Consider the following 432,666-nt stretch of genomic DNA (forward strand, 5'->3'; position numbering starts at 1 on the left):
ATAATACTAAGGGCTTAGGGAGTTTCATACACTCATTTCAGCTGTAGGAAAGCACACAACATGCTACAACCTTTCCTCCGATTAGCTGAGTTCCTTTTTTTTTCTCTTATCAGTTTTACCATTTAAAATTGAAAAATACTATGCAAAATCATTGAAATTGTGTAATTTCCTCTCTTTTTTGGTGAAGTTACAGTTGCATGCCTGAATCTATGTGAAAGTATGTGGAGGTTTTCGAAGTGTATTAACACACAATGGTGTGCCTTATCTTTTACTAAGTTATTGTATACTCAGCATATTTTTGTACTTTTATTATACATAAAATAAGGAAAATAAATAAATAAATAACTAAATCAAAGACAGTGATGTAAGTGTTGAAAAATATGCCTTGTGTAATTCTGAGCAAAATTTGAAAAAATGCCTTTTGTAACTTACAGCAAAAGTTGAAAAAGGGGATACAAGTGTAAATTTGAAGAAAACAAAACAAAAAAAATGCTAGGCATTGTAAAGTTAAGAGCAAGGTTTTGAAAAAAGATACAAGGCTATTATAGCCTATAATATATAGCCTCGTGAAAATTTCAGGAACAATTTGATAAGTTCATAAGCCTTGTGAACATTTTCAGGAAAAATGTGATAAGTTCACAAGGCCTTGTGAATATTTTAAGGAAATATTGGGTTAGTTCACAAGGCCTTGTAAACGTTTTCATGAAATATGGGTTAAGTTCACAGGACCTTGTGAATATTTTCAGAAATATGGGTAAGTTCAAAAGGCCTTGTAATAGTTTTCAGGAAATATGTGATAAGTTCACATTTTCAGCCTTGTGAACATTTTATCTGGTAAGTTGATAAGTTCACAAGGCTTATACCTTGCGAACATTTTCAGGAAAATGTTTAAAAGTTCACAAGGCTATATAATATTATAGCCTTGTGAACATTTTCAGAAAATAATCGATAAATTCACAAAATTTTGGAAACATTTTCTGGCAAAATTTGATAAGTTCGCAAGGCTAGCCTTGTGAATATTTTCAGGAAAACTTTGATAAATTCACACGGCTATATATGACCCCTTGTGATAATTTGTTTCTTCAATATTTGGCCGAAATTTGATAACAATGCTGGACTTCAAGGCTTACCCCCATGTTAGCTAAATGATTCTACGCACCAAAACCCATGTCCGGTATGGCTTACCGCTGTAGCTACACGAATAACGTATTGGCTGGGAGCCGCGGGACCCGGGTTCAATTCCCACTGCCGTCTCTTTTTTTCTATTTTGCGTTGACGTAGTGAGTGAATTATATAAGTAGTATAAAAATCATCTCCAAACACCAGCGGGCACTGTGGCGACACGGTGTACTGGATAGTTCAATTGCGTGCAATCCAGAGCTGGGACACCGGTTCGAATCCTACCTGTACCAAGAGGGACATGACTTTTACTGCTTGCACCAGTAATGGATTGGGGTCCGTCATGTCTATCCCCAAATTAGGTGTGGATGAAGATATTCCGTGTGGGAGAGTAAAGGAGGGACCGGGACTGGCAAGTCCCTTAAGGGTTCTAATGGGTGATCACCACGCTGGTTTCGGCCAGACTTTGAGTCCCCTGAAAGCCTGGTCGTCACTCTGACTAACTCTTTGCACAAATTTACTCCAACTTTATTTAACTTAAAAAACATATTTTGGCAAAATTTGATATGTTCACAAGGCCTTGTGAACATTTTCTGGAAAAAATTTATATGTTCACAAGGCCTTGTGAATGTTTTCTGGCAAAATTTGATAAGTTCACAAGGCTATAGCATAAACATTCACAAAGCCTTGTGAACATTTTCTGGAAAAATTTGAACATTTTTGGGCAAAATTTGATAAGTTCACAAGGCCTTGTGATCATTTTCTGGAAGAATTTGAAAATTTTTTGGCAAAATTTGATATGTTCATGAGGCTATATATAGCCTTGTGAATATTTTCTGGCAAAATTTGATAAGTTCACAAGGCTATAGCCTTGTGAACATTTTCTGGAAAAAATTTATATGTTCACAAGGCCTTGTGAATGTTTTCTGGCAAAATTTGATAAGTGAACATTTTCTGGGAAAATTTGATATGTTCATATAGCCTTGTGAACATTTTCTGGCAAAATTTGATAAGTTCACAAGGCTATTGTGATTATTTTCTGGAAAAAATTTATATGTTCACAAGGCCTTGTGAGTATTTTCTGGCAAAATTTGATAAGTTCACAAGGCCTTGTAAATTTTTTCTGGCAAAATTTGATAAGTTCACAAGGCTATAGCCTTGTGAACATTTTCTGGAAGAATTTGAACATTTTTTGGCAAAATTTGATATGTTCACAAGGCCTTGTAAATTTTTTCTGGCAAAATTTGATAAGTTCACAAGGCTTATAGCCTTGTGAACATTTTCTGGAAAAAAATTATATGTTCACAAGGCTTTATATGTTCACAAGGCTTGTGAACATTTTCTGGAAGAATTTGAACATTTTTTGGCAAAATTTGATATGTTCATAAGGCTATATATAGCCTTGTGAATATTTTCTGGCAAAATTTGATAAGTTCACAAGGCTATAGCCTTGTGAACATTTTCTGGAAAAAATTTATATGTTCACAAGGCCTTGTGAATGTTTTCTGGCAAAATTTGATAAGTGAACATTTTCTGGGAAAATTTGATATGTTCATAAGGCTATATATAGCCTTGTGAACATTTTCTGGCAAAATTTGATAAGTTCACAAGGCTTATAGCCTTGTGATTATTTTCTGGAAAAAATTTATATGTTCACAAGGCCTTGTGAGTATTTTCTGGCAAAATTTGATAAGTTCACAAGGCCTTGTAAATTTTTTCTGGCAAAATTTGATAAGTTCACAAGGCTATAGCCTTGTGAACATTTTCTGGAAGAATTTGAACATTTTTGGGCACAATTTGATAAGTTCACAAGGCTATAGCCTTGTGAACATTTTCTGGAAAAATTTGAACATTTTTGGGCAAAATTTGATAAGTTCATAAGGCCTTGTGATCATTTTCTGGAAGAATTTGAAAATTTTTTGGCAAAATTTGATATGTTCATGAGGCTATATATAGCCTTGTGAATATTTTCTGGCAAAATTTGATAAGTTCACAAGGCCTTGTGAACATTTTCTGGAAAAAATTTATATGTTCACAAGGCCTTGTGAACGTTTTCTGGCAAAATTTGATAAGTGAACATTTTCTGGGAAAATTTGATATGTTCATAAGGCTATATATAGCCTTGTGAACATTTTCTGGCAAAATTTGATAAGTTCACAAGTCTATAGCCTTGTGATTATTTTCTGGAAAAAATTTATATGTTCACAAGGCTTTATATGTTCACAAGGCTTGTGAACATTTTCTGGAAAAAATTGAACATTTTTTGGCAAAATTTGATATGTTCATAAGGCTATATAGCCTTGTGAATATTTTCTGGCAAATTTTGACAAGTTCACAAGGCTATATAGCCTTGTGAACATTTTCTGAAAACAATTGATATGTTCACAAGGTCATAGCCTTGTGAACATTTTCTGGAAGAATTTGAACATTTTTTGGCAAAATTTGATATGTTCACAAGGCCTTGTGAATGTTTTCTGGCAAAATTTGATAAGTTCACAAGGCTATATATAGCCTTGTGACTATTTTCTGGAAAAAATTGATATGTTCACAAGGCCTTGTGAATGTTTTCTGGCAAAATTTGATAAGTGAACATTTTCTGGGAAAATTTGATATGTTCATAAGGCTATATATAGCCTTGTGAACATTTTCTGGCAAAATTTGATAAGTTCACAAGGCTATAGCCTTGTGAACACTTTTTCTGGCAAAATTTGATAAATTCACAAGGCTATAGCCTTATGTACATTTTTGGGCAACATTTGATAAGTTCACAAGGCTTATAGCCTTGTGAACATTTTCTGGAAAAATTTGAACATTTTCTGGCAAAATTTGATATGTTCACACGGCTATAGCCTTGTGAACACTTTTTCTGGCAAAATTTGATAAATTCACAAGGACATTTTCTGGCAAAATTTGATAAGTTCACAAGGCCTTGTGAATATTTTCTGGCAAATATAGAACATTTTCTGGCAAAATTTGATAAGTTCACAAGGCACATTTTGGGGCAAAATTTGATAAGTTCACAAGGCCTTGTGAACATTTTCTGGAAAAATGTTAACAAAATTTGATATAGCCACGTAAACATTTTCTGGCTAGTTTTTTCTAACTTCACAAGGCTGTAGCTGGACTTACCCCTTGTGATTCTTTTAAATTTTCACCCAAATTTACTTAAAGTGCTAAACTTAACCCTTGTGATTTTGTTCAGCTTTTGCCAAAATAAAAATGAACACGCTGACTTTAACCCGTCCTGTGATTATTAGTTGTTGGGGTCCAAATTGTTTAATTGTATTTAAAACCCGGTCTAAATACTTTGGTATATAGTTGCTAAAGTATAAAGTTAAAGTAAATTTGTGCAAAGAGTTAGTCAGAGTGACGACCAGGCTTTCAGGGGACTCAAAGTCTGGCCGAAACCAGCGTGGTGATCACCCATTAGAACCCTTAAGGGACTTGCCAGTCCCGGTCCCTCCTTTACTCTCCCACACGGAATATCTTCATCCACACCTAATTTGGGGATAGACATGACGGACCCCAATCCATTACTGGTGCAAGCAGTAAAAGTCATGTCCCTCTTGGTACAGGTAGGATTCGAACCGGTGTCCCAGCTCTGGATTGCACGCAATTGAACTATCCAGTACACCGTGTCGCCACAGTGCCCGCTGGTGTTTGGAGATGATTTTTATACTACTTATATAATTCACTCACTACGTCAACGCAAAATAGAAAAAAAGAGACGGCAGTGGGAATTGAACCCGGGTCCCGCGGCTCCCAGCCAATACGTTATTCGTGTAGCTACAGCGGTAAGCCATACAGGACATGGGTTTTGGTGCGTAATGTAATTTAGCTACAAGGGTGTAAGCTTTGCTGCTCATTCCTTGTAAAGTTGAAAAAGGACGCAAAAAGAGCAAATTTTGACTAAAAAGATGCAAGGCCTTGTGTAATTTAGAGCAAAACTAGAAAAAAAAAGTTGCAACGCTTTAACCTTGTGTATTTTCCTGTAAAATTTGAAAAAAGATGCAAGGCTATAGCCTTGTGTATTAAGGGCACAGTTTGACCGAAGAAGCAAAAAAGAGCAAACTTTGACTAAACAGATGCAAGGCCTTGTGTAATTTAGAACAAAATATGAAAAAGGTTGAAAGGCTATACTATAGCCTAGGCCTATAGCCTTGTGTAATTTAGTGAAAAGTTTGGAAAAAAGATGCAAGGCTACAGCCTGGTGTAATTTAGAGCAAAAATTGAATGTGGGCCTGTGGGCCTGTGGGAAAATGATGTAGGCTTACACGACACTCACATCTGTATCTTCCAATGTATTTCACGGTGGAGAGCTAGTTATATCTTCCTTGAGAACCATTCCCAAGCAAGGTGGTTAGCCGAGTCTGGGTAACAAGGGAACAATCAGCAAAGGTACCAGCCTACTGGCGGTAGCTGGTATATTATCTTTGGGCCGTGGTCCATGACCAATATTGGGCATCTCAGTTTTGTACTAGGGGCTGGTGATGAATAACACTTCAAGTACCGCACCGTGGCAGCCATTGGTGGTTTCTGTTCGTGTTTTCCCTTTTGTACACACGATGCACGAAACTGAAGCTCATGTGCAAAAGCACCCGGATCTTGTTGTGTTTCAACATCATTCGGACTGACCATGCAATTACAAACAATGAAGAAAAAGACCCCTCACTACAACGTGTTTTATATTTCCCAGATTATTTTATTCGCATCTTCTTATCAAAAACGGAAAAGAATATTCATTTAAAAAAATACCTGTACATTAAGAGAAATCTTTGAAAATTAAATTAAGTTTGAATAATTTTTGAAACAAGTTCAGCCCGGTTCGATGTTTCCTGCGAATGCTTCATTCAAAAGGCATTTTCTTGCGTCACATTATTGCCTAAACAGCGCATACCGATTATTGTGTCACCAGAAATAACTTCGCAGTGAGTATGAAGCGGGTTTTAGTTGTCAATTGTTAAAAAATAATGCTTTAAATATTGCGTACCATTCTTAAAGTTGTCCTAGAGCACCAAACAGGCAACACGGTTTCTAAAATAATAATGAACATCTTTAGTAACAAATTAATACATTTCATGGCACATGAGTATCAAGTTAGGCAAGCAAAAAAAAACTTTACAGTTTTAGTAGATTCTTCGTAGTTCATCATGTACATTAAACAAATAGCGAGCCGTGGGATCGCTCAAAAGCATAAACAACATCACTGAATAACGAAATAAATTTTATATTAAACGCACCGTCACTTCATCCAATCCGCTAAATGAAAACACGTTTCTGAACCAATATTTGGCAACAAGATTATAGCCTTCTTGACAAACGCCAAGAAGATTCTGTCCTCCCATAATTATGGCGACCCGTGTGTAAAATGGTTCTGATATCGCCCTCTTTTGAATAAACCTCTCTCAGCCCATGTTAATTTCCCACTGGGGACAGAATTGGACAGATTTCCCAAAGCCACCTGCAATGCTTTCTTCGTCATAGTTATTGCAAACAATCGATAAAGAACAAATAATTATTTTTAAAATCCTACTAAAAGACTTTATTTAAGGGACCTATGAAGGTGACTCAAATCTAAACGAGTTTGATTTTGAAAATCAATAAAGAAAAACATGGCATTAAAGAGTAAACCGATTTTATCTCGGGCCATTTCCATGTCATCCAATGAACTATAACTTCGGTATCGACTCCAAAGATGCCTGCATCCACCGATCACAGAATCCACAAAACTGTCCACATTTTGCTGTATGCGTCGACACTTCAAGTCAGCATTAGATCGTTGATCTTAGCCTATAGACCGTTATCATTCTGCCTCCATCTTGGGCAAGTTCCTCGTATCGAATAACAATAATGAAAGCTAATCATAATTTGGCAACTAGGAACCAGACTATTGTTCTTCAGGCCTTGGTTTGGTAACATTATTATAAATAGGAGAAGTGCAAGATGGCTGCACCCTGATAGGGGTCAACTGGGTAGACAGAGCGCCCTCATTTGATAAGTTTTGCTGATAATACGCAGTTTATAATCAAAGTTGTCAAGATCGAGTAAACATTAGCCTGAACATCTTACGTCACACTTCGAGGCTCGTGAATAGCGCCAGAAACCTGCCTCCAGAGCCAGCGTGTATCTTATGCTTCAGTCGGGCGCGGCAAAACTCACTGACGAAGTTTCAAGTTTGTTTCAAGGTAAAAGGAAAGTGACATCTTCTGGGTCCGCAGCTAGCAAGAACAATTGGGTTTCAGTCCATCTTTCCATCTTAACTTCGAAGGATTTCCATTAGAATCAGGAGATGTTACCGCTACACTGTTGACTCGTTTCCTCGTCTGTTAAAATCAAGAATGAATTAAATAGCCATAATAATAATAATAAAAGTGACCATTGACAATGCGTCATGTCTGTCTAAAAGAAACTCCTGGCGTAGGCGTAGGAGAGATGCAGAAGATGGTCCTACAATACACGGATGACATTTATAGCACAAACAAAAGTTTCGGTGAGTGTTTGGGATGATGGTGATGGTGGGTGGGGGGTGGGGGTCGGGGGGGATGATGATGATGACCTACCTCTGTGACTTTATTTACAAGAAGGTAGGCCATGGACTCGAAAGCATCCGATATATTCGTGTTATCTTGGGCACTGGTCTCAAAGAACTTCAATCCATGGCGTCTCGCAAACTAGGGATGGGAAAACAGAAAGAACATTATACACATGTAGTTGCGCAAATTTCTGCCATACTTTCTAAATTAGAATTTCCTAGTCTCCCCCAAGTTTCCCATTCAAGTTCACAATCTGCCAATGGATATAATCCTGATTTACAAAGCAGGTTGACACGGTCGAAATTGTTATTTCACAATATTTTTTATTTTGTAGGTATATATACCAAATTCGTTATTGTTTGTTTTGACAGTTTAACTTTTGTACATAAAGTGATCCGGCCACCAACAAATTCGGAGCCTAAAGTTCACTTCGGATTATGATCATTGGTTGCACTTTCTTTCTGACTTCTATTTCTCGCGTAGATAAACAAGTACAGTTTTAAATGCAGAAACATTCAAAGATACAGCCATGAGCAATTAAAATACAGAGGCAGGAAAAAGAAACAGCTGGAGCCGGAAGGATTGACTAAAAAACAAACACAGTTCCTGGGGTAAAGAGGCTCGTTAAGGTGTTTGGTTCATCTTTCCTTTTTCTTATTTTTAGCGGAGAGGGGAAAGAAAATGATGGGTCAAATCTTACCTCTTCGCCGGCTTCAAATGAAACCACACGCTGCTCGACCGTGTCGCACTTATTTCCCAACAAAATGATATCCACATCCTCCGGGGCGTACTAAGATCAAAGATGGGAAATAAAACTGCTTCATAGTTCTTAGAATAATACAAAACTTATTAGACGTTTGTGTTGTTTGTCCTTGGATGGTTCTGTCTAGCGACAAAGTGAGAGTTTGATTTTTAATAGTTCTCCTAAATAGATTGTTTCTCTATATGTACATATAATCGTATTATGGTTCCAGGCAACATTACTAAACTGCAGATGACAAGCTGCCATAATAAAATATTTCCAACTATTATGCCTGTGAATCCAACCCTAACTTGCCTTTACCGTTTTGATATCTGAGAGCCAACCGTTTAGGCCCTCTAGAGTCCTCCCCTCTGTGACGTCATAGACGAGCATGACACCAGCCGCACCACGGTAGTACGCTTGCGTCATGGATCGAAACCTCTCCTGTCCCGAAGTGTCCCATAACTGCATCTTAAGCAATCGGTCTTGTACTTGAACGCATCTAATCTTGAAATCCAAACCTGAGATTTATCAAAAGGAAGTTTTGAGAATGGGTGATTTGATTTAAACTACATCTCATTCAGATAGTTTCCATACAATAATGTTTAACTCGTACATGGAATGTTAAATGCATATACATGTACTCTCTCTTTCTAAAAACAAAACCAAAACACTTTTGTACATTCATACAAGTGCATTTTCCCTTTCAAACAGTATTACGTATGTCACTTGTGAAACTCGTTGCGTTTGACAGGCATGTGTGGTAAAATAATACTTCAAATTGAAACCGAAATTCGCAAAGCGATATCAGGGATGGGCTGATGATAACAATGGGCGCCATAGAAGTTGGGCACATAGTAACAACACCAAAAAGCAATAAACATGTAAAGTCAAATCTTGCTCTATGTGTAAATTTGTTAACAAAGCTAGCAGTCTTTTTCTTTGGCTTGGGCGACTAGTGAAACCCGGCGGGATTCAAATAGTTGCGGCTTCGGCATGCTAGTCACACTAGTCGCCCCTTAATTGACCCTATGAACCGTAACGGTTCAGTATTTATCTACCATGTGTCAGTGACAGGTCCAGAAACAGGGCTGTGATAGATGAGTTTGGGGTCACACTCGAAATCGTATCGAGATTAAACTAAAGGTTACGAAACAAACTGTGACGCATGCGCAGAGCTAGAACAATGAGCTAAAACCGACATGTTTAAAAACGTGTCTAGCAATTGAAATGTTTACGTCGAAAGTTCACTAAACTACTTCAGAAGGAAATTAGGTCAAAGCGTCAAGTTATTCCGGAATTCACCGAGACACACAAAACTTGTGTTGACAGTGTCAACTTTGCCACCAATTAGTGTTATAGCTTATGTTTGAGTCCCCTCAAGCCCTTTTCACGCGAGATCCGAAAACCGATGTCCCTTGTTGTGGGCGCCAGTTGTCTGTCCCAAAAGTTGTTTGTGATAAACATGACAGGGAGCTTTGCTGAGTTTCATAGGATTAGGAACCTAATTTAATTAACAAACAACAACAACAACAACAACAACAATTTCAACAACAACAAACATGCCCTTACCTAGGGTTGCCTTGCATTTACACGGGAATTCCCCGTCAACAAAACGTCTTAGAATGCACGTCTTGCCGACACTGGAGCCCCCGACTAGTAGAATCTTATAGGGATGGTCCTTGTGGGGAATCCCTGTGTCTGTGTCCCTTGTGTGTCGCGCCAGCACTCCGTTCATTATCACTGTAAGGTCAAAATAAATACAAATACAAATGTTAAGCGTCCCGGTGTCGGATGCAATTGTGTCCGCCATGCTTGTAAAAAAATGGCGAACGTGTTCCGTCGACCAAGGGCGTTTAATTTACTGCAAGGACGCTTTTGCACGGGAGCGGACACAATTGCATTATGCAGCAGCGTCTGGGCGGACACGATTGCATATGCAAAACCGTCCGGCGGACATTATTGCATAAGCACTAATGTTCTCCGGATAGTATTGCATAGAGGACATAATTGCATGTGACACCGGCACTGATTTATTACCACGACCCGCTGGCTAACGGGTAACCTTTCAGATGCAGTAGAAGTTAAACAAAGTAGAGTTAGGTATTATTATCAGCTGGTCATTGTACAGGTTTTGGTATGGTTGTTACATAACCAAAATAAACAACTGTTGTTGTACATGTATTAGGAGACTATTTTACACGCCGACCATTGGTATCTATAATAATAATAACCTTGGAGGCATAATCCACCAGATAGAAGCTGAGAAGCCGAGTTGCGAAGGACGCTGCTACAATGTGTTTGGTCTGCAGTCCAATGCCAAATGACCCGTGACCACAAGAAGTAAGCAGAAACCAATTATGCTTACCAGGATAAGGTTGCCAGCCAATAGAAGAATATCACGAGTACAATTTGTGACTGGTATCCTGCCCATTTCTGCTATCCGATAGCAGCAAATTGATTAGCAATATTTTCTGCTTTAAAAGCAGCTCTATGTGGAAATTGGGCCCAGGAAACTAAATAATCTTCTTATCTGGCCTATAACCCGACGAGGTTGGAATTGTCTAGTCGAAACGTCAAGACCAACCATCTTCAGAGGTACCAACCACCCTTGAATTTACACGCAGTGCAACCGTATGATTTCTCACCACTCCATCCCCCATGCTCCATCCAGAACCTCGACGTACTGTGTTGTCATTTTAGCCTTCATCCCCATGAAGAAACTATCCAAGCCGAACTTTTATTCGGAAAGGGTATACCTTTTTTTTTTTTTTTTTCACAGGACTCGGGGAAAGTACTGAGTATACAGTGCTAACACACATCGGTGTATGGGTAAAAACCAAAATTAATATTCTTTATCCCCGATGCAAATTTAACATCTATTATAAGGGTATACCAAACAAAGGCCTCTGTAGGGTTTGTCCATAAAGCAAGGACTTTCTCTCTCTAGGTTTTGTCTGCGATTGGACGCATTAAAGGATGGAAACTGTTGTTGTATTGTGTACTTGTGAAAGGAGCACAGTGTAGGGCCACTGATTTTCCGCGATCGCGGAAAACGGACGGAATTCGCGGAATCCGCCCTTTGAAACGGAAAACGGGATTTCAGAAAATTTGATTTTTTTTTTTTTTTTTTTTTTTTTCTTGACGCCAAAACTATTGAAATTGCATTCTTTATTAAGATTCTTTTTGTTAAACTAAAAAGGCATCAGAAATCAGACCATTAAAAAGTACGAGATCGTAACCGTGGATCATTCTGTTCTACTTCACACCATCCTCAATGTTTACACACATGATGTACACACGTTAACATGGTTAAGCGAAGGGCATTATTCGCGGCACATTTTAAACATTTTTTGTTCACCCAAATTGCATTTTCTCCCTCTCTTTTACCAACAATAATACACAAACTAGCTTACCTATGATCTATAAGAACACATACAATGTTTTTTCATCTCGTAAAGGTCTAAAATAAAACCGTAAACTGTCAACATTCTGTCGCCAAAGCGAAAACAAAATGGCTGACATTTTGTTTGTGGATGGAGAATGGTCACGTCCATAGACTTGTTCCCAAGTCTTTGATCATGCTGAAACAGCGCCCTCTTGTGGATACACTCCTGTCATTAGCCTACAATGTGGCTGATGCAGAGAATCAACTGCAGTTTTAGACTTGGAATCAAGTCTATCACATCATGTGCATTGATACTGCAGTCACAGTGCAACCTTTTTAGAACAGCAGTATACAAAATAATCCACAATTATAAAAAAATGTATTTTTTTGAAATTTGTCAGTTCAAATGAACATTTTACGAAGTCAACAGTGCAACTTATCTCAAATTGATTTTTATAAGTGTGTCCCTGGGTATTAAACAACCTTTTATCTAATTAAAAAAACATGAAACGGAATTTTTTGTGCCTGAAACGGAATTCATGTTTTTGCCAAACGGAATTTGCACTTTTCTGAAACGGAAAATCAGTGGCCCTAAGCACACCTTGTTGGATTAGTTCGGACAGATTAAAGTTAACTTAGGCCAAAAAATTTTTTTAAAAATTAAACATTTACTTTATTTTATTTAGTTCCCCCCCCCCCCAAAAAAAAAAGACACATTTTTCGTGTATTCCTAATCTGTTATGAACTTATAAACTACAAATAAAGTAAGTGGGACTTTAAACTGAAGAGTTGGTGGTCAGTTAAATTAAAATGCTTGTCGGTGGCAGTAAAAAATAAACGGCTCTATCCTCCTCTTTTTGGGGAAAAACCCGGACGATCAACTGGTATTTCTTTTTACCTGGCTTTATGAAGAGCAAGATTTAAAGGGGCTGTAGTGTTGACATGTGGCTGCTTTCTAATCATAACCTCTAACGTGCTTACCCAATTATATACCAAGGAATATAATAAATACAAGTAAAGTAGGCTACTTCATGATCACGCTGAGTTTATTACCGCCTGGTCGAGTGTTGAAGCAACCACGCAGGTTCATTTTTGTTTATTAGACTGGTGCCTCCCACCATACAAGCCCAGTTTGGTCGGCAGAGTGCATGCAACCACAGAGGAAGGGATAATGATGCAACAAAGCAGCCTGTATGCATTGTGTATGCAAGTATTTTGAGGCCAAGTCATGGCCTCGATACAACGGTTATTCTAAACCGCTTTCGGGTAACCATTGTCGTCCAAGTTAAAGGAAAACTATTGTCAAACCTCTGATAATAAACGGGACTACACCATCATAGCATGCAGGTAGTGCATAGAGCTGGGTTTAATTCTACATCCACGTATAGAGCATGCATAGAGCCTGGAGAAATGCATAGAACAATAGTGGTGCAATGTTTGGCACTTACAAATATAGGGTAATACCATGGAGCAATAAACTAGATATTGCTCCATGGTAATACATAGCTATATACTCACCCAGCCCCCAGTGAGGAGGGGTAAACCACTGTCTACCTTGGTACGTTATGAATCAACGCTAACACTAGAACCCCAATTTGGCATCACGAGTCCCTGCAGTCACCGACGATAGGAGGATAGTCCACACTCCTCCAGCATGCAACAATAAACCACCGAGATCATGAACTCGACCGGGGTAGATTTAGTCTGATTTAGGTTTTGCCTATTCAATTGTTACCCACTCGTAATGTAGATCAACATACTCTCCACTGTACCACGTCGAAACTGCGTGATTAGGAAAGTCCCTAGCACATGCAACAGGTTTCTGGTTGCGTTATAAGAACCACAGATCAACGAAGCCTTCCGGAATAGTTTGCATTTAATATCCACGGCGAGATCTCTCATTGATGCTTGAAGTTTTACACAATTTAAACCCAACCCAACATTCCTAACCTCAGTGACATGGGCGACAGTCTAACAATCATCATCTATAACAGAAACCTACATACAACGGCCTTCACCTGCTGTGTATGGGCTCGTAGCTTATGGTTCAATGGTCGAGCCTACATACAGTAGCTACTGCTAGTTAGGTTACCGTTCATGGAACTTTGACTTATCACCTGTGATGTAAACTGTTAGACCCCCCCCCCCTATTGTTTGACCCTTGTACCGTACACTCGGATGCAATATCAACAGCTCTGAGGAAATTATAATATTCACAAAATAGATAATGGCCTGACGTTTCGAACCACATCAATTAATGATTGATTAAATTAATGGCAAACTAAGTTCCGGAAACACATAAAAGCAGACCGCAAAACGGTCCTTCAAATTTGGAAAAATAAATTGGTAGTATCACATATCAAACGAGAAAAAAAATTATATATAAAAATTGCCATTTTGTGTTTCTGATCGTCACCAAAGATCGTCCTTTTGCTGTCCCGAATCAAAACACAACTTATAGTTATGAACAATAGTGCCGTGTATCAATATTATACTAAACATTATGGCCTGAAATTGCAGACCCGCCCCCCCCCCCCCTCACCCCAGCCCTTGTATTATCTCAAACAAGGGCCCAGTATAGCACAACATTTTCCTTACCATGTTTGTGATTAACAACAATAAGCAGGATACCAGTCAGAAATAATGAATAATATGACATGGTATTTTGGCTGGTTACCTAATTCATGTAAGCACAATTTTTGGTTGTGCTTAGCTACTTGTTGTGCTTTAAGCAGCTTTACGATACTGGGCCTTGACGATCGGAGTGATATAACAATACTCCTAATCAAACAATTGTGCTTCACAACAACATTATTTTATTCGTAATGTCGGTTAAATCTTTAAGTATATACACATAAGGCGAATAAGTCGAATCGCATTACTTTTAAATTTAAGTCATAAATTTATAACAATTATTTATAATTGCACTCAACTATACTAACTTAACTGCACCTACTAACCTTCATTGCACGCAACGTTCTCAAACCAAAGTCAAAAACAGCTATTTCAAAAATATATTAATAGTATTTCGTGACTGGCAAATTACTATTTTTTTTTAATTCTGTTTCAAATAATACTTTGAAGTAATAATATCAACAGTTCTTATAATCGTAACACTCTTCATCACATCCAAACGGGACGAAGTGATCACAATTTCCACGGCAGATGTGTGGTGCTTCAAGAAAAACCATAAAGTAAACTTGCGGGTCGACAATGTACAAAACTCTTTTATGAGAATTGTGGGTTCTTGGAATCAGAACCGGGTGTGGTATCGACGTTTCGAGCAGTATACTCCGCTCGTCTTCATGATAACACATGATGAAGGGTCAATGTACATGTACACGGTTAATAAAATGCATTAAAACAAAACCACCAATTCAAAATATGGAGCAAAATTAAAATAAAAGATGAATGATCAATAATTAGCAGTAAACATTTCCCAATTTGCATACGGCTTTGACTTTGTTGATTCAAACATTTCCTAAGTGACCACAAAAGGAAACGATGCAGAATAATAAATTGAAAACTCCGTGACATCATCAATTTCATTTGTTGTCAAAGCCCTTGTGATATATGCATTACAGGCACTGGTCACCTTAGATAATTGACAAAGACCAGTACTCGCATTCGGTGTATCAAAACTAAATGCATCAAATAACAAATCTGTGAAAATTTTGATTACATTGGTCATCGAACTTGCTTATGCAAGATATTAATGAAAGAAAAAACAACCTCGTTTCAATTATGTTTTGTTTAAGATACCTAAAACGGGGCTTCAGGCCTGATTTCATTTAATATGTTGAGTGAGAAATAACTTTTTTTTCTCAAAAACTACGCTACTTCAGAGGGAACCGTTTCTCACAATGTTTTATACTATATCAACAGCTCTTAATTGCTCGTTACCAAGTATATTTCTATGCTTACTAAAAAATATTTTGAGTATTTTCCATTTTTGTTTTAAATAAAGAATTTGACAGGGGGTAGTCATTGTGTTTGCCGCGTCAATACAAATAATGTTTCAAAACGTAGATTCGTGGATGTGTTTCTATCTTGCTTTTTCAAGTCTGCGGTAGTAGAATAAAGCAAGACAGTTCTTTAAGAACAAACTCTACCTGGCAAGTAGATACACACATGGTGTTACCGCAAATCAAATACATATTTCCCAATCCTTTTATTAAGTTTAACACAAGTTGTTTAGTTTAGGGTTACTCCTGGGATAAAAATGGGAACGATATGAAATGTTAGGATTTGTAAAAAAAAAGGGGGGGGGGGAGTTATTGCTTATTGATAAGGACGGTTCTTTCCCAAACTTTGTCAATAACGAAGGGTGTGCCCAATATCAAACAAAAGGGGGCACATATTTACTAATTATTTCAATAACATGAGACAAGATAGCAAGAATTTAATTCTAAATACATCCCCAGTGTCTTTCACAAGAAACAACGCTTTTCCTTATAGATTTTAAAAACTCTTGGATCCAAATAAATACATGAATGAAGTTAGGCCTACCCATTCACAATGTGTATATACCTAGGCTTAAAGTCACCTGGAAATAGAACATAAGAGTATATGCTTACGAACAATAAAACAATTTTTTTAGTAATTGTTTGTCAAAAAAAATATAAAGTTGTTTGGGGGGCTGACACCGCCTACCCCTTTTGTGACGTCAATCGAGGCAGACTTTGCCTGCAATGCGTATAGTAAACATACGTGCAAAGTACATGTACGTCCGAGTCGTGAGTTGGTACATGTCAAAAAGTGTTTTTCTGCATTCAGCAGCAATACACCTGGTCTGCCTCGATTGACGTCACGAACAGCGCCCTCTCGGGTCGGGCTCTACTCTTAAATTTGTAAATAACATAAGAACTGATTTTTTAAAACCTTAGCTAACTGTTTATTCACATTCCACTCATTAAAACACATATATTAGTGACAAAGGCTTTATTTTGAAAAAATACCACTTCCAGGTGACTTTAAATACAGCAGTTACAAGAACACAATACACTTATAAATTAATGTGCTTCTATGCAACTGCATTCATTTTCAGGTAGAAAGCAACATTTTGACCAAAGAGCAGTTTATTGTTCGGGTAAAAGGGGGTAAGGAATACGGAGGGGGGGGGGGGGGGTAAGGAATACGGAGGGCAAAGTCGACCTGACATAACAAGGATTTGATCCCAAAAGAACACCACTGAAGATTCATTCTAAATCCCCTGTACGAAGACATGACCCATACGCATTTTTCCTGTAATATAGTATCATTCCCAAATTCCGGATTTTGTTTTTTAAGGATTCCCTTTTTTGAATGGATTTAAGAGAGCTAAGTCTACGTTGAAAACCACTTACGACAGTGGCAGTTTCAGAATGCAGAATTGTGAACTGGGAGCCCCACCTAAAAGGGTCCACCGCGCGCCGTGCTCCTCGAGACAAGCATCAACTCCATCCACTCTGTACGCGCGCGTTAGGCGTGGAATGAGGTGCATGCTGGTCTAGCTAGCGATCAATTTTGATCGCTAGCTAGACCAGCATGCACCTCATTCAACAGTTAGCGCTTGCACAACTGGAGTGCGTTTTGGCGACCCCCAACCAAAAACTGTTTCTGACGTCATAACCAAAACGGTAACCGAGCTCACAACTCGGTTATCGTTCAGTCTGAACAGCAGAACCAACGACCAACAACCGAAACAGTTTTTGGTTGGGGTCGCCAAAACGCGCTCCTGGTATTGCGAAAAGGTACAAAGATGAGGTAGACTATAGCGCCCTCTATCAGCAGTAACACAAACTGCCGCTACTCCCCTTCTTGTCGGCTCTGGCGTGGTTGGTGATGTTGTCCAAGCGAACTGCGCTCGGGCTCATACATGGGTTCCGCGAAGCATACTGCAAACCAAACAGAAAATTACCGTTTTTTGAAATGTTAACATTTACGGAATTGCTTTCTATCATAATAATAATACTGCTACCTGGTTAGATTAAGAGAGAACCACTCTGTGAAAAGACACGTTCGAGTAGGGCGAGAACTTCTAATAAAAGCTGATTAAAGTCCGAGTGTTTATTTCACACAAACCAATGACACATTGTGGAACGGACACTTGGTGGTAGCAGACTTACTACAGGTAATACGTGGTAAGTCTGCTGCCACCTAGCGTTCAGAAGCCTCATTTTTTGCTATTGTAGTACATTAATTTTAAAAAGTTACTTGCCACATTTTCCAGGATGTCCTGCGCGAACGCCTTGAAGGCCATCTTAACATTAAGGTCTTCTTTCGCACTGACTTCGTAAAATGACGCACCAAGCTCTACCGCCACCTGTTGACATAAAACGGACGTTAATAATGAATACTTCTCAAAAATAAAAAATGAAAATGACGAGAGCGGAAAGAGTCAACGAGTGTTGACTTCCTACAGGCACAATGTGTTAATAGCTCAACTCAAGAACATACAAATCTTTATTTCGTTTTTTCGAGATTATACAGACGGTTTCATCAGATTTTTGTATAAAAACCTGCTCGGCTGTGTTTGGAACAAGTGAACTTGAGTTAAAGTCAAGATTATTGTACAAAATAAAGTGGCTTTAAATTAGTCTAGTACCTTGGCTCCTACTCGTGTTGTGATAGTCCGGTGGTCGTCAAGATCCATCTTGTTACCGACTAACATCAACACTACGTCTGGATCTGCATACTGCAATTAATCATCAAAATTAAATGTAGAACCTTATTAAAGGCACAGGACACTATTGGTAAATACTCACCCAACAAACACCCAACAACAAAATGGGAGGGGGGGGGGTGAAAAAACCGACGGACAAGCATCGGACTTTTCCATAAAGAATTAAATAAAGCAAACATAAACGAACAAAAATTTAACAAAATTTAACTCCGGTTTACCTTCTCAACTTCTTTCTTCCAAACGTGCAAAATATTTTGCAGGGAATCTCTTCGGCATACATCATAAACTAGGAGAACACCCATCGCCTTACGGTAGTACGAGCTTGTTATAGACCGGTACTTCTCCTGCCCTGCCGTGTCCCAGAGCTGCAGACGGACCGGTCGACCGTCCGGTAAGACCACCCTAGCGATGTTGAAGTCAATGCCTACCGAGTATAGACATTGGGTAAAACAGAGAGTGAAATTTTGTTCTTGATTGTTTAAAATAATATCCTCAGAAGAAGACTCAAAAAGGTTTTGTTTAATAAGATTATGAAGTTTGTACTAAAACTTTCGGACAAGATACTTAAATATAGAAGCCTTCAGAAGCTTTCGATAGTATAAAACTATTTGAGAAACATTTCACTTCAAAGGAGTGTGGTCATGTAAAAACATATCAGTTTTTATGACCCAACATTTGAATCTGAGAAGCGTCACCGCCGGTAATTGAGGTAATGTTTCTCAAATTGTGAATTCCTATAGGCATCATTCCGGATTTCGGCGATATCTCAACAACGTGACACGTGACCTTTTAAAATGAAATGTTCAACGTTTAATTTATTGTGTATATCTACATGTAAAGGATTTAAACTATCGAACAGGTATTGAAAAAAAGAAAAGGAATTACTTGCTTTTAATGTTATGTATGAACAAAATCCCCCAAAATGTGCATGAGAACATACTTACGTAAAAATAAAATAAACAAAACTATTTTATGTTGATGTGGTGTCAATAAACAAAAATAACTTCATCCTACACACTGTGACGTCACCGGAAGTCAAGTGACTACCGGGACCTTTGTTTCCGTTTGTGTTGGTGATAACATTGTGTTTGTTCGATTTGCAAAAACAGTGTAAACCAAAACTGGCGGTCGCTGTCTCGACCCAGCCTTACTCTACTCGGCCAGAAGTTCATAGCGGTAAACTCAAATTAAATTTCCCGTGTCAAGTGTTTCGGCTTCGAAAGGCCCCAAGGGTAAAGTTGTAATGTACCCGTGATTCATTGAGGCCTTGTGAATGTTGTTTTGAACAGTTGTGTCCCCCCCCCTTCCCGGACGACAACCTTAGACCCTCGTGATAATTAGTCCAAGGATAATTATCATGTTGTTGACTTGTGAAGACCAATCGTGGGTTACAGCGATGAGTTCGATGATGCTACTTTACACCAAACATATCATAATGCCAAGTAAACAAGATTTTAGCGACTGTATTCATTTTACTCAAAAAATAATAACCATAAAAACTTACTTGGTTAAAGAGCTACGGAGAGCTGTTGATTTAAAACATTGCTATATAGGAACGACCCCTTTGATAGAAGTAAATGTAGTTTTATGGAAAAGGGGGCAATTTGTAAATTACTTAAAGTACACCTTGGCTTTTGAAGTAAATATCAAAGTTATAAACCACGGAACCTGCACTGCAAATGAATGTCACATTGAAATACACGCCTGGCAAAAATAAAGTTGAGCAAACGGCAAATAAGGCAATCTCTAAAGAACGTGAAGTTAATTAATTTACCTCTTGAGATAACCTGACCAATCAGAACCATTGTCTCACTCACCTACTGTAACATCGTAATTATTGCCCATGAATAAGTCTTCAGCCAGGCGGGCGACGAGGCACGTTTTCCCCGTGCCACTGTCTCCAATCAAGATGGCAGTCAGAGGGATCTCCTCGACCGTACTCGGAGCAGGAGAGACCGCCGAGAATACAGAGTCTGCACCGCCGGGGCTCCCGGGCGCTCTATCCGACAAGGATGACACCGAACCGGACAAGCTGGAACTGCAGGACCAAGACGCTGTGGGTGGGGTGTCTCTGTAGTGCAAAACAGTATTATCGGATTCTCTTGGGGAGGTAGAGGATCTTTTCAAGCGGACTTCAAGCTTAGAATACTTTGGAAGACTAATGTCTGTCTGAGTAGACTGGTTCTGCAGTTTTTGGTGTGTTTTGCGATCATTGCGCGGTGACTCGGCAAGGAGAGGGTCTGAGAAGTCAGGGGGCGCGTCTTGACTGAATCGGACATGATTGGTCGTCTTTTTAGTGTGTAAAGAGTCCGGTGTAGGAGCCATCTTGTCAACAGCCACCCTGGGGACGATCTCCGTCGGTGGCTCAACTATCGTGAACCCTGGTCCCAGATCGGATGGACTGGAAGACAGCACGTGACCATTCATGTGTTCGGACTTACTTTTTCGAAAGTGACCGTTGGTATTGATTGACTCGGTAATACAGCCATTCTCAGCAGGGTGTGTAACAACTTGGTTTTTCTGGTTCTCGTATATATTCTTCGCTAAAAAAAACCCAGTGTTCGGGCAATAACTGATCATTTGGAATAGTTTTGGTAAAGTGGCGTTTACAATAACTCAGCGTTAACTGAACGTAACTCTCTTAACAACATTTGATACCAACCGATGAAGATTATGTCGGGTTTGTTCAGGACACGTGCTCGAGTGACGTGACAGTACACAGTCAGTCCAGTTCCGTACCGGTTTGTTTCTACCAATGAAGGTTCTCTGAATTGCTATGACGACTTCCTTGTTAAACCACGGGTCCTGTTTCAACTGCTGGTCTGTCCCGTGGCTGGGGCTTCAACTCTGTTGTCAATCAATATTATTAAAAATGGAACATGATCAGCATGAATTATTCAGAGCTAATCTGAGAGCAGTCAAAAGGTAAACTATATATAACCCCACCGTTATGACTCGCCTCCAAAGTCTATTATACCTGTGTTGACATTTAATATTATAAACAATTAAGTTGACATGTCCTAGCCTTTTGGTGTCAAGGTGTTTAGTAATCCCCTGATATCCATTTAGCCCCATTGTTTGAATAATAGTATATCACTGTTCCCGCAATAGTTCAAGGGTCAAACGTTGGCTTTTATGTGGTTTAAAAGAATGATGATGTTTTGGAAACGGTAGAAATTTTTGATTTTGTTCATGTATCCTTGTGGCAAATTTTAGAGGTCTTTAAATGCACTAGGTTGGATTGCACAAAGAGTTCAGCACTAGTCTAAATGATCGAGTTAGGACGAGTATACTTGTTTCAACGTTCAGTCCCTGAGAGAGTTTTCCCTGAGGGTTATCTTTGGGGGTTCCATCTTCGTCATGTTCCCCGCATCGATATCAATAGTGAATGCTAGTAACCATTTTGCAAATAGGAACCAGACTATTTTGTTCTTCAATCCTCGGTTTGGTAGCATGGATATCAATGGGAGTAATTCAAGATGGCTGCACCCGGTGATAAAGGTGATTCAGAAGTTCACTTTTTTAAGAGTCCTTGGCTTGCTTCGCAATCGGAATCAATCATCGAAATGAAATAAAAAATTAAAATGTTAATCTTACCCAAAAGATCCTCACCATGTAGTCACCACCGTGTCTTCCATGCGAGTTCAGCTTTAGCCGCCTCTGGAGTTACCTGGAACTTCGCCGCCATCTTTGTTTAAGTCATGTCCTTATACCCGTAAAAAATAATTGATAACAAATTGTATAAAATCACCTTGAAATAAAGCTGTTATATACTGTGACCATCATACGGTCGCCACAGTGGCAGGGGTATAATATGTAGTAGGGAGGGCATGGCTGGACGAGGCGGCCAACCGTAGGGTGAAAACTCAGGTTGTTGCCGTGCAGAGAACTTACTTCTCCTGTAAAACAAATCGTGAAAACGTTGAGAGATTTTGATCACCGTTTAATGAATTTTATGGATTACCACATCTTCAAATTTTGTATACAATAATCCACAACATTACGTTTATCAAAAATATAATAAATAATGTTTTGGCACACGATACCCGATGATCATAAAGTAGCAATGACAAGTTGTTTATTCTTTAATGCATACTATGGCAGATTTTGTGCATTGGTGTACTTGAACTTTGGCAGGTAACCATCAATGCTATGTAGGTCAACGTTGGCAAACTGATCACTGTCAACATTTTGTTTACATCGGGTAACAAGTTGTTAATTCTATTAATGGTCAAGTTTTTTTGCGGTCGAAGTTTTGCCTCGAGTGGTCTTCTGGATGATCATTCCTGATGACGTCACAAGCACGTAAACAGATATCAGTTTCACATTCTTTGTTTTGACCTTTTTGGGTATGAAGTTGTAAAAAGAAGCAACTACATATTATATAGGCCCAAAATGGTTGCCGACGGAGGAAATGAAGGAGAGGTACTACCGCGTGAGAGGCTATATATGCACATTCTATAACGACCGTTTTCCTTTTCAGTCTCCTGACGATGACTAGAGCAAGCATAGTCGAAACGTTGAGACAAAATTAAAGGCAGTGGACACTATTGGTAATTGTCAAAGACTAGCCTTCATAGTTGGTGTATCTCAACATATGCATTAAATAACAAACCTGTGAAAATTTGAGTTCAATTGGTCATCGAACTTGTGAGATATGAATGAAAGAAAAAACACCCTTGTCACACGAAGGCGTGTGCGTTTAGATGGTTGATTTCGAGACCTCAAGTTCTAAATCTGAGGTCTCGAAATCAAATTCGGTGGTAAATTACTTCTTTCTTGGAAACTATGGCACTTCAGAAGGTGCCGTTTCTCACAATGTTTTATACCACCAACCTCTCCCTATTACTTGTCACCAAGAAAGGTTTTATGATAATAATTATTTTTAGAAATTACCAATAGTGTCCACTGCCTTTAAGTACTCACTCTACGATGACTAGAGCAAGCTAGTTGTTGACATTGATACCAGTCTTATCTCACTCCGCGCTATTGAACATGGAGGGATAAGCCTCAATGATAATGAGAAGTCTCCCGAATTCCAATAATACATTTTTGCTCATGTTTTTATCCTGCATGTTAATATTTTTGACTGACAGCGTTTTGAAACAAAAATAATGTAATTAAAGCTAAGTTAAGTTATCTACTCCGCGGTAGCTGGATCATGGAGCTACCTCCAAAGTGTTACCGCGGTGACCTTTCCATAAAGCAGGATCATAAGTTCTTAAAAGAACACCTAAATACACAATGGTATTACCGCAAAACAATAGACATTTCTCCTGCCATCCTTGTTTAGCAATGATCTTAATAGAAGCTTTCTCCACAAGACGATCAGAGCATACTGATCGAAACGTCGAGTTGATTTGAAACCAACGTTTCTTTTCAGAACTCATTTGGAGATTATCATTGGGCCCGCCGCAAAGCGTTTCTATATCGTATTATATCCACAATGCAAAGTTTCAAATCCTACTTAAAAGAACTTGTATGGTTCGGAATTGACTTTAATTGTGCATTTCCCCATGGTCAAATCGAAGCTTCCAGGTATATTTCATCGATTCAATAGGTATCATTATATAAATTCAATATATATTTCCAAGGATGTCTGATGGACCGTCCCTGGACGTATGTTTTCTACCCTCATGGTAATATTCAGCATCATCGATTGCATTGATTGATGTCTTTTGATCACTGTTTGGATAATGGATAATCGTTCAAATAGTGTGGGCGTAAAGTTACGTAACGCTTTTTTAAAAGTAATTTAAAAGAAAACAACGCTTGCAAGTAACCGTGGAGGACAGCTGCAAACCTGAGAAAGGTTTCTGAAATTTATGAACCATAGATCCTTGATTGTGTTCATTATTGGTGACTATAAAAATAAGACCGATAATAAAAGAGATCCAGATTCCAACAAGGTGGGGTAGCTTCCTCCATGGGCTACGGGGCATAGAGCAAGAGACCGTGGTTTTGGGCGCTCTGGCGTTTTCATAATTTTTGTTTCGTTTTGTCTTCTTTGGTTTAATATTCCTGATGGATGATTCCTCGTGTTTATAAAACAACAGAGTGATACTATCAAACAAAGGTTTTTATTTTATTTTTGTTATAGCACTTTTGAATTAAGGGTTAGTTTAAGTCCTCGTCTGAACATGGATGGTCTGAACGATACCCTTAAAGCCCCTTTTACACGAGGGCATTTAAGCAAGGGTCCCCTGCAAAAGTAACATGGTTGTACAATTTTTATCATGTGAAAGGACGTCGTTTTACTTTGTTCAAGGTCCATTGTAAGTTATTGCCAACTCTATTGCTTTATTTTACAAGCAACCCCTGTTAAATTGCTACATTGTCTTTAGATGAGGCAATACTCCTAGCCCAAACAGCAGTTATTGTCCAGCCCACATAGCAATGATCAAAGAGTCTAGACGTTAAGTCTTCTTCATAATCATGTTATTGATTATTCACACATAACAATTGAAAAGATTCCTGGAAAATGCCCCCCTTCCTCCGTTCAGGGATAAATGCAAACAAGTATCAAAAGAACTGGTTCGGAAAAGTGGTATCCAACGGGCCCATTTTTTCTTACTTAAATACAAAACTATACCAAAGGTAGCACTACAATTAATTTTGTTGTCATAATGTTTCGGGCTCGGTGTCTTAATGCTCTTCCTGTCAAGAGAACTTGGCAAATACACACAAGGGGATATAAACACCTGACAACAGCCAACCTCCCTCCTACAAAACTACAAACATTGGTTTTAAAGAACACTTATTCGAGTCATTGTGAAATCAGCTTTTAGCTAGATAGGATTCGAACCCTCACAACATTGTGATCGCAAATCCAGACTAACCTATCCACATTGGACAAGGGTAAATACAAGATTTAAAAGGCACTGGCAGGACACTTTTGGTGATTACTCAACATTATTGTTAGCATAGAAACTGACTTGGTATCGAGCAATGGAAAGCTGTAGCCCCTACAATACTAAAGGTGTCCAGCAGGATCGATTTCACAAGTTGTAATAAAATAAGGAGTATTTATATATAGCGTTATATAAGAACAAAGCGCTTAAAATAGTTAGGACTTAAACTATAATATAGTCGAAACTAAAGACTAGTCCTAGGAGATATAAAAAACTCATGGGACGAGTTACTGGTCCTTATTCGAGAAGACTTGTCTGAACTTTTTGTGAAATTCACCCCAGTATTTTAAGGTTCAGTCGGTTTGAATACGACTTGTCATGTTTTCCTCATAGCTTTGTATATTTACCTTTTGTTGACCAGCGCTGTCCTATCGGTGAGTATTCCTTCAGTCTCCTGATCAGTCTGGATGGGTGTTCAGAACATGACGTCCCAACAAGACGAACTTTCTTAGAATGGATGATTAGAGACAGAAGGTTAAGTTATGTATATGTACCGCAGCAAGATCAATGTAATGCTCAAGTCGCCAAAGTATTATTGGATTTGTGGGAACTATAATTATAGCTAAAGGGGAGAACTCGAAATCCCTTTACAGTTTGATCAGTATAGGCGCATGGGAGTATAGGGACCATGGATAAACAAACTGAAAGCAATTCGTCAACCATAAAGGAACGTCGGGATAGAACACAATGCGAACACAACTTCATTCAACTTGATGCATGTATAGCAAATCCACAGTGCCTAGACTGTGGGAAAATGTATAGCTTCGGGTTGACGCAGCTGCCTGACCTAGTGATATTATGACCATGGATTATATTAGCCTAGTTGCTTAACTAATGCACTTATTGCTATTTCTTTATTATCACTGGTAGCCATTTTGATTTTCATGCAGAGCAGTGTGTCCTCCAAATGGAGCTGGATGAGGAAACGGTCTATCTCAAAATGAGTGATGGTAATTTGTGTAGAATAAAACAAACAAACAAACAAACAAACAAACAAACAAACAAACAAACAAACAAACAAACAAGTAGCATCAACAACAATAGCAATTAAACAATAACACATTTTTTTTAAATATATATATACAAAGGCCTACACAAATGATTTTTGAAAAGCATTGGTATTGCCAGCCCTTTTTGAGTAAAGTGCAAAGTGTGGCCATGTGGTGTGTGAGATATTATTTTAAAGTGGAAGGATAACAAACATTAATTTTAAATGTCTTCTAAATATAATAAGCGGTCATTCTGGGGAAACTACACAAAACGTGTTGAATATTTTATTTTGTTGCATTGTTTGCTCAATGAATCTACTCTAAGAGACTAAACTGGAATTAAAAACGGGGGAAAATGTTGTCACACTTTATCATAAGAATTAATAGCATAAAAAAGTTCTCTTGTGAAAGAAGAAGACATCAAAAGTCAGATTTCTTCAGAATGTATCTCACAAACTTGGACCAATATCAAAGTGTTTTTTTTGTTCAAAGGAAATTCCCAGTATGAAGAACACCATACTTCGTTTTAACACAAAGTCTTTCCATAGACCTTTTCGCAAATACTGGGGCGCGCGCGTAAAGCTTGTAGTTAGGTGCATTGTGGTCTAGCTGGTATCCAAATTTGATCCATATCTATCCTACAATGCACCTCATTCAACAGTCTGCGCTTGCGCAAGGGTATTTGCGAAAAGGTCTATGTCAATGTGACAGCGCCCTCTACAATGTGACAGCGCACCGTTTTCGGCAGTATCTAAAAAATGCGACAACCAAATGAAATGTTCACAGATTCATGTTATTGTAAATAATGATCGAAATTTATGTCTGCTTAAAACGACCACACGGTTCCAAATCCACTCCTGTTCGGGAGTAATTTGAACACAAACTGACTAAACACAGCTTTTTATTTATTATGATACGTTCCTTTATTGATTTTTTCAGCTTTTAAACATAATTCTGTTGAATGAATGCCACTATCAGACCACAGTATACAACAGGGTGGTTAAAATATACGTCATCATTAAAGCTGGCCAATCAGCAAACGTGGAGAGAGTACACTGTCTGCTGATTGGTCATCTCGTGTATAGCACACTGAATGAACGCTTGATGTAAACGGCATATCATTACAAATTTGCACATGGCCAGAAATAAAATCTGTTTTACGTATCACTCGCCTATCTTTGGAGATATTTGATAAGGGAGGTAAATACACAAAAGTCATGTATTTAACCAAAACAAATCCATAACATAGGTGTGTTCCCCATTCCCCCCCCCTAAAAAAACCAAGGAGGAACACAATTTGTTTACGGAAAGTGACCCGTAAAACAGAATTTTATTTTAGTGGCCTTCAAATAAGTTCACTTTAGGTTAAATTAAATGTAGATTTTCCTCGTGACACCGTTTGCACTTTTAACTAACTATTTGAAGCACTTAAGTTGATGCTATGGCACCAATACCAAGGGTGCCAAAATTGACACAAAGGCGCCAAGACCAGTGGGTACCAAAATTGATGCAATGGCCCCCAGACCGGTGGGTGCCACAAAGGCACCAAGACCAGTGCAGGGGTGCCAAAATTGACACAAAGGCGCCAAGACCAGTGGGTACCAAAATTGATGCAATGGTACCCAGACAAGTGGGTGCCAAAATTGATGCAATGGCACCTGCAATGGCACCCAGACCAGTGGGTACCAAAATTGCCACAAAGGCACCAAGACCAGTGCAGAGGTGCCAAAATTTACACAAAGGCGCCAAGACCAGTGGGTACCAAAATTGATGCAATGGTACCCAGACAAGTGGGTGCCAAAATTGATGCAATGGCACCTGCAATGGCACCCAGACCAGTGGGTACCAAAATTGACACAATGGCACCAAGACCAGTGGGTGCCAAAATTGATGCCAATACCAATGGGTAAACACTGTCTCAATAACAACTTGTACACACTCATGTCAATATTTATAGCAATAACTCGGTCAATGTGTACATTTTAATGGTATAACCTGCCTAAATCCATCATTAAAATCAGATATTTGAAAAAGGTTATCCTATAAATACGCAATTTAACGATCTAGCCTAATCCGATGTTTAAATAGTGAGCAAGGCATTTACACGTAATACAAAATTATGATACATGTTTAAGTGGTATTTTTTTCTTCCCTTTTTTTTCTTCTTTTCTTTTACTTGTGTGTAAATAACAGTTCACATTGCATAATTCCAACGCAATAAAACCACCACTTTAATTTACAGTAGACTTTGTTTCTTTGTAGTATAATTGACTCAACACTGACACGAATGTACAGTAATAGAACAACAACTTGCCTTTTGTAAAATACATCTAGACACAATGCTACTATTTGCATTTTTGGTCCAGAAAACGCAAGAATTCTGCCCATGCGTTGAAAACCTTAGGATGGGTGCGATTTGTATGCCATTAAAATGTTACAAATAGCATCGCACACACCTTGGCTACGCATATAAGAAATCAGATTAATAATAAAATGAACACAACTTAATAATAATTACATTCCTCTTAATGTTAAGTCCTTTTGATTTAAATTTCTACAACCATGCATCTCTAAAGCACTTGATAATATTCACAGGAAACGGCCGTCTGGTTTACTCAAAGCCATCATGCTTGGTTGGTTGTTCGGGTTGCATTCTAATTTTGCGTTAAACTTTTCACAACACTGCGCAAAGTTTTTAAAACAGTTTTTAAATTGATCAAACCAGGGCTTAATATCACAAGCATCACGATTCATCGTAAGACAAGTTGTCAGTATTGCTATAGCGATTTGTATTGTGACATGACACCAAACTTGACTTAGCTCTTTTTGAAATCGAACCCATGTCCCAATTTCATAGAGGTGCTCAAGCAGCAAATATTGCTTAACAATCTACTGTTCAGCAGAAATGTGCAGGATACCAGTCACAAATTGTATTATGATATATGGTAGTTTGGCTGACCGGTTACCTTATTTTGGTAAGCGTAATATTATTATGCTTAGCTCCTTTTTGAGCTTAAGCAGCTCTATGAAACTGGGCCCCCAGGAATAATCAACTATTGACAATACCGTTTCTAGGGGAAATTAAAAGCTTGAATTTTTAACTTTCTTGTCGATGAACTCATGCTTTCAAAATTGTCTATGCATCTTTCTTAGCGAATACTAATCACCAGGTATGTGCTCATTTTGTTTTGCAAAGTACAGCACTTTTCAGTACAATGAACTGACACCCAGATGAAAGCATAGAAAATTACACAAGAGTTCAAGCAAGTTGTCTGGTACCCAAGCTCTGTACTGCCATTCAATGTAATCAGTCCTGAACGGAACCTGTGTTGACGCTGGTCTTTACGACATAAAACTACTCCAATTATTGAGGAACACCTTTGTCCCTCGCATGCTTTTATAATGACACAGTTGAAAGGTACCCGACTAACATGGTGGACAGGGCCAAATTTCATAAAGCCTGTGAGCACAAACAACTTGCTAAGCACAGACAAATCTCGCTTAAAAGAAACGTGGTACCAACCGAAATTCAATAAAGTTTACGCTGCTGCAACTAGTGGCCCAATTCATTTTTTTGCTTAGCAAAGAAATTTGACACGCAGTATGTTTCTCGTAACAGCTTCATGAAATTGGTCCAGAAGTCGGTGTGCTGCATGGTATGGTTGCTTGGTAACTAAATTCAAACAGAAAGTTGCAGTAACCGTCATCGACTGCCATATTTGATGATAAACAATGGACAAGTGCACGTGTGTACTTGCTTGGTACAACTCTCAACCTTTCACACATGCACGTCTCATCAAAGATGGCGGTCAATGACGTCATGTGCAATCCCGCTCTAGAGGCAAAAAAGTTGGACATACTTTATCCTGGTTCAACTTTTACAATTAAGTCTGTGTACATCTTTACTCTACACTAATAACTAAAAAATAAATTGCAACAGTTTTCTCCATATTATTATTATTATATTTTTTGAACAGCTTTACGGTGACAAAAAAAATCACCTCGAAGTTGAGCCATTTGTAATTCATAGCTACTTTTGTTTAAAAACAATATGGCTTCCATGTCACATGTACATTTTCCACAAGTATTTACGATCGAAACTGTCAACGGTATACTTTATTGTGTAAAAACGCACGCATAAATCTGCTTACCATTCACCGCGCTATGCTTAAAGATTGTTAACACTGTACATATTCTGTTCGAACAAGTCTGTATTATTAATTTTATATTATAATCATTATTATTAAGGTACCTTAGTAATTCAAATAAACAAACACAAACAAACCAATTTAACCCACCCATCAAAATAAAACCTTTCCTTTCTTTCTGAGCTTTTAAGCTGGATCTAAGTTAAATTTTAAAAAGGAAAACAAAAAAGTGATACAATTTTGAGAGACAAGTTCTTTAAGGAGGATATGACAGCCGTCTTTACCACATTGGGTTTTTTGCAATCTCACTTTTTACAATTTGCAGTTCACAATGGTACAGAAACCTTAGAAGTAAAACCACACAGCAGAAATTGAAATGATGTTGATACCAGCAGTTCAAGTTACACAAGAGCATTCATGATAAAGAACAGGAAGGGTATACCTTTAATAATTACTCAAAAAATAATGACTACAAAAACTTACTTGGTAAAGAGCATAGGAGAACTGTTGATATAATAAAACATTCTTAGAAACGACTCACTCTGAAATAACGCAGTGTTAGGGAAAGAGGTCATGTTTCACCACCAATCCAAAAGCACACAATTCTGATCATTCTATGCAACAGGGTTTATTTCCAATCATTATTTTCTTGCAACTTCAAAAACCAATTGAGCCCAAATTTTCAAAGGTTTGTTATTTTCTGCATATGTTTGAATACAACAAGAGAGGATACTGGTCTTTGACAATTACCAAAAGCATACCCTGCCTTAAAAGTGCATTTTGTTAATGTCTCCCTAAAAAATACATGAAAAGCCAGGACTGGTAGGATTTTCTGCTTAATTTCATCTGCCAAATATTCACATGCGTTAAGAAAAGAGCTGACAGCAAAAGAAATGGAAGCTCGCTTACAACTCTTGAATTTAACCTGATCTTTCAGTGTTTTTTTTGGTCTAAGACATTATTCGGTGCCTGATCAATTTAATGGACCCAGAGTGTTGACAAACAAAACTTGACAAAACAAGGATGCCAACTGCCTCTAGCTACCGAGTAATCTTGATGGTCGAGTTGGTATGACAGTGCTCTAGAATTGCAAAGGTCGTGGGTTCGAATCCCAACCGAGTAATATGCTTGTGAATTTTTTAACAGAACTCGGGAAAGTACTACAAGTATACAGTGCTAACACACATCGGTGTACAATGTATATGGGTAAAACCAAAATTAATATTCTTTATCCTTGATGCAAATTTAACATCTATTAAATTTACAATTTGATCAGCAAGTCAAAGAAAGTGTGAACACGGCAAAAGTGTGTCATATCCTGCAGGTGTAATCGCTTCTTGTTAATAGTTGAAATGTTCTAATCTAAGTAAATTTATAGGCAAAGCAGCTTTCTTTACATTACCGAAAATCATACCATTGTTTCTGTGACAACATTTTCAAATGTACACAAAGTTTTTAAAACACACTTGTAAATTCAACAAAGCACCTTAATACGATTTAGATTACTTAAACTCAAATTTCACTGCCCCATCAACCAATGCGTGCGCTTCCACCACTTACTAACGTTTCTTCACATTTGAAGTTGTTTTGGGTGGTGGTTCTCTTTTTTTCTGCTCAAGTCGCAGGACAGCACTTTTTTTCGTATGTTAACCGATGCCAACATTAGATCCAGAATTTCATTTTAGCATTTTCACATGCTCTGTGTTTGTGATAAATACATTGTACGTGGCTCAGCAGGGTGACTACTTCAGAAGATAGTCAAGGGGAGTACACCAGTTATAATAAACAAGTATTTGATAGAAGTACAAGGCTCAGTTAAAACAAGCACCTCTGTTTGTTATCCATTTGCTGTTTCTGTTACTGAGAAGTACCTGTAGCTGAATTTGATTAATCCTATCCAAGTTAAGACGAGTAACCTGTCCTTACGTTAGGATGGGTTCAATGCCTCCTAACATATTCGGATACATAACTAACTCGTCGTAAGTCCCAAGATTACTCAAGCGGTAAGTCCGAAGCATGTAAACATTTAAAGTCTGTGGCTACAGCTGAGAGTGTTAGCCAGAGATGTTCATCTAGCCAAAGCCATGGGTTTCCCACACAGCCGAAGCTATTAACAGACTAGTTAAATCTTGTGAGTTATTTCAACTCAAAGTTGTGTTGTAGGAGTTACTTTGAGAGCTTGAGTGGCAAGGATAGTGAACCAAGCTGAAAAATATATCACTGATCAACCAAAAAAGTAAAAAATAACAAATAAATAACATATATTTATTTTAAATTTGTTTTTCATCTGCAAAATGAAGCCTCATCATCCTCTTACAATAAGGCATTATCAGCTTTATTCGCAAATGATTCCATAATTAATTGAGTTTCCTCACAACCACATGATCTCTACATATAGTCACGCCGGGACGACTCTTCGCAATGCTGTCAAGCTACTTTGGGACAGGTCCATTAAGATTTGAATTTGAGAGTTATCCACAAAAGGCATTACATCTTGGTTTGTATTACTTCCCCTTGCCACAAACAAACAAAATCAACTAAAACAAACAATACAAAAATGACAACGCTTAACGAGCGATGTAAACATTAATAGAATACTTATAAAAGCAAAAGAACTAAATTTAGATTTTGAGCCCTTCAGTGTTGTATTTGGGAACAGTTCTCATGAGTATGAGTTGCAAGTGAGTAGTCGAGTCTAAATGAAGTTGGAAATGATGGCACAGTAAAAGATACTCAAATATTATTTGAGGTATGACAGCGAGTTTTACACTTTAAGGGAGTGTCTCAAAGGTCAGGCATGTTCTAGATGCAAAAGAATGTTCCCGTGGGCACAGGCCTGCTATCGAGCAATCATACATGAGTAAACATGTGCATTAGTACTTTGAGCGTTTCAGTGGAATGTTCCGGCGATACAATGGAACAGTCCATGAGCACACACTGGAATACTTATCCAATGGAAGACTTTGAAACGCTAGGTGGCAGCAGACTTACCTGGTGAATTTCCATTGTTTACATAGTTTTGAGTACGAGCACATTAAAGGAACACGCTGCCTTGGATTGGTTGAATTGGTCTTTGAAAAGCGTTTGTAATCGTCTGTTATATAATGCACGTGGTTAGAAAGATGATTTAAAAGTAGAATACAATGATCCACACAAATTTGCCTCGAATTGCGTGGTTTTCCTTTTACTTTGCGAACTAACACGGTTGGCCATTTATGGGAGTCAAAAATTTGACTCCCAATGGCCGATCGTGTTAGTCGACGAGGAAAAAGGAAAACCACGCAATTTCGAGTGATACTTGTGTGGATCATTATATCCTACTTTTAAAATATCTTTCTAATCATATGCATTTTATAACAACCGCTTTTCAAAGACCAACTCGATCCAAGGCATCGTGTTCCTTTAATGGATTTACCTGGTAAGTCTGCCGCCACCTATTGCCTCCAAAGTTTCCCTTTAGAACATTCAGACTGTTCCGACTTTTGAGACGCTCCCTAACCCTGCTTGAGATAATCAAATCAAGAGTAGAATCATCACTTTCAGAGATTGCAGACTTGCTTACAGGAGATCTTAAGATTCCAAGAATCTTCTTGGGTATGACGGCAACAAGTTCACACTGAAGAGAGAGACGAGAAGGAGGAGAGTGTAGGAGAAGGGGGGAGTGGGTGGGGAATTAGACGATACTACAGCATTGGAATCTAACAGCACTTGTTGGGTCGACTACCGTCATCTCCTGTTGGTTTGATGTTACCGGTCGTTCCGCTTGCTGGATCTTTCTGTGGATACTGCGAATGGAAGAAAACAGATGGATAAACCACTTTTAATATGAATTTGATTGACATGCACAAATGAAGAGGTCTGAGCCCGACTCAGGAAAGGAATTTTATTTTAGAGGGCAAGGTTATTTTGATTTTGCAAAGGACACTTCCGTTGGAAATCTTAGAGTTTATGGGAAACCTTTTGCAAGGGGCATCAAGGTTCAGAGCAGGTAAAGGGAGTCCTCCCATGCAGCTCCCATGCAACAACAAGTCTCTTGCCTCGCCTTCCACCTCTTGGTCCCTAGTTCGAATCCCAACGGGGGCACTATGTAGAGAGGGTTTTTCAGTCCCGAATGACTGCTAGGGTTTGGGCACTATGTAGAGAGGGTTTTTCAGTCCCGAATGACTGCTACGGTTTTCCCTGGAATAATTCTCTGGAGTTTTCTTCCCTCATCTATAACTGAGATGTCTTCATCATCTTCTCTTCTCGTTTGGCTCTAATTAGCGCATTAAAATAATAGAGATCCAGATCCAGAATCTTTGGTGTTTCTTATGTTTTTTCAGCAAACCTTCTTTAGAATGTCCTCTGCGAGTGTCATGAAAGCCTTCTCAACGTTGACGTTAGCCTTGGCACTAGTTTCTAAGAATTTAATGCCATTCTCCCTCGCAATCTGCATATCATATTGAAAACAGAGGAAACAAAACATTAAGGGGCTAAGAAGATAAATCATAAAACATTTTTGGAAATCATTCAACCATTTCAAAGTATTCAAGACACATTTCTTGTTACTTCAAGCAGCATACAATGGTAATCCAACAACAATAATATATAGATCTCAACAGTGAATTGAAACAAAAAGTTCAGATTTGTATGTACTTATTGGCTCTAGCCTACCAAATCACCTTCAAAACCAATTCTATAAGTATAGGCCGTTACACTATGAAGCTTTAAATATTTACCCCATTACACAATCTTTGAAATTGTTCAAAGGTCAAATGTCTACAGGGCAAAGGTCAATACTTACAGTCTCTCCCCTTTCTTTGCTGATCATTCTCTTGTCTTCCATGTCACACTTGTTTCCCAACAGCATCTTTTCTACATCTTCATTTGCATGCTGTGGATGTAATGACAAACATCATTGGTCAAGCAATAAGCAACCAAGAACTCACTTACTATTCAACTTTTGCAGAGAGATCATTCTCTGTATATGGCCCCAAAGTAATGAATAAACTTCCTACACATTAGAAATGCCAGCTCACTCACCGCATTCAAGACACTCCTTAACTAACCTGTTGTCATTTGATAACTTTGATTTATAGAAGGGTTCATTTGAGAATCAAAATGAGTGAATTAAATAATGGACAACCAAGAGAGGCACCCAGTGCTACAGTGAGACACAACGACCAACAAATGTCATTAAAAGCAGCTAGGGTGAACTTTCCTCCAATGCTTGGACTAAGTGGCACGGCATTTCAAAAGAATTAGGGCATGAAATAAAATTATGTTTATAAAGGTACAGTATACCTTAAGTTTGTGGTACCATTTGATTGTTTTGTGACCAATAAAACAAACACGTAAAATTTCATTTGATTGAGTTTTTCAGATATCGCTGAACATCCAAAGCGAATAATGTCCAAGCAGGAAGAATAATCCATAATAAGAAAACATAATCTGAGGAATACAAAATCTGAGATTCAAATTCTGGGGCCTAAAAAAACTAGTTTTTATGAAATGATCAGCTGTAAGTGTTGCACCTGGCGCTAGCCATCTTTTCAAAGAGGGCGCCGTCATTATTATGCATAATCCTTTCCCCTTTATACAGAAACCAACATTTTATAAAGAACCCTTCAGTGTTTAAAGACATCACTTTATTTCATATTATTTTCTTGTTTATGAGTGCTTTGCTTACACATGGGCAATTGAAAAAGCTGGATATCCAAGTTGGTCACGATGTCATTCCCAGACTTCCATTGAATTTTTTTCTGAGTGATTTTTCAGGTTTCATTCTAACCGAATTGTATAGCATGTATTGTAAGCAAACCGAGTGTGGAAAGCGTATTGGGTTTTTTGTTGTTGTGTGTGCTTGTGGGGGGTCGGGGTTCTATGGTGAAATGTTGACGACACACATATTCCAAACTCTTTGCACAATATTTTAAACTGTTCCACGCACCCTGATCAACAGATCAAGTGATCAACAGATCAAGTGCTAAAAGGGGTCTAATCATTCATAAAAACTACAAAATCAACAAGTATTTTTACTGCAAGGTGAGTGGGACAAAGTTTTTTAAATTTTTATTATGTGACCTCACTCTTAGCATGGTGCTTTACGCTAGTCTCATAATAGACATGTAGTCCCATGTATCTGTACCTTTAAAGCGCCTTGAGAGTCACTGAGTGACGGATATGCGCACTATTATAACAGGAATGTGACATGCTGTTTGGAAAATAACTGAACCTGGAGCGCAAAGCACCACGCTCGAAAACTTGCGAACATGAAGTCAAATATGAACATTTATTTTTGGTTTACAAAGCCCTACTCTGCAATCTGGTGCCTTACTTTATGCTTTTATCTATTTTTTTTGTTTATGAATTTGATCTTAAAAAAAAAACGTTGGGCCTAATAATAATGATAATATATTATTATAATTTATTAGTTTGTATTTACCTCTTGTATGTTACGTAGCCACTTTGCAATGTTATCGAATGTCTTCTCCTGTGTTATATCATATACCAACATTATACCCATTGCCCCCCTGTAGTATGAGGTGGTAATGGTGTGGAATCGCTCTTGGCCGGCTGTGTCCCATATCTGAAGTTTGATCTTCTTTCCTTGTAGTTCCACTGTCTTGATTTTGAAATCAATACCTGAGTAAGGAAAATAAGAAAATAAGGATCATTAAGTTAATATCCATTTAAATACATCTGAAAAGATATCTTGAAATTTACGACAATTACCGTGGTCCAGTAGTTAGACTGCAGGATTTGCAATCACGAGGTTGTGGGTTTGAATCGTACAAGCTGATTTCACAATGACTTATACTAAGTATTGTCGTCTAGTTACTGAATCAGAGTTTTTTGATTTGTGTAATTTAAAATCTTAGACATTAAAATGTTTGTATGAGAGAGATTGGCTGTTGCCAGCTTGGTGTTTATATCCCCTTGTGGGAGATTGTTGAGTTCCCTCGACGAGAAGATCATCTAAACAAACAAAACAAAAAACAACAACAACAACAACAAACAACAAACAACAACAACAACAACAACAAACAATTACAGTAACATGCAAACCTGGCAGTTATCAATGCTTTCTGAGAGTTTCATTGAAAAGGCTTAATTTTAAAAGTTACTTTTTGCTTTGTACAATTATTTATGCACCACTAATACAAAAAGACATGACTCATGTAAAAACAAAAAAAATACATACTGCATATCCCCTTAAAATAAGTAAACAATATTGTAGATTGGTTATATCTGTGGCCAAGCCTGGCAAGGCTGTACCTTCACATAGGTCCATTAACCATAGTTCTTAAACACAAAACATTTTGACAGCAAAGAAAAAAGATAAATCAAAGCAAATTTTACTTGGATGCAAAGTTGAAACACACATTTCAATATGTTTCCTGTAATACATGTACATCTACTTATAGACCGGAAATGTGTTTGCATCTAATTCTAACTTTAAGATATTTAGCAAACAAAGTAGCCACTCCATTGTTTGGGAAAAACTATCTGGAAAGTATGAGTCACTGTAAAACACAATACCAGCACAAATCATTTGGTAAAATTGGGTGTTACTGGAAGTTTTTGTAATAATAAGGACAATGGGAAAAGATGCCGAGATCTGATGCCATTTTTTCATTCAACATGAGAAAAATATTATAATACTAATAATAAATAGAACTTTGATAGGGCTTTACATACATGATCTACAGGTAAAACACGAGTTAAACCGACTTTGGTTCTGTGTCTGATGAACCCCCAAAGCGTTTAACAGAAAACTTTCTGTATGCGCCACAATTTTTCATTTAATAGATGTTAACTTTGCATCGGGGATAAAGAATATTAATTTTGGCTTTTTACTCATACACCGATGTGTGTTAGCACTGTATACTCAGTACTTTCCCGAGTCCTGTGAAAAAATATCACAGGCATGTTACTCGGGTGGGATTCGAACCCACGACCCTTGCAATTCTAGAGCAGTGTCTTACCAACTAGACTACCGAGGTTGCCCGGCAGCTAGAGGCAGTTCGAATCCTATGATTTGGCAGCGGGTACCGCAACGATATAATAGATGTTAAATTTGCATCGGGGATAAAGAATATTAATTTTGGTTTTTACCCATACACCGATGTGTGTTAGCACTGTATACTCAGTACTTTCCCGAGTCCTGTGAAAAAATATCACAGGCATGTTACTCGGGTGGGATTCGAACCCACGACCCTTGCAATTCTAGAGCAGTGTCTTGCCAACTAGACTACCGAGGTTGCCCGGCAGCTAGAGGCAGTTCGAATCCTATGTTTTGGCAGCGGGTACCGCAACGATATAATAGATGTTAAATTTGCATCGGGGATAAAGAATATTTTTCATTTGATATGAAATATTGTAGTAAATGTTTTTAAATGAGTGAAAAAGTGGTGGCGTCATAAGAAAGTTACCTTGCTTAACAATAACAAGGAGTTAATACTGGATTGAATTAATTGTTTTCATTTTTAACTTTCGAACTAAATGCACAAGCAAATATAAACGTTAAAAATATGGAATAAACTTAGGTACACAACCAAATAAAAAACAATAGCCAAAAATAATCTTAGAACTTTTACTGAAAAAATTATCGTGTTTTGAGTGAAAAGGTGGCGGATAGATTCAGTATCTTTTCCACTGTGTTTCCAACTCCATCAATAAGGTTAACATAATGACAGAAATCATCAAAATCATCACAATAAATAAACACCAATGTCAGTAAATTCATGATACATTTCCATCATTATCACACCACCTTGTGATGGACAAGAATCACTTACCAATCGTGGAATGGAATTTCCGAAGTGTCGGATCGTCCATATTAACAAACCTCCCCACAATGGCGCTCTTGCCAACAAAACTATCGCCTACGACGATCATCTTCATCAGCATATCATACAAGTGCCTTGAGAGTTCTCCATTTTGTCCATGGCCGCCCATGGTATGCCTGAAACACACCAGTGGGAGACTAAACAACGGAACGTTACAAGCTTGACCTCCAAAAGTTCACACTGGATGCTGTCGTTTGTACACAGAGTACCGTGGCAATAGTCCTCCAAAACACCCCAACAGTAGCAAACTTGAAATCCACTAGTGGAGTGTCACTTATCTTACCCTTGAAGGGGTCAAATTGTAAGAAACTTAACACTTGGACCTAGACCTTACAGAGATTTCTTGGTACACTTTAGGCCATAGAGCAAGACTAAGATATCCACACTAGAGGGGTATACCCATGTATACCACCGCACAAAGACCAAATAGTTTCTAGGTTAGGTCAGGTCAGGTTCCCTGTACACCTGCTTTTATTTCCCTTCAAAACTCTAGTAATCCACAGACAGAGCCAAGCAACACACAGTACATGTACCCATTGTACCTACCCAAGCACCTGCCTAGAACCTAGGGTAACAAGTCAGTCTGAGAAGTGGAATTATTCCTACAGGTTACAAGACTGTATCACCAGTTACTACCATGTCCTGCTCAATATTCATGAACCATAGTGATCCTCACTCCACTGTTTGCATTATCCATGATCCAAAGATTTACTTCATTCATAGTGCCCACCCAACTGTTCACAGTTACATTGCCAAACAGGTATTGTTATGCAAAGAGATGGCTCACAGATTAAGTGGATGACTGATTTACAGAATGTGTACCTGTCATGCCTAACAGTGGCCAATGAAGAAACAAATTATGGCTAGGGTGCAGGTGTTGGTGCCTAAGCCCACCCCACCCTCCATTTATTTTCACTTTCTTGTAAACTAATCCTCAAATAGTCACTGTTTATTGTCCCTACCCACCTATGTAAAAAAAAAACATGTTGATTTTGTACAAAAAATATCAATCTTCTTACATGAAGCAGGGAAATAAAATTATGACAAAAGAAGCACTTCAATCAATTTTTTATTTTATATTTTTTATATTTGGAAATAAGTGTTGCTTTTGTTTGATTGATTAAAAAATTTGATTAAAATAAAAAAATCCATGTGACACCAAATGAGAAGCCGGGAGTTAAATAAATGAGTGAGCAGACAAACTCCTCCCGCCCAAATGTACAACAATATCAAAATACCGGTAATACTAGAACTTTAAATCCTCTTTATTTCGTGTCATAGTTTCTTTATTACTCAAAACAATGATTTTACTTTAATCAATGGAATTGTGGGTGTTCCCCTAAGCTCCCTGCCAACTATTTAATTAGCATGGGGTCAGGCATACTGATCCTATAAGAGTCCAAACATTTGGGTCTTCAGTTAATGCAAAATTAATGTTCTGTTTCCAGTTACCTGACTGAACCGAAATTGCGACTCCTGATTTGCCTTTATTCCTTAATTTTTGCTTTGTCAAACTTTTCAGAGTAATACAAATAATAATATATTATTTTATACAAATTAATGTATAAAATTCCCAAACTTACTGACCCTAATTGAAATTATGGCATGTTAAAAGAAACATACTTTTATTTTGGGCCCGAGAAGATTTAAGTATTTTATCAGAGTTCAAACATTTGAGCATTGGGTTTAAATAGATTGGCACGTTTTAATCGACTTTGGATTACGCCATTCCAGAATACTTTTGCTAATGCCAAGGCGGAGAGGTTGGGCAATGTCAATCCGTGTTTGATAACTATGGCCACATGTAAATTAACATACGAGGAGGACCAGCTTGTGTCCAAACAAAGTTTTGGGCAAATCCTTAACATAAAAGTTTACAACATTGCTTCACAATAGACGGAAACAATAACAGGCTTGCTGAGTGTATCTTACCAATGGTTTCAAAACAGTGATGGCGCTCAAAAACTCCATCCACAATCTGAGTGACTATAGCAGATTTTCCTGTTGCACTGTCACCAATAACAATCAGTGAAATGTATGGTTTGTTTCCCGTCAAACTCTGCGGGACTGCTCTAGAAGGTTTTGAAATGCTGGAATATGACATGTGAGGCACTTAACACCAGAAGGAGTTCTTTTTGTTGATTTCACAAAGTTAGCTTGTTTACTCTCAAAAGTCAAGATACTGCCAGATATTTTTTAATGAAGTTATAAATGACTATGGATACAGTCAATAGTGAGTGTGCGAGCAATTTGACAATGTTACGGTCTGTGTTACTGAGGGATGAAGTTGTCACGTGCCCGCTACAGGAAGTCCTGTTGCCAATTGACACACCATCGGGGGAAAAAACAGATCTAGATCTTGTGCAATTCAAGTTGAAAATGCGTGTCAAAACATTTCGCTTTAAAAATAAAAATGCTGTCTTTAAAATGAACACTAAATACATTTTGTTTTCACACACTATCAACCAACAAAATTGGTTTGAAATCAAATTGTTTATTAATCTTAGGCCTGTATGCTTTGTTTTTGAAGGGCAAAGGCACCAAGGCGTTTTCTCATTGTAGAGGACACCCTACTATAAAGAAATTGTACATTTCTAGCATTTCAGTGACCACGGGGCATGGAGGCAATTGCCTTCGTTGCCTTTCACCCAGGGGTATAAATGGGTACCTGCGAGGGTAGAGGTTGATATTGTGTTTGAAAAAGCCTTTGGAGTGCCACGGCAGCTCGGCTGTAGGGAGCTGAGAAAGATTAAAGGGATGTTATTGGCCCAATGACCAGGGGACTATATGTAAAGCGCATTGAGACGGTTATTGTGAAATGTGCTAAAAAATAAGAATTTGTTAATAATAATAATACATTGCAGTGTTCTATAAGCGCATTCAGGGTCTTCCCCAGTGTTAAGCCAACAGAACCAATGAACCTGCTGTTTTACTGATCCACCAGATGGTGACAGAATCTACCACAGGCTGTGAACACCGCCCTCTGTTGGCAAAATAACACCAATGCAAAACCTCAAAAATTACACTGTGATCTTCAGCCCAAAATTAACAATAAGGGTCAACCTAATAATGCAGTTTTTTCCACGTACATGGAAAAGTAAATATTGCTGTTGCATTCTGCTGTACATGTACCAGTAACCAAATTGACATGTGGTATTCTATAAAGTGGTCATGGCATGAGATTCCAAACACAGCACCAGAGTATTTTTCAAAGGCTACAAATTTAACGGCCTATCATGATGATCTACTGTACCAAGTATGGCAAAGTAAAACTTACTGTGCTAACAACATTAAATCCAAAATATCACAATAACTATCTCATCACATAGTCCTTGAAGTTGAACTTTGGGACAAGTCACTATTTCCTGGTTACATGGAGATACATGAAGTAGGTATTCAGTGTACATGGTGTAGTTGAAGATTAAAAATCATTGAAAGGAAATACACTGTAGAAAATCATGTACCGGTAACGCACATTATGTATGTATGTGGTTGCAGGCCTTGAAGTTTGGTCTTGAAAGAGCACAGCAATTTTCCTCTGCTAAGGGGCACTGCTACATGACCAAAATGTGTACAGAACTTTCCAAAGGGCACCACAGCAAAAGCACAGGGCACCATGGCAAATTTGAGGCCTTGGTTCATACAGATATTACATACTTTTATATAGTCATATAGATAGTCACTCAGGAATAAAAAAATGTAATTTAAGTATAGCCTATCAATAAATTTACTTGTTCCTTATTCATGTTAACACTCACCAATAGTGGATATAAAACTTTCCCTGTAATTATTATCAGAGTAGCGTAGTACTATGGATGACTTTCCTACTTCTGAATCACCAACCAGTAAAAACTTTAAGATGAGATCAAACGCTGGCCGAATGTTATATTTTGCTGCAAACGATTCCTGCTGAGGGCTGGTCATAGATATAGGTCGACTGTTCGCCGAGTGTTGACTACTACGACTAGAAGAAGTACTCCCTTTTTTAGTCTTCTTCTTCTTCGACGGCATTTTTCCCCGAATTTCAAATTACAAATCACAAAAAGGTTTGGACTCCGACACCGACACTAGCGAATTATGAATCCGGCAGGAAACTCATTCTCATAAAGCCATCGGTATCCATTAAGATAGGTTGGGTCTTCAATAGCTAATAGCAGTTGATAGCAGCTACATTTTCAAGTCCACCAAATGAACTATCAATCGTGAGGTTCAAGGTGCGAATCCTTCCAGTCACTTAACACATGGCTGTCAATGCAAGGTCAAGGTTCAAGACACAGCATCAGCATAATTATATCAAGCATGAATGAGCAAACTAACAGTAACTTTCCTCAGCTAGTGCATTCATAGTAGCATCCAGTCAAACAAAAACAGCATAATAACCTCTCTCCTTCATCCTACGAAGGTTCTCTATTAATTAATTGTACATCAGCAACTTAGACAGGTGGATTCTCTTCAAGTTTAACGTGTAAATCCTTCAGACGCTTGTTACACACTGCTCCAATAAATGTACCGTATCATCACATAAGAGTTGAAAAGCACCAGTTCCTATTACACGTATAATTACCTAAACACTCTATACATGACCGCGTTCGACTAAGTGCCTCGACTCAGGATATCCTGAGTAAAAAAAACAAGGGTGACATTTTGTAGTTTGCGTTTGTCTCAATCTGAAATTGTTTGCAAACTTTCCTTGATAGAAGAGTGACACACACACACAAAAATTAAAACGAAAACTAGAGCAGTAAATTTTGTTGCACTATCAATCTACAAGTTACCATTCTGAAGTTTTCCTGGTTAGGTTATAACGGAAATGATGGCTCAACATTTCGCAACTGATAAACTGTTTGTATTTCCCCTACTTGAAACCACACCAGTGAACGGAACACTAGCTAGTTTTCATGCCACATGCCTGAAAGTAAATACACGATCAAGGATGACATGTGTACTTGGGTTTAAGAAAATGTATACATTTGACCCGCACATAACTTTTATGATTCTATGCAAAAACAGTTAACAGAACAAGGAAGTAAAAGAAGCTAGTGTTGAATAACTTTCGAAAGAACCCACTATACAGTTCCACTTTCAGACAAAGCACTCCCTTTTCCCATTAAAATACTTTGTTGCAAAAGTACTTTACAGGCCAAAGAAATATTTTGCTTTTTGGGGAATGGGGAATATTGAGCAATTCATTTGTGCATTTTCTCTATCTTATCTTGGGGGCTAGAGGGAGGGGACAAGGGTTTAAGCTAGGCGTTCCCCATCCCACCCCCTCCATTGCAGCCAATTTAACCAAATATAACCGAATCGATGTCCATTACTATTAACCAGGAGTCGATTTCACAAAAGGGACTAGTCCTAACTTAGGATTAGTCTTACATGTAGGAGATATTACAAACTTAAGGCTGGTACTACTTGAGATAAGACTAGTCTTAACTCTTTGTGAAATCCACCTGAAGTCTTTATCACTTCATCAGACCCTTGCTGACATAGTAATGTCATTGCTACTGTACACTGGACCTGTTTTGGGACTTAGACAAAGCCATGCGTCTCACTTCATTATTATCCTGATAATCCAATCAATTGATCTTGTAAGCTCAAGTAGAAACATTCCTAAGGATTACAAATGTACAGCCAATGATTTGATCAACCACTGCATTTCCTCAAGTAGATGTAGGATCAAATAACCGGGCCTTGAGCTTCACTCTTGGAGGAGCACAGCAATTTTCTTCTGGTATAACAGGCACTTGCACAGTACATGTGTGAGGAAATTATAAATTTGCATTGTTGGATATTGACAAAGGGCACCACAGCAAGAGCACAGGGCACCACAATTGCTGAGGGTGATGTGGGTTATTCAGAAGCCGTGGATCAGATTCATCTCTCGGACAATCACATCATGCAAGGAGATATTGGGCACAGGTTTTATATTAAGGAAATATATCGGTTACACCTTCAAGTCTTGAAGAAAATAATAGTTAAAAAAAAAATGAATAAAACGCTCACGGCTCACTGAGCGATAAAAACAATCAGAAATCAGAATAAAGTATATAGAAGAACAAAAGCCTGCAAATATAGGGCACAAATAAAATAAAAAATCTACACAGAGTACTTTCGCAGAGGATAAGCCTGACAGGTTTCCGGACATTGTGTTATATGCTAAATGGGACCCTTAATTTAATTCATTATACAAGGCCTCATCACTGCGACAATTTTGAGACAGGTTACTTGGAAGCAACCATCTTAAGGAGGATCTTTAGAATGGGACTTGAGGGACGCTCAATCAGGAAAGTAGAGATTAACCCACACAAATACATCCAAGTCATTTAATTGATGCAGTTTAAAACAAATTCACTTTGTACCGTCAACATCCTCTTTGCATAGGGATAAATTACAACATGTTGCCGGTTTTTTGGTTTGCTTTCATTTGAGGAAGGAAATTGGGAAATAGATACAAAGTCAAACATTTCAGTGACTGATATTGTCTGGTTTAAACAAATGTTAAGTCATTACTTCCTCTGTGATCTACATGTATGTAGTACATTGGGCTTGGTACTGGTGAGTTGCCATTATACTAAAACAGCGCCCTCTTGTGTCCTAGATTTCTCCACTGAAATCAGACCAAGTCAGAAATTTAACAGCACAACCCTGTGCACGTGTAAGGTAAATGTAGTCAGTTTTCTTTTAAAACAAAACAACTTCACTTTTCCACTTGAATCAAACATCTCATTACATCATTAGATGTAACCTGTAAACTTCATGAATATAAATTGTTTAAACTCAACAAGCTGTCCATTTTCAATTCGACAAGAGTGATAAACTTTGCTTTATATAGCAATTAGAATTGGTTCGCATTTAAGATCAGTCGTAGCTCTTTGTGGAATCAGCTTACTGTTTCCATAGTGGTTATTTTCAACTTTCACCTTTGAAAGGTGTTTATTTAGCCCATTAGAAGAACAAAATTCCCCCAAACTTCCCACGGATATTGGTAAATTGTATTTTAACCACATATTTAAAGTGAAATGGAAACCACTAGTAATAACCACAAATGTAATGTGAAGGTTAACTTGTTATTACAATTTGTCATTTAAAGGGGACACTTTGTAACCACTCTGCAACCAGCTACGTTTTTATTGCCACTTTTTAATAGTGGCAATACAAAACTTACCTGGTAAAAAGAACGATAGCATAAAGCATTTTAAGAATCATTTCACTACAAAGTAATGTGGTTGGAAAATATATTTTATAAGTTTTTATCGGTTTTTAATATTATTTAGTGCAACCTTAACCAGATAAACTAGTGAAATGACAAGCTAATTGGTCCTACTGGCTAGTTACTGAAACAGTCAGTTTAGGCAAACCCTGACAATGGTAACTCTGTTAATTTTGAAGACACTTTGACAATTGCAAAATAACACCTGAAACTTTGTTTGTAGTTAGCGTGTAATGTTCGTAATAATATTAATATTATTATGCATTCAAAGTTTCATGCACTACACTTCAAAATTCAATTGTCTTTCTTCAAACTGTATTATTATTGGGTTTTTAACTATTTACAATGTACCATCATTGTATTTCTTTTTCAATGGCATTTCCTCACTCACTTTGCAGTCTCCCCCTTCTTTTTCTTTTAAAAGCCTTGTTTTTAGCTACAAAAAACAATCAATTATTGATACTATAGAAACTTCTTTGAGGTACATGTATAGTACAATCAGTACTCCATGCTGCAACTTAGCTGCAACACATGATTTTTTTTGTAAAACAAAATGTCCATTTGAGGGGAGTCACAGATGCACTCTGGTGGGGCCTTGCAGTGCTCTGTTCCCCATCAAGTGGCTGGGCCAGGAGGGTCCCGAGTCTGGGCAGGGTGAACCAGTCATGCCAGACAAGGGGCAATGGGTGTTGTGGCCCCCGACAGGACCCAGTTCAGTAATTTGATGGCAAGATAAAGTACACATTATCTGAACAAGCTGGACTTCAAATGAGTCATGAAGACCTTCAGCCCGAACCTTAACCAGCTCACTTTAAACCACTACTTGTAGTAGTCCACCATGAAACCATATTCACAGTACACCTGCACATGTTCCGAGACTGACCCTGCGTGTGGGGTGTCAAAGCCAAGGAATCTAAATGCATGAAGTTCACCGGCCCAAGCTACAATGTATGCATCAAAGTGTGAGTTTGAATCCCAGTTGTGTCACTAGTGCCCTTGAGCAAGGGACTTTTAAACCATAATTTCTTCGTAAAACGTTGGGAAGGTAGCGCATTCTGCTACCAGCCAGCATCCTAGTGGATAATACCAATGCCTACATCCTTGGGGGTAACCTTGTTTCAGCCATATAAGTTGTACAATGAAGGTGGCAATGTGTCCCTGGTGAGAGTTGATTGGGTCGAAACAGCCCAAATCATTCAAGAAACAGCCCAAATCATTCAAGAATCAGCCCAAATCATTCAAGAAACAGCTCAAATCATTCAAGAAACAGTCCAAATTATTCAAGAAACAGCCCCCTCACCTTGAAGTGGCCATCCGGCCTTGTGATGTTAGGCGATATCTCATACAAAAAATGTACAAAATTGAAAAAGACTTGAGCTACTTACCAATTGTTGATAAGTATGAGTAACTAAAAACATCGCCAGTGTATCTAAGCAGAATACATGTTTTTCCCACACTTGCATCGCCAATCAGTATCAGCTGAAATAGCCAATCATACGTTCTAGCTGTCATCTGTGCACTGTGTCCGACATGTACGTCATTCACAATGGACTGTCCTACATGTCATTTCAATTCTCAATATTAACAATGTAAACAATGGCTCTGCTGACTTCAGAGTTTCTGTCTTTTTTGACTGAATTGACTTAACTGCACAATGATTTCCTTGTGGTGTTTTTATACTGTACATCATGTTCATTTAGATAACAACTCTATTTGTTTCGTATACCATTATGAATTGCATGAACCGATGACAATTCTAAACCAGTCCAAGATGGCTGCTCGGGTTACACAAAATAACACATCGATTTCTTATCAGTATTGACAAACACATCAAACAGTTCAAGTACAATGTACAAGTACGTTTCATGCAATCTCGCTGCTTTTAAACATATTATTTAATAGAAAAAAATCCCTGATATTCAGATGGTCTAAAGTACATTACACAAATTATGAGAAACGACTGATTGGAAATTCCCGTCCAGCGTGTTCGGATGATTAGAGACAGGCAACTTGTTGAAGTTTGATTGAGCAATCTAAGTTGAGAAGCTGACTTCATAAAGTTAACAAGTAGTTTAAGGTCATGTCACACATGGCACTTTTTCGTTGGGGGGGGGGGACACGACAGCTGGTTTAGAAGTTATCAACTCCACTGCCGTCACAATTAACACTTCGTTTCAACAAGGCATTTTTTCAACAACCTGTTGACTTTGGGTTCTCTCCATTATTGCTCAAATCTGTGAAGCATTCCGGACTCAAGTTTGGGAAAAGGAAATTCTCAGGTGAATGTTTGTTGAACTTTTTGAAAACTTGATTTGAATGATTGGTTTTAATACACTGTAGAAACCAATCTGGAACATTTTAAATGGTGCAATTTTATGAATGATGTGTTGATATTTGTTTGCATAATCAGCCGACAATTCGCACCTATCACCCCGGCTTGGATCCTTGTGGCTTTTCACATTCCATTAGAGTCAGGGTTTCCCAGTTAAAGATAGTTTCCAGGAAAAAAAGATTATTGCCAAGGAAGTCTGGACTATAGTTTCCTATAAAATGGGGTTTAAATATCCAGCAGTATTCCCCAACTAGAAAACAAGCTTGGCGCACAGACACGCTTTCTATGGCACCTGCCATGCTGAAGAAGCCACCGCCAAGGTTAAAAAATTGGTTTGTCACATTTTTGTCAACCCCTTTTTTCAAGTTCATCAGTTCAGTTTGTGCTCGCATTGGTCACCAGTCAATCCAGAACTGGTAACTGTTTTTTTTTAAGTTGATAATTTCTCCAATTAATTACACCACTTCTTCAACTAGCAGAGAAAGGTCCATATTAATTTACTGAACTGAGACGAACAAAAGGAACATAAAAAAAAGTTTTAAGGTTTGAAAGTTAAATGTTAAAAATGCAACATTGATGGTTTTACATGCATTTGACACATTGAAAGTCAACCTCTTTAATATTTGATGATATTCTCTTTCAAAGTCATTTTTATCCGGGGTCTTGAAACCTAAAATGAGTGTTGCTATTCATTGTTAATTACTGAGAAAAGTTGATAAAATTATTATTATTATTAAAAAAGTGCCCATTACCAGAGAAAAATTGCTGTGCCCTTTAAGAATGAAGTTTAAGGCCTGGGGTACTTCTTAGAAGCAAGAACTACTGTTTGGAAAACCAGACTTAGCACCTAATAGCCCATAATAGGCCTTGTAATCACAGATTCCCCTGTTACACTCAATGCCTGCAGTCGCAAGACAAATGATGTGTGATGTCTGGTCTTATCAATATTATCAAGCTACTTAGATTAAAGCTACACAACTATGACCACATAATTTGGAAAACCAGACTTAGCACCTAATAGCCCATAATAGGCCTTGTAATCACAGATTCCCCCGTTACACTCAATGCCTGCGTCGCAAGACAAATGATGTGTGATGTCTGGTCTTATCAATATTATCAAGCTACTTAGATTAAAGCTACACAACTATGACCACATAATTTGGAAAACCAGACTTAGCACCTAATAGCCCATAATAGGCCTTGTAATCACAGATTCCCCTGTTACACTCAATGCCTGCGTCGCAAGACAAATGATGTGTGATGTCTGGTCTTATCAATATTATCAAGCTACTTAGATTAAAGCTACACAACTATGACCACATAATTTGGAAAACCAGACTTAGCACCTAATAGCCCATAATAGGCCTTGTAATCACAGATTCCCCTGTTACACTCAATGCCTGCGTCGCAAGACAAATGATGTGTGATGTCTGGTCTTATCAATATTATCAAGCTACTTAGATTAAAGGCAGTGGACACTATTGGTATTACTCAAAATAATTATCGGCATAAAACCTCACTTGGTAACGAGTAATGGGGAGAGGTTGATGGTATAAAACATTGTGAGAAACGTCTCCCTCTGAAGTGACGTAGTTTTTCAAGAAAGAAGTAATTTTCCACGAATTTGATTCCGAGACTTCAAGTTTAGAATTTGAGGTCTCGAAATCAAGCATCTGAAAGCACACAACTTCGTGTGACAAGGGTGTTTTTCCTTTCATAGATATCTCGCAACTTCGATGACCAATCGAGCTCAAATTTTCACAGGTTTGTTATTTTATGCATGTTGAGATACACCAAGTGAGAACACTGGATTTTGACAATAACCAATAGTGTCCATTGTCTGTAAAGCTACAAACAGTGCTACATATTGCACCTTAACCACTTTCATGACTGTGTTAATCACTCAGCCATTAAATGTGTGAAGGAGGGTTCAATCAACCTAGAATAAAACATTTATAAAGCGCCTAAATCAAAGGTTTGTTTAATGACACTGAGGCACAGACGAAATAAATAAGACATTGATGGTAGTCCTCCTGACACAAGAGGGCTTGGCTAGAGATGTTGTGTCCCTGATGTAATTTGAAAGGCTACTTTAATACTGACTCTTACCACAATTTTAGTATTTCTGAGATAATTTTTTTATCACCAATGTATGAATAGGAAAAGTTTCCGTATGGCGCCACCACTTTTTCATTCGATATGAAATAATATAGTATCTAATTTACCTCAATGAGATACCCCTTTTTGTAAAAATGAGTGAAAAAGTGGTGGCGTCGTACGGAAAGTTATCCTATGAATATGATGACCCCATATGTTTTGCTTACTTGCTCAAACCATGGAGGTAGAAATAGACATACCCCTTTGTGTGAGCTGGGGCCAATTTCACAAAGAGTTAGGACTAGTCCTAACATAGTCCTAACACTAGTCCTAGGAGATATACAAATTGCATGGATAGTGCTAAGTTAGGACGAGTAACTGGTCCTAACTCGAGATAAGACTAATCCTAACTCTTTGTGAAATCCACCCCCTGCAGAACCACTGAGTGAGACAATCGACAAACTTTCATAAAAAGCATGGATACAATACAAAGTATCGAAGCAATTTGGAAAACATCATTACAAAATACACTGCACTGGAGGCAAACCAAATCTAACAAACATGTTTTACCAATAAACGATGCATGAGCATGATTAGTCAATGATGCAGAACTCATGTTTTCAATACTTGGACTCTTGGAGGTTACTGAAACAAAATCTCAAAATTGGCTTCCAACCTGACAGTTATCTTTACACAAAGCCTTCGGAAGTTCAGACAATTGTCATAATTAATTAATCCAGATAGAGAAGATGAATGTGACTGAACAAAAGTTTATAATACATTTTTAGTTGTTTCTAGTTTCTAAATATGGTTTTGAATTTAAGTAAACAAAAAATAACAGTTTGTTGCACAAATTAGGTAGACGCTACCCGACTGCCATTTTGTATCTTATTGTGAACAAAAACTTGTTTTTAAAAGTAACATAGGGGGCCTACAAAGTATTTGGTATTATAATGATAGACAAAATGCAAAAGATTGCATGCTCTGTTTCTGAAGGGTCAAAATGAACGTGATGCTCAACCGCTTTGTGCATGTCCGCATGCCCACACAGGGACATTAATTACCAGTGTGTTTATATTGCATTACGCGTAACATTAGCACCAAACATAAGACTTGCGCGCTACGCCTTATGACATGTAAAAACACTGGACACTTCTCGTGTTTATCATGACACACCTTAGCCTAGGTCCATAATAACTTGATGTGCTCTCCACCAACAATATATAAAAATAACGAAACTGTCCGATGATGCCCATCGTTTGTATTGTTGTTGTTGAGTAGACAATTTTAGGATAACTTTCCGTATGGCGCCACCACTTTTTCACTCATTTTTACAAAAAGGGATATCTCATTGAGGTAAATTAGATACTATATTATTTCATTTAGAATGAAAAAGTGGTGGCGCCATACGGAAACTTTTCCCAATTTTAAATTGAAATTTAATTAGAAAATTACAATACAAAAACAAAGTTTACTTTTACTTTTACAGTTTTACCAAAATTTAGAAAGTGTTACACTACAGTTACACATATAAAAAAAGATGAAACCCGGGTACATAAATGTGTGTGAGTTTGAATTTATATGACATTTCTCCTTGTCCAGCTGAAGTCTTCTTTAATTTGTTTGCTTTGTATTCAAAATATACACAACAAACCGTGGCAGCCAGTCCCCATTTTGTCATACGTGAGTGAGGTATTGCACCAACACACAGGAGACAGAGACTACACACAGACCATGCACAGACTGAGGAGTTTTCACCTCGCAAGATCAAACTATACTTACCTATCGTTGATATAAATGTTGTGTTGAATGTATCGTCTGAAAATCTAAATAGAATACACGTCTTTCCAACACCTGAGTCGCCAATTAGAAGTAACTTGAACAGCAAATCATACGTTTTCTTCGCCATTGTTGTGTAGTGCTGAAGTATCAGAATGTATTCCAACTATGTCCAACCCAAAAAATGGCCACCGGACGTTACCGCAGTCGAGGTTTCAAAAGATACAATATTACTAGTTTGAAAATAAAATGAGTATTACCATCTTCAAAAATAGTTTTACAGTTAATTTACAAGTATAGGTCTGCCAAATTGTGAAATGCGTAAGTTTAATTCATTATATTTGCTTTAAAAAAACTATTGTTGATTAAAATCGAACTGAAAAAGATGCATTGTGGGATCATAAAATGGCTCGTCACAGCGAGCGGTGAGTGACCTTTGACCTGTGAGTCATGCCTGGTCACGGTTTATGTTGTCGTCACTGGGGACTCCGTGCTTGCTTTCGTACATCAACGTCTTCGCATGTGACATGTCACTGATGAAAATGAACGTCCATGACAGACCATGGATGGCATGTAGGAAAAACGAGCATTTAAAATAGTGATGGTAAAAATATAGGGCCTTAACCGTCAAAAATCAGAACACATTAAAAAACTTGCATAATTTATGACGTGACGTCATTTTCAAACGGATCAGCCTCTTCCATAACTGTTGTAGGCCTCCACGATAAAACTTTTAAAACCAGTTTGGACACTATAAACCAAAATTCCAAGTTTATGGCATGCTTACAGAATTCCACAATTCCATGCTTGGGCACGCGTATACCTCCAAGATACGCGAAGTAGGCCTATTGACCCCGCCCACCCCTAACTTTCTTTGGCTGGCTGGGTGCGTAGTTTCAAACGAAACATACTCATTGCAATTAACAATTAATTGCCGATAGACTCTCAAACTTCCTTGTGAAACGCGTACCCCATGTCTTTGGACATGCACGTGTCCCCCGCGTTCATATTAGCAAAACAAAAACGCCGCACTTAAACAAGTTACAGGAAATAACGAAACAGAAAACAAAAGTGCCGCTTTTGAAAGGCAAAGATAGTGTTTCTTCACCGTCCCATTGCTTTAATGTAGGTAATACATTATAACTAACAATAACATGGCATGTGAATATTTCATTTAATTTGAAGTTGCGTTTTTGCGATATCGTCGACAAATAATCCGGAGCGAATGTCATACAGAATAAGATGTTGGGCAATGCTTACAAACTGTGATCTTTTTACATCAGTGACGTCATTATGCCAACTTCGAAGTGCAGTTTCTCAGAAGGCTTTATTTACTATCAAACGCTGTAAGACTTCTAATTAATTGCAAGGGAAAAAAAGAGGAAAAGAAAATACTCCGTACTTTTCTGACACAGAAAGTGAAGAAAAAAGGAGGAAAATCACCGAAACACCTAAAAGATGGTATCAGCTTAAGTATCTCACAATTGCCTGCGTTGCATGCTGTCTTGGTTGACCATCACTTTTAGGTAATCGAAGTTGCGAGATAATAATGAAAGAAAAAACACCCTTGTCACACGAAGTCGTGTGCTTTCAGATGCTTGTTCGGGACCTCAAAATCTAATTCTGATGTTTCGAAATCAAATTCGTTGAAAATTCTCGAAAACTACGTTACTTCAGAGGGAGCCGTTTCTCACAATGTTTAACACTATCAACAGCTCTCCATAGCTTGTTACCAAGAAAGTTTTATGTTAACAATTATTTTTCTAATTACCAATAGTGACCAGTGCCTTCAAACCTACGCAAGTTTGTGACCGAATTCAGTAGTCCAAACACTTTGTCAGACATGCACGAGCCCTGCAAAGTCTGTCGCATGACGAAACAGATAGCAGCTTGAACTTTGGGTCCCCGCTTTGGAAGTCCACGATTGGATGTTTTTCCTTTAAATATCTATAAATAACTTTTGGGAAAATTCTACAAGTAATGAAGGTCAAAACGACAAATGTATTTGTTTGTCTTCATTTTAATAAGTCTCGCATGCCTACACTATTATTATAATATTTCCAGATTATAACTCTGACCATAATATGTTTAAGTAATGTTGTCTAATTAAATTTTATAATTAAAGTGTATAACGTTTGTGTATTTCTTGTTAGTTTTTAACAATAAAGTACTTTGCTATGACTAATCTTTTATGTTTTCATTACTAACAAAATCGTACGAATATAAATAGATGAGGTTTGTGGTAGCACCGTATATGTAAATCTCTTTTGAGTAGTGAAGATTCTGAAAAGAACCGGTGGTTTTCAAAAATGTACACATGGCGCTACGGCAAACCTCACCTAAATACTTCCACCATGTAAAAATTCAACTCCGACCTAAACTCGTATGAGATTAAAATGAGAAAGTTAAAATAACATAAAATAAACTTGGAATGTGAAGGAAATGTACAAGTATTTTATTTTACTTAAAAGTGAATTTAGGAATCCACTGGGGAAAGTATCCACATCCTAAAAAGATATCTCTCTACATGTCTCACTCGCTGAATATATTCTGTTCGCAAACAACGTTCAAAGCTCAAATTTCGTAATAAATAAAATAGCTGTACACTTTGCATGCTATAAAAAATAGTCAGTAATTTATATTTCAACCCAATCGATGCGAATGTACAAATTGAATGTGTGTCCCTCTTCTTTTAATATACATTGTTCTTTTAGTTTCCATTCATTTTATTTACATACATCAGCTTCATTTGGTGATTTAGTTTAAGATATGATGCAGTGTAACTATTTTTGAATCAAGATACACAGCCAAGCAGACATATTTCCTTCTTTTGTTATATTTATATTATAATCTCTATATTCATATCTGTGCAGATTTAGTTAGAGAATGATATCCTAATCATCTTAATTGTATATCAAGAATTTTTCAGTCAAAAATTTTCCGAAGAAGAAACTTTTTCAACTCGCTGAGAAACTCATACCCTTTGCTTCTCTTCGTTGTTGTATATATTTATGTTTTTCCAAGAACCAACACTGTATCTTATCCAAGTGTGAATGCCTTTTCACAAACTTAACCTTTATAGGCAACTGTGTATTATATTTAAGTAACATCAGCTATCAGACAAATGACTTGTAATAAGATTGTAAACCTACATAATTTGGACACAATGTGAGCTACTTCTTTCCATTACTTTCAACTATTAGAGCTTATTCCAATTTTCATGGCCACAGATCATTTTCTTACCGCACAATTGTCTTTTGAATAATATTTCTGTGCATATTCGCCATACTAGTACTTTTACACAGTTTTAAATCTCTGTTAAAAACTCATTTGTTTGAAGCTGCTTGTTTGTAATTGTATCTTTCAATCAATGTGTATTTTATTGTTCCCTTTATACGCTTAGAAGCTTTTCCATTACATGGGTGCGCTTTACAAATGCCTTTATTATTATTTTCTTGTTGGAGATTAGCTTTTGTGGCTCGATGTTACACAATTCTGAAATCAGAAAAAAATAATGAAATCTTGAAAAATCCTAAGAAATCAGCAGCAAAAAGTGGTGTCCGCTGAGTAAAGTGCATCTAAACAACTCCATTTGTCCTTTGTTTTGTTTTTGTTTACACAAGAATCATGAGATCATGTTGATCGTATTTATTCAAAGTACAGCAGTAAATAGATAATGACAATGTAGCATGTGATGAGAAACAATGAAGGACATTGCTGAAGGAACGTTGACACAAGTGTTATCATTCTGGCTGTGTCCCGATCTACACTTCACAGACAAAATCAAATTATTTATCTTTATCACATTGCCACTTTAATTTTTCCCTTCACCCTCAGCCCAAAAGAAAACTATCCAAGCCACTGGCTGACTTTGAAATGTAGGTAGTAGCAAACTTACCAGGTAAACTTCCATAGACCTTTTCGCTTACCAGGTAAACTTCCATAGACCTTTTCGCTTACCAGGTAAACTTCCATAGACCTTTTCGCTTACCAGGTAAACTTCCATAGACCTTTTCGCTTACCAGGTAAACTTCCATAGACCTTTTCGCTTACCAGGTAAACTTCCATAGGCCTTTTCGCTTACCAGGTAAACTTCCATAGGCCTTTTCGCTTACCAGGTAAACTTCCATAGGCCTTTTCGCTTACCAGGTAAACTTCCATAGGCCTTTTCGCTTACCAGGTAAACTTCCATAGACCTTTTCGCTTACCAGGTAAACTTCCATAGACCTTTTCGCTTACCAGGTAAACTTCCATAGACCTTTTCGCTTACCAGGTAAACTTCCATAGACGTTTTCGCTTACCAGGTAAACTTCCATAGACCTTTCCGCTTACCAGGTAAACTTCCATAGACCTTTTCGCTTACCAGGTAAACTTCCATAGACCTTTTCGCTTACCAGGTAAACTTCCATAGACCTTTTCGCTTACCAGGTAAACTTCCATAGACCTTTTCGCTTACCAGGTACACTTCCATAGACCTTTTCGCTTACCAGGTAAACTTCCATAGACCTTTTCGCAAATACTACTGAGCAAGTGCAGACTGTTGAATGAGGTGCATTGTGGGATAGATATGGATCAAATTTGGATACCAGCTAGACCACAATGCACCTAATTCCAAGCTTTATGCGCGCGCCCCAGTATTTGCGAAAAGGTCTATTGCTTTTTAAGTAGTTCTGAGGATGAGCACAATAGCTAGGACAATGGATTTACCTGGCAAGTCTGCTTCACAATAGCTAGGAAAATGGATTTACCTGGCAAGTCTGCTGCCACATAGTGTCCCCTAAAGTCCCCTTTTACAATAATTTTATAACCAAAATGGAACAAGACATTAATTTTGCCACAGATAAATTGATTTAAAAGGGGAACAACAAAATCAGTCTACCGTAATAAAGATCTGTTAACTAAAAAAAAATTGAATAATGGTAACTAAAAACAGGTGTAACACATCACTCTGTCCCAGAATTTACAGGAACAAAAATGTCACCTTTGAACATTCCCCCTGCGAGCAAATGCCCACGATGTCAAAGGTCAGCATTTAATATGTACCTGTGCTGGGAAAGCACAACTTTGTAGCATATGATCTTAAGATTTCATTTATTGCACTTGGAATCTCAAAAAGGAAGTTAAAGCAAAATCATGAAATAAAGCAAAACATTCCTAGTTGTAAATGTGAAAAGTTTCCAAGTTTGGATTCATCTTTCTCAAAACTGTTAATTTGCCACTTCTGCTAAATGTTATTCATGTAAACTAACAAACTTGATAGATATTTACCCTTTATCTAATTTCACATCAAACAAAGCGTTATAATTATAGATTCTACCTCCATGGTTGGACTTAAAGAAAAGAGCTTGTACTAGCCACCCAAGTTATTAACATAAAAAGTTATAAGTATTTTTTTTAAACTTAGGTTTTACTGTAAAAATCACAATCTTATTTACAGAAAGTTTAGTATCTCATTTAAGTAACCTTGTGCATTTTGGGATATTGGTTAATAGCACTTGAAATTCATACAAAACTATACAGGAGTATATACATCTATGCACAAATTAAGAACTTAGTGACAGGCTGGTTGGGTGGGGGGGTATGGATGTCTGATGCTCTACTGTTATCAATGCACTGCGGACTGTTTATATTGTGGATTAAGCTTTTCAAAGTTCATCATGCGTTATATGTTACATTGGCATGGGTACAATCTAAGATTGGCAGAAATCAAAATGGCCATTTATGGCTTTGGCTGTTATCTTTTTCTGCTATGATGACAAGGTAAATGTAGTGATGTAGCCGTCAGTGTAGCCATATACGTCAGTTTGGACTTAGCCTTGCACTGGTTATGCAGCGGCCATCTTTGTTGTGTACCCTGACTTCATGGCTATGTTCATTAGGAGATGGGTTACCCACTGCATGGGTACCACACTATTGGGTCAATGAGTTTACTCTAAAAACCACAGCTTTGGTATTTCTTAAAGCTAGGCAAATCAGCTTTGGCACTTCCTACAGCTAGGCTACATCAGCAATTTCTAATGGAGCAAACACCATGGTAAGAGCAAATCAAAATGGCCACTGCATAACACGATTCTCATACAAAAACAAAGGTTTCTTTACATACGTATAAACAAATTTTAAGGCTGTATGACTTTTATCAAATCATATACAAAATGATACACTCAGGTATTCCTATGATTTTGATTGTCAACGCTTACATTTGACCAGATTCTTGATGCTTAGTGCACTCCTCCGCCATACCTAGTTAAACAAAAGAAGACAAAAACAAACATTGGAATCAATTTTAATTGCAAGTATTTCAACAATGCAGGCAACTTATTTTGTTTCAGATATTCAAAGAAATTGACCAGTCACATGCACTTGACTCAAGCTCTAGAGTTTCTGATCAGCAGAGTGTGGGTTCGAGTCCCTGTCTTGACACTGCTGCCTCTCAAGCAAGACACTTTTCAATTATTGCTTAACCCTTATTGTTGGGATGAAAAGATGTAGGTCCTATGTGTTGCGTAAAGCACGCAAAAGAACCCAAGCTAACCCAGGACCCAATTTCATAAAGCTGTTTAGCAGAAAATACTGCTTGAAAAATGTCTTTGCTAAGCAAAATTTGAGTGAGGCACCAGTCACAACAATGTAAACCTCATGTAATTTTGGCTGGTAACCTGTTTCTGTTAAGCAATCATTTCTTTGCGCAGCAAATTGCTTAGCAAGTTTTTATGCTTACAGGATTTATAAAATTCAGCTCTGGTCCTGAGCCGAAATTTGAGAACATTCCCAGTCTGACCCCACTGCTTACTATCTACTACTTACTTTGCAGCCCAGTTAGTTCTGCCGTGTACCGCTTGCGGCCTGATACCAGCCGATGTGGAGAAGTTACTGGTGGGGATTGCTGGAGCTCTTGGCTGGTTCCATGATTTCAGATCTGATTGGAGAGGAAACCATGTTAGTTAAGAGGTATTTGGGAGGTACAGGCCTTGACTTTCGTTCTTATAGAGGCACAACAATGTTCTTCTGATGAGGGGCACTGCTATGAGGACAATGTCCATTTGTATTGGAACTCTGCAAAGGGCACCACAGTAAAAGCACAGAGCACCACGGCAAGTGCAATATTTACTTATTTCTAGGATATTTTATGGAAATAGACAATGAGACTCACCAGATACTCCTGAGGCTTGTTTCTGTCCGAAGGACGGCATATAGCTCGCACCGTAACCTCCTTCTGGCTTAGTGTTGTTATATCTCGCTCCTAAATAAGGCAAGAAAAACAACATTTATTGACAAAATCAAAACCACACCGAAAGCCAACTAGTTAAATGAAAAAACAAATTGTGGTTGAACAAAGACAATTTACAAAGAGCCGGAATCGAACCTGCAACCTCCGGATTACCAACACGTGTGCTCTACAAACTGAACAATTAGGTATCTGATATTTCAAATACAAAGTCGCACTTGTCTCGCTTTATATTCTACTACAGTGGAGTTGGAGAGTGGAGAATTGTCCTGCTTTTTAACTACTACCCGGCGGAAGGTAGAAAATCGGCCGGGACTACTACTTTAGCTGTAGTGGTTCGAGGGGACTTCTCGTTATAAACTTCACTACCGAGGAGGGAGTTCTTAATTGGTCTGAATATTTCGACCAGCTTACCTAGGACGTTGTTGGCCCTCGTGCTGTGACCAGAAGGTAGTTTTGCAAGAGGTGGCAGACCTTGAGATGAATCTTTCCTTGGGCTTTTCTGATTCAATCCTAAGAAACAACAAGAAAACAACTTAAAGATAAAGTCACAGAATGGTAAATACTCAAAAAACATAATGACCATCAAACTTTACTTAGTGAGAGACACTTCAGCTGTTGATAGAATCTCGGTGGTCTAGTTGGTAAGACATTGCTCTAAAATTGCAAAGGTCCTGGGTTCAAATCCCATCCGAGTAATGTGCCTCTGATTTTGTTCACAGAACTCAGGAAAGTACTCAGTATACAGTGCTCACACACACACATCTGTGTGGAGGGTAAAACCAAAATGAATAAACCGCTTACCTGGTTTGTACCGTGCTGATCTGATGTAGAACTGTTTAGCTGAAGATGCTGACGATCGACCTGACTCAAGTACTGGTCTACCAGGGGCTTGAACCTTAGAGTAGGATGTCTTATTCTTTGGTGGACTCCTAAATGGTGAGAAAGAATCAAAGTTTAAGGGCACAAACAAATACTACAGGGGACTTCTGCAAATGTTTGATAACAAAACATATATTGGTTTTCAAAATAATAATTGTAATATCAAGCTCTTATGTAGTGCGTTTTCACAATGACCGTATTAATGCACTTTAAATTAGTGCCCTGTCACTAAGCCATTAACTGTCCTTTAATCTTTCTCATCTCCCTAGGGAGTATACAGCTCTGAGTTGCAATGGCGCTCTAGTGGCTTTTTCATACACAATATCAACCTCTACCCTTGCAGGTTCCCATTTATACCATTGGGTGAAAAGAAGCATTTATAGTATAAAGCATCATGGTCAAGGATACAAGTGTCATAACCGTGTTTCAAACCTACACTCCGATGACTTTTAACCACCAGAACTTGAATTTGATGCTCTGAACCACTCAGCCGTGTAATCAGCTAGATATTTTGAAAAGAAAACTGACAAAGGTTTAAGAAACAAGATTCCTTGTTAGTCTTCACAAACGACTTACCCAAATAAATCGTCATCGTCATCCCAGTCAAATGAAGATCTCTTTTTCAAGACAGGAGCAACTTTCTTTTGCAGACCGATACCTCCAGCTTTCTTACTGTCAAAGTCCCCAAAATCATCAAAGCTGTCCATCTGCTCTGCCTTCTGCTGAAAGTCCCACCTCCTTCGACCGCTTTTGTTTCCAGCACCATTGGTCAGGGCTGGATTTCTCTGAGTGGATGTGATGTCTTTAGCTGCTGGTGGTTGCTTGGAGATCTTTGTCGTGCCTAATGACGTGAGGTAGTCATCTAGACCATCTGGGTCACCAGATACAGTTTTGTTATAGTCCATTGGGGCATTTGTGAAACTGTCTCTCTTTACGAATGTATCTCTTTTCTGTTGTTGTTGTTGTTGTTGATGTTGTTGTGGTGGTGGTGGGTTGAAGCCACGGTTAGCTGACATTTGACGATTTGATACTGCTGGCATCTTTGGTCCGAGGTTCTGACCGACTTGGAAGTAGGGATATCTCAAAGCCTGTTGGGAGGTTTGAAAAAAAAAACATTACTTGAACGTTGAAGATCAGACAAAATGTGGTGCAGTATGGCAGAGATGTTTAAAGACTTAGGACTACATTTAAATAAAAGGAAGAGGCACAGATTAGTAACTTGACATTATAAACTGTTGACAGTATAAACTATTATGAGAAAGGATTCCCCTTAAAGTAATATGATTTGGAAATTTTTTGACCGCATAACATTTGAAGCTGAGAAACGATTAATGCACAAGTTGTTTTTTTAGATTTCCGAGTATTATGTACTCCTCGTTACTAAAAACCTTCGCTTACACAATTACCGCAGAAATTTGACGCTTGCACAGTAAGCGGTTATGGTGATCGTGAGCGCAGAATTCGGCAGTAAGCAGAGCCATGACATTGGGCCTAGCCAACTTACCTGGGTGACCGTGGGTCGTTTCTGTGGATTCCAGGCCATCATGTCCTTCATTAATGTCAAGGCATCGTTACTGGCGTTGGGAATAAGAGTCTTGAGTGCTTGGGTGACACACTGAGGGAACTTGAAGTTCATGTTAGAGGCCAGCTTGAAACCTTCTTGCCATTCATCCTGGAAGAAGCAAACCAACATTTTATGAGATGCTACAAGATCTAAGGTTAGTTACACGTCATCAAAGTAGTCAACAAAGTAGTCACTGACAGAGTTCATGTTTTGTGTGGTCAACCGTTAAATAATATAACAAACCTGTGAACCTTTGTAATTAATTTGTTTTAATCATTTCTAAAAATCTACAGCACCCCAGCAGCAAGTAATATTTTATGGGAAGTTTTCAACCATCATAATCTCTATACCATGTAAGTTTAATGTAAATCTGTGGACATTTGTGTTGTACAAAAAGTACCAAAAACCCTTAAGAAAATCTTATCTTACCCTCTTGGGTGTTCCTAGGACAGTGCAGATCTTGAAGATCTCATCTACTTCACTGTTTCCGGGGAATAGGGGTCTTAATGTATATAGCTCTGCCATGATACAACCAATAGCCCAGACATCTATAGGGGAGCTGTAGTTCGTTGAACGCAAAAGTACTTCAGGGGCACGGTACCTATCATAAAAAAAAAAAAAAAAGGAAACATCAGGAATTAATTCTAAAACCTTATTGGTCAACCTTATTGGAGACCAATAAAAAATCCTTTCAGAAAAAACAGAAAGATATTTGTAAAATGGAAAATAGCGATCACACAGTTTTAAGAATGGGAATGAGGACTAGTTTGCTATTGTGATGATTGTGACTTGCTCTTATGGCGGGGGAAGGGGGGATGCCAGTCAGAAGCCATACAACTGCTAACTGTCGAATAGCCAGGGATCACTACCAAATGATGATACAACCTTTTGTTCTTATTAACTTTTGAATTTTGTTGAGATGTGGGGTATCAAACACGGAGCATCCCTGATCTTACCATCTTGTGGATACATAGTCTGTATACGGTGGTCTTGACCTAGTCTCTCGAGCCAGTCCAAAGTCTGCTATCTTGACCAATTCAGGACCCTGGCACAACAGATTCTCAGGCTTCATGTCACGATGGAAAAAACCTGTACAAGAATTGAGCAAATAATTAAAAACTAATCAAGGCTTGAAAGGTGGGAAATAGACAGGCTCCTTTTTGACATGATCACAAAAAATGGTGCTAGTAAGGCTGTATCTAAATCTGCTGCTGTGGCTGCGTCTGTTGCTAAGGGTGTTGCTAAGGATGTCTACATGCCCTATACTTCAAGCCATGATCAATGACTTAGTGATCAAGCCATAGGCAGAGTCAGATCCATCAATTTGGACATGGCCTACTGTTTAAAAAAAAAATGCATTCTTCAGATGATTCCAAAATATTAATGGATCAAACTGGTTACAACATCCAGCAGAATAATCGGCCGTTCTCTTTACTTCATGAACTTAAGTCATTTACTAATACTCAAGAAAAAAATCTCCTTATAAATGCTACAAAACTTACTTCAGAAAAGCAAAGAAATGTTATACATGTACGATGCTTGCTTTTCTTCAAAATAGTGTAATTTCCTAACTTCTGTACAGTTACTGGTACAGTACATAATTGCAGCTATAACATGATCAAGATTTTATTAACTTTGTCTTAAACTAATTTAAATATCTGCTTACATCAGAGATGGACATTATGCATGGGACTATTTTGTTGGAAGTACTGAATTTAATTATGATAATTACATTATAAAGTATAATGCACGTATACAGTAGCTGTAAAAACAATAAAGCAGTCTAACAATTGGACAAAAGAATCAATGAAATGCCATTTGTTATCAAATGAACAGCTTGTGCGTCCGGTCTATACAAATGCTTAGACCAAAGACAAATAAAAAGCTAAAAATAAAATATGCGGAAAAAAAAACCCTGACACAAAGCGCTGAGGGATCTAACTACATGTATTCCCTTAAAAAAAACATCTTAAATAAAATCCAAGGGAAATGACATACTAATTAAAGTGCAAAAGTACTAAATTTTATTGTTTTTAAGAACTTTTTAAGCTTACTGACCGTATGCTAAAAAAAACTGGCCAAGGTCTAACTATACATGCACAGTTAACAAAATGATGTACAAAACACAAAGCTCTCACCATGTTTATGAATAAATGCCATTCCTTGCAGAATTTGAAACATTATATTCCTGATGACTGACTCTGGAAAAAGCTTGTCTCTGTAAGAGAAATAAGAAGAAGATACATCTATGTAAATTACATAAAATCAAAGGAAGTATCAGTTGAATTTATCAACCTGAAAGTAGAGGAAGATGAACATATTTTTATTTTAGCATCTGGGCGGAAGAACTTTGAACGCCTGCTAATGTATCTAGATTTAGAATAACTATTATTATTAAGTTTAGCGAGTGCTTTAAATGTCTTCTAATCTCTTTGCTCCAATATGACTTCAAAATTTCCCAGTTCAAAACGCATCTTAAAAATCACTTGTTTGTTTAATACAAATGTTTCCTCTGGTTTTCATGTGTTTTTTTGTAGCGTTATGGCAACCTCTGGGAAAGGGACACTTTGCTAAATACTGTTATTATAAGTATATCCCTTCATACGCTACAAAGGAAAATACTGTCAACCTCCTACCACTCATAGCCCCGCCCACTGGAATTTCCACTCAGGCAGAATCTGGACAGGTGCATGCAGCGCTTTATCATTTTTAAAATCAAATTATCTCTCAGTACATGAATCAATAAGAAAACTTGGCTATTGTAACAACAGCTGAAGTTCATCAATAGAAAAATCAAATACCAAGTGATTCTGTCCTTGAATGTCAACATTGAATACTTTGGCATTATCCATAGAATCAAGCGACTTCCGGGTAAAGCGACTTTCGTTGTGACCGATGACTGCAAGGACAAAATTGAGGACGAAGACATTTCATCATTCCAACCATAACTACTGCTCTAAAGCTATCAATAACCTATCAATAAAGCTATCAATAACCTATCAATAAAGCTATCTACGAGTTGGATTTGATTTAATAACATCTGAGCCCAATTTCATAGATCTGCTTAACAACCAATTTGTGTTTACTGTGCAATTTCAATTCCATAGTGATGCCTACCGTAAGCCACACAAAAAGGCATGCCAATCTTCCGATGTCTACTGCATGAAATTGAATAATGTCACAATGCAAATTTGTTGTCTCAAGATACATCACTTTGCAACTGCCAATATATTCTGAGAAATTCAAATTCAAGTGTAAAGTCACTTTGGAATTTGTTTAAATATTTTTGTACTGCACCGCTCAAGCAAGGGAAATATTGCCAATGTTGTGACTCTATAATGTCATCAATTGTGTCCTTACTTGCCAGGGCAGCCTTTTTATGCTTTTAAATTACCAACTGACATTAACGTCCCTGAGAGAAGTCTAGGAGTCTGGGACTATAAATTAAGAGCCATTTGGTCAATGAGAAAAAAAACCCAGAGCATACTCAGGTTCATGACAAGGACTGTTCATAGCAATCGGGTAATTGACAATCAACTCGTCTACTTTTAAGAGCTGATTGTCATTTCATGAATGGCTCTGCAACTATTGACCATTTTGTGTACATTTCATCTCCATTGCTGATAATTACTAAGATACAATAGAAATGTACTTCAAAAATGTCAAAGTAATAGTATGAGAAGACATTCATGAGTGCATTTTTTATTTAAAACATTAATTTTTTATTTATTTTTTACTGTTGCCTAATACATTTGGATTAATCACCTATTTCAAACTAGCGTGTTGCACACATTGTGTGTGGTGTGCTTTCCTTTAATCTAACCTTAAACCTAGATCCAATAATTGTAACTAGTTTTACAGCCAACTGCCTCCATGCCCCTGGTCATTGCCTTGGTGCCATTTGAAATGTTTCACTTTATTCAGGTGTGATACTTCACAGAGGCAACTGGAGGCAATGTAGCTTCATTGCCTTTGTGCCCCATGAAATGTTCCAAAATGTCTTCACATAGGTGCCAAATACTAAGGAGAAAACGCCTTTGTGCCTTTGCCCTTCCATAAACGAAGCATCAGGTCAAAAGTTAAAAATAACATAAGCTCCAGAATAATTTGTACAAGCTTTAACTTTGTTTTTGTAGAACGGCTGGTGAGTGATCTCAAACCTATTGAAGCTCAATAATCATGCTAATATTTTCCCACTGGTGTTGTGTACGACATACTCCCATTTAATTAATAACTCATCAAAAAGATTTAGGGCCTATAATAAAAACGTTTTTTTTTTCCCCCAATCAACATCAAGGGAACCATGAAAATCGTTTGTTTGCACTGCTATGTTGCCATGCCAACTTAAAAAAACAGTCACTATGTCTTTGTTGTTGCACTCAATCAAGTAGAACAACCTCATATCCGGACCAAAACTCAGTCATTTTTCTGAGGCATTGTATTTTTCCTTGCACCATCTAATTTTCCCAAACTGTTTGCCGTTTTGACATCATCAAATAGACTGGGGTTAACTGCCGGATGACACCTACAATACAGGTACGTGATTAATTCCTTGAGTATAATAGAAGATGTTATTATAGGGGCTGTTTCTTGAAATACATGGCATACTCACATTAATTGATGGTTTGTTGCATAATAGATTCATAGCTAATGTTTATAGGGAACTGTGGGAATCGTTTGTTTGCAACGCACTGTTGCCATGCCAACTAAGAACAGCCATGACTTGCCCTTGGTGGTGAAATCAATATATTAATAATTGATCTTTTGTCAGCTTTTGGAGAGCGTTCCGACGTCACTGCTTAGCAACGAGGCAACGAGGCAATCATGACTTGTTGTCAATAATACATGTATTAACAGTCATTGTTAACTGTAGTTAACAATGACTGTAGAAATAAAAAATGCCAATAAATATACCACTGCACTCCATCTGTGTCTAATGTTTCTACAATTCGAATTGTGCACACGGATGGGAAAAGAGTAACGTATGTACATGCAATGCCTCAAGATGCAGATCCAAAAGAAATTGGATAAATTTGTGAATTTTCCCTACAGCAATTACATGTACAGTGTACCAACTAAATTAAATTCATGTTATCCCATCTCAGGCCCAGGCCTGATATTTCACAGAGGCAATTGAGGCGATTGCCTCCGTTGCCCCTTGCCTTGGTGCCCTTGAAATGCCAGAGTAGAAATTCACAATTTCCTCATAGGGTGCCCTTTGCCAAAGAGAAAATGCCTTGGTGCCCTTGCCCTTTCAAAAATGAAGCATACAGCCCCGCAGGCCTGTATGCTTTATTTTTATAATTAAATATCTAGACATTGAATACACTTGGCACGAAGGGAAGAAAAAACAAAATATACGAAGCTACATTCTGGTCATTATGCCAAAGTGTTGTGGGGGAGGAATAAACAAGGACGGCAATGCTTTGAGTACACTACAGCGTGTGGGAATCAATGGAGTTACATTAATAATGGGCTCGGTCATGCAGAACTAATACAGCCAGTATGTCCTCTCATGTTTGCAGAGGTTCTCTCCATTATTGATTTATTTTGTTAATATTACTTTTGATAACTTCTGAAAGGTAAGTCTCGGTGAGCAAGTTAATTAACAATAACCTTGCGTATCCATGGTGATTGTTTAGACATCAAAACAGTGGACCAAAAGACAGTAAACAAATCATCAGTTTACGTCATGACCAAAAATTTGCAGTTTGCTCATCTTGTCAAATAAATTTTACAAATTTTATGCCGAGTTGTCAGGGTTCTTGAATTCTCCCCCGACCTGGGATCATCCCAGACCAAAATTTTGGAAGTTTGGCCATTAGGACAATGCAGGTTTGAAATTACTCGCAGAACAGGGCCTAGAGTGCCCCTGGTCTTGGCCTTGGTGCCCCTTCAAAATGAAAATGGACTTTCCCTTTTAAAAACGAAATTTCAGACCTGCACTGAATTTGAAACCACATCTTTGGAATGTTTCTTACTTGGTTTTTAACTTGGTTTTAAAAGCACTATGTGTAACCTGGAGCATTCTAAATGGTTTTATCTTTAAAATGCGTTGATGAAATTGTTTTTTAAAAAGTAAAATATTTAAATATAATTGCATATCCGCCAAAATATGTGCTTAAATCGCAATTCACACATTATTTGTTTTCATTAATTTTTAAAAGTGATTACCAAATGCTGACTTCCCTTTTCAAACCTGTAAAATAAGTGAACAAAATAAAGCAAGTCCTACCTGTCCTTCATAAGTTGATAGAGATTCTCTTTCATGTACTCAAAGATGAAGAATAACTGGTTGTCTTCCCTTACTACTTCCTTCAACTTTACGATGTTTGCGTGGTTCAGCTTCTTCAAGGACTGAGGGGGAGGAAAAGTACGATTTCTATGGTAACAGCAGCACTATGGGGTCCTAGTTGATTGTTTCAAGGTGTATAATAAGACATGATATAAGGCCCTAGATGGATAATTTTAATGAGTACACGGGCTGATGTACATACATAGTCTATTAATTATGTTAAAGGCGTTTATAGATTTCTCAGGCTTTTTTATTATTATTGTGAGGGTATAACAACTGGAATTCAGATTGATGTAGGATTGAACATTCCACAAACAAACCTTAGATGCGACTTGATAATCCAAATTTGAGGGGAGTCGCCCTTGAACACTAATATATGTACTGAACAGGGAATACACCTAGCCTTGGATTCTGTGAATTTGGCTATAAAAAAATAGCATTTGTGGTGAAATGGATTGAAATGGATGATTGGCTGGAAAGATACATGTTGAAAAGTAGTATACATGTATACAATATAGTGATCTAGATGCCATTAAATGTTGTGGTTGTCTTTACAATTTGTGATCTACATGTAAAGTCAAACTTTGAACTCCACAAAATGCCGGATAGTGTTAGTTCACTTAGTAAATTCACACAATTTTGAGGCATATTTGTGTGGATTATTATATTCTACTTTTAAAACACCCGATCATTCATTTCATAATTTTTTCTTTCTTTTTTTACACACAATAAAGGGAAAAGAAATAATTATCTGATCAGGGGTCAATTCTCAGGTCTCTGCTAACCATGAAATTCTATGCTTACTGCCCATTAAACCACGTGCTTTATACATGTATAAGTGAAGAAGTCCGAGGTAAGCAGAGCCATTAGACCCTGCTGAGAAGCTGCTTTCCAATCTTTGGACATTACAATGGAAAAGCTTGCACATGTCAGTACGGTACCTTGACTTCTCTTAAATCCATACATTCATCCCAGGAGTAGTATTTCTTCTTCATTCTACAAAAGAACACAAATAATCACAATTAACATCACAGAGACCACCACCTGATTTTATTTTTGGTATACATCCTTAAAAAATCCTCTACAGGTACAAACAATGATTGCTGATTTATGTGATGAATCGCAGTTTTAAAGGCACTGGACACCTTTGGTTATTGTCAAAGACTAGTATTCTCACTTGGTGTATCCCAAACGTATAAAATAATAAATCTGTGAAAAGTCGCAAGAGAACAATGAATAAACAAAACACTCTTGTTGTAAGTTAGCCTACTTCAGAGGGAGCCGTTTCTCACAATGCTTAATACCATCAACAAGTAGGTTTTTATGCTAACAATAACTTTGAGTAATTACCAATACTGTTAAAGCCATTGGACCCTTTCGGTTCAGAAAAAATAATAAAAATTCACAGATTTACAAATAACTTACAGGGTTTACAGAAGGCAAGGTGAAAGACTTCTCTTGAAATATTATTCCATGAAATGCTTTACTTTTTGAGAAAACAGCAAAACAATATAAATTCTCGTTAACGAGAATTACTGATTTATTTTAAACACATGTCATGACACGGCGAAACACGCGGAAACAAGGGGTGGTTTTTCCGTTGTTTTCTCCCGACACCGATGACCGATTGAGCCTAAATTTTAACAGGGTTGTTATTTGCTATAGAAGTTGTGGTACACAAAGTGTGGGCCTTGGACAATACTGTTTAGGCCAAACAAAAGAATAGTTGTGTTTCCTATTACACTGTGGCAGGAGAATAGGGTAGGTAGGTAGGCAATAACTTTTTTTTTTGCTTAAAGTTTTTATGGCTCTGAAAATTAGGGTAGGCTAATGTTCCGATATTTTTTTTATTTTGCGCACTCAATTGAAAAACTGACCGTGTCAAATTTGTTATGTAAATATCAATAGTCCCTACATGCAGTACTGTCTATTCACTGATTTGTGAATACATGTATCTGACTTAATTAACACCAGTTGAAATTGGATGGTTTGAGTACAAATACAAACACAAGAACATGTAACCATTCTTTCAAGAACAAATAACAACATGTTTTTATTGCAGTTTTTATGTAAAAGTAAATGAATAAATATAAATATGTGAGGTTTGTGGAGACACCATGCTAGATCCCTTGCAGCAATGCGAAGACTCCCCCTGTCCCCAGCTGTGCCGCCATGATGCTGCAGCGAAAAACACTATTTATTTTTACATGCGGTGCCGTGACACACACAGTACTCGGCATGCACAAACACACGCCGCACGTACACACAGTACATGTTAGGTTTAGATGTACATGTTTATGTATATGTACATACTCATGTACAGCACATGCATGCAACGAAAGGAGTTGAGAAGTCTCGATCGATTGCGTCTCGGTGGGGCACCATGCTTGTGTTGACCCTCGTCAAACATTTTCAAAAACACTTTCCTCATTTATATTAATGTAATCTTAAGTCATAAAAACAAAATTGCAAAAAATAACTTTTCAGAAATTGCAATGCTTGACCCCCAACTTTATCTGCAAATAAACGGAGTGACAAAATTTCTGAAAACACCCCGGCACTCCTCTTTCGACGAGCCCAAGTACGTCACAGAACCGCGCAAAAAAAGTAATCACGCAAGTTCAAAATTCCAATGCGCAATTATGGAAATGTGCACATTCTCGCAGGTAAAATGTTTTAATTTGCGTAGGCACGTCTTCAATTTGCGCAAGTGTTGCAAGCACACTTCTAGAATATATAAACGCAACAACTGAATTTGTCGAGAAGGTCCTGGTGCGTGTGGTGTGTGTGTGTGGACGGACGAAATCATAACGATCCAAAGGTGGGTACGTACGATTGAAGTGACCAAGGTACGAAATGACAAAGGTTCGAAGTGTCTGACAATCTTGTTTGGATGAATAAAAAATATAGGAAAAAACATAGAAACATACCAGGACGATGTGCACAAAAATGAGGTTTAGGGTTGGCACCATAATATTTTATTTTATACGTTTTTTTTAAATAAAAAGATACAGGGTCGGCGTGATTTTCTAGGGACGGTCGGGTAACCGGAAACACAACTATTATTTTGTTCGGCCTTACTGAAAGGGTCCAATGGCTTTAACCAATTTTAATGATGGAAACGTCAGGTTAGTAAACTATAGCCAACCTTGCTAAACAACAATTGGTTGGTATGGTTGGGCCTATTATGCAAGCAATTAATTTTGTGTAGTGTACTGTGTAGATAATATCAAAGCTGATATCAGAATGATTTTCAATTATTTTTGTAATCAGAAAGTACATTGTACATGTTAATCATAACGATGCAAATCACTTCCAAACTGGATCAGCTTACTTCTTAGAAAATTGGAAAAGGCCTAGATTTAAGAGGCAAGTGATGCATTTTATTCATATTTCCTGTCAACAAAAAGTGACCACAATACAAGACCTGGTTGGCAGCAGCCTACATCTAATCAATCAGGGATGAGGTTTGACAAATGAGAAGATTCCTGAAAGCACCATGTGAGCTTGGGATGGCTCCCCCTTATTCTAGAACAAAACCTCCCACCCTGTTACAGATCAGGGCCCAATTTCATGGCTCTGCTAACCGTATGCAAAGAATCGGGGCTAACGGAAGCAGGGAGTTCTGCGCTTAAGTCAAGCGTAATTTCAAGATAGCAGGGAATTTTGGCTTGTGCGCTTGCATACTCCATTGCTAGGCATTCTACATTTACACAGCTAGCGCAGAAATTCAGCGCTTGCCGTGAGCAGAGAATGGTGATCGTAAGTGCAGAAAATGAGCAAAGCCATGAAATTGGGCCAAGCAGGTTTACAGACACTGTTCAAAACCAGACACACAAAACTACAAAATGACAAAATGTGGACTATATTCTCCTTTTGCTGCTCTCCTTATTTCAAGAAAGTTTGAAGGGTCAAGAAGACTTTGAGACAAACCTTAAAAATCAGTGGCAGAATTCCTACATGAAAATTTTTGAAATAGAAATTGCATTAAAGTGGCACTTTACCACAATCCCTGTGGGTGCTATGTTTCAAGGCCTGGAGAGGGAATATAATTTGTTTTTTTTAAGAAAAAAACTTACTTTTTGATAGCGACCATTTCTCCATTCTCCATTTTTCCTAGTATGACACTTCCATACGTTCCATCCCCAACCTGCTTCAACATCTGATAACGATTCATGTTGACCAAAGCCATGCACAGTGGCCTGTCTAAACAGACCTGTCAAAACAGTCTTACAAGAAGCCGGACAATCCTTGGAAATGTTCTCAACAAACGTTCGCACTACAGCTCTAAATCCGTAAAGTAATTCTCGTACTCTTGGTGTGATAAAGTTTCCATATTGGGGTAATCCATAATCATGGTGTCAAAGGTCATCTCAGATGTCCTTAACGTTTACATTGTACAGCGAGATGACCTGATCGGTGAGTTGACTTCAGAAACTGAAAACATAAATGAAAACGATAAACAATTCATCAATAAAATTGTTTAAATTTTTAATTGTTATGTAAAAGTGGCTAATGGTACAAATAACTCTAATCCTGTCAAAATATTCATAAAAATTAATTGTTTTACTCATAAAGCAACTAAAAAGCATTTCATTGATTAATATTTTAAGGGAAGTTTTTCACCAATACCATAAACCACGTAAGTTACAATGATGTAAATCTGTCACATGTTAATTTTTTATCAATGGGATTTGAGCTCTTCCATTCAAGTAACCATTATTTTGTTTTTAACATATGCCTTGTGATGTACATGCAGGCTAGAGTTCCTTTTGTTAGTTCGAAGGTTTGGTTATTTTAAATGAAAGGCAGTATGTCACTGTACAGTTGGACAATGGTTGTGCGATCAAACGTGTCAAAGACTTGCCATCTGTTACACGAGACAGACATTTATGGAGATCCAATATCTGGCACTGGGACAGACCTTGCCTGATGTGTTCTGCCACAACAGTTGTTTATGGAACAAACCCATGACGACTACAAAAGACCTTGTCATATTAATTTGTCATACGTCAGACAATCCTGTTGCAACAATTTTTTTCTATCTTGTTTCAAGTTGTTTTTCTTTCTTTTTTTTTTTAGGGGCATCCTTAAAGAATTAGAATTAGAATGATGTTTTGTCCGCGTTATAAAATACCCAGAAAGTTAGCTACCATTTGCATACAAGAATAGAAACATCTGTGACAATTTTCATTGCGTTTGATTGAAGGACAGTGTGCTTTCCTTCACAAGCAGCAATTAATTTGTTTTTAAAATAAGTTTATTTACAAAGTAATCAATAATGTGTCAGCTTGATTTCTTTCATATTACATTGTTTTTTGTTTTGTTTTCAAATTAAGTTTTAAATAAAAAGATGGCCGATGAAGAGTAGCTGCTAAATTAACTAACAACCAGTCTGCCAACAACAATTTATCTACTAGTTAATCACAATGTTGTAGCCCAGCTCAAGTAATATAATTTTAAACTGCGTACTGAATCAAAAGTAGTTTAAAAAAACAATAAATATCACATCAAAAAAAATAAGTTTTTTGTTTATAAATAAGTCTTCAGAAAAGGAAAAGTGTCTATTCTTTCTACACAAATCCAAATTATACAAAACAAGCCAAGTAAATGTTCACTAAGAAACATATCGCAAATGAGTAGAAATACGTGTTCTTATAAAAACACTTGCTAAACTAAAATATCATTCTACGCATGGTGTTACTTTTGCTCCAAATACCTAGCTGTCAAACAAACACTCGACCGGTACCACATCATCAACGCACCAAATACTGCACTTTTTATGCAATCAGAGTCAGTAACTTGGGCATGATAAGTGCATATTATTATAATAGTCAATAGAGTAGTGAAATTAAGAGATAATTTTTTATGAAACTAGGAAAGATGACATGAATGACATGGACACATAAATTATAGTTGCGCTAACATAACCCTCCTCCCGACGGCGGAGCCGGATGTGACTGTTGCTGTTAAAATGTTGTTTCTTTCTGTTTGTTGAGTTTGTTTGACTTTGAAACTTATTTTATAAAAATATAAGTAAAGTTGAAACAATATTAAATTAGCCAGACAAAAACACGATATTGCCTGGTATTAGAGTACAAATATTACCCCTGAAAAACTACTAATTCATCCAAAATATAAGAGATCAAAATTTGTATTCCAGCGATTATGGGGTACCGTGATATGTTTACATGTGTTTACTCGGCGTACTCGGCACTCCAGCATTGTCGCCATTTTCGTTTCAATAGTTGCGGATAAAACGCACCTATTACCACAAACAGAGCTCAGTGACCACACTAAAACAAAAAAATACATAGTACCAATGCATACAACTTACCTTCTGGTGGTTTTTAGAAACAGAAAAACCGAAATTACTGCAATTAACGAGAAATTTGTAGGCCAAACAATTTCCTTAGCAATGACCTGACTGTCACGGATTGTTGACCGATGAAAACTATGGCTTCACTTCATTTGCATACTCAAAGCAATCGCGTGCATAGAATGTGTAGCGCCCTCTATTGGTTCAGAGTAAGACAAATCAAAACAATGATCAACACAATAACACCAAACTTTCACACGACTTTATTATATTATGGTGTTTTTCTTTGCTTTATAGAAAGAAAAAAAAACTAGGAATATTATTTTTCTGCAAAACCTGATGTTGTGTATTATCTAATTGTGTATATTTTTCAAAATATTGTGGTAATTTATACATACAATTCTGTTTTACAAAATAAAATAATACACCCCCCATTTACTCGTTTTTATTATTTTTTTTCGACAAGTTCCTTTCTAAATTGAATGTCTTTTCAATTTAATCAGAGCTTTCCCTATGACAGTTGACAGTTTTATCTACTGTACAAAAAAATAATTTAATATTCAGCAAAGTGAAGAGAACACTTAGTAAAAAAACAATAAAAAAAACACGCTGACATATAAAACAACGTGTCAGTTCCTATCATTGTTATTCAGAGAAAATAATTAAAAACAATTGGTAACACCCAACATTTATTTCATGATTTTATTTGTTTTTACAAAAATAATTATTTAATAATGCAATATATAATTTGCTAGTTCTAATTTTTTAATAGCAAATACTTTGACAAGATTAGACAGAATGTCAAAAAACAACTTCTTTGCATACGTTCTGCAACAAAATAAGGCCGTGTCCGAAACGACGACTTCGGCTACAGCTACGTCTAGATCAGCGCGTCTGTCAGTGTTGAAGAATAGGCAGACGCGCGCGATCTAGCCGTAGCTGTAGCCGAAGTCGCCGTTTCGGACACGGCCTAAGATAGCAATAAGTTTAGAAAAGAAGATACAGATGGAAAGAAAACAACTTTGTATATAATTATTATGTGGCAGTTCAGAATAATTATTGTTAACAAAATGGGGGTGTAAATAAAAATAGGCGAGTATCGAGTTAGCACAACGGCTCCCGAACTCTCACGAGTCCGCTTTCTGAGTATGTGCTTCAGGCTCACTTACAGATAACCGCTGTACCGTGGCTCACCCATCCTTTACCGGAAATTATACTATTATAAATGTGTGGTATGAAATGATGGTGCAATAATTCCTCGACAAAGGCCATTGACATTGGTGCTAGCGCCCTCTTGTGATGCTGTTCAAGTTCACTATCGTTATAGGTATTTCTACCCCAGACATAAATTTCCGTATCTGTGATTGCTACACATTGCATCACTCCAACTATTGCACCACAATTTACCATCATATTTAAGATGATTTGGTTTGGATATTAATTGAGGTGAGCCGTGGCTCAGCGGATCAGAATTAGAGACTAAAGCAAATTCTCTCGGCACCCTAACTAACAGTTGGGGTTCGAGACCATTGGGTTAACTCGATACTCGCCTTTTTTACATTACCCCGTTGAAGTCTTGTTTTTAAAAAATACTTGTGAGCTCACAATTTTGAAAGGCAATATAACTGACATTAGGCTTCTTTATTTCTTGCTTTTCATCGTATTTTCCTCCCATTTTTATTAAATTATTAGGGCTTATTATTTATTGCACTTTCACTGACTGCAAAACTCCAGTTGAATAATAATAGATTATACGATTGGGCCATCCGTCATCTTCTGTCTTGTGTGGATGATCTTCCCGCCAAGGTAAGCATGGGGCACCAAGCTGGCAACAGCCAATCTCTCCCATACAAACAACATTTTAACTTGTTTGGTTATTGCACCAGTCACTGTAGTTGTTTTTCAGTAACTCAGACGGCACAACTTTTAGTCGTTAGTTGGTAGGATTCGAACCGAGAACATTGTCATATTGACCACCTGACCACGGTGCCCTTCCTGATATGTAAGATGGTGCACTAAAGTTTTTTTTTTGTTGGAACCCCCTCTGCTACACATCGGGCGGGTTATGAGTCCAACCCCCCCCCCCCCAACCCGTCTGGATTATGGGGGGGGGGGGGGGGGTAAACACAAACAAGAACACGACGACAACCATTTAAACCCAAACAAATTATTGAGAAACTGGGAAAGATTAAGTTTAAAAGGTAAAATAAAGCCAACTAAGGTAACTCGATTGCACAAAAAACATAAAAAGTGAAAAAATTTGTTGTAAAAAAAATAAAAGGCGAGTTTCGAGTTAAATCAGTGGCCAGTGTGTATGTGAACCAACAGACGAACCGCCAGGGTTACAGGGACACGCTTAGCGACCGAGCTTCAGGCTCTCGATCAAGCCACTCATCCACGGCTCACCCGGTTATTTAGAGGGAAATATACACTTAAATAGGATCCTGTCATGATTGTGCAATAATAGACACTGAAGCGCAAAGCACGTCACGGAGGGCGCCACCAATATCAATAATTATTATTCAGTTTTCCCATGCACCATCGAGCTCCAGTCTAGACTGGGCCCCTGCTGTCTAGACGTCTTTCTCCGCAAGGTTATTCACAAACCTCGATGTGTGACGTCAGATGTTCAGACTAGCTCCAGTCCTGCACCAAGCTATCCGAATCTAACACTTAAACAGTATGTAGCATCAGAGCCAAAGCTTTCTCCAGAAGACAACAGAACAAACTGATCGAAACGTCGAGCTGAAACCAAACGTTCCTTACAACAGAACCACCCAAACTCATTTAAAGATTATCATTACAATGGTGTTTCCGCAATCCTTACTAAAATTAATAATAATCAATATTTATTTCTTAAAAAAAAAATTCGCTCGGACCAAGCGTCAGTGATCCAGGGGCACTTGGGTGAGTTGACGAATGCACATGCGCATCGGACATAAACCACCGGTCACATTTTCCAGTTTAGGGAAAGTTTGACTATAGAAAATAGCCAATACTGTATCTCCGTGTAAACTCAAATGCCTCGTACTAAAACCAGAATTCAAGTCTAACAATGTTGGTTTATAAAAGAACATTAAAATGACCCATAGAGCCTACATGGTGCACACAACAGCTGCTAAATAAAACCGCATAGCATTATAATAATGGAAAAAAACCTCATTATTTACAAATCCAAGTCTCAATTTGTTTTACAGTAATGGGGACGGCAAAGTTAACGTCGTAAGCGAGCATTTATATCGCACGGTGGCGCTGTTCATGTTCACTCATCGTTAGGTATTTCAACACATTGCATCACTCCAACTATTGCACCACAAAAAAAACCCATCATATTAAAGATGATTTGGATTGCATGTTTATCGAGGTGAGCCGTGGCTCAGCGGATCGGAAATATGAGACTAAAGCAAATTCTCTCGGCACCCTAACTAACAGTTGGGGTTCGAACCCGTTGAGTTAACCCGATACTTGCCTTTAAAAAAAAAAATCCCCAATTTATGTATTTTTGTTTTAGTTGTTTTATTTACTCTTGTAAATCACTATTTCTTTATTTATTGCCATTGATGACCTTTTGCCAATATAGGAACTACCAAACCTTTACAATTACAGGGTTGTGGTAATTTAAGAAGAAACAAAATTTGGAGTCAATAGTCGCAATATTTAATTTAAGCGTCAGCATCCTGTCAAGACTGTGCCGCACGGTGGCGCTGTTCAATTTCACTACACATTGCATCACTCGAACTATTGCACCACAATTACCATCATATTTAAGATGATTTGGTTTGAATTTTTATCGAGGTGAGCCGTGGCTCAGCGAATCAGAATTAGAGACTAAAGCAAATTCTCTCGGCACCCTAACTCACAGTATGGGTTCGAGACCGTTGGGTGAACTCGATACTCGCCTTTTTAAATTTTTTTAACTTTTCTTTTTAAAACTACTTTGCGATCTCACAACTTCAAATAGCAATGTATCTGATAATATGTTTGCTTTATTTCTTGATTTTCATTGTATATTCCCATTTTCAGTCAAACAAAAACAGCTCTAACTGGTATTATGCACTCTCTAAGATAATGTAGGTCAAGTCACTGGTAATTCAACAAAATGAATGGTTGGCTTCATGTTCTCTAGGAATAAAGAAATTCAACCTTTTGGCCATGTAAACCTAAACTTCAAATAACAAAATTTCATTCATATAAAACCCGGCATCTCGTTTTATATTTTCTCAACACTTTCCTCATACTGTGCAAACACCGAAACCATCCACCTCCAAACACTAGAGTTGTTTTACTTTACAAACAAACAAACACTGACCCGCGTGCTCTCACAGCCTTCCGTTATTTACGGGTACGTAAACAATAGCACAAACTGTCATTAAGTCGCTTTTTTCTAGCTTCCCATTGTCCTTTCCTCGCTTTTTAACAAACACTGTTTCCTAGCACTATCTGAGACAGCAACAAACTTGCACTTGAAAATAAAAGACAGGGTTCTGTTTCTTTACCATTCCGAGTCATTTTTATAGTCTCATATAAATTTAAGCGTCAGCCTACCCCTGTCAATATTATGTCGCACGTTGGCGCTGTTCAAGTTCACTATCGTTAGGTATTAGCTACACATTGCATCACTCAAACTATTGCACCACAAAAAAACAATCATATTAAAGATGATTTGGATTGCATGTATATCGAGGTGAGCCGTTGCTCAGCGGATCGGAAATATGAGACTAAAGCAAATTCTCTCGGCACCCTAACTAACAGTTGGGGTTCGAACCCGTTGAGTTAACCCGATACTTGCCTTTTTTAAAACTTTCTCTCGCCTTTTTTTCTTATAAATTTCTAAGTTACGGGTACTTTACAAAGCAAAGACTGGCAATAAGTTACTTTGTTCTTGCTTTCCATTGTCTTTTCCTCGCTTTTGTTTCAAACACTGTCCACTAGCACTCTCAGATTCAGCAACAAAATTGCACTTGGAAATAAAAGACAGGGTTCTAATAACTTACTGAAGCTTTATAAGTTATTATACAAGTAATTATTTTATTATATCTCAGATCGGAGTTAAATGTATAGTTACATTAAACAATACTCTTGTAAATCACTATTTCTTTATTTATTGCCATTGATGACCTTTTGCCAATATAGGAACTACCAAACCTTTACAATTACAGGGTTGTGGTAATTTAAGTAGAAACAAAATTCGGAGTCAATAGTCGCAATATTTAATTTAAGCGTCAGCATCCTGTCAAGACTGTGCCGCACGGTGGCGCTGTTCAATTTCACTATCGTTAGGTTATAGACCTTATCGCAAAAAAATACCAATGCGCAAGCGCAGACTGTTGAATGAGGTGCATTGTGGGATAGATATGGATCAAATTTGGATACCAGCTAGACCACAATGCACCTAATTCCAAGCTTTACGCGCGCGCCCCAGTATTGGCGAAAAGGTCTATTGCTACACATTGCATCACTCGAACTATTGCACCACAAATTACCATCATATTTAAGATGATTTGGTTTGAATATTTATCGAGGTGAGCCGTGGCTCAGCGGATCAGAATTAGAGACTAAAGCAAATTCTCTCGGCACCCTAACTCACAGTATGGGTTCGAGACCGTTGGGTGAACTCGATACTCGCCTTTTACAAATTTTTAAACTTTTCTTTTTAAAACTACTTTGCGATCTCACAACTTCAAATAGCAATGTATCTGATAATATGTTTGCTTTATTTCTTGATTTTCATTGTATATTCCCATTTTCAGTCAAACAAAAACAGCTCTAACTGGTATTATGCACTCTCTAAGATAATGTAGGTCAAGTCACTGGTAATTCAACAAAATGAATGGTTGGCTTCATGTTCTCTAGGAATAAAGAAATTCAACCTTTTGGCCATGTAAACCTAAACTTCAAATAACAACATTTCATTCATATAAAACCCGGCATCTCGTTTTACATTTTCTCAACACTTTCCTCATACTGTGCAAACACCGAAACCATCCACCTCCAAACACTAGAGTTGTTTTACTTTACAAACAAACAAACACTGACCCGCGTGCTCTCAGGACCTTCACCATTGGGCGTTCGTTTAGCTTCCCTGGGTCGACCCCGGTGTGTGGCGGTTTTTTTTCCCAGGACGAACGTGGGTAATTATCTGCACACGTTTGTCCTGGAAAAAAAACCACGCCACACATCCAGGGAAGCTAAACGAACGCACCCACAGATGGGTTCACCTAGCCTGAACATCTGACGTCACACTTAGAGTAAAGACAGGGGCCTCACTAAAGTAACCCTCATAGCATACAGTGCGAAATGCTAAATACTCAAAAATACACGAAAAATGCTTTAAAATTATTCATTGACCCTTGAACTTCCTCTGTCTAATTTTAACTTCCCATATTATAGGGGACGGAATCAGGGGGACAGATTTCCATGGGACAGCTAATCACACTTTCAATTGATGCTTATACAATCTGCAATAATATATTCTAGAACGGATTGCAAGGAATTGTTCATGTATCATTAGAGTGCATTGCGCCCTCACGTGTTAAACTTTAAACACTCCATCAAAATCGGACGTGATTGCCCATTGAAAGCACGACGACAATGGCAATTTCATTGGCCCTAGTGCAGAACAAAATTGCTATAACGGGACAGGACACTCTCGCAAATCGCCAGCAAATCCTCGCAAAAATGATCCACACACCCTATTTTGAACCCACAAACTGACAAATCAGCAAGGAACCCCTTCATGTCGCATTCTGCTCTTATTAGCTATTTTTATCGACTGAAATCGTCTCCGTTTTGACAGAGAATGATAACATGCTATCTTTCTATTAATCCATGGGGTCCAATGTACAAGTTTGTCCACTGTAAGAATGAATCAATGTTATGCAGCCTGATTTTTCCCACGAACGGCTGACCAACTTGTCGTGAACTGAAAGCAAACACCCGATAGTAGCTTAATGGCAGCTAGCTCATCCCAAGACCCCAAAAGCACCACCACCAAAACAAACAACAACAAAACGAAAAACACCAATACACGTGTTTACTACTAAACAATTATTACTGGACATGTTTGTTCTACATGAGAAAAATGTTAGCAAGGTACCAGCCACTGGTTGGTAACTTACATCAACGCGAAATTGTTCACAAGTGGGGATAAAGCAGCTCAACAAAATTAGACCATGCACTGCGTGCAAATTTCTGTGCAAAGCACATAAAGACTGGGGCACCAGCTGCAACATTGTCAACCTTGTGGAAGTTTGGCTGGAAACCAGTTTATGTTAAGCAAGATTTTGTGCTTAGCAACTTTTTATGCTTACAAGCTTTAAGAAGCTGTTTCCAGGTCACCACTGGTCTGATATAATCATCCATTTATATTCTTATTGAAAGTCGTATTACACTATACAGCCCCTGGCACGATGGTCATGATGAATAATAAGAGAAAAATGGTGTCAGAAGTGGGATACGAATATGCATTCATAAACCCTGATTTCACAAACATGACCCTCTCTTAATACATTTATCAAGCATGTTGCCTATACTTTCAACTTTGTTTATGTTGTCCTAGAGCAGAGGGATGTACCCGAATCAACACACGTTTAGTGATGCTGGGATCCTTTATTTTTTTCTTATTTTCACCTAGTTTTCACTCACCACCATTTTGATCCCGTCAAAGTAGCCCCTGTCAAAGTTGACAATCTAGGGTTGAAACGTTTACGAGTTCAGTTTCGACATTGTCTTCAACATTTTACAGGCCAATATATTGACATTTTTATAGACAGTCAACAGCCCTCCAAAGCGTCCATTGCGTGGAGTGTTTGTCTTTAGAATTTGCGGCGCTTAGCTGAGCTGGAAGTGATATTGACACTGTACAACTGCCAGGACGGTATTCTTTGTGAGGAGAGGGTTGAACGAATTTCCGTGACCATTGCATGAAGGGTGTACCCCGCTAAATAAACTCACATGGCATACAAAATGCTAAACATTCAAATTAACACCATGATTACACGGACACTACTTATAATTATAAGAAGTCTCGTGGCTTTTTACAGTAAAGGGGGAATTTATTCATTCACTCTTGAACTGTTTCCTCCGCTCAAGTTGATATGGGGAGTCCCTAGGCCCGTCGAGTTTATACTCTCCCTCAAACACCCCTATAACAGTATACAGCCATAGGACAAAATAGTCTGGGGTGGGGGGTTTCTTTACGTGATGAGAATCATGCATTACTGTGGCAATGGGTACTAGACAGAGAAGGGTCCTTTGAAATGCACCGGAACATGGATTGGAATATGCCATTGCAATAGACGTGCCCCAAACCCACAAAAATATAATTATACCATTCATTCAAATTTACAAGTTTCACTGCGATAAGAAGTTTGTACAAGACTCGTTAATTGAACATTTCTCATTACACACTTATCTGGTCAACACACGGACAGCATGCGTGAAAATCAGACTTTAAACTTGACACTAACTTTGACAGTTGTAGCAGTGAGCCAGAGAGATGAAGATAAAACAGTCATTATGATAGGACAAATATTAAACGGGTTTGGCTTTTAAACTATTCATATCGATAGATATAAATAATAACAGAGTGGAGTTGGTTTTAGGATGACACACTTTATAGACCTGTTCAATGGGAACAAAGCGCTCGCATTAAGTATCTATTTATAGGAACATTTTACTAGCCAAAGTACTTTTAAAACAATATAATATAATATGATATATTGTTTTTGTGATTGGTTCCCACTATTTTATTGACTTAGCAGCTATTATTTAATTGACTACATAAAAAACGGGTAACTGCGTTCAAAAATGGCTAAATGCGAAATCCATAGTCGGGGAAAATAGGACACTAAGCAAATTTTGGGCAAATCCCCCTCCCCTCCCTCGCGATCAAAGAGGTGCCCATGAAGCCTCTACACTATTTTATTTTGTTCCCGAAACAAACCCATAAAGCCAAAGATTCATTGGCTAAAATAAATTATAATGCCTATCTCAATAAAGAAGTTATTATCACGATTTGTCTGATGGGGTTATGGAACTCCCCCCCCCCCCTCCCACCCATACCCCATCCCACCCCACCCCCTCCACCCCACTCACTTTCAGTTGTATTGGATCCACAATAATCACCAAATGGGAAAACCCATGAGAAAATGTTCAGGAAATGTTATAATAAAAACAGAAGGGAATGTCATTAGCCGTATTGTGCCGCGTGTGTGCGTACAGTACGGAGACACACCCCCGCTGACCGTGTCATCTGCGAGGTTTCTCATGGGAGTCAGAGTACCGGAGCGCCCCATTGGATTTACTCGCGCTATCGCGGTCGCCACAGATGGTCGAACAGATAAAATAGTATTTTTCGGTAACACAATATTTATCGCTCGTTTGATAATTTATCCATTAGTCGCTGGATGTCGGCCAATGCAACCTTTTTATCTCCATAAACATATCATTTGGTAAATACAAATTCAAATTCGGCTCGGTTGGAGTTTAATTGGCCCCATAAATAGAATAGTATTTGCAATTTAATTGTCCATTGCAAACTTCTGCGTTTTTTAAAAACGCTGGCAATCTATAGTCGCCTATTTCCAAGCGAGAGGCTTTAAAGTGACTGGAGACTAATGGTAATTTTAGCGTACCAACTTACATGGCAACGAGCAATGAAGAGCTGTTGATAAAAAACATTAAGAAAAACGGCTCCCTCAGAAGTAACGTTTTTAAGAAAGAGGTAATTTTTCACTCAAGTAGAAAAATAATTCAGGCCCGAACCCCACACAAAAGTGTGCAACAAATAAAGTTTTTTTTTTTTTATTCCAACTTCGATTACCAATTGAGTCCAAATATTCACTGGTGTGTTATTTTATACATCATATGTTGAGATACACAACGTGAGAATACTGGTCTTTGACAATGTTACCGACGGTGTCCAGTTTCTGTAACGAAAGTTGCAGTTGGTAATTGCCACGTGTTGCAAGAAGATCTAAATACTTTTGCTATACCATGGATGGGACTATGGTAAGCTACAGACGTATACCCGGAGACGTGTATGTACATCTTTCCGCCATAAATAGCTATGTCAAGGTTTGCACTATTCTGTGTGTTAGTATCGAGTACATTTGCATTTTCCATTAGCAATGATCAATATCAAATTAACCGATCAGATTTGTATCATACGAAAATAAATTAAGTTCTCCAGATGTTCGGAAGTCAATTTACTACTAGGTGTTTTTGGTGGTGTTTTGTGTAAGTTGTTTACTGTTTATTTGTTGCTTTGTGTAATCATTCAGTCATGATGTAACAATATTGAGCTTTAGACCAAGACTAGATAGTAAACGTTTATAATCATAATACGAGCTGCTGGCAAAACGCCAGTTTTCAAAAACTTGGCGATCAGAAAGAAGTTACGGTCTATTGCAAAAAGTGGTTGCATACCAAAGAGCTGTATGTTTATAAATGGCTTCAATTATAATCATCTAAACTGATTGCTGCTTGACATTGAAATTCCTTCCAGATCAAACCTTTCACCATTATGTTCCGAGTTAAAAAGCCTGCCCAAGTTTACTCCGTTTAAAATCGCTGTAAAGACATCACAACATATTGTATTCAGTATAGTTTGACAGGCCCATCATCAAAACAATCATTTACAAACCAGAATTAGCCAACCACTTGGCAGTGAAGTTTGATATTTTGTTGTAAACAAACAAGGGACGTCTCGTGTGATACATAGCAACATAGACGCTTATAAGGCAGATAATGATGATTCATAAGCGACACGTATGCATAGCCCGCGTGTCATAAAATTAAGCATGATCTCATGCAAGCGTGCTGGTTACGTTTGTACCATGTTACGCCAACTATACTGTACACATGATGTCACTCCACGCACGTGTTTCATCACATGATGTGACTTGTTAACGTCACTTGTTAACGTCAAATTACCCAAACAGCGGTTTCTGTACTGCATGTACAATTGTAATACTAAAAGTGAAAGTGTTTATAACACGGTGGTTTCCATAATATGCCTCCGTCATAGTGAATTTTATGAAACAAGTACTTGGAATAAACGTTCGCTCTGAGGATGAAAGACGGGATAGACAACGAACATAGCTTTGACCAAAAACTGCTTATCAACCAACAACGACCCTGATCTGATGGTGAATTAATTGCACGATGATTGGTTGCATCTATTTTTAGTTCAGGGAAATTATGTTTGTCATGTGAAATTGCTAGGCAATGTTCACCTTGGTCTAAAGACAAAAGAACAGGTTATAGGCAAACTGTTTCGATGTGAACAAGAATATAACATCTTACTTAGTCAAGCACCATGATGGGACATTCGCAGGGGCCACGGAATTTCATCAAGCCGTAAGCATAAAAACTGGTTACCAACTAAAATTCAATAAAAATTTGCCTTGTTGCAACTATAGTACCCAATGCTAAGTACTAGTTTCTGCACTAATATGCCCAGGACGACACCACCGTGTAACTTTCTGGTTACCAAGGAATCCTGGAAACTACCATGCACTTTTGCCCTTGAGTGATGATGCATGTTTTAAAAGGGAAGATGATGAAGTGATGTTTATTTTTAGACGTGGGAGTCAGCCCTAAATGTGAGGGAAGCCCGCATTACCATTACCAGGTACGGGGCTGGAAATGTACTCATGTCTCGTTCTACTCTAGGGTGGTTTCAGTGTGTAAGCACGCAAACTTGCTGAGCACAGACAATCAGGTTACCAGCCAAGTTTACACAGAGTTTACATTGTTGTGACTGGTGCCCCTCTCTATATTTGCTTGGCAAAGAGATTTGTCAAGCAGTATTTTCTGCTTTATTAACAGCTTTATGAATTTTGGTCCATATTCTACTTCCACACTGACAGAGCTACAGGTAACACCACGTGGGCTCACAATTTGGTTTTAAATCAAAAGCTCATTAAGGCTCAAGCACTTCTTTCTTGTGACGGAGAACCGTTTTCATTTACTCAAAATTAAAACATTTAAATACTCGCCTGGACCGGTTTAGATTTTTTTTTTTTTACAATTAAACTCTCAAAGCTCCAGGGTGAGAGATTTTACCTGAATTCCATGCCAAGAGGCCTGACTCAGCAGACTGATCTGCAAAGTCTAGTGGGCTAATGAGGAGAAAGTGTTTCATTTTAATATCATTATTTTGAATTTATTATACATATTTTTGTCCTCTTATAATACAGTTGTTTCTTCGAAAGATCAAATCTCCCTTCCCTTTAAAGGAGAAATCTGCAAGTTTCGGTTGCGTTTCCTTGTATACGCGAACATAAACTCGAAACTGAAGCGACTTCAATAAAATAGCACCCAGACGTCATCAATGTCATCCAAAGATAAATGCACCTTTTTGTTACTCTTTTATCTCATAGATGTGAGAATATTTTCAGTGTTTGCTTCCTCTTTTGTGGAGAGGAGGGCCCGCCCGTCGATTGGGCTTCCAACCAGGTGTGGTTCCTTTTGAGTGTGACGGCAATAATACGTATAACGATTCCAAGGCTAAAACCACTTGTTAGCACAACCCAGTTTTACCATTTCTGAAATATTTATTTGTTGAAATGTCAGTTTCGGGACTGGTTTTTGACAGCCGCAAACGATTTAACCTTCTCATAAGTGCACAGAGGTAGATCGCAGACAACAATGTTATACTGTAATGACTGTCATTTTCGGATCGGAGGTATTGTCCAGCAAGTTTGGGTTATTTTCTAAAGCTGAGATCTCGTAAAGGATTAGCGTTTGTGTTTGATTCATTACTTGCACTATAATGGCCGCATATTTAGGGCGATATGGGGTACTGTCCAAGTCGTTACCCTTTCAGTCTAGCCGACTCGTGGCCTTGTGGGGGACAGATATTATTATGAAGAGGGAACGAAATTGACAACAAATACCGCTGATGTTTCAACCACCCGACTCTAATAACAAGATCATGGGAACGAGGTTTAATCACGCCAAAATTACAATGAGCTTAAAGGCATAGACACGTTTGGTATTGTCAATAACCAGTATTCCCATGCACTTGGTGTATCCAAACATATATGCACAAAATAACCAACCTCTGTGAATATTTGGGTTCAATATTGGTCATCGAAGTTGCAAGATGAAAGAAAACACCCCTGTTGCACTACTTTGGTGTGCTTTAAGATGCATAATAAAAAGGTCTCAGCTGAAGTACTTTTTATATTTGTGAATGAGAAACTCAAAAACTACGTTACTTCTGAGGGGGCCGTTTCTCACAATGTTTTAAACTAACAACATCTCTCCATTGCTCGTTACCTCAGAGCTTAATGTCCAGCTTCGACCTTGTAGCCCCACGTATCACGTCCCTCCAGCGGCGTCACGATCACGTGATGGATGACAATCAAATTGTTCCCGACTGAGAACTATTTAAAATATCTCATTTACCAAACTATTGTGCCCTCCTTCACCCCATTGGATTAACTACCCCGAACAGGGTATAGTTTTATCCTGATTGTGATATCTTACCTTAATGAGGATATAAGTATTGTGCTCAATCGGGGGATCAGCAAAGTGACCTTCAGTGCCGTCGACAAAAGTCGACCTCAAATACCCTTTACATGCAAGGACATTCCCAATCCTTAATGAACCTCTACCCCTCCCACTCTAGCCATTACGTCCAGTGACGACTTATAAGATGGAGAGTAGGGCCCATAGCTTGGCACAAGCCAAGTACAGGGCAAGTCTGTCGAGGGAACTTTTACAGGCAACTTGGAGGCAACCAAATGGAGTGCATGCTACCGGACCACTTTGGTGGCAACTTTTACACTAAAGGAGACAATCAACTGCATGCAGTGCATGCTACAGGAAAACTGTTAATTTTTCAAACAATGTCTTATGATCCAATACAAATATTTCAACTTTCATTTTGTGATATACATTTTCTTTGGAGATTGCCTGGAACTGGTTGCCAGCACTACACAAGCGCTAACTGTTGAACGAGGTGCGTGCTGGTCGACCTAGCGATACCAGCACACACTTCATTCCATGCCTAAGCGTGTGCGTACCGAGTATTTGAAAGAAGGTCTATGGTCCTGTAATTAAATTAAAAATATCAAACTTTTATCTCCGTTGTTACCTCGTGCTTCATCACAAACAGACAAAGTAATGAGCGTCTTTTCTTTTCTTTTTTTAATCCAATCTTACCGGGATTGGCTCAGCTCAACTCATTGCTTGTTGCTATGGGAATCGTTCACAATAAACATGTGACGAAAATGTGTCACACTACAGAATCGGAATCGCGGAAGAAGGAAATGTGCCCCCCCCCCACGTCCACCACATCACTGCGCATGAAAGTTCAGTGCGAAATTTTTAACTGCACCCTTCATTTACGGGTGTGTGTTTCAACCCCCCCCCCCCCCCATATCTGATTCTACGCCACCGACCTTGGTTTTATTTATAAGATCAACTGGTTATCCTTCTTTGATCAGTTTGGTTTCTTGGAATGGTTCACTTTCCATATCACTAAGACCTATTGATGTATGTTCTTTACACTATTGATTGAAGGATTGTGCATACTTTCTCCGTTTGATGGGTACAGACGTTTTAAAGACCGTGTACAAATAGGTTTAATCTCAGTCTATGTCATTGTGGTACCCCCATACGTACATCATGTATAAACATACTATTATGAACAAAATACTTTGTGACCAAAAGTCTATATTTATCTGACCTACGATGACCAATGGGAATGGTTAAACCATTTATAGCATCATGGTTAAACCATGGCTTGACAAAGATCGGCGTGACGGTTGTGGCTGATTCCCCAAAGAGAGCGATTTACCTAGACAAATCAATCTTAATTGCCAAGTAATATGTGATGTCACAATACATTTCTTGGTTAAATCATTAACTGAACTCATCTTGAGATGAATCTAATAGCGCTTAACCAAGCACTAATCGAGCACTGGTCTTTCCTACAAACCCAACAGCTATTGGCACTTAAGTTGTGTGCCTGAATTTGCCGATTGGTGACCAGTCTACTATGTGATTATATAGGTTGCCGACTGGTAACTAGTCGAATGATATCTTAAGTTGCCGACTGGTAACCAGTCTACGTTTAACTGTCAAACATTTTAAAGTGTTTTCTTGTTATCGGCTGAGTTTAATGGTCGGTCTGTTACTATTACTAATCTTCACGTGTGTACACTTCGGAATAGCTTAGGGGTAGAAATGACGCAAACGACCGTCACTGGACAACAGGTGCCATTCCCGGTAATGTGACGATGATGATGATACGAAAAGAACCCGGGCAAATGTTCAGCGTTCTCCCTTAAATGCACTGGACACTTTTGGTAAATTGTCAGAGACAAGTATTCTCACTTAGTGTATCCCAACATATGCATAAGATAACAAACCTGTGAAAATGTTGGCTCATTCTGTCATCCTTGTTGCACACGTTGTGTGCTGCAGATACTTTATTATTTGAGTGAGAAATAACCTCTTTCTCAAAAACTACGTAACTTCCATGTTTTATACTATCAACAGCTCCCCTTTGCTCGTTACCAAGTATGTTTTGTTCTAACAACTGTTTTTTAGTAATTACCAATAATACCCAGTGCCTTTACAGTGGTCAGCTGGGCAAAACACCTTAGGACCAGTCAAAAGACATTGTGGTCTATACATAGATCAGTGTTGAAAAACATCACTATCTGAAATAAAACAAGGCTGACGGACCACCCAGTGAAATGAAAAGCTGACTAGTCCCGCTGGCTAATCACTGAGCAAGGGCTAATCACAAGCTAAAGAACAAAAGGGGGTACTTGGCTTCGCAAAAAACCAAAGGTGGGAACACGGCCAACATGTGAAACTCATTACCAATGCAACAACCATATCCAGCAAGCTACTAACGACCACAAGGGGTACGTCCTGTCAAATCATACCAGCATGACAAAGCAACTTTGCAAAGATCTTTGTGATTTGTGCAGGTACTTTTTCTTGGCTGTTGTTGCCAGCACATTTTAAATGTCTTTCAAACAAAGTATGTGCCATCACCGTTAATGTATATGGTTTGATTGCTTGTATTTATGAAAGTTGATTTCCGCAAGGCCAATATTTTTCACACACAAAAAATGTCATAACTATGATTCGTGTCAAGTATACCCACAGAACCACCCTGATGTTAATTTTGTTGAACCCTGGGCATCGTGACGGTTTGGTTTCATTGCAACATTTTTTCGAGGTTGAATTCATCATAGCAGCCTCGTTCTCTCAATAGAAAACAGTTTCTGAAAGGAATTAGACTAAGTCCTTCATTTTTTATTCTTTTATATTTTTTTTTAGTTATAAGTAAAGGAGTTTTATAGGATCATGGTATTGCATGGATATGTTGGTTTGCGCGGACACCATGTATCAATACTAGCCGTGTAGATTTTGCTCCTTAGACTCAATGTCTTGCTTCATGATCTTTACTAACCAAAAAAGTACTACCGCGGAGTCGATTTTATGAATTCGGGAGACTTCCCAGTTCTGAAAAGAATTGTCCAGCTTGTTAACTTTCTCATATACCTGGGCGGAAGGTAAAACATCGACCGGGACTACTACTTTAGCTTTTAGTGGTTAGTTATTAACTTCACATCCGAGGAGTGAGTTCTTAATTAGCCTGGTTTAAAGGAGTTTTGTTCTAGTGTCACTTTCTTTCTCTCTCAGGGAGAAATCTGCTCTTTGCTCTGTGACCTACTTGACCAATTAGTGAGCTATTAAGTGAACTTGTTGTTCCCATTTTCCCTGTTTATTTTGCTCCGTTTTCATATAAAACCAAGATTATAAGACTAACGTTCCCATCCCATTATTCGGAAAGTACCGTACAATGAACCCCCAACGAATATGAATAAATCCCACTGATGGGTGAGATCTTAACCAACTTGTTCTGTTTTAATTATTGTAACAATCAGTTCAGAATCAAAACGTGGATATGAACACGAGCTAATTGGTTGATTCTCTACGTTTCGTCTACTGGTCGTCATCGTGACTTTAACATTTCGTATGGTCTTATGAGGTCTTCGGACGGCGGATGTTATAAGCTTACTCAGTGGTGTATAGAGCCTCGGGCAGTCTAAATATAGACTGGTTTATTTTTAATATGTGGAATATCACTCTAAAAATATCCCACTGACAGAAAATGTGACAGAAAACCAAATACATAACTCGTTCTTTTTTTAGGGAAGGGATTCACATTGGCGAATATAGGACTTTACATTTCAGTTTATTACATTCTATGTTTTGATTCCCTATTGATTCCCTTTTCGATCCTGCCTTCAAGGTTCAAGTTAGTCATTGGGTTTCGTCTGTTGGGGTTTTCAAACTAATCGTAAAAATATTCATTGTCCACATGTCCACTGCCTTTAACCATTCAAGCTTAAACTCAGAAAAACTTGATACCATTGAAAGTTCATGTGTATATGGATGCGATTGGTATATCTGCTGTTTTTAAGCAATATTGAAGTCTTATGCAATATTCTAGCTGAACCGTTGTCGTTATCAATGATTGAACCCAACCTATACATCTTCATACGCCTCTCTTAAAATATTCATGCATGACGTCATTATTCTAACCCAAAATGAGGCTATAGGCGCACGTCCGCCACTACTTATAATGGCTGCACCTATGGCCTCGTTTTGGGTTATTATTGTGACGTATTCGTGCATAAATATTAAGAGAGGCGTATAGCGCTTTAATTTACAGTTTCAATATTGATGTTATTTCTTGATTTAGACTACCCTTTAAGGTTTCCCCGCAAATCTGCTTAGCTTGCAAATATCTAAATATGGATTGCACATGGCGTCATTGTCCGCTATTCTTGATGTAAAACAATGGATAGGTGCACGTGTGTACGCGCTTCGTACGACCATAGAGTAAGGACAGAGACTCGCAGCCAATGATAGCCTTTCATCAAGCGACGTTTCATCAAAGATGGCGGTCAATACAAGAGTCCCATTGAACCCGGGGTCGCAGGCCATGTGTGGGCCTTTGCCACTTATTGGCACTAGTTCAATATTTTTGTTTCTTGATACTAGACTAAAGAATCTTATCATTTAAAGTCTTAGATGCTTATCTATAATCGGCTTAGACAGATAGTATTCACTGAATGGAAGAGTAAATACAGAAGGCCCGCCATCATATCATAATCAGGGAATTAAGTGCTTAACTGGGTTTCAGCCTGACGTAAAATTGCTGGGGTATATTTCACTGACGGCAGTATAACCATGCATGAGGTAGAAATATAAATATTTCTACCTCCATGGTATAACTGATAGGCCAATCGTGAATAGAAGCGACAAATATCACAAAATGGGAATTATTGCACTGTGCACACAGTCTGTACTGTAGCAAAACAGAAGTGCATTTTGGATTACGCAACAATTGTGTTTAAAAACAAATATTACAAGCCAAAGCCCTTTTCAGACGACAGCGATTTAGCAAGGCTCCCTTGCATTATTTTAGGATGGTTGGTAATTTACACAATGCACCTCGTATGTGAAAAGAAAACAATGGACGGTAAATTAGAGAACACAATATTCACTGGGAGCCTTGGACAGTCCAAACACTGTGCTGTCGTTTCACACGAAGTTCAATTTGTAAACAATTCACAAACGTGCTCAAATTAAGCAAGACATGTGTTTGTGCTGTGTTCCTATAAAAAGCAAGGCTTGATCAAGGTTATGTAAGAAAAAGACATGCATCGAGCTATTGCATAATTTAAGGTCACGTTGCCAACCAATCATCTAGATCGCCCAAGTGACCACGCAGTAATTTCTTTTTGTGTAAAGTTGCTCCATCTTTTTACTCTCAGCCTCACTTTGGCTATATAATCTGTGACATTAAAACATGTAAATAACATGGCCGTCATGTTAATAAAACATGTAAATAACATGGCCGTCATGTTAATAAAACATGTAAATAACATGGCCGTCATGTTAATAAAACATGTAAATAACATGGCCGTCATGTTAATAAAAGTGTCTAATTTGGACGCACATTATGAATACACTATTGTTGTTTTATTTTTGTGCGTGTAGTCTTTGGACAAGAGATAGGCCTAATTGCTCTACCCCCAACTCCACGGATTAACGGTAATCCGCCTATGTACACAAACCTGGGGATTAAGGCTTCGTTTGTAATTATCACAGTAATCAGAGAGAAGGGGTGAGGGTGCCCCCCTTAAATCCCCATAACATGTCAGAGTTCAATCCTTCTGACGATAGGTGGGCCAATGTTGGTTTGCAGTAACAGTTTGGGAAGTGTTTGATTTTGAGTAAAGTACCGAACGTGACAAGTGCCTTTAAATTTATCTTAGGGGATACTGCAAGAAGACGTGACTTCAAGACTGAAGCTGTGACTTGAAAATTAAATTCAAGGTTGCTACACAAAACAAACTCATCCTCTTTTTGTTTCCAATCTTCAAATCTCACCGTAGCAGATGTTTTTGGGGAAACTAAAAAATCAGCAAATTCACGCCTCACGTGGCAACCAGGTTCAAGTTGTTCTTAGTGTATAAGTGGTCGGGGTACCAGACCACTTCATACTCGTCCCCAGCGGAATTCACTCGTTTACGAATTCGAAACAGGAAACGAAATGTTTCCTTGTTCTAGGGGAGTTTTGCCATTATCCAATCATAGTGTCTTAGGATATTGTTGACAATGTAAGCATGAAATAGCTTTAACATGATCTGCGGTCTTCAAAAGGAAACGATAGATCAAACTCACGAACAAGGAACTAGAGCAAGATTTAATTTTCTTGCTGGGGGAGTGACTTTCTTTAAAGTTACAGTTTCAAACAAAGGATCTGGGCCGCTACCAGGAAATGCTAGATCACTTCGGGAGAAAGTTCAGACGGTAAAGTCATTCTGATCAGTTGAATATCGTTTGAAACCCCGTAAATCTAGCACCGGAAACGCTTACAAAAAAACTCGTTTTTAGAAAGCCAAACAGTTCCCCCAGGCTGAAACCACGTTTCGAACCTTGAGCTTACTTTGTAAACAGGATTAAAACCGGAAACTATCAGAATTGTAGATTTATTCACAGAGAAAGAGGAACTTATCTGATAAAAAAAATGCACATTTTTGAAAAGATGATCCATCTTGATTTATCGGAAACCACTTTTCGTACACAACAGTGGGGAGTTTACACTCACAGGAATGCTTGTTTTTAAAAACTTATTATCCACCAGAAATACATACGTTTTGCACGACTACGTTCACAAAGGGACATAACTCAAACTTAAAAGAACCTGAAGGCAATATGAAGATGAAAGTTCACTAAAGTTTAGTTGTAGTTGACCCATGGTTGGCCATACATGGCCATACCATGGAGGATTTACGATAAACTGTCATGAGAAAACAAGAACCATAGAGGTAGAAAAAGCTACCCTTGAAAGCCCGGTGTCATTACACACCACGTGTAGGAATGCATAAAACTACTGTAAATACTAGCCAACTGTCAGAAACAGTCGCGTCAATGGCGTATCTACAACAACTCATTTACATACTCCACACACACACACACACACGTAACACACCGAGCCCCATTCATCAGTTGGCGGGGTTTGTAAATACGATTAACATATCAAAGGAATTGTAGCTCATTATCATTTTTAAGTGAATGGCTGTCAAGCGTTGGAGGGATTTGATTGGTCGGTGTTGCGTGAGGAGTGTCCTCGACGACGCGCTGGTGTAGTAGTGGGACCACGTGCTGGAAGCTCTGGGTTCGCTCTGTGTGTGGGGGGAAGCACGCTCTCTCCAACACTACTGTCAAACCATGAATTCAGTCGATTCATTCTGCTATACAACTACAACACGCTGTTTGTTAACGCTCCTCGCTTTATCGCACACAACCACGTTGCCAACCGACATTTAAAACCGAAACTATTTGGCTGCCAGCTTTTTTTGTGGCAACAAAGGATCTAGGAACAGTTTTCCAGCCGGATTTTCTCTGCCTGCTGGATAGACTACTGGTAGAGACAGGGAACGTCCATGATGCGTATTTTCAACAAGAAAGGTGAGTTTTGTGAGATGATGTGTTGTTGCTTCTTTTTCTACTTGGTCACCATGCTTTCTAGACAATATGGTTGGGTCAGGCGATCCGTCAATGGCGTGCTGTAGACACACACACTGTGTGGCTGTGTGCACGTGTTTATAATTCCTTTACATTTTCAAATGGGCAGTTGCGTCAGACTATTGCTCCATGGTCAGACTCGAATCTTCTCCACGCTTGAATCATGAAGCATTTTTCAAAAATGCCAGGCAAAAACTTTGTCAATTCTTTCATCCCTCATCGTCGATGTTTTGTTTTGTTCTACTTTTTGTTTGCCTTTGGTTGTGAATTATAATTGAGATACTTCTTTGTAAAACACTTCTGATCGTCTGCACGAGGCAAAGTTTCGAATACATGTCCATTTAATCATGGAGGTAGAAATGAAGTAAGGTAGAACGTTTAACTCTCTGTAAATATAAAGATTATTATTCGATGTGTGGATGATGATCTGTCAATGTTAGTTCATTTATGATGTGATGACATAATCAGTAATGAAGCTATGTTAATTTGTTATAATATTGTTGGTCGTCGCTAGCAGTGCGTCATAGCCGTAGAGTGTGTGTTACCCATTTAGACATGATCAACCAAATGGTTTGTTACTTGTCAACCCATGAAACCACAAGGTTATGACTAGGACCTCGTGGCCTGGGCGTTGTGGCAAGTAACCATTCATATTTAGACGGACAGTCATATAGCGAGATTTGGCGCTGAGCTCCCCGGAAATTGTGTTAAAATTAGCGTTTGAAACTGTCGCCAATGTTCCCTCTGAATGTCACCTCTCCACCCCCCCCCCCCCCCCACACAAAAACCTTTCAAAGACGGGCTCGATACCACTACAGTAGTATGTAGCCAACCTAGTGAAGTTTGAAAGTGTTCTACAACTAGTTACGTCATAATGACCACAGTTTTACGGTTCTATAATCTAGATCGATAATTATACAAAAATCCGCAAAGCTGCATTCACTCAAAGCTGCATTCACTCAGTAAACACGTAAGGCTTAAAGGCACTGGACACTATCGATAATAACTCAAAACAGTTGTCAGCATTATTTGTTTGAGGTTTGGTATCGAGCAACGGAGAGCATAATAATGCTATAACACATTGTGAGAAACATCCTCTAAAGTTTTTTATTATGCAAGTAAAAGCACAGACATTTTTGCAACAAGGGTGTTTTCATTGTTCACTTCGATAACCGATAATGTGCCCAATGATGTTTGTTATTTTATGTATAAAATTGGGATACAAAAATGAGAATGCTGGTCTTTGACAAATTTACCAAAGGTGTCCAGTGCCTTTAAGGCTTTTAATAATCAAGACTGATCTATAACTCAGATTCTAGTTACCCAAGTCTCAATGCAAGTTAAGTCCATCATCATGCCAGGACTGCGGGTAACCCTACTGACCCTCACATACCTGTTGATGCTGTGGAAATGTTATCATATTTTGACACACACTGAAATCGGATCAAGGAAAAAACGAACGAGTAGAGAACCATAGAATGTTAAGCTCCTCCAAAACGGGCACAGTCGTAAATTATCAAGACACATTATTCTATTCAAATAAACACTTCTGTTAAGTTTAGCAGGCTCAGACTTTATCAGTATGGTGACATTTCTAGTCCACAAAAACCTGAACTTTTACAACTCCCCTGTGTGTTGACTTTATGGTTGCTGTACTTCTAAAACAGCGGTTGGCATGTGTGTATACTGTGTGCTTCTCCATTGTTCAAGCAATATTGTTAATTCTCACATAAAATATGATGAAGGATCTGTAGGGGGTTGTACTACCAGCAACTGTTTGCGTTTATCAAAGAGCAACCGAGAAACAAATAAAAAACTAAGCTAAAACATGAATTATTCAGAATTTTATGACATTGATATAATACATCATGCTCTGCTTTTACGACTCTCAAACACGAAACACGATCGCCTTCCCCCAGAACGCAAACTGCGAGGTCATTTTGTTTGCCCGGGGTAGACTTCACGCAAAGCCCCCAACATTCCATAGCAACACTCGGGGACGCATCATAATTCGATCCCCCATAAATCTGGGATGCAATAAAAGCATATTTTAAAAACGGCAATAGTCTAGTCCAATTTGGGAGCGATGGTGATGCCACGGGAAAGTGACACAACACCACAAGGTCTAAGCTCAGCGTGATGTGATGGGCTCATGGGTTTATTAGTCTAGCGTTTTGACACAGCGTGTCTTTGCAACACCACGTGCTTGTGCCTTCTGTTTCTTGGTTTAAAAAAAACCCGTTACTCTGCTAGGTAACTCTGCTTTAATCTACAAGTATCGTTCAATAACACCGGGTTTAAAGGTGGATTACTTTAGTAAAATGTAATCATCTCTAGCTGCTTTTTTGGTCTACTTCATAATTCCAATAAAGCTTTGTAATTGAAATGCCTAAATTTACACAGAGGCCATGGGCTCTGTTGCTCAGGATTCGGCTTTGGTTTGCCTTTCATAAGTTTGAATTCATTTTCCAGACCTGAATTTTCATACTGGTACCAGCACTGTGACCTTTAAACACAATTGTCTGTTTGGGCCAGGCTTGAGTAATATATTGGTGGTTTGGTATAAGTCGGTTCAGTTCCTAATGGATGTCAGATCTATTTGTCACATGTCGTTCCGTTGGCATTTAAGCACACGATACCATTAAATTTCCTGGTAGGTGGAGATAGTGCCAATGGCTTGCAAACTTCTGCCCCTTGCTGTGTATGCATAAGATAGCTTAATGCCCCTTAACCCACGGCCCACCAGACAACACCTTCATGCTATCATTATCCCCCATACGAACTCATTGTCAACCACCCATGCTCATTGTGTACACAATATTGGACCACGTTTTTTAAGCTTGCCGTAAGTTGTAAACCCCCCAAGGCAGGTTGATTTACATTAGTATTGATGTGTCTCTATAGGGAAACGTAGAATGGCAGAACTGTCAAGCAGTCAGGCAATTCCCTTTTTTGTATACTGGGGGTGCATTGAAGAGAAGTCATCTTCAGGCAAATCAATAAGGGTTTATATACTATGTCAATGTGCAAGACTTTAAAGAGAACGGATTAACGTCTCTTTAAACTTCTCATTTTTAAAGGGATACATTTTTTGAAATAACACATTTTCAGTTTTTGTTCCAAACTTTCTGGCCTCTGATTTGGACATTCATTTGAAGTTCAAGAAATTAACTGCTGGTTTTTCCTGTTTGGGACGTTTCATTATTGAGAACTTTAGACTTAGTTTTATCGTGGGGCAAATGGTTTTTTGGAAAGACTTTGCGAAGGGTAAACTCCGCTTGTCGACATGCTCAATAGCAAATATTTGCGTGTTTGTTCTTGTAGGGCGTTAAGTGTACCTTAGGTTGGGAACACCAGTTTTTGCTGTGTGGACACGACGTTGCCAAAAAGCAAATCGTTTAGGGGGAGATTAAGTGTACATTGCTTGTCAAATGGTGATAAGATCTGGTATCTTTGAAGAATGGAAACCATTTTGTTTGGAATTGATTATACAAAATGCAACGCGTTCACCTTTAAAGATAGTAAAAATGCAAAACTCTCCACCCGTGTCGTATACGCGCTTTTGTGGTTGGGCACGTCAGACTATTTATAACGCAGTCCAACTGGGTTTATACAAAACTCCTGTACTGGGACATAAACTCCAACAAACGGGTCTTAGAGTTGTTGGTGTACAGGTTTGGTAGAGCTTACAAAGTAGCCGAAGACGGTGTTCATGTTTTACGTGATCAACCATGTGAAAATTTGGGCTGAATCCGTTGGGTGAGACCATGAGAAGGGTGAAAATAGTGGAACCCATGGGTAGGCATTGTCCATAATTGGGTTGTTACAACTGAAATCAGCTGTTGCATTTGTTAATTAAAGTAGTCATGCCCTACAGTTTTCTAGAATTTCGTGTCAGGGAAAAAATTGTCCCAAGAAATTTGTTCTAGTACGCCAGTTATTTGAACTAAAAATCTAATAATACTCAATGATTATTGAATTCGGCTTCGTGGTGAACTGTTGCAGACAAAAAGTCTGCTCCATGTACCTGTGCGTCTATGCAGGCCAGGCGGTATGGGGTTTCTTTCACCGCAGCACACACAAAAGTACGTACAGAAATCGAAAATCTCCTATTGAAAGCGGTGGCAAATTCCAGGCGGTCAGCATCCCAAAACTAATTCCAGCTCTTTTCAACCCCCCTTTGCATAGCCCTCATTTTTTTCACAGACAATGCACTGCACAAAGGCTACCTGAGATCGGGTCGATTTGTCGTCGGAGAAGCTTGGTGGACACGGTTTGTGTAGGGGGGGGGGGGGGGGGGGTTGCTGCCCCAGCTAATGGCACGGTACTGGGTGGAGGTTTATGGTGTCTCGAGCTCATGTCAAATTAATTCACGGATCAGTTGACATTAGCCTCATATGGTGAAAGTCTGCGTACTCCAGTAATGATGTCCGTTTTTTCTTGTTCTTTATTTAGGAAGTAAATGCACCGTTGGCGGCGTGCTTACTTCATAATTCTAAACCACCCGTTGGGTCGGTGTTTGAACACGATGTCTTTTTTTAGTTTCGTTTTTATCTACAATTCATGGCACGGTTGATTACACATGTCATACGGATATACAGAAGACTTGGTAGATCTTGTGTTTTACAAGTCTTGCTGAAGTGACATCCCCAGGCATGATCCGTCATGGGGGCAACGAATGACATTGCCTCCATGCCCCTTGGGCATTGCCTCGGTGCCCTTAAAATGCTACAGTAGAAATTAAAAATTTACTCATGTCACATTTATGTGCCCTTGTCCTTACAAAAACGAAACATGTATTTGTTGGTCTTGATGAGGCAAGCTCATGGTTCCTTTTTTAGAAGGTCTCTTTGTTTCATTTGGAGGCAATTTGTTTTGCCATGTGAGACCATGGGGAGATGGTGTGGTAGAAACATGCTGGTATTTCTAACCCACTTCTTCCACCAACCTCACCCACTCCTTTTTTATTTCACTCCAAACAGCGAGTCGATTTCTGCTGGTTGGTGATTATTTCACAGTGGACGCTGCATAATTAAAGTCAGTTATTACCGATGTATCGATAGGAAAAAGTATAGGCACCCAAAGGGAACCTTCACGGTTTGATTGCTGTTTTACTTTTAACCAACCCGCATGTTTCATTCTACCACCGGTTCATTCATAAAAATGCAAATGAGATGAGACAAAACTATAAACGAGCGACAAGGACCTAATTATAGAACAGTCTGCTGTCGCCAATTTCATTCATAATTTCCATCTGTTATATGGAAATGGATTTGCATTTCAAAATGTCATTAACTTTCTAGAACATTAAAGAACAGTTGTGGAGCTGTGTTTTATTTATTTGCCCCAAGCCTTGAGTGATATGTTTCAGACACTTGGCAATTTTTTGGATATTAATGTTTTGGTTCCTTTCGCCAAAATAATTGTAATTATAGTAGCTGAACCTCTTATTTCACTGTCATGGTATCGCCTTTCATAGTTTTTAAACCAATCTTGGCATTGTATCTCAATATATTGTTACATACGACTGTTTTATGTGTTTGTCCGCTCACAAGCTCGTTTCAATCCCACCTTGTTCTCTGATCACTTTGTAAAACAAATTACTCCTCTTTATCCAGGAGGACAAACTGGTACCCGTGGGGGACAATTTAGGAAAGTAAAGGAGCCTACAGGATGTCAACCAGTGTCTTTTTGTTAGTAAAGTGTAACGCGAGCAGGAAACCTAATTCTGTTGTTGTAGGGTTTTTATTTATCATAAAAAAGCCTGCACTTCGCAAATAATGAACGATGTAATATCTCAGGTTTCAAATGATTTCATTACATCCGTCACTGACCCTCGTAAAATATCGGTAGGAAGTCAGTCTTGTACGGCTAGCTATGCGGGTATGTTTTCATTTACTACGGGAGAAGAAGGCGGGGGGGGAGTCTAAATTAAATCTTTGTGAAGTCTGCAGGCTAGGTACAGTCAATGGATACTGTACACCATATGGTTTTCCCATTCACTGTTTGTTGGTAACGCTTGAGTACACAGAGCCATATACTCGCAACTGCAAACCTCTTATTGTCATATTACTACGATCTGTTTTGTCAAATTTTTTTTTACAATTTGTACGGCGTGTCATAAACCACGTTTGGTGTAATAACTCATCTGCGAATTTGAGCTCTGAAAGAAAAGGGGCGTGTTGCTAGCTGGCTACCATGTGAGCACCCATGTGATTAACTTCATTAACACGTGACAAGTATGCACGTTTTGGTAAATCCTCTTTTTCAGCCATTTATCCACAACTTTTCAAACGGTACGTGTCAAGTTTTTTGTTAGGCGCAAAAAAAAATCCCATTGGATACAACTACCTTTTAAAACGCAGTTAAGTAAGTTTCCCTGGTTTATCTTTCGTTTTTAGTTGTCATATTGCTGATCAAGTGCTAACGCCGGACTCGGACTCTATTTATTCCTAAAGCCTCTATGAATCAAGTTTTATAATGCGAATGGGTAAACCTACCGCGTGATACCCAGTTGAATGGTGTCACTGGTTTATCAAAGACTACACTTCGTTGTAATATTATCAAGTATCATCGATCAAGTGCTAATGCCGGAATCAGACTCTATTTATTCCTAAAGCTTCTATGAATGAGTTCAGTCAACATGACCTGTGCTTCCTAACTATAGGTATACAAACGTGCCCCAATGAGTTATAACACCACTTCCTTCATTTACGATGGTTAAACGGACCCTGTACTTTGGGGTAAATTTCGAGACTGGGCGTGAGGGCAGTCTGTGAATAGTCCGGACTATTAACAAAAATAACTCTAAAATGGCAATTATGGCTGTTTATCAGTTGTTCCAGATCATCGAGAGATCTGACAGATTTTGCATTTTTTGGTCATCTTGACAAAACAATGCACATCTCACTCCACGGCACTCCACGAGTAACTTAAGGATTCACATTCGACTCAAAGCACTTCGCAAGGAAGTAAACAAAGAAGGAAATCTCAAGTTTGGTTTGAAAACAAAACTATCATCATCCTCGACCCCATGTGAGAACGACACAAACAGTGCCACGTAAACTGGACCTCACGCTACTTTGTAAAAGCTAAACATTAATTGTGACATTACCATTGCAGATCAGTGATGTCAGCTGTAATGAAAAGTTATGCCGGCAGGCGTGTATGTTTCGTTTTTGAAAGGGCAATGGCACCAAGGCATTTTCTCTTGGTAAAGGGCACTCTATGACTATGAGGAACTTGTAAGTTTCTACTTGATTTATTATAAGCAAGGGCATCAATGCACGGAGGAAATCGCCTTCGTTGCCTCCTTTAAGCATGTATCATGCTTTAGCCGCGTCTTACACACTCGACGTAAATTATTTAATAAAGGAGTTCGATTAATCAACCATATTGATTCGGTACCTTCAACAGTCGAGCTAATCTAAAGCCTTTTGGAAGTTTTTTGTTACCCCATGCTTAGCTGGACTGGCAACCATGGGTGATGATGATGTGGACTAGGCATGAAATGGGGCTCGTTAGTCTAGCCTTGTATGGCGTTATCGATACATTTATTCTGTTAAATTGTATGGTAGCGTCTGACTCTGACCTTGTATGGTGGTTAAAAATAAATAGTGTGTTTTTAGGAACAGTGATTCTGGATCGTTAAAAACTGATTTTCTGGAATTGTTGCCTGGCTATTTTGCCTGGGGCATTTTTTTCTTCTTCGTCTAAATGCCAGTAGGAGTTCTGTTGTTGTTTGGACAAGGGAATTGCATAAACTCAGTTTTGCGATGGGCTTGTTGGAATTAATCAAATACCATAGTGTGGTTAAAGGCTCAGGGAAGCGGCTTCGTTTTTTTGCTTTGGGTTTGGTACACCGTAACGACACCATGGCGATACCTAGCCACTTGCCTGATGATACTTCACGGAGGCGATTGCCTGGGTGTCCTTGAATTGAAATGATCCAGAAGAAGTTTACAATTTCCTCGGTGCCTTGGTGCCCTTGTCCTTTCAAAAATGAAGCATCTGTCAGAACAGTATCTGGGTATCTCTGGCACAACACTGTCTGATATTTCTATATATTTATGTTGCCGTCCGTTTGGAGTTTTAATCTGAAACCAAATTAAGTTTTGCCACTTGATGGGGACTTAACTCTTCAGCAACAATACACGTATGTCTTTCGTTTGACATTAACATGTGACGTCATAATTAATGCGCTTAAGCAATGTGTCTCTACTGATACTGACATATCACTACGAATGCAGAATAAGTTATCCTTGAGGTTGTTTAGACTTCTACTCGTGTAGTAGAGCTACACATGCCGTTGACTGATACTTCTGTCATTTCGAACGTAAAGCTCTTATCAACAGAAACACATGCATTTCCGCCTTCAGTGGAGCAGTAACTCTATTACAGAAAATTCACCTCATTTGACGACCTTAGTACAAAAAGCTGTCATTTTGTTTTGGGAAGCTAAATAATGGTTTTTCCAGATGGTCTTCCCCTCCATGGTTTGTTCTGACGCTGTCAAACGCTTCCTGTGTGAATCAAATAATGTGACTGGCGGAACGGTTGGGTTCTGAAATGGAAATGGCGGTTCCTGGCTGTCTTATTTTGTTTAGAAACTTTTGATATGAATTTGTGCACATCCTAAAACTTGTTCAGCTTTTTCTGTTTTATGCCCACTAATACTGATTATATAACAACTTAGTAATTAGGCATATTCACTGAGTTTAGGTGCAAAATGCGACACAAAATGGAAAAGAACCGAAAGGCCCTTAAATGAACATCGTCTATCAAACCTTGATGGTCAAAATATAAAAGTAGGTAAATAAGAGAAAACATAATGGTTGAAACAGGTTCAATCGTTCAATCACAAGTGGGTGAACTGTTGTGGAAAACACTGTACGTGGGTGAACTGTTGTGGAAAACAACTGTACTAAAGGGACACAGGAAAGGGCAAATAAATCGCTTCACCAATCCGATTCAAAATGAATGATTTTGGACTTCTTTGGACTTCCAAGAGACCATCGCCCAAGGTGTTTTTCGGCTCCATCAAGATTGGAGTAAACTTCCGTCTGATTACTCCATATACAAATACCAGTCTGGTCCCCGTAGATATGTTATTTGACTTCCGTACACCAAACCACCGGATGAACAAATTATCAGATTATCTCGCCGATTTCAGTTACTGAATTCAAGTTGTCTTGGTCATTTTTTCAACGTCATTGAGTCACGCTGAACGAGCCCTCTAAAGTAGCTATGGGAACCGAGGAAATGTATTCATTTTGGTCTGAAATGAGTCAGACGGTTTAAAGGGGGAGATTTCAGCAATAATAATGTCATTCAGTGATTCTAATTGATCTACCTGTCAAAACCCAACCACGTGTCAGCCTGCATCAGCAGAAATCACCCCCGACAAGGGCATAGGTGTCTTGGAACAAAACTTGAGTCTGGACCGTTTGCGTCCTAAATTTCCGGTCACCCTTTTATGACGTCTTCCGCAGTTTACCCATATCCAGCAATTGTAACTTCCGTGAGCGTGTTTATCAGCAAGGACAATGGGGGCTAAGGGACTCCAGAAGGATACCCTAAGGATCCTCGAGGGATGGCTTTGACTACTGCCTCTGTGATGTAACGCAATAAAGGCAAGCGATAACCTCACCTGTTGACGAATAGCTGGGGAATCATTTTATCATTAAGAATGAAATCCGGGTTACGGATTTCTCGTCATGTCAGTGTTCTTTCGTTTCATCAAGGTATGGCGAGAATGCAGGATATTGGGTGTCTTACTCTTACGCGAGGCTGTTATTATGCATGGCGTTAGGGGGCATGGTAAACGTAGCGTGGCTCCCTATCGCATTACTACACATGTACCGTTACTGCACATGGGGTATCTGTCATCATAGGAATGGCCGCAGAGATAGGAACAAATAAAGGTGACAAACTGTTACCCTGCTTAAGTCCACTTGTGGTTTATGCTTACTAATCAACTAGTGCTAATTATTGAACACGCTGTCACAGTTGCACCCCAGAGAGTGCTAATACTTCACTGTTTTGTGCAAATTGGCAACGCGTGCCAAACGAATGGACACGAGTTGACAACAGCTGGCTGTGGGTGAGGGTAGTTGTACAAATAACAGTCCATAGACTCTGTTGTCTTTCATTTATAACTCAGTTTGCCGTTGAAGAAAAACTACAAATAGAGTTGAACTTTGTGGTGGTGGCAAGTTCCGGGTGTAGCTGACAGCGAGTTTGAAAATATTGACGCGTCAACTGATAATGTTTACACTGTTCGCTCCAGTGTTAACTGCTTATTAATAATTCTCATTGTATATTAACACCATTGAATGATTATTGACGTGTCAAGTAATCACATGCAGTGAATGAATTGAGACGAATCTTTCTCTTTTGTTAAAATTACCTTCTCTTAAACCGTCACTTTATTTGCATCCCCTGCCATGCTGGTCTGTAGTGTATGCTTAGTTTTTGAAAAGGCGAAGGTAGCAAGGCATTTTCTCCTTGGTAAAGGGCCCACACCTAGATGAAATGCTCCCTACTGGAGCATTTCAATGGCACCAAGGCAATGACCAGGGTGCATTAAGGCACCGTGAAGTATCAGGCCTCCTCGTGTTTCCATACTAATATTATTGGTTAACAAACTGCAATGTCGTGGATCTATTCAGTAACTGCACAATGAGTTACTTCTGTCTGTCAATGTCATACCAAATTTTTCACGGCTCGTCCTTCCGTCCCGGAAAAGCTCGACCCCCTTCACACGAGGGTCCTTTATCAACCCCACTCTATGATTTCGGTTTCGACCAGCCAGCCAATTGAATTTGAAATATCAATTAAGACACGTGTCCGTTTTTTTCGAGAGGCCTTTTGTTCTCGAGTCGGTTTGGAAGTTTCTTGGTCTTTTCAAAAATTCAGCCTATCTTTGGCACCTCTATTCACTAACTTGAAGTACCTTAATCCATTGCTCCCCGTACAGCATCAAGATCTCCCTGGTTTCGGTTTCGAACCATACGCAGTTCGAGCACGGAGGAAGGTTCGAGGGAGACAGATAGTTGTATTTTTGACACGTGTTCCGATCCGTGTTTGATAAAGCCTCTTGTATGCCACGTGTTGCCACGTTCGCAGTGTTATTGTTACGCCGTTTATACAGTCATGGAGCGGATTGTTCTCGGTAGCGGCTGCTGTCATATCGGCCTGGCGAGCTCCAGAAAGTCTCGTCTCTCTTAGTCGTTATTATTTGCTGGGGGTTTGTTTTATTGTATGGATATGATGCAAACAGTGAAGTAAGTGTATTTAACTAGTGATGTGTGTTTTTGTTTTGTGACACCATAATGGTCTGTGGGCAATTTGATGTACTATTTGAGGCGAAATGACGATCTGATGAGGCGAAATTGAAGTTTAAAAATGTCAATCAAATCTCTCTGCTTTTGAAGTGTGAATATGCATCCATGTTTTTTTTTTTTTTTCACCAACTGGACACAATTTTGAGATAGGGCTACCACCTGACGGCAATATCAGATAGAATGTTAGACTCGCATACAAATTACCTGCGGATTTGCTGTAGCTATATCAACATAAATACATTTTGGCTACAAACAAACTCATTAATAGATCGTTTTCGTATCCCATTTAGTTCTACTTGTTGATATACCAAAGCTAGTCAATACGGTTCTCGCCTGCGTTTGTGCAGAATCATGGTATCCCCAAACCATATTGACAGCTACTCGATAACTAAAACCATTCAACCTTATGGTAGACAAGAGGTAAATGCATTGTCCCCATAGCATCGTGTCTAAATACAATAGAATCTGGGCTCTCATCTGTCCTCTCTGATGGGCACCGCAGCCGCTGTTCCCTGGCTCGTTTTTCTTCTTCTCTCCAGGCTGAAAACATCAGCAGGTGCAGGTGACACGCGCATTGTGGTTTCGTATTTCAAAGGAATTGTTGGTCGTGTATGTTATTTTTGTTCGCTTGATATCTAATGGAATTTTGAAAAAAGAGACAGAGCGTGGCACACGTCGACAGCAAAAAATAGGCATTCAATTCATCAGAAGCCCCTGACCATTGCCCTAGTCGTTTGTTGGCGTTACTCAATAATGCATCATGGCCCCAATTTTACAGAGAGCAAAAAATATTGTTAAACAAAACCAAGTTGAATATCAGCTACATTTTGTTGACCTATTATGTCAAATGGTATTACTGCTGGTAGCCTTATTATATAACTTATCAGAATGTAACTCATTGTGCTTAGCACTGTGCTTAGCACACATATTATGCTTTATACAAAAACAGTTCTATAAAATTGGACCCGTGTGACAAGTTGTAGGCTAGCCTATCTAGGTTCAATATTGAATAATCATAAAACTGCAACAAATAAATTGACGTTGTCATTGCAAACTCCTTACCAAAGATTGGCAATGAACTGACGTGTGACGTCACGACCAGCACAGTCAAATAAGGCATACATTGTACTTGTATTTGACACAGTTTAACATTGTAGGCCTATATATACATCATCTCGATTTATGTGTACACAAAGTGCCAAAATAACCATCAATTTCTATTAATGAATTGGCCGGGAAAACCTGCTTGACGTGCATTGTCGTCGTTGCTAATGCTAAATCCCAGACAAGATGAAATACAACGCCCCCTCTACTCGATGCGAACAAATCCCACCTATAATTCAATCAGGAAAAACCTTATTATCACTTGACATACATCTACACTGAGTATATTGTTTCCATTGAAATTGAATTCATATGTTTGAACACTTTTAATCATGGCTAGGGATGAGCTACATGTTGTATTTGCGAGGAGGGGTATGTAGCGAGAACATTGGGAGTGGATGTGACGTTTCGTCCTAGGTGTTTTGGGGATAATTTTACCGTGTCTGCATTAGCATCGTCTTCGTTTATTAGATGACACTAGTTCAAAAGGGATGGCACTTGCCTATAATTTATAGGAGGTAGTTGGATTTAGGTTTGCTTTTTATAGTTACAGTGGTTAAGATCAGATGATCCCTAACAGCAATACACAATCTGAGAATTATTATACTGACTCACTGAGTAAACGCTTCTCAAAATACAAATGTTTAGTGTGCCATTCTTGTTTTGCCTGCTAAAATACTGTACTCTTACCACAATTGTGGAGAATAGATGTAAGCGTTATTATAATTAGCCTATCGCACACAAATCAACATGACAACGACACAGTGTTACGTTAACGCATCTTTATCGAGCCAGCATGGACATCAGTGAGTTTGACAAAATAATAATGACGTAACGTCTTTTGCAGCACCACGTTTTTCACAACATGTGTTTTCCCAATAAGCGGTTATGCAAAATTAAATGCCCGATTTCGAAATGTACATGTAATTGCACAATAATTCAACATGGCACCAGCTGTAGTCGACAGCTCTCACACTGAATATAGATTTATCTCTCCACACTGGGATCGGAAGAGGCTGTTGTGATGATTGTATTTTTTAACACATAATTCCTAGGTGTCCAGAAGGTTTGTTGTGGCCGAACTGTGGTCTGGCTGGCCATTGTAAAGTTTTCAATACAATTGTTATGATTATGGATATCTTAGTAGTCACGCTTGGATGGTTTATTCCTCTCGCCATGTGGTTTTAGGATCAGAACACTTTCTCTCCCGTCTCGGTGAAAAGGAGATGACCCAGTTCAGACAACAGCTGTGACCATCTTCGATTTGCATGTTGTTCTAATCGTGTTCTATTTGTACAACTTTATTTATTTATTTATATATTTATTTGTATAAATAGATGCGTAACCTTCAGAGCATGAGGTAACAACTATAATTGAAATCAAACAAGGAACTTTTTAAAGTAAAATTAAACTCATTTTCCTAGTATTATATTATATTATAATGATTTGGGGACTTTTTCTTAGTAATTTAGTGGTCACCATATGGGTATTTAAGTGAGGTTATTTATAGCACTGCACATTTTGATAACGACACTAAACATACCGGATGAAATTATGTGGACACATCGAAGAGAGTTGTCGTTGGCGCTTTGCATGCTGCCAGTGCCAGCCAAGCAGTGTCATAATATTGCTAATTTATTTTGATGAACTTTCCTAAACTATTTTGACCAACTGCGGTCAGTTACACACTCAATGGTTTAGGAATGACCATGTGTACTAGTTGTCTAGATTATAGTTTAATCAGCTAGTTTGTGCAAAAATTATGTCAAATTGAGTATTCATTTATTTTCAAGGACATTTTTGGACAAAATTTACCGTTGCACGATTTTAAACATAAAGGCAGGCCTGTATGCTACGTTTTCGAAGGGGCGAGGGCACCAAGGCATGTTTTCATTTGTAAATATAAGGAAACCAGAGGGGGGGGGGGGGGGGGCTTCGTGAAGTATAAGGCATCCAGAGGTTGGATATAAATATCTGCTTAAATTTAGAGCCAGGCTTTCCTATAAGTCAATGTGTCTAAGACACTACAAGTCTATGGACTGACTCCTAGTTCTACCAATGTAACTTTAACACACGCTGGTAACCAAGCGTGCAGCCAACATGTATCCGCACCTTACAATTATATGCAACCTCGGAACCTGGATGAAATTCATTGTTGACAAAATATTAATATAACCTTCAGCATGGATTCAGTTTACAAGAACTGCAATTGATAAAACATCAGTCGTAAAACTAGGATCAAAGGGTGTCCAGTGGCGAGGGGCCGCCGTATTAAGGCACGTGGGAACCGGGGGACGAAGCTTCGCTAGGGCACCCCTTGGATGTCGCTGAAGGTGCCAAGCCCTCCTGTGTCGTCTGTCTGTCTTCGGTCATATACTAAAGACTTTATTTATTACATGCGCGTATCAGGGGGTCAGGTTTTCAGACAATGCGTTCCTCCAGCGTGTATTGGGTTCAGGGACTATGCATGAACCCTAAGTAATTAATACTTGTAGCCATTTTAATCATGTACAGTGGTTACGGCAGACCCAAGTTACAATGGCAATACCAGATGATAAGACGCGGTAATGTATTTAATAACGGTGATTCTATTGGAAGTGAGTCCGCATTACGTTAAAATCATTTATTAATATCTCAGCCAAAATACTATTGATATCGTAGGTCTTCATACATCAACGGTTGGTCTTTATTGGTATCGTGTTCCCCAAACAACAATGAGATTGTCGGTGATTTATTTGCAATTGCTAGGAAGTCGGCATTAGGTTTTAATCATGCTCCTTTAATAAACTCTCAGTCAAAATCCTCGTAGGTTTTCGTATAAACCAATGGCTGTCCTTTCTTGTTTGCATGGTGGCATGTTCCCCCAATGTGTTGCTTGCGGCCTTTTAGAGATCTACTAACCCCCTCTACACAAACTGTAAATCCATTACCAACTTGGTAGGCTGAACGGTTTCCCAACCACCCCAAATTCTTAGTATAGGCCCTGTGGGAAGTCCTGGAGTTGCAAAAGATGGTAAAGCTATTTCCTTCTGAGAACCTGATTCCTTCCTAAAATGCCTGGGGACTGGGAGACCCTGATGGCCTTGCCTGATACTGCAAGCACTTCCCGCTATCCCAGGGGAGGCACCTGTCTGGGTTTGAACCCTGGGTTTATAAGGCCAAATAACAATAAAAACATGTTCAGTGTCCCCGCCCGCTTCCTTTTTAGATCCCGCCTCATTTTTGATTTTAGTTTTTACCCCCCCCCCCCCAAAAAAAAGAAGAATTTAAAGAGAAGAAAAGAAAAATGCCCTCATTACCTTTTTTCCTCCAAAAGGCAGGACGTTAAACATGTTTTCTTGTTTGCCTATAACTGAGTCGAGCTGCATAAGGAAATGACTCGAAATAATATTGCCGTTGTGTAAATCTAATTGCTTCTCCAATAGTTGCCAACACGATGTATCCCTGAATGACTGTAGTGCAGTTTCTGTTTCAGTTCCATGAATGCTGAGGTCGTACTTATTATGTTGAAGCTGTATGATTTTTATAAAAGAAAAAGCGCTGTTTTTTTTCTTTTTTTCTTTTTACAATTTTGTTTATATTTATATTTATAAGCCTTTTTTTAAACACATAAGTGTGAGAAAGTTTTAATATGAAGGTGTCTATTAGAGTATCAAGGTGAAGGGTACAGGTAAACATCCATTTATCAGCTTAACTCATTACATTTGATTATTTTGTTTTTATGATAATGAATCACAGTGATTTTCAGGCATAATACTTTAAGGAGGCAACACAGGCGATTGCCTCTATGCCCCTTGAAGTGCTTCAGTAGAAACTGACAATTTCCTCATAGGGTGCCCTTTAACTAACGAGAAATTGCATTGGTGCCAAAGCGCTTTCAAAACCGAAGCAAACAGGCATGATTTTTGTTTTATTTTGTCATGGTCTTTTTAAACAGTTCAAATAATAATGTGCTTTATTTTTGTTTGACTCCACAGCTACTGTGAAGATTCATTCCAACGGAAACACAACCCCAACAGATATGTCCACTGCTGCTGACGCCGCCGGAGCCGGCGTGATCCACCACAAGAAATTCCGTCCATCCGGCGGCATCGCTCCAGCCTCCACCGGCATGGCAACCAAGAAACGCCGTGGCAATCTCCCCAAGGAAGCCGTCAACATCCTGAAGCTGTGGTTATACGAACACCGCTACAATGCCTACCCCAACGATCAAGAGAAACTTCACCTGGCTAGAGTCGCCAACTTGACTCTTCTACAGGTGTGTAATTGGTTCATCAACGCCAGAAGAAGGATCCTCCCTGACATGATCCGAAGAGAGGGGAGAGACCCGGACAAGTTTACCATCAGCAGACGCTCACCTGGGAAGATTAACGGGCAATCAGACGAAGAGGGGGTGGAGGATGGACAAGGAAGTCCAGAAGAAGCCAAAGCTCATGCTCGTATCAACTTAGATGAATCCAGTAGACTATCTGACAGTGGTAATGAAGCTGATACATCATCAATGAGTGCCAGTGGGTACGACTCACCCCCTTATGAGTCTGATGGGTACTCAGAGGGCGCCCCCTCGCCACGCCCATCTCCGTATATTCACGAGCATAACAAACGCACAGAATTGACTCCCAATGACCTCGTGTGCATGGAGAGGGATGTATCCAGCCCATCTCTGAGCGATGCAGGATCAACAAGCGCAGGTCGAGTTTGTAGCCCTGTATTAGCACCACCAAGCCAATACCATTCATCACCTCTCACAATGCTACCCTCCTCGTCTCCCTTGAACTATCAAAACGCATACCAGTACATCAGGGCACCAATGGACCTCACCTTATCTAGAGGGTCAAACTTTCCCTGTATGCCACTGTCCCATCAACACACCGAGTTATACCGTCACCTAAGTCAGACACAAGAGGGCGCTAAACTTCCGGTTCATAACAATGCGCACGCAGCATCGTCCCAGCTGCCTTCACAAACCCCACCGCCTTCTCCACCTAGGGACTCGTCGCCCCAGCTACGCCCCTCACCACCGCCTACTAAGATGGAGACTGATACATTCAGTCGGTTTTACATGCTTGTGGATGCTGCCATATCGAGACGAGAGTGTGAGCAAGAGGTGCCGCATTCAGGTCACTATAATCAAGCTCTTGTGTGCCTGTGATAAGAACACCTGACACTGTGTATAGAACCCCTTGCATGTGATCTCATTCGCTCAAAAAGCACCCTCACTGGGGACTAAAAACGCCCTCACTGAGGTCAAAGGAGGCAAATCATGTGGTCGATAGCTGTTCTTTGTGAGCTTGAACTCATCTTTGTAGCGGTCTGCGTCTTGCAAGGGGGTCTATTTGGGACCACCAATAAATGGAGAACAACCTAACTGTGACATTAATCACATTGTGCTGGATGCCATTCTGACTCTGAACTAAAGCCACTACCGAAACCAATGACTGTATGGGCAATGGACATCTTTAGCTTGTCTCCCTTGTATATTCTTCCATAATAACAGAATGCATTACAATTTTAAACTGACAAACGCAAGAAAAGAAACAATTTACGTAAGTGGAACTGTGACTATGATGAAAATGTGGTCTAAATGAGGATGAGGTCCAAATGAGAATGTGGTCCAAATGAGAATGCGGTCCAAATGAGAATGCGGTCTCCCTGAGAACCAAATCAGTGCAGTTTTTGTTATTGTCCATAACCTCGCCCGGTTGCCCCACCAAAAACAATTTTGTAAACAAACACATCCAACCTTTCAGTGGTTATCTAAACGTCAAGTGCCTTTCTGTCAACATTATTTTCGTTATTGACCAAACAATTTGTTAGCTGTGATATCATATTTGAAGTCACCAATGTAAATTATTATTTACCAACATCTGCTCTTTGGGTTTTGAGCTTGCCCTATCGGCCCCTCACCAGTTCAACTGTGAAGTGGTTATAAATACATTTGGGTCAGCTTTCAATATTGATTTATAATTGCTGATCAAAAACAACCCAGGTGACAAGCAAAGTATTGAAAGATGTCTCTTCCCCCTTGTGATGCAATGAACCGCATTCCATTGACTTTAAAATCATCAAAAATTGATTGTTTCAATCAATTATGCAATACTTTTTCCAAACTGACAAGCTGCCTCTAATAATTTGTATCTAAATTTCATACTTTTGCAGGAAAACGAAAGTGACTTTGTTGTAATTCTTGTTGAAACAATTACTATGTAATTCTTTTTCTTGTCTTAAATTTTGTACAATAAGGAATCCAATTTGAATGTTTTTTTTTTATTGATGAAGTTGCTTATTTTGCGCAAAGTCGATTTATATCTATTTCTTCCTTTTTGACACTTTCCTTTTTGTCTGGTTTTGTGATTTAGAATATGTTTTTAGATCTAGAAGAATGATCTTTGTGAAATATATCTGAGTTTGTAGACTGTTATTTTTTACCGTCTCTCTGTTTGAAAACAATACTGGATTTAGAAAAATAAAACTACTAGTATGTATATTACATATCACTGATTCCAATGTCTTCAGTTTGTTCTCTTGTTACAAATTGTAGCCTCATGAAGAACGCGTGTTCCATAACTTGTAATACTTGACTTTGAAGGAAAACTGGCTGAAGTCGAAATCCCTAAGAGAATAGCAACTTTGTAAATGGTGGTTTCCTAGTATACACTAATTTAGGTGCCATACTGTTTGTCCTCCGAACATCGGTTTCATTACAGTGATTTTGGGTGCGTTCGTTTAGCTTCCATGGGTCGACCCCGGTCTGCCCCGGTAGTTCGAATAGCTTTGACGGGCTCACCAGGGTCAGCCCTCAGTGCCCTGCTTGTGGAGTGGGTCACTTGGGGGTGACCTGAGGTGCATGCTGTCACCACGAGAGGGCGGGTGTGATCGTTCGATTAGCTCTTGTCAGGGGCTCACCCGATTGAGCACTGCGGGGTCGACCCAGGGAAGCTAAACGAACGCACCCATAAATGTTAGATGGCATCACCATGATGGCTCGTACAACCACCCAGCCACTCCACGGCAACACAGGTCAACTAGAAAGCTTACACGAGAAAAGCAAAATATAGAGATGAGCTGATTTGCCATAAAACGGAACAAGCGTAAAAAGAGACAAAGATTTGGCATGGTACATTATTCACACCTATGCCAAGTATGTATTTGAGACTTTGAAATGGACAAAATGCCCTCATTAGCCAGAAATGATGATAAGAAATCACAAATTTTGAGTTAGGCTGTTTAAAAAGCATGAAGTCATAATCACGTTATCCTGATAATGCACGGGAATTCACGTGAGCCACACCTGTTGGTTATAACTTATGACTTCATTATTAGGCAACAGTTCATCACACAAAAATAAAACCCATTGAACAAAAAATACCATTGAGTCAAAATCTTCCATGGGTGACGAGCAGTGTATTCGGTCTATGCCTATGTCACGTTCATTTTAGTTGTATAAGTTTAGGCGCCAAAACCCGAGTCATTCATGCTGATGTTCCATTGAAAGTCAGCGCAGTGAAAGTACAGCTCAAATCCTACAATAGTTCGCCATATTTGGTTGTGGAACCGTTCGATGGTTTCAATCCTAAAATGTAGTTATGTATATTAAACTAAATTTCATACTTCCACGACTTTGAGACATCGCCGAAAATCCGGGCGAATTATGTTCACGCAGGAAGAATAATCCCGAAAACTTTAGTATAGTACACAAGCTGAGAAGCGTTACTGAAGGAACGCTTCTCATATTAACATGATTTGGGGCATAACAACTTATTATATTTGTTCCATAACCACCTTACTTCGAAGTGAAACGCCTCCATGCTTTATACTATCGAAAGCTGCTGTAGGCTTCTAAGCAAAGTTTGCCTTTGAAGTTTAAAGACAGTGGACACTATTGGTAATTACTCAAAATAATCCTTATCATAAAACCTTTCTTGATTACGAGTAATGGGGAGAGGCTGATAGTATAAAACAATGTGAGAAACAGCTCCCTCAGAAGTGATGCAGTTTTCGAGAAATCCACGAACTTGATTTCGAGACCTCAGATTTAGAACTTGCGGTCTCCAAATCAAGCATCTGAAAGCACACAACTTTGTGTGACCATGGTGCGACAGGGGTGTTTTTTTCTTTAATTTATATCTCGCAACTTCGACGACTATTTGAGCACACATTTTCACAGGTTTGTTATTTTATGCATAGTATGTTGAGATACACCAACTGAGAAGACTCGTCTTTGACAATTTCCAATAGTGTCCAGTGTCTTTAAGAGTGAATACCAAACGCACTACATGCCCTTTAATTTCATTCAATTCAAACTTTGACTGTTATGAAATGAAGTGAAAACGTGACTGCATTCAAGTGTGACAATCGGATATGGAAAGTGAATAACACTAGCTGTCAAATACCAATAGGTAAATACTCCATCTGAGCTCCGAATTGTGAGCAGTAATAGAGAAATAATAGATGTATGATAACAAGAAAACGTGTTTTCTGATGTATTTGGCTTGCGATATTGTATATCTATACTTGCTGGGTAAAATACGTTTCTTTGAGATTTTCTTGCAGTGATTTCATACAAGCAATTGTTTTATTCATTTACTTAAAACAGAATTGGCTGTTGCAAACAACTTACCACTCCAAAGTACTGATGGTATATAAATGAGAAGAAAACAAAAGTTTTGCCTGACGTTTCGACCCTTTACAAACATACTCTGGTGTTGTCGGCATAATCTCGTGTCCCTTTTCAACATACTTTCGTTGTATCCTGACATGTGGGATATGTAATGTCAAAATCACAGGGGTCACAGTTCATCAACAAGTAAAGTCTCACATACATAATTATTACATGACAATATTTGCCCTCACATGATCTGCATGGCTTATTGAAATCACAAGGGCTCGATAACATGAACCGGATTACTCAGTCAAACTGCTCTATCAGAAAAACCCGCAGTCGCGAGGCAACCATTGACACCCGTACAAACAACCACCTCGTACCACCGAGCGTTACAGAACAGTTTAGCCAGCCAGGTTTTCAACCACCTATATTTAGTGTGAGGTGACCTGATTTGGTGCAGAAATCTCAACAAATCTTTGCTACTCTCTGTGTTTAATGACAGAACACCGGAAACTGCGATTGAATAGAGGATAGATATTGGACATTGAGCGGACTTGTTATATGGAAGTAATTTTAGGACAGGGGTGTGTCGATAGATCATTATCTTCAAAAAATGAAAAAAAGAGTATAGCATTCTATATAATATCTATAAGATAACCTCGCGTTAAAACGGTGTAAAATATCATTGTATTTGATGCCTTCAAGTGAAACTTGTGTTAAAATCTCCAGACGTCCGATGACGTCTGAAAAATGGTCTGTGCATTTTGTGAACGGATTATAAGTTCATCCTGAATTGTGATGACTCTCCATCAAACTTCTCTGTGGAATGAGAGTGCGGAGTGCTTCATTTTGGTCCGAGGTCTATAAAGTGCCACGTCACACGAGGATATTTACAGGCAACCAGTTCCAAACCCAAAGAGAATCCAGTCAAATTTAAATGTTCACATATTCTTCTGGGGAACCGTTTAAACATTACTTGAAGAATTACCCATGTGCTATATTATAGAAGTGGTCCTTTAGAGCATGCAGATGGTTGCCTCGTGTGAACACGGCCTCAAATCACTATACGGGACTCATTCGCGTTCAGTTACTGGCTTGGTGTGGACGCTTTAAAGTGAGTAACAAACAACACGGATGCATTGAATTGAACTAAATGCTCTTGTAATGACAGGTCTATCCCCCCTTTTTAACACTTTAAATAAATTAGATGCTCTTAATAGAGCGTAGGCCTGCAGGCTGAAAAGGAAATGTTGATAAAAATCAACCCTAAGAATTCCAACATTCCCACTTGATTGCGATCGTCACCCCGTCAACTTTACCAGTGCAGTAGGTCGTGGTATTATTGATAATAGCAACTCGCTACTTCCCAACCACCCGTGTTTTCTCTCACTTTCTTTGCATCATACAAACAATTTGTTCGACAGGAGCGATTTATTGACACAAAAAATGCAGGGCTTTGCACTCTCCCGGGTTCCTGTAGCCATTTATATATCAAAAAACCACCACAATGACGTTCTTTTAGATGAACGCTTCTTTACAGCACAGCAAGCCAAGCGGAGCTAGGAGTTCTTTGTAAACGAGTCAAACTAACTAGTAAGATGTATGGGATTAATTTCAACGTTTTTTGTTGTGATACCCTTTTTTTTCTCTGGCGACTATTTAAAAGCACCAAGGTTAAAATGAACAATTGCTCTTCATTTATGTCAGAATTTATTACAGGGTTGGGTTTTTTTCCCGAACGTGTATACAACAAATTTCTACTGGTGGTCTCGTAATATTCAAATTTACTTTTTGAAAAATTACAAAAAGTTATGCCTGCCATTTTTCCCGTTCTTTTCGGAACAAAAGATCGGGTAAATCCCAGCAGAGTCACAGCTCGGGGCCAACTTCGCTAGTCTAGTTTTTGTTACCAAACAACAGCCATCGTATAGTATTTTCCTATACAAATTATAAAGAAGACGATGAGAGCAGAGTGATCGAAGCGTTGAGTTGTTAACCACTGGTTCAATTCAGAACAAACACCTAGACTCAAAAGGGATTTACACATGGTGCTACCGCAAACCTCACCTACTCCCACAATGCAAAGTTTCAAATCCTACAAATTATGATAACCAATTCGAGGCTATGCGGTCCTGTTGTTTTGCGGCTATTGTTGTCGTGGTACCTGCATAATATTTTTAAAAAGCCACAAGAGTACACAAGTTTCCTTTAAAATAATTTGTACACTCACTTCTTTTACTCACTCACCTCTAGTAATAGTGTAAAAGCATGATTTATCAAACATTAGGATCGTCTATTATTCTGAATAAGATGATAGAATGTGAAGACTTTGTAAGCATGCCCTATAGACAGTATTTAAATTTGATTTCGTAGAAACAGGTTTATTGAATCCTTGTTATGACAAAAATGAAAGTAAAAATGGTGGAATTCTAGGGCGGAGCTGTGGTTTTTGGACCTCCAGGGCTAGTATATGCGTGTAAGGTTATAAAGGTTGACAGTTTGGCGTTCCATACCAACGGCATGCGTTCTCTTTCTAGTATAATGGTTACCAAGAAATAAAAAATAAGGGAGTTTCCGTTATATATCCATTGCTCAGCGATAACAAAACTCAAAATAGGTCAGTCAAAAATATCGACATTGTTTGTTTCGTGTCTATGCAAAATAATGTTCAAACCACACTGCTGGGTTCATTTAGGCCCTGAAGAACAGTGGTGTTTCTTAACATTTTAAAGGTGTTTTTTACTTGACTCTCTTGGGCCCAATCGCTGAGAGGCGAATGAATGTACATAAAACAACCCCCCCTCCCCCTCCCAAATTTGTTTCTTCTTGTCATTTTCTTTTTCAAATAGAAAATAATAATAATAAGACGGAAATTACCAAGAATTTATTTCGCCTTTACCTTTTCAGCACCCTCCATTCTACAGCACTGGGAAAGAAGAAGGGGACGTTCTGATTAGTCTAGAGTCACAGACCCAAGTATTCAAAAAGGGTGCCGGGGGGGGGGGGGGACACAACTAGGTTCAAGGCCACTATGACCGAAGGTTGGGGTTTAAAGAGGGGGTAACATTACAAATACTTCATCATCACCCAACATAGCTGGAAAAGGTTTAAACTTTACAATCACATGCCATCAATGGGTGACATCTGTTTCGGGCCGTAATGCAACAAAACAGGCATGTTATATTTTCTGATATATCGAGGATTATCTCATTTCCTACAGACACTGAGTGCACAGGTTCCACGGTCCGTCTAGGCCATCTACATGAGAGTATGGTGTGTTTTTATTCTTGTATATCCAGCAACAAATCCTTTTATCCTGTCTTTAAACTCTAAGAGGAAATCGGTTAAACGGTGGACAGTGTGTAACAATTAGCGTACGGGCGCCAAGACCTCCAATGTCAGACGAGAATGTCCTTCGAGCATCTTCAAAAACAACCAATTAACTCAAACACATCACATGAATATTCTTCACCGGACATATTATAGAATGACAAAGATGCCTTCAAAGTATGTTTCTATTTTCACATTGTGGGCATGGATGTGATTATGAAACTGTAAATAGAATAATAGCCATGTAGTCACAAGGTAACCGCTTGGGGACAAACTAAGCGACCAATTCCGTTTATCCTGACAAACTTTTCCCGATCAACGATGCCAAGACCCCCTTTTTGGGTGTCCAACAGTTTTATGACGTTTCATGATGGGAAATTTTGAGAAAAACAAAATGCTTAATTTACAAGGCTGCTGCAGTATATCTTAATTTAAAATGTAGAGACTCATGGTCGGTGTCATTGCGGATAATGCCACCGTTGTGTGCCCCCCCCCCCCCACCCCAAAGACGGTTACATAAGCTGAAGGAAGTTGGTTGAATAGAGGGCGCTATTATTAGACGAAATGTCTGCCCAGTTCGCCACTTGAGAGACGGAATCTCAGTGACGCCCGAATCTCCTAACGCCCCCCCCCCCAATCAACGTATCACTCTTAATGGGAGGGATTTATAAAAGGTAATCCAAAGGATTGCAATTAAGAGACTAATCCATTTTTAAGATTTGAAAATAAATCCTGAAGCTTAAAAACTAAAACGTAAAAGAATGTTAAATCGAAAAAAGGATTTGTCCCCAATTGCAATCTTTTGGATAAACTTTAACCCCCCCCCCCCTCCCACACACACACTTAGAATGTTCGGAAACATGATGGCGAGTGTTTTGATGAGATTTTGGTTTTCAATGTGTAATTAGATCAGGAATTGATGACCTATATAGCACTTCATCAAACTAAATTAATTCCCATAGCTTCAAACCATCAATTAGTGTATTATCAATAACTTCCGATCTGTGGTTCTGTTTGACAATAGACCTTTGTATTGGGACTAATTCTGTTGTCCATCGGTGGCAAACTTAATGACCCATAGGTGCCTAGCCGCAGGTTGCATTCGAACCCACGACCTTCCGGTTACGTGATTATGTCGTTCGTGGTAATAACCATGTAATAATGAAAACCTTGTGTTGCCTGGGCCATATTTCATAGAGCTGCTTAAGCACAAAAACTGTGCCTGACAATTGTCTGCTAATCATACATCGTTTGGCTGGTCACCTTATTCTGGTAAGCATATTTGTGTTTTGCTTAGCTATACTTTTTAGGCCCTGGTGTGACGAGAGGCATATCTGTCTACAGAAGTGTTATACGCCACATGCATAATGCCGATTTATTCCTAACGATCATGTATTTTCACTGAATGGACTATGTTGAGAACTAAACTGTACTATTCTTGCTTTCTGGGGTTAAAAAGTTGGGTTGAACTAGAAAAGGGATTATAAAAGTTACAAGTTTGACCTTGTGACTGCTGTGTAGACCGCATTTACAGACAGCGTACGATTAAGTCATTATCCCGTGGATGAGTCAAAGGAGTAACAAACAACTATGACAGCTCGTGGTATGACGGGGACTTCCCCCTGACATCCAGTTCAACCTCAATGGGACCACGTCCTACTTTACAAATACTACATCTACTACTAGAATTTACTATCTTACTGTGATAACGTCCTATATCAAAACTAGATCTTCTGTGGTCTAGTCTTAACTTTATCGCAACCAGGTCCTTACTAGATCTAGGTTGTATAGTCTATTCCTAGTTTATAAAAAAAAACTCGATGAGCTATAGTCATAGACTCACTGTCTTAACTCTATCGCAACCACGTCCTACTTTACTCTACACTTAACCATGATGCCTCGTCCTTCGAATGGGACGTAAAGCCGTTGGTCCCGTGTGTTGTATAACACACGTTAAATAACCCAGTATCAAGAAATTCAAAGCTCGAAATTAGGGGCACAGTCCTGAGACGGGTTCGATCGATGGATTCTCCTGGGCGATAATTGCCTGCTAACTTATCCATCTTGGGAAATATCGACTTATAAACCTTTTACCCGACAGACATAAACTTGCAACCCACCTGTTGACTGGGCCCCCTTTTTAAAGAACTGTACAACGCCAGATTCGTTTAGGTATGACAGGGGCCAGTGTGACATGCAGGAGTGGACACAGCCCCCTAAACCAAATAAAGTAGAATTAGTCTAATTCACCTCCTCCCTTATTTCCCCCTCACCGTCGACAGGAAGAGTATCAGCTTGTATGATTACACTCACATACAAACAGTTATGACAGCTACCAATAGTGTCAACCTCTGATGACTACAAGGTCAAAGGTGACGAGTGTAGTGCAGTCATTTGGAGGTCCAAATAAAATTCCCAGTAAAGATTTGTGTCAGAAGTGTCAACGGAGCACTTTTAATAGACGTCAGAATGACGCTTATTATTGTGATGTTCGATGGGTGTGTACAATTTCATAAAGTTCTACTGGTATCTGTCATCAAAATATGCCTAAAACTGTAAGGGGGACCATGGAGGTAGAATGGGGGACCATTGAGGTAGAATGGGGGACCATGGAGGTAGAATGGGGGACCATGGAGGTAGAATGGGGGACCATTGAGGTAGAATGGGGGACTGGGGGTAGAATGGGGGACCATTGAGGTAGAATGGGGGACCATTGAGGTAGAATGGGGGACCATTGAGGTAGAATGGGGGACCATGGAGGTAGAATGGGGGACCATGGAGGTAGAATGGGGGACCATGGAGGTAGAATGGGGGACCATGGAGGTAGAATGGGGGACTGGGGGTAGAATGGGGGACGCAAAACAAACATTGCGTTCAAAGAAATGGATAGCATGGTAACTTGTTATAAGAGCAGACAGTCTTATCTGATCGGCTCAGTGACAAATCTCTTGTTGAACCACTGGCATGGTGCAAACCAAGCCTAAACTCGTTGATATGACACACTGCCCCCCCCCCCCCCACCATTGCCCCCGTCAAATGAACATCAAGTGAGCAGTGAGTCATGAGACGCAATTATGACTGGTGACCACAAGGTCCACAGGGTGACCACAAGATCCACAGTACAAATAAACAGGATCTGGGGGTAAACGTCGACTGACAGCAGCTACTGAACAGCGAATCGTGACCGGGGAAGGGGCGCAAAGAACCCCCTGCAACTCTCGACTCCAACATCCATTAAACCCATGTTAACCATACACAACTGTCTCCTTTATGAGATCGTCTTGAACCACACCTTATGTTATCCTCTTCCCCTTCGTTTAACCCCTTCAGCTACACCCCATTGAAGGAACATCTTATGCACCTGTATCCACTCTAATTGTGACCATAAACAATACAGGCTCGAAAATGGGGTGGGTAAACCACAATTGCACGTGGTCCTTGGATGCGGAGGGAAGTCGCTCATCTATCCCTTCTTCCGCGGTCTGAAAGAGGATGGGAGTTTGATGAAGGAGAACCTAAGAAACAGATTAGGAGAAGGGGACACAAACAACTGCATTGACGTCAATGTTACAACCACAAGGCTGGGCTAGATTTAAGGGGTGCTTTGGATCAGTTTGAAGGGAACAGGGCTTGGTTTCGATTGGGGGAGCTGAAGGGACCTCCTGTAAAAATGGTGCAGCAAACTTTGAAATCTGAACAGTTTATTTCAATGGAGTCTTCAGCTTCATCATCAATGAAACTGTATCGAGATTATCCATCAGGACGTTGAGTGTCAATAAAGAAAACTATTAATTGTCTGGCACTGTTATACACAAATAAAAGCCACAAAACTAACAGTTTACCGTTTGTGTACGAGGCTTTTTTGAGTTATAACGGTAAAACAAAATTAGAGAATGTTTGAAAGCATTTTGAGTTTTGACGTTAAAACAGAGAATGTTTGTGCACAAAACATTTTGAGAAATGACTTTGTAACAAAATACATTTGTAAACAATCCTAGTGCAAGAGTGTCCGGACATGGAAAGGCACTGGTGGTGCGAGGTTGACGAACAAAAAGTGAGATTTGCCGGTTTGCATTGACGCAACTGATGTGCACTGTTTTAGAACCAGCAGAGACCCTGAATAATATCCATCGTAGGAAACAAAACACACCAAGTTGGCACATGCACTCGTTGCTACATTACCGAACACCATAAAATCGTTCATTAACATAAAGCAATTGGAACCAATTAAAAAGGTAATAGACATGAACAGTTTCAAAATTACGGATTAACCCATTGATTGTAAAATTGAAAGAGGACCCGCCTTTATATAATTGAACCGATGACGCCAGATTATGTCAGAGTTTGGCAGAAGTTTCCCTACGGTTTTGACAGCAAGGGTTTCACATCACAGGCAAAGGTTCAAGGCTATCTTGTCATCATACACACACAAACTTAGAAAGAGTTAGGGTTTATAAACGATGACCTGACTGATCTTTTACGTCAAAGTACAACTTTGGCTAGTCTTGGTTCCAAGTCCTTAGCAATGATTATTTCCCAGCAGCCTCGTGCGCCGTACCGCCAGCCGACTTTGCGAAGCACGCCGTATCGCTCCCTAGCTTCTTTGCGTGAGTCTATATGGTTCGATCATAGAGAAAGGCGATTTCCAGCTTCCAGGCAGTCGTCAACCAAAATGAATTTAAAAAAAAAGCGGGTTATCACATTACGTTTATGAAATAGTGTCGTCTTGGACCAAGACTAAACTTGGGCCAGTCAGTCGTCAATCGCCAGCACATTGTCATCATTTGAGTATTGCCTTGACAGCGCCAATAATAGGTCCCTTGATTGCAAGAGTGGATTGGTAGAAACTCCCTTCTACCCCTCCTACATAGATCAGACAAGAGAGACCCTCATATCCCAAGTACTGATTGATGAGCCCATCACTGACAAAATGAGTTTGACAGGTTTTGTCAAATGTAACATCGCCATGTGACTGCATGACATCCTCACCGGTTAGAATGATTCATGTACAATGCCTGCAGGAACTTGTCATTCAACAGCCGTCAAGTCGTCTACTATCATTATGGCAATAGAGTGTCACGGGGAACTACATGTACAATGTACATTTATATCTATCGTTGTCAAAGTCTTTAAGGGCACCTGTAAATATTTCATCACAAGAGGGCGCTCTACAGGCTAGGCAGTGCACACTTTAATGCACTGACATGATGGGCTGTTTGGCTCAGTGCTTTATGTCCATGCATTTGCACCTCTGTGGATCCTTGAACGAGCCCAGATTAGAGCCTTTTTCAACCCTCGCGGCGACTGTGCCACGCTCACCATTTTGGTGGTCAATAGGTTTACGTGTAAACGCGGCGTCGCCTAAAATGCGCACATCACTGAATAAGACATGTTGACATTGACCACCAAAATGGCGCATCCAAGATTATTCTGATGGTGCCGTCAGGTGCATTGGGTCAATAGGGGTCTTCCCTCCAACATTTCAAACAGAAATTTCTTCATTATCCCATCAACAAAAATTTGGTGCGATGTTTCCATTAGGATGCAAAATATTGAGGAACTATCCGCAAATGTTTTGACAATGTTTCTAGTAAGAAACTCTGAATGTTGTTATGATTTCAAGCACATCACAAGCAAATAAAGCAGACAAAAAAAGCACCTTCAAGAAAACACTCTATGAGTGTAGTATTATTAACAAAACTTTACATGAATAGCCATTCAACACAGCCTGGTAACTTCCTCTCTCCACTCAACATTGTACACTTTAACCATAGAGCAAGGACCAGTGCTTTAAGCAACCAATACAATAGTCAGTCACACTCGGAAGCAAATGAGTATTGGCTACACTGTTCAAAAATAAACACTAGATGGCGACAAACATCAACACTAACCAAAAATGGGCAGTGCACATCATCTCTTTTTGTTAGTGCATAAGAATGCAAGTGGTGTTCCCAATAACATTAAAACAGTGCGTGAAATATTCTTGCTCAAAGCTCTCTATTTCTCATTTGAAATCATGTGAGATGTGACGGGGCATGCAACAATCCTCCATTTGTCCATGTTGGAAAATTTGGCACAAAAAATTGAACATGAAAATGAGAAACATCAACAAGCAGATGATTGAAATGTTTACATTTGTGATGCTGTGAGAAATGTGTAGTTCTTGATGCTTTCCTTAAACACTCAGAAAGCTATGCAGCTCATATAAATAGATGACCATTCTTTGTAATCAACAAAGATAAGCATCAGTGTTTCATGGAAGTTCGTCTAAGAAATTTCTTGATATTGTAAGAAAACCGGATCTCATTTTGACTCTCAGATAAAAGAATTCAGTTCATCCCTATTTCAGTTTGACCATCATCGGTCGTTCTCTTTACTTCAATCTTTCTTCGGCTGTATCCGAATTGGCATCTACATCTACGGCTACAGCTGTTACTAAGGGTGTTGCTAAGGACGTCCTGTATTTCATTGCATGACGACGTGGAAATCTAGCTGTAGCCGCCAATTCCGAGGCGGACTTCCATAGATATATCTTGACTGGAGGCGCTAAGCAAAACATCTTATTTCATCACAGAGGGAAACGATTTCAGTTGAGCAGAGTACAGATCCTCTGTCATTGGTTTTCTTGTTTAGATCTTTTCTTGATCCGTTTAGTTCTTTCGTATCGGATAGTATCACTTTCTAATGCAGCAAGTTCAGTCAATCTTTGTTGAAAGGACGGGGAAGCACTATGGACTGGGTCAATATAGGGATATCTGCCATCTAGAAAGTAAACAGAAAACACAAAATTGAATTTTATAATGTAATATTTTGAAAAACTTACAACTATATTCATAGGTAAAGTATGCTAAGGTAAAGGTCATTACTGGGGAAAAAAAGGATTTGAATCTCTGATCATAATTTTAGGAAGTAAAATAAATTCTTCTCTAGATAACAGCCTCCTGGATTTAAGACATTACAATGTATTCATGAACAGTTACAACTATATTCGTAAGTAAAAAGTCATTGCTGACAAAAAGGTCTGAAACTTGAATCAACATTTTAGGAAGTAGGCCTACAGTGTATTGAAAGGATGGCAATTCTTCTTAAGATAACAGCCTCCTGGATTTAAGACATTACAATGTATTCATGAACAGTTACAACTATATTCATAAGTAAAAATTCATTGCTGACAAAAAGGTCTGAAACTCGGATCAAAATTTTAGGAAGTAGGCCTACAGTGTATTGAAAGGATGGCAATTCTTCTTAAGATAACAGCCTCCTGGATTTAAGACATTACAATGTATTCATGAACAGTTACAACTATATTCATAAGTAAAAATTCATTGCTGACAAAAAGGTCTGAAACTCGGATCAACATTTTAGGAAGTAGGCCTACAGTGTATTGAAAGGATGGTAATTCTTTTTAAGATAACAGCCTCCTGGATTTAAGACATTACAATGTATTCATGAACAGTTACAACTATATTCATAAGTAAAAATTCATTGCTGACAAAAAGGTCTGAAACTCGGATCAAAATTTTAGGAAGTAGGCCTACAGTGTATTGAAAGGATGGCAATTCTTCTTTAGATAACAGCCTCCTGGATTTATGATCTCAAAGAGCTTTTGGAAACAGTATCCTCAGCACTTGAGACAAAGATCAAAGAGCAGGATTTCTTTGATCTTAAGAAAGTAACATTTAATTTTGTTTATCGGGAAACTATCTGACCTCATTGATTACCAAAATACCACAAAGTGCTTTGCACAATTATTATTTTAAAAATAATTTTCAAAGGTCCATCCTACAGATGTCAACTAGAAATGTGACAAGTACATGTAAAGCATTATTTCAGAAATTCAAAAAGCAATCATGAAACAATAAAACGAGTTTTTGAATAGTAGTATGCGAAATTGATGAAACAATGTTTACAGACCAATATAATAAATTCACAAAGATAAACACATTGTAGATAGTGTCATGTTACAAAAGGAAAATGGCACAAGTTCATACACAAGAAAGATGGAAGAAAGAAGAATATAATATTAGAAATGAGTATTAAATTGAGACACAATTTATAGTATACCCTGAATGGTTTGATATTTGTTAAGTATAGACATAGAGCACAGTATTTACAGTGCAATATACAAAATACACCAAGACAATACAGGTTGCCAAACATTGTTATGTTGTAAGGCAAAATGGCACAAGACAAATTATAATATAAAATGTGGGCTAAAGGAGAACGAATTTATTATCAATAGACAACAAGAAGTTAATATTTTTATTATTGTGAGGCCGATAACATAATGCAGAGGGTTGCCAAACATGCTATGTTGTAAGGCAAAATGGCACAAGAAAAATACAATAAAACGTGGGCCAAATTAGTATCAAAAGACAACAACAAAATTAATAATTATTGTGAGGCCGATAACATAATGCAGAGGGTACAATAAGAAAAATACACCAAGATAAATACAGCAAGGTTAAAAGACAGCAATATAAAAAATAATCAAAACACAGGGGTATTCATTACAAATCAAGTGTTCCACAAACTTGTTACATTTGCAAATCACACTGTGGAATAGTTTGTCAAACAGTATTATAAAGGGATCGCATGTCACAAGAAAAATTGGCAAAATTATGGAGAAAGGAAAGAAGAAAGTAAAACCATTAAAAAATAGAATTATTGATAAAAGGAAATGGTAAAGTAACTACACGGGTAGGAGGGGGAAAAGTCTGATCCCTTATTGAGATCGGTATTGATAGGTGTTAATAGACACTGGGAACAAGACAGATATGAATGATGGAGGTATATGAGTGAACCGACCTGTGGATTGAGAGAGTTACAACAACTTACAATTAGAAGCAATATTAGGTCCAAAAAGCGCATGAGAACACACAGGGTGCCAGACCAGACTGCACAGCTAGCCGTTTGGACAACCTGACCGAAGAAACCTAGGGTCGATTTTACAAAGATACTCTCAACTTTGGACTAGTCCTAGGAGTTAGTTAAAACTTAAGGCTAGTTAAGTAACTTGTCCTAACTCGAGATAAGACTAGTCTTTACTCTTTGTGAAATCCACCCTAGGTCCCTCCATGTCGCAACTCCTACGATTCACTCAAGAATGGGAAATTACTTTTACTTCAACAGAAAAACTTACTCTTATTCTTGTCATTTCCGGTTAAAGGTAACACCGTACTACCCCTGGTTTTACTCCTCTGCGTTGGTGACCTTGTACTACGGTCACGACCTCTGAACCCAACACTTTGACCCCTAAGAGCTGCAGAGGACGGTGTGGCTGCTACCGTCAGTGTACCCATACTAGAGAGGACATCCTTGTTGGATGCGGTCCGGTAAGATCCGCTGCTAGTGGTGCTCTGATCGGCAGCGGCAGTACGAGTTGCATTGGTGCTTTTGCCGGTAAGGCGGAAGCCGTTACGACGGATGTCCATCGCTGATGGACTTGTTTCTTCTGGCAAGACTGAGGAAAAAAGGTAGGATAGTAATCAGTAAATTCAAACCGTCATTATTGATGGTAATACGTTAGCAACCACTCTATACAAATGAACATATATATTCATAAAAACACACAAAGTTGTTATTGGTTCGAATGTTTGTAATCACACTCAGACTACCCACTTGACGAGTGGACGACTGGATCACTGGCCAGAGTCAATTTTTTTTTAGCCCTTTGCCAATAACACAACAACAACAAAAAAGGTAAAAGATTACCCTGCAAAAAGACAAAAACCATTTAATAATTAGTTTACGTATATACCAACAATTTTTACTAGATTAATAATTGATCTGATGCAATACACACTTCACTTTTTAGTGAAAACTGTTAAGGTGCTTTTTAAAAAAGTAAAAATGTACACGAACAGTTGGGGGAATTTATGACTTCATTTTCTTGAGCTGCGTTTGTAGCAAGAATTTGTTTTTAATTTATAATAATCCAAACAGTAGGTTGCAAACTGAATTTAAAGATATTGTGATGTACATACATGTACATAATAATAGTGGATTCTTTAGCTCTTATATTTGTCTCTCAGTGATGCTCATGACGCTAATTAATTATATGTCCAGTAATTTTCCGCTACGTTTTGACATATGAGACCTATTCCTTTACGTAGCACCATGTAATGGTTTACTACATGTAGGTGATGGGGCGCAATATACTGCCGATCAAACCAGGTACACCTGGGTGAATGCCTTCTCTTTACAAGTTCATTTACCCAATACACAGGACTTACACCTTTAAACAGAAAAAAACACAACCTTCTGAAGATAAATTAATGAATGGAAAATCTGATTATGTGAGTAGTGCAAGATCACAGCAACATGTAATAAAACCACGTCCAACGGCAAACCTTTCTTGGTGAGTTTTTTTTGCAAAGAGACGATTCATACCTGTTGATAATTGCAAAGTTTGAATTGGATTTAAGTGTGCTGAGTGCATGTAGGTGGCAGGTGGGACATGAAGCCCCAGTCTGCGAAGGGTCAGACCTGTTTGGAACAAAGTTATTGTGAAACATTGAGAAACAAAGCATTGTGTTTAATCAATAGACCTCTTGCAAGTGACGTCACACCCTCAAAAAGTCCCCTCATTGGGGTAAAAAAGCGCCTTCTCTGGGGTCAAAGGAGGCAGCAAAAACAAACACGTTGTCAAAATAAAACAAATAGATTTTGAGAAGGCATAACACTCATGCATATGTGACAATAATGTGTGGTGTAAAGCGTGGAAGGGCAAGGCCACTCCATTTTGCAAAGGGTACTTGCATTTGAAAAAACTGAAAGTCTATGGGAAACTTTTGAAGGGGCGTCAAGGCCAAGACCAGGGGCAAAATATACCGGTCAACAGAGACCTGGACAAGGGGAGACTTTGGGGCGCTCCCTTTTCTCAGTTCTCGCCAGTAGTGCTCAGAGCCACAAAAAACACAGCACTGTATGCTTTGTTTTTGAAAGGACAAGGGCACCCCAATAGGAAAAACCTACCAGAGCATTTCAAGGGCACAAAGCCAATGACTAAGGGCCATGTCACACGAGGTAGTTTACAGGCAATCAGTTTCAGGCAATCTTCAAGAAGAGAATCCATTCTCATTTGAATGTTCACATAATTTTCTTGGGAATCGTAAGACATTGTTCGAAAAAATTACTCATACGCTACCAAAGTGGTCCTGTAGCGTGCACTGCAGTTGGTTGCCTCCAAGTTGCTTGTAAAAGTTACCTCATGTGACAAGGCCCTAAGGGGCATGAAGGCAATCGTCTTCATTACCTCTGTGAGCTATCAGGCTTGAAAAAGAACCATTATGTCTGCTGCCGCCAGCATCACAAAAGTCTCCCATAGAGAAGTTTATTTAAACATAAAAATGTTTTAGTTTCTGGTTCTAATTTACCTTTGGAATCTAATCTACTCGGCTGAGGTGGCGCTTCCCCGTGTGTCCTCTTCTCTCGTTCTCGTTCTAGTTTCCTCTCCAGTAGACGGTAACTGTTTTCTGTTGAGGGTACAGGTCTGTTGTTGTTGGTGATACTCTCCTGCTGGGATGAGCTGAAACTACCGCTGGCATTCAGGTCCTGGCCAGTATTGTAGGGCGAGTTGGAGGAACTGTCAATTCAATTGAAAAAAGTACAGATGTTTACTTCGCATAAAATGCACTGGGAAAAGTTTGGGCCCAATTTCATGGCTCTGCTTGACTCCTAGAACTAAGACATTCGTACCCCTATTGTCTCTTCGTGGAGATGATGGTGGAACAAACCTCCTCGTTCTAGGAGTAGGCTCTGCTTACCACTGAATTCAGCACTTACAATCTTTATTCTCCGCTTGGTGTGCAAGCGCAAAATTTCTGCGCTAGATGTGTAAGTGCCAGCCAGAGTTAATTATTAATTGACAAATCAATTAGTATTAACCCTCAAAGCATTCAACAAATTAGTTCATAAAGTAGGAACATTTCACCAATTAAAAAACTGGTCTAGTTAAGTTTGGCTGGAAATGGCTCTGACAAAAACCATTTTCTACATAATATTATTGAAACCGAAATGTTGTACTTGACGGATTAACAGTTTCAAGTGTCATGATAGGCAGCACGCTACAATGTAGATCATTTATTCGTTGATGAACACCTGGTCATAACTCAGCTTGTTCTCTCATGTAATTTTTTCACCTGAAACATATGCCTGGTTCTCATAAATCATATTCATATTAGACTGATCTAAATTAAGTTGTTGATAAATTACGAACGGTGCTTTCTGGATCGTCTGACTCATCACAAAGTGCAATGGTCTTTTGGATGGATGGTCCCATCACCGGCTTAAAAGATGACAGGTTTTTGGGATGGGATATAAATAGAAGGGCTCTTGCCCCATGCACAAGCTGGCATGTTGGGCCGATACGTATCAACTGCATGCCGATATACGCACATTTTGGCGGATACGCAAAAAAACAACAGTATTTTATTTATTAAATAATTATATTTTCACAAACAAAATACCATTTAGAATGATCCAGAATAGCATAGTGGGGCTTTTTAAACCAAGATAAACACAAAGTAGAAAACATTCTAAAGACCTTAAGCTTGTTTCAATTCAACGCACTGTAACCAAACTTCCAACATTTAGGTCCAGACTGCCCCCAACCCCCTCCCCACCTCCCACTTCTAAAAAATCCTGGGGGAAACCCTGATATATAGGGTTGGGGACAGGGTTTGACGATGGGTTACTTACGGTACTCTAGTACACGTCATGTAACAAGAATTGTACAAACAGACTACACATGTGACAAAACAAAGTATATCGTGTAAAGATAAAACTACATACGTTCACAAACTTATCATGGCAAGAAAATTATCATAAAAGACTATTGACATATATACCTACACTGTAGAGCCTTTGCGCTTACAACAATCAAGATGGCTACCCATCATCCTTAACGGAACGGTAAATTCAACGCTAGCCCACAATGCCCCTGTATTGACACTGACGGTGAGGCTATCACGCCGGTTTGTTTGCCAAGTAAATATTGTTTTTTTTCTTGCAATGAATAAACATCGGACAAATGACAACATGAATGATGATTTTTCAATGAAGCCTGGATTCGGATCAATGAAAACAGAAGTAGGGCCTTCATGTGGTATGGTATTGTTCACAATCACTATGACAACGTACAACAACCAATTGATTTGTACCAGCAGATGAGTAGATAGACAAGAGCTGTCACGACCCATTCCAAAAAACATCATGAAAGGATTCTAGCTTGAATAGTGTTCAATGTTTCTTTTGCAATCCATTCCCCATTTTTAACCTTTTGATTTTACAAAAACCTGAATGTTTTACTTATCTGAGCCTAATTTCACAGAACTGCTTAAATATTCCACTCCAAGTTGTTTACGACTGGTTTCCCGATCGTTTTTGAAACACTAGGACAATCCCTATGCTAGGACTTAACTGTTCTTAGCGTCCTATCACTTTTAAAGACAACAATTTTACTATCACGCTCCTCTTAAAATCACGGTTAAACAAAAACGTAGAAACACGTGTAGAATTTTTTTGTCTTTTTACCAGGCTTGGCATTACACGGACGTCCTGATTATGGCCTCTGTTGACACGATCTTGGCCCTAGTCCCCCATCAAAAGTGTCCCTTAGAGTTAAAACTTCTCCGAAGGAAGTGCCCCATAAATGAAAATAGCCTTGCCTCTCAAAGATGAAATGCCAGGCCTATTTTACTGGTTTCAGTAAATTTTGAAAAAAGTCTTCATGGTAACAACATCATAGAGCAAGGAACAGGTAACAACAATATTACTGCACTTGTAAGAAATGACAAAGATATTTATTAAGATGATTGACGATCTCATTCTTCAATAAGACATACCTGCACTTTGACCTCTGTCTGTCCCGATGTAGAGAATTCTTATACTGCGCCTCGATAGCTTCCAAACACCACAATTGTTTAATTACAGGTAATTTAAGGGTCATGCTGATAAAGTAAAGGAGGAGTTCACAAAGATCTTCATCTCAACACTTTTTATAGTTCAGAAAGGCTTTAGTAAAGTTCCTTTTTCAGAAACACTTGATGCCTAAATTGTCTGCATTTAGTTCCTCCTTTAGTTGAATGTCACTGCAACAAGACTTGTGAAGATTTCAAGATCCATTGATGCAAGTGTCTGACCAAACGTTGATGGTGAATGCAGACATTTCGAGTGTCACACTCTGACTCAACAAGAAAACTAGCTGCAGAAATCAATAAACTGTCGCGGTTGTACAATGCGTCGTGAGGTATTGTATGATGGCTAAGTAACAAACAACACGTCCACAAAAATAACAAATTATTTATGGATTCTTACAGTGCAGCCTCAATCCAAGTCCAAAAATAAAAACTCTCTAACCATTTCATGGGCGATCCTCCATGCATTCAACCACCAAGTTTTATGTTGCTGTCGTGCTCCCAGGTCCATCAAGGCAACATTAACAGCCTCCTCAACTACACTACACATGTGTGAGTGGTTTATGAATGCACTATGCCCTCTTTGATTTAGATACATGAATTAGTCTCAATGGTCTATAACTCAGACGGCTGCAGTCTCTGACACTCCACTGCACACTTAAGCTTGGATGGCGTGCCGAGTAACCACCACAGACTGCAAGTTCACAGCAAATATTTGACACTTAGTTGAAATGCCAAAATGGAAGACACATTCGAGGAGTATTCAGTTTGTGTGTTTCACTCATGATCACCACACTGCTGTTTTGATTCAATTAATGTAGGAATTCCGCACTGCGCACACACTGCATTGTTAAATACCGATGCTAGTGTAAATCACGAACAGTAATTTGCTTCTCCAGTTCTGTGTCAATAGCAGCACCTCATGGGCACTTAATTTGACGACACACTTCAAAAGATCTTGTGCACTTTGCAATTACACTGCCGATCCTTATGTAAACTCATGCATAAGAATAATGCGTGGCCTCAAACATCAGTGGAGAGGTGCACAACACCATTGATCAGTAATGCATTCCTTGTTGCTAACAATTGCAAGTCTATTTTCTCACTGATGTCAAAAGTTTGCCTATGAAAAACCTGATAGAGCTTGCAGTCATTCCTACATAATTATGTTCTTATCTACAGTGCAGCTAGCTGGGCATTCACACCTCCACTGATGATTTTCGTGCAAATGAAGAAAGAGTAGTTTGCTGAAGTTCCGACACCTCAAATTCTTCTAAAACTAGAGCTCTTAAGATGTTGGGAATTAAGCCTCATTCTTTTCTTTAGTCACTCAAAGCTTTTCAAGGTAGAAACTTAACTTGCTAACGAGTTAACACTTTTGCTTGACTGAAGCGGTGATGAGCAATGCATACAACTACAAAATATCAGCACATGGAGCACATAGAGAAAGGAAACTGAACAAAACCTCCACACAGAACCAAAACCAAAATGTAATACAGCCTCAAAAAGTTCAGTCTACACATCAGTCAAACCATGAAACACACATCATACATTTGTACTCTTTACAACATTCCATGTTTATCAACAGAGTTCCATCAAAATGCATCTGACTGTAGCAACACATACTGAAAAGTATACATATCCAACAGCACCAGTATACAATATTCCATAAGTGCACTAGCCAGACACATAACTGTAAACCCTTACAGTCCACAAGGCTGTACTCTGTCATTAAGTCTTACATCTTAAATATGCACCTCTCTCAGTCACAAAAGATCTCCTGTATCCAGTGATTAACACCTTGGAGATTATATACTTCACTACAAACACCAGCTACTTTTTTTCATGGGTAGGGTACATGTGTGCAGAAAAGATTTTGCATTATTCATATGGAGCTCCTATAATCTGCTGTCCTTCCATTCAAACATGCATTGAATCTTCAAACACTGACAGCACACATGTCAATGGGTGGGGGAAGGACAGTCCACATGGCTCACTCATGGTCTACCCCTTCATGGTTCACTAAGCAACCTGTATGACCCTTTTGAAATGATCAAGTGGTGTGGCTGCTATGGTGAGTGATACACAAACAAACTCATGAATATTATGACATGCTAGATTGTAGATTTGCATAAAGCTTATGAATATGTATGATCTGTAGTCTGATGAGCTGACCTAGAAAAAGAGCTCCCATCTGTGTATGACCCTAATAGATAGGATCAAGCGGTTTGGCTGACATACTACTCATGAATGTTTTAGACAATAAATGTACAATTAAAACAAAACTTGTTCTCACAAATCTTTGAAAATGTTACTTCTTTAATTGATTTTATTATCTTGGAACAGTCAGCAAATATTAAACTAAGCAAAGTGTCTGGTCTGATCAAAAAATAAATGACATTAAATAGCAGCCCTGGAATTTCAAAAATAAATGACATTAAATAGCAGCCCTGGAATTTCACCTTATTTTACATAGGGCACTTCTTTTAAAAAATCTCAGAGTCTATAAGAAACTTTGAAAAGGGCACAAAGGCCAAGAACCAGGCCAACAGAGGGCCCATTCCTTTATGAAAATTGTGACACACAAAATTGAAAAGTTTTAATTTCAACAACAAATGAAATATAATTTTCGCTGCAAGTATGACATGCTTTTATGAAGCATGTTTTATTTTTTTAAACAAACATTAAGCAATGCATATAAACATTTTACAGAACAGGTTAAAAATAAACAAGCTTCGTTTTTTTGCCGTTTATTTTTTTTAAAAAGAGTGCAATCCATTTAAAGGAAAGGTTAAAGGTTAAAGTTTTAAACAGAGATTGATTAACACACTAGATGCTAAGGATTACAAGATGCTACCCAGGGCTCAAGTTTGGGGGAAACCCCACAAGACTGCAGGGATGGTAGCTCAACTAAAAAAGCGTTCTGTAACCGTTTGTTATAAAATCGATATGGTTAGAAAGATGTTGTAACTTCTAAAAAAAGTAGAACACAATGATCTACACAAATATGCCTCGAAATTGCGTGGTTTTTGTTTTACCTCGTCGACAAACACCATTTATGGGAGTCAAAAATTTGACTCCCATAAATAGCCGATTGTGTTAGTACGCGACGTAAAATTAAAACCGTGCAATTTTGAGTGATACTTGTGTGGATCATTATATTCTACTTTTAAAACATCTTTCTAACCATATGCATTTCATAACAAACGGTTTCAAATGCTTTTCATAGACCAACTCGTCCGATCCAAGGCAACGTGTTCCTTTTAAACATGAAGAACACACAGTTTCATATTTGAGCTGTAAAAAATTTGAGCAATAACATTTTTTTCTTAACTTTCCTATGGGTATTCAATACTCAACGTAATTGAAAGATCATTCATCATCATTCGGCATAAACTTGCGTCCATGGCCGTCTCGAAAGATAATTGTATTTATCCAATTAAATTTTAAAATGTAGTGAGGTGTAACTTAAAATGAAAAGACCCTGGACTTGTCAGGTCATAAGTTTACTGGCCAAGGCTAAAAATTACTGGCCTCGGGCCAGTGGCCCATTGTCAAGTTGGAGCCCTGCTCCTATATCTTGCTCCTTACCTATTGTTTGTTTAAACTGTTTAACCTTTACCTGCTTTTAAACACTGTACATTCCTTTGTAATGTTTTTATGAAATAAACAAATAAATATACAAATATTATATGATGCTCTCATATTGTAACTGAAGTAGATCTCTCTGGAGTTGAGCATTCTGCCACATCATCTTATAAGCCTCCTCCTTAGCAGTCTCTGCCCTCCTCTTTGTCTGCAATACCAACATCTTAGCCTTGTGCTCTGTCTGCGCTATCTGAAACATGGACGACTCATATGGAGACATTCCTTCAAGAACGTCAACATCTACATCGCTGTGCCGTTCCGCTGAAGGCTCACGGACGAAACTCCCGCTGTTGCCAAAGTCCCCCCAAGAGTCCCGATGACTTGCAAACGCACTTGAGAATCTTCTCCGTTGTGGCATATCGTGCCTTTCCATAGCAGGAAATGTACGCATCCTCTTGGCTGAATGCCACGGTCGGCTTGAGGAGTTCTTCTGCTGGCGTTGACCATCACTCCGGTTGAAGATACTAGTGCTGACGGACACGGGGTGGTTATTGGCAACGACAGCTCTCTTTGGTAAGACATGTTCAGATCTTGATCTGAGTGGGGTCACTGCAACCGGGGTCGCTATTGTCTCCCCTGACTCTTCAGGCGTTGATTCAATTACATCAGGAAGAACATAATCAAATTCTAGTTCTTCTTTGACCGGTATGGGCTCGATATCAGCATCAATTAAGTGTACTATTTCAGTTCCGCTTTCTTCATCGTTCTGCTCGTCTACATCAATCTCTTCGTTCTCAAGATTGATGCTAACTGTGAATTCGTTCGTTTCCCTGAAATAACAAAATTTAAAAAAATTAAAAGCTTAATGTTGCAAAAAAAAAAGTTTTTTTTTTTATATAAAGTGCTTCGAAATATAGAATTTGAACTGCCTCTAACTACCGGGCAATCTCTGTGGTCTTGTTGGTAAGACACTGCTCTAGATTGGCAAAGGTCGTGGGTTCGAATCCCATCAGAGTAATATGCCTGTGATTATTTTTCACAGAACTCAGGAAAGTGCTTTTGTAAACAGTGCTTACATACATCGATGTAAGGGTTAGACCAAATAGTATTCTTTATCCAAGATGCAATTAAGATTTGGTTTTTCTTCTTTTGCCCCACTGAGGGCAAACGAAATAACAGCGCACCTGTTTTTTCTAGCCTCCGCTAGTAGACGTTCATGCTCCTTATCGTCTGGATTGAGTTCCTCTTTGAAAGGTTTGATCATCTCATACACAAGGAAACTTGTATCATCGGGACGGATGACATTAGAGCCTGGAGCTGGAATATCTGCACCCGAGTCCACACAAGCCTTTAACCAAATACCAACTTCCTTCTTAGCTTTTAATTTCAGACGACGATACAAATCCTGAAATAAAAAGAAAACAAGTTTGATTTAATATCACAAACAATTTGTTTTATTCACTCATTTGTACTTTGACAAAGAAAAAAACCATCACCACTAATGGACAGCGCCCCTTTTTAAGCTGACTAAAAAGTCTGAAAACTACTTTTTTTTTAAATAATTTTCGTTAACAGAATTTTTGTTTACAGCTGTTTTTATGTATACGGAAATTTATTGACTGATAATGAGAAATATGCCATGAACCAGTCACATGCCGTTTAAATTTTCTCTCTATTTGTTCTCATTTTTTTGCACAGTTCCATATTTGGTTATATAATAAGCGGGGTTTGAATATTATATCTATTGATTTTATAACAACTTGAGTAAAATATATAACTATTGATTTAATGACTATTTGCTTTTGCAACTAAATATTATTTGATTTATTTTTTAATCTGAGATCCGTAATCCTAGTTTAAAAAAATGCCTAATATGCATGATAATAAGGGGCCATTGATACTAGTCAATGTTAAAAAATTGCATCATATACCTTCATCTGAGTGAAGTTACGTGGATGGGAAGCCATACGATGAAACCTCTTAGAGATAGTTGCCCAGGCTTTATATTTATCAGAGTTGCTCTTATGATCAGTCTTCCGGCTCTCCAAGATCCCGACGTAATCCGCAATCAGAGAGAGCAGCAACATCTTGTCCTCTTCACTGAAGTTGTCTGCTCGAGTCTTCTTTCCAGCACTCGTACTGCAAAGTCGACTCGAAAACATTTTTTATCTGCGTGTGTTGACTTTTCTGTACACACAACTCAACGAGCACTGATTTGACTACAGCACAGTTTCTCACATTGGATGATGACTCCACAGTTGTTTCTCACATTGGATGATGACTCCACAGTTGTTTCTCACATTGGATGATGACTCCACAGTTGTTGTTACAGGTTAAAACACATACCAGGCCTTAGTATGGTGCTAGTCCTGAACCAAGGTACACACTAGACTAGCATGAAACAATTCAGCGTTACAACAAAGCAGTGTAAACACCCCTGTGATACAGCATAATGGCCAGACATCAAAATGGTGAGAGCCAAAACACTGCTGTATGTCCCCACGTATGCCTAACACAGAACCCTTGTTATCAAGCACAGGCCTACACAATACACTCTGCACTCAGGACAAGCTTGGGTGAGACATGCTATAGGCCTAAACACTACTGTGTAATATGTATGGGAGCATGGTTCAGAGTTGTCTACATCAATAAAACACACACACAGCCTAGCCAGCCAGTGAGCGCTTCGGTTCAGTGTGGAGGCGAGTATTATTTGTGGAGGGGTGCTGGCATTTTAGGAGGGGCACTGTAATGTGCATAGAGAATGGTCCATGGTCTGTTTTTCGCACTAACAGGTGCTATGTGCAGGTGTCTAGAGAAGTGTTGTGGAGCTAAAGGTGACATATTAAGAGGAAATGAGAGTTGAGACTCATATGATTTTCCAATTATTAATAAAATATTTTTCTGCCAATTAAGGCTGCCTCTCTCTGGCCATGGGGATGGCAATACTTAAAAATCTGTTATTCTTTCATTTTTGAATGAACTTCAGTAAGATTTAATATTTACACATTTAATTCATTTTAAAAATTTATAAAGACTACATTTCAATCATGCTCTTAATTAATCAAACATTTGCATACACCTTGTGTTTGCCACAAACATGATGAGTAGGCTAAGGTTCTTTTCAGGAAATGCCTCTCAACATATAGGGCCCATGATTTTCTGTCTCAGATAAATTAAAGGCCTTAAAAAATTGCCCTCACAAATCACCACTGTTCCCCACCAAAAATAATTTACAGATTTCATTTTTTCCTCTAAAATGAATTAAAGAAACTGCACACCTCTGGTAACTGTCTCCTAACATTATGCATTAAATAACAAACCTGTGAAAATTTGGACTCAATTGGTCATCGAAGTTGCAAGAGAATTAATGAAAGAAAAGGCACCGTCGTTGCACAAATTTGTTTGCTTTCAGGTGCCTAATAAAAATTATTTTGCACCATCCAATCTTGACAGTTTGAACTCGTCTTTCAGACTCTACAGATCAACTGATTTTGATTACTGCCTTAATTATTTGAAATAAATTAAAATAGACTATAATTTTAAATCTTCCAGCGCAACAACAAATATGCAAACAAACTTTTATATTGCTGTTGTTTATTAATTCTTAGTTTCCATGCAGGGTCATCAGGTCTGCACTTTACAAAAGCATTTGCCTCCATGCCCCCTGCCCGGTGCCCTTGAATGCCGCTATCCCATTTACAATTTCCTCAGAGGGTGCCCTTATTACCAAGGAGACAATGCCTTGGACGGTGCCCACTTTTCAATAATGAAGCTAAGCACACAGGCCTGCAATATCCTTATTTTCAAAATAACTTTTGAAAGAAATATTCATTCCCAAACTACAAACTACTTACCATGAAATGGGTGGCAATGGTTTTTTGACCGACAACTTCCGCAGATGGTACCAACGACTTAAGCCGGTGATATACATGCTGCAAAATGCGATCCGTCTACAAATTCGGGTTTGGCATTTTATACCAACTGACGCTCAAGTCACAATGAAGAGGTGTTTTATGACAAACAAACTTGGTTTACAAATACAAAGAATCATGTTACTGAAATTAAGAGTATCTTATAAACAGGCAAATCAAGACCGTCGGTTGATACTTCAACTCTGCGTCAGAGCAGACAAAGGTGTTTCCAGACGAAATAATATTGAGTTGGGAGGGGGGGGGGGGGGTAGGGGGCCCTAGTAATAGGTCATATAAACAAACATTCTTAAAATGGTCTGAGTGTTATAGGTCTTTTCTTTTATAAGGCCTGCTGTTCAAGAATTATTGTACTAGGCATTGACTAAACATATTTAGACACCTACCGCAATGGCACCCGAGCATAAAAAGGATCCCTCCTCAATTGTATCACAACACTGGCATAAAGAGATGCATGTATCCGCTCCATCATTTAAGAAGCACGTAGAACAAACTTTGGCCTGATGCTCAACGCTGCTCCTGGCGTGCTGCAATTCACTCTCGCTGCTCAGTCTGCATCTTAAGACTACATCAATGATTGTGACAGACGCTGAGCTCGTCGTACATCGTCATTTACGACGGGATAGACCAAGATAGAAAGTACAAACCTAACCTCCACAACACAACTAAAATTCATCTCAAAAGCTCAATCTGGAACTCCTTTCACATTCTGTTTGTGTGATGAGCGCATTGATGGCACTGCCTACTTCACAATATTGATTCAGTACTCGTTGAGTGTAACTTTGTACTCTACAAATGCGTGAACAAAATTGAACCTCTTCAACACAACACCATCTCATAATTGAAAAGTGGACAGGTATCCACTATCCTTCATCAAGCAGTCCACATAGGTTTTTCTAATGATGGTGTATGCTTTCATACTATCACCTGCCATTAATAGAATTCTATTTGCTGAAAGGTTGTAAACAGTTGTTACTCTTGCATAGATACAATGTGTGTATTTGTAGAAGCATTAGGAAAGCAAGCCAAGGACAAAAAGCTGCGTTTGTTCCCAGTGGGTGTAGGTAAATTCCTCTGCAAACATGGGATTTTATTCTGGGCTGAAATAATCCATATCAACTGATTGTGGTTTTCATAGCCAGAGGGCACATGCTCAGGGTTTAACACTAATGCAAAAGATAACATGTTGTAATGGAATTCCTTTTTGGTTATCAAAGGTTTAACATGGTCCTCTTACTTGGTCATTGTATCAGGTTGAAAAGGAGGAAGGGAACATGGTGGAAAGAAAGAACTACCTTATTTTTTTTGCTCAAAGGATGGATTTGTAATTGGGTAGATTTAAATCTTTAAGAAGGGGAGAGATGCTAGAGGTCCATGTAAAATGAACCTTTCAAGTCGACATACAAGTAATTATCTTGTACACAATAATGATAAGAACGAATTTATATAGAGCTAAAAGTATCGCTAATGCTGTATTTGAAAAGTAAGGAAGAGTACAAGAGCAAGTGGTGAAAGAAGAGTCTTGTTTTACAACTTTCTAAGGCAAAATTCAAAGCCACTGAGTGTAACTTGTAAATGGATGGCTGCTGAAAACAAACACTCATCCATTTATGATGTTCTATATAATAAGACAAGAAATACAGAGAAAGTGGGGGAAAGATGAAGCTTATTTGCATGTATTGTATAAGTGAACAATTTGGACACTCAGTTTTTAAATTTCAAGCGAATTTGTACACCCTTTTATATAATCCTGGCTTAAACCTTGTTTACAAGGCAAACTTCAAAACAATGAAATAATAATATTGAATACAATTGTGTAGACTATAATTGGATGGCTACTAAAATCAAACTCATCAATCATTAATTTCTGCTCTACATAAGAATTAAAGACTCCTAAAAGAGAAAGTGGGGGAAGATCACATAAGAACTGTTTCAAGGCAAACTTCAAAACCATTAGGTGGGTAATTGGACGTCTACTAGAAACAAATACATCACTCTCTACATCCATTTCTGGATGCTCATGAAATCATCACCTTTGTTTTTAGACTGAGGCTGTTAAATAGAAAACTGCAAAACTTCTGCCTGATGTTCAATTGCTATTGCAAACAACAACTCCCTACATCAAAATAAAGGGCGACTCTTTTAGCATAGAGCAAAGAATATGCTCTTAGGCGTTGTACTCACTTGTCCCCATCTGCTTGAAGTTTTAAAGAGTTAATTTGTGTTGAGTGGCAGTCAATTAACCAAGTGAGGTTTAGTTACAAGCTAATTAGTGAAAGTTGTTAGGCCATATGGGTGATTAGCCTTGTGTTAAGTGATAGACAGTATTGACCATAATGCAACAGATTAGAACACAACCTTGTAATAGTCTGAAGTTTATCCATTTTCATAGGCCTCAAACCATCTCAGAGCAAAGGAGCAAACTGTATGTCAGTAGTGAGTCTTAGACTTGCCACTGGTGTAAAGTTCCAGAAGTGAATTTTGTTATTGTTCTTACAGGAAGTGCTCTTTACAGCTCTGGAAAAGAAGGGGCTGCATGCCCATAAAAACAAAACTTTCAGGACTGAGCAATGGTGAAAGCCTAAACAGAAGTCCATTATATTTAAAAACATCTTTAGTCAATTTACAAATTTATCAGTAAATTTACTACCAACCCGGGAATGGGATCAGATGAGAATCAAATTGAACATACAAATTTGTTTGCCCGAAAAACATTGATTGCTTCAACTCAACATTTGAAATGAAAAGTTGATTAGAAATGTACCAAAATAAAGTCAAAGGATAAGAGGGATTTGATTAAAGTTTTAAATACCTTACCTTTTACATGTATAGTATTCCGAGCAGGAACCAAGCGTCCTGAATGTCTTTGTAGTTTTGGTTTTCAAACCAGTTATCGGTTGTTTGATCTTTGCTAACATACTACTTCCAACCATTTTTTTATATTTTTTGTAGCATTATCCTACAAGTCGGTGGTCACATCCAAGTGAGCAGACTTAATAACTTCCAGCTTGGATTGCCTATCTTCCATGATCCATCGTAAGTAATCCATCGTCCAGATTAGATTCCTCAGTTGTGAACAACCATCAGTTTCACGTCTTAAAATGCAACTTTGATGAGCACAGTGTCCAAAGAAAGTCTGTTCTGAGATTTTTGTAACTACGGAATCATTACAACAAAAGACCAACACCAGACAGATCAAGATGAACAACAATAACACATTGTGCTCTGCATTCTAAGTGAGAGATTCTTTAGTTTTCAACTACAATAACAATCAATAGACAAACAATACAAGATGATCCTTCAACTGGTATTAACAGCAGATGAAAGAGTTATTGATTCTATACTCTGGTGGCCTATCAATTAGTGTGCTAGGGATTTGATAATAAAACCTGAAAAAAGTCAAAGGTCTTCAGACCATGCAGAAAAGAAAGTCTCTCAAGTGTAAAGGATTGGACATACTCAAAGTATACATGCAGGAAAAGCTCTCAAAATATGGACAATTAATTATTGTTTGCCTTATTTGCTATATTAACACATTTCTAAAGTCAAGGCCAGGCCAGGTTGCATTTGAATTTCAAATGTAAACAAATAAATAAAAGGCACAAAAGCCAAGTCAAAAACCTTCTCCAAACTAAAAAAAAAAAAACTAACTTTTTTATACTATTTACTAATTAGCATAAATTTCTACTAACCGTTTCTTTTTGCGTTTGAGCATCATGGCTCCGAAAGACACCCACTTTGAGCTGATTTTAGGCAGAGCCAGTGGAGAAATATTCCTTTTCCCAGTGTTTGCGCTGATTCCTTCTACTTTAAGATCACCTTCAGAATCTCTTGGCATTATTTTAGATGACTCTCTTGCATGTAAACGCAACTTTTATGCAAGTCAGCTGGTATGCAAGTCAGCTGGTACAATTACCATGTTGAGCTACGACTGTTCGCCATACTTTTGTTTTGCCTTTGAAGATTCCCCTGCTCATTTTATTTCACTGAGATTAACGTTCACAATGAGATAAAGTTACTCCATGATGTTGTCTTTTTATGTTGTCGTGTTTCATAAACAAGTGTCTCTCACCCACTACCGATTCTAACGTAGCATGTTGACTACTTCTCACAAGTTGTTAGCTTCCAATTCACATCATCTATTTGCATTTACACAAAAAAATATACCATTCCAACATCAAACCAGACAAGAACAAACCTTGTGCTGAAAGTCACTACAAAATAAAAACCATCAAACATCTATTTCTCAGGTTCGCGTCTAATCTCATTAAATATTAATTGAGAAATTCAAACGGGAACGCTCCATTCGGGCAAAAAGGGGGGATAAGTTCTGGCTGCTCCTCTGCCCTCTGTAGGATCTGAATCAATATTTCATTGATGGAATCTTGATAAACTATCGGGGCACTTCAGGAAATCAATGGAGAAAACACTTCAGAATACTAGGTCTAAAAAGGCTTGGACAATCCTATCAGTTTAGGCATTCGACCTCTGGCACATGTAAAACATAATGTAGCAACATCTTTTCAAGTATACAAGCTGCAGATCAGGCCATGAACAAATTAATGTGTGTTTTATGGGCCGCCTCCCGCGTAATAATTTATAGGCATACTACAATTGTCATCTTGTGTAAATAGTGAAAACAAAAGTCAAAAAGTGAACTACTTTGAAAGATGCAAAAAAAAGGTAATGGCCTGGCATATGTCTAAACTAGCAGCTCAAAGGCTTTTTTAGCCTTCGAGAAACACTGTGTTGGGTTCAAAGCTCTTAAAACAAAATGCCTTGAATAAAACACAATTAGACTTAAAAAAATAAATCATACAACAAACTGGCTCATGCATTAAGTATGCACAAAAGAAGCTTGATATATCCAACCTTCTTCTGAATAAGAGCATCTTCTCATTGATCTGGCAAGGATAACCTTTGACCTGAAGTTTATCTTCTGTATCAGCTACATCCAAGTGAGGCGGGCTAACAACATGTCCAGTCGTAGTACGAGGCCGGAGAGGTTTACTCTGAGGTCTTGTATAACGAGAATACCTCAAGAAGTGCTTGGATTTACTTGAAGACGTCTTGTAGAAGTTAGATGGAGACGTGTCCAAAGAAGTGCAGATGAAACGTTCAGTACTGTTACGCCTCATTGCGACAAATTTATTCTTAGTTTGTTCAAGTGAACAAGAAGACTATCTGACAATGTCAATCAGTATAAGCTGAATAACAAGATTGAAGGAAACTCTACACATCAAACCACTGTGATCATAATGACAATTCAAGCTTGATCATAATGACAACTCAAGCTGCGCTCCTGCATCCAGTTACTAAACTGTGATCAGAAAACACAGAAAATGTCATACTCGGAAGACAGCAGAGCTAAATATATCATAGTCGGCATAATGGGGGGCCTATTGTCATTAAAGAACAATGACGCAGCATACGAGATTCATCTCCATCATCAGACAACTGTCTGCATCAATATGTTATTTTTTCCACATAAAATTCTGAAAATCTATCCTAGCAGACAAAGCTCCCACTCAGACCTATTCATATGATAAAATTATAACCATCTTCCTATGACGGCTACCGGGGATGTATTCTTGACATTTTCAGGAAGGGAAACGTATGACTGTGCGGTTTTGCTTTAGCAGCGCAGGTGGAACTAAGAAAGGAAAAAATCACACGATGGATGGAAGGATACAGCTAGACTTTTAAATTGATCTCAGCCTCAAGCTAATTTTACTGTTCAAAATTAAATATTATAAATTAATGAATGCGGAGAATCTACTACTGACTCAGGCAAGAACTTCATTTGCATACTTCCCTGAAATATCTTTAAAGAAATTCATGATTTCAGGGTAGTATGCAAATGAACTTGCGTGTTATTCATTCAAGTCATACACTGACAATTCCACAGTAAATTGAATTATGCATTACATTTACTACATTATATTCACTAATTGCCAACGGAGGAGAAATTCGTTCACGCAAGAGCATATATTTCTGTGTAATAATGTATGAAAATGAACTGCTCAAATTAATAATACACATCTGTTGTGTTTTTCAGTTTTGTATAGCAGAAAAAAGGAAAGAAAAGGGGAGAAACTAGCAGAAGTTATTCCATTTGGAAAATCATTTGAAAAAAGGAGCAAATCAAGATGAAACTGCTCCTACTGCGATTGACACAAAAAAAGTACATTTTTTTAAAGAAGTGGTTACTGAAAGGAGTGACATAAGTAACTCGACCTATTAAATTACAATAACGATAATATCAAAAGTTTACAACTTACTCTCTGTTTGACCATTCAACATTATCAGTTCTTGGGTAGCCCATAGGAGTGGAAATATCATGGTTCTGTTTCAGCTGAGTGTAGCGAAGCCTCGGTCGTATCGTTCCACTTCTCACATCTTGCCGTGGCTCCCGAGAAGTGAGATTCCTCTCAATTGAGATGTCATTTTCTCCTATTTTTACTGAGAATCCCTTGAAGAATAATCCTGTCGTCTCTCTGATGGGTTTCATTGTGGAATAGTCGACGTGCCACAATTTTTATTGAGATAGCTCTAATCCATAGAGTCCGATGAGATAATATTTGTAGTTTCTTATCATGGTCATAAACTGGAGATGTTAGTCATTTGTAAAACAAAATGTCAATTAGCCTTTAGGAGATTTACTTTAGATTATAACAGAAGAATGTTGTGGTAGTATCAGCTGGAAACAGTTCCCAAGGTTAGTCGATTTGGCTAGACTTATATTCATAAACATAAAGAAGTAGTTTGTTCATTCTCTTCAAAGCGTTGTTGTGTTAACATGAGCATTTTAAATTCGCATGTTTGATAACTGCTGATCATGACCCAGAAATATTTGGCTAATAAAAGCCATTCCAATCAATTCTTGCTTGGAATTTCAAATGTGTACATAAAATCATCTAACTTGAAGAAAACAGTTCAAGTTGAAAAGTCCACGGATGATGTTTGCAAACGGGGCCCAAAGCATCCAACTAATTTCTGATCAGTCATGTGGAATATCAAAGATTCACTTAGAAGTCAGGTTGGCTGAGTGGTTTCTGTCCCTGCCTTTCACGTGGACCTGGTTCAGTTCCCGGAGCGATGCGTTCATCATGTGGATGTGGTTTTTTTCAGTCCCTACCTGACTGCATGGGTTTTTCTCCCATGTCTAAAGCTTGAAATTTCTACGTCTTCTCTACAACAAAAAAGTTTGGTGTGATGTTTCCATTAGGATGTTTTGCCAACTATAAAATTCAGATTCAGATTCAGACAGGATATGTAGCATGTTGATCCAATGACAGTACTAGAGAAGATCTGTGAGGTTCATCATGTACAGTAGTCTCATTATGTCAACACTGTAGGGTTTGCCTAAAGTCTTTCAGCCATGAGATTAAGATTCCTAGCTCTTCCTTTTTGCTTGAAGACAATGCTGCAAATCAGGAAAATCTTCTGGTCAACAAAAAGAGAACACTCCATATGAAGGATACAATGATCAGGAGACGACATTCCAAGAAAGGGAAAGTTTTATAAACAACTGTTAAGTGTTACTCGGTAGACTATTATAGTTTCTGGAAAAAACAAATGATGAAAAAAAAAAAGTTTTTAATAACATTACATCATTTCCAGAACGGGCCTTTCATAAGCCTGTGGTTTTTTTTAAATATAAAGCTCTCTAATAACTCAGACTATGCAAAAAAACAAGAGAAAAGTTCGAGCAAACACAGCTTTTAACAAGTATTTTTGTTATTTTTCAACAGCGCACAAAGCAAGTACAATGCCTCAGACCACAGAAATGTGGACTTTTTTATACTTCCCAGTGGACTTTTTAATACTTCCCAGAATGTTTGTGAATGTTTTGAAACACACTTGCTTAAAATAACACCAAACTCCACCTTGTGCATGGTTTGAGTGCTTTTATTTTATAAGCCATGGAGGTAGAAATAGTAAAACTAGCACACGTACCTTCAAGCGTTTTCCTACAATTATCGTTTTAGTTGCATGACCAATCATCGTATAAATTTACATGACTGCCTTAGGGTGGCTGACTGCTGTTGTGCCAGTCAGCCGGAGGTGGCAGGCTTGAACAAGTTTCCTAATCATCACCGGCAACACCAGCAGTGAAAGTTTCACACACCCTTCAATACTTTGAACACAGAGGTATTATCATCAGTATAAAGCGCACTCCATAGAGAGCATTATTTCCAATCCCCAGCACACAATAATCCTGGTGAAATCCACCCACTACACCATGGGGATTCAGCCCCCTTAAGTTATTTATAAGGCCATTGCAGGTATTCAAGGCACTAGTGGATTGGGAGCTATTCATTACCCCCTCGTAGGTATTTAGGATGAAAAGGTTCACTGATTTGACAAGAGTTGTGCTCCTATAATGAGACTAACAGAGCCTGTAATCAATGAAGATTCTTACAGCCAATCAGCGGTGAACGTAGCTCCATGGTGACTGGACTGACCGGGCGTAAAGAAAGGAAATATAATTTTGTTTTAAACTCTCAAATTAAAGGCCCATTCATAATTTGTTAGTGTCTGTTAGATTCACACATGCTATAGTGATAGTATGAGCTAAATACTTGACATTCATATTTCGAGTGGTTTAAAGCAAGATTACCAAATTATACTAGACGCTGCAAAGTGAACAAACATTATCTACTTTGGTTGTATCCAGAGAAACAGATAATCATTAAAAGAAAACTACCCGGCAACTTACAAAGGTAGGCTGACTTCTGGAAAACTGATCTACAAACAAATATAGTTTTGCAACAGCATATTTTCAAGTAATAATTACCTTCACCTTCCCTATAAAAACTCAATGTTGTACCACAGAGAAGATATAATAAACCACAACAGCTTTTAAATTAAGACAAAATCTTATCACAACCAGTCTAAGCAGAGACAAGAACTCAAAAACTTGGATTCCATGAAGCATGGGATCTGGCTTTTGACACCTGAAACATTCCTGACGGATATTAACAACCAAGGAATCACACTATGATCATAATGCAGCTGCAGGTTAATGTGAAGACAGCTGGCTTACAGTTGTGAAAACTGTTTCAATTTATCATTCTCATGACAACGTGAAATATGATTTACCCGATTGACCTTTGATATGGTGTCACTACTGTACCTTCAAACAGTAGCATTGCTGTCTGAATCAAACTGGCCTTGAATTAACCCACGGCACCAACAGCAATTGCCTCAGTGTCCTGTGCCTTTGCTGTGGTGCCCCTTTTTTGCATAGTACAATTTCAATAACAATTTATAGTTTTTTCATAGAAGTTCCCCATACCAGAGGGAAATTCTGCTGGGCATGTTCAAGAGAGAAGTTCAAGGCCTGGTCATATAAATAATAGGCTCCTAAATGGAATTTAAAAAATGTAAACATATTTTATGGAAAACAACCTTTGCAGTAACATCCAGTCTCAGGTACAATTATTTGCAGCAATGTCTTTCAACAATTTATCATATTTTGTATGTAGTCTTGTTCCACAGTGTGTCATGCAGACAATGTTATTTCAATGACAAGTCACAGCCTATTTGATGTACGTTTAAGGTCAATAAACAATTTAATAGCAACAGTTGGCATGACAACAATTAAATTGCTTGTTATTATAAAGTCACTCATTCAGGTGGATGTGAATGGAGAGGGTATATGGTATAATTCATAGTAAAAGTATCCCCAAAATGGTTAACAACAACAACTGTGAATACCACTGCATTCCCAAAGGCATGAATGAACACAAAATACGAGTTTGATTTTTGTCAGAGGTTTTACACAACAGTAAGTAGACTGGGGGGGGGGGGGGGGACGTAGGTGGTGGGGGAGGACAAAAGATGCCTTACCTTCCGCAAAAGTGTTTTTCAAAGACGTTTGTCCAGGTAAGATCTTGTACTTCTAAATTCTCCCTGCAACCAGACATACTAACTGGTCCTGAGGAAAATATTTTAGGGATGAGAATTACTAAGTGTGAAACTTCCTGAAAATGGATTTGGGCTTGGATTCCCTCTTGTTCTATTTCTAGACGGTGAACCTCCAAGATGACTGACTACAAGAGAAGGGTTTTGATACCTTTTGTAGATCAAGTGTTTTGGCTATGAATATGATGACACAATTTCCTACTCACTGTGAATGAAATTGTATGGAATTTACTGTAGACATTTTAGCTTCATTGGTCGTCAAGTTTTTGAGAACAAAATTGAGTAAATTGTTTAAATCACAAAGCAATGTTTTCAGGAGAGTCCTTTGACTAGACTTCAATGTAATGTACATGTTTGCTAAAATAGTTTTAGGCCTAGCCCTAGAGGTCTACTTGTTTCTAAAACTTTGTTGTACAGCACCTTGCAGCAAAAAAAGCAATATTTTAAGGAAAACTTTCTGTCGTCACTATCTTTAGCTCATGCTTATTGTTAATCTGTGGTGTGGTGTGTTTTGTAGTACAAAATCTTTACTTTGATGGCAACCATCTGACCATCATGACCAAACCCAACTTTCTAAATTTAAATCGTATCATTTTGATCTTGATCTTGATTAGTTGATATTATGATGAATGATCGGTTCCTTACTAGGAACAATACTCAGGAAGGAGGGGCAAATGTATCATTATCAATATCACTATCAGACTATTTTATGAAACAAAAATAGAGCATAGATATGTGTATGGGGCTTACCAAAGTATCACAAGTATAAAACTATTTTTTTTATTAAAAGATTTTGTAGACTAGAATTTAGAAAAAAGAATTGTGTTAAATAAACAAATAATATTTTATAAAACAAAAGACCAACAGTTGTAACGAGAGGATACTTACTTGTGTTATTGAGAAGTGTTTTGTTCTTAAAGCTAAGTTTTCTTCGTCGCTGAGCCAAAACACTTTCCATAGACGAGATACTTAAATTACGACTACGACTGGCGCAATGTTGATTTACCGTCTGCTCCGTCAACAGAGGCTGCACAGTCAAAGTGACAATTTTTGGAGAAGTTCCCGACTCAGTTTTTGGTATTTCCCAGGCGCGAGAAGAGCTCAAAAGATAACTGTAGCTTTCCTTGGGTTTATTGGGACACCCCCGGTGCCACCAGTCGCCTTGCATCTTCAAAATTCACAAAGATGAGTCGGATTACAACAAATAGTTTAGACAACTTTCCAAAACTGTACCATCAGAATTTCCGCCATTTCAGAACGCCCTCTTAGTGCATGAAGAGAGAGCTCTCAGAAAGTTTTTACACCTAAGTCTGTGATTGGTTCTTCATTCCCACGTCACTCAATTTGCGTATTCATAACTCAAGCTAAAAACAGACACATAAATAGAGATTTCTATCCATTTTGTGGCTATAATCTGCCTTCTTTATTGTTTCTCCTCGTTACCAATGCTCAGAATGGATCCATTAATTATCAGGCTCCATAAAAACTATATACAACAATAATTCTGCAAATAACCTGCACCACACCAGAAATAAATGCCCTTGTTGTTAAGATATTTGGTTTTCTTCACACAACACTAACAACTCTTTAATTTCCTCACATTCTCACTAAGTGTTTCTCAAGTTTTTAAACTCACAATTACACAATTCACACAAAAAGCAAAATTTCCCTAATATTAATAAGTTCCTTTCGAAAAGTAGCTCATAGATTTTTTTTCTTTCAAACAATATTTGTTTTAAATGTCACTCATATTTTGTCCATGTTCAAATATAAATACACACATTTATGACAGGGCATTGGTTTCTGATGTGATACACAATTTATAACAAACTCATTTATGTGTTATTCTTTTGTAATAATTATTGTGTACTTTTAAGCAATTCAAACTGGGCCAGACCATTCCTGTACAGGGGTTATTTAACTCTTTTTACTCTTGAAAATATATCATAGTTTATTTGCTGTGTACTGGTGCAAACACAGCAAACATTATATAGAATATCAGCACTTTTTTGTTACCTACTTAAGTACAAAATACTAGTCTTAGAAAGTCCGATTTTGAAAATAAAGGCCATTTTAAATTATACATTTTAACAAATTGCACCGAGTAAAAAAAATCCCCTTTACAAAAATGGTTCTGACCTCAGTTGGCTATATACAATATTTATACAATAAACAAAACAAAAAAAGGAAAAAATAAGGCATTTTATTTATAACACATGATGTCTCGATTTAAAAAAGCTAAATAGGTAATAGAATTGTTAACAGAAGGGAGAAAGTAGGAACCATGGAAGAAAACAAGTCAAGCTTCTTTTTGCAGTAAAAAGCAATAATCATTAAAACATGATGCAGATTAGAGCGATAAGTGTTGATGCGTTAGTTTCTACAGCCACATACCGTTATACTTAGAATACACAAGTACATGCAAAATTCAAGTCTGGCTTGCGAATTGTCATTCTTTATGCTGCAAATAATTTTATACAACCAAACTACAATCATTCTCAGACGATTTGTGTCAGAATAACATTTTAAAACGTTGAAGCTTAAAACGGTAATATCTTTCAGATGAATTTGGTTTACACATTCATCTTTGTGTGTGCTTTGAATTTAAAAACATTTTGAACGCGTGTTTCTGAAAACTTGTTTTTTGTACACCTTTAGTGAAAAAAGCAAACCTTGATTTACATATTTCAAAAGTGCAAAGCCTGTTCAATTTTGGAAATGGAAAGATTCACAACTGTGTAACAAAAACGAGGCTGAAAGGGGAATTACTGTTCATGATTGATAATTCAACCAGAGAATAAGATAAGATACCAACAGACGCTAAGCACAAAACTTTGCTAAGCACTAAAGATTATTGCTTGGCAGAAACAGGATACCAGCCAAATAACTGTGTAATTTAGATTAAATAGGACTGGTGCCATGATAATTTTTAACTTAGCAGAAAAAACGTGTTGAGATATACTTAATACTCAACATCCTTATGTCGTGAGGCAAGAGCCCAATTTCATAGGGCTGCTTAGCAAAAAAGAAACATAAGAACAAAACAAGTATGCTTACTTGAATAAGGATAGTAGCCCCAACATGTAAGTTATTTGTACTAACTGTGACTTGTTTCCTGCTTATTTGTTTTGGTAAGCAGAAATTTGTTAAGCACTATTGCTCGCCCAGGCAGATCTATGAAATTGGGCCCCAGTAACATCATGTGTCTTTAACAAGAAAATTGTGAATATACAGTTGTTTATTTTTGAATGTTTAAACAGGGATACTTTCCCTTAAACTCAAGTTAGTATCGAGCATAAATAATTCTAGCAAAGGGGTCAAGTATGTGGTATAATATGACTCCTAGGAATGATCATTACAATCACTAAGATAAATTGCTCACTGATGTACCTAAAATGTCAATGATTATAAATAGTTTCCTAGTACCAAACAATATCAACATATATTTTAATTGTTATTATTAATTTGCTCACAGTGTATCAAAGAAACATAGCATGAATAAATCCAGTGTTGCCACTGCTTTGCGAAACCCTTTAGGTTCCAATTATTTTAAGCCCATAAGAGCACAATTGGGCATGATATTCAATATTAATTTTTAAATAATCATCAATGCACTGAAAAATTATCCCTGCGTGTTTTGGGGAAATCTTTGTACATTTTTAGACTGACTCTTCCTGACTAGACCCTGTAATGAAATTATCACAATTCATGTATAAAACAACCAAGAAATCAACAGAAAATGTTAATGTTCCTCGATTAGTTTCATCCGAAGACAAAATATGCATCTGAAACTTAACTTAGAATTGGCTTTTAAAAAAGGTGAAAATCACTGTGTACAAAATGACAAATCTGCCTATTTGCATCGCTTAACAAGCCAATAATTTTTTATTTATATTGTCAGTTTTACAACTCAAACTGATTCACACTAGTAGAATGTAGATTGTGGGAATTGTATATTTTTTATTGAGGTTTCGAATCAAGATGTTTTCTATTGTTTTTGTTTGTTTACACTACTGTGCATGCCTTACAAAACACTGGTCTTGGCCTGGATGCTCCTTTAAAAAAGTGCCCCAATAGACTTGTCAAATGGAAGTGCACTTTGCAAAATGAAAATGGCTTTGCCCTCTCTTAAAGACGAAATTCCAGGCTGTTTATGTTCACCTATAGCATGAAACGATTTCATCCATCAATTTTGCATAGCCGAGTATTTCGACCGAAACAGCTTTTGGGACAATATTTCTGGATTCTATTAATTGTTAAACACTTCCATAAACAATCTCATACCATTACTTCCATTCAGCTTTTTAAACCAAACAATCCCCCCCCCCATCCCCAATTCTCACCAATCAATGGACAAAAACAAATAACTGGCCACATTTCTTACATTTGCTATTTACATTTAGAGAAAACAACAATGCTTTCTTACATATTTGATGTGTTGTGATTTTTACAAGGCTTACGCTTTAAGGCAGGGTGTACTTTGGATAATTACTCCACACGTTAATGAACAAAAGTTTACCCTGCCTTTAAAAGAAACCCCAGAGAAATAATGTTACTTCAGCAATAGATAGAGATCATCACCGGCAATTCGAAAATGGTTTCACTTGTCTTAAACGCAGGCTAAATATAAATAACTTCCAAGTATGGATGGGCTTTGCACCACAATAACAATTAAAACTTAACATAACAGAGAGGGTGATCATAACAAAACAAAAACACATCCAGTAAGTGCCAACAGAAACAAAAACAAAACTCAAGGCATAAAAGAAAAAAACATTCTATCCGGTTTAAAAAATACCTAAATTTAATTTGAAGGGTTTGACTCAACCACGACTACATTTTAAAATCACAAATGGGATTGGTGCCGATTCTGTAACTTTGTAAAAAAGGGAATTCTTGTATTTAAAAAAAAAAAAAAAAAAGTAGAAGGGACAAAAATACACAAGAAGCAAAGACTGATGTCTACACAAGGCATAGTGTCTTCATTTGAAGTACCATGATACGCCCATCGGCTGTGATAAAGGGCTACACAAGAACTCGGTATTATTATCATTGTACCACCATGTGTGTATCTACTTCGCTATGTAGATTTTGATTTTTGGGAACAAGGTCTTACTTTTCGTCCTACTATCGCGGATACTTAAATCCAAAATCTACTCTGCGGCAGTAGAATGAAAGCAAGACCTAGTTCCCAAAGAACAAAAAATCTAAACAGAAAAGTAGATATACAAATGGTGTTACCGCAAACTGAATAAACATTGATACCTCACCATGCATTGCTTCAAAACGTACATTAGTATTCCATTGTACAATCTCTTGGCAAAACGTACATTATTATTACTATTTGCTTAGTTAATTGTCCAATCTCTTGGATATTTCCTTATACTTGAATGGAACTAATGCTTTACTCTACATTTCTTTGAATTCTTGGAACTTGTCTAAGATAATAAATTAGTGTCTAAAGTATCTGCAGAGTTAATGAGTTGTCGGCCTCACATGACAGTTAATAGTAGAGAGTATAAAAGGGAAATTCTTGACAAAGTTAAAACTCGGTTGATTGATTAATATGCTTCTTCTGTGGTTTTACATTTGTTCTGTTGTAGCGCTTTGCAACCGCTGGAAAAGGCTTTACTAAATGCTTTTTTATAACTTTTTATTAATGAAGGCAGACTAATAATACCAAAAGATTTTTGTCAAGTTCAATACAAATCAACCGATGCTAAGAATGTGGTGGGGTTATTTGGCGTACATTTGGCTGTGCCATTTTGAAAGATTCTATCCATACAGTGACTGCAGGATTAAAGGACTAGAGTGATGAAAGTTAGCATCTAAAAAGAGAAAGGTTACCTAAAGATTTGAATTTCTTTGGCGCTACTATGTCTTTCTGGTCCTACGTACAGCTTTCCTTATCTTACGTGGTTGCTGCTGCTGGGATCCTGCTTGACCAAAACTGAAGGAGGAGGCGGCAGGTGCTTGATTTCCCCTGTTCAGAAAAAAAATATATCAAAAAAGAAAACTTTGAGTGATGACATTTTTAATTACAAAATCACTGTATAAACTGTTACATAAACAAAAAGTTCAAATGGAAATGCCCTTGGCAAAATGAAAATGGCCTTGCCCTCTCAAAGATGAGGCTCTAAGCCTGGTGAAGAATTAGACAAGAGACTCACCCGAATGCGAAGACACCAGGAGTTGAGCCTGCAGCTCCTGTGGTATTCTGGGCTCCAAACCCAGACGGCTGCTGCTGCTGCTGCTGTCCACCGAAGTTAAACCCACCAGTTGATTGAGGAGCTGCCGCCGTGCTTTGTGCGGCGTTATTGTTAGCTGCTCCAAAGGCGAACACCCCTGGCGCCGTACTGGTGGCATTGTTTCCTCCAAAGTTAAAGCCTGCTGGAGCTGCTGCCTCCGCTTGAAATCCTAGCAAGAAAATGTTTGGAAAGAAATTATTTATAATCCCACAAAAATGCAAAGCTTTAAAGGGATAGAACCTTTTCTTTTTTTTCGTCTTCCAAACTTCAAACACAACATTTTATGGTACCCATTCCCCTCTCATTCGGTAATGCAAATACAAAAAAAAGAAAGACAAAAAAGGAAATTAAAAAGAGATGAATTCTTTACGTCAGTGCAAAAATGTAAAGTTTCAATAAATGTCCTATCTCACAAAGAAATTGCTCCATGCAAAAACATTGCATCTCAGAGCGAGTATGTTTTATGCATACATCCAGGCTATTTTGACTATTTCACATGCCATTTCATAACTGCTTTTTTAAGGAGAAGCGTTTTGCCATCGTTCCCCGCAGGAAAGAGTAGTGTGAAAAGGGGTTAAGTCACCTAAGCAAAAAAAAAGTTCTAAGTACCTATTCCAGAATTCGTTGCACCTGCACCAAATGCCGGCACAGTCGTCCCAGAACTCCCAAATCCAGGCGCCGCATTTCCCCCCGTTGCCCCAAATGTAGGTGTAGATGACCTAGAGTTATTAGCCGACGCAACTGTGCCGAACGCTGGGGTGGCAGCAGCTACACTGCCAAAGACACTTGAGCTGCTCGGGGTACCAAAGGTAGGAGCAACTGCTTGCGATGGCTGCTGTCCTCCGAATGGGTTGGGAGTAGAGTTGGTTGTTGCCGGAGCTCCGAATGCTCCAAAAACTGTGCTTGATGTTGCGTTGGAGCCACCGAATGCTGAAAAACAATTTCAGGAAGACTTACTTTTCAATATCGCAATTTGCAAACAATGTAAGTTTGAACTGAACCAGACACAAAATCAAGTACTTAGAAATGTATTCATTTTTTTTTTACACACTTCCAGCCCAAAAGCAGCTCCAGAACATTGAACCTACTGACTATTTATCTTTTCTACTTCTCCTGGATGGACTACCCTGAAATATTGCCTTTGCAACCCTCCTTGCCATAAAGTACTACAGACTGCCACAAAGTACTATACTTCCAGGCTAGCATACCTTATATAGCACCGCTTACAAAATAAAAAGCAGAAGCCGTGGCTATGAAAATAGACAGGGTTTTCTATATTTTGGCCTAAAAGCTTGGTTTGAGAATAAGGTCTTCAGAGTTTTGACAAAGACAGTGAAGTCCAGCTATGATTCTGTACCTCCGTATGCTGGGGGAGCATTTTCCTTTGGTTTTGTTGTAGACGCTCCAGCTCTAAACTGGAAACCACCCGTGGCTGCTGCTGGGGCAGCAGTCTGGTTTGCTGATGCTGAGAAGTTGAAGCCCCCAGTTTTGTTAGAGTTGGTTGCTGGAAGACAAACAGAAAAGCTGTCAAAACCTCTTGACTCAATAAGAATAGGTTCTTATAAAGCACATTTCTCGATATAACCCACAGCTCCTAACGCAATAGACCAATCAACTAAGCTCTGCCCCATTCCGTATTGACCAATCACAACGCAACGAAGGTCCGACAAATAAGGTCCGACTAGCATGCGCGTATCTTGGCACGCGGCAGAGTTGTGCAGAAAGGCATTGGAGACCCCACGTGTTCTTGCTCACACGTGCGTCGTGGGCGGAGCCTACTGGATCGGTCTATTGCTGTGGTCCCCTATGCTAGGTTCCTGTACAAATTTACATTTTCCTCTTCGAGGTAATACCAGAGGGAAACTGATATGTCCCTTCAAGAGCGAAGTTCAAGGCCAGAAAGCGAACATGTATAAATACAAACCCTGATCGAAGAGCTGGACAACGAAGTAAACTACACAACTATTATTGAGATCTTAATAGATCTTAAAAGTCTTTAAAGGTTTCTTGAATTTCATCATTGAGTTAGATTGACAGACTTCTGGGAGAGACTAATGCACTGATTCTTGTTGTCATAGTTACCTGCTCCGAATGTAAACTGATCACTTGGTTGTGAAGTCGTCGCACTCTGGCTCGGTGTTCCAAAGGTTATACCTCCATTGGCTTTGGATTGGGTTTCAACTGGTAAAAGAAATTCAGTTGCAACAAAAGTCTTTTTATTTAATTGTTCAGTTTAAATAGAAGGTATTATTTTGGTAATCACTCTTAAAATTAAAGGCAACAACAAATTTGTAATCCTGCAGCAGCTTTAAAAAAAATGTGATTGTGTTGAATTATAAAAGTTTTTATGCTCCAAAATTTGAACCTGAGATCGTAACGTTTTTCAGATTTTGTATTCCTACAGGGTTATTTATGCAGTCCGGTGTCTCAGATGATTCTGTTCGCTAGAGATTCTGTCCCTCATATGGTAAATTGACGTGGACTGAATAAAAGGTGCTATCACAAGATGTTTGTACGCAGTTCGCAGAATGGGGGGGACAGAATCTCCGGAGGGACAGAATAATCTGCCACACCAGATTTTCAGGGATATCTTTAAAGATTAAATTAATGGGCAAACCTTTGTTCTCAGAGCCACCAAATACAAATGTAGTAGAGGGTTGTTGGGGTGCAGTCTGACTTGGAGTACCACCAAATGAGAAGGAAGCTTTGCTCTCTGGAGCCGACGTCGGTTTGACCGATGAACCGAATGTAGCGCCTCTCTTAGCAAGTGGAGCACCCGTACCAGCCTCATCAGAGCCTGCATTGGACTGGCCAAACTGATAAGCAGGCGGCATGCTATTTTGATGAGGTGTTGGTTGCGTTGTCTTATTAACAGCGTTAGAGGTGTTCCCAAAGCTAAATCCTGCACTACTGCTTGGTGGTTTGGGCTCGTCTTTAGTCTCTGATGGTGTGCCGCCGAATTTGAAGACTGCTTTACCTGTTGATTGCTGCGACTCTGATGTAGTAGGTGGATTGGAACTGGCACTAACGTTGAAGGTTGATTGACTTTTAGGTGGGTTATTGTCTGTTGCTGGTGCTTTGGCACCAAACGCAAATGTGGTATTAGGTGTTGACGTTTGCTTTTGTTCTGTGACAGCAGCACCAAAATTTATAGTAGAGGTTTCAGCTTTGTTTCCACCAAAAGAAAAAGTTGCTTTGGGTTGTGCTTTGTTGTCCGTTTCTTGGGTCGATGTAGGGGTGGCATTTACCATTCGTCCTCCAGCTCCAAAGGCTGCTTTGCTTGGTTCTGCCGACTTGAAAGGGTCCACATTTGGAGGTGTTGCGTCAGCTTTTGTTGTTGTTGTAGCAGCAGCACCGAACTGGAAACTAGCGCCAACTGCTGGCTTATCCTCTTTCGATGTTGACGAGGCCGTGCTTGGTGTTGGTGCACCAAATGAAAACCCACTGTCCGTTTTACTTGTTTTGACCGTACCAAACTGTACAGTGCTGGCCGCTGGCAATGAGTTCGTCTTTTCCTCCGAGTTTGAACCGAACTGAAACCCAGAAGCGGGGCCATCTTTTTGTGAACCAAATGCTAGTCCTGTGTCTGCTTTCTGGCTGCCAAATGTTACCCCACCTGTAGGTATACTGAAGCCCTTCGACATAGCTGCACCGAAATTCACACTTGAGGTTGTCCCACCGAATTGGAAGTCGCCAGCTGTTGAGCTTGTGCTTGAGGATGACTGGCTACCCAATTTAAATACTGATGCTAAATAGCAGAGAAATATAAACGCAAAGGAATTAGGAGTTAGGTCTTGTCAAGTGCAATCGAAACATTACAAAATGTATACCCACTAACAGCAGAAATAAAGTACAGGCTTCTTGGCTTGAACTTAACACTGGACCGCAGGCCCCACCCACGGCCAGTGATTTTAGCATTGGGCTAGTAATCGATGACTGTACAAGTTCAGCCGTTTTCACGAATCGTGCACAGCCTTGTTTTGATCTTGACAAACAACCTGGGCCTAATTTCATGACTCTGTTTATCGATAGCAAAGAATCAGCGCTTAAGGAAGCAGGCATATTTCAAGGGTGAACAGGTTTTTTTTGTTTTTTCGCATGCGTTTTCGGCAGTTGCACAGTAAGCAGAGAATGGTGATCGTGCAGTGCATAATTCAGCATTAAGCAGAGCCATGATATTGGGCCAAGATGATAAAATTCAGATTTTCAACTTGCTGTTGAAGAGACCAACTTCCATCATCAAACACAATGTTTGTATACATACCTGGTGGCGTATTGAGCGAGGGCTGACTACCAGGTTTTGGCGCTGTACATGCTATACACCTATCTGTTGATTCTTTATTATATATCATACACACAACACAAGTCCATGACCCTGTCGGTGGTCTAAATTTATCCATTAAGGAATCGGTAGAGTTTGAAGTAGGCTTCAGAACACCACAGCCTTTGCATTTTAGGACGCCACTATTATTCTTCTCTGGACAGGACGCACAGTGCCAGCTCCCGCCGTTCGAGTTTGTTAAGGTAGTATTACTGGACATTTTGAGATTGTTAGAACCTGCCACTCCTGGTTTAGCTGTAGTACAAGCTACACACTTGATCGCCTCAGCGTTATTCTCTACAAGACAAGTATCACATTCCCAGCTCCCCGAGGGCGGTTTGAACGAGTCCATTAGAGAATTTGTAGTTCCAGGTGCTGCTTTTGTAGACAAGTCTGGATTGGGCGTCATGCACGCTACACACTTATTAACGTCCTGTTTGTTTTGAATCTCGCACGTGGGGCATTCCCAAGATCCCTCCGGTGGTTTAAACCGAGCTTGTAAGTCATTCATGGCATTAACATCCCTACTACTACTACTACTGCTGGGAATGGCATGCGAGTTGACCATTTGTGGTTTGGCAGTTTGGCAGGAGATGCACTTGTTGTCGTCAGCCTTGTTCTGAATCAGACAGGTGTCGCACTCCCATGAGCCAGGTGGAGGTTTGAACTTCTCGGCAAAAGCTGATATTGTGTTGTTTGAAGATGTTGTCAGGGTTTCCGTCGTCGCTTCCATTGACGTTTGGTCTGAGGATGGAACTAAAAGAGTAAAAGATTGTTTTATACCAAAGCTCCCCATACGTTGTGCAAGAACCACAAAATTACACAGCTTACTTATCACAGTACATCAAAATGTTTACTTTTGATCCACTTAAAACCAAGTCCGAAGTTTGCTACTTTGGAACTACTGACTGATTTGGGAGATTAGAAATTACTCCACTAGTTCAAAGTGGGCAAAGGTAACACTACATTACAGTGAATCATTCATTGTATGTTTGGAGAGAGAAAATATTTAAGGGAAACGTTTGGTAATCACTTTTACAATTAATTGAAACAAAAACTTTGGGTTAGAAGCCTACAGCAGCTTTCGGAAGAATATAAAGTATTTTGAGAAACATTTCACTTCAAAGTACCGTAGTTATGTAAAAAGATATCAGTTTTTATGTTTCATATGTTGAATCCGAGAGTATTTCTATTAGGGTTTGGCGATGCGCAATGGGACTTAGCAGTGATATGCACTGTACAAATGCGGTTTATTAATGTGTTACTGCAAACCTCATCTCCTTCAAAGGAGTCTCAAAGAAGTTAGTTACTTACCAAGTCCGAAGACCTCTAAGCAACTACCAGTCTTGAGTGTTTTTGCTGGCTTAATACCAAAGCCTCCCCTGTCTTCTTCATCACTTTGGTGATCCCGAGGAGGAGTCTTGACAGGACTCTTAGCCATGAAGGAGGATGTCTGAGGAGGTTGGCTGCTGGAAGACGACTTCATGAAGTTCATTTGCTTTGAAGGTGGAGAGGGGAATGCATCAGCTTTCTTAGGAAGGCTGAACGTAAAAGCCTGAGCAGATAAAAAGTCATATCAGTACAATTACAAACAGATTAGGAAGTAGATGCAGGGATGTGATAGGCTGTTGAACAAAAACCTGAATTATATGCACAAATGTTGCGAGCACAAAGCGTGAAAGCCAGAGTGTGAAGCCTGCTTACATACATTTATCTCTGGTTTTGAAAGCCCTACTCAGCAATATGGGGTGTTCCATAAGGTTTTATCTTCATTTTTTTATGAACTTGATCTTAGTTATAAAATATTTGAAAAAAATTGGGTTGGGGTTTAAAAATGGATTTCCGGTTATTTTAAAGATGAAACATTTGATCTTTTTAAATACAGCATTCCACCAGCCATTCATACAAAAGCTAACCTACCTCTGTAGTCTCGATTTCAGGCGCTGATATTGTCGATGAAGACTGTCGGAGAATCGGTGAAGCAAATGTGAATTCCTGCTCGTCATTCTTGGCAGCTGCAGGCACCGAGACGGCTGGTTTGGAGGTTACAATGTTGAAACCCTGGCTGGGGACAGACGCAGCAGCTGCTGGTGGTGGTGCTGTAGAGAAGGATGATGTCGTCTGCTTCGCTGGTAAGAGGGGTTTGCCGAAGTTGAATGAGGGCAGGGATTTGTTGCTACCAAGGGGTAGTGGTATATTGGGAAGGTCAGGAACTTCAATCTGAAATTAAAATTAAATTCATTTTTCATATCAGTATGAATTTTTCATTTTTACACATTGTCACCATGAGTATCTTTCCAAGAAGATAACTGATTTGCGACATTCTGATCCACATTTTTATAAATTCATTCTAACTTGGTGTTCATCTTTCAAAAGCTTTACTTTGCAGCCTAGGGCGCTAAAAAATAAAAAACTATTGTTATTTTTCATGGCGCATCAGTCGCAATGCATGCATACCGGCCAACAATTTGTACTTATCGCCCACAACATGCAGGCTTGTGCATGGTGTGAACTCTGACCCATGATTTATATTGTGTCGGACCTTGCTTCACAATAACATTGATAGACATCTTAAGATCACTCGTAGCTCTTTGAGAAAGTGAATGCAGGTACGAAACACTCACCACATCATCCTCATCTTTGTGAGAGCTATAGTGCATACTGCTACGTTTAGGCATCTTCATCTTGCCCCCGCTGCTACCCTTCTCAAGTGAACTGCTCTGCTCTGGTGTCGTGTCTACTCTAAACAATGAAGATTGCGTTGCAGAGCTGCTGGTTTGTGTATTTGGTCTATGAAAGAGAAATAGATAGAGGAAATGGAGCCAATAAGATATCAATTTATTATGCAATAACCTTTGACTGCTGACTTAAATGCTGGGTTTACCTTGGGAAATTACTCCATAAAAACATCCCTGGAGAGCTGTTGGTTCTATAAAACATTGACAGAAACGATCCCTTTAAAATAAAGTAGTTTTAGAAAAAGAGTTGATTTTTCACCCAAAAATTTGAATTTTTTTTCAGGGTTGGTGCTTGTTCGGGAATGTTGCAAAACAAGAAACCGTTATGGGGTATGACAACCCAATCTCTTTGTAGCATTTTCTCTGGTAAGAATGTTTCCTCGATCCTTCTCACACTCTGGCCCATCACTATGGAACTCCCCACAAATCTCTTATAAGTCACTACTTATACCAGCTTCAAAACTCATTTGAAAACCTTTGTTGGGCTTAAAATGTCATCAATGTTACTCATTGTAGGCCCATCTCTTCTCTGCTAAGAGCGTCTTTTAGACAGACATGGCGCAATATAAATGGCCACGTTTATTCTTCTACCTACATGTTTACAGGTACAGTCTTCACATGTGCAAAAGTGAGTAAGACGAAGCCGCAGGAACAAGCCACCAAAACAGCTTTAAAAAAATGGGTTTATTTACAGATACAAAAAAGCTGCTAGTGCAAGTAAAAACTGGTGGCTGGCTTTGTTAACGGAGCGTTAGGTTGGACAGCTGACTCCAGAACTGGGCCAGTGACTTATTATACTATTATTATAAGAAGTTAAGTAAACCTAGCTCACTTGAAAGAGAACCCAGTAAATGCTGGAGTTGAAACAGGCACACTGCTCTGTGGGTTAGAGATGACAGTCTTTTCCTGCGATGCCTTGGAGGTTGAGGGCCTTTCGTTCTTTGGTAACTCAGTAGAGGTGGCCAAAGGTGGTTGCCTGTTGGGCGTAATGCTGACCGTACGAGGAGTGTTATACCCAGAGACTGGTGGGCCTGGTATTCTAACACTGCTGTGGCTCAAGCCGACTGAACGCTGTGGGGATGGCGCAGGCCTTGGCCTGGGGGTTCGACTCGCCTGTATGGAAGGAGAAAAAGATCTAATTAGCCAAGTTTAGTTTGAACATGAACACTGTGACAAGTACATGACTTCAAGATGAAGGAAACAGGCCTTAAGGGCTATTTTACAACAGGCAATTTACAAGCAACCAAATCCAGGCAAGGACAGCCATTCACATGTCAGTTTCCTCATTACTTTCTTGAGGACCAATTGAGTCCAGATTTTCACAGGTTTTTTATTTTATGCATATATGTTGGGATACACCAAGTGAGAATACTGGTCTTTGCAATTACCAAACGCGTCCAGTGCCTTCAAAGTGTACTGAATAAACCGAATACAGAAGAAGAAATCTTACAGTAAAAGCTAGAGGTGTTGACGATGGTGATAAGGGTATCCTCTTAGCATCCGATAGCGGAGTAGACATCTTCTCTAAGGTATCCAGAATCCTCTTGGCAGTATTACTTGTGATTCCCATGTTGCTCCCATCGGCTGGCTTCACTAACCTCGGACGAACAGAACGCTTGATTGGGAGGTGAACCTTGGACAGGATGAAATGGAGCACAGTCATTAAAACCAGGCATGATAGTAGGAACATTTCATTAAGAACAATGGATGACCTAAATGTCAGGTGTTTTTTTTTCATTTTTTTTTATGCAAGTCGCCAGACACACAAGGCCTGAAGGCCACTTCAAGGTGTGGGCTACATTTTTTTTTTTCAGAGGCCGTTGCCACACTCCTAGGGCTGAAACAGGGTAACCCCTTTTTACAGTCCATACGGATGTAGGTTTGGGCATCATCAATGGTATTGGCTTTTATAGACTTTCCAGTAAATTTAATAACAGTTTTGCTGTGGTGCTCTTAGCTTTTGCTGTACAAGTGCCCTATGCAAAGTTACAACAAATACAAACAGACATTTTCCTAATAGAAGCGGCCCTTATCAGAGGAAAATGGTTGTGCTCCTTAAAGAGCGAAGTTCAAGGACTGCTCATAGCTGTGTAACACCCGTCTTAGACAGTTGGAGTGATTCAAGGTTGACCACAATAAATGTTGGTTTCAGACAGGCAAACTTCACATAACATTAACATTGGCTCTGCCAGGCATGCAACTGCCCGATGAAAAAAAAAGAGGAAACTTTTCGAGACCCACAATGGTACCCTAAAAAGTGTTGAGCTTTTTTATGCTCTTAGGATCAATCTTAGCATGTATGACAAAGACAAAGTGAAGTGTTTTATACAACTAAAATAACATGGAAAAACACCTTGCCTATGTATGCACCGTAATTCTAAGGTGGCAAAGCATCGGGAGTTGATTAAGTTGAGGAAAACTAACTATTGTTTCCCAGGTAGTTATGAAATTTGCATAAAATTATTATTCCCCCCCCCCCAAAAAAAAAAAAAAATCTGATTTTTTTTTTTTTTTTTGGGGGGGGGGAATAATAATTTTATGCAAATTTCATAAACAATAGATAGTTTTCCTCAACTTAATCAACTCCCGATGCTTTGCCGCCTTACAATGTTCGGTGAGAGCCACTTGTTTCCGCTTGCCGTCTTGCACATCACACAATATGCCATTCCTGGCTTGTCCACTTTCCGGACGGTTTCGGAGAGCAGTTTACCGTCTACGTCTTATTTTTCCAACCAGAACCACTTCCAGGTATTTTTTACTCTTTTATCTATGGCTTTAATTTGGCCAGGTACCACTCGGTCCCGCTCTAAAATATCTTTTCTTTTGGATGTCATTTTGACGGACGTTTGAAGATGCGACTGTTTCGTAGCGCAATGTGAGACTCGCACACAGCAGCAGTACACATGTACGTTTGGTAACTAACTCACACACACATACATACATGTACAATACGTGTATACTATTGCAAAATAGCGGGACCAGACGAAGACATGACCTTAGACTCATTTCAAGGCTGTATAATAACTTGGTTTAGCACACAACTCGCCTGCGCCACGGGGTGCGTTCCACTGTTCCAGATTTTTCGACCGTACACACGGCTATTAATGACCGCATGCAGTGTGTAAACGTATGCATTGCTTGCTGTGGGCTTTAGATTGACCATGCAGTAGAATGGATTGCGTGCCGCGGCAGAGGCCAGACCATGCGTTACTATGCATTGTTGTAAATTGTCTTAAGATCGCGCTAACCGCGGAATGTTTTTCTTAGCGCTAATCAGTTTTTTAAAAACGCGGAATTCCGCGGAAACGCGGAAGAGTTGCATGCCTGCTCTGCTCATGACAAGATCGACGTCTGAAACCAAGGCGCTCCAGAGTCGAAAGAACGACTGCAACAGTCGATCTTTCCACTTATAGTGCGTCCAGTCGCTCCTAACTGTTTCAGATGTTGTTCTTTTCATATGCTTAATTAAGATTTTGGTTCGGGGCGACTCTGGAGCGCCTGTCTGAAAAGGAGGTAAGATGCCTACCTCATAGGGCGAGGTCCTAGGTCTCTTAGATGCTGCTGACCTCAGAGATGATGAACCGCCAAATGTTGTCCTCCCTGGGTAGAAGGGTGATGAAGTAGATGTGTCCATCGTTGTCTTTACACTCTGAAATCAACAACAAAGGAAATTCGTTCAAACCCTTACCAAACAAATTTCATAAATTTGGAAGCAGAATGTTGATAAGTACTTGCAAGGGTTTCCAGACAGGATATTTGGATATTGCGGAAAAAATGAGAAAAGTTTTATTGGTAATAAGCCACAAAGGAGACTGACTGTGCATATTTATAAAAAAAAATTGAGTTGAACAAAGAAAAAATTGACAAAAGAGGGATTTGAACCAATGATTTCCAGATTAATGTACTAAGCTCTACCAACTGAGCTATCCAAAGAAAGTAAGACTGCATGTGCCTTTTATTCTTCAGTTCTCTACCAATCCTATATAAAACCTTTTAAGAGTAACAAATGGAGATTCTACTCTGAAGATTACAGTAAAAATGTGTATATTGAAATTCTGCCCTCATTGTGGGTGCTTACCCCTCTTGGAGTACCAAAGTAACTAGTGTTGAATGATGGCTTCCGTGTACTAATAGCAGGTTGTTGAGGTCTGCTCAGCGATGATGGTGCAGGCCTTGCCCTTGTAGTTGCCTGCCTGCCCGAGGGTGTGTGAGACCACAAGCTGGTAGAAGGTCTTGGGGTACTTCTGTGGCCAAGATCTGCGCATAAAAAAGAGCCATGGTTCAATGTATTAAACCTGTACTGTACCTAAAACATACTCATCTCTCAATGTGTTATCCCCATGTTGTTTTGGCACACAGCGGGGATCAAATATACACTGGACTGCATGCCAGAGGCCTGCTGTGATTTCAGCATCAGGCCTGTAAACTCATGATTAGAATCTTGTCTTTTTCAATTCAATAACTGAGCAGAAAATTTTTGAGCAAAATTTTCTGCTTAAGTTGCCCTGAAACCTACTTAGGGCCACTGATTTTCCGTTTCAGAAAAGTGCAAATTCCGTTTGGCAAAAACATGAATTCCGTTTCAGGCACAAAAAATTCCGTTTCATGTTTTTTTAATTAGATAAAAGGTTGTTTAATACCCAGGGACACACTTATAAAAATCAATTTGAGATAAGTTGCACTGTTGACTTCGTAAAATGTTCATTTGAACTGACAAATTTCAAAAAAATACTTTTTTTTATAATTGTGGATTATTTTGTATACTGCTGTTCTAAAAAGGTTGCACTGTGACTGCAGTATCAATGCACATGATGTGATAGACTTGATTCCAAGTCTAAAACTGCAGTTGATTCTCTGCATCAGCCACATTGTAGGCTAATGACAGGAGTGTATCCACAAGAGGGCGCTGTTTCAGCATGATCAAAGACTTGGAAACAAGTCTATGGACGTGACCATTCTCCATCCACAAACAAAATGTCAGCCATTTTGTTTTCGCTTTGGCGACAGAATGTTGACAGTTTACGGTTTTATTTTAGACCTTTCCGAGATGAAAAAACATTGTATGTGTTCTTATAGATCATAGGTAAGCTAGTTTGTGTATTATTGTTGGTAAAAGAGAGGGAGAAAATGCAATTTGGGTGAACAAAAAATGTTTAAAACGTGCCGCGAATAATGCCCTTCGCTTAACCATGTTAACAACGTGTGTACATCATGTGTGTAAACATTGAGGATGGTGTGAAGTAGAACAGAATGATCCACGGTTACGATCTCGTACTTTTTAATGGTCTGATTTCTGATGCCTTTTTAGTTTAACAAAAAGAATCTTAATAAAGAATGCAATTTCAATAGTTTTGGCGTCAAGAAAAAAAAAAAAAAAAAAAAAAATCAAATTTTCTGAAATCCCGTTTTCCGTTTCAAAGGGCGGATTCCGCGAATTCCGTCCGTTTTCCGCGATCGCGGAAAATCAGTGGCCCTACCTACTTCATAAAGCATGTAAACATAAAAACTTTTTTTTTTAAAAGCATAGGAAAAACTTGCTTAACAGATACTCGTTACCAGCCAAAATTCTATAAAGAATGCGTTGTCACAACTGGTGCCCCACTAAATTTTTGCTGAGCAAATAAATTTGCTTAGCAGTATTTTCTGCTTAACAGCTTTATAACATTGGGCCCTGGTCATGACCGTGCTGATGAAACTATTCACACATACCTGAGAGAACATCCAGATTAGAATCCGATAGTTTCTCTTGATGTTCCAACTTATCCAGATTGGGATAAAGCGACGATACGACACTCGAAACGTCATCTGTAAGGAGAAAATTGGTGCAAACAAAATAAATAACATGTATTGATTGAAGAATCAGAAACTAAATTAAATGGTTATGAACCTTGAACTCACTTCAAGGCACAATTTCCTAGAGCCGCTGAAGCAGAAAATAGTGCTTAACCCCTTTTTGCTTAGCAAAAGTAAGCAGGATACCAGTCACAGATTGTACATTTGACATGGTATCTTGGTTGATAACCTTATTCTAGTAAGCATAATTTTGATTTGCTTAGATTATTTTTGTTTTTAAGCAGCTATATATGAAATTGGGTGCAGATGATTGGGCAGCATCCAAATCGAGCGACTTTGACTACTGCTTTTGCTGCAGCATCAACAGTGAAGAATTAGGGAACAGTATACTTCTGAATATTAAAAACAAAATTTGCCTTTTGAGAAAGACTCTGCTAGGGTCGAGGGCCATTAACTCTTGTTTGCATTTATACCATAGGTCCTTTTGGTTGGTAAGCAGTTTGCAACAGCTAATTCCATTTTCTTAAAATAGATTTGAATACCTTTTTGGGTTGAGGGTCCTTCCCCAACATCTATCTCGATGACTTCATCGTCCTCGTCAACATCTACTGGTGTCGATGTACTCACAGGTACAGACAACCCAGCAAAGGGGGTGAATACAGGTGTGGTGACTCCTTCCTCTGTAACCCTTTGCACCCCCGTTCCGAATGGTCTCGGCTCAGAATCCTGCACCATGTCTATCTCGATTGGGTTAAAGTATCGCTCATCGGGGGAGACAGTTTGCCTCTGAGGGATGGAGTTCGTGGAGGATGCGGTATGTTGTTGTTGTTGTTGTTGTTGTTGGTTTGGGGATTCTTCAGGTGGGTTACTGGCCCACATGTTTGATAGCCAAGATGGGGTCACCATATCTTTCACTCGATCCAGGAATGACTACAAAAGAAAAGGTAAACAAATAAACAAATAAAAACATGTAACAGTTGGACAAGCTCAGAAAGATGAGCAGGCCTGGATTGTAAGTTAGTGGCACCATCCGGAAAAAAATATTTGTAAAATCAGGAATCTAACATGAAACAAAACTGAAAAATTGTCCATTGTCAGGTCACCATTATACAAACATGCATCTGGCCTTGAATTACACAAAAATCAAGGAGGCCATGGCCTGTGTTGATCCATGTCTTGGCCTGGGTGCCCCTTAAAAAAATTCCCAGACTTTGAGATTTTCCAATAGAAGTATTTGCAAAAGATGAATTCCAAGCCTGAGGTACATTAATGGCTTTTTGTCGTTGACTACAGATGTACTTTAGAAAACAATATGACGATTGCATCATTGCTACCATGGCAACTTGACTGTCTATTTTTTTTATTAGTGTTTCGCAGACATCACATTGTCCTGAAATAGTAAATCAAGTGTCCAGTGTGTGACGGAGTTAGGTGTATCATATTATCATTGCTTACATAAATGAACTATGTCAATGGCATGCATGAAACACCATAGAAGCAATAGCATTAATGCCCCCTGGTCATTGCCTTGGTGTCCCCTGTAATGTTCTTAGTAGAAATTTAAACTTTCCCTGCCTATGTCAGGCTCAATGGGCTGCCTGCATTGGGCTGACTTAATGAGGTTATCTGCAGGTGTTACCGGTAACCACTCACAGACATGCCCCTCTACTCTCTTTTAAGTGCCTCAAATTCCCCATTAAACCCTCTACTAGGTGTTCTTCAGCATCAATAAATGAAACTCCTCCCAAACCAAGGCTGAAGGCCCCTTTAAGATATATGGTCTCGTTTTGAACACACAATGGGGGGGGAAAAAAATAATCCACTAGCGCCATGTCTCTGGCAAGCTTACAGACAAATGTATGACAAACCCGCCTTTTACTGTGTCTTTACAGGAAGTGTACACCTTTGGGAAAAAGGGGATAAATTTATCCATATTGGAAGCAGACTATAAAAAAACTTGAGTAAACCTATAATATACTTTCAACACACTTTCAGCAAACTTTTTTCCGAACTCCTTTTACACTAAATGAATTGTGTTAGGGGTAGTTAATATCAGTTCATAATATGAATTTATTTTTAAAGGTCTGCAGTACCTGTTTCTAATTATGTCCAAACTGAATTTTAAAAGTTATTTAAACGATAATTTAAAAATCTAAGGTGATGTTTTTTTTCTATCGTAACAAATTTTGAGTCTTGTCCAATCAACATTGTGGCCAACAAAGCAACCTTCATTGTAATGTCATGATACAGACGGTACAATTTTTTAATTGTTTAAATGCCTATTCAGAAGTCTCAATGCTAACGAGGTTCAATGCTTACGAGTTTTGTCATTACACATTGAAATCAGAGAGATTGTTTACAACAATCAGGGAAATATTTAAAATTACATTCAACATAACAAATAAGGGAAAAAATTTAATCAGAGATTTTTTTAATTAAATAATAAGAACATGGGATGGATTTACTATTCTCAGGCCACATGTTGCAGTCTTGGGGAGTGTTGGCGGGCTCTACGTGAATAACTTGAGAAAGACAATTTTTAATGAGAGTATGTTTTCATTTGGGTGCTAATTAAGGTTGCCGACTGTTCTAAATTAAGAATATTTCCCTGTAAAACTGAAAAGCAGAAGAAGCCATATTTTCTGGCAGCCATCTAATTAGCACAGGCCAAGATGCATTGAGCATATTGATTTGGCTGTTGTGACATCTTCCATGGCATATTAACCAACCAGGTTGAAACCAACAGCACAAGGTCAAAGGCAAGACAGTCGACTGGAGAGCAGGGCGCATTTAACACCCAGAAGCATATCTGAAACTTTCATTCCTAGTAGAAGCTATCGAGCCATCGTGCAATTAGTGTGATTTAGTTCAGGTTCCATGGTGTTGTTTAAGCAGAAAATGATTTGCACAAAATCCTTTACACAATCAGTTAAACTTGCAGGAATGGTTTGCACAAATTGCTGACTGTTCAGGAATAATTTGTGCAATCGGCTTATCGTGTAGGAATAGTTTGCGCAATTTGACGATCGTGCATTCCTGGGTTGCGCAATTCCTCAAGGGTTTCATTGCCCAATTGTTGTGAGCACATTAACAACAAAAATTTAATAATTTAATGAAAAAACCCAGACTGACAATCACTCAACTAATTGTCGTTGGCGCCATTAAGCTGAGGCGCCATGATATTTACTGATTGTGCATGATCACGAGCGCATGATCAGTCAACTCAGTCAGCAGTCAGTGTTCAAGAAACAAACGAACTGCATCTTGAACAAGATTGCGCAATAAACAATGTAAATAATACAACTGTACAATTCCAATTATACTATAGTGAAACACATCAAGCAAGGCAGCACGACAACACCCCCCCCCCCCCCCCCCCCAATGTGTGCACATCCATTCATTAGCTATTCAATTCAGTATTCACCACCACCTGACCGGCATGCACAAACATGACAAAACAAACGCACATCCCACATGTGAAAATGAATGAGATGTTTATCACACGATTTTCTTGAAAGTAACCCTACTATTTTACTAATACCGAGTCTAAATTCCTACAGACAGTTACAACCACATGTAAATTGGGTACTTTTGTTAGTAAAAACCAGTCATTGCAAAAACAATCATTGTTAACACATGAGTCGACATGGAAAGGTCGAGCCGTCGTCGGTGGTCAGTTCGAACACCGTGTAAATGAATACGGCATGTGGCGACGACACACCGTGTGTGTGGAGGGTGCTAAACTCACCTTCGGACGGGTTCGTTGGTAGGGCTTGTTGGCCCCATGAGAACGTTTTGGCCTCATCTTACCGCCACCCGTGCTTGCCATGGTTTCTCAAGATTATGGAGGACAACCACGGAACACGGGACAACGGAAGAAAATGGTTAATTCGAGCGGAATATATCCTGTTTGAGCGCGCGAGGTTCCTCTCTTTTGCTCGCAGTACAAGTCAAGATGGCGGACTTTTTAAAAGAAGATGATTGGTCAAAAGTCACGTGGATCCTGACGACTTATACTTTAACATTCAAATGTTTTTGGTTGATTATAACAACTTCATAATTTAATTTAAATTGCATCTTTAAATAATTATCAAAATATTTAAATACATAATTTTAAAATTATGTTTTCAAATCTGTTCAAAAAGTGTATTTTTATTGTTTAAATAAATGTACCAGATAAAGTTATAATGAAAGAGGAAAAATAGAGCCTGCGCAGATTTTGAAAATAAGCCGCCCGTTGTATTCACATAGGAAGTGTGCGCACGTACCATGTATGTACGTCACATGTACTAATAATACAGTACAATACATCTGGCATACACATGTGCGTACATTTTAAATGCTAAACCACTGTACGCTAAAATCAAGTCACTACGTTTGAGTAGGTAGTTTGAGGTCATTTTGTTATAATTCTATGTTGCTAACAACGAGTGGATTGTGTACTTGATCCATTGATATGTAAGTTTGAAGGTTTAATACTCTCAATTTATGTGTAAAAACTTCAAACAGAATTTGTGTTTTCAAATCAATTGACGCACTAATCGATTCCAAATCTTGTCGGATAAACGAATTTAACCGAGTTTTGGAATCGGTCAAGGGTACTCAAGTCTGTCTGATTTTTTCAAATATTGTGTTATTTTTACTAATTCTAATTTTTTTTTAATTTAATGTTATTATTCTAACAGTGAAAATGGAGGGTACTCCGCAGAATCTGCAGACGTTAGCAGCTTCTTTGCAGCAGACGTTGTCAGCAAATATCACTGAAAGAAGAGCAGGTGATCTATTCAAATTTGATTATTGATGAAATGAATGAACTAGTGACATTGTCGACTTTTGAGTTGACTGCATGACACTTGACAGGAGTGGGTTTAGCTTGAACTTTCAATTTAAGCTAATTTAGTATAATCTGTACTCGTTATAAAAAAAACTTTTTGTTTATTGGATGGTGGGAAAATTGTTCGTATCCAGCCACCAAAGCCTTAGCTGCTCTCTCGTCTCGAGCACATCGGCCAGTATTTTAATATTTAGTGTTTATTATGTATAAAATATAAATAAATTATCCGCATGCACAACCGGCCTTCTCTTACGACATGCTCGACTCCATCCATCAGGACTCCGAGTGTTACGTAGTAACTATCCAGATCCAGACCACTTTTTCCCTCATTGTTGTAACCAAATTATTTAAAATAACTTGAAAAGATGTTAAAATTATTTTCATATTTCAATGAATCATTGCATGAATGGTATCTGGATTTACAGAAATCCATCCGTGTCCGTCCTGGTAGTGCGCAATGTGAAATGAAAGTATTAAGGCCTATCGAGTGCTCTAGCACATCAACATCGAGCTCACAAGTTGTGGCGGCTGGGTCATCATGAGTTCTGTTAATCTTGGTCCCGACACTTCTGTTAAATCTATTATTTTTTCAATTACTGACTGTCTATGTCAAAACGTATGGAACCTGCCTAGAACGAAGTGAAGATGGGTTAGTACTAGTAGAAGTAGAGGTAGACAGGCCAGGTAAATTAAAGCTGTGGTTAAACAGCTCAAAAGTGTTATGACCCTATCACTATGAGAGTATTTATTGTTTGAAGGCTAAAAAATATACTTGTATTTACTTCATTAGAGCTATGTATTAGAACTAGAGGGCGCACTGGTGATGCTGCTTGCACAAACGTGACGTGAGTGACAGGACCGCAATGAGACACGCGCGCCATTTTGTACGCGCATTGAATATGAAGTACACGTTGGAGTTTGTGTTTGTTGAACGCTAGGCGATGCTGTTTTGTCAACTTAAAAATTGGCCGCTCAAACACACGCTGTGCAATGCTGTTTTGTTAACTTGTTAACTTGGTAAATGGCCGCATGTGCGCATGCCGGTCCGCAGATATAGGCCAGTGTGGCCCTCTAGTTCTTATATAACTCTATGATATACTGCTGTTTAAATTACTTTTTTACTTTGAAATTTTCAATCTTGACTTATCTATTTAGCGGAGTCTTACTTGGAATCTGTTGAGGGAAGCGCAAACTACTCCATCCTCCTACTTCAGTTGGTGAGCAAGGAAGACATTGACATCACCATCCGCATCTCAGCAGCCATCACATTCAAGAACTTTGTGCGGAGAAATTGGAGAGTGGTTAGTGGGCTATTAATAATCGTACCATCCGCTCTCACAAGTTACTTCACTTTTGCTTAAAAATAATGCCTGACTGTTATAGTAGGAAAAACATTTTACCTCTTAGCGTAATTACTGCATTAATGGGCACGCCAAATTGGTCAGGAGAAAGCTCAAACACTTTGAAACAAGTTACCCACACACGTTCAAGCGGCATCGCATACTTTCAAATCTCACTTAATTAAAACCCATCTGTTTTGTCTATCTGAATTGTCTGGTTATAGCGCTTAGAAACTTCTATTATTGTTGTCATTGTTATTTTGATAAAAGGTTGAAGATGTTGCCAATAAGATAAATGACGCAGACAGGAATGTCGTCAAAGATCAGATTATTGAGCTGATGCTTAGGATGCCTGAGCAGTTACAGAGACAGGTGAGGAAGATTTAGATTTAGATTTAGATTTTATTGTCCACGTTAAAAAACATAGAAACTTGACATCGACTGGCCAAACACATTTGCAGTAGAGGTCGCTGTCAGCAATCAGGATTCAGTGGTTACTCTTGGACTTGCAATCATATGGTTGTGGGTTCGAATCTTAACAAGCTAACCGCTGATTTCACAATGACTTGAACATAAGTATTGTCGTCTAGTTAATACTGTATCACAATTTCTTGAATTGTGCAATTCTTAATCGTAGACGTTAAACCAATGGTTGAGAGAGATTGGCTGTTGCCAGCTTGGTGTTTATATCCCCTTGTTGGAGTTTGCCGGGTTCCCAAGATGGAAAGATCGATAAGACAGACCAACAGGAATATTTGCAGTGAGCGTACATGCCGACTTATTTTTATATGTTATTTTTTTTAATTTGGTTATTACTAGTTGAGCGATTCAATCAGCATCATCGGTAAAGAAGACTTTCCACATAAATGGCCGAAGCTCCTTGAGCAAATGAAAATGAAACTAGAGAGTGATGACATCAATGCTATCAGCGGAATCCTCAGAACGGGGCACTCGCTCTTCAAAAGGTGAGATAAAATCAAGAAAATTCCTCTTCTTCTTTCTGCACTATTCACTAGATTAGCGACATTTAACTTTGAAGTAAATTAACAGGCCTTGAAATAACTCACGGCAAATGCCGTGGTGCCCGGTGCTTCAACAAATGAACTTCAACAAGAGTGAGGACTTGGAGAAGTTAGAAACAACTTGTATACTGCCTAAGATTTTCCTGCCCTTCACATAACAAAAATGGCCTTGCCCTCTCAAAGATGAAATTCCAGGCCTGTGAAGAAAGCTAAATTCGTGATTTGAATCCAGGGTTACTGTTTTCTCTTAAGGTATCGTCATGAGTTTAAATCACAAGAGCTATGGGTTGAGATCAAGATGGTCCTTGACACACTGGCTGAACCTCTCACCAAATTATTTGAGGTGAGTAATCTTTATGCAATTTATTAGCTGATTTTTTTTATATATTTTTTTTTGCAGAAGAATTAAAAAGAGCTGAGCTATTAAATGTATGTATCTGTTGCATCAGGTCACCGCCATCCAGTGGTTAGACTGCAGTACTTGCAATCACAAGGTTGTGGGTTTGAATCTTTCCAAGCTAACAACTGGTTTAACAATGACTAGAATAAGTATTGTCGTTCAGTTACTGAGTAACAATCAATCATAGTCCTAGGTGTTAAACCTATGTTTGTTTGAGAGAGATTGGCCATTGTCAGCTTGGTGTTTATATCCCCTTGTCGGAGTTAGCCGGGTTCCCTTGATGGGAGATCATCTAAACAAACAAACAAACAAATAGGTCCTTTTTGAAACAACAAACCACACCTTGACTAAGTCTTTGTCAGATATTTAGAAGCTGGCGCTTTCCTTAAAGGGCTTGAATGAGGCAGACGAATCCTCAGCCCAAGTCATGACTTCAAGAAGGACCTTGGTAATGTTGCAACCATTTCGGCTTTTACAGTTTTTTTCTGGTTGTGATTGTTATTAATTACAGAAAACTGCGCACCTTGCCCAAGTTAAAAGACAAGAACCAGTTCCCAATGTGCTCTCAATCAAAGCTTGCTACGATGCCTTGGTGTTAATGTCTAAAGTATTCTACAGTCTCAACTACCAGGTGAGTCTCAAAATACCTTTATTATACTGCCACCATCTTGGTCATGTTCCCTGTATCCAACAACAGTAATGTATGCTAATATTCGTTGCACAAAAAGAAACCAGACTAATTCTTCTTCCAGCCTTAGTTTGGTTCAAATGATTTGAAAGGGAGAAAATGAAGATGGCCGCACAATGATAAAGGTCTATAATCCCGCTATACTCGACGTATACTCTCTCAGGCCTGATACTTCACCGAGGCAACGAGGGCGATTGCCTCCATGGGGCGATTGCCTCCATGCACCCCTGGTGTCACTATCTGGAGGTCCCCAATTGCAGGCAAATGCACACCATGGTGTGTGTGGGTAAATGTGTGCAATAACAGTGCTACTTCTAGTTTATGTCAAAATCTACATATAAACCGCGGTTTATAATCCGAAAATTACGGTAATATATAACCCAATTAGCCTTTTGTTATAGGGGTACACTGTGTGGTTTGGGTGTATACAAATACATTTATCCAAACCTTTATTATGCGTCTACCATATCTCAACATGGGTAATGTACAAACTAAGTTCTAGCAAGGTTTTATCTCACAGTTTAAATTAAAAGAGTTCCTGATACTGATTGTTGTTTCTTTTGATTTTTGTTTTTTAAATCATAGGACCTGCCCGAATATTTTGAGGATAATATGAAGGCATGGATGACTAACTTCTTGACATTGGTCCATGATGATGTTCCCCTTCTTCATACAAAGGTGATTTCACTTTTTATTTTATTTTTTAAAAACAATTTGTTTACATTTGCATCATGTACATTTGAACATTTCTCATTTCATTGTAAACAATACACAACAATACACATGTACTGTCAAATTATTTGTGAATCGGCTCTTTTACTTCTTATTCTGCTACAGTAAACACAAAAACTGCTTCCATTAACAAAGCTCTTAGATAGAGTACCTAGATATTTAAATCATGACAAGTTGATAACAATCATCATCAGTTAGCATTGTGTATGTCTGCACCCGTTGCTTATGAAGCTTCCAAATAGACTGATTTTGAGCTGCCACTTCTGCCTTCTCCACAGACCACCCAGTGCCCAGTCTGGAGAGGTCCTTCTGGGTAACATTTGTCCATGTTGTCCTAGGGTGACCCATGGGTTGGTGACCAGTTGTAGAGTTGTTTAGTGATTCGATTTGTTCTCATTCGTTGGAGGTGACCAAACCACTGCAGTCTGCGTTTTCTTATGATAACATTGTTGTTAAAATAACCAAACACTTACTTCTTTGTCTTCCTGGCTGTCTGTTTGACCATATTGTTATCATTATTGATTCCCTTAGGACACCGAGGAAGCTGGTACCCTGGAGAGATTGAAGTCACAGATCTGCGATAACGTCGCTCTGTACGCCCAGAAATACGATGAAGAGTTTGGGCCTTTCCTACCTGACTTTGTCACAGCTATTTGGAATCTACTCATCACAACAGGCAGCCAAGTCAAATACGACCTGGTAAGAAAACTCACTGAAAATTATAGTTACATTTTTTACGTTAAATCCTTTTCACTGTGAGAGTCATGATAACAATAATAACTAATTCTTATATAGTGCATTTTACAATAATAGTATCAATGTGCTTTACATTAGTGCCCTGGTCATTGGGCCAATAACATTCCTTTAACCTTTCTCAGCTCCCTGAGGAGTATACAGCCCAGGGCTGTGGTGGCGCTCTAAATACTTTTTCTTACACAGTATCAACCTCTACCCTCAAAGTTACCCATGGAACTATGTACTCTCCCCCCGGTTACTGTCGATGCACAGGCTCTCACTCCAAAGATAAGGAGGGACGGCATGCCATGCAGTAACTTGGTGCCGTGTTGTAGGTCTCAAGACCAGTTTTGTAGGTCTTGGGTCTCAGTCATCAGGTCCTGGTCTTGGACTATCAGGTCTTGACTACAACACTGAATTGGTCAGAGTTCATCATTTCAAGTCTGCCACATGCCTGTTTTGTTCATGAGCCCGGTTAAGTTGATTGGGATTATCTTTTACGTGGTTCATTAAATCAATATTTTTATGGGTTTTTTTCCTTTGTTTTGTTTAGTTGGTGAGTAATGCCATTCAGTTCCTGGCCTCGGTGGCCGACCGGGAACACTACAAGAGTCTGTTTGAGAGTCCAGAGATTCTCTCTAGCATCTGTGAGAAAGTCATCGTTCCAAATATGGAGTTCAGAGGTAAGAATTATTTCACTTTTTATTTTATTTTTCTGGTTGTGAAGCCAAGGGCTCTCAGAAAAGCAAAACTTAATAACTGAACTAGTTAAGAAACCAAATGGAGAAAAGACAAGGAAGGAAGTTTCAGTTTAAGATGTTGGAGGAAAACCCCAAAGGAATTATTCCAGGGAAAACCCTGTAGTCTTTTTTTTTTTTTTTCTTTCTTTTTTTTTTTTTCTAATTGTTGATAAAAAGACTCTGGTTTTAAAATTTCTATGCATTGGTTTTATTCACAGCTTCTGATGAGGAATTATTTGAGTTCAATCCGGAGGAGTACATTCGAAGAGACATCGAAGGATCAGGTAAAACAAGTGATGAGCTGAAACTTTACTTTTTATATTTCCTTGTCATTTATCTGGCTGCATGGTTTCTTGAAATACCTTTGAATATAATATCTTAGGATCATGTCGCACGAGGCAGTTTACAGGCAACCATTTCCAGACAATCTCAAAGAAACAAAACCATTCAGATTACTTGTGTGCTTCCTTAGTGGTCCAGTAGCATGCACTGCAGTTGGTTCCCTGTAAAAGACCCTGCATTGAGAGCCAACATTGAAAGGGGGCATGGTGGCTAAGATTGTAGAGAAGCAATGAGCAGAATTTCTGTCAATTTGAAGACAATAACAAGCGCCTGTCTTATTATTATAAAAATTAACAGATTGCAAAGGGATTATTTTTGACAATGATAACAATTTGTTGTGTTGTTAATTTTCTTGTTTTTTCAGATATTGACACAAGGAGGCGGGCAGCATGTGATTTAGTCAGGTCTCTTTGTAAATTCTTTGAGGCACCTGTGACTCAAATTTTCTCTAATTATGTAACGGCCATGCTTCAGGTAAAGTATTTTACTCGTCCAAATTTAAAATATTAGAAATTTCATCTATTTAAGTTTTTAGGATTTTGTTCTGTATTTTTGTATAGACCTATTGTTGTTTGTGGCGTGGCATGGCCGAGTGGTCTGAGATACTGGATTTAAGCTCTGATGTTTCTGATCAAAGTTTTGATCAGTGTGCTCTGCCGGCGGTCTTTCTCCAGAAGTCAGAGCACACTGAATTAAAACGTCGAGCAGTAACCTGCTCATCTCAGAGCCAGCACTACTCACTACAGAGATTTTTACATGGTTACACCGCAAACCTTACTTACTTAGTAGTTTTCCACCATGAATAGTTTTAAGTCTTTTGTCGTCTAATAGTTTTATCTTTAAATGTTCTTGACAGTTGTATGCTTCAAACCCTGTCAATAACTGGAAGAGCAAAGACGCAGCCATCTATCTGGTCACATCCCTGGCATCCAAGTCAAAGACTCAAAAGGTACTTATAAATTATTACTTGTTGCTTAATTTTGCTTAGCAAAAAAAATGTCAAGCAAGATACCATGCTTAAGCAGCTCTATGAATTTGGGTTCAGATTACATTGTTTTTCCCATTGGGGTTTTCTCCCCACATCTAAAACTTATCATTTCTTCTCGTTTCCTAATCATCTTGTAGGCCTAATAGACCGATCCAGCCCACGACGCACGTGTGAGCAAGAACTAGTGGGGCTCTCCAATGCCTTTCTGCACAACTCTGCCGCGCGCCCCAAGCATTCGCACACGCGTGTCGGACCTTAGTGTCGGACCTTCGTTGCGTTGTGATTGGTCAATACGCAATGGGGCGGAGCTTAATGGAGCGGTCTATTGGCTCTGTTGGATGCATAATAAATAATCATCTTCCCATCCTCCCTACAGCATGGCACGACAGAAGTCAGGGAACTAGTCAATATCATTGACTTCTTCAATGCGCACATCGCTGCAGATCTTAAATCAGATAAAGGTAAGATAGCTAGGAATTCTCTCAAAAGATGAAGGCTTTCATTGTATCTTTCTCGATAAATGTGACTATAAATCAGCATTACGTTTACAAAAATTACCTTACCTTTAACGTTTAAAGGTAGGGTAATTATTGTAAAAAAAATGAAGCCTATACCATATGTAGGTCAGCCCTTGTATTGCTTGTAGTGGATAAGTGAATCAGACTTAAGCTCTTGTGTTTCTGATCAGAGCAGAGTGTGGGTTCAAGTCCCGGTCGTGACACTTGTGTCCTTAAGCGAGACACTTAACCATTGCTGCTGTGTCCTTCAGATGGGACGTAAAGCTGTAGGTCCTGTGTGTTGTGTAATGCACATTAAAGAATCCAGTGCACTTCTCATTAAGAGAAGATGTTCGCCCCACTGTTCCTGGTCTGATCGTCGGTAGATTACGTCTCATCACCTTGTAAAACAATAACATGGTGCTATAAAGGAATATATCTCATACTTCAAAACAAAGCTCAACATAACTTGCAGGTTTTTTCCCTCTTTGTTTTTTTATTTTATTTTTTTGAGGATCAAATATAATGCCTGTTTCACAATTTTCATGATTTCTGTTATCCTTACATTTTTCTTGTCTTGATTTGACTCCATTCAGTGGATGAGTTTCCAGTCCTTAAGGCTGATGCCATTAAGTACGTGATGGCATTCCGTCAGATCATCCCAGCCGAGGTCTTGGCTGCCGCTATACCATGCCTCATCAACCTCTTGAAGGGAGAGAGTACAGTAGTTCATACATATGCAGCTCATGCCTTAGAGAGACTCTTCACTGTCAAGTTGGCCAACGGACAACCAGCGTAAGTTTACTTAACCCTCTTACTGTTTGACCATTCCTTGAGAGACCTTTCACTGTCAAGTTAGCCAACGGACAACCAGCGTAAGTTTACTTAACCCTCCTACTATTTGACCATTCATGTTAAGTTGGCCCTATACAACCGTCATAAGTTTCCTGAATATCTCCCTAAATGTTGTACATAATCTCCCTGGTTGCAGAATGCAAATGTTGGTTTATAATTTGAGTCTTAGAAAGTCAAACTTCAAGTGCCCTTGTGGTCTGTACAGAGTGCCCCATCGAGTAGATTCATCTGAAGACGATCAGAGTATACAATAGAAAATGTTGAGACCACACCGGCTTATTTCAGAGTAGCAGAGTATACTGGTGAAAACGTTGAGACCACACCGGCTCAGACCCAACATTAACACAAGAGATTTAATACATGGTTGTACCCACAAGTTTACTATTTATTTATTTATTTGTAGTTCTCAGTTTCATCTGACATGATTTCTTGTTTTACTTTTACAGTATACCGGTAGAGAGTGTGAAGCCACACATTGAACCACTTCTAGTTAACCTCTTTGCCGCTATTGAACTATCTGGATCAGAAGAGAATGAGTACGTTATGAAAGGTGAGTACTTTAAGAGTTTTTGTTTTATCATAAAGGCACTGGACACGTTTGGTAATATATATATTAGAATTAAAAACTTACTTGGTAATGAGCGATGGAGAGCTGTTGCTAGTATAAAACATTGTGAGAAACGGCTTCCTCTGAAGTAATGTAGATTTTGAGAAAGAAGAAATTACCCACTCAAATATTTGAACCTGAGAACTGAAGCCTTTCTTAGGCATTTGAAGGCACACACATTTGTGCAACAAAGTTTTTTATTATTTTTTTTATTTTTCTTGTAACTTCAATGACCAATTGAGTCCAAATTTTTAAAGATTTGTTATTATATGCATAGGTTGGGATACACCAAGTGAGAAGACTGGTCTTTGACAACTACCAAAGTGTCCAGTGCCATAATTTGTTAAGAGTGATTACCAAATGTATACCTTCCCTTTATCTATGTCTCTCTTATCTATAGTTGCGAAAGTCATATCCTTTTGGCCTCCCCTAACTATAGTTTAGAAAGTTGTATCATAGATTGGTCTGTCAGAACTATAGTTAGAACGATTGAAACAATTCCTTAGTTTGATAAATCTTGCGTCTTTCTTCCAGCCATCATGAGATCGTTGGTTTTGATGAAAGCAGAAGTTGGTCCTTACCTTCAAGTCATTGTCGGAAAGTTGACGGAGAAACTACTACTAGTTAGCAAGGTAAAACGCTTAAAGACATTAATGAAGTTTTGTTTTAGTTTTCTGGTTTTCTGTTTTGTTTTGGGTTGTTGTTTTGGTTTTTGTGTTGGGGGGGTGGGGTCAAAGTGATATAAGAGAACAAACATCAATCAGACATTGTTTATGTTCATCATTTTCAAAGTAATTCTTTGCAGATGTGATTTGCTTCCTATTAAAATCTTATTTCAGATGTTTAGCCCTCAGAAAATTCCACAAAACTGTTCATAATTAGTTTTATTTAATAAATTTAATAACTTTTATTTATTGATTTCAGAATCCAAGCAAGCCTCATTTCAACCATTATTTATTTGAGGCGTTGAGTCTGTCAGTCAGAGCTGGTTGCCAAGCTGATGCAGCGAATGTCTCAATCTTTGAGATGGCATTGTTTCCACCGTTTCAAGATATCCTCTCGGCGGACATTGCAGGTAAGGTCGTAAAAAATAAAGACTCTAAAATAGTCTCTCTACTGGAGAAAGTAACTTTCATGTTCATGAAATAATGATAAAATGACAATACATGAAATCATTTGACATTGTTTTCTTGAAGATGTGCACATTTCTTGAAGAAACCAAGTCATCCAGTCTTCATGCATCAAGAGATCTCTCCTTGACTCAACCCATACAACTCAAAGTTTTTAAATCTTTTTGGGGTTGAATAAAAAACAATTGACGAGAGTGGGACTCGAACCAACGACCTCTGGATTAACGTGCCGGCGATCTACCAACTGAGCTATCTAGCCTTATGTTGGCGTTCTCCCTAATTTGTCAACATCTTTGTTTGGGGATGCCAGTCAGAAGCCATACAACGTTTTATATCTTTGTAATATCTTTGTCCCTTGCCTAGTTCCATCTGTATTTGCAAGAATACTTCACATAAGGACAATGTTTAGTTCATATATGTTTCTATTTTATCTTCTACTATGTAGAGTTCATCCCGTACGTGTTTCAGATCATGTCCTTGATGCTTGAGATGCACTCTGACTGCCCAGAGTCTTACATGGCTCTGTTTCCTCATCTTCTCATGCCTGTACTATGGGAGAAACTCGGCAATGTACCACCACTAGTCAGACTTATCCAAGCCTACATCGAGAAAGGAGCAGCGGCCATCATCAAACAGGGAAAAGTGGTGAGTCAAATGCTTTAAGTTTCCTCTACAGATTTCTCATCATCAGGGCCCATTTCATATAGCCTGCAGGCACAAAAACTTGCTAAGCACGTAAAAATATTGCTTAGCAGAATACGGTTACCAGCCAAAATTCCATGAAGTTTACATTGATATGACTGGTACCCTACTAATTTTTATGTAGATTTGCTCAGCAGTATTTTCTGCTAAATGCTTTATAAAATTAGGCCAAGGGCCCTGTTTCATTAAACTGTTAAGCAGAAAATACCTCTTGACAAATTTCGTAGCTAGGAAAAAAAGGGTAGCGGGCACCAGTCAAAACAAAGTATTCGTAAGGTAGTTTTTGCTGGTAACCTGTTTCAGTTCAGCAATACTTTGGAGGAAGTTTAGGCTCTGTGGCTCTTTTGTAAACATGTGACGCCACAGAATACATGGTCTATATGATGTTGAATTAAAGACGTCCTTTTATTTGTATAATTGTATTCTGTTAACATTTGTGTATGTTGTTGACTTGTTCTTGATGCTTTGTAACTTTTGCTGTTTATACTTTGTCCGTCATTCTAACTATTTGATGTACTTTGAATTCATAGATATGTGTGCATTTAAATTCTTCTCTTATACAACTTAAAATTCCTTTTTTTATGTTATATGGATTTATGATATTATTTATGAAATGTCCGTTTGTGTAAAGTCTGTCTGTGTGAGTTACTTGGTGATTGAGATTGTTCATTCCCAGTGTTGCCAAATAATAATAATAATAATAATAATAATTATAATAAGACTTGAAATGCGCACGTATCCATCCTGCTGGGTGTTCAAGGCGCATAATGCCGATGAAACTATTCATTGTAGTTTTTATTATTATTTGGTAATGATTTTGATTATTTAGTATTTTTACCACTGTTGGGTCTTGTTGTTTTTCGACTCAAAGTCTTTGAAATCGTCTTCTTACTGAAATCAAATTTTGTTCAATTTCAACTAGATTTAAATTACTGTTTTAAATCTCATCTTTTCTCATAATTCTCGTAAAACAGGCCTATTGTAAAGATTAGTAGTTGTATATTTACATGGTATATTTGCATTGTGTATTTGTTATGCATTTTAATATTGTTTTTGTTTATGTCTCTTTTACTCTGTGCCTTCAGCACCCAGCAGGGTTTGATTCGTATAGAGCCAACCTTTCCACAAATATGAGTAGCATACGTAAATGCATAATAATAATACGTAAATGCATAATAATAATTATGTTGAATATAATTTCAAATATTTCCCTGACTTTGTACAATACCCCCCCGATTGTAAAATGCAAATAAAAGGCAGTTCTGTACACTAGACCACAAATTGTTATCACGATTATAATTCTTTAAGTTCATTCCAATTCCTGAATATTCACTGACGGCTTTTCCGGTCAACATTATTTATTGACTGAGTTTCTTTGCTTGCTTTTATTTAGCTTGGTCTCCTAGGCGTGTTTCAGAAACTCATATCCTCCAAAGCCAACGATCATCAGGGGTTTTACCTCATGCAAAGTCTGCTTGAACATATGGAAACGTAAGTGTTGTCTAGTGGGTAAGACACTGCTCTAGAGTTACAAAGGTCAGGAGTAATATGCATGTGATTCTTTCCACAGAGCTTGGGAAAGTTCTGAGTATAGTGTGCTGACACACATCGGTGTATACGGGTAAAACCAAAATAAATACTTTAATCCCTGATGCAAATTTCCATCTAGTAAGTTATCATGGTTTATAATTTTTCCTTTGTGGTTTATCACTTGAGATGGCTCAGTTGGTAGCCCGGGGGCACTGTCATCCAGAGATTGCAGGTTTAAGTCCCACTTCGGTTAATTTTACTTTATTTAACCCAACAATCATAATTTATAATTATAAAAATCATGACTGGACTTTCACTAAAAAAAGAAATTTAATGTTTTGTTTTTCCCATGAGATTCTTTTGAATTATAAGGTTGAAGTTAATTGTACTATTGAGAACATTTTAGAGAAGCTTTTAGCTTTGTTTGGTGCAAACTTGCATAACAAAAATATTTAAAGAAATTCTGCATTTCTTTCTCATTTCAGGACAGCATTGACAGAACATATCCACAAGATCTTTCTTCTACTTTTCCAGAGACTGGCACACTCAAAAACAACCAAATTTGTAAAAGGTAAGAAACCGTTTTCTGAAACGCTTATTTACTCTAGTTCTTGTTGTCTACTGGTCAGGAACTGCCTAGATTCTTAAGGATTTTTTCCTGATTTAGGGGTTTTCTCAAAACCTCACAGAGCCTTGAAATTGTGGTGTGATTGATTGGAATTGAGATTCATGTGTGTGATGTTCATCTCTTGTAGGTTTGTTGGTGTTCTTCAGTTTGTTTGCCGTCAAACACGGAGCAGATGCACTCGTAAGAATGATTGAAGAAATACAAGCAAAGTAAGCATATTATTCTGTTACATTCAATATTTTGAAAAAGCATCTTTAGCTTACAGTTTTTAATTATTTTTAATAAAAAGGGTATAACTGGAATATAGAGTTGTGACGAGGTTTTAATGGACTGTTTGAAACCTTGCAGGGTCAAGGCTGTGCGATAAATAGCCTTGCCATGGGCTCTGTTCCTTTATTGCAAAGCCACGACCATGCCAGTTTTAAACGACCATTAAAGACCTCGCCACCACTCTTTTATTCCCTCATTTAAAATTAGAAATTATGATTTGTAATTTTTGTTTCAGGATGTTCGGAATGGTTGTAGAGAAGTTGTACATTCCTGAAGTGCAGAAAGTGTCTGGTCACATTGAGCGGAAGATTTGTGCCGTCGGAATCACTAAAATCCTCACAGAGTGTCCCGCAGTCCTGGAACCTCCGCTACATGGATACTGGTGAGGTTTCTACTTTTAACTTTGGCTTCCTCTAACAGCCTCCTGTACATAGTTAATTTCTAGTTATTTATTTATTATTTGCTTTAACATTATATTGTTTTTGTACATTTTATGCGCTTTAGATTTTGTTACATTTCTATGTGCTACATGTACTTAATTCTCACAATTGGTCTTTTTCTCCACCAAGAGTATGGAATAAACGTATTATTGAATTAATTGAATTGAGATTTAACCTAAGTTCCATTGCTGTAAAAAAAAAAAGCCTCTGTATATTTTCAATCCTTACCTATGCATTATCTCAATTTAGCCTTCGGCTACAAGTGCAGTGTTTTTACTAAACCAGAATAATAATAATGAATATTAACATTGATACTAACATCTTTACAGGATACCTTTACTTCAAGCCTTGGTCCATCTCTTTGAGCTTCCAGAAGATGACAGTCTACCAGATGATGAACACTTTATAGAAGTAGAAGATACCCCTGGGTACCAGACGGCCTACTCCCAGTTGGCATTTGCTGGTAAGCACGAGACGGATCCGTTCCGAGGCGCTGTACCAGACGCCAAGATCTTCCTAGCTCAGGGGCTTAAGAAAATCTGCACTACCCACCCAAAGGTGAGACTTATTTCCAAGGACCAAATACCATGCCTGCAACTTTTGTTTAGCAAATTTTTATTAAATGGCGTATTTCGCTTTCTCCATTATTTTTCTGCCTTCAGTTAATTGAATCAATCAAGACTGGCATGGATCCAAAAGTTGCTTTGTGTCTTCAGGGGTACCTCCATACAGCAAACATCACTCTGGGATGAAAAAACAAAGATGAAAACATCAACATCACTCTGGGATGAAAAACAAACAAGATGAAAACATCAATATCACTCCAGGATATATAAGATGAAGCGTCAACTTTACTCTTGGATGAACAAGCAGGAAAGGTTTTGAAACGGATGTTCTAGCACTGTTGCTACAAGACCCGTCTTGTTCAGCACACTGCATGATCCATTCTGATTAAAGGGAAGGTATGCGTTGGTAATCACTTTTCAAAAATTCATAAAAAACCTTTGGTTACAAACCTACAGCACTTTGCGATAGTATAAATAGGCATGGTATTCATCCTACTTTAGTCGGATTTCCGATAATTTACCTTGAGAAAGTTGTGATAAAATAACCTGGGGTCGATTTAGGAGTTAGGACGAGTAACTCGTCCTAACTTAGGATTAATCTTAAGGTCTGCATGCTACAGTGCAGGGTTGGGACTCGTCCTAAGTCCTAAGATTATACTTAACACGTTAGGAAGAGTTTTGTGAAATCGACGGCTGGAAAGTCTTCTAAAGCCTGTTACATGCGTACAACGTAGGTCACCACTTGTACTCTATAACATTTTCCTACTTTTTTTCCAAGGTTCAGATATTTTGGGAAAACATTTCACTCCAAGTTATGTGGTTGTGTAAAAAGATCTTGGTTATTATATCCCAAAAATTGAATCCGAGTTGAGGGTTAATGCAATAAGGTTTCTCAGATTGTGTATTTCTATCAGGGAATATTCTTCCTTCGTGGGACAAATTTGCTCTGGACTTTCAGTGATATCTCAAAAACCATCTTTTGAAATGAAATTTTCAAAGGTTAGTTTTGTTGTATAATACATGTACATTTATGTAGGATTAAATCAATAGAACGGTTCCAAAAACTAAAGGTATCCTTTGCCTTTAATGGCATCAAAGGTCTGTTCTATCTACATGTATTTAAGATAACTTCTACCACTGCCAGAAATTGTTATAAAAGTTACAGAAGACTTCGTTCCAAATCCCTAAAAATCTAGTAGAATTGATGTGATAGTCCATAATAGTATGGATGATAAGGTGTTGGAGTTTATATCAAGGAAGGATCTTAGTTAATCCCATTGAGGCAGAAAAGCATGTGGTGGCCAATCAGGAATGTGGAAGCAGGAAATTGAAACTGGTTGGAGCGACTTTTAAGGTGACCCTTTCAAAAGCAAAATTGATTTGCCTGTTCCAGAGCAAAGTTCCAGGTCTGCTATTTCCCAAACCCTCCCGTCATCAACACAGGAATTGTGTAACATAACTCTTTACCATATCTGTGTACCTAAAATACATCTTTTGTATAATTTGAACAAATAACAATATAAATAATGCATTAATATTATATACAAAAGATATTCAAATGTATATAGCATTGTAGATTGAAGTTGCCCAAATGCATGTGTTGACAATACAATAATGTGTTTTAAAGTGTCAAGGTTTATATGCGCGTCTCAGAAATTTTTGTATGCTTAAATCTTTCCTTTTTTTTGTACGTACTGCTGAAAGATTGACTTTGAAAAGGTCCTTAAACAATGCCAAGTTCTTGTGATTGCTTTAGAAAAAAACAAGAAAAATTGTACAATTTAAATACATTTAGCAAAAATAAAAAGTTATTAACAAACATTAAGGATGACTCATTATTATTCAGTTACTCATAGCCTCTTGTTTTTGTTTATTAAGTTCACACAAATTTTCACTCATTTTCATAAAATTATACATTTAAAAATTAATTTTTTTGTGTTTCCTATTTAATATTAAAATAAGATCATAGATTGGTGGATAAATGACTGTAACACTTTATTGGTGTAGAAAGTAGTGTAAACTGTTGAGAGAGATTTTCCTTTGAAGTGAAATGGTTTGGATATTCTTTCACCCAAATCATTTGAATATGTGTAATGATTTATGCATGAATCGCTTCTGGATTCTCAGTTAGGGATTGTTTTTAATGTTCTTGTGAAATACCGTAACAGTTTTTGGCTGATTCTTCAGCATGTAACCGCCATATTCATCTGAAGCTTCCACATTGTATCTTTCTTTATAATTTGGCCGGTAAATCAGCATAAAATGGTTTTGTAAAACACAAATATCAACAGATTTACATTAAACTTGCATGGGTTAAAGATAATGACGGTAGAAAGCTTCCCCTTAAAAAATTACTTGCTGAGGCATGCGTGAAACAATTTTACACACAAAATGTTGGTCTCTGTGGAACGGAAATTATTTTAGCCTGTTTCAAACAACAGGTTTACGCGACTCTACTGTACACATTGTAGGGATTCATGTCGTGACCAAAAACCTGATCTAAAATGGGAATTAAAGTTGACAAAAAAACAATCTATATACCCGCCTTCGATACCAATAAAAAAATATCTCACTGACACACGGTGACATTGCATAATTTTACATCTTGTATATATATACATTCACAGACAACAAGTTTTTACAAAACCTCACAAGTCATACTTATTTACATGGTTACAAAAGAACCTTTTTACATATGTTTGTACAAATAAATTTTATAATAAATTTCAGAGTGTTCTACGAAAATGAAGAATAAGTTGTACAATAGTTAGTTTCCCAAATTGCGACACAGCACCTTGTTAAACAGTACATGGTGCTGACAGAATTAGGTCTCACAATTCCAACGTAGTCCCACATCTAGCAGGAAATACTGTATGTTGCAGCGCCAGGAGCATCACTGGGTGACTAACACGTGCACTATATAAGACGCCACAATCGATTAATTAATTAATTAAAACATACTGTTTTGGGAAATTAAATTTTAAAAAGTTCAAAATAATAAGTACATGTACATGTAACTGTTGCATACACATTTCAGTTAGTGCTGAACACAAATGAACAAATTTTCAGTTGAACAAAGAAAAATTGACTAGAGCAGGATTTGAACATACAGCTAGTTATCCTTAGGAACATCTTTTTAATCAGATCTAGGCTACTGTCAGCTATGAGAATACAAATGCTGGATCCATTTTAAGAAAGTATCGGTAAAACAAAGGTAAAAGCTTGTGTACATGTAGAAATTATGACAAAGCGTTGATAATAATACACAATTGCTTTTCTCTAATCAGGGCCTTTCAGAGTATGGTTAACCATTTTTCATTTTTGTTTAAAGTAGGATTTTAAACTTTACATGGTGGTAATACGATATTGAAAGGTTTGGAAAGGTTTTCTCGAAATGAGTTGGGGTGGTTCTGAAAAGAACCGTTGGTTTCAACTCGTCGTTTCGATCAGTCGTTTCGATCAGTATTCTCTGAGCATCTCCTAGAGAAAGCGGTCAGAGCATACATACCGCAAATCTTTCCATATTTTATTTTTTTACCCACCCACTTTATCCTAAGTTTAGTCCTTGGGGAAAAAAAGTAGGAAAACTTGATTTAATGCATCCATGTATGCATGGTGTAGAGTAAAAGTCTTTTAAGGTTACTTAGTCAATAAGGCTTGGTACGGTTCTGAAATATCCAGAAACTTTTGTTATGGCTTAGGGTGATCAATGTCACAGTGGTTTTCTTTCCCCTCAGAATCTGAGATATTTTTAGGATTAATCTTGGGCTAAGCTTTGGTGTCATTGTCATCTGACATCTCTTGCTTCTCAATGTCCTGAAATTAAAAAAACAAAAGAAAGTCAACATAATGACATGAAAATTTACAAATTTGCTAAATGTGTGAGCTGACTTTACTGAAGTATTCTTAAGAATAAAGTGCACCGAGTTCTTTCATGCACTCAAGGTTGGTTTTTTTCCTGCCGAAAACTATCGACATGCATAATACCAAGTTGGATCGGAAAAATTAAAACTTATTTTTCAAATTGAATTTTGTAACTAAAACCAAGTCCGACAACTAAACACTGACCTTATCAATGGTCCTAAACTTGACCAAGTCCGACAACTCGTCTTCTTCTCTAGTCATCTGGCGACTCAGTTCACTTGGCGCTTTAACTTCATGATTGTCTTGACCTTCTTTGACCTCTGACATTGGGATCATGACCTCTGCCTGTTGCTGTTGCAGGTAGTCCTCTTGCTGTTTCCGCTGCTTGAGTTTCTTCTTTCTCTCCTCGCGGAAAACTTTTAGTCTTGGGAAGTAGAGCAATAAGTAAGAATTATAAGGCTGTTGATAAATTTCTTTGCTAAGCAAAAATTGACTGGGGCACCAGTTGTAACAATGTAAACTTCATTAAATTTTGGCTAAGTTTCTGCTAAGCAAAATTTTCTGCACTTAGCCAGTTTTTGTGCTTACAGGCTTACAACCTCAAAATGTAACACTAAAAAGAGGATAACCTTTAGTTTCTAAAACCTTTATGGAAAGAAATCTAGAAATATCCTGCCCACATGCAAAATCTGAAAGTTGGAGAAATAACTCTTTACTTCACTTTGCATTTGAAAGAAGTCAAGAACGAACTTCCACTGTGAACATATTATCTACTTGGCTCAAATTCGCCTACTGAAGCAGGGAATCCGCGCTTACATCAAGCGTATCCACAAGCTAACGGAAGAATTTAGCTTGTGCCCGTGCGTACTCCATCATCCCCATGTTACTAGGAATTCTTCGCTTACACACCTAGCACAGAGAAATTTTGCACTTGATCAGTAAGCAGAGAATAGTGATTGTAAAGCGCAGATTTCAGCAGACCATGAAGTTGGCTCGATTTCTTCATGGAGGGTAGACAAACTGATTTACCTTTCCTTATTGACTGCTTCCATTGCGGAGTTATCAACTTGTGTGAGAGGTTGAGGGGCATCGGACTCCAGAAACGTTCTCTGTGTGGCAAGACTGTTATCCACTAAGCTGCAAGTATAATTGAACACAGAAATTAACTTTTGTGAATTGTTGTCTGTTGCCCCAGGAGTGTCAATACTTTGGTTCATTGAGGAGAAGCATGGAACTGGATATAAGATTCCTTGACGGAGTGTAAACTTCTGAGATAAAGTGGGCTATGACACTACTCTAAATGGAATATCGCAAGATTAGATCAGGACATTTTGATGTCTTTTAGCAGTCTCAAACACTCATCAATAACTCACCTTTGAGACCTACTCCTTGATCCTTGCATTAATGGACTCAGAACAGGACGATGTCTCCCCACATATCTTGGCATTCTTGATAACTCATACTCATCCTCGTCCAAGTCCCCGCCTCCGAGTCTACCGGTGGGTAAGCTGGGCTGGGTGATGTAGATGGGAGGTCTTGGGGTTACTCCTCCTGGGTTGATGGGCCCAGGGGCTCCTACCAAGCAAAGAACAAACAAACAATTGTGGAACTGTTAAAGGTAATTGTTTACAACCTTTCCTGTCCGTCGGAATGCAACAACTTAAAGACTTCAGGCCTGGAGCATCAGGCATCTGAAAGCACGTAAATTTGTGCAACGGACATTTTTTCTTTCATTATTTTTTTTTTTTTTTGAAACTTCAATGACCAATTGAGTCCAAAATGTTCACGGGTCTGTTATTTGATGCATATGTTGGGATGCACCAAAGAATACTTGTCTTTGACACTTAATAAAAACTACTTGCTCTCTTCTAAGATTACCTCGTGATGATGATTGCGCAATCAATAGAGCTTGCAAGATTTCGTTCATTGTCTTCAGCTGCTTCTGAACATTACGATTTGACCTCTGCTGCCTCTCTCCTAACCTTGTCAGCTCCTCCTGTAAGGACCTGACATTCACTGCCTCGGAATCTTGAAGATGACTCTGGTTATCGTGGAGATGCTCAGCGATTTCATCCAGGGAATCCTTTTGGTGGCAGAAGTGGGATGTTTGATAAATGAGCCTTTGGTTATATCCACATAATAATACTTGCATTTAAAGATATATATCTACAGATTATTGAAATTTTAGTTTATTTTTTTCTGCATGGATGAAACCAGCGTTACTCAACAAAATAAATAAATAAATGTCAATGATGGTATTCTGAAATTTCATGTGGATTGAGATTATTTTTTGTCTGGTATAATGATTTACTAATTTCTTCTGCATGAAAACAATTTTTATCAAAAAAAACTAATAGTTAACCAAATTTCAATGATGGAACTGTGATCTTTTATCTGGATTAAAATTATTTTTTGTCTGGTCCACACTTACGGTACAGTTCTGTGTGCCTAAAGGCATCCAGAGACTGTATATCTAGTCTGGTTTGAATTGAGCTGCTTCAGAGCAAACAGCGCTTAGCTGCTAACCACTCACAAACATTACCTGAGCTCTATTTGTTATAAAGCTGTTTAGCAGAAAACACTGCTTGGCTAAATTCATTGCTTAGGAACCATTAGTGTGCGTACTCCGGCTGGTAATCGGTTTCTGCTATTAGCTTAGCAGAGTTTGTTTGTGCTTATCAAATTTGAGAACTTATGAAAAGGGCAGAGAGATCAAAGATGAAACAAATCTTAATGCACAAAAATGACATTCTGAGACTTTCCTCATAGAAACGTAACTTTAGAAATATAAACTTTACTTTGGAGCAATAAAAGGTTGGTGTTCAGCAAATTTGGTGCATTGTAAAGTCAAAGCGTGCAAAGTAATGTTGCGTTTTATTAAGAAAAAAAAACATACACAGAAGCACCAATTAATCATGAGGTATTAAGTTAATATTAAGAGCAGGCTTGTGTTAATAGCTAAGAAAACTTGTGCTTCTAGCGTGCAATATTTGTGAGAATTAAAACATTTTGATAATTTAATGAAGATCAGTGCTGTGTGCTATTTACTCCAAAAGTGTCAGAAGTTGTTGCAGTACAATCTCCTTCACACTGAATGATTGATCTCAAAGTTTGTTAGATCTTTCATTTCACCCAGTAATTGGAGTAAGTTCTACATTGTGAGGTTTGCGGTAGCACCGTGTGTAAATCTCTTTTTTGAGTCGAGTTGGCTCTGAAAAGAATCAGTGGTTTGACAACTCAACGTTACGATCAGTATACTCTGATTGTCCTCAGCAGAATGAAGATGAAGACAATCAGAGCATACTGATCGAAACGTTGTCAACCACCGATTCTTTTTAGAACCAATACTACTCAAAAGAGATTTACACACGGTGCTATCGCAAACCTCGCCTAATATTAGTTAAAAAGCAAAGCTCTACATTCTACGGCAAAAACGAACCCCATTATTTTTGCGGAGTCCTCCAATATTTAAATGGTTGAAGAGGTGTTCTTTCATGTCATCCAGTTCGTCCTTTCAGCGTGTGCATGAAGATTATAAATTGTTAAATACATGCAATAACCACAACCGATGATAAAGTTAAAAGTTAGCAAATTTATAATCAAAACCAAGCTTTCCCGCAAGTTAAAGCTGGTTTATTCAGGCTCGGCCCTTCTAAGGCAAAGTATTTAAGCAGAGGCAAGTACACAGATAAGCTGGTTTGCCATAAAAAGACGGATCAAATTGACTTATCAAGATAAACCACAAGGTTTAAGCCCCAAAATCATTAAATTAACTTGTGCATTTATCATGTTATTATCACATGCATAGTTAGTCTACCAATTGACATTGTCCTTATTTTTTAACTGTACCACAAATGTTTTGTATAATTTTAAAGTAACTTGTAAGTATTGTCAGTAATCTATTCCAATCATTCGCTGTAATTTTAGCAATATACAATTTTTTCGTGGTTTTGTATTGTGCTTTACATTTTATTGTTCGGTTTTATGAACATGTTTATTATAATAATAATAATAATAATAATATTTTAATGTCTCCAATTGCCAATGGAAAACAATTATCTGTATATGTTATGCGGACAATAAAGAATTATAATCTAATCTAATCTAATCTTGTCCTGGTTTTTTGTTGTTGTGTTTTGTGGATATGTGAACATGTCTACAAATTTAAACCAAGGACTTTAAGAAAAGGGATATGGGATGTCCTTGGTTTACACCATTTACACTGGTTTGTTTTTATGAATGTATACACTTCCAAAATAATCTGGACAAGAGATGACAAAACTCAGAAGAAATTAAAGCTGTATTTTTTCTTTTGGCAATGCGAAAGTCACTCATTGTAATTAGCTCAGAATGGAAACAAACAACCAATGGCAAACAAATTTTGTTTTCCCTTTTAACAAAAAGGAAACTATGCTACAGAATGCGCTTTATAGAGGCAAATAAGTTTTTTTTTTAATAATATGCAATGCAGAAGTCACTCAAAGAAAAGCCAGAATGGTGGAGCAAAATTGTAAAATCCCAAAGCTTTTACAACTAAATATTACTACCATTGATATCAGATATTTGGTCGGCTGAACGATTTGTGTGACTGGTTTTGTTGAAACTTGTTCATACATTGTTTAAAAACAGAATTGATGATGTGTTTCTTGTTTCCATGGAAATGCTAACATGAGCTATTTCTATGGTCTACAAAATTTGGAGTTTGAACTTTGGAATTTGGGCAACTTTTTAAAAAAAAATTTGTTTTCAGAGCGAAACTTAAAAATTGTATTTTTCCCGAGCACACCCCCTCCCCCCTCCAAGGGATGCAAGGAAGAAAAGTTCATTGAAAACAGATAGTTCTACCCTGGTAATTCAAAATGACTTATGGACTCACCTTAATTTGGAATGTAACTTTCTTCAAGTCTGATTCCCCTTCCACTGTCTGGTCATCATCATAGTAGAGGACTTCGGGACCAGCCTTTTCATGGATGTGGCGACGGAATTTACGCAGTTGCTTTTTGCTGAGGCCCTCTTCTATTCCTAGGATGATAGAGGCCTGTTGCATTGCAGCGTTGGAGTTGGCGTTGTCATAAACTCTATTATGGAATGTGGTATAAACTTGGGTAATTAGAATGGAATAAAAGAATGTGTATTTAGTTTACAGTAACGCAATGTCTATATCTACTTTGCTGAGTAGATTTTGATCTTTGGGAACTTGTCTTGCTATTTATTCTACTGCCGCGGAGTAGATTTTAGAATTCGGGAGACTACTTATAGTTCTGAAAAGAACTGTCCAGCTCAATACCAGTGCAGCATGTAGAAATGTATCTCTTAATGTTTGAATGTAACTCTAGTAGCAAGGTTTGCAGTAACGCTATCTAACAATCTTTCTCTGAGCTGTAATGGTTCTGAAAAGAACAGTGGTGGTTTAACAATTCAACATTTCGATCAGTATGCTCTGATCGTCTTCAGGAGAGTAAATCTTGAAAGCTAGAGATGTTGATTTTCTTTTCCGATAACCTAAATGTTTTTGCATCTTCTTCAAGAAATATCTCATACAAACCTTTGGAACGTGTCCGATAGCAACGCAATTAGGAGATTGATGCACAGTAAAGCTGATAGAAAGAGGAATGTACTGACAAGTATGTAAGCCATGACAGTATCGTAGCCATGCATTCCCTGTAGAAGAAAAAAACAAGTGGTGGGTAGCTGTGTTAGTCAAGTAATTGCAAAGAGAAAAAATGAAATGTAGCCCTTAAAGCCATTGGACAGTTTCGGGGGGTTACAATTGGCCTTCAGGCCATTCCTACCTACAAATGAGGCACACCTCTGGCATTATCCTATACCAAATCATTCCCCAAGGTGACTCACATTTTTTTTACAAAATTTAGACCCGATGTTTTGACCCTATAGCGATCTTTCTCAAAAGCTAAATCAATTGTTTTTGAAAGACTGTTCTAAAAAAAAAAATCTTTTCTCTTGACCTCATAATCATACTCATCAACCAGCGTGATCCTGAAGAGAGAGAACAATAAGCTGTCAACGGTTTGCATCGATGGGATCCCTTCATTGTTTCCAAAGATCATCCAAAATGCACACGCTGTAAGAAAAGAAAAACATGAAAATGGATTATGACACATCAGTCTTGTAAGGTCAGCAGCCGATTTCACGAAACGCTAGGATCAATCCTATCTCGAGTTAGGACGAGTAACCCGTCTCAACTTAGGATGAGTTAAATACGTCCTACGTATTTTGATACGGAATCGAACCCGTCCTAAGTCCTAAGATTAATCGGAAGTTAGGAAGAGTTTGGTGAAATCGACGGCAGGGCTTTTTAACTGTCATAAAAATTTAAAATAATTAAAAACTCTCATGATCCTAAAGATGTTCTCTATAAGAATCTGATGTACTCACCATATGGAATGTAGAATTCCAAGTAGAGAAAACCAAACTTGAAGACATCTCCCAAGATGTGTCCCAACATCACAATAAACGGTCCTATGTCAAGAAACAAAGAAGATACTTTTATAAAGTCACTTTTGTGGCCCAACACGGGTCCTGTTGACCCAATTCACCTGACGTCATCATCCAATAATCTTGGAACCTATACTAGTGGGCAATGTCACTGCGCATTATTCAGTGAAGTGCGCATTGTAGGCGACGCGACGTTTACAGGTAAACCTATTGACCACCAAAAGTGGTGAGCGCGGCACAGTCGCCGCGTGCGACGTGCGTGCAAGGGGTCAATACACAGAAGAAAAACGGGACTGAAAATTGTGTTAAAAAAATACAATAGGATGAAAGGGAATGCATTTCACAATAACTGAAGAATTGTATCACAAAAGGTGTAAGGCTTATAAAAAAGAATCGAAACTAACCGATTGATTTGAAAGCCCTGGCAGTTTTCATGAAGCGTAACCAGATCAAGATGATTGAAATGGCCATGAAACGACGAGCGAAGCCGACCAGCCTATCATGAGAGATTCCATCTGGGATAAACTGGCTCGCGATAAACATGCCATTAAAGATGAGAAGTACACAGTATACGATCCAATCAAAGTAGTTCCTAAGAGAAAACAAATAAATAAATTGAACTTAAAACAAAACATAATATGAGACAGAGCCAAACTCACAAGGCCGGATGGCCACTTCAAGACGAGGATTACACTTAAAACTGTATGGGCTGTTAACCCAAACCAACTGCCACCAGGAGGGGGCATGTTGCCACCTCCTCCTGGAACTGAAACAGGGTTACCCCTCACAGCAAGCGTGTAGGAATGGTATCATCCAGACTTAGTGTCTTTGTTTTGGGGTAAATTTTTCACACCTCGATAATGTAATTATTGCAAATTGTGGACTTACCAGAATTCACTGAAGTAGGCCGGGCTTTGGTTATTAATTTCTTCTATCTCTTGAAGGAGGAAGTTTTTCTCCTGAGGCCACTGCGGATGACAAAACTCAAGATCTTTCTCTATTTCACCTTCCCTCCACTGTTTCCATCTCTGAAATTTATCATATTAATTCTCTATTCCTCAATTTTGATGGGTAAAGTTCTTTTTAAGTATTAAGGTATATACCAAAACTGTATTAAAAGAAAACAGCTCATGTCAATATTCTCATAGCAACTGCTATAGATTTAAGAATAATCCCGGTCCTTCTCATGTTTGTTTTCTACGAGACCTCAATGAAATGACAAAATTTACTCACCTGAAATTTCTTTTTGGATGTGAAGAATTCTTGCAGTTCTAGAATGATCATGTACACAGTGATCAGCAAACTCAAAATCTATCACAAAGAGATAAATAAATAATAAAATAAATAATACTCACCCAGATGACAATTTTTCATGTATCAGCAGGTTAAGGGTTACTCATAACTCAATGGTAACTACTCATATCTCAATATTTGTGAACTACTCATAACTCATTGTGGAATACTCACCCAGATGACAATTCTCCATGTATCAGCAGGCAGGTTGTATCTTTCTAATTTATCCTCACGCAGCGTAACTGCTACTACAGTCCACAGTAAAATGAAGACGAAGTTAATCAGGGCTTGAATGCATGCGCCACGTCTGCAGAAATAAATAAACACAACAACCATAAAGATATTTTACAAACTTGGGTGTGATCTCTGGTTATGCGACAGTTATAGATCGTATGGCTTCTAACTGGCAACCCTAGGTTGAACAAAGACTTAATATGGAGACTGCCAACATAGGGCTAGACAGCTTAGCTGCATGGTAGAGCTCTGGCACGATCAACTGAAGGACGCAGGTTCACATTCTGCTCTAGTCAATTTTGAGAAGTGTAATAAACCCAAATTAAAATTGATGACAATTTTCAATGTACTGAAAGCATAAAACACAATCTCAAATTATATCTCAAGTGAACTGTTCTATTTTCTCATTTTATAGAAAAGATATTTTTTAAATATAATGGCTTTTCTGTCTTAACTTACCGACCGAACTTGACCCATTTGACATGCAAGAGTCTTTTGATGACCGGATGTGTAATCAGCTCTAACTGGTTGTATTGAACTATGACCTGAATCTGTTATGTCAAAGGTTAAATAGTCCAACATATAAGTCAAGGGTTAGGAGCATGTTATTTAAAGCAAATTTCCATTTTATAGACAATAAACATTGAATTGAAAAGTCTCTCACACCCAAGGCCTGAAGGCCACTTCAAGGTGTGGGCTACAATTTTTTTTCTCAGAGGCCGTTGCCACCTACTCCGCTGAAACAGGGTTACCCCTTTTTACAGTCCATACGGGCTTGAGATTAACAAAAAAATAATATCAAGAGCATTAAGTAAAGCCTGGTTCAAACTCCATATGTGAATACAATATGAATTTTGACATCTTAAATTCGTTGCAAATAATTTAAATTCATAGCAAATAATTTGCAACAGCTGAATTGTGCTGAACTCCTGCGAAACATTCGCTGCAAAAAAAGCTCTCTGACCTCAAAATTTGCATTCGCAAAGCATGTACTTTGACGTCAGTCCAGAAATTAAACTTACAGCAGATCTTGCTTTTGGCTTAGGGTCGTCAGGGCCAATTGGTTCCACATAATGGTGGTCATAGTACTGCTTTCGATTAGCTCGGTCACATCGATGAAACTGGTCTAATCCTTCTTTTGCCTGAAAGTTATACAAAATGAGGTTGAATATGAGAAAAATTATCATTTGGTGTTTGGGTTGGTGTAGTGGTATCTTTCCTCGCCTTCTACCTCTGGGACCCCGGTTCGAATCATGCCGGGGCACTATGTAGATTTGGGTCAAACCAAGATCAAACCAAGCGAACTGCTGATTTCACAATGACTAGAATAAAGTATTGTCGTCTAGCTCATGTAGTTACTGAGTCACAATTTCTTGATTCGTGCAATTCATAATCATATACATTAAACCAATGTTTGTGTGAGAGAGATTGGCTGGTGCCAGCTTGATGTTATATGGGGTGTCGTGGCCGAGCGGATAAGAGCACCGAATTCAAGCTCTGGTGATTCTGTTCAGCGGAGTGTGGGTTCGAATCCCGGTCGTGACACTTGTGTCCCTGAGCAAGACACTTAACTATAATTGCTTCTCTCCACCCAGGGGTAAATGGGTACCTGTGAGGGCAGAGTTGGTTCTTGTGATGGATTAGCCTTGATTGCGCTACATATTTGGCTGCACAGGCTGTATACTCCCCAGGGAGCTGAGATGGTTTAAGGAATGATTTAAGGCCCAGTGACCAGTGGTAATAATGTTGAAGCGCCATGAGCGTCACTGCGTGACGCACCAGAGCGTTGTATAAGAAGCCACTATTATTATTATTATTATTATTATTATTATTATTATTATTATATCCCTGTGTGGGAGGAGTTTGCTTGATTGGAAGTTCATCTAAACAAACAAACAAACAAACAAACAAACAAACAAACAAACAAACACAAGAAGAGTCAACGGTAGCTTGGCTGACATGTTACTTACAACAGCAGGCATCTTGCTGATGAGTAACACCAATGACGTCTGCCCAGTTTTATCCGTGTCTGATGCGTCCGACCCTAGCTCAAGAAGCTGCCTCGCTGTCTCACTTCGATCTGTAAGAATGAAGATAGTTTTGATTAAATATCCTCAAACTCTGTAATGAACTCAAATTTATACCAAACATAAACCATAGACCATAATTTGAAATCTGTCATTATCAAATAATTTGGGATTATGGCCTAAAAGGCCATTGAAGGGTATCAAACACAGTGGCGTTTAGACATTGAGTAACAAACTTGTAATTTTGTTTTAATCTTCATTTAAGGACTGTATCTATTTAAAAATGAGCGGATCACAAAACTAAACTTTACCTTAGAGCCCCTCTATTAATCATGACAAATTAATAGACCGATCCAGTAGGCTCCGCCCACGACGCACGTGTGAGCAAGAACACGTGGGGCTCTCCAATGCCTTTCTGCACAACTCTGCCGCGCGCGCCAAGATACGCGCACGCATGTCGGACCTTATTTTTCGGACCTTCGTTGCGTTGTGATTGGTCAATATGTAATGGGGCGAAGCTTAGTGGATCGGTCTATTACTCAATTACCTTGACTTTAGAAAATCTTATTTGACGTCATGGTAACTAGCTTTGTGTAAAAACTACTTACAGTGAAGGTACAATTTTTAGCCTTCGAGAAAGACTCTGCTTGCGTCCAAACGTCCAGCCATTAACTATTTTTTGCAAGGTACAATAAATTAAAATTTTACTCACCCAACTCAGCGGCAACTTGAAGAGGTGTTCTTCCTTTATAGTCTCTTGCATGTAGATTGGCTCCTTGCTTCAGTAAGGTTTTTAGAGCCATGTTGGCATCGTTTCGAGCAGCAAAATGCAATGGTGTTTGAAGCTCTCCATCAGTTAAAACTTCTATGTCAGCTGTGTTAAAAACAACAAGGAAACAAATTTATCCAAGGTTGTACAAAGGAAAATTATTCCCTTTCTATTGTAAGGGTTAATTTTCCATTTGTTGAAGTACATTTCATGCTTGCATTTCAAACCTTTTGGTGAGTTCACTCTTAAAACGTTACACAAGGAAGTTAGCCTTTGGTGATCAAATGGTTAAGAGCACCAGACTCTAAGATTCTCACCGTTTTCATAGTCATTGTCTAGCAGCATCATGACCATTTCAGGGTAGTTGACTGCTGCGGCTACATGGAGAGGGGTTCGTCCAAAGCGATCTTTCTGGTTAACCTTGGCGCCCCTTGCGAGGAGAAACAATGCAACATCGATCTCCCAAGCTCTTACAGCCTACAGAATAAAATAGAATTAAGAAGATATTTAAAGCCATTGGACACTTTCGGGAACAGTATTGTCCAAAGGCCCACACTTCATGTATCACAACTTATATATAAAATAACAAACCTGTGAAAATTTAGGCTCAATCGGTCATCAGAGTCGGGAGAAAATAACGTGAAAACCCACCCTTGTTTCCGCACGTTTCGCCATGTCATGACATGTGTTTAAAATAAATCCGCAATTCTTGATAACGAGAATTTATAATTGTTTTAACGTTTTCTCAAAAAGTAAAGCATTTCATGGAATAATATTTCAAGAGAAGTCTTTCACCATTACCTTCAGTAAACCCTGTAAGTTATTTGTAAATCTGTAAACTTTTATTTTGTTTTCTGTTCCGAAAGTGTATAATGGCCTTAAGAACATCTCAGTCCGCATCAGTAAAGTTAATAATGAGAAGTCCTTTTGATCACTAAGCACAAGCAGTAGCCCCAGCTGATCTCGTACCTTCCGCCTATTTAAAAGTTTTTTAAACAGGCAGACCCTCTTTTAAAAACTGAGAAGTCTCCCAAATTCCAAAAAAATCTACTTCATGATTGTAAAGAAGACTCGGTGATAGTAGAAAGCAAGCAAGTTCATAATCTACCAAGCAAGTAGATAATGTGTGTTAAATTAACACCTACTTGTTGGGTAGATTATGTTTCTTTTGAAAACTTGTCTTGCTATATTTTCACTATTTACCGCAAACTAAATATACACCACTGCGACATTATACCTCATGAAGCACAGTCTGTCCATGTTTATCTGTACAGGTAATATCAGCGCCACTGTCCAACATTTGCTGCACAAACTCCAGGTCGATAACTTCCTCATCAATGTCCGAGCGAGCCATCCTCGCAAAGTACGAGATCAAAGCCTCGTTGAAGCGATTGCGCTGTAAGGGCTGCGGCATTATGCTGTCATCAATCCCCATGCCTTTACGAGAATATCCCGCATCTAGGAAGGAAAAAAATGGAAACGGTCAATTACTGAAAGTACGAGAAGAGACAATATGGTTTTCTCAATGAATCTTTAAGGTCGTTTTGTTTGCTTAGCAGTTTGCAACCCTGTTCCCATCTGGAGTGCCAAGTTTTATTGGTTGCTTAGCAGTTTGCAACCCTGTTCCCATCTGGAGTGCCAAGTTTTAGTGACATACTCAAATCTATTTGTGGGGGTGTCACCCCAACAGTCAAATTTTAATCATTTGGGTCTATACCAACTAAGATTTTGTTTTTGTGCTAAGCAAATTTGATGGATGTTAGTGATTTAAACTTTTAGCAACAATTAAAGCAACAACTGAAGCACCAGATAATCGTACAGACAACATAGACAATGTAACCTCTGACATCACACATTCAATTTGTTATTTCTTTTTTCCTTTTCGATTTTTTACATCGCTGTATTGGAGAATGAGACATCTTTTGTACTTTCATTGTGTCCCTGTTTAAAGGTGTCTGAAACCCTTTTCTTTTCATTTTAAATCTGGTCCCGGCAAAATAGTTCTGGTCCAGTCAGTATTTTGAGCAACAAGCCATGTTGTCTTGTGGATTTCCCCCCAAGTTCCAGCCATGATGGGTACATGATCTACATCAGAAATAGGGCAATCTTCATGCATCGCAAAGCATGTAAATATAAAAGTTTCCAAGAAAAGCCTGTCAGATACAAATACAGTTAAGAGACAACAAAACAAAAAAACCAGAACATTTAGGGTGCAATGGCCGGAAAGAAAGCCTTTTGTTATAAAGCGACGAGGGACGACTGACAACAATTTCATCAAGCTGTTGTAAACAAAAAAGTAAAAGAGAGCCAAAAAACAATAGACATTACATTGTTATTTGCTTGGTAACCTGTTTCTGCTAAGCAGTAGTTTTTAGTGCTAAGCAAGTTTTTATTCTTAACAGCTTCATGAGAATTTGCAAAGGTAACAACATTTTAGAACATTGATGATAAGCCCAGAGGTCTAAGTCCATCTTAAAATGCTTTTAAAAAGAATTCTGACTGAGCAAACACAACAAAATGCAACAATACCTGCTTAACATTTCAAAAAGTGCAGAATTGTTGGTGGTCATGCAATAAATGGATTGCACATGTCACTGACCACTATCTTTGATGAAACGTGCACGCATGAAAGGCTATCATTGGCTGAGTGTACACGCAACACGCAACGTCTAATTGTTCATCATCAAATATGGCGGTCAATGATGCTATGTGGAAGCCATCTATACAAAAGGCACGCAAAGAGTTTACCTGTACTGTGATCATGTGGCTTCGGACTAGTTTTGTCTGATCACACGATGATGTGAAGTGAATAGCATTAGGAATGAAATGAGATTACAGAGTTAGTGTATCGCACAGAAATACAAAATGTCAATAAAGATACAATCACTATTGGCAAGATGCCAGGAGATTAAAAATCAAAACATGTTGTGAGTCAATTAGGATTAATTGTTATGTAATTTGTTGAGCGAGCTGAGTGTTCTTTATTATGTTGATTAGTGTGCATGTGTGCCATAGCCTGACTTCTAGTTAGTAAGGGACAGTCAGGCCTGATGCTCCATTCTTGAAAGGGCAAGGGCACCAAGGCATTTTTTTCCAAAGGGCACCTCCATGAGGAAATTGTAAACTTTGATTGGAACATTTTGAGGGGCACCAAGGCAAAGATGAGGGGCAATAGAGGCAATGAAGCCTGGGCAACATCCTCAACAGGACTCCATGACTTCATTCCAACTCCATCCTTCAGTCCTACGGGCTGAGATCTTCCTTGTGGTCCAACTCAATCACCTTAGAAATGGCTGGGCCATAATGCCTTGTTCCTCCATAGCATCGGAGCTACCAGGGGTCAATTGGAGGTAGCTTGGGCCACATCCTCAACAGGACTCCATGACTTCAGTCCAACTCCATCCTTCAGTCCTACGGGCTGAGATCTTCCTTGTAGGACCTGGGTCCAACTCAATCACCTTAGAAATGGCTGGGCCATAATGCCTCGTTCCTCCATAGCATCGGTCCAACTCAATCACCTTAGAAATGGCTGGGCCATAATGCCCTCGTTCCTCCATAGCATCGGAGCTACCAGGGGTCAATTGGAGGTAGCTTGGGCAACATCCTCAACAGGACTCCATAACTTCATCCCAACTCCATCCTTCAGTCCTCGAGCTGAGATCTTCCTTGTGGTCCAACTCAATCACCTTAGAAATGGCTGGGCCATAATGCCTCGTTCCTCCATAGCATCGGAGCTACCAGGGGTCAATTGGAGGTAGCTTGGGCCACATCCTCAACAGGACTCCATGACTTCAGTCCAACTCCATCCTTCAGTCCTACGGGCTGAGATCTTCCTTGTAGGACCTGGGTCCAACTCAATCACCTTAGAAATGGCTGGGCCATAATGCCTCGTTCCTCCATAGCATCGGTCCAACTCAATCACCTTAGAAATGGCTGGGCCATAATGCCCTCGTTCCTCCATAGCATCGGAGCTACCAGGGGTCAATTGGAGGTAGCTTGGGCAACATCCTCAACAGGACTCCATAACTTCATCCCAACTCCATCCTTCAGTCCTACGGGCTGAGATCTTCCTTGTGGTCCAACTCAATCACCTTAGAAATGGCTGGGCCATAATGCCCTCGTTCCTCCATAGCATCGGAGCTACCAGGGGTCAATTGGAGGTAGCTTGGGCAACATCCTCAACAGGACTCCATGACTTCAGTCCAACTCCATCCTTCAGTCCTACGGGCTGAGATCTTCCTTGTGGTCCAACTCAATCACCTTAGAAATGGCTGGGCCATAATGCCTCGTTCCTCCATAGCATCGGAGCTACCAGGGGTCAATTGGAGGTAGCTTGGGCCACATCCTCAACAGGACTCCATGACTTCAGTCCAACTCCATCCTTCAGTCCTACGGGCTGAGATCTTCCTTGTAGGACCTGGGTCCAACTCAATCACCTTAGAAATGGCTGGGCCATAATGCCTCGTTCCTCCATAGCATCGGTCCAACTCAATCACCTTAGAAATGGCTGGGCCATAATGCCCTCGTTCCTCCATAGCATCGGAGCTACCAGGGGTCAATTGGAGGTAGCTTGGGCAACATCCTCAACAGGACTCCATAACTTCATCCCAACTCCATCCTTCAGTCCTACGGGCTGAGATCTTCCTTGTGGTCCAACTCAATCACCTTAGAAATGGCTGGGCCATAATGCCCTCGTTCCTCCATAGCATCGGAGCTACCAGGGGTCAATTGGAGGTAGCTTGGGCAACATCCTCAACAGGACTCCATGACTTCAGTCCAACTCCATCCTTCAGTCCTACGGGCTGGGATCTTCCTTGTGGTCCAACTCAATCACCTTAGAAATGGCTGGGCCATAATGCCTTGTTCCTCCATAGCATCGGAGCTACCAGGGGTCAATTGGAGGTAGCTTGGGCCACATCCTCAACAGGACTCCATGACTTCATTCCAACTCCATCCTTCAGACCTACGGCCTTGGTCCAACTCAATTGCCTTAGAACTGGCTGAGGCCGTAATGCCTCGTTCCTCCATAGCATTAAAGCTACCAGCTCAAATTTGCATCAGTGTGGCAGCCCACAAACCATCAGGCACATCATTCATGACTGCCCTGACTTCAGACCACCACAAGGCAAGCAGTGTCTCGGGGACCTTGATGAGGATACCGTCAAGTGGCTTGAAGTCACAAGATTACCAATTTAATTATATTCAATGTTCACCAGTTATGCAGTTATAGTGTCTTGCTCAAGGAAACACGACTGGTGTCACGAATGGGACTCGAACCCACACTCTGCTGGTCAGAAACACCAGAACTCGAGTCCGGTGCTCTTAACCGCTCGCCACAATACCCCAAATAGATGAGTAACAGTTTTAATCAAATGTTACACCATTCAGAAGTCATTACAAGATTCCTGCATGAGTCTTAGAGAATCACTTGGTGAAATCCAGACTATTCCATTTCACGAGAATAAGCCGGGGGGAATGGAAAAGCCAGATTTCCTTAAGTGATTATATTTCGCGACAATTTTGCACAAACAAAATGCATCAAATATTAAATTAGAGTGCTTATTATTGTTGGTTAGAAATATGTTTGTTAACTTGCATCTTGTTAGTTACTAACTACTGTAGGTTTTTTCTGTCTCGTAAAGAAAATTGTCAAAGTAAAGAAGAAGTTAGACAACCCAAACAAGTTAATTCTCTGTCATCAATTATTAACTTCCAAAACACCCGTGTAAAATGCATACGTGTCAAAACAAGAATTCCACTTTTACGCTCCAATACTTACAAAAAATTGTTGTTTCATCCAAGGACATCATACAAATTCATGCAAATGGACAGGAGATGGTTCAAGAACATAACAAATGGAAATGAGGAAATTTATTATGTAAATTAGTTCTAATGATGTAATGTAAAGAGTAGCGGCATGGAGCATTATTTTCAATTGAATTTTTTAGTCAATTGAATATTTTAAGCTTTAGATTCTGTATTCATCTGAAACTTTTACATGTGACTTTACTGTATCTTACTTTATCATTTTAATTTCTTTAATAAGCGTTTCAGTGACAAAAACCAAATGATGACCCTACTTTTAAATCATGTTTTAAATTTTTACATTGTTTTCCCCAACTGTTAAACTCTATACAGTCTGGGGAACCCAGATTTTAAATTGTAGTCGATTGAGGGTATGTTTTTGATATTAACTTTTAAAAGACTTTGATTATTGGTATCCTGGATGAAATATTTTTTTTTACAGTATAAATTATGTTAGATTCCACCAAGTGATCATCCCAATGAACTCAATCGATATCAGATATTAGGAACATCAGAAGATAGGAAGCAATGATTTTGTTCTACCTTTGAAAGTCAGAAAAAAACACATTAGGAAATTCAAGAAGTTGGCCTTTCTGCCTTGAATGTACGCATAACTCAATGAAATCTCTTATAAACTATGTATCTTACTTGCATTTTCTCCCATTTGTCTCCTTCTGCAACTTAGTCCTTTAAACCGCTCCGCCCCTTTCTTGACGTTGGACATGACGTTGAAAGCATCAGCAGCATTGTCAATTGTCAATTTTCTCTGCACATGAAACAAATAATAATTGTCAGTTCTTTTTAAAGGCACTACATACTATTAGTAATTACTCAAAATAATTGTTTGCATAAAAACTTACTTGGTAACGAGCAGTGGAGAGCTGTTGAAATAGTACAAAGCATTGTGAGAACTGGCTGCCCTGAGGTTAAATAGTTTTCTAAAATTAAATATCAAAAGACTTCAGGCCTGAAACCTTCCTTTAGGCATACAAATGTGTGCAACAAGAGAGTTTTCCCATCATTATTCTGTTGCAACTTGATGACCAATTGAGTCCAAATTTTCACAGATTTGTTATTTTATGCAATTTATGTTCAAGTTGGGATACACTTCTCCAAAGTGAAGAGAAGAAGGGTCACCGCATATATACATCCAGAGATAAAAATTTAGAAACAGTTTGTAGGCAATGGTCAAAACTGGGCCTGTTTTTACTCGCAGTGACCTGGAAATCCGCCATAATACAATCTTTAAATACGACATGGCGGCCATCTTAGACATGGTGACCATCTTGAAAAACATACCCAAAAATAACAAATAAAAAAGCACCTCCTTCACCAACTTTTTTTAAAATCCGGACGAGCAGCTTGTTATTTATTTTACTTTGCCAAATAATAATATCTTACATCTTGCTGGCCATTGTTGTTGTTTGACATTTCTCTTCCCTTGGCCATCTCTGGTTCATCTACGTAACCATTCTGTTGGCTGACCTCTCCACTTGACCCTTCAGGATGTACACGATTCATACTGGATCCTCTTTTCTTCTTGCGTTTCTTTCGACCGACACCTCGTGATGATCCTTCCGAAGAACTGGTATTCATTTCAAGAAAGGATTTTTACTGCAAAAAAGATGGAAGTCTTAACTGTCACTGGTCACTGGATTTTCAGTGTCAGATTCTGAAAGGATAAACTTTGGTCATCCCCAAAAATGAAGAAACAAAGTGTCAAAAAACATTACCAACAATTGGATCCACCAACTGGGGCTCAGTACTTTTGTAAAAAATTTGGGTGTTGCATTTTTGTACTATTATTTTATATAGTTAGGTTGTGTGATAGATCATAGTGCGAAGCCCTCTTGGGGTCTAGTGCAAAAATGCAACTACTTGTCGAACGTTTTTAAATAAATAAGGTCAGAGCCCCAGCTGGGTCTACCAAATAATAATAATGATTAAAATGAAGATTTGTGATTGATATTTATTGATGTCAAAAAAATACTATTTAGTGCACTATATTTACTATGCAAGATTGGCATGTTTAGCAAAGAACAGTGCTGTGCGACTTACTGAATACTGTGTCAATGTACTAATATTACTAATAATAATATTAAAAAATTATAGCCCATCGCTTAGCTTTATTAACTTAATTTTACAATCTGTGAATGACTACAAAACTACCTTTTTATTTAACAATGATAGTGCGCCACAATCTACATGGGTATGCAACTTAGTATCGAATTTATTATGGTTATTTAGTTAGACTCCGTTCATTCTTCCGTCAGCTTCACACAAAATATCATTCAATGATGAATAGCGATCACGCATTTTGCTCGTTGTTGTTGCCAGCGCAACTGTAAACACAAGTGGGAATACAACCATTTAAAACCTGCCATTTTGTCTCTATTTCTGTGTACGATTTTTAAAACAATACCCCTAGATTATCAACAAAGACATGAATAATGTGATAGTGTAATAACAATTTTAATTTCCGTCTGTAAAGAGGTGAAAATCATACCTTTTTTGTATCATGTTCAGTTAGCTTTGAGTCGCGTCGAAAACGGCTAGTTGACCTTTGACCTACCATTCCAACACTAACGTACGGCTGTTTCATGCAAGCAATCTTCCTTGAAACGCACGCTGCTCGCCTCCCGCCAGCAGAAGCACGGCGTAGGCGTAGGCCAATCGTTAATACAATACAGCTACAAGATACATTTTAAATGTGTTTAAAGAAAAACTCAAACAAACCACGGAGTTAGATATTAAACATTTAAATCTTTAAAAAACATGTAAAATATCCTGTTGAAAATTACGTAAAATGATGTGTTTTTCTAGCTTGTCAAAAACAAGTTAAATTTACTTTTCACTTCAGTAAAATTGCGTCCCCAAGGTGGAACGGACTCGGTGTTGTTAGAAGAAGTAGTACGTTCAAAGCACATAAAATGTATTTCATCTTTCTATTCTAAGCAAAAATCAATTAATATAAAGTCGTTCAGTTTACTGAATATAAGGCCGTGTCCGAAACGGCGACTTCGGCTACAGCTACGGCTAGATCACGCGCGTCTGCCTATTCTTCAACACTGGTAGACGCGCTGATGTAGACGTAGCTGTAGCCGAAGTCGTCGTTTCGGACACGGCCCAACTTAAAAGATGTTCTCTTTTTTAATGGCGCCCTCTTGTGATGTGAGGAGGATGATGTGGGATGAGGAAGATCAGAGAGCTACGGCTACGAGTGCTGCTAAGGGTGTTGCTAAGGACGTACTATGCTTCAACACACGATGATTACGAGGGAATCTAGCCGTATCCATAGCTGTAGCCGCCATTGACACACGGCATAATCGGTTCCCGTCGCCAGAAATTATTGAATACACATTTTTTTGTTATAATTATAACTTACTATATTGATTGCATTTGTACACCTGACCCACTACTTTTGGCAAAAATTAGTGAACATTATTTGATGAGCCTGTAGGATTGAGATAACTTGGGCCCAATTTCATAGTGCTACTTGGACAGAAAACAATGCTTAAGACCATGGAGGTAGAAATAGAAGACTAAAGACTTTCTTGTGTATAGACTTGTAAATCAGTCTTAAATGAAATTGTCTTCATGCTGTGATCGAGGTGAGAACAGCGCCCTCAGTTTCAAGAAGCTAATGAGTGTCGAACATCATCTCACGTGAAAGACCTACAAACCGACTTTAAAGTCATCTTCAAGAAGCATTGTGTTCTTGAGTGCATCTTCTTTGTTACTTCTTAAAAACGCAGACAGCAGAAAATGAAGAAGATCTTGACCTAATTATGACGATTGTTATTAGCCCATAAACTGCGGGTTTCTTATCTAGAAATGTTACCAGGGCGACCGACTGGCCTCCATTGAATCGTTGGGGTCTTAAACCCCTGGACAATATGGCTTATAAACTGTGTCCATTCAGCCAATTTCAGTCCCCAAGGCGGTCTGATGTTATGAGTCAATTTATAAATAGGTCAATTTCGGTTTGATGGAGACACACGTTTGTTTAGTCGTGGGTTACTTAGGTTTTCTTGATAATTTTCATTGATAATTTGCACATGGTGCTTGTTGTTGGGTTGAAATAATAAATACATAAGTGTCGTGTATAGACTAAATTTTGAAATCAAAATAAAAGTAGGCCCCAGGATAAAATGTTACATTTACAGAAAACCTTGTTAATGTGATAATTATGTTCATGTTTTTAAATCAATTTTACCATTTCCTCACATGCAATGCATCTTATTTACTCACGCCAAATTATCTTACTGGAAACAGGAGTGAAGAAAAAGTGCTGTGTTCAAGAGAAATGACGAGGGAAACTACCTTTGGCTAGAAGTGCCCCCTAGACAAAAATGGTACACTTCTTGTGCCACTTTAATTACCCTTGTTTCGGCTGCTGGATATTACTACTGGTTACAATATTGTCTACAATATTAGTCCTTGTCGGCTGCTGAGGTACAACATGTTTAAAGACAGTGGACACTATTGGTACATGTAATATTGTCAAAGACCAGTCTTCTCACTTGCTGTATCTCAACGTTATGCATAAAATAACAACCCTGTGAAAATTTCAGCTCAATCGGTCATCAAAGTTGCGAGATAATAAAGAAAGAAAAAACACCCTTGTCACACGAAGTTGTGTGCATTTTTAATGCTCGATTTCGAGACCTCAAGTTCTAAATCTGAGGTCTCGAAATCAAATTCGTGGAAATTTACTTTGTTTTTCCGAAAACTACGTTACTTCAGAGGGAGCCGTTTCTCACAATGTTTTATACTATCAACCTCTCCCCATTACTCGTTTCCAAGTAAGTTTTTTTGCTAAAAATTATTTTGAGTAATTACCAAAAGTGTCCACTGCCTTTAAGCGAAATGACTGCTTTAGCAGCTCTATAGTATAAAACTGTGCCCTAAGGGAGAAGACAAAAAATATCAGTAAAATCATAAAAATCTTAATTTGAATAATTCCCATTGCAAACGATATCAGTCGATTGCTCTTAACTCATGCTTGTTATCACTCTGATAATAAAAACCCACACCAACATATTAGGATCAGTCATCTTCACTAGAGAAGGTTGGATTAATTAATGTCTAGAGTCGCGTGTATTTCATCATAATAAACGGCTTGAGGCAAGTCTACGTGTCTATTGTTATGATATTAATATCGCCAAGGTCATGGATTTAGAACCCTATTGTTCGATGTCAGACGCCAGTGAAGACTTCGTCTCCAGCCGAGTCGCTCTAATAATAATTTATGTCACATTGAGAAGTTGTGTCAACATTCGGCAATCCCTCGTAAAGCAAGTGTTAATTAAATATGGGGTTTTAAAAACTTGGTTGATTTGAGGTAAAGAATTGTTGGGTGCTTGAAAGAACTGTTGGTAAAATCAATTAGTGATAGAATTATTGCAGTCAAAACGGAATATTAAGTGCGCATTCTCAAGTAAGAATGTGATCATTCTTTTAAGCATAATTATTTCCTTGTGCAATTTTACTTAATATTGCTTGTTTCGTTTTAAACTCTTGTGCTTTCAATTTTGTTTAATACTTTTATTGTAAGTTTACCTGAAATTCGGCTGATGCCACAATTGGCACAAATTGTATTTAAATAACCATTTTATGAATTAATGAAAGTGGTGATGTGCAATTCAAACTTATGAAACAGCATTCTCTAAACTGTTCAAAGTAAGGCAAAGTAAGTTTTTATAAAAACGGACACACATCGGTGTAGGGGACACGACCAGGGCCCACTTTCGTGGAGCTGCTTAAGCACACAAATAAGCTAAGCAAAATAAAAATTGTGCTAACCAAATAATGTTTAATAAAATGTTAAATTTGCATCGGGGAAATAACGAATGTATTTTTGTTTACCCTTGCACCGATGTGTGTTAGCACTGTATACTCAGTACTTTTCCGAGTCCTGTGAAAACAAATCACAGAATAAGGTTACCATGTCACTTCACTTGTAATTGGTATAATGTGCTCATTATTCGCTAAGCAGTTATTTTTAAGCAGTATTTTCTACTTAAGCTCTATAATAGTAGGCCTTGAATGATGGTTCTTAAAAATAATTAATAATATAATAATAATTATAAATTTATAACGCGCACATATCTGTCTCACTAGAGACACCCAAGGCGCACAAAAAAAGAAAATTAATATAACATTTATTTCTTCGTTTCAGACCGTACGGTGTCGCATCCCAACACACTTGCTGTCCCGCCAGAAAAAAAATACTATGCATTCAGTTTATGTCTGATGCATATAGCATTGCAATATCGCACTGCGCTCCAACCCTTTATTAATTGACCTATTTTCACTGCATTCGGGACACTCTATGCCAGGACTGGCAAAAGATCCCCCGCTCAAATCTAAAGCCAACTGAACCAGTATAAATTGCACGGATAGTCGGAGTGGAATGAGAGGGTTGAATAAGTGAGAGTGAGAGGGGGGAAAAAGCGGGGGAAAATTCGACCCATTTCTGCCAATTTTGGTTGGTGATTTATGCCTACCGTATACCACCACGGGGTACTCTACTACACGGACAGTCAATTTCGCAGTAGACCCCGCCGGCTAAACAAATCGGGGGGCGGGGGCTGGGAGAGATGTAGAGAGTGCGAAAGAGAGGTGAATGAATAAGGGGGTATCCGTGATTAATTGAACCGAGCGCGTGATGGCTCTCAGGACAGCTAGTAGCTGGTTGCATGCTCGTTATGTACCTGGGGTTTGAAGCCTCTCTCACCGTATAAGAAGTGTTGCAACACGCTCGAGCCCCGGTTAACCCCGGTGCCAGACCGGGGGGGGGGGGGGTCCCTCCTCTCTTCATAGTCTGTTTCATACATCATAAAAACTGTTTCAAAAATGAAGTCATAGACAGAAAACTGAATCTGAAAACCTAAAAACCACACAGCTTTGGTGGTAACAATTATGCTTATGCTGAAAACCTTGCATGGTTTTAAATTGTTTCACCGTATTCTCATGATTCTTACAAAAAAATACAACCAATCATGCCCAAATTTTCACAGGTTAAATATTTTATGTAGAGAAAACAAAATGGTTCGTCACCCAAAACATGAACACTGCCTCCGACTATTTTGTCAGCTCTGCCAACCCTGTGATATACCTTCTAGTTGCATGATAAAACATAAACCATCATCGGTGAGGTTGAACACATCATGTTTCCCAGTACTTCAAGGCGAGGTATATAGTGTAACCATGGAGGTAGAATTCTACCTCCATGGTGTAACCAAAACGTCCTCTTCTCACAGGTGTGGACAATCGTCCTCAGTCCCAAATAAACATTTTACTTTCTAAGTTATATATTATTTCCAACCACTCGTATATCTTTAAAAAATTCAAGCTTTTACCACAATGCCATAATACCATAACATTCGATCCAATCTTGCCTAAGAATCCAGAATATTGAATGTTCACTTCACGCTGGTTCCATTCGAGAAGGCTGAGGGAAGAGTAGAGAAAAACACACACCCCACGCATTCTATTGGATTGTTTAGTTCCGTCGCATTCCACTACTACAAAACAACCCCCTCACAAGGAACGTTTGCCCCGGGGCCCAGTAGCCAAAAACCCTCGGCCCTTCAGCGGTAATGGACGGTCTATCCACGGGCAATCCTCATTCCACAAAGTATAATCATCCTCAAGAGACCTAAGAAAAGAGACGGCACAATATTCCCCCAAAGTGGCTCTTTTCGCAATTCGACCCACTTTTCCTTCTATTTTTTACCTTCTCTCCGTGGATGTAAAAGAAGAATCGAAGAGATTACTTTCCTTTTTTCTTTTTGTGTCACCGGATTTGAAGGGGGTCTCGTCTCCATTTTTTACGGGTTACTTTGAGGCGACTGCCCCGCGGATATATTGGCCATAACTGTGACTGGAATGAATGCTGACTGAAGAAGATCCACCCGAAATCGAGCAGGACCCCGGATAATTTTTCATGGGCTTTTTATACGTCATTATTTGATCATGGGGCCTCTGTGGTTATGAACTGAAAACTCTTCCAAGATTGTGGCGTGGATTTCGGCTCGATTTCTCCAGAAAATTTTATCTTTTAAAAGAAATCGATCCTCGTCATTATTTGCCTTTGAGACAAATCGACCGATGTGTGAAATGATTTTGGACCTAGCGCGTTTTATCCAATCAACAACTATAATTCAAAACTTCATATGCTGTTCACGCAAAATATTCCCTAAATTTGACTTAGGCCCCCTATACAAAGAAAGTACAGTACGGTTCAGCACTGAATTGTTAACACATGATGTTGTGCATTGAAAGGCTCAGTACTAAAACTTGCAGTACTAAATAGTTGCGAAAAAATGTACCAGCAAAGCAGCATTGAATATTATTCCTTTGTTTTTGTGTCGGTCCGTCTGAGTATCATATTCACCTGTTTGTTTAGTTTCATTCCTAAAGACCATTTTTATAAAAATGTTACCGTGCATTGTACGATATTAGTCACTCATAATTTCACCGAGCAATACCCCCCCCCCCCCCCCCAATATGAATGATAACTCAGCCCGTGCTAAATTCACCCCACCATCCGTAGACAAACCCCTAGTGCCGTTCGATCCTGCTGCAAACAAGCGAGAGAAACCCCTTTTGTCCCGTGAGGCCATTTTGATAATTTGTTACGCACTGGGCCGGAACACGGCCTCCACTGGACCCGTCCGCTCAAATTATCATGCATTATGCTTGGCCCGAAGCCCAGGGACTCCAATGCTGTGTAATTCATTGGGAAGGAGAAAAAAAAACCTAAAGCAGCCGTTTGTGGGCCCTTACTCGATGATGCGTTGCTATGGTAACGTGTAATTCCCGTTGTTGAACTGGCGATGCAAGGCCAGTCGCTGTATACGGGGGCTGTTGATGTGCCAAATTTGTCTGTCGGTCTTTGAAGAACTCATGCCGTCGTGTTTTATACAATGGAAGCATAAAAACAAAATGGCGGCTGCGAAATCAATGTTGTTTGTGGGCCATGTTATGCTTGGCAGATGGTGCAAGTCATTTTGGGGTTGGGCTTTAACAGGTCAAATAAACGTAAATAGGGCCAGTGGATATTTTGTTGGCAAACATTTCATTAGGGGAAACGACTCCTTAAAGTCTATCTCTTTCTCCCCATATATGTAGGCAAGTTTGGGGTGGCTTCTGCCGCCGCATGTCCTGTGCCCTCGAAACATCGGTTGTACCTGGGGACGAGTGTTTCAGTTAAAGAGGGTACTCGTTTTGGAAGAAAGAGCTGCAGAATTTGAGGAAAGTTATTTTTATATTATTAAACGCTGGTTGTTTAATTTATACCTGAATGCTTGTATGTATACTACAAACCAATGCCTGCCAACCATACGTGTGCATACCAATCTCTACTCTTAATAGTTTACTCTGTGGCCTTTTTACTCTGTAGCCTTTTTCTGTAGTCTTTTCTTTATTTTTCTCTACATTCTGTATACACTCCATCCTTTATGGCCCAATTTCACAGAGCTCAGCACCATTTAACTGGAAACCAGTCACAAAGTGTACATTTTGAAATGTCATTTTGCCTGGTAAGCTATTTCTAGAATTGTCTTTGTGCCTAAGCAGGTCTATGAAATTTGGCCCACGTCTTTAATATTAATTGGTGTATATTCTGTAACTATGTTTATGGTAATCGTCATCACATTAATCTTCGGGTCCTATATCCACCAATGTTTTCCATTGGTGACTTGCATTCTCCTTTCAGAGAAGCCTGTGACCTATTGATATTGAATAATAATGCTCTGATGTAACAAATCAATGCTGAACTATGATTTGATTGAGTATTACTTGACCTTCTATGTTGCCGACCTTTGTTTTGTTTTGTGAGCTTTGGTTTGATGACTTCATATAGCTCTCTGATCGTACTATATTTCGTGCTGATAAATTGACACACATTGACTTTTGCTCCTCATTGACCTGTTGAATATGTTCTAAATTGACTTCTCTTTAACGTTGTGTTAGTATTTTCATTTCATTTTTTAAAATGTCTTCACTCGAAATGTTGTTGTTGTTGTTGCTGCTGCTGTTGTTGGTATTTATTTTTGATTTCCTTTTTTTCTACTTGTATTTATTTCATTCATTTTACCTCAATTTTAAGTAAAACCAGTATCCCCCTTATTAATGTTTCATTGACATGCACTTATTGTTTCTTTACAATGGGGGAAACCCCGAGTGACGACTTCCCATAAATGTTGGGGATAATCTACTAAATTGAATAATTCAGAAATATTGGTTTGGCCAATCACGAGGTTTTTGTTAGTCAATGTTTGTGATTCTCAATCTGGAGTAATTCGCACATGGACCCCTGTAGGGGCAATGTGTTTCCCCTGGTTGTTCATAGGTCTGGAAGGAGGAAGTCAACTCCTTTGTTTATATAAATTCTTACCAGAAAACACAGAGGACGTTACAGGCACTGGACACTATTAATAATTACTCAAAAATAGTTGTTAGTATAAAAACATACTTAGTAATGAGCAAAGAGCTGTTGGTATTAATAGAAAACATTGTGAGAAACGGCTCCCTCTAAAGTAACGTAGTTTTTGAGAAACAGGTATTTCTAACTCAAATATTAAAAGACTTCATGACTGACGCCTTTTTTTAGGCACCTGAAAGCACACACATCACATTTTTGCATCAAGGTTGTGTTTCCTTTAAATATTCTCTGGCAACTTCGATTACCATTTGAGTAAAACAAATTCGCAGAATTGCTCTTGTAAGCATATGTTGGGAGAATACTGGTCTTTGACAGTTACCAATGGTGTTCAGTGCCTTTAAACGGTGACTGGTTTGATTCGTATGGTTTTGAACGTGCTGAACTTACACGGTGACGGGAAACAACATGACTACATTTTCAGTCACTGAAAAGGCAATGAACTCTTAAAAGTCCTTGACAAAACACTTTTGTATTGACGCTATATGTTTATTTGGGAACTCTGTGTTTATAACATTTTTTACATATCAAACTTGTCAATAAAAAGTGTTTATTTTAACAATGTGAGACATTTTAAGTGGATGGTGAATTGGACATGCCCATCACCCTACGTTGCTGGCCCTAAAATATAAGTAACTGTTGCAAATTGCTTACCAACCAAAATTGCTGGCCCTAAAATATAAGTAACTGTTGCAAACTGCTTACCAACCAAAAAAAAACTAGGTTGGCTGTCTTGTCATTTAGCCTTCGAGAAAGACTCTTATTAGGGTCGGAACGTCAGGCCATTAACTATTATTTTTTGCAGAAATACATCTTTTAATATACATAGTATGGTAAAATTATTGGCCTCAACTATTATGTACCGTCCCGTCCGGTCGCTTTCTTCAGAGCGAGACATCTCGCCTCTTGGAATAGTTGACACCTCGGTACTACATCAAGCCCCAAGTTGCACTATGAATTCACTATGCATCTAAGATTCAACCTCTAGTCCCAAATTTAATATCGCCCATGCTCTCCACCAAAGATGGAGTAAAGACAAACTAGCTTGGTTCATCCCGCTCTGGGTGAGTTTCACTCGGTATCCTATGAAGAGAGGGATTTGCCAGGCTGGTATGAACAAACCCTACATCATTAGATATACCCACTGTATGTTAAAGGAACACGTTGCCTTGGACCGGTCGAGTTGGTCTCCGAAAAGCGTTTGAAACCGTTTGTTATAAAAAGCAAATGGGTAGAAAGAAGTTGCAAAAGTAGAATACAATGATCCACCAAACATGCCTCGAAATTGCACGGTTTTCCTTTTACCTCGTCCACTAACACGGTCGGCCATTTATGGGAGTCAAATTGTTGACCCCCATAAATGGCCGACCGTGTTAGTTCGCAAAGTAAAATGAAAACCACGCAATTTCGAGGCAAATTTGTGGATAATTATATTCTACTTTAAAAACATCTTTCCAACCATATGCATTTTATAACAAACGGTTACATACGCTTTTTAAAGACCAACTCGTCCGATCCAAGGCAACGTGTTCCTTTAAGGTTCATCGCGCTGCCGCGCCTAGGCGAGATCACGTTCCCAAGATACCCAGTGGTAACAACGCGGGTGTAAGCTAATGCATGGCAAAGTCATGCAGCAGCCACGGTGAAAAACACTGTCCCGTTCAATTTCTCATTAGGATCCACCCTCCTGAAATCCAACGGAAACTCAACGGAATTCCTCCCACATCTCTACCCTGTATGACACCATCACATCAGTTGAAATAAATAAAGGCATAATAGTTTTTTGAGACGACGCTACACAATAGAAAACATAATGTATGTATTTGTTGTAACACTTTGGAGCGGGTGCCGACATTTCGCCACCGGCGGGAAAATATAAATTGCTTAGTTTGATGTGCTGGCTCTAACCATCTTTTAAACGCGTCTGCTTCCTTCCGTATATGGGAAGATAAGATAGAACGAATATATCAAGATAGATAAATAATAATAAACATGAGTGTAAGGGTTTTTTCTTCCCTTTTTTCTTGGAGATATTGTCTTCTACAACATCTCCGTAGAGTGGGTGTCATTACTGGATGCCACGAAGGCTTAGATGTGGAAATTAAATTGGACCTAGGAGCATGGTGGTAGGATTTGGCGGCGCGGACGAAGCACATAAACCCCCCAGATCAAATCAATCGTCCAGACTGCGTGCCCCTACCCACTCGCGCCAAAAAAACACCGCTCAGCGTCGCCACAAAATAATGAAAAACTGTCCGACTGCAAAATTGGCACTAACCCCTCATCGGGTACGGGGGAAAATGGCGGTGCAAATTGCCTCGGTGGTCACGTACCATCGCCTTGTCCTATTGCGATGGTTTTTCAATCCGGGTAGGCTGGGTATCGATTTTTAGTCCTCTCTTCTCCTTTTTTGTGTAAAAGAAAAATAGAGGCTTCATATTATATGAACCCCCACGGTCCAAAATTGCATCTTTTCTGTATTAATTTAAGTTCCGGGCGGTATGCACGCCGCGGCAGAGCACTGGAAAATAAGAGGTGGAGAAAACCCACGGCGCGGCAGCGGTGTGTGGGTCGTGGTAGTTGACGGTAGATGATAGAAGATTATATTGGTTCTGCCTCGACATTGAAAAGCATTATAGACCGACTTGAAATTATATATGACCGGTGGAAATATATGGATGTATGAATATGCGCGCAAGAAGGCCGTTCCAATTTGGGACAGCTGCCTTGGCATAAACACGTCACGTAGTAACTTTTGTTGTCTATCGTCCAATGGTGATGTTTTCCTGTCACGGCGTAGAGATATAGAGAGCCAGCCCCCCGGTAGCAACGACGGTGGTATCGCTTTAACCACGTAAAATGCCTCAATTTAACGTGGTGAGCAACGGTTGGTAGTATACAGTACTGTAGTGACGAATACCCCTGTCCCGTGTAGGTTAGAACTACTCATTAACAATGCACGTGGTTGTGTTTTTTTCCTCCAGCCGTTAGGGGAGCCTGCTCTGAGTGGAGCAGAGTGGGTGACGGGCGAAGAGGCAGAGTTTGCTCGCTACGAGGCCATGCAGTGGTTGAATAATTTTGTGCGTTCAGTTGAATCCCGCGTTTTTTGTTGTTTTTCTGGAGCGGTGGTTAAGAGGAGAGTGTAGCCTGCCGTCAGGGCTGGACTGGGAAGTAATTGAGGGGGCTCGCTCCATCTCTGGTTCGTATCGTGTATTGTAGTTTTTGTCGGTGTACCGTCGCCACGGCTGTGTAAAGGAGCCTTGCTTTGGGGAAATAACGGGCGCTTGGATAGCAAGTTAGAAGAGCAAAAACACACTGGTATCGACGCTCTGTTTGGGACAAGAAATGTGGACTTTTTCTACGGGATGCTCTGAATGAGCAGGTGTTTTTTCCAGTAGCGGCCGGCGGACACATTGAAAAAGGTTTCCTGTCTGAAAAACGGATGTTTCCTTGTCACTTTGTGTGAAATGCATTTACATGTACGTCTTGGACTATAAAATTCCTAAATGTGAAAGGATTGGCAATGTACATGAAATTGCTATTTTTGGCTTTGAGTTAGCGTTCGAGTGTGACTTGGGTTTCAAGCGATACGGGGTTCATTACCTTGAAACAAACAAACGACAACGGGGGCAGAGGCCGCGCCCTTGCAACCAACACCTTCACCGACCGATTTGCTTACAACAAATCTCTAGGCTTCATTATCGCACTTTGATTATTTTGCTCGCCCCGCGGAGAAATGTTTACGAAACTCAAGACTCTGTGATCGGGCTTGGAGGTCAAAGGTCGCATCCGTCTGTGGGACGTTCGGCCGATTTCAATTACGGTGTAAACCTGGACGTACATTTGAACGCACCATCAATATAACAGCTATTCTGATTGGATGACGCTCATAGAAACTGACTCTTGATTGGTTAGAGCGAGAATACTTTGAAGGCTGTCAAACTTTCTCAAGGACAGTTCAATTCGTGTCAAATTCATCGCCAAATCTGCTTCCGGATGACTGATGGTGCGGGGATAGCTTTTGTTGTAGACAAAACAAATACCACGAAGTGTGTCTAAGGGGGAACAACCCAGGGCTACATACAGGAAAGTATGAGTCGAAGGCTTCAAGTTTGTATCGCGTTGATCGATCGCCTCTATTAGCGGTGGGCCTTCCCTCCGATATTAACCCGTCTGGAGTGGCAAGGACTTCGGTAAAACCGACTCTGGTAACAATCAGTTCGACAGGTGTGAAGGGAATTTACATCGCGGTGGAGTTTTTGAAGCACGCGTTTCAAAATTGAGCGCCTTGCCACTCTTCTCGCATTCAGTTGGTAGAATCCATGGGTTTACCACATACCACGGGTCTATTGGAATAATAGTTGACTCTAACACAACTTTGTTCAAATTCCAGTGGTGGGAGATTTTCAACAAAAGGGGACATATTTTTTGTGATTGTTTGTTGAGAATTCGACTGATTGTATCCACGCATGAATTCACTGACAGACAACAGCGACATGAGAGCCCACTACCAGTCATGGGCCGTTCACAACTACGGCGACAGCGGCAAAACCAAGACGGTGACACTGAAGAAATATGGACGAATCACGGGGTTCTTGAAGGGTGAGGTTGCCCCGACTGGAGAGAGCACCAAGTTTAGGTTTTGGGTAAAAGCCAAGGGCTTCAAAATTGGTCCTCCGGCTAAGAGGCAGAGAGGGGGGCCGAAAGAGGTGCTGTACGTCCCCGTCAAAACAACGGTAAGCGAAACATGAATACTTGTGTTTTAAATTGTATTAGGGTGTAATTGTGCATGCACGCGTCTTTTTTGTGGCTGAGCAAAACTACAAACATCGCGCATTTAAGGCCTAACATTTTGTCCTAAAAGTGGATTTTTATTTGTACGTCCTTTTGGTCGGTAAGTAGTTTGCAACAGCTCATTCTTGTTTTCATTTATTTATTGATGCAATGAACCAATGAAGACTTGCAAACAGTATTCGAACTGCGGTTTCTGTAGGTTTTTTTTCTTCCTTTTTCGTGAAATGACGAAACCCAGTGATCAAACATGGACGATACGTCCCACTGGTAAATCTTTTACAAATACGTGACTACAACGAGGACAGAGAATTCTTGCTGTATCCACAAAATTGTCATGTCCCTTGTTGGTATACAATCTTTATGTATACACTCGGATATGGGTAAGGAGCTTTGTGAGAGAATGTCATGTCAAAGGTCAAAGGTGAAACGTGTACGAGGTAACCGTCGAATTACAGTGTAAAAAAAAAAAAAAAAAAAAAGCAAAATGTGAGCTGTTTATTTTCCTGTTTTAAAAATCTGTGCTATTTTAGTTGGGCATAATTTAGAGTAAAGTTTACAAAATGGCTTTTATTTAAAGATTGATGAAGTCTCATTGCCGAAACGTTGAGAATGGGTGATCAATTTCCTTGCTATGCTACGCGGCTCCTTTGTTCTGCAAGGTGTGTGCTTACGTGTTGGGATTTAAATGGAGCAAAATGCTTGAGTTGAGTATATAATGTTGTGTATAATGATTGCCATACCAACCAACGATTAAATATTCACCACCTTTGTCGTCATCTAGCGCGTGCGCAGTACAACATCGGACGTCTGCTGTAGGCGATCCATTGCGATCTTACCGTACTTCAAAAAATATTCATGCATGTGCTCGCACTGCCCTGCGCACGATTGTGTGTTTACATTCGTCTCTTCGACCGTGTGTAACACACGTGTTGTAATGTGAACAGTAAAACGGTTGCACTTTTTCCCTATTTGTTGTCTTCAGTCTCGAGTAAACACGTGTAGCATTTTTTTTTCTTTTGCTGGGGCAAGATTAATTCATCATATTTTCAACCCCGATGACATTTCACGATGTCTGTGGGAATTTCTCCAGCTATTGGGGCAGGAGGTGCAGACCACTTAAAGGCTTTGTGTATCACAGGATGCCACGTTCCGAATCTTCTTTTTATTTTATTTAGCAATACCGCACGAGGCTCTGTTTGGAATTAGTTCCGCTATTTCTTTATTCTCCAATATTCTTCTAGGTTTTTATTAGTTTGCAACGTATGGCAGATGCTATTGTATAGAGTTTGATGAAGCTATTAAGACAGCATTTGTATTGCAAAGTGCAAAATAATATAGAATTGACCTATATTTGCATTAAACCAAGTTATAAAGCACAGTCGGGTATGTGTTTTTTCTGCCTGGGAATAGAGGGTTTTATTTCAAATGAAGAAGTTTTCCCAATGATATCCCATAGGTTTTATGTACAAATGGAAAATGGCATGCCAAGTACTATGTTATGAAAATTAATTTTCAAATCATTTTTAAAGGATATCAAATGATCATCTTTCGTTTATCTATCGGGATCTTGGAATGAATATGTATTAGATTGAGTTAATTATGGTAACCAACTAAATCCAGATATACCAGGTTTGCAATTAGTCTGTTGCCGAAATGTATTAACAGCCAAGTCGGGAAGTCTTCCCGCGAAATATAAACTTCAGTATCATACAACAAATAAGATCCGTAGCATACGCTGAGTTTTGCTTATGGTGCGTTAATAAAGATCCGAAAATACGTTAGCACGTGGATGAAATCATTATTTGAATTACGTCATTACCGTTGTATGTCGTTGAACTGTGCTTCAACTTAACACATTGGCAGTGTTTTACACCATTGCTGAAGATCAATACGTCAAAACATGCACTTATTGAAAAATGTTCTTAGGGAACATTTGGTGAGAGAAAGAACGCTCGCAATCCCGAGTTGGCTCTTACTTCGGGGTATCCCAATCCCGAAATATAAACAAAATGACATTCGCTTCACTGAAAGAACAGAACCCAGACTCTTTGCATCGATTATTCTACTATCAAAATATTGAAGTGAGACGAGCCATTGAATAGGAAACCAGACTATATGTTCCGGGTCTAGCCGCAGCCCTTTGGCGTTACATCCCCGTTTTAAGACCGTGTAAAAGCTATCGCAAACCAGTCTAGCGTACACGTGTACTTTTACGACAGTGTTTGGCAGGGCAAACTCTGCAATGCCCGCGTCCAAATGCACTTTTAACGACCCACTACACGGAACGATACAGAACCATCAACTACTCACAAATAGTTCAAATTAGTACAATAAGAGTTCGTTCAGATGGACTTGGCAGTAAATCACCCGTCGTTGGCACTAAGTGGTCAGATATTTTATAATTTATCGATAAAACCGTGTAAACTTTCAAAGGGGTAACATTTGGCCACTGGACCACGATGCATGACAAATTTATATTACCCCAACTAACCTAGGTATGCGATATTTAACACTCAAATGACATGACTTTCTGGTAGGAAACTCGCAATTTATTGTTGAATGGAGATTAACCAGTTTTGTGTTCACTTCAGGGACGCACCCGTGTACTGGTAAATATTGTTACGGGAGCAGAATGTTTGTTACAAGCTACAATTTTAAAAGGGTGTGGTGTAGAAAGATGACATCTAAATCAGCATCTAATGATTTGTAATGGCGTCTTCCTGTGTTACCATGACACGAACGTTTGTATATATGTTGAGATACCTATATTAGGAGCAAATGTAGACCATGGAATTTTAAAGATTTCCTTTTTTGGATCAATTCCGAAGAACAGAATTTCCCCATTGAAAAGCACTATTACAGTGGCAATTTCGTAGTGCAGAAAAGAATGCTAGCGGTATCTGGTATTATCCACATTACGAGACATCCACACTTGTGCATCCCGCCAACTGCAACCGTCCCGTAATACATTTGAATAAACACATGACGAATATGATCCATCACTTTAAGAAGCAATATACCCCAAGAACACATTGCTTAGCTTTCTTGGGGGATGTACATGTATAATCTGGACTTATAGATGTGAAATAAGAAGGGAGAGTAGGCCAGGTCCCACCACCTTCATCTTACACGCTAAGACTGGAGCGTGGAGCTGCGTTCCTTGGCTTCATTAAGCACCCTCTGGATTAGGTACCCCGCCGTGCCTACTCAAGCATTGCTCGGGATCTCAGTTTCTGTTTTTCTTGGAGTCTGTGGTTGTATCCTTTGCGGAGAGGGATGGAGGGAGTGCAGAAGGAGTACAAAGACGTCAAGATTGAAGCCAACACGATCCCATCGTCGTTTATTGCCGGGATGAGCCGTTCGATGTCGTCGATAATACCGATTACTTGAGATGGATATATCGATATAGCAACCATGGAAATCAGATGATCGGGTTTGGTTTGATGATGGCACTCCGTGACAGGTCACGTGAACTATGAATTAATTGCCGAGTCTCTTGGCAATAATAAGGTTATCCTTTAACTCCCCTGGGGGGGGGTGTCACCGGTGATCTTTCAAATTCTACTGTTGTGGGACTTTTGAGGTGTGGATGTCACAAGTGAAACGAATGACAATTGCTTCATTTAATTACCTCGTTTATTATCATTAAATATAATGCAACAGAGTATTGTTCTATGATACATTGTACAAACCGCCCCCTCAAAGACCTGCACTCCCACGTGGACTTGATTATACCTGCACCAAAATGTTAATCAGATGTATATAATCATGTATAGCTGTAAAAAATCAATACGATTTTTTGACTGGATCTAATAAAAATGTTCCCGACCTTAGCATGCATCAACTCCGACCGCTGCTTCATAATTTGATCCCCAGCCACCCCCCCCCCTCCCCCTCCTCCGGTATATAGAAAGAGAGCTACACTCCCATAATCTACTTCAACTCCAAATCCACGGCTGCCCATCCGTCTTGTTGAAGCCGGAGAGCGACTTCGCCCGTTGCTCTGCATATTGAACTGGCCGTTTCACAGGAGCAGTTGTAATTTCCCCTTGTCGTTCCGGCCCGCGGGTCGCCCTGGCGCCGGTGGCGGTCCCTCCATCGTAGCCACACTGGGACCACGGAACGGATAAGTGATTACCCCCGCCCGCCTTCCACCTGTCCTTTTCCCATCCTCCTCACAGAGAGCTCCCGGAGTGAGTGGGCCCTTATTGCTTTTTTCTCTCATTCTCTAGCAGTCCTATCTATTTCCTGTAATATAAAGTCTACTTGTACTCCAGCCTGCCATCCCATGCTCTCCTGCTGCCCATAGTCTTGCATCATTGATCTTTATGTCTCCCTCGCAACGTCTATCTGTCTATCTGGCACCCCTTCTGTCTATAGTTCTGGCACCCCTTCTGTATATAGTTAGCTCCACGAGTAAGCTTGGATCAATCGACACTAAGCCCCTCTTCAGACTCAGTCTACGGCCCTATCATTAGATTGTCAAATCCACTTCCAAAGTTGTCCACTGTGTCGATTTACCATCAACATCTTTTACCCTTCCTCAAGTATCCCCCTATCATCGTCAGCTCTATACCTTAATTTAGTCCAAAGTGTCCGGACACGAACCGTGGAGAAATGACCCCAGACGCATTAAGGCCAGGTTCGTCCGGGTCCCCTGTTACGAGAACATTATTTCAACACAGTTAATTAGTGAACACCAGCTATACCACACGCATTGTTTCTCGAGTTTCTATGTGATACTAAAATGTTGAAAACAAGTTCAACTATTAGTCATTATTATTATTAATTATTATCATTATTAACTGCACAAATTAATATCCAACGATCATACAAGTCCTTTAAAGGCAGGACAATGTACTTTTGATGGCTCTGAAAATAGTGGCAGTAAAAACGTACTTAGTAAGAAGCCCAGCAGGTTAGGATAGTTCAAAGCATTTTGAGAAACATTTCTCTTCAAAGTACTGCGGTTATGGAACAAGATATCTCTTTGTGCCATTGCATCAGATTGAAACAAACTAATGAAAACCTTCCAGCCAATCTCATACTATGTTCTTCTCCCCTATTTCTAACAGCTTGCTTTATTTATTTTTTCTCGTCCATTTGTCTCTCTACATCGGCCTATTTTAATACCTTTCCTTTTTAAAATGGAAAGTTTCCCATCCCCGATCCCAGTGGAGCACTCTAAAGGTGCTCCCTCCTCGTCCCTTCTTCACTATTTGCCGTCGATCACCTTAAAACATAAAATTCAGGAATAGAAGCTGTGATAGAGAGAAAGGCCCATGAACCTTCGTTTGCTTTTTACACATTAAAGCACTGCACACGTTCGGTAATTGTCAAAGTCTAACTTTGTGTATCCCAACATATATGCATGAAATAACAACCTATAACAAATTCGGCTCAATTTGTCATTGTTGCAGGAGAACAATGAAGGAAAAATATATATATAAGTGCTGTTCAACTTTGGATTTTTTAAGATGCATAATAAAATGCTTCAGGCCTGAAGTATTTTATTTAAGGGGGAAATTACCTCTTTCTCAAAAACTATGTTACTTCAGAGGGAGCTGTTTTTCACAATGTTGTATACTATCATGTTGTATACTATACTCTCCATTGCTCATTACAAAAAAGGGTTTTATTCAAACAATCTTTTTGAGTAATAACCAAAAGTGTTCAGTACCTTTAATACTCGATCAATCCTTCAGCGTCCCACCGTCCCCGGATAGGATCGTAAGGCCCAAATTCTCACTTCAAATAACCGGCTGTGATGAAATCATAAACATACTGTGCACACTGTGTTTCTGGGGTGAGAAGTGGTGTGGGTTTGGGTCCCGTCAATTTATAATTAAACGGGGGACGATTCGTTGATTTGGAAGTACTTTTCTGTTCGTTGTTTGTCCATCATTATTTTGTCAACGTAATTGCTGTTTCTGTAGTGCATACAAAATAGTAATGTATAAAAAATATTACATAAAACAAACTTTTTTTTTTTTCTTTAACCAGTTATTTTTCTGCATGTACCTACTATGTATAAGTCGACGAAGATGCTAGTAAATCTCATAAAATCAAATAATTATTTCGTTCGGGAAAATGTGGAAAGTATTTATCTTATGCCGAAACAAAAGTACAAATTCAGTTCGTGTTATAATGACAATTTGTTTATGTTACAGATTAAATGTTTTAGTAAAATGTGGATCCGAGAAGCGTTACTGCAGTTACGTTTCTCAAATTCTGCAATCCTTTAAATATCGCTGATAATCCGGAGCGGTAATATGTCCAAGCAGGAAGAATAAACCCTTAATATATTAAGTTAAGTTACCTTAATATATGTTGAATTAAAGGCAGTGGACACTATTGGTAATAACTCAAAATATTTATTAGCATAAAACCTCACTTGGTAACAAGTAATGGGGAGAGGTTGATAATATAAAACATTGTGAGAAACGGTTCCCTCTGAAGTGACGTATTTTTCGAGAAAGAAGTAATTTTCCACGGTATTGATTTCGATACCTCAGGTTTAGAATTTGAGGTCTCGAAATCGAGCATCTGAAAGCACACAACTTTGTGTGACAAGGTGTTTTTTTCTTCCATTATTATCTCGCAACTGCGATGACAAATTGAGCTCAATTTTTCACAGGTTTGTTATTGTATGCAAATGTTGAGATACACCAAGTGAAAAGACTGGTCTTTGACTTTAAAACAAACGAACGGTTCCCAAAAACAAAAGGTTTACTTTGTCTGTAATCGAACCTTGCCAATTGGCACAGTTGGGTCCACGGTTCCGGTGAATTCCTAATTACGTAGTAATAATCCTTGCCAACCTATTGTGCTGGCGGTTTTTTTTTTGCAGCAGGTCTAAACGTTTTCACTCCAATCCTCTGCGTCCTGCCGCATGTTTTCACCAATCACCCGGAGTATTATTTAGCCTGAGTGTGCATTTTAATATTGATGGATATAATATGGGTGTAGTGAGGAGGGGGGGGGGGTGGATATACCAGCGCGGTAAATATTTAGCCAGCGTGGTAACCAGTGATGAAGGATCGTGCATGAATGATCGTAGACTTCAGTTCGGAAGAGCGTCGGTTTGGAGGATAGAGACAGTATTTACTGGCGACGTGAATTACCCCCGGAGCCTGGAGTGTTATGCAGAGACAGAGTTCCCTGGTGTTAGTAGAATTGACGACTATCCATGCACTCGCTGCGCACGTATGAGTTTTTAAAGAGCCGTGTATGCAACAAACATGCCATGACATTGATGCGTAGAACTCATAATTTGAAGTTCATATTGACCTCTCAAAGCTGTCTTTTTATACAGAAGGAGGGGTGCGTCTTACTTTTAAATTTACCATTATATAAAATGCTAATATTATAACATTACTTATTTAAAACGTGTGACGTCAGAGCAGAAGTGTAACTAATAAAAACAAAAAGCTGGCAAAACCAAATCTCTCTCTCTCTCTTTTACAACATTTGGTTTCTGGTTAACGTCTTACGATCTACACCAAATAATTACGAAATTGTGACCCCAGGTGTAAACTTGACTCCCTGCTGTAAGTAGTGAAAAAAAGAACAGCGCCCCCATTCCTGACACTTAGGTATGTGAAATCAATCGTTCGTCTGCCTGAAACGGACATGTTCAAGAAATTTCACATGAGGTAAATGGTGAACAGTATGGTGAACGTCCGACTTTACACTGATACAAACATTCGGCCATCTTGTCGACGTCATAACCAAACCAGGCGCGGGGTACAAACAGTCTGCCCCTGTAATGTAATAACAACCAATTGCTTATTGCGTGTACAGGGTACACGACTAAGTTGGTGGGGGTGTGCCAGATTGACTCCAACTCAATATCACCACTGTATGGTTTGCCATAAAAGGCAAAATCACGTGATGTTAATTCGAATGAAAGGGTAAAGTTGATTACTTGATTGGCCCATATTCAGATTTGATTGGCCCATATTCAGATTTGATTGGCCCATATTCAGATGCAACCCAATAATATAAAGAGAAGTTTGAGAAATAATCAGCATTTTGCCGATGGGACTGTCTGTGTTATTTATGTTTATTGAGTCGCACAAACTGTTATATGCAGTCAATCGTCTGAACGTCGTCCAACCAAAGTGATTTTCATTATATTAAAAACCAAGGGCTATGTCCAAACGAGGCAATTCATAGGCCACCATTACCAGGCCATCTCGAAGAATAAAATCCATTCACATTTCAATGTTCACATATTTTTCTTGGTGATCGTAAGACATTGTTCAAAGAATTATTCCTGTGCTACTAAAGTGTACATTGTACTGTAATTGGTTGCCTTCTAGTTGCCTGTAAAAGCATGAGTTCTACCTATGTACAGGGATTTTCCTCCAACGTCAACACCTGAAATTTCGTCGCTGCTTTGTACAAACAGTTGTAGTTATGTTTCCTTTATGATGCTTTGCCGACTATATTCAGATAATTCAAATTAACATCTTATGATCTCAACAAGTTAGATGGCACTCCCAGAGCTCCGTACATATCTATTGGAAGGCGAAATTTATGAATTCACCGACCTAACAATTGGCTTCAGTAATACAAACATAAGAACTGCATTTCCATAGCTCGGTATATAGATATGCTTCTTGAAAGAAGACTACTTACTTTCCCATCCTATTCCAAAATAAAAGCAGCTTCGATTCCTTCTTGGGATGTGTAATTTGAGGACATACATAGCGCTACGAAACCCGATTCAACATTACCGACCAAACACTAAGGAGTGTTTATTCTGTAACTTACCGGCTAGCCGTTCAGCTAGAGCCCGGCCCACACTCTTGAGTTGGTGGAAATGGAACTCTAGGTGGCTCTTTAAAGGGCATCTTGTATGTCTCTACAATTTGTGTTTTGTTTACTGTGAACAAATCTAAATCTGATTCTGAATTATATAGGGTGCGTGCGTTTAGCTTCCCTGGGTCGACCCCGGTGTGTGGCGGTTCTTTTTCCCAGGACGAACGTGGGTAATTATCTGCACACGTTCGTCCTGGAAAAAGAAAACGCCACACACCGGGGTCGACCCAGGGAAGCTAAACGAACGCACCCATAGTTGATTAAGCATCCTGGAAACATCACACCAACTTTGTGAAGAGAAGACAACTTATCCTTTTTGGGATGAACGCTAAAGAGTACACTGTTTGGTTTGGGTGTATATACAGATCAATTAACCCAAACTAAATAGTGTCATACCATGTGTCCAACATATTTAAAAATGGCTTCTATGAAGAAATTTCAGTTTTAGACGCAGGAGGAAAAGTCCCAGGGAACCCCCTTAGTAGGTAGGACTGAAAACCCGAACCAAATGCAAGGCTCTGGTCCGGGCTTAAAGTGGGATCCACAGAGGTGAAAGTGCACTACGAATCATTGTACTAAAAATTCACTTATTTGCTACTAAATATTAGCATTCACAGTGCACAAAACAAGTTGCTGTGCAAAACTATCGTGGACGAAATCGTTCCCTGTAAAGGCATAGCAACATTTGACAATTATTGTTCAATTAATGTACGAAGCAATCTGGACGCATCTTTTATAACAAAGGCCCCTATACTAAGGAAAGAGCTGTACTGTGCTCATTACCGCGCTGGGTGAATTATACAAAATGGCCCCGAGAGTAACTTGAAAAACTCATTTAAACCAGCTACTGAAAAACAAAAACTCCTGTACGTGTTCTCTAACGTTCAGGTACTAATGAGGATCCGGTATTTACTGGGTTATACCCGGATCGCTTTTCTCTAATACGGAACATGCAGACACACGAGAACGGTGTGTTTGGATCGATGTTCCGGCGATCCGATACCGGGCTCCACGGCTCCGTCGACCCCCATCGGTTTACACCCCCTCTGTCTGGGCCCTCGTCCCGTTGACGTGGTTATTAAAGGGACATGTTGCCTTGGATCGGGCAAGTTGGTCTATGAAAAGCTTGTGTATAAGAGTTTGTTATAAAATGCTTAAGTTGGAAAGATATTTTAAAAGTAGAATTATGATCGACACAAGTATCACTCGAAATTGCACGGTTTTCCTTATACGTCGTGAACTAACACTGTGCGTTAATTTGTGTGCAGTTCGCACAGTAGAAAGAAAACCACGCAAATTCGAGGCATTTTTGATAATTAAATTCTACTTTTAAGACATCTTTCTAACCATGTGCATTTTATAACAAACGGTTACAAACTCTTTCTATAGACAAACTCGTCCGATCCAAGGCAATGTTTCCCTTTAAAGAGGCAATGGACACTTTTGGTAATATTTTTCAGAGACCAGTGTTCTCACTTGGTGCAAGGAGGAAGACAATTATTCTGTCCCAACATATTATGTATAAAATAGCAGACCCGTGGACATTTTGGCTCAATTGGTCATCGAATTTGCAAGAGAAAAGCGAAAGAAAAAACACCCTAGTTGCACAACTTTATGTGTTTTGAGATGCATAATAAATAAGTCTTTTGTTATTTGAGTGAGAAATATACCTTTCTCAAAAACTATCACAATGTTTTATACTATCAACAACTCCCCATTGCCTGCTACCAAGTAATTTTGTATGCTAACAATTATTTTGAGTAATTACTGAGAGTGTCCAGTGCCTTTAAAGATGCACTGTGCGCCTGGACAGTGAGACTACTAATATGGGAAAGGGGTCTGCTCCTGCCGGATACCCGTGAGGATAACAGACAATAGGTTTGGAATTGAACCAATTATTGCTAGCGTTGACTGTTAATGAAGAGAGGTTGGAATTGGCAATGGATGGGTGCTATGCGCCAGTGCGTCCCATGGCTGACGGTAGACCGAAGGCTAAACCATTATAAGGGGCTAGTCATCCACCTGTTGTATTTTAAATGATGATGAGGTTTGGGGATGATGTTGATGATGATGATGTGCAGGATTAGGAGCATTGAGGTAGAGTTGGTAAGAGGATGAGGAATTACTGAAATGGGATATGTTGATATGGCCTATCGGTAAAGATTACGAAGGGACAGTGAGAGTAAAGTTGGGCAAACGCCCTGTTCAAATATTTTGTTTGTTTTTTTTCTTATTTGGGTGGAGTTGAACCACGAAGTGCCTTGAATTTGTAAAACCAATTGATGTATGTCTATCATTTTTGTTAGCGCAATAACCAATAACCTTCGATACGTTGCCCTTTATAGCGACCAGCACCATTTTAAAATAAATTCTCACCACCATGGTGTCGTCATCATAATCGTCACATGGTCATCATTCTGATCCACAACACCAAATAAGGTCATTGTTTGACATATGTTCATGGTAAGGATGTTTTTTAAGGTTTGGTTTACAAGGACTTGGGACAAAATCGGGACTAGGTAGAAATTATTGATATCCCTAGTCACCTCTCCGTGTATTGGCGGACTGTTACCATCCTAAATCGATTCCTACAGTGTGGTCAAGGTTGTCGTTAGGGTTGGTTTCTGCATGAGTCTATTGAACAACCCCATGACGTGGTAGCCATTTTGTTTTCCCCCATTCAAAATGACTGCCAGCAAACCGAGGCTGAAAGAGCAGAATAGTATGGTGCGTTTTGGTGTAATGAGAACTGGTGTTTATTATTGCTGTTTAAGACTTGGCACACGACACAATATATTAGTGAGAGTTATATATAGATATCATAATTATTATTATAAATTGCCATAATCAAAATCATATTAATGCCAATCACTTCTATCATTGACGTTAAATCACCATAATCATTATCATGATACTTCTTCATCACAATAGATGGATTACAATACGCGTCATTGACCGCCATCTTTGATGTAAAACAATGGAAAAGCGCACGCGTACGCACGACTCTCAGCCAATGATAGCTATTCACGGGTGCACAATTCATCAAAGATGGCGGCCAATGACGTGTTTTTGCAATCCATCTGACGCAACATGCATTAATTTACTCGAATAACAGTGAGATTCATCATTCAACATCGGGCATTTTGTCCGGCGGGAAAACACAAAGGGCCTCCTTCGTAATTAAGGGGCAATTTTGGTTGAGATGGCCGTGTGGGCAGGCAGATGTTTTCTCACCTCTTTGGGACAAATCATTTCCGAAATCATTATCATTTTTTTGCAATTATTTGAACTGTTTTTCAATCAATCCAAGTTTAACTATCACTCGGGCCATCCCATGAAATACCATCTTCATGTGCAAACCTCGAGTCCACATATATTTTTCCCTTGTTGTTTTTATTGTTTAGTCGTATACACTTTAGAAAATTGCATTGTTTTGAGTGGTTTTACTGTGCATCAGCAGAAACAGCTTTCATGCCGAGATGATTTTTACCCTCTATAATTGTAAATAAATAAATAAATAAAATAAATGAATAAAAACTGTAAATACAAAACAAATACAATTTATGTATTTAGTTTGCGGTAACACCATGTGTTTCTACTTGCCAGGTAGATAACGTTCTTTTGAGAACTTGTCTTGCTATGTTCTACTACCGCAGAGCAGATACACAATATTTCTAGATCTACTACTTTCATTTTTATTAATGTAAATTTCATCATTTGGACCTACCAGTTCATCAACAACCATGAATTATAAAGGGTCATTGCTAATAAACGAAAACCCTCATTAATAAATCATGAACACTGCGGTGTCCCGCGCAGGACTGTGGGGGAGAAATACACACACCACTCTCGGCTTTATCGCATGGTTTAGTTCCAGCACAATGCAGGCACCGATCCGCACAGGAGCGTGGAGGAGGTTTAGTCCTGTTACCATAGCAACCGGCATCCTAGGGTAGCTCATTCACGCGTTACACTAAAAAAGAGCGGTGTGTGGTAGTAGAACATATTATAGCAAGACAAGGTTTCTCTTGAAGACGAGCAGAGTTTACTGTTCGAAACGTCGAGACCAAACCGGCTCTTCTCGGAGCCAACGCTCCTCCCAAAAGAGATTTTACACATGGTTGTATAGAGAAAACATGTTCTTTAACTCAGGAATATAGCGAACAAAAATATCAAAATTTATTGCATTTAATGGGCAAGGCAATGTTACAAATAGAAGTCGTTGATATGGAGAACCCATGTTGGTAAACAAACAAACAAACATAAAAACAAAACAGACTGCTCATAAACCAATCTAAAAAAACACATCATATACACAGACAAGCAACGCTAAATAACCGATGATGAACAAACAACCCGTAATTAAAGCAACCGATCCACGAAAATTCGCGGACATTTTTCCAGACATTTTCTTAATTTTGTATAAGCTTTCCCAAAGTTAAGTTAAGTCTTTGTTATCTTGGAGCCCATACCTTATTCCCGGTCCCCATGGACCACAATTCCATAGTAACCTGCCTCGATTTAAAAAGCATCCCGGTCGCTGGTAAAACGAAAACACTCCCAATTAAAACCCTCGATGGTTTTGGGTTATTATCGCTACGTCGCGTATACTGCTGATGTACAACTAATTGGAAAGTCTTTATAAAAAGACAAATTTGGACTGCGACAGTGACAAATGAAGGTACGGTACGTGTAGGCCCATTGAATTAGAGAGCGACAGGGTAGCGTAGGCAACGGTGGAGGGAACAATAGCACTCAAGTCTGACTTGTTTACCGTATTCCTTCCACTAAGGTGACTCTATTGTCACCAGAATTTATCAGCGAGCGGGCAGAAATTTCTTATGGGCGGCGACGACCGACCGAAGAGCGGAAATAATAGTGGGGGATGTTTCGAGTTCGCCCGTGCCCTGGAGTACGGTTGCACGGTTAAGGTGGCAGGATAGAACAAAATAATATGTAGAATTGTAGAATGTAGGATTTTAAGGGTGGAATAAGTTCCCTTCATCACCGTTCGATGCTTGATGTAAAATAACAGCTTCATGAACGATATCACATTTTGTCTTGTTAATTGTTGTGTTTGAATCTATTTTTATCTTTGTTAGTCAATGACCAATTTATTACCTGCATATATCAACCTTGCCATTTTGTTGTTGTTTGTGTCAGTAGAGGTTTAACCGACGTGATTGTTGTACACGTTCTGCGTCCCATAACTAATGACGGTTAAAAACCTGCCTTCGATTTATTAAGTTCTATGATCAAGAGAGGGCGCTAGGTAATCAGTTGAACGCAAGCAAGTCTTCCTGTTCTGAAATTAAATAACTTATTTGGGGACATAGATTTCGTCTTTTTAACAGGATGTCGTGCTTAAGTTTAATTTCATCTAAACTCAAAACATGCCAGGTGTAGTGCATATTACGGAACAATTATGTCAAACAGCTCAACTGGTTTTACTCTTTTAGGCTTTTGAGGAATATTTTGCATTTTTATCTTTCAGGATTCTGACGGCACCATCGTCGACCGAGGGTTCAAAAGGGTAGCAGTGGTTGAAGACTTTTTCGATATCATCCATGACGTGCACGTGGGTACCGATGGGCGGAGTGGAAAACATGCCGGACAGAAGAGAACATACCGGGCGGTGAGTAGGCCAGGATTCACGGTGTCACATTACTCGTAGAGCATTGCATGCTGTCAAAACCAATATAACAAGGGGACGGGGGGGGGGAGGGGGGGAGGGGGGGGGGGTAAGGGTTTGTCGCCATCATGAGCGGACGTGAATCTTTCTCCTGTATGTGGATGTAGGAGAGAGAGAGAGTGTTCACAATCTGCTGATGTCATTGCCTAATTCATGTTGAATTATGATTTGTATAATAATCACAGTTATGATAAAGTGAGTTCGGTCACATATGATTTTCATTATGGATTTATAAATATCGCACAATGAATGTTCGTGTACGTTTCCGTTATGGATATTTGATATGTTTTAAGGGTGGTTCAACTTACTCAGACCTGGAACAGCGGAGATGAGGGACCTGGGGAAGACATTACTTCCCCCACCCCATCCAACCCAACCTTAACCTATCTACCAAACCCTCACCCATCCCCGAAACAACGGTTACCCTCACCCACACCCACTAAACCCCACCCACCCAACCCAACCCTCACCCGCAACCCCACCAACCTCACCTGCAACCCCACAAAGGAAGCTGTAATCTAGTGTAAAGAGAGGCACATAACTTTATATAAAAGCACTTGGACTTTGTCGAAATGGAGCCCGAAGTTGAAACCCATACACCATACATGATACATCGAAGATCAGAGGGTGTGTCCGTTACCCCCAAAAAGGTTCCTCTTTTACATAAAATACCCCCTTAATCCTCTAAAGAACTCAAGAGACTCACATTAACACATTGAAGACACAATAGGAGGGGACACCATGCCATAGAGCACCTCACTGTCTCCTTGAGAACATTTTGGAAGTTTTTACTCTGATGACTTATTTTTCCTGTTTGTATCAAATACATAAACCGTAATACGAGCTTTTAATATAGCTCTTCACACCGCTACTATGGGTGTGTTAAAGGCGCTCAGTATTTGTCCCTGCAAGGTATGTGAAGCTACGTGTTTGAAGTATGACACCTAGTCTTCAGAGTATCCTTAGAATACAAAAAAGTGGAAGTGAAGATCCCCATAGGTAAAGACTTGGGAGACAACTTTAAACTAGGCGTAACAATGACTAATATTAGTCGGTTCCGATGTAGTAAGTTTGAAGCCTTGTGCATCTTGCCGTGTTGCGGTGTCTCATCACGGGGGCTCAGACACTTTCAGGACCGATACGGAAATAACTCCATGGGACACTCTCTTCCTGCGATTAGTGGTCGCTTTATTGAAAACCATAAATCACACCGGACACCTGCCACTCATAATAATAGACGGCATTTTGACCGCTATAACAATCGTTGTTGGGATACAGCGGTTACAATGACATCGATATAAATAACTATTCTTTCAAGAGGATACCCGTAGGCTCAACATTCCCTTGTAGAGACGTTGTCAAATCTGTCAAACTTTCAATAAAAGTTCTTGAGGTGTCCGTAAGACGATGGCGAATATTTTGGAAAACCTAATGGTACCTGTGATATTTAAATCAAAAAAAGAAGCGACTGTGTAAAACTCGTTAGACAGACGCTTGGACCTATGAATATAAGAGTCATAGCCCAAAAAGCGGGGTAAATAGTTTTGTTCATAGTAATTATGAGGCATTACGATATTCATAAGAACACACACCTTAAACAAAGACAATGCTACAACACAAAGACGTACCCTTCCTTTTTGTGTCAAAACTAAAGGAAAGGAGCTTAATCTATTAAAGGTTCCGACTCGCCTCGTCATACAAATTTTTTGACTAAAAGAAAATAGTTTGACTGAGAGAAACTTTTTTTTGTTACATCCTCCAATCCCGTGTAGATTGCCGAGACCTACGCCTTCTTGCCCCGTGAGGCGGTGACTCGCTTCCTCATGAACTGCAATGAGTGTCAGAAGAGAATGCACCTCTCGCCAAATCTCGCCACGCCTCACGAGGGGAATGGTCACGTGACCGAGGAGGAGCCCCAGAATAACAACGGTTGCGCAGGGAGGGGAGCAGACGATGAGAGCAATAATATTGATTATAATCTACCAATAACAACAACGTACCTTAATCAGCTGAGAAATATGCGACTTGCTAACAACAACAATGGGGTAAGTACAATTTGTAACATTCTTTTGTTAACTTTCAAAGCTCAAACACTCCTGCTTATGTATCTGAACTTGTTCACCATTACTCCCCCTTTACGATCATCTCAACAGTCATTGCTTCCCACAACTACAGGAGCTTCTTTCATTGTTTTATGGTCAAAGTTCATTCGCTGCCCCATTTCTTTGGAATAATCTTCCTGTGCATATTCGCCACGCTAGTTCTTTACACTGTTTTATAATTCATTTGTTTGAAGTTGCTTATTTTTCATCTACTTATTTGTTATATCCCACTTATTGTTAATTTCATTGTTCTCTTCATGCGCTTAAAGGCTTTTGCATTAGGCACTTTACATATTACTTTCTTAATATTATTAGTAAGTAAAGTTACTTGACAGTTTAGAGTCATCTTGTGCATGGACTACTTACGCTGTGTCACCAATCGGATACATGTATAAGGGGCCACTCATGCCAAGCTCGGACTTCTGGTGCCAACCTTGGCGTTTGTTGGCACCAAGAAGCAATATTCTTACTCACACAGTCAATCAATTTATGAGGGTGAGGCACAAAATATCGCCCAAGGTTCGGGTACGCAGATGTTTTTTGGGGGGAGGGGGAGGTAGCGAAGGCAGTTCTTCATCGGTCGAATCTTCCTAAAGATGGAATAGGTTAATTTCGTTTTCCTATAAAATCAATTTCATTATTATTTTATTAATATAATAAGATAACTCGACCTTCAACCCTCTCGCTCATCCACTTGCACCCCATCTAAAGCAGTTCCAAAAACCAATTAAGCTTTAAAATGGCACTCTAAGCCAAAGGAACACGTTGCCTTGGATCAGTCGAGTTGGTCTTTTAAAAGCGTGTGAAACCGTTTGTTATGAAATGCAAATGTTTAGATAGATAATTTAAAAGTAGAATATAACGATCCACACAAACATGTCTCGAAATTGCACGGTTTTCCTTTTACGTTGCGAAGAAACACGGTCGGCCATTTTGTGGAGTCAAAATTTTGACTCTATAAAATGGCCGACCGTGTTATAGTTCGCAACGTAAAGGAAAACCATGCAATTTCGAGTCATACTTGTGTGGATCATTATATTCTACTTTTAAAACGTCTTTTTAAACATTATGCATTTTATAACAAACGGTTTCAAACGCTTTTCAAAGACCAACTCGTCCGATCCAAGGCAACGTGTTCCTTTAAGACATGAATCTCAGGGGAAAGGGTTTGTGTGACTTCCTTGGACTTGGAATTCCTGCTGAGAAATTGAGAATATCTCCTCAGGCTGTTTTACTCACATAAATTCTTAAACTTGTCGATTTGAAACTAGATTTAGTATCATCTTGAGAGGAATCAATCTATTAATATGAATTGACCGGACGGAGAAACCAGTGAGTGGGATTTGACATTTTGTCATTTATTTTCCTTCACCGGCCATTCTGTATATTGGTCAGATAATAAATCTTAATTATTATAGGAGATGTGCAACCGTCCTCAGTTAAAATCACAGCAAGTTTTACTTTAGGTGACGTTTGTGATACCGCCATGAGAGTGTTCTGAAAAGAATCGGCGGTTGACAATTCAACGTTTCGATCAGTATGCTCATGAGTGCTTCAAGTTTTCCGGTGTTTTTTTTTATAGACACAGCACACCGCTGCGTCCAAACTTTCGAATTATTTTCAATATTCCTTTCTACGGAGGTTGTAAAACTGACTTGTCACACAGAGCAAGATTGTATTTAAAGATAAGGAAGACCAGTTTGAGCTAAGTTGTCAAGCAGGGTTTTGATCAGGTTCACTGAAATTGCTATACTCGACTCGCAGGATATCGTTTGTGTATTACTATTATACTCTTTTTTGTAGCAACGAGAATTGAACACTGGTTTTCTCTGTAGGGATAAGACCCTTTTTTGCCGGCCTCGAGCTCAGTATAAGACAAGCTATAATCGGTCTCTAAACTGTTTCTATTTTTCTACTATGCCGAAAGAGGATGTGAACTAAAAATGGAAAGGATGTTTGGCCACTAGGGGGCGTTTTGACCCAGATTGCAATGTTTACAAGTCTTATTTTTGTATACTTTACCACATTGAAAAACGTTTCCCTGACCACCACCCACTCAAGCGTGTCAGCCAATAGTCTTTAGTCTCATTACAAGCAACGAGATCGTCTCACACTCTGTGTTATATGAGTATCGGTCAATGTGGACTTGGCAGTGGCCGTATATCAACGACTGAATTAACTTGTACTCTAGTTTGGCATTCAGTAGCACGGTATTAAATGGAGTTTTGTAGTATCATCTAAAGCGGTTGAATCTCTTTCCATTTGGTCTGACAGTTGAGTCGTAGCCTCTTTAGTAGTCGTTGCCTCTTTTAATGACACAGAACCGACTTCAATTAGGTCCGTGTAGTCTCCGTCTCAATCGCACACTCTAGTCCGCAGTCTTCTTACAAGCCACTTACTTGTTTCACACTGTGTCCTCAAAGCCTCCTTAACTCGTCGCCTCTGCGTGACAGCAATGTCTGGCAATTCAGTCAGCGTAGCCTTCTAACGTGCTGCCAAGTCATATATTATTCAATCGCGGTAATATCCGTATGCATTAGTCTCCTTATGAACGACTGAATATCCTCTTTTTAATACCAAACTATAAACCCACGAGTGGTATTTGCCCAGCACCCCACCTAAACCTATCCCTTGCGAACAAGCTCACCCGGGGGACGTAGACTCCCCCATGGGTGGTTGTTGTGTCTAGTCCATGGTGGGGTCAAAGGTCACTGAATGAGACGCCATCTTGCTCCCTTGACTCACTGGGTCATAGTGCGAGTGGTATCTGCCCCCAGCGCCACACCCTCCCCCTGAGAACGAGTTCCCAGGTGACTGGACTCACCCCATGGGGGCTGCTGTGTCTAGTCCATGGTGGGGTCAAAGGTCACTGAATGAGACGCCATCTTGCTCCCTTGACTCACTGGGTCATAGTGCGAGTGGTATCTGCCCCCAGCGCCACACCCTCACCTTTCCCCTGAGAACGAGTTCCCAGGTGACTGGACTCACCCCATGGGGGCTGCTGTGTCTAGTCCATAGTGGGGTCAAAGGTCACAGAATGAGACGCCATCTTGCTCCCTTGACTCACTGGGTCATAGTGCGAGTGGTATATCTGCCCCCCAGCGCCACACCCTCACCTTTCCCCTGAGAACGAGTTCCCAGGAGACTAGACTCACCCCGTGGGGGCTGCTGTGTCTAGTCCATGGTGTGGTCAAAGGTCACCGAATGACACATACCATCTTGCTCAAGGCTGTCAGAGAATACACCGAGGATGGTTGGATCGAGGGTGGGTTCGTCATTGGTGGACATCCATCGATCCACCCGGTCCTTAATTGCTTTGGACAGCTTTCACGGGGGAGAAATCAAAGGTGGGTTCACGAATCAGCTCTGAGTAAGAAAAAAAGGACACCGTCTTTAAGTTATACCTGAAGGAAGCCCGAAGTGTATCCGTTTTGGGTTCCTTGGAGTTTGAGACGAGGAAATGAATGGTCAATCGGGGTGGAGGCTAAACTCAGATGGGGGAGGAGGCTGCATGGTTCAAGGTTGTTCAAAAGTCGGAGAAGATGTTTTTTTTAAACATGATCTTTCTGGTGGCTCATTGTTAGATCGTTCTCATTTGCTCTTTTCCTTAAAGTCATTATTGGACACTATTGGTAGTTACTCAAAATAATTATTATCATAAAACCTTACTTGGTAATGAGTAATGGTGAGCTGTTGGTAGTATAAAACATTGTGAGAAACGGCTCCCTCTAAAGTGAAAGAAGTAATTTTACACGAATTTGATTTCGAGACCTTAGATTTAGAATTTTTGAGGTCTCGAAATCAAGCATCTGAAATCATACAATCAACTTCGACGACCAATTGAGCTCAAATGTTCACATGTTTGTTATTTTATGAATATGTTGAGATACACCAAGTGAGAAGAATGGTCTTTGACAATTACCAATAGTGTCCAGTGTCTTTAATATAAATGTATTGAAACAGATTTCTAGGTCTTTGGCTAATACCCTTGTGAACATTCAAAATGTTCTATCTCCAATGTGGTGGTTACAATTTTCTCCTTCAACATTACGGGCCTTTGCCGTAGCCGGAATGTTCTCTGTTTTCTGATTTACCTGTCGTTTTGAAAGCGTTTCAATGTTTGGGTACAGGCAAGAATTGGTTTTCGCTTCATACGCCTAGGCACGACAGGGTTATTGAATAATCGTTGACATTAATTTTAACCCATCAGTTTGTTGATGCCAGAGGAGTTCTACTTGGTCAACATTCACAGACAGGGACGTGGATTCTGAAAAATGGAGCGCCAGCCGTCAGCTCTCAAACACAGGGTTTGGAGTATTACTGCGACCGTAATGCGGAAATACACAGGCCATTAGACCAGGTACAACCCGTGTAAATTCAGCAGCGTCCTGGTACCACTGGGCAATGGCTTTTAGCTTGGAATCTTCGGGAAAGGGGTCCCTCTGTGGACAGACCCTTTTAGCGCGAAACCTTAAAGCGATGGAGACAATTTAAATATTTACTCATTTTGGTGTTTCCAATTTGGACTTGAGGTTTATATTGCCCTAGATGTGCTTCTGGTAAATGTTTGTTTGCGCAATATGAATCTCATGTTGTGTTCATTTGTATGATTTTCTTGATGGTATATTTATGATTATAAAATTGTAATGATTTGACTTGTAATAATGTGGGTTAATCGTCATTAATCACCTTACCCAGTCAAAAGCATGCCTGTATCGTGAAATGTAATTTGTAGTGATGTGTTTCTTTATTGTTCAACTAAGTTCCTATTAGTTCCTTTAAGTTTGTGTAATTTGAGTAATGAGGTTCTGTCATCTGCGTAATAAATATCAAAGTAAAACATTCATGATTTCTCATCCACCTAGAGCACCTTTAATCCTATCCTATTATAAACTACTTCAATATTAAATACAAAATCATCCTTAGATTGGAGTGAAGAGGGTTTCTATTGAATGTATACCAGGTCGCCATAATGTGCCAGGTATATCTAATAATTGTCTACCGTGCCTTTGTTTGGTGTGGGTCGCGATGAGACTACGAGGCGTCCCAAGGAAGGTCGACAACGGGGGAAAGGACGAAAGCACGGCGGGGCAAACTGGAGACAAACCAAAGATGGTCTTGCCATTGAAAAGCGTCAAACCTCTTGAGATTCGCGGCCTGCGCTCGGATGAGAATTCACATTCTGTTGTCTTCCTTCTTCTTTTTTTGGATGACTCTTAACCTCAAGGCCGAGAGGTTTTTAGATTTGGCTGTGATGGGATGCACATTAAGGGTGCGATCATCGATGGAAGGTGTACGGGTAGAAAATCAGATTAGACGGGGGAGCAGACAAGCGAGGAGACGGGGGATGTTTATAGGGATACGCTAGGGTTAGGAGAGAGATTGCACGGTAATTGAATGGGACCTTCGGTGTGATAAGGTTGCAGCTTTTTTTCAGACGAGAGAAATTGATGAGAAGGAATTGAGAATACATTCTCAAGGGGAAGTGACGGGGATGAAAGATTGTTACTTTGCGTGTGTAGTCTACGCGGAGATATAAATGCATAAAGATGTGAGAAAGAGGAGGGGAGGAGGAGGAGGAGGGGGGGCTCCCTGATATAAACCAGGGAGGATGAGGACGGTATGACAGTCTAAGATGTCCAGTCAAAATAAGAAGGTTGTAATGATAGCAAAGTACACATGTAGGAGAAAATATCCGAGTCGACGTAATGAAACATGTTGGCCCGGAAATTGTGCAGCGGTTGTTTTGTTGTGTTCGTGATGTGTTCATTTTCCAATAGGAGAAGGGGGGTTCCAAGTTTTTAATCTCATAAAAAATTTTTGAAAACATTAATGCTTGACAAAAATAGGAGTTGAGCACCAAGTGCAGCAATGCAAAGGTTTTGGAATAAATTTGGCTGGTAACCTTTGTCGGTCAAGCAAGATTTGTCTGTGTTTAGCAAGTTTTTTATGCTTAAAGGTTTTTGAAATTGGGTCCTGGGTCCAAGTACATTGCTTAGCTCATGCTTACGTTGGAATTCTTCTATTGTTGTTGCCTGTAAAGCTCGGTATATGCCTAGCCATTATTTGGGCTCAGGTTAGCCGGGGTTGTAGCTATTTTACCATTGCAACTCGTATTGCTTACTGCCCAGCGTGGTCTTTGTAGTAATCTACATGTGTGATTATTTAAAGATTGTAAATGTCCACAGGTGAGCTGCGTAATATCCTATGACATTTGTTTGTTAATCATTTCCTACTGCTATTTCACTGCTCAACTGCAAAATTAAAACCAAATCTTCTTGACGAGCAGGTCATTCGATATTGACCCATCTAGCAGAAGAGGGCGCCCTTCAAGGCGATCATCGAGTCAACTTCCTCATGAGCATAATTCAGTTTTTGTTTGAAGCAGTCTGCGGTTATCAAGACGCGCTGGCGACAATCTTCTTGAGAACAAACGGTCGACTCTTCTCTCCATAAGATTACTCATGGATTGTTCATCAATTCCTGGACATTATGTCAGTTTCCTTCGGTATCAATTTCGTCTTCACGCTGTGAGGCCTTTCAGGATAGTAGACTATGAATCCTATTTAGTGGCAATCTCCAAAAGAAAGAATGTTTGTTAAGGTTGAATGAGGGTTACTATCACCATAGTATCCAGTGGTCATTTTTAGTTACTTATGGATTGGAACCTTTTGTAAGCAGTGCAAGCCGTGCAATGTGATGTTGCCTGTGCTCCAGATAGTGTATTACTCTTCAGGTAAATTCTTGAGCCCCGTCACCCAGACTGGATCGAATAACCACAAAACACTGATACCAATCGCTTGGTTATCGACTAATCGATTAACATCGTACCCATTTGTCCCATGGTGATCGATCCCCAGTTCATGCCTAACGTAGGATTTCCGTTTACTCTGTAGAAAAGTGGAGTTTACATGTACCCCCGGCCCCTCATACCCCCATCAATCCGTCCTCGGCTACCCTCTCGTATTCCCGACGGACGTTTCACGTTTCCCCTCAATGTCAAAAGCAGTAAGTGCGTTTCCTACAAGTGTCAGAAGTATAGATCGGTTAAAACATCTTCGGTAAACATGAAACAGCTGTCGGATCTCCTGTCAGAAATTTTGCATGCTAATTTGAGTGCCCTAATATCAATAAGACGCATATTTTACTCGTAACCTAAATAAAATATCAATGAGTTGTCATTTTGAGACTTGAATATGACTTATACGATTTTGAGGAGTTTTGGTTTTGTGCTGTTACATAAAAAAATGAATGCATACATCGAAGTTATTGTACTGTTGAACCGCATATCACTAGTAACCCTGTGTCTGGCAAGTCAAATTGGCTCTCATGGATGGATAATGTCTTGTAACACAAGATTACTTCTATAGGCAACTAACTGCAGTGCTTGCTGCAGGATAACTTTTTCGAGTCCAACCTGTGAAGTTTTGTCGAAACGAACCGGATTTCTTTGCTAGGAGAATGAGTGGGGGCACCAGTTGCATCAATGTAAACTTTATGGAACGTTGGCTGGTATTCTGTTTTTGCTATGCAATATTTTCCTTAGCTTATCATTTTGTTGTGCTGCCACAGGCTTTATGAAATGGTCCTTGGTGAATTTAGCAATAATTGGACTGCGATCCGCATTGTCATTATTGTTTGCATCTTGCGAGCCACGCCCCCTTCTCGTGTCGTCTCCTGGAATCATGCCATTATTTTATCTGGGATATGATCGAGAGAGGGGGCAAAGTGGTTGCAATCCGACATTCAGAGAAGTTGATATGTTTTTGGAGTTTATGCCAAGTGCGTAGACTGACTGAATGTTTCCGGAGCTATGAGTGGTTTCAGAAGTACAGATGGTTTTAGGCTGAAGGGGTTGGCTCGGATGTCTCTTGTAATCATTTTTGATATGTGAGTCCAGGACTTTTGTAATACCCCATAGGAAAGCTTCACAATGGATATAAAATTCTCCCATCACCCTTTGAGACAACTTGCCCCCTACCCCCGATAAGGCCCAAAATGCATTCGTTGAATGATTCTCAGAACGGGTACAGTGTCGCCAGCTCTTCCTCACTACCCTTCAGGTTACCATTTTGTAGAAATATGTTTATTTGCCTCGGTATGCTTTAAAAATTATTGAAGAAAAGTTGGTGTGTATTAAAATACTAACACCAAGACAATCCGAGAAACGTTTACATGTGAACATCTGCACATTATGACTAAGAACCCAGTTTACTTTTAACCGCAAACCAAAATGTCAAGAGCCAAGACAAGCTCACCTCCTACTCTATGTTTCGTTTTACAAAACATGAGCACCTAGATATTTTCCAATCAATCATTCAATCGTTCAATCAATCAATCACTAAATCAATCATCGGGCATTATAGAGCGCCATCATTCCAGTTGCTTATATTCACAGCCCTATTGAAAATTCAAGTCAATCTAAGACACATTAGTTCACATAATGTAATGTAAGAGGAACAAGTATACGTAAGCAGATTTTAAAAGGAGATGAGTCTTAAGTTAGCTTTTGCCGATCTGCAAGGAGTCCAGTGTTCGTATTAGGGAAATCATTCCATATTTGTGTTGCACATGAAGCGAAGCTTGCATCATCAGGGCCCAATTTCATAGAGCTGCTTAAACGCAACAAGTAGCTAAACACAACAAATGTATGCTTACCAGAACAGCGGTTACCAGCCAACATACCATGTCACAATTATTATTATTGTAAGATTATTATTATATTACCATGCAGTTCAACTGCTTACTGGTATCCTGCTCATTTCTGCTCAGCAGAAAATTTTTAAGCAATTTTTGGGCACGGGCCCTGATCAAGAATGGGATCTAATATCTAACAGTATAGTTTGTTCGATGATTCCAAGGATGGTCACAAAATGTGTCACACTGGGGCTGTACCATGTATAGTGCTTTTCATTTGAGAACATACCTTTTCAAAACTAAAGAATGGTCCATCATAGGGGGTGCGTTCGTTTAGCTTCCCTGGGTCGACCCCGCGGTGCTCAATGGGATATGCTTCATGACATCAACAGCTTGGGAACAAGTGTACAACAACAGAAACGAATGTCATCTGCTCCATTTATTCTTTCAATAATAGCTGATCAGAAATAGAAACCTTTGAATTAGCCGGAATTCCGTGTTAACACTGAACTTCCTGATTTAAATTCCAAACAGTCCTTCTTGATTTGAGTACCATTGACACCCTCGCCCTCCCTTTCCCCTTTCAAGTCGGTTTGTTAGAGCCCGGTCTTGCCCTCTGGATTTTGAGTTGCTTTGTGTATTGTTGGAACATCTGCGCTTTGTGTATATAGGAAATGTTAAAAGTTTACTTTATGTTCTGGAGTATGATTTGTGTTTTCCTTCCTGACTATACGCAAATCTTGTGAACATTGCATGCAACCAAAGATCACTTCTTAATCTTGGTTTTCTTATCCTATACAAACGTGTGATCACCTTTTGTGCCTTCTCAAGTCCTGCAGAAAAAAACATATCCACAGGCATTTCACTTGGGTGGGTTTCGAACCCACGACCCCGCTTTTCATATTACTTGTAAACAAGATTTGATAGATGTTTTGTTGGTTGACCTCTATTAATGATAACCGCTGCTAAATATATAGGAAAAGGACTGTAAATCTCGGTGCTATAGTAGTAAGAGTCAACTTCTCTAGAATCATCAGGTTCGAATCCCAACCGTGTATGGGTAAAACTAAATAATACAGACCCCCATAAGATTACCACCAGGTAGTATTTTCTCTGGAAAACTGACGAGTCTATTTACTCTTCTTTAACAATAATTCAGTGTGGCTTGGAAGAGTGAAGAAACTCGTTAACTTAATAAGATTCAATGATCATACAATTCCTTCTTACAAAAAGCTCATTGTGTAATATTGCACAAGCATTGCAAGAATTTCGCCACGAATGTTTTTTTTTCCGTCGTGTGAAAAGGGTACAGCTCCAAGTTTGTTGACAGCTTTTATCCAAAGCTCATGAAGACTGGTTCCCTTTAATGCAAGACGCTGTCAAGGTTCTATAAGAAGTCAAACATAATATATTCCCTTCGATTTATCCCACTTATCTGATAAACCGTTATGGACCGTTGACAATATTGTGTCAGGGGTAACTTGTAATTCCAGATTTGGAAGCTGTCAATCAGTTGTGGAATATACTCGCTCTTTCTTTCTCTCTGGGGCCCTGGCTCTAAATCGAAACCATCCTAGCTGTTCCCACATAAATCTGGCCAAATCAGTGAATAAACTCGCAAACAAATCTCCAAGTTTCTGGAACGAATTTTAGGTAATTTTCCGAGTGCGTTTGTCAGCAAATGTGATTACGGGGTTTCAGGGCGGGCCGCGTTTTGGTCACACTGCCTGGGGGTAATAATATACCCTGGGCCCCGTCGGGGAAGGATGTCGAGAGCCTGGCAAAGTGTCATCGTAACTTTGAAAAGTTAAACTTTGTTGGGAATGATTACTGAGCCCTGAGGAAAAACAAAGTTTTTTTATCAGAGCGCGCAAAAGGTCAGAACTAATCCGACACAGGTCGGTGAGACGTGTTTTTGTTAGAAGAAAAACAACGGAGGTAACGAATTGATCTGAAGCAGAGACATCGCTGCTACTTCTAGGAGAAAGTTCAGAAAGTTTCTATGATTTCCCAAGAAACCGACTTTATCTGTAAGTTTGGTGAAGCCGATATAGTTTAGCCGTCTTGGGAAGGCGAAGAAGTTTAGGTCAACACAGAAACAAATCGATCTGCTCACCTAAACACTGTCGAACAAACTTCCAATGAAGTAAAAATAGAACCAAGTTTAGTTGTGTTTTTGTTTTATACTTCTATTTATTTGTTGACACTTTATTTGTTGACACTTTATTTCGTTATCTCTGTTGATCTTTTACAAAGATGTATGTCATGGGTCACATGGTCTAGATAGCAAGGCTGATATGCAAATTATGTCATGATTATGCATGTCTCATAGTCTTCACGTGATTGGTTAACACAATGGTTGCATCTCTTTTCGTTGACATTATCTAAATCCTTCAAAAGCAGTCTTTAAAAGCTTTTTAGGGCAAGGTTAGGTTTTTAATATGACAAAAAAAAACATCGCGACATTGAGTTCCAGTGTGATCTCACAGAATAGCGCCCCCATTTGTCAAGGTTACGCAAGCAAATCTAAGTAGATGGCAGGTATCCCCAATCTTCTCAATTATTGTATAGTCATTTTGGTAGAGCATCTAAAAAAAAAAAGCTGAAACAGTTTAGAGCAAACGATAATGAATGATTAGCCAGGAACAGGCTTATTATGTACCATTTCTTTATCATTGAAGGGAGGAAATTGTTGCACTTCACAAAAACAAAAACAAATATTGTATTTTAATATTTAATTTTAACCTTTCACCTCTGTGTATTAAGCACTGATTTCTTTACTTACCAATTATATTGGGTTTGGAAACATATTGGATTGGAATGAATACTCTCTTCCAAAACACAATTTTTTCTACAATTTATACCTTTCTTGAAACATGGGATTTTTCTTCTTGCTTTCTAGTGCAGCCTTCATGATTGAAGATTATAGTCGCTATGCAAGACACACTGGGTGCGATAAGTGTGTAATGGATGTGCGTTGATATTTACTACAACAACACACGGGACCTACAGCTTTACGTCCCATCCGAAGGATTTAATAGATTGATAAACCACCCCTTTACCTGGCAATTATTGATTCCTTTGAAATGATGCCACAATTCTCGGTGACATCTTGCACGTTTACTCAACATCCATTGTAAGACCTCCCTCGTGAGTAATCGTGTCACCTTTGTCTCCCTTTCTCTTTAGAAGGTCACTCCCAAAACGGTGTTGTAATATTATTAAAAGGGGTCCCTGGTGATTATAATATGCCCCTGAGAATCGAAAGGAGACCCTTGGGAATTGCTGTCCCCACGTCTTCCTGAAGATCTTTGCATCATCCATTGCCTTCTCTCTCTCTCTCTTTTTTTTTTTTTTTTGCATTTAAATTGATACATATTCGTTTTGCAGTAACACCATGCTATACCTGCAGGTAGATTATGTTCTTTTGAGAGTTTGTCTTGCTTTATCTACTACCTGTTATCAAATAGATACAAACATGGGGCTACCGCAAACTTAATATTGATACCTGGCCATGCAATGCCTCAAACCCATACATTTCAATTAACTTCATGAAACCGATGTTGGGAGGAAAGTTTCAAAAAAGTTACAGCTTCAACTTGAAATTACATCCTTTTCAACCGAAAGAATCGGTTAACTTTGATTCGATTCTAGAAGTGACAAAAACGGCTCAGTCTATGCCTCCAGCTACTTCTTTGTCTTGATAAAGAGACGGGATGCCAGACCTAAATAACATTTTGAATTAAAAGTTGAAGAACTCTTGAGATAGACTCGGAGCTTCCAGAGTTTTCTTGGAAAACTATAAGAAGTCAGACTTCCTGGCCTTGGGGAACGAGCGAGGATAGCATTGTCGTCATCATGTTGTTGTTGTTTCTTTATCCGATTTTACGGAATTGGCTTTGGAATCCTTTAAATAGTTTGAAATAGAAACTGTCTTTTTGCCCATGACTGTTCTAAATTGTATTTTATTATGTTCGTTCTGTTCATCACCGTTGTTGTTAATATTGTAAACTTCAATCAGTGAAGAAAACATCATAATTCTTTGAAGACCAACCTTATTTTACTATATAATTTAAAGTAGGCACATTTTCTGTGTATGTTTAGAATGTAATTAGATTACTTTTAATTTAAGATATTCAACAAATTTTAATTTTAATAGAGTGCATAATTATAGGCACTCTATTGTTGTGTTATTGTGATGTTTTTCTTTCGAAATAATACAAAAAGAGTGTTTAAAGTTGCTATTCCTTTTGCAATTTTAATGGGTAAAGATGTTTACAGACACCCATAATGACCAAAAAGAAGGGGGTATTATTAACTCAACTCCACATAAAGGAAATGTTTGAAAAGAAGGGGTACAGATACTTCTCTGTCATTTTGGTGAACAACCCACCCGTCCGGAAAGCTTGATACACGGGTCATATTGCCCCGAGTAGTTACCCCCTTACCCTAGGGATAAGTGCCTGACACAATGCTTCCTTCATCGGTATGTACCTTGTCAATGTAAGGCTCTGTTCGTGGGGGTTGACGAACGGGTAAGCCCGCGGGGGCGTTGGTGTTCGGCGTCACGGTGAACTGTAGTTCTCGTAAGAAGAGTGCAGTACCTACTATGAAATCATCATAATAAACATTCATAGAGGTAAACCTTTGGATAAGTTGAAGGTTTGAATTGTAGAATTGTTTTGGGTTTTGTTTAGATGATCTTCAAATCAAGAGACTTTGGCAAGCTATCACATGGGGATAAAAACGCAAAGCTGGCAACAGCCAATCTCTCTCAAACACAAATTTGCTTAACGTCTGTAATTATGAATTGCACAAATCGAAAAATTTGTTTTCAGTAACTTGACGATGATACTTATACTAGTCATTTTGAAGTCAGTGGTTAGCTTGTGGTTGCAAGTTGCTTATGTTGTGGTTGTATTATTTGCTGGGATATTCCAAGTAAGAATACTGGTCTTTGACATCGCCAAAGGTGTTCAGTGCCTTTAAATTGAAAACTACGTTGTCTTTTCTGTTCATCTTCATGAAATGTTTCGGACTGACTTATGTGAGAACTCTTTGTTTTTAATACTATGCATAAAGGTGCCCCCCCCCCGCCCGCCCCAATTCTAAACAAGTTCTTTTCTGTACACCAAAATTGCCACTGTTAAACTGATTTTCAATGAGGATTTGTTTTCTTTTTAAATCCATTAAAAAAATGGAATCCTTACAAAAAAGTCTGGAATTTTTTTGAGGATGGCAATTCTGCTTATAGAGAGAAAAAAAATTGCCTTCTAAACACCCACACCAGTTTGACGTCCCACCGAAGCTGGCCTGAAACACTGTCAATCTGTACGGGGTGTGAAGGCTCAAGATGCCCCGGTCATTGCCACTCGGTATGCCCGGTGTTCATCAACCATCATGTCCCTCTCTAATCTATGAGCAATATTACCAACTAGCAGACGGATTATCAATTTGCTTCATTTCCTGTCTGGAAACCCTCAATATTAAAGCAGGCGATGCTGTTCCTTTGAATTACAATGACGGAGCGTCATACCCTGACTGATGGTAACCCCCCCCCCCCCCCCTCCCCCATTTGTTGTAATAGGGGCAAGGTGCTGGGGGTGATGACTAGGCCTGATGAGTAGGGGTGGTGTTCTTAGGGAGGTTGTAGTGTCTGGAAGAGGTACCCAGCCCCAGTCCCTTAAGACAATTTAAAGACAGGCTCCAAGGTGAATACAACACCGTTCTTAAAAAGAGTATGTCACAGGTTTGCATGAACACTGGGCGGCCATCTTGCGTGTTCACAGTGGATTTACATTGTCAAAGGCCCATTATTGTTCTCTTGCAACTTCGATGACCAATATTGAGTCAAATTTTTTACGCAGATTTGTTGTTTTGTACATATTATGTTGGCATATACCAAGTGAGAATACTGGTTTTTGACAATTACCAAAAGTGTCCATGCCTTTAATCATATCCTACCCAAAATATTATTGTTATTGATTATTTAGATAAAACAATATTACACTAATTGGCAAACGATTGTAATCGATTAAAGAAACATCCGTTTTGGATTCCAGCGACCCAACATTAAAAGATTATAATTATCATAGCCCATTATTATCCCACAGTGCTTTCATTCCCGGCTAAATGGATACCAGTAATTTACATAACAATAAACATACAGCTTTGCTCCATGTGCATGTTTCCCTCCATCATACAATCTGTTTTGAGAGGAATATCAATTTCTACCTTCAGCTTTTCAAAGTTAGTTTCTTCTTAAATTGGTCCAGTCTTCTTGTTATGTATCCCTTCACCCACAGTGGCCTGTAGCTTTGTTTAAGGTGAATTTGCATAACAATTGTATAATATTAAATATGCAAATAACATGTCATGTGCGCGAATGGACGAGTCCATTCATTTATAAGCGTTTCAAAATCATTGCAACAATGGGGCGCACTATGAATGCAAAGTACATCATTTCCAAAGGTGTTTTGTTTGGTCATTATTTAGAAATCTATGTTGCAATTTTTATGTAGTTTATGTCCCGGTGCTATTGTTTTTATTTTTATTTTAATGTAGATAGAGCAAAACGTCTTTGTGATAAGTTGGGGTGACATGTCGTTTCACTCAACAGAGGGCAGTATTGGTGGCAGACTGATAAGATAATAATAGTTATCCAATTAACAACCGAAGAAGACATGTAAATATTTTGACTCAGAAGACCTTCGTCATGATAGTGTTTCATTTTGGTTTAATTATTGAAACCGAAATAATATTAGTTCAAGGGAAAGTTTTCTTAAAGATTTAACATAAGCAAGAGAAAGTCGGTCTTACTCTTACTAACTTAGGGCCTTGTCACACGAGGCAACTTTGTACATGCAACTTGGAAGCAACCAACTGCAGTGCATGCGTCAATACCACTTTGATGGCCTAACGGATCATTTATCAAACAATGTCTTAAGATTCTCAAGAAATTTATGATAACATTCGCCTTGATTGTTCTTGTAGGGTTTTGTGCTGATCATTATCAATACAAAAAAACTCAGGTTTTAGCAAAATGACAGCTAATTTTACAAATAATAATTGTCCTATGGGGCTGCACTCTACAAGCATTTGACCCTAGTTGTTAAACACATTTGACGATTTTTTTTTCTTAATCAGCTGATATACTGAATTTGATCATTTTTACTTTCATCGTTGGTGCATATTTGATGAGGTACATGGTTTTAGGTAACGAATAGGCTAAATATAAATAAAATTGGGCCTTGGTTACCATGGCAATCGGTTACCATGACATGGGAACCCCTTGAAGTGGTTTTGGGACTGTGTATCAACTTCCCATTGCGGATTCTGATTCGACTCACCGTGTTTGAATTGATATTGTCATGGGTCGATTGAGCTCTTTATCGGCGTTCAGTCCTTTATAATGCCTCGTAGTGAGAGAGGTCACCTCGGAGTCAACTCGACCGTGAGATCTAAGATGCTTTTCGTTCGGATAAAAATGTCTCGCACATGGAAGAGTTAATTGTTTCATTACTTGCGCATCGTACCTAACACAGAGAGGCCGGTGTGGCGGTTTCAGTCTTCCGCCGTGTTCAGTTTTCCGGGTGACGTAGCCGGACATTTCAACACGTTGTTCGAACGGTTTTAGCTTTCCGGCGTGTTCAGTTTTCCGGGTGACGTAGCCAGACAAAAATACCGCCGCGAGTACCCTGGCAAGTACTGTAGTTCAGTGAAATAAAAAAAATAACTAAACAAATAAAATAAAATAAAAAACGGTAATAAATAAATTTAATAAACTAAACCTGAATAATAAAAACTTCTTCTGATTCTCTGACGTTCGTTCGGTATAAATACAGGATAATTTGCTTGGTCTTCACACCAAATTCTCTCATACGATCCACGCGTTCGCCGCTCGTTGTACTCGTGGACGCCGCCATGACAGCTACCGGAGAGTAACACGGATGACTCAATACGGCACTAAAAATGGACTACTTTCGCTTGCTGTGCGCAGGCATCGCATGACGTAATGTTACCGTATTTGGTCATTCGGAAAACTGAACACGGCGGAAAGTTGAAACCGCCACACCGGGACTCTACTTTCGGGTGCGGGACCAGGCTATACTGTCTGGTCATCTTTAACTCAATGGAGTGGCGGTGAAATATCAATAGTAGGGCCTACTGTTTACTTAACACGGTGGGATAGAGTAATGCTTTAAGTAATGGGTAGGGTTATGACGATGATGCACTCACATCCATTTAGAGTCAGGATTGTTACGTCGGCCTTAGTGTTGATATTAAAATGTGCTATTCATTGCTCGATGTGGTTTGAAGAAAGACGTGTTCATTCATTCAGTTCGTTTGACCTTATATGGTCATTATGGGTGCTACTCTCACTGTCACGTGATAGTTACATAATATTATAGACTAATGAAGGTGGTACCTTGTTGACGATTATGCTACGTCACAACTAAAAGTATAACCATCAGATGCATGCATTTCATATTCTGTGTTTATTGTTAATCTACGGTCATGCAGACACCTCATACTGCGGGTTTTACAGCAGGACGACCAACTGACACCGAGAACCATGAAGTGAATAATATCAGAGGGGGGGGGGGGTTAGGTTGTGAACACCGGATGCATCCATGACTGATCATTTTAATAAACTCTTGATCTTATAATTATGTCATATCATTTTACGAGCCACAACCAATCTTCTGCGATTTCCACACCCCCCCCCCAAAAAAAAAAAAAAACACCTAAAGTGATGGTGATTTTCCCAGTTGTTATTATTGAAATTAAAAATATAAAGGCCTGGTAAGGATTAAACAAAATTTAGCCTGAAAGCTTACTGATTATGAAGTTCATACTAGATCAATTTGTGTATGTAAAATGTTTTTTTATATATCTGAAATGAAGTCATATTCAAGAAAATTGTATACGCAAACTTAACTGATTTCGGCTTGCATCCAAAATTAAAGAAAATGTGTTTTTATATGTTTTTTCCTTCAATATTTTAAGTTTGATATGTTTAAATTATAACACGCGAAAAGTTTTTCTTTTTTATGATAACCAGTTTTTGATATTTTTATAATAAGCTTGAATCGCGAGTCTGCAGACGGCCTGAACAATGCGGTGCCTGTGGCCGCCTATTCAATCTATACAAATAAACCATGAATCGGTGATACAATAAGAACATCGACGTCATAACAAATTCCATCATTTTATATAAAGTTCCATACATGGTCATGTGCGAGCCAATATGCCTATTTATAATGTGTGCCCAATTCCTCTGAGGGATAACTTCTCGGGACCTTAACGAGAATCCCCGTGAGTTGTGACGTCAATAAGTTTACCTTCGGGAGTTCAGGGAGACTTCCTTTTACTTTGGCGAGTTGCGAAGACCGGAGGTGTGCTTCGATTTGAAACCTCCAGGTGAAGAAAGAAACTAAAGCTGGTTTAGGGACAGTTCGTAAATCACAATTTTGAGTCCATGGAAAATGTATTTTTGTATAAACGGAACTGTTTAAATCGGTTCAAGTTTGTTGAATGAGCTGTACATGGGATTTGACTTATTCAAAAAGCTCCCATCTGCGTCGAACATTGTGAAACGTATAGACCGTGTTGAATAACCCTTTTTGCTTTTGAAAGTCGCCATCTTGTAGGGCAAACCGTATGCACGTCAAAACGCGTACATGCACACAGCACGCAGCTTTCCCGGTTTGATTTCTACACATGCACGCACACACCCACGCAAACGCGCACAGACGCCATGTTGTAGGGCAGATATTTGGACGATGACGTCATATTCAATACGGTCTATTGGAAAGGGACTGAAATCAGTGACAATTGCGTCAGCTATTACATCATTCACAATCCCTTCTTGATACGCATCGATGTATCAGGGTAAACAAAAAATATATATATAACCTCTGGATGTATGAACTCCAGCTGAGTTCGATAATATTACTTACGAAAAGCTAAAGACCATGTGAACTTTGTTTACAATAAGTGTGACCTTGTACATTCTTTGAGTATTCTGGCAGGCACAATACTACACAGGTCCTATGGGAAAGTTGACATTTTGTGTCATATATTCCACACAAATCAAAGAACTATGAAAAGTAAAAGCTGGACAAGTTTTGAGATGTGCCCATATCAAAAGTTGATAAGAATTAGACAGTGCAATCTCCATAAAATATAAGATTTGATGTTTCCTTCCATTGAGCTGTGTACAAATCGTGCCTGCAGGAAGTCCAGGCTTTGTGGCTTTATTGTAAACATGAGATGTCACAGGTCACATCGTCTATACATTGCTTTCATAGGTGGTGGTGGACATTTTGAGTTACTCCCGTTCAAAAATATTTGTGGTTGTTTGATTGCTGTATTTACAAATGTTGTTCAACAACAGAAGTCAGGAACATTTATTGCAAGTAAGTAAAAAAACTTATTAAACGAAATTAAGTACAAATGGAGGTTGTTGAGCACACTCTGCTGTGTGAACTGCTGGTCCAACAAATAAAAAGGGTAATTATGAAAGTCAGTTATAAGACCCGGTAACCCTAAATTGCCTACATTTTTAGACATCTGCTTTTCTGTGTCCTGTATGGTTTTGGTTTATGACCGCAATGAACACGAGCTGGTACCTGCTTAGTGTTGTTGTTGTATTCAAGGCGATCATGAAGTCCTCAACCTTTACCCTTCGTAGTAGCATGTACATGTACGGTCGTGTGACTATAACCCTGGTTACAAGGTTGAAACAAGTCATTATGCAGATCTACCGAAATAGACTGGCTCCCAAACGAATCACTAAACAAGGATAACATTTTGATGGATGCCTGCCGTTGCCATGGCACCCTTCGCCATCCCCCTTTTGTTGAAAGATCCCAAGCAGAGGGACATGCAATTAACATTGAGGGCTGCTTTGTTGGCATCTCTCTGCAGGTCAATACAGGGGCAGGCAGCTGGGTGTCTTCAATATACCCTTTTAATAAGGGGGTAGCATTTGCACCCCTCGCCCTGGCTATATACATTTAACACTGCTTTGTTCTGAAGTCATAATACAATACTACGGTAACTTCAGTGGGACCATGGTGGGACAGTGAGGGGCCAGGAATTGCACCCTCGCGGTGGGTGTCCCCCTCGCCTCCCGGTACCCCGATTTGGGCCCGGCTTGAGCCTCATCATAAATCTAATCTGTGTCGCGTGCCGTACTCGTTCCTGGTGTCGAATAACCCTTGGCCCCCGTGACCGCTCGCGTGGTCATACTGATTGGATTCCAATCAAAACGACGACTGTTGCGTGTCTTGTTTGCTTTTTGCATTATTCGAAAGTGCGTTGCGTTTTTAGTTTCTTTGTTTGGTGTTTGTTTGTTGTTTAGTTTGGGGTTCCGGGTGTTTTTGGTTTGTTTTTGGTGTTGTTTAGAACGTGTATGGATTGTTTGATCATGGATAAAAAGCGCAGTGCATTTTACATTCTTTGTTTTTTGTTTTCTGTCGGGATGCTTTTTGTTTGTTGGGATTTGTTGGTTTGTTTGTTTGCTTGCTTGTGTTTTGTTTGTTAGGGTAATTATTGGCTTGTCCCCCCCCCCTCTCCTCTCTCTCTGTTTTCTTAATAAAACCACCACAACTGTCTCCTCCCACTTATAATATTAAGTACTACAAAGTTATTTTGGAACTAAACCCTGCACCGCGAGACCATTGATTCATGCTCCTGTTACATAAATGTTATCAAATTGTAAAACCTTTCGAAAGTGAACACAAAGCTTTCAATTTTGCAATAGTTTCACTTTTATCGTTGGCTGGGGTCTGGTTATGCACTGGTTATGTTTTTCGATGACAGGGGAGGATGCCTGTGTATTTTTCCACAGAGCTCGGAAAAGTTTTGGGTATACAGTGCAACACACATCGGTGGTGTATGGGTAAAAGCAAACATTAATTGTCATGAATATATATAGGCCTAATCAACAACAAACGAAAACATGACGAACTCTTGCAATATCTTTGTAAACTGAAACAGCCGTCGATAAGTATCTTTGACAAGAGTGGATTTTCACGTAGTGAGCCCTGCTGGGTTAGCAGTTAGTATTGAAAATATCCCCCTGGTCCCAACGATCCATTAGATCGGTTGAGTCCTATACATGTACCCTTAGTCCAACCTCCAAACAAGGATGTAAATGCGGGCACCGGTTTATGTAACAAAGGGTCACTTCCTATTCTGCAAAAATAAAGCGGCATCGAGTGGTACTTTTGAAGGGGGGGGGGGTGTGACAGTGCTCGCCAGTGGATAACATCTGAGCTAGTACATGTCGTGTGAATTTATAATGTTATTTAGATTCGTAGAGATAGGTGTGTATATGGGTGTAATAGGTTTGAGCGGTGACGGTACAGTTTTTGTGTTGTTTGGTTATCCAGTGTGACAACATGATAATCATGATGGGGTATTAACTCGACGGGTGAACTAATTAAGAAGGGTGTGGAGAGGTTGGGATGGATAGAGGGGAGACCATTCCGAGCTGGGTATGATGTACGATAGAGACAAAGAGATGTCCGGTTGGGCGAAGGGTCATGCACTCCAAACCTACCCCCTACCCAAACATACCTGAAATTGTTTCAAAGTGTTGGATTTCTTTGTTACGCCCAACCAGTTTAAAGGTGCTTTAAAGGCACTGGACAAGTTTAGTTTTTGAAAGACCACTTGGTGTATCCCAACATATGCATCAAATAACAAATCAGCATTTGGAATCAATATTGGTCATTTAAGTTGCACAAAAATAATGAAAGAAAAAAACACCCTTTTTGCACAAATAGTTTGTGCCTGCAGCTGCCTGAGAAGGCTTCAGGGCTGAAGACTTTCTCCGGAATATTTTACGGATAAAAAAACCCTCCCTCAACAGCTCCGCTTTGCTCGTTACCAAATAGGTTTTTATGCTGATATTAATTTGTGTTAATTATTACCAAACTTGCAATATGATCATTGATCACCGTCAGGGCCGATCTAGCAAATTCTACTAGTACTTAATTGTGGTTGTTGTTGTTGTTTTTTAACTTTAGTCGCACGTCAGTCAACGATTATACATTTTAGCACAACTTGGCTCCCTTGCTGCCACAAAAACACAATAATTTCCTATCTCAGTATCATGCATCATTCCAATATTTTTTCCAGAGCAAAGTTTGTGGATTAAATGTTTTCCTGACGGGTAGGAATGTAGTCAACGGAAATACCAAAAAAACAGACCAAAGCATTACACCGGAACTCCTACGTGAACTTACAACCCCCCAAAGTCCAGCATTTTATGAAGGTGTGGATACAAGGGAAAGACGTTCAAGATTTGATGTCATAAACTGTAATGCCACCCCCCCCCCCCCCCCCCAACGAAAGAGGTGAAATAAGGAAATAATTCACAGTGGATGAAATTGAAACCCCTACTGTATCCAAATGTCATTTCCTGTGGGGCGAACAATGAGGGAGAGAAAATTATAAAATTTCATTTTTAAATCGCGACAAAATGCCCCAGATAATCTTTATTATCAGTCTTAAATGGAAATAAAAGCTTCTCAAATTTCCCTTGTCCATTTTCGAATTATCAAATGCCCCAATAACAACGTCATTGTCGCTTCATGCTGCCTATGAATTATGAACCCAAATAAGGAAGTTGAAATGCACTTTTTTCAAGTTGAAAGTTGAAATTACATAATTTGTTCAGCTTTATTTCCTTTTTTGTTCGAAGAAATTCTAATCATATCTTTGTTCCCCTTTGATCACGTGGGAACTCATAGCCAATCAAGCAACACCAATTAGTCATATTCGTGTATGGAATTTAGACAATGACACTGAATTTATTTTTACCACGCCAGTAGTCATTGTCATGTGATTGTAACATTGTATGGGGAATATGACTATCTGCAGTAAAGATTGTGGTGTTACAAAAACATAAATCTACCCGTACAAAAATGGCTGTATGCACCGCAAACAATAATAGGGCCTTCCTTCGGTTTACAGCAACTATGCGGTACCAGCATAACGTTCTCCGAATCCATGATATATTAACATGAGAAACCAAATACGATTGGGACCTTAAAAACTCGCTGGTAGTCCGCTTTACAATGTAACAATCCGCAAACTTTAGTTCAATTCATCAATGGTTTGTAAAGAGTTTGTCAACTAAAAGTTGTCTGAACTTGCTAACATCTTACGAGCAAATCACACCCAGCGACATACCAATGAAAACAACAAATTGCGAAAACGTTACTATCGTTTATGTCTTGCACCAGTTGAGATATCAGCTAAATATTACGTATGAAAGTTCTCACTCTATCGAAACATAACCCATGAAGCTACCGAACCATCCCTTTTCCCGGTGTCGAGCCGTTGACATGAACATTGCCTAGAGTTAGAATCATTACGAAAGATAGGTTAGTCTTCGTCATGTCAATACTAAAACTTCTGTACTCTGAAGATGTTGCATTTTGTTTTACTGTTCAACTCACCCAAAGTTTCGATCACGATACTTCATCAAACATTTATATACACATATTTGTCAGATTATGAATGTTCCCACATTATTAAACTTACACAAGATGCAGGCTTATATTGGTTTGTCAATGAGTAAAGCCATTGTGACGTTGTAACAGAGTGTTTAACCATGCAAGTTTAAAAGAACACTCAACATTACTTGGCTTCCATTGCGAAATGGTTATGAAACGCGTCTTATGAAATATCACTTCATGACTTCTGCATATTTGTACTTTCTTGTGGTTCGTTCCTTCTTTCAAGAACGCTCGAACAAAGAGCACAAAGTAATTAATTTTAATGACATGAGATATTCTTGCACTCATGTACTTAAAGACATCGCTGCTGTGCGGTGGACAATAGAAGAAAAGTTGTTATCTCTAATAGACTAGCTATCGTCCCATAGCATTGTGCAATGAAGAGAAACAACTCCTTTTTCTTTCTCACTGCCGTCCGAAAAGAGAAAAAAAACACGAAATTATTTCCTGTGAGACAAGAGGCCATGATGTCCACCTTCTCCAAGTAAAGTCTCCCCCATCCCCGAACAAAGAGAGGCATGGGTGAGGGTTTTGGCTAATTAGTCCGAGTGAGCTACCACTAGGGGTCTGGAGGGTAAACCAGAGAGCCGCTTGCGTCAGGTCCATTGCCTCCTCACCAAGTTCTCCCACTCTATTTTCTTCGGAGTCTTCATCACCGGTCTCCATCGCCCCGGGCTCCTTCGGGGGCCGAGGTGCCAGCTTCCAACTCCCATCCCCCATGCGTCCACTCATTATCATTCGACAAGCACTCGGCGTTGTACCCCGTTGCCAATTTAAAAATATAAAAAATATATAAAAGAGCGAGTCAACCAGACGTGGAGAGAGCACCCGCTGGCGTGGTCCATCAAAACCACTCGGCCGGTACGACAAGCCTAGCCACGTAGGCACACTCATTCCCCGTGCTGCACCTCCATGACGTCACCAGCGGAACATCTCCTGCACCCCTACGCATGCTCAGAGAGGGGCACGGCTAAGTACCCTCCACGAAAAAACAAAGCCTTTGTCAGTCACCTCCGCCGTATTGATTGAACCAGGGTTCGGTACCGCACTACTGCTAGTTTGCTTCCCCGATCGACTCACTCGCTGCACCCCGTCTACAGTGCCGGTGGATATTACTCCATTAGAAACATACTGTGTGCTCCTCTTCGAAACACCGAACGCCAGCCCGTACCAACCCCGTCAGTCGACCCACCAGTATCTCACTCCGAACCGCTCTCCACCATCTTACCCAGGATTTCACCGGCGATTTGGACTGGTTTTTACCGCTGATTATATAAATAATTTTTTTTTTTTGCGAGAGTAGTGGAAACATTTTGGGAGTACCGACACTGCACCTTTCCAACTCAACACGGGCACGGTGATCTGGGCAAGTCAGCTAGCATGTGGAAGCGAGGACTGCGTAGAAAACCGCACGCTAAGGCTGAGGTAATGTGGTATGACGTAGCACGTAGATAGAAGCAATTTTATTCACGCAGGCTAGTATACCATTTTAAATGGTCGTGTGTGATACAACCCCCTTTAGCTCATCAGATATTGAGTCTTGTTAGTAAGCATTTATTTACCACGATGACATAGGTTCATTACGCAGACGAAATATTACAAAACAGAGCATGATGCGAGAAGGTCAAGACGCTTCTTCTTCCCCCACTGTATCTGTCACCCTGTATATCACTCTATCTATCACCCCACGTCTCACTACGTCACCATTAACTTCAACGCGTGTCTGTGTATCGATACACAAAAAGAGTTTGTTATCAGACTCTGACAAGCGCTAGAATAAAACCAATTCATGGACCGTGAGAAATTGCGCAAAATATCGGCTAAACATCTCCATCGTTTGGGATGTAACACCCGCAACTCCGCATTAACGCGATGTGATATTGCCTTTTAAAAATGGCGGCCGGGAGGGCACACGCATATATAATTAAACCCGCTGCATACCCCCATCACTATACCCGAAATATCTGATCGGAAATTTTATAATCAACAACGGCATGCATCTCATTAATATTTTGATGATAATGTCGGGATATCGGTGAGAATTTATGGCAGATATTTTTTGATTGTGAGCGATGTGGAAATGTGAGATTTTGCGGTCCATATGGATGAGTAAAAATGGTCGAATTGCCGGTAGAGAGAGGAACTGATATTGTACACACAGGGTGCGGCAACGTACCCGCGCTATAATTACCATCTGCTGCGCATTAACGCTTGTCTATCACTCCTGGTCGGGCATTCATATGCAAATGCTTTATGATCCACGCACGGGCCATGCCATTTTCATGCCATTGTGCGCAGGTCATTTTTATTTCAGTTTTTGTTTTCTGTTCATGGAAATTATTATTTTAAGCTGGAGGATTCCCAGCGGTTTATACAGCGGCTTCTTCCAACACAACCTTGGATTAATATCTTCATTTTGCTGCGTTCGTTTTTTGCCAGTGAGAACGTCCGCATATTTTTATCAATTTATTTATGGCAGGCTAAATTGGCCGGACTATCCATTACGTACACTGGACTCACTGATTGGTGTTGGGTTTAAGAACTCCTCGCAGGTTGAAGCTTACTAATTGGAGGATTATTTGTTTTTACAGTAACTCTCTGCTCACACACCCAGTCCACAATTAGACGTCCCTGTACCCAAAGATATAATCCCCCTATATGCTCTCTCATATCCAAGTCACCATCGTGTCATCGCATTAGAACATCAATCCCATTGACTTGAATACACTGTTTTGTATACATGTACACTATACATATACTATGTGTACAACCTCCAGGCCAAATATGTAATGTATTTGTTAGGATAGTCAGATGACCGTTACAGCTCTGCATAATTATGATATTTTGTCTCCCCCCCCCCGGATCCCCTTCTGCCAGTCCTCACGTAACAAGATGCGGGTATATTTTTTTCGGCACTGGCGGGTATGCGAGACGGGTGGTGTGGCGAGGCTTAGGCAGGGGTGAGAGGTTCAATTTGGTTGTGGAGGGGAGATCGAGGAAGAGGGATGCGAGAGGGGAGCCGGTTTTTTCATTATGCTGAGACTTCAGATGGATGAGGGACATGACAGGGTGGCGTGACGGGGCAAATGGGGTGCTGGCCACTTTGGGGAGAGGGGTGGATTATACGCGTGGAGCTAAATTAATAAAGGGATTATTTAGTTGGGTTTTGACTGTGGGAAGACTGGAGGCAAGAACATAAAATAGACTGTTGAAAAAGATTGATGACAAAACAGTTTGAGATGTTGTGATGAAATATAGATGACGAATGTGAAGATTAGACGCAACATTGAAGTTTGTGAACTAAAAGAGGCCTGCTATATTTGCAAAGTTTGTTTTGTGTTTCATTTCATTTCAAGACATTTGTTTCCGTTCATTCCAACAAAATAACAAAAACAAAGAACAGTAAGAGGATAATTGAAAATGGGGGCATAACCAGAACATCCACAACTTGTGGTAGGCATTCCTAGACAAACAAAAACGCAAATGGACCAACTTTAACATTAACAAGGATAGTGTTTCGTTCTTAGGAGAAACATGACAGCTAATGGACAGTTGTATATACGACTTGTGGCAATGACAAACATAATGCATGTGTGTGAAACATTATGGGTTGTTTTTGTACGCTATAAATTGGATACATATATCCTGATGCATTTCAAGTTGACACTGTCGCCAAAGGAGGGAAAATTTATCATTGTTTCCTTTTCATTATTGAGCTTGTTTTGTTCATTGAGTGAGCGATTAGAATTCGTTGCCAACTTGCACTCGTGTGACCAAGATTCGTTTTTGGCTTAAAACCAGTTTCCTTGTTATACAAATAGTTTTCAATTGTCATCAAGATGCTATATATTGTCATCAGTCACCACATGGCAAACATCAATTTGCAGTCCATCCAACATTCTGTTTAAATTTAAGAAAGTACTCTCGGTGTTTCCAAACACATCAGAAATGTTTAACATTTAAAACAAAAGTAAATTAACCAGTATCAAGTGTTTTTTTATTTAAGCGATTTTAAAATATCGTCCATAAATCTTGGACAATTATTTGGAAAAGCTCTTGAATTTATATTAATTATGGCAAGTTGGGAACCAGTAGCAACATTTAAGTTTTTATTAAATAAACGAAAACTTTACCAAAGATTTAGTCCTGCTTTTAAGCATTCGAGAAGAATCTGATAGGGTCGAAACGTCGGGCTATTAGCTTTTCTTTTGCATAACGTGAAAGTATAGTCCAAAAAGCGAAAAGTTTTACTTTTGAAAATTTGTGTATACCAAAATCAGCAATTTCTCAAATCAACATTGACATGTGAATTTTGTTTTCTCTGGTTTGGTTCTACTTGGATGAATGTTTTATCCACAGTTAAAACTGAACACCTCATCTAAATTTCACCTCACACCCATCGACAATGTTACACATTTGGATTAAAAATGAAAGTTCTGCAAAGTGCAGTTTACACAACGTGTACAATGCAGTAACTATCGCTTTCACTGACTTCGTTTTTGTATAATCATTGCGCCATCTTTGTTGTTGCTATCAGTTTTTGTCACGTTACCCCACAAGGAAATACTTCAGGTCCTGGTGGGTTTTTAATCTGATATGACACATGACAAAGGCCACCATTTGGTTCCTCTTTCATAGCAGATGATTCTTCTGATTTTAGTTTCCCTACATTTGGCTTTCGGTGCCTCTTGTTTTTCCTGATCAACTCCTTTCGATGTTTTTATACCCCACCCTCATTTTGGTGTAGGCCTGCATAAACTTCCCATCACCCGTTCTTTCGATGTGGTTTTGAAATTCAAGGTGGGGTATTTGGGGGAAAATTCCCTCCATACAATTGGTGTAACAAAAACAAAAAATGTCATAAATCATGTCATGTTGAACTACTATAGAAACCAGTAATAATTTTGGCTCATAAAGGGTTTTCGATGGGGAATATTTTGTTTGGCTAAAATGGAATATTGATTTTTTTAATGATAACAAAACCTATGTAACATTAATACTTAGTTGATAGAACTGATCCGAGTTTTGTCTCGACGTTTCATGTCTTCAAGAGCTATCCTTAGTTATCCTTAGTTTCATGTTAGTTTTTAACTTTAACTAATTCGGTTCAAACCTTTGAAAAGTTTTAAAAGGGGACGTTTATCCTTTTAGATCGTACTTCATCGATTCAAAATCGTGCTTCATCGATTCATTTCTTCTTACAAAAATGCTCTGCTTGGAAGAGATTTGATAACTGTGGTCTGAGCAATCTTTATCAGATTATCTGGCTCATGGCTTAATCCAAACTCTGTGTTCCACGATTGTGTTGAAAACATTTTCGTAAATGAGCATAAAGTTTTGCTTCATTTCAGACAAGAAAATGTTGTGATTTGAGGCATTGCATGGTTAGGTATATATATTCGTTCTGCAGTAACACCATGTGTGTGTATCTTTACCTTGCTGTGTTCTTTTAAGAACTTGCTTTATTCTACTACTACTACTACTATTCTACTACTGTGGAGTAGATTTTCAGAATCCTATAAACTTCTCAGTTCTGAAAAATCAAACCACTAAACAAGTGCAAAATTAAGAATCTGCATATTATTTTTAAAATAACTTTAAAATTATAATGTTTTCATTCTCTTGCTATTGATGAATGGTGAAGTGAGTGCGTTTTGACAGACGTGTATTTAGAGAAGAAACCACAGCAAATCATCTCAAGTGTCCGTCTCGAACAATTTCAATCACACTTGAAGAAGAAGAAAAACGGCCGACTGAGAAAATGCTCTAAGAAAATAAAATAAATTTGGCGGACGCCAATCCAATTTCCTTTTTGCTTTATATGCAATTGTATTATTCGTTTCCTGTGAGGTTGGTTTGTTGACGTTGTACCACGGTGAAACCCCACAACGTCGTCATGGCTGATTGCACAATAAATGCGACGGTATAGCCGTGGATTTTGGAATTATAATCACATTGGAAATTTCGTCATTGTTGTTGTTTTTTTTTCTTTTTGCCGATTTTCTTTTGTGGAATATTTCATGATTTGATTATAACAGCGCGGTTATGGAGCCGAGTGGTGAGTAACAACTATGTTTCGAATTTACTGATGTGCATATAAAGGAATCAAACCCGAGGTTTGAGAGTTAAGGCAATGCTATGATCTAGGATTGCCTCCGTGGTTTCTTTTCATGTCGTCCACCTCTGTGGACCCCGGTTAGAATCCCACCTCAGAACATGGAGCCAAAGTTGCATGTGGATCGGGGTTTCAGTCTCTACCTAATTGTTCAGGTTTCCCCATTTTGGAGTTTTTCCTTCCACGTCTAAAACAGAACATTTTATCTTGTTTCAATATTCATCCCGTTATTGGTTGCCTCAGTGGTTTCTCTCCCTGCCTCCACCTCTGTGGACCCGGTTCTAATCCCACCTCAGATCTGGAAGATTGCATGTGGATTTGAGTTTTCAGTCCCTACTTGATTGTGTGGGTTTAACCAATTGAAGGTTTCCTCCCAAATCTAAAACTGATCATTTCTTCTGCTTCAGATGCTTGATAAAGTTTTCAGACTCAAATATTTCAGTGAGACAAACCTCTTTCTCAAAAACTACGTTCTCCGGAGAAAGTATTTTCTCACAAATGTTTTATAGTATACTATCAACAGCTCTTCGTTGCATGTTACAAAGTTATTTTTATGCTGTTATATTTGAGTAAATACCAAACGTGTCCATTGCCTTTAACTTTTGCTGCATTCTTCCCCAAAACATTTGCTCTATTTTGAGGTCATATTGACCCAATGTTCCAAAAACATCATTCATAGTTTTCAAAAAGTAACATGGAATCTGACTGTTTTCCCATCACATGAAACATGTTTCGATTTCCAGATTAGACACAACAGGGTAGCAGTGAGGGTCAGAGGTCAAGTAATGTATCCTGGCCCTGTATTCGAGGTGTCATGGGGTCAAATATCTCTAGAACTGTCAGGAGAAGATCTGATTTGATTTGATTTGAATCATTCAGAGATATAATGGCATATTGGCAATAGGGGAAAGACAACATCAGGTATTTAGCCGAGTAGCGCATATTAATGTTGCACAGGCTGCATGCTCCCCACCAGGGAGCTGAGATGGTTTAAGGAGTGATTTAAGGTCCAGTGACCAGGGGTAATAATGTGAAGCGCTTTGGGACTCCCTTCGGGTGTGAAAAGCGCTATATAAAATGGGTTATTATTATTATTATTATTATTATTATTATTGTTATTATTATTATTATTATTATTATTATTATTATTATTATTATTATTATTATTATTATTATTATTATTATTATTATTATTATTATTATTATTATTATTATTATTATTATTATTATTGTTATTATTATTATTATTATTATTGTTATTATTATTATTATTATTATTATTATTATTATTATTATTATTATTATTATTATTATTATTATTATTATTATTATTATTATTATTATTATTATTATTATTATTATTATTATTATTATTATTATTATTATTATTATTATTATTATTATTATTATTATTATTATTATTATTATGAAAACAGTTGAGGTGATATTCGGTAGCACACACCTAATTTTTTACTATATAGCAAAGTATTATTATCATAGGAAAAACTATAAATAATTGTCAAGTTGCGGGTACAACCACGGTTTAAATCTCTTTTGTGGGAGTGTTGGCTCTGAAAAGAGCCGGTGTGGTCTCGACGTTTCGAACAGTATACTCTGCTCGTCTTCAGGAGAATTCTGTTTTTGTTTTAGTGTTTCTTACCGATTGGGTAAACAAATCAGTCAATATCTTCAATTTTGTGGGAACAATTTTGTGGGAACAAGTCTTGAACCGAAAGAATCTACAAACAAACATCATTCTGTGTATTTATAAATAGGATGTGAAGCGGCATGTCAGTAGACGTGAGAACGGGCTTGACAGTTTAGACGTGGAAACAGTCACGTCACTGTCGACACACATGACTAAAGCCAGGTCTTACTGTGACAATCTAATTTAGTACATGATGACGATGTTCGGGAATATCTGGCGGCGATATCGGCGACTGGAGAGGGAGACTACAGGGAACTCTGTTGGATGATTCACAACAACGCACTCGCAACGCAATCCCCATAACATTGTAAAGTCGTCACTTCTATTTCGGTTACCTTGTGCCAAACGTCTTCCTCTAAGGACTACAACTACTTCTTCAGAAGAAGCTCAAAAATTACCCTCAGTCGCACTCCCCCCCAACCCCCATCATGGGAGATTGTGAAGACCAAATACACCCTTTTCACCGCCCTCTCTCCTTTATTCCTTATAACACTCAAGAGAATGGAATAATGAGCCAATTAAGACCAAATAATAACATTCAAATGTACACAAATATTTTCAAACCGTAAAACTAAACTCATGACGTCTTTTGAAACCCCAAAAATTACTAGTTTTGATTAAAAACCGGGAAATGGGAGACGGCAATAATTGTTTGTTGTGAAACGGTCCTTATAGTTTTCAAAATGATTTTTAAAATACTTGTACATATTTCGACGATTTCTCAACTTCGAGAATGAAACACGAATATCGAATACAAAAGTTGTTGCCTCTGCTGATATAGTATGATTATAATTATGGGTTTCCCTTCTCTCTTTTGGTCACGCAATAAAATTAAAAATTCACGAAGATTACAACATCTCAAAATGTGCAGAACGTATAGTAGGCCTACCCGAGACAGAAACGGTCTAAGCTTTCAGTCTAAAAACCGTCAACATAATTCTTTTTACAAATTGTCCCCTACCTTTCAGCAGAAACGATCACACGAGAACTAGTCATGCACGATTCATGTAAATTAAATATAACCAACATGTCTAGCCGCATGACTTCAAAACAACAAATGAATTTTGAAAGGTGAAAAAAACTGTCGCATTTGGTTCTGGATAAAAAAATTGTCAATCACTGCCTGCTTCTTTTCCTCCCTGTAAAGTTCATCAGAATTAGATTCGTCTTATATTAGTTGCCGATTCATCCTGAGATTTATTCATGGGAAATGTCATCCCATGTATTTCCCACTCTTTGTGGAATAATGTATGAAATTCTGGATATGTTTACTAATACTACAGCCCGATTTACATGTGTTACAGAGATACCTTACTTCCAAATCTCGTAGAGAAAGACGAGAACCACGCGGGGAAAAAATTACAAGAGGAGAGTTGACAATAACAAAATATGATCGCGTATACAATCTGTGACGTGTACTCTCGTAAATTTGCGTAAAGTATCTTAAGATCTCATTAGATCTTTGATAGATGTGTGCAGTTTGTCTTTAGGTTCATAAGTTGTAGGACATTTTAGGTCACGTGTATGCCCATTTTTCTGTGTTTAATTCGAATGCCAAATTGAAATTTAAATTGATTTTATTTTCTTTAAAAAGTGTGCGTAATTTATTCGTGGATCATTGTTTCTGCAATATGAATTGCAGGACCAAAATATTTTCATTTTAGAATTTTACTTTATTTTATTTTCTATTATTGGTTAGAACTATTAGGTTTTTTTTTATGTTTTTTTTTTTTTGGGGGGGGGGGGGTCAACACAAAATTCCCACCACCAAGCTCTGTCCGCCCTTGTTAAAAACCACTGAAACTGTTAAACATTACTGATCAGATATTAACTTTCATGACATGATACACAATAAAATTTAATTCCATTTTGTCTGTGTGAATACGATACCTCGTATGTCTGGCGCGACCTCAGCTCAACAAATAAACCTGGGTGTTTAGTCTAATACATGCGTATAAAGACTTGCAAGCTAAGATCCAATTATTATTTCTCAGAAAAGTGTTCTAAATTCGAAAAGACAGACTTAAATCAGAACAGAAGTCTGAATAATTACCATGATTAACAACTGATACAAAAAGATTTATTCATTAGACACGATTTGCGCGGTTTTCAAGAGAACCAAGTTGGCCAACAATTTACATCCAATAACATTTGACAGTTAGCTTAGGGGGTCGATTTCACAAAGCGTAGGACGCATTATAAGATGGGTTGCCAACAACCCCATTATGATTTGTGTTGTGGCATTACACAAAGATGCTGGGGTGTCATGTGTGTCTGGTTTGACCTGTCATGTAATCTTCGTTTCTTAGTCCTTTTAATTATGTGAACTATTTTTTTTAATTCGTTTACTTCCGTATTTGGATGTGTATTTTTAGTGACTATTGTTCGTTTGTCTCTAAACGTTCAAGGTACTTTGAAACTTTGAAAGTGCCTCCACCGTGTTTTCCGTTCCACGGGAAAAGTTTGGAAAGTAAGTTAATCCGACCCATACTATTTGTGATACAAAAGTTGACCTACATGGAGATATAACGTATAAAATTGGCAAAATGTAAACAATCATGTTGAAATCTAAAAATAACCACTAGTGCGCACTAAGACCCTTATCTTTACAGATATTCTACCCTCAAAGAAACAATGAAATTGACAATGAACTTGAAATGACCGCAAAGGGTGCACTTTCTAGTTCAGAGGTGTTACAATAGATGGAATTTCAGCCTCCAACGTTCATTTCAAAGCAATTGAGATCAATCTTTTACAATAACATTCATGAAATCGATCATCGTTTATTCCATCTATACAGACGGTAAGCTTTCATTGTAACAGTTTTTGTGTTTTTTTTTCTTTTTTTCTTTTCAACACACGGGACAATTTTGTTTCCTATAACAAAGGATCGTTATTGATGGTAGATAGCCCCGACAAAACTGTCACTACTATGTCGAGAACAAGGGGGCTGGGAAAAAACTACTGTATGAAGACAATGATACAAGGGGAGCACTCCACGCGATGCCCCCGTGTGCCATATGCAGTGCGCCAGCTGAACAACTACACACGCGACTACGGACAACTCCTATTGTGAACACAATAAGGGCTTACTAAACCTACCCGTGTTGGGTGAGGATTTACCCCCAAAGTGCCCGCAACTAGGCTTCCTTTTGTTACCCGCACGAGCGGTCGCGTGCCTGCCGATGGCGGCGAGTTATCGATCGCCCAACGTACTCTCTGGGACAGTGGTCACCATCGTTGTCCGGTCAGGACTGATACATATTTATTTTGGTAAATTTGAACCATTGTTTTGTTTGAACCGAAACGAAGACATTTGTCGTAAGGGTGTTGGGTTACGTGGTTGCCAGCTTGAAGGAACTTTAGTATTGATGTAAGGATATAGTACAAACCTTCATATGACCCTACCCTTAAATAAGAGCCATTATTTTCATTTCTTGTTTTCTTTTTTTAATGGGATTTAAATTAAAATTCAAGAATAGTGCAATCTCATGACTGTTACCATTGAGTCTAGGAACGTACCTTTCAAGACACTTCGAGACAAGTCTCTTATCAGTCTCACAAATACGCTTGCTTTCTGTCATCTATTCGACGAATCCATTGCACCGCAATAGGCCACGTCAGTTTCACGTCACAAGACTTTCGAAACTTTATCTTGGGCCACGAGTTGTACTTTCAAAAGTGAAATTGTATTTTCTTCAAGAAAACAACAGTCAATATAATCGGCCAAGGCATACCCTAAGTTGTCGTGAAGTACGTGACTGCACTGCTCATGGGGGATGTTCTCTATTACGGGAACCACAGAGTTGGATTTAAGAAGTCAATCTTGAAAACAAGGGTTTGGTACCCTCCCTACAATCACCAGACAATAAACAGCCAATTAACATTCAATGTTTCTTGAATCTCGAAACCAAAACCGAAGAATCTGAGTTTACATATTGTGAGGTTTTACAAAATGGCGCCTTTTGGGACTTGAAAAGCACAGCCGCAGGAATTACCGAAATTATAGTTATTGATAAGCCGATCGGCGTTCCCAGGTTAACTTCAAGTTGAAGTTTCCTGAATATTGAGCGCCATTTCTACATTGTGACCTCAAAGGTCACCTGCAGTAAAAAATACCCGACGAACATTTCATGTTGTCATTTTTCGAACCAATTCTACATCATGAACTGGACCTGACTTCATAGAGCTGCTTAAGCAGAGAATACTGCTTAACAATTTTTTGCTTAGCAGAAATGAGCAGGATACCAATCACAAATTGTTCATGTAACATGATATTTTGGTTGGTAACCTTAGTAAGTATAATTTTGTTATGCTTAGTTACTTTTTGTTAATGCAGCTCAACTGAGTCATCTTCGGGTGGCAAACATGACTACACTAGACCATGCATGGGTGTTAGTGGAAGAAAATCAAGATGGCGGCGACCATGATAAAGGTCTATGTATTATTCAGAAATAAGATAATTCTCCTTTGTCTTTGTCGTATACTTATCTTTTTCTTTGTATTGTTAGCTTATTATTACAATATACACAATGGATGACTATAAAAATGCATTCGTATGTTGGTATAATCATGTCCTGGTTTCGCGTGACCTTAATGACATCTCTGTCAAAACTTATAACATCGAGTTCAGGCTTTAGGAAAAACATTAATTTGGTAAAGGTCAAAAGTCAGGGTGAAATAATTAGACCCTCAATTATTGAATACAAAAAAAGATTTGTCTTTGTTGGTTTCCATGATTTGACGTAGAGTAAGGGCAACATGGTGTTGTAATAATTAACATTAACGACCGATTCTTGGGCATCCAATATAAATGCTTTTAGCGGGAAGTAGTCACTTACAATTCGACTGCAAAAGTACAATGTTTTTGTTTTTGAGAGGTAAAACCCCTTAACTCGCTATTCTTTTGACTCGTATTGACTTGTAACTGTGCCATAGTTACTCTAATAAAGGGAACAATGTCAGGGGTTACTTAAGGCGGGACCGTGGAGTTTCGGGTTCCCCTTTTTCTCTTTGATCAATGCGTGTAAGGGGATCAGGGTGCTCCGCAAAAGATCCATCAGTTTTTGTTTCGATATCGCAGTCTGTCCCCGGGAGCGAGACGGGGGGGGGGGGGGGGGGGGGGGTTGCGAAAGCGGCCACGGGGTTCCCCACAATGAGTGTTTCGGGAACCATTGTGTCCACAGACCCGCAACTAAGGATGAGTGTAAAACAAAGACAAAACTGGAGGCTCTGTACTCCCTCAACTTTGGAGAGGGGGGTTTTAAGTGGGTTGTGTAGTTACGATCGATTCGACGACAGATGTGACGAAATTATAGCCATTCACGCGCGTTTAGCATGGACCTGTAGAAATAGTGTACACAGTGTTTTAAAAATAATACAGACATGAACACAGGGTAGAAGCTGTGTCTCGTACTACAATGTAAGTTTGGTTTTCTCTTATGACCACAGGGTATAATATAGGGTCACACACTAGGCCCGGGCAATTGACAAACTCTGAAAGCGGAAATGTTTTCCAAAAAAACAACAACACACGAGTTGAGTTTTAGTTCGATTGTTGATTTCCGTTGATGCTTATTCTTCATGATGAAATACTAAAGTGACTATAGATCATTTGCAGTGTCATCTTTTAATAGGCGATTGTATGTCCCTATCTGCTGAACTTTTGGCCCTCTCTTTACACGTCAAAATATAGTGACAATTTCTGAACGAATTGCACCAACCCAAACCCGAATAATGCCATCAATGTTCCATAACATTGCTGTCTTTACTTTGTGTTGAGAGGGTGGTCAAACAAAGATGGTCGACTACAGTGCCTCAAGGGTGTCAGGGTTTGCCAGGGGGACGAGTGTTCGGTGACTAGACAGGGGGACGAGTTAGCTTGCTTTCAGCACTATGGGACTTGTGGTTTGACAGAATATATGAACAATTAATAAATGAGTAATTTACTTGTGATATTTAACTAGCCAGCCGGACTAGCCGACCATTGTTAAGGTAGAAACACTACCAGCAACATTACAACCTCCTTGTTTTGTAGCCAGTCAGTCTTCACGACTCTACGGTTGCACTCCTTTATCAACAAAAAGCTCCTTTTTATTAAGAAAACACAAAATGCATTATTGGGCTACAAGCGCGTGACCGACAGTCCAAATAGGGATACTGCATGGTAGGTGAAATAGCGTGTACTCGTAACATTGATTGTGTAGCATGAAGAATGGTTCCTTTAACGCCACTTAAAAAATCAGCATAATAGAAAGAGAAAATTAAGGCTTGCCAAAATAAATTGTTGAAAGGTTCATGACAATAGGGCGTTTCTCTAAGAAAACAGTTTTTAATGGTTTGTCTGTGCCCGGGTTACCAGACGGTCTGTCTTGACAATGCAGTTCTTTTCTTTCTGTATGAAATTAAAATCTTGTCACGTGAAAGAAAATTTTTTACTGCAAGTGAACTTTTGCATAATTGAATTGAAATTACAACATTTGCGTTGTCTGAATGGCTTGCAGTGATCACATGGAATTTACCGTCCAATCAAAGTGCCCGATGGATTTATGAATGGATGTTGTATTGTTATGGATGAATATAGTATAAAGCAACTGAGTTTATGCCACTGCAGAAGGCTGGCAGTCTCGCATGAAAACAAAATGAAATATTGTTGACTTGATTTTGCTGATGATGTCGTCACTTGACCGATGTTGAAGACGATGGGATTATTAGAAACTGAAGTGTTTTGGCGGGTGGCAATGTTGTCTCTCTGAGTGCTATAGACGCCATTTCCTTTTCTTATACACTCCTGCCCAAGTAGACTGCATTGATTTTGGTCTTGATTTAATTTTATTTTCAATGTCACGGACTTGAAGGGATACAATTTTCTGAAGTTCAAAGTGGCCTTTACATTGTCTTCTCATCTTCTCTTCAGAATGATATGGAAGTGGGCTTTTTGTGTTTTAAATTCACCTGATCCAACTTGACCTTTCTGTCTTGTCCATTGCCCTGGCTGCCCTTGTGTTTTGAAATCTGCAACTATTATTTCAGAAGTGTCTGACATCAGGAAGTTCTTCGGCTGATACGTGTAGCTCCGATACCCTCCGGCAATGTGACATCGTAGAGACCGTTTGACTGCTGCGAGGGGATATTATTGTTTCTTACTGCTGAACAAAACAGACATTAGTGGCAGAAGTCGAGGCTTTTCGGAGTACTCCGTACCCAGCCATTTGCATTCTGTCAGCTAAAATGTAATTTTACCTACCATAATGGCAATCATACTGTGCTGTCAAATTCATTGATAGTGATGTGTCGTATACTTTGGGGCTTTCGGGGGGTAAATGTTATCATTGCTTATGTGAGTATCGCACTCGAGTCTCACATGACGTCACTCTGACGTGTCATGACGATATGACTAGATTCGGTCAGAGTATTTGTTTGTTTGGATGATCTTCCCATCAAGAGATATGGTGGACACAGTATGATGATGACGCCATTGGATTTGGGTAAATCTGTCTAAACAACCGAACCAAACCAGTGCACTCCATAGTGTCCACCATTTATCAAAAAAGGCTAATTGTTTACTGTGTCAATGTCACTACGTAGCCCCCCCCCCCCCCCTTTGTTCAAAACTGTTCTCCTTAACGTTGTTCTAGCGTCCCATTCTGTTCGTTGTCAGTTTCGTTCCCTTAGCAACTGCACCCAATACGGGAGAAAGTCTTACGTAACTATGGTATCAACTTCCCCTTTTGAGGAATGTATTTCTTCAGACCCCTTTATGCTCGTGATTTGACCCGTAACGTATTGGGTGTTGGTTCCACCATGGTTTTCTTGAGCTTTGGTGGCATTCTACCCCCCATGGGTGGACCATGGCTATAATAGGTCCACAAAGTACAACAATCAACAATATTTGATTGTTGTCCTGAGAGTTGGGAGTGTAGTGGTACATTTTTAACGAAAAGGTCGTCAATATAAGTGTGTCTTCGAGAGATTACGGTTTGAATGTAAGAATCAAGTCATGGCAGCTAATACAGAAGAGTTTTGGAAACAGTTGGTGACGTTTATGGCTGTTCAGATGAAATCAATCCACACTGCTATTAAACTTAGTGAGGTGAGTCTCTGGTATCTCCACGAAGTGTTTCACTCCTCTCTGATACTAGGGTGGATGTGTGGGAAACAGTCGCTGTGGTCCCCCATGTCGCTGGCCCCATGTTGGACTTCTCCGTTACAGGTGAAAAGTTCCGTAGTCTTGAGTCAATTCGTAAATACTGTCAGTGGATGTTGTTCATGTTCTAACTTACTTTATCAATGATAAAGAGTAAACATTTACATCAGTTTACAGGCAGTGTATGCGTTTGGTAATTACTTCACAAGTTAAAGACCAAACTTACTTGGTAAGAAGAGCGCAGGCGAGATGTCATAAAACATTGTAAGAAACGACCCCCTGTGAAGTGGTGTAGTTTTAGAGAAAGAAGTTTGAGCCAAACTTGCACAGGTTTGTTCTGTGCATAATGTTTGGGTATTCCAAGTGAGAATACTGGGGTCATTTTAATATTATTTTATATTTATCAACAGCTTTCCAGTGCTCTTTACGAAGTAAGTTTTTGTGATAAATAATTTGTTGAGTAATTACCTTCATTATAAGGGTCGATTTATCTTGTTTGGTGCCTAGTGCCGAGTACGTGGTTAAAGTGTTGTTTGTTCCAAGCACCAGACTAGAAGTGAACAAATGATAGACATTTCTATTGTTGATAAACAAACCGCGCTGGTTGGCATTATGGACGGCCGAATATTAGCAAAACATTCAAGTGTCAACCTAATATTGTGACCGAATTCAACATTTTGTCTACAAAATTTTATTAAAAAAAAAAAAACCCCAAAACATGATTGTTTGTTTTGTTTCCAAAAATTTCAAAACAGCAAAATTTTTACAGCAATTCTTGACCCAAATCCGTCAGATTTAAATGGATTGCTAAGCGTTATAAGAACAAACTCACAAGCATGCCTGGGGCGGGGGCTCAGGCACCCTAGTTGATACCCCCCCCCCTTCCCCCTCCACGATGAGCCGAGCTGTATAAGAACAAACTCACTAGCATGCCTGGGGGCGGGGGCTCAGGCACCCTAGTTGATACCCCCCCTTCCCCCTCCACGATGAGCCGAGCTGGCGAAACAACACGCCCCAGCATTTTGAACAAAAGTCACATAACATACAAATGCAAACAAACCAACAAAGAAATAAAGGGGGGGGGGGTAAATAAACATCGGCCTTGGCAGACTGACCCACTAATTTAAGTCCTAGTATTTTTGTTTTCTTCAAAATAACAACACTATTGCCTATGGCAAAACAATTAATATTCAGTCTGCTTTAAAAATGCGGGTCGCCCTAGAAATCGTCGCATGAAAAAAAGTACTTTGGACTATATGCGGGTTAAGCTTGGTTCTCGATTTGGCTGACGATAATTATAAGTTAGTTTTAAAAGTTTGGTAGATCAAGCTGAAACAAATAAAATACTGTTTAAATGTTAGCTGTTGCTGTTGTTTGTGCATGCACAAAATAATAGGATGATTAAATGGAACCATAAAGAAGCAATACTACTTGTGTGATATATTATTGCATAATATTATTCTCAACAAGAAATGAGATACATAATATGCTGTTAAATCCTATTGCCAATTATGTAAATACTGCCCGTTATGAAGGCAATATCCAAGGCTGGGGGTCTCAACATTCCAAGATGACGTGAACCTATTTATCAATTGCCAAATGTTTTTTTTCTGAGCCATCCCGGGGTATACTTCGTCACCCACACATTTTATACACCGTGCCAGTTAAAATGCTCCGTGGTGGCACGGTCAAAGGGGACCCGGGAACAAAAATGTGCACCCCATGTCACATTGCGCGCCGCCATATATGGCCCGGGTCTTGTGCCCCGCCACGCGACCGCAAGATTGTGTAGCAAGGGCCGGGGCCACATTTTTGTCGTGCATGTGTTCCCAAGGCTAGGGGCCAGGCGTGGGCCGCGCTTACCGGCTGGCTGACTGCTTGCTCCCCCATTATGGGTCTGCCTCTCTGAGAGGGCTTCAAGGAAGTATGGCCCGCTGGTTTGTTTTTCCCCTTGCCAGGGCCCTACTCGCTTCATCTCTCTTACTCGTAACACAGTCATGAGAGAGGGGTCGCGTGGAGTGCGTGCGAGCGTGTCCTGGTTGGGATTATTGGCCCGTACTTTTCATCAGGATACATCCCGGTTGCAGACAGGGGGGTTGGTCCATGGTTGGACGGCCTATGGTATGCTGCCAAGAAAATGGGTTTGGCGTCGATGAATAGGTCTGGCAAGCTCCTGGAAGCGATTTGCCAGTCAGCAGTGTAATCGGTCCTTTTTCCAATTTGGAAAATGAAATTTTTAATTAATGGCGATACCATATGATAACAAGTCGAATGTGTATGTGTGGGTATCATTATCGAAGCCAGCCTTCAGTATTATTTTATTGTATGCCTTGGTTGTATAGAGTTAGCCTGGCTATTCAAGCGAATCGCCATTCAACCTGAAACCATACGGTTTTAATGTATATACAAACAGAATTTATCACCAGTGAGTTGGTAACAAAACACTTTCTAAACTATTATCTATCTCTCACTATACCTACCAATACTGAATCAGCATTTTGATGACTTGATTGGAACAAACCTTTGACCATAAGGGGGACTGTGGGAAGTCTAAACAATGGACCATCTGGAACCCGTGTGATATCAGGAATAAAATCTACACATTCAAATGAGGTAATTAAATCGACAAAAAAACATTTGGTTCAACTTAAATCGGGTTCAGTGACGAATTGTATTTTTTGTTTTTAAAATTCATCAGAATTCATCGCGACTTTTACAAACAACTGCCAGCAATTTAGAAAATTCAATTCAATTTGTTCACATTATTTTATTGTGAACAATATTGTGAGCATTAAACAAATAATATTGTTCACATTTTGTCATCTAAAAGCCAGTTTGTTTTAAGATAAAAATATCTTTGTTCTAATCACTTTGCAAAAATGCTGAGTGGAAAAGTACGTCACTAGTACAGGGAAATTGACAAGACGTGGGAATACTGGGTTGAACTGAACGAAATCATTATCTGAAAATGTCGACGAGGCTGTATGTCATTTTAAGGCCACTACGCATTATATACATATCACGTCAAGCTGTTCACCACGGACACTTTTCGGCCTTTTTGTTTCAAAACAAAAGGTCGGTTGGGGGGGTGGATGTGATGGCGGATTGCGTATTTCCCTTTCGTCTAAATATTTATAGCAATCCACCTCTACACACACATGGAGGAACAATGGACCATGTTCAGACTGCGCACTGCGATCGTCATCATTGCTCAAACTTACAACCTCGTTATTACCCCCCTGTATGCGTAATTTAGGGGCGACAAAAACAGCCAGTGATATCGCCTTTTTGGATGAGCGCCCAGGGGACGAAGGTCAACTCATATCTCTTGACTATTTTCAGTGGGGGATATCGGCACGGAATGACGGGCGAAAACGACGTAGAAAGTAGGTTATTTGGAATCGCGTGTCTTTATGGAGCTGTGTTATAACGGGAGCTGTGATATTTCTGTGTAATAATGTCACCTATGGTGAAAAGGTAACCCCTATCGCGATGAATTCTGTTGATTTTTACAAAATTCTGAATCCGAATTAAGTGAAACAATGTTGTCGATTTAATTACCTCATTTGAATTTATATACGCCCTTGTCATGTGGGGAGCCGAAAAGACATGAAATATCAATCTATTTTGGTAGATGTTGTATTTTATTCGGGATCAGTCGGGAAGTTAAAACAAAAATCATAAATGAAACTGATTTTTAATTTTAAAATATCAAACAAAAAAACCTTACTTCAAAATATTAAAATATTGTGTTTTAACATTTTTCTAAATAAACTTGCTTTAATTCATCATAATAATCGATTTGTTAAAAACAAAATAAAGAATAATTTCTATTCTCAATTTCATTTGCTCATACCTACTATTTATAATCAATCATCAACCTTTTACCTCTCAGCCATCCCATACCAAACGAAGAAAGTGATGAAAAAATAAAACACCCCTTCAGTAAAACATCAGGGCCTATGCATCCCCTCCTCACAAACTAGATACTACTTCTAGAATTTTTTTAAAAAGGTCTCAATAACAGGAAACCCCTCAAAATATACAATTATTCAAGCCAGAATTATTATACCTCAGAAGAATGTCTTCCTATGACCGGTTAAATCTCCCTGGGTAAAATTTATTTTAAAAACCTTCTGCAGCTGGCCGCTGGAAAATCTCCCCCGTCCGGATCCAAACCCTCTAAATCCAGGCATAGGTGAAGGACCGGACAGGGCATTGCTTGTTTTTATAACACAGTAGCAAAACCTGAATATTATAACAACTCCAACAACGTAAAGCACGTAACACAAACCCGCGGGGTACAAGTGCAAATCGAATACAGAGCCTGGCGGACGATAGTAGGCCTATAGTAGCAAAGAAAAGAGAAAAAAACCTGCCATTTGGGAATGAAATATACGGTGAAACGTCTCTTCAACCTTCCATCGACCAAGGCGACTTGAGTATAATCCGATATCCACACAGTGTAGAGACAATATTGTGGATTTATGCCTTCATTGCATTTCCATATGCAAAAGGGAAGGAGACGCTAGGATTTGTTCTTCCTTTTTACTGAATTTAAAAATAGTGATTTATTTTGTGAATGTATGAATATTAAAACCTTTCATAACCGAGCGCGAGCGAGATGTCACAGAAAAAGAAAAAGATGCAAAAAAAACTCACTTGCAGGTGTTGCAAAAAATCAAGAGCGCCCTCTATTAAAATGTGTTGGGGGAGGACTGGTAATAAGAGATAGGGATCGTTCAGTAGCTTTGATTGGTCGAAAGTTTTGATTGGTGTCGTATGGGATTGTTGTTTGTGATTTTGTCTAATCACAAGTCGGAGGCGAGTCTTGTTCGAACTTGTCGGCCATGTTTGTTTTTGGACACAGGTAAAATCGTACTCGTCCGTACGGGACGGCTGTAGATTTCGCCTTTATGACGATGCTGTGTTCAACTTTAACTTTGAGAAGAAGGAACATGTTGGCGCTTTTGGCATTGCAATTGGCGTGTGATACGGACGGTGATGATTCGAGAAGTGTAAGATTAAAGGTTTTATCATTCAACCATTTCGCGAGAGAAACGTGTGTGGGCTGTGGCCAATTAGTAATTACCAAGACAATGAAACTGAAAGAATTCAGACCAAGCTACACAACACAAATAACTCAACTGGGCTGGGGCTAGTAAAACTTTTAACTTTTACTACTAAAAGTTAGATTTTATTTTATAGACTGAAGTCAAGAGATTGAGAATGGTTTCAATTCTAGTGTAGAAAATTAAATTTCTATCATCTGATGAGTCACTGACCTTTCTCTCATTTCACTTTCATTCACTTTCAAAGTCACGGTTACCTTTGGTCATACTAACTAGTGACAAGGAGAGTTCAAATTCAGCGTATAATTTTTTTAATTTTATTAATTAACTTGTTGTATTTTTCTTCTTCTTTTTATTACTACCTGCTTCATAAGTGAAGATTACCGCACTGCGACTGGTGACTGTGGCGCACGCGTGAAACCATGAACATGGTGAACCGCAACCTATTTATTAACTTGTTGTATTTCGAAACTGAAATTAAAACTGTGAAATGAAATTAACCTTGTTTTAAACCATGTTTGTTAATAAAATAAACACAAACATGACAAAGTCAAATTGCCACAATCAAAATCGCTCCATGCTCTCAATGGTTGTCTCTCACAAGAGTTGGCCACACAGGGGGGCTAGGCGAACTCTTGTCTTGCTAGGCCTATACCACGGTCCAAATCTACAGTCGCATTACTGGACGTGTATTTGAATACCAATCATCCCCGATAACTTAATGTAAGCTGGAAATAAATTAGGAATATGTAATTTTTTAAAGAATTGATAACAGTTCCTCATTTTGCATTTTGGCCCTGGATCCATTATGCAAACGCAGCTGTTATACTCAATTCGGGGTCGCATCAGAAGGCCATTTCTCTGTCCTTTTTTGCCAATTTGTTTTGTTATTTTTCCATTGAAATCACTAAAAATAGGAGGAGGGAATCAAACACATTATTGTGAGTCAGTGAAAAAGAGAAAGACAGTCTAAATCCAGGATGATGAATTGTGATTGATTAGAGTAGGCAATTAAAAACAACTGAATTAGTAAAGAGTTTGTTACTAAACCATGTAATTGGACTTGCTGAAAGACGACACTCATTAAGGAAATGGGTTTAATTGGGGCAATGATTTGTGCTACCATTGTAGTCAATCTGTGATTGATTCAATGTTATGACTGTCATACAGTCATGTCACTGCAGGCCTCTAAATGACCCACAGCGCCCACATCAATTGCCCTGGAGCCCATGCTCAATATCCTCAGCAAACAAACTTGCTAAGCACAGAAAAGTATGGCTTAACATAAACAGGTTACCATCCAAAACTACATTCAGTTTGCATTTTTGTGACTGGTGCCTAACTCAATTTTTGCTTAGCAAAAAAATTGGAACAGCTTTATGATATAAGGCCCTGTGCTTTTGCTGTGTGCCCTGTGCAAGGTTCCTGTTCAATTTTCCTCCTTTTCAATTTCCCATAATAGATGCACCTAACCAAAGGGATAGTGCTACATCCCTTCAAGAGCAAAGTTCAATGCCTGCAAAAATGCCTTGGATTGTTGAACTATCTATCTTAGCCAGCCAGTTTAGTACACCTGACTTAAGTTCTGGTTAAAGGTTTAAGTCAAGATAAGAAAGTGGCGGCAAAGTTTTCTGAAAACTCAAAATCAGGATTCGTGGAAATTGTCCACTTTCAATTCAACACTACTTTAACACAATTACAGTTACCCAGTACTTTGATGTGAAGTGGAAAGAGTTTCACAATGTCATTTATTAACCAACGTTGATTAAATACTGACAGTATTGCACATGAACTCAAAGGGTATTCCCCAAAATGACTACCCAGCTTCTTTCTATCCTCGAGGCTCTGTTGATCTGTTCTTTCTTTTGTTCTGATCGTTTTTATTTTGTAGTTACAAACAGTTTTGAAATCATAAAGGGGTTTTCCAGTTGGCGTATGAAATTGCGCGTATAGGGCCTAGTAGTTGTCAATTAAGCCTAACATGTATTTTAATAGTCTGTAATATTTGTCAACTTGTTTTGTTTTCTAGGACGACGCATCGTTGTCAAGTGCAGACACAGAAGCCTCGGAGCCGAGCTACGCCTCCGAACCAACGATCCACGCCCCAATAACCGAAGAAACAATGACGAGAACAGAGAGTGACAGAGTAACACCACAGCCATTAGACCTAAAAAAAGGTAGGTATTAATTAAGTCCACAATTATCGCATAGTTTGAAGGTGGACTGTTGATATTGACATGTAAATGTATTGTAAGTGAACAAATTGGACACCATTCTGAAGACGATACTGTTTGAAATGTCAAGACCACACCAGCTCTTTTCAGAGCCAACACATTCCCTCAAATGAGATGATACATATGGTTGTTCCTGCAAGTCTACTATTTATATTTGTAGTAATTCTTATTATCTGCACCAAGCAAAGCTTCAAACATAATTAAATTTGGACATCCAGTTTTTGTTTGTGTTTTTTTTAGCACATTTTTACCCTTTCACCAAATCCTGGCCGAAACCTTAATGGGAAGTCCCTTTTTAAAAACTTCCAAAGGTGTTTATCCTAAATCAAGTTCTTACATCTCACAGGAAGGTGGGAGAACGACCCAGATCAAAGTAATAATTCCCAGAAAGATCCTTTACATGCGAACCTGCCCCAACACCGTGTGTCCTTGCAGCTTTACAACATAAATCCTACAGAGGAAGCTGTATGCAAATTCTCAGCCGATCTTTAACCCCTCTGGGATTGGCCACAGTATCTTAACCTATCATCGGCCTCACAGGATATCTACGATTCTGAAATATAATCCCACTCAAACCCATGGTCCCGGTATTTGCAAAGATGTACTTGCCGGTCTATCTCAGCGTGAACTTTCATGGCACTGCTTTTCAAAGCCAGTCAATGTTTTCATTTCCTGTAGTCCGATATAATTCCTTTTTTTTCCTTTGGAGATGAGGAAGGGGGGGGGGATGGGGAGTCGGGGATGAACGTTCACTTTTAATATTTGGCTAACATGGTCTTATCAAGCATGACCCTCTGTATAATGTTTGTCCTGTGTGATGGGTGTCATTTTTCCTCTTCTGATACCGTCTGGGTTGTACGTTTGTCGAGGCAAGAATAATTTATGTAATTTGTAATTCATCCTGTGTCTACATCAATGAGGCGGGTGTCTCTGATAAACTGACGGGTTTTTTGTCTTCACTTTTGCAACTCACAACAAAAATTATATCAAGGGTAAAATCATCACACTTTGTGAGATGAATCGTAGACTCCTAAATTAAGGAGGAACAACCATTTCTTTTAAATTCATATAAGGTTATTTAAAAAATCTTAAATGGTATCTCCATCGAATAATGGAAAATACATTTTTGTGTAAACAAAGACAACTCGACTAGAATTTGTTTTTAGACAAACTATTGGTATCCATTCACGAATGATGCAGCCAGAGATGTGGTTGGTACCTGCTGTCACCTCTCTAAACATGGATGGATTTGACGTCTTGTGAAAATACAGTTGTTTGCTGTCTTCTTAACAAGTAGACACTGTGCTAAACTGAAACAATCCCATGTGACTTTTAGTGTAGCTTTATAATTCCAGGCCTGTATGCTTCGCTTTGAAAGGGCAAGAGCACCAAGGCATTTCTTTCTTTGTAAAAGGCACCCTATGAGGAAATATTGTAAATTTCTACTGCAGCATTCCAAGGGCACCAAGGCAATGACCAGGGGGCACAGAGGCAATCGCCTTCATTGCCTCCGTGAAGTATCAGGCCTGTAATTCTGCCTATAGATAAAAAAAAAACGATCTCTAACCCTACCTTTAAACTATCGGGCACCAGGTGAACAACCAAACATGACTTTTTACTGAGGGTTCCAATCCCCACCTTTAATCCACAGAAAACTAGTGTAAACTTATTATGCCAGACGGCTCAAGATTCAACCTGAGATTATGCTCTTTATTTAGTTTTCAATTTTCAATCACATCCCTGGCCTGTGGTCATCAACTGTGTGCCGCCAGGATCCACAGTCTGGCCTTATGGTTTTATCGTTTACTTAATCTACACATCGTTCTAAGGATGGTCCCGTGTCTGCAATATTTACCTCCTGTGGCTCATTTGACTCCAGTCTAGTGATATCTATCTTAAAGAAACTCAAATGATCAGTTGAGAAATCAAGAAATGTTCAGTTCATGCTTGTACGGCTCTCAACACTATTTGTAATTACTCAACACTTGTTAGCATAAAAACTTACTTGGTAACAAGCAATGGAGAGCTATTTTTAGTAGTATAAAACATTCAGAGAAACGGCTCCCTCTGAAGTAATGTAGTTTTTGAGAAAGAGGTAATTTCTAACTCAAAGACTTCAGCTAAAGCCTTATATTATGCACCTATAAGCACACAACGTAATGCAACAAGGGCGTTTTTTCTTTCAGTATTCTCTTGCAAATTCAATGACCAATTGAGCCCAAATGTTCATAGATTGGTTATTGTGCATGTTGGGACACACTAATAAACTGGTCTTTGAGTAATTCTACAGTTACCAAACGTGTCCAGTGTCTTTAATGTAACAGTGTAACCCATTCACTTCTTTTGGAGTCAAGTAATGAACCATTTGAAATAATTCAAATATGGGGTGAGTTTCTAAACTCCAGGTGTGTTTAACATAAATTGTAATTTTTCTTCTTGTCAGATATTTTATTTGTTTTGACACACAGTTTTCCGTTTTTATTGATGGATTCTCTTATTGCTTTTTTTCCTTCTATTTTCTAATGATTTATACTGTCTGTCTTTATGACCCTTAGGGATAACCCTGACAAGGCTACCCTGTCTGAAATATCAAAAATGAAAAAATGTTTTTTTCTTCTGACAGATGAATAAGTCTCTTTGCAGACACGTTACATCAGAGAGCAAGGATTAGGCACAATGAGACAATATCCGTATTCAAACAATGTTTTTGTGTTATTGTACTGAGCTTTTTTTACTTATTTGTATATTTTTATCTGAAATCTTTTATATTGAATTTATTAATTTAGTTTTATTTATTTATGAAGGCCTAGTGTTTTAAAATTGCATTTTAATATAAGGCCTATTTACATTCGTATTATTGTTAAAATACTATGGTCGTTGTATACATGTACATTTTGTTATAAAATGAAATAACCAAATAAATAAATAAAAATAAAGTGTTAAAATTGATAAAACCATCTGGTTTATTCCTTTTCAACAGTTACATAAAATATTGTAACAAAATTATTTGTGGTCAATTGCAGCAGAAGAAACGTCAACAAACAACACAAGACAGGGGTCGCCCAAACCAGAGGAAGTGTTAAGGAAAACGCCACATGAAACCGATACTCAGGTAATGACAGAGAACAGCACCCACTCGGCTCTAGGGCGGGAACCCCCTGAAATAAATCAGGACAAATCACAGGCGGAGGAGGTTGAAGATGATGAAGAAGATGAGAGAGGTTATAGTTCAGAGGTCAAAGGGTACAGCAACAGCGGTGGTGGTTATGACACGCAGCGATACACAGTGAGTCTGTCAATCGCCATTTTTCATTGATGTGCTGTAAATGTGTTCGGCTAGCTTTGCTACTGGATGTTCACGACACCGCTGCAAAACAAAATACCCCATACAGTGCTCTGCTTTATTTTATTTGGTGCCTTCACTTGTATTTTGTGCTGTTGTGATTTTGTGCTTCACTGTTAAGATTCCATCACTCGAGGTATAATATTGCAATGATCGCCATCTGGGGTTTGTTTTGGTCAACAAATTTGATCGAAAATAGTTGACAGTATAATCAGCCAAACATTCCGGGTTTGTTTATCCGACAAAACCCTACGACCAACCTTTTAAAAAAGTGCACAGGTATGAAACTTGTTATACACAGTTAAAAAAAGACAGAAAAAGGAACATGCAAAGTACAATCAGTCAACATATAACACCTCATTTGGAGGACGTACGAGACTGCATACCCTGATTGAGTTACTGCATAATTTACCTCGATTGATGAATCCTTTCAAATGATGAGTCGTGGCATTGTGTGCCCCCCCCCCCCCCCCCCCCTCCTACTGCATCATCCCAACCCCCTGCAACAACACCTGGTTCTTATTACTTATCATTACTATCGCCTGCAACGTTTACTCACATCACTAGACGGGTCTCTAAATCAAATTCACCCCATCTTTTCCTGTTGCCCCCCTCCCCTTCCTAAACCAAATCCAGACCTCGTCCAACGGTTACAACTACTCCCTGGTTGGAACGTCGGTTCACCAGCCACCGGAAGGAGCGAGGGACACACCCGAGGATCTCTCCGTGACAAAGGATGACGATGACGATGACGACGGGGATGACGATAGTGATAAACTCAACGAGACCACGCCCGGAGTTGACCCAGAGAGACTCAAAGCGTTTAATGTAAGAATACCTGCCACTTTCTTAATTGTTCAAATTTCTTCTCAGATGTTGAAACTAATCAACTCCCCTCCCCCCATGATTTATTTATTGCTTGGTTGACTTGAAAAACAAAAGCTCCAGAGCCTTAAGGAGGCTGAATTGAGCTGTGCCTTCATAATATTATGAAGAGTTAAACATATAAATTTTAAAAATAGACAAAATGAAGACAAACGTAAGAAAATAATATTTTCTAATAACTCTGAGTTCTTGTTCCCTGAGGACACAAACAACACAAAACAGTATTGAGTTGGCTTCGAGTGCTGTAGTTATTCAACCATGTCACACCACATTTGTTAATAATTACCAAATGGGCAAAACACAAAGTTTTTTGTAAAAGTGCTTTATCACACCCCCGGTTGTATATCAAAATTTCAGTATTTGTTTTTCAAAAGGATTGGCGGAGCTGTAGTTCCAATCATGTGCCCTATAAAGTAGCACCTTGTTATGGTTTAATCAGACTTGTGCGCTTGAAGAGAATTTCACGGAAGATCAGCAACCTCTTGGCATTCACACATTGGGGATTTGAATTAAGATTAAGATGTTGATTTGCTTTTCAGGGGAAAAAATCAACGAATGGCGAAACTTTCAAAAGTTGAAAGGTTAACATCGCGTTGTTGATGTTGATATGTAACATTCTTTACAATGATGTCTTTATTATGATGAAGGCATGTAGAGTTTAGATGGATTGTATTGAAGTTAATATGTAAACCATATAAAGTATTCAACTACTGAAGGCAAACCATCCCTCTTACATTTTCTTAATTCCAACAATTATCTTATAAGCATGACATGAAAAAAAAAACAATTACTGTAAAAGACTTGGAATGTTGTCTACTTAGAGAAAATAAAGATATCATAGGAAATAATCCAATATGTAAAAGCGATTTCAAAAGATAATTAGATGACACTGTTTTTAATCGAAGGATGAATTGTGCTTTGCACATACACAGATCTCAACTAAAATCAACTAACACAAATTCACTTTTAAAATGTAAGACATTTTTGGTGTTTTCTCCAAAAAAATGATCATGTTATTTGATTCACTGCCTGATTGTAGGGTGTTTATAAATTGGAAACTAGACTGGACTGAATTTTCTCTTCTCCTTCTGGATATCAATGTTCTAGCTTCCTTGAGTATAAGTCTGCTCACCTATTCATGCTTGATGTAGTTCTGATCTTCCATCAAATTTTGATGAGAAAATGGCAATGAGATAAACATCAGCATCAAGCTATTTCACAGAAGTTGTTTATAAATCACCCAGTGATCCTACGTTTGTCGTTGTTGAGACAGTTGTAGTCAAACTCAAAAGTCCACAAATTTGACGAGAAGTTGCTGAAAAACAGATTATGGTTACTATCCCAACTTTACGATGGAATGTAACTCAAATTTCCTGGTCTTCATTGTCTCCAGATGGTATGCCAATGACCAGAATCCTCAATGAAAGTAACGTCAAACTATACTTCATTTCACCAACCCAGCCAAAATAAATATACTATGACTCATGCATCAATATTTCCTTAAAAGTCAAAATAAAAACGATCACCTTTGTTTAAAAAACATGTGCATTGAAAGGTCTGGAATTTCACCTTTGATCTGAGAGGGCATGGTCATTTTCAATTTGCAAAGGGTACTTCCATTGGAAGATCTTTACATTTATAGGAAAGGTCACCAAGGCCAAGACCAGGGTATGGGAGGGCTGTGGCTTCTGTGTAATTCCAAGCATGCGTTGATAAATTTCACTTCTTTACAGAAAATGGTTGAAAATGCTGTTCTTTGGTTATTTGCTCTTAAAACTTGACAAAAATATGATTTTTTTGTTAGTTCTTTTAATTAAAATGACATGAGCAGTTACTTACAAGTTAACTAATATAATAGAGATAAAAAGCAGCATTTATTAAGGGCACTGTGAATCATAGATTACTCAATGAGCATAACAAAAGAAGCAAAAGCTAAAATTATCAACAAAATTGAATAAATAAAGTCCACCATTACCATGTTTTAAAATATCCTACAGTTCAGAATTTACAATAAACACTAACACACAAATAGATAATATTTAATTAACATTAGAAAACAGACCACCTGCAACCAGTGAAATAATAATAGAAGCAGAAGAACAGGTGCCTCAAAAACTAAAAAATACCAGGAAAACAATTTTCGCAGCGTAGTGACCACGTGCACATCCTTAAAATTTACATCTAAGGACCATTCAGAATATCTGTTAGAAAACAAACCTTTTTTTTTTTTTTTAATTGTGGGTGGGTCAAAAAGAAATAAACTGAAAATCTAAACTCAGTTTAAAAAATTTAAAATTTAAATAAAAAAAGAAGAAAATTACCTGGCTGGCCAAGCCCGTCAATTTAATTCCTGTTCGAACTGCAACATGGTTTGTTAAACCCAGGAAAAGCTACCCGAAAACCACTGATGTTTTTGACCTTTGACTTAAAATATCCGGTTCATTTGAGGCGTTACTTTGTTCTTCAGTGTGTAGATTATATTATGGAGCCATTTGGTATTTAAAAATAAAAATTTGTGATGGGTGGCGAGTGGGTCAAAAAATTGCTCTTTACAAAAAATATATGTATAAATATAAATATAAAAGAATTCTGAGTGATTTTATTTTGTCTCTTCCAGATGTTTGTTCGTCTTTTCATTGATGAGAATCTTGACCGCATGGTCCCCATCTCCAAGCAGCCCAAAGAGAAGATCCAAGCCATTATTGAGGCGTGTTACCGACAGTTCCCGGAGTTCCACGAGAGGGCGCGTAAACGCATCCGCACCTACCTCAAGTCGTGTCGTCGTATGAAGAGACATCGTGACCAGAATGGGCTAGACTCGGTACGCAACCAAAACGTAATAAGACCCGATCTTTTCTCTCTTTCTAAATGTCTGCATGGTGTCTTTGTGGTATGCTGTCGGTGGAATTGTAGTCCTTGTGTTTCCCTGTCTGTGGTTATCATGTGTGGTTACCGACACTGCAGGACTTTGGGGAGCTGAATTTCAAACCCAAGTTAAAACTTGGGCATGACATTCTTCCTACTTCAATCTGGTTTCCGATTTTTGTTTACCCTTAGAGATAAATCAGGGCAAATGTTAAAATATAGCCTTGAAAAATCATAAAAAACCTTAACCATGTGCGCATGAAGGTTATTCTATTGTCAACAAATGTCCCACTTGAGGGCAAATTATCATGTCTGAAAGATGCGCTTAGGAATGAAGTTTTTATTAATTTGTTTTGTATTTTATTTCTTGAAATTGATCATGCCGTAAACATCTCTGTCTTTGAGTTACATCTGACCTTGCAGCCTCGGTTTGGTTTACACTGGTTTGGATGAGAAGACAAAACAAGATGGCTGCCTCAGGATGAAGGTTTAATTCATAACATCCTAAAACATTCACTCGGAAAAACATTCACTCTGACAAACACTTATCAAGGAAGTCTGAATTGGTTGTTTTATCTTAAATAGATTACCCGACAATGATTGAATACTTGTCATAGTAATCAACCCATTTTTTAGGTTATTTTGAAACTTTCTCTGTGCAGGTGCACAAAGGAATAAGATGCATCTATCCCATTCAGGTCAGAATTCAGAAAAGTACACATACAAATCTGTCAGTTTCTTAAGATTTGAAAAGAAGTTTCTTACAGCTTCTCTTCCTTGCCAAATAGGCACTAAGGAATAGGTTTTTTTTGTTCTGAGACCTCTGTTGTTTGTAAGCGTTTAAAACACCCTAAAGCAGAACAAACACAAGGTCCAGGGGCTGCCGTCTTGGGCTTTTCTTTTGATTCTTGATATTCGAAGATCCCTTGGACTGCATGGACAATTTACCTCCATAAAACAGGAACTTTGTTATAAGAGATCAGCAAAACAAAGGAACACAAAGCAGAAATAAGATTCAGAACTTGAGACTGTACTCTTTATTTATGAGCAGAAACTCTTTAATAACAATACTCTTTATACAGAGAATTGCTGTGGTGCCCTGTGGTTTTGCTGTGGTGCCCTGTGCTTTTGCTGTGGTGCCCTGTGCTTTTGCTGTGGTGCCCTGTGCTTTTGCTGTGGTGCCCTGTGCTTTTGCTGTGGTGCCCTTTGCAAGTTCTAATTCAAAGTTACATTTTACTCCTAGAAGTGCCCCTTATCAGAGGAAAATTGCTATGCCCCTTCAAGAGTGAAGTTCAAGGCCCGTCTGTATCTACCCTACCCCCCCCCCCCTCCCCCCCATTTTATCACATCCTGATTTGTTATTTTTTTAAACAAACCCAAAGCTTGAATTGTCTACAAAGCTTAATAATAATAATAATAAGACTTGTAATGCGCACATATCAACCCTGCTGGGTGCTCAAGGCGCAGAATTGTGCAAGCAATCTGTACCAGATAACCAACATATTTTAAGCCCTTTTGAGATTTGACACGATTGATTTTATCAAATTACAATTAGGTTCCTTTAAATAAGAGCACAAATGGAAACAAGTCTAGTGTACAATAACTTGAAGTAGGCTTCGCCTAGTCAGATTGTTAAGAAGACCAATTAGTTCTAATTTGTTTAATAATTTCAACCATCTGAAACAAAACCCAACTTGGCAATAGTGTGGTTAACCACATATGTGCCACAAACCAATAGCTAATTTCCTTGAGGCTTGACAATTTGAAACGGCAATTGCTTGTCTTCAAAAATACTTCTTGCTACCCCTCACACAATTGAAAATGAGTTTGCACTTGTTAGCGTTTAATTGTTGGCCCTCCGGATTGAGTAGCCCGGTTTTCCCCCCACATCTTGTTCGTATTGGCCTTCATGACCATGAGTTGTTGTCACAATGACAACATTAAATGAAAACACCAGCTTAGAATTCTTGTCGTAGAGCAATCATTGACTAACAATCTCTTAAGAGACAAAACAATAACCAAATGACAGGAAGTTTTTAAGTTAAGGGGATGATAAATAACTGCCCCTCTATTTGTTTCTTTTTTTTTTAATCGTACCTCGATGACTAAACATGATTATTACATCTGGTCCGAATTTCAATCTGCCATTTGGTAAATTTGGTTGCTCAATCAATTAAAAAAGACCCATCCCCCCTAATCAGTTAAATTCAGTCAAATCCTTGGGTCAACTTCCTTTAGGGAATCATTCACAGCCTGTAAATGCATTTAAAAGCTGAAACCCCCTATCTGATTTTTAGTTTGCCTTGCAACAGGGATTAGTGGCTAGCCAAAAAAGACTGATTTGCTGAGATTTGCGCCAGTGACTTGGTACGCAAAAAAAGATCGACTGCGTGAATTGACCATTAATGTTGATTAGGTCAGTTGATAGGCCATCCATATCATCTTTTTTCACAGGTCAGTGATCAATTCTATCATTAGGAAGATCAAAGTAGGGATTTTGAACGTATAAACTTGTCTAGAATAGTACGATGGACATGTGCTCTTTGTTCAAGTGGAATGGAGCAATCGTAGTTTGAGCGAAGCCATGATGTAAGGTCTTGTAAGTTTGTAAGCTCTCGGTGATGGAAAACTTAAGACCGGACTCGCATAAGTGCTCAAGCTTTCCTGTAATTTTAAAGTTGTGTTGGTTTTCAGCCAAGCGGTTTGCAAATGTTTTGATGTTTGAGTAACAATGTCCCGGATTGTTACTATTAATTCTTGCGACAAGAAAGCCAACGTTATTCTCAAGAAAGCCAGATTGACATGGTGCATCTTCAACTCATTTTGAGATCATCTTTAAATTGCTTACTTAATTTTCATTTTTTTTTTTCTTCTGTTCTGATTCTTCTTTGACAGTCTATGAGACCGACACCGCCTCATTTAACCTCAGCCAGAGCAGAACAGATCCTCGCCGCTGCTTGTGAAAGTGAAAGTGAAAACGCCAAGAGGTTACGGATGGAACTAATGCAAGCTGGGCATACGGTAAGGACCACCTTTCAAGTCTTTCCACTTACTTAAATCTCAAACAGTGTTGTCTTGGAATTTTGGATCTTTAGTTTCTCTTGAAATAGAAATAGGTGAAAAAAATCCAGCAAATCTCCTTGTGATTTTCCAACCTTGAATTTCCATGGAGACAAACACAAAAAATGCATCAATATCCTGATAGTTTATGCTGTATTTTGGGCAATTTAGGCCTTAGACTTGGGTAAAATAGACAGAGTAGCTGGATAGTGTTTACCTTAGACTATTTGATAAATTTAGTCGGAAACAAATGATAGTACAGTGAACCTGTGTATTCATTGATTGACAATAACAGTAGAAAGAACTTCAGCAAGTAAAATACTGTGCCATTTGATCATTTGTTGACACAATAAATCATGGCCTCACCGACTCGCTCAAATTGACTATTTTGCGCTACATCATGGCTGTCAGCAGCAGTGCACGAAAATAAATGAGAAATCTTAAAAATAAAAGTCAACAGTTTGAAAAGCCAAGTAGCGAAAGCATGATAGAGAGACATCCCAACTGAAGAAAATAAGACAAAACATCAATTTACATTTAGGGTGAAAGTTGTTGCCCTGCACTGATGTGAGTTCAGCATTTCAGTATGTTTTAAATTGTTAGCTTGTGATTGTTGTTAGTGTTTGACGATTTGAGTAAAGCTCAAGCTACATTGTAATTAGCTTGCATTTGACTAATTAAGAGCTTTAAGATTGTAGGTGTAGTGCTCATTAGGCCTAGTGCTTATTAGGCCCAGTGTTCATAAATGCGATTTGAAGATAGTTTTACGGTATACAATGGTGAGCATGCAATGATAAACAAAACCAGTCCTGCTAATTCATCTTCGAGAGGGCAAGGCCACTTTCAATTTGCTAAGGACACTTTCATTGGAAAAGCTTAAAGTCTATTGGAAACTGTTGAAGGGACACCAAGGCCACGACCAAGGGCAACGACCAGGACTGGAAAACTTCAACCAAAAACTATACTTTGTGAATCGTTCAGACTCGAAGATAATTTTTAGCTTGAGCCAATCTTTTCCTTCCATGTTTTAAACATACACCTACTATTACTTTTTGTTTGTCTCGGTCAGTCAACAATTTGACGTCCACTCATCTGGGTTATAGATCCCCCCTCCTTCCCAGTCAGTGGTCAGTGGACGATGACTGGTCCCTCCAATTTCAAATCAGAACCAGAGGAGTAATACTGGTACCCGATTCAAACGCCACAGGGCAACCTTGCCATGTGGGATTGATCAGACTCAAGACAACGCCTCAAGCATTCTCTGTTAGCTAATATTCTAATCATCAATGGTTTGGTGATTTACCTTTATGAGAAGTAGAGAGGGAGTGAAAGGGAAGGTGGGAATGGCGATGACCATGGGTGCATCAAGATATTATCAAATTCTAGAAAAGACAATAACTTAATTCTATTTTGGATTGCTCTTTACAACTTGAAGATCCCAACCTTTGAATTTTGTTGTTACAGAGATTTTGCACCAAAAAAAAGACCCCCCCCCAAAAAAAAAAAAAAAAAAAAAAATTAAAAAATTAAAAGATGACCAACTTGTATGTGATCAGTCTTTTTATTACATTCTAAAAAAGACCAGAATACAACAAGTTGTTAAGTCATCATGGAACTGTATTACTGATGAGTCAAATGATACATGTAGCTCAACCACAGACCACTAAATGATTGATAGGTCAATCATTATTGCCATATTGAAGCATCTTACTATTCTAAACTAGGAATGATAACTGTTAAACTTAGTGCAGAATCGATGCCACTCAAAAGAGATAGTTTTACTGCAAACCTCGTGACCTAATTATACAAAATTTCAAACCCTACTTATAGTGCAATGTAGTTGTAAAACACTGAGCGAATTTCCACATCATAGATGTACTCTAATTGACTTTAATACTTTTGAAATGATGCCGTTACCGCAGGCCGGCTGCTTTGTTTTTTAAAAGGGCACCAAGGCATTTTCTTCTTGGTAAAAGGCACCCTTTGTGGAAATAAACTTCTGCTGGAGCATTTTAAGGGCACCAAGGCATTGACAAGGAGGCATGGAGGCAATTGCCTTCATGAAGTATCAGGCTTGTCGATACCCATGTTACACCCTTCTTTCAAGACCATAAAGTCAAGCACCTTGGTATCGACTGACACCTCACCAGCCCAAAGCACACACCCTCTCCTCCAATGCTCCCCCTTGTATCAGTAAAGATAGACCTACACAGCCCTTATGTCACAGTGTACAATCATTTCCTGTGTTAATTGCGATGCCTTCCTGTATCCACAATGCTTTGACAAAAAGAGTTTTCGTCGTCGGCGATGGCATCCGATGACATACCAGTCATATCGGTTTACTGTGATTGTCTACCCACGGCCCGTGTACGCTTTGCATTGCAGCGAGAGGGACGGACCACCGTGGCAATTTGCGGACGTGCTGACTGAATGCGTTGCGGTGTACTTTGATTTTTCTTTAAGGGACTAGGAGACGTTGACCCTGGCTGACAATCTAGGACTTGCGCAAGTCATTCACCTTGAAGTTTGAGTGGGCTTTTTTTTTCAAGACATATGGAGTGCGATCAACTCTGAAACCTTTAGTCAAAAGAAACAATTTTTCCTGCATTTGGTTCCAATGATCTAATCTAACCCAGGCATTGAAGTTCGCACAGCAATTTTTTGGGGGGTAAGAGGACATTTCCATGGAGAAAATTTTGATTTGTATTGAGCTTTTCAAAGTGCACTACGGCAAAAAGTACGGGGCACCACAGCAATAAGTACGGGGCACCGCAGCAATGTCAAAGTAACTTGGCCCCAAAGAAGCCTTTAATAGAAATTTGTCTACCATTCAAGCTCTTGGTATCATTTTATAGATTAATTCAGCCAGAAAGGTTTTTTGGTGTTTTTGTTTTTTCAATTCATATTCTTTTCATTTTTTTTTTCCAATTATTTTTATTTAGTAATTATTTAATTATTTCATTTATTTATTTATTTAATTTTGTAATTTTTTTTTTTTTTTTTCGGGGGGGGGGGGGGGGGGGATTCCAATCAATCTGCAACATGTGTATTTCTCTAAATCCTTAAACCTGACAGACAATGTGACATCATAAACTTCATGTCCATTACTTCACTCCAGAGACAATAAATTCTACTTTGACTCTTCGGACTCACCTTGTTGGAACGGAACCCCCACCCACAATCTGACCTATCTCTAGACCTAAGGTTGACCCCTCCCTCTGGAATGCTACCTCTTAAAACCATTGTTCTACTGGTCAGTGATAAGACGCATAGCTGGATGAGCAATACAGATTTAGTCATTGGGTTGAGTTTTAGTCATCTCTGTACTTGATGCATGCCCCTGCGAGGAAAATGTTAACATGAAACAGGGATCTAGCTGATAGGGAGAGTGTTTCAAAACCCTTCAGCGAGGGACCAAGGCCCAATTTCATGGCTCTGCTTACTGTACACAAAGAATAAACACCTACGGAAGAGCCAATTTCGCACCTACATCAAGCATATTTCACGGGTAGCAGGGAATTGATACCAGGCATTCTACGCTTACACAGCTAGCGCACAAAACCAGCGCTTGCCTTGTATGCAAAGAATGGTGATCGTAAGCACATAATTTTGGCGGTAAACAGCCATGATATTGGGCCCTGTATGGTAGCAACGAACCCATGATACATTGTCAGTAGTTCTTCCAAACCCCCCCCCCCTTCAATCCCATGGTTAACTTTCCACTGCCCAACTTCACACATCTTTTCTTGATCAGCTTTTCCATTGTTGCTGTAGTTATTTGTTATTTGAACGGTATATCCCGTTAGGTTTTGCAATTAAAATCCATTCATGAACAATTAAGATTCATCCAGTAGCTTGTCAAACCATATCCTATGTATCATTAGGCCCAATTGCCACTCATCTGAACAAGATGGAAATGGAATTTTGTATTTTTTTTTCTGTCCGAACTTGTAATTCCCAGAGCTATTATTGACGGACTACTTAATGATGTGAATAGTAGGAGTTCTAATCGCATCAAATGAGGCATGAAAAATTGGCACTAGGCAAGCTCTACTTGTCATGAAGGGACTGTCATGAATAATGGCCTTATAATCACCAACCTTGGTTAAAAGCCGTATACGAACTAGCAGCTTCGGCTAAAGCTATGGCTGTTACTAAGGTTGTTGCTATAGATGGCCTATGCCTCAATGCATGATGACTGTATAGCCATAGCCGCATCTGCTAATCAAGACTCGGCGTCAGTCTCAGTTTTTTGTAAACGACTTATGCTTAAATTCCAACAGTTTGGGGAACAATCTTAGTCTCATACACATTGCTTAAAGGCACTGAACACCTCTGGTAATTGTCAAAGACCAATATTCTCAATTGGTTTATCCCAACATATGCATAGGCCCCTTAATATCTGTGAAAATCTTTACTCGCTTGGTCATCGAAATTGCAAAAGAACAATGAGAGAACAAACCCTTGTTGCACAACTTTGTGTGCTTTCAGAAAAGGATTCAGGCCTGAAGTAGACATTACCTCTTTCTCAAAAACTACGTTTCTTCAAAGGGAGCTGTTTCTCACAATGTTTTTTTTACTATCAACAGCTCTCCATTGCTCGTCACCAATACAAATAAGTTTTTATGCCAACAATTATTTTGAGTAATTACCAATAATGTCCAGTGCCTTTAAGAAAAAGAAAAACAAAACTTAAAATGGGAGGATCCAATAATGTCCCCTGATGTAGATTCTCATACTGTCTTTGCATGACTCAAAATGACAAGACGTAGACTAATCTTTGTCAGAGGGTTAAAAGTTAAGACAACACAGGAAGAATTAATCATCGGTAGGAATCATTCTGTTTGTAAGGATTAAGAAAAGAAGGCGGATACATCTTGAAGAGAGGGACGTCTTCTTTCCAATGAAGAAAGCTTGTGTCGTCTCATGAGAGAGCAGTTGTGTAGAAACCTCATCGATTACAGAACGTTTGTTTAGAAGTTTGTTTAGTGACATCAAAATCAATCTGGCAATAACAGGTTATCCTGCAGGAGAAATTTGTAATCACTTTTTAAAGATTTTTTTTTCGAGTGTGCTGTGATCATCGACGGAAAAATGCCTGGAGTTGTGAGTGTTTGAGACGTTACCTGACAAGTTACCAACAAATGTTTACACTTGTTTGAGGCCCTATCCAAATGTGTTGCTTCGGCTACATCTATGGCTATATATTTCCTGCATCATCCTTTCGTTGAAGTATAGGATGTCCTTAGCAACAGCCTTATTAGCACGTGTCGTAACCAAAGCCAATTTCTTATACTGCCTGACACAGTTCAGATTTTACACTGACAGTTTTTACCTTTTTTTTGCCACCAGCCCCCCCCCCCCCACCGAACACCCCACGGATGATTAAAGGACTTGTTCAACAGCACAGTGTGTTCATTTCAACGCCTGTTTACTTTTACATGTTTACAGAACGAAGTACGAATGGAAACATCACACCAACAGCCGCAGCAGCCCACTCCGCCATCGCGAGTCACCTATGAGGAGACGCCGAAGCACACGTCGCCACGTCCCGTGGACTACCGCTATGCAAATGGCGTCAGCACCCACGATCCTTACTATGGAAGCATAGCCCCACATCAACCACACAATATGATACAGCCTTCCCAACATGCACAGATGTCTAATGGTAGGTTCATTATCACAATGTTAACCCCAAACCCAAAACACATCTTTCACTGTTTTGACCATAAATCAATCACATAAGATTGAGATGGCACGATGTAATTTTTTTGTTTTATGTGAAGTTTGTTTAGGTGTGTAAGATATTAAACCGTTAACTAGCTCTAAACTATTTTGGCATGTAGTTAAATGCCTGCATTATTTAGACCCATTTGCGGTTGTGGTTCAAGCCTGATGCTTCAGTTTTGAAAGGGCAAGGGTACCAAGCCATTTTTTCCTTGGAAAATAATACATGTAGGAGCAACTTGTACAGTTCTGTTGACAGCATTTCAAGGGGCACCAAGGCAATGACGAGGGTTGCCTCTGTGAAGTATCAGGCCAGGTGGTGCCCAGTTACACACAACAATTCTAACGGCCTCTTAGACCTCAAATTTACATTAATTACTTTCTGCTAAGATGTTGTTAAATATCCTAATTTCTATTCAGTATATTTCTATATGTGTGTCATTATAGTGTTAAGCATCTATGCAAGGAAATTTTCCTCCATGCTAGGACCAATATAATCTGAATTGACTTGACTTAAAACACTACTTTTCTTGCATTTATTTACAGGCCCAACAGACCTAAGTGTTAAAAAGTTGCCTTCAAAAGCTCAGCTGAGCCCCACGGAAATCGCAAACATCCGACAATTGATAACGAGCTATCGCGAGTCGGCCGCATTCCTTTACCGTTCAGCTGAGGAATTAGAACAGATGCTACTGCAGTTGAATTAAGGAGGTTTTTTTTCTTTCATCAGAGGCACAAGGCAGCCAGGGTCCTGGACGTTTTCTTTGACGACGCATTTGAAGAGGGTATTTTGGCACCGTAAACAGATTTTAGTTTTTGGTGATTGCCAGTGACGTGGATTCATTGGGTTTGGCACACAGTTGATAAACACTAGAGTTCTTAATTTTGCAGCATCCATTTTGTCTTATACCATGAGCCCCCCAATATGATAGTGATGATGTTTGGGTGTCGGGTGCCAGACTAGATGGCATAAGTTTTTGATGGTTAGTTTTGTATCTTGATCATTGTGACATGATATGAGATTTGATGCAGCCCAAAGTGGAATTGATCCCAAGCAAAAAGCAACAGCAGCAAACATCATTTTAAGTTCCAGAGTCATTTGTGATTTTTGTAGGAGTGGCACGTTGTGTGAGATTTATTTCATTAGTACGCTTCTCCATATCCACAAACAATTCTCTCTCAAGGGAACATTGTTGCCCAGTGTAGGCACTTAACAGCAGTATTTGGGGGACAGTAAATATCTCTCGGGAAAAAAACTTCCTAATAAAATGGAGCAAAATGTACCTTTCATATGCACAACTCATCTCGGTCAGTAGCTGTTTCTAAATACAACCCACCCTCATATTAGAAGGGTAAACAAATTGGAAAATGCAGGTCTTAAAATTAACACTGGACCACTGGCCCGAGGTCATGGCCCGAGGCCAGTGATTTCCGGCAGTCCTGTCTTTTTTAATAACAACAACTCATTAAGATAAATTTGATAAATCTTCTCTTAACGCTTGTTCCAAAAACAGCTCAATCGTAAAAAATGTGTAAAAAGTGTTCTCATTTTCATTCCGGTCTCTGGTCCAGTAAAGAATTTGAACTAGGAGCCCAGCAGTTTTGTGGATCCCCCCCACCCAAAAAATAAAAAAGATTTTATAAAATCAATCAACAGAGCCCTAATTTAGAAACAAAAATTGCAGTCGGCTTGTAACAGTTGTCTGATAAATGCTAAGCGAATATGCTTAGCAAAAGTTCAATTTTGCTCTGATTAACAGCTCTCTGAAAAAGAGTTTTTTAAGGTGGGTCTATAAAAAATATTCTCCTGTTTTAGCCTCACAAATTTAAATTCTAAGTCGTAAATTTATTCCTTGTATAAGTTATTAAATATATATATATTTATCTCAAAATGTTGCCTTGTTTATTATAATACCATTATTTGTTTCTATCTTGCCCAAAAACTACAACAATCAAGCAGCATTAAGCACAGGTTCTTACACAGACACATTTTTTGACAAATGGAGCACCAAATGTAGGTTAGGAAATAGTTTTTGTAGTGTTTAGAAGAAAGTATTTATTTACGTTTATTTAAGGACTTGCGTTATCGATGGGTGATTTTACGTTACATAAATGCATGTTGAATGATATGTTCACATTGAAACACCGTCAAGATCAGCTGATTTATTAAGAATTGAAAAATAAATTGTATTGTGTGCTAAACTAAAATATTGAGACCCATACATGTGCAATATGATCACTTGAAACAGCGGGTTTAACACTAGTTCACATGACGATGGTTGTGCAAGTCTCAAGCGTTTTAAACATTTTGGGTTCCCACGAATGCTAACTATAGCAGAAAAACTCGATTAAGCGTAAGCATATTTCACGGGTTAGCAGGAAAACTGCAGTCAGCTTGCATGATCACCATGGATTTATTTACATTGTTACAACATTCATTTTTTTACAGAAAGCACTAGGACGTTAGTATGCCTTACGGTTGGCAGCGATATAAAATGGAATTTGCACAGTAAGCACAAAATAGACTCCGCCCACGACGCACATGCGAGCAAGAACAGGTGGGGCTCTTCAATGCCTTTCTGCACAACTCTGCCGCGCGCGCCAAGATACGCGCACTCATGTCGAACCTTATTTGTCAGACCTTCGTTGCGTTGTGATTGGTCAATACGCAATGAGGCGTAGCTTAATAGATCGGTCTATTGGCAGTTAAGCAGCTCTATAAAAATTTGGCCCCGGTTTCAGCCTCAGCACTAATGTGAAAGGTTAACCAACCTCACTAAAACACAATATAATTACATAATGCAAAAACCAAAAATATATTGTGCCAAAATTTACACCATTATAATTAATTCGTTTGCAACTCCTCTTAAATGGATATAAATAAGATGTTCCGAACATTAAACGCACGGTAAATAAATTTTAACTTATAACTTGCCATAACAAATATGTACCAACCAAAGTAACAAATATAAAGCACAGTAATATTTATGTTGTTAAAGGTCTTTTTTATTTATTCATTTTTTTTTTTTTTTTACATTGTGACTTTATTGTTGAATAAGACTGAAAGAATTGATTCAAGGTAAACACACAATGACCCTAATCGGTGGAGCTGTAACTACCCAGCTCATGACAGATTGGTATATGTGAACTGTTGGAAACAATATTTGCTTTGTATAGTTAAAATAAACCCATAGACAGTAGTTGTGAAGTTTTACAGCAATGGTAAACAAGAAATATGACCCAAGGCAAGTAGTCTGGAATCCACAGCTAATCATATATGAGTATAAACTTCATATAAGTTCATCAAACACATATTCCATTTGTGTGATTTTTGGGACAAATACTCCATCAGTCTTTGTAGAATCTACTATTTTGACGGCCAAAAGTTGCTGACAGCGAGGCCAGATTGACCCGGTCATCATTATCCAACCAATAAGGTTTATTTTTATTTGATGATCGTGTGTTTGTGGTTCAGGTTGCTAAATATATGGAAAGGAACAACCTTTCAGGCTTCTGGACAATACACAATCCATTAGGCTTCGCCCACGAAGCACCTGTGAGCAAGTACAAGTGAGCCTCTCCAATGCCATTCTGCACAACTCTGCCACGCGCGCCAAGCATACACACACGCATGTCAGACTTTATAGTGTCAAACTTTTGGTTGTGCAATGGGTTGTGATTGGTCAAAACAGCTGAGCTGAATGGATCGGTCTATTGGTACAGCTCAAAATGTTCTAACAGAGTTGGAAATTTCTTCATGAAAACAACTCGTCTTGCAATTATTTCATTGTCTATTTATTTATTTATTTATTTATTTATTTACTTTTAAAGGGTATGACTCCAACTCCAATGGTAATTTATATCTTTTGTGTATAAATGGCACACTTAGATTCATTAAAACACCAAACACTAGCACTTATATAGATGTCATATATAAGGATTTGCCAAGTACATGTCTCTCCATGTAATTATAATGTCAGCCATTAATGCAACTCTAGTGTATCTGCAACTCAGTACAACACAACTACATACAATTTACTTTAGATTTCGTTTCAAAGTTAACATAGTTTTACATTTATTTCCTTCAGTATTATCCATTTGTATTTTTATCCTTTATTTTAATGTTGCCATAGTTTCTTTTGTTTCGTTTTTTTCATTCTCTGTGCAATACATGTACTTTTTTAGTCTCAGGATTTTGGGTGTCTCACAGGAATGAGGTTCATAAGTATGCATGTTACAGGGCCGGCAGTTTGTGCAAAAGTTGGTTGGTTGCATTTTCAAGTTCCCCGGAACATGTATAATTTTTGTTTCAAAACTGGAAAATGTAGTCAACCAAAGAGAGTAATTGTTGTAGCTAAGAAAAAGCACTTCTTAAAAAATATGCCTCTATAGCTACAATGATTACACATGTAGAATAGAAAGTAAATAAAAAGTGTTTTTTAATTTAAAAAAAAACAAACAAAAACAAGAAGTACACGAAAAATTGAATATTTTTCTGTAAGTAAGTTACTTGAAAAGATGTAAACATTTGTACAGTTGATAATGACTTGAAAAAAAATTTGATACAAGATTTGTTTTTTTCTTATCACTTTGAAAAATCACGCTAGTTTTAACAGAGGATGATTCACAAAGCACTATTTTGTAAAGTAATTTGTATGGTATATTGTAGGGTTGCATGTTTGTTGAACATGACAAAGTTTTAAATCTCAAGATTTTTGTAGAAATATTCTCGCCTTACATTTTAGGTAAGGGGACATGATTTATCTGGGAAGTGTTTTATCTCTGGTTTTTAATTGGATGTTTCTAAATTTGTGTTGCTGGCTTATTTAAATCCTTCACATTGCTTTGTTTGAACCATAACAACAATTATAGTTGATAAGTAACCCTCTCAGGGGATTTATCAATCAAATTATTTATTGATTTTGCTGACATATTCTGAAAATTGAAAATCTAAGGCGCTTTCCCAAACCACGCCTTGGACCTGGACTGGGTTTCATTCACCTGGATGAAGCCAGTCTGGTTGAAGCACATTTTAAAGGCATTGGACATTATTGGTAATTACTCAAAATAATTATTAGCATAAAACCTTACTTGGTAACAAGTAATGGGGTTAAAACATTGTGAGAAACGGCTCCCTCTGAAGTGACATAGTTTTCGAGAAAGGAGTAATATTTGATTTTGGTTTCAAGACCTCAGAATTAGATTTTGAGGTCTCAAAATCAAGCATCTGAGAGCACACAACTTCATTTCATTATTATTCCGCAACTTCGACGACCAATTGAGTTCAAATTTTCACAGGTTTATTATTTTCTGCATATGTTGAGATACACCAAGAGGGAAGACTGGTCTTTGACAATTGCCAATACTGTCTTTAAAGACTAACTGACAGAGCCTTAGCCCAAGCCAACGCTGTGGTTTAAAAGAAGGAAAAAAAAACTAAGTTGCAGAAAACCACAACAATTATATTTGGCTTTAACGATGATCAATTTCAGAGGCATTTAGCAACAAACGATTCATCTTTTTTAGGGAGACACTTGACCCACGGTTATGGTTGTGAAATATTTCAATCTTTATGCCAAGTCCAAACAAAATTCTAATTAATTGTTCATGTTGAAATCAACTCTGTTGCAATTCACAATATGTACTTCTGTGATTTTTTTATGTAAATTTTTATCTTGTTTTGTTTGTTTTAAAAGAGGGTAGTCAATGTTATTTATATCAATAATTTTGTTGTCTCTTTCTAAATAAATTCTATAAAAATCTCTCTTTTTCATTTCCCTCAAATGAAATCTCATTTTTGTTTGGAGTTCAGAAAATGACATTTGAAATTAGCTTTGCATGTTCTCAACAATTTACAATTTTCACTTTTTGAAATTTTGCTATGACTTTGTGGATTTTGTAAAAAAATAAATAAAATTAGTACAAAATTTAAGCGTCAATTTGAAAGCGTTAAGACCAGTTTCTAGTTAAATAAATCGTAACGATTTATTTTGGGTTTTTTTGTTCTTGGATAATACAATGGATGTACATGAGACTTTAATTCACAAATTTAAATTTATCCTCTTAAGTAGGTCAAAGTTGTTTCACGTTATTTATTTAATATATTATGCACATTTCTTTCAGAGATTATTTCACTTGGTATTAAACTATGGGTTTATTATTGTAAGTTCCATAAGATTAAACACACGTTGGTATTGAAACACATTCAAGTTTATAAATGCTGTGGTTTTGTTTTCGAGTCATCACACCTTAATGTTTTAACCAGAGCCGAGACCAATCAAAGCGTGAGAGCCTGTGTTAGGGTTTTGCTAACCTCCAGCCTTGATGCTCGTTTGAGATTAAAGGAGAGATGAAGAAGACCTCAAAATAACCAACAACACCCAACTTTCTTGTTTGTCTTGCAATTCAAAAATTCAAAAAAAGTTAAACTAATCTAAAGAAAAGTGATTATAATAAAATATCGGGAAATAACATATTGTCAAAAGCTGTTTTGGTGTTTTTACCTTGATGGGGTAAATTTCACGTGTCAAAGCTCAGAATCTGTTTTTGTGAAGTGAAGGGTTGTAAGACAGCGTCCAGGGCTGAAGCGAAGTCGGACAGCGGTACGAGTTTGTGGTTTGGCGCCCTCAGTTGACCAGATTTCCCCCACTGGCAGAGTTGTGTGATCATGTGGTTAGCCTCAATACCTGTTAAATAAAAAATAAATAAGTTGTACATTCTCTGTAGCTGCTGGCTGTGGATGATATGACAAAGAAGTAGGCAAGTGGTTAGACCGCAGATCACGAGGTATTTGGCTCAAATCCTCCAAGCTAATTGCTGATTTTACATTGACTAGAACAAGTATATTGTCGTCTTGTTTCTGAATCACAACTTCTAGGTTTGTGTAATTCATAAACATAGACGTTTAACAATGTATGAATGAGAGTTGTTGCCAATTTGGCGTTTATATCCCGTTGTGAGAGTTTGCCAAGTTCCCTTAAAGCTGGCTAAGGGTGCTGGTGTATCATTTTTGAATAATCATGTTGTGATTATGATGATTATTGGCTGTTTACATTTTGAGACTATGAAGTTGATTGGCTACTTACTATTTGCATGTTTGTCATGCCACCTGGTCATCCAATAACCAACAAACTTGACGTCATTGAATATTAATGAGCCAGTAGGGACTAAGACTGGTTGTCTTGACATTCCACCATATGTAACAATTGTGCCACCAGGTCTGTACAAAAATAAAATCAACTAAATTTGTTAATTTGTTGGCAAGACGTATGGAAGAACACGCCAATTTTTTACATATCAATAAGTTTCATCTTCATTCTTGAACTTACTCCATTAATTTGATCAAGGTTATTGTACTCTTTCCTCCCACAGCATTTAGGGCAAGTTTAGGTCTTGGGAGTTCCTGAAATACAAAAAAATATACACTATTATTCCATAACAATTTTAATTGTCTGCTTGTACAAATTTACAAAGAGTGAACAGCCTTTCAAGAAGAGCAAGAGAAAAGAAAAAGATTCTTAAAAAGATTCACCTTGAAAACTTTTGCAGCATCTTTTCCCTTCAGGGATTCTTCTGTTACTACAGCAGTTGCACCAAGACTTTCAAGATAGGATTTCAATTTATCAAAGTCCGGCCTTAAAAGAGAAAAAAACATCGTCTTAAAACATTAATCTATTGAATCCAATTATTGAAACTGCGATTCACTTGCATCATTTGATAAAAGAATCCACAAACCTGTCTCTGACGATGTTGATTGTTTTAAGTCCTCGAGCTGCAGCGATTTGAATAACTGCTTGGCCAGCTCCGCTATTGGCTGCATTCTGTAAAACACAGTCTCCTACAAGAAGGCACGAATAAACTTTCAATGTCAAAACCACCTTTGTCAAGTTCCCTGTGTACTGGATACCAAATTGTCATTGATACACTTATGGAACCAGACTGTTTTTCCCTTTCAGCCTCTGTTTGATTACATGTGTTTTATCTTAAAGAAGATAGGCTGGCTATAAAGTGATATGAGACAATAAAACATATAGGATTTGAGGCATTGCATGGTGAGGTATCAATGTATATTTGGTTTGCGGTAACACCATGTGTGTATCTACTTGCCAGGTAGAGTTGTTCTTAGGGAACTGTCTTGCTTTATTCTACTGCCGTGGAGTAGATAATCGGAGGTTCGGGAGACTTCTCAGTTCTGAAAAGAACTGTCCTGCTTTTTAACTATTACCAGGGCGGATGGTATAGAAATTAGACTGGACTACTACTTTAGCCTATAGGATCGTAATTAACTGTAGTGCCGCGGAGTCAGTTCTGAAATTGGTCTCAACGTTTCGACTAGCTTGCTCTAGTCATCGTCAGGAGACGTCAATAAAACACTTTGATAGAGCAATACTTCCTCAACACAAAATTACTGAATATAGTGCAGCATGAGTCAGTGACACTGCACTCGCACATCTGATGTAGAAAAGTTCTCGTTTTGTTTCTTAGGTTGGGATGGATTTTAAAGAAAAGACAAGTCACAATAAAAAAACACAATTATTTACAGAAAACAAGAAAGACCTGGTTGTAACTCCACAAAGTCTGCAAGCATACGGTACGCTGTACAAGCATTCACTCTTACTGTGGCTCCAATCATTACTGGTGTGTCTTGTGGAAGCGGGGATACATGATTTGCAGGACATACAATATGGCTCCTCCAAGTTCCTGTCAACATGAACAAATAATATCAACATTCCTTAATCAGATCTTGGCAAATTTGTGGCATGATTTAAAATTAGGTGAGGTTTCAATAGCACCATTTATGACGAAATCTCTTTTGAGTAATGCTGGTTCTGAAAAGAGTTTTGAAAATGTTTTGATATTCCAATGGAAGTGCCATTTATTGCAAATTGAAATTGAGCCTGCCCTCTAAAAGGTGAAGTTCCACCAGGCCTGTCCCTTTTCATCTCTTTCCACTTGAATGGTTTTGTCGCACCAGAATTCAGAACACCTGCTTATTTGTGTTGTGTTGTGTTGTTATTTGTTGTGTTGAGTGTTGTTATTCAAGAAAGACTCTGCTGGGTCGAAAAGGCCATTTACTTTTGTTAGAGTCAACTGTTTAACACTTTGACATTTTATAAATAAGGAATAATCCATTTTAACTAAATGCAAAATAATTAGCCGACCTGACCTAAATTGTTTGTGGCTGGAATGACCCTGTCTCCAAGTTTGACCTCAGTAACTTGACCTCCGACCTCTATGACCTCTCCAACACCTTCAAATCCACCAACAGTTGGCAATGCTGGTTTGATTGGGTATACACCTAAACATATGATTGAAAGACAAAGTGCACAAGAATTTAATCGGTTTTAATGTAAGTATTCATTCTCTTTTGTAAAATGCTTTCAATAAAATTTGCTACGCCAAGTGGAAATCTAACATTTGAAAGAAGACACTACTAGCAAAATTAACCCTTTCTTAGTATAAAGAAGTACAGCAGCCTCTGATAATTAAATGCACTTTGAATTGAGAAACTGTTTACTTTGAAGTCCTGCGCTAATAATTGATAAAGATACATAATTTCAGTTATAGCTTTTTATCCCTAAACATTTTAATATAAGAAGCGTTACTGCAGATTTTTGGGGGATTAAAAAATGTTTGAATTTCGCGTCAAACTAAGTAACTAAAAGTCTGCTGCATTTTGAACAGTGTTGAATGTGATGATAAACTGCACCTTGAATTGTGTTGATATCGGCTGGATTTATTGGAGATGCCAGCATCTTTATCTTCACTGAGCTTGAATCTACAGGCGGAAGATCAGTCTCCATCAACCTAAAAAGGGATTCACATATTTTACACTAATCAGTAGTTATATAATACTAAATAAAGAAGATAAACAAAACATTTTAAATTTAATAATAATATTATTTAATAAAAACAAATTAATATGATTTTTTTTAAATAATAATATTATTAATAATAATAAAAAAGAAGGAAAGTAAAACTTACTGTACAACCTTCGATGGGTCACCATGTTCTGCATATACAAGCGCACGTGCGGCGACTTGAATATCACTGTAAAGTCTTTTAATCTCAACCGAATTGAAACATTGATACAATCTTGGAAATTTCATAACCTTTCGAGAAAGTCCACCAACAACCCTGGGCGCTGACATCTTGGATTTTATGTTTGCTCGAGTAGAAGTTATTGTTTTCTCCACCGAAGGCTGAGGGGCGTGACAAAAACTGGCCAATCAAAAGGGAGTTTTATGAATATTCAATAGCACTTTGACACACGGCCATCTGAAATCTGGCGCGAATGTAATACACACAGACTGCCTGGGCTGCTGTCGATTGTTGCACAAAACGCCTCCCAAATAGCACAAATTCATCTCTGAAATTCAAACTTGTGGTGTTATTGAGGAGGATACATTCCAAGCTTGATCATGCAGTTCGGTGGTGAGCGAAAAAATGCCCACCAGAGGCAGCAGAGGGGCCGAGGGAAGGCTCGACTTAGCGGGGACAACTCGTCACAATACACCCACCGATTGCAGTTCTACCGTCTGCCACCTACCGACAACATCTCCCTGAATGAATTCGAAGAATTCGCCATTTCCCGGGTGAAAGGTAATTATTTTTTACATTACAATTACATTGATGATTTAATTCATGATTTTTATATTATACACAAATTAGAGCATGTACATTATTATACACATAATGAATGTTTATGAGTGCAATGGTGCGAATATGTTCATGAGTTGAAAGATAGACTTGTGGACAAGTCGTTAAATCGGCCCCACGTGCTGAGATAGTGCTCCCCCGACAACACTGCTCTCGCGCGAACTCACTGCTCTCGCGCGAACTGATGGCTCCCCGATTTTGACTCCTCATTAACGACTTGTACAAGTTGTCATCAGTTTGTGCACAGCCTATGGGCACTTCAGCCGAAATCGTACGGACGCATCTGATTGGTCGATGTCGTTAAATCAATGAATATTCAACATGTATATGCTGTCAAACAGTACACCCTGTATTGGATGGGTTCGGGAAGTCACATGTATGAATGAACGATCAACAAACCTGTCAGCGTGTATTTATAATGCCTACACACTAGACGTCGTGTGTGTATGGTTGTACTTTTGAGTACGGATTTTCATCGGGAACTTTGACGTGCATATTAAATAAATAACTTCGTCTTAACTTGGTCTGACTTGGTTGATAAACTTGAAGAACAAGATATAGAAGCAGCTGTCAAGTAGCCAGTTTTCTCAAGGCATGCAACATGCAAGAGATCTGCTCACGTCGACGACAGGTCGCAAGGAAAAAGAAGAAGAAGCCGCCATTTATATGCATCATGCCAACACACACACACTGCACACAGCGTGTATTGATTGATGAAAGGCAATGACACTTTTGTAAACAAATGATTTGCACCGGCCGAATATTCGATGAAATCAGTAGCCTTGCTCAAGGCAGTGGTGATGGTTGGTGCATACTGTGTTGGCATCATGAAATCAAAACAGGTGAGCTTGCTGTTAAGTTTCTTAATTAAACTACTAATAAATTTGCGTTGACAAATAATATTGCAAAAATCTACCTCCATGGAGTTACCGGTAACTTGGTTTGGGGCTTCTTACTTAAAAGAACAAGTTTTGTTTTGAAGTAAAACTTAACAAAACATGTGTTATTATTCATATAACTCACTGGTTCCACCATGGAGGTAGTTTCTACCTCCATGGTTCCACAAAAAGCACTGTCGCCAGTGGCGGTTGCACCGACACACACAGGTTATTAAAATTGAGCCCCTACTTCTAAAGTTCTAGTTCTACACAAGGTTACTTGTTTTGCATTGTTGTTGGAACTTTTGTATCTAGAGAGTAGAGTCTCAAGCAATGCAAAAAGTACCAAATTCACTGTTTTTGTTGTTGGTTTTTATAATTAAACATAATTGTTGTTTTTTTTAGAAACAATAATAAAACATAATAACAAAATGTTTAAAAAATTTAAACACTAAAACTTAAATAAGATTTGAAATTACATGAGAGTCTTTATTTGTGATGGTGTTGCCTCGAACCTCACTTTAGCCCGTAAGTATTAGGTAGGTTTTATGAGCTGCATGTTATGCCAGCAAACACGTGAACGTGAAGGTCAAAACATTGTGTTGTTAGGTGACGTCACCACTTTGGGCTTAATTCATGCTCACGTAAGACGTCTGCACAGAGAGGTACCTGACGTGAAAAATGGTATCTTCATGTGTGATTTTAACAACACAATTTTCTGACATTTACGTTAACTTATTTGCTTGCAATAAGTATTAGCCTATCATACTACAGATAGTATTACACAATCAACATAAGTTTAGGTCAACATTGTGTGTTTCTTTCTTTTCTCCACAGGGTCACATGGCAGCCTGACAGTGCAAGGGAAACACTCCTCGTTTAAGAAGGAAGTTCGTTCCACCCCTACCCCTAAGCTGCTGTAAAAACTGTGAAAGTTTGATCTCCTGCCTTACTGCGAGTCATGGGAAAAGTTAGCCGAGATGGATCTGCATTGGAGTGAAGATGTGTACGCAAAAACTGATACAACTCTAGACACTCATTAAATTACTCTGGTGCCTGATTTAAAAAGAAATGTTCATACAAATAAAATAATCTTAATTGCAATCCTCTGTTTAATTGGTAACCAATGAAGCGATCTTAGAAGGAGCATGGCATCACGACGGCGATTTAACCTAAATATAACACGAGCAGCCCAGTTCTGCAAACTGTGAAGTCTCTTTTAAAATATGCATGTGGGTTTTCTGTAAGCAGCCCATTACAACAATCTAACCGAGAAAGAACATGGCTGCGAATCACATGATGTTATGAATCGTCAGATACATACTACCTAATCTGTGACACATGAAATCGAACAGACTTGCAAAGCTGGAGCCGTTTTCACGAAACGTTAATCTTAGGGTTTGCATGTTACGTTGCAAGGCTGAGACTCAACTCAAGTCGTAAGATTAACACAAGTTGGAAAGAGTTTGGTGTAAACGAAAGCAGGTCTATTTGATCAGTCATAGACAATTCAATCAAAATATGCACCAAAGTTCTTGACTGATGTGGATGGTGCATTCTGAATGGTTCCAAATGTAAGAATGACATTTATACTGTGCAATTACCAACAATTATTTTGCTCATTTTAGTTAAAATTTATTCTTTCCAATCCAAATACTTAAATATCCAAAGCACAGACTGAGAGGGTTTGATAATGTATAAAGGCTAGGCGGTTGTGCAACATAGGTAGAAGACCCATTTAAAATGTTCATTCAAGTTAGTTTTCACATATCCACCACCGTTTACATTTCTGTACGGTCTTCTAGCGGTGTCCACCCGAAGGTCCGTTAGTCCGAAGGTTTGATTGTCCGAATGCACAAATTTCCCATAACAGGGGGTTCATTAGTCCCAAAATGAAGTAGGTTTCATTAACCCGTACATTTGATACGATAGTGCGAAGGTTCATTGATCTGAAGGTTCACTGGTCCAAATAAGGTCCGATAGTCCGAATCGACGATCAAACCTTATTGTCAATTCGGACTATCGGACCTTATTGTCAATTCGGACTATCGGACCTTATTGTCAATTTGGACTATCGAACATTCAGACTATTGAACCTTCGGCCATCGAGCTGTAACCCTTCTAGCACTCGCCTAGTTTGTAAATTGTTTAAAGTGTTTTGTAATGAACAGGTTTTGCAAAAGTCAACTACTCACTATGTTTATATAGCAACCTGGAAGTGCAAGGGAAACACTCCACATTTTCTTTATTTACAGTTTCTACCATCAATATCCATTAGTCTGAAGGTATTTTCATTGTTTATTGCTCAATTTAATTTATTTATTTCAACCACTGGTTTGCATTTGTTGATCGATTTATCAATAAATTTGTTTCTTGTTTTTTGTTTGAGGCAAACTACAATTGGAGTCACTGTTCCTTTTTTGCATTTCACGGTGTCTTTACCCTATTTGAGCCTTATATTAATTGTTATGATTGCTTGGAAGTGAGAAGTATTTTTCGTGGTTACAGTTGCTTAAAACAAAACAAAAGTACAGCTGCTATATGAAACCTTGTCTTGCAATATCTTGGGCAAGTAGAGTGTATGTCGATGATTAGCTATAATACCTTTAAAATACATCGACATCTGAAAAGAGTTACTGAAATTTTCCGGAATCCCTGCGATGCGCACACGACTCCCCTGTGAAACTTGTCCACAAGACTCACATATCAAACTTCCACATGTCGACCATGGTTTTCAAAATCACTTTTTAGATGAAGACTTAAAATAAAAAAACATTTGTCAGTAAACAAATAATGAATTTTGGGACTGGTAGTATTAATACAAACTATATTTTATGTTGCAACTTGTCCAGTGTACACAGTCCGAGCAGAACACATCGGGTTAAAGGATTGCATTGGACCATTACCATTGACCGTGGGCATTATTTATTTGCATGAGGCAGCTCACGGATATTAAACAGATAAATAGTAATGCATTTGAAGATGACTTTGTAAAGTTAGGCCCTAATCAACTAATAAAGCAGTTAAATCAAAATAAAAAAGATTCACAGATGCCCTCCGGTTCAAGCTTTACAGTATTAGAAACTATTACTACCCTCTTATAAAAATGGACTCGTCTGCACGATTGTCTCCGCGGCAACAGTGAAGGTATACCGCGTTCGTACTTGAATACATGAATACGTACCGCTGACAACTTGTACAAGTCGTTAATGAGGAGTCAAAATCGGGGAGCCATCAGTTCGCGCGAGAGCAGTGAGTTCGCGCGAGAGCAGTGTTGTCGGGGGAGCACTATCTCAGCACGTGGGGCCGATTTAACGACTTGTCCACAAGTCTAGTTGAAAGATGGAATGTTCTATTCAACGAGGCGGAGCCGAGTTGAATGGAACATTCCAGCTTTCAACGAATGAACATATTCGCACCATTGCACGAATGAAAAACATTCATTATTTGTTTTATATAACATCCAAGTAGATCTTTGTCATTTTGATTGAAAGATACAACTTTCAAAACAAACAAAGCGTAGGCCTCCAATTTTTAATTGTAGAAGACGAATGCTAGTAATTTTACTAATGCCTTGCTGCGTTACCGAAGACAACGCGCACGCAGTGATGTTTTTACTCAGCTTTTTCGTTCCATCCGAAAAGTACCATTGCACGCTGGCAGCGTGCAATGGTACTTTTCGGATGGAACGAAAAAGCACGGTGAGTGACTCAGCCTGCAATGGGTACTTTTATTTGCTATCACGTGACGGACAATCCTCCAATCAAATGGCAAGGATCTGCTTGAGTGTTATATAAAAAGTAGTATATTATATATAACAAATATGATTGTTTTTTTGGTTTTTTTTTAAGTTTTATTATTTTGACTTCTTGTGTTTGGATCATAAAAAATCATGTCCACAGTCACTGTGCAATCAATGAAAATTTGGTGTAAACGGTTCTGTAATTTAATACTGTGATATAAGAATCCTTACTTTCATGTATTAAATTTTAACAACATGTGCTTTGAATCAAACATCAGGTACAGTGTTGGTGCACGAATAACTTGGCATTGAAAATCATTACATTTAGTATGTACATGTACACTAGAAACCCCACACCGTCCATGCACACAGTCGTAAAGTGCAGTTTGAGTTAAAATTTATGAAATAAACTTACTGTCTTGTTATGTTTACAGTTCTTCGTCATGTTGAGCAAGCTGGTCAGAGTTACGTACGAGGGACTGAGAAGTACAAAGAGTACATGGATAAAGAGTTGAGGCACTTGATGCCACTAGCTGTCAGAAAGGTAAGCTAACACAAATGAAACAATTGGAGCGCTATGTGGCAGCAGACTTACCAGGTAAATTTCCATTGTTTACATACCCGAGAACAACGGATTTTAACTGGTAAGTCTGCTGCCATCTACTTGCGATAATGTAACCCTCCTCCCTACGACCGCCAGGCCGGAGGGTTACAAGATTGTCTCGAGCGGCAAACGACAATTTAGTCTAACACGTATAATTTCAACAGCTAGTCACCAGATTAGGCCGAGTTTGACTTAACAATTCTGTGAAAGGGGTGTTACAAGGCAGTGCGTGTGCGCTGTCCGTTTACAATGCTCGCCGTTCACTCATTATGGCGCGCACGCACTGCAGCACTGCCTTGTAACACCCCTTTTCCTGATTAGCCCATGGTTAATCCTTGTTAATCTTAGTTAATCTGTTCTCATTTCAACAGGATCTTAAAGATGATTTTGAGGAGCGACGGAAGGATCACATATCTCACTTCATTCTGAGGCTGGCTTACTGTAAATCGTAAGTAGTTTCAATTCTCTCTTTTGAAATTGCGACCCAAAACAAATAGATTTTATATTTAGCTATGAATTAGAACGTAAGATTGCGACTAGCTCAAACACTATGCATATGTTCAACACAAAGTGGAGGTTTATGATTTAATTAATTATTCATTGTTTCTTGATAAGGTTTTTGATGGTTTGTCCTCTAATTTTGGTTTGTATGTTCAAGAGTTGTTGTGAGTGCATATTATGCATGAAATAAATAAAAAGTGCTTGCACTTTAAAAAAAAATAAAATAAAAAAGATTTTATGTTTATTCTAGAGTTACCCCTCGGAAACTAACGGCACCCACAGCCATTGCTGTGGTGCCCTGTGGTTTTGCTGTGGTGCCCTGTGGTTTTGCTGTGGTGCCCTGTGCTTTTGCTGTGGTGCCCTGTGCTTTTGCTGTGGTGCCCTGTGCTTTTGCTGTGGTGCCCTGTGCTTTTGCTGTGGTGCCCTGTGCTTTTGCTGTGGTGCCCTGTGGTTTTGCTGTGGTGCCCCACAGCCATTGCTGTGGTGCCCTGTGGTTTTGCTGTGGTGCCCTGTGGTTTTGCTGTGGTGCCCTGTGCAAGGTTCCAATACAAACTTAGAAGTTCGAAGTGCCCCTTACCAAGGGCAAATTTCTGTGCCCCTTCAAGTGTGAAGGCCTGTATAGTTGTTGGTGCATGCTTTGCGTGTCTACTAAGGTCTTCCACAGGCATGGTTTCGAAAAGGGCAATAAATGTATCAGTTCTACTATTTGCATTTTTCATCTTTTCAGAAATGCACATCGTTTTACAGAATACAATTACTCGTTTGTTATAATTTCTTTGTTTATCTGTTTTCATGAGTTCATTTTCCAGGATATTCTTGTACTAAATTGTTTTAAAATGTGTGCATATAAATGTCCTATCCCCTGGTCTTTAATTCTAACATAAAACTGTACTGAGATTTTGAATTTGTTTAAAAAGCTTGATTTTATGTGCAATTCAAAGTTTCATTTTCATCTGAAATGTGTATATAATTTTGTTGTTTGCAAATCATGGCATATTTTGGCTGAAAACGTATGTAAAATTATATTCATTGAATATAATTTTTTCAAAATTAATTGTAATTTTTCCTGTTTTTCCTCCCATTATCCAGGTTTATGTTTGTTTGTTTGTTTGTCGCTTGTTTTTGTTTGTTTCTTTGTTTTGCATTTTTAAAATTTGCTATGAGCTTTTTTAGGCCTATATATTATAAAATTGTGTTTTTTTGTATAGGACTACAGTAATTTATGTTTCTTGGTATAATTATACAATCCCTTCTTTTGGATATGTTTTTTGTAAAACATTTGATTCAATGAATGCCTTGTTTGAAGTGAGTTCTAGGCCCTATAGTTTATTGCCCAGAATGCTACCATGTTTTAATTAAGCTTTAAGAGGCCTACCGTTGATGTATCTTATCTTATTTCTGAACTTTCATTTTCAATTTCTTATGTTGTGTTTTGACAATTAAGTTCTTCCAGTTTTTATTAGGCCTAATTAAGTAAAATTATCAGAAATTGCAATAACAAATCTGGATTAATGTTTTATTTTTGAACAGCGAGGATTTGAGACGTTGGTTCATTTCTCAGGAGATGGATTTGTTCCGTTATCGTTTCTTAATGGAAACTGATAAGAGAGAAGTTACACGTTTCTTACAAGAAAATGATTTACAATTCACACCGGTAAGATCACAGAAAACTCATCAGAATTTTAAGATGATTAATTTTGGGAATAGCAAATCATTTCACCACAGCTAAAATGAGTGCAGGAGTAAAATTTGAGCCATCATCAACAGGCCTTTAATTTACCAAAAGCAATTACCATGGTGCCCTGTGCTTTTGCTGTGGTGTTTTTTGGAAAGTTCCAATACATATTTACATTTTCCATATAGAAGTACCCCTTATACTAGAGTAAAATACAATGCCTGCATCATAGTTCATGTTCTGGATTAAAATGAAAGACAAACAAATTGTTAATGGTCTGGCGTTTCAATTCAACCCTAGGAGAGTCTTTCTCGAAGCCCTTAAAGGCGTTTGAGTAAAGACTCAGTGTCTGCTAGGGTCGAAACCTCAGGCCATGCACAATTTTTTTTCATTTTTACCATAGGTCTGTTTTGTTATATTTGTAAAGTTTGCAGCTTTCTCCATATAATAATAATAATGGAAATTTATATAGCGCCTATCCATGTAAACATGCTCCTGGACGCTGAAAAAATAAATTAAAAGATTTTTTTTCTTTTCTTTAGATTCCTGAAGATGAGAAGAAGCAGATAGCTAAGTACCTTTGTGCTAGTAGTTTCAGCATGACCATGGCTATGATAGAACACACAGACTTCTATAAGGTATGAGCATTGGTGTTATTAGGGCCCTAATTCATGGCTCTGGTTACTGCCGAATTCTTTGCTTACAATCACCATTATCCGCTTACTGTTTAAAGTAAACAATTTCTGTGCAATCAACTTTTGATATGAGGAACGGGGGCACATCTCAAAACTTGTCCAGCTTTTACTTTCATCGTTTTTTTGTTCTTTAGGTACCATTCACCGAAGCTCTTGATCTTGTCCGAGGCAGAAAGGTTTATCTTCACAAGGGTTGGGCTTACGTTCCTCATAATGACTTGGTCTCCATCATACTAAGTGCTTTCAGGTCCCACCTGTCTCAAGCTCTTGCAGTAAGTTGTACAATAACAATAATTATAGTAGCTTCTTAGTATAGCGCTCATATGCGTCACTCAGTGGTGCTCAAGGCGCTTTAACATACAGTATTTTCCTGCAAGGTATGTGGGACAAGGTTTGAATTATGAGACCTACTCATTTAACATAGCACAATATGCTGCCAAACAAACCAGGCCAAACCCCTTCTCTTTTCGATGAGTCCACTGGATTCTTTTACGGGGGTTACAAAACACACAGGACCAACGGCTTTACGTCCCATCCGAAGGTCGAAGCATCAATCATGGTAAAGTGTCTTGCTTTAAGGACACAGGTGTCACGACTGAGACTCAAACCCACACTCTGCTGATCAGAAACACCTGAGTTTGGATTCGGTGCTCTTAACCGCTAGGCCGTGACGCGCCACAATTAGTAGGATGCTTTGAAGGTGGTAATGCCAGTAAAACCTTGGTTTGCTAGTACTCTTTACAAGGATGCTATCCCAAGGCTCTTGGAGGTTGTATTTTTCAGGTCTAAGAAGAGCAAGGCTTGATATTCTCTCCTCATCTTGACCGTTTCAGGTGACAGCAAGAAGCATTCCTCATCTTGAGGAGGATGATCGTCTTCTACCGATGCTCAACAATCTCAGCAAACAATATCTGGGCCAGAACTACAGCAGTGTCAAAACCAACACGGGCAAGATTGAACTTAAAGACATGGATATGGTAAGCTGAAGTTTTTGAGTTACTTATCAGCCAGAGTTTTTGTTCTTGAGATCAAATCCTCAATTGTCTTACATTATTGAACCGGTAAAATGTTGGCTTGGCAATATTAACAAGTGTAATGAGATTTTGATCTTGTGTATGTATTAAAGGGGAGCAATATAAATGTAAAATAATACTTTGTTATTATTGAATCTCAAGGGAAATCAAGTCTCAAATTTACTGTTTGAAAATATTTAACGTATTACATTTGACAACTGTTTTCCATGAAAAAGAAATAATCCAAGACTCTGTAACAAATTGTTCTCTTATACACCCTGTAATGTTCAATTCCGCAGCATGCAAGGAAGTCATTCCCACTGTGTATGCGCCAACTTCACACAGAGTTACGTGAGAACCATCACATTCGTCATCATGGTCGGATGCAGTATGGTCTATTCCTCAAAGGGATTGGATTGACTCTGGAACAAGCTTTGACATTCTGGAGAAGTGAATTCAGCAAGATTATGGAAGTAGATAAGGTACTACCATCGGTTTTACATATTGTTAAGCCCGGTTCATACTTCCTGCGAATGCGATGCGATAAGAATTTTGATGTCACAGCTCTGTTTTTGTCGCAAATATTTCGCAGGAGTCGGGCACTTTTCAACTGATGCGAATTAAGCCCTATTAGACTTGATTGAGTCTCGGAGACAAAGATCAAGTTGAAATGCTTCCCTGTGTATGAAGTAACTAAAAAGAGTAAACTTGTAGATACAACCATGTATTAAATATCTTTTGTAAGAAAAGCCAAAGCGGTCTTGACGTTTTGAACAGAATGCTCTGCACTCTTTTTTTTCCCCTTTTTTTTAACACCATGAAAAAAATAAAAATCGCTTCTCTGTGTCTTATTACAGTTTGATAAGCAGTATGCGTACAACGTCCGTCATAGTTACGGCAAAGAAGGCAAGCGTACGGACTATACCCCATACAGCTGTATGAAGATCATTATGACCAATGCCCCAGCAACTGGAGACCATCACGGTAAGAACTTTACATTAGTTGATCCTCCAATGATAGTGACCTAGGCTCAGTTTCATGGAACTGCTTAAGCAGAAAATAATATCTTTATGCTAAGCACAATTTAAACATGTCACATGGTGTTGTGACTGGTACCCTTATTCTTGTAAGCAAAATGTTTTTGTTTGATATAGTGCTTCTTGTGTTTAAGCAGATCTATAAAATTGGCCGTTTGTGAATTTTGGGTCCCTGCTCTTGTTCTTTTTTAAAGTATTTTGATGCATTTGACGGCAGGTGCTAAAAAAATTAACTTTAATTATTGTTGTAAGCAATAATTCACCAATGTTTTATTCCCATTAATAAATTCCTTTTGGTCAAAACCTTACCTGGCTGCCGCTTCCCAGGTTGTATTGTAAACTTGGTTGTGATCCCTGGCTACACGGCAGTTAACGGTTGTACAGCTTCTGACTGACAACCCCAAACAATGTAAATTTGTCTTTGTTCAACCCCAAATCTTCTTGTATTTTTTTATCAGGATGTCCATTCCGCCAGCATAAGGCTAGATAGCTCAGTTGGTAGAGCACCAGTACGTTAATCCAGAGATCATTGGTTCAAATCCCCCTCTAGTCAATTTGTTTTTGTTTTTTACCCAGGATGCCCATTCCGTCATACAGACAGTAAGTTACTGAAGCAGCGTCTTGCTTCTTACAAGGTCAATCAGGCAGGAGTTGATGAGGTAAGTCGACAATAACCAGAGTTAAATGCAGTGTTTACTTTTGGTAATTAATCAGCAAGTTAATGACCATAAAAAACTTACTTGGTAATGAACAATAGTGGAGAGCTGTTGATATTACTAGTATAGTGTAGTTTTAGAGAAAAAGGGAGTTTCCACTCGAAATGTTTAAATCTGAGAAAGACTTCAGGCATCCAACAATAACCAAAGTTAAATGCAGTGTTTACTTTTGGGTAATTACTTAACAAGTTAATAACCACACAAACTTACTTTGTAATGAACACTGGCGAAAACACTAAGAATTCTAATTATTTACAATACAATTGTTTTTCTTTCTCCAGATTATTGACTTGGTAAACAAATCTCACTACCAAGTTGCCTGCTCCAAATACTTCATGTTAACCCACAATGTAAGTATGGTCAAATATGCCTATGCTCAGTCACAAGAGGGCGCTATTTGGCAACAATATCTCTAGAAAAAAAATTGAACAAAGTTGTTGATTTAAAATAAAAAGATTTGTGCAATTTTCACATGAATGTAATATTTGCCTTGAATTGTGTTGTGTTGTGGTTATCTTTATCTGAAGAGTAGTTTGTTATGCCAGTGCAGAAACATTTTATCTCCTGAACGAGAACTTCCGATACGCGCAAGTTTGACACTGTCATAACGTCATCAATCATACTTAGAAAAGCGCGGATGAACTGTACAAAACAAGTACGTGCCCAATTTAACGTTTTTGCACAAAGCCTTTTTTTAGTGAAAGATATGATGTTTTGCTCTCTTGTTTTGACGATTGTTATATAATTCAGTTTCTTAATTTGTTTTAATTTGCCCATACATTTGTACCTGCTCAGATTTTGACTAGTGGCTTTTGTTCACCGGCTTAGGGCATGCCTACATGATTAATGCACTTTTAAAGAAGTTATTATTATGAAACTGTTATTATTATGAAGTATTTAATTTTGAATAAAATTTAGTTATTTTTCATCTTCTCCAAAGGCTAGTACTAATTTTTAATGAAATGTTTATTTATCGCTTCCTATAACAGAATGCTAAGACTGATGTTAGCATCCAACATCCGAACCAATATTTTGAAGAGAGTATGAAGATTCTGAGTGGTGACAAGAAGTATGAAGGTAAGTCTGGGTGCAAGACCGAGATATCAGTCCATAGAGTGTCATGTCCAAGCAGTTTAAAGCATCAAGTTCAAGTTTGGTGGTTAATGAGTGGGGGTTGTTGGCGTGTGTTGGATGGGTTACCCCTTCGCTCAGCACAGAGCCACACTTCCAGGAATCATTGTATGAGAATATGTTAATTACCGAGACCTCGTTATAATTTATAGTGCATGAACCATAGCGAGCATCAACTCTGTCAGTCATCAATAAATAATTGGATGGCCTTGACAGATGAAGAACATACAGTATCTGAGGCACAGTGGGGGGCTTGGATAACAACGGTTAAAGGGAAGGTGTAGGCCTGTATGGTTCGTTTTTGAAAGGGCAAGGACACCAAAGCATTTTCTCCTTGAAAGAGGGCACCCTATGAGGGACTGTGTCGCCATGATCAGAGCAGTCCTGTCGCTGGTCATGAAATTATTCTTCACATCAGCATTTACATAAAAACAATACAATGCCTTGAACAAACACTGCCTTACAAAGTATTCTTCATTGCCAAAATGATCATCACATGCCAAACTGATCGTGCATTTCCAACAGCCAGACTACATCCTTTTTAACTGTGGTTGTGACGGACGATCAGATAAAAGTTTTTGGGTTAGAAGCCTACAGCAGCTTTTGATATTATAAAGCATTTTGAGAAACAATTTCACTCCGAAGTAATGTGGTGACGGTACAAAGATATGTATAGAGAAAAGGACTTAGTATAAGAAGACGTGATTTAATGCACCTTTAAATGTCTTTGATTTAAATTAAATAAGAATCGCTGGAGTTTATTACATTGCAGAGGAACAAACTCTACACATGTGTGCAATTTGTGCACGACCTTGACTAACTGAAAGCCCTTACTTTTCAGTTTAAGAAAATGAATTATCGGATCGTCCGTCACAATCACAGTTGAAAAGGATGTAGTCTGGCTGTTGAAACGCATGATCAGTTTGGCGGCAATGAAGAATACTTTGTATGAAAGTGTCTGTTCAAGTCAATGTTTTGTTTTTATGTAAAAGATGATGTGAACCTGAGGAATAATTTCATATCCAGCCACAGGCCTGCTTTGATCATGGCGACACAGCCCCTTTAAGTAACCACTCCAGGGATAAATTTACACCAATTTTTATATGTAATTCAAAGGGATAACTTTTGCATTGCATAACGTAGACAAAGACACTGAAAAACTCTTCTTTAGTGTGTGTAAAGGCAGCATGTATTTATTCACATCTAAAACTGAGTAAAATTGAAAACATTTCATTCATTGTACTTCGTAAAAAAAAGTTTGCATAATGACATTTTGTTTTACAGTTCAGTATTTAATCCTACAAAACCGGTCTCTACAATGCCTGTTATTTCTTCTTAAGAGGGCAATGCCTTTTCATTTTGCAAAGGACACTTCCATTGGAAAATTTTAAAGTCTATTGGAAACTTTTGATGGGGCACCAAGGCCAATGCCAGGGGCAACAGTCCTGCTTTACACAGTTCTTATCTATGCACTCAGGCCCATGTCAGATGCAATTGTGTCCGCCATGCAATACTGTCCGCAAACTTTTGCATATGCAATCGTGTCCGGGGCTATGCAAAAACCGTCCGGCGGACATATGCAATAATGTCCTCCGGATAGTATTGCATAGAGGACATAATTGCATGCGACACCCACACTACATTCTCAAAGCTTGCATGGTATGTTAATGAAGTCACTATACATTGACAAATTGTTTGCTAAAGTTTAACGAACTCATCCTCCTGTATTCGTTGACATAAAAACTAATAGTACAGTTAAATACTTTAAGGTTTGCATATTATTAAGTTAATACAGGAAATTAGTATACAAATGGAACCCACATTAAAACAGTATAATATTTCAACTAACAATGAAATGCAATTATTAATTTTTTTATTTTTTTATTTACACGTATTAAATTCTCATAACATTTACACCATTATGTTTACACTGTTACTGCAGTGCGTTAGTACTTTACACTGTTACTGCAGTGCGTTAGTACTTTACACTGTTACTGCAGTGCGTTAGTACTTTACACTGTTACTGCAGTGCGTTAGTACTTTACACCGTTACTGCAGTGCGTTAGTACTTTACACCGTTACTGCAGTGCGTTAGTACATTTGGTAAAATAGCCATGGCAGGACGCCAGTCTCTGTTGCAATGCAATGACAGAGTCCAACATGAACTAGTGCTACAATTGCATAGATATTACATACATGTAGCTACTGCTATTGTTTAAAGGCAGTGGACACTATTGCTAATTACTCAAAATAATTATTAGCACAAAACCTTACTTGGTAACGAGTAATGGGGAGAGGTTGCTATTATAAAACATTGTGAGAAACGGCTCCCTCTGAAGTGACGTAGTTTTCCCAAAAAGAAGTAATTTTCATCAAATTTGATTTGGAGACCTCAGATTTAGAATTTGAGGTCTCGAAATCAAGCATCTGAAAGCGCACTACTCCACGTGACAAGGGTGTTTTTCTTTCGTTATTATCTCCCAACTTTGATGACCAATTGAGCTCAAATTTTCACAGGTTTGTTTCTTTAAGCGTATGTTCAGATACAGCAAGTGAGAAGACTGGTCTTTGACAATAAACAATAGTGTCCAGTGTCTTTAAGGGAAGGTAGATACATTCGTTAAATTTAGTGAAAATAAAACTGTTTGATTAGAAGCCTCAGCAGCTTTCAATAGTATGAAACATTTTGAGAAATATTTCACCTTGAAGTAAGGTGATTACAGGTAATTCAAAAATTGGGCCCCAAATTTGAATCTGAGTTAACGCTCCTCAGATTGTGAATCCTATTAGGGATTATTCCTCCAGCATGGACGTATTTTTTTCTCCCGATTTCTGGCAATGTCCCAACCTTTTGAAATGAAATTTTTCAGAGGTTAGTTTTATTTTATAAATCTACATTTATATAGGATTAAAACATTTGAACAGTTCCAAAAACCAAAGAAATAGTTTGCCGGCTTTACGGAAGAACACAGTCAAACTAAGTGCATTTTGTAATATCTGGTCAAATACACTGGTGCCAGCTTTGGAAGAGGAAGTTGTGAAAAACTTGTCCTTGATGTATTGATTTCAATTGAATGGGTTTGGAATCACCAGTTAGGATCAAATGCAAATCAGGAAATGAAATTAACTGACTGTTAATTCTGTCTGACCTTGAAACGTTACTGCACCCACACACTCCTAAATTTCTAACTGTAAATTTTCTACACAAACTCTTGCTTCAATTTGATTTAATTCAAACCTAATTCTCAATGAGTATTGACTCTTCTTGCAAAATGAAAAAAGAACTACATGTACATGTTGGGTTATAGAATATTCAAAAGAAAATCGCTCAATTGCACACTTTCAAAAGATTATATTTGGCTCACTTAAAATATCCATTCAGGCAGAACGCAAAAAAAAAAAAAAAAAATACCAAAATTACCATTCACATTTCATGTAGTGTTGCTGCTTGCAGTTCCCACGCACAAATCACTATGAACTTTCTGTTATGTCAATGACTTCTTGAGTGATAACCATTTCAACATTTGTGAAAGCTGTGCCTGTGGTAGGAGATTCTGTCACCCCCACCCCCACCTTACGGCAAATTGTGTTGAAATTTCTGTTATCCAGCCTGTTTTGGGCTGATTTCAGTAAATTTGTAACTATTTAAGCAGATAACTTGGTCCATAAAGTTAAAGCATCATATTGCCTGCAAAGCTGGTGTTATGGATTAATCTGAACACTTCAAAACGGCTTTTACTATTTCAGTAACTTTTACCATGTACCGTTATTGCAAATTGTCTAAACTTAAAGAAAACAATTTTACTTTGTGCAAAAGTACATGTATGTTTATCCAAGGATCCCAAACAGAGATTATAATCTTGCGAGTGGGTGTGTTCTTTCCTTTGTCCCTGTACCCATGGAGGAAGGATGCTGTACCTAACATCCTCCCTTGGACAAGCTACACAAAATGCAACGTGCAATATTCTTCTCTTTAGATTTCCTCTTTGAAGACCTAGGTTGTACCCCAAATGAACGATATCGTCAAGTAGTTTTGTGTAGTGCAACAAATTTAGACAAACTTTTTTTGTGTATACTGAATGCTAATATCAACTACATGTATATAACTAGTTTTTGTACTTAGCTACATTTTGTGCCTTTAAGCAGGTCTTTGAAATTGGATCCTGACTTTGGTAATAAATAGTGACCAGGAAGGAAATGTTCAAAAGGGTCAGTGAAAAATCAGGCCGACCATAAATATATTAAGAAAAACTAACAGATACTGGAGAGAGAGTTAATTTTTGTTTTGTTATCATACACAGAAATAAATCAAGTAACATTTGGTTTAAATTTAAAGCGGGGCTTAGTCCGGCTTCACACGCCATTCATGGGGAGCCCGACCCTTCTCACACTCTGGCCCATCACTATGGAACGAACTCCCCCCTAAACTCCGACAAATCACTACCTATTCCAGCATCAAAACCCATTTGAAAACTTGTTTTTGGGCTTAACTATACTCTTTGCTATCTGGCCTCAGCATCTCTCCTGCGCCAGGAGTGTCTTTTAGACAAACATGGCGCATTGCCACTATTGTTGCCACTATTATTATTACAAAGATCCAATAATGAATGTAAACACGCCAACTTAAGTCTTTTTAACTTCTGTCGTGTATTTGTGTGATATTTTTAATAAACCTTAATGAATTTAAGAAAAAAAATTGAAATCCAAGCTTTGACAGTTACAGAGCGGCCATAATTTGCATCTGTCAATGAGGGATATTTTGTACAACAATCAAAGAGATATTTAGAACTCCTTTCAATGTGATAGAAACAAATCTCCACAAAACAGGGAGCTTCAATTCAAATTTGTTCATCAGAACGTGGAAAGATTGGTTTATATTCAGGGAACTTTCTGCAGTAGCAAGGAGAGCTCTGCAGAAACTGTAATAAATACTTTGTGGACGCACTGCACTAATTTAAAGTGTCAGTGTGTACTACATGTATCTGTAGTAAAAGTCTTAGTACATATTCAACAAAATTAATCAAGTTATCCACTAGGTATTTCGTTTAAGCAAAATGCAATTGCTGCGCAAATTTCTTAAATTGGATTAGTACATAGGTTTACTGACAAATTGTAGTGCTTACGTATGTAAAGGAAGAAGACTTAATTTTAAAATATTTCAAGACTCGCAATACCTCATTGTACTGTATGCCTTGTATACAAAAAGGATACAATATTGCAGTTTATTTGGGATTTATAAGACAGTTGGCCATTCTAGTACCGGTATATATTTTTTTATCTGGGTTTCATAATTGGAGCTCTTGTTTAAAGACACTTATGATATTGTAATGAAACGGCCAGCACGCAGTAACCACTAACTGAGTTTGTAATTTCATGTACGGTCAGAAGCAGTATACTGTTATGTCGACAGTTCCCCTTTAATAGTGTACTGATAAAGTGTAAAAACTGAAGCATATGTGCGTATGTATGAAAACTTTTTAGTTACTTAAAGAAACATCAACTGTGTAATCCCTATCATGCTACATTTCTTTGACCAACATTTTTTTTTTTTTTTTTTGGGGGGGGGGGTAATATTGGTGATAAAACTCAAGGCCCATTTCAGAAAAAAAATGTTTGCACAAACTTTGTTGAGTACAATTACTGTTACATTATAGGATTTGAGGCATTGCATGGTGAGGTATCAATATATTTGGTTTGCGGTAACACCATATGTGTATCTACGTGAACAAACTCTACCTGGCAAGTAGATACACACATGGTGTTACCGCAAACCAAATATATACACATTAGTTTTACACAAAGGATTGGTTATCCTGAAAGCACAGCATGATTTGAAGCCTCTTGTTCCCCGAGTCACAAATAACCACTTGACCATCACTGGTGGATGCAATCCCAACAGGTTCATCAAATTGACCCTTCTCCGCCCCATGTGTGCCGAGACTAGAAGCAAACGATCCCGATGGATTGTAGATTTCTACCCGATGATTCCCGCTACTGGACACAAACAGGTATCCACTTGGATCAATCATTATTCCTGATGGGCAGTTTAGCTGACCAGGACTGGTCCCCCACTCCCCAAACTGATAAAGGAATGTCCCCTGGGTACTGAACATATGGACGCAGTGTTTCCCTGAATCGGTAATGAGAAGTTCACCGCCTGGAGAAATGACGAGATGGGAGGGACAGACGAAACTTCCCTCTGCGCTTCCTTCTTTACCGATCTGTCGAAGGTATTGACCTGCTGGGGAGAAAACCTTAATGCAACGATGGTTGGTATCGCAAACAAAGATGTTATCAGAAGAGTCACACGTTACACCCATTGGTCCATTTAGCTGTGACGCTTGTGATCCTCTGGTTCCAAACTGGGAGACAAACTGACCATTAATGTCCCATATTTGGATCCGGTGATTCCACCAATCGGAGACGATTATCTGCTGGCGACTATTGAGACAAATGGACTTGGGGAACTGCAGCTGGCCTGGACCATTACCTTGGCTTCCAAAGGTCTTAAAGAGCTGACCTGCGTCTGTCACAACTGAGACACAGTGATTTCTCTCATCCACAACTGCCATGAGATTGTTCGGGAGAATAGCTACTCCTGTAGGCTTCTCGAAAAATGACCCTCCGAACCAGCCACTACCAATGATTGCTACCTCTTTTGTGGTGTCCTTCCCGAATTTACGTGATCGTGATCCGATAGTGTCAAACTTGGCCCAATCTCTTTTGCAAGCCATCCCTGCATCTGTACTCATGCTTCGGGAACGCATGCCTTCGATGTTTTTGACTCTCCGAGGGGGTAATGGCGGGACAACTCCTTCAGGGGACACCACAGCAGCACTTTGTGTCGAACTAGTTGTGTCAAAATTGATTGATGCTGGTCTATTCCCTCTTGAGCTCTGTTCCTTGATGCGGGACAGGGGTGAGTTTGAGTCTCCTGAAGCAGGAGACTGCCTTCCTGTGAAATCTATGGATGCATGCCTGGTGTAACTGCTCAAGGGTTTTGATGGCATGCTTGGCTTGACTCCAGGAGCTGCTGGTTTGTCAAGAGATGTATGCTTTGCTAAAGAACGAGTAGCATCACCAGCAGCAGGGCTTCGAGAAAGGGGCAAGTTGCTACTCGGAGTTGGACTTGGTAAAGAGGTCTTTCTTTGTGATGTTGTGGTTAATACTGGAGAGTTTTGTGACGAATTACCCTGTGTCATCCTTGGACGCGATGTTGCATCTGATAAAAAAGGGTTTCTGCTGTTAGGAACTGCTTCTGTTTGTCCGCCAACTGGTACAGATCTGCTCTCAGACACAGATGGGCTCCCGCTCAGTGCAAAAACGCTTCCTGTGCCATCCTGATGACCAGATGTTGTACTGGGAACCTGGTTGACCGTGTTTGGTACAATTTGTGACTGATTTCTATTTGCACAAGATGGGGAGCCAGCCCTTGAAGAGGCACAAGAGCTTGAAGGAGTACCATCTTCCTGCTGTGACAAATTTGGTGCACTTTTCACATTGGGTAAGTGTTGGCTGAGATTTGCAACTGAGATGTTTGTTGATGAGGAATTTCTACTCAGAGCTGGAGTTCCTGAGCTAGTTGGAGCTCCAGGAGAAGTCACCGCAGGACGACTGGAATTTGAGGATGGGCTCTGAGGTTGGAGTATATTTGAGTCGGTTTGTTTTGTTTTATCCATTCCAGTTACTTGCAGGACACCATAAGAGTTGATACTCACAGCCAACTGAGTGCGGTTAGGGTCCGTGAAGGTAACCTCACATAATCGCTCATCGATGGTGAGTGCATACTGTTCAATTTGTTGAGTGTATCTTTGACACACAGTCAAGAGTTGGTTATACTGCTCTTGTGTCGGCTGCTGACTGGTGAGAATGGATTCCCGCATTGAGGCAAATTCTCGTTGAAATTTCTGGAGGTACTGATTGGCACTGGCCTTCTGCGTCTCCACCAGGTTCAACTCTTCTTGCCTCATTCCAGCCAGCTGCTTAATCACAGCTTCTCTCCGGATCTGCAAGTCACGGGAACGAGACTCAAAAGCAGCATCAACCTGACTTTTCACCGCAAGGAATTTCTCGTCGATCGTTTTCTGCTTTGTATCAAAGCTTGATAACTCGCCTGCTTTTTGTTGGAGTCTCCGTGCTAGTTCAGCAATTGCCTTACGCACGCTATCAGTATTGGATCTCGCTGGGGTCGCTTCTGAAGATGAAGAAACTGAAGCTGGTGGGGAAGGACCTGACTTCTTGTGGACATCAAGCAAGGCGAGCATAGTGAAGTTATTGGGAAGCTGTTGAGAACCCCCAACAGGACTCTTGTGCTGCTGCCTGCATTGTGGACAAGCTATCGAACCCTGTTTGTCCAGCTGGCCAAGACACGTTCGACAGAATGTATGTTGGCAGGGCAACAGTTTTGGCCATCTATTTGAAGAGTCGTACAGTTCCAAACACATTGGACATTCTAAGATTCTCTGTAATTCTTCAGCCATCTTGTTTGTCACAAACTGTTTCCAGTTCACCTGTTTTGACACGAAAACATAAGAAGAAATATAGAAAATTACACCAAACAAATAACACTTAGCAATTAGCAACAAAATTTATGTATTTGTGTTCCAAATTTGGTAGCTATGGGTACACAATTTGCCCTTAAAGGGGCTTTGTCGTCATGATCAAAGCAGGTGGAATTATAAACTTTCACCCAGTTACTGCAGGCGTACACCCTCCTAGCTAGCTATGGAGAGTGTGCCTGCGAGAGCAGTTATTGGGTGAGAGTTAATAATTCCATGATTACGCGGACACAACCCCTTTAATCTTTCTAGTGACTGGCCAGCAGTTAGCTTGTCATTTCACTAGTACACCAGTACTTTTGAGTGTTTCACATTAATGTAATTAACAATGCAAGAAAAAAGAAAAAAATCCCTCAAAAACAAAAGTTGAAAATAATATACAGATATTTCTCAAATTTATAGGCTCAAAAGTATTTTCACTTTGCGTGACTGACAATTACATGAAATAACCAACCTTTGAACTTTTAAGATCTTGAAGACTTGAATCAATCATCAATGTCACAAGGAAATAGTAAAGCCATCAATTTCTTTAACTTCACTGTTTTTAAACATCTGATTTCAAACTTGCAAAACCATTTTTTTTCCCTAATCAAGCATTTAAAGGGTCTGTGTACTTTTGTAGGACACAAAACACAATGTCTACATATTATTTACATTAAGCTCACACAGTTTGAAATAATGATGTTAGAAAGCTACCCTTATTACTTGCAGGGGTGCTGTAGTTTTTGAGAAATGAGTAAAACAAGTCGCGCAATCTTATTTTGAGAAGACGATAATTATTTTACCATGTCAAATTTTTGTGACATTGTTTTACTCATTTCTCAAAAACTACAGCACCTCAGCTAGTATTGATTTAAAAGAAGCTTTCTGCTATCATTATCTTCAAAGTGTAAGTTTAGTGTAAATCTGTGGACACTGTGTTTTGTAATACAAAAAGTAGCCAAGTCCTAGTTCAAGGCAAAAAAAAGTATTTTGCAACTATCCTTTTTGGGGTAAACAAAATGTTTTCAAGAGAGCCAGATAGCAGACCGGATTGGATAGACTATCCCATTTCTGCTTTTAATAAAGTAAAGTCCCATCCCATTCCAGTACGGACCCACAAAATATAAATGTAAAACAAAAAACATAAATTATTCATATGACTATGAGATTCACATTCCATTCAATTTACACTTACTTACAATACATACATCCCATGGCAGCGTCAACCGCCCCCGGGACCGGCTAGAAAAATACACTCGATCGATGCACTGAACAAACCTTGGCGAGGTCGGATACATTCTGGTACGATTTAAATGGAGCAAGTATTTTAGGAATGAAAGGCTTTTTTGTAGATGGGTCATTTGTCCTTACTCTATGATTTAACTTACCGTCAACGGGGACCACGGCGATCAGAGTCGGAAAAGAGGCCGGCCACAGGGCGCTTTCGACGGTTCAAACGATGCACGGTGCACTTGGTCGAGCGAGATAGATGCTCGGAGAAAAATGATAGAGGAAACGGCTACAATCATTTAAACTAAATCATTTCTGATTTTGTATTATCTAGTCTTGGCTTGTAATTATCTTGAAAAGCTCATCTTTCGTCCGTTACTTTGAAAACTACAGTTATTGTTAAACAGTTCACTCTATTTGTGTTACGTGTAAATTCAAAAAGAACGACCGCCGTTGATGCCTGTCGTGTGCAGTGCTAGTTTATCGTCTTGTATGTCGTATTGATAATGCGCAAACAAACCACGGCACTATGACCCGCATGATACGATTTAACTATGAAAAGATTGCTTCCGGTTGACCTGGCACGCATATTGCCACATCAAATATTCTACGTCACTGCATAATTACCGTTAGTCTAATGTGCGTCGCTGTTCAAATGTCTCAAACTCTGGGCCAGATAAATCATGAAAGTTCTGTTGTAATTTGAAGCCTGTGTTATTTTATCGCTTCTATGTTATTTTTCAAATTTATTGTTGGAAATATGGATCGACAAAAATACCTACTTGAATTAGTGGGTGGTAACTGTTTTGGCACCCAATATGATTCCTTTCTCCATGCTCATTATTTTGATATGGCTATCCATGCGTGACATGTAGTCCACATGGTTGAAAAAGGATGGGACTTTTGCTTGGCTGCCTAAAAAAAATTAGCATATTTATAACATCGCAATCAAGCTGGGGAAATAAACTAGTGTAACCATAGAGACAGAGAGAAAAAAACCATAAATCCTGTCAATTCTCCGATATGGAAAATAACTTGGGCTACATGAACAATTACTGTTTTTAAATACAAAAGTGAAGCTTGTAAATACTCCAGGAAAGAAATCTCAAAAATTCTTAGGGCAGCCGGCCGGGACGTAGCCGCAAATTCAGAAACGATCTAAACAAAATCCACGGAAAAAGTTTGAACACCCTAGAAATAAATAAAAATCAAACAGAAAACTTATTTTTCATTATAGAAATTATTTAAGAAATGCCTTTTTGATTTGTATACCTGTTTTATTACAAAATTTATGTTTGCAAAAAATAGTTAATGGCCTGACGTTTTGACCCTAGCAGAGTCTTTTTCGAAGGCTAAAAAAATTATGTTTGTTAGAAGAATATCCGAAAAGAGTTTTTGGAGAATACCTCAACAATTTTTGTTTTATCTTGGCGACTTTCATAATTATTAACAATAAGTGTTTCTGCATAGAAGGAAACCAATTAGAAGATGATTGGTAGTGTAATGCAACAATTTCTATAAAAAAATAACTTTCTTAATCCAATAAACAGCTTTAAAATTGTGTCTGCGGTGGTTGGAAAGTAATTCACAAATCTAAAAAGGAAGCAAACATTTTATTTTATTTTTCCAGGATCTGGAAGATTTTCGTCCCCACGTCCCTCCCAATCGAACAAGCCACCATCACAGAGACCAGTAGAACAACCCTCACAGAACCAAGACACGACAACCAAAGCTACTGACGACCAGTTTGAAGATGAATTTAATATGTCTTTTGAAGAGCTCGAAGCCATGGAGAAAGAGGCAATGGAAAAAGTTTCTGCATAATAAAACGGCAAGATCCAGTCATATGGGACAGAATAAAGCATGGGAGAAACGGCTGTTGTGTAAACTTTCAGAAGCCATGGGGGAAGTGTCTGCAGAATAAATTGTAAAATCTGCGGCCATCCTGTGAAGAAGTTATGTGAATGATGGACAGAATGAAAGTTGGGGGAAATGGCTGCCGTGTAAACTTTCACGAGCTTTGTGGACACATTCTGCAGAGTAAAACGGCAAAAATCTGCAGCCACCAAGTGCAGAATGAAACAGAATCGTCTGGTGGTTAAAATAGCGGCTCTACTTGACTGGATGTTGAAGACATGTGAGCGATTTCAAACTTGTTTTTCAGCCTTCTCAAAATGGAGACCCCCAGAAATGTGGATAATTGCGAGTTGCTGCGAGCCTTGTGTTAAAATTTGATAAAAAAATAGTCCCATAAACAAATTTCAAAGGTATTTTTGTTGCAAAGAACAATAGATTTATTATGAATATACAATTGAATTTTCAATTTTTATTTGGAGGATTGGTTCATGAAAACTGGCAGCGAGTGGGAGTTATACATGTATAAAGTTTAGTATTGGGAAGAGTAAATAAACAGGACCCGAAATCTGTACATAGGTTACCCCCCCCCCCCGTACTTATCCATGTATTGCAAAATATTATTGCAATGGTTGCATGCTGTATAAGGAGTTGAATTCGTGGGATGTACACCTCCTCTTCTGAATCAATTGCCAGTCGTTAACGATCAAAATCCCCAATTGATAATAGTGTTCTTGGGCCAAAAACTATTTCCAGGAAATTTATGTAGTAAAATTAATTGACCACATCCATTTCACGCCCGGTTCATACTTCCTGCGAATATAAAGCGAATTTCAGCGTCACATGGCTAATTTTGCAGAGACCGTTTCGCAGGAATTGTTGCAAATTGTTTTCTGTGAATTCGTGAAATAAAAATTAGTGTCGCATTCGCAGGCAATATAAACCAGACTTTACGTTTGTCATAAAAAAAATGGTTTTAAATTAAATTAACACAACAGACTTCAAAATAAAGCAGAACGACAACTTCAGTTACTTTGCTTCTATTATATTTGTTTTATTGTCAACCATTTCCCTATGGATGTGAACAATGTTATTGGTGTTAAATTCATTTCACAAAAAGTGTTTCCAGGAGTCACATATTAGAGGGTGGTTGTCGGTAGACTGTTTCTGAGGGTTTATCTTCCCTTGAAGTAGTCATTGAGGACATCAACAGCGGCAGATTCTTTACCATAGTCCTGTAAAACAAACAAAGAGTCTTTGTTAATTTCGCACTTCAAAACAAACTTGTACTTTTCCCCAAGACTATTCGTTAGACAGCCAGCCAGAAGCAAGAGATTTAAGAATCGGCTCAGTAAATTATCGGCCAAGTCTAACGTTTGTGTTCAATTAACGTCACTTTCAGTTTGATAAATCTTCATAAATATAATGTTGATGATTATTAAAGAATATTCACCCAAACCATTATTGACATTAATCTTCCCCAAGTACTTTTTTCAAATTCTAACAGTCTGGTCAATTCGTTCAACTGTGAAGGCATTTTTTTTGCTCGTTTCAATTCTGGTCTGGTATAAACATTCTGGTCCAGTAACCAATAAGTCCTTCATTCCCTAATCTAACATGTCTTCAAGAAAGTCTATGAGTGAATGCAAAATTAACCGTTATCCTCAGACGCTTTAGGGTTCAAGATCAAGATTTCTCATCAACCATCTTGTAAGATGAGGGAACTTGTGTCTATCATCATAGGATAACAATTGCATCTTTCCAAAATAAAAACACAAAAATGGCCTGATATTTCAACACTTGCAGAGTCTTTCTCAAAGAAAAAAAAAAATACACACGTACCACTAATTTATAATTATTATATATCGAGATCCGTCAGATAATCAGATCCAACACTGTTAATGTTGTCAATTTGGGAGTACTGATTTAAAAAAATGCAATATAAATTGTTTTTTTCAATCATGTCTTCAGTTTCAAAATGGCTGCCATTTGTTGTAATGTTTGTCTGTTTACCTTGACGACCACACAGCTACATGCAACCACCTTCCTGGCTTTTCCTTCTCTGTCAATCTTGCAGAGACCGGCCCACTCACCAAGCTTCTTATTGTCATCGACCTGAAGAAAAAAATAGCACGTTAACATTAGTTACACAAACAGGGTTTTCAAGTAACATCACGGTACACTAATGCGACCAATTGTGAACCAAGGCACAGGCCTTTAACTTTGACCCCTAGGATGAGGCACTTTTATAAATGTGATTATTATTAATAAAATGTTATCCTCAGACACAATTAACAGTACAAGATTTCTCTTCAACCTTTCGTAAGATGAGGGAACTTGTGAGTATCATCATAAGATAACAAATATAAATAAAAAAAATACATTAAGACAATTGACACCGTACTCCTTAATGACTCAAAAACAAAATAGATAAGGTGTCTTGACAATTTTTAAACTTAAGTTGGTAGTACCAGGCCTCATTTTTAAAAGGTCAGGGATATTTCGATTATGCAAAGGGCACTTCCATTGGAGAATCTACATTTCAAGGGGCACCAAGGCAAACAAAAGGTGCAACGGCGGTCATAACGTCCAAAGGCCTTCATGTAATTTCATGCCTTATTTGATTTTTGGTGAAGGAGAACTCAATATTTATTTACCTTGAGAAGGTTGATGGAGTGTTCAGCACAGAGAGCTTCCACCAGTTTCTTGTACATACCCTCGTCGCAGTTATTGGCGAGAACACACAGATGGGCCTGACGTCTTAAAGAAAGAAATAAAAATCATACATCAGTCACAAATCATTCAATGCTGCATGTCACATTGTATTAACCAAGGAATGTGGATTTTGTTTAGCCTTTGAGAAAGACTCTGCTAGGGTCGGATTATCAGGCCATTAACTATTTGTTGCAACTATTTTTTTTATGTGTCTCGAGTCAGTCTTGTCTTTGCTACTTCATCGCTGGTGTCTTAAGTCAACATCAGTAGTCTATCAGGCTGAAACATCATTCTCAAGACAGATCACTTTTATCAATCACAACTTTTCAGGCATGGAATTTCGTTCTCAAAAAGAAAGGGGCACAGCGATTTTCCTGGCTGGCAAGCGGCATTTCTATTTGAGGAAAATATAAATTTGTGTAGGAACTTGCGTAGGAATTTATGCAATTATTTTTTTTATTTTAGTTTTATCATTAATATTATGAACTAACTAAAAAGAAATTATGTGCATCCAGACTTAAGTCTGATCGAAGGACAGATATACAATTCTTCTCTAAACTCTTCATTCACTCCAGACTAAGGCGGTATTTCTTACTTGTCCAAGGCCTTGGCAGCCTCATGGAGACCTCTGCCTAATCCATCGTGGATGAGGGATGTTTTGAGCACTTCTTGTAGAGCAGTGTTCACATCCATAGGTCCGCTGGGAACGGCAGCAGCCGCAGCTGCGGTGGTTTGATCGTCTCTGCAGAAATTAAAGCATACAATAAAACATTTTATATTGTGGGGCACAAGGTTTTCTCACTTCAGTGGTGGTTTCTGATGCGATTTATATTGGGGTTTTTCTTGATCATTCTCGGAGCGTTTTGCATGTTGCTTAATTTTTTATTAATATTACTAATGAAATGTTATCCTCAGACACAATTAACAGTACAAGATTTCTCTTCAACCTTTCGTAAGATGAGGGAACTTGTGAGTATCATCATAAGATAACAAATATTCATCTTTCAAGACATGTAAAATAACATAATTTAAATCAATCTAAAAGTCAAACACCAACTGACTTCGTCTTACGACCCGACCTAACTCAATAAAAAATTTAATAAATTGTGGGGGCCACACAATTTATTTGTAGGGCGACAAGCAAGAACGATTTCCTACAAATCTATACCTTTGAGTGACTTTCAAGAACCCTCTCAATAAATTTCGGGATAACTTTCCGTATGGCGCCACCACTTTTTCACTCATATTTACAGAAAGGGATATCTCATTGAGGTAAATTAAATACTATATTATTTCATATCGAATGAAAAAGTGGTGGCGCCATACGGAAACTTTTCCAAATTTCGTTTTAATTAGGTCTCCTTTAATTATTTATTAAAGTGCCTAGTAATTTAATAATTTAATGATTTTATAAATGACTCCCCCCCCCCCCCCCCCACACCAAAAAAAAAATAAAAAATTTGCAATTTCAACAATGGAATATTTGTCAGCTAAACCGCGGTGCGGGTCAGTTTTTCTCCCGCCAAGCAAGGTCATAAAAAAAATAAAACGATATTTTTCGTTGCAATACGTTGACCCCCCTTTTTACCTTCATGTGATTGGTTAGACTGTGATGACTTTCTGTATTATCAGGATTCCAGATGGGGATTGTTATAAGCAACAGTAGCAGTCAACATTGCCAATGGGGTAGCAAAGATTGGGCAACGATACGACTGCGAGTTTCAGACTGCATGACCATAATGACCAACCCGAACATTACAAACCACGCTACTCACCCTTCCGCGTCAGACATGGTTTCTGCGGACGTCCTCGCTGGAAAAATAAACACAAATCCATTTTGTTTGTTATTTACTCTATCGATATAATTATTTTTTATGGATGGATGGTTTGAAGAAAACCGAGATTTTTGACCGATTTGGGAGAGCTCACACTTACATAGATCACACCACAACGAACAAGCAATTTTAGAGAGGGCGTTTTATCTAAGAATGGCAATATTATGCCGCTAGAGGGTGCTCTTTCAATTGGTCAATAATTAGCCAATCAATATTATTTTCAGACAACTAAACTTCAGATGGCAGGTCAGCCGTTTTGGAATTTTTACTGATTCGTACCGGGTACGCCCACCAGAAATAGAAAAAAAACTTTTTTCCACAGTTTTCACGAAGCACTCCACCGCCCCCTTTGGTCCCAATTGTTTTAATGTTAGCTTTATCAAAAGAAGAAACTTTCGCATCTGCCCGTCCGTACAGTAATAATAAGCTTGTCTGTGACTATGAGGCTTATTTAATCAATTGAGCAGTAGGTATAGTAGGTCTATTCTCACTTGTATTACAACATTATGCATAAAAATAACAAATCTGTGAAACTTTTGAATCATTTGGTCATGGTCCATGGAAGTTGCAAGAAAAAAAAACCTTTTCTTAAAAACTTACATTACTTCAAAGAAGCTGTTTCTCACAGTGTTTTATGTCGACGACAGCTCTCCATTGGTCGTTTGTCAGGTCAGTTTTGTTAACATTATTTCGATTAACGCAAGTTAAAAGAAGTGCTTTAGACGGCGGCGACCTCCGCTGGTTGAAGGTAGGGTGGAGTGTGGGGTGACGAAGCCCGCACTGTGGCTTTTTGTTATACCGCGTTCCCGCCAAAAATTACGATGAATAAGAGAGTCTTTTAAATAGTATTAGGGGGCGGATCTTTGTTCATGTACACCTGGTCACATCTTTGGCCATTTGACAAAGAAAAGGAGGAATTCCAGGCCTTGTATGAAGTCTTCTCTCGTAACGCTTAGTACAAGCATAGAGGTAGGCTAAAGTCAATTATATTGATGGTGATGTGTTGATCAGATTGGCGCATGAATGAACTGTCTAGTGTAGTGCATGACGAAGTTTGAAGATCTTTGATATGGACACTTTCTGAGAGAGACAAGTTTGGGGGCAGTGGGGCCCCTCCTTCCAGTTCCAAAACTGGACAAGCCTACCGCATATTTCAATATGGAAGCCATTCAGGTGGTCAAAACGGCAATCCGAAAAGGGAAAAGAAACGGCTCAAGCTCCATGCCATGACGCCAAGGTAAGGTGACATACAAACATTCCAACCTAGCCAACTAGTACTACATGTCTTTCCCCCACAGGCCTGATACTTCACGGAGGCAAGGAAGGCGATTGCCTTCGTGCCCACTGGTCATTGCCTTGGTACAATTGAAATACTCTCCGCATTTACAATTTCCTCATAGGGTGCCCTTTACCAAGAGTAACGCCTTGCGGCCTTTACCCGTTCAAGAACGAAGCATCAGGCCTGCAATTGTCCGAGGATACGGCACTCATTTTGTGCAACGTACTGCCTCCTCAAGATTTCCAACTTTCCATGTCCTCATGAGTCTTGATAATAACAAATCCTCATTTATAATCAAAAACTGCCACTATTGGCAAATAAAATTATTGCCAAATCGATGTTCAACTTAAAACAAAGAATCAAGCAAACAATCACCTCAACAAAAACGTCTCAATTATTGAGGAAATCTGCATTTAATTCTTTCATTCTTTGATCCTACATAATACATAATACATAATCTGAGTGAAATCCTCGCTAAAAATAAAATTAACAATTTAATTGTATATGCATAATCATTTTATATACTTTTTAAATTGGAAGAAAAACAATTTATTTGCGAAAAGTACAATTTACTTTTCTTATTTTGCAATAATATGGTCATCATCGTTTCCCCCTTGGGGAGGACCGGGTACAAAATATCTCATAAAAAGTAAATAAAATCACAAAATATTTCACCCCCCCCCCGTATCCACCACTTGTTCACTCATTTTTACCAAAAGAAATATCTCAATTGAGTAAAAAATTGTTGTTTATAATGAATGAACAAGTGGTGGCAGGAAACGGAATATCGATTTGGTCTTCTAGCATAAATTTACACGTGGTTACCAAGGGTGGGTTCATTTTCTGAGATATTTTTAGGGCGTGAGTGGGATTTACTAAAAAAACAATTATATCATGGTTGATAAAAAAAAAAAAACAGTGTTGTCAAATTAATAGTCCCCTTGCATTGACAGCCATCGTAATTCGCACACGTCAATTTGACTGAGCAGCGTGGCTGCGTGCACTTTTCCGTTGTTTTAAATGAAAATAATAATGGCGGTCAATGACGTCATGTGCAGTCCATGTATTCTAAACAAAAATGGCAGAATTAAGAATCTGCATGTTAATATTATTAAACTACCAGCATGTGCGATGTGCGTATAAAGCTACCACCAAGGTGTGGAACAATGGCGCTATATAGTTTATTTAGTTGATAGTACAATAGGCTATTGTGAGGCACGATGGATGTGTTTAACACCATCCTCAGTGAGGTATGCGGTTGTTATAAAGACTTGAATCCATGACGACTATGACGACATCATGACGTCATAGTCAAGGCTTTCAAGAGACACCATGGCTCTACCATATACTACCTTATAACGCACACTTTTTAAAAGTATAAATCTCAAGAAAGATGAAAAACGCACACGTAACTAAGTCGATGTAGGCTATAGTGACAAAGAAAGAAAATACTTCTTGAGACTACACAACTTTTTAAAATGTCTTACTTGTGCAAAGTATACTCTTTAAGATGATTTGCAGCCAGAATGTTTTCACTCCCAACTATAATTCACCAGAAACAGTAACCAAACAAAAATGTGCAGCATGCAGTGGTATTTCTTCGAAAAATACACAGGGAATCTACCCTTATACAAGCAATCGAATGTCACACTATAAACATAAAATCAATATTTTAAGGGGTTAAGAAGTTCCTTGGTAAAACTACCGTTACCCAGCCCAACTTTCAGGGAAAGAAAAACTTATGGAAATATAAAGCCAGTAGCCTTACCAATTATTTGTCACATTTTTGTAGTCAGAAAAGATGTATTAACTGCAGAAGACATACTGTCCATTATGAGGAATAATCAGGCTTTTGAAAGTTCACAGCAACTTTTTTCTAAACAAGGATACAATTACTTTGAAATCTATTTTTTTCAAGTTGTAAAATTCAAAATCCATATTTATTGAGCCTACTTTTTACGTTGTATACAACTTCATTTTTACGGCTTCATTTGTGGATAAAGTGCTTCAAATCGGACAATTTGCCATAAATATACCAACCCTTAACCATCAACATTTTAAGAAGAAACATCCAATAATATACATTCACTTCTTCCAACAAAACATACTGATCAATAACCATTGCATCATTCATCAATTTTGTTTATACAAAATCTAAAAAAATTATATCCTGCATGCACAAGTGAAAAAATCTGTTCAGTATTTAGTTAAAGTCATAATAATCTATGCTACCATGATATATTATAGTATACATGTAGTAGTATATTATTATTTCTATTACTTTTTAAAACACCATTTAAATTTTACAAAACTTAACCTCCAGAATTCTTTTTTTTACAAAAATCCAAGAATTAGTGCAGCATTGCTTTGTCACAGAACAGAACTGTTGAGATGCACAGTAAAGTGCTTGAACCTGTCCAGCAAAATTCTCTGCCAAGAAACTACTGCTGATTTTACCCAGACAGAGCAACAAAACAACACCAACACTGATTTTCTTTATGTACAGTATAGTCCACATATTCTTCTTCATGCTATGCTATATTCTGTTCTTTCCTTTGTTCCTGTACAAGAACATCCTCCCATATATTGTGCAGAATGTTCCTAAAAAGGCTAACGGGCCCTGGAGAAGTTTCCACAAGTTTGAAAGAGGTCCAGGAACTGTTGAGGATTGATATCGAAGTTGATGAGTAGTTCTGGCCTCTGTATTAGACGTGTATCTCCCTCTGGCAGAAGCTCCTTGGCACAGGGGTGACCACCATTCTAAAAAAAAAAATATAACAAATAATTGGAAACAGAAATAGTTAAACCGAATTTGCATGGATGAAAGTAAATTTAATAAGGTCTATGATATGTTTTTTTTCTTTCAGTTCATTTGTATCGTGTACTTCTGCCTAAAGTTGTTATAGAAAACTTTTGTAGGATGTGAAACTTGGCATGTTTGGGGCACCATGGTCCTGCCACACACCTCACCTATTTAGACGACTTTGATACTTCATGAAATCTATAAACCATACTGGAGAGGCTTAACAATAATTTTTATGTCAGCATTTTCCTATTTAAATTGAATTTGATTTTATTTCTCTTAGCTTGCAAATAAGCAAACAAAAACAATGCAACAATCAAATCTGTTCTTTGAAACTTTGACAGTTCATAACATAAAAATACAACATAACAATACATTTCCTCACCCAAATTTCTACTATAATTTTTTATTTCTTCTCTGTAGTTTGACGAGACTAATGCTCAAAGTGTTAATTCCTGTGAATCGTTGTGTAATCGTTGTGATTTGTTTTCACTTGTCTCACCTAAATGTGATAATGATTTATTGCATGATTGTGTGAAATGTTGACAATAAACTTTTATCCCTCAAAAAAAAAGATAAAAACAAAACAAATTCCTCACCCTCCAGAAGAGGCAGTTACAGTAAGCGCATAACTGCAATAAATCAGCATAATCCTCATGCAGTGGATGTCTTTTATGTAGCTTGCTGTACGCTAACTTCCAGTCAGTCTCCACAGGACCTTGTTGGCCAACTGCCTGTATCTAAAAAAATAATTTTTTTTAACGACCGAAAACTAAGTGAAAATCTCATTGAAATGGAAAGGAAACAATGAGGACACAAATATATTTACAATAACATAATGTAACAAAAACTCCTTTATCAGGGTTGTCAAAAGGATGTTTTAAATGTGGGGCACTCTAGACCCCAAATTTTGCACCAAAAAAAAACACCACAGTAGGGCTTTTAAAACCAATTTAAACACCAAGCAGAAAACATTCTAAAGACCTTTCCTTGTTTCAATTCAGCGCACTGTAACCAAACTTCCAACATTTAAGTCCAGACTGCCAATTTGAAGAAGAAAAAAAACCTGGCGAGAACCCAGAGCTTCTTGGCAAATAAATCAAGGAAGGTAGACTAAGTAAATTACATAAACCACCGGTTTCTTAGCTTTGATAGCAAATCAGATGCATATTTGTTGCTGTTGCTACAACAACATTTTTTTATTTTTATATTAGTTAGAATTTAAGTGAGTACCACTACCTTCCTTGTTTTATCTGTCAGAATAAATACGGCTATTTTTTGTAGTATTGTTTTCAGTAATGCCAAATAAAGAACAAGAAATTACCTGACTGTGTGTAAAATGATATTGACACAGATCCTTCCATAGGAAATTCTCCGTAGCCACAATGTACATGCGGTAGTTTGTTTTACCAACGTTGACAATATCTCTATGATCACTCAGATGGTTAAGGATTCTACTCAAGACTTCATCAGGGAGATCAGTCAGCTTCAACAGTCCATCATCATCTCTCTGTGACAGAAAAACGAAAGACAAGTTTCAGGCCATGAACTTCGCTCTTGAAAAAACACGTCAATTTCCCCTCTGGTAAAGGGACACTTCTATTAGAGGAAAAAGTTAATTTGCATTGGAACCTTGTAAAAGGCACCAGAGCAAAAGCACGGGCCACTATGACAATTGCTAGCTGTGAGTGCCATGGGTTATTTGGAGGCCTGACTTTTTTTATGTAATGAAAACAATTTTACTAAAGAATGTCCACAGTTGAGGCATCCGTGTTTCATGACCAGAAATATATAATAATAAAATTCAAAGACATATACTCAAAGGCCCAGTGACCAGGGATAGTAATGTAAAGCGCTTCAGGACGCCCTCCAGGTGCAAAAAGCTCTACATAAAAACAGGTTATTGTTATTATTATTATTATTATTTCTCTATTTTATGTCTCCAACAAATATTTATAATAATCATTGAGTTCCTTACCTCTCTGATTTGAATACTCTCCAATTTCTCCAACAAGCCCTGGAGCATCTCTAAGCGCCAAGTCCAGGTTGCTCGGCAACCAATGTGAGATGCAAAACTGTTGTTCATGGCAACAATAGCCCCATGTAGTATTCTCCTGACTTGCTCCATGTTGTGATGCGTCACGCTGACTAAATTTTTAACAATCAAAGTTGAAAAGGACATTCATGTACACTGTGCAATAGAGAGCTTGTAGACAAAATAGTGAAATGTTCTTTCAAGTCATCTTGTTGAGAAAATAAAAGTGGATGTTACAAACTGCTTACCTACCGAAAGGACCTATGGTACATTTAACACAAAATAAATAGTTAATGGCCTGACGTTTCGACCCTAGCAGAGTCTTGCTCTTTAGCCTTCGATAAAGACTCTGATAGGGTCAAAACACAGGCCATTAACTATAATTTGCAATCTTTTTTTCGGTTAACAATCTTAAAGAAATTGATCCTCACCAAGATTAACGAGTTCTTCAAGAACAGTAAGGAGCTCTTTCTGAGCCAAGCCACTCAAAGACGAGAAACGAGACGTTACAATCAACTCTAGAAGCTGTAAAGAAACAGACAATAAGAGAAGTGTTAGATTGTTTCGCGGCGCCCTCTTGTGTTGGCTTCTCTTTGTTTACATCACCATCTATGTTGCAGTTGCGTTTTACTCAGTTATTAATAATTTACTTTAGCGCCAAAATCAACAAAAATGTTTGAATTATAAATTAATAAATCAATAAATCAATTAATCAATCAATCAATCAAATAAATACCCTGCACACATAGTTGAATCTCCTATGGTCTCCTACTGCACCAGTGAGGTCCAACTTGCAGATCATCTCCCCAATTGTGTAATACATACCTCTGGCCTGGAACAAAACAAAATGTAATAATTGTATCATAATTAAAGCAGTGGACACTATTGGTAATTACTACAAAATAAAAGTACAACAAATTAATTGGTAACAATCGACGGAGAGTTGTTGATAGTTTAAAAAAAGAAAGATTGGCAAAATAAATGAGAATTCTTTTATAACAGATGTTAAATTTGCATCGGGGAAAAAGAATATTAAAAGTCTTTTTTTTTTTTTTAAACTTACCCCAGCTGATCGATGGATCAAAACGAATGAAGTCTGCGGCTTGTCTGAAAAAAAAAGTTTTTAAGATCTTAATAATTTTGATCGAGCATGTGGCCTGACTTAGTTTAGTGAAGTTTATTACCTTTTATTAACAAACATCAACCTACATTGTGGTGCAAAAGGGAAACCCCGAACAGACACGCAGGCCCACTATTGGGGACTTATGATCACACATTAGAAAACTGTAGATGTATGTATGTATGTATGAGGAAAAAAGGTGAACAAAGCATACACAAATAATATACAACATAAATTTTATAGACAATTTAAAAAACAATATAGGGTACTTATTGCATAAGCAAGATCATGGTAAAAGAGACTTACCTATCTCTTGATAATCACTGTGCATCTTCTGACTTTCACTCTCCGACCACTTCTCAACTGCATCACAACTTTGGCTCCGTGCCCAATCCTTATCTCTGTTAACTATCCCTCCATCCTTGTGATGATGCTCACTGCGTACCTCTTCAGAAGAGTCATTGCTGCATGAACTGTGGAATCTGGAACAGTAAATTTACAAGATAGGATAGCATGGTTAGGGCTTGAAAATAACACTGACGCACCGTCCTGTGGTTTTAAGCGTCAGGCCTGTAAACTCAAAACTCTTTTTCTTTTCCACTAAATTCAAATCTCTTCTCAAAACTGATTTTATGTCACAGGTTTTAAAGGACTAATTTTTGTTGTGTCCGTTTTTTCTCTCATTTTATTTTTGTAATACTGCGCCTAAAACACCCAGCCGGGTGGATATTATTATGCACATTACAAGTATTTTTATAATTATTATTAATGGGACAAGTCTTGTGGGTCTTGTGTCTTTCATTTGAAATAAAAGTACCCCATTTATGTTAAATATCTTTGTGATAAAATGAATGAACTTTGAATGTGATCATTATGTTTCAATTCTCTTTCATGAGTATTGAAGTACATACATTAATAAAAATAGATCTTCTCAGAGTATTTGCTCAACTCATTTCATGATTCAAGTCTTGTATAATCAATTCTGGTGTTTAGCTACTGCAGTCTTGTGTATTTTCAGCACGCCATCACTCAGCACCACTGATAGATCCCTACTAAGAATAACACTCAGTTAATAACAATATCTACGGTCGTGATTTGAAAGTATTTCATATAGCCTGGGAAATGACCTGCTGCTGTTACTGTGACTGACAATCCCTGTCAGGCTAGGTTTTGAGGCTAGTTCAGGCTATTTCTCTCTGGCATAACAACTACATAAACAGCACCCCTGGTAGTGGGATCTTAATTCAAATTACAACTTTCTTCTTTGTACTATGATTATAAGAACATGCCGTAACAAACAGGATTTGTTTCAACAAAATTTCATTGCACATTTTGTTAAATACTTCTTTAAAGGCAGTGGACACTATTGGTATTTCTCAAAATAATTATTAGCATAAAACCTTACTTGGTAACGAGTAATTGGGAGAGGTTGATAGTATAAAACATTTTGAGAAAACAGCTCCCTCTGAATAACCTAGTTTTTGAGAATGAATTAATTTTCAAAGAGACAACAATTTCTCTAGAAAGGTTTAAATCAAAGTAGTTTGTCATTGTTCCGATGTTCTTAAAGGTAATATCCCAATGATATATTTTAAGATGTGGAAAAGTTTTGACAAAAATATATATATAAAAACTGCATGCCTCAAAATACTTTTTTAACCTTCGAGAAAGACTCTGCAAATAACATCAGGCCATTTTAACATATCCGTAGTTCATTTTGGTTGGTAACTTGGTAAAGCAGTTTGCAATAGCTAATTCTATTTTCTCTGAACAAACTTGTGTAAATTTAGTTTTGCAGCTTCACTGCTTCGTTTGTGCACTCATTCACCATGTAAGACTACAAATGACATACAAAATGTATACACAGAGCAGGCTACCTATTATCAATACTGACTGGAGCTCCACAGGCTTGTTTACATAATCCCTCCCTTTCATGACCATATATGGTCTTGTGATTACCATACAAGATGAACCCATGCATGAAGACAGCGTGAATATTCATTGTTGCTCTCTGTGCAGCAAGAACACTATTGTGTCATTTGTTTAGTGAAATCATAGTGTGTGTGGGGAGGGGGGGGGGGGTGGAGGCATCAGCGTACTACTAAGCTCAGAACTAGAGACTCCTTATTTGGTCAACAACCTTACTCTGCTCTGACCATGCTCTGACTGTATTGGCTAGAATTAGCTGCTACAAAAAAAAAGGAACTATGGTATCAATGCAAACAAATGGTTATTTAGTGGCCTGGCGTTTCGACCCTAGCCAAGTTTGTCTAGAAGTTCAGCACAAACTCAATTAAATTGAAAACCATTTACAGCTCCAACAATTTTAACAGATTAACATATTTGTCAGTTTCCATATGTAATTAATTTTTCAATAAAATAATAAACAACAAAGCAAAATTCAACTTTACAGAAAACTTAATTTATTTATTGGCCTATTAAGATGACTGTAACAATTAAGTAATTTTAATTACTAAAATGTGCCATATATGCGTTAGTGCAGACAGCTTTTTAACAGGCAACCCGTGCCAGGCAATCTCCAAGAAGAAAGGTCCTGCAACTTATTTTCAAATAATTGAATTTTTGGATTGTATTAGTAGACTTAGGCATATTAGAACTACTGTGTTTTTCTTGTAACCCAGTGCTGAGTTGGTCCTCTAATTGCCAAATATTTGCCTCAGTGATAAAACTGGGCAAAGAGCTGATGTAACGTCCAAGACTGTGCAAAACAAATTTAAGCAACAAGTGTGTGTCATATATCCCATATCAGAATGAGCTCTACTGTGTTGAATGGAATGACCATATATGGTCATATGAGGCTCCTTGTCAAGCATACAGGTTGAATTGAACAGCCCCCCCCCCCTCCAGGTTGTGTCATAGAATTGAGGGGATGGGTAAACAAGAATATTTATCTGAATTTAATGTAAGGATTGTGGATTGTGAACCAGAATCTAAATTTTAAAGCTTTAACTCATCAGACTTTTGGCCAATTAAATCAAATAAATTTGGGTGAAAAAATGGGAAAAAAGCACTATGAATGTAAAGTCTAACATCAAACACGTGAGCAGCCTTATACTGGGGTTGATGCCCGCCGATCCTCCTCATGCTGCATCAATGTTAACACAATTTGTTGTGACAACATTTCCAACAATATCGTTTGTTTTTATCTAGTAAAAATAACAAGAATATCAGGTGAATTCAGATAAATGCTACTGGCGACTGTGGAAAGCTCTGTCACTGTCACTCTGCCAACCCTCACTGACTATTTAGACAAACTCGTCACAAAAATTACAAAACAAAAGAATGCGACTATTTAGGCCTTAATCTGACAAAATGCCAAACTATGTTAATATTATTGTTATGCAATAATTCACAAAATAAAATTTATTAACTTATATTTATAATCTATATATAACTAAAGACTAGTTTATTTTAATTCTCGTTTCCAAACCATGCAAAGCTGTAAAGGTCCCTGCAAGTTGTTTTCCTCAATTGTTTTTCCAACAAAGTTAAGATACTTGCTTGTTTTACCCTCTGCTAACCCCCTGCTACCCCCCCACCCCACCCCACCCCACCCCTTTCACACAAAACATACTGATTCTTCTTTGAAGAGCGGCCACTGATGTTCACCATAATTATTTCACTCACCGTTCACGAGCGATTTTCTTGATATGTCTGTGCAGATTTTCTCTCAATGCGACCAGTTTCTTCCACCCTGACGCAGTCTTAACCCAGTCATTGCCCGTCGACTGTCCATCCATGAATCCGTAATAAGGCATTTTTGGCTAATTTCAGCGAAAACAATCTTCGAAATTCTCACAGTCTGCCTGCCAGCTGCGTACTTCTATTTTCTTCTGGCGATCTCTGCCAAAAAACCTGGCGCAGATGGGATTGTTGTTTGTGTACATTTGTAGGAAGGATTCATTATAAATAATAGGGGTGTTCAACTTTAGAATACGCTGATTGGATAAACTGCTTTGAGGTCATCTCTAGTTAACCTAAAAATAACCATGACGTCACTGAAGTGAGAGACCATTGTGTGTTCTTGATCAGCTCTTGTCACATTATATAAAACAAAAATATGACACAGCCCTGATAATAAATTAATAAACAAAATGCACCATGTAAATACTGTGCTGGATGGGTCATATGACCACATCGAGATCATGTGATTGTTTGTATCAAAAAGTAATAGTCTGGTCACCTGGCATGCCTTTTTTCTAACCACTATAAATAAACGTAAATGTGAAGGGGTCCATGCAGTCACAAGCGGGGCTCTTTTTTAGGTAGGGTTTTCCCAAACAAATACATCCCTTTTGAGTTCACTTTGTGCTGCGGGCGTCTGCCATTTTCCCAAACAAATACATCCCTTTTGAGTTCACTTTGTGCTGCGGGCGTCTGCCAAAATGTATCTTCAAATCCTAGCTCTGATGACAATTGCCTTTGCAGGTAAGTTGAGTAGAAAGCTCTTGGCTTATTGTTGGGATAAAGGGGAATCGAACCACAGAACAATTTCACTGATTAGGACAAAAAAAAAAGAGGAAAACAAACAGACAGAGACAGGGAAATACAAAATTTAGTTAGTGTTACACTGTACAGTCAACAGTGTTGGTGTATTCTTGCTGCCCTGGTGCAGTGCATAATGTGGGGTGATTGGGGGGGGGGGGGGGGGTAGTGAGTTTTATTTGGAAAAGTTTCTGTATGGCGCCACCACTTTTTCATTCGATATGAAATAATATAGTATGTAATTTTACCTCAATGAGATATCTCTTTTTGTAAAAATGAGTGAAAAAGTGATGGCTCCATACTAGCCATGCTCAAGGCAGTCGAATTATTCACTCCGAAAAAAGACCGCCGCTGTATATAAACCCATCCGTATTCACTGTGCATAACATCGCACGACACGATGCCCCCGTACACTATCCGCATGCGGAGGCCGTCAGGCCGACAGCCTTGTAGGGTCGACAGCCTTGTAGGGTCTGTGTTGAAGCCACTGAACTCATTAGTCATTACTATAATAAGCGAAGAGTTCCCACGGTCAGCTCATTACCATAATGCCCGCGAAAGACGAGACATGTCTACATCACACACCACCACCACGGACGCTCAGCGAGCATGATAGGCGTGCGTGATTGGACGTCAAAATGAATAATTCATTTGCCTCCGGCCTGTGTTGTCTGATAGGTCTGACGAAAGATATACATATTCATGTGCTGCATACTAGCATATCCGAGAGCCCCCCCAATTTTGTCCACTTGTGGAAATTTTTCAATACAACACATTAAACCCGGAAGTTACAGACCCGACAAGGCTGTCGGCCTGACGGCCTCCGCATGCGGTTAAGTGGTACGAGTGCGGATGACTTGTGTGCACAGTATTAGTACGATGTGACAGTGTTTATACCGGTGGGTCATGCGGTGTGATCGCACGCACCACGCACAGGGTATATGGGTGGGTTTACAGCGGCGTCTTTTCGGAGCGAATAATGCGACTGCCTTGAGCAAGGCTAGCGCCATACAGAAAGTTATCCTTTTATTTGTGGTAGGGGGTGGTTGGTGGGCGGGGAAGGCGGAAACTTTCCGTATCCTGCCACTTTTTCACTCATTTTGTATAAATTTTCACTCAATTGTGTATTTAATAATAAAAGTAGATGGATACTTAACAAATTTGATTATCATTAAACAGGTTGTCATGGCAATCCTACGGCGACCCCAAAACTTCCTACATTTGGAGATGTGTACCATGCCAGGGGACAAGTGAAGCTACCATACGCGGAGCTTGATGAACCGTTTGAAATGTTCTTTAATGGTCCAAAAAACATGGGAAGAATTGATTTCTACAATGGTAATTATATATCTAATGGTTTTTATTATCACAATTCTTTTGATTTGTAACTGGAATGTGGTTTCTCAATTCTTTTTCACCTCCCATTGCAAGTGATCGTTAACCCTATAGGGCCCAACTCCTTCAATATGGGATAGTATGTTCATTTACAACAAGGAGAAGGATATTGAAGGATTTGGACACTTTAGGTTGACGCCAACTTCAAACTGAAGGATATTGAAGGATTTGGACACTTTAGGTTTACGCCAACTTCAAACTGAAGGATATTGAAGGATTTGGGCAGTATGTTTCCGAAGGGTTTGGTCTGTTAGGGTTAATTTGCTGTTTGTACTCAATTGGAACTGTCTTTTCAATTTGTAATTATGAGCTACAGTTTTGTGTACGAATAAAGTCCTAGTTTAAAAGTCAAGTTTCTCGCCTTTATTATGTTAGTTTTGCATCTGGATAAAGAATATAATTGTTTTCCCCCTTACATCGATGTGCATTAAGCACCGTATACTCAGTACTATCATGAGATCTGTGAAAAACCCACTCGGGTGGGATTCGAACCCAGGACCATTTGCATTGCAAGAGCAGATGTCTTACCACTAGACCACCTAGTGAGCCTGATAGCTAGAGGCAGTTTGAATCCAGCAACGATTCAAATAAATGAGGCATCAGTTAATAGGCGTTAGTTTTGCCTCTATGCAAAGGTCGTGGGTTCGAATCCCACCTGAGTGATTTGCCTGTGGTTTTTTCCACAGAACTCTGAACAGTTCATCTGTGTTAGGTTAAAAACAAATTCTGAAATAAGAACCACAAAAACACTCAAGAGCTTGTTTCTTAATTGACTTGACACTTGTTGTTTTTGTGGGGGTCTAGGTGTTGACAAGGTGTTCAGCCGAGGGGATCAGAAACCGTATGGTATAACATACAAGATAACGCCTTCTGTGAGCGGGGAGGGCACTGATGTCAATCCGGCATCTTGCTTTCAGGTCAACGGAACGAAAGACAACACTGTGATGCCACAGAGCGTGCTCCCTGACCTCAAGGGGTTCAAGGTAAAATTAGGAAAATTTACCTTTAACCCTTGTATTTTTAGGTTTAAACTCCAAAATGTTTTAAGTTTTCAAGAGAAAGGAAATTCAACGCCTGATACGCTAACCTTAATAATAAATTGCAGGCATGTGATTTTTCCTGATTTTAGGATTTTCATAGAGCCTTCCTGAGACTTCTTAAAAGAAGCAAACCAGTCATTCGTAGTGTTCATTCGTAACAGTGGTCTGCTGGCCAAGTGCTGGTTAAAAATCCCAAAGAACAGTCAAACTAACTGGTCCGGCTAGCAAGTTCAGTGTTGAAAGCATCCCCGTCTTATTTCAACTATGACTCATGTTCAATAATGTTCACCTCCTTGTCTCATGTTCAATAATGTTCACCTCCTTGTCTCAATCCCTGTCATCTTTTGAATTATTCAGTACATTGGGCAGAAAGTCATCAATGATCAGATGACCGATGCATGGCAGATGGTCAATTCACCGATAAAACCCAAGACTAATACGTACTCTTTCTATGTGACAACTGCTAGTCCTGTTCGCCCAGTGAGATATGAGATGTTTGGAGCAGACACCCTTTTGGGTTCTCACTATGATAAATACTACATTGACTACACATTCTTTGATGACAAGACAGCCTTCCCTGCATCTACATTTGACCCTCCAAAAGGTAAGTTTTTTGGTGAGATGATCTTCCCGTCAAGGGAAATCAAACACTCCCTCAAGGGGATATAAACGCCAAACAGGCAACAGCCAATCTGTTTTTTGTGTGACATTGTTTTACTCATTTCACAAAAACTATGGTACCTCTGCAAGTAATATTGTAAGGGAAGCTCAATGTAAAAATGGTTTTTCAAAATGTTGTGATAGTTCTTTAACTTCTCCATGTGTAGCTGGGGCGTGCACCGGTTTCCCTGGTCCCGGAGTAGAAAAACACATCGCGGTCAACCCTTATCGTGAACTAATCAACCCAGAACTTGGTGATCGTTATCACCAGATGTTTAACGAGTTCAAGACGAAACACGGCAAGGAATACACAGACGATGTCGAGCATGCTAAGAGAAAGTTTCATTTTGTGCAGAATGTCAGGTAAGGTGACTCGAGTTGTAGCTGTTTTTATTCTTTATTTTTGACTAGGATGCTAACCCAAAAAATTGCAGGATACCAGTCATTGGTGGTACACGATGGCACTTAGCAGCAGAATGACAAAAATAGAATACAAGTAGAATCTTAACTTATTTCGAACTGATGAGTGCCTTATGATATGAAAAAGTCTACCCAGAAGAGAGATATGCCAAAGTTTGATCAGCTCTCCTTAATTTGTATTTAAGCTCTACAGAAATGTATCGAGCACTGTGAACTGTGATAGAAGACGATTTCATTTGATAATATATAATATATATATTTGATTGACAGGTTCATCCATGGGGTGAATCGTCAGGGTCGAGGCTACACCCTAGGTGTCAATCACCTCACTGACCAATCAAATGATGAGCTTAGTATGATGAGAGGGCGTCTTACCTCCACTGGGTACAATGGAGGGGCACCATTCCCTCATGATCAATTTAAGGGTACTGATGCTCCAGCTAATCTAGATTGGCGTCTTAGGGGTGAGTTCAGGTTTATCACAACTTTTTAAAACCGCCCCTTTTAAATTTGAGATCTTTTTAATGCATGCAGCACTGGTGTATTTTTAACTGGGATTGTTCTTTTCTGTAAAAAAAAAATGTATGGTCGCCTTGCTAGTTAGTTTAGATTTCTTTTACATAGGTGGGGTTTGAGACGTCTGTCTTTTGAAAAGCTCAAGACATAACCTATGCCAGCAGGGATAGGCCTATGTAATAAGTAACTTGTAATTCTCTGTTGGCGGGACAGACGTATCCCAGTACTTAAGTTTGGGCAAGTCTGGCCTGGTGACCAATCTTCTTTCTTATCTGTTTCTTCTGTGTATTTTTAAAACTTATTGTGCGCTTCTGACAGTCTTTATGTGAGAGGCCTAATATAAATCGCAAATTTTTATTTGTATCTTTCTCCTTTGTCCTTTATGACAGTTTTTAGCCTTTATCTAATACAGCATTCCATGTTTTGGAATGTAACAATGTATGATCCATCTTTTAAATCTTTTATGTCATGTATATCTTATTTTTCTACTTCTCTGTGATTATACTTTTACATTGCTAATTTTATTTTTATTATAGTATTTTGGGAATATTTCTTGAATCTGGCCCATTTTTGTTTACTGGATTGTCTTTGTAGTACTTAATGTTTGATTTTGCAAACATGTCATTTTTAGTATTACCCTGTGATACTACCGACCATGTTGTGTGTTTTTAAACAGAAATAAATAAATAAAGAAAGAAATACAAATGATGACTTGTTGCAATGCACCGTTGCAGGAGCTGTTTCCCAAGTGAAGGACCAAGCTATCTGTGGGTCATGTTGGAGCTTTGGGTCAACTGAGGTCATCGAAGGGGCATACTTTGTGAAGGTTAGAATACAATTGTTTCAATAAGCCATTTGGGTTTGTTTTGGGGGTGCTCCAAGGCTGTTTTTCAGCTAGGGGTATGAATGGGTACCTGCGAGGATATTGTGTATGGAGAAGCGTTTTGAGCGCCATGGCAGCCCGGGCTGTTAACTCCGCAGGGAGCTGAGAAAGATCTTTTTAATTTAAATCTATCTTTTTAATAGCACTAGCTGAGGTATTTTTTAATGGAATTGTTCTGTTATGTATGTTGTTTGTCTTTCTTTTATGGTCGTCTTTCCAATCAAAACAAGTAATAGTAATAATTTAAGATTTATTGGCCCAATGACCAGGGCACTAATGTAAAGCTCATTAATATGAAAAATGTCCTATATTAGAACTAGTTATTATGGTTAATTAAATTAATTTATTTTGATTGGTTGTGTTACCGTTCCACATTCACTGTGCTTTTTTATGTACTTTTATTTGTTGAGGTCAAATAAATAATAATCCTAATTTATCTCTCCACAGAACAATAAGATGGTGCGTTTCTCGCAGCAGAATTTGATGGATTGTTCCTGGGGTTTTGGGAACAATGGATGCGATGGTGGTGAGGAATGGAGGTCTTATTCATGGATCATGAAGAATAAAGGTCTTATGTCCGAAAAGGACTATGGTGCTTACTTAGGACAGGTAGGTCAAAGGTCATATCAGTAGGATTAGGAACTTTGCATGATGTGATTATAATTAGGTGAGGTTTGCAGTAGCTGTTATTACTGTTGTTTTATGTTTTTGAAATCGATGTGATTGCCCTCCCCTCTTCTACAGAATGGTATCTGCCACTACAATGCCTCCAAAGCTGCTGTGAAGATTTCCAGCTATGTGAATGTAACCAGTGGTGTCTTAAAGGATCTTAAGACAGCACTGGTGAATATTGGACCAGTAGCTGTCGGCATCGATGCCCATCTGAAGACGTTTTCATTCTATGCCTCTGGTGTTTTCTATGATGAGAATTGCGGTTAGTAACTTAATTTTCTTTGAACATTTGCCGTCTTGTTTATACTCAGTCTTTTGTGTATATCTTCTTTAAAAGTCTTTGCGATTGTGCAGTGTTTTTTTATGTGTAATATAATATTTGTTTCTTTTTGATTAAATTTATTGTAAAGCACTTCAATCCTTTGGAGAGGTGCCAAGTAAATGTTGAATACTAATATTTATAATAATAATACGAAATATAAGCATCAACTGTATTTGTTTGTGTTTTCTAATTGCAGGCAACAAGGCGGAAGATCTTGACCATGCTGTGCTGGCCGTCGGTTACGGCACAATGAAAGTAGGCAACGCAACCCAAGATTATTGGATCATCAAGAACTCTTGGTCTACGTACTGGGGAAATAACGGCTACGTTCTCATCAGCCAAAAGGACAACAACTGCGGTGTAGCTACTGGCGCTACGTATGTTGAGCTTGCGTAGTGAGTTGATTTTTTTCCAGCCCAGTCTCAACTTTATATAAATGCCAACAAAACCATGACGTGTTATCAGAAATTCATGTTGAGGGCAGGGTTAAACTTTTGGTAATTGTCAAAGACTAGTATTCTTACATTGGCTCTAGTAATGCAAAGGTCGTGGGTTTGAATCCCGCCTGGGTAATTTACCTGTGGATTTGTTTTTCACAGAACTCTGGAAAGTACGAAGTAAACAGTACCTTATACATATGGTGTAAGGGTACAAATGTATCATAACACTTATTGTATCCCAGCATATGCATGAAATGTATCATAACACTTATTGTATCCCAGCATATGCATGAAATAACAAACTTGTGAAAACTTGAGCCCAATTGGTCATTGAAATTGCAAGAAAATAATGAGAGAAAAAACACCCTTGTTGCATAGAATTGTGTGCTTTTCAGAAGCACAAGATCTGAAGCCATTTTTAAAATTATTTTGGGGTGATCAAATACCCTCTTTCTCTAAAACTACATTGCGTCAAAGTGGGTCATTTCTCACAATGTTTTGTAATATCAAGCTCTCCAGTTAACTTTTAATTACCAGAAGTATACCCTGCCTTTTGAACTGTTAAATTTGTTTAAACATTTGTGTTTCTATAAAAAAAACTTGGGTTGTGGATGATCAGAGATATCGGGCTTAGAAAAAACATTAAGGATAAAAGTAGGGGGCTTATATAATCTACACAAGTTACCTCATGGTGAATTCATTGATTCTTTATTTTAACCTTAAAATATTTTTCCATGATACAAAAAAGTACACATTACGCATTTGGTGTTCATGGAATCAAAGAAAAACACATTATATAGGGAATGAATATTTCAAGTTTATTTGTCAAGTATATTTGACATCAAATCACAACCTTTATACTTCTATGCATATTTCCCATTTTTTTTTTTTTTTAATGCTGAAATTCGATTATCAATTCTTTCTGAATGTTTTTGTACAATCATGTCTAGTTACTTTCATTAAAAATGATAACGCTGATGTGAAGTCTATTTGAACTCTTTGTAAATCTTATAAACTGAATGAAACTCAAATGATTTTGATTTATTTAAAAATGTTGAAATAATAACACATGTATTTGTAACTTATATGATGGGCAACCTGTAGTCCCATTTTCAGTTTTCCCCGGCTGCAAGTTTAGCAAATAGTTGCTTCCAATCTTTGATTTTGTTTATGCAATAAAAGAAATGAAATATAAATTCTTTATCAAGTTGTGGCCACCTTGTTTTTGCTTTTCATACAAATCGATGCAGTGCCGTGTCTGAAGTTGGTGGCTACGGCTATGGCTAGATCGCTGCGTCTTCATACGTTGAAGTATAGGACATCCCTAGCAACAGCCGACTGGAACTACTTTTATTGTGTCAAAAACTTTTTGTGGATTCAAAAAAGAAAATCTTATAATAATTCCTCACATAGTTAATCATTACAAGCTAACGACGATACAAAAGTACACGTCTACAAATAAAATGCTCGTAAAGTCACTGTTTTATGGTGAAAAGGCACGTTTTTCGTCATAGCATTGGCCTAAATAAAGTTACCTGGTTTATGATCAGGTTACTTGGGAACTGACCTGGTTGAGCCACATTAACTTTATTAGCGATAACTTTAAAGCTAACACACTGGGGTCAGGCCTTGGTGGACCCGTGGTTTAGAAAGTGCAATGAGGTAAATTTGGAATTTCAAGAGCTGAAAATATTGTATAATCAACTGCCAGAAAATAACAACTTTCACTTTTTACAACTCATCATACTTGTCCTTAGTGACTGAAGATGAGGTCAGACTCAAACTAAATATTAACTAGCCTACGGGGCCTTCTCGGCTTCAGCCCTCTTGAACTTGTTTCTACATTTCTTTCCTTTCTTGGGTTGGCCAGTGGCTTCTTTGCTGTCCAGTTTGAACTTGTTGCCTGGTTTATTTTTGACCATTGCTAAAGCATTAGATGGACCTGGTATGGGGAAATAAATAACAGTTAGTTATGCTTCGGATTGAAATCGATGGATGTTTTACTGTTTTCTTACATAACCCACATTTTCCTGAAGACGATCAGAGCATACTGATTGAAACTTTGAGTTGTGAACCAACACCCAAATATAAAACAATAAGACTATTTCATTCTCCCATTGGTGATTCCTCTTCTTCTTTCAAGAAAATTTCAAAGTGTTTTGAAAAAAATCCTGATAAAAAACACAGTTGTTGATCAGGCATGTTTTTTGGACCTCTGATAAAAGTAGGACAATTTTATTGATTACAAGGGCTGACCTATATGTACACATGATAAAGGCTTTTACACTTTTCAGGCTTTTCAGGTGATTTCAAGACTTTTCAAAAGTTTACCTTGATCGAGTGAACTGATGAGTTTGCCTGGAGCTGTAGGGTAGCGCCACGAGGAACCACGAGGAAAGATATCTCGCTGGAGGAGACGTTTCAAATCACCTGATATAGAAAAACAAAACCTGTCATAAACAACTTTGACCTCATGAATTAACTATTATAGACCCTTCAATTGTTGATAAGCAAAGTGTGCCGGTTGGCATGGCCAGTCGAACGTAAGCAATCGTGTTATAAAAAATTATGACCAAATTCATTTTTTGTATTGATTCATGAGCTGAAATATATAACCCATAAGGCAAATTGATTTTGATACTGTGTTGATAAATTGTTTCTCTTTTTGACTCTGGTCTTGCAACAAATTCTAGTAAAAATGTTGCGCTACAAGCCCTACGTTCTTGTAAAAACTTCCCCATAAGACGAACCTTTCATATGTTGTAGCTTCTTCTCTCGGTGCATCTGTTCTTGTGAATCTCCCAAGTCATGTAATCTGATGTCAGGGTCAAGGGTCGTAGTGTAATCATTAACTGCCTTGCTATGAACATACTACAGCATCCTCTCAATCATCAAAATATAAGCCATTTACGAGTCTCACGGTTTGGGGCAAGCTTTGTAAAGTGAGATTGCGAACATCCCCAATTCTGAATGAATGTGTATGAAACAATGGTACCAGGGTTTGCTCATCTGGAGGTTGCGTTACGAAAGCTTGCAAAGAAAACAAGTCATTGTACCAGATATTATTCAATTCTAACTCAAACAAAAGACTTATTGTAAAACATCGTATATGTGGAATTTTCATCTGACCATCTTTATCTAAAAATGAAAATTTCAGACAAAATATGAATGGAGTTAAAATTACATATTAGAAAGAAAAGAGCTTTCCAACTAAAGTCAAGGTCATTGGATTAGTCCATTTACCCAAGAGGGTAGAATAAAAGGATACACTAAATCCTCATCCAAGTCTACATCCAGTTCCTTGGCTGCTTTGATAAACCAATCATTAGTGTGTTTTTTCTTGGCTACACTGTGACTTTCTTGATCAATAAGTCGTGCCAAGTCCACTCTCTGTTTAACGGCGTTGTAGTAGGAATGATCCACAGGAAAACTTGGAATATCATCTGTAAAATTGAGAAAAAAAAGAGTCAAAGTGAAGGAGCTGTTATATCCAGTTTCTTCTGTTATACATGTACCATCAGCCAGGAATAGTTTAATAAATTCCTACATACAGCCAGTATACAGTAAGTGTCTGCCTTTCCTCTTTCTGTGGTCTTGAACATCTTTAACTATCGGCCCGCTCAAGTAGCACCCATCACTAGAGTGACGTAAGGGCTGGAGTGCGTGGGAAAGGAAGTAGGACAGAAGCTTTTTAAATGAAGATTAATGGGGTTAAAATGGGGTTAAGTTTGGAAGGAGCTTTGTTCCTTGGAGCTTGAAATTATAAAATAAACACTGGTAGTGATAGTTGAATTTAGGGCTTACACTAACCTCTATTCAACGTCTTGCAGACTCTCCTATAGAAGTTTGCCTCGGTAGGAGCTACCAACATCACACTAATTCCCTCTTTAGCTTGTCTAGCTGTACGCCCACTTCGATGAATGTACGTCTGTCAATTCAAGAATATTAGAACATTTTTGAATGAAGAATAAATAAACCCCAATAAGTAAGATGCCTTTAAAACCCGGTATTCAAGTATTAAACCCGGTTTATAATTCACCTGAAGGAGAATGCAAAGAGAACTAGGGGATAAATGGTTACCTGTGAGGGCAGAGATGGTTCTTGTGATTGATTTAGCTGAGTAGCGCATATTTGTTGCATAGGCTGTATACTCCCCAGGGAGCTGAGATAGTTTAAGGAATGAAATAAATGGCCAAGTGATTGGGGGTAATAATGTTGGAAGCGCTTCGGACACCCTTCTTGCGTGTAAAGTGCGATATAAAAACCGATTATTATAATATAATTATTATTATTAATACCTCTGAAGTCCGAGGCATTTGATAGTGTATCACATGTTGTACGTCCGGTATGTCCAACCCCCGTGCAGCTACATCAGTCGCTAACAACAGAGCCTTTGGATTGGATGCAAACCTTCCAAAAAGATAAATTAATAATTTACGATTATGTTTAATAATGTGTGAATCTCCAATAAAATGCCTGCATAGTTGACGCTTGTTACGACAAAATGATATCATATTATAGGAATGGTCAAAGAAATGAAAAAAAAAATCTTGTAACTGGAACCTGAACTCTTACCTGTCCAGGTTTTTCAAACGTTGTTTTTGATGCATGGAGGAGTGAAGTGGTAGAGGATTGCAAGACAGTAGCGTCAAGATGGAACAAAGTCTCCTGATGCAGTCAATGCTGTTTGTAAAAACCAACGTCCGACCGGGAAATTGAACGAGGAAGTAGAACAGATAGATATCCTAGAATTTTCAGCAAGAAAACAAAAAATGGGAAAGTTGAACAAGAATAATTTTGTAGCTGTGCTCAGTTGGGTTTTTGCAGACAGTTTAAAGACCTCGGATTGTTCTAGTTCACTTCTCAACGGCAGTCTGGATTATAAATTAACAAACACCTCGTAGAGTTTATGCACTCTGATTGGTCTGAGACACAGTCATATTGGAGGTGAATTAACATGCGATATAAAGACCCGCTTTTTCTTTGGACATTTGCTATCTAAGAGGCGTTTTTTATTAGTACATGTATGTACTCTGGAATTCTTTTCTTTAAGCAAAGTTTTTTTTACTAGAAGGCTAAAATGAGATCATGTAAGAACGTTTGGAAACCTATTTCACTTGTCAAAAGTAGTCTGCATTATAAACTAACAAACACCTCAGAGAGTTTATGCACTCTGATTGGTCGAAGACTGGTTATATTAGGGGTGTATTAACATTAACTGCGAGCTACCCAATAAATTCCCTCTAAACAATTGACCGGGTCCTTGCACTGTTATTGCCCAACTAATAATCATGTATGGTATCTATCAACAAAGCTCTGTTGACCCCGGAGAACAGACCTTATCAGTAATATCGCTTATGATTTTGGCCTCCATTAGACTGGCTACCGTTCCTTCCCTCTTAGTGAGATCAACAATGGCTGGGTCTTCTCTAATGCCAACCCTTTTGATGAGAGCATCTACGATAGAAAACAAAAGAAAATATTCCTCTTATATATTTCTGGAATGAAACTAAGGAAGCCTCATTAGTGAACTTAATGACTGTAGCTTGCAAACCTGTGGAAACCTGTGGACAAGGATGTGATTCAGAAACACAAGGGTTAGTCCCCTACTCTTCCAAGATAAATGTTCTGGGTTCTGTCACATGCACTACCTACGGCTTAATGCAGTTGCGCAAAGTAATTAATTTTTTTGACCAGAACATAAACAATGGAAAACTCAGAAAAAAAAGTTTTAAATAGGAATTATTATTCACTCACTCAGTTTTGCTTTCCTGTCTTTTTTGTCTTGTTTGGGATTGTTCTGTTTGTTTGGCTGGCTGCCTGCGATCTTCCTGTCTGGTCCGAGATGTAACAGAGTCAGGGTTGCAGAGAAGACAAATGTCTGTCGCTCTAGACTTGCCCGGGAACTATAGATAGTAAAATCACAATCAGTGTAAAATATCTCTGGTTGGATGGCATGATGTTTGGTTCTTTGGAAACAAGTAGGACAATTTGTTCCAGTCCAAGGGCTGACATACGTGTGGTGTAATCTTTAATAGATTTTTCAAGCCTTACCAATAAAAAATATATCTGATTTTTCAAATGGCACAAAAACACTGTGAGAAACGGTTCCCTCTGAAGAAAAGTAGTTCTTGAGAAAGAGGTAATTTCTGACCCAGTATAACAAACTTCAGGCATCTGAAAGCACTCAAACAAGGGCGTTTGTGCAACAAGGGTGTTTTTTTTCTTTCATTATTTTCTTGCAACTTCTTGACCAATTGAGTCAAAACCTTCGCAGATTTGTTATTTTATGCAAATGTTGGGTTTCATCAAGTGAGAATACTGGTCTTTGACATTGACCAAAGGTGGCCAGTGCCTTCTAAAGTCAGTTCACCGTATTTCTTTTGGAACTTTGATGTTAAGTGAAGTTTAAAGACAAGTATCTTACTAGTTCAGTTGTTGGATGATTTGCGTAACTTCTTCATAATGACCCTTCTCAATCATTCTATCTGCCTCATCGAGGACCAGAGATTGTACTCCAGACATCGTTGATAAATGCGGCTCACCCTGATGACAGCAAAAAATTCAGAAATTCAAGCACATCACATATTCTTATCTCAAAAGTGCCTCCCCCGGAGTAACAAATGGAAAGACAATAGAAAGTCTCTAGAACCAGCTACCACAGATCATAAGATCAGGCTTTGAACTCCCCCCGAAGTAACAAATGGAAAGACAATAGAAAGTCTCTAGAACCAGCTACCACAGATCATAAGATCAGGCTTTGAACTTCGCTCGTCAAGGGGCACTGCAATTTTCCTCTAGTACAAAATATTAATCATTCTTACGAGAGAAGTCTCAGCAAATTGCTTCGTTCAGAAAAAGGACGTCTCCTGAAGATTCTGATTTATCTGAACTCCTCCCATCACCTCGGCTTTTCTTACGCCACAACTTTTCCCCAAGAAGAGAATACTCCGCAAAATAGTTACTTATTCAAATACTGCTTTCAGATGTAATTTAAGGATAACAGATAAGAAGTCCGACTGACCTCTCTGAAAAGCTCCCATATTCTCCCGGGAGTGCCAACTACAATCTCTGGTCGCTTCTTCAACATTCGTTGTTGCTTCTGAGCTGACATTCCACCAACAATAACAGCAATCTATAAGAAGGAACAGGGATTAATGATTTAAATTCCTGAATTATGTTTGAGTGTTCTGTTGAGAACATTGACTAGTTTGAATACAAGCGAGAATTGGCTTAACTGGGAAAAGGTATTAAGAACTTGTTACACCTTGGTGTTTCCAAAGGGATCAGCATAATCAAAACTGAAAGGAATTCTTTGTGAGTTTTTGTGCTCTAACGGCACAGCTTACATTTATATGGACTCTTTTTGGATTTTTGTTCTTCTTTTGTTTCAAAAAGAAAGATTTTTGAGGACAGTTTTTTGTAGAACTTATGTTGGAGACAAATGTTTGTCCAAATTGGCAGCTTTGGCTCTGGCTACAGCTGAAGTATCATCGTGCATTGAAGAATAGGACATCCCTAGTAGCAGCCTTAGCAACCGTCCTAGCCGTAGCTGTAGCCGCCAATTCGGATACGGCCTTAGTACATAGAGATAATTTATGTCATCCTTTGCATTACCTTCAGATCGGTGTACTTTGTTATATTGACGAGATGATTCTTAATCTGTACTGCCAATTCTCTTGTGGGTGTCATGATCAAGGCGTATAACTGCCTGTCGTCATCGAAGCTAGCAATACGGTTAGGTTTTACTGTCTTAACCGTCTTGTTAGATCCGAGCTGAGACAACATTTCCTCCTCTGAGATGTCATCGATTGCTCGGACGCAACCGATCCCCCTCTTTTTCATCTTATTGATGAGTTCAATTCCTTCAAACTCAGCACCATCCAACTCGAGAACTTTACGTTCCTTGATTCTGAATCTTCGCTTGAGTTTGCCTTTCTTTCCTTTGGGTTTCTTTTGAGGTTCTCCGGGCTGGTCCGTCTCCGTCGGAGTTTTCTCCTCATCTTTGTCATGTGGTTTTTTGCTGGCTTCATTTTGGTTGTCGTCATGATCTGAATCATCTTCATCACTTGAATCATCACCATCTGAATCATCCTCGTTATCAGCGCCATCACTATCACTTTCATCCGAATCGTAATCAATCTCATCATCATCTTCATCAAGATCATCAAGATCATCCCCGTCATCTTCACTCTCATCTCCGTTGTCTTCCAACTCAAGATCTTCATCTTCACCTTCTTCTTCATCTGAATCATCTTCATCATCAAAATCATATTCAATGTCTTCGTCCTCTTCATCATCTTCTTCATCAAAATCAAAATCTCCCGTCTCCAGATCCTCCTCCTCCTCCTCCTCTTCATCACTTTCTTGTTCTCGGAACATCACCTCTCCTTCCTCCTCATCTTTTGACTCCATCTTACCACTTCTTTTGACATTTCTGTTCTGTCCAGCTGGTGGATTAACTGATAATTTCTTAGAAGCTTTTGCTGACTTTGGTACCTGAGACGTTAAGTCTTTAACTTTCATCCCCTTTGGAAGATTTGCTTGTTTCGTTTTGGTAACTGTTTCCATGTTGGCTTCTTTGTAAGCATTTGCTCTTGCTTCTCGCTCTATTGTCGCCTTGTGCTGAAGGATTCTATGTATAACAGGTATACCAAACGCCAGAGTCTTGCCACTCCCCTAAAATGAAGAAGAAATAATAGATTTCTAAATTTACATTCCAGCCCGAACATAATACAAGAATAAAATCGCTCTTAAGATTGCAGCGGCTGCATACATAACAACCAGATGTGTGAGACATAGCCTCTTTGCAGGGAACTTGGGCAATTCATTTTGTCCTTGTTGTTCTAATTGACTCGGGACCATATTCTTGGGTCGCCAGAATTGTTTTCAGCGATTGGCCAGCACTACCAGTTTGGTTGACATTTCACTAGTCCTCCAGTTTTTTCCACTGGTCCATGATTTACATTAAATAGGGATACTTTTCAAAACTAAGCTAGCCAGCCGGACCACTTGAAGAGAACTTTGACCGATATTTGGCCAGCGGACCAAACAATCAAAAAGAGGACTATGTTTAAAGTACCGTCTCAGCAGCCCCAATGATGTCCTTCTTGTCTTGAATGGCCACAGAAATCGTTGCCTTCTGGATAGGTGTTGGTTCCTGGAATCCAAGATCTCTCAGAGCTTGAAGAACTGGTGCTGGAATCTGTAGGTTCTTCCATGCTGACATGCTCATATCTGCAAATCATAATAATTTGAGCATGCTGAATATATCAATATTAAGCCACTCACTATATTTATATCTATATTTCATTTCTCGGATAGGTCAAAAGTACAATAATCCACATTAATTAGTAAAAATATTAAAAGATACAGCAATGAGTAATTGAAAAAGAAGAGAGGAAGGAAAAAGAGTAAAAGCTGCAGCCTGAAGGATTGCTTAAAAGAAACACAGTTCCTGTCTAGAGGTTTTTTGTTTGATTCAACTTACTGCTGTTTTGATTGGATACAACAGGGATACCCTTTGTGAAGCTTGTAGATGTTTTCTTGCTCTTTTTGGCTCCTGCAACATCCTTTCTCATCTTGGAACTAGCGGCAACCTTATCGTCATCTTTCTCTGGTTTGTCTCCATCTTCCTTATTCTGTTTACTTTGTTTTGTGTCTCTCTTTTCCTTAATTTTCTTTGAATCTTTGGGTGTCTTTTTCTTCTCAGTGTTAAAGGTCAGTATGTTTGATTTACTGGTTGGGTTGATCTTTTGTCTCTTTTCGTCGATGGCTTGATCATCTTCAAGTGGTGGATCTTTCCGTTTCAGTGAATTTTGTAAATACAGTGAAGATAATTTCTGTAAAAAAAACCACCAAAATTAATAATTGAATTTCAGATTTTATTGTTACATAAATAAGGGTAGATTTTGAATATTGTCAAGTAAACCACGACTAATATTCCTATATTATTAGAATTATAAAAGGCGAGTAAACATAAAAATTTGCCACAGACTTGGATGCAGATTTTCAGGAAGTTGTAGAGAGCTTTATATTATAACTATATAATAATAAAGTTACTGCACGTTAATAATAATATACTAAATGCAGTAAACTATTAATTATATATTAATTAATATTTTATTTATGTAAAAATTGGAAGTGTAACTTCGTCAATAATCAAAATTAAAGAAATAGAAACTAACAAGTCCTTTGTATTTGGTTTTGGTATGCCCTTACCATAACACAGCATTACCAGCAGTCAAAAACAGAAAATAATCCTACGCAATTTAATATCTATATCTAAAACTGCACATTCCCTTACTCTCTGGTTCCGTCTCCTCCTCGCTGTACGCCGTGGTTTGTTGCGAGCTCCCGAGGGCCTTCCAATGATGATTTCCTCGTCCATTTGCAGCTCCTCGATACCCAAGAAATGACCAAGTTCATCCAACTTGAGGGCACCATAATCCACATCGGCTACTGTCCAGTTTCCATCCATAGGCATCGTGCTTTCTTCGCTCGTGTCTACCTCCATTTTGTCGGTGTTTTTCTTCTTCTTCTTTCGATTTGTTTGCTTCGGTTGCAGTCTCGTGGCTTCTGTGGTGGTCGCCATATTGCCCAATAACAAATAGACCTATGTTTTTGAAGTGCGCCCTCTTCTGCCGACCAAACTTTAAGTTTTTGTTGTTGACTTTTCCAACAAAACTAGTCTCTCTTTTTGTGAATCCTGAAAAATATGATACCAATTAAGAACCTTACAAATTTTTGTTGCCGTTTGTCCTAATCTATCATATAAAAAAAAACAATGTTGTTTTTAAAGGGATACCTTCCTCCATGCTGAAATATGGCCCTCGTAATTGAAGTATCACTTGGTTATTGATCGATTGTTTTAAAATAACTTCCTAGCTTTGTGAATTTCTAAGTCTTTAGATAGCCTGCCTGCATGATAACAGCATTGGATGGGAGTGCCACTTTAAATGTGTGCTGGCGGTACAGACGGTGTTCCAGTAGTCGGCAGTGACCTAAAAAATCAGGCGGCTAGGGGGTCAGTCATCAGGTGCCAATCACATAAAAGTATTTCCACTGTACACATGCTTTACAGTGTACCACCAAAGGGAATAGCTCACGTACACGAATGTACACACACGCATACAATACAAGTATCAGCAGCAATAATAGCGCGGAAACATTTGTTTAGTCTTCTTTTGCAGCGGGGATAAACTACAGTTCAAGAAGAGGTAGAAGCTTTCTGCCCGGAACAGACAACTTCCCGTTAAAAAAGGACTACAGAAAGCCGGGATTTGTTGGACTGTCTCCTAGAGCTGCCAGGCCTTTGGTAAGCATCAGGAGCCCGGGATTAGACTTGACTCGTTGAAAAATTTTCTCGGGACAAGTTTATAAAGTTTACCGAGACGTGTCGACTTGGTCGCCGTGACAGCCCGGGCATTATGAGGCTCGATTTAAGGGTCGGACTGCTGCTGGTTGTGGTGGCTGTTTGTTGTTGGCCAGCTGGAACTGAAGCTTGCCCACTGGGTTGTCTGTGTTTTCGGACCACTGTAAGGTGTATGCATCTGGAACTCACACGAATCCCTCAGGTCGACAATGAGACGAAGATTTTGTAAGTATACAAATTAAAAGAAGTTCTTTATTTATGTTTTGATTTTCAGAAATGACGAATTTGACGGATTCATTTATTTTATTTTACTAAGTAGAGTTAACTTAAATTCCTCCTTCCTTACTCTACTATACTAAGAATGTGAAATTGAATAGTATGAGAATATTACTTTCCTAAATTCTGTAATGAACAAAGTGATTATTTGGAAGCCTAACTAAAGAATGAAGTTGTAAGTAGGGCCATTATTGTGCAAATTTATTGCAAGAAAGTTAGAACTAGTTAATTTTAACTGTGTTCTTATTTAATTGTTTCCTGTATTTTTTGCCATGCACTGATGCTTTCAATTTGCCTTTTTAATTGGAAGAAACTAATTTGGGTAAAGGTGACAAGTTCGTCTGATTTAATTTTGAATATTCATAACAAAATGACACAAGAGATGTGATTCTTCTGTGTAGTGGAAATGCCACAGCTTGAATTTATTTGTGATTCAGACAGAAACAATTTCTTACCGGATACGTGTCTCTCCTTCAAAAGTTGACACTCCGCTTGAGAATTTCTGTTTTGTTAGTACTACCTCATGTTAGTACACGTTATTTAGATCAAACTATATAGGTTCAAAGGTCAGGCTTGATACTAAAATCATTGTCCAACAGTAAACAATGTTCATTGTATTTATTCCTTGAAATCATTGGTGTAAGGCCAAGTCAAACCTCACTGGGGGGATAGTCCATTGTTTTGACCACAAGTGTTTATATTTAGTGTTACCCAGACACCCACTGCGCAGCTGCTACTAGAACAATCGAGTTTGACACCCTGGCCATGACCTTGTGGGTAAAGCAATAAAATATGACAGAAACTCATAACACACTGAGTGTGCCAAGCCATACAGTGTTAAGAATCTGCAAACGATCTAAGGTTGCACTACAAGAAAAAAACTTCCTTTTGAGTTTCGTCATCAATTTTGCTTTATTGTTATACTAGAGTACTCTTGGTGATGAGGGGAGCAGGTTTCTGCACTTCACTGCCTTTCCTACTTTGTGGACCACAGTTCGAATCCCGCCTCAGCCCAGAGCCTTGCATAATATGGACAATTTCTCGATTTGGGTTTTGGCAAGTTCTGGCTTGTTAAAGGCAATATCTTCTGCTTTTAAAGCAGCTCTATGAAATGAGGCCCAGCCCTGGGTCATTTACACATTTGACATTTAACATTCCAGAGGTAGTTTCAGAGTTCAGGGAAAGGTAATCTTACTACCTAGCGAGATGAAACATTCCACCGTCTTAAGACTATGATTAGTATCAACAGTTGTGGAAAGAAAGAAATAAGAATCTAATATTGGGGTGTGTATCCATGCATAAGCCCAGACGACAGTCAGTGATTTACTTATCAAAACCAACTTGAATCCATCATAAATCAAGATCTCTATTGTCAAATGTTGACACTTGTCAGTTTTAATGCAACAACACGTTTCCCCGTTCTTACAAAATGTAAAGCAGGAAATGTGCCCCAGCAGTGAAAGGTTCAATCGAAAGACGGGACAAGGACTGATATAAAATAACAACGCTATACCTTCAAATCAATGTATGACAGCTGCCTTCCAGGTCTGACTTAGAGGCAGTGGACACTATTGGTCGATATTCAAAATAACTGTTAGCATATAAACTTACTTGGTAACGAGCAACGGAGAGCTGTTGATAGTATAACGTTGTGAGAAATCGATCCCTCTGGAGTAAACATAGTTTTTTAGAAAGAGGTGATTTCTCACTCAAATATTAAAAGACTTCACGTCTGAAGCCTTTTATAATAGGCATCTAAAAACACACAGATTTGTGCAAAAAGGGTGTTTTTTCTTTCTCTTGCATCTTCGATGACCAATTGAGTCCAAAGATTTTGAAGGTTTGTTATTTTATGCATATTGTCGGTATACTGGTCTTTGACAAATACCAAAGGTGTGCAGTGCCTTTAACATTGATTTGATGTATTGTCCCTGCTTGACGCCAGATATCATTGATCACTATGACAAGCTATATCCTGTGTCTGGGGATTCGTGCCACTGCTTCTGAAGAACTTGTAAATAGTTGTATTGTGTAGGAGATATAAATCCCCCAGGGTCCGTGAATGGCAGGTTGCTGAAAAATATTTTAAAATTGCATTGCTTGTTCAATTGCAGTAACTTCCGCTCTGAGGAAAAAAAATATAATGCAGCAATCTCTGTTAACAGTGGTCTGCTGGCAAAATGTTTGTTTTTGAAAAAAAACCACTTAAGGACCAGTTAAAATTCCATCCAAGTGGGAGTATTGTTGGCCATCCCTATGACATGAAATATGGCTTCATGAAAAAGCTGACAAACTAGTGAAATAACAAGCTAACTCTGGGCCCAATTTCATGGCTGCCGTGCATTTATCGCTGAATTCTGCTCGTGATCACCATTCTTTGCTTTAACAGGGCTGGCCAGGCAAGGGTCGAACTTCTGCACTACTAGCTGTATGCGTAAAGAATTTCTTGTAACTTGGAGTACGCAAGAGCACATGTAAGCAGAAATTCCCTGCTAATGTAAGCACAGATTCTCTGTAGTGTTAGCAGAGCCATGACATTGGGCCAAGGTCCTGATTGATGGTCGCTGAAAAAGTTAAACAAAAATCCTGTACTGGAAGTTACTGCAGCAGGGCTGCATGACAGCTTCCCCATTAATTCTAGACCCTTCAATGAAGGCTTGTACTTTGATTAAGTTTATGTATTGCCTGACAGTAATTGTGGCATTTAAACAGTTTTCCGGAGCTGTACCACTTCCCAGCTCTATAATGGAATCTCCTCTTAAAAGGGGTCAACTTACGGGGGACAAAAGGGGAGTGAAACGTGTGAGTAAAGGGGCAGCCACAATCAACTCAAAAGGAAGGATTGTTCCCTTATCCAGCTTAAATACTCTGAACAAGAAAAGCTCCTCAAATCCAGTATTTCTTATCCCTCTATTTGACTGTGAGTGGCACTGGCACCGAGAAATGGTCCAATGGGGATCTGAGATGTGAGCAGTGCAGATTATCAGTTACAAGATAAACGTTGTGCTTCTTGTGTCTAACCATAGAGGTTCCTTCCTCCATGGTCCGTGAAGTTTTCATGAGTGCACACCTGTGTTTAGACGATTCCTTCTTTTGTGATTCATAATGTACATTTTCCCCCTGTGAACAGAGTAATCAACTGTCAGGCATAAGTTAAGAAGAAAAGCAAATTTGGCTTGCTCCTTGCATTTTCTCATGCTCGGAGAAAAAAAGCTGAGAATTCAGAGGCAGAACAACCCCACATGGCCTGCCTTAGCTGTTGTGTGCATTGTTGCGCAAAGGTTGCCACATCATATTTGCCTGACTCTAGAGTACAATCATACATGTGTGTAGCTCCCCCCCCCCCAGTTTGGAACATTTTAGAGGTCCATAGTTTTGCTATGCACGATGATATGACCTGCTCTTGTGATGAAATTTAGTGGGGTGTCTGGCTGTCTTTTGGACACCCTATTTTAAATTTTGACACCCTGTTTTATCTGTCATTTACATGTAGTGAACAATTCCAGAAAATGTGATCACCTTTTTACCAAATCCTGTCAGTCCCTTGGATCCTGCCTTCTGGATGTGAAACTTAACAGGTTTGGTTGATTCAGTGATCGCTTCAGCTGTTTAGTCAAAAACAAATTAAGGGTAATACTCTGCTATTGTAAGTCTTGAAAGTGTCTGTGACTGATATTTGATTGATGGAAACAGTGGTCTTTCAGGAATCAAAGCAGGCCTGGTCAAAGGCTTTGGTCAAAACAAAGCAATTCCTTCCACAGCTTCACAGCATCTTGATTTTACACAGTCATTGTTTTTGAGATAAACCTGGCCAGGCTGTTCAAGCCCTCAGGTCAAGTTTTGTATAAAATCAGCTTGTGTGTCAGGACTTGGTAATAACAGAACCTGATGTTGATGGAATTGTTAATGTCTGAGGTAATGTCTGGTCCCAGAATGACCTTACGACCCCTAGAACAAATTGTACACAGAATTCTTTTTGCAGTGGTGTATGGATGACCCTTGAGGGGGGGGGGGGGGCCCTGTGTAGTAGACCAGGGACCAGACTAAAGTCATCTGTGAAACACTACTACTATTATTAAACAATTAAGTCCCCTGGCAAGAGTCTGAGGTGTGTCTAGGGGTTGGGTGAAATAAGGTCATGTGACCCTAGTGGGGGGGGGGGGGGTGGGGGGAATCAAACTATAGTATGTTACATTTTGTTCACTGGATTTTGACTAAGATCACTTTTTGAAATCCTTTGAAAAAACTGTGGTAATCTATAGAACTTGATTACATGCAAAGGCTAAATGGGGGCCTTTTCATTCATTTGGCAGGACTCAGTTGCAGGGCATAGATGTTGAAACTTATAATAAGCCAGTGCATATATAATTGTGTGTTAGTTTGTTTAGGGGGAGGGGGTGGTCAGTCTCTGTGTCATTCCTTGTTCCATGGTGGGAAATCCACGTGCAAGGAGTTATAGGAATGTTCAGGATAGTAGTTGTAGTCTATTGCCCAATTTCATAAAGCCTAATCAGCACAAAATCTCGCTTAACACAGACAAATCCTGCTCAGCAGTAACAAGTTACCAGCAGCCAACATTCCATAAAGTTAATACCGTTGCTACCAGTGCTTGCCCATTTCTTGCTCAGCAAAGAAATTATCTGAGCAGCATTTTCTGCTGAGCAGTTTTATGAAACTGTGCCCTGTTCTTCAAGTTGCCATTGTCTTGTTCTTTGTGTTCTTTTTATCTCCGGTAATAGGCTAATGTGCACATGGCTATACTCGTGGGACACTGCCTATTTAGTTGGTGTCTTGCCGAAGCTCGAGTTAGTGTGGGGTGTGGTAGAGATAATGTTCCCTCTAAACACAGGAACAGTGTACTGTATGCTGAATAGCAAAGCACCCCTGTTATCTGTACTTAAACACAGATAAAGTGTTCACATGATTATAAGAAGTATCCATGTGACAGTTAACAGACGTATAATATCACCAGAGAGCAAGCATAATAAGATTGATGTGGCATGACCTGACACTGTAATGTCTTGAGCTATTGTATGTTCTTAGGGGGTTTGTGACGTTGGTGTTTAAATGGCAATAAGTGCACAACCCTGAACCTCACCTTGTTGACTCGGAGTCAACTCTTAACAATTGAACTCAAATCAGAACATAAACAATGTCATGGGTTTTTACAATTGGAGTATACTTGGCACCCTTCCCTACATTTTCAGCATAGTTTCTAAAAGTATTTTCAGAGAAGATTTAGGGCCTAATATTCCTTTCTTTTTTAAGTTAAGGGTGCAGTGACTTTTAAACGTCGGACCAGTAAACTCACAAATTTGTCAAATGGACAAGCTTTTTCTTCAAATTTTTACTTTCAGTCTGATAAAAGAATTTCAATTCTTAACATAGATTGGTTCAATTTTTACTGCAAAAGTCTTTGGTTATTTTCTCACTTTCACAGGTGACTGATGTTGCAAGTATCTTTTGAACGTGACAGTTTGGCCTAGGTTGAAATCAGCATTCTATTGACATAAACCGATATATAACTCTACCTTTAAGGAACTCATTTCAACATTAACTATTAATTGATTACTTAAGACTGATTATCCTGAACTTGCTCCCATGCTTTGAGACAGTATTCCAGTTGCACTGCAACAGTCAAAGACAAAAATGCTAAATCACAGCCAACATTCCCAAATCCTACTTTCCAAGTTAAAAGTGGCCCTGCTACTTCCTAAAGGGAATTGAAATTAATCTTGTCCTTGGACTAGTTTTCTTAATTTGTTCCACACATCGTAAATATTATTCTGCTATTAGGATTGGAAGGCAGTCTGAGGGCAAGGAATTACACTTTAACTTTGCAGCACATACTGAATCAATTAAAGTAATAAAAATGTCTGTCAAAATAGTGTATGACAAAAACAATCCAGATTCCTGCGCAGTTTCTTTGTCTATTCGTCAAGGCGGCAAGTATCAAATTATGGGGTCAGGGTTTCTGTGTTTGTCAGTTATCCATTTTAAATGCTAATGGTTGTGGAATGTCAGAAACTTATTATAAACTTGTAAGTTTTGTTTCACCTTCATGTGTCTGTAGCCCATTGTTGCAGTATCCCTGGATCACAGACAGATAGCCCAAAAACATCTTAAATTTGAAGCCCTCCTTCTTGGTTGATCACTTACTCTATGATCAAAGTTAGCTTTCTTGACAGTCTTTTTTCAAATCTGGATTCTGTCCATGGTCATATGAATAGTCTGGTTCATATTATCCAAGTATCCATGAACCTGATAACCAATACCACTACAGGGAATACTAGACTACTACATCTACTTAGAAATAACATCGTGGCCTCTTGTTTTTATTAAGTGGCAGCCATTTACTGTTCAAGTGTCTAGCAGGCATTCCGTGCATTTTGTAAATACTGTCCTCGTTTTAACTCCCAGTTAATTTCCCTGTGGACCAAAATCATTCTCGGTGTTAAGAGAAGTTCAAGATTGTATTCAAGGGCTTTTTTTCTTCTCTAGACTTCTCCAATGATTTGGGGGGGATTATTAAAGTCCTGCTTATCCGGACCTTGTGAATCTGTATTGCTGGAGACTGCAATCTGCCAGGCATTGTCTGGGGCAAGCACTGTGAACGCAGTTCACCCATCGGCTATCCCTCATTCCTCTCCCCCAAAATGTCAATATTCGCCTTAAGCATCAATGTCGCCTGATCAGATATAAAATGGCCAAAGTACACCCCTCCCATCATGCCACATTCAGACCAATAACCTGTTTAAGCCCGTTTCATACATCCTGTGAATGCAAAGCAAATTGGGCATCACAGGGCTGTTTTCGGAGCGAATGTTTCCCAAGAATTGAACACAGTTCAACTAGTGCTGTATTCGTTGCGAATTTGTGACGTCAAAATCCATCGCATTCACCAGAAGTATGATGAAACGGGCTTTATTATTATGCCCTGAGGTTGGGAATTTTAAGAGTACATAGTCGACTTCATCTCTCTTTAAAACCCGTCCTCCCTGACCTGTCTGCCCCCCTCCCCATCCCCCCTGTCTGTTGACCTGAGTACCTACGTCAGGAGATCTTAATCTTCAAGATGCAGACTCCTTCCTAACACATCGCTATTGCCCCATGATGAGGCATACTTGCTCTAGATCTGAAGGTACATGTACCCCCCCCCCATGTATTTTGGCATTTATGTTGAATCACCAGTTACCTTTTGAGGTTCCAGTTTTCAAAGTCCAAATTATCCAACTGTGCAACTGTACAAACAGTAACATATTTAAAAAAAGAAAAAACGTAGCTTTAAAGTCATATGTCCCCCAAAACCCAGAAAAGCAAGTGATCCCACTTGTCTGCATAATAAGTTTCCTGTCATTTCACCTGTATAAGCTTTACTAATGGGGAACCATTGCAGCAGACAAGCCCATCCTCCTCCCCAGGGGAGAACCTAAAGCGAGGTCATGTGTGTGATTACTCTACCTGGGAAGGAACGCATATTTAGAGGCACAAAAAGGACCAATTATGCTGGCCTAATGACCATAAGTAATGTAACTTACTCAGAGCTGAATACACATTTTGTTAAAACTCTTGAGGTTGATCAGAAATGGACAAAAAAGGGTAAGCGAAAAAACTGAAATCTAAAGAGGCAACTGACTTCTTATTGATATATAGTTTCTTCCTGAGTAAGTAAATTTGTCAAGAAAAATCCTCTGGAAAGATGATCTCCATTTTGTTCCCTACTCATGTGAACAAGAAGCTAGTGGTATATAAAGTGAACTACAGCTAGAGTTCATAAATTTTAAGCAGGGGGCATGTTAATAAGTGGCTTATGAACCCTGGATTTGAAAGACTTGGTGATTGGGCTTTGAAGGACAGATTCAGGTAGTGAATTTTTAAACCACAAAATGCTGTATAATCCTTGACATTATTTTTAGTGATAGTATATTTAAAGTAGGATTGTATTAGCAACTTGTGAATGTTGTTGTAGTTGTTCGAGAATGTCTTGGAACCCTTTTATTAATTCCCACTCCCAACTTTTGTTTAAGTAACTTTGCCTGTAACTCAAAATTTTTTGCTGTTAAAAAAATGCTTTAAAGCACCACATGCTGCTTAAAAATGAGTGACTGCAGTTTTTCCAATGTTCACTGTACAAGAACAAGATCACTATAGTAGAATAATTGCTGTGACGTATCTTTAAGAGATTTACGAACATCCAAAGCCCGCTTTAAGTTTTCCCACAGACAACTATTTCCCGAGTATAAGTCGCTTTAATGCCTAGCGTCTGATCTGTAGCTTAACATTCTCTTTTCTGATCTGATTAGACTCAAAGGAGCTATTGATCAACCTAGCGAAGAAGATCAACCCGTTGCGATGTAATCGCACAAATTGATCACCACCAGATTTTTTTCCAATCGTTAGAGAGAAGTCTCAAGTCTTTCTAATCTTGAAGGAGAGATTAACTTTCTTTTCCTCTTGTGCCGTACCTCTTGAATGTATCCACTATGTCCTGCTCTCGTATTGATGGATTTACCCAGACTAAAATCATTGGAGCCGTTATTTGCGGGGCTGGTGTTTTTCATGACATCCGAGTGACAGATATTCAGTAAGACACAAGAACTTTGTGGGACGATGTACTCAAGACACCCTGGGGTTATTGATTTTCAAATTGGACACCTAAATATAAATTGATAACCAGTGCTTTAATACTCTCTGTTGTACTCTTCATACTCTATAGTATACTTTGTACATCAACCAACATTATAAATTTGTTAACCTAACTGATATTGTGTATGCCGTGGATACTAAGCTTGGGCGATATCATGATATTATCGAATATTGCGATATTAATTTGGACACGATTTCGATATCGGATGGATTTGGTTTTAATCGAAATATCGATATATCGCGATATATATCGCGATATATCGCTATATCGATTAAATATCGCGATGTATTTGCTAGCTGAGACATCTTGCACCCCATAGGTTTGGAGTAAAACCAGAAGAATAGGTCATTAGAACACCTCTCTTATGCTAGGACTGTCTCTTCTACAACTTTTACTTGGAGTTTTAAGACTGATGATGTCAAATTTCATTAATCGCGATTATATCGAACATCGCGAAATATTGTCGGCGATATATCGTGAATAAAATAAATCGATATCGCCCAAGCTTAGTGGATACCCAGCCCATGTTAGTTTTTAATGCACACACTTAATCTAAAATGTGTGATTGTTCCTCACCATCTTGACAATCGCCCCCAAACTTGGCGCAAAGACAGAGATGCCCAAACTAAAGTGGAACTCCTTCAAGGGAGATTTTACTCATTGTTGTACCCGCAAGTTTACTTTTCATATTTATGTTTATAGTTACTCTTAAAGTGGAACTGGAACCAACTTGAGTGTTACAGTGTGGGCAGCCCAACCTTGGAATCACCTTGCACTGACTGGGTGGTGATAGAGATAACAAAAACCAGTATGGATGGGTTGTACATTGAATGTGCATATAGAGCAATAAACTAGATTATTGTTCTGTGATTACTACATGGTCGTCATTATTGATGATGTACAGTCTCAAGGTTTTCTTATTTTCAAACTTCGGCTCAGGCTCCCACTCCTTCTTTGCTCTGGTTCTGGGCTCCTATCCATTTGATAATTGCATTAAAACACCTTGCATAAATGTAGGCCCTTCACTGTTCAAAAAGTGATGTTTGAGGCAGGCCAGAGCCCAACTATCCTCACAAAAAAACAGCAGCCCGGGCCCAGATGGCTTCATTTGTACACTCAAATACACTGTAGTTGGGCCAACCCAACTGTTATTGGTGAAACACTTGAGTTGGGACCAGTCGCAAATAAAGTTGGGAACATTTTTTAGTTTGGACGAAACATGTTCGTTCAAAGTATAGTTTGGCCTAAAATGTATGCAGGGAGTTCAGACTGGCTCCACTGGTACCGCTGTAGTAGTTGGGCCACCCCAACTGTTGAACACTGAAGTTGGAACCAGTTGTTTCGGATGATTTGGGAAGGAACATCATTCAAACTGTGCAGTTTTGCTGTCCCAACAAGTACTGGGACAGACAGCACTTGATAGATAGAAAAAGTATCCTAAACTTGGGACAGGCCCAACTGCAGTTGCTCAAGTTTGGGTGCAAACCTTGCAACAATAACACAAACTGTGTCTGTAGGTGAGAAATGCAAGTTTGTGTTTGTTTGTATTGAGCCATGCGTTGTCAGAATCTACAAGTCCCAGGGTCAGAAGTTACAACCTATGTAAGGTCTGTTTGCACTGGGTGCAATTGAAGGCAAACTTTGATGTCCAATGGCTGCCTGTTTTTTGCATTGGTCTCGTTTTGTAAAGGCATATTAAACATTTTTATGTGCCTGATATGTCTGTCTGAGCCTTCTACAAAAATCCACTTTGAAGTAATCTTTTTGTTAGATTCGATGAATTAAACATTTTCTATTTACAAACAGACTCTTAATTTCGGTCAAAACACAAGTCTTAATGCTAGTGGTTTATGTTCAAAAATTGGATTTTAGCATTCTGGAGAAGGCTCGTGTTTAAAGTTTTGCATTTGGAAAGGGACCAATGCCCAATTTCACAAAGCCTGTCTTAACCTTCCTCCATGCTGTAAGCAAGCAACTTACTAAGCACAACAAAGTTTTGCCTATCAAAAAAAAAGGTTACCAACCAAAATACATTGATGTAACAGTAACCATTGGTGCTACTGGCACCCACTCATTTCTTGCTTAGCCAAGAAATTAGCTTAATTGAAATAGAGACTAGACTATTTAGTTCCCTCAGCTTCATTTTTATACATTACATTATATTGGATAAAATACAAGATGGCTGCCTCTTGATTGATTGGTACGTGCTGGGTATGAAGACCTTCAGCTAATGTAACGAATAATTGGAAGTGAATTCTTTTGTCAGTCATCTTTATTTAACACTGAAGGTTATAACTGTGTGGTACTTGAAACCAAGTCTATTAAAAGTACTCCCAAAAATGCTTTTCATTTGCACACCTCAATGGAAGTAAAACCTTGGATATTTATGGAGGGACATAGAGCTTTAATTTTCCATTCATAGAAATTGTATCAATTAAAGGGAAGGACTTTCAAGTGATAGTTCTCTTTCAGTGGAGTACAAAAGATCAGTTGGACTATTTTCTCTTTATTATACAAAAATTAGCTCACAATTATTAAAATGACCATTAGTTGGGATCGACCAATAATCTACTGATTCATCAATGTGATGTGGACTAGCGAGGGCCCAATTTCATAGAGCTGCTTAAACACAAAATTTTGCTTATTAAGCAAAAAAATCCTTGCTTAGTAAAATCAGATTACCGGCCAAGACTCCACTCAATTGTTATGCTAAGTAAACAACAGCTAAATACCAGTCACAAGCAATGTATATGGCATGAGATTTTGGCCAGTAACATGTGTAAAACAAGCGAGCTATTTTCGTGCTTAAGCAAGTTTTTTGCTTAAGCAGCTCTATGAAATTGGCCCCAGGTCACTGCAGACCTATAGGCCCAATTTAATAAAACCTGTAAGCATAAAAACTTGCTCATCACAGAAAAATGTTTGCTTAAACAGAAACTGTTACCAGCCATAATTCTAAAGTTAGCATTGTTGCAACTGGTGCCCCTCTCATTTTTTACTTAACAAAGAAATTTGCTAAGCAGTAATTTCTGCTTAACAGCTTTATGAAGCTGGGCCTTGTTTAACGCAGGAAGTTATTTGACCGGAAGTTTCATTTGCACCCCTCTGGTTTTTTTCTTCTTCAAATCAGGATGTAGGTTTAGTAAAGGTTGTTTTATTTGTTTAAGTTTATTCTTTGTACTGCTAGTAGAGACCAGTTCTATTGAAATATGAAACGGGGGCATCAAGTCACAGCTGAAGGTATTCTTTATAGTTACATCCTGTAGGAATGAAAGAAGTAAAAAAAGGAATCCATGAAGCGTTTTTTAGTAGTGTTTAGGGATTCATGGGAACTTGTGGGTGATGCTTTAGCTTGAACAGAAAGTTCTCTGTCTGTGATGTTATGGTTCACCTAATAAGTTGATGATCATTTTGTGTGTTATTTAATAGAATAGGTCTGAACAGTGTTCCATTGGTTTTCTTTGTTTTTGACAATGAATCTGCTTGGTTTGGTTGTGATTGGCGCATATAACACCACCCCCCCCCCCCAAAAAAAAAAAAAAAAAAATGTGAACAAATACTTGTGAACACAAAATGTGAAAGCGATTATCTAGGAAGCAGGACTAGTTGGACCATGGTTGGAGAGAATTCGGACTGGTCCTCGACTCCTCAGGTGTCTTAACTGGTAACTGGCTTAACGCTGGAATGGTAGCAAAGGGTATGAGCACATGGAGACTTGATTGATATAATGAATGATACTGTGCACTAAACATGGCCCCTGTATGTCTATTCTAAGCAATAATATGATCATTTAAGTCTATTCTGAAACTTTAGGCAAATAAAGATTGTGAGTGAAGTATGTCTCTATCTAATTCTAATGGTACGTGTGCAAACAATGTTGGGAAAGAGGCTATGCTAAGTTTGATAATGTCATGCGTTGTGCTTACTGTACACATTATCTTTACCATACTGCGTTGTCAAATAGGTCTACAGTTACACATGATTTCACTTGGAAAACTTGAACAGTTAGGTTCTGTTTGTGTGTGTGTTATGTTTTTTTTCTTTCTTTGAAGTCTATACTGTTGCTTGTGATACTTTGATCGTTATAAATTATCCTTTTGTAGTACATATTTTAGAAACTCGAGAGTAAATTATTTAAATTGTTTATTAATGGTATGTTTTTAAACCTTAGCTTTGGAACAGTCTCTGTCAGCAAATTGACAACCTTTTTGATGTCCTTACAGAGCTCTTCACAGCGAGATAGATCTCACTTGGGAATGAGGATGACAATAAAGTTTACCAGAACGCATCCACTTTGTTTCTCTCTCAGTATTCTGAGGCTGGAAGCAAATGGGATAGTCAGACCTCTCTCTTTGTGCCGTGAAAATAAATTGTTGCGGTACATACATGTAGGGGACAAACGACATGACTAAAAAGATAATACCAAAGTGCTGGTAATAAAAGTCTATTGTATGTTTTAAAGATAGCGTTACACGCCATTGAATTCTAGCGTTTACACCCATTGAAACTCTTTACCTATTGCATGCCTATTGGAACTGCTATCAGTGCGGCTAGCTTTTACACCCATTCAAACTCTTTACCTATTGCATGCCTATTGGAACTTCTATCAGTGCAGCTAGCTTTTACACCCATTCAAATCCTTTACCTATTGCATGCCTATTGGAACTGCTATCAGTGCGGCTAGCTTTTACACCCATTCAAACTCTTTACCTATTGGAACTGCTATCAGTGCGGCTAGCTTTTATACCCATTCAAACTCTTTACCTATTGGAACTGCTATCAGTGCGGCTAGCTTTTACACCCATTCAAACTCTTTACCTATTGGAACTGCTATCAGTGTGGCTAGCTTTTACACCCATTCAAACTCTTTACCTATTGGAACTGCTATCAGTGCGGCCAGACCAATTCAAACTATTTATGTATTGAATACACAGGAGGGCTACATCCACCCCATGTGATTAAACACACTTCTAATTGGTTAACACGAATGATTAATTGTTGGCCCTTATATTTGCACATCCGTTGATAACGGTATAATTAAAACCGCTTTGTCAACTCTGGTCAACTTCACCCAGCAAAAAAAGTCTTTACTTAAGTCAACCAGACTCGGATTGCATTGTTAAAGGCAGTGGACACTATTGGTAAATTACTCAAAATAATTGTTAGCATGAAAACTTACTTGGTAATGAGCAATGGAGAGCTGTTGATAGTATAAAACATTGTGAAGAGAAAGAGGTTATTTTGCCCTCAAATATTAAAAGACTTCAGGCCTGCCCTGGCTGAATCCTTTAATTCGGCATCTGGAAACACACAAATTTGTGAAACAATGTTACTGGCTGGGTTATGGCTGGATTGCCCGCTAACTGTGTGTTAGAATATAGGACCTCCATGGCAACACCCTTGGAAACAGTCGTAGCTATAACCGTAGCTGCCATGCGGCCATGCAACCTGTTTTCAAATAATGAAAAATGTCAACCCTTATCTTTCCTGTGACTCATGAACTTCAACAAAAAATGTTGCCGGAAGGTTATGATCATTTAAACAAAAAGACATCCACTCCTCTTTTGTTATCATGTGTGCATTTCAGTTAGGCTTGTTTAAATTGTATTTGTCTGAAAATAACAGAGTGAATTTTGAGTGTTACTGTTATGAACCCTTGTTGTTTGTGTTGATTAGACTTTTACCCTGTGGCATTACAGCCAGTCTAATTATTTCATGTATTTGGCCCCAGTATAATTACCTAAAGGGCAACTTTGGAAGCAGGTGGATCACTATGTACTGTAATTGATTGAGGTTTCACTGTTTTGTTGTTCAACTGTTTCATGTTCAATCTGGTTAGGCCAAATAAAAATAAAAACATGTTTGGCATCGCCACCCGCTTACTTTTTAGAGGCCATCCCCTGTTTAGAATTTTTTTTAACTACAATTTTTTTGTTAACAAACAGATTCTCGAAAAATAAAAGCCCAGTCTGTTGTCTTAAAAAATGCGTCGGGCGGACATTTGGAAAAAAGAAAAGAAAAAAAAAGGCCCTCTCCCGTTTTTTTTTTAAAAAGGGAGGACGCCAGACATAATTTTTTGGGTTGGCCCTTTAAATATATGTCAACCATTCTCTGCACCTGTTCAAAATTCCTTCTTCAAAACATACCTTAACGAGGTGGGATTACGTTGGGCCATGAGTTTGATTTACTCAGGAGCAGTTTTGTGTCTACATTTTAGGGGAAGTACTGCTAAATTTATTTTTAGTGACTTAAAGGCAGTGGACACTATTGGTGATTGTCAAAGACTAGCCTTCACAGTTGGTGTATCTCAACATATGCCTACAATAACAAACCTGTGAAGATTTAACTTGCGAGATAATAATGAAAGAAAAAACACCATTGTCACACGAAGTTGTGTGCATTTAGATGGTTGATTTCGAGACCTCAAGTTCTAAACCTGAGGTCTCAAAATCAAATTTGTGGAAAATTACTTCTTTCTTGAAAACTATGGCACTTCAGAGGGAGCCGCTTCTCACATTGTTTTCTACCGTCAACCTCTCCTCATTACTCGTCACCAAGAAAGGTTTTATGCTAATAATTATTTTGAGTAATTAACAATAGTGTCCACTGCCTATAAAGGCTTGATAAAACATGTAAATTTAAAAGACTGTTATTTTTAATTAATTATGGGTTTGAACATGCAACCTCTGGATGTAAGTGTCCGGCGCTCTACCAACTGAGCTCTCTAGCCATATTGGCACTCTCTCTTTTTTGTCAAGGGTTGCCAGTCAGAAGCCATACAACCTGTAACTGTCTTTGAGGGATCACACCCAATTTTACAATCAAACCTTGGAAGCAGCAGCAGAGGGAATTTCAGGTTCTTTTACATGATTTTGGTACGATTTTAAAAAATATTAATGTCCTGTTATGCTAGCTCAGATGTTGGGAATTACTCTTCTAATTGTCCATCTTCTATTGGAAGATCAATCAAGCGCACATCTCCCACAGTTTTGGTAATTCGAGGATGAGAAGTTAAAAAAAATCCCTCAATTTACCCCAGGAATGATCTTAAATAAGAAACAACAAATTGTGAGTTAGGCTGTTTGCCAATTTAGTACACACAGCATTCTGTAATTGGTTCAGGGACATTGTAAGTAATGAGCCTTGAATCAAGGCTGCACATAACATTGCTGGAGTGTCAGTGAAGCCCCTGCAAGGGTCAACCCCCCCTTCCCCACCGAGATAACAAACCAGTGTCTGTATCATAAGGAAAGAATAACAACAGGTTTATGACCTGTAGATGGATTTATTGTTGATGGTCTTACTCAGTGGAGATAGATTGTAATTGTAAACAAGTTGTTTGTCTCACTTCCTTTGTGATGAAGTGGAATCTACTTTTGTTGTCTCCTTGCAGGATTAACCTGTGTAATTGCTACACTTATTTTGTGTGTGTCTGTTTTTTTTTATTACATTATGGGGGGTCTGGAATGTCACCCAGGGAAAATCATGTCTTGTGTGTGAGATAAAAGGAAAGTTGTTAAGTCATAAAAACCTTTTTGGGGTATAAAAAAAGAAGTGATACTCTCTTTTGAGCTGTTTACTAAGCAGTCATTCTGTTGATTGAGAGACGGTGATTAAAGTTTTTGTAAATAGGATTCTACAGGTTTTTTTGTGTGCAACAAAATGGTGGAATTTGAATTAAGGTTGTTGTCAATTCATTATTGGAGTCTGTTCTTTTGATATCTACTGACCTGTGGAAAAGGAAATCACTCGGCTGAGAAATGTTAGATTTCAGTCGATGAAAGGCAAAGCAAGGGAATTATAAAGAATGATTTGCTTTAATGCATCTGGAATTTAATGGGAAACGTACTCGGCTTCTATAACTCATTGTTATAAATTCACCTTGATAGTGGTGGCTATTTTTACCGATAAAGCATGTGAGGTTTTGTACAGATATACTCAAAGTTGCAAACTCTCCCTGGTTCTGCAGAAAGTTCCCTGAAAATAAATCGTTTCATATTCTGAAGGATTTGAAATTTTCTCTTATTATGGGAATTTTGTCTCTTGTTATGTTGAATGTAATTCGAAACATCTCCTTGCTTGTTGTAAAAAATCTCCCTGATTACAAGATGCAAATGTTGGCCGGTCATACACGTGTAGGTCATATAAACTTGTTTCAGTAAATTGAATTTTGTCTTGGGTTAAGCATGGAGGAAGGGGATTTGAAGTACTGAGGTTGATGTACTTTGTAAGAAGAGCTTGTCTCGTAGGTGCAGGATGCATGATAATGAGTCACAAGTTTGGTGGAAAGTGGGACAGATTTGTCTAGGGAATCCTGACTTGATGTTTTTTTGTGTACGGTCAAGGAGGCTATAATACATGGGCTCAATTTCATGAAGCCTATCTTATAAGCACAAAAACTTGCTAAGCACAGGCAAGTATTGCTTAAAAGAAACAGGTAACCAGCTAAAATTTTATTAAGTTTTTACATTGTTTTGACTGGTGTCCCACTAGCAAAGAAAATTTGTCAAGAGGTATTTTTTGCTTTAACTGCTTTATGAAATTGGTCCCTGTCTATTTGTATCGGTACAGAAAAACATTCCATTTGATTGCTCATCGAAGGTGGAAGAGAATGATAATGAAAGGAAAAAACCTTTATTGTCCACAGCTTTGTGTGCTTTCAGATGCATAATAAAAGGCATGCCCTAAAAAAATGAGTGAGAAATCATCTATTTCTGGAAAACAATGCAACTTCAGCTCTAGGGATCCGTTTCTCACAATGTCTTATACTATCAACAGCTCTCCATTGCTCGTTACCAGAAGTTTTTATTCTTACAGTTATTTCGAGTAATTACCAAAGGTGTCCAGTGCCTTTAAAGGCAGTGGACACTATTGGTAATTACTCAAAATAATTATTAGCATAAAACCTTATGGTAACGAGTAATAGGTAGCCGTTGATAGTATAAAACACTGTGAGAAATGGCTCCCCCTGAATTAACATAGTTTACGAGAAAGAAGTAATTTTCAACAAATTTGATTTCGTGACCTCAGATTTAGATTTTGAGGTCTCGAAATCAAGCATCTGAAAGCACACAACTTTGTGTGACAAGGGTGTTTTTTCTTTCATTATTATCTTGCAACTTCGACGACCGATTGAGCTCAGACTTTCACAGGGTGGTTATTTATGTTGAGATACACTAAGTGAGAATACTGGTCTTTGACAATTACCAAAGGTGTCCAGTGCCTTTAAAAACTCAGCCACACATACCGATCCCTCTGAGGGCCCACGTATCCCAAAACCCCCAAGGTACCTACTACGGGTGGCACCTAGTCAACAGAACCCTGACCCTACAATGTTGATACTGCACCTTTGTGGAAACATTACTTTGTGTGATCTACACACTGCACATTCTTCTTTAGAACCCTACTCTAAAATCTTGTGGGTTTTTCAGAGTGGGATGCATTTACTTTGTACTTGATGGCTTGATTCAGCTAAATGGAGGCAGGTGTATTTATACAAGGGTCCTGCTGAAGGCTTGAGGTTATGCCCACATTATTTATTTTTCATCGACTGTAATTGTTGGTTTTAAGAAACGAGGAAGACAATTTTGTTGCAAGTTGCGAAATCTGTCATCATGTCCAGAGGTTATGATTCTGCAGGTGGTGACACTTCTCTGTTTAAAAAGTCTTTTGTTGGTGGAATCATAGAGCAAGGACCAGACATTGAAAATCCTTGCTAGAGGGTCGCAGTTTTTACTCTGAACAAGACAAACTGCAGCTACTGCTACACCTATGGCTACAGCTGTATCTTCATATATGAATGTTTTGTTTAGAAGTATAGAAGGTCATTAGAACAGACATAATGTTAATTTTTTGGTTTTTACCCATAAGGTCATGGGTTCGATTCCCACCCGAGTTAGATGCCTGTGATTTTTTTCACGGGACTCGGGAAAGTACTGAGTATACAGTGCTACACACATCGGTGTATATGGGTAAAAAAAAAAAACTAATATTCTTTATCCCCGATGCAAATTTAACATCTATTAAGACATAATGTTCTTGCTACTTCAGTTTGGTTTCTGATTTTTCGGCCCTCGTTGTGATTAAATATCCTGAAAAGTCTAATAAAGCATACACAATGTGTACATGTAGGTCAGTCTTTATACTTTAAACAAATATCAATAATTGTACTTTCTCTAGGGACAAAATATCATGTCGGTTAAAAACACCCTTACCAACAGTTCGTAGCCAGAGCCATAGCCGCTTATTTGGATACAGCCTTGTTGTCATTAGGTCATTTCCTAAGGATATTTATACAGCCCAAATCCAATACCCCTATCACCCTCCTCCATTCCTGTTAGACATGACGATATGATCATGATCTGGCATGGCCAAATAAATAACCTCTCACATGCCATGCAGGAGAAGGAATGTAAAAAAAAAATCTCTCTCTGTGGCTCTGTTTATGTGAAAGGGAATTAAATCACTGATTGAAGTAATTGATTGAGAAGGCTGTCTCTAATCCAGGCATGATACTTCCATGCTAATAATTTCTCACTAAATTGTTTGAATTAAATTTTAAGACCTCAGCTGAGGTCTCGTTTCCAAGCATCTGTAAGCTCACAACTTGTGTGCAAGGGTGTTTTTTCTTTTATTATTTTCTCTCAACTTAGACGACCAATTGAGTTCAAATTTTCGCAGGTTTGCTACTTTGTGCATTTGTTGAGACATGGTTGAGAAGACTGGTCTTTGACAATTACCAAAGGTGTCCAGTGCCTTTTAAAGGTATCAGAGGGACAGTGCTTTTTATTTCAAATATCTATGTCTGATTAAGATATTCATTTTCTTTGAAACTTTTTTTATTTTTTTTTGAAGACAACCAGCATATAGGTTGAAACTTTGAGATGTTACACCACAAGATCTGTTATTAGAACCATCACAATTGAATGCTTGTTTACTTTTAAAGAAGTTTGTTGAATACTTTTGAAGTCAGAATAGAAGCAATGATGACCACCTCTTAAAGATTTCCGCCTAATTGTTATCATCTTAAGATGGGAGGAAGTTACGACTTAAGAGATTGAATCCCAGATGAGGTCGACATCCTCACACTAAGAGGGGAATCACCTCTTGTTCCTTTTGTCTGACCCTTCCTTTTGTGGCTGTCTATACAGTGTTAAAGGAACACGTTGCCTTGGATCGGTCGAGTTGGTCTTTGAACAGCGTATATAACTGTTTGTTATAGAATGCCCAGGATAGAAAGATGTTTTAAAAGTAGAATGCAATGATCCACACACATTTGCCTCGAAATTGCACGGTTTTCCTTTTACCTCGTCGACAAACACGGTCGGCCATTTATCCATTAAATGGTCGACCGTGATAGTTCGCAAAGTAAAAGGAAAACCACGCAATTTCGAGGCAAATATGTGTGGATCATTGTATTTTACTTTTAAAACATCTTTCCAATCATATGCATTTTGTAACAAATGGTTACAAACGCTTTTCAAAGACCAACTCGACCGATCCAAGGCAACGTAACGTGTTCCTGTAATGTATCGGGCCAACCAGTTCTATAAAGAAGAAAACAACTTGGAGGCTGTTACAAGAAGATTTAACAACTACTTCAAGAAAAACAACTCTTTTCAACTTCTGATCATTGGATGAACTTTTAGAGGTTGTTTTTTTCATGCTTAAGACAGAAAGGCAAGGTCGAAATTTAAATCACATTGAACATTTTTGGAATTGCTACGGGAATGAGTATTACAATTAAATTGAAATAAATTAATCCGGTATTCAAATTTTCCCTGAATCAATTCCAAGCCATTGTGTCTGTCTCTACTATAGCCGCGCCTGGTTGGTTTAATAAGAACTCTAGACACAATGAATACAGATAAATGAAATTGTTACATTTAACTTGCCCATGATTAATCTTAATTTGTACAGAATCGTTTGTATTCAGATTCAGAGTAAATACTTTTGTTCTGGCAGGAAGGGCAAACATTCCTTCGAAAATCCTATCAACCTTCAATTTCAAAGTAGGAATGGAATCTTCACAATTTGCACAATGACTGAAATTCCTGTCTGGTGTCTTAAAAGTTGTTTGTTTCTCCCATCTGTGGTTAGTTTAATGCTCATTTCATTTACGTTTTACCCAGATCATTCACAGAAACTTATTCAACTCAACCACAAGGCTTCTCAGTACGAGAGTACATTGACCTTTTTTAACCTTCATAAGACTTGGTGTTACTTCAGGTCAAAACAATTCAACATCAAACAATAGATGTATCCTGCCTCTGTCGTAATCAATAACAACATCGGGGCAGTACTAAAAAGCAAGACACATTATCAATAAAATTGAAATTTTTTAAATAATGAAAATGACCGTCTGGAAGTCTTCTTAGTGAAAGTTTTAAAAACAGCATACTCCCTAGCTCGGAAGTAAAATCAAATGTCAACAACAAGATCATAATAGAAATAGTCGCATCTAAAAAAAATAATGAATGGTTGTCATCTTTCAACAAGTCTGGAAACAGTACTCTAAAAATGACAGCTTATTTATAGCTTATTTATAGTTAGATTTAAAACAAAATTGTGAAGAAAAAAAATGAAAAAGACTCCTATTTCAGTGCAACCTCCTGCAATGTAGCGCTGTCAGTAGAAATCCCAACGATTGTGTCATTGTGTGAAGTGTCAAGAGACAAGAACCTTCCCTTCTCTGTGGCGGTAAAAGTCCCGGAAGTGACTCATCCATTGGAATCCACAGGAGTCTACTACTACCAGAACAAAGGAGTACTATAAATAGACAGACTGACAGTCAAGTGTCAATTACCTAATAAAGATTGTGTGGTTTACCTGTAGAGACAACTTGTAATCAATCAAATTACTTGCCATTCAGCACCCAAAGACAATGTATACTTGAAGTTAAGTAGAGAACTATCTTTACTGTAGGACCCCATTCACTGGATCAAGACAGGTGGATCAGACGGGATCTGATCCTGTAATGTAGATTAACAGCTTGTGTCAACACAAAAGTTGTGTCAACACAAAAGCAGGATTGGACCCGTTAAATTTTAATCCACCTTTTGAGGAGGGAAACCCAGCATGCAAACTAGATTAGTTTGGAGGATTAGATTAGACACGACAATTCAATGTGATCATTTCCAGTTTGCTAGGAATTGCAGGGTTTTTGCTTTTTTGTGTGTGACACTGCTGTGATCCAAAGTGGTAATGGCATCGGAGCTGGATCAAGCACTGGTAGTTGTTCAATGCATAGGCCTACTTTGCCATGTACTCGTACTATAATCTTAATAATGACATTCCTTCATAGCATTATCAGAGACAATTTCTGTAATTTGATTGAAATTTCACCCTGTTAAAGCTTTCATGATTTATTTTGCTGATTTTGAAACTCGAACCTTAGACTATTTCAGGAGATAAGTTACCTCTCCTTTCAGAGTAGGCATGGAGAAGCTCATTATTTTTGACAATATTAGGGTAACTTCTAATTTATTACTTTGCATTGGATTGATGGAATTGAATGGCATACCCTAGTGAGGTTTTATGGTCTTATTTGGCCTTGATGACCAGTCAGGACTGGGAGTTCTCATTTTGTTTATTTGTATAAGCATGGTCTCTTTTATGACTCCATGGTATAAATGCCTGTGTTCAAACCCTGCAGTTTCTCAAATGATGAATACAAAATCAAAAATGTTTTGGGTAAAAATCAACTAAAATGGTTAAATTGGTTTAAGTGTGCTTTTTAGCTTCAGCTTTTTCGAAAATTAAAATAAACTTCAAATTTTCACAGTGAGACTGTAGCGTTTTTATTTTAAAGTAGGTGTCGCCAAAAGTCTTTATTTTGGCCTGTTGGTTTGTTTGTTTGTTTGTTTTTGATTTTGTTTGTCTTTTTTGCTCTGCTAATTTGTTCTGACCATTGTGTATTATTAGAAAGTGAGTATTATACACGAAAGGGCAGGAATTGAGAGAAAAATAAGCAATAATGTAAGATTGAAACCACAAGAAATGTGTTTCCCATGTGCAATGACCACCGCTCAGCGTGCAATCTGTGCGAAACGGCTGCGCAACACGTACATGAGAGCATATGGTAGCAAACAGTATTCTTTATCCATTAGTTGTTGCAGTTACAGATGGTAGAAATATGGGGGTACAAGTCAAATCTGGATTTATTACTTATTTTTTAATTTTTTTTTTTAAGATGGAGGTTTCTTTTCCTTAATTTGTTAACCCTTTTTTTTGTTTAAACTTTTGTATTATTCTGTTTTACTACAAATTTTGTTGCTTTATGATGTTTGAGTTTTGAATTTTTGTCATTCCTGTTTGAGTGTAATCATCTAAAGAAAGCTAATAGATCATTGAAAAGATTTACTTAGTACTTGGTTATTGAAATTCATAACAATTTCTAGACACCCCTTGCCAGCACGGAACCCACCTCCGCATAGTGAGTGTATGAGGAGGGGTCAGTCCATTCTTTTGTACACTTTTACTCCCAAAATGGGGACAGTTAAAGTGCTTATAAGTGTGTTGCACGTTGGGGTCAATATGAACAACCTGTCAATATTTGGATGAACAAACCAACAGGGTTGAATATGATACCCTTACATCACTCATGAAAATATACATTCCACCCTTGAAGAGTTTCCGGAGTCAAGATTTAAGATCCATAATCCTTGGTAAAGCGGTCCATTTGACAGCTTCCTTGTGTGAAGTTGCTGACAGTTCAAGGCAAGGTAACATTTGTTGGTCTTTCTCCCCATCCTTCATTCAGCCTCAGGGAAACATCTTGGTGGTATTGAATGTTTTTGATCAATCAACAATAAAAACTTAAGCCTTGACATATTTGTCTCAATTGCAGTTTCTTGATCATGGTTATTGATGTTCTTGTAATTATTTCTGACATTTAACATTCATTACAATATATTTGTGGGAGGGTCACCAAGGATAATATCTTGTAACTGTCTGAGGATGACCTTTCTCGAGAAGTTGTGAGGTGATTTCCTGCAGAACATGTGTATTTTTATCAAGAGATTGTTCACTTTTACTTTAAAGGCTACACAACACTTTTGGTAATTACTCATAGTAATTGTAAGCACAAAAGCTTAGTTCGTTACGAGCAATGAAGAGCTGTTGATAGTATAAAACATTGTGAGAATTGGCTTCCTCTGAAGTAACACTCACTGATTAAAAGACCTCAGGCCTGAAGCCTTTTTTAGGCATCTGAAAGCACCCAAATTTTTGCAACTAGTGTGTTTTTTCTTTCATTGTTCTCTTGCATTTGCAACTTTTTAACAATGTAAAAGATTCTTGCCTGTATTCCAAGAGTAAATGTGATATGTTTTTGTTGAACAGTAAAAATAATAATAAAGAGATATTTATAAAGCGCAAAAACAACAGCAGAAAGAATACGCCTCAAGGCGCTGGAAAAGAACAATAATAAAAATGAAAATGAAACTTGAATGAAACTTAACTCATCCAGTTCAGTATGATCTATGGATACGCAACATTCAACCCACATTTAACTCCTGACTGTTGTGACAGGTGATAAAGTCGTAGCATTGTTAAAGTTGATTGAACTGATGTGTTGTTGATTATTGTGATGATCAGTTGTGCCAGGTTTCTTTTGGATGTCTTCCAAAATGTGACGAAGGAGACTTGAAGGGTGAATGAACAGTTTGCAGGATTCAAGGGAACCCAATTCTTGCCTTTGTTTCTCAAGCCTTGTGAGAGCATGAGAAAGTGAAAGACTGTGTAAACCAAAATATCATCTTAAGTCCAATCATGGAGGAGTAGGTCCCATACAGCTGATTTCACAGTGACTAGAATACACATTGTCTAAGTACTGAATCACAATTTCTTGATTTGTGCAATTCATTACATACATGAAATGAGGAGAGTAAATTGATTAAACCTCCAACCAAACTACGAAACCCTTTATTCAATTCTAAACATATCTTATCCTCTATTATGGTTTGTTTGAAGGGACTACCGAAGACTTTAATCTTTTTGGGCACATTGTCAAGATCAAGTAACAACATAATAATCCAATCTGTATTTTCTTATTGCCCAATATTGCTAAAAAAGCTTTCGCTTAGACACGCACTGACTAAATATTGACATGTAGCCTAAAGATGTAATACAACCTGTAGGCTTGCCCCAAACAAAGACAGTTCAAAAAGTGCATGAAATGTGTTTTCTCTTTGTCCCCCATGAGAAAAACAACTCAATTTTGTCATTGTTTGCGGACTTTGTGGTTTTCCACTAGCTTAAAGAGACTCCATACTCTCCTCAAACCACAGACATACCACAGCTTAAGTGCTGCTGGCCATTTCAGGGGCAAGTGTTTTCAATCTTTTAAGGCAGAAGGGTTTGTTAAAAGGAGATTTGACCGAGTTGAATTCGATCAGTAACTGTAGTGTAAAAGAGAATAAGTTTGAGGGAGTTGTATTATTTGAGTCGCTGTCTGTCAAATTAGTTTTGAGATGGCTTGTCCTTCCGGATGATAGGAAGACTATAGGTCACATCTTCAGCCTATTTTGAAAAAGGATAAGTATTGCTTTCAAAAGGTGTTTTTAAAATCTCAACCTTAATTAAGTTGTGGTTCTTCTTTCCTAGAAATCAAATGAAAGTATCTGTAACAACTTTAGACAAAATCTGTTCCTGAAAGGAGTGGAGTTGGATACTCGTTTTAATGCAGAGGGTTTTTATTCTTATTACAAATGTAAACTGACGTTTAAAAAAGATTGTCAAATTTCTCGATACACTCAACGGTAACATATCATTGTATTCGTATTTTGTTTTTACATTAATTTTGAGGGTTTGAAGTTGTCTGTATATACAGTCAAGTTAATTTATTTTAACAGGATGTTTCGTTTTTTTTTTTCTTCTTCTGGTGCTTCAGATACTTCAGGTATTTAAGGCACATTCTAATTTCCCAAAATCAGCAGTTAAGCGTTTCCTTGTCTGTAGAAGTCTTTAAATATAAAAAAAAATAAGTGTGTGGTCTGCGTAAGCCAGTGACATAAGCCGGTAATAAATCAGTAATTTCCTTCCTGTATTAGCTAGTGTACTTGTCTGGTGTTGTCTTTCTTGGCTAAATAGGGAACAATTCAAATAGTAGTAAACATAAAAGGTTTATTGGAATGTATTGAGTTGAGTTGAATTGAAATGGTTTATTTAGAAAACCACCATCACAGCCAGCAGACAGAAATATGAAAAATTTTACAGAAACAAATAGCTCGAAAGCTGAGTTGGTAGAGCAGTGTCCTGTAATCCGGAGGTAGCAGGTTCAAGTCCATCTCTAGTCTAATTAACTGTGTTCAATTTAGATGACATTAAATTTGCCCACCCTTGTGGTTTATCACTCAATCATTTTTAATAATTGGGAAAGTTTGACATACTTAATACATTCCTAATTTAACGTGAAGAAAATTTATATAACTTTATGGATCTCCCCATGATTGATTCAATACCATTAAATGATAAATTCCGGGCCTGTATGCTGCGTTTTTGAAAGGGCAAGAGCACCAAGGAATTGTTTTCTTGGTAAAGGGCACCCTATGAGACCATTTTCTACTGGAGCATTTCAAGGGCACCGAGGCAATCACCAGGGGGTGTGGAGTCGATCGCCTTAAACACCGCTGTGAAGTATCAGGCCTGAATTTCGTTAATTACTGGTTACATAGTTTGATTTACGATTTAATCAAGCATTTAATTTAGAAATATGATGCCATGGTCATGTTAAAGGCTGCATGCAACAACAAAAAAAGTCAGGAAGACTTTTGAAGAATCTAAACCCTGTCGGAGCGCCTGATATCTGACTAATTACTGGATTAGACGTCTAGTCGTCTGGAGGTCTAGCAACGGCCTCCCAGAGGTCTGACCAACTATTGTAACAATTGTTCACAATATCCTGTGGGGGGGTTGTAAGCCGTGCGTGGCTTTTGGGAATTCATATCACCAGTTAGGCGTAGCAAAAAGTCGTTGGAGCGTTTCAGTTAAAGGTGACCAGACAGGTTGGTGTAGTTTTAACAAGGCCCCCCTTAGAAACCTTTGTCTAGACGCCAAAATTGAACAGGGATATGACCATATACAAATCGGTTTCAGTCATCTAGTTGTGGGTTGAGTTGAAATAATTTCATGATGACTTGGTTTGTCACAACGGTGGGATGCTAGTTCATTTGAGTTGCAGGCCTGATAATTCACAGAGGCACTGAAGGCGATTGCCTCCATGCCCCCTGGTCATTGCCTTGGTGCCCTTGAAATGCTCCAGAAGGTATTCACAATTTCCTCTCAAGGAGAAAATGCCTTTGTGCCCTTGCTCTTTCAAAAACGAAACATTCAGGTCTGGAGTTACAAATATGGAAATAGTGGACAATTAAATGTCAAATTGGAACTCCATAAAAGACTAAGCCAATCGACCTTGCCTTCCCCTGTGGTCCCACCTCAGTTGTTCGACTGGCTGTTCCTTATGCTTTGAGCTTTTTTGAACCGTAGCTGCTAAGACTGTGACATTCTATTGTGTAATACGTTTGGATCATGCTGTACAAAGTCTAAGATACTCTAGGATGATAAGTGACATGGTGTTTGTGTTCCCCCAAGTCTCAAGAGTCACTGCCCCAGGGAGAGATATTTTTCCAGGAGTTCATGCAATTTTACAGTGAACTGCAATTGAGAACTTCAGACCTCTACACAGTAACCTAGATATGACCTAGGTATTCCTGGCCACCCCGACATGAAATCTGAAATTGTCTACATGGTGTGGGTTCAGTTACTGAGAAAATAGGCGGTTACTGTTACATACAAACAAACGTTTTCAGCTGAAATTGAAGACATTTAGGGGTTCCCTTTGAAATATGTTGTCATAACAGGAGGCAATTTGTAATTGACACTTGTATCTGTATACTGTAAAAACATGTTTTTATTATGTAGCTCGAGGGAACAGTGTTCTTCTTTGTTATCCACACTAGTTCTTGAATGTCTTTAGTGAAAAGAAACTCACAGGGGACTTGGGTGATATTTGAACCCTCTTTCATTTTTATACATACGTTCTTGGGCATTCAAATTGTGAAGTAACTTTTGAGAAACAAAGCACAGTCGACTCTTATATGTAACAAGATTGCTTGATATTATTATATATTTTATAAGAGGACAGGCGGCAAAGCAAAGAAACACAAAGTGGAAATGAGATTCTAGTCTTCAGAATGAACTCTTTATATATAAGTGGACCTTCTTTTATAACTGACAGTGCTTTTTTTTTTTTTTTTTAAAGAAGTGTCAACTGTGGTAAAACAAAGCTAAAACGTTTTCTTGGTTGATTGTTCTTCATGAAGAGTGCTACCATCAACTTGTCTTGTTAACTGCCTGCTATTAATGATTTTCCCTTTACAGGAAAAAGGTACCAGACATAATATCTCACCAACCTCTCTTTGATTGTATTGTCCTAAGTTTAGGTCTTTGTCTTAGCTTAAGTCCGTGACAGTTTGAAGTACATACTTTTAGCCAGTGACTGCTATATATTTCGACACCCCAAAGTTTCGGCAACCCTATATTTTGAAGAAAAAAACTGATGGTTTACATGCTTTAGGGTTAGGGTTTAGGGTTAGGAAAATACGCTAGGGATGTTGAACATAGGGATGTCGGAACATGGGGGTGCAAAGGCCTGATACTTCCTGGAGGCAACAAAGGCGATTGTCTCCATGCCCCTTCATTCATCATTGCCTTGGTGCCCTGGAAATGTTCCAGTAGAAATTTACAATTTCCTCATAGGGTGCCCTTTAACTGGGAGAAAATGCCTTGGTGTCCCTGCCCTTTTCAAAATGAAGTATACAGGGCCTGGGTGTAACCCTTTTTTGCCAGCATTACTACCATAGCAATTGGTTCTACCATAGCAATTGGTTCTACCATAGCAATTGGTACTACCATAGAGGTAACCATAAGAGGCGATACCATGATATACCAATGGCATCTGTATCATGCATTGTAACCAACCATGCATAACAGTGTAACTCACCGATTGTGAAGTTCATGTTCTTTGAATAGGTCGAGTCTAATAACCTAATGTAGTTGGTGTGAATATGAAGTCTAGCGAACATAACCCAATGGTGCTTGTATTTTGTCAGGGTCAAGACCAAATCATTATGATCCCCAATCTGCGCCACACATGTATAAAGCGTCATTGTTTTGACTACCTGGGCCCAATTTGCTGGAGATGGCTTTCGGCCTTGGCCTTTCTACCATTTTATGGAAAGCACTGTGCAAGGTGTTCTAGGCAGTAGGCACACATACTAAGTTGTGTGTATTTTAGGCCCCCCCCCCCAAAAAAAAAAAAATATACCAGTTTTTTTTTTTTTTTTTTTGTAAGTTTTAAATTTTTTTTAAATCCATCCTTTCAAACACGTTACGCTCTCGAACACGTGTAACCGGATACCAGCTCATCTTTTTAGTGTAATAATCCGACCCTGTTAACACGGGTCCGCATGCAAATAGATTTAAAGTAAGTTTGCGGTGTCTCAAACATAAAGAATTTTTGACCTGTTTAATTTGAAATATTAAGCGGCCATCTTGGAAATTTTTTTAAAATAATAAATAAAAAGCCCTCATCCTCCTCTGTTTGGAAAAATCTGGACGATCAACTGTTTTTTTTATTTATTTGTTTGGCCTTATGGTGAGGCTAAGTGCAACTCATTGATGTGGCACACCAGCTTTGAGGAATGGTTTCTATTGAAATACATATGGGATTCCAGGGAACCGTTTCGACCCGCAATTTTGCATATCACCCTGAATGCTGATATTGAGTTGCCAACCTTGACTTGAGTGGCAATTTAATCATTTGCGATCCTTGCAATTCTGTGAGTTCGAATCCCACCCGAGTAACATGCCTGTGATATTTTTTCACAGGACTCGAGAAAGTACTAAGTATACAGTGCTAACACACATCGGTGTATGGGTAAAAATCAAAATTAATATTCTTTATCCCCGATGCAAATTTAACAATGTGAGAATACAAAGAAGTGCTTGATTTACCTGGGCTGGTCAACAAACATGCATAAGTTTAAAGTTAGCTCGAGTGTTTGAGTGGTAAACCGCAACAAGCGTACCTCAAACACTACATGACATGCTAGTGACTACTTAGAGTGACTAGCCAGTTTTCAAGTCACCATTTAAAGCGCTGCACAGGGGCTATCCGGTACAATTTAACGCTCCAGCTACCTGGAGAGTCAAGGAATGCTTGAAACAAAAACTGAGGATAGTTTCAGTTGAGGTTTTCGTGCGGTTTGAACGTAAGGGTGGTGTCATCTGGTAGGAATCCTGCAGGCATTGTGACACCAGAGATATCCAGAGAGGTCAAGAGGTTGATGGATTAGATTAGGAATAGTCGTTACCCGCAATGCAATATTACGTTTCTCATTATTACCGTATGCAGCTGTGCATGTGGACTGCTGGGCCGAATTTCATAGAGCTGCTTAAGCAGAAAACATGGCTGCATGAATTTCTGCTTAGCAGAAAAATGCAGTGATTAAGAAAGAGTAGAGGTACAAAAACACCAGTTGTGGTCGGGGTGGGTAGCTGTCCTTTGTACCACCTTTGAAATGTCAACTATTCCACAATGGACCCTTCCAATTAAACTTCAGTTCACTTTTCTGTGTGTATGCACAGGTGTCACAGTCTAACCCCATAAACCTGTCAGTATTAACGACTCACACCCCCCTCCCTCCATATGAATAATTGAAGAACCATGCACAACAACAAAATAACATTATCTCTAGTGTGTATACATACAAGCTCTTCAAAGCTTAAGGTGTGACAATTATCTTCTTTATCAATGGCTGATTGTTTGTGAACAATCACTGGGGTACAATTAACATTGACCCTACATCAGGTCCTATTATAATTGATGGGTACAGGTGTCAGGAGGTTCAGGTGTGTAAAGGTTTCTGCAGGATCGGGTGTCCTTTGAAAATACCTGAGCGTACATGGTAGCATATTTATGTTTACATCAAGTGCTGGGTGAACATTAGTCTTGGTTCAAGACTCTCCTGGATTTGTCACAACAGGGCGCGCTATCACCCCCAACGCGCTATCAACCACGAACCGCTATCACCCGAGAACCGCTATCACAGGAGAGTCTTGGCACATTCGTTAAATCTCCCCCCCAAAAAAGGGGCGGGCTCTGCGGGAAACCTACGCACGCGCATTATGTTTCCCCCCGATTTTGGGGGGAGATTTAACGAATGTTCCAAGACTCTCCTGTGATAGCGGTTCGTGGTTGATAGCGCGTTGGGGGTGATAGCGCGCTTTCTTGTTACAAATCCAGGAGAGTCCTGAACCAAGACTAGGTGAACATAGATTCATGGATGTCCATTTATCGTTCTAGTTAACGACACTGCACTTAAGAAAATACTCATTCACTTGGATTCATGTGAACAGTGAAACAATGATCTTGTCAGGATTGGGAGCAATCCAAAAAATTAAGTTGTTGATTTTTATTTATTCAAGTCCTCCCACCTTAAGATTGGCATGAAGGTCAAAAACACAGACACTGGGCACGTGAGTTTGAATTAAAGGCACTGAACACCTTTGGTAATTGTCAAAGCCCAGTATTCTCACTTGGTGTTTCACAAAATATACATAAAATATCAAATCAGTGAACATTTGGACTCAATTGATCATCGAAGTTGCAAGAGAATAACTCAAGAAAAAACACCCTTGTGGTACAAATTTGTGTGCTTTCAGATGCCCAACAAAAAGCTTCAAGCCTGAAGTCTTTTAATATTTGAGTGAGAACTTACCTATTTCTCATAAACTACGTTACTTCAGAGTCAGCCGTTTGGGGGCGGGGCATGATATCAAAATTGTACATCATCAGTGCCTTGTGCCTGCCCGTAGGTGACTTTTCTTATCGCCTGAGAAAGCATGGAGGTATGGAAAGCAATTTCTCCAATAAATACCTCTGTAGTATGTGCCTGGCATTTCATCTTTGAGAAAGCAAGTCCATTTTCATTTTGCAAAGGACACTACCATTGGAAAAGCCACAAGTCTTAAGAAAACTTTTGAAGGGGCACCAAGGCCAAGACCAGGGACACTGGAGGCCATGGCCTTTGTGTTTAATTCCAGGCATGTTGTACCTATCTTCACCTTCTGATGATTTGTGTTCCCAGTGAATATACCGTAGCACAAGAATGTTGCCATTAACCATGAAGAGTTGCTGCAAAGATAATAATTGTATGTTATTTGTTTAAATATGACTGGTCATGGTATGGTGCGGCGTGTTTATTTAACCAGGTGTTAACTGGTACTCGGTATGCTAGCTGGTCCCCTTGTTGGATGGTGATGTAAATATGTCAGATGATAAGTTAGATTTTTTCATTAGGTTTAATGAGTCACACTAAGAGACGTTATGATATAAGAAGAATGAGGGTTACGAACACAGAATAAAATACCATTCCATACCGTAAAATTCCATCTTGATTTATGGTGCATCGTCTTAAAGACAACCAACCAATACTTTAACTAATACATCACCAAGCTATTCTGTGTGAATGTGTAAAACTTGTAAACAAATTAAGCATAAATCCCCATGATTCATGAAAGTAGAAATTCCCAAAATAGAAACATTGGGCATAGAAAGTGAGAGTTTTACCTATGATGTCATTCCTTGCAAATTGCTTCCATGGTCATGCAGAGCTCTCAGGTCCTGAGAGCTATCAAGTAGAAAATATGTCCTTCTATTTAATGAAATTGTCTCTAACTTCAACAGAGAATATTTTGTTAGAGTTAAGATATTTGAGTGCTAAGCTGAATCTAGCTTAGCAGAATACTTAATTGCTTAGCAGGAACAGCAAATAGAAGAGAATACCTAAATGAATAGCAAGAAACTAAATGTTAAATGATCACGAGAAGTAAAGTTTGAAAAATGGACTTTTTGTTTACCATGCTTATTCAAACTGTCAAAAGCTTAACCAAACTGTAAATCAGTTAAAATGAAAGCCTGAAAGCCTGTACCCCCAAGTTCATTTTAAAATAAATAATAGCAGTGTAAACACTTTTTGACATCCCTCAACTCAGGTTTTTACACTTTTACCCCCTTTAAGGGACACAAAGCTTTGACAGTGACCTCAAACCAAATGGAACAACTACTAAAGCGGACTAATAAACTCCACATAGTTTTGATTTGGCTGTAGAATTCTCTAAAGAACGTTATCGCCAATCAAGACGTGACTTATTTTCTTTGAGGCTCAATCCTATAGGGTTCATGTTCAGTAGCTGTAGAGTCAGCTTCAGAATCCAAACCACCCAGAGTGATGGAATTTATCTGGCGTGAGCCCCAAACAAAATGTGCTGTCACTCATCATCATGATCTTTGTCAGGGGGAAGCTATGTTTACAGGAACGCAATCGAATTTGGTGTCAATTATGGGTCAGATTTTGTATCCCTGTGATTTTACTTAGAACGGTATAAATACTGTGATGTTTCTGACAAGTTAGTTTTGAGTTGTGGTAGAGGATCAAGTTGTGCAGGTTTAAGGAGCATTGGTCTTGCATGCTTGTTGTAAGCTTATGCATGTAAATCTGCTTAGAGTTGCCTAAGCAGAAAATATTACTTCAACATTTTCTGCTTAGCAAGAATAAGTAGGATACCAGTCCCACAGTTTCTCCAAGTTTTTGTGTACACAGCATGATGAATATTTGGTGTTGAAATTTTTTTTACGAAACAACCGCTTTACCAAATTTCATGGACCCTGCCTCGTTTGTTCAGTGCCGTTCTACTGTTTATGCTATTGATATGAAGCAATTTATTGAATGCTTTGTTTAGGTCTCTGAAAAGAAGCAATGATCACGATCTCTTAAAATGTGATTGTTATCATCTTAAGAAGGAAAGAGGGTACTGCAAACCTAAGTTTGTAGATTTCAGATTGTTAAAGTGTCCAGACTTAAGTTGAGGTCGGAGTGACACTCATTTCTCTAAATGAAGTTAACAGAGAGATAAATAAAAACGTCAAACTGAAGAACCGTTGATTCTGCTCACATGACAGCCACACAAACTGCCAATCACACAAATTTAGATGCTGAAAGAGTTAGAAATAACACACAGGTCTGTTTATTATTTTTAATAAAACTCTAAAAGTCTGTAGTGTGCCTCAAGTTATGCCTAAATAGGTTTGTACTCTTGATATCAAAATGGGTTTTTACAAATCAATTCACTGAAAAAAGTTCATTCCTTGACCTTTATCTAGCTGTCACTATTACTGTCAGGTTCCTTCTGTTCAGTAGTTGTACTGATTGCTGATAACCATTGCACCAAAAGGGGACCGACCTACTTTGCCTGGTTAAGATTTACACAGTAAGTAGAGCATTGAAATGCAGCCCTAGTCCTACATTTCTTATAAATGAGCTTGCACGCCAAAACAACCGAAGTCAGTCGGTCTTAAACAACTCCAGCTATGCCTTTATCAGCCGCTTAAACATCTGCTTAAACATCCCCAAGTGATGTGCTCTCCGCCAATAGGAATAGCAAAACTGTCTGGGGGTATTTATGAATTTAAAAGTTCCAACTTCAATGGTGATTCATCCACTAGGAGCTATTGTGACTCTTGGTCTATTTTATATCATCAGTCCACAAGGATGACCTAACTTCAGCTACTTGTAGGTCATTATAATCTTTTGCTGACACATTTGTGTAAAATGGATCCTTTTAGAAATCCACCTTTCTGCCAAGTTTTCCTGCGTTCGAAAATCGTCATCAAAATGTCTGCACACAGTCAAATTCCAACTTCACTGCCAAAGCATGTCTCAAGGCCATAGGGGCTACAGCTGCAAAGACTTTATTTTTTGTTTGGTAAATCCAATTTTGTTTCTACCTTGCATTGTGAGAGTTATGGCTGGACAAAATTAGTTTAGGGTTGCAGAGCAGCTGACTGCGATAATAATTTCCGTTTCAACCCAATCACATGTGGACACTATATCCTTCTGATTGATTGCTTTAAACTCACACTAATCTCAGTCTGGGACCTCACCTTCTGGAGTTTGTTCTTACCTTGAAAGGCACTGGACGCCTTTGGTAATTGTCAAAAACCAGTCTTCTCAGTTGGTGTATCCCAACATATGCATAAATAACAAACCTGTGAAAATTTGAGCTCAATTTGTCATCAAAGTTGCGATAAAATGATGAAAGAAAAAACACCCTTGTTGGACGAATTTTTGTGCTTTTAGATAGGAATAAAAAGACTTCTGGCTAGAAGTCTTTTATTATTTTAGTGAGAAATTACCTCTTTCTCAAAAAACTATGTTACTTCAGGGGGAGTCGTTTCTCACAATGTTTTATACTATCAACAGCTCTCCAATGCTCGTTACCAAGTCAGTTTTTAAGTTATTATTTGTTTCAAGTAATTACCAAACGTGTACCTTCCCTATAAACTGCTCATGGGATAGAGCTGCAATTTGTAAAGGAAAGTCCCCCACCTTTGAAAGCAAATTTGAAGAAAAAAAACATCTTTAAACAAATTTGTTTAAAATATATTTTTTGTTTACCATTGTGGCTTTTTCTCCACTTTGTGCACGATCTGAATGTTTTTCCCATACCTTTGTGCCAATTCTGAAGGTTTTTTTCTCAACCTTCAGGCAAATTCTGTTCAAGGTTTGTTTCTCCCTTCCAACCTGACAGAAACGTGACTGGCTGCTGCATATCACTCAAACCAAGTGTGAATGCAACAAACACTTGATGATTAGACCCTGGGTAAAAAAAAAAGAAATGTTTCACTGCAGACATTTTATCAATCATTGTCAAGGTTTTCCCTTAACTTTTTTTTTCAACTAATGAAAGTTTCTATTGGCTGTTGAAATCCGACTTACCACAAAACAAATGTTCACATTGGCTGAATGCACTGTATGGCTAGCGGCTGCATTCGACTGCCTCACAATCCACTGACACCGTGTGTGTGTAGTTCATATAGCTAGCCAGCTGATGTTTGCAATGCCTTTAAACCATGAGGAAAACTCAAACATTCCGTCAGCACAGTGAAATATGGTTATTGTTTGTGATTTATTTGTAGTTTTATTTTAGAAAGGTAACCTCCACAGATTAAAAAAAAAACACAAAAAAACCACCGAGTTCTGTGATATTGAATTGTTGTAGGTATTTTTAACTGGGAATGAAAGACGTGCCAGTTTTAAACGGTTGTTTAAGACCTTGGCCCCACTCTTTTATTCTCTAATACAACACTAAAGTGACAAACAACAAGACCCCTTAGAGAGCATTTAAATTATTTAATGGTAGGGTTTTGGTGATTGATATTCAAATCTTGTTTTCAAACCTGGATGCCAATCCATGGAGTTCGTTCTCCTTTTAGGAATGAAGGAGTACGTATGTTTCATTCCAGGAATTCATGACGATTGCTAAAAATTATGTCCATGTTTCTGCTACTAAATTCAATCAGAGAATGCATGCAATAGTATTTATCTGGTTTCATTATACAAGAGAGGCTGAATGCTGTTTTTTGAATCAGCATGATATGCACAGCTGGAAGTTAGCACGGGATAGTTTCTTTACGTGTTCTTGGCGTGTTTCTCAGAGTCAAATACATGCTGTCTTGGCAGTTGGTTTGGTTGTTGGCCTTAATATTTACACTTACTAATGGAATCTGTACCAACGTACGTCACGTCACCATAACTGTCTTTAAATAGAATAAAAAAGGGTCCCTGTAGGTTTTATTTTCACCAAAAGGAATTCGCTGACAAAAAAAAAAAAAAAAATGGTCTGCCATTCTAAAAATTTTGGTTTTACCCTTACATCGATGTGTGTTAGCACCGTAAACTACCCTCCCGATTTTTATGGAAAAAAAATCACTTGGACTTATTACCCTGGTGGGATTCCAACCCACGACCTTTTCAATTCTAGAGCTGTGTCTTACCAACTAGTAATGTCATTCCACTCATGATGTTTGCTCACCATAAAGGGTATCAAATATGTAAAATAAAATAAAATAAAATAAAATCCCATTAAAATAAGTAGGGTATCTTAGTCTCTTGAAAAGTGATACGTCATCACCGTCTTTGCTGGAACTGGATTTGCTTCTGAAAACAAGTTTCCAAACACGGCCATGGATACAGATCATTTAAGGGTGTTCCTTAGTTTATTCCATGGGAAACCCAAGGTCCAAGGGAGGAGCTGAAAAAACCCACAGCAACAGGTGGAAAAAATATAGGATAAAGGAGGGGAGAAGTAATTGAGTGGAGGGACTTTAAGGCACTGGACACTTTAGGTTATTACTAAAAAGTAAGTTTTATCATATAAACTAGCTTGTTAGCCAGCAATAAACAGCTGTTGATAGTATGTATAAAACATTGTGAGAAATGGCTTCCTCTGAATTAACATGGCTGCTCATTTCTGCTAAGCAGAAAATTGTAAAGCAATATTTTCTGCTTATGTAGGATATCAGTCACTCCATAGCCAGGGTCACAAAAAAAGTTAGAGGGTAAATACTTGCACAAGTTTGATGCAAAGATTTGATGTAAAGACGCCTCTTGGCACTTTATGGCGGCTTAGGCTGACCTCTTGGTAACTTCTGACTCGTCACAAGTGGTCTTAAAGTATCAAGTGCGTCAGTCAAATCAGAGTGGACAGAATTTTTGATGGGAAAGATTGCACAAATCGTAGCCCATGGGTCCTTTAAGTGCCACAATAAACTCTGGAATCCTTTTATGGTAAAATCCATTAGCATGTGGAATCTCACCTGCCCTTTTCCCTTAGAAATCCTCATACTTAAAGAGAGACTTGGAATCTCACCTGCCCTTTTCCCTTAGAAATCCTCATACTTAAAGAGAGACTTGGAATCTCACCTGCCCTTTTCCCTTAGAAATCCTCATACTTAAAGAGAGACTTGGAATCTCACCTGCCCTTTTCCCTTAGAAATCCTCATACTTAAAGAGAGACTTGGAATCTCACCTGCCCTTTTCCCTTAGAAATCCTCATACTTAAAGAGAGACTTGGAATCTCACCTGCCCTTTTCCCTTAGAAATCCTCATACTTAAAGAGAGACTTGGAGTCTCACCTGCCCTTTTCCCTTAGAAATCCTCATACTTAAAGAGAGACTTGGAATCTCACCTGCCCTTTTCCCTTAGAAATCCTCATACTTAAAGAGAGACTTGGAATCTCACCTGCCCTTTTCCCTTAGAAATCCTCATACTTAAAGAGAGACTTGGAATCTCACCTGCCCTTTTCCCTTAGAAATCCTCATACTTTAAGAGAGACTTGGAATCTCACCTGCCCTTTTCCCTTAGAAATCCTCATACTTAAAGAGAGACTTGGAATCTCACCTGCCCTTTTCCCTTAGAAATCCTCATACTTTAAGAGAGACTTGGAATCTCACCTGCCCTTTTCCCTTAAAAGTGTCCAGCCTTCTACCCGGTAGTGAGAAATAAATACTAGGTTTGTTTTGAACTAATAGTTTAAATTTTGTAAAGCACCATCAGTTTATGACTAAACATACTCTTGAGCCGCTGAAAAAAAAGTGAAGTGGTCAATGTTTACAGCTTTTTGAAAGTATGCGAGCGGCAGCGTTCTGAACATACTGTAGTTTTTGGTTTTTATTTGTGCAGGGGTATTCTGTGAACATGACCAAGGGTGGCTGGCTGTGGCCTTAGAAAGGTATAGAGGTACAGAAGTCAGTGCTGATAATGATGATGGGTGGCTCTAAAGTTTGGAGACGTGGTTTTACCTGATGACTTCCTTGTGCCATTGAAGGGAGCGGATGTTCATGTGGCACAGCTACCTGCCTTGGATTTAACCTAATCCAGATGTTAAATTTGACTGACTGCTGAATGCAGCTCTCTGTGTTGTTCGTTCAATGGCAGGGTGGTTTTCTGTTCTTTATGAGGCATGAACTGATTGAGTTTTAATTTGATAAACGGTGATGGTTTTGGTGGTGTTAAAAAACGCAAAGTAAGTGCAGATGTTAATGATGTCTACATGATGCTTGAATCCTTCCTCCATGCTTGAATTCATCACAACTTTGTGGGAGGTTCAATTAACACTTTATCAACAGACTCTAAAAGCTTTAACTCAACTCAAAGGACGAATGCTTTGCCCCCTCAATCATATCATGGAGAATCTTTGCTTTTTCCAAACCTCTGTCTCTGATGTTGGAAACAATGTACAATAACTGCTCTGAACTTGATGACGGAGCCCTATTTTAAAAATATTTTTATCTTATCCATTTTTTGAGGTTTCAAGGATATAAACAAATAAATAAATAGGGGGAAAACCAGGACTTCAAAACCCATTTGCCATCAGTGATTAAACAAATATTTTTACCTTTCGTTAGTAATCGAATGATACTTAAAAGGCCTACATGTAATTGATAGATAAGGCCTACTTTCTTTTTTTTTCTTTTTTTTGTAAGGTTAATCTTGCCCTTTCAGGAATAAAATCCAGGCCACCTTTAAAGTCTTATTTGATGTCTGTGCGTTATTTTTAAATTTATTGCCAATTCAACCTGTCCTTTCATTTCAGACCAACTTGTTATTGGTTGTCAATGTTCATTTACTCAGTAGTGATTAGCCTAAACCTAAATAAGCAGCCCCAAAGGCAACTAGCCTAGAGCATGGAGGTATCAATCCATGCCTATTGTAGGGCCTATGACAGGAGATTAAGTAGATTTCACCAGGATTTCACTGCATAGTGTAATTGTTTCTCTTTCTAAAAAGTAACTTATGGGTAAAAGTTCTGTGGAGAAAACAGGTGAGATTTTAATTTTCCCTGGGGCTTTGCAGTTATTTAATCAATAGATTATATCTCCCAGTGGGGGTTACCCCCATCCCTCTGGAAGTTCTGCTCAAAGTTTTGCGGTGCTAGCCTTGCTCCATGGTGCTAGTTAGTAACCCACATATGACACGCACTGTGGAGTGCCTTTGATTCTAGATATACATAACTAGTGCAGGCCTGATACTTCACGGAGGCCACGGAGGCGATTGCCTCCGTTGCCCCTTGTCATTGCCTTGGTGCCCTTGAAATGCTCCAGTAGAAATTTGCAATTTCCTCATAGGGTGCCCTTTGCCAAAGAGAAATTGCCTTGGTGCCCTTGCCCTTTCAAAAACGAAGCATACAGCCCTGCTAGTGTATGTAGGGACGCAGAAACATATTTTTTCAATTGGTTATCAAATTGTAATCCTTATTCAAGTAGTTTTTTTTGAGGAATTTTGTACAGGGTAATTGTTTAGTTATGGAATATATAGGTAATTATTTGCAGAGTTTGTTTAGATTACATCAATTGAGGAAAAAAAACTGTTTGCAGACTAGTAATTTGGGTTTTTACCCATACACCCATGTGTGTTAGCACTGTGTACTCAGTACTTCCCCGAGTCCTGTGAAAAATACCACAGGCATATTACTCAGGTGGGATTCGAACCCACAACCCTTGCAATTCTTGAGCAGTGTCTTACCAAATAGACTACCGAGGTTGCCCGGTAGCTAGACTGCTTACCAACCAAACTTAGGGCCTACATGGATTGGTATATGTGCAAATCATAGTTAATGGCTTGACATTTGGACCCTAGTCTTTCTCAAAGTCTAAAAGTCAATTGTTCCCTATTCCTTTTACTCCAGACTGTCTAGAGCCTCTAAATTTTTTAGTATCCATGATTTGTAGTTGTGCGTTTGCTCATTTCTCGATATAGGTCTTCCATATGTTGTTGAATCTTGCTTTCTTGTATTGAAAAACCATTTTTATTTCTGGACGTGCAAGCATGTGCCTCTTGAAGTTGTTCCATAATATAATCACCATCTTGGGGGAAAGTGACTAGTATCTTGGCATTGGGTACAAATGCAGTCTGTCAGTAAAGATGGTTTGTACACACCTTAAGGTTATCATGTTAGCATCGCCAGGGGAACCTGACTTTCTTTTACCTCCCAAGAGTGGTGTCAGAAAGCAGGACTTGGTTTGCGAGCTGTCACCGTCTATATCACCGCCGATAAATTATCTCCCTCCTTCATTGTTGGTTTACTGTTATTAACATAGAATCCTTGCTGCTATGTATTGGGGCTAATTTTAATTAGATTTCAGGTCTATCCATTTTGGACTGTTCTTGTTGTGGGTATTTGATGGTATGAATAGCTGGAGCTGCTAACCAAAATGTAGAGGGTACTCTGTTTGGATAATTGTAGCCCTAGGGAAGCCTGTTTATAATGTGTGTCAATGACCTGATAGGGTGAAGTTGGGGTGAAGAAAACCAGATAGGGAAGCGTTGATTGTAACACTTTAAGGAATGGAAGTTTGTGTTCAACAACTTACAAGCTATCTTGCTTCATTATTTGTATAAAATTACAGTGTATGAACTGAGTTGCCAAAGATGTGTCTTCTTTTCTTCTTTGATTTTGTTTAGTTGCTGTTTTAAAAGCGAAGTATTGGAGTGTTTTTATGTCCATGTATAAAGATTCATTCGTAATTGGAATCTGAGAAAAGTTGTATACCCCCCTTTAAATAACTAGGGTAATGTTTTTAGTTTCTTGGTGTGGTGTCCTTCTACATCTTGCATCTCATCCAAGTAAAACTAAGAGAATGTGTTTACCTCTTTTGGTAAAAACAGCTTCATGGTGGAAGGGTGTAGGCCCTTGAAAAGCTACGTCTATGTTTTCTTTACAGGAAAAATATGTTTCAGTCATGACCTTCCTGAACGTTTACAGTGAAATTCCTCCGGGGAGTCCCCTTCCCCCTTCAAGATCTCCATGAGACAGCACATCTAGGGGAAGGCTAAAGGGGCGTGTCATGATGGAACTTCTTAAGTTTGCTTCTCTGATGTCTTGTTGTAGGATAATTTTACAGCCAAATATCACAGGTTAAATATGAAATAATAGTCTAACATTTTTTTCAAGCATTGGTTTTTTGACATTTTTAGTCCTGACAGAAATTGTTGTGAAATTTGTGATTTCCTTTTTTTATCAAAGTATAAACCACTAGGCTAACTGAAGTGTTAATGAGATTTAGCTTTTAAAAAAATATTATGGCCTCACGTTTTGACTCTTACAGAGTCTTTCTTGAAGGTTAAGTAAAATACTGAGATTTAGCTGTATGACACATGAACTAACCTATGTTTATGTTTTTCTTTGACCCTACAGAGATCTTCGGTTCAATCAAATTCAAGAGATCCCACAGGGAGCCTTCTCTAGTCTGACTGCCCTCAATACGCTGCTACTCAACCATAATAACCTCAGACGGATACCAAGGGGTGCATTCGATGGACTGCACCACCTCAAATATCTGTAAGTAAATATTCTCATTCTGTAAGATTTTATTTTGATTTGATTTTGAGATTGATTTTGATTTTGTTTTTGATTTTGATTTTGATTTTGTTTTTTGATTTTGATTTTGCTTTTGATTTTGATTTTGATTTTGATTTTGATTTTGATTTTGTAAATTGCTTAAACCCAACCATTCAAATTTGCTATGACAAAGGGTCGACAGACTTTGGATTTATTGTGCAATTTTGATCAACCAGATGCCTAAATATTTCTGGTGAGGTGATAAATTCAGATTCTCAAGTCTGTGGAGGAAACAGAGTAACCCAGATTAGCTGATTGTGCATTTTGAGGCAGACGTTGTTGATGATTTACCTTAAAAAAGTTGATAATGATGAGTGTCTGGATAAGAGTATATCCCTCAGTTGAGTCATCTCACTGTGCCCTCCCTCCCTCTGCTTCACATTTACATTTCCTCTCCTTAAAGTTACATTTCCTTTGGATTCCCAGGCTTTGTGTTCTTATGCCTTGTATCATCTTGTCTTGTGCACGGAAGAAGAGCAGAATGCTCTATGCGCCCTCGTTTGGGCACACAAAACACTTTCTTTTTCTTAAACAGAAATACAAAAACAAAGTTATTTAGTTACGTTTTTTTTGTTGCCAGAAATATCCCAAAGACATGTTTTCCCATTACATTTTGTTGCATTTTATCCTCTCGTCTCCTTTTAATAAAAAAAACCTAAATACATCCAAGGCTGTGGTGTGTACTTTTTTTCAGCGCATTTCTTGAGGAACACTAGTTTCATTTCAACTCCTTTATTAGTTCTGGTTGTGAAGTCAAGGACTCTATAAGAAAAGTGATCTTAATCACCATACTAGCCAAGAAACCAATGTAGAGAAGACAAAGAAGGAAGTTTCAGTTTTATATGTGGGAGGAAAACCTCAGAGAGTTATTCCAGCGAAAACCCACATTGTCAGGTAGCCCAGGGACTGAAAACCCAATCCACTAATTGCCCCCTGGTGGGATTCGAACCAGTGTTCTAAGAACTGGATGGAAAGGCAAGATACCACTAAACCAACCCAACATACAAAGGCTCTGGCCTTTATCATACAACAATTCGACCCTGCCTGTTTTTAACGGCCGTGAAAGAACTAGAAGCTACCCTTTTTACTCCCTTTTACTCCCTTAATAATAAACGCATCCATTTACATGTCCGTACCATCACCTTATCTTCTTTGCAGCTATCTTTACAAGAATAGAATTACCGATATAGACAGCCGTGCCTTCGACGGGCTAGTCAACTTGGAACAGCTTTATCTTTACTCCAATGAAATTCAAGAACTCAAGCCAGGAACATTTAGTAATCTACCACTCTTAGAAAGATTGTAAGTATTTTCTTTGTTCTTTCTCTTAATGTCCCTCGTTCTTTCTCTTAATGTCCCTCGTTCTTTCTCTTAATGTCCCTCGTTCTTTCTCTTAATGTCCCTCGTTCTTTCTCTCAATGTCCTTCGTTCTTTCTCTTAATGTCCCTCGTTCTTTCTCTTAATGTCCCTCGTTCTTTCTCTTAGGCCGTGTCCGAAACGGCGACTTCGGCTACAGCTACGGCTAGATCGCGCGCGTCTGCCTATTCTTTAACACTGGTAGACGCGCTGATCTAGACGTAGCTGTAGCCGAAGCCGTCGTTTCGGACACGGCCTAAGTGTCCCTCTCTTGGGGCCATGTCACACAAGGCAATTAATTTACAGGCAACCAGTTCCAGGCAAGCTCCAAGAAGAGAGTCCATTGACATTTGAATGATCACATATATTACTCTTGGGTATCGTTAACCCTGTTTGAAAAATGACTCATGTGCTACTGAAGCGGTCCTGTAGCGTGCACTGCAGTTGGTTGCCTCCAAGTTGCCTGCAGAAGTTGTCTCGTTTATCAACATTCCTCATGAACACTAATAATGTCCATTTGAATTCTAGTGAGATTAAAATAAACAATGTCGGCAACAATCCAAATTATTTTTATTAACTTATTTCTCATCTTTTTCATACTAAGTTATTAACAACATTTCTACCATGAGTAAACATTTTTGATTTTATTTAGAACTTTTTGCTTATTTGTATTTCTATTCAAACCAACATTTATCTGTAAGCCAGTGATTTTTGTTTGTATTTTGTACAAATAAAATACAAGGCCCAAAACAGTGTTGTCTTTTTACATATTATAAACCTGTTCTGTGAAACTTATTTTAAACAAAATAAAACCCAACGCTATAAACCTACCCAGTCAGTTTCCCTTGTGGTTTATTACTTGACAAAATAAAACTGATGAAATAAAGTGAACGCTGTGTTTTTCTTGTTGGTTTATTTTGCTTTGCTTTAGTTCTACCATTCTCATTATTGTTATAGTTTGCTTAAAGTTAAAGGCACTGGAAACTATTATTAAATACTCAAAACAATTGTTAGAATAAAAATTAACTTGGTGACAAGCAATGGAGAGCTGTTGTTTTTAAAACATTGTGAGAACTGGCTCCCTCTGAAGTAACTTAGTTTTTGCAAAGGAGGTAACTTCTCACTCAAATTATTTAAAGACTTCAGGCCTGAAGCCTTTTATTTTGCATCTGAAAACACAACAACTTGTGCATAAAGGGTGTACTTTTCTTTCATTATTCTCTTGCAACTTCGATGACCAGTTGAGTCCAAATTTTCTCTAAGCTTCGTATTGGGATACACCAATACTGGTCGTTGACATTTACCAAAGTTCTCCAGTGCCTTAAAAATTAGAAAGTTCCATGTTTCAAAAATATTTCAAGTAAACTGCATGATTGCATGCGCTGACTCGCTCACCAATATCTCTTTTCTGTTTTGCTCTTCTACCTTCATTTATCCTACTTACAGGTTTTTGAACAATAACAATATGACTTCGATATACGCCGGCACGTTCCAGGGATTAGACTCGCTAAAAAGGCTGTAAGTCTGCTTGTTGTTGCAACGTGTCCCTGTTTCTCGCATGTCTTGTGTTTTGTTTGGTTCAGTCACGTACATGTGGTATTGTTGCTTGTTCCCTGGATGGGTTGGGAAGGGTTAACAAGCAGATAGTGTACCCCCCCCCCTCTCAACCCCAACCCCCACCCACCCCAATGCCCTCTGCCCAAGTTTCTCCATCCCGAAACTACCGATCCCATAATAGACCGTATTGAATATGACGTCACCGTTCAAATATCTTCCCTACAACATGGCGTATGTGCGCGTGTGCTTGGGTGTGTGCATGCATGAGCCATAAAATAAAACCGGGAATGCTGCGTGCTGCTGCGTAATTGATGTACGCGTTTGGAGGCGCATACGGTTTGCCCTACAAGATGGCGACTTTCAGAGCAAAAAAAAGGGGTTATTCAATACGGTCTATAGACCCCTTGCACTTGGCGTCACAAGACCCAAACAGCGCCCTCATTGAGATCAATGAAGACCAATCATTGGCTGAGAGCTGTGCGCAAGTTTCCATTGTTTAACCTAAGCAATGGCTGCTAATGCATGGGGTCTATTTCAATGCCACCAATGAACGCTAGTTGGAACTAAAGCTACACATTGACCCAAGTTCACATTATGCAAATCTTCAATTTATTTTACCCCATTTTCCCCACTGCACCTCCCTAAATTCTTATTTGATTCCCCCCAATAGTGCTTAATCATCCTTCTCCTGCTTAATAACCCTCTCAGGCATCTAAATAGAAACCATTTTGCAGATAACTTTAGAAATGTTTCATAAACGGAATGTTACTTTAAAACCCTTTATGCATCAAGTTTTTGAAATGAAATCATAACCTGACATCACTGTTGACTCATGCAACCCACCCACCAGAAAGTTGGTTTTATACCCTGAGGCAAGTAGGTTGAAACCTTTACTCCAAGGAGGCGTGTGGGTGTTTTAGGGGATCCCTTGATGTTAATCCCTTTATCCATCAACCACCTACCTCATTATCCAATCAAATTCAGATTTAAAGATTTAAAGTAAATGGTTGTTAATCTGAAATCTTGTTTTTTCGAAAATTTATATCATCACCAACTATCTTAAGATATTCTTCTCGGATTGTGTATTCCAAATTTGGGATAATTCTTCTTGGTGGACATGACAACCGCTCCAGATTTTCGGCGGTATCTCACAAAATTTGGAAATGAAATTTTCATAGTTAAGTTTTTTTTGTATAAAACTACTAATATGATAAAAACAATCAAACAGAACCCCCCCCAAAAAAAATAAAAAATGAAAAAATGAAAAAATGAAAAAAATGAAAAAATGAAAATTGAAGATAATATATATATACTTTGCTTTTAAATCACAGATTGTCTAGTGCTACTGTTCCTCTGTTAATGTTATAACAAGCTCTAACAACTCACATAATCTGCAAGGCTAATTTGTGCATGTGCATTGATATTATAAATCTAAAACATGGGGGGGGGAGACCACAACAAATTGATTTACTACTGCAAAGTGGTAATGGTTATTAATACAGCACAGAGCAACAGTAAAAGCAGATATCATGGTCCATGTTCTTAGGCCATTTCATAGCTCAGTTGGATTGTATGGAAAGACTTTCTTGGTCCCAAGATGGTACCGTGATGGTCCCAAGATGGTCCTAAGATGGTCTTAAGTGCCATTGAGATTAGAAGCTCTCAGATTCCTGTCAAGACTTTGTTTCTTTCTTGCATGGTTCAGAAAAATGTGTTTGTCTGGTTCTCATTTGAAAAACACATTGAGTGTCCGCAGAAAATAATTGGATCAAATGTTGTGTACAAAGTAGAGTTGTTTACGGCTACACTACCACGCTACCCTTTGGTTAAAAGTGAAAACATTTTCAACATAACACCAATTATAACACCCAGAGTGTAATGACAAGGTAACTCAGAGACTTATTATTCCCAATGGACAAAAGGTGAAACTCAAAAAGCAAAAAAGTGAAGCAAATTAGTCTGGTAGAATGGTACCAAAATAAAATAAAATCACACCATGTGACAATAGTTATCACATGGGGCTAGAAATGGTGTGAGTTCTTAAAGGTATGGTCAAATATGGGTAAATCTCATGTTATTAATGACCAAAAAACCCTTAATAGGTAAGAACTAATTTAAGAAAAGATTCCCTTCGAAGTACTATGGTTTGTATATTTTTTTTTCAACCTAAGAAACGATTCATGCATAAATCATTTCTCAGATATCTTATAGTTGGTGTCCGCTCCCAAATGCTGTGGCGAGAGGTGCGGTTGGTACCCGCTGTCTGTCAGGTCGCTAGACGTAGATTTGACTTTCTTGGTGAAAAGACATGGACAGTTATTTCAACAAGTAGACTTTACTCTCAGCTAAAACTTTCACAGTTGACTTTTACTGTATCTTTCTTTCAAATTATGCCTTTAAATCAGCATTACGTTAACAAAACACCAATCTATGACCCGACCTTTAACAATCACAGAGCTATTTCAACATTCTAGACCTCTAGGCAATTCGTTACACTGACAATTGACACTTGAACACAAAGATGTAACAATGGTGTAAACACACTGTGATCAATTGGCACGGCTGCCGCCACATCTGCAGCTACCCATTGTGTCTTCACACTTCCATTCCAAAAACTATCTACAAGAATTGAGTCTGTGTTGTACCGTCGCCGCCGCAGTGCCCAAACAACCTGAGCATAAACACTTTTGTTGACAAAGGTATTGACTAGAGTTGTAAAATCACAGTAAAGGCCCCCCCAAAAAAAAAAAAAAAAAAAAAAAAAAATGTTTTTAAGGCAACAATATTTCTTCTCTGAAAAGGTTGTATGAACTAGACAAAAAAATTCTGATCAAGTAATATAATAAGCCAATATTTTTTTTTATTATTTGGGTTTGAACAAAGAAAAATTGACTTGAGTGAGACTTGAACCAATGACCTCCGGATTGATGTACAGGCGCTTTAACAACTATGACCCTATATAGACCCTATGTTGTCAAAATTACAGTTAAACAAACAAATTCAAAGACTATTTAATGTGGTATAAAGTATAATAATAAATAAAAAAAACCAATTCATTCTCTTTTTTTCGCTTTGAGCATCCCCTTGGGGTGGATATGTGCTCTTTATAAATGTTGTTATTAATTATTATTTTAAATAAAAACAAGCTTTACTGGGATTTAATATTTTGCACACACACTTGTAATAATGGTTTGTGAAAAAAAAAAGTATGCTCAGAGATGATATACTACAGAGATTTTGTCTAGACAGTACAATCACCCTTCCATCATCGTACTAGATTAATCCTATCATTGGTAAACTCATACCGGAAATGAGGCCTTCATACCCTAAACCCACCTCCCCCCCCCCCCCCCCCCCCCCCCCCCCCCCCCCCCCCCCCAACCACCTACTTACACACACCCCTAAAAACATCACATGAGTCGAGTGTCGTTGAATAAATAGATTGATAGATTCAGGCATGTGTGCTTCATTTTTGAAAGGGCAAGGGCACCAAGGCATGTTCTCCTTTGTAAAAGGCACTTCTAGAGTGAAATTGTAAATTTCTACTTAGGCACTAAGGCAATACAAGGGGGCACAGAGGCAAATCAGCTTTGTTGTGTCCGTGAAGCAGATAGGCCTGTAGATAAAAGGCTTAATTACAACATTTAAAAATATATAAAAAATATGTAAAACTGGTAAATCATTTAATAAAGAGACATGAGCAAAATCAATCTATGATGACATTAACCAATGGTGTTGTGTCATTTTTTACAAACAGCTAAAATACATTTTAACGCATCAAATTTATTCAATGTGTGAAATCAATCATACGATGATGATTCATAATTTTAGATCTGTATGCGGTTAATATGTTTTTTTCATGTTCTCCCAATAACTTAATGTTGGGCAAAACATCACAAAACTCTTTTACATCTGGGCTCAATTTTGTAGATCTGCTTAGCGCAGGCTTCTCTCTTCATTTTATAAAGCCTGTAAGCATAAAATTTGCTAAGCACAGAAAAAAATCTTGCTTAACAGAAACTGGTTACCAGCTTAAATTCCATAAAGTTTACATTGTTGCAATTGGTATCCCTCTAATTTTTTGTCTGCAAATTTTCTGCTTAACAGCTTTATGAAATTATGCCCTATCAAGTGTGTGATTCTATGGGCTTTCAGCGCTTTATTTTGCAGTAAGCAGTGCTAGGCCCAGCAGCTTTAGACAAATCAAGGTGTCAGACCCCAAATCAACTTAAAATAGCCCAGCTGTGCAAGTTTTAGCATGTAGAATTGTCATGCAAAATTGTTTTGTTTATTTCAAAGGCTAGGTACAACGTTTACACACTGGTGCAGCGCAAAGACTTTTTGCAATTATGTGCTGGAATTGTTCGGTTCATTTTCAATGTAATTTTTATGTTCAGGTAGAATGATTTAATGGTCGGATATGAGCAGTAAGAATTCATCCTTGGGGATTGCAAACCAATTTCCATTAAGAGAACCAATTGTTCTCAGTTGAACAGGTGCTGTGGAGTTTATACTTCTAGTTTTCCATAAATGGGCATCCAGCTCGACAAATATAAAGTATGCCCATGTGGATAACTGGAACTTGCCTGATGTTCCGACCCTAGCAGAGTCTTTCTAGGTCTTTAAGCCTTCAAGAAAGACTCTGCTAGGGTGAAAAGTAAGGCCAACGTTGAGACCAATTTAGAACTCACTCAACATTAGTGAAGTAAGTAGTGATCCACTAGAAGCTAAAGTAGTGGTCCTGGCTGATTTTCTACTTCCCTGCCCAGTTTAAAAGCACGACAGTTCTTTTCAGAACTGAGAATTTTCCTGAATTCCGAAATTCTACTCCGCGGTAGAAAAATATAAAGCAAGACAATTCTCAAAAGAACAAACTCCACCTAGCAAGTAGATACACACATGGTGTTACCCCAAACCAAATATATAAATCTATTTTCTTGATGGTAAATGATTAAACACTCTCTCTCTGGTCCTTTTTATCTACCCAGACGTTTAGATGCCAATAAGTTGATGTGTAACTGCAAGCTTATATGGTTGATTGAGATGTTAAAGCAAGCTAGCCATCAACGCCACACTCAAGCAGCAGCAACGTGTGAATACCCTCGTAATCTACGCACCAGAAACCTTATGGATATCTCACCAGAGGAACTTAACTGTAGTAAGTCTTCTCCTAATAATATTTAAAATAATAATTACTAGTTCTTATAGAGCGCAATTTACAATAATGTATCAATGCGCTTTACATTAGTGCCCTGGTCATTGGGCCAATAACATTCCTGTTATTTGTCTTACAGCTCCCTGGGGAATACATATACAGCCTGAGCTGCCGTGGCGCTCTTGAAGGCTTTTTCAAACACAATATCAACCTCTACCTCTATCGCATGTACCCATTTATACCCCCGGGTAAAAAGAAGCAATTTTAGTAAAGCATCTACTTGACCGGGATTAGAACCTAATACTCAGATGACTAGTCTACCAGAACTTGAGTTCGATGCTCTTAGATACCCCCCAAGTGAGGATACTGGTCTTTGGCAATAACCTAAAGTATACCCTGCCTATTGAACAGTGTTTATGAAAAGTGATTTTATGATTTTAATTTTGTTTTCAGGAAGACCACATTTTGTTGTTGAACCAAGCGACGTAGATGCGGTGGAAGGAAATAATGTTTACTTTAGCTGTAGAGCTATGGGAGATCCAGAACCAGAAATAGTCTGGCTCCATAACAAGTAAGTATCTAATTTAAATACAGCACCCTAAACTGCATCCAGTTACTATAAGGAGAGGTGTACAGTAGCACCATGTTTAAAATCGCTTTTAAGTCGTCTTGGTTCTGAAAAAACCGTTGGTTGACAACTCATATAAACATCTATCAAGGTATGGGAAAGAAACCGATGGCGCGGCAAGATCGTACACTCCTGGGAACAAGGTTGCTCTGTTAAGGGAGATCGCTGCATATAGGTCACAATACACCGTCCCTTTAAAATGTCGGGTTCCTCTCGAACCCCGTTGGCATTTTCTGTCTTCCCCACCTTGCCTTCATATATCCTTACATCCTGATCATTACCAGCAGTAAACCAAGGTGTACCTCCCAGCCATGCAGGTATCTGTTACCGTTAATTTCCTTCACGGGGAAATATCTTGAACCGGGGGCCATATATTTATAGTTAATGTCTCTTGTTACCTACAGTAACATGTATTTAGCAACAATAAAGAAGAGGTGACCCTTGCCCTCTGGTTAAAAGGGTGATGTTATTAAAGGCTAGAGTGCCCTTTGATGGAGGTTCCAGTTGTTTTGCCTTCTTGTTATTCCGGCACGGAATGCAAACTTCCTGTCAACGCTTCCTTCCCATTTTCAAACATTTTTGGTTGACATTCATAATAATGGTTCAAAGGTAAGATACAATATTTACTTAGCAAGTTGGCTGATTTTCCTGGAGGTGGGGTAGGAGGGCAGGGCCTTTTAAAGTGGGAGGTACAAGCAAGAGTCTTTACATAGGTTGTGTTTGAAATGGTACGGCTTTGGCTCGTTTGCAGGGAATACATCCATTGAGGTATAGAACATCCTTAACAACATCCTTAGTAACAGCCTTAGCTGTTGCCCTTGTTGCCAGTTCAGATGCGGCCTGCATCTAGTAAGTAACAGATTTAAGAACTGAGGTATGAAATTGGATCATCAATGGGCCAATACCTCTAGGGAGATAGAGGGCGTTATCAAGAGGTAGAAGTGTGTACTTTCCGACTTTCCTCTTCCTTTATACTGAGCCGACGTCAACCAATACCACACCTATCGGCGTCTGAAATACTTGATAAATACCTTACACTCCCGCGAGGGGATATGAATAAGACCCGTAATTCCATAGGGAAGGCTCCCCCTACCCCTGGCAAGTCTGATTTGGTTTTCTTGTTGGGTTTGTTCAGAGACGGGGAATCCGGGTAGGGAAATTTGATAGGGGGTTGCCAAAGTTTGTGGTTATCTGAGTTGATGACTGCTGTGTGTTTTTGTTTGGGTTTGGTTTTATTTATTTTAGAGTTGGCTGTGAGTTGACCAGGGCCTAGTTTGATAAAGCTCTTAGACCAAATATATTGCTTATGAAGTTTATTTGGTAAGCGAGAACATTGAGTGGGATGTTGAAACTTTGCTATGTGAAAGTATAACTAAGAGAGGTTTGCGGAAACACCATGTGAACATCTCTTTTTGAGTAGTGTTGGTGTTATAGTGTTGGTCAACACTGGTTCTTTTTATGACCAACACAACTCAAAAGAGGTTTTCACATGGTTATACAACAAACCTCCAATAGAACTGGCTAAACTATCCATGCCTGATACTTCACGGGGGCAACGGAAGCGATTGCCTCCATGCCCCCTGGTCGTTGCCTTGGTGCCCTTGAATGCTCCAGTAGAAATTTCCAACTTCCTCAGGGTGTCCTATGAAGGAGACATGCCTTGGTGCCCTTGCCCTTTCAATAGCAAAACTATGTGTTTCTTTGACAGCATACAGATATCTGCTCCTGCTGAGACTAATGTAGAGAACAAATACAATATTCTAAATGATGGGACGTTAATGATCCAGAACGCAAGCGGAGATGATGAAGGGGAGTACGAATGTAAGGCTCGTAATGCTGTAGGAGAAACCAAATCGGAACCCGTCAGTTTACGCTACTTTGGTGCTCCAAGTAAGTGGTTTCTAAGGATCTTCCTAGATTTCAGGATTTTCTTAAAATGCACTTACTAGAGTTTTAAGAGCATTAAGATTCATCTTAAGTTGAGTTGTCAGTTGTCACACATTGCTTGATACACAGTTAAGATCAATCTTAGCTCTTTGTTTAATCAGCCCCAGGAATCATTCAATCTATGTGGATTATTTCTCTCCAAAGAACGCCCAACATTCTCCGTGGAACCGAGCGACATTGAGATACAACAAGGCACCACCGTCACTCTGGATTGCTCAGCCAATGGTTACCCACGACCAACCATTGAATGGACCAGGCATGGGCAGAGTGTTGTAGAGGATAGCCGCTTCACCCTTCTCGCATCGGGATCGCTTCACATCAATAGCATCCAGCCGTTAGATCGCGGAGAGTACACATGCACGGCTACCAACCAAGCGGGTACCAGGTCAACCTCTGCTACCGTCACCGTAACTGGTAATTAGAATTTCCCTCGTTTCATTAGGCCAAATAAAAAACAAAAAATGTTAAGCGTCCCTGCCCACTTCTTTTTTAGAGGCCGCCTCCTTTTTTTTCTTCCCCTTCTTTCCCCTAAAAAACCCTGATATATTTTAACTTGCCTTCAAGAGAATACTGGACTATTGATGAAATCCTCCACGGAATGCAAATGTTTTTAACAACTTGCCTGACTGTACAAACCATGGCAAGTAACACAGACACTCTACAACTGTAAGTAGTGAGGAATAATCTGAAACTTGACCCCACGACATTGAACGAATAAATCAAGATTTGACAAGATAAGTTAGAGTTGAAGAAGTCCGGGTGTTCCCCCTTTATTAAGGTGAGCTTAAACACCGTCTACTGCAGAACATTCTCCAGGAATTAAGAGTGATAGAAAAGGAGAGTCAGATTGAGTCATTTGACGTAGTGCGTATATCCTGTCTCCTCTGTCTGCCCTGGTAGAGGCTGTCTTCTGGGCTCATGGAGGGTGGAGTTGGGTTGTTGATGGGGGTTTTGATGGGTCTTGTGGGATGAGGAGGGTGGGGTTGGGTATAGTTCAATTTAGAATCTATTCCAAGTGGAACATGTCAGGTCTGGAATGTTAGTTTGAGAGGGCAATGGCATTTTTATTAAGAGCACTTATGTTAGAAAATCTTATAGTCTTTGGGAAACTTTTTAAGGGGCACCAAGGCCATGGTCTCTGTGACCTCCATTTAATTCCAGACCTGATTTAAACAGTTAATAAGATGGTTTAAAGTAATATACGGGAACAGTACACCTTGAAGCCACAACCTGAAACTCTCCAGTGAAGCTTTGCTCTAAATATGTTTCCTGTGCATGATTCTGAGTTTCGAAGGAAATGTTGAATGTTAAGTTCATCATTTTGATTTGATTTATACAGTGTAGACGTGACGTGGCTTTGACATACCAACATTCAAGAAGTCATGTTTTACTCCATATGGAAACCCTGTAGATGTTTGTATGGTAGCCTCCATCTCAGTCACATTCCCTGTCTTGTTGTATTCATTAGTTAACACTGATTCTCATGTACCAAGAGGGGATCAGACTATTTTTTTCTGTATAGCATCGTTTTTGGCTACATGAAGAGATTACTCATTACGAAGTAAATTTATTACTAAGATTACTAAGTAACGTCAAAATACCGTTAGGAGCTTGTCACCATCTTGTTCGCCGTGTCCTAGAGCAAAAAAAAGAGTTCAGGTTCTTATAATGCTAAAATGGGTCCTGACTATTGCAACCGTCTAGCCTTGGTTTGCTGATTGCGTTTCAATGCTGGTTAAAATATTTTGAAAAGTAATTTTCCCCTCAAAAATATTGCTGTTTGTGTGTAGCATTTCTTGAATGACTGTTTCAACCTTCAAGCCTAGGTTTGCTTATTTGACTTTAAACCTGGAAGAATTTATTTTTAAACAGTATTTTTTTGAAAATTTTGCTTTGTTCTTTGTAACATTCTTCTTGAATTATATATCGGGTACATTTGTTGTTTTCAGTCCCACCCTCATTCGATGTGACGCCTAATTTCATATCTGCCATAGAGGGCAGTACAGTGGAGCTGTTTTGTCAAGCGTCGGGCTACCCTCTGCCTGTAATTGCCTGGCGAAAAGAAGGTGAGTTTAGGAGAAGTTTTTTTTTATCTAAACGAAATCATTAATTTGGGTTTTACAGAAAGGTAAATCAGAATGTTAAATTGATGATTTTAAGGGTTCCTTGTCATAAAATGGGTTTCTGTGTTGTTATTTATAATAAGTTTTTAAAAGTTTTGAAATATTCGACTGTTCGGGTTTAGCGCTTAATTAAGCCCTTTTTTTGTGTTGAGTATCCTACTGGGCTGGTAAACTATGTATTTTAACAATTATAACAAGATTTTAATGTTTATTTTTTGAAGGTGAACTATTACCAGAAAGTCGCCGCTACCTGACCCTTGCCAGTGGTACTCTACGTATTCTACGCATGACGCGTGAAGATGAAGGAAACTACGACTGCTTTGCCGTGAACTCCGCTGGAAGTATTCATACAACGGCACAAATTGAAGTCAGACCAAGAGGTGAGACAAAAGATTTTATCTGCAATATTTTTTTAATGTGCTGACATTTCGATCCTAGCAGAGTTGTTTTCTTTTAGCCTTTGAGAATAACTCTGCTAGGGTCGAAACGTCAGGCCATTAACTTTTATTTAAATTTATACAATAGGTCGTTTGGTTTTAAGCAACCGTTTGCAACAGCTAATTGTATTTTCTTGTTATCTTAACCGCTTTTCATATAGTGCCACCCGTTTTCACCCAGTCACCTAGTGACCTTCAGGTTGTCAGCAGGGCAACCATACGCCTCCCTTGTTCTGCTTCGGGCGACCCTACGCCCGTTATCACTTGGAGTAAGGATGGGATTCAGATTCCAGAGAGTACAAAGTTTACGATTAGCGAGGAGGGTCACCTAGTTATTCATAACATTAGCCCAGATGATGAGGGTAGATACGAATGTGCGGCTAGGAACAGTATCGGGTATGCAGCAACAAGTATGCTACTAACTGTCGGTAAGTCGCAAGTAAAATAGAGTAGAGTAGCATGGATTATTTTTTTTTTCCACATTGCACGTTTGCCACTTTTGCTCTGCAGAGTTTTTTTGTGTTTTCCTTCCTCCATGGCTTTTCAAACCTATGTTGTGAAACACATTATTTGCATTTTGTATTGACTTCTTTTTATTGATATTTCCTTTTGCTTTTTTAAATTGTGGAAATAAATGAACCTTGTCCCTTGAAGAGGGAGCAGGTTCAGACAAAGTTGTCATTAGACTCGTCTGAGTTTAGTTGCTGACAGAGCATTATGTCCCATTGATAATTGGTGATAAATGAGTCATTGGGAACTGAGCTGGCTGTACTCTGTAACATTGTGCTCAAAATCTTCATGTAGCCTTTCAGAAAGACTCTGCTAGGGTCGAAACGTCAGGTCATTAACTATTGGTCACACTTATACCAAAGGTCCGTTTGTTTGGTAAGCAGTTTGCAACGGCTTATATTTTCTTTTCTCAAATTGTTCATTGTCTTGATTTTGTAGACCTTTGTACCTGCACCCCTAAATGAAAAATGAATCCCAAAGAAACAAACAAGCCAAAAAGTTTAAATACTAAAAATTAGCAAAAATAATTAAACGGTCAGAGCAGACTGATCCAAACAATGAGCTGAAACCAGTTCTTCTCAGAGCCACCACTACTCACAAATGAGATTTCGTACATGGTGTCAACGCAAACCTTACTTGAATATTAACAATTATCTATCAGTATTGTAAAATTAAAAAAATAAAGTAATTAAAGGGATAACAATTGAAATAAGTTACACGTTTTTAAATGAATACTTTTTTTTTTTTTTTTTTAACAACTCTTGTGGAGTTCCGTGGTTTGAGCATTCGGGCAGACTGAATCAAAACATGACTAGACTTAAAAGTCCACACACCCTTCTCGTGATAAAATATTTCCGACTGACGGAACATTCCTGCCGACAACGTATTTATTAAACTGGTACCCTGTTTGTGAGTACAACTACCTTCCTGGAAGTCATTTACGATAGACACCGTTGAAGCCAATCATTAGGGCCACACATGCCCGACCTCAGTGATGCCCCGCTACTAAGAATAGATCACTCTCTAATTGGCGTCAAATTGGAAGTTTCCTAATAGTTTAGATTTGTTTCTTCTTGTGTTGGAAACAGGTCCAGACATTGTATCATGAGACAACAGGGGGCATCTTCACAGGCGTACTTATTTATAGTTTAGTTCAGTTTCAGTTCAATTGATTTCCATTCAAATCCAGGCTTGAAACTTCAGTGAGGCAATGAACGCGATTGCCTCTATGCCCCCTAGTCATAGCCTTGGTGCCCTTGAAATGCTCCAGTCGAAATTTCCTTATAGGGTGCCCTTTACCAAGGAGAAAACGCCTTGGTGCCCTTTCGAAAGCAAAGCATACAGGCCTGCAAATCAGTTTGCTTACACAGTAAAACACATACAGTAGTTTAGATACAATGTAATGATGAAGTGGTGGGAGTCTCCCAAGAGCAAGTTTGCTTGATGGATACCCTGGATTCGGAAAAGGAAGTACTAATAATAATAACAATAATAATAATAATTTATTGATTGATATTGCGCCTATTCCATAAAATGCACACAAGCGTATAACAAAATAATTAGACAATGATTAAAAAGCTAATAACTGGTATAAGCAAGGAAATACCACAATCCCAAGTAATGAAAGACCCTTACAGGACTTCCAAAACAGTAAAAATGCATTGACATAAAAGACAGTAGATACACCAGTACTGAGTAAGGAAACTACAAGATTAATAATAATCATTCATGTCGAACATTTATCTCCTTATTTTACAACTCCGTTTTGCTTTGTTGATTAGTAGAATCATACAGTAATTGTAGAAACAGTGTAACAAGACCCTATGGGTTCAGCGGCTGTGTAAAGGAATCAAGGAGAATAAGTTCTAAACGATTCCTTTTAATCTTTCATTTTAGAAGTTCCAGTGGACGAAGACCGAGAAGGGGACCAATTCGTAGACTCCTCTATCACTCAAGCCATAAACAACGTTGACCGTGCAATCAATGAGACCAGACGTGACTTGTTTGATCGTACCAAGCCTCGAACTCCCAGTGATCTGTTGACCCTCTTCAGGTTCCCGTCCACGGAGGCCATGAACATCGCTCGGGCTGCTGAGGTCTTTGAGCAGACGTTGCAGTTGATCCACGATCACATCGAGGCTGGCATGAAGGTCAACCTGACTGGAGTTGGTAAGAGATGAAAACAAAACTCGATTTGAATTCTGACTCCTCGCATCAAAAACACAAAATATTGATTTGTACAATAAGGAATACTGCCTCTAGCTACTGGGCAATCTTGGTGGTCAAGAGGAAACCTTTTGCCCTACAAAGAACCAGAAACACCGGGGTTAACTCCTACTCTTTCAAAATAAGTTCTCTGGGTTCTTTTAGGTGTACTTCCAATCCAAGTGTACAGGACCTATGACTAAATGGCCCATCCAAAGGACAAAGCAAATGAAGTATCTTGCTCAAGGATACAAGTGTAATGATCGAGACTCAAACCCACACTCTGCTGATCAGTGTTCATAACCACTCGGCCATGACACTCAACTATGTATGTGTGTGTCATTGTGTCAGTGTACCAGCTGTTTGTATTTGGATTGCTAACAGGCTTCTTGCCTTTGTGTCATCAGTCCTGACGACATTCTAATTATCGTAAAGTCTCTAATAATCCCTGACCAGAATACTCTTGAGCCTCTCCTCCTCAACAAATAAACCCAAACGAGAAAACAAAGAATAAACTGATTTGTCTTTCTTCTTCATCTTTACAGAGTTTACCTACAATGACTTGGTGTCCCCACGCTTCCTCAACCTCATTGCTAACCTGTCGGGATGCACCACTCATTCCAAAATAGTCAACTGTTCGGACATTTGTTATCATCGTAAATACCGCACCCATGACGGCACCTGCAACAACCTACAGAACCCAGAATGGGGTGCATCCCTCACACCCTTCAGACGCCTTCTGAAGCCGATCTATGAGAATGGGTTCAATACGCCCGTTGGATGGAACCAGTCTCACCTGTATAATGGCTACCCCAAGCCTAGCGTTCGTAAAGTCTCCTTGGAAGTCATGTCAACGGCTACCATCTCGAATCATGACAAGTTGTCCCATATGGTGATGCAGTGGGGTCAGTTTTTGGATCATGACATGGATTTTACGGTAACGAGTCTCAGCCGAGCTCGATTCATTGACGGGGTTGAGTGTAAAGACACGTGTGAGAATCAGCCACCCTGTTTCCCTATAAATGTTCCCGATGATGATCCGCGCATTCGGCGTATGCAATGCATGGAATTCACACGTTCCAGCGCTGTATGCGGTAGTGGCAGCACGTCCTTGTTCTTCAACTCTGTGATGCCACGTGAACAGATCAACCAAATTACGTCCTATATCGACGCCTCAAACGTTTACGGCAGCACAAAGGGACAAGCGGACAATCTCAGGGATTTCACAAACAATCTCGGCCGGCTCAAAGCTGGTCTTGGCGTGGAAACTTCTACAAAACGCCTTCTTCCATTCAATCGCAACACACCCATTGATTGCGATCGGGACATTCGTGAGAGCCCTATCCCGTGTTTCCTGGCCGGGGACTTTCGTGCTAATGAGCAGCTTGGATTACTCTCTCTGCACACAATTTGGTTCCGTGAGCATAATCGCATCGCTGACGAACTCCTTAAAATCAATCCCCATTGGGACGGAGAGAAAATCTTCCAGGAAACAAGAAAGATCATTGGTGCTGCTATGCAGCATATCTCTTTCAGCCACTGGATTCCAAAGGTCTTGGGACCCAAAGGTGTGGAATTAATTG

The 432,666-nt window shown here is 38.7% G+C and overlaps 20 protein-coding genes and 1 non-coding gene across 41 annotated transcripts in view; 8 read left to right on the top strand and 13 right to left on the bottom strand.

Moving 5' to 3' along the window:
• Nucleotides 1-5,806: 5,806 nt before the first annotated feature.
• Nucleotides 5,807-13,836, bottom strand: LOC117304844 (ras-related protein Rab-10-like). Of its 2 annotated transcripts, none has more exons than XM_033789462.1 (6): nt 13,522-13,836; nt 9,967-10,137; nt 8,716-8,915; nt 8,353-8,442; nt 7,680-7,790; nt 5,807-7,442 (listed from the first exon to the last, which is right to left on the bottom strand). In XM_033789462.1, exons 1-6 carry the CDS (start codon nt 13,682-13,684, stop codon nt 7,338-7,340), a joined length of 840 nt encoding a protein of 279 aa, XP_033645353.1. In that variant the 5' UTR covers nt 13,685-13,836; the 3' UTR covers nt 5,807-7,337. The 2 variants fall into 2 exon arrangements, with proteins under 2 accessions (XP_033645353.1, XP_033645354.1); XM_033789463.1 differs by lacking the exon at nt 13,522-13,836 and adding an exon at nt 13,301-13,474.
• Nucleotides 13,837-17,455: 3,619 nt separating this feature from the next.
• On the bottom strand, nt 17,456-25,930 carry LOC117304612 (ras-related protein Rab-37-like). Its single transcript, XM_033789156.1, has 7 exons — nt 25,705-25,930; nt 22,044-22,152; nt 20,264-21,293; nt 18,665-18,870; nt 18,369-18,458; nt 17,982-18,086; nt 17,456-17,658 (listed from the first exon to the last, which is right to left on the bottom strand). The coding sequence occupies exons 3-7, from the start codon at nt 21,024-21,026 to the stop codon at nt 17,548-17,550; spliced, it is 1,275 nt and encodes a 424-aa protein (XP_033645047.1). The 5' UTR covers nt 21,027-21,293; nt 22,044-22,152; nt 25,705-25,930; the 3' UTR covers nt 17,456-17,547.
• Nucleotides 25,931-33,852: 7,922 nt separating this feature from the next.
• LOC117304665 (ras-related protein Rab-10-like) lies at nt 33,853-52,931 on the bottom strand. 4 transcript variants are annotated; one of them, XM_033789228.1, is made up of 5 exons: nt 52,747-52,931; nt 36,919-37,118; nt 35,278-35,367; nt 34,822-34,923; nt 33,853-34,279 (listed from the first exon to the last, which is right to left on the bottom strand). In XM_033789228.1, the coding sequence occupies exons 1-5, from the start codon at nt 52,871-52,873 to the stop codon at nt 34,193-34,195; spliced, it is 606 nt and encodes a 201-aa protein (XP_033645119.1). In that variant the 5' UTR covers nt 52,874-52,931; the 3' UTR covers nt 33,853-34,192. The 4 variants fall into 4 exon arrangements, with proteins under 4 accessions (XP_033645119.1, XP_033645120.1, XP_033645117.1 ...); XM_033789229.1 differs by lacking the exon at nt 52,747-52,931 and adding an exon at nt 47,921-48,155; XM_033789226.1 differs by lacking the exon at nt 52,747-52,931 and adding an exon at nt 43,084-44,154.
• A 6,000-nt stretch (nt 52,932-58,931) lies between these two features.
• Nucleotides 58,932-75,146, bottom strand: LOC117304615 (serine/threonine-protein kinase MAK-like). Its single transcript, XM_033789158.1, has 14 exons — nt 75,047-75,146; nt 72,789-73,146; nt 69,651-69,705; nt 68,650-68,771; nt 64,553-64,632; nt 63,371-63,503; nt 62,844-63,015; nt 62,355-62,522; nt 61,427-61,938; nt 60,773-60,900; nt 60,383-60,481; nt 59,894-59,983; nt 59,548-59,659; nt 58,932-58,983 (listed from the first exon to the last, which is right to left on the bottom strand). Exons 2-14 carry the CDS (start codon nt 72,899-72,901, stop codon nt 58,962-58,964), a joined length of 1,806 nt encoding a protein of 601 aa, XP_033645049.1. The 5' UTR covers nt 72,902-73,146; nt 75,047-75,146; the 3' UTR covers nt 58,932-58,961.
• Nucleotides 60,595-60,667, top strand: Trnaf-aaa. Its single transcript has one exon. It is a non-coding gene; the product is annotated as a tRNA-Phe (tRNA).
• A 20,654-nt stretch (nt 75,147-95,800) lies between the features above and the next one.
• LOC117304717 (homeobox protein araucan-like) lies at nt 95,801-115,050 on the top strand. The gene is made up of 2 exons (XM_033789315.1): nt 95,801-96,052; nt 112,536-115,050. Exons 1-2 carry the CDS (start codon nt 96,028-96,030, stop codon nt 113,708-113,710), a joined length of 1,200 nt encoding a protein of 399 aa, XP_033645206.1. The 5' UTR covers nt 95,801-96,027; the 3' UTR covers nt 113,711-115,050.
• Nucleotides 115,051-126,163: 11,113 nt separating this feature from the next.
• On the bottom strand, nt 126,164-153,103 carry LOC117304684. Of its 4 annotated transcripts, XM_033789259.1 has the most exons (5): nt 152,751-153,103; nt 151,788-151,875; nt 131,872-132,080; nt 129,636-129,956; nt 126,164-127,255 (listed from the first exon to the last, which is right to left on the bottom strand). In XM_033789259.1, exons 1-5 carry the CDS (start codon nt 153,028-153,030, stop codon nt 127,107-127,109), a joined length of 1,047 nt encoding a protein of 348 aa, XP_033645150.1. In that variant the 5' UTR covers nt 153,031-153,103; the 3' UTR covers nt 126,164-127,106. The 4 variants fall into 4 exon arrangements, with proteins under 4 accessions (XP_033645150.1, XP_033645151.1, XP_033645153.1 ...); XM_033789260.1 differs by lacking the exons at nt 151,788-151,875; nt 152,751-153,103 and adding an exon at nt 148,214-149,347; XM_033789262.1 differs by lacking the exons at nt 151,788-151,875; nt 152,751-153,103 and adding an exon at nt 134,855-135,865.
• On the bottom strand, nt 137,611-140,683 carry LOC117304683. The gene is made up of 3 exons (XM_033789256.1): nt 139,932-140,683; nt 139,185-139,405; nt 137,611-138,830 (listed from the first exon to the last, which is right to left on the bottom strand). Exons 1-3 carry the CDS (start codon nt 140,160-140,162, stop codon nt 138,101-138,103), a joined length of 1,182 nt encoding a protein of 393 aa, XP_033645147.1. The 5' UTR covers nt 140,163-140,683; the 3' UTR covers nt 137,611-138,100.
• A 160-nt stretch (nt 153,104-153,263) lies between the features above and the next one.
• LOC117304685 (nuclear pore complex protein Nup153-like) lies at nt 153,264-174,911 on the bottom strand. The gene is made up of 17 exons (XM_033789263.1): nt 174,711-174,911; nt 171,505-171,892; nt 170,879-170,974; nt 169,248-169,426; nt 168,696-168,818; nt 166,620-166,802; nt 166,002-166,282; nt 165,056-165,221; nt 164,352-164,651; nt 163,746-163,986; nt 162,375-163,187; nt 160,728-161,858; nt 160,193-160,291; nt 159,468-159,614; nt 158,720-159,040; nt 158,033-158,279; nt 153,264-157,845 (listed from the first exon to the last, which is right to left on the bottom strand). The coding sequence occupies exons 1-17, from the start codon at nt 174,789-174,791 to the stop codon at nt 157,737-157,739; spliced, it is 4,905 nt and encodes a 1,634-aa protein (XP_033645154.1). The 5' UTR covers nt 174,792-174,911; the 3' UTR covers nt 153,264-157,736.
• Nucleotides 174,912-175,216: 305 nt separating this feature from the next.
• LOC117304687 (exportin-2-like) lies at nt 175,217-190,628 on the top strand. Of its 5 annotated transcripts, none has more exons than XM_033789274.1 (25): nt 175,217-175,233; nt 175,648-175,737; nt 176,952-177,097; nt 177,407-177,508; nt 177,956-178,101; nt 178,411-178,501; nt 179,070-179,189; nt 179,832-179,924; nt 180,510-180,677; nt 181,267-181,396; nt 181,672-181,737; nt 182,160-182,269; nt 182,652-182,744; nt 183,160-183,244; nt 183,877-184,075; nt 184,582-184,685; nt 185,277-185,374; nt 185,667-185,817; nt 186,318-186,517; nt 187,968-188,065; nt 188,590-188,675; nt 188,860-188,941; nt 189,238-189,384; nt 189,772-190,000; nt 190,105-190,628. In XM_033789274.1, exons 2-25 carry the CDS (start codon nt 175,653-175,655, stop codon nt 190,192-190,194), a joined length of 2,919 nt encoding a protein of 972 aa, XP_033645165.1. In that variant the 5' UTR covers nt 175,217-175,233; nt 175,648-175,652; the 3' UTR covers nt 190,195-190,628. The 5 variants fall into 5 exon arrangements, with proteins under 5 accessions (XP_033645165.1, XP_033645162.1, XP_033645163.1 ...); XM_033789271.1 differs by lacking the exon at nt 175,217-175,233 and adding an exon at nt 175,255-175,420; XM_033789272.1 differs by lacking the exon at nt 175,217-175,233 and adding an exon at nt 175,260-175,347.
• Nucleotides 190,629-193,479: 2,851 nt separating this feature from the next.
• LOC117304686 (transient receptor potential cation channel subfamily V member 3-like) lies at nt 193,480-213,021 on the bottom strand. 5 transcript variants are annotated; one of them, XM_033789264.1, is made up of 24 exons: nt 212,964-213,009; nt 211,858-212,072; nt 211,105-211,222; nt 207,400-207,435; nt 205,889-206,109; nt 204,969-205,128; nt 204,595-204,756; nt 203,826-203,935; nt 202,878-202,997; nt 202,315-202,406; nt 201,796-201,928; nt 201,562-201,639; nt 201,217-201,356; nt 200,733-200,920; nt 200,269-200,352; nt 199,839-199,954; nt 199,418-199,533; nt 198,749-198,950; nt 197,312-197,383; nt 195,751-195,955; nt 195,246-195,447; nt 194,902-195,009; nt 194,077-194,296; nt 193,480-193,824 (listed from the first exon to the last, which is right to left on the bottom strand). In XM_033789264.1, exons 2-24 carry the CDS (start codon nt 212,050-212,052, stop codon nt 193,777-193,779), a joined length of 3,126 nt encoding a protein of 1,041 aa, XP_033645155.1. In that variant the 5' UTR covers nt 212,053-212,072; nt 212,964-213,009; the 3' UTR covers nt 193,480-193,776. The 5 variants fall into 5 exon arrangements, with proteins under 5 accessions (XP_033645155.1, XP_033645157.1, XP_033645156.1 ...); XM_033789266.1 differs by lacking the exon at nt 207,400-207,435 and having other exon boundaries at nt 205,889-206,088; nt 211,858-212,070; nt 212,963-213,021; XM_033789265.1 differs by lacking the exon at nt 207,400-207,435 and having other exon boundaries at nt 211,858-212,070; nt 212,963-213,021.
• Nucleotides 213,022-223,983: 10,962 nt separating this feature from the next.
• On the top strand, nt 223,984-253,877 carry LOC117304800 (nucleolar protein 4-like). The gene is made up of 4 exons (XM_033789414.1): nt 223,984-225,642; nt 240,021-240,161; nt 241,991-242,263; nt 253,860-253,877. The coding sequence occupies exons 1-4, from the start codon at nt 225,376-225,378 to the stop codon at nt 253,875-253,877; spliced, it is 699 nt and encodes a 232-aa protein (XP_033645305.1). The 5' UTR covers nt 223,984-225,375.
• A 12,091-nt stretch (nt 253,878-265,968) lies between these two features.
• LOC117304342 (nucleolar protein 4-like) lies at nt 265,969-307,616 on the top strand. Of its 4 annotated transcripts, none has more exons than XM_033788738.1 (8): nt 265,969-266,919; nt 288,565-288,712; nt 291,793-292,055; nt 292,749-292,940; nt 295,615-295,833; nt 298,758-298,883; nt 304,374-304,590; nt 305,196-307,616. In XM_033788738.1, exons 1-8 carry the CDS (start codon nt 266,875-266,877, stop codon nt 305,354-305,356), a joined length of 1,371 nt encoding a protein of 456 aa, XP_033644629.1. In that variant the 5' UTR covers nt 265,969-266,874; the 3' UTR covers nt 305,357-307,616. The 4 variants fall into 4 exon arrangements, with proteins under 4 accessions (XP_033644629.1, XP_033644627.1, XP_033644628.1 ...); XM_033788736.1 differs by lacking the exon at nt 265,969-266,919 and adding an exon at nt 286,315-286,481; XM_033788737.1 differs by lacking the exon at nt 265,969-266,919 and adding an exon at nt 286,315-286,481 and having other exon boundaries at nt 295,615-295,818.
• Nucleotides 307,617-310,652: 3,036 nt separating this feature from the next.
• Nucleotides 310,653-314,792, bottom strand: LOC117304895 (enoyl-[acyl-carrier-protein] reductase, mitochondrial-like). The gene is made up of 9 exons (XM_033789541.1): nt 314,634-314,792; nt 314,359-314,456; nt 313,816-313,947; nt 313,206-313,349; nt 312,384-312,486; nt 312,181-312,283; nt 311,978-312,051; nt 311,735-311,868; nt 310,653-311,335 (listed from the first exon to the last, which is right to left on the bottom strand). The coding sequence occupies exons 1-9, from the start codon at nt 314,756-314,758 to the stop codon at nt 311,169-311,171; spliced, it is 1,080 nt and encodes a 359-aa protein (XP_033645432.1). The 5' UTR covers nt 314,759-314,792; the 3' UTR covers nt 310,653-311,168.
• A 152-nt stretch (nt 314,793-314,944) lies between these two features.
• LOC117304301 (DNA primase large subunit-like) lies at nt 314,945-340,131 on the top strand. Its single transcript, XM_033788678.1, has 13 exons — nt 314,945-315,251; nt 320,363-320,472; nt 320,904-320,980; nt 322,564-322,687; nt 323,251-323,346; nt 323,538-323,675; nt 324,237-324,380; nt 324,716-324,898; nt 325,274-325,400; nt 326,030-326,112; nt 326,451-326,519; nt 327,159-327,246; nt 338,701-340,131. Exons 1-13 carry the CDS (start codon nt 315,071-315,073, stop codon nt 338,892-338,894), a joined length of 1,614 nt encoding a protein of 537 aa, XP_033644569.1. The 5' UTR covers nt 314,945-315,070; the 3' UTR covers nt 338,895-340,131.
• On the bottom strand, nt 333,017-337,529 carry LOC117304300 (RING finger protein nhl-1-like). Its single transcript, XM_033788677.1, has 2 exons — nt 337,229-337,529; nt 333,017-335,810 (listed from the first exon to the last, which is right to left on the bottom strand). Exon 2 carries the CDS (start codon nt 335,778-335,780, stop codon nt 333,093-333,095), a length of 2,688 nt encoding a protein of 895 aa, XP_033644568.1. The 5' UTR covers nt 335,781-335,810; nt 337,229-337,529; the 3' UTR covers nt 333,017-333,092.
• LOC117304302 (40S ribosomal protein S12-like) lies at nt 339,954-343,638 on the bottom strand. The gene is made up of 6 exons (XM_033788679.1): nt 343,575-343,638; nt 343,415-343,451; nt 342,235-342,381; nt 341,582-341,684; nt 340,938-341,039; nt 339,954-340,159 (listed from the first exon to the last, which is right to left on the bottom strand). Exons 2-6 carry the CDS (start codon nt 343,429-343,431, stop codon nt 340,100-340,102), a joined length of 429 nt encoding a protein of 142 aa, XP_033644570.1. The 5' UTR covers nt 343,432-343,451; nt 343,575-343,638; the 3' UTR covers nt 339,954-340,099.
• A 2,020-nt stretch (nt 343,639-345,658) lies between these two features.
• Nucleotides 345,659-354,568, bottom strand: LOC117304622 (F-box only protein 25-like). 2 transcript variants are annotated; one of them, XM_033789167.1, is made up of 9 exons: nt 354,360-354,568; nt 351,018-351,193; nt 350,655-350,698; nt 350,328-350,423; nt 350,023-350,116; nt 349,535-349,704; nt 348,881-349,066; nt 348,156-348,290; nt 345,659-347,513 (listed from the first exon to the last, which is right to left on the bottom strand). In XM_033789167.1, exons 1-9 carry the CDS (start codon nt 354,488-354,490, stop codon nt 347,364-347,366), a joined length of 1,182 nt encoding a protein of 393 aa, XP_033645058.1. In that variant the 5' UTR covers nt 354,491-354,568; the 3' UTR covers nt 345,659-347,363. The 2 variants fall into 2 exon arrangements, with proteins under 2 accessions (XP_033645058.1, XP_033645057.1); XM_033789166.1 differs by having other exon boundaries at nt 348,156-348,296.
• Nucleotides 354,569-355,065: 497 nt separating this feature from the next.
• Nucleotides 355,066-361,914, top strand: LOC117304353 (digestive cysteine proteinase 1-like). Its single transcript, XM_033788757.1, has 10 exons — nt 355,066-355,160; nt 356,397-356,555; nt 357,417-357,595; nt 358,010-358,256; nt 358,480-358,675; nt 359,003-359,196; nt 359,983-360,074; nt 360,579-360,740; nt 360,876-361,065; nt 361,322-361,914. Exons 1-10 carry the CDS (start codon nt 355,118-355,120, stop codon nt 361,519-361,521), a joined length of 1,662 nt encoding a protein of 553 aa, XP_033644648.1. The 5' UTR covers nt 355,066-355,117; the 3' UTR covers nt 361,522-361,914.
• Nucleotides 361,915-362,066: 152 nt separating this feature from the next.
• LOC117304354 (ATP-dependent RNA helicase DDX24-like) lies at nt 362,067-372,150 on the bottom strand. The gene is made up of 15 exons (XM_033788758.1): nt 371,872-372,150; nt 371,056-371,407; nt 370,648-370,802; nt 369,183-370,244; nt 368,590-368,700; nt 367,993-368,111; nt 367,323-367,471; nt 366,904-367,022; nt 366,141-366,310; nt 365,864-365,975; nt 365,376-365,493; nt 364,834-365,008; nt 364,316-364,380; nt 363,897-363,995; nt 362,067-363,507 (listed from the first exon to the last, which is right to left on the bottom strand). The coding sequence occupies exons 1-15, from the start codon at nt 372,079-372,081 to the stop codon at nt 363,365-363,367; spliced, it is 3,159 nt and encodes a 1,052-aa protein (XP_033644649.1). The 5' UTR covers nt 372,082-372,150; the 3' UTR covers nt 362,067-363,364.
• Nucleotides 372,151-416,384: 44,234 nt separating this feature from the next.
• Nucleotides 416,385-432,666, top strand: part of LOC117304473 (peroxidasin homolog) — a 25,767-nt gene continuing 9,485 nt past the window's right edge. Inside the window, exons 1-11 of one of the 2 annotated variants that reach the window (XM_033788959.1) lie at nt 416,390-416,467; nt 417,968-418,039; nt 423,067-423,236; nt 423,687-423,804; nt 425,570-425,751; nt 425,953-426,222; nt 427,758-427,874; nt 428,153-428,311; nt 428,530-428,796; nt 430,775-431,047; nt 431,629-432,635. In XM_033788959.1, coding sequence (XP_033644850.1) covers nt 417,987-418,039; nt 423,067-423,236; nt 423,687-423,804; nt 425,570-425,751; nt 425,953-426,222; nt 427,758-427,874; nt 428,153-428,311; nt 428,530-428,796; nt 430,775-431,047; nt 431,629-432,635 — 2,616 coding nt within the window. In that variant the 5' untranslated portion in view covers nt 416,390-416,467; nt 417,968-417,986. Of the gene's footprint in view, nt 416,468-417,967; nt 418,040-423,066; nt 423,237-423,686; nt 423,805-425,569; nt 425,752-425,952; nt 426,223-427,757; nt 427,875-428,152; nt 428,312-428,529; nt 428,797-430,774; nt 431,048-431,628; nt 432,636-432,666 lie in introns of both variants that reach the window. The other variant, XM_033788960.1, reaches the window with a different exon arrangement.

This window comes from Asterias rubens, chromosome 21 (assembly GCF_902459465.1).
Source record: "Asterias rubens chromosome 21, eAstRub1.3, whole genome shotgun sequence".
NCBI lineage: Eukaryota > Metazoa > Echinodermata > Asteroidea > Forcipulatida > Asteriidae > Asterias > Asterias rubens.

Coding starts and splice junctions, on each gene's coding strand:
- LOC117304683 (XM_033789256.1), bottom strand. CDS start 140,162: ATGTTTTCGAGTCGACTTTGCAGTACGAGTGCTGGAAAGAAGACTCGA. Junction 139,406..139,931: donor GTAACTTCACTCAGATGAAG/GTATATGATGCA, acceptor TTTTTATTTCAG/GATTTGTATCGTCGTCTGAA. Junction 138,831..139,184: donor GCGGAGGCTAGAAAAAACAG/GTGCGCTGTTAT, acceptor TTGTTATTTCAG/GGAAACGAACGAATTCACAG.
- LOC117304615 (XM_033789158.1), bottom strand. CDS start 72,901: ATGGCTTTGGTCAACATGAATCGTTATCAGATGTTGAAGCAGGTTGGG. Junction 63,504..64,552: donor GGCATTTATTCATAAACATG/GTGAGAGCTTTG, acceptor ATTCTTGTACAG/GTTTTTTCCATCGTGACATG. Junction 60,901..61,426: donor GACGATGACGATTTATTTGG/GTAAGTCGTTTG, acceptor CTCACCATTTAG/GAGTCCACCAAAGAATAAGA.
- LOC117304687 (XM_033789270.1), top strand. Junction 175,738..176,951: donor TATCACTGAAAGAAGAGCAG/GTGATCTATTCA, acceptor TTATCTATTTAG/CGGAGTCTTACTTGGAATCT. Junction 180,678..181,266: donor GCCAAGTCAAATACGACCTG/GTAAGAAAACTC, acceptor TGTTTTGTTTAG/TTGGTGAGTAATGCCATTCA.
- LOC117304354 (XM_033788758.1), bottom strand. CDS start 372,081: ATGGAGGTAGACACGAGCGAAGAAAGCACGATGCCTATGGATGGAAAC. Junction 370,803..371,055: donor TGTATCCAATCAAAACAGCA/GTAAGTTGAATC, acceptor TATGATTTGCAG/ATATGAGCATGTCAGCATGG. Junction 363,508..363,896: donor CATCAGTTCACTCGATCAAG/GTAAACTTTTGA, acceptor TCCCCATACCAG/GTCCATCTAATGCTTTAGCA.
- LOC117304302 (XM_033788679.1), bottom strand. Junction 341,685..342,234: donor GCTGCCAAGGCCTTGGACAA/GTAAGAAATACC, acceptor TCTTTCTTTAAG/ACGTCAGGCCCATCTGTGTG. Junction 340,160..340,937: donor GTAGCTGTGTGGTCGTCAAG/GTAAACAGACAA, acceptor TTTGTTTTACAG/GACTATGGTAAAGAATCTGC.
- LOC117304685 (XM_033789263.1), bottom strand. CDS start 174,791: ATGGCAAGCACGGGTGGCGGTAAGATGAGGCCAAAACGTTCTCATGGG. Junction 164,652..165,055: donor ACAAAGATGAGGATGATGTG/GTGAGTGTTTCG, acceptor TTTTAATTTCAG/ATTGAAGTTCCTGACCTTCC. Junction 163,188..163,745: donor CTTAGAGGTCTTCGGACTTG/GTAAGTAACTAA, acceptor TTACTCTTTTAG/TTCCATCCTCAGACCAAACG.
- LOC117304844 (XM_033789462.1), bottom strand. CDS start 13,684: ATGAGAGATCTCGCCGTGGATATTAAATGCAAACTATTCCGGAAGGCT. Junction 10,138..13,521: donor TATGTTGATCTACATTACGA/GTGGGTAACAAT, acceptor TTGACCTTACAG/TGATAATGAACGGAGTGCTG. Junction 8,916..9,966: donor TAAATGCAAGGCAACCCTAG/GTAAGGGCATGT, acceptor GATAAATCTCAG/GTTTGGATTTCAAGATTAGA.
- LOC117304300 (XM_033788677.1), bottom strand. CDS start 335,780: ATGGCTGAAGAATTACAGAGAATCTTAGAATGTCCAATGTGTTTGGAA.
- LOC117304895 (XM_033789541.1), bottom strand. CDS start 314,758: ATGAAATTTCCAAGATTGTATCAATGTTTCAATTCGGTTGAGATTAAA. Junction 312,487..313,205: donor CTTTGTGGAGTTACAACCAG/GTCTTTCTTGTT, acceptor GCCTTCTTGTAG/GAGACTGTGTTTTACAGAAT. Junction 311,336..311,734: donor GCATGACAAACATGCAAATA/GTAAGTAGCCAA, acceptor TTTATTTAACAG/GTATTGAGGCTAACCACATG.
- LOC117304342 (XM_033788736.1), top strand. CDS start 286,380: ATGACGATGCTGTGTTCAACTTTAACTTTGAGAAGAAGGAACATGTTG. Junction 292,941..295,614: donor AGAGACTCAAAGCGTTTAAT/GTAAGAATACCT, acceptor TGTCTCTTCCAG/ATGTTTGTTCGTCTTTTCAT. Junction 298,884..304,373: donor TAATGCAAGCTGGGCATACG/GTAAGGACCACC, acceptor ACATGTTTACAG/AACGAAGTACGAATGGAAAC.
- LOC117304665 (XM_033789226.1), bottom strand. CDS start 43,336: ATGCCGTCGAAGAAGAAGAAGACTAAAAAAGGGAGTACTTCTTCTAGT. Junction 37,119..43,083: donor AAGTTTTATATCCACTATTG/GTGAGTGTTAAC, acceptor TTCCTTACTCAG/GTATTGATTTCAAAATCAAG. Junction 35,368..36,918: donor GGCTACGTAACATACAAGAG/GTAAATACAAAC, acceptor TTACATCCACAG/CATGCAAATGAAGATGTAGA.
- LOC117304717 (XM_033789315.1), top strand. CDS start 96,028: ATGATGCGTATTTTCAACAAGAAAG. Junction 96,053..112,535: donor GCGTATTTTCAACAAGAAAG/GTGAGTTTTGTG, acceptor TTGACTCCACAG/CTACTGTGAAGATTCATTCC.
- LOC117304684 (XM_033789259.1), bottom strand. CDS start 153,030: ATGCAAGGCGACTGGTGGCACCGGGGGTGTCCCAATAAACCCAAGGAA. Junction 151,876..152,750: donor AACACTTCTCAATAACACAA/GTAAGTATCCTC, acceptor TATTTTCCTCAG/GACCAGTTAGTATGTCTGGT. Junction 132,081..151,787: donor GAAAAACACTTTTGCGGAAG/GTAAGGCATCTT, acceptor TTGAATTGACAG/TTCCTCCAACTCGCCCTACA.
- LOC117304622 (XM_033789166.1), bottom strand. CDS start 354,490: ATGCCTTATTACGGATTCATGGATGGACAGTCGACGGGCAATGACTGG. Junction 348,297..348,880: donor ATCATTTTACACACAGTCAG/GTAATTTCTTGT, acceptor TTATTTTTTTAG/ATACAGGCAGTTGGCCAACA. Junction 347,514..348,155: donor GTAACTGCCTCTTCTGGAGG/GTGAGGAATTTG, acceptor TTTTTTTTTTAG/AATGGTGGTCACCCCTGTGC.
- LOC117304800 (XM_033789414.1), top strand. CDS start 225,376: ATGAATTCACTGACAGACAACAGCGACATGAGAGCCCACTACCAGTCA. Junction 225,643..240,020: donor ACGTCCCCGTCAAAACAACG/GTAAGCGAAACA, acceptor TTTATCTTTCAG/GATTCTGACGGCACCATCGT. Junction 240,162..241,990: donor AGAAGAGAACATACCGGGCG/GTGAGTAGGCCA, acceptor AATCCCGTGTAG/ATTGCCGAGACCTACGCCTT.
- LOC117304612 (XM_033789156.1), bottom strand. CDS start 21,026: ATGATCAGTTATTGCCCGAACACTGGGTTTTTTTTAGCGAAGAATATA. Junction 18,871..20,263: donor TAATTACGATGTTACAGTAG/GTGAGTGAGACA, acceptor TATACTCGGTAG/GCATTGACTTCAACATCGCT. Junction 17,659..17,981: donor AGGACATCCTGGAAAATGTG/GCAAGTAACTTT, acceptor TTTGGTTTGCAG/TATGCTTCGCGGAACCCATG.
- LOC117304686 (XM_033789264.1), bottom strand. CDS start 212,052: ATGAATACCAGTTCTTCGGAAGGATCATCACGAGGTGTCGGTCGAAAG. Junction 200,921..201,216: donor GCCTACTTCAGTGAATTCTG/GTAAGTCCACAA, acceptor GTTTTCTCTTAG/GAACTACTTTGATTGGATCG. Junction 195,010..195,245: donor TCAAGGAGTAGGTCTCAAAG/GTGAGTTATTGA, acceptor TTATACTTGCAG/CTTAGTGGATAACAGTCTTG.
- LOC117304353 (XM_033788757.1), top strand. CDS start 355,118: ATGTATCTTCAAATCCTAGCTCTGATGACAATTGCCTTTGCAG. Junction 356,556..357,416: donor AAGAATTGATTTCTACAATG/GTAATTATATAT, acceptor GTGGGGGTCTAG/GTGTTGACAAGGTGTTCAGC. Junction 357,596..358,009: donor CTGACCTCAAGGGGTTCAAG/GTAAAATTAGGA, acceptor TGAATTATTCAG/TACATTGGGCAGAAAGTCAT.
- LOC117304301 (XM_033788678.1), top strand. CDS start 315,071: ATGCAGTTCGGTGGTGAGCGAAAAAATGCCCACCAGAGGCAGCAGAGG. Junction 324,381..324,715: donor AACTTAAAGACATGGATATG/GTAAGCTGAAGT, acceptor TCAATTCCGCAG/CATGCAAGGAAGTCATTCCC. Junction 324,899..325,273: donor AGATTATGGAAGTAGATAAG/GTACTACCATCG, acceptor GTCTTATTACAG/TTTGATAAGCAGTATGCGTA.